Below are 537296 nucleotides of genomic sequence, written 5' to 3'. Positions count from 1 at the left end.
TGCAGGTGCTCCAATCAATGTAGCTCTCTCTCCAGTGCCTTCTAGAAAGTTCTTAATTGGCCCCAGGTGCCTTAATTACCCTGGAGCAACTGCCATTTTGGTTCCCATGGTACTAGGGATTTGCTTAGCCTGGGGCTAACATACGTGTTCCTGAGTACTTTCCTGTAGCCATCCGGCCTTGCTCCATCACATACCTTAATGTTCCTCTTCCTGACACCTGTATTTTAACATTTCAGCTCTTTTGCTTAAAGGTACACACAGCATTTCTTTAATCCTTTTTATTTTTACAATATAATTCATTCCACTTTCACAATCCCTCCTTTTGGTCACGCTACGCCATGACCAACAATTTACTGGGTTCCACATATTAACTGTTCTTTAGCTCTTTGTTTATTAGCGATATTTAAAGTCATTAAATTTTAAAGCTTTGTGATCAGGGGCTGCTAACAGGGAGTTTCGCAAGGGAGTTCTCCAGGTGAAGGAGGAGCAAATACAGCACCCTTGGGGTAAGTGACTGACTGTCTGTAGTGTGTGTTTGTTTGTGCTTGGGGGTTACTTGCTGTGTGCTGAGCTTGTGTTTGTCAGTCTGGTTGGTTGGTTGGTTGTTTGAAGAACCGTGTGATGTGGCTGGCAGTTGGTGACTGTGAGCTTCAAAGAAAGGTTTGAAAGCTCGAAAACTCAGATCCCACCACATCTAACATCCCATCACAGACCACAGGGCATACTTACCTGCTGATAATCAAAGATCAGTTGCCAAATTAATGGCCAAGATTAGGCTATCCCATCATATCATCCCTTCCATAAACTTATCAAGCTTAGTCTTGAAGCCAGATATGTCTTTTGCCCCCACTGCTCCCCTTAGAAGGCTGTTCCAGAACTTCACTCCTCTGATGGTTAGAAACCTTTGTCTAATTTCAACTCTAAACTTCCTGATGGCCAGTTTATACCCATTTGTTCTTGTGTCCACATTGGTACTGAGCTTAAATAATTCCTCTCCCTCCCTAATATTTATCTCTCTAATATATTTGTAAAGAGCAATCGTATCCCCACTCAACCTTCTTTTGGTTAGGCTAAAGAAGCCAAGCTCTTTGAGTCTCCTTTCATAAGACAGGTTTTCCATTCCTCAGATCATCCTAGTAGCCCTTCTCTATACCTGTTCCAGTTTGAATTCATCCTTCTTAAACACGGGAGACCAGAACTGCACATAATATTCCAGATGAGGTCTCATCAGCGCCTTGTTCAATGGTACCAACACCTCCTTATCTCTACTGGAAATACCTCGCCTGATGCATCCTAAAACTGCATTAACTTTTTTCACAGCCATATCACATTGGTGGCTCATAGTCACCCTGTGATCAACCAATACTCCGAGGTCCTTCTCCTCCTCTGCTACTTCCAACTGATGCGTCCCCAATTTATAACTAAAATTCTTGTTATTAATCCCTAAATGCATGACCTTGCACTTTTCACTATTAAATTTCATTCTATTACTATTACTCCAGTTTACAAGGACATCCAGATCTTCCTGTATGATACCCCGGTCCTTCTCTGTGTTAGCAATACCTCCCAGCTTTGTGTCATCCACAAACTTTATCAGCACATTCCCGCTTTTTGTGCCAAGGTCAGTAATAAAAAGGTTAAATAAAATTGGTCCCAAAACTGATCCCTGAGGAACTCCACTAGTAACCTCCTTCCAGCCTGACAGTTCACCTTTCAGTATGACCCACTGTAGTCTCCCCTTTAACCAGTTCCTTATCCACCTTTCGATTTTCATATTGAGCCCCATCTTTTCCAATTTAGCTAATAATTCCCCATGTGGAAACATATCAAATGCCTTCCTGAAATCGAGGTAAATTAGATCCACTGTGTTTCCTTTGTCTAAAATATCTGTTACCTTCTCAAAGAAGGAGATCAGGTTGGTTTGGCACTATCTACCTTTTCTAAAACCATGTTGTATTTTGTCCCAATTACCATTGACCTCAATGTCCTTAACTACTTTCTCCTTCAAAATGTTTTCCAAGACCTTACATACTACAGATGTCAAACTAACAAGCCTATAGTTATTCGGATCACTTTTTTCCCCTTTCTTAAAAATAGGAACTATGTTAGCAATTCTTCAGTCGGACGGTACAACCCCTGAGTTTACTGATTCATTAAAAATTCTTGCTAATCGGCTTGCAATTTCATGTGCCAGTTCCTTTAATATTCTGGGATGAAGATTATCTGGGCCCCCCGATTTAGTGCCATTAAGCTGTTCGAGTTTGGCTTCTACCTCGGATGTGGTAATATCTACCTTCATATCCTCATTCTCGTTTGTCATCCTACCATTATCCCTAAGCTCCTCATTAGCCTCATTAAAGACTGAGGCAAAGTATTTTGTTTAGATATTGGGCCATGCCTATTATCCTTAACCTCCATTCAATCCTCAGTGTTTAGCAGTCCCACTTCTTTTTTCTTTGTTTTCTTCTTATTTATATGGCTATAGAACCTTTTACTATTGCTTTTAATTCCCTTTGCAAGGTCCAACTCTGCATGACTTTTGGCCTTTCTCACTTTATCCCGACATGTTCTGACCTCAATAAGGTAGCTTTCCTTGCTAATCGCTCCCATCTTCCACTCCTTGTAGGCTTTCTGCTTTTTCTTAATCACCTCTCTGAGATGCTTGCTCATCCAGCTTGGTCTACAACTCCTGCCTATGATTTTTTCCCCTTTCTTGGGATGCAGGCTTCTGATCGTTTCTGCAACTTTGACTTGAAGTAAATCCAAGCCTCCCCCGCCTTTAGATCCACAAGTTCTTCAGTCCAATCCACTTCCCTAACTAATTTCCTTAATTCTTTAAAGTTAGCCCTTTTGAAATAAAAAACCCTAGTCCCAGATCTATTTTTGTTTATCCTTCCATCTAGTTTGAACTGAATTAGCTCATGATCACTCGAACCAAGGTTGTCCCTACAACCATTTCTTCTATGAGGTCCTCACTACTCACCAAAACCAAATCTAAAATGGCATCCCTTCTTGTTGGTTCTTCAACTACTTGGTGAAGGAATCCATCAGCTATCGCATTCAGGAAAATCTGAGCCCTATTATTATTACTAGCACTTGTCCTCCAGTCTATATCTGGGAAGTTAAAGTCTCTCATGACCACACAATTCCCATTAGTGTTTACTTCATTAAAAACATTAAAGAGGTCTCTATCCATATCCAAATTGGATCCCGGCGGTCTGTAGCACACCCCAAGCACTATCTCAGGGGAGGCTCTAGTAGCTTTCTTTCCCAGTGTGATTTTCGCCCAGACAGACTCTGTTTTATCCATTCCATCACTTCTTATTTCTTTACAGTTAACCTCATCATTGATATTGTCATAAATAAACAGATCAGGGTTAAGGTCTCTTTTCCCTGGAAAGCGTTAACAAGCTCAGTAACCTGAGAAACACCTGACCAGAGGACCAATCAAGGAACAGGATAATTTCAAACCTCTGTGGAGGGAAGCCTTTGTCTGTGTTCCTTGTTTGCTCAGAGCTCTCTTTGGATCTAAAAGAGGCCAGTCATGTCTCCAAGTTCTCCTGGAGTAGTTCCTACTATTTAATAGTGAGTATTAATTAGAAAGGCGGATTAGTCTTTTGAGTTGCTTTCTATATTTGCAATTGTGTGTTTGCTAAAGGAAATTCTTTATTCCTGTTTGCTGTTACTTTGCTTTCACTGAGAAAGAAAGGGGGAGGGGGGATTCTCTCCAGAGATTGATAAGTTTAGACCCTGTGTATTGTTCCAGCTTGGTATCACAGAGACAGTGACTTTCTTTTTTATTCTTTAATAAATTCTTTTCTATTAAGGACTTGGTTAATTCCTTCTCTTGTGGAGATTCAAGGGAAGGGGAGGGGGAGGTGAGTCCCTCTTTGTGTTGAGTCAAGGATTTGACTCGGTGTAATCGCTCCAGAGCAGGCTGGAGAGAGGGAAGGGGGGAGGGGACTTGGCCGTTTCTCTCTCTCTCTCTCTGGTGAGATTCAAGGTGTTTGAATCTGTGTTCCCCAGGGGAAGTTTTGGGGGGAACAGGGAGTGTGTCGGACACTTAAAAACTGACTGGTGGCAGCTTTTACTAGATCTAAACTAGGATTTTAGTTTAGAGGGAAACCAAGGCAGGTCCCCACATTGGAACCCAACAGCTACAAGTGGGGGTGAGACCTATGACAGATATACAATGCTACTGCACCACCTTTGCCTTTATTTCTGTCTTTCCTAAACAGCACAGACCCTTCAATACCTGTACTCCAGTCATGACTACTGTTCCACCATGTTTCTGTTATCGCTATAATATCCGGCTTCACTTCCTGCACCAATAACTCTAGTGCCTCCATTTTGTTACCGAGGCTCCTCGTATTAGTGTACAAACATCTTAATTCTTGCTGTTTGGCTTCACTGACATTATCTGGTTAGGCCCAGACATTCTACCACCAGTATCACCTATTAGACTGGTATCTACACTACCCATCCTCCTTATGTCCATTCTCCTGCCCACGGCTGTATCCTCTCTTACTTCGTTTTCTTCCCTCTCAATGTTAAATTGTGGTGTGGAGATTACCTGGACATCTCCCAACCATCTCCCCCAAATTCCTATGCCCCGGGAAGGTTTTGACCGGTTTGAGCGTGTCCCCGATGGTAAACAAGTCCCCTCTCAGAGATGGAGTCCAGGGGTCAATAGTTTATCTGCTCCATATTGGATCTTATTTTAAAGCCAGTGATTTACTTCATAAACACTTTATTAAGCAACAAATTGAACATATTAAACCGTTGATACTTCTTACACCTAACAGGACGGGGGTGGGGTTGGGGGGCACATGAATGGAGGAGGGGATGCAGGCAAAGGGGGCACAATGGGGGGCTGAGGGGTCCAATGGGTGAACATCAGGGGAGTGAAAGGCAAATCTGCTGGGGAATCTGCCGGGGGGGCAGTTTCTCTTGAGCTCTGTCCCCGTGATCTTGTCCCCTCCCCTTTCTGGGGGGCAGGTCGGCTCCCCCTCCCCCAGTGTCCCTTTCACAACATCCTGAGGCCGGAGAGGGACCAGGCAGCTGCAGGAGGGGATGTGGTTTGCTGGGCGTTGCAGGGAGCTGGCTTTGCTCTGACCATTGTAGATTTGGGCTGGAGATTACAGAGAAACCATCTGATGGGGAAGAAAGGGGCCGAGCACATCACGGGCTTCCTGGGGCTGCAGCCCCCGGCGCAGTTCCTCATTCCCCTCGCACTCGGGCCTCAAGCGGCTGCAGCCATTGGGACACGGGCACCCTAGGTGAGAGCTCCGGGCCCTACAAGGAAGCTGGGGGTCGTTCGCACTGTTGTGGTTGTTGAGCCTGCGAAGCGGCCCGGCTGCGAGCTCATGGGCAAGTTCCCCAGCAGTGCCAGGGCCCCGAGAACCAGGGGAAATTGGGGACAATGCTGAACGTTGTAACCCGGGCGAGAGAACCAGCCACAGACGCTCGGTTGGTCTGACCCAAAAAGCCTCCTGGCTACAGCCCCAGGACTGTTGACATCACGCTGGGTGAAAACAGAAGCTGGAAGCAGGAGTTAATAGCCCCAAATTTGTGGGAGGGACTTTGGGCCAGCACAGAGAGAACCCCCAGCCAAGAGGCCCTGCAGGCCGGACTCGGAGGGGGATCATAACACAGATGGGGGGGACGACGCTGGGAAGAAGGGTCCTGCCACCTAGCGCCTGAGAGCGTGTGGCCCCCACCAGAGCAAGTGTCTGAGCTGTGTGCGACGGGGTCCCCAGGGTGAAACCTGGATTGTGGGACCACCGAGCCCTCCAAAGCCACTATCCTGGGCTGCCTTTGACACTGTGATGCTGATGTCAAGCTATGAACCTCTGAGGCTCTGCACTCACACAGCCAGCCACAGGCAGGGACCCTCCCAGCTGTGTTACACGAATGATCTCCCAGCCACTCAGGTACCAGCAATAGGGAGCTCCAGCCAATTACCCCCAGCTCCCCAGCCTTGCACCCCAGACCGATAGCATCCTGCAGCTCTCAGAAGCCAGGCCGGTGTCAGTTCATTAAGTCCCCCCCTCCCTCAGTGTGGCGAGGACACACACTAGCCTTTGTAAACTGAGCTGAGATTTCCCAGCATTTCAACCAAAACACACTGTTTTAGGTCAAATATAAAACAGATTTATTAAGTACAGAAGGAGAGATTTTAAGTGGTTACAAGGAGCAGGCGCAGAGATCAGAGTTGGCTACTTAAGAAATAAAAATATATTCACAGTCTAATTTCTACAAACGAAACAGGATTTGAATCAGGCAGTGTCTCCCCCGACAGATGGTACAAGCAGGTTACAGATCCTCAATACACAGTCTGGACTCCATTCCAGCCTGGGACCACCCTTCCCCAGTTCAAGTCTTTGTCCTCCAGATGTTCCTCCAGGTGTTGAGTTTTGGGGAAGAGAAGCCCAGGGATTATGTCCCTTCCCCTCATTTGTATTTTCTTCCAGTTTGCTGGAAAGATCCTTGCTGTGACAGGGATCAGGCAGTCCCCATTGGTCCAGCAATCTCCATTGTGCACAGTCCCTGGGATAGTGGATTCTTTCCTTGATGGGTGTTGATGAGCCATTAACAGTGTCTGGCTGGTCCTTTGTTGCAGCTGAAAGGTTGGCTGTGGGCATCTCCCAACCTCACAACATATTTCCGTAGCACACACAGCAATGCTTCAGAACATCCCACACAACGACAGCACATACAATGCATCGGGACATGAATGTTCAAGAGATCAAGGCTTTTAAAAATGATGCCTCCCAAGGCAACTTTGTACCCAACCGATCATAATTCTATCGTAGTGGTGAATACTGGAGCTCCTCAGTGCTATTTTGAGGTACAGATTGTCACCCTGTGGCATCACCGCGGCGTGACCAGAGCCTGGGAGAGACGTGGAACGTTTGAGGAAGAGGCTGTGAACTTCCTTTCCCGTGCAGAGGCGGCTGTTTGTGGTGTCCCTGTGCCCACAGGGCGGGTGACTTGTTTACTTTCACCTTCCCCATCTTTTCCTTATTTGTTTATCAGTTGCTGTTTAATAAATTGTATGTGCTCTGAACTCTGTGTACTGATCAGTGGGTCAGGGAAGCAGCCGGCGCAAAGAGAGAGCCCCGGAGTGGGGACACCCTCACCCCTGCCCTAAGTGACCATGACAAGACTGGGGGTCGAGCCCCCAGGGATCCGGGTCCCAGCCTTGCCGGGGTTACGAGGACTCTGCCGCACGGGAGGGAGGAAGGGGAGCCCTCGAGGTCAGGCAGGCCTCTGGGTAAAGGAAGTGGGAGCGAGGACTCAGATCCTTTCACTAGCCAATCCCACCGGGGCGGGTAAAAGCCAGGAAAGTTCCCCACAATAGCGGGACCCTTCCCCCGCTTACACTAGGAGCGGGGTCAGCGGCCGCCCTGGCCGTCCGACCAGAGAGTGAAATGAACCGGTTCCTCCCCCCACAGCCTGGCTGGTCTGGACACAAGTGGCTCTGCTCCGGTGACTCCCGAAGAAGCGAGACTTGGTGCCGGGCTGACTCCGGCTGTTGGCTGCAGTCGCTCAGCCCCCGTTTCAATAGATAGGCCGGGTTTGATTCCTTGTCCGTGAGGTTAACCCAAAACCTTTGCCTGTGAGCGGCTGCTGCTGGGGGTTTGCCCAGGAGCCGAGTAGAACCAGGGGCTCGGTTTGAAACGAGCCCCGGCCCCCGGCCTGTGTAACGCCGGCGAGGGAGAGAGTTTCCAACCCCCTGAGGGCTCTGCGCCTGTGAGACTCTCTGCAAAAAGCAGCCGAGACTGGAGTTTGGGGGGACAGGCTGAGGATGGGGCGGGGGTGATTAGAGGGGAGATGGGCTGAGATCAGGGAGCGAGTGGAGTATTGTGTATTTGGTTGTCATGGTTTTTGTTCCTATGGCAACTGAGTTAGATTATTAGGGGATAGCTCAGCCAGTTTCGGCCGGTTGGGTGAGCTCTGTGTCTGTAAATAAAATGGTAGTTTTGTTAGCTGTCTGCTCTCTGGCCTCAAGTGATTTCTTCCTAAACCGGCTGCCCCCAAGGATATAACAAGTGGCGACGAGGGTGGGAGTCCGGTGCTGTTCGAGTAACAGAAGGAAGTAGAAGTCAAGGTAAAGAACAAACAAACAAAAAAAGCTGCTTGTTTGCACTGACTGTGAAAGTGAAACTAAAAGTCATGGCTACTCTGACCAGGCCACTGGAACCTTTTGATGAGAATATAGAGCAGTGGCATGTGTATACTGAGCGTTTTGAGCTTTTTGTTATTGCAAATGACATTACAGAAACGAAGAAGGTGCCAATATTCTTAAGTGTTGTAGGGGCTAAAACCTACTCCCTGCTACGCAGCTTACTACACTCTGTTAAGCCAGCGACTAAATCTTACAGTGACATTGTGGAAATCCTGGGGTCCCATTTTTCCCCCAAACCACTGGTAATTGCTGAAAGATATAGGTTCCACAAAAGAGACCAAAAGGAAGATGAAACAGTTGTACAATTTGTAGCAATTTTAAAAAAGCTAGCAGAACACTGTGAATTTAAGGAGATGTTAAATGATGCCCTGTGTGACAGGTTAGTGTGTGGCCTCTACAGTGAAGCTATACAGAAGCGCCTACTGACAGAGGCTCAGCTTACATTACAGAAGGCTGTTGATATTGCTGTCTCCATGGAACTGGCTACAAGGGAGGCGCAATACATCGGTGCATCCCCTAGGGTGCAAAAAGTGTCACAAGAACCGACCCACAAAACTGTGCAGAGTCAAGAATGTTACCGCTGTGGTAAGCCGGGTCACCAGGCATCGGAATGCTGGTGTAAGGACCTGGTGTGTCGACACTGTGGCAAAAAGGGACACATTGAGTGTGCCTGTAAACAAAAGAAAAAGAGGCCTGTGGTCTGGCTGACAAAAAGAGGAACCTTGCATACCCTAGAGCAGACCCAGGATGATCAGTGACACCTCATCGCAAGAGGAAGTGCCACTGCATGTTTTGTCTTTGGCAATGGGCTCACATGAATACTGGGTAACCCCGTTGTTGGATGGCAAACCTATACGCATGGAACTGGACACCGGTGCAGCCGTCTTGCTGGTCTCCGAGACTGTGTATAAAGAAAAGCTACAGCATCTTCCGCTTAAGGCAACAAAAACTGTTCTGAAGACGTATACAGGTGAAGCTGTGCCCATGTTGGGCACTATTGATGTTAAGGTGGAGCTCAATGGACAGGCGGCTAAATTGCCACTCTTTGTGGTGAGAGGTAACTACCCAGCCTTAATGGGTAGGTCTTGGCTTGGGAAGATTCAACTGAACTGGGCAGAAGTGCACCGGATGACTAAAGAAGAAACCAGTCTAACCCCTATACTAAGGAAACATGCTGCTGGTTTTGGAGATGATTTGGGAAGTATGAAGGGAATCACTGTGACATTGAACATTAAACCTGACAGTCCACCAAAATATCTGAAAGCCCGAACTGTGCCATATGCCATCAGGCCAAAAGTCGAAGCGGACCTGGAGCGCCTGGTCACCAATGGAGTCCTAATACCAGTTACCCATAGCTCATGGGCCACTCCTATCATTCCAATAGTGAAGAAAGATGGCTCTCTCCGGATTTGCGGTGATTTTAAAGTCACTGTCAACCCAGTGTTGTGTGCAGAGCAATACCCACTTCCCCGCATCGATGACCTCTTCGCAGGCCTGGCTGGGGGACAAAAGTTCAGTAAGATTGATCTGAGTCAAGCATATTTACAGATGCACATCAATGAAAAGTCCCAAGAGCTGTTGACTATTGTGACTCATAAGGGGCTTTATCGATACTGTCGCCTACCCTTCGGAATAACGTCTGCTCCCGCCCTGTTCCAGAGGGCTATGGACCAGATCTTGTGTGGCTTGTCAGGAGTTCAGTGCTATCTGGATGATATCCTGGTCACTGGAAGAAATGAAGAGGATCACTTAAAGAATTTAGAGGCTACCCTACAAAGACTGGAAGAGTATGGCCTACGAGTTCGCAAAGACAAGTGTGAATTCTTCAAGCCCTCTGTTGAATATTTGGGACACATCATTGATTCTGCAGGTCTTCATAAGGCCCCTGCAAAAGTTAAAGCTATTGTGGAGGCTCCCCAACCTTGAAATGTAAGCCAGCTGCGCTCGTTTCTAGGACTACTGAACTATTATGGAAAGTTCATCTCACAGTTAGCCACACTGCTAAAACCACTTCATGAGCTCCTTGGGCAGAAGAAGGCCTGGAAGTGGACTGAAGCCTGTGATGTTGCATTTAACAAAGCTAAGGATGCATTGCTAAATTCTGAAGTTCTAACGCACTTTGATCCATCCTTACCCCTACAATTGGCCTGCGATGCCTCCCCTTATGGAGTGGGAGCAGTCGTGTCACACATTATGCCTTCAGGACAAGAGAGACCTATTGCTTTTGCTTCACGCACTCTAAGCAAAGCAGAAACTAACTACGCCCAAATCGAACGTGAGGCATTAGGAATTGTTTTTGGAATTCGGAAGTTTCATCAGTACCTGTTTGGGCGAAAGTTTACTCTTCTCACTGACCATTGACCTCTGACGTCAATTTTTGGACCCTACACAGGCATTCCCCCATTAGCTGCTAGTCGTATGCAACGTTGGGCATTGTTACTTTCAGCACACACATATGAAATCAAATATCGGAAATCCACTCTGCATGGCAATGCAGATGGCCTCTCAAGGTTGCCTTTGCCAGTCAAACATCAAGATAGTGCCCAAAAGGAAATCTTCTACTTTGAACAGGTAGAGAATATACCCATCACTGCTACTCAGATAAAGAAGGCAACTCGCGTTGACCCAGTATTGTCCCAAGTTATGGACCTGGTGATGCATGGAAAATCTCGACAAACCTCTCCAGTCTCACCCGACCTTGTTACCTACATGTCCAGGCGGACGGAGTTATCGGTCCAATCTGGTTGTTTCTTGTGGGGGAGACGTGTCATTATTCCACCACCACTGAGATCACAGATGTTAGAACAGCTGCGTTCCGGTCACTGTGGAATAGTGCGCATGAAGGAAATTGCACGAAGCTATTTTTGGTGGCCTGGATTGGACAGTGCTATTGAAGAGAAGGCAAAAGCTTGTATGTCATGTCAGGGTGTGAGGAATGCACCCCAGTGGGCACCCCTACACCCATAGGACTGGCCTGAAAACCCGTGGCAACGTATTCACGTTGACTTCGCCGGCCCCCTTGAAGGAAGCATGTTCTTGGTGGCAGTAGATGCCCATTCTAAATGGCCAGAAGTCTCTGTAATGCAGTCCACTACCGCAGAGAGTACTATCCAAAAACTACGAGGACTCTAGTAGTTTTGGTCTGCCAGAACAACTTGTGAGCGACAACGGACTGCAGTTCGTCTCTCAGGAGTTTTAAAATTTTATGAAGGCAAACGGGATACACCACATCACGTCAGCACCATATCGTCCATCCACCAGCGGATTAGCTGAAAGATTTGTGTAGACAATGAAACATGCTTTGAAATCAGCAAGGGGACAACACTCCATTCAAAAGCGTCTGGATACCTTCTTACTTTCCTGCAGAAACACACCTCATGCTACGACCAAGGCATCTCCGGCCTTTCTAATGATGGGACGACAGCTGCGCACTTGCTTTGATCTGCTGAAACCTTCTGAACCCCGACAAATTGTGCAACATCAGCAGCAAAATCAAGTTATCAGACGGGCACCCAGAGCAAAAGAGCGAACCTTTAGCCCGGGACAGCCAGTTTTGGCTCGGAATTACACTTCCAGAGCTAAATGGGTCCTGGCCACAGTCATCACTCAAACAGGACCTGTTTCCTACACAGTCCGGACTGCAGAGAATCTTACCTGGCGGCGACATTAGATCAGCTGTTGCCAGGTCATGCCAGTCCTCAGGACACATCTGCAGTTGAGGGGTCTGACTTCACCACTTCTGGTGAGACACCGAATCACAAATCACCTGTTTCTGACTGTTCTCCTCCATTACTGCCAGCGGCTGAGATACCCCTTTGCCCAGCATGAGCTGATACCACCTCCTCACCTGTTCGTGCTGCGGACCCAGAGCCCATGGTACTTTCGGGTGCAACAACACCAGAAGTTTGCCGTAATCCACCTAGAGACAGAAGGCCTCCTTATCGGCTGGATCTTTAGCTAGGGCGAACCCACGGTTATGGGGCAAAATAATACCCAGGGTTTAGCCGGGAATGGGGGCAGTCTACCCTCCTTCTCTAGTCTAGTGTGTGTTTTATTTAGGGGATGTTCTTATTGGGGGGGAGGAATATGTTGTGTATTTGGTTGTCACGGTATTTGTTCCTATGGCAACTGAGTTAGATTATTAGGGGATAGCTCAGCCGGTTTCAGCCGGCTGGGTGAGCTCTGTGTCTGTAAATAAAATGGTAGTTTTGTTAGCTGTCTGCTCTCTGGCCTCAAGTGATTTCTTCCTAAACCGGCTGCCCCCAAGGATATAACATGGAGACAGAAAGGGGATGGGTGTTGGAGGGGAGATGGGAGAGCACAGTGTGGGGTTGGGGGGACAGGGATGAGGGGGAGATGGGCGGAGGTTCATGCAGGGAGCGGGGGTTGAGGGGGGACAGGACAGGGGCAGAGAGGACGGGGATTTGAGGGGAGATGGGATGTCTATATAAACAAGCCTGTGGCACGTCCCTCTCTAGGGTCCTGGCCACATAACCACTGACAGTGTCTCCTCCAGCTCGGGGCAGGGTCTCTCCGGGTGTGAAGAAGAACTTCCTTTTTTTTGTTTTAAACCTGCTGCCCATTAATTTCATTTGGTGGCCCCTAGTTCTTGTGTTATGGGAACAAGTAAATCACTTTTCCTTATTCACTTTCTCCACATCACTCATGATTTTATAGACCTCTATCATATTCCCCCTTATTCTCCTCTTTTCCAAGCTGGAAAGTCCTAGTCTCTTTAATCTCTCCTAATATAGGACCCGTTCCTAACCCCTAATCATTTTAGTTGCCCTTTTCTGAACCTTTTCTAGTGCTAGAATATCTTTTTTTGAGATGAGGGGGCCACATCTGTACGCAGTATTCAAGATGTGGGCGTACCATGGATTTATATAAGGACAATAAGGGCTTGTCTACACTACAGGACTATTTCGAATCTACTTAAGTCGAATTTGTGGATTCGACCTTAATAAGTCGAATTTGTGTATCCATACTAAATACACAAATTCGAACTTCTTAGTCCACATTCACGGGGCCAGCTTCGACTTTGGAAGCGGTGCACTGTGGGAACCTATCCCACAGTTCCCGCACTCCCCGCTGCCCATTTGAATTGTGGGATTTCCCCAATGCATGCTGGGGAAAAATGTCGTCATTGAACCGTCAATCCCGCCCTCCTGTCTTCCTTGAAAGCGCCGGCGGGAAATCTGTTCGCGCCCTTCTCTGGTCGGTTACAGCGTGGACGCCACAGCACTGCGAGCATGGAGCCCGCTGCGATCATCGCTGCACTTATGGCCGTTGTCAACTCCTCGCACATTATCGTCCACCTCTTCCACAGTCAGATGCTGAGAAACCGGGCGAGGAGGCTCCGGCAGCACGGTGAGGAGAGTGGCGCAGACCTCTCACAAAGCAGGGTACGCCGGGCAGTGGAGATCATGGTGGCAATGGGTCAAGTTCATGGGTGGAACGGCGATTCTGGGCCCGGGAAACAAGCACAGACTGGTGGGACCGCATAGTGCTGCAGGTCTGGGATGACACAGAGCGGCTGCGAAACTTCAGGATGCGTAAGGGCACTTTCCTTGAACTGTGTGACTTGCTGTCCCCTGCCCTGAAGCGCCAGGACACAAGGATGCGAGCAGCCCTGACTGTGCAGAAGCGAGTGGCCATAGCCCTCTGGAAACTTGCCACGCCAGACAGCTACCGGTCAGTAGCGAACCACTTTGGCGTGGGCAAATCTACCGTGGGGATTGCTGTCATTGAAGTAGCCCACGCAATCGTTGAGCAACTGCTCTCAAAGGTAGTGACTGTCGGAAATGTCCAGGCCATCATAGATGGCTTCGCCGCGATGGGATTCCCAAACTGCGGTGGGGCTATAGATGGGACTCACATCCCTATCCTGGCACCAGCCCACCAGGCCAGCGAGTACATTAACCGAAAGGGCTACTTTTCAATGGTGCTGCAAGCTGTGGTGGACCATAGGGGACATTTTACCAACATCAACGTCGGGTGGGCGGGCAAGGTTCATGACACGCGTGTGTTCAGGAACTCTGGTCTGTTTAGACGCCTCCAGGCAGGCACTTTCTTCCCGGACCACAAAATAACGGTTGGGGATGTGCAGATGCCTACAGTGATCCTCGGGGACCCGGCCTACCCGCTAATGCCCTGGCTCATGAAGCCCTATACAGGCGCCTTGGACACTGAAAAGGAACTCTTCAACTACCGGCTGAGCAAGTGCAGAATGGTGGTGGAGTGTGCTTTCGGACGTCTCAAGGGGAGATGGCGGACCTTACTGACTCGCTCGGACATCAGTGAAAAGAATATCCCCGTAGTTATTGCTGCTTGCTGTGTGCTCCACAATCTCTGTGAGAGCAAGGGCGAGACCTTTTTGGCCGCTTGGGAGGTTGAGGCAAATCGCCTGGCTGCTGTTTACGATCAGCCAGACACCCGTGCTGAGAGAATATCCCAGCGGGAAGCGATATGCATCAGGGAGGCTTTGAAAGCCAGTTTCCTCGCAGAGCAGGGTAACCTGTGACTGTCCACTTGATTTTAAGAGAGCCTGATCATAAACCAAGTTTTCCCCACTTCCCAAGGACGTTTTAAAACTAAGGACATGTTTTAGTAATTAATAATAAATCTTTCGTTGACTTTGCATTTCTGTTTATTCGTTGAAACATGGAAGCATTCTGTGCTGGTTAAGGTGTGCACTGATGGGTGGGTTTGCAGGAAGGGGCGAGGGGTGCCGTCCTTGGATAGGGGTTACCATGACGGCTGTGGGTTTGGGCGTTGGAAGGGTGAGGGTGTGGGGAAGGGTGAGTATCTGCCCCTGGATGAGGTCTCTTTTTGGGGCTCGGGGCACCGGGGAGGATCGTGACTACGGTCCAAATGCATGTGAAGGGAAGCCTGCCTTTACATTTGGGGATGTCAGGCACCAGGACCCTGCACAAGCATACACATCAAGGAAAGACCCGGGGCAGCATACACCACACAGACTGTCCCTGGTGCCTAGTGACTGCAGTCTGTGTGTGCCCTGCAGTTGACCCTGCAGCCAAGTCTGTAGCATGGCACTGTGGGCTATGCAGTGACATTACAATTACGCCCCCCCCACAGAACAACAGAAAGTCTTCTGACACCAGAAACGTGACGGAAACAGTCAGTAACACCAAACCGCTTTTAATAATGTAATACACAGTGGGGGGGTTGAACTTGGAGTTGGGACTGGTTGATGCTGTAAAGAAAGAGCTTGTACAAATTTACAGCGCGACAGTTGTCTCTAACATTATCGGTGTGCTGCGGTGCAGGGACAGTTCTCACGGCCCCTACCGCCCCTCCGTCTTGTCACTTTGGGTGAGGGGACAGGACTTCTTGGCGTTGGAGGGCGGTTGCAGATGCACTGCAGGGGGCTCTCCTCCTGACTGCGGTCTTGCAGAACATCTACAAGGCGCCGAGCGTCTCCGTTTGCTCCTCATTAGACCAAGCAGCGTTTGAGTTGCCTGCTGGTCTTCCTGCCGCCACCTATCCTCCCGTTCCAGGTGTGTGCGATGCTGCTGACACAGGCTCTCCCTCGACTGTCTCTGCTCTGCCGCCTCCGCTCTGGAGCTGGCCATCAGTTCCTGGAACATGTCGTCCCTTGTCTTTTTCTTTCGGCGTCTAATCCGAGCCAGCCTCTGCGAGGGGGATGGCGGGGCAGTCCGGGAAGGAGCCGAAGCTGTGTGATGTGAAAAAGTAGGTGATTTCCTTGAACACATACATGTTTGCCAACAGTAAACACAGTCTAGTCAGTTTCAGTTAACAAGACCAAAGAGGGAACCAAGTCTCAGGAGATCTCAGAACTAGTCCGAGATTTCGGAATACGCTCTCATTGGCGGCGCCATTGCACTGGAGAGCGCACAAGCGAGGAAAGATAGCTGCATCCCTCTTGCACAAAGTCCTGGTAAGCCTTACAGTACATACTGCTTATCAGTTACTGGTTAGCTGTGCTCTCCTGCTAAAGGCAATGTGCAAAGCAGAAAGGATAAGCCTTTAGCAGCCCCTCCCGCCAGCGCACGGGAACGATCAATGCATGCTTGTTCTCTGTGGACTCTCGCACGTGGCTGTTAGGCGAGGGTCATTGTTATGCAACCTAATTGTAAACCATTAACAATAGTAACACTACACTAATTGCCCTACTTAGATGCAGTATTTGCAGACCGAGATCACCCTGAGGCGGGTCACTCGTGCCCAGAAAGACCGCATGTTATGGGACGCACTGCACAGACCAGGACCATATGCAGCAATGCTAGTAGAGGCGATGGTTCCACTCTATATTCGGATGTCCTGGCGTGGAAGAGTCTGCTTCCACGGGCGTAACAAGCGACCTCTTCCGACGAACCTCATGCGGAGGCTTTGCGAGGAACTGAATGACACCTTCGTAGAAATGTCGCTAGAGGACTATTTTTCTATCCCCATTTGTGTGGACCTTCTCTTCATATAATTTAATATATATTATAGTTTAATATTTAGAATTTTGTAAATACTGTTTCTATTTTTTCTATAACAATGTTATAAAAAATAAATGTTTATACGTGTGTTGCACTTACCGCCTGATCCTTCCCCTGATTCCGAGTCCTGGTTAACGGGCGGGGAGGGTTGGTAGGGGATCTCTGTGAGGGTGATGAAGAGATCCTGGCTGTCAGGGAAAGCGGGAGTGGGTTCCATGTCGCCTGCGCCGTCCTCTAAAGACCCTTCCTCATCTTCCCCATCGGCGAACAGGGAGGGGGAACTGTCCCGGTACACTATTCCGTCCTCGGAGTCCACCGTCACTGGTGGGGCACTGGTGGCAGAGCCACCTAGAATGGCATGCAGTGCCTCGTAGAAGCGGCATGTCTGGGGCTGGGCTCCGGGCGTCCGTTTGCCGCTCTGACTTTTGATACCCTTGTCTTAGGTCCTTCACTTTCACGCGGCACTGCATCGCATCCCGGCTGTATCCTTTGTCTTTCATGGCTTTAGAAACCTTCTCGAACGTCTGCGTTCCGCTTGTTGGAGCGCAGCTCCGAGAGCACAGACTTCGCCCCACACAGCGATCAGATCCTGGACTTCCCGGTCACTCCATGCTGGGGACCTCTTTCTATTCTGGGATTGCCCGGACTCCTCTGCTGGAGAGCTCTGCATCGTTGCAGGTGCTGAGCTCGCCCCGATGTGCAACCAGAACGTCAGATTCAAACCGCCCAGACAGGAAAATGAATTCAAATTTTCGTGGGTCATTTCCTGTGTGGCTGGCCAGAGAATCCAAGCTCGGACTGCTGTCCAGAGCGTCAACAGAGTGGTGCACTGTGGGATAGCTCCCGGAGCTGCTAAGTTCGATTAGCATCCACACCAAGCCTAATTCGAGCTAGCAAGTGCGAATTTAGCGTTACTCCACCTGCCGGGGTGGAGTACCAAATTCGAACTAAAGAGCCCTCTAGTTCGAATTAAATGGCTTCCTGGTGTGGACGGTTGAGCGGTTAGTTCGAATTAACGCTGATAAATTCGAATTAAAGTCCTAGTGTAGACCAGGCCTAAGATATTCTCCATCTTATTCTCTATCCCCTTTTTAATGATGCCTAACATCCTGTTTGCTTTTTTGACCGCCTCTGCACACTGCATGGACATCTTCAGAGAACTGTCCACGATGACTCCAAGATCTTTTTCCTGACTCGTTGTAGCTAAATTAGCCCCCATCATATTGTATGTATAGTTGGGGTTATTTTTTCCAATGTACATTACCTTACATTTATCCACATTACATTTCATTTGCCATTTTGTTGCCAAATCACTTAGCTTTGTGAGATCTTTTTGAAGTTCTTCACAGGCTGCTTTGGTCTTAACTATATTAAGCAGTTTAGTATCATCCGCAAACTTTGCCACCTCACTGTTTATCCCTTTCTCCAGATCATTTATGAATAAGTTGAATAGGATTGGTCCTAGGACTGACCCTTGGGGAACACCACTAGTTGCCCCTCTCCATTCTGAGAATTTACCATTTATTCCTTCCCTTTGTCCCCTGTCTTTTAACCAATTCTCAATCCATGAAAGGACCTTCCCTCTTATCCCATGACAACTTAATTTATGTAAGAGTCTTTGGTGAGGGACCTTGTCAAAGGCTTTTTGGAAATCTAAGTACACTATGTCCACAGGATCCCCCTTGTCCACATGTTTGTTGACCTCTTCAGAGAACTCTAATAGATTAGTAAGACATAATTTCACTTTACAGAAACCATGTTGACTTTTGCCCAACAATTTATGTTCTTCTATGTGTCTGACAATTTTATTCTTTACTATTGTTTCAACTAATTTGCCCGGTACTGACGTTAGACTTACTGGTCTGTAATTGCCGGGATTAATTCTGGGGTTCCCCTTCATTTCCCCAGCCAGCTCCAAACTGAAACCCCGTCCAGCTGTCTCACACCCCCTCCTCCTGGTTCCGCCTCCAGCCTTTGTCCAGTTTCCCGGGCAGAAGGTGTCACCTGGCCCCAACCCCCCATCCTGGGCTCTCATGTTACGTGCTCAGCTATCTTCCCTCAAGGAAAGTCTCCCATCGCACACACAGTCCCAGTAAAACTCCCCTGCAACATTCCCAGGTCAATACTCCCCACTCCCTGCTGCATCACAGTGACCTTTCCCGAGTCCCCACAGAGACATAGAGAGGCTGGGAGCTGCCTGATGCGTGGCCAGGCTGAGGGGCTCAGGGTTTCCTGGGTTTTGCAGGGACCTCTGCTTGCTTTGGCTGTTCTAGATTTCGCCTGCAGATTAGAGACAATGTGTGATGGACACAGGAAGAGATGACACATCGTTGACTTCCTGTAACTGGAGCCACCAGCTGAGTTCCTCATTTGGGGCTTGGTTGAGTTGAGCTTCGGGGTGTTGGTGGCAGCGCTGAGGGGCCCCTGGCTGCCCCCATCATGGCATCTGCTCTCACCGTCCTCCTCCTCGGTGAGTATTGAATAAAGCCAGGGCATGTGCCCATCATGGGTCAGATCTCAGACCAGGGCGTGTGCCCATGGGGGGAGGGATCTCAGACCAGGGCGTGTGCCCATGGGGGGAGGGATCTGAGACCAGGGCGTGTGCCCATGGGGGGAGGGATCTGAGACCAGGGCGTGTGCCCATGGGGGGGTGGGATATGAGACCAGGGCGTGTGCCCATGGGGGGTGGGATATGAGACCAGGGCGTGTGCCCATGGGGGGTGGGGGTGGCAGAATCTGAGTCCAGGGCATGTGTCCATACAGGAAAACTGACACCAGGGCATGTGCCCGTGGTTTGGGGTTGGGGGTCTGAGACTAGGGTGTAGGATCCAGTTGCCCTGGGATCTGGTTATTAACGAGCCGTCTCCTCTCCAGGCTGCTGGCTGGCCGGGCACAGCGGGGTGTGGGGACGTGAGTATCAGTTTGTGGGGAGGACGATAACATCAAGGACGGGGGAGGGGATGCATGGGGTGGGGAAAAGAGGAACTGAGCCCTGAACCTTCCCCCAAACTCAACCCAAACTCCGTCCGTGAGCTCAGACCCATCCCGGCCCTGCTAGGGAATAACTAGGAGCCGAATCAGGCTTGTGGGGTCTGATGAAGCAGACGGGAACCGTCCCCTCATTCAATGTCCTCTCCCACTCCCCACCCCCGGCTGTGAGGATCGGGGTTGGGGGCGGCATGTGGATTTATTTCTGTCATGGACTCACAGATCGTGCCCACTCTTGGCCCCGTGCGGTCCGTGGGGGGTGCCCCTTTCAGTGTGACAGCCCTTCTCGGGGGTCCTCTCTCTCTTGGGGTCAGGCCACTCGACCTCCCGGAGCTGCACCTCTCTGAGCCTTAGCGCCCCTGTCTCTCAGCCCACGCGCTCTGTATCCCCCGGGCCTCCTCACCGCCGAAGGGGATAATGCCACCCTGCTTTCTAGCCCGGACCGACTCTCAGCCAGCATAAAACAGGAGGGTTTATTGAGAGTTGAACCCAGCACAGGAAACTCTCAGGGCCTCAGGCCTGGCCTCCCTCAGCCCAGCACATCCCAGTCTCCCCTGCAGCCAGGTGGGCTCTGCCTGTCCCCCCTCTCCAGCCCAGAGCCTCCCTGCTTCCCAGCTGGGCATCTGATATCACCAGCCCCAGGCCTCCTCTGTGCATTGTCTTCTCTCCAGTTAAACAGGGTCGTAAACAGGAAGGCCTGGGTCTCCTCTTCTCTCAGCCCTCCTCTGGCCCCTCTGGCTGGAACCGGCTGGTCAGGTCACTGGGGTCCTCTCTCTGCAGCCCATTGTCCTCCCACTGGCCAGAACCAGGTGTGACTCCTGAGCCGGGTCTCCGGGTCACCAGGTCACCAGTCACTGGGGTCTCCATCCTCCAGGCCATCGGCCGGGGTCTCGAGTCTCTCTCCGGTCCTCTTTAACAACAAACTCCCTCTCGCCTCACCTCCTTAAACCAGTAACACCCAGGGACACTCTGTCCCACCCCCTGTCCATGCAACCCACTGGAAACCACAGAAAACCCCAAGAAACACCCCCACTCTAGATCCCCTCTGGGAACTGAAACATTCACGGTTAGTGCAGCCATGGGGGAAAACCCCCCAGATCCTCCCCTGCCCCCAGATCCACCCCGAACAGCTCCCTCCCCTGCACTCACAGCCTCCCCACCAAGGCCTGGGGAACGGTGGGTCTTGTGAGTTTCCTGCCAGTCACAGACTCTATTTCCAACCCTGGGATGGGGGGCAGAGCTGTATCGGGCCCATGGCTCAGGCTGGCCTCAGGCAGGGGGTGGTGGTGGCAGGTGATCTCGCATGCAGCCGGGCCCTGAGCTACATCTGGGTGAACCCCCTGCCCCCGAGCCCCACGGGCAGGCAGTGCTAACCCTGGTAGGGGACAGACTCCTAGAGAGGCCGAATGACGGATGGACTGAATTGGGACGGTGGGGTGGCGGTAGGGGGGAGCGGGATGCACCGATGGGACGCTCAGAGCCAGGCTTTGCCCTGATCCCTAGGCCCAGCAGAGGGGACCCCTGGCCAGGGAGTGGGGATGGAGTCACTTGGGGGTTCCCCAGCCAGTGGGGAGAAGCAGCCCCTGGAGATTTGGGGCAGAGGAAGGCCGGGGGCTGGGGCTGCTCTGGCTTAACACAAGGCTGTGGTCACCCGGGCTGGCAAACGTAGCTGGAGCTGCTCAGCATCGCACGGCTGGAACTGGAGTCGGTTGGCTGGCTGGGGCTGACCGGTGACTGGTGCTGACCGGGGGCACTCTGGCAACGGGGGTGGGAGGCTGTCGTGGGGGGCTGGCTGGCCGAGGTTTCTCCGGCCAGGGGGAGGGGGTGGCGAGGGGCACTCAGGGCTCCTGCCACTAGAAGCGGGGCCTTGTGCAATGTGTGTGTGTGTGTGGTGGGGCTGCAGGGCCAGCCTCCCGGAAAGGGGGGTCCACCCACCGCCCATGGGGGATGGAGTCACTGGGGGGAGCAGCAGCCACTGGAGATTGAGGGAGGGGGGATCCCTGTCCCTGGAGGAGCTGCGGAGCAGGGGGCCTTTCCCAGGGGGATACTCCCCATCTCGGGGGACACCCAGAGAGCTAGGGGCCCAGGGGCTGCTCAGCCGGCCCCTCCCCACTCCCCTGGAAACCCAGTACTCAGTTGGGAGCTGTTCTCGGGAGGGGCCGGTGCCTGGGTCGTCGTGTCGGCCCCTCCCCGCCTGGGGTCTCCATCTCACGGTCTGTCTGCTTCCCACTGCAGAGCCCAGCTACCCCAAACCCACCATCTCTGGGATCCCCAGTGACGGGGTTTCCTTGGGGGGATCCGTGAGCATCTGGTGTAAGAGGCAGCACCAGGATGTGCAGTTCATGCTGTATAAAGATGGACGCCACATCCAAAGTGTGGATACGAACTCACAGGCTCTGTTTCTCATCAACAACGTGCGCCGGGAGGACGGCGGGAACTACAGCTGCTCCTATCGCAGCAAATCGGAGCCGTTCAAGATGTCAGAGCCCAGCGACCCCGTGGAGCTGGTAGTGAGAGGTGAGGGGCCTGGCTCCGCATCCCCGTTCCCAGCCCCACCCCCAGCCAGACCCTCACGGGGACTCGGTGCCAATGGGACACTCAGAGCCAGGCTCTGCCCTGAGCCCTGATCCCGCAGAGGGGACGCCCGGCTGGGGAGCGGGGACGGAGTCACTGGGGGGTTCCCCAGCCAGGGGCGAGCAGCAGCCCTGGAGGATACTTTAACACTGTACCCAGTTTGTATGAACCATGAGTTGCTATTTAATGCCGTGATCCCAACTCCTCTGTTCTCCAGCGCCTGCCCCAGGCAGTGCCCTGGCTGGGGCTGAATGAGGCAGGGGCTGCAGGAGAATCAGTGGTTTGGTGGACACGGTGCTGGGCTGGGACCCAGGAGATCTGGCTCAGCTCCTGGAGCAGCCACAGACTCTGTGTGATGGGAGCACGTCTTGGTTTCCAAAAGTGTCCTTCATGGTGGGGGGGCCTCAATGTTCAGGGATCTCAGGCTGAACACCCACAAACCAAGACACCCATAGTTAGTGGAAACCTCTGCAAACCCTGGCCTCAATAGCGCTGGATCCCTTGTGCTGGGGGAGCATGTAGGGCCCCCGCCATGATCAGGGCACCATTGTGCCAGGCGCTGCATAAACACAGAGTGAAGAGAGAGTCCCTGCCCCTGGGAGCTCAGTGAGGAAAGTGAATCTGTCTGTGCCTGAGTCTCCCGCTCTGTAGAATGGGAGGCTGACTCCCTTCTTGTGTGCAGCTCGGGGCGTGTGGTGCTGGGCGGTGCTGGGCACCAGAGACCAGCCCGTGAGTCGCTCTGTGCTCGGGGGGCTGGATGCAGTGAATGAGGCAGGGGGCACACAGGTGGCATATGAGGGTCCCAAGCACTAGGGAGCCGCGGCTCCGTGTCTGTGGGGCCGGGAGCCCAGCTTGCAGGGCCGGGATTCTGGGTGGGGGAAACTCTGGGATCTGGGAGAGAATCTCTGCTTGGGTGCCCCTGGATCTGCCCGTGGCTGGAGCTGGGCGAGGAGGCTGGGGCTGGGTGGGTGCCCAGGTCTGGCTCTCACGGCCTGTCTCCTGTGCGCAGATCCCAGCTTACCCAGACCCTCCATCTCTCTGAGCCCCACTGGGGTCACCGCCCCAGGGGCAGACGTCACCATCCGGTGTGAGGGGCAGCGCCGGGACGTGAGGTTCTTCCTGCACAAGGCTGGAGACCTGAACCCGCAGCAAAACATGAACACTGCTGGGAACGTGTTCGAGTTCCGCATCCCCAGCGTGGGCCGGCAGCACGGAGGGAGCTACAGCTGCAGCTACCGGCCCCGGTCAGAGCCCTTCGTCTCCTCGCTGCCCAGCGACCCTGTGGAGCTGGTGGTGAGAGGTGAGGGGCCCAGCTCGGCGTCCCAGTTCCCAGCCCTACCCCCAGCCAGACCCTCACGGGGACTCGGTGCCAATGCGACACTCAGAGCCAGGCTCTGCCCTGAGCCCCGACCCCGCAGAGGGGACGCCCGGCTGGGGAGTGGGGACGGAGTCACTGGGGGTTCGCCAGCCAAGGGGGAGCAGCAGCCCTGGAGGCTACTTTAACGCTATCCCCAGTTCGTATGAACCATGAGTTGCTATTTAATCCCGTGATCCCAACTCCTCTGTTTTCCAGCGCCCACCCCAGGCAGTGCCCCGGCTGGGGCTGAATGAGGCAGGGCCTGCAGGAGAATCAGTGGTTTGGTGGACACGGTGCTGGGCTGGGACCCAGGAGATATGGCCTATCTTCTGGAGCAGCCACAGACTCTGTGTGATGGGAGCACATCTTGGTTTCCAAAAGTGTCCGTCATGGTGGGGGGGCCTCAATCTTCAGGGATCTCAGGCTGAACACCCACAAACCAAGACGTCCACAGTTAGTGGAGACCTCTACAAACCCTGGCCTCAATAGCGCTGGATCCCTTGTGCTGGGGGACCATGTAGGTCCCCCGCCATGATCAGGGCCCCATTGTGCCAGGCGCTGCATAAACACAGAGTGAAGAGACAGTCCCTGCCCCTGGGAGCTCAGTGAGGACAATGAATCTGTCTGTACCTCAGTTTCCCGCTCTGTAGAATGGGAGGCTGACTCCCTTCTTGTGTGCGGCTCGGGGCCTGTGGTGCTGGGCGGTGCTGGGCACCACAGACCAGCCCGTGAGTTGCTCTGTGCACGGGGGGCTGGATGCAGTGAATGAGGTAGGGGCCACACACGGGCATATGAGGGTTTCAGCACTAGGGATCTGTGGCTCAGTGTCTGTGGGGCTGGGAGCCCAGCTCGCAGGGCCGGGATTGTGGGTGGGGGGAACTGTGGGATCTGGGAGAGAATCTCTGCCCCGGGGGCCCCTGGATCTGCCCGTGGCTGGAGCTGGGCGAGGAGGCTGGGGCTGGGTGGGTGCCCGGGTCTGGCTCTCACGGCCTGTCTCCTGTGCGCAGATCCCAGCTTACCCAGACCCTCCATCTCTCTGAGCCCCACCGGGGTCACCGCCCCAGGGGCAGACGTCACCATCCGGTGTGAGGGGCAGCGCCGGGACGTGAGGTTCTTCCTGCACAAGGCTGGAGACCTGAACCCACAGCAACACATGGACCCTGCTGGGAACGTGTCCAAGTTCCTCATCCCCAGTGTGGGCCGGCAGCACGGAGGGAGCTACAGCTGCAGCTACCGGCCCCGGTCAGAGCCCTTCTTCTCCTCGCTGCCCAGCGACCCTGTGGAGCTGGTGGTGAGAGGTGAGGGGCCCAGCTCGGCGTCCCCGTTCCCAGCCCCACCCCCAGCCAGACCCTCACGGGGACTCGGTGCCAATGGGACACTCAGAGCCAGGCTCTGCCCTGAGCCCTGACCCCGCAGAGGGGACACCCGGCTGGGGAGTGGGGACGGAGTCACTGGGGGTTCCCCAGCCAAGGGGGAGCAGCAGCCCTGGATGCTACTTTAACGCTGTCCCCAGTTCGTATGAACCATGAGTTGTTATTTAATCCCGTGATCCCAACTCCTCTGTTCTCCAGCGCCTGCCCCAGGCAGTGCCCCGGCTGGGGCTGAATGAGGCAGGGGCTGCAGGAGAATCAGTGGTCTGGTGGACACGGCGCTGGGCTGGGACCCAGGAGATCTGGCCCAGCTCCTGGAGCAGCCACAGACTCTGTGTGATGGGAGCACATCTTGGTTTCCAAAAGTGTCCTTCATAGTGGGGGGGCCTCAATCTTCAGGGATCTCAGGCTGAACACCCACAAACCGAGACACCCACAGTTAGTGGAGACCTCTGAAAACCCTGGCCTCAATAGCGCTGGATCCCTTGTGCTGGGGGAGCATGTAGGGCCCCCGCTATGATCAGGACTCTGTTGTGCCAGGTGCTGCATAAACACAGAGTGAAGAGAGAGTCCCTGCCCCTGGGAGCTCAGTGAGGACAATGAATCTCTCTGTGCCTCACTTTCCCGCTCTGTAGAATGGGAGGCTGACTCCCTTCTTGTGTGCGGCTCGGGGCCTGTGGTGCTGGGCGGTGCCGGGAACCAGAGACCAGCCCGTGAGTCGCTCTGTCCTCAGGGGCCTGGATGCAGTGCATGAGGCAGGGGCCACACATGGGTATATGAGGGTCTCAAGCACTACGGAGCCGCGGCTCAGTGTATGTAGAGCTGGGAGCCCAGCTCGCAGGGCTGGGATTCTGGGTGGGGGGAACTCTGGGATCTGGGAGAGAATCTCTGCCCCGGGGACCCCTGGATCTGCCCGTGGCTGGAGCTGGGCGAGGAGGCTGGGGCTGGGTGGGTGCCCGTGTCTGGCTCTCACGGCCTGTCTCCTGTGCGCAGATCCCAGCTTACCCAGACCCTCCATCTCTCTGAGCCCCACTGGGGTCACCGCCCCAGGGGCAGACGTCACCATCCGGTGTGAGGGGCAGCGCCGGGACGTGAGGTTCTTCCTGCACAAGGCTGGAGACCTGAACCCACAGCAACACATGGACCCTGCTGGGAACGTGTCCGAGTTCCTCATCCCCAGCGTGGGCCGGCAGCATGGAGGGAGCTACAGCTGCAGCTACCGGCCCCGGTCAGAGCCCTTCGCCTCCTCGCTGCCCAGCGACCCCTTGGAGCTGGTGGTGAGAGGTGAGAGGCCCAGCTCGGCGTCCCCGTTCCCAGTCCCACCCCCAGCCAGACCCTCACGGGGACTTGGTGCCAATGGGACACTCAGAGCCAGGCTCTGCCCTGAGCCCTGACCCCGCAGAGGGGACGCCTGGCCGGGTAGTGGGGACGGAGTCACTGGGGGTTCCCCAGCCAAGGGGGAGCAGCAGCCCTGGAGGCTACTTTAACGCTGTCCCCAGTTCGTATGAACCGTGAATTGCTATTTAATCCCGTGATCCCAACTCCTCTGTTCTCCAGCGCCCGCCCCAGGCAGTGCCCCGGCTGGGGCTGAATGAGGCAGGAGCTGCAGGAGAATCAGTGGTTTGGTGGACACAGTGCTGGGCTGGGACCCAGGAGATCTGGCCCAGCTCTGGAGCAGCCACAGACTCTGTGTGATGGGAGCACGTCTTTGTTTCCAAAAGTGTCCTTCATGGTGGGGGAGCCTCAATGTTCAGGGATCTCAGGCTGAACACCCACAAACCGAGACACCCACAGTTAGTGGAGACCTCTGCAAACGCTGCCTCAATAGCGCTGGATCCCTTGTGCTGGGGGAGCATGTAGGTCCCCTGCTATGATCAGGACCCTGTTGTGCAAGGTCTGCATAAACACAGATTGAAGAGAGAGTCCCTGCCCCTGGGAGCTCAGTGAGGAAATTGAATCTGTCTGTGCCTCAGTCTCCCGTTCTGTAGAATGGGAGGCTGAGCCCCTTCTTGTGTGCGGCTCGGGGCCTGTGGTGCTGGGCGGTGCCAGGCACCAGAGACCAGCCCGTGAGTCGCTCTGTGCTCGGGGGGCTGGATGCAGTGAATGAGGTAGGGGCTACACATGGGCATATGAAGGTATGAAGCACTAGGGAGCTGCGGCTCAGTGTCTGTGGGGCTGGGAGCCCAGCTCGCAGGGCTGGGATTCTGGGTGCGGGGAACTCTGGGATCTGGGAGAGAATCTCTGCCCCGGGGGCTCTTGGATCTGCCCGTGGCTGGAGCTGGGCGAGGAGGCTGGGGCTGGGTGGGTGTCCGGGTTTGGCTCTCATGGCCTGTCTCCTGTGCGCAGATCCCAGCTTACCCAGACCCTCCATCTCTCTGAGCCCCACTGGGATCACCGCCCCAGGGGCAGACGTCACCATCCGGTGTGATGGGCAGCGCCGGGACGTGAGGTTCTTCCTGCATAAGGCTGGAGACCTGAACCCACAGCAACAGATGGACACTGCTGGAAACGTGTCCGAGTTCCGCATCCCCAGCGTGGGCCGGCAGCACGGAGGGAGCTACAGCTGCAGCTACCGGCCCCGGTCAGAGCCCTTCGTCTCCTCGCTGCCCAGCGACCCCGTGGAGCTGGCGGTGAGAGGTGAGGGGCCCAGCTCGGGGTCCCCGTTCCCAGCCCCACCCCCAGCCAGACCCTCACGGGGACTCGGTACCAATGGGACACTCAGAGCCAGGCTCTGCCCTGAGCCCTGACCCCGCAGAGGGGATGCCTGGCCGGGGAGTGGGGACGGAGTCACTGGGGGTTCCCCAGCCAAGGGGGAGCAGCAGCCCTGGAGGCTACTTTAACGCTGTCCCCAGTTCGTATGAACTGTGAGTTGCTATTTAATCCCGTGATCCCAACTCCTCTGTTCTCCAGCGCCCGCCCCAGGCAGTGCCCCGGCTGGGGCTGAATGAGGCAGGGGCTGCAGGAGAATCAGTGGTTTGGTGGACACAGTGCTGGGCTGGGACCCAGAAGATCTGGCCCAGCTCCTGGAGCAGCCACAGACTCTGTGTGATGGGAGCACGTCTTGGTTTCCAAAAGTGTCCTTCATGGTGGGGGGGCCTCAATGTTCAGGGATCTCAGGCTGAACACTCACAAAATGAGACGCCCACAGTTAGTGGAGACCTCTGCAAACCCTGGCCTCAATAGCGCTGGATCCCTTGTGCTGGGGGAGCATATAGGGCCCTCGCCATGATCAGGGCCCCATTGTGCCAGGCGCTGCATAAACACAGAGTGAAGTGACAGTCCCTGCCCCTGGGAGCTCAGTGAGGACAATGAATCTGTCTTTGCCTCAGTTTCCCGCTGTAATGGAGCAGGGGCTGTCTGTGTGGGGGATGGGAGAGCAGGGAGGATTTTAGGTGAGATGCAGGTATTCAGACTGTAACATGAGCTAGGCCTGGTGGAGGGGATGTGACACCTCCGGCTGGGGCTAGACAAAAGGGAAGGGTGGAGTGAAGTCAGTCTTCGGTTGGGAGCTGGGAGGTGGGTTTTCAGGGGATCCTAGGCTGGGATCCAAGCACCCTGAACCCCCCAGATAGGCCAGATTGAGGGGTCCTGGCTCTGAACACAAGCTGGGCTGTATCCTGTGATCCTGCTGTTCAATAAACCTTCTGTTTTACTGGCTGGCTGAGAGTCACTGTGAGCCCAGGAAGAGGGGTGCGGGGCTGGACTCCCCTACACTCCGTGACAACTCGTTGCAGCAGTGGGATCGACTGCACCCCGTGGACGGCGCTTCCTGCAGTGAGTGACTGGGGAGCAGTAAAACGAAGGGGCGATTAACCCCTGGGAGCGTGTGACCAGAGAGCAGGTCTTTACCGTAACAGGGTCCCCCGGGGGATCACAGCGAGCGATCCCAGGGGCGGAGGAGTCTGCAGCTCGACCCTGGCAGAGAGGTGGTGACCTGAAGGACTGGCACACTAGGGGTCCCCCTGGAACCCGTGGGGAGCAGCGAGCACCCCGACCTGCGAGCGGCCAGCAGGAAGATGTATGCCAAGCAGCGCAAGTGTGAGCTTGTGGAGCAGTGCAAGCAGAGGGGGCTGCACCATGGGAAGCTCACCAAGGCCCAGCTGATTGCCCAGCTGGAGGAGAGAGATCGCAGGAATGAACCGGTCCCTGTCTCTGAGGGAAGCAGCCGGGCAGATGCAGCGCAGGCACCAGTGTCTGCCCCCGCTGAGAGTGGTCAGCCGGCCGCTGAGGGCTCCCCAAGACCCCCCTCCCCTAGGCATAGGGGGAGGGGGAGGAGGAGCCCAGCTACGGAGGGCACCGTGAGCCCCCCGGCCAGCCGGGAATCATCCCGGCGACGCTCGGCCTCCGTGGAACTCAGGCGGCTGGACTTGGAGAGAGAGATCAAACTGATGGAGATGGAGGACCGGCAGAAGCAACGCGAATTCGAGGAGGCCCAGCGCCAGCAGGAGCGGGAGGAGAAGGAGAAGCAACGCGAATTCGAGGAGAGGGAGCAGCAGCGCAGACATGAGCTGGCCATGGCCCAGCTGAGCAACAGTAAGGCCCCGGCTGCGGTGAGTGAGGGGGGGCCCAAGCCTACAAAGAGCTTCGATAAGAACTTCCTGGCCCGGCGTAAGGAGGGGGAGGACATAGACACCTTCCTGACGGCCTTTGAGAACGCCTGTGAGCTGCACCAGGTTGACCCTGCAGACAGGATCCGGCGCCTCACCCCCTTACTGGACTCCACCGCCGTGGAGGTGTACAGCCGAATGAAGGGGGCGGAGGCGGGGGACTACAACCTGTTCAAAGAGGCCCTGCTCCGCGAGTTTGGGCTGACCCCGGAGATGTACCGGAAGAGGTTCCGGGGTCAACGTAAGACCCGGGAGGTCACATACCTACAACTGGTCAACCGGGCGCAGGGGTATGCCCGCAAGTGGACAGCTGGGGCCCAAACTAGAGAGGACCTGCTTGACCTATTCGTACTGGAGCACCTGTATGAGCAGTGCCCATCCGACCTGAAGCGGTGGTTGATGGACCAGAAGCCGGAGAACCCACAGCAAGCCGGCCAGCTGGCCGACCAATATGTGGACAGTCGGGCAGGGGATGGCGGGGAGGAGTCTCGAGGGAACAGGCCTGCCTCAACGCAGAGAGAGAGTCACCATGGGACCTCCCAGCGGGGCCCTATGGAGAACCCCCACAAAAGGGGAACGTCCAGCGTCAGGTCCACCCGACCCACTCGAGGGGACCCACGAGACATGGGCTGCTTTCACTGTGGCCAACAAGGCCACATACGGGCCCAATGCCCCAAGCTCAGAGACAGACCGAGCAGACCCAACCCGCCGAGGGTTGACTGGGTAAGGACCCAATCGGAGGAGGGGCAACATGCCCAAGAGAGGGGGGCTGGCAGCGTCCCACCTGGGAAGGAGGGAGGAGGGCCCCAGGCCAGCGCCTCTGGGGGGCTGGATGCTCCGGACACAAGGTTCTGCTACAGGGTGGCCACGGGGCTGCCCCTCCGGAAACAGTGCCTGGTTTCCCTGGAGGTGGATGGGAGGAAGGTCACTGGGTACTGGGACACAGGCGCAGAGGTGACGCTGGCCCGGCCCGAGGTGATGGCCCCAAATCGGATGGTGCCTGATACCTACCTGACCCTGATGGGACTATCGAAAGCTCAATGCCATCACCGTATCTGATGCCTACCCCATGCCAAGGCCTGACGAGCTCCTGGACAAGCTGGGAGGCGCTCGGTACCTCACCACCATGGATCTTACAAAGGGCTACTGGCAAGTGCCGCTGGACGCAGATGCCAGGCTGAAATCGGCCTTCATCACCCCCCTGGGGCTCTATGAGTTTCTAACCCTGCCCTTCGGCCTCAAGGGAGCGCCGGCCACCTTCCAGCGCCTGGTGGATCAGCTACTGAGGGGGATGGAGAGTTTTGCTGTGGCGTATATTGATGACATCTGCGTCTTCAGCCAGACCTGGGAGGACCACGTGTTCCAGGTTAGACAAGTGCTGGACCGACTCCGGGAGGCGGGTTAACCGTAAAGGCTGAGAAGTGCAAGGTGGGGATGGCTGAAGTATCTTACCTGGGCCATCGAGTGGGGAGCGGCTGCCTAAAGCCGGAACCGGCCAAGGTGGAGGTGATCAGAGACTGGCCCGCTCCCCAGACTAAAAAGCAGGTCCAGGCCTTTATCGGGATGGCGGGGTACTATCGAAGGTTCGTGCCCCACTTTAGCACCATAGCCGCCCCCATCACTGAGCTGTGCAAGAAGGGCAAGCCAGACAAGGTGGTCTGGACCGAGCAGTGCCAGCAGGCTCTCCAGGTGCTGAAGGAGGCTCTGCTCAAAGGCCCAGTTCTGGCAAACCCAAACTTTGACAAGCCCTTTATGGTGTTTACCGACGCCTCAGACACGGGCCTGGGGGCGGTGTTGATGCAGGAAGATGAAAAGGGGGAGAGACACCCCATCGTGTACCTGAGCAAGAAGTTGCTACCCCGGGAGCAGAACTACGCGGCCATCGAGAAGAAATGTCTGGCCGTGGTGTGGGCCCTGAAGAAACTGGAGCCATATCTCTTTGGGCGCCACTTCACCGTGTACACCGACCACTCTCCCCTGACCTGGCTGCACCAGATGAAAGGAGCCAACGCCAAGCTCCTGAGGTGGAGCCTGCTCCTGCAGGACTATGACATGGACGTGGTCCACGTGAAGGGAAGTGCCAACCTGATAGCGGACGCACTGTCCCGGAGAGGGGGCCCCGAACTTCCCCAGGTCACTGGGCAAAGTGACCCCGCTCAGTTCAGTCTCGGAGGGGGGAGAGGTGTGATGGAGCAGGGGCTGTCTGTGTGGGGGATGGGAGAGCAGAGACGATTTTAGGTGAGATGCAGGTATTCAGACTGTAACATGAGCTAGGCCTGGGGGAGGGGAGGTGACACCTCTGGCTGGGGCTAGACAGAAGGGAAGGGTGGAGTGAAGTCAGTCTTCCGTTGGGAGCTGGGTGGGTTTTCAGGGGATCCTAGGCTGGGATCCAAGCACCCTGAACCCCCCAGATAGGCCAGATTGAGGGGTCCTGGCTCTGAACACAAGCTGGGCTGTATCCTGTGATCCTGCTGTTCAATAAACCTTCTGTTTTACTGGCTGGCTGAGAGTCACTGTGAGCCCAGGAAGAGGGGTGCAGGGCTGGACTCCCCCACACTCCGTGACACCCGCTCTGTAGAATGGGAGGCTGACTCCCTTCTTGTGTGCGGCTCGGTGCCTGTGGTGCTGGGCAGTGCCGGGAACCAGAGACCAGCCCGTGAGTCGCTCTGTGCTCAGGGGGCTGGATGCAGTGAATGAGGCAGGGGCCACACATGGGTATATGAGGGTCTCAAGCACTAGGGAGCCGCGGCTCAGTGTATGTAGGGCTGGGAGCCCAGCTCGCAGGGCTGCGATTCTGGGTGGGGGAAACTCTGGGATCTGGGAGAGAATCTCTGCCCCGGGGGCCCCTGGATCTGCCCGTGGCTGGAGCTGGGCGAGGAGGCTGGGGCTGGGTGGGTGCCCGGGTCTGGCTCTCATGGCCTGTCTCCTGTGCGCAGATCTCAGCTTACCCAGACCCTCCATCTCTCTGAGCCCCACTGGGGTCACCGCCCCAGGGGCAGACGTCACCATCCGGTGTCAGGGGCAGCGCCGGGACGTGAGGTTCTTCCTGCACAAGGCTGGAGACCTGAACCCACAGCAACACATGGACACTGCTGGGAACGTGTCCGAGTTCCGCATCCCCAGCGTGGGCCGGCAGCACGGAGGGAGCTACAGCTGCAGCTACCGGCCCCGGTCAGAGCCCTTCGTATCCTCGCAGCCCAGTGACCCTGTGGAGCTGGTGGTGAGAGGTGAGAGGCCCAGCTCAGCGTCCCCGTTCCCAGCCCCACCCCCAGCCAGACCCTCACGGGGACTCGGTGCCAATGGGACACTCAGAGCCAGGCTCTGCCCTGAGCCCTGACCCCACAGAGGGGACGCCCTTCTGGGGAGTGGGGACGGAGTCACTGGGGGTTCCCCAGCCAGGGGGGAGCAGCAGCCCCGCAGGCTACTTTAACGCTGTCCCCAGTTCGTATGAACCGTGAGTTGCTATTTAATCCCGTGATCCCAACTCCTCTGTTCTCCAGCGCCCGCCCCAGGCAGTGCCCCGGCTGGGGCTGAATGAGGCAGGGGCTGCAGGAGAATCAGTGGTTTGGTGGACATGGTGCTGGGCTGGGACCCAGGAGATCTGGCCCAGCTCCTGGAGCAGCCACAGACTCTGTGTGATGGGAGCACGTCTTGGTTTCCAAAAGTGTCCTTCATGGTGGGGGAGCCTCAATGTTCAGGGATCTCAGGCTGAACACCCACAAACCGAGACACCCACAGTTAGTGGAGACCTCTGCAAATGGTGCCTCAATAGCGCTGGATCCCTTGTGCTGGGGGAGCATGTGGGTCCCCCGCTATGATCAGGACCCTGTTGTGCCATGTCTGCATAAACACAGATTGAAGAGAGAGTCCCTGCCCCTGGGAGCTCAGTGAGGAAATTGAATCTGTCTGTGCCTCAGTCTCCCGCTCTGTAGAATGGGAGGCTGACTCCCTTCTTGTGTGCGGCTCGGGGCCTGTGGTGCTGGGCGGTGCCAGGCACCAGAGACCAGCCCGTGAGTCGCTCTGTGCTCGGGGGGGGCTGGATGCAGTGAATGAGGTAAGGGCTACACATGGGCATATGAAGGTATCAAGCACTAGGGAGCTGCGGCTCAGTGTCTGTGGGGCTGGAAGCCCAGCTCGCAGGGCTGTGATTCTGGGTGGGGGGAACTCTGGGATCTGGGAGAGAATCTCTGCCCCGGGGGCTCTTGGATCTGCCCGTGGCTGGAGCTGGGCGAGGAGGCTGGGGCTGGGTGGGTGCCCGGGTCTGGCTCTCACGGTCTGTCTCCTGTGCGCAGATCCCAGCTTACCCAGACCCTCCATCTCTCTGAGCCCCACTGGGGTCACCGCCCCAGGGGCAGATGTCACCATCCGGTGTGAGGGGCAGCGCCGGGACGTGAGGTTCTTCCTGCACAAGGCTGGAGACCTGAACCCACAGCAACAGATGGACCCTGCTGGAAACGTGTCCGAGTTCCGCATCCCCAGCGTGGGCCGGCAGCACGGAGGGAGCTACAGCTGCAGCTACCGGCCCTCCTCAGAGCCCTTCGCCTCCTCGCTGCCCAGCGACCCCGTGGAGCTGGTGGTGAGAGGTGAGGGGCCCGGCTCGGCGTCCCCGTTACCAGCCCCACCCCCAGCCAGACCCTCACGGGGACTCGGTGCCAATGGGACACTCAGAGCCAGGCTCTGCCCTGAGCCCTGACCCCGCAGAGGGGACGCCTGGCTGGGGAATGGGGACGGAGTCACTGGGGGTTCCCCAGCCAAGGGGGAGCAGCAGCCCTGGAGGCTACTTTAACGCTGTCCCCAGTTTGTATGAACCGTGAGTTGCTATTTAATCCCGTGATCCCAACCGCTCTGTTCTGCAGTGCCCCGGCTGGGGCTGAATGAAGCAGGGGCTGCAGGAGAATCAGTGGTTTGGTGGACACGGCGCTGGGCTGGGACCCAGAAGATATGGACCAGCTCCTGGAGCAGCCACAGACTCTGTGTTATGGGAGCACGTCTTGGTTTCCAAAAGTGTCCTTCATGGTGGGGGAGCCTCAATGTTCAGGGATCTCAGGCTGAACACCCACAAACTGAGACGCCCACAGTTAGTGGAGACCACTGCAAACCCTGGCCTCAATAGCGCTGGATCCCTTGTGCTGGGGGAGCATATAGGGCCCTCGCCATGATCAGGGCCCCATTGTGCCAGGCGCTGCATAAACACAGAGTGAAGAGACAGTCCCTGCCCCTGGGAGCTCAGTGAGGAAAGTGAATCTGTCTGTGCCTCAGTTTCCCGCTCTGTAGAATGGGAGGCTGACTCCCTTCTTGTGTGCGGCTCGGGGCCTGTGGTGCTGGGCGGTGCCGGGCACCAGAGACCAGCCCGTGAGTCACTCTGTGCTCAGGGGGCTGGATGTAGTGAATGAGGCAGGGGCCACACATGGGTATATGAGGGTATCAAGCACTAGGGAGCTGCGGCTCAGTGTCTGTGGGGCTGGGAGCCCAGCTCGCAGGGCAGGATTCTGGGTGGGGGAAACTCTGGGATCTGGGAGAGAATCTCTGCCCCGGGGGCCCTGGATCTGCCCGTGGCTGGAGCTGGGCGAGATGGCTGGGGCTGGGTGGGTGCCCGGGTCTGGCTCTCACGGCCTGTCTCCTGTGCGCAGATCCCAGCTTACCCAGACCCTCCATCTCTCTGAGCCCCACTGGGGTCACCGCCCCAGGGGCAGATGTCACCATCCGGTGTGAGGGGCAGCGCCGGGACGTGAGGTTCTTCCTGCACAAGGCTGGAGACCTGAACCCACAGCAACAGATGGACACTGCTGGAAACGTGTCCGAGTTCCTCATCCCCAGTGTGCGCCGGCAGCACGGAGGGAGCTACAGCTGCAGCTACCGGCCCCGGTCAGAGCCCTTCGTCTCCTCGCAGCCCAGTGACTCCGTGGAGCTGGTGGTGAGAGGTGAGAGGCCCAGCTCGGCGTCCCTGTTCCCAGCCCTACCGCGAGCCAGACCCTCACGGGGCCTCGGTACCAATGGGACACTCTGAGCCAGGCTTTGCCCTGATCCCTGACCCCGCAGAGGGGACGCCTGCCCGGGGAGTGGGGACGGAGTCACTGGGGGTTCCCCAGGCAAGGGGGAGCAGCAGCCCTGGAGGCTACTTTAATGCTGTCCCCAGTTCGTATGAACCGTGAGTTGCTATTTAATCCCGTGATCCCAACTCCTCTGTTCTCCAGCGCCCGCCCCAGGCAGTGCCCCGGCTGGGGCTGAATGAGTTAGGAGCTGCAGGAGAATCAGTGGTTTGGTGGACATGGCGCTGGGCTGGGACCCAGAAGATCTGGCCCAGCTCCTGGAGCAGCCACAGACTCTGTGTGATGGGAGCACGTCTTGGTTTCCAAAAGTGTCCTTCATGGTGGGGGGGCCTCAATGTTCAGGGATCTCAGGATGAACACCCACAAACCGAGATGCCCACACTTAGTGGAGACCTCTGCAAACCCTGGCCTCAATAGCGCTGGATCCCTTGTGCTGGGGGAGCATATAGGGCCCTCGCCATGATCAGGGCCCCATTGTGCCAGGCGCTGCATAAACACAGAGTGAAGTGACAGTCCCTGCCCCTGGGAGCTCAATGAGGACAATGAATCTGTCTGTGCCTCAGTTTCCCGCTGTGATGGAGCAGGGGCTGTCTGTGTGGGGGATGGGAGAGCAGGGACGATTTTAGGTGAGATGCAGGTATTCAGACTGTAACATGAGCTAGGCCTGGGGGAGGGGAGGTGACACCTCTGGCTGGGGCTAGACAAAAGGGAAGGGTGGAGTGAAGTCAGTCTTCGGTTGGGAGCTGGGAGGTGGGTTTTCAGGGGATCCTAGGCTGGGATCCAAGCACCCTGAACCCCCCAGATAGGCCAGATTGAGGGGTCCTGGCTCTGAACACAAGCTGGGCTGTATCCTGTGATCCTGCTGTTTAATATTCCTTCTGTTTTACTGGCTGGCTGAGAGTCACTGTGAGCCCAGGAAGAGGGGTGCAGGGCCGGACTCCCCCACACTCCGTGACAACTGGTGGCAGCGGTGGGATCGACTGCACCCCGTGGACGGCGCTTCCTGCAGTGAGTGACTGGGGAGCAGTAAAACGAAGGGGCGATTAACCCCGGGGAGAGTGTGACCAGAGAGCAGGACTTTGCAGTAACAGGGTCCCCCGGGGGATCACAGCGAGCGATCCCAGGGGCGGAGGAGTCTGCAGCTCGACCCTGGCAGAGAGGTGGTGACCTGAAGGACTGGCACACTAGGGGTCCCCCTGGAACCCGTGGGGAGCGGCGAGCACCCCGACCTGCGAGCGGCCAGCAGGAAGATGTATGCCAAGCAGCGCAAGTGTGAGCTTGTGGAGCAGTGCAAGCAGAGGGGGCTGCGCCATGGGAAGCTCACCAAGGCCCAGCTGATTGCCCGGCTGGAGGAGAGAGATCGCAGGAATGAACCGGTCCCTGTCTCTGAGGGAAGCAGCCGGGCAGATGCAGCGCAGGCACCAGTGTCTGCCCCCGCTGGGAGTGGTCAGCCGGCCGCTGAGGGCTCCCCAAGACCCCCCACCCCTAGGCGTAGGGGGAGGGGGAGGAGGAGCCCAGCTACGGAGGGCACCGTGACCCCCCCCGGCCAGCCGGGAATCATCCCGGCGACGCTCGGCCTCCGTGGAACTCAGGCGGCTGGACTTGGAGAGAGAGATCAAACTGATGGAGATGGAGGACCGGCAGAAGCAACGCGAATTCGAGGAGGCCCAGCGCCAGCAGGAGCGGGAGGAGAAGGAGAAGCAACGCGAATTCGAGGAGGCCCAGCGCCAGCAGGAGCGGGAGGAGAAGGAGAAGCAACGCGAATTCGAGGAGAGGGAGCAGCAGCGCAGACATGAGCTGGCCATGACCCAGCTGAGCAACAGTAAGGCCCCGGCTGTGGTGAGTGAGGGGGGGCCCAAGCCTACAAAGAGCTTCGATAAGAACTTCCTGGCCCGACGTAAGGAGGGGGAGGACATAGATACCTTCCTGACGGCCTTTGAGAATGCCTGCGAGCTGCACCAGGTTAACCCTGCAGACAGGATCCAGTGCCTCACCCCCTTACTGGACTCCACCGCCGTGGAGGTGTACAGCCGAATGAAGGGGACGGAGGCGGGGGACTACAACCTGTTCAAAGAGGCCCTGCTCCGCGAGTTTGGGCTGACCCCGGAGATGTACCGGAAGAGGTTCCGGGGTCAACGTAAGACCCGGGAGGTCACATACCTACAACTGGTCAACCGGGCGCAGGGGTATGCCCGCAAGTGGACGGCTGGGGCCCAAACTAGAGAGGACCTGCTTGACCTATTCGTACTGGAGCACTTGTATGAGAAGTGCCCATCCAACCTGAAGCGGTGGTTGATGGACCAGAAGCCGGAGAACCCACAGCAAGCAGGCCGGCTGGCCGACCAATATGTGGACAGTTGGGCAGGGGATGGCGGGGAGGAGTCTCGAGGGAACAGGCCTGCCTCAACGCAGAGAGAGAGTCACCATGGGACCTCCCAGCGGGGCCCTATGGAGAACCCCCACAAAAGGGGAACGTCCAGCGTCAGGTCCACCCGACCCACTTGAGGGGACCCACGAGACATGGGCTGCTTTCACTGTGGCCAACAAGGCCACATACGGGCCCAATGCCCCAAGCTCAGAGACAGACCGAGCAGACCCAACCCGCCGAGGGTTGACTGGGTAAGGACCCAATCGGAGGAGGGGCAACATGCCCAAGAGAGGGGGGCTGGCAGCGTCCCACCTGGGAAGGAGGGAGGAGGGCCCCAGGCCAGCGCCTCTGGGGGGCTGGATGCTCCGGACACAAGGTTCTGCTACAGGGTGGCCACGGGGCTGCCCCTCCGGAAACAGTGCCTGGTTTCCCTGGAGGTGGATGGGAGGAAGGTCACTGGGTACTGGGACACAGGCGCAGAGGTGATGCTGGCCCGGCCCGAGGTGATGGCCCCAAGTCGGATGGTGCCTGATACCTACCTGACTCTGATGGGCGTCAGCGGGACCCCCTTCAAGGTGCCCGTGGCGAGGGTGCACCTGAAGTGGGGGGTCAAGGAGGGCCCCAAGGATGTAGGGGTACACCCCCATTTGCCCACAGAGGTGCTAATGGGGGGGGATCTCGAGGCCTGGCCAGGCAATGCCCGGGGTGCCCTGGTCGTGACCCGTAGTCAGAGTCGGCGCAGGGCACTGCACCCTGACAACGGGGAAAGTACTCTGGCCGAGGCGCAAGACCCTAACCTGGTGGGGAGGGAACGCCCAGAGACACGGCCCGGAGAGGCTGCGGCCTCAGACCCAGCCGGGGAGAGGGAGCAGATCCCCATCCCTGTCCCAGCTGCTAAGTTCCAGGCCGAGGTGCAGAAAGATCCCTCCTTGCAGAAGCCCAGGGACCGGGCTGACCTCAATGCAGCACAGACCATGAGGAGAGGTTGCAAGGAGAGGTTCCTGTGGGAGAAGGGGTTCCTGTACCGAGAATGGGCTCCCCCCGGGGAAGTGGAGTCATGGGGGATTAGGAGGCAGCTGGTGGTTCCCCAGAAGTTTCGCCACAAGCTGCTGTACCTGGCCCATGACATCCCCCTCCCCGGGCACCAGGGAGTCCGGCGCACCAGGCAGAGGCTGCTACAGAACTTTTACTGGCCTGGGGTCTTTACCCATGTCCGGCAGTACTGCCAATCCTGTGACCCCTGCCAGCGGGTGGGGAAGGCCCGGGACAAGGGGAAAGCAGCTCTGAGGCCTTTACCCATCATAGAAGAACCTTTCCAGAAGGTGGCCATGGACATGGTGGGGCCTCTCAGCAAGGCGACCCGGTCAGGGAAAAAATACATCCTGTTGGTGGTAGTTTTCGCCACTCGATACCCCGAGGCGGTGGCTTTGTCTTCTACCGAAGCAGACACCGTGGCGGATGCGCTGCTGACCATTTTCAGCCGGGTGGGGTTCCCCCAGGAAGTCTTAACGGACCAGGGGTCCAACTTCATGTCGAAGCTGCTCCAGTCCCTGTGGGAGAAATGTGGGGTCCGACCCAGCTGGGCCTCAGCGTACCACCCCCAGTCCAACGGGCTGGTGGAGAGGTTCAACGGGTCGCTAAAGATGATGCTAAAAACATTCATGCACCAGCACCCACAGGACTGGGACAAGTACTTACCTCACCTGCTGTTTGCGTACAGGGAGGTACCCCAGGAATCTACTGGGTTCTCGCCTTTCGAACTGTTGTATGGAAGGCGGGTAAGGGGGCCCCTGGACCTGATGAGAGACGAATGGGAGGGGAAGGCCGCTCCCGATGGAGAGTCGGTGGTGGAGTATGTCCTGACCTTCCGGGAAAGACTTACCGAGCTCATGGGCCTGGCCAGTGAGAATCTGGCCCGAGCCCAAAGGCAGCAGAAGGTCTGGTACGATCAAGACGACGCTGGCCCGCGCCGCCACCGGGACCAAGTGATGGTTCTCATCCCCGTGAGGAAAAACAAACTCCAGGCTGCCTGGGAAGGGCCCTTCAAGGTTGTCAAGCAACTAAATGAGGTAAACTATGTGGTGGAGCTGTCGAACTGGGCGCACCACCGCCGGGTGTACCATGTGAATATGATGAAGCCATACTATGACAGGGGGAATATGGTGTTGGCCGTGTGTGGACACTGGGAGGAGCCGGGGGATGACCCTCTAGTGGATCTATTCCCAGGGACAATGGCTGGTTCCCCCCTGGAGGCGATTCCCCTCTCTGATCAGCTGACCCCGGCCCAGCAGGCTGAGATCAGAGAGGTACTGCTCCTATACCGACAGCTGTTTTCCAACCAGCCTGGGCGCACTAATTTGACTGTCCACCGGGTGGAGACTGGGTCACACACCCCGATACGATGCTCCCCTTTTCGGGTTACCGGGAAGACTGCCCAGGACCTGGAAAGGGAGGTCAGGGACATGCTGGCTTTAGGGGTGATCCAGCCGTCCGCCAGCCCCTGGGCCTCCCCAGTGGTGCTGGTCCCCAAGAAGGACGGGTCGATCCGGTTCTGCGTGGACTATCGAAAGCTCAATGCCATCACCGTATCTGATGCCTACCCCATGCCAAGGCCTGACGAGCTCCTGGACAAGCTGGGAGGCGCTCGGTACCTCACCACCATGGATCTTACAAAGGGCTACTGGCAAGTGCCGCTGGATGCAGATGCCAGGCTGAAATCGGCCTTCATCACCCCCCTGGGGCTCTATGAGTTTCTAACCCTGCCCTTCGGCCTCAAGGGAGCGCCGGCCACCTTCCAGCGCCTGGTGGATCAGCTACTGAGGGGGATGGAGAGTTTTGCTGTGGCGTATATTGATGACATCTGCGTCTTCAGCCAGACCTGGGAGGACCACGTGTTCCAGGTTAGACAAGTGCTGGACCGACTCCGGGAGGCGGGGCTAACCGTAAAGGCTGAGAAGTGCAAGGTGGGGATGGCTGAAGTATCTTACCTGGGCCATTGGGTGGGGAGCGGCTGCCTAAAGCCGGAACCGGCCAAGGTGGAGGTGATCAGAGACTGGCCCGCTCCCCAGACTAAAAAGCAGGTCCAGGCCTTTATCGGGATGGCGGGGTACTATCGGAGGTTCGTGCCCCACTTTAGTGCCATAGCCGCCCCCATCACTGAGCTGTGCAAGAAGGGCAAGCCAGACAAGGTGGTCTGGACCGAGCAGTGACAGCAGGCTCTCCAGGCGCTGAAGGAGGCTCTGCTCAAAGGCCCAGTTCTGGCAAACCCAAACTTTGACAAGCCCTTTATGGTGTTTACCGATGCCTCAGACACGGGCCTGGGGGCGGTGTTGATGCAGGAAGATGAAAAGGGGGAGAGACACCCCATCGTGTACCTGAGCAAGAAGTGGCTACCCCGGGAGCAGAACTACGCGGCCATCGAGAAGGAATGCCTGGCCATGGTGTGGGCCTTGAAGAAACTGGAGCCATATCTCTTTGGGCGCCACTTCACCGTGTACACCGACCACTCTCCCCTGACCTGGTTGCACCAGATGAAAGGAGCCAACGCCAAGCTCCTGAGGTGGAGCCTGCTTCTGCAGGACTATGACATGGACGTGGTCCACGTGAAGGGAAGTGCCAACCTAATAGCGGACGCGCTGTCCCGGAGATGGGGCCCCGAACTTCCCCGGGTCACTGGGCAAAGTGACCCCGCTCAGTTCAGTCTCAGAGGGGGGAGAGGTGTGATGGAGCAGGGGCTGTCTGTGTGGGGGATGGGAGAGCAGAGACGATTTTAGGTGAGATGCAGGTATTCAGACTGTAACATGAGCTAGGCCTGGGGGAGGGGAGGTGACACTTCTTGCTGGGGCTAGACAGAAGGGAAGGGTGGAGTGAAGTCAGTCTTCGGTTGGGAGCTGGGAGGTGGGTTTTCAGGGGATCCTAGGCTGGGATCCAAGCACCCTGAACCCCCCAGATAGGCCAGATTGAGGGGTCCTGGCTCTGAACACAAGCTGGGCTGTATCGTGTGATCCTGCTGTTCAATAAACCTTCTGTTTTACTGGCTGGCTGAGAGTCACTGTGAGCCCAGGAAGAGGGGTGCAGGGCTGGACTCCCCCACACTCCGTGACACCTGCTCTGTAGAATGGGAGGCTGACTCCCTTCTTGTGTGCCAGGCGCTGCATAAACACAGAGTGAAGAGACAGGCCCTGCCCCTGGGAGCTCAGTGAGGACAATGAATCTGTCTGTGCCTCAGTTTCCCGCTCTGTAGAATGGGAGGCTGACTCCTTTCTTGTGTGCGGCTCGGGGCCTGTGGTGCTGGGCGGTGCCGGGAACCAGAGACCAGCCCGTGAGTCGCTCTGTGCTCAGGGGGCTGGATGCAGTGAATGAGGTAGGGGCCACACATGGGTATATGAGGGTCTCAAGCACTAGGGAGCCGCGGCTCAGTGTATGTAGGGCTGGAAGCCCAGCTCGCAGGGCTGGGATTCTGGGTGGGGGGAACTCTGGGATCTGGGAGAGAATCTCTGCCCCGGGGGCCCCTGGATCTGCCCATGGCTGGAGCTGGGCGAGGAGGCTGGGGCTGGGTGGGTGCCCGGGTCTGGCTCTCAGGGCCTGTCTCCTGTGCGCAGATCCCAGCTTACCCAGACCCTCCATCTCTCTGAGCCCCACTGGGGTCACCGCCCCAGGGGCAGACGTCACCATCCGGTGTGAGGGGCAGCGCCGGGACGTGAGGTTCGTCCTGCACAAGGCTGGAGACCTGAACCCACAGCAACAGATGGACACTGCTGGGAACGTGTCCGAGTTCCGCATCCCCAGCGTGGGCCAGCAGCACGGAGGGCACTACAGCTGCAGCTACCGGCCCCGGTCAGAGCCCTTCGTCTCCTCGCAGCCCAGTGACCCCGTGGAGCTGGTGGTGAGAGGTGAGAGGCCCAGCTCGGCGTCCCCGTTCCCAGTCCCACCCCCAGCCGGACCCTCACAGGGACTCGGTGCCAATGGGACACTCAGAGCCAGGCTCTGCACTGAGCCCTGACCCCGCAGAGGGGACGCCCGGCTGGGGAGTGGGGACGGAGTCACTGGGGGTTCCCCAGCCAGGGGGGAGCAGCAGCCCTGGAGGCTACTTTAATGCTGTCCCCAGTTCGTATGAACCGTGAGTTGCTATTTAATCCCGTGATCCCAACTCCTCTGTTCTCCAGCGCCCGCCCCAGGCAGTGCCCCGGCTGGGGCTGAATGAGGCAGGGGCTGCAGGAGAATCAGTGGTTTGGTGGACACGGTGCTGGGCTGGGACCCAGGAGATCTGGCCCAGCTCCTGGAACAGCCACAGACTCTGTGTGATGGGAGCACGTCTTGGTTTCCAAAAGTGTCCTTCATGGTGGGGGAGCCTCAATGTTCAGGGATGTCAGGCTGAACACCCACAAACCGAGACACCCACAGTTAGTGGAGACATCTGCAAACGCTGCCTCAATAGCGCTGGATCCCTTGTGCTGGGGGAGCATATAGGGCCCTCGCCATGATCAGGGCCCCATTGTGCCAGGCGCTGCATAAACACAGAGTGAAGAGACAGGCCCTGCCCCTGGGAGCTCAGTGAGGACAATGAATCTGTCTGTGCCTCAGTTTCCCGCTCTGTAGAATGGGAGGCTGACTCCCTTCTTGTGTGCGGCTCGGGGCCTGTGGTGCTGGGCGGTGCCGGGCACCAGAGACCAGCCCGTGAGTCGCTCTGTGCTCGGGGGGCTGGATGCAGTGAATGAGGTAGGGGCCCCACATGGGTATATGAGGGTCTCAAGCACTAGGGAGCCGCGGCTCAGTGTATGTAGCGCTGGCAGCCCAGCTCGCAGGGCTGGGATTCTGGGTGGGGGGAACTCTGGGATCTGGGAGAGAATCTCTGCCCCGGGGGCCCCTGGATCTGCCCGTGGCTGGAGCTGGGCGAGGAGGCTGGGGCTGGGTGGGTGCCCGGGTCTGGCTCTCACGACCTGTCTCCTGTGCGCAGATCCCAGCTTACCCAGACCCTCCATCTCTCTGAGCCCCACTGGGGTCACCGCCCCAGGGGCAGACGTCACCATCCGGTGTGAGGGGCAGCGCCGGGACGTGAGGTTCTTCCTGCACAAGGCTGGAGACCTGAACCCACAGCAACAGATGGACACTGCTGGGAACGTGTCCGAGTTCCGCATCCCCAGCGTGGGCCAGCAGCATGGAGGGCGCTACAGCTGCAGCTACCGGCCCCGGTCAGAGCCCTTCGTCTCCTCGCAGCCCAGTGACCCCGTGGAGCTGGTGGTGAGAGGTGAGAGGCCCAGCTCGGCGTCCCCGTTCCCAGCCCCACCCCCAGCCAGACCCTCACAGGGACTCGGTGCCAATGGGACACTCAGAGCCAGGCTCTGCCCTGAGCCCTGACCCCGCAGAGGGGACGCCTGGCCGGGGAGTGGGGACGGAGTCACTGGGGGTTCCCCAGCCAAGGGGGAGCAGCAGCCCTGGAGGCTACTTTAACGCTGTCCCCAGTTCGTATGAACCGTGAGTTGCTATTTAATCCCGTGATCCCAACTCCTCTGTTCTCCAGCGCCCGCCCCAGGCAGTGCCCCGGCTGGGGCTGAATGAGGCAGGCGCTGCAGGAGAATCAGTGGTTTCGTGGACACGGTGCTGGGCTGGGACACAGGAGATCTGGCCCAGCTCCTGGAGCAGCCACAGACTCTGTGTTATGGGAGCACGTCTTGGTTTCCAAAAGTGTCCTTCATGGTGGGGGGGCCTCAATCTCCAGGGATCTCAGGCTGAACACCCACAAATCGAGACACCCACAGTTAGTGGAGACCTCTGCAAACCCTGGCCTCAATAGCGCTGGATCCCTTGTTTTGGGGGAGCATGTAGTGCCCACGCTATGATCAGGACCCTGTTGTGCCAGGCGCTGCATAAACACAAAGTGAAGAGACAGTCCCTGCCCCTGGGAGCTCAGTGAGGAAAGTGAATCTGTCTGTGCCTCAGTCTCCCGCTCTGTAGAATGGGAAGCTGACTCCCTTTTTGTGTGCGGCTCGGGGCCCGTGGTGCTGGGCGGTGCCGGGCACCAGAGACCAGCCCGTGAGTCGCTCTGTGCTCGGGGGGCTGGATGCAGTGAATGTAGGCAGGGGCCACACAGGTGGCATATGAGGGTCCCAAGCACTATGGAGCCGCGGCTCCCTGTCTGTGGGGCCGGGAGCCCAGCTTGCAGGGCCGGGATTCTGGGTGGGGGAAACTCTGGGATCTGGGAGAGAATCTCTGCCCCGGGGGCCCTGGATCTGCCCGTGGCTGGAGCTGGGCGAGGAGGCTGGGGCTGGGTGTATGCCTGGGTCTGGCTCTCACAGCCTGTCTCCTGTGCGCAGATCCCAGTTTACCCAGACCCTCCATCTCCCTGAGCCCCACTGGGGTCCCCCCCACAGAGGCAGACGTCACCATCCGGTGTCAGGGGCAGCGCCGGGACGTGAGGTTCTTCCTGCACAAGGCTGGAGACCTGAACGCGCAGCGACACATGGACACTGCTGGGAACGTGTCCGAGTTCCGCATCCCCAGCGTGGGCCGGCAGGATGGAGGGAGCTACAACTGCAGCTACCGGCCACGGTCAGAGCCCTTCATCTCCTCGCTCCCCAGTGACCCCGTGGAGCTGGTGGTAGCAGGTGAGGGGCCCGGCTCCATGTCCCGGCTCCCAGCCAGACCCTCGCGGGAGGCTCCATGCTGCTAGGACGCTCACAGCCAGGCTGTGCCCTAAGCCCTGGTCCCAGCAGAGGGGACGCCCGGCCGGGGAGCGGGGACGACGTGGATGGGGTGTATAATAGTCCAGGGAAAGCTCTGCCTTCCCTGGCTGTAGCCGCTGCCGAGGGACGCTGGGCCGTGGTTGGCCAGGTGGCCGGAGCCTGGGGCTGGGGTCACCCGGGCTGGCTGGCGCCGCTGGGGCTCCTTGGCATGGCATGACGGGGGCTCGGGTTGGTTGGGCGGCTGTGGCTGACCCTGGACTGGGCTGGGGCTGGCCAGCCGGCCGGGGACTGGGGCTGCTCGGGCTGGCCAGGCTGGGGCTGGGCTCAGTTGGCCGGCATGGCTGGGGCTCAGGTCGGTTGTCTGGCTGTGGATGACCCGGTCCTGGGGCTGTGCCAGGGGTCCTCTGGCGGTCTGGGTGGGGGGCTGTCTCGGGGTTCCGGCCTGCCCGGGGGTTCTCTGGCCGGTGAAGGGGGTGGCGAGGGGCACTCAGGGCTCCTGCCACTAGAAGCGGGGCCTTGTGCAGTGTGTGTGTGTGGGGGGGGGGGGGGGCTGCAGGGCCAGCCTCCCGGAAAGGGGGGTCCAGCCACCGCCCATGGGGGATGGAGTCACTGAGGGGAGCAGCAGCCACTGGAGATTTCAGTCCGAGGGTTGGGGGATCCCTGGCTCCAGGGCCCCATCTCGGGGGACACACAGAACTTTTGGGGCCTAGAGGCTGCCCAGCCGGCCCTCCCCACTCCCCTGGAGGCCCAGCACTCAATGGGGAGCTGTGCTGGGTGGGGGCCGGTGGCTGGGTCACCGTGTCGGCCCCTCCCCGCCCAGGGTCTGCGTCTCACGGCCTGTCTCCTTCTGCTCCCAGAGCCCACTCTGCCCAAGCCCTCCATCAGCCCCAGCGGGAACGTCTCCCTGGGGGGATCTGTGTCCGTCCGGTGTCAGGGGCTGCGCCCGGGTGTGAGGTTCGAGCTGAATAAAGGGAGACGCCATGTTGCACACGTGGATACGGAGAGGTTGGCGTTTGTGTTTCCCATCAACAACGTGCAGCGGGAGCAGGGCGGGAACTACAGCTGCTCCCATCACCACGGATCGGAGCCATTCACCGAGTGGAGCGACTCCGTGGAGCTGGTGGTGAGAGGTGAGGGGCCCGGCTCGGCATCCCCGTTCCCAGCCACCCCCAGCCAGACCCTCGCAGGGGTCTCAGAGCGAGTCTGGGCTGTCAGTATTAGCGCCCCCTGGCTTGATACAGCCCCGTTTGGCCTCCTCCTTCTCCTCCTGGCCTTCCTCTGCTACAGGAAATCCCGAGGAAGTGAGTGTCCCGCTGTCATGGGTCTACCCTCACTTGAAGCTGGGGGGTTTCAAAGTGAGGACCAGCATGTCTTCCCCCACCCCAAAATCCTTAGGGTAGGTCTCCTTCAGGCTGCCACCACTCGGTCGATTACGTGGGCCGAGACACCCCTATATTCCCCCTCCCACTCCCCTTTCCAGAGACGTTCCCTGGGGAAATACAGATCCACTCATCGGAGGGAAACCTCCCCCCCTCTCTCTCTCCTAGCCACTGGAAAGAGATACCTGATTCAACTGTTTGAATCAAACCCAGGAGGAACCCTCTCCCCCCTCCCTTCTCTGCCCGGAGATAAGCCTGTCTCACCACCGAGAGAGTGTCTTCGCCCCTCCCCCTATCCACAGTGGAAGGGATTTAATCAAGTCTTTATAGAAAGAATTTATTAAAAGAAAAACAAGAAAATACAGAATCTCTATGAGCCCAAGCTGGACACTCATAGGGTATAACCTTGCTAAGTTCTGGAGAGAATCCTCTCTCTTTCTCAGTACAACAACACAGCAGAATAAGAATAATCAATAACAAACACACAGAATTGCAAGCATAGGATTATTAGGTGAGGACACAACGTATCTTTCTAATACTCACTATCTTGACTAGAAGAACTTAGTTCAGAAAGGTGGAAACTTGTAGACTTGATTAAAACATCTGGACTCTTGTAACTCCAGACGGCTAAAGACAAAGACCCCCCCAAACAGAGGGAAAAGTTCCTCCTAGGAGTTTCAAATTCTCTTCCCTGATTGGTCCTCAGGTCAGGTGCCCACCAGGTATTATACTTTAACCCTTTACTAACTATTCATGACACGCCCCAAATCGTCACAGTGGGATCCACTGGCGGCGATTTCCTCCTAGAACTGTAAAACAACCAGAGTAATAAAACACATGCACTATTACATCGACTACTAAGCATGAAAACATTTTAAGAAAAGTTTTTAGCCACTTGATTCTGGGAAACTTTCACGAGAGAGTGCATCAGCAACTTTGTTGGAAGCTCCTGAAATGTGTTGAATGTCAAAGTCAAAGTCTTGAGAGCTAAGCTCCAGCGGAGAAGTTTCTTGTTGTTTCCCTTGTTGGTGTGAAGCCACTTTAGCGCAGCATGGTCAGTTTGTAGCTGGAACTGCCGGCCCCAAACGTATGGGCGTAGCTTTTCCAGGGCATATACAATGGCGTAACATTCTTTCTCACTGATGGACCAGTGGCTTTCCCTCTCAGACAGTTTCTTGCTGAGAAATACGACAGGATGGAAGTTGTGATCCGGTCCTTCCTGCATGAGTACCGCTCCTACCCCACGTTCAGATGCATCGGTGGTAACTAGGAAGGGTTTGTCAAAGTCTGGGGCCCTTAAGACAGGGTCCGACATGAGTATCGCCTTAAGCTGGGTAAAGGCTTTCTGACACTCATCAGTCCACTTAACTGCATTTGGCTGGGTTTTCCTGGTCAGATCAGTTAGTGGGGCAGCGATTTGGCTGTAGTGTGGTACAAATCGCCTGTAATATCCGGCCAAACCTAAGAAGGATTGGACCTGCTTCTTTGACCTTGGGACAGGCCACTGTTGGATAGCCTCAACCTTGGCCTGTAGGGGGTTGATGGTTCCTTGACCCACCTGGTGTCCTAGGTAAGTCACTCTGTTTTGGCCTATTTGACACTTTTTGGCCTTGACAGTAAGTCCTGCCTGCTTGATGCGCTCAAAAACCATTTTCAAATGTTCTAGGTGTTCGGGCCATGAATCAGAAAAAATGGCCACATCATCGAGGTATGCAACTGCACAGTCTCCCAATCCCGCTAGTAGACCATCCACCAGCCTTTGGAAGGTGGCAGGTGCATTCCGTAATCCGAATGGAAGCACATTAAACTCATACACCCCTGCATGGGTGATGAAGGCAGATTTTTCCCTGGCGGGTTCATCTAGTGGTACTTGCCAGTACCCCTTGGTTAAGTCAATGGTAGAGATGAACTGGGCACGTCCCAACTTTTCCAATAGCTCATCAGTGCGTGGCATTGGATAGTTGTCTGGACGAGTTACAGCATTTAGCTTACGGTAGTCCACGCAAAAGCGTATTTCCCCATCTGGTTTGGGAACCAGAACCACTGGAGATGCCCATGCACTGGTAGAAGGGCGGATGATACCCATCTCCAACATGTTGTCAATCTCCTGTTTAATAGCAACTTTGGCATGAGGTGACACCCGGTAGGGTGGGGTCCTAATCGGGTGAGCATTACCTGTGTCAATGGAGTGGCAGGTTTGCTCAGTCCGTCCTGGGTTGGCTGAGAACAAGGGCGCGAAGAGAGTGCACAGCTCCTTGATCTGTTGCCGCTGCAGACGTTGCAGGGTTGAGGAGAGGGTCACCTCTTCCACACCACCATTTCTTTTACCTTCGTAGTAGACACCTTCAGGCCACTCGGTGTCATCTCCTTCCTGAACTGTAAAGTGACAGACCTGTAATTCTCTGGGATAAAAGGGCTTTAGAGAGTTAACATGAAACACTTTAGGCTTTAAAGAGGAATCAGGGAATGTTATGAGGTAGTTAACAGCTCCCAGGCGCTCCTGGACCACGTATGGTCCTTCCCAGGATGCTTCCATCTTATGGGCCTGTTGCGCCTTCAAGACCATGACCTGGTCTCCTACCTTGAAGGAACGCCTCTGGTGTGTCTATCATACCAGACCTTTGCTCCGCTTGAGCATCCTTTAAGCTCTCTCGAGCAAGGGCCCAAGAGTCTCGGAGGGTGTTTTGAAGGTTGTTTACAAAGTCCAGAATGTTAGTCCCTGGGAAGGTGTAAACCCTCCCATTGCTGCTTTACCAGCTGTAATGGCCCCTTAACCTCATGGCCATACACCAGCTCGAATGGTGAGAATCCTAAACTGGGATGTGGAACAGCCCTGTAGGCAAACAGCAACTGTTGTAACACTAGATCCCAATTATTGGAGTGTTCATTGACGATTTATGGATCATGGCCCCAAAGTTCCATTGAACCTTTCCACTAGGCCATTAGTTTGGTGATGGTACGGGGTGGCAACCAAGTGATGCACCCCATGAGTTTCCCACAGGTCTTTCATGGTCCCTGATAGGAAATTTGTTCCCGAATCTGTAAGAATTTCAGAGGGCCAACCCACTCTGGTAAAAATGTCAGTTAAGGCCTGGCACACAGTTTGAGCCCTGGTGTTGCCTAGAGCTACTGCTTCCGGCCATCTGGTAGCAAAGTCCACAAAAGTCAGTATGTACTGCTTTCCTCTGGGGGTCTTTTTTGGGAAAGGACCCATAATATCCACAGCTACTCGCTGAAATGGGACCTCAATTATGGGAAGTGGCTGGAGAGGGGCCTTGACCTGGTCTTGAGGTTTCCCTACCTTTTGGCATACCTCACAAGACCGGACATACTTGGCAATGTCCTTGCCCATCCCCTCCCAGTCGAAGGACCTTCCCAACCTGTCTTTGCTTCGGTTCACCCCAGCATGGCCACTGGGATGATCATGGGCTAAGCTTAAGAGCTTTTCCCGGTACTTCGTCGGAACTAGCAACCGTTTTTGAGGATGCCAGCCCTCCTGGTGTCCACCATAAAGACTTTCCTTGTATAAAAGTCCTTGGTCCACCACAAACCGGGATCGGTTAGTGGAGCTGAGAGGCGGTGGGTTGCTGCGTGCGCCGCCCATGCTTTCTTGAGGCTGTCATCGGCTTCCTGCTCTGCTTGGAACTGTTCCCTTGAGGCGGAGACACCAGTTCCTGTGGAAGCGATGTAGGTGATGAGGTTGTTTCCGTTGACTGTGAACCGCGCCGCTGGTGCACAAAGTGTCATTTCAGGCCCGGCTGAGCCTCTTGGGTAGGGTTGTCTGCTGCTTCTGCCAGTTTTGGCCCGCTTGTCGCCCTCCGGCGGTGGAGTTGTAAGCGCTGGCGCCGGTGCTGGCGCTGGTACTGCCGCTGGTTGCTCTTCCAGTTCGGTTCTGGGACTGGATGTAGTATGGCTGCTGTAGGTGTTGTCATGGGATCCGGTTCCACCACCTCTGTCTGGGTCCCTGTTAACACAGACGGGGTCTTGGTGGATGGCTCAGGGACAGGGATGGCTGCAGCAGCTCGTCTGGCTTGGCTGCGTGTAACCACTCCCTCTGTTTCTGGCGGCTCAACGTGATGGGCTAAGTGGTTGCCCAGAATCATGGGGACAGAATAATTGTCATAGACAGCAAAAGTCCACGTCCCTGACCAGCCCTTGTACTGACAGGTAACTGCGCGGAAGGTAATGTCACAGGTTTTGACATGAAGGGTCGAACAGTCACTGTGCTTTTCGGGTTGATGAATTTGGGGTCCACGAAGGTTCGTGGATAGCTGACATATGTGCTGCAGTGTCTCTCCATGCGATAACTTCCTTTCCGTCCACTCTCAAAGTTTCCTAAAGCATACGGGTATTTGAGATATATCTAATTCCGGTTTCCTTGGTGTGCAGGTGCAAGGAGTTGGACCCGGTTCAGGTTCTTCGGCATTTGGCTTTGATATGCCCCAGTTCATTGCATCCAAAACATCGCCCACTTGATGGGTCACGGGGTTGTGTTGGTTTACTGGAAACTGGTGAGGTAGAAGAAGAAGTAGGTGTGACTGTGCTTGGGTTGTAGGTGTGGGCTTGATTGGCCCTCGATGGTAAGGTTTAGTCTCGTGGCTACCTTGTGTGATCCGCTCCCTTTGGCCGTAGCTGTGTTGTCTACCGATGCCATCCATCTGGCTCCAATCCCCTGCCTCAGTGAGAGATTTTGGTTTACCATCTTGTATGTAGCGCCTAATGTTCTCCGAACACCATCCAAGAACTGCTCCATCATCATCAGGAGGGTTAGCTCGTCCATGGTTTGAACATTGGCTCCTGCTAACCAGGAAGAAAAATGCTTTTCAATGTAGGAGGCGTGTTTTGGAAATGACTCCTCCGTGTCCATTTCTGGTTTCTGAAACGCTGACGGGCGTGATCAGGGTGATGCCCATTCTGAGTCTGGCCTTGGTTAGGAATAGTTGAAAGTCGTTCATTTGGCCCAGAGGCATTTCAGCTGCCACCAGGGATAATTGTCCGCTGAGCTGTGACCTCAGCTCCAGCATGTATTGATCTTTAGGAAGATGGTATCCAATACAGGCCCTCTCAAAGTTTTCTAAAAAGGCCTCAACATCATCCCCTGCCCTGTAGGCGGGAAATTTTCTCCGAGAAGGTTGATCAGTAGGTTGAAGAGGGATTGGATTGGGTGGAGTTTGCTGTTTAGCTTTTTCTAATTCCAAAGCCTGTGTCTGGATTCGTAGCTCTAACTCTTTGGTTGCCCGGTCAGCCTCTTTGGCTGCCATTGCCCGCCTGTGTTCTGCCTCTTTGGCTTTCTGGTTAGCTTCTAGTTTTTCCATCTCTCTCTGATGGGCAGCTTCCTCCTTCTCTTTTTGTGCCTGTAGGATTTTTAAATTTACTTGAGCAATTTCCAGTTCGGTCTTTGAGTCAGTCATGTCTGTGCCTTCAGGTGCTGGCCACACCCCTCTGCAGTCAGTGAACTGTTTGTGTTGCTTGACAGTCCCTACCCCTGCCTATGATAACTTGAGTAAAGAAAGAGAAATCAATCCTTTGTATAGCAAATTGTGGTTTGTGTAATGTTACTGGTTTGTACTGAGAAAGAGGGAAAGAGTAAAAAAAAAATTCTCTGTCCCACTCTGCTCTGAGTAGCTGTACTCAGCAGCCCAGCTGAAAGGCTGCTGCTAACAATACCCTGAGAAAAATCTGGTCTATTTCCTCAGAGATCTGTGTTCTCAACACAGGAGAAAAAACCTGGCTGGAGGGTTTATCTCTCCCCAAACCTGTTTTTCCTGTTGGATGGGAATGTACTTTGTTGAGCACTTCCCCCCACCTCAGGAATCCTGAGTGATATCTCCTCTCACAATGGACGAAAACAGCACTCCACAGGGGCTTTGTAACAGAAAGCCCTGGAAGAAACTGAAAATCTTCTAACCCTGAACCTGCTTCAAAACCACCTTTTCCTCAAGCTGCCTGTCCAAGCAACAAGAAAGAAAAGAGCTCCCTTCAGCGTAGCCCAGCTGAAAAAACTCCTTCGAACAATGGGTTCGAACTCCGCTGCCACCATGTCATGGGTCTACCCTCACTTGAAGCTGGGGGGTTTCAAAGTGAGGACCAGCATGTCTTCCCCCACCCCAAAATCCTTAGGGTAGGTCTCCTTCAGGCTGCCACCACTCGGTCGATTACGTGGGCCGAGACACCCTATATTCCTCCCACTCCCTGTCCAGAGACGTTCCCTGGGGAAATACAGATCCACTCATCGGAGGGAAACCTCCCCCCCTCTCTCTCTCCTAGCCACTGGAAAGAGATACCTGATTCAACTGTTTGAATCAAACCCAGGAGGAACCCTCTCCCCCCTCCCTTCTCTGCCCGGAGATAAGCCTGTCTCACCACCGAGAGAGTGTCTGCCCCTCCCCTATCCACAGTGGAAGGGATTTAATCAAGTCTTTATAGAAAGAATTTATTAAAAGAAAAACAAGAAAATACAGAATCTCTATGAGCCCAAGCTGGACACTCATAGGGTATAACTCTAAGTTCTGGAGAGAATCCTCTCTCTTTCTCAGTACAACAACACAGCAGAATAAGAATAATCAATAACAAACACACAGAATTGCAAGCATAGGATTATTAGGTGAGGACACAACGTATCTTTCTAATACTCACTATCTTGACTAGAAGAACTTAGTTCAGAAAGGTGGAAACTTGTAGACTTGATTAAAACATCTGGACTCTTGTAACTCCAGACGGCTAAAGACAAAGACCCCCCCAAACAGAGGGAAAAGTTCCCTCCTAGGAGTTTCAAATTCTCTTCCCTGATTGGTCCTCAGGTCAGGTGCCCACCAGGTATTATACTTTAACCCTTTACTAACTATTCATGACACCCGCCCAGCGAGGGGAGGGTTAAACCTGCTGCTAAGCCGGGCTGGGAAGGGGTCACAGCTTGGATGGGAGACGGGGAAGGAAACCCAGGGGGTGGGGCAGGGGCCCAGCAGGGGGCGTCTCCCCTGGCAGTGAGAGCTGGCCCCAAAGCCCCTGGGCAGCACTAGGGGGCGCTGTGCTGCAGGGGGCGGGAACCTGTTTCTAGGGTATCTAGGCTCATCAGCTGGAGGGGGGCGGGCTCCCCCTGGCAGAGCGTGGGGGGCAGGGACTCTTTCCTGGGCCCCCCCTTGTACCCCCATCCCAGCTGCCCTGTAGGGCTGAGGGGCAGGGCTGATACATGGGGATCCGGGTCGACTCATGGACAAATCTGCTTCGTGTCTCTGCAGGATAAGGACCAGCCCTGAGACAGAGCAGATGAGACCCCAGCTCTGCTCCCCACCCTGATCTACCTGCCCTGGAATTCAGGACTCCTGGTTTCCCTTCCTGGTTCAGGGAGGGGAGTGGGATCTAATGGGTAGATAAGGGGGGCTGGGAGTCAGGGCTCCTGGTTTCTCTCCCCGGCTCGGGATGGGAAGTGGTGTCTAGTGGTTACAACAGGGGGGTGAGGAGGTTTTAATGTTGTACTTTTTAGTTATTTTCCTAATGATTGGTTGATTCTCATTAGTTGATAATCATGAAAACGGTAAATTTGCAACTCAGTAGAGTCTTTACGCTAAATCTGGTGCTTTTTCTGTTGCTAACCATGATGGCAAACTATAGCTGTGCACATTGATTTCAGTAGTTCTATGGAGTAATTTACATTTCTTCTGTCTAATTTGTACATTTTGATTATGTTGGAAAATGGCAAATGATTCATTTATTTCCTAGATGATGATGATGGTTTTTTACTTCTGATTTGTCCAAGCTCTGTTTGGATGGAAATTCAAATGCACAGAAACAGCATTTTCAATATGTTTATTAATTAAATAAAATGTCAAAGTCAGACTCTGGACTCACAGTTTGTCAGACCACTCTGTTTTATTAGCACAGCGCTCTGCTAATAACACCCAGATAATGTGAGCACCATGCAAGAGACAAACTATCTCAATTTATACAGATCAAAAGGGAGCAAACTTGACAAGATAACAAAGAAAGCAGAACTGACAAGTTCACCGGAGGCTAGACATACGTAGTTAATTTCCTTGCCAACTTTTACCAATCTCCGGCTAATGTTTCACCATTAGCTCATCGTTTATGCCTTAATGTTCCTCTTTCTGACACCTGTATTTTAACATTTCAGCTCTTTTGCTTAAAGGTACACACAGCATTTCTTTAACCCTTTTTATTTTTACAATATAATTCATTCTACTTTCACAATCCCTCCTTTTGGTCACACTACGCCATGACCAACAATTTACTGGGTTCCACATATTAACCGTTCTTTATCTCTTTGTTTATCAGCGATATTTAAAATCATTAAATTTTAAAGCTTTGTGGCCAGAGGCTGCTAACAGGGAGTTTCGCAAGGGAGTTCTCCAGGTGAAGGAGGAGCAAATACGGCACCCTTGGGGTAAGTGACTGACTGTCTGTAGTGTGTGTTTGGGGGTTACTTCCTGTGTGCTGAGCTTGTGTTTGTCAGTCTGGTTGGTTGGTTGGTTGTTTGAAGGACCATGTGCTGTGGCTGGCAGTTGGAGACAGTGAGCTACAAAGGAAGGACTGAAGGCTAGAAGCCTCTGGTAATTGGCTGAGTCTTAATCAGTGGGTGGGGCATTCACACAGGCCAGGGCTTTCTAAAGCAGCGCACAAGTGACCAGGGAGCTTTGCGACCAGGGGCTGCTAACAGGGAGTTTCGAAGGGAGCGGGGTCCCGTGCCGGTTCTGTGTCCCTTTATTCCCCTTAAAACCTATAAACCAAACTACATTCATTCTACTTTCACAATCCCTCCTTTTGGTCACGCTACGCCATGACCAACAATTTACTGGGTTCCACATATTAACTGTTCTTTATCTCTTTGTTTATCAGCGATATTTAAAATCATGATATTAGCACTCTGTTCTGGGGCAGTCACCTGGGTGGCGGGCCTTACACAATTTTGGATACAACAGGAGACTAACTGAAAACATACAAAAATTATTAGGATTCCAAATGGGATAGTCAGGGTTCCCTGAAGCAACCAGTTTCCTATGCCAGAGAAATTGAACAGGTTACTTAGCCACTTCCATAAAGAACTCGGCTCTTCATGGGGAAGATGTCTGATTTGTTCTAAGTGGCTAGCACGATCTATTACCTCGTTGGTGTTGTCAGGTATATACACACCACATTCTTTTCCAATGAGAGCACAGGTCCCTCCTTTGGCCGTCAGCACTATGTCCAATGCCTGACTGTTTTGGAGGGCCACCTGTCGGATCGCCCCTGTTTCTTTGGCCAGGACTCTTAAACTTTTTCCAGTTTTATTTGCCATTATTTTAACTACTGCTTGTAACCTCAGAAGCCTTTTTGCCTGGTGTATTACTCCCCCAAGTGTTATTGCTGTTCCATATTGTGTTAAACGGACGAGGTCCTCCAGTGAGGTCTGGGGAATTGAGTGGGATAGCCGGGACAGGAACCCCAGTTTGAGAGTGGGCTGGGATGTGGCTGCAGACCCCGCATTTAGAAATATTAAGGGTCTGAGCTATCCACACTTGCTGCTGGATAAAAGAATTGTCATTGTGGGCTCCCCAGACCTTAAGACACCAGCAGCCGAGGAACAGGCGCCACCAGAGGTGCATATTGGAGGCAGGGCCCTTCTGGTTCTGACAACTTCAACTGAGGAAATCGCAGTCACGGGTTTACGTCCACCAGGCGCAGGCGCGAGGCTCGCTACTGCTTCTTCTTGGGCCTTGCTTTAGGGTCGTCGTCTGCTTCTGGCAACCCTTATGAGAGCGTAGATAGTAAGGTATTGCAAGCTGTTCCTCTACGTCGTCTTCTGGAGTCAAAATTGACTCTGTGTGGTCCTGAGGTGGTGATTGGTTCGCTGGGGGTGGTGCATTCTTACACTGCGAAGCATGTATCCACTCTGCGATGCCAGATAGTTTAACAGCCGTCTGGCTAGTAAGCAGCACCTGATGATTCTTTGATGTTCTTTAAGTCTCTTTACTCCTTCTTCCTTGACTCTGGCTATAACAATGGCCTTCACACCTTATCTTTTCCTGATGCAGACGTTCCGCATCCACACAAACAGATTGAGAGTACAAACAGCAGTATTTTATATCGAGCAAAAAGGCATTGCAAATTAAACCTTGCTAAGTTTTACAATCAATAACCAAGACAATTTACATGGAGACCCAGGCCTTCAATGTTTCTCTAATTTACTTAACATAGACACAATAGAGAATCCTGTCTCTTACTAACTAAATCTTAAAACAAAGACTTAGAGAGGGCCCAATTTGCATATGGGAAACCAGAATCTTATAGTCCCAGAGGGTCATTTTGTTCTGCTATTCAAAAAGGGTGGCTAGCAGGATGAAATCAAATCATACATTCATTCTTACGGGACATTATAAAATCCTGCTCCTACATATCCCCCTTTGGACACTAAGATTATTAATTGCCAGTGTCACTTCTTATTTAGTCCGCGTAATAGAAAATACCGGGAGATGATTTGGGCCTTTGGCTCTAGCTTTGTAAACATTTGTTTTATCCAACAGCACATTCCAAACATTGCAATTAAACACATACAATTTAAAACCAAAAACAATTAGAAGTAGTAACATTAGTGTGCCAGTAGTTGTGGGAGACCATCCAGAAGAGCTGTTATACCAATGGTAAGCTGTTCTGTCTTTCTGCAGTGGCAATTCTTAACGTGTCCCCATTTGCGCGTATAATATGTGACAAAGTTCCTCCTCTACCTTGGTGGCTCCTGCGCTTATTGGCAGATTTGCTCACCTCAGTGATCTTCCCTACAGTCTGGGTCATCTCCTCCTGTGTCTGATCAGGAGTTGGGAGGTTTGGGGGGAACCCAGGCCCGCCCTCTACTCCGGGTTCCAGCCCAGGGCCCTGTGGACTGCAGCTGTCTATAGTGCCTCCTGGTACAGCTGCATGACAGCTACAACTCCCCAGGCTACTTCCCCATGGCCTCCTCCCAACACCTTCTTTATCCTCACCACAGGACCTTCCTCCTGGTGTCTGATAACACTTGTACTCCTCAGTCCTCCAGCAGCAGCAGCAGCAGCACATGCTGTCACTCAGCTCCTTGCGCCTCTTGCTCCCAGCTCCTCACACACACTTCCTCTCCTCTGGTTCCCCCATCCCTGACTGGAGTGAGCTCCTTTTTAAACCCAGGTGCCCTGATTAGCCTGCCTTGATTGGCTGCAGGTGATCTAATCAGCCTGTCGGCCTGAATTGGTTCTAGCAGGTTCCTGATTACTCTAGTGCAGCCCCTGCTCTGGTCACTCAGGGAACAGAAACCTCTGTCTCCAGTGGCCAGAAGATCTCCCTTTGACTCCTCTGCTGTAGAGGGTAGGAGGGAGAGGGCTGCTACTGCTGCTGTTCCTGCTGGGCCCTCGCTGCTGCTGCTGCTCTGGCTCCAGCTGCTCCCCTGGCTGGGCTAGACACCACCACCCACCCCCTTTCTCTGCTGTCTGCTTGCTGGCTGGCTAGTAGATTCCCCCCCACCACCCAGTTGCTGCTGTTGCTCCACCCACAGCCCCTTGGGGGGGGCTGCTGGCCTGCTCCCCAGAGGAGGGGAGTGAGGGACCCCAGCTCCAGCCCTTGTTGCTGAGGAAGCCACCACCACCATCTTCTGAGCGGGGTCCCTCCTGCCTGGCCACCAGACCACCGCCTGGAGCTCCTGTGTTTGCTGCTGGGGAGCTGCTGGAGCCCCGAGGAGGAGGAGAAGGAGAGGACCGTCTGCTGCTGGAGGACCTCATGGTGACTCTGAAGACCACCGTGGAGGGGGCACTAAAGGACTGAGTATTTTTTGAACTGTGCTCTTGTGGTGGGGGTTTGGACTGTGTCTGTTGGGACACCGGGGGTGTGGCGTGGAGCCTGCCCCTGGTCCAGCCGTGTCCCCCTTCGCCCCCACCACCATCGTTGCCCCCTCCACCACCCCCGCTGGCTGTTTTTCCTTCTGCTTCAGCCTCCTGCCTCTGGGACTGAGCTGCTCACCTGGCTTGCCACGCCCACCTCCACCATTTGGGCCTGCAGCAGCAGCCAGCTGCATTGACTTTTTGCACAAGTGCCCGTGGGCGCACCCCCCCACCCCCTTGGCCTGGCCCCCTCTCCTTTGCCACATTTGTCTGCCCCACCCGTTTCCTCTGTGGCCCTGACTGTCCTGCCCCAGCCTTGCAGCTTGCCCTGTGGTCCCACTGCCCTGTTCCTAGTTTGATTTTCCCCCCGGCCCTGTGATCCCCCAGCCCTGATTGGCCCCTCCCCTGTGCACCCATGCCCCCTCCCATGCGCTTGTGCCCTTCCCACCTTTGAGTTTGCCCGTGTTCACTGCACCCCCCCTATGTTGTTAGCCCCCCTGATCCCCTAGTGCAACTAGAGGAGCCGGAATTCCCCTCTGGGTCGGTGGCCTGCCACCCTCCCGCCCCTGGGTCCTTGCTTGCTCCCCACGCCCCTTTAGCCTTCCCTTTTTGGCACCCTCCTCCCCTGCCTGCAGCCTAGCGGGGAGGGGTGGTCGCCTCCTTTCCCTCCCCTCCCCTCGCTGTTTGTCCCCCTTCCCGCTCTCGTTATGGCAGGGGACGCGGCGGGGGAGACCCCTCGCGATGCTCCCACCGCCCCTCCTCCCGAAACCCCCGTGTCCAATCCCCAAGCCTCTACCTCGACCGCTGCTGCCAGTTTACCTGCCACTGCCCCCGCTGGGGCACTGGCAACAGCGAGTATCGGGGAGACGTCCGCTGCTGCCACGTCCTTCGCCCCTTCCGATTCGGAGGGAGCCCCCCCAGCCGGTCGGAAAGGTCGGGGTGGGAAAAAGGGTAAGGGCCCAGCTATAAAGACCAGGCCCTCCATGGCGGGGACTACCCCCGCTGCCGTGGTCCCGCTACCGGCCGCGGCATCCCTCCCCGCTGTTCCCTCTACCAGCTCCGCAGGTGTCCCTCCCCCGGCCCCCAGGGCATATGCCCAGGTGGCGGCGGCCCCCCTGCCTGCCGCTACTCCTCCGCCTGCTGCTTCCACTACCATCTCTAGCGGCCGGGGCCCCTTTCCCACCTTGACTAGGAAGCACGGCGTCCGTTGCCTCCTGGTGCCCGCCTCGCCCCACGTCGAGACCTATGTGAGGGCGTTGGCGAGGGTAGTGGGGCCCACGGCCATCGTGGCGGCCTCCAAAATGTACGGGAAGGTGGTCTTCTTCCTGGCGTCGGAGGCCGCCGCCCAGGAAGCGGTAGAGACGGGTCTGGCAGTGGGGGGCGTGTTTGTGCCCCTGGAGCCCTTGGAAGACCTGGGGGTTCGCTTGGTCCTGACCTCCGTCCCTCCCTTCCTGCCCAATGCCGCCCTGTTGCCCGCCCTTTCTGCCCTGGGGCACCCTATTTCTGTCATCAGCCCTCTCCCGTTGGGCTGCAAGGACCCCGCCCTCCGTCACGCCTCCTCGCCCGCCGGCAAGTGCAGCTTCAACTGCCGCCGGCGGCACGTGACGGAGAGGCGCTCGAGGGGTCCTTTGTGGTCCCCTACCAGGGAGCCCGCTACCGGGTGCATTATTCAACGGGGGAGGCCCGGTGCTACCTCTGCCGGGCGATGGGGCACGTCCGGAGGGACTGCCCCTTGGCCCGGCATGGAGGAGCGTCCGGGACCCCCGAGCCCCGGTATGGTGCCGGCCCCGTCACCGCCAGTGTCCCTAGCTGCCCAGCACCTGAAGCTGCCCCTCCTCCTTCTCAGTCCACCGCTGTGGAGGAGGGTGCGGCGGAGATAACGCCGAGCGTGGGAGAGGGCCCGCCCCAGGGAGACTCCTCCCTCGTTCCTGTTGCCCCTCCGTTGCCTCCCCGAGTCCCTAAGCCGCTGCCCTTGCCCCCAGACCTGACCCCTGTTAGCCAGCCCCTGGATGATGCCATGGAGGGCTGGTCCTTAGTGCAGGGGAAGCGGGGCAAGCGGAAGGCTCCGGTCCCATTACATCTTTCGGATTCGGAGGCCCCCCGGAAGAGCAGGAAGGGGGTCTCTGATGATGAGCCTTCCGCCTTGCCCCCCGACGACACCCGTTTTGTGGTGCCGGCTGGGCGCGACGTGGCAGCACCGGACGGTGACGCTGCCCCTCCTCCAGGGTCCCTTCCTGAGGAAGCCCTCGAGGGAGCCCCCCTTGCCCGCTTGCCATCCGCAGCCTCCGCGAGAACTGAGGTGGGCGTCGCTTCGGGTGTTGGCGGGGAGGGCCCCGGGGTGGCGGACGGCGATCTCCCCTCCATCTACGAGGAGATCGAGGCCCTGGGTCTGACCCCGGTTACGCAGGGGGAGGACGACCCTTTACTAGCGGGCCTCGATCTGAGTGCCCTCACCTCGGTCCCCCTGTCCCCAGTTTCCCCTCCCCTGACTGCCGTTTCTGCTCCTGCCTCTGAGGGTCCCCTGGGATCCTCCATCATCCCGGCTGCGGGTGGCACCCCGCTGACGGCCGCCGAGCCCATCGAGGCGACGGCCGATGCCCCGCTGCCTGAACCCGATTCCCAGGGGGTGTCCCTCTTGGGTGTGGGCCAACCGACCCCTTGCCCTACTCTTGTCCCCTCCACCTCCCGTGATGCCATTGCCGCCCCTCGGGATACTCCCCAGGGTGCGGCCTTAGTTGTTTTTCCCTGCTCTGACCCATCAGGGGCTGCTGCTCTCCTTCCGCCGCCCCCTGTTGAACTGGGGAGCGGGGCGGGCCGCGTGGCGTCGGCCCATCGGACGCCACGTCGAGGGTCTGCCCCCTGCCTGCCCGCCTTGGTGGGCCACGGGGCTGTGACGGGGGCCCCGCTGGGGGACGGTCATCGGTCCGTTACCCCGCCCCCCCATGCGCTGAGGGAGGAGCTGCGGGCGTTCCTTGAGGACGTCCGTGGCTCCCGTAACAAAGTCCAACTCGCGCTCCAGCGGTGGGGGGATTTCCATCTAATCCTCCGGGCCGCCAAGGCCCTCAGGAGGGTAAGGGGACCGGGAAGCAGGCCGCGACCTACCGGGCGGGTCTGCCTCTTCCGTGACTCTCCTCACCCACGGGTTTGGTCACGGATTGCTGCGCCCGATGGAGGCCGTGGGCGTGTCTGCCAGCGAGATCCCCAGCGCTCCTCATGGCGAGGATCATCTTTGCCACTTTGAACGCCCGGGGCTGTAGGATGGGTCTCCGCAGGAGCCAGGTGCTCTCCTTCCTTCGGGTCGGGGTACTCTGTGGTTTTCCTGCAGGAGACCCATACGGATCCGGCCGCTGAAGCTAGCTGGCGGCTGGAGTGGGGACAGGGTCTACTTTAGCCACCTCTCGGTTCGCCGGGCGGAGTGGCGACCTGTTCTCCCCGACCTATGGCCCGAGGTGCTGGGGTTGCCGAGGCTGTGCCGGGCCGCCTGCTGCACCTCCGGTCCGCATGGCGGGCTTGTGGTTAATCTTGTCAACGTCTATGCCCGACATCGGGCCCGGAGAGGTTGCGCTTTATCGGCAGGCGCCCGCCTTCCTCGGCTCCCTGGATCCTCGTGGAGTGCCTGGTCCTGGGCGGGACTTTAACACCACCTCGAGGAACGGGACCGCTCGGGACCGAGCAGTGCCCGCCGCAGCGGACGCCCTCCGGAGATCGTCGAACGCCACTCCCTGGTGGACGCCTGGCGCGACCACCACCCGGACGACGCCTCGACTTTCACCTTCGTCCGGTGGAGGCCCATCGGTCGCGCCACCCCGGCTGGACCGCATTTATCTGTCACGCTTCCACCTTTCATGAGCCCACTCCTCCAGCGCTCGCCGCCCTTTTCTGATCACCACCTTGCCACCGTGACGGCCTCTCTCTGCGCCGGAGAGGCCGGGCCGCCTACTGGCATTTTAATAATAGTTTGCTGGAGGACGTGGGCTTCGTGGCGTCCTTCCGGGAGTTCTGGCTGGCCTGGCGAGGGCAGAGGCGCGCCTTTCCCTCGGCGCGGCGATGGTGGGACCTGGGGAAGGTGCGTGCCCGGCTCTTCTGCCGCGACTACACCCGGGGCGCCAGCCGACGGAGGGATGCGGCGATAGAGCAGTTGGAACGGGAGGTTTTGAAGCTGGAGAGGCGTCTGGCCGCCAGCCCCGAGGATCCATCCTCTGCGGAGCGTGCCGGGAGAAGCGGAGGAGCCCGGGCCCTCGAGGATCATCGAGCCCGGGGTGCCTTTGTTCGATCCCGCATCCGCCTCCTTCGGGAGATGGATCGCGGCTCCCGCTTCTTCTACACCCTGGAGAAAAGGAGGGGGGCCAAAAAGCACGTCACCTGCCTCCTGGCGGAGGACGGCACCCCCCTCATGGATCCGGCGGAGATCTGCGGGAGGGCCAGGGCCTTCTACGCGGCTCTTTTCTCCCCGGATCCGACCGATCCTAATGCTTGCAAAGTGCTCTGGGACGGACTCCCGACGGTCAGCGTGGGTGACCGGGACCGGCTAGAGCTGCCTCTCACTCTGGCCGAGTTCTCGGAAGCCCTCCGTCGCATGCCCACCAATAAATCTCCGGGCATGGACGGGCTGACCGTGGAGTTCTACCGCGTGTTCTGGGACGTCCTCGGCCCAGACCTAGTCACCGTCTGGGCCGAGTCTTTGCGGAGCGGGGTCCTCCCTCTTTCGTGCAGGTGAGCCGTGCTCGCCTTATTGCCAAAGAGGGGGGACCTCCGCGATTTACGGAATTGGCATCCCATCTCGCTCCTCAGCACGGACTATAAAATCGTTGCGAAGGCCATTTCGATTCGGCTAGGGTCCGTGCTGGCGGACGTGGTCCACCCGGACCAGACCTACACCGTCCCGGGCCGCACGATCTTTGATAACTTGTATCTGGTCCGGGACCTTCTGGAATTAGGGTGTAGGGATGGTCTGTCGCTCGCCTCCTGTCCCTGGATCAGGAGAAGGCGTTCGACAGGGTGGATCACGGGTATCTCCTGGGCACTCTGCAAGCGTAGGCTTCGGACCCCAGTTTGTGGGTTTTCCAGGTGCTGTACGCTCGCGGAGTGTCTGGTCAGGCTCAACTGACCCTGACCGAGCCGGTCAGCTTCAGGCGAGGAGTACGGCAGGGGTGTCCTCTCGGTCAGCTGTACGCCTGGCGATCGAGCCCTTCCTCTGTCTCCTCCGCCGGAGGTTGACGGGGTTGGTGCCCGGAGCCGGAGCTGCGGCTGGTCCTGTCGGGCGACGCCAACGATGTGCTCCTCGTGGTCCAGGACCCGGGTGACTTGGCGCGGTGGAGGCTTGCCAGGCCATTTATTCGCGGCCTCTCCGCCCGGGTCAACTGGGTCAAGAGCTCTGGCCTGGTGGTAGGGGACGGGTGGCAGGCGAGCCCTCCCACCCGCGCTTCAGGCCATCCGGTGGAGCGCGGGTCCACTGCTCTATCTCGGCGTTTACCTTTCTGCCACGCATCCGTCTCCGCCGGAGAACTGGCATGGTTTAGAGGGCGGGTGAGGGCGCGCCCGAAATGGACAGGACTACTCCGGTGCCTCTCTTCGGGAGGGCGCTGGTGCTGAATCAATTAGTCCTGTCCATGCTCTGGTACCGCTCAACACCCTGGTCCCGGCCCCGATTTCCTGGCCAACCTCCGGACGGCGGTTCTGGAGTTCTTCTGGCCAGGAACGCACTGGGTCTCTGCAGGGGTCCTCCACCTGCCCCTGGAGGAGGGGGGGCAGGGCCTGAAGTGCCTGCGCACTCAGGTCCACGCCTTCCGCCTCCAGGCCCTGCAGAGGCTCCTGTACGGTGTGGGTAGTCCGGCGTGGAGCGTATTGGCACACACCTTCCTCCGCCGCTCCGAGGGCTCCGATACGACCGGCAGCTCTTTTCTCTCCATCCGAGAGGTCTTCCGCGAGACCTCTCTGGGCTGCCGGTCTTCTACCAAGACCTCCTCCGACCTGGAAGCTCTTTCAACGACCAGGTCCGTGGCGGCCACCGTGGGGTCGATCTCTCGCGAGCCCCTGCTACACAACCCCAGCTCCGTGTGCAGGTGGCGGAGTCTCGCGGTGCGCCAGAGGCTGGTCTTGGCAGGAGTCACCAGGGTCGGAGACCTCCTGGACTACGACCGGGAGACTGGCTGGATCCCCTGACGCCGCTCAGCGCATGGGGCTCTCCAGCCTTCGTACTTCCGGCGCGTACTTCAGGAGGTGAAGGCCGCTTACTGCCCGCTGCTCGGGTTTACCTCGACCGGGTCCTGCGAGAGGCACGCCCGCCCACCTTCCACCCCGGGCCCTGTGGATCTTTTTATCGGGCCCCTGCCCCGTGGCCCCACTCACCCCCCTCGCCCTTTCACTGCAAGCCGGCTGCCCGATCTGCAGCCGGGTTTGTTCCAGACCGCGCCAAGAAAACAACTGTACACGCTCGTGCTCCACACGCTTCACTACCTCACCTCGCCCCGCCCGACACGAAATGGCGGGACCTCCTGCCACCTCTCGAGGGTGAGGAGCCCGGTGGGCCAGCCTGTATTCTGCCCTAGTCCCGAGGCCCGCTGGGGATGTCAGTTGGCGGCTCCTTCACGGGGCCGTGAGCACGGGCGTGTACTTGGCGGTTTACCCCTGTCCCCAACACCTGCCCCTTTTGCGGCATGAAGGAGACCCTGGCGCATGTTTATTTAGAGTGCGCCAGGTTGCAGCCCCTGTTCCGGCTCCTCTTGGATCTCCTATTGTGTTTTTGGTTGCACTTTTCCCCTCACCTGTTTGTCTATGCACTCCCTATCCGTGGCCCCACGGTCGCGGGATCTCCTTGTCAACCTCCTCTTAGTCCTGGCCAAACTGGCCATCTATAAAACCAGGGAGAGGAGGTTGGCCGATGGGATTTCCTGCGACTGTGGGGCCTATTTCCGCTCCTCCGTCCGTTCACGCATCCGGGCGGAGTTCCTCTGGGCGGCGTCCACTGGCTCCATTGACGCCTTCGAGGAGCAGTGGGCGTTGTCCGGGGTTCTCTGCTCGGTGTCCCCATCTGGTTCCCTTCGTTTAGCCCTGTGACCTCACTCCCGCTCCTGTTTTTTTTCATTAGTTGTCCCACGTACTTAGTTGGTGTCCCGGACCTGTGGATCCTCTCCTTAGGCTGGGGAGGTCTTTAGTAGGTGGCTTCGCCGCCACTTCCTGGATACTAATAGGACCAGACTCCTGGACCCCACCGGTCTGGGTCTGTCACAAATAGGAATGGTTCGCTTTCCCACACTGGTTTGTCTAGGAACTATGTTACCTTTTAGCAGATGATTGGTAACTGTTTGCAGTTCAATGCCAAGACCGATAGAGAACTCAGCTAGATCAGGGCGCACAGGAAGCTGAGACTTTTTTTTGGCTGCGGCAAATAGTGAATGTGATTATTGGCAAACACAGTCCTTACATTACCTTTACATTTCTCTACTGGCGGGTTGCGAACACTTTTAAAACACTTTCCCCCAAGAATGAACACACACCCAGAGCCCATTACACAGCACTTTGGTCTCATTATTCATTTTATCACACGTACAGGAGTCTAGTGAGATGTCTTTGCTACAGGGCTTTGGAGCAACAGGCGTGGATAAGCCTACCCGCTTTTGAGGAGTCCACTTGGTACTACTTCTGGTGCCCAATAGCTTCCCTCCCTCCCCAGCCCACTGGCTCGAGGTCCGGGGTAGCCAGAAGGATCCCAGGTGCAATCCGGGGAGTGGGCTAACTTTCCATAGCTTTGCGTCCAGAGCCTGTTGGCGTGCGATGTTAACAACCATTTCTTCACTTAACAAATTTGGTCTCACCGTACTGGAGACAGACTGCATCCATTTATATCGATAGGTATCAGACAATGATCTTTTCCTTTGCTCTAACAGATGCATCAAAACCTTACTATTTTCTGAGATTACCTAAACATCGTATATTCTAAATATCTGCATTTCTGTACATTCCACAGCTATCGCAGGATGTTTTTTTACTTTCATTTGTTTTTGTAATAGGTTGTTCTGTAGCTGTGTCACGGAGTATGGGGGAGTCAGGGTCCTGCACCCCCGGCTTCCTGCGATTCACCATGACTCTCCCTCAGGCCAGTCTCCCATCCCCCAATGCAGATCGTCCTCCCAGGCCAACACCCCACACTCAGCACTTACAGCCCACAGTAAGAACAGTCCCAGTTCGTCACAAGCTGGTATTAGCTTTTTCTGATTTTCTGAACGACAAAAATAACATTTTTCTACCCCTTTCAGAGTGGCATTGATTATTGCTTAAAAGATTCCTTTCTTTTACAAAGACCCTTGCTGATTGTAGGCAAAACAGAGGAATTACCCCCATATTTTCCTGTGTTTCTGGTCCATAGGCAGGCCAGGCTTTAATGGCTTCTACTTTTTAAGGGTTATGGGGAAATTATCCCACTGTTTAGTCATTAAATCCATGAGGTGACGTACCTCAGTTTTTCTTCTTATATAGCAGACCAAGTTTGTAATGTTTTTCCTGCTGTGTTAAGCTTTAATTTTATTCACAGGTAATAGTTGAGAAGCATCATTACCATATTACCTTAAAGGATTTTTCCAAAAATCATACACACTAGTCATTGTTACAGGGGTGCTTATTAACATGACATTTATTTCAATGTTTAATATAGACAAGAACATTAGCGTCAAATCTATTAAAGGGATCTTGTCATACCAGGCCTTTTACGTAGGCAATTTGTTTGCTGATATAAAGATATGTCCTTTATTTGCAGCTTCTTTTGTGCTGGCGTTCTCACCTTCCTTTATCAGTTAGGTAATTTGCATCCACACAGCCTTGCTTTTGGATTCAAAACCATCAGCAGAGCTCAGAGAACACACAGATCTATTGCTTCTCTTTTTGGAGCCCTAATAGGATTTTAATTCAGCAGCATGTTTCATTTGCATTTCTTTTACCCCTTTCTACAATATACACTGCACATGTCCCAGGGAAAATGCACATTCCTTCTATACTATAACTTTTAAAACATTCGCCAGAGCAATTTTTACAGAAGGTGTAACTGTTTCTTTTGTTCTTACAGAGTTTCCATGTACCCTTATCAAAGTGGCAGTGTGATTACACAGAGCCATTTTAAGGGGCGTGTATAAGCCAGGAAAGTTCCCCACAATAGCGGGACCCTTCCCCCGCTTACACTAGGAGCGGGGTCAGCGGCCGCCCTGCCTGTCCGTCCGGAGAGTGAATGAACCGGTTCCTCCCCCCACAGCCCGGATGGTCTGGACACAAGCGGCTCTGCTCCAGTGACTCCCGAAGGAGCGAGACTTGGAGCCGGGCTGACTCCGGCTGTTGGCCGCGGTCGGTCAGCCCCCGTTTCAATAGACAGGCCGGGTGTGATTCCTTGGCCGGGGGTTTAACCCGAAAGCTTTCCCTGTGAGCGGCTGCTGCTGGGCGTTTGCCCAGGAGCCGAGTAGAACCAGGGCTCGGTTTGAAACGAGCCCCGGCCCCCGGCCTGGGTAACGCTGGCGAGGGAGAGAGTTTCCAACCCCCCTGAGGGCTCTGGGCCTGTGAGACCCTCTGCAAAGAGCAGCCGGGTATGGGAGTTTGGAGGACAGGCCGAGGGTGGGGCGGGGAAGGGATTAGAGGGGAGATGGGCTGAGATCAGGGAGCGAGTGGGAACAGAAATTCGAGGGGAGACAGAAAGGGGGTGGGTGTTGGAGGGGAGATGGGAGAGGGCAGTGTGGGTTTGGGGGGACAGGGATGAGGGGGAGGTGGGTGGAGGGTTGTGCAGGGAGTGGGGTTTGAGGAGGGACAGGACGGGGCAGACAGGATGGGGATTTGAGGGAAGATGCGATGTCTATATAAACAAGCCTGTGTCACATCCCTTTCTTGGGGTCTGGCCACATAACCCCTGACAGTGTCTCCCCCAGCTCGGGAGCAGGGTCTCTGTGGGGGCATTAGAAGGTCCCTGGGTCTCTAGGGGCTGGTGACCCGTTGGGGGCCCGGGATGGAATTTCTCTTCCTCTCGTTTTCTTTTGAACCTGGTTTATTTAATTTACACGCTGAGAAAAGCCCCTTAGAACCAGGCGTTACAGTGTAAAGCCGCCATCACCGCTCAGCTATGGCGCAAGGGGCAGCAAACCCAGGAGTCCCCCATCGCACCCGCTCCTCACACGGTGCCACGGCTCGTGTCGCAGGCGGGCAGGTTGGCAGGGTGAGAGGGAAGGCTGCAGAGTCAAACCCTCTAGCACCAGGAAATGCCGTAGTTAAGTTTTCCTTAACTCTGCCCCCTTTAATTGCATGATCATGTATTAATTTTAACTACATGGGTCACAGGTGCAGGGTGCAGGCAGGCTGCCCCAGGACTGCAGCCAGAGAGAAGGACTCCCCGTGCCCCTCCCCAGCCCTCTTCCTGCCGGCAGCAGCGAGCTCTGGGGTAGGGACCTCCTTCTCCCCCCTGGCAGCACACTCACCCCCCCCACCATCACTGCACGTGCTCCTAAGGCCCCTCTCATGTCCAGGAATCCCCTTCGCCTCCCTGTGGTGGGTGCCATGCCGGGCAGGGGGCTGCCATTACATGTGCGCCTCCTCCTCTGCTGCTGCCCCTCACCGGGGCTGCCCCTTGCCCAGCTGGGGGAAGAGCAGTGACTGCGGCGGGGGGGCGGCTATACTGGGGAGGGTCCCACCGGAAAATGAAAGGGTCCAAGGGGGAAGGGCTGCCTGCCCTGTGGCGGCAGTTAATGCAGGCAGGCAGCATGGAGCTGCAGGGGACGGGGAGAGACCAACGCTCTGCTCCGGGACCCAGGGAGGTGCATGGGGGGCAGCAAAGTGGGGCCGGGGCACACTCAGGGGAGGCAGCAGGTGGGGCAAGGGGAAGACCTGGCCCCGAACATTCGTGGAGCCGGAGCCCCTGGACCCTCAATATTGCTGGAGCCAGGAGGAGGAGGCAGCGAGGGAGAGAATGATCCATTTTCTTGCCGGTAGCTTTTCTTACTGGTCCTCCGTACCGGCCGGTACCGGCTAACTTTCACCTCTGCCAGGGTTGCCTGGGTTTTGCAGGGACCTCTGCTTGCTTTGCTTGCTCTAGATTTCGCCTGCAGATTAGAGACAATGTGTGATGGACCCAGGAAGAGACGACACATCGTGGACTTCCTGTAGCTGGAGCCACCAGCTGAGTTCCTCATTTGGGGCTCGGTTGAGTTGGGCTTCGGGGTGTTGGTGGCAGCGCTGAGGGGCCCCTGGCTGCCCCCGTCATGGCATCTGCTCTCACCGTCCTCCTCCTCGGTGAGTATCGAATAAAGCCAGGGTGTGTGCCCATGGGTGCCATATGAGACCAGGCTGTGTGCCCATGGGCAGTGGGGGGTGGCAGAATCTGAGTCCAGGGCAAGTGTCCATGCAGGGAAACTGACGCCAGGGCATGTGCCCGTGGTTTGGGGGTGGGGGTCTGAGACTAGAGTGTAGGATCCAGTTGCTCTGGGTTCTGGTTATTAACGAGCCGTCTCCCCTCCAGGCTGCTGGCTGGCTGGGCGCAGCAGAGTGTGGGGAGGTGAGTGTCAGTTTGTGGGGAGGACGATAACATCAAGGACGGGGGAGGGGATGCATGGGGTGGGGAAAAGAGGAACTGAGCCCTGAACCTTCCCCCAAACTCAACCCAAACTCCCCTGTGAGCTCAGACCCATCCCGGCCCCGCTAGGGAATAACTAGGAGCCGAATCAGGCTCGTGGGGTCTGATGAAGCAGACGGGAACCGTCCCCTCGTTTGTCCTCTTCCACCCCCCACCCCCCAGCTGTGAGGATCGGGGTTGGGGGCGGCAGGTGGATTTATTTCGGCTCATACAAACGCTAACAGGGCCCTGTCTGTGGGCTCTAGATCCCCTCGGGGAACCGAAACGTTCACGGTCAATGCAGCCATGGGGAGAACCCCCCAGATCCGCCCCTGCCCCCAGATCCACCCCCAACAGCTCCCTCCCCTGTACTCACAGCCCCTCCTCCGCCCCCCATCCCAAGGCCTGGGGAACGGTGGGTCTTGTGAGATTCCTGCCAGTCACAGACTCTATTTCCAACCCCGGGGCGGGGGGCAGAGCTGCAGGGGGTAGGGTGACCAGACAGCAAGTGTGAAAAATCAGGACACGGGGTGGGGGGTGGGGGTAATAGGAGCCTATATAAGAAAAAGCCCCCAAAATTGGGACTTTCCCTATGAAATCGGGACATCTGGTTACCCTCGCAGGGGGCCCAGTGGTCAGGCTCCCTGGCTGGCCTCAGGCCGGGGAGAGAGGCAGGTGATCTCTCATGCAGCCGGGTCCTGAACTACGTGTGGGTGAACCCTCTGCCCCCGAGCCCCATGGGCAGGCAGTGCCAACCCTGGTATGGGGAGAGACTCCTAGAGAGGCCGAATGACGGATGGACTGAATAGGGGAAGGGAGAGGTGGGGGGCTGTGTCTCCCCGTTTAACTCCTGTCTCTTGTTGAGAGCAGGGCAAGAATTTCTCAAACCCACCCTCTGGGTGAGCCCCAGCACGGTGGTGGCACTCGGGGGAAGCGTCACCATCCACTGTGAGGGTCGGTTCCCGGGCATGGAGTTCGTTCTGCGTAAAGCTGGATACCCGAACCTGCAGGTGCAGACGGTGCCTAACGGGACCGTGGCTGAATTTCCCATCGCCAACGTCAGCCAGGAATATGGAGGGAGCTACACCTGCCACTATCGCTCCATAATGCAACAGAATCGCTCATCCTATCCCAGCGACCCCGTCGAGATCATTGTAGGAGGTGAGGGACCCGGGTTCCCAGCCCCACACCCAGCCAGACCCACAAGGGGTCTCTGCAGGGATGGGTCGCTCAGAGCCAGGCTCTGCCCTGATCCCTGGGCCCAGCAGAGGGGCCCCTGGCCAGGAAGGGGGGATGGAGTCACCTGGGGGTTCCCCAGCCAGTGGGGAGAAGCAGCCCCTGGAGATTTGGGGCAGAGGAAGGCCGGGGGCTGGGGCTGCTCTGGCCTAACACAAGGCTGTGGTCACCCGGGCCGGCAAACGTAGCTGGAGCTGCTCAGCATCGCACGGCTGGAACTGGAATCGGTTGGCTGGCTGGGGCTGACCAGGGAGTGGGGCTGTGCCGGGGGTCCTCTGGCGACGGGGGTGGGAGGCTGTCGTGGGGTGCTGGCTGGCCGAGGTTTCTCTGGCCAGGGAAGGGGGTGGCGAGGTGCACTCGGGGCTCCTGCCACTAGAAGCGGGGCCTTGTGCAGTGTGTGTGTGTGTGGTGGGGCTGCAGGGCCAGCATCCTGGAAAGGGGGGTCCACCCACCGCCCATGGGGGATGGAGTCATTGGGGGGAGCAGCAGCCACTGGAGATTGAGGGAGGGGGGATCCCTGTCCCTTGGGGACCTGCGGAGCAGGGGGCCTTTCCCAGGGGGACACTCCCCATCTCGGGGGACACCCAGAGAGCTAGGAGCCCAGGGGCTGCTCAGCCGGCCCTCCCCAGTCCCCTGGAAACCCAGTGCTCAGTCGGGAGCTGTGCTGGGGAGGGGGCCGGTGCCTGGGTCATCGTGTCGGCCCCTCCCCTCCAGGGGTCTGCATCTCACGGCCTGTCTGCTCCCCACTGCAGAGCCCAGCTACCTCAAACCCACCATCTCTAGGATCCCCAGCGAGGGGGTTTCCTTGGGAGGATCCGTGAGCATCTGGTGTAAGGGGAAGCACCAGTTCATGCGGTTCGTGCTGAATAAAGATGGACGCCATTTCCAACCTGTGGATTCACGCGGGGCTGAGGCGGTGTTTTCCATCAGCAATGTGAGCCGGGATCACCGCGGGAACTACAGCTGCTCCTATCACAGCAGCTCCGAGCCGTTCAATGTGTCATACCCCAGCGACCCCATGGAGCTGGTGGTGAGAGGTGAGGGGCCCGGCTCAGCGTCCCCGTTCCCAGCCCCACCCCCAGCCAGACACTCACGGGCCTCGGTGCCAATGGGACACTCAGAGCCAGGCTGTGCCCTAAGCCCTGACCCCACAAAGGGGACGCCCGGCTGGGGAGTGGGGACGGAGTCACTGGGGGGTTCCCCAGGCAGGGGGGAGCAGCAGCCCTGGAGGCTACTTTAACGCTGTCCCCAGTTTGTATGAACCATGAGTTGCTATTTAATCCCGTGATCCCAACCCCTCTGTTCTCCAGCGCCCACCTGAGGCAGTGCCCCGGCTGGGGCTGAATGAGGCAGGGGCTGCAGGAGAATCAGTGGTTTGGTGGACATGGCGCTGGGCTGGGACCCAGAAGATCTGGCCCAGCTCCTGGAGCAGCCACAGACTCTGTGTGATGGGAGCACGTCTTGGTTTCCAAAAGTGTCCTTCATGGTGGGGGAGCCTCAATGTTCACGGATCTCAGGATGAACACCCACAAACCGAGACGCCCACAGTTAGTGGAGACCTCTGCAAACCCTGGCCTCAATAGCGCTGGATCCCTTGTGCTGGGGGACCATGTAGGGCCCCCGCCATGATCAGGGCCCCATTGTGCCAGGCGCTGCATAAACACAGAGTGAAGAGAGAGTCCCTGCCCCTGGGAGCTCAGTGAGGAAAGTGAATCTGTCTGTGCCTCAGTTTCCTGCTCTGTAGAGTGGGAGGCTGACTCCCTTGTTGTGTGATGCTCGGGGCCTGTGGTGCTGGGCGGTGCCGGGCACCAGAGACCAGCCCGTGAGTCGCTCTGTGCTCGGGGGGCTGGATGCAGTGAATGAGGCAGGGGTCACACACGGGCATATGAGGTTCCCAAGCACTAGGGAGCCGCGGCTCAGTGTATGTAGCGCTGGGAGCCCAGCTCGCAGGGCCGGGATTCTGGGTGGGGGAAACTCTGGGATCTGGGAGAGAATCTCTGCCCTGGGGGCCCCTGGATCTGCCCATGGCTGGGGACGGCTGGGGAGGCAGGGGCTGGGTGGGTGCCTGGGTCTGGCTCTCACAGCCTGTCTCCTGTGCGCAGATCCCAGCTTACCCAGACCCAACATCTCCCTGAGCCCTACGTGGGTCATGGTCCCAGGGGCAGACGTCACCATCCGGTGTCAGGGGCAGCGCCGGTACGTGAGGTTCTTCGTGTACAAGGCTGGAGACCGGAACCCAGAGCAACACATGGACCCTGCTGGGGACGGGGCCGAGTTCCGCATCCCCAGCGTGGGCCGGCAGCACGGAGGGAGCTACAGCTGCAGCTACCGGCCCCGGTCAGAGCCCTTCGTCTCCTCGCAGCCCAGCGACCCCGTGCAGCTGGTGGTAGCAGGTGAGGGGCCCGGCTTGGCTTCCCCACTCCCAGCCAGACCCTCGCGGGAGGCTCCAGGCTGCTAGGACGCTCAGAGCCAGGCTCTGCCCTGAGCCCTGACCCCGCAGAGGGGACGCCTGGCCGGGTAGTGGGGACGGAGTCACTGGGGGTTCCCCAGCCAGGGGTGAGCAGTAGCCCTGGAGGCTACTTTAACGCTGTCCCCAGTTTGTATGAACCGTGAGTTGCTATTTAATCCCATGATCCCAACTCCTCTGTTCTCCAGCGCCTGCCCCAGGCAGTGCCCCGGCTGGGGCTGAATGAGGCAGGGGCTGCAGGAGAATCAGAGGTTTGGTGGACATGGCGCTGGGCTGGGACCCAGGAGATGTGGCCCAGCTCCTGGAGCAGCCACAGACTGTGTGTGATGGGAGCACGTCTTGGTTTCCAAAAGTTTCCTTCATGTTGGGGGGCCTCAATCTCCAGGGATCTCAGGCTGAACACCCACAAACTGAGACGTCCACAGTTAGTGGAGACCTCTACAAACCCTGGCCTCAATAGCGCTGGATCCCTTGTGCTGAGGGACCATGTAGGTCCCCCGCCATGATTAGGGCCCCATTGTGCCAGGAGCTGCATAAACACAGAGTGAAGAGACAGTCCCTGCCCCTGGGAGCTCAGTGAGGAAAGTGAATCTGTCTGTGCCTCAGTTTCCCACTCTGTAGAATGGGAGGCTGACTCCCTTGTTGTGTGATGCTCGGGGCCTGTGGTGCTGGGCGGTGCAGGGCACCAGAGACCAGCCCATGAATCGCTTTGTGCTCAGGGGGCTGGATGCAGTGAATGAGGCAGGGGCGACATATGGGTATATGAGGGTTTAAAGCACTAGGGAGCCGCGGCTCTGTGTCTGTGGGGCTGGGAGCCCAGCTCGCAGGGCCGGGATTCTGGGTGGGGGGAACTCTGGGATCTGGGAGAGAATCTCTGCCTGGGGGCCCCTGGATCTGCCCGTGGCTGGGGCCGGTTAGGGAGGTTGGGCTGGGTGGGTGCCTGGGTCTGGCTCTCACAGCCTGTCTCCTGTGTGCAGATCCCAGCTTACCCAGACCCTCCATTTCTCTGAGCCCCACTGGGGTCACCGCCCCAGGGGCAGACGTCACCATCCGGTGTCAGGGGCAGCGCTGGGACGTGAGGTTCTTCCTGCACAAGGCTGGAGACCTGAACCCACAGCAACACATGGACCCTGCTGGGAACGTGTCTGTTTTCCGCATCCCCAGCGTGGGCCGGCAGCACGGAGGGAACTACAGCTGCAGCTACCGACCCCGATCAGAGCCCTTCGTCTCCTCGCAGCCCAGCGACCCCGTGGAGCTGGAGGTAGCAGGTGAGGGGCCCGGCTCCACGTCCCGGCTCCCATCCAGACCCTCGTGGGGGGCTCCATGCTGCTATTATGCTCAGAGCCAGGCTGTGCCCTAAGCCCTGGGCCCAGCAGAGGGGACGCCCGGCCGGGGAGTGGGGACGACGTGGGTGGGGGGTGTCATAGTCCAGGGAAAGCTCTGCCTTCCCTGGCTGGAGCCGCTGCCGAGGGACGCTGGGCTGTGGTTGGCCAGCTGGCCGGGGCCAGGGGCTGGGGTCACCCAGGCTGGCTGGCGCCGCTGGGGCTGCTTGGCATGGCATGACTGGGGCTCGGGTTGGGTGGCTGACCCTGGACTGGGCTGGGGCTGGCCAGCCGGCCGGGGGCTGGGGTCACTCGGGCTCGCTGGCGTGACTGGGGCTCAGGTCGGATGTCTGGCTGCGGCTGACCCGGGACTGGGGCTGTGCCGGGGGTCCTCTGGCGGTGGGGGTGGAGGGCTGTCTCCGGGTTCCGGCCAGCCCGGGGGTTCTCTGGACGGGGGACGGGGTGGCGAGGGGCACTCAGGGCTCCTGCCACTAGAAGCGGGGCCTTGTGCAGTGTGTGTGTGTGTGGGGGGGGGGGGGGCTGCAGGCCCAGCCTCCCGGAAAGGGAGGTCCACCTACACCTGCCACTATCCCATGGGGGATGGAGTCACTGACAGGAGCAGCAGCCACTGGAGATTTCAGTCCGAGGGTTGGGGGATCCCTGGCTTCAGGGCCCCATCTCGGGGGACACACAGAGCTCTTGGGGCCTAGGGGCTGCCCAGCCGGCCCTCCCCACTCCCCTGGAGGCCCAGCACTCAATGGGGAGCTGTGCTGGGTGGGGGCCGGTGGCTGGGTCACCGTGTCGGCCCCTCCCCGCCCAGGGTCTGCGTCTCACGTCCTGTCTCCTTCTGCTCCCAGAGCCCACTCTGCTCAAGCCCTCCATCAGCCCCAGCGGGGAGGTCTCCCTGGGGGGATCTGTGTTCGTCCTGTGTCAGGGGCTGCACTCAGGCGTGCGGTTCGTGCTGAATAAAGGGGGACGCCATGTTGCACACGTGGATACGGAGAAGTCGCAGTTTGTGTTTCCCATCAACAGCGTGCAGCGGGAGCAGGGCGGGAACTACAGCTGTTCCCATCACAGCAGATCGGAGCCGCTGACCAGGTGGAGCGACCCCGTGGAGCTAGTGGTGAGAGGTGAGGGGCCCAGCTCGGCGTCCCCGTTCCCAGCCCCACCCCCAGCCAGACCCTCACGGGGACTCGGTGCCAATGGGAGATTCAGAGCCAGGCTCTGGCCTGGGCCCTGACCCCGCAGAGGGGACGCCCAGCTGGGGAGTGGGGACGGAGTCACTGGGGGGTTCCCCAGCCAGAGGGGAGCAGCAGCCCCTGGAGGCTACTTTAACGCTGTCCCCAGTTTGTATGAACTGTGAGTTGCTATTTAATCCCGTGATCCCAACTCCTCTGTTCTCCAGCGCCCGCCCCAGGCAGTGCCCCGGCTGGGGCTGAATGAGGCAGGGGCTGCAGGAGATTCAGTGGTTTGGTGGACACGGCGCTGGGCTGGGACCCAGGAGATCTGGACCAGCTCCTGGAGCAGCCACAAACTCTGTGTGATGGGAGCACGTCTTGGTTTCCAAAAGTGTCCTTTGTGGTGGGAGGACCTCAGTATTCAGGGATCTCAGGCTGAACACCCACAAACCGAGACACCCACAGTTAGTGGAGACCTCTGAAACGCTGCCTCAATTGCGCTGGATCCCTTGTGCTGGGGGAGCATGTAAGGCCCCCGCCATGATCAGGGCCCCGGTGTGCCAGGCGCTGCATAAATACAGAGTGGAGAAACAATCCCTGCCCCTTGGAGCTCAGTGAGGAAAGTGAATCTGTCTGTGCCTCAGTTTCCCGCTCTGTAGAATGGGAGGCTGACTCCCTTCTTGTGTGCGGCTCGGGGCCTGTGGTGCTGGGCGGTGCCGGGCAGCAGAGACCAGCCCGTGAGTCGCTCTGTGCTTGGGGAGCTGGATGCAGTGAATGAGGCAGGGGCCACCCACGGCCATATGTGGGTCCCAAGCAGTAGGGAGTGGTGGCTCCGTGTCTGTGGGGTTGGGAGCCCAGCTCACAGGGCCAGGATTCTGGGTGGGGGAAACTCTGGGATCTGGGAGAGAATCTCTGCCCCGGGGGCCCCTGGATCTGCCCGTGGCTGGAGCTGGGCGAGGAGGCTGGGGCTGGGTGGGTGCCCGGGCCTGGCTCTCACAGCCTGTCTCCTGTGCGCAGATCCCAGCTTACCCAGACCCAACATCTCCCTGAGCCCCACTGGGGTCGTGGCCCCAGGGGCAGACGTCACCATCTGGTGTCAGGGGCAGCGCCGGGACGTGAGGTTCTTCCTGCACAAGGCTGGCGACCTGACCCCACAGCAACACATGGACCCTGCTGGGGATGGGGCCGAGTTCCGTATCCCCAGCGTGGGCCGGGAGCACGGAGGGAGCTACAGCTGCAGCTACCGGCCCCGGTCAGAGCCCTTCATCTCCTCGCAGCTCAGCAACATCGTGCAGCTGGAGGTGGCAGGTGAGGGGCCCGTCTCCACATCCCGGCTCCCAGCCAGACCCTCACGGGGGGCTCCATGCTGCTAGGACACTCACAGCCAGGCTGTGCCCTAAGCCCTGGGCCCAGCAGAGGGGACGCCCGGCCGGGGAGCGGGGACGACGTGGGTGGCGAGTATAATAGTCCAGAGAAAGCTCTGCCTTCCCTGGCTGGAGTCGCTGCCGAGGGACGCTGGGCTGTGGTTGGCCAGCTGACCGGGGCCTGGGGCTGTCCTGTTTCTAGGATATCCAGGCTCATCAGCTGGAGGGGGGCGGGCTCCCCCTGGCAGATCGTGGGGCGCAGGGACTCTTTCCTGGGCCCCCCGTCCCGCTGTCCTGTAGTGCTGAGGGGCAGGGCTGATACATGGGGATCTGGGTCGACTCATGGACAAATCGGCTTCGTGTCTCTACAGGATAAGGACCAGCCCCGAGACAGAGCAGATGAGACCCCAGCTCTGCTTCCCACCCTGATCTACCTGTGCTAGGATTCAGGACTCCTGGTTTCTCTCCCCTGCTCGGGATAGGAAGTGGTGTCTAGTGGTTACAACAGGGGGGTGAGGAGGTTTTAATGTTGTACTTTTTAGTTATTTTCCTAATGATAAGTTGATTCTCATTAGTTGATAACCATGAAAACGGTTAATTGGCAACTCAATAGAGTTTTTACGCTAAATCTGGTGCTTTTTCTCTTCCTTACCATGATGGGAAACTATAGCTGTGCACATTGATTTCAGCAGTTCTATGGAGTAATTTACATTTCTTCTGTCTAATTTTTACATTTTGATTATGTTGGAAAATGGCAAATGATTCATTTATTTCCTAGATGATGATGATGGTTTTTTACTTCTGATTTGTCCAAGCTCTGTTTGGATGGAAATTCAAATGCACAGAAACAGCATTTTCAATATGTTTATTAATTAAATAAAATGTCAAAGTCAGACTCAGGACTCACAGTTTGTCAGAGCACTCTGTTTTATTAGCACAGCGCTCTGCTAATAACACCCAGATAATGTGAGCACCATGCAAGACACAAACTATCTCAATTTATACAGATCAAAAGGAGCGAACTTGACAAGGTTACAAAGAAAGCAGAACTGACAAGTTCACCGGAGGCTAGACATACGTAGTTAATTTCCTTGCCAACTTTTACCAATCTCCGGCTAATGTTTCACCATTAGCGCATTGTCTATGCCTTAATGTTCTTCTTCGAGTGATTGCTCCTATGCATTCCAGTTAGGTGTGCGCGCCGCGCGTGCACGGCTCTTCGGAACATTTTTACCCTAGCAACTCTGGCGGGCCGGCTGGGCGCCCCCTGGAGTGGTGCCACTATAGCGCTGAATATATACCCCAGCCGGCCCATCCGCTCCTCAGTTCCTTCTTACCGCCCGTGACGGCCAGTTGGAACAGTGGAGTGCTCCGTTCACCTCCACAACCCTAGTGTTTCTCCATTGCATAGTGTATATAGTTGGTTAAGTATAGTTAAGTTAGTTAAGTAGTTTAGTTAGTTAGTATAGTGAGGGGAATTAGGGGGGTTCGCCCCTCTTTTTCCACAACCAGTGCGGGCTCATGCCCAAGGCACTGGGGTTTAAGCCCTGTTCGGCTTGCCAGCGGCACATGCCGATTGGGGATCCGCCCGACTCCTGCCTGTGCTGCCTCGGGGAGTCTCATCGGCCAGATAAGTGCCCAATTTGCTCGGCGTTTAAACCGCGAACGAGAAAGGAAATAGACTCGCGCTTAAAGCAGCTCCTTATGGAGGCGGCACTTAGCCCGTCCGCGTCGGCCCCAGCGGTGCCGAAGTCCTCCTCGACGCGCAGCGCACTGGCAGTCCCGAGCCGGTCCGGTACCGAGACTGTTAAAACTCTTCAGCCGGCACCGACGTCCCGGCACCGTTCCCTCTCTCCAGCGAGGAAACGGAAGATGGCGCAGGCGGTCTCCAAGCCTCCTGCACCGAGACCGCTCACCCAGTCACCGCCAGCACCTCCGGCACCGACTGTGGTGGTGCACAGACTGTGCACGGTTCCGTCGACTCCGGCGCCGCAAGGGCCGTCGAGTCTGGTACCGCCCTGCTCCCCGGTGCCAACCGCGGTCGAGCTGCCTCTCCCGTCGACGCCTGAGACTTTCTCGACGGCAAGAGAGCTCATCGAGCTCATAGAGGCACCGAGCCTCCGGCCCCTGGCACCGCCTGTGCGGGCTGTACAGTCAGTGGGCAAACCGGCTATGATGTGGCCACCTTCCCCTGACAGACGGGATAGATGGCGTTCCAGGTCCCGATCCTGGTCCCGATCCCGGAGACGGTCGCTGTCACGCCGATCCAGGTCTCGGCACCGATCACCGTCACGCCGTTCCAGGTCTCAGATGCCGTTCAGTCTGCCCAACCCCCTCCGGCCCCTCCCCTCTCCTCCACTTCTTTCCCGGGCCAGGAGGTCACCTGACCCCTTTGTCTCCAACACCTTTACCCAGCACCTTTGCAGGGGAGGTGCTCGGGCCATCAGTTGCTAGGAGACAGAGTGTCAGGCATTTGCTGCATGGCCTTTTGCTGCTAGAAACTTAGGATCTGTACCCAGCCCCCAGTAAGACCAGTCCCACTTCGTCACACCTCTCCCCCCTTTGAGACTGAACTGAGCGGGGTAACTGCAGCCAGTGACCTGGGGAAGTTCGAACCCACCTACATTCCCACAGAGGCCCCAGGGTCCCCCCCGATCTGGGGGAAGAGTTACCCCAGGTCATTCCAGTTTCCTGTCCCCCTGTAGGTCGGGGGGACTCGAGGGCACTTGCAAGTTGCAAGGGGGAAGCCTTATGCCGCCCGCGCCCTTTCCCCACCCCAATACCCCTGGGGTGCATGCGGGGTTGGGGCCTTCTCCCCACATTCCAATCTGGGGGGCTGTGATTCGGGCTTTCTTGGTTCAGAGCCCCCCTTTTGACCCTGGCCCCCCTCTGGACAGGCTCCTCGGGGCGGGGCAAGGGCCTTACAGCCATCTTTCCCCTGTCCCGGGCCTTCCTCCCGCTCTGGCAGGGGTCACAGGAGCGGCAGTGCTGCCGGACATGGGCAAAGACCCCAGGCCAGTAATAGTTCTGTAGCAGCCTCTGCTGGGTACGCCAGGCTCCCGGGTGCCCTGAGGGGAGAATGTCATGGGCCTGGCACAGCAGCTGGTGGCGATACTCCTGGGGTACCACCAGCTGACTCCTGATCCCCCCTGACTCCATCTTCCCTGGGGGAGCCCATTCTCGGTACAGGAACCCCTTCTCCCACAGGAACCTTTTCCGGCCACCTCGTCCCATGGTCAGTCCCCCCCCGAGGCTGGCCAGGTCCCCTATCCTCCGCAAGGAAGGGTCTTCCCGCACCGCGGCCTGGTACTCAGCTGCTGGGGCAGGGACGGGGATCTGCTCTCTCTCACCGGCTGGGTCTGGGGCCACAGCCTCTCTGAGCCCTGTCCCTGGGCGTTCCCTCCCCACCAGGTCAGGGTCCGGTGCCTCGGGCAGAGTACCTTCCCCGGTGTCAGGGTGCAGAGCCCTGCGTCGACTCTGACTACGGTTCACGGCCAGGGCACCCCGGGTGTTACTGGGCCAGTCCTCGAGATCCCCCCCATTAACACCTCCGTGGGCAAATGTGGGTGCACCCCCACGTCCTTGGGGCCCTCCTTGTCCCCCCACTTTAGGTGTACCCTCGCCACAGGCACCTTGAATGGGGTCCCGATCACACCCCTCAGGGTCAGGTAGGTGTTGGGCACCATCCGATCTGGGTCCACCACCTCGGGCCGGGCCAGCGTCACCTCTGCGCCCGTGTCCCAGTACCCAGTGACCTCCCTTCCGTCTACCTCCAGGGGAACAAGGCACTCACTCCGGAGGGGCAGACCTGTGCCCACCCTGTAAACCCAAAACTCAGGGCGGGGAGCATCCAGCCACTCAGAGGGGTCGACCCGGGGCCTCCTCCCTCCTTCGCAGGTGGTACGCGGCCAGCCCCCCCTTCCTGCGAACGCTGCCCCTCATCCGGCTGGGTCTCTACCAAGTTGACCCGGTGTGGGGTTGGTCTGCTCAGTTTGTCCCGGAGCTTGGGGCACTGGGCCCACATGTGGCCTTTTTGGCCACATTGATAGCAGCCCATGTCTCGTGGGTCCCCTCGAGTGGGACGGCTGGATCTGGTGCCAGAAGTTTCCCTTTGGTGGGGGCTCTCCCTCGGCCCCTTCTGGAAGGTCCCATGGTGACTCTCTCTCTGCGTCGAGGCAGACCTGCTCCTTCGAGACACCTCCCTATTATCCCTTGCCCGACTGTCCATTTATTGGTCGGCCAGCCGGCCTGCATGCTGCGGGTTCTCCGGCTTCTGGTCCATCAACCACAGCCTCAGGTCCGACGGGCACTGCTCATACAGGTGCTCCAATATGAATACGTCAAGCAGGTCCTCTTTAGTTTGGGCCCCAGCCATCCACTTGCGGGCATATCCCTGCGCCCGGTTGACCAGTTGGAGGTATGTGACCTCCCAGGTCTTATGTTGACTCCGGAACCTCTTCCGGTACATCTCCGGGGTCAGCCCAAACTCGCGGAGCAGGGCCTCTTTGAACAGGGTTGTAGTCTCCTGCCTCCGCCCCTCTCATTCGGCTGTACACCTCCACGGCGGTGGAGTCCAGTAAGGGGGTGAGAAACTGGATCCTGTCGGCAGGGTCAACCCGGTGCAGCTCGCAGGCATTCTCAAAGGCCGTCAGGAAGGTGTCTATGTCCTCCCCCTCCTTATGCCGGGCCAGGAAGCTCTTATCAAAGCTCTTTGTAGGCTTGGGTCCCCCCTCACTCACCGCAGGCGGGGCCTTACTGTTTTTCAGCTGGGCCAGTTCCAGCTCATGTTTACGTTGCTTCTCCTTCTCCCTCTCCTCGTGTTTACGCAGGGTCTCCTTCTCCTCCAGCTCACACTGGCTTTGTCTCTCCTCATGTTCCCTCTGTTCCTTACGATCCTCCAGCTCTATCAGTTTTATCTCTCTCTCCAAGTCCAGCCGCCTGCGCTCCACGGAGGCCGAGCGTCGCCGGGATGATCCCCGTCTGGGGGGCGAGCTTCACCGGGCCGATCCCCTGCTGGCCGGGGGGGGGGGGGGTCACGGTGCCCTCGGTAGCTGGGCTCCTCCCCCCCTCCCCCTAGGCCTAGGGGCGGGAGGTCTCGGGAAGCCCTCAGCGGCCGGCTGACCACTCCCAGCGGGGACAGACACTGGTGCCTGCGCTGCATCTGCCCGGCTGCTTCCCTCAGAGACAGGGATCGGTTCATTCACACGATCTGCGTCCTCCAGCCGGGCAATCAGCTGGGCCTTGGTGAGCTTCCCACTGTGCAGCCCTGTCCGCTGGCACAGCCCCACCAGGTCACACTTGCGCTGCGTGGCATACATCTTCCTGCTGGCTACTCGCAGGCCGGGGTGCTCGCCACTCCCCACAGGTTCCAGGGGGACCCCTAGTGTGCCAGTCCTTCAGGTCACCACCTCTCTGCCAGGGTCGAGCTGCAGACTCCTTGTGACGAAGTGGGACTGTTCCTACTGGGGGCTGGAGACAGATCCTAAGTATCTAGCAGCAAAAGGCCATGCAGCCAAATGCCTGAAGTTCTGTCTCCTAGCAACGGATGGCCGGGCCCCTCCCTGTAAAGGTGCAGGCTAAAGGTGTTGGAGACAAAGGGGTCAGGTGACCTCCTGGCCCGGGAAAGAAGCGGAGCAGAGAGGAGGGGCCGGAGGGGGTTGGGCAGACTGGAGTTGGCTGGAGAAAAGAGGGGAAGCAGAGAGAAAGGGCTCTGATCCCCGAGGGGGGCTGTGGGGCCCCAAGATGGACCTAACATGGGGGATCCTGTTATCTGTGCCTGCAAGACCTGTGGTGGACTGTGTTCCTGTCGTCTAAATAAACCTTCTGCTTTACTGGCTGGCTGAGAGTCCTGGTGAATCGGCAGGGAGCCCGGGGGTGCAGGGCCTGACTCCCCCACACTCCGTGACATGCATACATTCCTCATTCACACAAACAGATTGAGAATACAAAGAGCAGTATTTTATATCGAGCAAAGAGGCATTGCAAATTAAACCTTGCTAAGTTTTACAATCAATAACCAAGACAATTTACATTGAGACCCAGGCCTTCAATGTTTCTCTAATTTACTTAACATATAGACACAATAGAGAATCCTGTCTCTTACTAACTAAATCTTTAAACAAAGAGTTAGAGAGGGCCCAATTTGTAATGCATATGGGAAACCAGAATCTTATAGTCCCAGAGGGTCATTTCTTTCTGCTATTCAAAAAGGGTGGCTAGCAGGATGAAATCAAATCATACATTCATTCTTATGGGACATTATAAAATCCTGCTCCTACATATCCCCCTTTTGACACTAAGATTATTAATCGCCAGCATCACTTCTTATTTAGTCCGCGTAATAGAAAATACCTGGAGGTGATTTGGGCCTTTGGCTCTAGCTTTGTAAACATTTGTTTTATCCAACAGCACATTCCAAACATTGCAATTAAACACATACAATTTAAAACCAAAACAGTTAGAGGTAGTAACATTAGTGTGCCAGTAGTTGTGGGAGACCATCCAGAAGAGCTGTTATACCAATGGTAAGCTGTTATGCCTTTCTGCAGTGGCAATTCTTAACGTGTCCCCATTTGCGCGTATAATATGTGACAAAGTTCCTCCTCTACCTTGGTGGGTCCTGCGCTTATTGGCAGATTTGCTCACCTCAGTGATCTTCCCTACAGTCTGGGTCAGCTCCTCCTGTGTCTGATCAGGAGTTGGGAGGTTTGGGGGGAACCCAGGCCCGCCCTCTACTCCAGGTTCCAGCCCAGGGCCCTGTGGACTGCAGCTGTCTATAGCGCCTCCTGGTACAGCTGCATGACAGCTACACCTCCCTGGGCTACTTCCCCATGGCCTCCTCCAAACACCTTCTTTATCCTCACCACAGGACCTTCCTCCTGGTGTCTGATAACACTTGTACTCCTCAGTCCTCCAGCAGCAGCAGCAGCACACGCTGTCACTCAGCTCCTTGCGCCTCTTGCTCCCAGCTCCTCACACACACTTCCTCTCCTCTGGCTCCCCCCTGCCTGACTGGAGTGAGCTCCTTTTTAAACCCACGTGCCCTGATTAGCCTGCCTTGATTGGCTGCAGGTGATCTAATCAGCCTGTCGGCCTGAATTGGTTCTAGCAGGTTCCTGATTACTCTAGTGCAGCCCCTGCTCTGGTCACTCAGGGAACAGAAAACTCCTCAGCCAGTGACCAGTATATTTGCCCTCTACCAGACTCCTGGACCCCACCGGTCTGGGTCTGTCACAAATAGGAATGGTTCGCTGTCCCACACTGGTTTGTCTAGGAACTATGTTACCTTTTAGCAGACGATTGGTAACTGTTTGCAGTTCAATGCCAAGACCGATAGAGAACTCAGCTAGATCAGGGCGCACAGGAAGCTGAGACTTTTTTTGGCTGTGGCAAATAGTAAATGTGATTATTGGCAAACACAGTCCTTACATTACCTTTACATTTCTCTACTGGTGGGTTGCGAACACTTTTTAAACACTTTCCCCCAAGAATGAACACACACCCAGAGCCCATTACACAGCACTTTGGTCTCATTATTCATTTTATCACACGTACAGGAGTCTAGTGAAATGTCTTTGCTACAGGGCTTTGGAGCAACAGGCGTGGATAAGTGTCACAAAGTGTAGGGGAGTCAGGCCCTGCACCCCCGGGCTCCCTGCCGATTCACCAGGACTCTCAGCCAGCCAGTAAAGCAGAAGGTTTATTTAGACGACAGGAACACAGTCCAACACAGGTCTTGCAGGCACAGATAACAGGATCCACGCCTGTTAGGTCCATCTTGGGGCCCCATAACCCCCCTCGGGGATCAGACCCTCTCTCTCTGCTTCCCCTCTGTTCCCCAGCCAACTCCAGTCTGCCCAGCCCCCTCCGGCCCCTCCTCTCTCCTCAGCTTCTTTCCCGGGCCAGGAGGTCACCTGACCCCTTTGTCTCCAACACCTTTAGATGCACCTTTGCAGGGAGGGGCCCAGCCATCAGTTGCTAGGAGACAGAGTGTCAGGCATTTGGCTGCATGGCCTTTTGCTGCTAGATACTTAGGATCTGTACCCAGCCCCCAGTGCGAACAGTCCCACTTCGTCACAATAAGCCTACCCGCTTTTGAGGTGTCCACTTGGTACTACTTCTGGTGCCCAATAGCTTCCCTCCCTCCCCAGCCCACTGGCTCGAGGTCCGGGGTAGCCAGAAGGATCCCAGGTGCAATCCGGGGAGTGGGCTAACTTTCCATAGCTTTGCGTCCAGAGCCTGTTGGCGTGCGATGTTAACAACCATTTCTTCACTTAACAAATTTGGTCTCACCGTACTGGAGACAGACCGCATCCATTTATATCGATAGGTATCAGACAATGATCTTTTCCTTTGCTCTTACAGATGCATCAAAACCTTACTATTTTCTGAGATTACCCAAAATATCGTATATTCTAAATATCTGCATTTCAGTACATTCCACAGCTATCGCAGGATGTTTTTTTACTTTCATTTGGTTTTGTAATAGGTTGTTCTGTAGCTGTGTCACGGAGTATGCGGGAGTCAGGGTCCTGCACCCCCGGCTTCCTGCGATTCACCATGACTCTCCCTCAGGCCAGTCTCCCATCCCCCAATGCAGATCGTCCTCCCAGGCCAACACCCCACACTCAGCACTTACAACCCACAGTAAGAACAGTCCCAGTTCGTCACAAGCTGGTATTAGCTTTTTCTGATTTTCTGAACGACAAAAATAACATTTTTCTACCCCTTTCGGAGTCGCATTGATTATTGCTTAAAAGATTCCTTTCTTTTACAAAGACCCTTGCTGATTGTAGGCAAAACAGAGGAATTACCCCCATATTTTCCTGTGTTTTTGTTCCATAGGCAGGCCAGGCTTTAATGGCTTCTACTTTTTAAGGGTTATGGGGAAATTATCCCACTGTTTAGTCATTAAATCCATGAGGTGACGTACCTCAGTTTTTCTTCTTATATAGCAGACCAAGTTTGTAATGTTTTTCCTGCTGTGTTAAGCTTTAATTTTATTCACAGGTAATAGTTGAGAAGCATCATTACCATATTACCTTAAAGGATTTTTCCAAAAATCATACACACTAGTCATTGTTACAGGGGTGCTTATTAACATGACATTTATTTCAATGTTTAATATTGACAAGAACATTAGCGTCAAATCTATTAAAGGGATCTTGTCATACCAGGCCTTTTACGTAGGCAATTTGTTTGCTGATATAAAGATATGTCCTTTATTTGCAGCTTCTTTTGTGCTGGTCGATCTCATCTTCCTTTATCAGTTAGGTAATTTGCATCAACACAGGCTTGGCTTTTGGATTCAAAACCATCAGCAGAGCTCAGAGAACACACACAGACCTATTGCTTCTCTTTTTGGAGCCCTAATAGGATTTTAATTCAGTAGCATGTTTCATTTGCATTTCTTTTACCCCTTTCTACAATATACACTGCACATGTCCTAGGGAAAATGCACATTCCTTCTATACTATAACTTTTAAAACATTCGCCAGAGCAATTTTTACAGAAGGTGTGACTGTTTCTTTTGTTCTTACAGAGTTTTCATGTACCCTTATCAAAGTGGCAGTGTGATTACACAGAGCCATTTTAAGGGGCGTGTATAAGCCAGGAAAGTTCCCCACAATAGCGGGACCCTTCCCCCGCTTACACTAGGAGCGGGGTCAGCGGCCGCCCTGCACATCCGACCGGAGAGTGAATGAACCGGCTCCTCCCCCCACAGCCCGGCTGGTCTGGACACAAGCGGCTCTGCTCCAGTGACTCCCGAAGGAGCGAGACTTGGAGCCGGGCTGACTCCGGCTGTTGGCCGCGGTCGGTCAGCCCCCGTTTCAATAGACAGGCCGGGTGTGATTCCTTGTCCGGGCAGGGCCGCCCAGAGGGGGGGGCAAGAGGGGCAATTTGCCCCAGGCCCCGCGTCCTGCAGGGGCCCCCACGAGTGTTTTCTGGGGCCCCTGCGGTTCCGGTTGAGCTCCCGCAGGCATGACTGCGGCAGGTCAAGCGGAGCCCGGGACGAGTGGACCTGCCGCAGGCATGACTGCGGAGGGGGCGCTCGTCCCGCGGCTCGGCTGGACCTCCCACAGTCATGACTGCGGCAGGTCAAGCGGAGCCGCGGGACCACGGCACCCGCCGCAGTCACTCATCCCGGGCTCCGGTCGACCTGCCGCAGGCATGCCTGCGGGAGCTCAACCGGAGCCAAATGCCGCCCCCCCCAGGTCTTCGGCGCGCTGGGGTCTAGAGCCGCCCCTGAGCAGGGGCCCCCCGCCGCCGAAGACCCCGGGCCCCCGGAATTCTCTGGGCGGCCCTGTGTCCGGGGGTTTAACCCCAAAGCTTTGCCTGTGAGCGGCTGCTGCTGGGGGTTTGCCCAGGAGCCGAGTAGAACCAGGGGTTCGGTTTGAAATGAGCCCCGGCCCCCGGCCTCTGTAACGCTAGCGAGGGAGAGAGTTTCCAACCCCCCTGAGCCCTCTGGGCCTGTGAGACCCTCTGCAGAGATCAGCAGGGAACGGGAGTGTGGGGGGGACTGGCCGAGGGTGGGGCGGGGAAGGGATTAGAGGGGAGATGGGCTGAGATCAAGGAGCGAGTGGGAACAGAAATTAGAGGGGAGACAGAAAGGGGGTGGGTGTTGGAGGGGAGATGGGAGAGTGCAGTGTGGGTTTGGGGGGACAGGGATGAGGGGGAGATGGGCAGAGGTTTGTGCAGGGAGCGGGGGTCGAGGGGGGACAGGACAGGGGCAGAGAGGACGGGGATTTGAGGGAAGATGCGATGTCTATATAAACAAGCCTGTGTCACATCCCTTTCTAGGGGTCTGGCCACATAACCACTGACAGTGTCTCCCCCAGCTCAGAGGCAGGGTCTCTGCGGGGGCATTAGAAGGTCCCTGGGTCTCTCCCGGCTGGTGACCCGTTGGGGGCCCGGGATGGAATTTCTCTTTCTCTGATTTTCTTTAGAACCTGGTTGATTTAATTCACACGCTGAGAAAAGCCCCTTAGAACCAGGCGTTGCAGTGTACCGTAAACCCGTCATCACCGCTCAGCTATGGCTCAAGGGGCAGCAAACCCAGGCATCCCCCATCGCACCCACTCCTCACACGGTGCCACGGCTCGTGTCACAGGTGGGCAGGTTGGCAGGCTGAGCGGGAAGGCTGCAGAGTGAAACCCTCCAGCACCAGGAAATGCTGCAGTTAAGTTTTCCTTAACTCTGCTCCCTTTAATTGCATGATCATGTATTAATTTTACCTACATGGGTCACAGGTGCAGGGTGCAGGCAGGCTGCCCCGGGACTGCAGCCAGAAAGCAGGACTCCCCCCGCCCCTCCCCAGCCCTCTCCTTGCCGGCAGCAGCGAGCTCTGGGGTAGGGACCTCCTTCTCCCCCCCGGCAGCACACTCACCCCCCCACCATGACTGCACGTGTTCCTAGGGCCCCTCTCAGGTCCAGGAATCCCCTTTGCCTCCCTGTGGTGGGTGCCATGCCGGGCAGGGGGGCTGCCATTACATGTGCGCCTCCTCCTCTGCTGCTGCCCTTCACTGGGGCTGCCCCTTCCCCAGCTGGGGGAAGAGCAGTGACTGCGGGCAGGGGGGGCGGCTATACTGGTGGAGGGTCCCACCGGAAAATGAAAGGGTCCGAGGGGGAAGGGCCGTCTGCCCTGTGGCGGCAGTTAATGCAGGCAGGCAGCATGGAGCTGCAGGGGACGGGGAGAGACCAACGCTCTGCTCCGGGACCCAGGGAGGTGCATGGGGGGCAGCAAAGTGGGGCCGGGGCACACTCAGGGGAGGCAGCAGGTGGGGCCAGGGGAAGACCTGGCCCCGAACATTCGCGGAGCCAAAGCCCCTGGACCCTTAATATTGCTGGAGTCAGGAGGAGGAGGCAGCGAGGGAGAGAATGATCCATTTTCTTGCAGGTAGCTACTGCACCTTATCTTACTGGTCCTCCGTACCGGCTGGTACCGGCTAACTTTCACCTCTGCCAGGGTTTCCTGGGTTTTGCAGGGACCTCTGCTTGCTTTGCCTGCCCTAGATTTCACCTGCAGATTAGAGACAGCATGTGATGGACCCAGGAAGAGACGACACATCGTGGACTTCCTGTAGCTGGAGCCACCAGCTGAGTTCCTCATTTGGGGCTAGGTTGAGTTGGGCTTCGGGGTGTTGGTGGCAGTGCTAAGGGGCCCCTGGCTGCCCCCGTCATGGCATCTGCTCTCACCGTCCTCCTCCTCGGTGAGTATCGAATAAGCGTGTGCCCATGGGTGCGATATGAGACCAGGCCATGTGCCCATGGCGGGTGCGGGGGGTGGCAGAATCTGAGTCCAGGGCATGTGTCCATGCAGGGAAACTGACGCCAGGGCATGTGCCCATGGGGTGGGGGTGGAGGTCTGAGACTAGGGTGTAGGATCCAGTTGCTCTGGGTTCTGGTTATTAACGAGCCATCTCCCCTCCAGGCTGCTGGCTGGCCGGGCACAGCGGGGCGTGGGGAGGTGAGTATCAGTTTGTGGGGAGGACGATAACATCAAGGATGGGGGAGGGGATGCATGGGGTGGGGAAAAGAGGAACTGAGCCCTGAACCTTCCCCCTAACTCAACCCAAACTCCCCTGTGAGCTCAGACCCATCCCGGCCCCGCTAGGGAATAACTAGGAGCCGAATCAGGCTCGTGGGGTCTGATGAAGCAGACGGGAACCATCCCCTCATTTGTCCTCTTCCACCCCCCACCCCCCAGCTGTGAGGATCGGGGTTGGAGGCGGCAGGTGGATTTATTTCAGCTCATACAAACACTAACAGGGCCCCCCTGTGGGCTCTAGATCCCCTCAGGGAACTGAAATGTTCCTGGTCAGTGCAGCCATGGGGAGAACCCCCCAGATCCGCACCTGCCCCCAGATCCACCCCCAACAGCTCCCTCCCCTGCACTCACAGCCCCTCCTCCGCCCCCACTTCCCAAGGCCTGGGGAACGGTGGGTCTTGAGATTCCTGCCAGTCACAGATTCTATTTCCAACTCCGGGGCGGGGGGCAGAGCTGCAGGGGGTAGGGTGACCAGACAACAAGCTGGAGGGCCAGCCTCCCGGAAAGGAGGGTCCACCCACCGCCCATGGAGGATGGAGTCACTGGGGGGAGCAGCAGCCACTGGAGATTGAGGGAGGGGGGATCCCTGTCCCTGGGGGAGCTGCGGAACAGGGGTCCTTTCCCAGGGGGATACTCCCCATCTCGGGGGACACCAAGAGAGCTAGGGGCCCAGCCGGCCCCTCCCCACTCCCCTGGAAACCCAGTACTCAGTCGGGAGCTGTTCTGGGGAGGGGCCGGTGCCTGGGTCGTCGTGTTGGCCCTTCCCCGCCTGGGGTCTGCGTCTCACGGCGTGTCTGCTTCCCACCGCAGAGCCCAGCTACCCCAAACCCACCATCTCCCTGAGACCCAGCGGGAGGGTTTCCTTGGGGGGATCCGTGAGCATCTGGTGTGAGGGGCCGCACAAGGCCGTGCGGTTCATGCTGAATAAAGATGGACGCCATCTCCAAAGTGTGGAATCGGACAATCTCGCTCAGTTCCCCATCAGCAATGTGAGCCGGGAGCACGGCGGGAACTACAACTGCTCCTATCGCAGCAAATCGGAGCCATTCAACGTGTCGTACCCCAGCGACCCTGTGGAGCTGGTGGTGAGAGGTGAGGGGCCTGGCTCGGCGTCCCCGTTCCCGTTCCCAGCCCCACCCCCAGCCAAACCCTCACGGGGACTCGGTGCCAATGGGACACTCAGAGCCAGGCTCTGTCCTGACCCAGCAGAGGGGACGCCCGGCTGGAGAGTGGGGACGGAGTCACTGGGGGTTCCCCAGCCAGGGGGGAGCAGCAGCCCTGGAGGCTACTTTAACGCTGCCCCTTGTGCATAGGAACCGTGAGTCGCTATTTAATCCCGTGATCCCAACCCCTCTATTCTCCAGCGCCCACCCCAGCCCCAGGCAGTGCCCCGGCTGGGGCTGAATGAGGCAGAGGCTGCAGGAGATTCAGTGGTTTGGTGGACACGGTGCTGGGCTGGGACCCAGGAGATCTGGACCAGCTCCTGGCGCAGCCACAGACTCTGTGTGATGGGAGCACGTCGTGGTTTTCAAAAGTGTCCTTCATGGTGGGGGGACCTCAATGTTCAGGGATCTCAGGCCGAGTGCCCACAAACCGAGACGCCCACAATTACTGGAGACCTCTGCAAACGTTGGCCTCAATCATGCTGGATCCCTTGTGTTGGGGGAGCATGTAGGGCCCCCGCCATGATCAGGGCCCCTTTGTGCCAGGCGGTGCATAAACACAGAGTGAAGAGACAGTCCCTGCCCCTGGGAGCTCAGTGAGGAAAGTGAATCTGTCTGTGCCTCAGTTTCCCGCTCTGTAGAATGAGAGGCTGACTCCCTTCTTGTGTGCGGCTCGGGGCCTGTGGTGCTGGGCGGTGCCGGGCAACAGAGACCAGCCTGTGAGTCGCTCTGTGCTCAGGGGGCTGGATGCAGTGAATGCCACACACGGCATATGAGGATCCCAAGCACTAGGGAGCTGCGGCTCCGTGTCTGTGGGGCTGGGAGCCCAGCTCGCAGGGCCGGGATTCTGGGTGGGGGGAGCTCTGGGATCTGGGAGAGAATCTCTGCCCCGGGGGCCCTGGATCTGCCCGTGGGTGGAGCTGGGCGAGGAGGCTGGGGCTCGGTGAGTGCCCGGGTCTGGCTCTCATGGCCTGTCTCCTGTGTGCAGATCCCAGCTTACCCAGACCCAACATCTCTCTGAGCCTCACTGGGGTCATGGCCCCAGGGGCAGACGTCACCATCCGGTGTGAGGGGCAGCGCCGGGACTTGAGGTTCTTCCTGCACGAGCCTGGAGACCTGAATCCGCAGCGACACATGGACCCTTCTGGGGACGTGGCCGAGTTCCGCATCCCCAGCGTGGGCCGGCAGCACAGAGGGAACTACAGCTGCAGCTACCGGCCCCGGTCAGAGCCCTTTGTCTCCTCGCAGCCCAGTGACCCCGTGCAGCTGGTGGTAGCAGGTGAGGGGTCCAGCTCCACGTCCCTGCTCCCAGCCAGACCCTCGTGGGGGGCTCCATGCTGCTAGGACGCTCAGAGCCAGGCTGTGCCCTAAGCCCTGGGCCCAGCAGAGGGGACGCCCGGCCGGGGAGTGGGGACGACGTCGGTGGGGGGTGTAATAGTCCAGGGAAAGCTCTGCCTTCCCTGGCTGGAGCCGCTGCTGAGGGACGCTGGGCTGTGGTTGGCCAGCTGGCCGGGGCCTGGGGCTGGGGTCACCCGGGCTGGCTGGCGCCGCTGGGGCTGTTTGGCATGGCATGACTGGGGCTCGGCTTCATTGGGCGGCTGTGGCTGAACCGGGACTGGGCTGGGTCTGGCCAGCCGGCCGGAGGCTGGGGTCACTCGGGCTCGCTGGCATGACTGGGGCTGCTCGGGCTGGCCAGGCTGGGGCTGGGCTCAGTTGGCTGGGGCTCAGGTCGGATGTCTGGCTGCGGCTGACCCCGGACTGGGCTGGCTCTGGCCAGCCGGCCGGGGGCTGGGGTCACTCGGGCTCGCTGGCATGACTGGGGCTGCTCGGGCTGGCCAGGCTGGGGCTGGGCTCAGTTGGCTGGGGCTCAGGTCGGATGTCTGGCTGCGGCTGACCCCGGACTGGGGCTGTGCCGGGGGTCCTCTGGCGGTGGGGGTGGGGGGCTGTCTCGGGGTTCCGGCCAGCCTGGGGGTTCTCTGGCCGGGGGAGGTGGTGGCGAGGGGCACTCAGGGCTCCTGCCACTAGAAGGGGGGCCTTGTGCAGTGTGTGTGTGTGTTGGGGGGGGAGGCTGCAGGGCCAGCCTCCCGGAAAGGGGGGTCCACCCACCGCCCATGGGGGATGGAGTCACTGGGGGGAGCAGCAGCCACTGGAGATTTCAGTCTGAGGATTGCGAGATCCCTGGCTCCAGGGGAAGCTGCAGAGCAGGGGGCCTTTCCTAGGGGGATACTCCCCATCTCGGGGGACACACAGAGCTTTTGGGGCCTAGGGGCTGTCCAGCCAGCCCTCCCCACTCCCCTGGAGGCCCAGCACTCAATGGGGAGCTGTGCTGGGTGGCGGCCGGTGGCTGGGTCACCGTGTTGGCCCCTCCCTGCCGAGCAGTAGTTTCCCCAGCATTTGAAATTAGGGGGGTGTTCGAATTTACAGCGGGGGTGTCAGGACCAATGAGATATATAAAAGAGATATGAATAAAGTAAATGTTTTGTTAGGATTATGCAAATTTAACATAAGAATAATTCAAGTTACACCAAAACACATAACAGGTCTAGATTTCTAAAAAAATATACATTTTTTAAAAAAGTATTTAATTTAAATTGACTTTTGTAAAGTAAGCCATCATGGGGTAAGAGGAAAGTCCTCTCATGGATCAGTAACTGGTTAAAAGGTGGGAAACAAAGGGTAGGAATAAATTATCAGTTTTCAGAATGGAGAGAGATAAATAGTGGTATCCCTGAGGGGTCGGTACTGAGACCAGTGCTGTTCAACATATTCATAAATGATCTGGAAAAATGGGTAAACAGTGAGGTGGCAACATTTGCAGATGATACAAAACTACTCAAGATAGTTAAGTCCCAGGCAGACTAGGAAGAGCTATAAAGGGATCTCACAAAACTGGGTGACTGGGCAACAAAATGGCAAATTAAATTCAGTGTTGATAAATGCAAAGTAATGCACATTGGAAAGCAATCTCAACTATACATACAAAATGATGGCATCTGAATTAGCTGTTAACACTCAAGGAAGAGATCTTGGAGTATTGTGGATAGGTCTCTGAAAACATCCACTCCATGTGCAGCAACAGTCACAAAAGCAAACAATGTTGGGAATCATTAAGAAAGGGATAGATAATAAGACAGAAAATATCATATTGTGTCTATATAAATCCATGGTACGTGCACACCTTGAATAGTGTGTGTAGATCTGGTCACCCATCCTAAAAAATATGTATTGGAATTGGAAAAGGTACAGAGATGGGCAACTAAAATGATGAGGGGTATGAAACAGGAGAGATTAAAGTGACTGGGAATTTTCAGTTTAGAAAAGAGATGACTAATGGGGATATGATAGAGGTCTACAAAATCTTGACTGGTGCGAAGAAAGTGAATAAGGAAATTTTATTTAATCCTTCACATAACACAAGAACTAGCAGTCACCCAATGAAATTAATAGGCAGCAGATTTTTAAAAAATGAAATGAAGTATTTCTTCACACAATATAAAGTCAACCCAGGGAACTCTTTGCCAGGGGATGCTGTGAAGACCAAAACTATAACAGGATTTTAAAAAGAACTAGATAAATTCCTGGAGAACAGGTCCATCTGTGGCTATTAGCCAGGATGAGAGGGATGCAACGCCATGCTCTGAGTGTCCCTAGCCTGTTTGCCAGAAGCTGGGAATGGGCAACAGGGGATGGATCACTTGATGATTCCCTGTTCTATTCATTCCCTCTGAAGCACCTGGCCTTGACCACTGTTGTAAGACAGGGTACTGGGCTATATGGACCATGGGTCTGACCCAGTATGACCATTCTTATGTAAAAATTAATTATAATAAAAATGTTTAGTACAGAAACTCCCCAACATAATGACCTCCCAAGATAGCAACAATGTGAGATAACGACCTTGGCAAATACTGCATTTTAAAAATCTTGGCCTACTGGGAAACATTTATATAAGTTTCCATTCCCAGTCACAAATCTAGCATTCTGGAGCAAAGTGACTAAAATATAGTCCAACTAACAAATGTTTATTTAACGTGCCCCTCACTTTTCCCTCCACCGCACTCCACTCATCGGTGTTGTCCTTGGTCAGTGGAGACTCAGAGTTCAGAGGTGCTTTCACGTGAGTACACCTTCCAGGTGGGGGACAAAAAGGCACAGTTCGCTCTGGCCACGGCTGTTCGTTGTGCCACCGTTCACTCCACCGCTCTGTTGCCAATGGCCCTGCACAGTCACCTTCTGCTGTCACCTACCACTGTGACCTCTGCGAGTTGGTCTCTTGAGGTTCCACCAGCTCTCAGTGATTTCAGCTGAGCTCTCAGTGCGGGAACCTCGCTGCTAGTGCAGTCTGGGCTGTCTCTTACACAAAAACACTGTACCCACAGGAACACTGTCCCCACAACAGGACTAAGCACTTAGACCTGATTGTCAGTGATTTCGGCTACAGTGGTCACTTAACAGAACAAAAGACTATCTATGGAGCCTAATCAGCTCTGTCTTTAAACAATGGAGAGGGACAGGTCCCCACCCTCTCTCTTGATGCCTTCAGATCATCACAGGCTAAGTACAGTTCTACTGCCCTTTACTCATACAATAAGAACAACATTTCATCCCCCCTGCCCCCCACATTCAAGTGGTTTGTAACCCAACCCCAGCCAAAATCTATCACTTGGACAACACAGCTCAGTTTGCTGGATACCTAGGTAGACTAGGTGTGAATGTAAATATAATCTGGCCCTGAAGCCTTAGCCCCCAGCTCATCACTAGCTGTCAGGGAGAGCTCATTTAGACTTTGCTTACAAATCATCATTTGAAATTATTAGGTTGGCCAACATCACCGAAATGAATGCACTGACATCATAAAAAACAGCTGTATAAGGAAGCAAGGAAGCTAGTCTATGTTCATACTTTTCAAATCTATTATACTTTTTCAGATACACATATTTTATCATACACTGTATACGCTTTTAAAGTGTGTATTAATGTTTCAGTTTAAATTCAGATTTCCAAACAGTCACTAAATTGGTATGTAACTAACTCACAAAACTGGGGGTGTTGGGAAAATTCAGGGGGGGTGTAGGGAAATCACTGCTGCCGAGGGTCTGTGTCTCACGGCCTGTCTCCTTCTGCTCCCAGAGCCCACTCTGCCCAAGCCCTCCATCAGCCCCAGCGAGGTGGTCTCCCTGGGGGGATCTGTGTCCGTCCTGTGTCAGGGGCTGCACTCAGGCGTGCGGTTTGTGCTGAATAAAGGGGGACGCCATGTTGCACACGTGGATACGGAGAAGTCGCAGTTTGTGTTTCCCATCAACAACGTGCAGCGGGAGCAGGGCGGGAACTACAGCTGCTCCCATCACAGCAGATCGGAGCCGTTGACCAGGTGGAGCGACCCCGTGGAGCTGGTGGTAGCAGGTGAGGAGCCCGGCTCGGCGTCCCTGTTCCCAGCCCCACCCCCAGCCAGACCCTCACGGGGGGTCTCAGAGCAAGTCTGGGCTGTCAGTATTAGCGCCCTCTGGCTTGATACAGCCCCGTTTGGCCTCCTCCTCCTCCTCCTGGCCTTCCTCTGCTACAGGAAATCCCTAGGAAGTGAGTGCCCCGCCCAGCGAGGGAAGGGTTAAACCCGCTGCTAAGCCGGGCTGGGAAGGGGTCACGGCTTGGATGGGAGATGGGGAAGGAAACCCAGGGGGTGGGGCAGGGGCCCAGCAGGGGGCGTCTCCCCTGGCAGGGAGAGCTGGACCCAAAGCCCCTGGGCAGCACTAGGGGGCGCTGGGCTGCAGGAGCGGGGACCTGTTTCTATGGTATCCAGGCTCATCAGCTGGAGGGGGGTTGGGGGCAGGGGCTCTTTCCTGCCCCCCCCCCCCCGTCCCAGCTGCCCTGTAGGGCTGAGGGGCAGCGCTGATACATGGGGATCCAGGTCGACTCATGGACAAATCTGCTTCGTGTCTCTGCAGGATAAGGACCAGCCCCGAGACAGAGCTGATGAGACCCCAGCTCCGCTCCCCACCCTGATCTACCTGCCCTGGAATTCAGGACTCCTGGGTTCTCTCCCCGGCTCGGGATGGGAAGTGGTGTCTAGTGGTTACAACAGGGGGGTGAGGAGGTTTTAATGTTGTACTTTTTAGTTATTTTCCTAATGATAGGTTGATTCTCATTAGTTGATAACCATGAAAACGGTTGATTTGCAACTCAATAGAGTCTTTACGCTAAATCTGGTGCTTTTTCTGTTGCTAACCATGATGGCAAACTATAGCTGTGCACATTGATTTCAGCAGTTCTATGGAGTAATTTACATTTCTTCTGTCTAATTTTTACATTTTGATTATGTTGGAAAATGGCAAATGATTCATTTATTTCCTAGATGATGATGATGATGGTTTTTTACTTCTGATTTGTCCAAGCTCTGTTTGGATGGAAATTCAAATGCACAGAAACAGCATTTTCAATCTGCTTATTAATTAAATAAAATTACTTTAAATCTGCTGAATAGATAATAACAAAAAAGTTACCGAAACGTAGTTTTCATTTAAACCTAACTGATGTAAGGTGGTATCTGCAATTAGTGGCATGAACTGATTGTTTCTGGTCATCGTATCGCTCAGATATTAGAACTAATAGATCTGATCCCCCCATGTGTAGTATTTATTCATAGACTAGAAGTGGAAAAGAAGCTTTCCTGCTTTCTCAACTCCCAGTCAGTATCTGAAATTTGAATGAACGTGTCATTGAGCTGAACTAGCTGAATACACTGAAATGAAGAAAATATTCGTTCTGGGGCTTGCAGAAGAGGCTACTGATGTCAAAAGCTGGTTTTACCATTTCAACACACTCTGGTTCCAGGTGCTCAGCCACCAACTTCCGCAAATTCAGCCGTTTGACTTCCATTAAAACTGGGCAGCAAACATGGACTAAACCAGAGCAAGTTTAGGCATTAACACGGGTTGTCAGAATTTCCAATTTAATCCCCAATAGCCTCGTTTAAAAAAAAAAAGAAACCCCACCCAGTGCAAAGGCTTGGGGGAGTCGGGGGTAACGGAGGAACTGAGGGAGAGGGAAGGAGCCTGGGAGTGAACCTGGAAGGTGTTGGGTGTGGGTGAGAGAAGGGTTTTTTTGTGGGGGAGGTTGTTAGGGAGCTGGGAAGCCTCCCCCATGCAGACCTCAAGTCTCTCCCATTACGTCAGGCACATCAGCCCCTTTCTGCACATCCCCATGGGTCTCTGCAGCCCCCATCCCCAGACTCAATGCTGTCACCCCACTAGCTCCTGAGCCCCAGTCTGTGACCCCCCAGCAGCCCTGGGTGCCCCACTCTGCCCTAACCGGGCTCTGCGGCAGGTGCTGTGATGAACTTCTGTTCCTGGGGGGATTCTGCAGCATGGGGCAGGCAGAGAATTTTTTTCCCCACAGAAAATACATTGTGCCCCAGAAGCGCTGCAGTTCCGCCTCTTCCCACCAGGGGCCGCTGTGGCGCCAGAACAGCGGGCTGTGTTCGTGCTGCTGGGTGTTCTGGCGCCACAGCGGCTTCTGGTGGGTGAAAGGCGGAACTGCAGCACTTGGGCAGACAACCCAGGAGTCCTTGTGGCACCTTAGGGCTGGTCTACACTGGGGGGAGGGGATCGATCTAAGAATGAGAATAGCGTAGCTGAAGTCGACGTATCTCGACTTACCTCCCGTCCTCACAGCGTGGAATCGATGGTTGCGGCTTCCCCATCAACTCCGCTTCTGCCTATGGCTCTGGTGGAGCTCCGGAGTTGACGGGGAGTGCGTTTGGGGCTCGATTTATCGCGTCCAGACGAGTGGAAAATACAGGAGCAGATATAAATACGTGAAAGGATGGGGGTTGCTTTACCAAAGTGTGAGATCAGTCTAACGAGACAAATCAACTAACAGCAGAATACCAAGAGAGGAAAAATAACTTTTGAAGTGGTAAGAGAGTGGCCCACTACGGACAGTTGACAAGAGGGTGTGAGTAACAGTAGGGGGAAATTAGAATTGGGGAAATTAGGTTTAGGTTTTGTAATGACCCAACCACTCCCAGTCTTTATTGAGGCCTAATCTGATGGTGTCCAGTTTGCAAATTAATTCCAGTTCTGCAGCTTCAAGTTGGAGTCTGTTTCTGAAGTTTTTTTGTTGAAGAATTGTCACTTTTAGGTCTGTTATTGAGTGACCAGGGAGATTGAAGTGTTCTCCTACTGGTGTTTGAATGTTATGATGTCACATTTGTGTCCATTTATTCTTCTGCGTAGAGAAAAATGTATGAAATGGGCAGAATGGATTATATGCAGGGAAAAAACAAAATTATGTGGGACAGATGAATTTATCGCGTCCAGACGAGTGGAAAATACAGGAGCAGATATAAATACGTGAAAGGATGGGGGTTGCTTTACCAAAAGTGTGAGATCAGTCTAACGAGACAAATCAACTAACAGCAGAATACCAAGAGAGGAAAAATAACTTTTGAAGTGGTAAGAGAGTGGCCCACTACGGACAGTTGACAAGAGGGTGTGAGTAACAGTAGGGGGAAATTAGAATTGGGGAAATTAGGTTTAGGTTTTGTAATGACCCAACCACTCCCAGTCTTTATTGAGGCCTAATCTGATGGTGTCCAGTTTGCAAATTAATTCCAGTTCTGCAGCTTCAAGTTGGAGTCTGTTTCTGAAGTTTTTTTGTTGAAGAATTGCCACTTTTAGGTCTGTTATTGAGTGACCAGGGAGATTGAAGTGTTCTCCTACTGGTGTTTGAATGTTATGATTCCTGATGTCACATTTGTGTCCATTTATTCTTCTGCGTAGAGAAAAATGTATGAAATGGGCAGAATGGATTATATGCAGGGAAAAAACAAAATTATGTGGGACAGATGAATTCTACGTGTCCACAGATGTGCAGAATTCCCCCAGGAGTAACTGTGTGTGTGTGTGTGTGTGTGTGTGTGTGTGTGTGTGTGTGTCCCTGCTGCCCCCTGCTGGAGGGGCTGGGCCCTGCTCTGCGTGTCAATCACATGGGTCCTGTGCCTGAGTGCAGTGGTTTTCAAAGTTTGGGTTGCGACCCCGTACTGGGTCGGGGAATGCCAGGCACCGGGTCGCCTTGCTCAGCACCCATGGATCCTGGCGGCCGGCCAGTAAAAAGTACTAATAAAACTACGAATAAAGCTATTAGTCCCTACCCAGCAGCAGGTCCGTCTCTCAGGCAGGGGGTCTACAGGGCCCCGTGTGCTGCCCCCACCCTGAGCACCAGCTCCACACTCCCATTGGCCAGTTCCTGTGGGTGAGAGCCACGAGGAGCTGCTTGTGCACCTCCGCCTAGGATCCAGACCTGCTGGCCGCTTCCGGGGATGCAGCGCGGTCCGCGGTGCCAGGACAGGTGGGAAACCTGCCTCTGCATCCCGGCTGCGCCACTGACCGGGAGCAGCTGGAAGTAAGCCTGCGCCCCAACCCCATGTCCCAATCTCCCGCCCCAGCCCTGAGCTCCCTCAAACCTGGAGCCCCTTCCTGACCCCCGACCCCCTCATCCCCGGCCCCACCCCAGAGCCTGCACCCCCAGCCCAGAGCCCTGACCCCCTCCCACACCCTAACCCCCTGCCCCAGCGCAGAGCCTCCTCCCAAACCCCTTACCCCTCAGCCCCAATTCCATTGGGTTGTGAGCATCAACAAATTTCTTCACCTGGGTCACTAGAAAAAAAGTTTGAAAACCACTGCTCTAGTGGACCAAGTACCAGGCTGAGCCTAAGGACTCCTGGGTTCTATGCCCAGGTCTGGACTTTGACCAGGTCCCCTCACTCGGTGCCTCAGTTTCCCCACCTGTGCAATTGGAGAGTGCATCCTCGGTTTGAAACCAGCCCCGGCCCCCGGCCTGTGTAACACTGGCGAGGGAGAGAGTTTCCAACCCCCTGAGCCCTCTGGGCCTGTGAGACCCTCTGCACAGAGCAGCAGGGAACAGGAGTTTGGGGGACAGGCCGAGGTGGGGGGAGGGATTAGTGGGGAGATGGGCTGAGATCAGGGAGGGAGCGGGGAAAGGAATTTGAGGGGAGATATGGGGCGGGTGGGTGCTGGAGGGCAACAGGACGGGTGTTTGAGGAAACAGGAGAGGGGACGGAGGTGGAAGGAGAATGGGGCGAGCGGGACAGGGGATGGGGATGGGCTCCCCTCACAGAATTGGCGTTGCTGCGGGGCTGGAGCACCCTGGGGAAAAATTAGTGGGTGCTCCCAGCAGCCAGCTCCCTCCGCCAACAGCTGTTTGGCGGCACTTAGGACTTTCCAGGAGGGAGAGGAGTGGGGACATGGCTCGCTCAGGGGAGGAGGCGGTAAAGAGGCAGGGCCAGCCTGGGAATCTGGGGGAAGGGGGTGGAATTGGGGCAGGGCAAGGGTGGGGCAGGGGCAGGGGTTTAAGCACCCACAGGGCAGAGGGGAAGTCGGCACCTATGGCCGGCGGATGGGGTGTGTGTGGAGGATTTGTTTTCCGGACAAAACTCCAGCTGAGCTGGGGCACCTCTGGTTGGCTGTGGGGGGACAGAGCCAGGGGCAGGTGACCCCTCCCCATTGCCCCCCATGGCTATGGGGCAGATTCACCCTGAACTGCTCACAAGGCGGGACCCAGGTGCCCCCAGCTTCCATTGTCCCCCTTCCCCACCACTGCCCTGCCCCCATAGCTCCTACCCTCAGCCCCACCTCCCAATGTTCCCCCACATTCTCCCACCCCCCCAAATACCCGGCCCCCCACGGCCCCTCCCCCCCCCCGTCGGCGCCCTTTCCCCGAGGGCCGCCGGGGGTAGGGGGACCAGACAGCAAAAGTGAAAAATCAGGACAGGGGGTGGAGGATAATAGGAGCCTATGTAAGAAAAAGACCCCCAAACTTGGGACATCTGGTCACCCTAGGGGCGCCAAGCCCCCTGGGGATGCTGGGAGATGGCTGCCATCTTAACTGAGCAGGGGGATGGGCAATTGAGAGGAAACGGGAAGGGACGGGGTGTGAGGAGGGATGGGCTGTGGGAGCAGGCTGGGGGATTCGAAGGGGATAGACGAGGGGCAGGATGGGAGACGGGGGCAGGCAGGGGTGGGGGGTGTTAGTTGCGGGTGACAGGCTGGTGTAAGAATAAGGCCTTCGTCTGCAGCCATTAGCTGAGAAGCAGGAAGTCACATCCTCACACTCCATCGAAATGACAATAAAACAATGTCATGCCCGGCTGCTAAGAAGGATTCCCCCGTCCTAATGGCCCCACCATCACCAGATAGAGAAACAGATCTGGAGATGGTTAAAGAAAACTTGGTTTGATAACATCCGGTCTGGCAAGAAATCACTTCTCAGTGGTTGTGGTTGTGAAATCCTCATTGCTTGGTTTGTCATTATGGTCCCCACTTCCCCATTGTTTGTCTGTACGGTCTCGGTCTGGTTCTTGAATTGTTTCTGGCTGTGACATAATTAACTCTGCCACATGTAAATGAATTGAGGTGGTGGGGAAGGATTGGTTAAAGAATTTTGTTACACTGTGTTAGGATTTGTTAATTAAAATTTGAGTATAATCATTGGTTAAGGTACAGGCTAAAAAGGGTTTGAGTTTCACCATATAAACTGGGGAAGGGGTTGGAATGGGGGCAGGGAAGCGGTGGAGTGGGGGCGGGGGCACAAGCACCCACCAGCACTGGGTAAAGTCGGTGCCTATGGGTGTGGGGCTGGGTGGCTGCGGGCAGCGGGTGCAGCGGGGACTGGAGATGGGGCCGGAGGTGCGACAGGGGCTGGCTGGGGCAGGGCACGGGGCAGGGCCTGGCTGCGGGTAGGGCAGGGGGTGTGGCAGGGGCTGGAGACAGGGGCTGGCTGTGGGCTGGGGCTGGTGACAGGGGCTGGCTGCGGGAAGGGCAGGGGGTGCGGCAGGGGCTGGAGATAGGGGCTGGCTGCGGGCAGGGGGTGCGGGCAGGGCGTGCGGCAGGGGCTGGCTGCGGGTAGGGCAGGGGGTGTGGCAGGGCTGGAGACAGGGGCTGGCTGTGGGCAGGGGTGCGCCAGGGGCTGGCTGGGGGCAGGGCAGGGGTGGGGCAGGGGCTGGCGCCAGGGGCTGGCTGCGGGCAGGGCAGGGGGTGTGGCAGGGGCTGGATACAGGGGCTGGCTGCGGGCAGGGGGTGTGGCAGGGGCTGGCGACGGGCTGGCTGTGGGCTGGGTGCGTGGCTGGGGCTGGATACTGGGGCTGGCTGTGGGCAGGGGGTGCGGCAGGGCTGGCTGCAGGCAGGGTGGAGGGCATCATGGGAGAGCAGCTGGGGCAGCAGCACACGGAGCAGCCCGAGCCGAGCAGCAGGACTCAGCCCAGGCCCAGCAGAGCAGCCGGGACCCGCTGGGCAGCAGCAGCGGAGCCCCAGGGCCGGGAGCAGCACAGGAGGGGGCCCGTGCCCAGGGCCAGACATCACTTCCTGGCCGGCCGGAGCCCATCACAGCCGCAGCGCCTCTCCCACGGGCGGGAAGCAGGTTACACGTTTAGCCGGGGCCGGGCGAGCATCCCAGACACTCTCGGCTTCCCAGGCCTCCCTATTTTCCCGGACACGTTCGGCTTTTTGGAAATTCCTCCCGGACGGCGACTTGAGAACCAAAAGGCCGGACGTGTCCGTGACAATACGGACGTCTGGTAACCCTGGCAGCCTGGTTTGGGTGACTGTAGCAGGGGGCTCACCCTGCTCCTGCCTTGAAGGGCTTAAACCAGCCCTGGGGGAAGGTTGTAGCTGGGGCAAGAAGCCTGGGCTGATTGGGGGAAGCAGGCTCAGCTGGGCCATGCCCCAATCAGGCCCAGCTGGCCCCTATAAGAGGCTGGGAGGCAGAAACCCACTCAGTTTCTCTCTGCCTGTAGAGGGAGATGGGCCTGGCCACAGGGTACCTGAGTGGAGCAGGGCTGGGGACAGGCAGAGGAGCTGGGGAGCTCCAGCCTGGAAAGCCCCAGGCTGCGGCCTAGCATTGGGCTAACAGGTCCTGGGGGTTGCAGGGGGCAGCCTGGGGTAGGCCAAGGCAGCAGGTCCAAACCCCCCTTGCCAGTGCTGAGTGGCTGATACTGCAGCCTGCCCCAGGGCGCGGGGCTAGACAGTCACTGGCAGTAGCCAGATACTGAGGCAATGTGGGGATAGAGGGTGGGGGTTCCCCAGGGAGGGGAGACCCTGAGACTGAGGGGTTACTGCCAGGGGGCAAGTATCAGAGGGGTAGCCGTGTTAGTCTGGATCTGTAAAAGCAACAAAGAATCCTGTGGCACCTTATAGACTAACAGACGTTCTGCAGCATGAGCTTTCGTGGGTGAATACCCACTTCTTCAGATGCAAGTTTACAAGGGGGCAGCACCCCATGTAAAAGGGCACTGGGTCCAGAGAGGGACATGGGGGGCCAGAGGATGGGCGGATCACCGGCCTGCAGAGGGCGCTCCAGAGCTGGAACAAGCTAATTCCCAGGAGTCACCAGCAGGAGGCGCCGCAGGGGTGAGTCTGAACCTCTACATGGATATTACTGTGTAAGGCTCTTTCACTGGTAAAAGATCCTGCACTATACACCTGGAGCCATATGGATTGGGGAAAGGGTGTGGGTACTTTAATTGACCAGGTTAGTTACACCCTGAACCCTATGGAGTGGGTACGGGTAGGTGCTTTTTGCCTGGAGCCCTATGAACTGGGAAAAGGTGGGGTGACCTAATCTGTGCAGGTAACATCCCACGCCCAGCTGCACACTTGGGGGGGGGGGGGAGGCTCTGCATTGATGGGGCCACTCAGAGCCAGGCTCTGCCCTGGGCCCAGCAGAGAGTCCACCTTCCACATAAGGAGACCCTCCAGGGGCCCCGCAGAGAGTGTCTAAGGGTCGCTCCCAATTGCTCAACAGCCAGAACCTGCCACTCAGGCCTCCAGCTGCACATTGGCCCGAGAGGGACTCCAGGAAATCTACACAGTCCTGGCCCAGCCGGATGTGAGGCAGGAGTTCAATAGGGACAGGGAGGGGGTGGAGTTGGGGCGGGGACTTTGGGGAAGGGGTTGGAATGGGGGCAGGGCAGGGGTGGAGTTGGGGTGGGGCCGGGGGCAGGATGGCATGAGCACCCACCAGCACCATGAGAAGTTGGCACCTATGGTCCCTGGTGAGAAGGACCCGGCTCCCCCAGGGGGAAATTCATCCTCTGGGCTTGAGAGACATAAATGGCATCTGGGCCTTGTCCTGGTGCACAGGAGTGATTCCCCACCCCAAGAACACCTACCACGGGACTGCACTGGCTTCCCCACCTTCCTAGTCTCCACTTGCCCCATCTTCCACACCCAGCTCCAGCCACTTCTGTCCATCCTGCCCTGACTGCCCCTGCTCCCCATTGTGCGTTCTTGGGGAGTCTGCTGTCCCTGCTGAGAGACAGGTACAGGACACTGCCAGGTGGGGAAGAACACAAGGGAATTGAGAACTCTGAGCAGGTAGGGAACCCAAATCAGCGTGACTAAGGAAGTGAAGATCAAAGAAACATGTGGGAAAGAAACTCTTGTGAACAGGTGTTAACACCTGTACGGGAAGCCAAACAGTAGAAGGCCTCAAGGGAAATCTGTCAGGAGCACAAGGCAGAGCAGCTTTGCAGAGCAACTTTTCAGCGTAATTGAGGCTAAAGTGGATTGTCCTGGGGTGGTGGCTGGGCACATTTCACGCCCTGGGATGGAGTCAGCTCTGCAGGGGAGCTGGACAGGGGATGTTCAGGTGAAGTCAGATGAGGGTCAGTGGAGCAGCTATAAGCAGAGCCCAGAAGATGACAGAGTGAAAAAGGATAAATATTTGTTGCCATTTATAAAAAATGTATTGCTTAAAAACCTTATGTGAAAAATATTTTTTTCCTCTCTCTTGGTGGCAAAATGGTAAAAAGGGAGCGAGGAGAAACCAAAACCGAACAACTTTAAAAAAAATTCTCTGAAAAAGTGAGGTTTTAAATGTAAATTTTCATTATTTTTTTAAATGTTCCAGTTTTGTTTTTACAAAACACTTTTTAAAAATTTTTTCTTCGTGAAAACAGAAACTCTGGAAAAAAGGAAAACATTTGACAAAAATTCTCACTCTGAAAACGACGTCCTTTTTAGATCACAACATGGTGGCAGCTCTACGCCAGGGTGCCCCTGGGGCTGTGGATCAGACCGAGCTGCTGGCACCCTTGGGTGGCAGCTGGGCCCTGCTTGGAGCTCAGACAAGGCCGCTCAGAAAGGGCCTGATGCAAAGGCCCTTTTAGTGTCAATGGAAAGACTCCAGTAACTTCACTGGTCTAGTGCAAACAGGAATTATTTGGGGGCAGTTCTCTGACCTGGGTTATACAGGGGGTGAGACTATGTGATCACAATGGTCCCTTCTGGCCTTAGAATCTAGGAATAAAACAAAGGCTCTGATACCACAATAAGAGGGTCCCCAGGGTGGTTACCCTAGCAACGCTAGAGCGGTTTAATTATACTGGTACAATTCCCTGTGTATACAGAAGCCCTGAGATAAACATCTCGTCCCATCAATCCTCTCCCTCCCCAGAACATCCCCGTCACTGGAGTATCTGAGACCCTCATGGTCATTAATGGGCTTTAGCCTCACACAGGTTCAGCCTGAAACACACACACAGGGACCCTGCTCACCCCAAATCCCCCCTCCCCTGGCACTGTCCTGTCCCAGCCTCCCCATAGCTCCTGCCCCCTCAGTCTCAGCCCCCTTCCCCTCACATTCTTGTTCCCTCCCTCCCCCTGCCCCACACGCTGCCTGTCCTATAATGATCCCCTTAGCCTCCCTCCCTGACGGGGACAAGCCAGGTGGGAGATGGAGGCTTTGGGGGAGGGGGAGCAGGCTGGGGGGGTCTTTCCCATGTAGCTCCCCACACACAGAAATGTGGGGGGCTGTATTTTTTACACACTAACTCCCTGTTTAGTTGGGGCAGCTCCAGTGGGGGGGATGGGGTGGGGGGGGAGGCAGTGACCCCCACTTCCATGGCCACGGGGAGGGATCAAGAGATGGGAATTGGGGGGGCACAGGCTGGGGTCAGGCTAGGGTCAGAGAAGCCGGAGGACTCATTCCCATGCTGCCATCACCCCACCCCAACAGTCCGGCCATCTTAGCCGGGGGGCAGCACGGCTGCCCTGTTGCCCCCTGGCAGGGCGGCCATGTTAACTGAGGGCAGCCAGGGGTCCCTTCCTTACAACAGGGATGTCGGGGGTGTGAGGGGACAGGGGGCGCAGGAGGAGAACAGGGGATGGGATGTGGGGGGCACAACAGGGGGTGAAGGGACACGGGATGGGGCAGCACTAGGAGGGCGGGGAGCTGAGTGGGGGGATGTGAGGGAGCAACAGGCTGGGGGGACAGCCAGGGACACGAGGGGACAGGGGTGCAGTTGAGGGGATGTGATTGTGGGAGGGGATGCAGGCCAGGGGCTATATGGGGGGGGCTGAGAGGCCCAATGGGTGAATGTCGGGGGTGGGGGATGAAGGGCAAATCAGCTGGGGAGCCAGAGCTGGGGAATCTGCCGGGGGGGGGCAGTTTCTCTTGAGCTCTGTCCCTGTGATCTTCCCCCTTCCCTTTCTGGGGAGCTGGTCGGCTTCCCTCCCCCCAGTGTCCCTTTCACAGCATTGGGGGGTCGGAGAGGGAAACTCGGCTCAGCCGTCGGCCCCTCTGAACTCTGCCCCGGGCCCTGAGCTGCGCAGACCCACGGCCCTGGGGGATGGGCTGGGGAAGGGACACGGGGCCTTTCACCTCCAGGGGGCTGGCTCTGATCTGTGCCCTTTTCTCTAAGCACCAGACCCCACCCCCCAACCAGAGCCAGGGAGAGAATCCAGGAGTCCTGGCTCCCAGCTACCCCCACCCCCAATCACTAGACCCCGTTTCCCTGCCAGAGCCGGGGTATATAACAGGGTAGGTGCCGGGCATCAGGTTCACGGAGAGTTTCACTGGCAGTAGCAGAAACAGGAAGCGAGCGCCAGCTCTGGGCAGACTTCCCCTTTCACGGCTTTATCGGCTGCTCCTTTAACAACTCAGGATCTAAATTTACCCATTTCTTGCACCCTCATGGGGGGCCGGAAACCACAACCCCTCCGAGCCTCCCACCCCTCTGGCCTATCTCTGTCCTATGCCACTCGGCTAAGAATAGATTCTGCAGCGAGGCTACATGAGAGGGAGGTTGAACAGGTCCCTCCACCCTCATGCCCCAGGGCAGGTGCCGGGGAAGAAAGGGGCTGAGCGCATCACGGGCTTCCCGGGGCTGCAGCCCCCGGCGCAGTTCCTAATTCTGCTCACACTCGGGCCTCAGGCTCGGTGGAGCTGGGCACCGGGGCATTGGTGGCAGCACTGAGAGGCCCCAACTGCCCCGTCATGGCATCTGTGCTCATCCTCCTCCTCCTCCTCCTCGGTGAGTATCGGAGACAGCCAGGGCTTGTGTCCATGGGGGGAATCTGAGACCAGTGTGTAGGATCCAGTTGCTCTGGGATCTTGTCTCTAATGAGCCGTCTCCTCTCCAGGCTGCTGGCTGGCCGGGCAGAGCTGGGTGTGGGGAGGTGAGCATCTGTAGGGAATGGGGCAGCTGGGGGAATTTCTGCATTAAGGACAAGGGATGTGGGTGGGGAGGGGGTGGGGGGCACCAGTCCCCCAAAGGGATGATCCTGTGTCATGGAGTGTGGGGGTGGGATTTCAGGGGAACCTATGCTGGAATCGAGTCACCCTGAACCCCCAGTGGGGCCAGATTGAGGGGTCCTGGCTCTGAACACGAGCCCTGCTGTATCCTGTGTTCCTGTTGTCCAATAAACCTTCTGTTTTACTGGCTGGCTGAGAGTCACTGAGAGTCCCAGGAAGAGGGGTGCAGGGCCGGACTCCCCCACACTCCGTGACAGGCTGTCAGACACGTGCTCCTTCCCACACCCAGAGCTGTGGACTGAGACCTCGCCCCACTCATTACAAGGATGGGAACCTGCTAGAACAACTCAGGGATTTTGTAAACATGTTTTCTTGGCGGGGGGGCTGTCCTGGGAGCCGCTTGCTCAAATGACCCAAATTTGGACCAGGAACCCAACAGGGTAGATCGCAATTCACCAGCTTACTGCACTGGGGGCAGGGCTGGGTTCTGATCTCAGCTCCTTGAAGTCAATCTGGAGTCACCTCTGATTGCAGCAGGGGCAGGGCTGAATTGACCCTGGCTAACTAAAGGAATCAGAGACTGGAAATCTCTTTTCCCCTCCTGTCTCTCTCCCTGTCTGTGAGCCAGGGACGGGAGGGGGGTAAAACGCTGGAGTGACAGATGGGCAGAGGATTGCGTCAGACGGACGTGGTTTGTGTCCCCCCACTTACTGCCTGTTTGTTTGTGAATCCAGAGGGGTCCTACCCCAAACCCTCCATCTCCATCAGCCCTGGTGGGGTCAGTGTTTTCCCCAGGTATTGAAATTAGGGTGGAGGTGTTCAGATTTACAGGGGAGGGGTCAGGGCCGATGAGGGGGTGAGACCGTGAGGGTGACCATAGTGTGGCACCATAGTAAAAACTGAAAAATGTTTCATTACCATTTTATTAGATTTTAAAATCATCACACATATTAAAGTTGGCTACTGAAGCCTTCTATGAAGCACAACATCTACATCCTTCTTGGTTTCTTGTTATAATTTTGCACAACTCTGTTAATGAACTTCTTGAACGCAATGCGTTCATCTTTGGTGGCTTCTCATGTGCCTGCTACTTCCATTCCTTCAATTGATATGCTCATTAGCTCATTCACATGATCAGGCAGAAGGCGACTTCTTTCAAAACACAAAATTCTTTTCCATGATGAACAAGAACGCTCAACTCTAGTTGTTGTGACTGGGAGTAGCGAGAGATGAATTCCTACTTCTTTCATCCCAAGAAAAAGAACACACAGATCCGGTCGAGTCGCTAGTGATGATAAAAAAGAAGTTGAAGTCAAATCTTCATTCATTCATCGTATGATATTCCACTCTGAGTTCAAATTCTCTATTCTGTCCTGAGCACATGGCAGCCCCATTGCTGGTGGTGCCTCACTCCACTCAGCTGTCGGTGTTTTATAAGACAGGGATCTGTAAAAGCTACATAGAGGTTGAGTAGAATCTAGAAGTCGCTGTTGCAGATTTTTAAGACTCAAGTCTGTGTACTTGTTCAGTTGTCTTAACAAACAGAAATGGCGATAGTCTTCTCTGACCATAGTAGCAAAAGTAATCCACCAGCCTCACTACTTAGCTCCATCCCATCTTGGTAGATGCTCCAGCCATTATTACTGGCTTTGGAAAGTAATTTTAAGATAACAGCTAAGGATGGCTCATGAGAAAGCCAGTGGATTTTCCCAGGTTGGACTAATTTGAACTTCAGTCCCAGTGTATCTTCTATATTTTCCAAGAAATTCAGTCTTTTTGGACTCTTGCTGAAAAAAGAATATAATGAAGACATTAAATTTACAGCTTTTAAAATGTCTTTTGAAGAGTTTGCAGCTCGTACTAGTGCTAGTTGGAGTAAATGACCTCTGCAGTGTGTACAGGTGAGATTAGGGTCACACTTTTCTCTGAGCAAAGCTTGTGCTCCACCGCGTCTTCCAGAGAAGTTTGCAGCTCCATCAAATGCACAAGCAGCCATCTGTTTGGGGTCCAATTGACAAGCATTTAACTCTTCTAAGATGTGGGTTGTCACAGACGGAGCCAATCTTTCTTCTATAACTTGAACATCTAGAAATGTATCTACTGGCCTACCACTGACATCAAGATAACGTACACAATGACTTAATACTTGATGTCCATTTGCATTGGTGCATTCATCAGTCATGTATGCAAATTTTTTGCATGTGGTGATGGAATGGAGATGGGAACTATCTGACTTACACAGACCCTGTTGGCTCTGAGGGTGAATTTCCCATCACCAGCGCCAGACGAGAACAGAGTGAAAATTACACCTCTCGTTACAGCTAAAGAACAGGACGAGCTGCCTACTTGGACCTTAGCGACCCTGTGCAGATCATTGTAGCAGGTGAAGGGCCCGGTCCAGCACCTCAGCTCCCAGCCCCACACCCAGCCAGGTCCCAGGGGGTCTCCGTGAGCTCTGGTGCCCAGCAGATGGGACATCCAGCCCACCAGTGAAGATTGGGTGGAGGGGGGATATCTTGGCTCTGTGGTGCTTTCATGCCCTGGATCCCAGGGGAGACCCTGACCCTGTCTCTGCCCCATCGCTGATGCTCCACGCTGGGGACGGGGCACAGTGGCCGTGCCGGGGTCTGTCTCACACCCCGTCTCCTCCCACTGCAGAGCTCAGCTCCCCTAAGCCCTCCATCTTCCTCAGCCCCAGTGGCGGGGGGTCGCTCTGGGGGGAGCCGCGACCGTCCAGTGTCGGGGTCAGCGCCGGGGTCTGGAGTTTGCTCTGTACAAGGCTGGGGCCAGGAACGCAGCAGTGCGGGGCGGGGACTCGGCTAGGGTCAAATTTCCCATCCTCAAAGTGAGCCGGGCAGAGGGAGGCAGCTACACCTGCTATTATCCCCCCAGCTCGGATCCTGACACCTGGCCGGAGCCCAGCAACCCCGTGGAGCTGGTGGGAGCAGGTGAGGGGCCTGGCTCGGCATTCCTGCTCCCAGCCCCACACCCAGCCAGCCCCACAGGGGGGCTCCATGCCAGTGGGACACTCAGAGCCAGGCTCTGCCCTGAGCCCTGGGCCCAGCAAAGGGGACTGTTACAGACCCACCGGATCGGGGCTATGGTCCCAGCTTCGGAGCAGCCTCGGGGAGCCCCTGGGGGTCTCACTCTTCCTTCAGGGCCCCGCGGCTCCCCCACTCCCTGAGGCTGGGCCCCTGGGCCAGCAGCCCCCCAGCTTCCCATCACGAGCGCTGTTCGGCGAGTGCCGCTGAGGCAGATCATGCGGTAGCCTGGTACAATCTTGGGGAGCAGCACACCCCTCCACCAGCCCCTGCAGGGCACCCCACTGCGCGGCACACAGGAGGGGCTAGGAGGCCACTGCATCCAGCGCAGGAAGCCCTGGATTTGCCCGGAGAGAAAAATGTCACACCCGGGTCCAGCCTGGCTCCCCAGAGCCCCTGCCAAGCGGTGCCCCCCTGGGCCCCTGCTCTGTCCCTCGGCTCCCTCTTTGCTCAGGTTCCCGGGTGAGCCCCCGACTTCCCGCCCCCACCTCAGTCCTTGGCTGTCTGGCCGGTCACGCCCGGCTGGCTTCCTGCAGGGGCTGGGCCATCCACGGTCCTTAGTTGGCGGCAGGTAGCAAATGTCCCGGAGATGGGCTTTGTCCTGGGGCCCCCAAAGCCGGGACACCGTTCAGACATGTGTCGTGGCCTGGCCGGGAGCAAACAGCCTTTGTTCGTGACCCAGATAACCATGCAACACAGAGGAGAAACTTAGGCAAACATGGAATTTGTACAAACCATTTACAGAAAATTCCCCCTCTGTCACAGGGACGCCCGGCCGGGGAGCAGGACGGAGTCACTGGGGGTGTTTGTGTGTCCCCCAGCCTGGGGGCGGCAGCAGCAGCTGCTGGAGATTCAGAGCAGAGGGAGGGGGGATCCCTGCCCCCAGGGGGAGCTGCAGAACAGGGGGTCATTGAGCTGCTGTTCCCCTGCCCAGGCCCACATGTGGGGGCTGGGTGGAGCTCCGCACCTGGAGCGGGAGAGGGAAGGGGAGAGGACACATCGAGGCAGCTTTTATGTGATTTTTGCATCCTGTTTAATCTCCAAATGTGTAATAAACACAGAACCACATACAGCGCCCCCCCCCGGGGGGCAGTCCCCAGCCCTGCTCTGGGAGTGTGTGTCACACCTAGGGGCGATGGGATTGCTCGGGGGGGGGGGGGGGGGCGAGCCACCTTCTATAACCACAACACCCAGTCCCCTCCCAGAGCTGGGATAAATTACAGGGTCGCTGCCAGAGAATCAGGTTTATGCTGAGTTTCTCTGGCAATAGCAGAAACAGCAAGCGAGTGCCGGCTCTGGGGACACAGCCCCTTTTCATGCATGTTTTGACTGCTCCTTTAGCAACTTAGGATCCAAATGTACCCCTCCCTCACAGGAACCTGCCCCCCCAGCCCCTCTGGGTGGTCGCTGTCGCACGTCAGTTATCTAAGAAGAGCATTTGCAGTGACGCAACCTGAGAAGAAGGTTGGTCAGGTCCCTCCACCCTCAAGCTCCAGGGCAGATTCTGGGCCCAGCTGGGTCAGGAAGGAATCTCTGCTCTGCTCCATGGGAGAGGGTTGCTCCATGGGGGGCATGGTGTGTGTGGGGGGAGCCCTCCTCTGCTCTGAGCTGCTGCTCCAGGGAGGCTAGACGGGCCTGTTGGAAAAGATCAGGGCAGCCTTGGCACCTCTTGATACCTCCTGAGATTGCCCCATTCCCAGATGATCGCCAGGCAGCTCCCATGTGGGGCTGGGAGGTGATGGTGGGTGGGGGACCAGGCAGCTGTGTGAGGGGATGTGGTTTGCTGGGTGTTGCAGGGATCTGGCTTTGTTCTAGCCATGGTTGATTTGGGCTGGAGATTGCAGAGGAATCATCTGATGTGGAAGAAAGGGGCCGAGCGCATCACGGGCTTCCTGTGGCTGCAGCCCCCGGCACAGTTCCTCATTCCTCTCGCACTCGGGCCTCAGACTTGGAGGTGCTCAGCACCGGGGCGTTTGTGGAAGCACTGAGAGGACCCCCACTGTCCTGTCATGGCGTCTGCTCTCACCGTCCTCCTCCTTGGTGAGTATCAGAGGAAGTCAGGGCGTGTGCCCATAGGAGGGGGGATCTGAGACCAGGGAGTGGGTCCATGGACAGGGGAATCAGACCAGGGCATGTCCATGGGTGCGGGGGGAGAATCTGAGACCAGAGCGTGCGCCCATGGTGGGGAATTTGAGTCCTGGGTGTGTGCCCATGAGGGGTGAGCCAAGATCAGGGCATGTGCCCATGGAGGGGCGGGTGTCTGAGCCCAGGACGTAGGATCCAGTTGCTCTGGGATCTGGTCACTAACGAGCCGTCTCCTCTCCAGGCTGCTGGCTGGCCGGGCACAGCGGGGTGTGGGGAGGTGAGTATCAGTCTGTGGGGAGGAGGGTAACATCACGGTTGGGGGCGGGGCTGCATGGGGTGGGGAAAAGAGGAACTGAGCCCTGAACCTTCCCCCAAACTCCACCTGTGAGCTCAGACCCAGCCCCGTTTTCTGTGCCCTCTCCCGCAACCCCATGCAGTAACTAGGAGCTAAATCTGGCTCCCGGGGTCTGAGGAAGCAATGTCCTGCCCCCCACAGGGTTTGGGGGTGGGGGAGGCCCGTGGATTTATTTCAGCTCATACAAAGGCTAACAGGGCCCGTCCGTGGCAGGGGCGGCTCCAGGCCCCCGCACGCCAAGCGCGTGCTTGGGGCGGCAAGCCACGGGGGGCGCTCTGCCAGCGCCGCGGGGGCGGCAGGCAGGCTGCCTTCGGCGGTTTGCCTGTGGAGGGTCCGCTGGTCCCGCGGCTTCGGTGGACCTCCCGCAGGCCCGCGGGACCAGCGGACTCTCCGCAGGCAAACCGCTGAAGGCAGCCTGTCTGCCCTGCTTCGGACGGCAAAATGCCTAGAGCCGCCCCTGGTCCGTGGGCTCTGGATCCCCTCGGGGCACCGAAACGTTCACGGTCAGTGCAGCCGTGGGGGAGAACCTCCCAGTTCCAGCCCCAACAGCTCCCTCCCCTGCACTCACAGCCCCCCGTTCCCAAGGCCTGGGGAAAGGTGGGTCTTGTGCGACTCCCAACGGTCACAGACTCTATTTCCAACCCCGGGGTGTGGGGCAGAGCTGCAGGGGGCCAATGGTCAGGCTCCCTGGCTGGCCTCAGGTGGCGGATCAGAGCCACTGGTCATATCTCAGCGACCTCGTCGAGATCATTGTAGCAGGTGAGGGCCCTGGCTCAGCGTCCTGGCTCCCAGCCCCACACCCAGCCAGATCCTCAGGGGGTCTCTGCATTGATGGGACGCTCAGAGCCAGACTCTGCCCTGAGCCCAGCAGAGGGATGGGGTCACTGGGGGGTTCCCCAGCCATGGGGGAGAAGCAGCCGGTGGAGATTTGGGGCAGAGGAAGGGGGGATCCCTGCACCCAGGGGGAGCGGCAGAGCAGGGGGGCCTTTCCCAGGCAACACATCAGTTAGGGGGTGATGGGTGGAGCTGAAGGTTATAAACCTCAGTGTATAGTAGAGACTTGCACAGTCCCCTACAAGTCAGTGGTGGTGCCGTGCACAGAACCCAGGAGTCCTGGCCCCCATCCTCCCTGCTCTCCCCACTAGACCCCACTTCCCCTCCTAGAGCCGGGGACAGAACCCAGGAGTCCTGGCTCCCAGCCCTCCCAGCAGAGAAGCCAGGGAGTGAATGGACCCTGGAGACTGGCCTGGCCTGTCACCCGCCAGGGAGCAGAGCTCTGGGCCCCAGGGGCTGGGGTGGCTCCGTGTCTCATGATGTGAGCCCAGGGCTGAGGGGAAACTCTGGGCCCCTGTGGAAAGGGATCCAGGAGCCCGTCCCCAGGGCCACCGGGTCTGACCCACCACTGAGGCTGCGTGGTGAGGACGGGCCCCAGAAGTGAGTGACGGGGCCTGTGTCTCACGGCCTGTCTGCTTCCCTCTGCAGAGCCCAGCTACCCCAAACCCAACATCGCACTGCAGAGCCCCAGCTCGGGGGTCTCCCTGGGGGGAGCTGTGAGCATCTGGTGTTGGGGGCAGCGCCGGGGCATGCGGTTCATGCTGAATAAAGAGGGACGTCATTTCCCACCCCTGGATTCGGACGGGTTGGAGGTTGTGTTTCGCATCAAAAACGTGAGCCGGGAGCACGGCGGGAGCTACAACTGCTCCTATCACAGCAGATTGGAGCCATCCGCCGTGTCGTACCCCAGCGAACCCATGGAGCTGGTGGTGAGAGGTGAGGGGCCCGGCTCAGTGTCCCCGTTCCCAACTCCAGGTCCAGCCAGACCCTCACGTGCCAATAGGAAGCTCAGATCCTGGCTCTGTCCTGACCCAGCAGAGGGGACGCCCGGCGGGGAATGGGGTGAGAGTCACTGGGGGGTTCCCCAGCCAGGGGGGAGCAGCAGCCCCTGGAGACTCGGGGCAGGGAGGCTACTTTAACGCTGCCCCTTGTGCGTAGGAACCGGGAGTCACTATTTCATCCTGTGATCCCATCCCCTCTGTTCTCCAGGCCCCGGCCGGAGCTGAATGAGGCAGGGGCTGCAGTGGCTTGGTGGACACAGCGCTGGGCTGGGACCCAGCAGATCTGGCGCAGCTCCTGGTGCAGCCACACACTCTGTGTGATGGGAGCACACCACGGTTTCCAAAAGTGTCCTTGCTTGTGTGGGGGCCTCAATGTTGGGGGATCTCAAGCCAAGTGCCCATAAACCAGGACAACCAGCATTAGTGGAGACCTCTGCAAATGTTGGCCTCAATAACACTGGGGGAGCATGGACCTATCAGCCATGATCAGGGCCCCATTGTGCCAGGTGCTGCATAAACACAGAGTGAAGAGACAGTCGCTGCCCTTGGGAGCTCACTAAGGAAAGTGAATCTGTCTGTGCCTCAGTTTCCCCCTGTGTAGAATGTTGATAAAGATGCCTACGTGCCTCCCAGGGGATGACTCCCTTCCTGTGTGGGGCTTGGGCCCTGTGGTGCTGGGCACCAAAGACCAGCCCGTAAGTTGCTCTGTGCTCGGGGGGCTGGATACAGAGAACGAGGCAGGGACCACACATGGGCATATGAGGATCCCAAGAACTAGGGAGCTGCAGCTCAGTGTCTGTGGGGCTGGGAGCCCAGCTCGCAGGGCCGGGATTCTGGGTGGGGGAAACTCTGGGATCTGGGAGGGAATCTGTGTGTGAGGGCCCCAGGATCTGCTCATTGCTCGGGGAGGCCGGGGCTGGGTGGGTGCCTGGGTCTGGCTCTCACAGCCTGTCTCCTGTACACAGATCCCAGCTTACCCAGACCCAACATCTCTCTGAGCCCCACGTGGGTCATGGCCCCAGGGGCAGACGTCACCATCCGGTGTCAGGGGCAGCGCCAGGACGTGAGGTTCTTCCTGCACAAGGCTGGAGAGCTGAACCCGCAGCAACACATGGACCCTGCTGGGAACGTGGCCGAGTTCCGCATCCCCAGCGTGGGCCAGCAGCACGGAGGGAGCTACAGCTGCAGCTACCGGCCCCGGTCAGAGCCCTTCGTGTCCTCGCAGCCCAGCGACCCCGTGCAGCTGGTGGTAACAGGTGAGGGGCCCCGACCGGCATCCCCACTCCCAGCCCCACACCCAGCTGCACTCCTCACTGCTGGAACGCTCAGAGCCAGGCTCTGTCCTGGGCCCAGCAGAGGGGACACCTGGCCAGGGAGTGGGGACAAAGTCACTGGGGGGTTCCCAGCCAGGGGGAGAAGCAGCCACTGGAGAACTGGGGCAGAGGAAGGGGGATCCCTGCCCCCAGGGGGAGCTGCAGAGCAGGGGGGCCTTTTCCAGGCAACAAATCAGTTAGGGGGTGATGGGTGGAGCTGAAGGTTATAAACCTCAGTGTATAGTAGAGACTTGCACAGTCCCCTACAAGTCAGTGGTGCTGCTGTGCACAGAACCCAGGAGTCCTGGCCTCTATCCTCCCTGCTCTCCCCATTAGACACCACTCCCCTCCCAGAGACAGGGACAGAACCCAGGAGTCCTGGCTCCCAGCCCTCCCAGGAGAGAAGCCAGGGAGTGAATGGACCCTGGAGACTGGCCTGGCCTGTCACCCGCCGGGGAGCAGAGATCTGGGCGCCAGGGGCTGGGGTTGCTCCGTGTCTCATGCTGTGAGCCCAGGGCTCAGGGAAACTCTGGCCCCTGTGGAAAGGGATCCAGGAGCCCGTCCCCAGGGCCGCTGGGTCTGACCCACCACTGAGGCTGCATGGTGAGGACGGGCCCCAGGAGTGAGTGACAGGGCCTGTGTCTCACGGCCTGTCTGCTTCCCACTGCAGAGCCCAGCTACCCCAAACCCAACATCTCCCTGAGCCCCGGCGGGGGGGTCTCCCTGGGGGGAGCCGTGACCGTCCGGTGTCGGGGGCAGCACCAGGGCGTGCAGTTCGTGCTGAATGAAGAGCGACGCCATTTCACACCTCTGGATTCGGAAGGGTTGGAGGTTGTGTTTCCCGTCAGCAACGTGAGCCGGGAGGACGGCGGGAGCTACAACTGCTCCTATCACAGCAGATCGGCACCGTTCGCCGTGTCGTACCCCAGCGACCCTGTGGAGCTGGTGGTGATAGGTGAGGGGCCCGGCTCAGCGTCCCCGTTCCCAACTCCAGGCCCAGCCAGACCCTCACGTGACAATAGGACACTCAGATCCTGGCTCTGTCCTGACCCAGCAGAGGGGACGCCCGGCCGGGGAGCAGGGACAGAGTCACTGTGGGGTTCCCCAGCCAGTGGGGAGCAGCAGCCCCTGGAGACTCGGGGGAGGGAGGCGACTTTAACGCTGCCCCATGTGTGTAGGAACCGGGAGTCACTATTTCATCCCGTGATCCCAACCCCTCTGTTCTCCAGGCCCTGCCCCAGGCAGTGCCCTGGCCGGGGCTGAATGAGGCAGGGGCTGCAGGAGAAGTGGTGGCTTGGTGGACATGGCGCTGGGCTGGGACCCAGGAGATCTGGCGCAGCTCCTGGTGCAGCCACACTCTCTGTGTGATGGGAGCACACCACGGTTTCCAAAAGTGTCCTTCCTTGTGGGGGGGCCTCAATCTTGGGGGATCTCAAGCCAGGTGTTCATAAACCAGGACAACCACCATTAGTGGAGACCTCTGCAATCGTTGGCCTCAATTACACTGGGGGAGCATGGACCTATCAGCCATGATCAGGGCCCCATTGTGCCAGGCGCTGCATAAACACAGAGTGAAGAGACAGTCGCTGCCCTTGGGAGCTCACTAAGGAAAGTGAATCTGTCTGTGCCTCAGTTTCCCCCTGTGTAGAATGTTGATAAAGACCCCTCCCTGCCTCCCAGGGGATGACTCCCTTCCTGTGTGGGGCTTGGGCCCTGTGGTGCTGGGCACCAAAGACCAGCCCATGAGTTGCTCTGTGCTCGGGGAGCTGGATGCAGGGAACGAGGCGGGGGCCACACACGGCATATGAGGATCCCAAGCACTAGGGAGCCGCGGCTCGGTGTCTTTGGGCCTGGAGCCCAGCTCGTAGGGGCCGGGATTCTGGGTGGGGGAAACTCTGGGATCTTGGAGGAAATCTGTGTGTGAGGGCCCCTGGATCTTCTCATAGTTGGGGCCAGCCGGGGAGGCTGGGGCTGGGTGGGTGCCTGGGTCTGGCTCTCACAGCCTGTCTCCTCTCCGCAGATCCAAGCTTACCCAGACCCAACATCTCTCTGAACCCCACGTGGGTCATGGCCCCAGGGGCAGACGTCACCATCCGGTGTGATGGGCAGCGCCGGGACGTGAGGTTCTTCCTGCACAAGGCTGGAGACCTGAACCCGCAGCGACACCTGGACCCTGCTGGGAACGTGTCCGAAGCAGCGCCCCCAGCGTGGGCCGGCAGCACGGAGGGAGCTACAGCTGCAGCTACCGGCCCCGGTCAGAGCCCTTCGTCTCCTCGCAGCCCAGCGACCCCGTGCAGCTGGTGGTAGCGGGTGAGGGGCCCGGCTCCACGTCCCCACTCCCAGCCCCACACCCAGCTGGACTCTCTGCACCGATGGGACGCTCAGAGCCAGGCTCTGCCCTGGGCCCAGCAGAGGGGACCCTGGCCAGGGAGCGGGGACAGAGTCACTGGGGGGTTCCCAGCCAGGGGGAGCAGCAGCCACTGGAGATTTGGGGCAGAGGAAGGGCTGCAGAGCAGGGGGGGGCTTTCCCAGGCACCACATCAGTTAGGAGGACATGGAGGGAGCTGAAGATTGTAAACCTCAGTATATAGTAGAGACTTGCACAGTCCCCTACAAGTCAGTAGTGGTGCTGTGCACAGAAGCCAGGAGTCCTGGCCCCCATCCCCCCCTGCTCTCACCCACTAGACCCCACTCCCCTCCTAGAGCCGGGGACAGCTCCCTGGCCAGGCATCCCCGCTGCTGGTCCCAGGGCAGAGCCTGGCTCTGAGCGTCCCATCGGTGCAGGAGTCCTGGCTCCCAGCCCTCCCATCAGAGAAGCCAGGGAGTGACTGGACCATGGAGATTGGCCTGGCCTGGCACGCGCCGGGGAGCAGAGCTCTGGGCCCCAGGGGCTGGGGTGGCTCCGTATCTCATGCTGTGAGCCCAGGGCTGAGGGGAAACTCTGGATCCTGTGGAAAGGGATCCAGGAGCCCGTCCCCAGGGCCGCCGGGTCTGACCCACCACTGAGGCCGTGTGGTGAGGACGGGCCCCAGGAGTGAGTGACGGGGCCTCTGTCTCACGGCCTATCTGCTTCCCACTGCAGAGCCCAGCTACCCCAAACCCAGCATCTCCCTGAGCCCCAGCTGGGGGGTCTCCCTGGGGGGAGCCATGGCCGTCTGGTGTCGGGGACAGCACCAGGGCATGAGGTTCGTGCTGAATAAAGAGCGACGCCATTTCCCACCTGTGGATTCGGACGGGTTGGAGGCTGAGTTTCCCATCAAGAACGTGAGCCGGGAGAACGGTGGGAACTACACCTGCTCCTATCACAGCAGATCGGAGCCGTTCAACGTGTCATACCCCAGCGACCCTGTGGAGCTGGTGGTGAGAGGTGAGGGGCCCAACTCAGCGTCCCCGTTCCCAAACCCACCCCCAGCCAGACCCTCCCGGGGGCTTGGTGCCAATGGGACACTCGGAGCCAGGCTCTGCCCTGAGCCCTGACCCCGCAGAGGGGACGCCCGGCCGGGGAGCAGGGATAGAGTCACTGGGGGGTTCCCCAGCCAGGGGGGAGCAGCAGCAGTTGGAGATTCGGGGCTGACGGCAGGTGGAGATTCCTGCGCCCTGGACCGGGCGGGGGTGGGAGGTGGAATCCGCCATTGAACCAGCCGTGGAAACAGGTCGTGGTGCCCAGAGGTTGGGGCTAGTTGTGGGAGATGGGGGCAGTGACTCTGGGTGGGTGGGGCTCAGACATCAGCGGGAGGGGCAGCCCCCTGCCCCTCACTCACCACCAGAGCCCCCAGCTCCCCCGATGCCTCCTGCCCTGCAGGTCGCTGCCTAGAATTTGCTGGGGGATGCCAGGGGAGGGGCAGGATCTGGGGGCTGGGCTGTGAAATTGGGACCAGCTCGGTACCAAAGTCCTGGGGCAATAACCCCCCTTCCTGGCCACATGACATCCCATTGGCAAGAGCATTACCCAGAATTATCTCTGTTCTTGCTTCCCCGCCCCACACTGGGGTCTCAGGGGATCCCTGAGCCTTCCCCCCAGTAAAGGTTCTGGTGCCTCGGTCTGTGTCCTGGTCCGTGGGGCCGTGGGCACCGCCTGAGTGTGCGGGGTGGCTGTTGAAATACCAGCCTCCTCCCCCCCTGCCGTGTTTGGCAGCAGCCAAGATACCCCAGGGATGGGCTCACTGCTCAGCAGACAGGCCGGGGCAGAGGCACCTGTGGGAGTGGACAGAGGCGTCCTATGGGGACAGGGAGCTGGGGTGGTTCCCTGTTGTGGGGGGCTGAGACCCTAAGGCTCTGATTGTCCCCATCCCCTGTCCCTGTCCTGAGGTGCCGGATGTCTCAGGGGGCAGTTTGTCCATCTGAGCCCCTTCACCGGGAAGCTGAGGCTCAGCCCCCAGGGCAGCAGGACGCAGCCTTCCCTGAGGGAGTCTGGCCCCAGGGAGGCCCCAGAACCGCAGCGCCTGGGAGACCCCCAGAGTGGGGCTGGGCCTGACCTGCCGGATGCGGGGTTTGGGGGCTCCGCTCCCGGGGCAGCACCAGCTGCTGATCTCCCCATCTGAGCTGCCAAGTGACTTTTTCCTTCCCCTGCAGCAGCTCCCCTGGGGTACCTGGATTTCATCAACACCAACATCGCCCGCCTGGTGCTGAGTGCCGTGGTCCTGCTCATCCTGGGGCTGATCCTGGCTGAGGCCTATTACAGCCGCCCGAGGGGGGCACCCTAGGTGAGGTCACCCCCCCTTCTGTGCCCTCGTTCCCCCCTGCAGGCTGAGGGTGACACAGACCCCTCTAACCCGCTGTCTCTCTGCACCCCCAGGAGCCTGGATCTGGCCGCGCAGGGAAGGTATCCTGGGGGACGAGCTGCTTCCCTGTGGGGTGCTGAGACGCTGGCACAAACCCCCCCTGCCTCGGAGAATCCTCCCCCGCAACAGCTCCTGACCTGACAGCAGCTCCCCAGGATTGAACCCCCAATGCCGTGTGTGACGTTGCACTCCTTATGTTTATGGAAATATGCTGATGAGTGGGAATATAATGTCACTGGAATATGCTTTATGCAAAAGGTCTCTTGTAAGGTATCATTACAAAGCTTATGATCTACTGAGTGTGGCCATCCTGTTTGGATGAATGTATCTTTCTTGTATCTAAAACTAGAAATCTGAAGTTAACTCTGAGATCCTCTTGTAATTATGTAAAGCATGGGCCATTAATGGTGGTTTAGAATCTTGAGGGCTCCCATTGACTAGGACAATGGCTGTAGATGGCTCTGTTTTCCTGCGAGCCGCCACTGCTTACCTGCAGGCCAGTCCTGAAAGCAGGGAGGGGGCTCACAGGACATATGATCATGTCACATGATACTGGAATCCATCTTTAACCTGGTGCTTTTCTATTTAGAGGGGTGGGAACCCAGAGAGAGACAAAGGATTCCTGTCTTGTGCCAAAGCTATAAAACGGGGGTGGAGCAGAACAAAGGGGGTGGCCAGTCATGAGAAATCCCCTAGTTACCACCGGAGCTGGAGCTAACAAGGACTGTACCAGGGGAAAGGATCGGGCCCAGACTAGGAAGGAGTCTAGTCTGTTAAAGAAACTTATTGGAACATCTCTGAGGGTGAGATTTACCTGTACTCAGTTTCTTAATATATTAGGCTTAGACTTGCGGGTTTTGTTTTATTTTGTTATTACTTGGAACCACTTAAATCCTCCTTTTTATATTTAATAAAATCACTTTTGTTTATAAATTGACCCAGAGTAAGTGATTAATACCTGGGGGAGCAAACAGCTGTTCATATCTCTCTGTCAGTGTTCTAGAGAGCAGACAATTTATGAGTTTACCCTGTATAAGCTTTATATAGAGTAAAACAGATTTATTTGGGGTTTGGATCCCATTGGGAGCTGGGTGTCCGGGTGCTGGAGATAGGTGACCTGCTGAGCAGTTTTTGGTTAAAGTCTGCAGCTTTGGGGGTGTGGACCAGAGCTGGGTCTGTGTTTCCAGCTGGCTGGCATGTCTGGCTCAACAAGGCAGGTTTCTGGAGTCCCAAGCTGGCAGGGAAACCAGGCTCAGAGGGAGTCTCAGCACATGAGGTGACAGTCCCAAGGGGGTGTCTGGGACTGAACCCGCCACAGCGGTATAGTCGGGCAGTATCTGTGCACAGCTGATTGCTTTGAGACACTGGTTGTGACTTTATGTGAGTTTTAAGTGTGGTGGCTGGAGAACAGACAAAGTCTTTAGTGGTTTCTTATTTTCTGTTTGCTTATTTTGGGTAAGGGGGAAATAGGCACAGAAAAGGAAGCAAAATAAGTAAGAGTGAAGCTCAGAAGAAGGTAGAACTGCACAGGTTGCAGATTGCCCCGATAGGCTAAACACGGGCGCTGGGAAAGTCCCCTGACCTGAGTGAATCTCAATTTCGGTGAACTGCAGAGAGGTGCGTGGCCCAACCTCTCAGTCCGCGCTGAAGGTGTGGTGGAGTAGGGAGTAGGGACTGTCTATGTGGGGGATGGGAAAGCCAGGGAGGATTTTAGGTGAGATGCAGGTATTCAGACTGTAAGATGAGCTAGGCCTGGGGGAGGGGAGATCGACACCTCTGACCAGGAGCTAGACAAAGGAAAAGAGCTGAGGGGGAGGGTTGGGTCAGTCTTCGTTTTGGGACCTGGGTGGTGGGTTTGCAGGGGAACCTAGGCTGGAATCCAGACACCCTGAACCCCCAGAAAGGCCTGATTGAGGGGTCCTGGCTCTGAACACGAGCTCTGCTATATCCTGTGTTCCTGTTTTCCAATAAACCTTCTGTTTTACTGGCTGGCTGAGAGTCACTGTGAGTCCCAGGAAGAGGGGTGCAGGGCCGGACTCCCCCACACTCCGTGACAACTGGTGTCAGCGGTGGGATCTACTGCACCCCGTGGACGGCGCTTCCTGCAGTAAGTGACTGGGGCACAGTATAACGAAGGGGCGATTAACCCCTGGGAGAGTGTGACCAGAGAGAAGGACTTTGCAGTAACAGGGTCCCCCGGGGGATCACAGCGAGCGATCCCAGGGGCGGAGGAGTCTGCAGCTCGACCCTGGCAGAGAGGGGGTGACCTCAAGGACTGGCACACTAGGGGTCCCCCTGAAACCCGTGGGGAGCAGCGAGCACCCCGGCCTGTGAGTGGCCAGCAGGAAGATGTTTGCCCAGCAGCGCAAGTGCGACCTGGTGGAACTGTGCAAGCTGAGGGGGCTGCACCATGGGAAGCTCACCAAGGCCCAGCTGATTGCCCGGCTGGAGGAGAGAGACCGCGTGAATGAACCGATCCCTGTCTCTGAGGGAAGCAGCCGGGCAGAGGCAGCGCAGGCACCAGTGTCTGTCCCCGCTGGGAGTGGTCAGCCGGCCGCTGAGGGCTCCCGAGACCCCCCACCCCTAGGCCTAGTGGGAGGGGGAGGAGGAGCCCAGCGACTACCGAGGGCACCGTGACCCCCCCGGCCAGCAGGGGGTCGGCCCGGCGAAGCCCACCCCCCAGCAGGGGATCGTCCCAGCGACGCTCGGCCTCCGTGGAGCGCAGGCGGCTGGACTTGGAGAGAGAGATAAAACTGAGAGAGCTGGAGGATCGTAAGAAACAGAGGGAACATGAGGAGAGACAGAGGGAACGTGAGTGGGAGGAGAAGGAGAACCAGCGTAAACACGAGGAGACCCAGCGCCAGCAGGAGCGGGAGGAGAAGGAGAAGCAACGCGAACACGAGGAGAGGGAGAAGGAGAAGCAACGTAAACATGAGCTGGCCCTGGCCCAGCTGAGCAACAGTAAGGCCCCGGCTGCGGTGAGTGAGGGGGGACCCAAGCCTACAAAGAGCTTTGATAAGAGCTTCCTGGCCCGGTGTAAGGAGGGGGAGGACATAGACACCTTCCTGATGGCCTTTGAGAATGCCTGCGAACTGCACCAGGTTGACCCTGCAGACAGGATCCAGTTTCTCACCCCCTTACTGGACTCCACCGCCGTGGAGGTGTACAGCCGAATGAAAGGGGCGGAGGCAAGGGACTACAACCTGTTCAAAGAGGCCCTGCTCCGTGAGTTTGGGCTGACCCCGGAGATGTACCGGAAGAGGTTCCGGAGCCAACATAAGACCCGGGAGGTCACATACCTACAACTGGTCAATCGGGCGCAGGGATATGCCCGCAAGTGGACGGCTGGGGCCCAAACTAGAGAGGACCTGCTTGACCTATTCATACTGGAGCACCTGTATGCGCAGTGCCCCTCTGACCTGCGTCTGTGGTTGATGGACCAGAAACCGGAGAACCCGCAGCACGCAGGCCGGCTGGCCGACCAATATGTGGACAGTCGGGCAGGAGATGGCAGGGAGGAGTCTTGAAGGAGCAGGCCTGCCTCAATGCAGAGAGAAAGTCACCATGGGACCTCCCAGCGGGGGCCTATGGAGAACCCCCACCAAAGGGGAACATCCAGCGTCAGGTCCAGCCGACCCCCTCGAGGGGAACCACGAGACATGAGCTGCTTTTCCTGTGGCCAACGAGGCCACATACGGGCCCAGTGCCCCAAGCTCAGGGACAGACCGAGCAGACCCAACCCGCGAGGGTTGACTGGGTAAAGACCCAATTGGATGAGGGGCAACATTCCCAGGAAAGGGGGGCTGGCAGTGTTCCACCTGGGAAGGAGGGAGGAGGGCCCCCGGTCAGCTCCTCTGGGGGGCTGGATGCTCCAGACCCAGGGTTCTTGGTCTACAGGGTGGGCACGGGGCTGCCCCTCCGGACACAGTGCCTTGTGCCCCTGGAGGTAGATGGGAGGAAGGTCACTGGGTACTGGGACACAGGCGCAGAGGTGACGCTGGCCCGGCCCGAGGTGGTGGCCCCAGATCGGATGGTGCCTGATACCGACCTGACCCTGATGGGCGTGAGCGGGACCCCATTCAAGGTGCCTGTGGCAAGGGTGCACCTGAAGTGGGGGGTCAAGGAGGGCCCCAAGGATGTGGGGGTACACCCCCATTTGCCCACAGAGGTGTTAATGGGAGGGGACCTCGAGGCCTGGCCAGGCAATGCCCGGGGCGCCCTGGTCGTGACCCATAGTCAGAGTCAGCGCAGGACACTGCGCCCTGACAACGGGGAAGGTACTCGGCCCGAGGCGCAGGACCCTGACCTGGCGGGGAGGGAACGCCCAGGGACACGGCCCGGAGAGGCTGTGGCCTCAGTCCCAGCCGGTGAGAGGGAGCAGGTCCCCATCCCTGTCCCAGCTGCTGAGTTCCAGGCCGAGGTGCAGAAAGATCCCTCCTTGCAGAAGCCCAGGGACCGGGCTGACCTCAGTGCAGTGCAGACCATGAGGAGAGGTTGCAAGGAGTGGTTCCTGTGGGAGAAGGGGTTCCTGTACCAAGAATGGGCTCCCCCCGGGGAGGTGGAGTCATGGGGGATTAGGAGGCAGCTGGTGGTTCCCCAGAAATTTCCCCACAAGCTCCTGTACCTGGCCCATGACATCCCCCTCGCAGGGCACCAGGGAATCCGGTGCACCAGGCAGAGGCTGCTACAGAACTTTTACTGGCCTGGGGTCTTTACCCATGTCCGACAGTACTGCCAATCCTGTGAAACCTGCCAGAGGGTGGGGAAGGCCCGGGACAAGGGGAAAGCAGCTCTGAGGCCTTTGCCCATCATAGAAGAACCTTTCCAGAAGGTGGCCATAGACATGGTGGGACCTCTCAGCAAGGCGACCCGGTCAGGGAAGAAACACATCCTGGTGGTGGTAGATTTCGCTACCCCGAGGCGGTGGCCTTGTCCTCTACTGAAGCAGACACCGTGGCGGATGCGCTGCTGACCATTTTCAGCCGGGTGGGGTTCCCCAAGGAAGTCTTAACAGACCAGGGGTCCAACTTCATGTCGACCCTGCTCCAGTCCCTGTGGGAGAAATGTGGGGTCCGACCCAGCTGGGCCTCAGCGTATCACCCCCAGACCAACGGGCTGGTGGAGAGATTCAACGGGACGCTAAAGATGATGCTAAAAACATTTATGCACCAGCGCCCACAGGACTGGGACAAGTACTTACCGCACCTGCTGTTTGCGTACAGGGAGGTACCCCAGGAATCTACCGGGTTCTCGCCTTTCGAACTGTTATATGGAAGGCGGGTGAGGGGGCCCCTGGACCTGCTGAGAGACGAATGGGAGGGGAAGGCCGCTCCCGATGGAGAGTCAGTGGTGGAGTATGTCCTGACCTTCCGGGAAAGACTTGCTGAGCTCATGGGCCTGGCCAGGGAGAATCTGGCCCGAGCCCAGAGGAAGCAGAAGGTCTGGTACGACCGCACGGCGCGGGCCCGCGCCTTCGCCACCGGGGACCAAGTGATGGTTCTCATCCCCGTGAGGAAAAACAAACTCCAGGCCGCCTGGGAAGGGCCCTTCAAGGTTGTCCAAAACTAAATGAGGTAAACTATGTGGTGGAGCTGTCTAACCGGGCGCACCACCGCTGGGTGTACCATGTGAATATGATGAAGCCATATTATGACCGGGGGAATGAGCTAGGCCTGGGGGAGGGGAGATCGACACCTCTGCCCAGGAGCTAGAAAGAGAGGTCAGGGACATGCTGGCCTTGGGGGTGATCCAGCCGTCTTCCAGTCCTTGGGCCTCGCCGGTGGTGCTGGTCCCCAAGAAGGACGGGTCGATCCGGTTCTGTGTGGACTATCGGAAGCTCAATGCCATCACTGTATCTGATGCCTACCCCATGCCAAGGCCTGACGAGCTCCTGGACAAGCTGGGAGGTGCTCGGTACCTCACCACCATGGATCTTACCAAGGGCTACTGGCAAGTGCCGCTGGATGCAGATGCCAGGCTGAAATCGGCCTTTATCACCCCTTTGGGGCTCTATGAGTTTCTGACCCTGCCCTTCGGCCTCAAGGGAGCACCGGCCACCTTCCAGCGCCTGGTGGATCAGCTACTGAGGGGGATGGAGAGTTTTGCCGTGGCATATATTGACGACATCTGCGTCTTCAGCCAGACCTGGGAGGACCACGTGTCCCAGGTTAAACAAGTGCTGGACCGACTCCGGGAGGCTGGGCTAACCGTAAAGGCTGAGAAGTGCAAGGTGGGGATGGCGGAAGTCTCTTACCTGGGCCATCGGGTGGGGAGCGGCTGCCTAAAGCCGGAACCAGCCAAGGTGGAGGTGATCAGAGACTGGCCCGCTCCCCAGACCAAAAAGCAGGTCCAGGCCTTTATTGGGATGGCGGGGTACTATCGGAGGTTCGTGCCCCACTTCAGCGCCATAGCCGCCTCCATTACTGAGCTGTGCAAGAAGGGGAAGCCAGACAAGGTGGTCTGGACCGAGCAGTGCCAGCAGGCTCTCCAGGCGCTGAAGGAGGCTCTGCTCAGAGGCCCGGTTCTGGCAAACCCAGACTTTGACAAGCCCTTTCTGGTGTTCACCGATGCCTCAGACTCGGGGCTGGGGGCGGTGTTGATGCAGGAGAATGAAAAGGGGGAGAGACACCCCATCGTGTACCTGAGCAAGAAGTTGCTACCCCGGGAGCAGAGCTACGCGGCCATCGAGAAGGAATGCCTGGCCATGGTGTGGGCCCTTAAGAAACTGGAGCCATATCTCTTTGGGCGCCACTTCACCGTGTACACCGACCACTCTCCCCTGACCTGGCTGCACCAGATGAAAGGAGCCAACGCCAAGCTCCAGAGGTGGAGCCTGCTCCTGCCGGACTATGACATGGACGTGGTCCATGTGAAGGGAAGTGCCAACCTGATAGCGGACGCGCTGTCCTGGAGAGGGGGCCCCGAACTTCCCTGGGTCACTGGGCAGAGTGACCCCGCTCAGTTCAGTCTCGGTGGGGGGAGAGGTGTGGTGGAGTAGGGAGTAGGGACTGTCTATGTGGGGGATGGGAAAGCCAGGGAGGATTTTAGGTGAGACGCAGGTATGCAGACTGTAAGATGAGCTAGGCCTGGGGGAGGGGAGATCGACACCTCTGCCCAGGAGCTAGACAAAGGAAAAGAGCTGAGGGGGAGGGTTGGGTCAGTCTTCGTTTTGGGACCTGGGTGGTGGGTTTGCAGGGGAACCTAGGCTGGAATCCAGACACCCTGAACCCCAGAAAGGCCTGATTGAGGGGTCCTGGCTCTGAACACGAGCTCTGCTATATCCTGCGTTCCTGTTTTCCAATAAACCTTCTGTTTTACTGGCTGGCTGAGAGTCACTGTGAGTCCCAGGAAGAGGGGTGCAGGGCCGGACTCCCCCACACTCCGTGACAGAAGCCGACTGGAGTCTCTAACTCAGCCAGACGGGAGTGAAGAGGCACCTGTGCTGGCAGGAGGGTTGTTCTCCATGGTATCCCAGCCCATTAGGTGACAGTCTTGAAGGGAAACAAATGGAAATTGATGTGCGGTTTGCCCGGGAAAAGGCTGCCATGGAGGCCAGAAGAAACCTGATGAGGTTCAACAAGGACAGGTGCAGAGTCCTGCACTTAGGAGGGAAGAATCCCAGGCACTGCTACAGACTAGGGACCGAGTGGCCAGGCAGCAGTTCTGCAGAAAAGGACCTGGGGGTAACAGTGGACGAGAAGTTGGATATGAGTCAACACGTGCCCTTGTTGCCAAGAAGGCTAATGGCATTTTGGGCTGTATATGTAGGGGCATTGCCAGCAGATCGAGGGACGTGATCATTCCCCTCTATTCGGCACTGGTGAGGCCTCATCTGGATACTGTGTCCAGTTTTGGGTCCCACACTACAAGAAGGACGTGGAAACATTGGAAAGAGTCCAGTGGAGGGCAACAAAAATGATTAGCGGGCTGGAGCACATGACTTATGAGGTTGCTGATCCCGGGTCTAAAACATGGGGGAAAACATTTTTATCACTAAATTACTTTTATAAACTGTTTGTGGTTTTCACCCTGGGATGGTTTCCGCGTGCAAATTTTTTATTGAAACATATGCAAAAGCGCTAAATGAAGGGATGTGTCTTCATACGGGCTTGTTTATTCCTATGCAATTCTTAATATAACTTTCCCTTGTATTTGTTAAAAAGTGGGGGAAGAAGCAATCTTCTTACCTCTGATCCACTGGCTCACAGACGCTGTTTTTGCTGCAGCTTCAAATTGTCCTAACTAAAAACATAGGGAAAAGCTTTTAAAACCTTTTTATTAGTAAAGGTTTGTGGGTTTAACCCTGGGGTGTTTCTGCATACTTCTTTTTTATTAAAAGCAGCAAAGAGTCCTGTGGCACCTTATAGACTAACAGAGGTATTGGAGCATGAGCTTTCGTGGGTGAATACCCACTTCATCGGATGCACACACATGTAAAAGTGTTATATGGAGGGATGTTTCTTTAGCTAGGCTTGTCTTTCAAAGTGGTCTTCTTTTCTAATCCACTAATTTAGAAAAGCTGCTTCAAATTGTCCTCCCTAAAAAATAACCAAATGTTAGCAAAAGCAGCGGGGAAAACTTGTCGGCGGCAAGTGGCGTCATCGAGAGGCGTCGCTGCCAAAACGCCGCAGAAATTCAGCGGCATTTCGGCGGATGCTCCACCGCCGCCATGGTCCTTTGTCTGGCGCCCGCCAGACGAAAAGGTTGCGGACCACTGCCCTGGGGTGTTTCTGCATGCTCCTTTTTTATTGAAACACCTATCAATAAAGGGCTGTTTCTTCAAAAAGGTTTATCTTCTCAAGTGATTATAAAATAGAGCTTTATTCCTTTACAAAACTTAATGTCACTTTTACTTTTGTTCTAAAGGTTAAAAACAAACTTCTTATCTTTACGCTCTGGACATCTAAGAGCCTTCTTTCTCGCTAATTCGCTGGCTAACGAAGCTGCTTTTGCTGCAGCTTCAAATTGTCCTCACCAAAAGCGTAGGGGAAAAACGTTTAAAAACTGTTTGTTAATAAGGGCTTATAGTTTTAACCTTTATTAAAGCATCTACGTAAAAATGCTACATGGCAGGAAAGATGCTTGGGGTCTGTTTTTTTAGATAAGAATAAGGCAGTTACAGGGGCAGGGAGGACGGGGAGATGTCCCTTGGTTAAAAATCTTGGGACTATGCGATTGGTTCAGGAAATTATATTCTACGACGCAGCTGTAGAACAGCATCTGATCGGTCCGATCCAAAGGCGGAGATAACTAGCCTGGGGAGCTGTGACCCTTGGGAAGCCCCTCTTTCCCCAGGAACAGTTACAAGGGTAAGATCTCCCTCTCTCTGACTCAACCACGTCCTGTCTATCTTTGCCCTTTGCAAAGAGGCTTCCTTTTCCTGCCAGTTTCCCTCTTTTAACCTATCTTTATATTTTTCTCTCTTATTTAATATTTTGAAATGCTCTTTGTTAACTTCCCCTTATCGTTAATATTTTAAATGCTTCTTTATTAACAACCTTTATATTTTTTGCCACGTGCTTACTAAACAGTTTCCGCTTTATAAAATTCCCTTTTTCTGCCATGTGTTTTTTTTACCTAACTTTATATTTAATAAACATTTTTAATTGATTTCAATTTTTTTTATTCTTTATTGACATGCAAAACTAGGCCTTTAAAATCATCTCTCCTTACTAAATCTAACCCCAAATCTCTTTTCTTTAATAACTTGCTTCTATTCTTTCAAACGAACCCATTAAAAGCAAAAATCTTTATTTTTCTTTAAGTTCTCACACGCCGTTATGTCAACCTTTTCCTCTAAACAATCAACCAAATGTATCAAGGCACAAGAACGCGATATTCCCCCTATTCAAACATAAATAATAATAATAAAAAAAATTCAACATAGCCAACGGCGCCAAACCTCAACACCGCCGGAAATGGGAACAGAGGGTGGGACATACGCCCTAAATGGGGCGTAGAAACCTGTAAAACAAAACAAAACATGGTGATGAATACTGTCAAGCCGTACACTACTTTCTCTCCCCTGCTCTGCTCCCCTTAGCTCCTACCTCTCAGCCCCTACCCCGCAATGTTCCCCCACATTCTCCCACTCCCCATATTCCCCTGCCTCCTACTACCTCTCCTATCCCAGGTGGGCGCCATTTCCCAGAGGGCAGCCTGGTGCCCAGCCAACTGGGGACACTGGGTGATGGCGGCCATCTTAACTGAGGGCGGGTTGATGGGCACTTGAGGGGAAACAGGGCAGGGGATGGGGGTGTGAGCAGGGCCACCCAGAGGATTCAGGGGGCCTGGGCCAAAGCAATTTTGGGGGCCCCTTCCATTTAAAAAAAAGTTGCAGAACTATAGAATATTATATCCTTGTGGGGGCCTGGGGCAAATTGCCCCATTTGCCCCCTCCTCTGGGTGTGAGGAGGGAAGGACCGCGGTGCGGGCAGGGTGTGCGGGGGGCAGGCTCAGGAGGATTCGAAGAGGGATAGTCTACAGGGCAGGATGGGAGATGGGGGCAGGTAGGGGTGGGGGGTATTAGTTGTGGGTGACAGGCCAGGGGGGGTGATTCTTCTAGTTACCGAATCTGCTGCTAGTCCTCTTCCTGCTCCGCGAGTCTGAGAGCAGCTATGGGGGGAGGCTCCTGAGCAGTTGGGGGGGGGGAGCTGGTGAGCAGGGGGGTCAGGGATTTAAGAAGACCATTAGGACCATCTGGACAGGCTCCTGAACCATCTTCTAACATTGCCCCCAAGTTGCGATGTCCCCGGCGTTACCCAGCGCTGGGTGAGAACGGGCAGACAGCGGCACAACCAGAACACCAGTGATCCTGGCTCCCAGCCCCGCCTCTAACCACTGGACCCCACTCCCCTCCAGGATCTGGGAATGGAGCCCCCTGACCCCCAGCGTCCTGCTGTCCTCTAGCCAATGGCGTATAAACAATGTCTGTGTCACGTCCCTCTCTAGGGGCTGGCCACATAACCCCTGACAGTGTCTCCTCCAGCTCGGGGGCAGGGTCTCTGTGGGGGCATTAGAAGGTCCCTGGGTCTCTCCTGGTTGGTGACCCATTGGGGGCCCAGGATGGAATTTCTCTTCCTCCTGTTTTCTTTAGAACCTGGTTGATTTAATTCGCTTGCTGAGAAAAGCCCCTTAGAACCAGGTGTTACAGTGTAAAGCCACCAGCACCGCTCAGCTATGGCGCAAGGGGCAGCAAACCCAGGCATCCCCCATTGCACCCGCTCCTCACACAGTGCCACAGCTCGTGTCACAGGTGAGCAGGTTTGCAGAGTTAGAGGGAAGGCTGCAGAGTCAAACCTTCCAGCACCAGAAAATACCATGCTTATGGTTTCCTGAATGACCTTAACTCTGCCCCCTCTTACAGGTCCATTATGACACTAGCCTTTAATTGCATGATCAGGTATTAATTTTACCTACATTGCTCATCAGCTGGGCTTGAACCCAGAATGAAAAGGGGATGGACTTTTCACAGAAATCGTGGTCAGTGGAAGATTGAAGACCAGCCCCCGTGGTCACCTGGTTTCCAGCCCAGTGCACCTTCCACAAGGCTGCAGGGTACGTCGAGGGTGACCTGTCCCCCCACTCCACCGAGACATAGACAAGCTACGAGCTACATGATGCTTGGCCAGGGCTGACAATTCCTGGGTTTCCAGGATTTTGCAAAGCCCTCTGCTTACTTTGACCGCAGTAGACTTTGCCTGCAGATTAGAGACAGCGTGTGATGGATGCAGGAAGACACAAGACATTGTCAACTTCCTGTAGCTGGAGCCACCAGCTGAGTTCCTTATTTGGGGCTTGGAGGAGCTGGACACCAGAGTGTTGGAGGTGGCACTGAGGGGCCCCTCGCTGCTCCCATCATGGCATCTGCTCTCATGATCTTCTTCCTTGGTGAGTATCAGAGACACACAGGCCTTGTGTCCATAGGGGGGTGGGATCTGAGACCAGGGCATCTGTCCACAGTTACGGCAGATTGATGGGCACTTGAGGGGAAACAGGGCAGGGGATGGGGGTATGAGGAGGGAAGGACTGTGGTGGGGGAGGTTGTGAGGGGACCAGGCTGGGAGGGATTCAAAGGGGGATATGCCGGGGGCAGGATGGGAGAAGGGGGCAGGCAGGGAGGGGGGGTGTCAGGTGTGGGTAACAGGCTGGGGGGTGACTCTGCTAGGCACTGAATCTCCTGCTCGTCCCCCTCCTGCTTCGTGGGGCTGAAAGCAGCTATGAGGGGAGGCTCCTGAGCAGTGCGGGGCTGGCAGGAGAGCAGGGGGGTGGGGGATTTAAGAAGCCCATTGGGACCATCTGGCCGGGCTCCTGAACCATCTTCTAACGCTGCCCCTGAGTCGCGGTGCCCCCAGCGTTACCCAGCGCTGGGTGAGAACTAATGGGTGACGGCGCAACCATCACACCCGAGTCCTGGCTCCCAGCCCCCTGCTCTAACCACTGGACCCCACTCCCCTCCTGGAGCCGGGAATGGAGCCCCCTGACCCCCAGCTTCCTGCTGCCCTCTAGCCAATGGCGTATAAACAAGCCTGTGTCACGTCCCTTTCTAGGGGCCTGGCCACATAACCCCTGACAGTGTCTCCTCCAGCTCGGGGGCAGGGTCTTTGCGGGGCCACTAGAAGGTCCCTGGGTCTCTCCCGGCTGGTGACCCGTTGGGGGCCCGGGATGGAATTTCTCTTTCTCTGATTTTCTTTTGAACCTGGTTGATTTAATTCACACGCTGAGAAAAGCCCCTTAGAACCAGGCGTTAAAGTGTGAAGCCGCCATCACCGCTCAGCTACGGTGCAAGGGGCAGCAAACCCAGGTGTCCCCCATCGCACCCGCTCCTCACACGGTGCCACGGCTCGTGTCGCAGGTGGGCAGGTTGGCAGGCTGAGAGGGAAGGCTGCAGAGTGAAACCCTCCAGCACCAGGAAATGCCACAGTTACGGTTTCCTGAACGACCTTAACTCTGCCCCCTCATGCAGCTCCATCACAACACCAGCCTTTAATTGCATGATCAGGTATTAATTTTACCTACATGGATCATCAGCCGCTTGAACCCAGAATGAAAAGGGGATGGAAATCATGGTCAGTGGAAGATTGAAGACCAGACCCTGTGGTCTCTCAGCCTGATGCACTTTCCTCGAGGCTGCAGGGTACGTTGAGGGTGACCTGCCCCCCCTCTCCACAGAGACACAGACAAGCTGGGAGCTGCGTGACGCTTGGCCAGGGTGACAGTCCCTGGGTTGCTTTGACCACACTAGATTTCACCAGCAGATTAGAGACAATGTGTGATGGACGCAGGAAGAGACGAGATATCGTTGACTTCCTGTAGCTGCAGCCAGCAGACAAGTACATTATTTGGGGCTCAGTTGAGCTGAGCACCGGGGTGTTGGTGATAGTGCTGAGGGTCCCCTCGCTGGCCCCGTCATGGCATCTGCTCTCATCGTCCTCTGACTCAGTGAGTATTGGAGACAGCCAGGGTGTGTGCCCATAGGGGGGATCTGAGCCCAGAGTGTAGGATCCAGTTGCTCTGGGATCTGGTCCCTAACGATCCATCTCATTACAGGCTGCTGGCTGGCTGGGCGGAGCGGGGTGTCCGGAGGTGAGTATCTGTGGGGAATGGGGCAGCTGGGGGAATTTCCACATTAAGGACGAGGGACGTGGGTGAGGGATGAGGGGTGCAGCAGATCCCACAAAGTTATGAACCTCTCAGACCCCTGCTCCCTCCCACACCCAGAGGTGGGGACTGAGACCTCGCCCCACTCATTACAGGGATGGGCACCACACAGGGTGAATTCACCTGCACTCAAAGCAGGAAATACAGAGTGAAGGCACCAGCCACCCCGCAGCGCCCCCGCACTGTGCCCGGGGAGCTGGCAGGAGCCCGGGGAATGGGTCAGGCCGAGCAGGGCTGTAAGACGTGGACACGCAGCGGGACTGGAGCAAGGCCCCGTTGTGTCTCCCCCTCGGCTTGCTGCACACGCGTGTCACTGCTTTGCTCGTGGGTCAGGCTCAGTCCGGCCCGGCGTTCGGAACGTCCCCTGAACAGCTTTGGGAATATCCCGCCCCCAAAGGGGCCCCCGGCACCGTGCAGAGCGGAGCTAAATCCCCAGCGGCTGAGAGCGGTTTGGGGCGGAGCAGAGCCAGAGATTGAGCCCCAGGGGTGGGCAGGAAAATGTTAGAACAACCGGGGGATTTTGCAAATGTGTTTTTCGGAGCCTTTGCTCAAAGGACTCAGATTTGTCCCACAAACCCCACCCCACAGTCCTGTGCATACAGCACATTGCCGGACAATTGGAGTCAATGTGTTTTTTAGAATATTTTAAAGAATAATCCATGTGTAGCCCAACTCCAGCAGAGCTGCAGCTCAGCTGCAACATTAGAAAAACAGAAGGAGGGAGGTTCTGATCTCAGCCCCGGGGTCAATCCGGAGTCACCCCTGACTGCAGCGGGGACAGGGCTGAATTGACCCTGGAGAACTGAGGGAATCAGAGACTGGAAATCTCCTTCCGCCCTGCTGTGTCTCACCCCGGCTGTGAGCCGCGGGGCCGGGCTGCACCCCAGGGACGGGCAGGGGGTGAAACGCTGGAGCGACAGATGGGCAGAGGATTGAATCAGACGGACACGGTTTGTGTCACCCCCACTCACTGCTTGTTTGTTTGTGAATCCAGAGGGGTCCTACCCCAAACCCTCCATCTCCGTCAGCCCCGGTGAGGTGATCCCCGTGGGGGTAAACGTCACCATCCGGTGTTGGCATCAGCGCCTGAGCATGATATTCCTCCTCTACAAGGATGGAGATGGGAACTATCTGAATTACACATACCCTGCCGGTTCTGAGGCTGAATTTCCCATCACCAGCGCCAGACGGGAACACGGGGGCAGCTACACCTGTCGTTATAGCGACAGAACAATCCCAACAACCTACTCGGAGCCCAGTGACCCTGTGCAGATCATTGTAGCAGGTGAGGGGCCCAGCCCAGATCCTCGGCTCCCAGCCCCACACCAAGCTAGATCCCCGGGGGCTCGCACCGATGGGCCACTCAGAGCCAGGCTCTGCCCTGAGCCCTGGGCCCAGCAGAGGGGATGCCCGGCTGGGAAGTGGGGAATCACTGGAAGCGGGAGGTTCCCCAGCCAGGGGGGAGAAGCAGCCACTAGAGATTTGGGGCAAAGGAAGGGGGGATCCCTGCCCCCAGGGGAGCTGCAGAGCAGGGGGGGCCTTTCCCAGGCAACACATCAGTTAGGGGGCCATGGGCAGAGCTGAAGGTTATAAACCTCAGTGTATAGTACAGACTTGCACAGTCCCCTACAAGTCAGTGGTGGTGCCGTGCACAGAACCCAGGAGTCCTGGCCCCCATCCTCCCTGCTCTCCCCACTAGACCCCACTCCCCTCCCAGAGCCAGGGACAGAACCCAGGAGTCCTGGCTCCCAGCCCCCCCAGCAGAGAAGCCAGGGTGTGAATGGACCCTGGAGACTAGCCTGGTCTGTCACCCGCCGGGGAGCAGAGCTCTGGGCCCCAGGAGCTGGGGTGGCTCCGTGTCTCATGCTGTGAGCCCAGGGCTGAGGGGAAACTCTGGCCCCTGTGGAAAGGGATCCAGGAGCCCGTCCCCAGGGCTGCCGGGTCTGACCCACCACTAAGGCCGTGGGGTGAGGACGGGCCTCAGGATTGAGTGATGGGGCCTGTGTCTCACGGCCTGTCTGCTTCCCACTGCAGAGCCCAGCTACCCCAAACCCAGCATCTCTGGGATCCCCAGTGGGGGGGTCTCCCTGGGGGGAGCCGTGACCATCCGGTGTCAGGGGCAGCGCCGGGGCGTCTGGTTCGTGCTGAATAAAGAGCGACGCCATTTCCCACCTGTGGATTCGGACGGGTTTGGGGCTGAGTTTCCCATCAGCAAAGTGAGCCGGGAGCACGGCGGGATCTACAGCTGCTTCTATCACAGCAGATCGGAGCTGTTCGCGGTGTCATACCCTAGCGACCCCGTGGAGCTGATGGTGAGAGGTGAGGGGCCCAGCTCGGCGCCCCGTTCCCAGCCCCAGCCCCAGCCAGACCCTCACGGGGGCTCGGTGCCAATAGGACACTCGGAGCCAGGCTCTGCCCTAAGCCCTGACCCCGCAGAGGGGACGCCCAGCCGGGGAGTGGGAACGGAGACACTAGGGGGGTCCCTATCTAGGGGGGAGCAGCAGCTGCCTGAGATTAGGGGCCGAGGGGCTGCTGCGGCAACAAAGGGCTGTGTTAGCCAAACGGGCTCGTTTCCCCCCGGAGCTTACCTAATTACACCAAGGAGGCATGGAGAACAGGAAGACGAGTACCACTCCCTTTATTTATCAGTCAGCTGAGCGGGTGCTCTCATCGGCTAGTGCCAGAAGAGAGACACACCTTACAAGGCTGAACAGGCCCCTTTTATAACCAGTAACAAACAACTTAGCCTACATACTTCTACGTCATTTTGCTGACCTATAGAACCTGTAAATGTATCTGTAGGGGATAATAGGGTACAGGATACATTTGTCATTCTGAAGGGGAAACAAGATACATCTGTTGACCCTTTGTACTAAATACTTTGGAGACATACATGGGAAAGCAGCTGCATACACTTGGGGAGCCAAACAAGCTGATAAGCAAAATAGCTGACATAGGTAAATGCACGTCCTTTATTCTATTGAGTTCTTTAAGCTTTCCAACAGCTGGGGGGAGTCCTCTCTCCCTGCTGCAGCCCTGGGGCAGCCTGCACCCTAAACCACTCGTCCCCAGCCCCACCACAGGGACCCAACCCCAGCCGGAGCCCTCACACCCCCCCGCACCTCAACCCTCGGCCCCACCCCTCGTCACATATCACCTCTCTGTGCACATAACAAAATTCATTCCGCACATGGATGTAAAAAATTAGCAGGAACACGGCCCTGCCCCCAGGGGGAGCTGCAGAGCCCTGGGCCCAGCAGAGGGGACGCCCGGCCGGGGAGGGGGGGACGGAGTCACTGGGGGGTCCCAGCCAGGGGGGAGCAGCCTTCTACCCTGCACATGGTCAGACGCTGCCCTGGTCACCGCGGTGTCGGGCGCCTGCCAGTCGAGCATTAAGCGCCGTGGCCCCGTCTGTCCCGGGCGGGTCGTTCTCTCTCGGCCTCTCCCCGGGGGAGGTCTGTGCCCACCGCGGAGGGGCTGCTCTGGGGCGGTTTGGGGGGTCAATGGCCGCGCTGCCCCCGGTCGATAACGGAGCAGGCCGGCCGGGGGAGGGCACCTGGCCTTGGAGCCGGGGGTGGGGAGGTTTGGGGGGCCCTTGGCTGCTGGGGGAGCTCGTTCTGCAGCCTGGGCCCGGTCCCGGAGGAAGTTCTGTCCCCTGCCCAGACGAGCGTGACCCTGATTGTGGCCGGGCCGGGGGCAGGGAGCCGACACCCCGGGGTCACCCCAGAGCTGTGGGCTGTTGTGGGGTGTCTGCCCTGCAGATGGGGGCCGGCGGGCGGCACCCGGGTTAGCTCTGATGGAGCTGAAAACAGCAATGGAGCCGTGGGCGGGCAGGACTAGCCGCTCGCGTGTGCACCCAGCGCCCTGGGCGGCTTGTCCTCGAGCGCCCAGCCCGGCCCCACACACCCGGCACTCGCAGCACCCTGCAGCCAGAGCCGGGAACACGCTGGGCTCAGCCCTCGGGCACCTCGGAGATCAGGGCAGAGACCTCGGACTTGACTCTGGGATCTGGGAGGGAATCTCTGCCCCGGGGGCTCCTGGATTTGCCCGTGGCTGGAGCTGGGCGGGAGGCCAGGGCTGGGTGGGTGTCCGGGTCTGGCTCTCACAGCCTGTCTCCTGTGCACAGATCCCAGCTTACCCAGACCCTCCATCTCCCTGAGCCCCACTTGGGTCACCGCCCCAGGGGCAGACATCACCATCCGGTGTCAGGGGCAGCGCCGGGACATGAGGTTCTTCCTGCACAAGGCTGGAGACCGGAACCCGCAGCGACACATGGACCCTGCTGGGGCCGGGGCCGAGTTCCGCATCCCCAGCGTGGGCCGGCAGCACGGAGGGAGCTACAGCTGCAGCTACCGGCGCCCATCAGAGCCCTTCGTCTCGTCATACGCCAGCAACTCTGTGGAGCTGGTGGTAGCAGGTGAGGGGCCCAGCTCTGTGTCCCTGTTCCCATCCCCACACCCAGCTAGACTCTCCAGGGCTCTGCACCAATGGGATGCTCAGAGCCAGGCTCTGCCCTGAGCCCTGGGCCCAGCAGAGGGGATGCCCGGCCAGAGACAGGGGAGTCACTGGGAGGTTCCCCAGCCAGGGGGGAGAAGCAGCCGCTGGAGATTTGGAACAGAGGAAGGGGGATCCCTGCCCCCTGGGGGAGCTGCAGAGGAGGGGGGCCTTTCCCAGGCAACACATCAGGTAGGGGGCCATGGGCAGAGCTGAAGGTTTTAAACCTCAGTGTATAGTAGAGACTTGCACAGTCCCCTACAAGTCAGTGGTGGTGCTGTGCACAGAACCCAGGAGTCCTGGCCCTCATCCTCCCTGCTCTCCCCACTAGACCCCACTCCCCTCCTAGAGCCGGGGAGAGAACCCAGGAGTCCTGGCTCCCAGCCCTCCCAGCAGAGAAGCCAGGGAGTGAATGGACCCTGGAGACTGGCCTGGCCTGTCACCCGCCGGGGAGCAGAGCTCTGGGCCCCAGAGGCTGGGGTTGCTCCGTGTCTCATGCTGTGAGCCCAGGGCTCAGAGGAAACTCTGGCCCCTGTGGAAAGGGATCCAGGAGCCCGTCCCCAGGGTCTGACCCACCACTGAGGCCGCGTGGTGAGGATGGGCCCCAGGAGTGAGTGACGGGGCCTGTGTCTCACGGCCTGTCTGCTTCCCTCTGCAGAGCCCAGCTACCCCAAACCCAGCATCTCCCTGAGCCGCAGCGGGGGGGTCTCCCTGGGGGGAGCCGTGGCCGTCTGGTGTCGGGGGCAGCACCAGGGCATGCGGTTCGTGCTGAATAAAGAGCGACGCCATTTCCCACCTGTGGATTCGGACGGGTTTGAGGGGGTGTTTCCCATCAGCAACGTGAGCCGGGAGGACGGCGGGAACTACAGCTGCTCCTATCACAGCAGATCGGAGCCGTTTAACGTGTCGTACCCCAGTGACCCCGTGGAGCTGGTGGTGAGAGGTGAGGGGCCCGGCTCGGCGTCCCCGTTCCCAGCCCCACCCCCAGCCTGACCCTCACGGGACTCAGTGCCAATGGGACGCTCAGAGCCAGGCTCTGCCCTGAGCCCTGGGCCCAGCAGAGGGGACGCCCAGCCGGGGAGAGGAGACGGAGTCACTAGGGGGTCCCTAGCTAGTGGGGAGCAGCAGCTGCCTGAGATTAGGGGCCGAGGGGGGGGGACCCCTGCCCCTAAATTTCTTCTAAGATGCCGTGGCCAGGGAGAGGCACCTCTCTCCCGGCCCCAGGCTGCTGCGGCAACAGAGGGCTGGGGGGAGTCCTCTCTCCCCGCTGCAGCCCTGGGGCAGCCTGCACCCCACACCCCTGATCCCCAGCCCCACCCCAGAGGCCCAACCCCCAGCCGGAGCCCTCACCCCACCCCCAGCCTTTTTACTCACCCGGTGGCATTCTGGGTCTTTGGCAGCACTTCGATGGTGGGTGCTTCGCTCGCTTGGGGTCTTCAGTGGCACTGAAGGACCCGCTGCCGAAGTGCCGCTGAAGACTCGGAGCGCCGTCCGGTGAGTACAAGCCCCACATGGTTTTTTTGTTTTGGTTTTTTTAGTCATTCCTGCCGGGGCCAGGGCCAGCTCCAGACCCCAGTGCGCCAAGCACACGCTTAGGGCAGCGTCCTGCGGGAGGGCGGCAGGCGGCTCCGGTGGACCTCCCGCAGGCATGCCTGCGGAAGCTCCACCGGAGCCACGGGACTAGCGACCGGCAGCGCGCCCCCTGCGGCATGCCGCCGTGCTTGGGGCGGCCGGATTCCTATAGCCGCCCCTGGTGATGCCCACCTGGGCTGGGGGCTGTCGGGTTACAGAGCAGTGGGAGCTGCACACGTTGGCTGCTCAGAAGCAGCTTCGAAACAACAGCTGTGGGAAGACCCCCAAGGATTCCCGGGCAGAGGAAGTGGGGGCAGCTCGAGCCTGGGGCGGGATTTTTTTGTTGTGGGGAGAGATAGAAACCAGCGGGGGACAGCAGCCAGCAGCTTCTCCCCCGCCCCAGTGCTGCTGGTGGAAATGGCTGGTAGAGTTTGGAGGGAGGCTGCCCAGTGCCGGGAGAGAGACACCAGCAGCCAGCGAGGTACCAACCGGCACCAGAAACGCAGGGACCCAGCGAGCGGGAACCAGTGGAAAGGGACCCGGTGGCCGAGCTGTGTCATCGAAGGGGCCAGGCACAGAGCTGGCAGGGGGAAAGTCCCCTTGAGAAGGGGCAGAGATGGCAGGAACAGGGGGAGGCAGAGAGAGGAAAGACAGAGGCAGGAGGGGGAAAGTTAGAGGAAGAACCAGGCAGTGAAACATGAAGAAAAAAAGAGTCGCTAACTCTAAGTTAGAAAACCGCAGAACTAAAGCACGAATGAAACGTGACAGAAATGAGCTGTGAGTAAAGAGAAACGGGCTGAGGAAATGAGGAGGACGTGAGCTGTAGTGAAAAAAAGCAAATAGTACGGGCACAATGTCCACCCAGCACCTTCAGGCGCAGCGACAGAAATAGACAAATTGCCAGAGATCAAAGGGACTCTAGAAAAAGCAGCGGAGGGACAGTTGTGGCATTGAGAAGCCGACCCATCGCCTGGAGAAATCGCTGCAGGTGTCTGAGCTGGAGCTCAGAGCAGCAAACAGAGACGGCGCGAGGGGAGGGCTCAAGATACAGCAAACCAGCCTAGGGACAGAGAAGCCGCGACGGGACCGTAGCGCGGTGGGTTCTGGCCTAGTGCCTGGGACGTTCCAACTCCAGCTCCTGGGGCTCCATGAATGTAAATTGTTGCCCATGAAGTGGGTTTAATTCAGCCAATGGCAGTTACTGGTCAGGCAGCTCAGCAATAGTTCCCAGTGTGACCCTACCCAGCAGTTCCTGCTACACCAGCGAACTCTGATTCACTTGTGATCGTTCCCCACTGAACTGATTTCTCCTGCCCCAGCCGATGGAGAGAAAACACAATTGGCCTCTAGGTCCCCTCAGCCTCTCCTTGCCCTGCCCAGCCACCCATCCCTGGGCTCCTGGCAGATGGATCCGCGCCGTTGCCCTGCTGGGGGGTGGGGGACCCCATGTCCCTTGTGTCCCTAGCCCAGCTCTCTCGGTCTTGGATTCAGGGGAAAATCATCCAGGAGACTCTCCCTGCAGCCCCTGTATCGGCCTGGTCACTGGGGCCCTGACTGTGCCGGGGTCTGTGTCTCACAACCTGTCTCCTCCTGCCCTGTGGAGCTGGTGGTAGCAAGTGAGGGGCCCAGCCCGGCACCTCGGCTCCCAGCCCCACACCCAGCTAGATCCCCGGGGTCTCGAACCGATGGGCCACTCAGAGCCAGGCTCTGCCCTGAGCCCTGGGCCCAGCAGAGGGGACGCCCGGCCGGGGAGGGGGGACGGAGTCACTGGTGGGTCCCAGCCAGGGGGGAGCAGCCTTCTACCCTGCACATGGTCTGACGCTGCCCTGGTCACCGCGGTGTCGGGCGCCTGCCAGTCGAGCATTAAGCGCCGTGGCCCCATCTGTCCCGGGTGGGTCGTTCTCTCTCGTCCTCTCCCCGGGGCAGGTCTGTGCCCACCGCGGAGGGGCTGCTCTGGGGCGGTTTGGGGGGTCAATGGCCACGCTGCCCTGGGTCGATAATGGAGCAGGCCGGCCGGGGAAGGGCGCCTGGTCTTGGAGCCAGAGGTGGGGAGGTTTGGGGGGCCCTTGGCTGCTGAGGGAGCTCGTTCTGCAGCCTGGGTCCGGCCCCAGGGGAAGTTCTGTCCCCGGCCCAGACGAGCGTGACCCTGATTGTGGCCAGGCCAGAGGCAGGCAGCCGACACCCCGGGGTCACCCCAGAGCTGTGGGCTGTTGTCGGGTGTCTGCCCTGCACCTGGGGGCCGGCGGGGGGCACCCGGGTTAGCTCTGATGGAGCTGAAAACAGCAATGGAGCCATGGGCGGGCAGGACTAGCCGCTCGTGTGTGCACCCAGCGCCCTGGGCGGCTTGTCCTCGAGCGCCCAGCCCGGCCCCACGCACCCGGCACTCGCAGCACCCTGCAGCCGGAGCCGGGAACACGCTGGGCTCAGCCCTCGGGCACCTCGGAGATCAGGGCAGAGACCTCGGACTTGACTCCGTCTGCGGGAAGCAGATGCAGGGAGCGGGGGCTGGGCGTGGTGCCCTGGCGGCAGCCTGTGCTGGGGAGGAGCTGCTGCAGCTAGCTTGGCCGTGCCCATGTGCCACCAGGACAGATCCAACGCAGTGAATGAGGCAGGGGCCACACACGGGCATATGAGGATCCCAAGAACTAGGGAGCCGCGGCTCCATGTCTGTGGGGCTGGGAGCCCAGCTCACAGGGCCGGGATTCTGGGTGGGGGAAACTCTGGGATCTGGGAGGGAATCTCTGCCCAGGGGCCCGTGGATCTGCCCGTGGCTGGAACTGGACGGGAGGCCAGGGCTGGGTGGGTGCCTGGGTCTGGCTCTCACGGCCTGTCTCCTGTGCACAGATCCCAGCTTACCCAGACCCTCCATCTCCCTGAGCCCCACCGGGGTTATTGCCCCAGGGGCAGACGTCACCATCCGGTGTCAAGGACAGCGCCAGGATGTGAGGTTCTTCCTGCACAAGGCTGGAGACCTGAACCCGCAGCGACACATGGACCCTGCTGGGGCCGGGTCCGAGTTCCACATCCCCAGCGTGGGCCAGCAGCACGGAGGGAGCTACAGCTGCAGCTACAGGCCCCGGTCAGAGCCCTTCGTCTCCTCGCAGCCCAGCGACGCCGTGCAGCTGGTGGTAGCTGGTGAGGAGCCCGGCTCGGCATCCACGATCTCAGCCCCACACCCAGCTGCACCCTCAGTAGTTCAGCACCCGATGGGATGCTCAGAGCCAGGTTCTGCCCAGAGCCCTAGGACTCGCCTGGCCACGGAGCGGGGACAGTGTCACTGGGGGGTTCCCCAGCCAAGGGGGAGCTGCAGAGCAGGGGCCTTTCCCAGGGGATGCTCCCCCGGCTGCCCCCGCACTGGGGACGCACAGAGGAGTCAGGACCCAGGGGCTGCCGAGCCGGCACCGTCCCCAGCCACAACCCCCCCTCCCCGGACTGACTGTGACGATCGATGCTGAGTCACGGGCTGAGGTGGATTAAGGTTTCCTGGGGCCCTGGGCCAGGGCAAGGGGGATCCCTCCCCCCCTTCCACCTGCATCCCTCTCTTGTCTTGCGTCCTTGGCCTGAGGCCCTGCTCACAGCCCTACCCCTTTGTGCCCCTGTCCCCCTCCCCACTGCAGCCCCAGGCCCGGAGAAGCTCTGTCCCTGCCCCTTGGCCGCAGGGTGCAGTGGGGAGTGAGAGTCCCCCAGAACTGAGGCCATGGCAGGTAGCGAGAATCCTCCTGTCCCAGGGTCTCAGCGTAGGTCCTGGTGCTAAACCTTCCCCTGCCCCCTACTCCACCGTGCTTCTGCGGGGGACAAGAGTCCGGGTGCTGGGACTTCTCCTGTCCTACATGCCCAGCGGCCAGGACTCTGGGGTAACCAAAACATTCATGGTCAGTGCAACCATGGGGAGAACTCCTCAGATCCACCCCCACCCCCAGATTCACCCCCCAACAGCTCCCTCCCCTGCACTCACAGCTCCCCTGTTCCCAAGTGTCACGGAGCCCCCGGGCGATGCTCTGGAACTGCTCCCCACCAAGCCAGTGAGGACTTTGGGAAGCCTCCTCTCCCTTGGAGCAGACTGTCTTCAGGGCACGAAGCTCACACGGCTCCACCTCCTGGGTCTCTCCTTGGAGCATTCAGCATCCTCTGCCCCTCCATGTGCTTCCCACAGTAAGCCCAACCCAGCGGGGTCCTGGGGCAGCCACAGGGTCCTGCACCCCAACTTCGCAGTCAGACGCGACTCTCAGCCAGCCAGTAACACAGAGGTTTATTCGATGACAGGAACAGGGTCTAAAACAGAGCTTGTAGGTACCGCGAGCCGGACCCCTCAGCCGGGTCCATTCTAGGGGGCAATGAGCCAGACCCCCACGTCTGCCCTTCACTCCTGGTCCCCAGCCAGCTGCAGACTGAATACCCCTCCAGCCCCTCCCCTCTGCTCAGCTCCTTTCCCAGGCCAGGAGGTCACCTGATCTCTTTGTCTCCAACACCTTCAGTTGGCAGCTTTGCAGAGGAGGGGCCCAGGCCATTAGTTGCCAGGAGACAGAGGGTCAGGCATTTAGGTGCACTGGCCCTTTGCTCTGCTAGATACTTAAGAACTGCCGAGGGGACACTGAGGCACCAAAACAGTATTCAGAGAAAACATTAAGAACATTCCCAGTTCGTCACACCAAGGCCTGGGGAAAGTTGGATCTTGCGCAACTCCCACCGGTCACAGACTCTATTTCCAAACCCAGGTTGAGGGTCAGAGCTTCAGAGGGCCCTCTGGTCAGGCTCCCTGGCTGGCCTCAAGTGGGGTTGGGCGGGGGGCAGGTGATCTCTCATGGAGCCGGATGCTGAGCTAGGTCTGGGTGACCCCCTGCCTCCGAGCCCCATGGGCAGGCAGTGCCAACCCTCGTAGGGGACAGACTCCTAGAGAGGCTGAATGATGGATGGAGTGAATTGGGGCAGAGGGAGGTGGGGTGGGGGGCTGTGTCTCCCCTGGTTAACTCCTGTCTCTTGTTGAAAGCAGGGCGTGAATTTCTCAAACCCACCATCTGGGTGAGCCCCAGCAGGGTGGTGGCGCTCGGGGGAAACGTCACCATCCGCTGTGAGGGTCAGGACCCGGGCATGGAGTTCGTTCTGCGTAAAGTTGGACACCCGAACATGCAGGTGCAGACGGTGCCTCATGGGCCCGTGGCTGAATTTCCCATCCCCAGTGTCAGCTGGGAAGATGGAGGAAACTACACCTGCGACTATCGCTCCATAACGGAACCGAGTCGCTGGTCGTATCCCAGCGACCCCGTCGAGATCATTGTAGCAGGTGAGGGGCCCGGCTCAGCATCCCGCCTCCCAGCCCCACCCACAGCCAGACTCTCAGGGGGTCTCTGCACCGAGGGGACGCTCCGAGCCAGGCTCTGCCCTGAGCCCAGCAGAGGGGACGCCCGGCCGGGAACAGGGGACGGAGTCACTGGGGGGTTCCCCAGCTGGGGGGAGAAGTAGCCACTGGAGATTCAGGCCTGAGGGAGGGGGGATCCCTGCCCCCAGGGGGAGCTGAAGAGCAGGGGGGGCCTTTCCAGGGCAACACAACAGTTAGGGGGTGATGAGCGGAGCTGATGGTTATAAACCTCAGTGTATAGTAGAGACTTGCACAGTCCCCTACAAGTCGGTGGTGGTGCTGTGCACAGAACCCAGGAGTCCTGGCTCCCATCCCCCCCCTGCTCTCCCCACTAGACCCCACTCACCTACCAGAGCCGGGAACCGAACCCAAGAGTCCTGGCTCCCAGCCCTCCCAGCAGAGAAGCCAGGGAGTGACTGGACCCTGGAGACTGGCCTGGCGTGTCACCCACCGGGGAGCAGAGCTCTGGGCCCCAGGGGCTGGGGTTGCTCCGTGTCTCATGCTGTGAGCCCAGGGCTGAGTGGAAACTCTGGCCCCTGTGGAAAGGGATCCAGGAGCCCGTCCCCAGGGCCGCCGGGTCTGACCCACTACTGAGGCCGTGTGGTGAGGACGGGCCCCAGGAGTGAGTGACGGGGCCTGTGTCTCACGGCCTGTCTGCTTCCCACTGCAGAGCCCAGCTACCCCAAACCCAACATCACCCTGCAGAGCCGCAGCTGGGGGGTCTCCCTGGGAGGAGCCGTGACCATCTGGTGTCGGGGGCAGCACCAGGGCGTGCGGTTCGTGCTGAATAAAGAGCAACGCCATTTCCCACCTGTGGATTCGGTCGGGATGGAGGCTGAGTTTCCCATCAGCAACGTGAGCCGGGAGCACAGCGGGAGCTACAGCTGCTTCTATCACAGCAAATCGGAGCCGTTCAACGTGTCGTACCCCAGCGACCCCGTGGAGCTGGTGGTGAGAGGTGAGGGGCCTGGCTCCGCATCCCTGTTCCCAGCCCCACCCCCAGCCAGACCTTCACGGGACTCGGTGCCAATGGGACACTCAGAGCCAGGCTCTGCCCTGAGCCCTGACCCCGCAGAGGTGACGCCCGGCCGGGGAGCAGGGACGGAGTCACTGGGGGGTTCCCCGGCCAGGGGGGAGCAGCAGCCCCTGGAGACTCGGGGCATGGAGGCTACTTTAACGCTGCCCCTTGTGCATAGGAACCGGGAGTCACTATTTAATCCCGTGATCCCATCCCCTCTGTTCTCCAGGCCCCGCCTCAGGCAGTGCCCCAGCCGGGGCTGAATGAGGCAGGGGCTGCAGGAGAATCAGTGGCTTGGTGTACTCGGTGCTGAGCTGGGACCCAGGAGATCTGGCCCAGCTCCTGGCGCAGCCACACACTCTGTGTCATGGGAGCATGTTGCAGTTTTCAAAAATGTCCTTCCTTGGGGGGGGGCCTCAATCTTGGGGGATCTCAGGGATGCCATGAACGATGCAGGGGCCACACATGGCATATGAGGACCCCAAGAACTAGGCAACTGCGGCTCGGTGTCTGTGGGGCTGGCAGACCAGCTCACAGGGCCGGATTCTGGGTCAGGGGGTGTCACGGACTCACAGATTGTGCCCATTCTTGGCCCCGTGCGGTCCGTGGGAGGGTGCCCCTTTCAGTGAAACAGCCCTTCTTGGGGGTCCATTCTTTCTCGGGGTCAGGCCCCTCCACCTCCTGGAGCCGCCCCTCTCTGAGCCTTAGCGCGTCTGTCTCTGCCATGGGCCCCCTCAGGGAGTCCACTCGCTCGGGACCCCCCGGGCCTCCTCACCCCAAAGGGGTTGATGCAACCTTGTCCTCTAGCCCGGAGCGACTCTCAGCCAGTGTAAAACAGGAGGGTTTATTGAGAGTTGAACCCAGCACAGGAAACTCTCAGGGCCTCAGGCCTGGCCTCCCTCAGCCCAGCACATCCCAGTCTCCCCTGCATCCAGGTGGGCTCTGCCTGCCCCTGCTCTCCAGCCCAGAGCCTCCCTGCTTCCCAGCTGGGCATCTGATACCCCCGGCCCCAAGCCCCGCTCTGTCCATTGTCTTCTCTCCAGGGAAACAGGCTCGTAAACAGGGTCGCCTGGGCCTCCTCTCCTCTCTTCTCTCCTCCGGCCCCTCTGGCTGGAACCGGCTGGTCAGGTCACTGGGGTCCTCTCTTTGCAGCCCATTGTCCTCCCACTGGCCAGAACCAGCTGTGATCCTGAGCTGGGTTGTTGGTGTCATCATGTCACCAGTCGCCGGGGTGTCCCTCCTCCAGGGCATTGGCTGGTGTCCCAAGTGCCCCCTCTGGTCCTCTGCAACAACAAACTCCCTCTCCTCTCACCTTGTCAAACCAGTAACACCCAGGGGCACTGAGTCCCACTCCCTCTGCATGCAAACCATTGGAAAAACAGGAAAAGATAAGAAAATCCCCCACTTTGTCACAGGGGGACTCTGGGAACTGGGAGAGAATCTCTGCCAGGGGGACCCTGGATCTGCCCATGTCAGATTAGGGTTGGAAGAGACCTCAGGAGGTTCGAGTCCAATCCCCTGCTCAAAGCAGGCCCAACCCCAACTAAATCATCCCAGCCAGGGCTTTGTCAAGCCGGGCCTGAAAAACCTCTAAGGATGGAGATTCCACCACCTCCCCAGGGAACCCCGTCCAGTGCTTCACCACCCTCCTAGTGAAATAGTGTTTCCTAATATCCAACCTAAACCTCCCCCACTGCAACTTGAGACCATTGCTCCTTGTTCTGTCATCTGCTCCCCACTGAGAACACCCGAGCTCCATCCTCTCTGGAACCTCCCTTCAGGTAGCTGAAGGCTGCAATCAAATCCCCCCTCACTTTTCTCTTCTGCAGCTGGAGGCCGGGGCTGTGTGAGTGCCCGGGTCTGGCTCTCACAGCCTGTCTCCTGTGCGCAGATCCCAGCTTACCCAGACCCTCCATCTCCCTGAGCCCCACTGGGGTCACCGCCCCAGGGGCAGATGTCACCATCCGGTGTCAGGGGCAGCGCCGGGACGTGAGGTTCTTCCTGCACAAGGCTGGAGACCTGAACCCACAGCGACACTTGGACCCTGCTGGGGCCGGGGCCGAGTTCCGCATCCCCAGCGTGGGCCGGCAGCACGGAGGGAACTACAGCTGCAGCTACCGGCCCCGCTCAGAGCCCTTTGTCTCCTCCCAGCCCAGCGACCCCGTGCAGCTGGTGGTAGCAGGTGAGGGGCCCGGCTCGGCGTCCACGATCTCAGCCCCACACCCAGCTGCACCCTCAGAAGTTCGGCACCTGACGGGATGCTCAGAGCCAGGCTCTGCCCAGAGCCCTAGGACTCGCCTGGACAGGGAGCAGGGAAAGTGTCACTGGGGGGTTCCCCAGCCAAGGGGGAGCAGCAGCTCCTGGGGGTTCAGGGCTGGGGGAGGGGGATCCCTGCCCCCAGGGGGAGCTGCAGAGCAGGGGCCTTTCCCAGGGGATGCTCCCCCGGCTGCCCCTGCTCTGGGGACGCACAGAGGAGTCAGGACCCAGGGGCTGCCGAGCCGGCACCATCCCCAGCCACAACCCCCCTCCCCGGACTGACTGTGACGATCGATGCTGAGTCACGGGCCGAGGTGGATTAAGGTTTCCTGGGGCCCTAGGCCACGGCAAGGGGGATCCCTCCCCCCATTCCACCTGCCTCCCTCTCCCATTCCGCCTCCTCGGCCTGCGTCCCCGCTCACAGCCCCGCCCCTTTGTGCCCCTTTCCCCCTCCCCACTGCAGCCCCAAGCCCGGAGAAGCTCTGTCCCTGCCCCTTGGCCGCAGGGTGCAGTGGGGAGTGAGAGTCCCCCAGCCCTGAGGCCATGGCAGGTAGCGAGAATCCTCCTGTCCCAGGGCCTCAGCGTAGGTCCTGGTGCTAAACCTTCCCCTGCCCCCCACTCCACCGTGCTTCTGCGGGGGACAAGGGTCCGGGTGCTGGGGCTTCTCCTGTCCTACATGCCCAGCGGCCAGGACTCTGGGGTAACCAAAACATTCATGGTCAGTGCAACCATGGGGAGAACTCCTCAGATCCACCCCCACCCCCAGATTCACCCCCCAACAGCTCCCTCCCCTGCACTCACAGCTCCCCTGTTCCCAAGTGTCACGGAGTCCCCGGGCGATGCTCTGGACCTGCTCCCCACCAAGCCAGGCAGGACATTGGGGAGCCTCCTCTCCCTTGGAGCAGACTTGTTCAGGGCAAGAAGCTCACACGGCTCCACCTCCTGGGTCTCTCCTTGGGGCATTCAGCATCCTCTGCCCCTCCGTGTGCTTCCCCCAGCGAGCCCGCCCCGGCGGGGTCCTGGGGCAGGCAGAGGGTCCTGCCCCCCCGCTTCGCAGTCAGACGTGGCTCTCAGCCAGCCAGTAACACAGAGGTTTATTCAATGACAGGAACAGGGTCTAAAACAGAGCTTGTAGGTACAGAGAACCGGACCCCTCGGCCGGGTCCATTCTGGGGGGCAGTGAGCCAGACCCCCACGTCTGCCCTTCACTCCTCGTCCCCAGCCAGCTCCAGACTGAAAACCCCTCCAGCCCCTCCCCTCTGCTCAGCTCCTTTCCCGGGCCAGGAGGTCACCTGAGCTCTTTGTCTCCCATCTTCAGTTGGCAGCTTTGCAGAGGAGGGGCCCAGGCCATTAGTTGCTAGGAGACAGAGGGTCAGGCATTTAGATGCACTGGCCCTTTGCTCTGCTAGACACTTAAGAGCTGCCGAGGGGACACTGAGGCACCAACACAGTATTCAGAGAAAACATTAAGAACATTCCCAGTTCGTCACACCAAGGCCTGGGGAAAGTTGGATCTTGCGCAACTCCCACCGGTCACAGACTCTATTTCCAAACCCAGGTTGGGGGTCAGAGCTGCAAGGGGCCCAAAGGTGAGGCTCCCTGGCTGGCCTCAAGTGGGGTCGGGCGGGGGGCAGGTGATCTCTCATGGAGCCGGGTGCTGAGTTAGGTCTGGGTGACCCCCTGCCTCCGAGCCCCATGGGCAGGCAGTGCCAACCCTGGTTGGGGACAGACTCCTAGAGAGGCCGAATGATGGATGGAGTGAATTGGGGCAGAGGGAGGTGGGGTGGGGGGCTGTGTCTCCCCTGTTTAACTCCTGTCTCTTGTTGAAAGCAGAGCGTGAATTTCTCAAACCCACCATCTGGGTGAGCCCCAGCAGGGTGGTGGCGCTCGGGGGAAACATCACCATCCGCTGTGAGGGTCAGGACCCGGGCATGGAGTTCGTTCTGCGTAAAATTGGACACCCGACCATGCAGGTGCAGACGGTGCCTCATGGGCCCGTGGCTGAATTTCCCATCCCCTGTGTCAGCCGGGAAGATGGAGGGAGCTACACCTGCGACTATCGCTCCATAACGGAACCGAGTCGCTGGTCGTATCCCAGCGACCCCGTCGGGATCATTGTAGCAGGTGAGAGGCCCGGCTCAGCGTCCCGCCTCCCAGCCCCACCCACATCCAGACCCGCAGGGGGTGTCTGCACCGATGGGACGCTCCGAGCCAGGCTCTGCCCTGAGCCCAGCAGAGGGGACGCCCGGCCGGGGAGTGGGGATGGAGTCACTGGGGGTTCCCCAGCTGGGGGGAGAAGTAGCCACTGGAGATTCAGGCCTGAGGGAGGGGGGATCCCTGCCCCCAGGGGGAGTTGCAGAGCGGGGGGGCCTTTCCCAGGCAACACATCAGTAAGGGGGTGATGAGCGGAGCTGAAGGTTATAAACCTCAGTGAATAGTAGAGACTTGCACAGTCCCCTACAAGTCAGTGGTGGTTCTGTGCACAGAACCCAGGAGTCCTGGGCCCCATCCCCCCCCTGCTCTCCCCACTAGACCCCACTCCCCTCCCAGAGCCGGGGAGAGAACCCAAGAGTCCTGGCTCCCAGCCCTCCCATCAGAGAAGCCAGGGAGTGAATGGACCCTGGAGACTGGCCTGGCCTGTCACCCGCCGGGGAGCAGAGCTCTGGGCCCCAGGGGCTGGTGTGGCTCCGTGTCTCATGCTGTGAGCTCAGGGCTGAGGGGAAACTCTGGCCCCTGTGGAAAGGGATCCAGGAGCCCGTCCCCAGGGCCGCTGGGTCTGACCCACCACTGAGGCCGCGTGGTGAGGACGGGCCCCAGGAGTGAGTGACGGGGCCTGTGTCTCACGGCCTGTCTGCTTCCCTCTGCAGAACCCAGCTACCCCAAACCCAACATCACCCTGCAGAGCCGCAGCTGGGGGGTCTCCCTGGGAGGAGCCGTGGCCATCTGGTGTCGGGGGCAGCGCCAGGGCGTGCGGTTCGTGCTGAATAAAGAGCGACGCCGTTTCCCACCTGTGGATTCGGTCGGGTTGGAGGCTGAGTTTCCCATCAGCAACGTGAGCCGGGAGCACAGCGGGAGCTACAGCTGCTTCTATCACAGCAAATCGGAGCCGTTCAACGTGTCGTACGCCAGCGACCCCGTGGAGCTGGTGGTGAGAGGTGAGGGGCCCGGCTCAGCGTCCCCGTTCCCAGCCCCACCCCCAGCCAGACCCTCACGGGACTCGGTGCCAATGGGACACTCAGAGGCAGGCTCTGCCCTAAGCCCTGACCCCGCAGAGGTGACGCCCGGCCGGGGAGCGGGGACGGAGTCGCTGGGGGGGTTCCCTGGCCAGGGGGGAGCAGCAGCCCCTGGAGACTCGGGGCAGGGAGGCTACTTTAATGCTGCCCCTTGTGCGTAGGAACCGGGAGTCACTATTTAATCCCATGATCCCATCCCCTCTGTTCTCCAGGCCCCGCCCCAGGCAGTGCCCCAGCTGGGGCTGAATGAGGCAGGGGCTGCAGGAGAAGCCGTGGCTTGGTGGACACGGCGCTGGGCTGGGAGCCAGGAGATCTGGCCCAGCTCCTGGCGCAGCCACAGACTCTATGTCATGGGAGCATGTTGCAGTTTTCAAAAGTGTCCTTCCTTGGCGGGGCGGCCCTCAATCTTGGGGGATCTCAGGGATGCCATGAACGATGCAGGGGCCACACATGGCATATGAGGCCCCCAAGAACTAGGCAACTGCAGCTCGGTGTCTGTGGGGCTGGCAGACCAGCTCACAGGGCCGGATTCTGGGTCAGGGGGTGTCACGGACTCACAGATCATGCCCACTCATGGCCTCATGCGGTCCGTGGGGGGTGCCCCTTTCAGTGTGACAGTCCTTCTTGGGGGTCCATTCTCTCTCGGGGCCAGGCCCCTCCACCTCCCAGAGCTGCACCTCTCTGAGCCTTAGCGCGTCTGTCTCTGCCATGGGCCCCCTCAGGGAGTCCCCTCCCTCTGGACCCCGCGGGCCTCCTCACCCCAAAGGGGTTGATGCAACCTTGTTCTCTAGCCCGGAGCGACTCTCAGCCAGTGTAAAACAGGAGGGTTTATTGAGAGTTGAACCCAGCACAGGAAACTCTCAGGGCCTCCGGCCTGGCCTCCCTCAGCCCAGCACATCCCAGTCTCCCTGCAGCCAGGTGGGCTCTGCCTGCTCCCACTCTCCAGCCCAGAGCCTCCGTGCTTCCCAGCTGGGCATCTTATATCACCAGCCCCAGGCCTCCTCTGTCCATTGTCTTCTCTCCAGGTAAACAGGCTCGTAAACAGGGTCGCCTGGGCCTCCTCTCCTCTCTTCTGTCCTCCGGCCCCTCTGGCTGGAACCAGCTGCTCAGGTCACCAGAGTCCTCTCTTTGCCGCCCATTGTCCTCCCACTGGCCAGAACCAGCTGTGACTCCTGAGCTGGGTCGTTGGGTCGTCATGTCACCAGTCGCCGGGGTGTCCCTCCTCCAGGGCATTGGCTGGTGTCCCAAGTGCCCCTCTGGTCCTCTGCAACAACAGACTCCCTCTCCTCTCACCTCGTCAAACCAGTAACACCCAGGGGCACTGAGTCCCACTCCCTCTGCATGCAAACCATTGGAAAACCAGGAAAAGATAAGAAAATCCCCCACTTTGTCACAGGAGGACTCTGGGATCTGGGAGAGAATCTCTGCCAGGGGGACCCTGGATCTGCCCATGTCAGATTAGGGTTGGAAGAGACCTCAGGAGGTTCGAGTCAAATCCCCTGCTCAAAGCAGGCCCAACCCCAACTAAATCATCCCAGCCAGGGCTTTGTCAAGCCGGGCCTGAAAAACCTCTAAGGATGGAGATTCCACCACTTCCCCAGGGAACCCAGTCCAGTGCTTCACCACCCTCCTAGTGAAATAGTGTTTCCTAATATCCAACCTAAACCTACCCCACTGCAACTTGAGACCATTGCTCCTTGTTCTGTCATCTGCCACCACTTAGAACAGCCGAGCTCCATCCTCTCTGGAACCTCCCTTCAGGTAGCTGAAGGCTGCTATCAAATCCCCCCTCACTCTTCTCTTCTGCAGCTGGAGGCTGGGGCTGGGTGAGTGCCCGGGTCTGGCTCTCACAGCCTGTCTCCTGTGCGCAGATCCCAGCTTACCCAGACCCTCCATTTCCCTGAGCCCCACCGGGGTCAGCGCCCCAGGGGCAGACGTCACCATCCGGTGTCAGGGGCAGCGCCGGGACGTGAGGTTCTTCCTGCACAAGGCTGGAGACCTGAACCCACAGCGACACCTGGACCCTGCTGGGGCTGGGGCCGAGTTCCGCATCCCCAGCGTGGGCCGGCAGCACGGAGGGAACTACAGCTGCAGCTACCGGCCACGGTCAGAGCCCTTCGTCTCCTCGCTGCCCAGCGACCCCGTGCAGCTGGTGGTAGCAGGTGAGGGGCCCGGCTCCACATCCCCACTCCCAGCCGGACCCCCCACAAGTTCGGCACCTGATGGGATGCTCAGAGCCAGGCTCTGCCCAGAGCCCTAGGACTCACCTGGCCAGGGACAGTGTCACTGAGGGGTTCCCCAGCCAGGGGGGAGCAGCAGCTCCTGGAGGTTCAGGGCTGTGGGAGGGGGGATCCCTGCCCCTGGGGGGGAGCTGCAGAGCAGGGGCCTTTCCCAGCGGATGCTCCCCTGGCTGCCCCCGCACTGGGGACGCACAGAGGAGTCTGGGCCCAGGGGCCGCCGAGCCGGCACCATCCCCGGCCACAATCCCCCGTCCCCGGACTGACAGTAGCGATCGATGCTGAGTCACGGGCTGAGGTGGATTAAGGTTTCCTGGGGCCCTGGGCCAGAGCAAGGGGGGATCCCTCCACCCCTTCCACCTGTGTCCCTCTCCTGTTCCACCTCCTCGGCCTGTGGCCCCGCACACGGCCCCGCCCCTTTCTGCCCCTCTTCTGGGGCCCCGCCCCTTTCTGCCCCTCCTCCACCCCTGTAGCCCCAAGCCCGGAGAAGCTCTGTCCCCATGCTCTGGCCCCGGGACACAGCGGGGAGTGAGAGCTCGTCCTGTCTCTGGGCCTCAGCGGAGGTCCTGGTGCTAAGCCTTCCCCTGCTCCCCCCACCCCACCGTGCTTCTACAGGGGCAAGGGTCAGGGTGCTGGGACTTCTCCTGCCCTACTTCCCGGCGTTCGGGACTCTGGGGTAACCGAAATATTCATGGTCAGTGCAGAACCCCCCAGATCCACCCCCCAACAGCTCCCTCCCCTGCACTCACAGCCCCCCCATTCCCAAGGCCTGGGGAAAGGTGGGTCTTGTGCAACTCCCTCCAGTCACAGACTATTTCCAACCCCAGGGAAGGGGGCAGAGCTGCAGGGGGGGCACTGGTCAGGCTCCCTGGCTGGTCTCAGGGGGGCTGATCGGGCAGGTGATCTCTCATGCAGGCAGGGGCGGCTCTAGGCACCAGCAAAGCAAGCAGCTGCTTGGGGCAGCCCATTTGCAGGGGCGGCAGCCAGCAGGGATCCAGCCTGGGAGCGGAGAACCAACCGGGGGCCCTGGAAGCTTGGTTAGCTCCCTGCCTATAGAGCCAGCCCTGGAGCAGGGAAAGAACTACATTTCCCAGCATTCCCTTGGCCACTACCAACAGGAAAGGAGGGAGGGAGTATGGTAGCTGAAACCTCAAGCTGCTTCTTGAGCTCACTGCTAGAGCGGGGTGGCACTGTGAATGGGGAACAGGTGTGCCCAAGGAGTAGAAGGCTTTGGCCCAGATATCCCCTTCAGAAGCCATCCCCAGACTGGATTAGGGATACTGGTGTGACCTCCCCTTGCAGCCCCCAAAGAAGAAATTGGGTGGACTAAATGGATAGTGCCCCTCTCTATCTGAAGCCTCGCAAGGGAGGTAGGTGGATCCCACTAGAATTTAAAATGAAAAGTAAGGGAGGGGAGGCTCTACTGGACCTGGGCAGCTTTAGATGCAGTACCAGGCACTTAGGAGGATTTCCACTTCTGAGCCATGGAAGCAGAAATTGACTTTTCCTTTCCAGATTTATCCAATATTCAGAAAGGGAATCTAGCACCTGCCTTCCAGATTTGAACACCTCAAAATTCAGGAGGGCTCAAGCTCAATCTGGGCAGCTGTTACTTCATTTCTCCCCAATCAAATATACTGATCCACTGTCACTTGCTGTACAAAAAGTAGGATAAAATTGAGCAAGAAAAGGTTCCCAGAGGTTTTTAGGACTGGAATTGCTATTTTCAACAGCTTTTTTTTCTTTTTCAAGTTGTTTAAAAGGAAGACAGTGATATTGCATTGGCAAATTCCCCATAGAAACAAAGAGTGGAACAAAAAAATAATAAAGGCACCTTAACTTTCCTCATTTATGGAGGACAGTCTTATAATATACATCCAGATCTCCTCCAATCACACAAGCTGAAAATTGTTCCATTTTATTGCAGTTCTGTAATCCTATGGGAACCAATCCTGTCTGTGTGTTGTGCACATCCAAAATTCCTCCTGAATGGCCCACCCTGGGAGCGAGTTACCAGTGACCCAGGGCTGGGGCGGCAGGGGGTGCAGGTGGGGGAGGAAGGGGCAGAACCCAGGGCTGGGGCAGCAAGGGTATGTGTGGGGAGCACTGATGGGCGGGAACGGGGTTGCACAGAGCTGGTGCACGGTGCAGCACGGTGTGTGTGTGTGTGAGCCCAGGGCTGTGGTGCCAGGGGGTGCGGGTGGCAGGGTAGAGCCAAGGGCTGGGGTGGCAGGGGGTGCAGGTGGGGGAGAGAGCCCAGGGCTGGGACAGCAAGGGTGCTGCAGGGGGTGGGGAGCCCAGGGCTGGGGTGGGGGCAGCCAAATTTTATTTTGCTTGGGGCAGCAAAAAACCTAGAGCCGGCCCTGCATGCAGTCGGGTACTGAGCTACGTCTGGGTGAACCCCCTGCCCCCAAGCCCTATGGGCAGGCAATGCCAACCCTGGTAGGGGACAGACTTCTACAGAGACCGAATGACGGATGGACTGAATTGGGGCGGGGCGGAGGCGGGGCCGGGGAGCTGTGTCTCCCCTGTTTAACGCCTGTCTCTTGTTGAAAGCAGAACGTGAATTTCTCAAACCCACCATCTGGGTGAGCCCCAGCAGGGTGGTGGCGCTCGGGGGAAACATCACCATCCGCTGTGAGGGTCAGGACCTGGGCATGGAGTTCGTTCTGCGTAAAGCTGGACACCCGAACCCACAGGTGCAGACGGTGCCTCATGGGCCCGTGGCTGAATTTCCCATCGCCAGTGTTGGCCGGGAAGATGGAGGGACCTACACCTGCGAATATCGCTCCATAGCGGAACAGAGTCGCTGGTCATATCTGAGCGACCCCGTCGAGATCATTGTAGGAGGTGGGGGAGGGGCCCATCTCAGCATCCCAGATCACAGCCCCACACCCAGCCAGACTGTCACAGGCTCTCTGCAGCAATGGGATGCTTAGAGCCAGGCTCTGCCCTGAGCCCAGCAGAGGGGACGCCTGGCCAGGGAGTGGGGACGGAGTCACTGGCGGTTCCCCCAGACAGGGGGGAGAAGAAGCCACTGGAGATTTGGGACAGAGGAAAGGGGGATCCCTGCCCCCAGGGGGAGCTGCAGAGCAGGGGGGCCTTTTCCAGGCAACACATCAGTTAGGGAGTGATCAGCAGAGCTGAACATTATAAACCTCAGTGTATAGTAGAGACTTGTACAGTCCCCTACAAGTCAGTGGTGGTGCTGTGCACAGAACCCAGGAGTCCTGGCTCCCAGCCCTCCCTGCTCTCCCCACTAGACCCCACTCCCCTCCCAGAGCCGGGCAGAGAACCCAGGAGTCCTGGCTCCCAACCCTCCCAGCAGTGAAGCCAGGGAGTGAATGGACCCTGGAGACTGGCCTGGCCTGGCACCCGCCGGGGAGCAGAGCTCTGGGCCCCAGGGGCTGGGGTTGCTCCGTGTCTCATGCTGTGAGCCCAGGGCACACAGGAAACTCTGGCCCCTGTGGAAAGGGATCCAGGAGCCCGTCCCCAGGGCCGCCGGGTCTGACCCACCACTGAGGCCGCGTGGTGAGGACGGGCCCCAGGAGTGAGTAACGGGGCCTGTGTCTCACGGCCTGTCTGCTTCCCACTGCAGAGCCCAGCTACCCCAAACCCAGCATCTCCCTGAGCCCCAGCGGGGGGGTGTCCCTGGGGGGAGCCGTGACCGTCCAGTGTTGGGGGCAGCACCAGAGCGTGCGGTTCGTGCTGAATAAAGCGGGACGTCATTTCCCACCTGTGGATTCGGATGGGTTGGAGGTTGTGTTTCCCGTCAGCAACGTGAGCCGGGATCTTGGCGGGAGCTACAGCTGCTCCTATCACAGCAGATCGGAGCCGTTCACCGTGTCGGACCCCAGCGACCCCGTGGAGCTGGTGGTGAGAGGTGAGGGGCCCGGCTCAGCGTCCCCGTTCCCAGCCCCACCCCCAGCCAGACCCTCACGGGGTCTTGGTGCCAATGGGACGCTCAGAGCCAGGCTCTGTCCTGAGCCCTGACCCTGCAGAGGGGACACCCGGCTGGGGAGCAGGGACGGAGTCACTGGGGGTTCCCCAGCCAGTGGGGAGCAGCAGCCACTGGAAACTCGGGGCAGGGAGGCTACTTTAACACTGCCCCTTGTGCATAGGAACCGGGAGTCACTATTTAATCCCAGGATCCCCTCCCCTCTGTTCTCCAGGCCCCGGCGCAGGCAGTGCCCCGGCCACGGCTGAATGAGGCAGGGGCTGCCGGAGAAGTGGTGGCTTGGTGGACACGGTACTGGGCTGGGACCCAGGAGATCTGGCCCAGCTCCTGGCACAGCCACAGATTCTGTGTGATGGGAGCACGTCACAGTTTTCAAAAGTGTCCTTTATTGTGGGGGTCCTCAATCTTGGGGGATCTCAGACCAAGCGCCCAAAAACCGAGACATCCACAGTTAGTGGAGACGTCTGCAAACGCTGCCTCAATAGCGCTGGATCCCTTGCATTGGGGGAGCATGTCGGGCCCCTGCCATGATCAGGGCCCCTTTGTTTCAGGTGGTGCATAAACAGAGTGAAGAGACAGTCCCTGCCCCTGGGAGCTCACTGAGGAAAGTGAATCTGTCTGTGCCTCAGTTTCCCCCTCTACAATGGGGAAAAAGATGCCTTGCTGCCTCCCAGTGGGGCTGATTCCCTTTCTGTGTGGGGCTCAGGCCCTGTGGTGCCAGGCTCCAGAAAGCAGCCTCTGAGTTGTCCTGTGCTGAAAGGGGAGGGGGCGAATGCAGTGAATGAGGCAGGGGCCACACACGGCATATGAGGACCCCAAGCACTAGGGAGCCGTGGCTCGGTGTCTGTGGGGCTGGGAGCCCAGCTCGCAGGTCTGGGATTCTGGGTCAGGGGTGTCACGGAGTCCCCGGGCGATGCTCTGGACCTGCTCCCCACAAAAGCCAGGCAGGGCTTTGGGGAGCCTCCTCTCCCTTGGAGCAGACTGTCTCCAGGGCAAGAAGCTCACACGGCTTCACCTCCTGGGTCTCTCCTTGGAGCATTCAGAATGTTCCCCTCTGTGCGCTTCCCACAGCGAGTCCGCCCTGGCGGGGTCCTGGGGAAGCCACCGGGTCCTGCACCCCCACTTTGCAGTCAGACGTGATGCTCAGCCAGCCACTAAAACAGAGGTTTATTTGATGACAGGAACAGGGTCTAACACAGAGCTTGTAGGTACAGAGAACCAGACCGCTCAGCCAGGTCCATTCTGGGCGGCAGTGAGCCAGACCCCCACGTCTGCACTTCACTCCTCGTCCCCAGCCAGCTCCAGACTGCAACCCCCTCCAGCCCCTCTTCTGGGCTTTGTCTCTTTCCTGGGCCAGGAGGTCACCTGATCGCTTTGTTCTCCCACACCTTTAGCATCCCTTTGCAGAGGGGAAGGGCCTGGGCCATTAGTTGCCAGGAGACAGAGGGTCGGCCATAACTGAGGCACCCACACAGTATTCAGAGGAAACATTTAGAACAGCCCCACTTCGTCACAGGGGAACTCTGGGATCTGGGAGAGAATCTCTACCAGGGGGCCCCTGGATCTGCCCGTGGCTGGGGCCGGCCGAGGAATCATAGAAGATGAGGGTTGGAAGAGACCTCAGGAGGTGTCACGGAGTATGGGGGAGTCCGGCTCTGCACCCCTCTTCCTGGGACTCACAGTGACTCTCAGCCAGCCAGTAAAACAGAAGGTTTATTGGACAACAGGAACACAGGCTACAGCAGAGCTTGTGGGCAGAGCCAGGACCCCTCAATCAAGTCCTTCTGCGGGTTCAGGAAGCTTAGTTCCCAGCTTGGGATTCCCTGAATTCCAACCACCCAGCCCCAAACCAAAACTGAACTAACTCCCTCCAGGCGGCCCCTTCCTTTGTCCAGGTTCCCGGGCAAAGGTGCTGACACCCCACCCCCCTGCCTAGCTCAGGTTACAAGCTGAGCACCTGTCCCTCCCCTAAAGTCCTCCCTGGCTCTCCCATCCCCCACACAGACAGTCCCTACTCATCACAGGAGGTTCCAGTCCAAGGCCCTGCTCAAAGCAGGACCAGTCCATGTATCGTCTGTGTCCAGGGCAGGTCAGAAGCAGGGAATGAGGCAGGGGCCACACACGGCATATGAGGATCGCAGGAACTAGGGAGCTGCAGCTCAGTGTCTGTGGGGTGGGAACCCAGCTCGCAGGGCCGGGATTCTGGTTGTGGGGAACTCTGGGACCTGGGAGAGAATCTCTGTCCAGGTCCCCCTGGATCTGCCTGTGTCTAGGGCAGCCCAGGGAGGCCGAGGCTGGGTGGGTGCCCGGGTCTGGCTCTCAGTGTCTGTCTCCTGTGCGCAGATCCCAGCTTACCCAGACCCTCCATCTCCCTGAGCCCCACTTGGGTCAACGCCCCAGGGGCAGACGTCACCATCCGGTGTGAGGGGCAGCGCCGGGACGTGTGGTTCTTCCTGCACAAGGCTGGAGACCTGAACCCGCAGCAACACATGGACTCTGCTGGGGCCGGGGCCGAGTTCCGCATCCCCAGCGTGGGCCGGCAGCACGGAGGGAGCTACAGCTGCAGCTACCGGCCCCGGTCAGAGCCCTTCGTCTCCTCGCAGCCCAGCGACCCCGTGCAGCTGGTGGTAGCAGGTGAGGGGCCCGGCTCAGTGTCCCTGTTCCCATCCCCACACCCAGCTAGACCCTCCAGGGCTCTGCACCAATGGGATGCTCAGAGCCAGGCTCTGCCCTGAGCCCTGGGCCCAGCAGAGGGGATGCCCGGCCAGAGACAGGGGAGTCACTGGGAGTGGGAGGTCCCCCAGCCAGGGGGGAGAAGCAGCTGCTGGAGATTTGGGACAGAGGAAGGGGGGATCCCTGCCCCCTGGGGGAGCTGTAGAGCAGGGGAAGCCTTTCCCAGGCAACACATCAGTTAGGGGGCCATGGGCAGAGCTGAAGGTTTTAAACCTCAGTGTATAGTAGAGACTTCCACGGTCCCCTACAAATCAGTGGTGGTGCTGTGCACAGAACCCAGGAGTCCTGGCCCCCATCCTCCCTGCTCTCCCCACTAGGCCCCATTCCCCTCCTAGAGCCGGGGACAGGACCCAGGAGTCCTGGCTCCCAGCCCTCCCAGCAGAGAAGCCAGGGAGTGAATGGACCCTGGAGACTGGCCTGGCCTGTCACCCGCCGGGGAGCAGAGCTCTGGGCCCCAGGGGCTGGGGTGGCTCCATGTCTCATGCTGTGAGCCCAGGGCTGAGGGGAAACTCTGGCCCCTGTGGAAAGAGATCCAGCAGCCCGTCCCCAGGGCTGCCGGGTCTGACCCACCACTGAGGCCGCGTGGTGAGGACGGGCCCCAGGAGTGAGTGACGGGGCCTGTGTCTCACGGCCTGTCTGCTTCCCACTGCAGAGCCCAGCTACCCCAAACCCAGCATCTCCCTGAGACCCAGCGGGGGGGTCTCCCTGGGGGGAGCCGTGGCCATCTGGTGTCGGGGGCAGCACCAGGGCGTGCGGTTCGTGCTGAATAAAGAGCGACGCTATTTCCCACCTGTGGATTCGGACGGGTTGGAGGCTGAGTTTCCCATCAGCAACGTGAGCCGGGAGGACGGTGGGAGCTACAGCTGCTCCTATCACAGCAAATCGGAGCCGTTCAACGTGTCGTACCCCAGCGACCCCGTGGAGCTGCTGGTGAGAGGTGAGGGGCCCGGCTCGGCGTCCCTGTTCCCAGCCCCACCCCCAGCGTGACCCTCAATGGGGTGAGGGACCCCATGTGGTCCTGCTGAGGGGTGGGGGACCCCATGTCCCTTGTGTCACTAGCCCAGCTCTCTCGGTCTTGGATTTGGGGGAAAAGCATCCAGGAGACTCTCCCTGCAGCCCCTGTATCGGCCTCATCACTGGGGCCGGGCTGTGGGGACGGGGCGCAGTGACTGTGTCAGGGTCTGTGTCTCACAACCTGTCTCCTCCTGCCCTGTGGAGCTGGTGGTAGCAAGTGAGGAGCCCGGTTCCACGTCCCAGCTCCCAGCCCCACACCCAGCTGGGCCCTCAGGGGGTCTCAGAGCGAGTCTGGGCTGTCGGTATTAGCGCCCCTGGTTTGATTCAGCCCCGGCTGGCAGACAAGCTCCCCTGGAGCTCTACAGACACAGGGACGTTCCTCCTCCCAAATAGGAACAGCCGCGCCCAGACCTGCTCCGCAGTGACTCCAGGTGTGAATGGCACCTGGCTGGGGCAGGGACCGTCTCTGTGTCATGTGTCCGTACAGCTCCGAGCACACGGGGGAGCTGGCTCAGGACAGGGGCTCCTGGTAATTAATACTAGTCAGTGATGATTTTGGTTCCGGTTTCTGTGGGGCCAGGCAGGGGCTGTATCTGCGCTCAGGGTCTCGCTGGGCTGATCCTCCCCATTCTGGGATCCCGGTGGTGCTGAGCTGTCCTGAATGCCTGGGTCCCATCCTCTCCCCAGGGACGCTGGCTCAGCCCGGGGAAGAGCCACCATTGCTGGTTGTGGGGAGGAAAGTTCCCTGTATAACGAACCATAGATACCCGGGCTCCAGCTTTCTCAGCCCCGCTCTTGATACACGGCGGTTCTATTCCCGCAGGGGGAAACGACCTGACTCAGCCGGGAACGATACCAGCTTCCACCCGCCCAGGCACCGCAAGGCCAGGTACCGGGGCTGGCGGGGGGGAATCACCATCAAACCAGCCCTGGAAACAGCCCCACTCTGGGGACCCCACAAATCGGGATGTTGTTCTGCCCACAGGCACCACAAAGCCACCCGTGTGGGGCACGGCTTGGTGCGTATCCCCGTGGGAGAACAGCGCCGGGAATAACGACCCCGTGTATCCCATCTGTCAGCCTGAGTTTACAGCCAGCCTGGGGGAACGGCTCAGAAGCAGGGCTCCCACTTCGCTGGGGTGCTGCCCAGTGGGGCATTAAACCTGGAACCTCTCAGTCCAGATAGAGGTGGTGTTAACACTTGAACCCACCGATCCAGCGTGACATGCTGTTGACTCTGGCACCTAATGATGACCGTTGCGATGACAGCACGGTTACGTCTTCCGCTGCTGAGCATTTCAGCAGGGCATGGCTCTCCCAATGACCTCAAAGCGCCCTCCCCAGCCAGAAGTCCCCTCCCACTGCCGTCCCTCCGCCCATATAATTCCTACGCAGAAGTGAGCTGAAGCTGCTGAGAAATTCCCAGGACAGGGGCAGGACCCGAGTCTGGGGGTGCTGTAGGATCCGGGCCCAGCTGGTTTCACAGGGTACATGGGGCCTGAGGTACATCCCCCCACACACCCTGCCCCCACCCCAGTACAGCCCTCTGCCATTGGGAGTGAACCGCCGACCACTATTACCCAGAATCCCCTCTGCTCCTGCCCCTCCCACTAGCCCCATAGACTGTTCTGCTGTGGGTCCCTGGGCCCTCAAGGGGGAGGGGCTGGGGTAGCAGGTACTGAACCAGCCGCTCATGGCCTGGTGCTGCTTCCCAGGGCGATCAGAACTGAAGCTGAGCACCCCCATCATCGCCGCGGTGAGCGTGTTGGCCGCCGGCCTCCTCCTCCTCGTGGCCTTCCTCTGCTACAGACGAACCCGAGGAAGTGAGTGTCCTGCCCAGCGAGGGAAGGGTTAATCCCGCTGCTAATCCGGGCTGGGAAGTGGTCACGGCTTGGATGGGAGACGGGGAAGGAAACCCAGGGGGTGGGGCAGGGGCCCAGCAGGGGGCGTCTCCCCTGGCAGTGAGAGCTGGCCCCAAAGACTCTGGGCAGCACTAGGGGGCGCTGGGCTGCAGGGGGTGTGTAAGGGCTCACTAGGGGGCGCTGTGGTGCAGGGGGCTGGACCTGTCTTTAGGGTATCCAGGCTCGGCAGCTGGAGGGTGAGATGCTCCCCAGGCAGAGCGGTGGTGGGGGGACGGGGACTCTCTCCTGGGCTCCCCATCCCGGCTGCCCTATAGGGCTGGGGGGCAGGGCTGGTACACGGGATCCTGGTCGATCGATGGACGATTTTGCTTCATGTCTCTGCAGGGAAAGGACGAGCCTGGATACAGAGCAGGTGAGATCCCAGCTCCGCTCCCCACCCCAGCTCTACCTGATACAGGACACAGGACTCCTGGGTTTTCTCTCCGGGTCTGCGAGGCGACTAGGATCTAATGGATAGATCAGGGGAGCTGGGAGCCAGGACTCCTGGGTTCTCTCCCTGGCTCGGGATGGGGAGTGGTGTCTAGTGGTTACAATAGCGGGGCTGGGAGCCAGGACTCCTGGGTTCTGTTACTATCTCTCTCTTTCTTTCTCCCCATAGGGAGTCCGAGCCTGCAACCACAGTCTGTAAGTCACACATGAGGGGGCAGCCATGGAGCAGGGGGGAGGGGCGGGTGTCCCCTGGCAGGGTCTGTGTCCTGTGGGGGGACATGCTGATGTGGGGTGAAGCCCTGACTCACTGAGTGCCTTTGGGGGTGCCTCGCCCCCCTCTGTGCCTCAGTTTCCCCCGCTGCACCATGAGGCTAGTGACCCTGCCCCACCCCAGTGCGCTGCGGGGCAGGCGGGCCAGTCTGTGAACAGCTCAGATGGGGAGTGGGAGGCTGGGCCCAAGGCCCAGATCTGGACCCAGCCGCTCACTGGGGGGGTGTCTCTATTCCACAGACACCCTCCTGGGTGAAGGGACGCAGCTGGATGTCTTGGTAAGTGCCCCCCACTTCTCGCCCCCCCCATACCAATGAGCCATCCAGCCTCCCCCTGCCCCACACAAGCCATCTGGCCCGGCACAGGTCCCACTAGAGCCGTGTTCCGATGCCGGCACCCCCAGACACTGCCTGCCCCCCCCCGTAGCCCCTCACGGCAGACACCGGCGCGGGGGATCAGCATTGGGGCTCCCCCCCGCCGAGAGGGGCAGGAGACCCAGAACACAGAGAATAAGAGCCTGACCCTGCCCCCCCAAACTCACCTCGACCCCCCTCAAACCATCCTGCAAACGTTTGCATTTGTCTAAGGTTTGCGGAGGGTCAGCGGAATTCCGTGGGGGGCAGGTGCCGGGGGGCAGTTTCCCTGATCTCTGCCCCATGGGGCTCTGTGGGCTGGAGTGGGTGGGGGTGGGGGGGTGTTGCTGGAGTCCCTGGGGGTTGGGGGAAGAGCAGCTCTCGGGAGCCCCCTGCTGGACAGGACGGAGCATGTCAGAGCAACTGTGCATGTGGGGACGGGGGCTGTGGGGAGTATTGCTGCCGCCCGGTGGCTGGGATCAGAACTGTCTGGTGTGCGTGTGTGTTGGTGTTCACACACACACACACACACACACACACACACACACACACACACACACACACACACACACACACACACACACACAGAGTGTCTCTCTCCCCTCCCAGCCCCAGGAGCCCGACCCCGTCGCCGAGGGACACACCTACGCCGAGCTGGACCGCCAGGCACTTCAGGCCAAGCGGGGGGGCCCGGCCCCTGCCCCCAAGCCCGTCCTGTACGCCACCATCGATGTCAGCTAGGAGCCCCACGAGCAGAGCCCCTGGGGTGCAGGGGAGCCCCCCACCCACCCGCATAGCGTGAACCCAGGGGGAGTTATCGCAGCGACGGGGCAGGGAGCATCGGCCACCGGGGGTAACAGAGTGATTCCCCCCCGATAATGGGCTTAGCTTATAGCCCCCCAATAACCCTCCCTCCAGCTGGTTCTGCCCCACCCAGTCCCACGGGTGGGGGGCCAAGGGGGCTCAGCACCAGGAGGGGGAGGGGATGTGCTGAGGCAGCTGTTTGTGTTATTTTGCATCTTGTTAATCTCCAGATTTGTAATAAACACAGAACCGCAAACCAGCCCCCCGGCACCCTGCAGCCCCCCTGTACCCGCGCCGGGAGTGTGTGTTACACCTGGAGGAGATGGGATCACTCTGGCCTGGGGCACGGGGGCTGGTATCCAGGGCCCCTCGCCCAGCACTGGGATGCGACCCCTCTGGGGAGGGGTGCAGCAGCTGTTTCACCCAGAGAGTCGATGGCCGCGAGCCGGGCAGGCCCGGGGACAGAGCTGGCCGAGCGGCACGGGCAGGAGAGAAGAGAACGGCCGCCCCGGAAGCAGTGTAACCTGGCACTCCAGCCTCCCAGCCCGCATGGCGCTTCCCCACTGGGGCTCCAGGCCCTGCCGCTGGGCCGATCGGGGAATCCCCGCTCGCTGGGAGCAGTGTGAGGGCTATGACACAGAGCGAGGCAGTCCTGGTTCCCTCCAGCAGGGGGCGGCCGGGACACACACCCATACTGACATCCCCCCCTGGCAGCCCCTCCCCACACTTTGGCCCTTGAAGGGATGGGGGAGCTGCTCTAGCAAACTCATTCCCATCCCCACTCATGCACTGAGCTCACAGGCCTCAGCTCTGGGTTGCCAGGTGGCACCGACACCGAGGACCAAACAGGGGGCGGGTGGAGATCCCTCGTGGGCAGCGGGGAGGGGGGGTGATGGCAATTGGGGGGGCTCTGGGGAGTGACCAGCAGCCCCCCGATGCTCTCCCCTTCTGGCACACGGCCTTTGTTGTGATTGCTGTTTAGCATTCTGCCGTGCGCCTCCGCTAACGGCTGCTAGGAAGCAGGCGGCCTTACCGGCATCTCGACTCTGCCAGGAACCAGCCGCTCGTAAACACCGGGCCGGCCAGAAACCCCGGGGGATCCCCCCCAACACACGACTCTGTGTGTGCCGAGGGGGTAAGTGGGCCTGGAGAGCTCCCCGCCCAGCATGTACACATGGCAACATACACAGCCCCACCCTCCGCCAGTGCACCCCAACAAGGGGCCTCTGGGGCTGGGCCTCTTTCTTGGGGTGGAAGGGGGGACGGGTGGCACCAGGGGGTGTCATGCGTGCGCGGGGGGGGCGGGGTGGACGCCTGAGACCCAGCGTGAAGGCCACAGAACGGGAACAACACTGCTGGATGGGAGCCGGCGCCCCCTAGAGGGGATGGACCCCTGCCCCATTCCCTGCCCCCCCCTGAGCCAGCCAGTCCCTGCCCTGGGGCCGGATGGGAGCTGGCGCCCCCTAGAGGGGACAGGCCCCGCACCCCATTGTTGTACTCAAAGTACTATACAGGATCTTTTCAGGGGGATTAAGGCAAAACACCACATTTATTAGTAATACAGGTATCAATTAATACTCTATGATATGCATATGAGAGATATATCACAGTCATGCATTCACACACACACACACACACACACACACACACACACTCCATCTTGCTGTTGTTACCAACGAGTTGCTCCCCTGAACTGCACTGGCCAGGTGAGTTAGATGGGTGAGGGGTGGAGCCGGGCTTCTGCCGATCCGGAGCGATGCTCCGATGGTGACAAGATGAGACCCGGGGTCCTTCTGCAAGACACCTCCCATTTATAGCAGCTCCCCTCCTATGCAAATCTAGACCAGATTCAAAATCTGGGTCTGTCCCCGTTGGTCTTTGTGCTGCTTTTCTCTGGGGCTGTGGCTACACTTAGCACTTCAAAGCGCTGCTGCGATAGCGCTGCCGCGGCAGCGCTTTGAAGCGCTAAGTGTAGTCAAAGCGCCAGCGCTGGGAGAGAGCTCTCCCAGCGCTGTCCGTACTCCACCTCCCTGTGGGGAATAACGGACAGCGCTGGGAGCGCGGCTCCCAGCGCTGGGGCTTTGACCACACTGGTGCTTTGCAGCGCCGCAATTTGCAGCGCTGGAGAGGGTGTGTTTTCACACCCTGCTGCAGCGCTGCAAATTTGTAAGTGTAGCCAAGCCCTGGGTGTTGTCCCAATGCTGCTCAAAGAGGGTGTTTTCTAAAGCAGGTGCTGGCTTCTAATCCCTGAGGCCGTCAATATGTCTGCTCTGCTTTGCTGGGCCCACTTGACAAGTTGTATTGTCCTTTGCTCTGGCTCCCATTCCCTCTGCAACTGTTGTCGCTGTCTGGAGGTGGGTGTCTTCCAAGCCTCACTCAGTCACACCTCATTCAGTCAATAGGGCAATTGATTACAGAGTGGGGGGGGGGGGGGGAGGACCTTATTCTACTTCTAGCAAAAAAGCACATGTTTCTTTTACTTTAACTATACTATCCTTAGGGGCTATAACATTTGATACAAAGTTTTCTACCAATTTTCTATATAGGGATCTAATACAAAGTTGTATGAAAATAGAGAGGCCCAATGCCAAGTCATATGAAATACAAAATAACATCTTGCAAGGTGCAATGTCATAAAGATACTTAATACAGAAAGATACTTAATACAAAATAACACAATGCAACGTCATAAAGATTTATAGAGATAGTTAATACAGAGATTTCTCTACACCCATTCTGAATCCCTGGGTCCCGTCCTCTCCCCAAGGACGCCGGCTCAGCCCAGGGAAGGGCCGCCATTGCCGGTTGAGGGGAGGAGAAGTTCCCTGTATAACTAACCACAGACACCAGGGCTCCAGCTTTCTCACCGCCCCCCCCGCCCCTCCCCTGACAGACGTTGGTTCTAGTCCTGCAGGGGGATCCGACCTGACTCAGCTGGGAACAACGCCAGCTCCCACCCACCCAGGCAGCGCGGGGTCAGGTACAGGGACTGGGGGCAGGAAATCACCATAAAGCCCCCCCCATGGAGCCACCCACAGGGGCAGCCACAAAGGGCTGGCTGGGTGCGATGGGGGCAGATCCCTACCACGAATGCCCCATTTGAACCCCCCCCTGCCTAATTTCATATGCGGGGGGGGTTGTCAGTGGACAGATGGCACATTGTGAGATATTGTTGACTCTGGAACCTAATGATGGCGGTTGCGATGACAGCACCGTTACCTCTTCCGCTGCTGATCACTTCAGCAGGGCATGGCTCTCCCAATGATCTCAAAGTGCCCTCCCCTCCCACTGCCATTCCCCCACCCATATGATTCCTACGCAGAAGTGAGCTGAAGCTGCTGAGAAATTCCCAGGACACAGGCAGGACCTGGTGGGGGGAGGGGCTTGCAGGATCTGGGCCCAGCTGGCTTCACAGGCATGGGGACTGAGGACAAGCCCCACACACCCTGCCCCCACCCCAGTACAGCCCTCTGCCACTGGGAGTGAACCCCCGACCGCTATTACCCAGAATCCCCTCTGCTCCTGCCCCTCCCCACTAGCCCCATAGACTGTTCTGCTGTGGGTCCCTGGGCCCTCAAGGGGGAGGGGCTGGGGCAGCAGGTAACGAACCAGCCGCTTATGGCCTGGTGCTGCTTCCCAGGGGGATCAGAACCAAGCCCAGCACCGGGTCTGACCCGCAACATCATCGCCGGGGTGAGCGCGTCGGCCGCTGGCCTCCTCCTCCTCCTCCTCCTCCTGGCCTTCCTCTGCTACAGAAGTGAGTGCCCCGCCCAGCGAGGGAAGGGTTAAACCCGCTGCTAAGCCGGGCTGGGAAGGGGTCACAGCTTGGATGGGAGACGGGGAAGGAAACCCAGGGGGTGGGGCAGGGGCCTAGCAGGGGGCGTCTCCCCTGGCAGGGAGAGCTGGCCCCAAAGCCCCTGGGCAGCACTAGGGGGCGCTGTGCTGCAGGGGGTGGGGACCTGTCTCTAGGGTATCCAGGCTCAGCAGCCAGAGGGGGCGGGGGGAGGGATTCTGTTCTGGGCCCCCCGTCCCGGCTGCCCTATAGGCTGTGGGGCTGAGGGGCAGGGCTGGTACACGGGGATCAGGATTGATTCATGGACGATTCTGCTTCGTGTCTCTGCAGGGAAAGGACCAGCCCCGAGACAGAGCAGGCGAGACCCCAGCTCCGCTCTCCACCCCCATCTACCTGCCCCAGGACACAGGACTCCTGGGTTCTCTCCCTGGCTTGGGATGGGGAGTGGGGTTTAGGATTACAACGGGGGGTGGGGGGCTGGGAGCCAGGACTCCTGGGTTCTGTTACTATCTCTCTCTCTCTCTCTTTCTCCCCATAGGGAGTCTGAGGCTGCAGCCACAGTCTGTAAGTCACACGTGAGAGGGCAGCCATGGAGCAGGAGGGAGGGGGGGTGTCCCCCGGCAGGGGCCATGTCCGGTAGGGGGGGCATACTGATGTGGGGTGCAGCCCTGACTCACTGAGTGCCTTTGGGGGTGCCCCTGCCCTGGTCTGTGCCTCAGTTTCCCTCGCTGCACCATGGAGCTAGTGACCCCAGTGTGCTGCGGGCCAGTCTGCGAAGGGCTCAGATTGGGGGTGAGGGGCTGGGCCTGGGGCCCTGATCTGGGCCCAGTCCCTCACAAAGGGGGTGTCTCTATTCCACAGACGCCCAAATTGGTGAAGGGAAGCAGCTGGATGTCCTGGTAAGTGGCCCCCACTCCTCAACCGCCCCCCCCAAATGCAAAATCCAGCCTCCCCCCACCACCATCTGGCCCTGCACAGGTCCCACTAGAGCCATGTTCTGATGCCAGCTCCCCAGACTCTGCCTGACCACCCACCTCCCGCCCGTATCCTCTCAGGGCAGACACTGGAGCTGGGGATCAGCATCGGGGCTCCCCCCACCCAAGAGGGGTGGGAGACCCAGAACACAGAGAATAAGAGCCTGACCCTGCACCCCCCAACTCACCTTGACCCCCCTCAAACCATCCTCCAAACGTTTCAATTTGTCTGAGGTTTGCGGAGGGTCAGCAGAATTCCATGGGGGGCAGGTGCCGGGGGAATTTCCCTGATCTCTGCCCCATGGGGCTCTGTGGGCTGGAGTGGGCTGGGGGTGGGGTTTGCTGGATTCCCTGGGGGTGGGGGGAGAGCAGCTATCGGGAGCCCCCTGCTGGACAGGACAGAGCGCGTCAGAGCAACTGTGCATGGGGGAGCAAGGGGCGGTGGGGGGCATCGCTGCCCCCTGGTGGAACTGTCTGGTGTGTATGTGTTGGTGTTGGCGCACGTGCACACACCCACGCACTGACCCACACCCGTGTCTCTCTCCCCTCCCAGACGCAGGAGCGCAACCCCGGCGCCGAGGGACTCACCTACATGGAGCTGGACCACCAGGTGCTGCAGGGCAAGCGGGGGGGCCCGGCCCCCGCCCCCGAGCCCGTCCTGTACGCCGCCATCGACGTGAGCCAGGGGCCCCACAGGCAGAGCCCCTGTGTTGCAGGGGCGCCCCCCACCCACCCCCCATAGCGTGAACCCAGGGGGAGTCATTGGAGCGGCGGGGCAGGGAGCAACGGCCACCAGGGGGTGACAGAGTGATTCCCCCCCAGAGAACGGGCTTGGCTTATAGCCCCCCCGTAGCCCTCCCCGCAGCTCGTGGTGCCTCACCCAGCCCCACGGGTGGGGGGCCAGGAGGGCTCAGCACCAGGAGGGGGAGGGGATGTGCCGAGGCAGCTGTTTGTGCTACTTGCATCCTGTTAATCGCCAGAACTGTAATAAACACAGAACCACAAATCAGCCTGTGACATTCCCCTGTTGTTACCCGGCCGGTGACCTGCTCGGTCACTCCAGCCCTCGACCCTGGGAGCCAGCCCCACCCTGCTGCGCTGGGAGACCCCCACCCCCGGGCTGCTCCCGCACGGCCTCTGGCGTGTGCGCGGCTCCCAGCTCCGGGAGTGAGCACTCTGGGCAGCCGCTGCTTGGACTGTGCAACCGAATGTCACCGGCCGAGATCTCCGGTCCCAGACACCCCCCTGGGAACCTCTGTCCTGCAGTGCCCAGTTCTGCTGCTCTGGGCAGGCTGGGGGCTTTCCAGGGGCCAGGCAGGGGGTGGCCCCTGCTGGGCCCTGGGGCTGGGCTCCTGGCTCCTCTGCTTCCTGGAGAGGAAGCCCCAGAGCCGCCGTGCCCGGCTCCCGCCCTGTCCTGGGTCCCTCCCACACAGCTGCCCCCTGGGCCACCTACATGTTGGCCCAGAAGGTGCCTCAGGGCCCTGCTCTGGGAGCTGGTGTCTCCCTCCTGCAGAGCACCAGGCACTTCCCCGTCTTGGCCAGGCCAGAGCCTGCGTCCTCACCAGGGCCGGCTCCAGGCACCAGCACAGCAAACAGGGGCTTGTGGTGGCCAACGGCACGTCCGGCTCTTCAGCAGTAATTCAGCGGCGGGTCCCTCAGGCCCTCTCGGAGGGAAGGACCTGCTGTCGAATTGCTGCCGAAGCATGAAGAGGCGGTGGTAGAGCTGCCGCCGAAGTGCCATCGATCGCGGATTTTTTTTTTCTGCCGCTTGGGATGGCAAAAACACTGGAGCCAGCCCTGGTCCCTGCCAGCGGGGCCAGAGGGGTCCCTCTCCTCCTGGGGCAGCCGGCAGCAGCTTCCCACGGGCCCTGGAGCCACCTTCACAGCCTCCTTCCGCAGCATCCGCCTGAGCCTCTCCACCCTGGGACTGAGCGGGGAGCAGCCAGGAGTGTGGGGTCAAGGCAGCCTCTCACTAACAGGCCTCCCTGCTCCCCCCAGTGCACACCCCCACCCCGGGGCCCAGGGACTGCAGTCTACACACACAGGCAGGAGCTCCCAGGACAGGCTGCTCCCAACGCTCCCCCTCCCCACTGAGGCACCGGGACACGGCGGGAGTCTCACCCTGTCAGAGCAGTGGAGTTTGCAGTGAGTTTAGACCAGCAGCTCCCCCCGCCCCCACCCCAGGCCGCACTCCCTGCCAGGCTGGAGAAAGAACAGGGCCCCGGGAAGGAGGCTGAGCCTGTCCTGGGAACCCCCCACTAAAGTTCACAAGGTCCCAGTCACGTGGGGCCTGAGCACCCCCAGTTCTCACTGATTTCATTGCTTGGGATTCTGGGTGTTCAGCAACTGACAGGGTCTGGCTCCCCCAGAGTCTCCTACAGGGGGAGGCCGGGAGCCCCATTGCTGGGACATTTCCCCCACACTGGAGACGGCTCTGGAGAACACCCGGCAGGAAACGTGCTGCCCTGGCCCAGAGCGAAGGGCTGCAGGGGGCTGTTGGCAAATCTCGTGTAAGCAGAGTCAGGATGAGCTCTACCCTGACATCTGGTGGTAAATTATGGGGAGTGCAGAAAGAAGTTTCAAGTATTTGCATTGGTATTTCAATTATTTGCATTGGCACGCCCACGCCAATTAACATAGCCCACAGCAGCCTGGGATGGTTATTTTCACAGCTGTGGGATCCCCAATTTCTTTGTTATTGGGGCAGGAGGAATGAAATGTTGTCACCCTGATTGGGTAAATGGGGAACTACAAAATTGTCTTGTGATGGGGAGTTTCATTGTCAGTTGGATAGCGTTTGCTAGATGGGGGACATGGGTTCCTAAAACCCTTTGAAAGGAGAGAGGCTGGGGACAGATATCTGTACTGGGTGGTGCAGGCTCCTTGTGTGAGCCAGAAGCACCAGTTCCACCTGTGTCTCTCTCCACTGTGGAATGTCTGAGTTAATGTTTGATTCCCTTAAGAATCCAGATACAGGTTACTGAGCTGAACTCACTGGCCCTGGGGCTCCCCTACTAAGAGCTGAAATCACTGAGGAGCTGGACTTGCTGAGCTGAGAGCACTGAGCACTGTGCTAATGAGTGGGGGAGCCTGAAGCAATACCATGGAGCAGAGCAGCTGGCAGAGCGGAGTGGAGCAGTTTGTGCAGCCACTGGGTGAGTGGAGCCGAGCAGCTCGCGAGGACGGGCCGGAGCAGCTGGTGGACCAGAGCAGCTGGCAGAGCGGAGCAGCCCACAGAGCCAGCGGAGCTGAGCTGTTTGTGGGGACGACTAGTGGAAGCAGAACCCCACGAAGAGGCAGGGCAGTTGGCCCCGAAACCACGTAAGGTGCCCCTTTCTACCCAGGCTGGGGAGGGGGACCTCTGCAGAGAGACTCTTGAACTGTGGGGCTGCACTGACCCGGGACACAGATTTTTGGATTGTGGGGCTTTTGGGACTGTGGGTGATTTGGGGGTTGCTGGACTCAAGGGCCCAGAGAGAAGGACACGGCCCAATTTGCTGGGGTGGGTCTTTGCTCACGGTTTGACCTGTGAACTCTAGTTGAGGTATTTTCCCAATTTAATGCTTGTTGTTTATCTCATGTAATTAAACCTTTTCTGCTACACCAAGACTCTGTGCTTGCGAGAGGGGAAGTATTGCCTCCTCGAGGTGCCCAGGGGTGTGTGTAAGATTTTCCCAGGTCACTGGGTGGGGGCTCGAGCTGGTTTCCATTACGTTGTGGGGAAGGGACCCCTATGTATTGAACCCAGCCCTTGCTGCTATCGTTTCAGCCTGGCAGAGGGGTTACACTCATCTCCCTGGGAGGAGGAGATTCCCCCATTTCTGCCCCTCCCCAGGCAGAACAGGAAAGCCCCTGAGGACGGGCTACATGCCACTCACTTGCTCTAGGTGCCGTGGAGCTGGGTAGCAGATGCTCCGAGTTGGCCCGTCCCTGGCCCCCTTCCTCGCTTTCCCGCCATGATGTGAGCTGGGGAAGGTGCTGCGCCGGGTGGTGCAATGCCCTGCCGACAGGGCCGGGTGTAGAAACCGGGAGACCGACCGCGGCTGTGAAAACCAGACGATGTTTTAGTGCCAAGGGATGGAGAAACTCAGGCCAGCAGCCGGGGTCCAGAACACGGACCTGCTGCAGGCAGCACCTCCCAGCTCACTGTCTGCTGGCACCTTACACACATTCCTAGCCAATGGCGTATAAACAGAGTCTGTGTCACGTCCCTCTCTAGGGGCCTGGCCACATAACCCCTGACAGTGTCTCCTCCAGCTCGGGGGCAGGGTCTCTGCGGGGGCATTAGAAGGTCCCTGGGTCTCTCCCGGCTGGTGACCCATTGGGGGCCCAGGATGGAATTTCTCTTTCTCTGATTTTCTTTTGAACCTGGTTGATTTAATTCACACGCTGAGAAAAGCCCCTTAGAACCAGGTGTTACAGTGTAAAGCCGCCATCACCGCTCAGCTACGGCGCAAGGGGCAGCAAACCCAGGCATCCCCCATCGCGCCCGCTCCTCACTCGGTGCCACGGCTCGTGCCGTAGGTGGGCAGGTTGGCAGGCTGAGCGGGAAGGCGCAGAGTGAAACCCTCCAGCACCAGGAAATGCCGCTGTTAAGTTTTCCTTAACTCTGCCCCCTTTAATTGTACGATCACGTATTAATTTGACCTACATGGGTCACCAGCCAGTTTTGAACTCAGAATGCAGCAAAGCCGGTGGGGTGTGCGTGTGTGTGTGTGTGTGTGGGGGGTCTGTTATGGTTTCCTGAATGACCTCAATTCTCCTCATCATGCAGGTCTAGTACGACGCAGGCCTTTAATTGCGTAATCACCTAGTAACTTTCCCTACGTGGGTCACCAGCCGGTCTTGAACCCAGAATGAAAAGGGGATGGAATTTTTATGGCAATCGTGGTCAGCGAAAGATTGAAGACCAGATCCTGTGGTTGCCTGAGTCTTAGCCTCATACACCGTCCTCAAGGCAGCAGGGTACGTTGAGGGTGACCTGTTTCCCCCTCTCCACAGACAGAGACACAGAAAAGCTGTGAGCTGCAAGACACCTGGCCAGGCTGACGGTCCCTGGGTTTCCTGGGTTTTGCAAAGCCCTCTGCTTACTTTGACCGCACTAGATTTCGCCTACAGTTTAGAGACAAGGTGTGGTGGGCAGAGGAAGAGATGAGACATTGTCGACTTCCTGTAGCTGGAGCCACCAGCTGACTTTCTTATTTGGGGCTCGGTGGAGCTGGGCACCGGTGGGTGGTGGAGGCAGTGCTGAGGGGCCCCTTGCGGCCCCCATTATGGCGTCTGCTCTCATGATCCTCTTCCTTGGTGAGTATCAGAGACAGCCAGAGCGTCTGTCCATGGGGGGGGATCTCAGACCAGGGCGTACGCACTATGGGGTGGGCGGGTGAGGAGTAGGATCAGAGACCAGGGCGTATGCCCATGGGGCAGGGGGATCTGAGCCCAGGGTGTTGTATTGAGTCACTCTAGGATCTGGTCCCTAACGAGCCGTCTCCTTTCCAGGCTGCTGGCTGTCCAGGCAGAGCGGGGTGTCTGGACGTGAGTATCTGTGGGGCAGGGTAAACTTTAGTGTTCAGGAAGGGGAGGTGCGGGGGAGCGATTTCCAGCCTGTTCCTACCCTGAACCTGCAGGGTCCACTGCAGGCCCCATGGGCAGGGGCTTAGCACACTCTTCGCCCCTCACCCCCTCGCCCTGGGTCCTGCCCCCAGGGAGTGTGGGGCTGCTCCGTCCCCTGGCACCCTCCCCTGCTGAGCCCCCTCTCTGGCCGGGGTCACTGAGGCCCCTGCAGGCAGGTTCCCTGGGCCCTGGGGCACAATGCAGCCTTAGGGCTTAACCCCTTCCTGCCCGCGCTGTATCTGGGGGACAGGGGGCGGCTGGGTTATGTGGGTGGCCAGCAGCAGCCTGGGGGCGTTTGCTGCCTTTCCACACTGTGCGGGCAGGAAGGGACAAGCTGCTTCCAGCCATGGGGGAGAGGGGGAGAGATGAGCTCTGCAAAGACACGGGCCAGGTCATCCCTTCCCCCTGCACCTGCCCCTGCTCCTCCCCGGTGGCTGGAAGCAGCTCCCGGGATGCTGCTGGCCACATTCTGGTGTGAACCCTGGCAGAAATCTGGGCATGGGGGGCATGGGGCCCTGGGTCTCTCCCTGCTCCCCAAGTGTTGCCTCGGGACAACATGGCACCAGGTACTAGCAGAGGCGGGTCCATCCCTGATGGCCCAGCCAGGCATGGAGGGTGGAGAGCGCTGGACAGGGAGGTTCGGGTCGGCCTGTCACCCCCCTGTGTGAAAGAGGAGTATGGGGGGCAGAGAGACAGAGAGTCCAACCTCTCCCTGGGGGGGACGACTGGGGTGGGTGTGTCACCCCTCCCCATGTGAACCCTAAAGCCTCACAGAAAAGAAGGTAAATAAAAAGAATGCACCTAACAGGGGCTCAGTCAACTTGATGTTAATTTGAGTGTTTGTACTGCATAGTTCTCATTGGTTGCCGTTGAACTCGTTTGAATACGAATAATTTTACCAGGTGTCCCATATTCAGCATAGGTAAATATGGTCACCCTACTGGTGGGCTGAGATCAGAACCCGGCCCTGCTCCCAGTGCAATCAAGGGTGACTCCGGATTGACCCTGGGGTCTGAGATCAGAACCCAGCCCACAGGTTCCCTGTGGATGCAGTGAGGTGTCTGTTAGCTCTAGCGCTGTCCCTGGGGCTGGGTGCTAAGGGCAGGTTACAGACACACGAGGAGGAGTTTGTGTCTCCCCATCTTACCCCTGTTTGTGTGTGAACGCAGAGCTCCCTGCGCCCGGACCCTCCATCTCCATCAGCCCCAGCGGGGTGATCGCCCTGGGGGGAGCCGTCACCATCCGCTGTCAGTGTCGGTGCGGGGCCAGGAGTTTATTTCTGTATAAAGGTGGAATTGAAATCCAGAAGCTGGATGCTGCTGGGGACGGGGGTGAATTCACCATCCGCAGCGCCAGACGGGAAGACGGAGGGGTCTACATGTGCCGATCTCGCTCCAGATCGGAGCTGCCCAACTGGTCGGATCCCAGTGACATTGTGCGGATCATTGTAGTAGGTGAGGGGCCCAGATCAGCGTCCTCACTCCCAGCCCCACACCCAGCCAGACCGTCATGGGGGTCTCTGGGCAGATGGGACACTCCTTGGGGTGTCACTTAACCTGTTTTTGCCTCCATTTCCCCTTGTATAAATGGGACATAATCATCCCTCCTGAACCTTGTGTCTGGTTAGATCACCAGGACTTGGCTTTCGGGCCGGGGCTTTTACTCAGCATGTTTGTGCACCACCCAGGACCTCTGACTCCCAGCCGTCTCCCAGTCTAACCACTAGACCCCACTCCCCTCCCAGGGTCAGGGAAAGAACCCAGGAGTCCTGGCTCCCAGGATGTGAGGCCCCAGTAAATAGATAGACAGGTGTGGAGGGGTGCTCCAGATATTAAGCCGTTTCTGATGTAGCTCCCAGGAATCTCTGGGATGTCGGAGAGGTTCCTCTGGCTGGGTTTTCTCCCAGGGGCCCCGTCTCTGGGACCGTGCGGCAAGGACGGGGTGCAGTGACTGTGCCAGGGTCTGTCTCATGACCTGTTTCCTTCTCATTGCAGAGCCCAGCTACCCCAAACCCTCCATCTCCCTGCGCCCTAGCACAGGGGTCGCTCTGGGGGGAGCCGTAACTGTCCGGTGTTGGGGTCGGCACCACATGAGATTCCTTCTGTACAAAGATGGAAACCCAAACATGCTGCAGGACGTGGAGCCGGCTGGGGATCTGGCTGAGTTTCCCATTCGCAACGTGAGCCGGAGAGACGCGGGGAGCTACCGCTGCTATTATCACGACAAATGGTACCTGTTCATCTGGTCACATCCCAGCGACCCCGTGGAGCTGGTGGTAGCAGGTGAGGGGCCTGGCTCAGTATCCCCGTTCCCAGCCCCACATCCTGCTGGACCCTCGGGGGCAGGGGCATGTGCAAGGGGGTAAAGCAGGTGCAGGGCCCCCCTGAATCAGTGGGGCAGGAGCACAGAACTCCTCCGGGAGCAGAGCCAGCTCCTCTGGCTGTGGGGGGCACACAAAGTGCCCCTCCCAAAATGGCCACATTCTTATTCCTGTGCACGACCCTGATCAGGGGGTCTCTGTGCCAATGGGACACTCAGAGCCAGGCTCTGCCCTGAGCCCCAGGAGAGGGGATGCCCGGCTGGGGGTCAGGGACAGAATCACTGATGAGTTCCACAGCAAGGGGCAGCAGCAGCCACTGGAGGTTTGATGCTGACGGGGAGGGGGGATCCCTGCCCCCAGGGGAGCTGCAGAGCAGGGGCCTGTCCCAGGGGATGCTCCCCTGGCTTCTCCCGCTCTGGGGATGCACAGAGGAGTCGGGCCCAGGGGCTGCCCAGCCGGCCCCGCCCCCAGCCTGCGACTGCCTTCCAGGGCCGGCTGTGTGATGCCCACCTGGGCTGGGGGCTGTCGGGTTACAGAGCAGTGGGAGCTGCACACGTTGGCTGCTCAGAAGCAGCCTGGAAACAACAGCTGTGGGGAGACCCCCAAGGATTCCCGGGCAGGGGAAGTGGGGGGAGCTCGAGCCGGGGGTGGGATTTTTTTTGTGGTGGGGAGAGAGAGAAACCAGCGGGGGACAGCAGCCAGCAGCTCCTCCCCCGCCCCAACGCTGCTGGTGGAAACGGCTGGTAGAGTTTGGAGGGAGGCTGCCCAGCGCCGGGGAGAGACACCAGCAGCCAGCGAGGTACCAACTGGCACCAGAATCGCAGGGACCCAGCGAGCGGGAGCCAGTGGAAAGGGACCCGGTGGCCGAGCTGTGTCATCGAAGGGGCCAGGCACAGAGCTGGCAGGGGGACAGTCCCGTTGGGAAGGGGCAGAGATGGCAGGAACAGGGGGAGGCAGAGAGAGGAAAGACAGAGGCAGGAGGGGGAAAGTGAAAGGAAGAACCGGGCAGTGAAACATGAAAAATTGAGAAGCCGACCCATCGCCTGGAGAAATCGCTGCAGGTGTCGGAGCTGGAGCTCAGAGCAGCAAACAGAGACGGCGTAAGGGGATGGCTCAGGATACAACAAACCAGCCTAGGAACAGAGAAGCCGCGACGGGACTGTAGCACGGTGGGTTCTGGCTTAGTGCCTGGGATGCTCCAATTCCAGCTCCTGGGGCTCCATGAATGTAAATTGTTGCCCATGAAGTGGGTTTAATTCAGTGAATGGCAGTTACTGGTCAGGCAGCTCAGCAATAGTTCCCGGTGTGACCCTCCCCAGCAGTTCCTGCAACACCAGCGAACTCTGATTCACTTGTGATCATTCCCCACTGAACTGATTTCTCCCTCCCCAGCCGATGGAGAGAAAACACAATTGGCCTCTAGGTCCCCTTGGCCTCTCCTTGCCCTGCCCCAGCCACCCCTCCCTGGGCTCCTGGCAGATGGATCCGCGCCGTTGCCCTGCTGAGGGGTGGGGGTCCCTGTGTCTCTTGTGTCACTAGCCCAGCTCTCTCGGTCTTGGATTCAGGGGAAAAGCATCCAGGAGCCTCTCCCTGCAGCCCCTGTATCGGCCTCGTCACTGGGGCCAGGCTGTGGGGACGGGGCGCAGTGACCGTGCTGGGGTCTGTGTCTCACGACTTGTCTCCTCCTGCCTGCAGAGCCCAAACCCAACATCTCCCTACGCCCCAGTGGCGGGGTCACCCTGGGGGGAGCCGTGACCATCCGGTGTGAGTGTCGGTGTCGGGGAGCGAGGGTCCTTCTGAGTAAAGCTGGAGACCCGGACGCACGGCGCTCGATGGACCCCGTGGGGGACGTGGCTGAGTTTCCCATCCGCAGTGTGAGCCAGGGAGACGCAGGGAACTACAGCTGCCGATACAGCACCAAGTGGGACCCGCCCGTCTGGTCGGAGCCCAGCGACCCCGTGGAGCTGGTAGTAGCAGGTGAAGGGCCCGGCTCAGCGTCCCTGCTCCCATGCTCACACCCAGCTGGGCGCTCAGTGGGTCTCAGAGCGAGTCTGGGCTGTCGGTATTAGCGCCCCCTTGTTTTATTCAGCCCCGGTTGGCCGACAAGCTCCCCTGTAGCTCTTCAGACACAGGGACGTTCCTCCTCCCAAATAGGAACAGCCACACCCAGACCTGCTCCGCAGCGACTCCAGGTGTGAATGGCACCTGGCTGGGGCAGGGACCGTCTCTGTGTCATGTGTCCGTACAGCTCCGAGCACACGGGGGAGCTGGCCCAGAACAGAACAGGGGCTCCTGGTAATTAAAATGAGCCAGTAATTATTTTGGTTCCGGTTTCCGTGGAGCCAGGCAGGGGCTGTATCTGCGCTCAGGGTCTCGCTGGGCCAATCCTCCCCGTTCTGGGATCCCGGGGGCGATGAGCCGGCCCGAATCCCTGGGTCCCGTCCTCTCCCCAGCGACGCCGGCTCAGCCCGGGGAAGAGCCACCATTGCCGGTTGCAGGGAGAAGAGGTTCCCTGTATAACTAACCACAGACACCAGGGCTCCAGTTTTCTCAGCCCTGCGCCCCGCCCCTGACAGACGCTGGTTCTATTCCTGCAGGGGGAACCGACCCGACTCAGCGGGGAACGACACCAGCTCCCACCGGCCCAGGAAGCGCAGGGCCAGGTACAGGGACTGAGGGCAGGAAATCACCATCAACCCCTCCAGAAACAGGTATGTGCTGCCCAAGGAGCCGCTCTCAGGGGGAGCCACGAAGGGCCAGCTGGGTGGGACAGGGGCAGATCCCCACAGCAAATGTCCCATTTGAACCCCTTCCCCCCCAGCCTCATTTCATATGCGGGGGAGGGGGGTGTCACTGGACAGATGCCAGATTGGCTTGGTGGGGGCAGGGCCTGGGAGAGCTTCCCCCAATGCACAGCCCCACCCCGGGGACCCCACAAACAGGCAACATAAGAACGGCCAGACTGGGTCAGACCAAAGGTCCATCCAGCCCAGTGTCCTGTCCTCTGCCAGTGGCCAGTGCCAGGTGCCCCAGAGGGAATCATCCAGTGATCCATCCCCGGTCGCCCATTTCCAGCTTCTCGCAAACAGAGGTAGGGACACCATCCCTGCCCGTCCTGGCTAATAGCCATCGATGGACCTATCCTCCATGGCTCTATCTAGCTCCATTTTTTACCCTGTACTATACTGCCCACCGGCACCATAAAGCCACCTGTGTGGGGCACAGCTCGGTGCTTATCCCCCTGGGAGACTGGGGATGGAGAGCTGGGGACAATGATCCCGTGTATCCCGTCTGTCTGCCTGAGTCTGCAGACAGCCGAGTGGAACGGCTCAGAAGCAGGGCTCCCCCTTCGCCGGGGTGCTGCCCAGTAGGGCATTAACCCTGGAACCTCTCAGTCCAGATAGACGTGGTGTTAACACTTGAACCCACTGATTCAGAGTGAGATATTGTTGACTCTGGAACCTACTGATGGTGGTTACAATGACAGCACCTTTACATCTTCTGCTGCTGATCACTTCACCAGGGCATGGCTCTCCCAATGATCTCAAAGTGTCCTTCCTGGCCAGAAGCCTCCTCCCACTGCCATCCCCCCACCCATATGATTCCTACACAGAAGAAATTCCCAGGACAGGGGCATGACTTTTGGGGGGAGGGGTGCTGCAGTATCTGGGCCCAGCTGGCTTCACAGGGTACATGGGGCCTGAGGTACATCCCCCCCCCCCCACACACCCTGCCCCCACCCCAGTACAGCCCTCTGCCATTGGGAGTGAACCCCCGACCACTATTACCCAGAATCCCCTCTGCTCCTGCCCCTCCCCACTAGCTCCATAGAAGTTCTGCTGTGGGTCCCTGGGTCCTTGAGAGGGAGGGGCTGGGGAAGCAGGTAATGAGATGCTCACGGCCTGGTGCTGCTTCCCAGGGGGATCGGAACCAAGCCCAGCACCGGGTCTGACCTGCACCGTCATCGCCGGGGTGAGCATGGCAGTCGACGGCCTCCTCCTCCTCCTCCTCCTCGTGGCCTTCGTCCGCTACAGACGAACCCGAGGAAGTGAGTGTCCCGCCCAGCGAGGGAAGGGTTAAACCCGCTGCTAAGCCGGGCTGGGAAGGGGTCACGGCTTGGATGGGAGACGGGGAAGGAAACCCAGGGGGTGGGGCAGGGGCCCAGCAGGGGGCGTCTCCCCTGGCAGTCAGGACTGGCCCGAAAGCCCCTGGGCAGCACTAGGGGGCGCTGTGCTGAAGAGGGTGGGGGCTCAGTAGGGGGAGCTGTGGTGCAAGGAACAGGGCAGGGGGCTCAGTTGGGGGTGTTTTGTGGTGCAGGGAGAAGGGCAGGGGGGGGGCTGTGCTGCAGGGGGTGGGGTAAGGGCTCACTAGGGGGCGCTGTGGTGCAGGGGGCAGGGACCTGTCTCTAGGGTATCCAGGCTCAGCATCTGGGGGGGGGGCTCCCCCTGGCAGAGCAGGCCACACCCTGGTGTGGGGGCATGCTGATATGGGGTGCAGCCCTGATTCATTGTGTGCCTTTGGGGGACACCCCTTCCCCGCTTTGTGCCTTAGTTTCCCCTAGTGACCCTGCCCCACCCCAGTGTGCTGCGGGGCAGGCAGGCCAGTCTGCAAAGGGCTCAGATGGGGGGTGGGGGGCTGAGCCCAGGGCCCTGATCTGGGTCCAGCCACTCACCGGGGGGTGTCTCTATTCCTCAGATGCCCTCCTAGGCAAACGGAAGCAGCTGGATGTCCTGGTAAGTGCCCCCCACTCTTCAAGCCCCTCACCCCCCCAGCACCAATGGACCATCCAGCCTCCCCTCCCCACCATCCAGCCCTGCACAGGTCCCACTAAAGCCATGATCTGCCTCCCCCCCCACCCCCGTCCCCCCTCAGGGCAGACACTGGAGCTGGGGATCAGCAATGGGGCTCCCCCCCGAGAGGGGCGGGAGACCCAGAACAGAGAATAAGAGCCTGAGCCTGCACCCCCCCAACTCACCTCAACCCCCCCCCCGAAACTGTCCTCCAAACGTTTGCATTTGTGTAAGATTTGGGAGGGTCAGCGCAATTCCATGGGGGCAGGTGTCGGGGATTTCCCTGATCTCTGCCCCTTGGGGCTCTGTGGGGTGGAGTGGGTGATGGGGGCGGTGGGTGTTACTGGTTTCCCTGGGGGGGGGGGAAGAGCAGCTCTCGGGAGCCCCCTGCTGGACAGGACAGAGAGTGTCAGAGCAACTGTTCAGCAGGGTGTGGGGGGCAGACTATGGGGGGAATCGCTGCCCCCTGCTGGCTGGGAGTGGGATCAGGACTGTCTGGTGTGTGTCCGTGTTGGTGTTGGCACACACACACACACACAGTCTCTCTCTCCCCGCCCAGCCCCTGGAGCCCGACCCCGAGGGACTCACCTACACGGAACTGGATGGCCAGGTGCTGCAGGCCAAGCGGGGTGGGGCGTCTCCTGCCCCCGAGCCCGTCCTGTATGCTGCCATCGATGTCAGCCAGGAGCCCCACGGGCAGCGCCCCTGGGATGCAGGGGAGCCCCCCACCCACCGGCATAGCGTGAACCCACGGGGAGTTATCGCAGCGACGGGGCAGGGAGCATCAGCCACCAGGCGGTGACGGAGTGATTCTCCCCCAGAGAACGGGCTCGGCTTATAGCCCCCCCACAGCCCTCCCTCCAGCTGGTGGTGCCCCACCCAGCCCCACGGGTAGGGGGCCAGGAGGGCTCAGCACCAGGCGGGGGAGGGGACACACCGATGCAGCTGTTTGTGCTACTTGCATCCTGTTAATCTCCAGATCTGTAATAAACACAGAACCACAAACCAGCCTGTGACGTTCCCCTGGTGTTACCCGGCCGGTGAGCTGCTCGGTCACTCCAGCCCTCGACCCTGGGAGCCAGCCCCACCCTGCTGCACTGGGAGACCCCCACCCCCGGGCTGCTCCCACACGGCCTCTGGCGTGTGCGCGGCTCCCAGCTCCGGGACTGAGCATTCTGGGCAGCCGCTGCTTGGACTGTGCAACCGAATGTCACCGGCCGAGATCTCTGGTCCCAGACACCCCCCTGGGAACCTCCGTCCTGCAGTGCCCAGTTCTGCCGCTGGACGCTGCAAGTTTCTGTGAGTGTCGGGGGGGCTCACATGGCTCAGGCCTGACACTTTGGTGAACCGACGGGCACCGGGTGTTACTAGCCCCCCCCCGTCCTCCTCCCTTCCCCGGCATCCCCCCTCACCTGCCCTGGGGGAGCCTTCAGCCTCCGCGCGCTCACACTCCCTGCGCGGCTGCTGCTGGCCCCTGGGGAGCAGGTGGAGCTGCTGATGCTGGAGCCGGGGTCACTCATCTCCCTCATTCAATCAGGCACATCAGCCCCTGTCCCCACTGCTGTAGGAGCAGCAGTGATCTGTACGTTCTGTAAAACCTGTGTGCTCCAAAGGTCCGTTACACTTCCTCCCCCCCCCCCTTTTGTCTACTCTCCCTCTTTGAACACCTGTGACGTGGCTTTCCTCCTCCTCCCCCTCCCTCCTGGAATACTTGTGGGGTGAATGGGCTGCTTGAGCCGCTGGAAGATCAGGAGAGCTCCCAGGTAGACAAGGTGTCTGGGACTCTACTAGGGTGACCAGACGTCCCGATAAAATCGGGACCATCCCGATATTTAGTAGTTTGTCCCACATCCCGGCCATTTGTCTCGATATTTCACACTCCGGGGTTGGTTTGGTTTTTTTGCTCCGCTGGCGGCTCCCCCCCCCATGTGTCCCGATATTTTGTTCCTCTCCTCTGGTCACCCTAGACTCTGATTAGGCAGCACTGCCTGAGGGTGGAGTGTGACCAACCGGACGCGGCCAAGTCATCTCTAGTCGCAGGCCGTGAGGAGCAGGCCCTTAAAGGGGGAAGGGGCCGTGTGCTCGTCTGTACGTTCACAAGCGTGTACCTCCCGTGGATCAAGGCCCTTCGTGGAGGCCCTTCGCCCGGACCACCTGGCCAGGGGTTCGCTGCGTTACATTCCATCGGGCCTCGGGAAGACTTACCTTCATCGCACCATCCATCATTGTGCTGTGGGACACTTACCTTGAAGGATCCTGACGCCTCCAGTGCCGTGCCTGTCCTGGGAGCGTGAGTATGCGAGTGTGAGTGTGACACCCTCCCCCCTCCCTTCTTTTGAGCTTAGCTATCAGTATAATAAACGTGCTGCTTTCTGCCAAACTCTGGTGGGTCATTAGTCCTCCCTAAGCTTACTAGCTGGCCCAATTTCAGGTAACACCCGTAATCCCCATCCCCATGTGTCTCTGCATCCCCCTTCCCCATGTGTCTCTGCATCCCCTGTCCCCAGACTCAATGCTGTCACCCCACTAGCTCCTGAGCCCCAGTCTGTGATCCCCCAGCAGCCCTGGGTGCCCCACTCTGCCCTAACCAGGCTCTGCGGGCAGGTGCTGTGATGAACTTCTGCTCCTGGGGGATTCTGCAGCACGGGGCAGGCAGAGAATTTATTTCCCCACGGAAAATACATTCTGCCCCAGAAGTGCTGCAGTTCCGCCTCTGCCCACCAGGGGCCGCTGTGGCGCCAGAACAGCGAGCTGTGTTCATGCTGCTGGGTGGTCTGGCGCCACAGCGCCCTCTGGTGGCTATAAGCGTGTATTTTGGGTAAGATCCAAGTTAGAATTGAACCTGGGTGTGTGGCTGACCCTTTGGGGTTGGAAGAATCTTTTCTTTTATATGATGAGATCAGATTTTCAGTTCATCATCATCATATCTGACGTGTGTGTCTGGATGGAGGCCTGAGGCTGGGCACTTTAAGGGAACTGCGGTGTTTGGACATCTGAGTAACCAGTGAGGTACCATAGAAGCTGTTTTGTGCTGGTTGGTAAATCTAAGTATTGGAACATCCACCAGCATTTGGGAGGTTTGTCTGCTCTGTTCTGTTTGCAGTTCACCCTGATTGAGTGACCTCAGCTGGCTCCCACAGGCAGCATGGTCACAACAGTCGCTGGGATAGTGGATTCTTTCCTTGAGGGGTGTTGATGAGCCATTAACAGTGTCTGGCTGGTCCTTTGTTGCAGCTGAAAGGTTGGCTGCGGGCGTCTCCCAACCTCACAACTTATTTCAGTAGCACGCACAGCAATGCTTCGGAACGTCCCGTACGAGGATCACACGTACAGTAACTCCTCCTTTAATGTCACCCCCGTTAACGTTGTTTTGTCGTTATGTTGCTGATCCTTTAGTGAACAGGTTCATTTAACGTTGTGCAAGGCTCCTTTATATCGTTGTTTGGCAGCAGCCTGCTTTGTCCATGGCTTGCAGGAAGAGCAGCCTGTTGGAGCAAGCTGGTGGGGGCTTGGAACCAGGGTGGGCCAGCAGCCCCCCATCAGATCCCCTAAATTCCCTGTGGGAGCTGCCCAGCAGGTATCAATTGCCGGGCAGTTCAGCTGCCCCTCCCCCCGCTGCTGTGTGCTGCTCCTGCCCTCTGCCTTGGTGCTGCTCGCGGGAGCCTCCTGCTTGCTGTGCGGGGGAGGTGGGAAAAAGGGGGGCTAATGTCAGGGTGTCCCCCTCCCCCCACTCCTGCACCCCATCTCCACAGAGCAGGGAGGGGGAACGACAGGGCTCAGGACGGAGGGAGCTCGCTGGCAGCAGCTGCTGTCTCAACTTGCCGATCTACTTAAAAAGGCAACGTACTTAGAGTGGGGTCAACGTACTTAAAGGGGCAATGCTCGTCTCTCTCTCTTACACACCCTGTGTGTGTCTCTGTCTCTCTCTCCCATGCTGTGTCTCCTCCTTCTATTTGTGGCGCTTTGTAGAGCGTGAGGCTGCATTAACAACAATGTGTTAACCCTGGAGGGCTCAGCTGAGTGCAAGCTCATTTAGCAGTAAAGCTCCCTGAGAAATATCCCTCCCTCTGACTCCACCACCTCAACCAAGCTTCACACTCATCATTGCTGTGGACAGGATTCAATTGTTTGTTTAAAACTTGTATTGTGGGGGGCAACTTCCATTGTCCTCCCTTCCCTGCCACTGCCCTGCCCCCCTCAGCTCCTTCCCCTCAGCCCCCATCCCCGAAAGTTCCCCCACATTCTCCCACCCCCTATGTTCCCCTGCCCCTCCCATCCCAGGTAGCCGCCATTTCCCTGAGGGCAGCCTGGTGCTCAGCCAAATGGGGACACTGGGAGATGGCGGCCATCTTAACTGAGGGCAGGTGATGGGCATTTGAGGGGAAACAGGGCAGGGGATGGGAGTAAGAGGAGGAACGGGCCGTGGAGGGGGCAGGGTGTGCAGGGGGCAGGCTCAGGGGATTTGAAGGGGAACAGGCCGGGGGCAGGTTAGGAGACGTGGGCAGGCAAGTGTGGCAGGTGTTAGTTGTGGGTGACAGGCTGGGGGGTGACTCTGATAGGCAGCAAATCTGCTGCTTGTCCCCCTCCTTCTCCATGGGCCTGAGAGCAGCTATGGGGGTACTTTCCTGAGCAGTGGGGGGCAGCTGGTGACCAGGGAGGTGGGGGATTTAAGAAGCCCATTGTGACCATCCGGCTGGGCTCCTGAACCATCTTCAAACACTGCCCCCGAGTCACGGTGCCCCCAGTGTTACCCCCCTAGACCCCACTCCCCTCCTGGAGCCGGGATTGGCGCAACCTGACCCCCAGCTTCCTGCTGCCCTCTAGCCAATGGCGTATAAACAAAGCCTGTGTCACATCCCTCTCTAGGGGCCTGGCCACATAACCACTGACAGTGTCTCCTCCAGCTTGGGGGCAGGGTCTCTGCGGGGGCATTAGAAGGTCCCTGGGTCTCTCCCGGCTGGTGACCCACTGGGGGCCCATTATGGAATTTCTCTTTCTCTGATTTTCTTTTGAACCTGGTTGATTTAATTCACACGCTGAGAAAAGCCCCTTAGAACCAGGCGTTACAGTGTAAAGCCGCCATCACCGCTCAGCTATGGCACAAGGGGCAGCAAACCCAGGGGTTCCCCATCGCGCCCGCTCCTCATTCGGTGCCACGGCTCGTGTCGCAGGTGGGCAGGTTGGCAGGCTGAGAGGGAAGGCCGCAGAGTGAAACTCTCTAGCACCGGGAAATGCCACAGTTACGGTTTCCTGAATGACCTTAACTCTGCCCCCTCCATTACAACACCAGCCTTTAATTGCATGATCACATATTAATTTTACCTACATGGGTCACCAACTGGGCTTGAACCCAGAATGAAAAGGGGATGGAATTTTCATGGAAATCGTGGTCAGTGGAAGATTGAAGGCCCCAGACCCAGTGGTCGCCCAGCTCTTAGCCTGATGCACCTGCCTCAAGGCTGCAGGGTACATTGAGTGTGACCTGTCCCCCCTCTCCACAGAGACACAGACAAGCTGGGAGCTGCGTGACGCTTTGCCAGGCTGACAGCCCCCGGGTTTCTTGCGTTTTGCAAAGCCCTCTGCTTACTTTGACCGCAGTAGATTTCGCCTACAGATTAGAGACAATGTGTGATGGACTCAGGAAGAGACGACACATCGTTGACTTCCTGTAACTGGAGCCACCAGCTGAGTTGCTTATTTGGGGCTCGGTGTACCTGGGCACTGGGGTGTTGGAGACAGGGCTGAGAGGCCCCTTGCTACCCTATCATGGCATCTGCTCTCATCATCCTTCACCTCTGTGAGTATCAGAGACAGCCAGAGCGTGTATCCATGTGGGTGGGTGGGGGATATCTGAGACCTGGACGTGTGTCCATGGCGGGGGCCGATTTGAGACCAGGGCATGTGCCCATGGGGCAGGTGGGAACTGAGTCCCTCTGGAATCTTGTCCCTAACGAGCCGTCTCCCTTCCAGACTGCTGGCTGGCCGGGCAGAGCGGGGTGTCAGGACGTGAGTATCTGTGGGGCAGGGGAAACTTTAGTGTTCAGGACGGGGAGGTTGGGAGGAAGCGATTTCAGGCCTATTCATACCCACAGCAGCCTCATGGGCAAGGGCTTAGCACCCGCTCGCCCCCCACTCCATTGTCCTGGGTCCTGCCATATTTTCTGCCTTCCCTGAATGAGGACTGGCCAGATCCCTGCTCCCAGCCGCCTGCCCACCAAAGGTGAGTGACGGGGTCCAGTGGCTGACGACGGGGGTGCGTGTGCATGGCTGGTGGATGGGCGAAGTCGCAGTTGGCAGGACCCGCCAGTCCCCAGCTGGGCCATCAGCGCAGCCCCTGCTGCATGCCAGGTCTTGGCCAGCAGGCCCCCCCCCCCCCGTCCCGTTTCTTGCTGGCACGAGCTGCAATGGCTGGTGGGTGCGGGCAGGTGCCAGGCAGCGGCCGGTCACGTGTCACCTCTGCTGCCCACCCATGAGCCCTGTATGTGCTCCCCTCTGGCTGTCCCCTCCCTGCTTTGCCCCTTCGCTTCAGGAGGCGGCTTAACCCCTTCCTGCCCGCGCTGTAACTGGGGGACAGGAAGCGGCTGGGTTATGTGGGTGGCCAGCAGCAGCTTGGTGGCGTTCGCTGCCTTTCCACACTGTGTGGGCAGGAAGGGAGAAGCTGCCTCCAGCCATGAGGGAGAGGGGGAGGATGAGCTCTGCAAAGACATGGGCCAGGTCACCCCTTCCCCCCCACTCCTCTCAGGTGGCTGGAAGCAGCTCCCATCCCTTCCCTCCCGCACAGGCCTTGCTGCTGTCACGTTATGGTGTGAACCCTGGCAGAAATCTGGGGAGCGGGGGAAGGCATGTGATCCTCTGTCTCTCCCTCACACACACACACACACACACACGTTGCCTCAGGATGACACAGCGCCAGACACCAGGAGAGGCGGGTCCGTCCCCGGGTGCCCAGCCAGGCATGGAGGGTGGAGAGCGCTGGGCAGGGAGCATCCTGTTGGTCAGTTGCACCTCCCGCCCCTGTGAGAGAGGGGTACGGGAATGAGTGTGCGTGTGTGTGTAAAACTTCTTCCCATGGTGGGGGATGGGGTGTGTGTATCACCCCTCCCCACGTGAACCCTAAACCTTAAAGATAAGAAGGTCAATCAAAAGAATCCAGCTACACAGCATTTCTGTTTAACAGGGGCTCAGTCACCTTGATGTTAATTTGAATGTTTGTACTGCGTAGTTCTGACTGGTTGCCATTGAACTCGTTTGAATACGAGTAATTTTACCAGATGTCCCATATTCAGCACAGGGAAATATGGTCACCTCCTGGTGGGCTGAGATCAGAGCCCAGCTCTGCCCCCAGTGCAGTCAGGAGTGACTCCGGATTGACCCTCGGGGCTGAGATCAGAATCCAGCCCACAGGTTCCCTGTGGATGCAGTGAGGTGTCTGTTAGCCCTAGCGCTATCCCTGGAGCCGGGCGCTAAGGGCAGGTTACAGACACACGGGGAGGGGTTTGTGTCTCCCCATCTCACTCCTGTTTGTGTGTGAACGCAGAGCTCCCTGCACCCGGACCCTCCATCTCCGTCAGCCCCAGCGGGGTGATCGCCCCGGGGGTAGCTGTCACCATCCGCTGTCAGTGTCAGTGCGAGGCCAGGAGTTTATTTCTGTATAAAGGTGGAATTGAAATCCGGGAGCTGGATGCTGCTGGGGACGAGGGTATTCACCATCCCCAGCGCCAGACGGGCAGACAGAGGGGTCTACATGTGCCGATCTCGCTCCAGATCAGAGCCGCCCAACTGGTCGGATCCCAGTGACATTGTGCAGATCATTGTAGTAGGTGAGGGGCCCAGATCGGAGTCCGCGCTCCCAGCCCCCACCCAGCCAGACCATCAAGGGGGTCTCTGGGAAGATGGGACACTCCTTGGGATGTCACTTAACCTGCTTTTGCCTCCATTTCCCCTTGTATGAATGGGACATAATCATCCTTCCTGCACCTTGTGTCTGGTTAGATCGTCAGGACTTGGCTTTAGGGTGGGAGCTTTTTCTCACTGTGTCTGTGCAGCACCCAGCACCTCTGACTCGCAGCCCCCTCCCGATCTAACCACTAGACCCCACTGCCTTCCCAGAGCCAGGGATAGAACCCAGGAGTCCTGGCTCCCAGGCTGCAGGGCCCCATTAAATAGGTAGATGGGTCCAGAGGGTTGCTTTAGATTTCGGTCCTCGGGCAGTTTCGGGGGTAGCCCCCAGGAATCTCTGGGATGTCGGAGAGGTTTCTCTGGCTGGGTTTTCTCCCAGGGGCCCCATATCTGGGACCATGCGGTGAGGACGGGGCGCAGTGAGTGTGCCGGGGTCTGTCTCATGGCCTGTCTCCTTCTCATTGCAGAGCTCAGCTACCCAAAACCCTCCATCTCCCTGCGCCCCAGTGGGGGGGTCGCCCTGGGAGGAGCTGTGACCATCTGGTGTCGGGCTCAGCACCAGAACGTGAGGTTCCTTCTGTACAAAGATGGAAACCCGAACGTGCTGCAGGACGTGAAGCCGGCTGGGAACCTGGCTGAGTTTCCCATTCGCAACGTGAGCCGGAGAGACGCAGGGAGCTACCGCTGCTATTATTACCGCCGTTGGTACAGAACGTTCATCAGGTCACATCCCAGCGACCCCGTGGAGCTGGTGGTAGCAGGTGAGGGGCCTGGCTCAGCATCCCTGCTCCCAGCCCCACACCCAGCTGGACCCTCAGGGGCAGGGGCATGTGCAAGGGGGGAAGCAGGCACAGGGCCCCCCTGAATCAGTGGGGCCGGAGCACAGAACTCCTCTGGGAGCAGAGCCAGCTCCTCTGCCTGGGGGGGGGCACACAAAGTGCCCCCTCAAAAGCGGCTACATTTATATTCCTGTGCACGCCCCTGATCGGGGGTCTCTGCACCAATGGGACGCTCAGAGCCAGGCTCTGCCCTGCGCCCAGCAGAGGGGAAACCCGGCTGGGGGCAGGGACAGAATCACTGGTGGGTTCCCCAGCAAGGGGCAGCAGCAGCTGCTGGAGGTTTGAGGCCGAGGGAGGGGGGATCCTTTCCCCGGGGGGAGCTGCAGAGCAGAGGCCTTTCCCAGGGGGATGCTCCCCCGGCGGCCCGAGTTCTGCAGACCCACAGAGGAGTCAATCCCAGGGGCTGCCCAGCCGGCCCCGCCCCCAGCCTGTGACTGCCTTCCAGGGCCGGCTGTGTGATGCCCTCCTGAGCTGGGGGCTGTCGAGTTACAGAGCAGTGGGAGCTGCACACGTTGGCTGCTCAGAAGCAGCCTGGAAACACCAGCTGTTGGGAGACCCCCAAGGATTCCCGGGCAGGGGAAGTTGGGGGAGCTCGAGCCTGGGGCGGGATTTTTTGTGGTGGGGAAGGAAAGAAACCAGCGGGGGACAGCAGCCAGCAGCTCCTCCCCCACCCCAGCGCTGCTGGTGGAAACGGCTGGCAGAGTTTGGAGAGAGGCTGCCCAGCGCCGGGGAGAGACACCAGCAGCCAGCGAGGTACCAACTGGCACCAGAAACGCAGGGACCCAGCGAGCGGGAGCCAGTGGAAAGGGACCCGGTGGCTGAGCTGTGTCATCGAAGGGGCCAGGCACAGAACTGGCAGGGAGAAAGTCCCGTTGGGAAGGGGCAGAGATGGCAGGAACAGGGGGAGGCAGACAGAGGAAAGACAGAGGCAGGAGGGGGAAAGTTACAGGAAGAACCGGCCAGTGAAACACACACAAAAAAATGAGTCTCTAAGTTACCTAAGCAATTGTTAGAAAACCACAAGGGAAGCGAAGCACGAATGAAACGTGACAGAAATGAGCTGTGAGCAAAGAGAAACGGGCTGAAGAAATGAGGAGGACGTGAGCTGTAGCGAAAGTAAAAGCAAAGAGAATGGACACAACGTCTGCCCGGCACCTTCAGGGGCAGCGACAGGAAGGGAAAAGTTGTCCGAGAGCAAAGGGACTCCAGAAAAAGCAGCAGAGGGACAGTAGCTCAGTTGAGAAGCCGACCCATCGCCTGGAGAAATCGCTGCAGGTATCTGAGCTGGAGCTCAGAGCAGCGAACAGAGACGGTGCAAGGGGAGGGCTCAAGACACAAGAAACCAGCCTAGGAACAGAGAAACCGCGAAAGGACCATGAAGCGGTGGAGTCTGGCCTAGTGCCTCGTATGTTCTTGAAGGAACATAAATCCACACCGTGTAGAAGTCAAGCACAGGAGTTTATTACACACAGTGCTGGCGGAGTGTCACCTTGCTTATTAGGCTCAGAGACACTGTCAATTAATATATTACAATAGAATAGTCAAAAGTTAGCAAGTTAACATTTAATTAATACTTTGATAAAATGTTATTAGTATAAAATATATATGTGGAATTCTGATTTGGGGTCCATAGGAATTGTTAGGCCTGAATAAAGATGTAGCAGAAAACCAGTTATGCCAACCTGACTGAAGTCAGGCTAACAGAGGTTCCTGGGTAATCCCAGAGTGGAAAAATACTGAGAAGCAGCATTGTCTCACAAAGCCCTGGGAAAGAGTGAGATAAGTGAGGGGTTGGTACCAGCTGTGTTATGTTAGGAACAGTGTTTGAAGAACTGATAAGAAACACTAACATCCCACAGTTCTGACTCTAACTCCCCGGTTTAGTTTTCGGTGTGTTTAACTCCCCTACATTCCTAATTTTTGGCGCTTGTTAAGATATTAACAATTTAATACTGTAGAGACTAGGCATGCGTATATATTAAAAGGTGTCTAATTTCTAGTTGTTAGACAAAGGGGGGTGGGTTGCTCAAGTGAATGATCTATGACGTAATAAAACTGTCTATATAGGCTAGTACTAAGCTGTAAAGGGGGGGCTGGTTCTCTCTGGAGCCGAGCTGCTCTCTATTGATGCATGCACTTGTCAATAAAGAGCTTTTGATCGGACATTGCTGGTGTTGCCTGTCTCTCTGCGGTCAGACAACGAATTTTGCTGTCGGGGTTCGAGTCTCTGACAGAATGAAGCAACTCCTCTGATTGTCCAACAGATACATTCCTAGGGATTAAAGCAAAGAAACAGTGAAAGTAGATATGGGAATAAGAATTGTCTCGTTTGTGTTTTAAGGCAGGCATTGGTCCCTGGGAAAGGGAGGTGGGAGGATGCCATATCTTATACTGACATAGAATCATAGAATCATAGAATTCAAGATCAGAAGGGACCTTCATGATCATCTAGTCTGACCTCCTGCAAGATGCAGGCCATATAAGCCGATCCACCCACTCCTTAAGCAAGCGACCCCTGCCCCATGCTTCGGAGGAAGGCGAAAAACTCAAGGTTGGATGTGTGGGAAGAACTTCTCCCTATAGAAGAAACTAACACAATAGGAACAGGGATTTTTTTGTTCAATTTGCAACTCAAATCAGACGGAATTATTCAGTTTTCAGCTCCAATACCTGGCAATTTGCTGATTAAGCTTATTTTAGCCGAGCAAGATTATATTCTGTTTATTCTGCTTCTCTTAGCTAATCACTGTTTGCTAGGCCTCCAGTCTCTTGACCAAACTCTGGACTTCGGGTCTGGAAATCAGCTGGCACAATCGATATACCAGGTTGTTATATAAAATGCGCCTGGATTCTAACCCTTCAGTTCTAACGCCAGCTCCTGGGGCTCCATGAATGTAAATTGTTGCCCATGAAGTGGGTTTAATTCAGCCAATGGCAGTTACTGGTCAGGCAGCTCAGCAATAGTTCCCAGTGTGACCCTACCCAGCAGTTCCTGCCACACCAGCGAACTCTGATTCACTTGTGATCATTCCCCACTGAACTGATTTCTCCTTCCCCAGCTGATGGAGATAAAACACAATTGGCCTCTAGGTCCCCTCGGCCTCTCCTTGCCCTGCCCAGCCACCCCTCCCTGGGCTCCTGGCAGATGGATCCGCGCCGTTGCCCTGCTGAGGGGTGGGGGCCCCATGTCTCTTGTGTCGCTAGCCCAGCTCTCTTGGTCTTGGATTTGGGGGAAAAGCATCCAGGAGACTCTCCCTGCAGCCCCTGTATTGGCCTCGTCACTGGGGCTGGGCTGTGGGGACGGGGCGCAGTGACCGTGCCGGGGTCTGTGTCTCATGTCCTGTCTCCTCCTGCCTGCAGAGCCCAAACCCAACATCTCCCTGCACCCCAGTGGGCAGGTCGCCCTGGGGGGAGCCGTGACCATCCGGTGTGAGTGTCGGTGTCGGGGAGCGAGGATCTTTCTGAGTAAAGCTGGAGACCCGGACGCACGGCGCTCGATGGACCCCATGGGGGACGTGGCTGAGTTTCCCATCCGCAGCATGAGCCAGAGAGACGCAGGGAGCTACAGCTGCCAATATAGCACCAAGTGGGACCCGCCCATCTGGTCGGAGCCCAGCGACCCCGTGGAGCTGGTGGTATCAGGTGAGGGGCCTGGCTTGGTATCCTCATGTGCAGCCCCCCACCCCACAGCCAGACCCTCAGGGGGTCTTGGCCCTGATGGGACACTCAGAGCCAGGCTCTGCCCTGAGCCCTGAGCCCTGGGCCCAGCAGAGGGGACGCCCAGATTGGACGGAAACACTGGGGGGTTCCCCAGCCAGGGGGCAGCAGCAGCCACTGGAGTTTCAGGGCCGATGGCTGGGTGCTCAGTTCCCTCCCTCCCCCATCCCAGCAGATGCTCATTTTCATCCCACAGAGGGAACGGACCCAGCTGGGCCCCAGGAGACCGATGACCCCCCGACGGAGCCAGACGGAGAAGGTGAGCGGGAGAAATGGAACAATTCATCCCCCAGGGAACAGACGCCCACGGGGCCACCCGGGCCATTTGGAGGGGGATGGTCCCTGCAGACAGAACTGATGGGTTCAGTTCTTCTAGATAGAGGGCGATGGACAGATCCATGGGAACGGACAGTCATGGGTCGGTGAGAATGTGGGTCCTTGGGAATGTAGGGCGGTGGACAGATGGGAGCACATCTGAGGACAGATCGAAAGATGGACTAAGACCTTGTCTATGTGAAAACTGGACCTGAAATGACACATCCCGTGTGGTTCCCAACCCCCACCGGTGATCTCAGAGCGAGTCTGGGGTGTCGGTATTAGCGCCCCTGGTTTGACACAGCCCCAGTTGGCAGACAAGCTCCCTTGTAGCTCTACAGACACAGGGACGTTCCTCCTCCCAAATAGGAACAGCCGCACCCAGACCTGCTCCGCAGTGACTCCAGGTGTGAATGGCACCTGGCTGGGGCAGGGACCATCTCTGTGTCGTGTGTCTGTACAGCTCCGAGCACATAAGGGAGCTGGCCCAGGACAGGGGCTCCTGGTAATTAATACCAGTCAGTCATGATTTTGGTTCCAGTTTCCGTGGAGCCAGGCAGGGGCTGTATCTGTGCTCAGGGTCTCGCTGGGTCGATCCTCCCCGTTCTGGGATCCCGGGGGCGCTGAGCCGGCCCGAATCCCTGGGCCCCGTCCTCTCCCCAGGGATGCCGGCTCAGCCCGGGGAAGAGCCACCATTGCTGGTTGGTGGGAGAAGAGGTTCCCTGTATAACTAACCACAGACACCAGGGCTCCAGCTTTCTCACCCCCGCGCCCCACCCCTGACAGACGCTGGTTCTATTCCCACAGGGGGAACCGACCCGACTCAGCCGGGAATGACGCCAACTTTTACTCGCCCAAGCAGCGTGGGGCCAGGTACCGGGGCTGGGGCTAAGAAATCACAATCAAACCCGCCCTCCGCCAAAACAGCTTTGTGCAGCCTAAGGAGCCGCCACCCGGGGGAGCCACAAAGGGCTGGCTGGGTGGGATGGGGACAGATCCCCATAGCAAATGTCCCATCTGAACCCCCATCGGCCTCATTTCATATGTGGGGGGTGTCACTGGGCAGATGCCAGATTGGCTTGGTGGGGGCAGGGCCTGGGAGAGCTTCCCCCCAATGCACAGCCCCATCTTGGGGGTCCCACAGACCAAGGTTTTGTGCTGCCCACCGGCACCACAAAGCCACCCATGTGGGGCACAGCTCAGTGCGTATCCCCCTGGGAGAACAGGGCCGAGGATGGAGAGATGAGGATAACGATCCCGTGTATCCCGTCTGTCTGCCTGAGTCTGCAGACAGCCCGGGGGAATGGCTCAGAAGCAGGGCTCCCCCCACCCAGGGGTGCTGCCCAGCAGCGTGTCAACCCTGGAACCTACCAACCCAGATAGACACTGTGTTAACTCTGTAACCTGCCAATTCAGAGTGACATGTCATTGACTCTGGAACCTAATGATGGCTTCTGCTGCTGATCACTTCACCAGGGCCTGGTTCTCCCAGTGATCTCAGTGCTTCCTCCCTGGCCAGTAGTCCCCTCCCCCTGCCTTCCTGCCACCCATATGATTCCTACACAGAAGTAAGCTGAAGCTCCTGAGAAATTCCCAGGACAGGGGCAGGACCTGAGGGTGGGGAGCAGTGCTGCAGGATCTGGGCCCAGCTGGCTTCACAAGCAAGGGGCCTGAGGTACACCCCTGCCCACACCCTGCCCACACCCCAGTATAGCCCTCTGCCTTTGGGAGTGAACCCCCTGACCACTCTTACCCAGAATCCCCTCTGCTCCTGCCCCTCCCCACTAGCCCCATAGACTGTTCTGCTGTGGGTTCCTGGGTCCTTGAGGGGGAGGGGCTGGGGCAGCAGGTAACGAACCAGCCGCTCACGGCCTGGTGCTGCTTCCCAGCGGGATCGGAACTGAAGTTGAGCATCCCCATCATCGCCGGGGTGAGCGTGTCGGCCGCCGGCCTCCTCCTCCTCCTCCTCGTGGCCTTCCTCTGCTACAGAAGTGAGTGCCCCGCCCAGCGAGGGAAGGGTTAAACCCGCTGCTAAGCCGGGCTGGGAAGGGGTCACGGCTTGGATGGGAGACGGGGAAGGAAACCCAGGGGGTGGGGCACGGGCCCAGCAGGAGGGGTCTCCCCTGGCAGGGAGAGCTGGCCCCAAAGCCCCTGGGCAGCACTAGGGGGTGCTGGGCTGCAGGGGGCCCTGGGGTGCAGGGGGTGGGGCAGGGACTCACTAGGGGGTGCTGAGCTGCAGGGGGTGGGGCAGGGGGCACACTAGGGGGCGCTGTGCTGTAGGAGATGGGGACCTGTTTCTACGATATCCAGGCTCAGCAGCTGGAGGGGACGGGTCTCCCCCTGGCAGAGCTGTGGGGGGGGGGATTCTGTCCTGGGCCCCCCATCCCAACTGCCCTATAGGGCTGAGGGGCAGGGCTTGTACACAGGGATCAGGATTGATTCATGGGCGATTCTGCTTCGTGTCTCTGCAGGGAAAGCACCAGCCCTGAGACAGACCAGGTAAGACCCCAGCTCCGCTCCCCACCCCCCATCTACCTGCCCCAGCACACAGGATTCCTGGGTTCTCTCCCTGGCTCGGGATGGGGAGTGGTGTCTAGTGGTTACAACGGGGTGGGGGGCACTGGGAGCCAGGACTCCTGGGTTCTGTTACTCTCTCTCTCTCTCTCTCTTTCTCCCCGTAGGGAGTCCGAGGCTGCAGCCACAATCTGTAAGTCACACATGAGGGGGCAGCCATGGAGTGGGGGGCAGGGGCCGTGTCCTGTGGGGGGGGCATGCTGATGTGGGTGCAGCCCTGACTCACTGTTTGCCTCTGGGGCTCCCAGCCCCACTCTGTGCCTCAGTTTCCCTGGCTGCACCGTGTGGCTACTGACCCCGCCCCACCCCACCCCACCCCAGTGTGCTGGGAGGCAGGTGGGCAAGTCTGAGAAGGGCTCAGGTGGGGGGGGGCGTGGGGGGCTGGGCCTGGGACCCTGATCTGGGCCCAGCCCCTCACCAAGGGGGTGTCTCCATTCCACAGACGGCCTCATGGGCGAAGGGAAGCAGCTGGATGTCCTGGTAAGTTCCACTCAATCCTCGAACCCCCACCACCACCACCAATGCACCATCCAGCCTCCCCCCATCCCCACCATCCGGCCTGGCACAGGTCCCACTAGAGCCATGTTCTGACGCCAGGCCCCAGACTCTGCCTGGCCCCCCCGTGCCCCCTCAGGGCAGACACCGGAGCTGGGGATCAGCAACAAGGATTCCCCCCCGAGAGGGGCAGGAAACCCAGAACACAGAGAATAAGAGCCTGACCCTGCACCCCCCCAACCTCACCCCGATCCCTCTCAATCCTTCCTGCAAACGTTTGCATTTGTCTGAGATTTGCAGAGGGTCAGCGGAATTCCATGGGGGGCAGGTGCAGGGGGGGCTCTGTGGGCTGGAGTGGGTGGGTGGGGGTGTTGCTGGATTCCCTGGGCGGGGGGGGCAGGGGAGAGAAAGAGAAGAGCAGCTCTCGGGAGCCCCCTGCTGGACAGGACAGAGCGTGTCAGAGCAACTGTGCATGGGGTGGGGCTGTCGGGGGTCATCGCTGCCCCCTGGTTGCTGGGATCTCAGCTGGTGTTGCTGGTGTTGGCACACACACACACACACACACACACCGGTCTCTTTCCCCTCCCAGCCCCTGGAGCCTGACATCGGCGCCGAGGGACTCACCTACGCCGAGCTGGACCGCCAGGCGCTGCAGGCCAAGCGGAGGGGCCTGGCCCCGGCCGCCGAGCCCGTCCTGTACGCCGCCATCAACGTGAGCCAGGGGCCCCACAGGCAGAGCGCCCCCCACCAACCCCCATAGCGTGAACCCAGGGAGAGTCATTGGAGGGACAGGGCAGACAGAGTGATTTCTCCTCCCCCAGAGAACAGACTCGGCTTATAGCCCCCCCCCCGTAGCCCTCCCTCCAGCTAGTGCTGCCCCATCCAGCCCCACGGGTGGGGGGCCAGGGGGGCTGAGCACCAGGACGTGGAGGGGACGCGCCGAGGCAGCTGTTTGTGTTATTTTGCATCCTGTTAATCTCCAGATTTGTAATAAACACAGAACCACAAACCAGCCCCCCCCTGAATAATCCACAGCACCCCTGTACCTGCTCTGGGAGTGTGTGTTACACTTGGGGGAGAGGGGAATCGCTCTGGGGTGGGGCACAGGGGCTGGGTATCCAGGTGTTACCCATGGTTCTTTCAACCCAAACCCGGACCCTCCATCTCCGTCAGCCCCAGCAGGGTGATCACCCCGGGGGCAGCCGTCACCATCCGCTGTCAGTGTCAGTGCGAGGCCAGGAGTTTATTTCTGTATAAAGGTGGAATTGAAATCCGGGAGCTGGATGCTGCTGGGGACGGGGGTATTCACCATCCCCAGCTCTTGGTAACTTTTACTCCGTGCAAGGTGGTGTCAGGAAATAAATCAGGGGAGACGTGGCCGCCCGACCGATACATGGCTGCACAAAAAGGACAACACAAGAGTGCTCTCACTTAAAAGCTAAACTTTACTTCGTCTCAAACACTCACACACGTCCGCAACAGGTTAGTAAAACACCCCCAACCCTTGATAATTACCAAAGCTGAGTGTGGCTCTTGAGTGACACAGCGGCAGGCTTCCGGTGGCCAAATCTTGTGTCTGTCGGTGGGGACCGCAAGATGTATCCAGAGGGAGAGTCCAAACAAATCCCAAAAGAGTCCAACTATCTCAAACTCCCCCCTCCCCTTATTTATACATTAGTAATACAGTGACACATCCCTTAAAGCAAACTTAAGTGAGCAGTTTCAATGGCCAAGCAAGAGGTTCCTTCTGATTATTGATTAACCGGATGTGGGTTTTTCCAGCGTCTGCAGCCTTGAGGCCCCAATAGACATTGCTGGGGCACATCCTGCTCTTCTAAAATGCACGTATCAGCAACTTCAACACAATTCTTATCAGGAAGGACATGGTGGGGGGTCAAGCTGCCCTTTCTGAGTTTTGCTCATGGTCAGATGTGGCGAATCATGGTTGGGGTGTTTCCCCAAATTAATGCCGGGTTTCTTTCCCCTTTTTATTCACAGTTCTCTCTGCTCTAGACGGACTCAGGGCTTGCGCGTGGGGCAGGGTCGTCTCTTACAGACATGCAGGGGGGCTGTTTCATTTCCCCAGATGATTGGACGGAGGCTCGAGCCGGGTCTGTGTTGCATTGTTAGGAGGGAGCCCTGGATATTGAACCCGGCCCTGGTTGCTGCCGACTCCCCCTGGCAGAAGGTTACACATTAGCACGTATTAATTTTAGCTACATGAGTCATGAGCTGGGTTTGAAACCAGAATGTAACACGGGGGAGGATCTGCATGGAAATATTTACAATGGGCAGACGAAGATTGAAGATCAGACTCTGTGGTTTCCGGGCTGCACCTCCCCCAAGGCTGCAGGGTACATTGAAAATGACCTTCTCCCCTCCCCACAGAGACAGGGACAAGCTGCAAACTAACTATATGACACCTGCCCAGGCTGAGGGACCCTGGGTATCCTGGATGTTGCAGGGACCTCGGCTTACATTGACCGCACTAGATTTGGCAGCAGATTAGAGACAATGTGTGAGGTATCAGGAAGAAGTGGGCCGGCAGCTCGGAGGGAGCTACAGCTGCAGCTACCAGCTCCTGCCTCTCGTCATGTGCCTGCAGCTCTGTGGAGCTGGTGGTAGCAGGTGAGGGGCCCGGCTCAGTGTCTCCGCTCCCAGCCTCACATCCAGCTGGACCCTGGGGGCGGTCGGCATTGATGGGACAGTCAGAGCCAGGCTCTGCCTGGAGCCCAGCAGAGGGGACGTCTGGCTGGGGAGCAGGGCATCCGATATCACCTGTCCCCAAGCCCAGCCTCTGTCCTTTGTCTTCTCTCTGGGTAAACAGGGTCGCCTGGGCCTCCTCTCCCCTTTTCTGTCCTCTGGTCCCTCTGGCTGGAACCAGCTGGTCAGGTCACCGGGGTCCTCTCTTCGCAGCCCATTTTCCTCCCACTGGCCAGAACCGGCTGTGACTCCTGATCTGGTCCTCCCAGTCAACAGGTCACCAGTTGCTGGGGTATCCATTTTCCAGGCCATTGGCCAGGGTCCAGTTCTGTCGCAGGTCCTCTGTAACAACAAACACCCTCTCCCATCACCTTGTTAAACCAGTAACACCCAGGGAAACTGCATCCCACTCCGTCAGCATGCAAACCATTGGAAAACCAAGAAAAAAAACAAGAAAATCCCCCACTTTGTCACACATGGCAGAGGGATGGGGAGAGTTCCAGACCCTAAAAGGCATCAGGGACCGTCAGGACAAGGGGAGTCCTAGGGGCCCTGGCTTGTGGGCAGCACCCCCCGAGCCTGTGGCCTCCGGGTCACACTCCGACACAGCCACCCCGGAGAGGACGTGGGATCGTCGCGCCAGCCTGAGCCGCCTGGGGGTCGTTCGCACTGTTGTGGCTGTTGAGCCTGCGAAGCGGCCCCGGCTGCGAGCTCACGTGTAAAACCCACGGGCAAGTTCCCCAGCTGTGCCAGGGCCCCGAGAACCAGGGGAAACTGGGGACGACGCTGAACATTGTAACCCGGGCGAGAGGACCAGCCACAGACGCTGGGTTGGTCTGACCCGAAAAGCCCCCTGGCTACAGCCCAGCGAAACAGGGTCGCCTGGGCCTCCTCTCCTCTCTTCTGTCCTCTGTCCTCCTCTGGCTGGAACTGGCTGGTCAGGTCACCGGGGTGCTTGTCCTCCCACTGGCCAGAACCGGCTGTGACTCCTGAGCTGGTCCTCCAGGTCACCAGGTCACCAGTCATTGGGGTATCCATTTTCCAGGCCATTGGCTGGGGTCCGGTTCTGTCGCAGGTCCTCTGTAGTAACAAACTCCCTCTCCCCTCACCTCGTTAAACCAGTAACACCCAAGGACACTGCCTCCTACTCCGTCACATGCAAACCATTGGAAAACCAAGAAAAAAAACAAGAAAATCCCCCACTTTGTCACACACGGCAGAGGTTTGGGGAGAGCTCCGGCCCTAACAGACAGCAGGGACCGTCGGGACACGGGGCACCCCAGGGGCCCTGGGGCTTGTGGGCAGCACCCCCTGAGCCTGTGGCCTCCGGGTCACACTCCGACACAGCCACCCCGGAGGGGACGTGGGATCGTCGCGCCAGCCTGAGCCGCCTGGGAGTCGTTCGCACTGTTGTGGCTGTTGAGCCTGCGAAGCGGCCCCGGCTGCGAGCTCACATGTAAAACCCACGGGCAAGTTCCCCAGCTGTGCCAGGGCCCCGAGAACCAGGGGAAACTGGGGACGACGCTGAACATTGTAACCCGGGCGAGAGGACCAGCCACAGACGCTGGGTTGGTCTGACCCGAAAAGCCCCCTGGCTACAGCCCCAGGACTGTTGACATCGCGCTGAGCGAAAACAGAAGCTGGAACCAGGAGTCAATAGCCCCAAATTGGCGGGAGGGACTTTGGGCCTAATGAGGGGCAAAATAATGAGGGGGAGGGACTAGGCCGCCCACTTCCCCCTCGTTGGGTTCCTTAAAAAGAGACTTTATTTAAAAACCCCACGATGGGCTCAACTCTCTCTCCTCCCCCGTCCAACCTTCTGTCCCGGCTCAGCTCGTCTCATCTTCATCTTCCCCCAGCTCAGCCCCGGCCCAGCGCTGCAGCCCCTCGACTCCTCTGAGGGACGTTCGCCCTGAGAGGCCGGAGCCGGCCGGCCTGGCTCTTGTTTAAGGACCTTTGTTTTCCCCCCGCGATCTGGAAGTCGTCCCATTGCTGTGACCTGCGGCCCCCAGCCCGCCCGTGCGGACAGCTGATTGGCAGCGCGGGGAAGGCCCTGGAGATCCTTCTCCCTTCCCTGGTTGGGTTATTTTCCGCCCCGCTGTGTCTCTCCTCCTCTCCTAGCTCACGCTCCTGGCTTCCCATCGGGTGCTGCAGTCGGGTGTGTGGCACCCACCCCACCTGCCCGGCCTAAGGAGAACGGACCCAACGCAGGGCCGGCCCTGCCCGGATTGTAACCACCCAGGGGCCGAGCAGCAGGGGTCGGGGTCGCCTTGCAGCCAACGCACCCGCTTGTCACTAACCCGTGTCCAGCACCTGACACCATCTCCAGAAGCCGCATTTCACCCCCATTTTCATCCTGTCTCTTCCCCACCTCCCGTCTGACCGTTTGCTAGGAACAGGATCAGCAACCTCAAGCACAGACTGGACTCCATCCCAGCCTGGGACCACCCTTCCCCAGTTCAAGTCTTTGTCCTTGGGGGTTGGACTAGATGACCTCCTGAGGTCCCTTCCAACCCTGAGATTCTATGATTCCTCCAGATGTTCCTCCAGGTGTTGAGTTGTGGGAAGAGAAGCCCAGGGATTATGTCCCTTCCCCTCTTTTGTATTTTCTTCCAGTTTGCTGGAAAGATCTTTGCTGTGACACGGGGACCAGGCAGTCCCCATTGGTCCAGCAATCTCCATTGAGCTCAGTCTCTGGGATAGTGGATTCTTTCCTTGAGGGGTGTTGATGAGCCATTAACACTGTCTGGCTGGTCCCCTATTGCAGTTGAAAGGGTGACAGTGGGCATCTCTCAACCTCACAACATATTTCAGTAGCACACCCAGCAATGCTTCAGAATGTCCCACACAAGGACAGCACATACAATCCAAAAGGGGACGAATGTTCAAGAGATCAAGACTTTTAAGATGATGCCTCACAAGGCAACTTTGTACCCAGCTTATCGTAGCTCTGTCGTAGTGGTGAATACGGGGGCTCCACGGTGCGAACTTGAGGGACAGATTGTCACACTGTGGTCTCACCGCACTGCGGCCAGGGCCTGGGCAGGAGGCCTTGGACGTGTGAGGAACAGACTGTGAACTTCCTTTCCCTTGCAGAGGTGGCTGCTTGTGGTGTCCCTGTGCCCACAGGGCGGTGACTTGTTTCCTTTAACTTTCCCTATATTTAAAAAAAAAAAAATGAGTTGCTGTTTAATAAATTGTACGTGCTCTGAACTCTATGTATTGATCAGTGGGTCAGGGAAGCAGCCAGCACAAAGAGAGAGCCCCAGAGTGGGGACACCCTCGCCCCTGTCCTAAGTGACCACGATAAGACGGGGTCAAACCTGCTTCAGGTGTCCCGAAAAACTCTTGTGGTGGCCCCTGTGGGGCCCAGGGCAAATTGCCCCTCTTGCCTCCCCCTCTGGGCGGCCCTGCTGGGTAAAGGGAGTGGGAGCGAGGACTCAGCTCCTTTCACTAGCCAATCCCACCGGGGCAGGTGTAAGCTAGGAAAGTTCCCCACAATAGCTGGACCCTTCCCCCGCTTACACTAGGAGCGGGGTCAGCGGCCGCCCTGGCCGTCCGCACGGAGAGTGAAATGACCCGGTTCCTCCCCCCACAGCCCGGCTGGTCTGGACACAAGCGGCTCTGCTCCGGTGACTCCCGAAGGAGCGAGACTTGGAGCCGGGCTGACTCCGGCTGTTGGCCGCAGTCGCTCAGCCCCCGTTTCAATAGACAGGCCGGGTGTGATTCCTTGTCCAGGGGGTTAACCCCAAAGCTTCGCCTGTGAGCGGCTGCTGCTGGGGGTTTGCCCAGGAGCTGAGTAGAACCAGGGGCTCGGTTTGAAATGAGCCCTGGCCCCCGGCCTGGGTAACGCTGGTGAGGGAGAGAGTTTCCAACCTCCTGAGCCCTCTGGGCCTGTGAGACCCTCTGCAAAGAGCAGCAGGGAATGGGAGTTTGGCCGAGGGCGGGGGGGGGGGCGGGATTAGAGGGGAGATGGGCTGAGATCAGGGAGGGAGTGGGGAGAGGAATTTGAGGGGAGACCGAAAGGGGGTGGGTGGGTGCGTTTTGCAGGGGAGATAGGCTGAGCATAGGCGGCAGGTTCGTATAATTTTTGGTGGGGCCCAAAATGGTGGTGTCCCGTCCCCCCCCGCTCTCACCCTGTAAGCTGATATAAAATGAAGCTACAATGCGTCAGCACCACAAGATTACAAGGGTCAATTAAAAGTGGAAAGTCAGAAGCAGCACTTGCCTATTAATACCTAATATACGGTATTAAATTTTGTTGCACCTGTTGTGACAAAGTGGGAATGTTCTTAATGTTTTCTCTGAATACTGTGTGGGTGCCTCAGTTTCCCCTGCAAAGTGCCAACTGACGGTGTTGGGGACAAAGAGATCAGGTGGCCTCCTTGTACGGAAGAGACACAGAGGCCAGATGAGGGAGTGTCAGTTTGGAGCTGGCTGGGGAAATCGGGAGAGGCCCAGAACTTGGGTCTGGGCTCCCCACCCCCCAAGATGGACCTGACTGAGGGGTCCTGTTTTCTGTACTTACAAGCTCTGTTTTAGACTGTATCCCTGTCATCTAATAAACCTTCTGTTTTACTGTCTGGCTGAGAGTCACATCTGACTGCGGAGTTGGGGTGCAGGGACCTCTGGTTGCCCCAGGACCTGCCTGGGCAGACTCGCTGCAGAAAGTGCACAGTGTGGAAGGGCATGCTGAATGCTCCGAGGTCAGACCCAGGAAGGTGTAAGCTTCTTGCCCTGGAGACAGTATGCTCAGAGAGGAGGCTCCCCCAGAGTCCTGACTGGCTTTGTATGGAGTTGTTCCAAAGCATCCCAGCATCCCCTTCCACACCATGGGCTTCCCGGAAGTCTGCACAGGCACTGACAGGCCTCCTCTGGCCTTTGTCTCTTTTCCAAGCATTAGGAGGCCACCTGATCTCTTTGTTCTCCAACACCTTCAGTTGGCACCGTGCAGGAGAGTGGCCCAGGCCATCAGTTGCCTGGAGGCAGGGTTGCAGCCATTCTCTGTGCAGACGGCATCACACTGGCCCTCTAGGGCTTTACAACAATCACACCCCCTTATCCCACCATCTAGAGCCTTAAGAAATGCATTGGGGAAACTGAGGCACACAGACAGTATTCAGAGAAAACACCTGTATATGACCAGTTACATACTTTGAAGGGTGTAAAATAATCAAATATTGTGCTAAATACAATGATACTCCAAACTGACCACCAAATTTAAGTTGCATGTTTTTCCCCTCAGGTGAGGGTTCTGGGGTGGGGCTGGGGATGAGGGGTTCACAGTGCAGGAGCGTGCTCGGTGCTGGGGGTGCAGGCTTTGGGGTGAGGCAGGGCTGAGGATGAGGAACTTGGGGTGCAGACAGGCTGCCCCAGGGCTAGGGCCAGAGAGGACTCCCCATCACCACCACTGGCAGCAGCAAGCTCCAGGGGAGGGTCCCCTCCTGCCCCCCATGGCACACACACTCTGCACATGCTCCTAGAGCCCCTCTCAGGTCCAGAAAGCTCACTCCCCTCCCCTATGATGGGTACTGGGGGGGGCACAGGTGGCCTTCCATGTTGCTGCCCCTCACCATAACTTCACTGTGGATGGGGCTGCCCCTTGCCCAGCATGGGGCAGAAGTGGGGTAGGCAGGGTGGTGGCTGGCTATGGGGTGGGGGAGCAGGGTGTCATAAAATTCACCCAAGCCCCAGCTGCTCAGGTCTAGGAAGCCTCCCTCTCCCATCCCTCCTGTGGCGGGTGGGTTGGTGGGTGCTGGGGGAGGGGGCATTGCCTTCACATGTGGCTTCCTCCCTCCCCTGTGCAGCCTGCTGTGCCTCACTGGGGGTAGGAGTAGGAATTGGGGGGGGGAATCATAGGGTCAAACACTCAAACATAATAAAAAATCATAGGGTCAAACACTCACGGAAGCCCCAACAGGCAACAGCTGCTAAGGTGAATGTCTGTCTGTCTCCTGGCCCGTTTGTGTCTCCTCCAGGTAAGGGCAGGAGAGGAGAGGGGAGGGGAGGGGAGGGGAGGAGGGGAGGCCCTCCTCCCCTCCTCCTCCCTCCCCCTCCTGAGTGCTTCAGCAGTCATTAGCACATTCCTCTTATGCTAATACTTAGCACATTCCTCTTATGCTAATGCTGCAGCCCTTAGGCTACCGGCAGCAGCAGCAACTGTGGGCTCTCTTTACATTCAGGCAGGGAAACTCTGGGAAGGGGGAAAAATCTAATATTTCCAAATATTGGTGGAGCTGAGCCCCTGATTATGAATATTCCTGGGGCTTTAGCTCCAAGAGCCCATATAAGTTGGCGCCCATGAGGTTGAGGTCAAGGGGGCAGGATGGGCTGTTTGAGGGGAGAGGGGAACAAGGGTTGGAGGGGGGACAGGGACAAGGAGGAGATGGGCTGAGGTCGGTTTGGGGTGGGAGGTTTCAGGAAAGACAGGACCGTGGCAGAGAGGATGGGGATTTGAGGGGAGACGGGATGGGGTTGGCGGGGCGGAGCTTGGAGGTAGGGATGGACGGAGGTTGGAGGGGGAAGGACGGAGTAGGGGATCCCCTCTCACAGAGCCGGGGTCAGCGGATGGGAGGGGATTTGTTTTCCAAACTCCAGCTGAGCTGGGGCACCTCTGTCCAGCTGGGGGAGTGGCAAGGGAAGCGAGGGGCAGGCGATGGCCCCACAGTTCCCCATGGCCATGGGGCAGATTCACCCTGAAATGCTCATGAGGGTGGAACCCAGGAACCCCCCAAATACTGGGGGTAGCTTCCATTCTCCCTACTTCCCTGTCACTGCCGTGCCACCCAGCTCCTGCGCCGTTAGCCCCCACCCCCAACATTCCCCCCACATTCTCCAACCCCTCGTATTCCCCTGCCCCCCCAACCCCAAGTGGCCACCATTTCCCTGAGGGCAGCCTGGCACCAAGCCCACAGGGGATACTGGGAGATGGCGGCCATCTTAACTGAGGGCAGGGACGGGGGAGTGAGGAGGGAGGGGCTGTGGTGGGGGGAGGGTGTCCGGGGCACAGGGTTGGGGAGATTCGAAGGCCAGGGAGCAGGTTGGGAGATGTGGGGCACGCAGGGTTTGGGGGGGGTGTTAGTTGTGGGCAAAACTGCTGCTCATCCCCCTCCTGCTCCGTGCGGCCAAGAGCAGCTAAGGGAGGAGGCTCCCGGGCGGTTGGGGGGTGGCAGGTGAGCAGTGGGTTGGAGGATTAAAGGGCCCTGAGTCACGGTGCCCCGGCATTACCCAGCACCGTGTGAGAATGGATGGGGGATGGTGCGACCATCACACCTGGAACCTGCTCTCAGCCCCCCCTGCTCTAACCACTAGACCCCCCCCCGCCCCAGAGCCAGGAATGGAGCCCCCTGACTCCCAGCTTCCTGCTGCCCTCTAGCCAATGGCGTATAAACAAAGCCTGTGTCACGTCCCTCTCTAGGGGCCTGGCCACATAACCACTGACAGTGTCTCCTCCAGCTCGGGGGCAGGGTCTCTGCGGGGGCATTAGAAGGTCCCTGGGTCTCTCCCGGCTGGTGACCCGCTGGGGGCCCAGGATGGAATTTCTCTTTCTCTGAATTTCTTTTGAACCTGGTTGATTTAATTCACACGCTGAGAAAAGCCCCTTAGAACCAGGTGTTACAGTGGAAAGCCGCCATCACCGCTCAGCTACGGTGCAAGGGGCAGCAAATCCAGGCGTCCCCCATCGCACCCGCTCCTCACTCCGTGCCACAGCTCGTGTCGCAGGTGGGCAGGTTGGCAGGCTGAGAGGGAAGGCTGCAGAGTCAAACCCTCCTGCACCAGGAAATGCCGCAGTTAAGGTTTTCTGAACATCCTTAACTCTCCCCATCATGCAGCTCCATTACAACGCCAACCTTTAATTGCATGATCATGTATTAACTTTACCGACATGGATAGTCAGTCGGGCTTGAACCCAGCATGAAAAGGGGATGGAATTTTCATGGAAATCGTGGTCAGTGGAAGATTGAAGACCAGACCCAGTGGTCGCCTGGCTCCCAGACTGATGCACCTTTCTCAAGGCTGCAGGGTACATTAAGTGTGACCTGTTCCCCCTCTTCACAGAGACACAGACAAGCTGGGAGCTGCATGACACCTGGCCAGGCTGCCAGCCCCCGGGTTTCTTGTGTTTTGCAAAGCCCTCTGCTTACTTTGACCGCAGTAGATTTCGCCTACAGATTAGAGAGAACGTGTGATGGACGCAGGAAGAGACGAGACATCGTCGACTTCCTGAGCTGGAGCCACCAGCTGAGTTTCTTATTTGGGGCTCAGTGGAGCTGGGCATCGGGGTGTTGGTGGCAGCGCTGAGGGGCCCCTCACTGCTCCCATCATGGTGTCTGCTCTCACTGTCGTCCTCCTCGGTGAGTATTGGAGACAGCCAGGGCGTGCGCACAATGGGGTGGGATCTGAGACCAGGGTGTTGTATTGAGTCACTCTGGGATCTGGTCCCTAATGAGCCGTCTCTTTTCCAGGCTGCTGGCTGGCCGGGCAGTGTGGGGTGTCTGGACGTGAGTATCTGTGGGACGGGGAGGTGGGGGGAAGTGATCTCAGGCCTATTCATACTCACAGCAGCCCCCCAGGCAGGGGCTTAGCACCCTCTTTGCCCCCCACCCCCTCGCCCTGGGTCCTGCCCCCAGGGAGTGTGGGGCTGCTCCATCCCCTGGCACCCTCCCCTGCTGAGCCCCCTCTCTGGCCGGGTTCCCTGAGGCCCCTGCAGGCAGGTTCCCTGGGCCCTGGGGCACAATGCAGCCTTAGGGCTTAACCCCTTCCTGCCCGCGCTGTAGCTGGGGGACAGGGGGCGGCTGGGTTATGTGGGTGGCCAGCAGCAGCCTGGGGGCGTTCGCTGCCTTTCCACACTGTGCGGGCAGGAAGGGACAAGCTGCTTCCAGCCACGGGGGAGATGGGGAGAGATGAGCTCTGCAAAGACATGGGCCAGGTCCTCCCTTCCCCGCAACTCCTCCCCGGTGACTGGAAGCAGCTCCCGTCCCTTCCCTCCCACACGGGCCGAGAGGCTGCTGCTGGCCACAGTTCTGGTGTGAACCCTGGCAGAAATCGGGCGGGGGGGGGTTGTGACCCTCTCTCTCTCTCTCTCTCTCTCTCTCACACACACACACACACACACACACACACACACACACACACACATTGCCGCAGGATGACACAGCGCCAGACACCAGGAGAGGCGTGTCCGTCCCCGGGTGCCCAGCCAGGCATGGAGGGTGGAAAGCGCTGGGCAGGGAGCATCCTGTTGGTCAGTTGCACCTCCCGCCCCTGTGAGAGAGGGGTGCGGGAATGTGTGTGTGTGTGTAAAACTTCTTCCCATAGGGGGGAGGATAGGAGTATGTGTGTCACCCCTCCCCATGTGAACATTAAACCTTAAAGAAGGTCAATCAAAAGAATCCAGCTACGCACCATTTCTTTTCAACAGGGGCTCAGTCAACTCGATGTTAATTTGAAGGTCTGTGCTGCGTAGTTCTGACTGATTGTCGTTGAACTCGCTTGAATACAAGTAATTTTACCAGGTGTCCCATATTCAGCATAGGGAAATATGGTCACCCTCATGGTGGGCTGAGATCAGAACCTAGCCCTGCTCCCAGTGCAGTCAGGGGTGACTCCGGATTGACCCCGGGGGGCTGAGATCAGAATCCGGCCCACAGGTTCCCTGTGGATGCAGTGAGGGGTCTGTTACCCCTGGCACTGTCCCTGGGGTTGAGTGCTAAGGGCAGGTTACAGACACACGGGGAGGAGTTTGTGTCTCAACATCTCACTCCTCTTTGTGTGTGAACGCAGAGCTCCCCGCGCCCAGACCCTCCATCTCCGTCAGCCCAAGCGGGGTGATCGCCCGGAGGGGAGCCATCACCATCCGCTGTCAGTGTCGGTGCGGGGCCAGGAGGTTATTTCTGTATAAAGATGGAATCGAAATCCGGGAGCTGGATGCTGCTGGGGATGGGGGTGAATTCATCATCCCCAGCGCCAAACGGGCAGATGGAGGAATCTATATGTGCCGATCTCGCTCCAGATCGGAGCCACCCAACTGGTCGGATCCCAGTGACATCGTGCGGATCATTGTAGTAGGTGAGGGGCCCTGTCTGGTGTCCCCGCTCCCAGCCAGACCATCGTGGGGGGGTCTCTGGGCAGATGGGACACTCCTTGGGGTGTTGCTTAACCTGCCTGTGCCTCCATTTCCCCTTGTATGAGTGAGAGATAATCATCCCTCCTGCACCTTGTGTTTAGTTAGTCAGTCAGCGCTTAGCTTTAGGGTGGGGGCTTTTTCTCAGTGTGTCTGTGCAGCACCCAGCACCTCTGACTCCCAGCCCTCTCCTGATCTAACCACTAGACCCCACTCCCTTCCCAGAATCAGGGATAGAATCCAGGAGTCCTGGCTCACAAGCTGTGGGGCCCCATTATGTAGTTTGGGTTAGGTAGATAGATGGGTACAGAGGGGCGGTCTGGATTTTAGGCAGTTTCTGTTGTAGCTCCCAGGAATCTCTGGGATCTCGGAGAGGTTCCTCTGGCTGGGTTTTCTCCCAGGGGCCCCGTCTCTGGGACCGTGCGGGGAGGACAGGGAGCATTGACTGTGCCAGGGTCTATCTCACGGCCTGTGTCCTTCTCACTGCAGAGACCTACTACCCCAAACCCTCCATCTCCCTGCACCCCAGTGTGGGGGTCTCTCTGGGGGGAGCCGTGACCATCCAGTGTCGGGGTCCGTACCAGAACATGAGGTTCCTTCTGTACAAAGATGGAAACCCGACCGTGCTGCAGGACGTGGAGCCGGCTGTGGTCCTGGCTGAGTTTCCCATTCACAACGTGAGCCGCAGAGACGCAGGGAGCTACCGCTGCTATTATCACCACAAATGGCACCAGTTCACGTGGTCACATCCAAGCAACCCCGTGGAGCTGGTGGTAGCAGGCGAGTTAACCGGCTCAGTATCCCCACTGCCAGCCCCACACCCAGCTGGACACTCTGGGGCAGGGGCATGTGCAAGGGGGGAAGCAGGTGCAGGGATCCCCCCCGAATCAGTGGGGCCAGAGCACGGGACTCTTCTGGGGAGCAGAGCCAGCTTCTCTGGCTGTGCAGGGCACACAAAGTGCCCCTCCAAATTATTCCTGTTCACACCACTGATCGGGGGGTCTCTGTGCCAATGGGGCACTCAGAGCCAGAAGCACTGACCCCACTCTGCCCCTGGCCCCATCCCGACTCCACCCCTGCTCTGCTGCCTCCTTCCCCCATTCCAACCTCTTCCCCAAATCCCCACCCTGGCCCTGTCTCTTCCCTACCTCCTCCCCTGAGCGCTGCTAGAGTTTGGCGGGAGGCTGCCCAGCGCCGGGGAGAGACACCAGCAGCCAGCGAGGTACCAACCGGCACCAGAAACGCAGGGACCCAGCGAGCGGGAGCCAGTGGAAAGGGACCCGGTGGCCGAGCTCTGTCATCGAAGGGGCCAGGCACGGAGCTGGCAGGGGGAAAGTCCTGTTGGGAAGGGGCAGAGATGGCAGGAACAGGGGGAGGCAGAGAGAGGAAAGACAGAGGCAGGAGGGGGAAAGTTACAGGAAGAACCAGGCAGTGAAACACAAAGAAAAAAGAGTCTCTAAGTTACCTCAGCCATTGTTAGAAAACCACAAGGGAAGTGAAGCACGAATGAAACATGACAGAAATGAGCTGTGAGCAAAGAGAAACGGGCTGTAGAAATGAGGACGTGAGCTGTAGTGAAAGTGGAGCAAATAGTACGGACACAACGTCCGCCCGGCACCTTCAGGGGCAGCAACAGAAATAGACAAATTGTCCGAGATCAAAGGGACTCTAGAAAAAGCAGCAGAGGGACAGTTGTGGCATTGAGAAGCCGACCCATCGCCTGGAGAAATCGCTGCAGGTATCTGAGCTGGAGCTCAGAGCAGCAAACAGAGACGGTGCAAGGGGAGGGCTCAAGACACAACAAACCAGCCTAGGGACAGAGAAGCCGCGACGGGACCGTAGCGCGGTGGGTTCTGGCCTAGTGCCTGGGACGCTCCAACTCCAGCTACTGGGGCTCCGTGAATGTAAATTGTTGCCATGAAGTGGGTTTAATTCAGCGAATGCCAGTTACTGTTCAGACAGCTCAGCAATAGTTCCCAGTGTGACCCTCCCCAGCAGTTCCTGCTACACCAGCGAACTCTGATCCACTTGTGATCATTCCCCACTGAACTGATTTCTCCTTCCCCAGCCGATGGAGAGAAAACACAATTGGCCCCTAGGTCACCTCGGCCTCTCCTTGCCCTGCCCAGGCACCCCACCCTGGGCTCCTTGCAGATGGATCCATGTGTGGGAGGGCTCTGGGGCCGGGGCACAGTGACCGTGCCGGGGTCTGTGTCTCATGGCCTGTCTCCTCCTTCCTGCAGAGCCCAGCTACCCCAAACCTAACATCTCCCTGCACCCCAGTATGGGCGTCGTCCCCCCAGGGGGAGCTGTGACTGTCCGACACACGGCCCTTGATGGACCCCTTGTGGGACGTAGCTGAGCTTTCCATCCGCAACTTGAGCCGAGGAGATGCAGGGCACTGCAGCTGCCGATAGAGCACTAAGTGGGATCCACCCATCTGGATGGAGCCCAGCGATCCTGTGCAGCTAGTGGTAGCAGGTGAGGGGCCCGGCTCGGCGTCCCCACTTCCCAGCCCTATCCCCAGACGGACCCTCATGGAGGCTCCGTGCTGATGGGAAGCTCAGAGCCAGGCTCTGCCCTGAGCCATGGGCCCAGCAGAGGGGATGTCCAGATGGGGAACGTGGATGGAGGCACTGGGGGGTTCCCCAGCCAGGGGGCAGCAGCAGGCACTGGAGTTTCAGGGCTGATGGCTGGGTGCTCAGTTCCCTCCCTCCCCCATCCCAGCAGTCACTTATTTTCATCCCACAGAGGGAACCGACCAGGGTGGCTCTAGGCACCCGCAAAGCAAGCTGCTGCTTGGGGCAGCCCATTTGCAGGGGCGGCAGCCGGCAGGGATCCAGCCTGGGAGCTGAGAACCAACAGGGGACCCTGGGAGCTGTAGTTCCTTGGATAGCTCCCTGCCTATAAAGTCAGCCCTGGAGCAGGGAAAAAACTACATTTCCCAGCATTCCCTTGGCTGCGATCAACTGGAAAGGGAGGGGGAGGGAGTATGGTAGCTGAAACTTCATGCTGCAGCTTGCTGTGAATGGAGAGCTCACTGCTAGACTGGGGTGGCACTGTGAATGGGGAACAAGTGTGCCCAAGGAGTAGAAGGCTTTGGTCCAGATATCCCCTTCAGAAGACTGGATTAGGGATACTGGTGTGACCTCCCCTTGCAGCCTCCAAAGAAGGAATTGGGTGGACTAAATGGACAGTGCATCTGTCTATCTGAAGCCTGGCAAGGGAGGTAGGTGGATCCCACTAAAATTTAAAATGAAAAGTAAGGGAGGGGAGGCTCTGGACCTGGGCAGCTTTAGATACAGTACCAGGCACGTAGGAGGATTTCCACTTCTGAGCCATGGAAGCAGAAATTGACTTTTCCTTTCCAGATTTAGCTAATGTTCAGAAAGGGAATCTAGCACCTGCCTTCCAGATTTGAACACCTCAAAATTCAGGAGTGCTCAAGTTCAATTTGGGCAGCTGTTACTTCATTTCTCCCAAATCAAATATACTGATCCACTGTAATTTGCTGTAGAAAAAGTAGGATAAAATTGAGCAAGAAATGCTTATTAGGACTGGAATTTCTATTTTCAACAGCCATTGCCTTTTGTTGTTGTTGTTAGTTGTGTTTGTTTAAAAGGAAGACAGTGATATTGCATTGGCAAATTCCCCATAGAAAGAAAGAGTGGAACAAAAGAATAATAAAGGCACCTCAACTTTTCCTCATTTATGGAGGACAGTCTTATAATATGCATCCAGATCTCCTCCAATCACACAAGCTGAAAATTGTTCCACTTTACTGCAGTTCTGTAACCATATGGGAACCAATCCTGTCTGTGTTCTGTGCACATCCAACATTCCTGCTGAATGACCTTCCCTGGGAGCACGTTACCAGTGACCATGGGCTGGGGCGGAAGGAGGGTACAGGTGTGTGGGGGGGGAGCCCAGGGCTGGGGTGGGGGCAGCCAAATTTTTTTTGCTTGGGGCGGCAAAAAAACTAGATCCGGCCCTGGAACTGACCCAGCTGGCCCCAGCAGCTTGACACCTCCCACCCCCATCACCCCCCATCTCTGTGTCATTTATCTGTACAGCTCCGAGCACACAGGGGAGCTGGCCCATGACAGGGGCTCCTGGTAATTAATACTAGTCAGTCATGATTTTGGTTTCGGTTTCCGTGGAGCCAGGCAGGGGCTGTATCTGCGCTCAGGGTCTCGCTGGGCCGATCCTCCCCATTCTGGGATCCCGGGGGGCTGAGCCGGCCCGAATCCCTGGGTCCCGTCCTCTCCCCAGGGACGCCGGCTCAGCCCAGGGGACAGCCAACATTGCCGGTTGGTGGGAGAAGAGGTTCCCTGTATAACTAACCACAGACACCAGGGCTCCAGTTTTCTCACCTCCGCACCCGACAGACGCTGGTTCTATTCCCACAGAGGGAACCGACCCGACTCAGCCGGGAACAACGCCAGCTCCCACCCACCCAGGCAGCGTGGAGCCAGGTACCGGAGCTGGGAGCAGGATATCGCCATCAACCGCCCCAGAAACAGGTTTGTGCTGCCCCAGGAGCCACCCGTGGGGAGATCCAAGAAGGGCTGGCTGCGTGGGACGGGTGCAGATCCCCACAGCAAATGTCCCATCTGATAACCCTCTGCCTCATTTCATATGCAGGGGGGTGTCATCGGACAGATGCCAGATTGGCTTGGTGGGGGCAGGGCCCGGGAGAGGTTCCCCCCAATGCACAGCCCCACCCCAGGGCCCCCACAAACCAGGGTGCTGTGCTGCCTGCCAGCACCACAATGCCACCCGTGTGGGACACAGCTCGGTGTGTATACTGCTGGAAGAACGGTGCCGGGGCCGGATATAACAGCTGCATGTATCCTGTCTGTCTGCCTGAGTCTGCAGACAGCCCAGCAGGACGGCTCAGAAGTAGGGCTCCCCTTTCACTGGGGTGCTGCCCAGTGGGGCATTAACCCTGGAACCTCTCAGTCCACAGAAACATGATGTTAACACTTGAACCCACTGATTTAGAGTAACACATTGTTGACTCTGGAACATAATGATGGCTGTTGCAATGACAATACCGTTAAGTCTTCCGCTGCTGATCACTTCACCAGGGCGTGGTTCTCCCAGTGATCTCAAAGCGCCGTCACCAGCCAGAAGGCCCCTCCCACTGCCATCCCCCCACCCATATGATTCCTACGCAGTGAGGAAGTGAGCTGAAGCTGCTGAGAAATTCCCAGGACAGGGGCAGGAACCGAGGGGGGTTGGTGCTATAGCATCTGGGCCCAGGTAGCATTTGGGCCCAGCTGGCTTTACAAGCAAGGGGCCTGAGGTACACCCCCCCACACACCCTGTCCCCACCCAGTACAGCCCTCTGCCATTGGGAGTGAACCCCCTGACCACTATTACCCATTAGCCCCATAGCATGTTCTGCTGTGGGTCCCTGGGTCCTTGAGAGGGAGGGGCTGGGGCAGCAGGTAATGAGATGCTCACAGCCTGGTGCTGCTTCCCAGCTGGATCGGAACCAAGCGCAGCACCGGGTCTGACCTGCACCGTCATCGCCGGGGTGAGCGCAGCGGCCGCCGGCCTCCTCCTCGTGGCCTTCCTCTGCTGCAGAAGAACCCGAGAAAGTGAGTGCCCCGCCCAGCGAGGGAAGGGTTAAACCCGCTGCTAAGCCGGGCTGGGAAGGGGTCACGGCTTGGATGGGAGACGGGGAAGGAAACCCAGGGGGTGGGGCAGGGGCCCAGCAGGGGGCGTCTCCCCTGGCAGTGAGAGCTGGCCCCAAAGCCCCTGGGCAGCACTAGGGGGTGCTGGGCTGCAGGGGGTGGGGCAGGGGGCGCACTAGGGGGCGCTGTGCTGTAGAAGATGGGGCAGGGACTCACTAGGGGGCGCTGTGCTGCAGGGGTGGGGGGCTCAGCAGGGGGCGCTGTGCTGCAGGGGGTGGGGACCTGTCTCTAGGGTATCCAGGCTCAGCAGCTGGAGGGGGCAGGGCTCCCCCAGCAGAGCAGCGGTTGGATACTCCCTCCTGGGCCCTCCATCCCGGCTGCCCTGTGGGGCTGAGGGGCAGGGTTTGACCGAGTAGGGGTATTAATCTGGTAATGTTGCAGGGGAGTTTCACTAGTTTACTGTCTGCATTGATACGGATGATGGTGGGATATCAGGGTGGGACTTCACTTGAGGGATGATGATAATTGAGCCTATAACCTGGGCCCAGGAGGGGGTTGGGGCCAGGTGACACCTTCTGCCAGGAAACTGGATGAAGGCTGGAGGAGGGGCCAGGAGGGCGGGGGGCTGGGTGAGATGGCTGGAGGGGGGTTCAGTTTGGAGCTGTCTGGGGAAACAGAGGGAGGCCCTGCACCAGGGTCTGGGCTCCCTACCACCCAAGATGGACCTGACTGTGGGGTCCTGTTTTCTGTACCTACAAGCTCTGTTTTGGCCTGTGTTCCTGTCGTCTAATAAACCTTCTGTTTTACTGGCTGGCTGAGAGTCGTGGTGAATTGCAGGAAATGGGGGTGTAGGGTCCTGACTCCCCCACACTCCGTGACACAGGGCTGGTACACAGGGATCCAGGTCGACTCATGGATGATTCTGTTTTGTGTCTCTGCAGGGAAAGGACCAGCCCTGAGACAGAGCAGGTGAGACCCCAGCTCCGCTCCCCACCCCCCATCTAGCTGATTCTTTCCCTGCAGGGGAGGGGAGTGGGGTCTAGTGGTTAGAACAGGGGAGGCGGCTGGGAGCCAGGACGCCTGGGTTCTCTCCCTGGCTCAGGTTGGGGAGTGGTGTCTGGTGGTTACAACGGGAGGCGGGGGCTGAGAGCCAGGACTCCTGGGTTCTGTTACTATCTCTCTCTCTCTCTCTCTTTCTCCCCATAGGGAGTCCGAGGCTGCAGCCACAGTCTGTAAGTCACAGATGAGGGGGAGCCATGGAGCAGGAGGGAGGGGCGGGTGTGCCCTGGCAGGGGCCATGTCCTGTGGGGGGGGCATGCTGATGTGGGGTGCAGCCCTGACTCACTGTTTGCCTTTGGGGGTGCCTTGCCCCGTTCTGTGCCTCAGTTTCCCCCGCTGCACCATGGGGCTATTGCCCCTGCCTCACCCCAGCACGCTCGAGGGCAGGCGGGTCAGTCTGCAAAGGGCTCGTATGGGGGGTGGGAGGCTGGGCCCGGGGCCCTGATCTTGACCCAGTTGCTCACTGGGTGGGGTTTCTCTATTCCACAGACGCTCTTGTGGGTGAACGGAAGCAGCAGGATGTCCTGGTAAGTGTCCACCACTCAAGCCCCCCAGCACCAATGCACCATCCGGGCTCCTCCTCCCCCCCCGCACCCACCATCCAGCCTCCTCCTCCCCCCCGCCCCCACCATCCGGGCTCCTCCCCCCCACCCCCACCATCCGGCCTTGCACAGGTCCCACTAGAGCCGTGTTCTGATGCCAACTCCCCAGACTGTGTCCCCCACCCTGCACCTCCTCAGGGCAGACACCGGAGCTGGGGATCAGCAATGGGGCTCCCCCCCGAGAGTGGCGGGAGACCCAGAATACAGAGAATAAGAGCCTGACCCTGCACCCCCCAAACTCACCTTCACCCCCTCAAACCGTCCTCCAAACGTTTGCATTGGTTGGAGATTCGTGGCGGGTCAGCGACATTCCATGGGGAGCAGGGCTGGCTGCAGGCCCCAGCGGAGGAAGCACGTGCCGGGGCGGCCCCTGCTAAGGGGCGGCACATTCCAGCCATTCTTGGGGCGGCAGAGTCCAGGCGCCTTTTTTTTTTTTTTTTTGCTTGGAGCAGCAAAAATGGTAGAGGGTGGTGGGAATTTCCCTGATCTCTGCCCCATGGGGCTCTGTGGGCGGGAGTGGGTGGGGGTGGGGGGGTGTTGCTGGATTCCCTGGGGGTGTGGGGGGAAGAGCAGCTCTCGGGAGCCCCCTGCTGGACAGGACAGAGCACGTCAGAGTAACTGTGCATCAGGGTGGGAGGGGGGACTGTGGGGGGAATCGCTGCCCTCGGTGGCTGGCATCACAACAGTCTGGTGTGTGTGTGTTGGTGCTGGTGCACACAAACACACACATCGGTGTCTCTCTTCCCTCCCTGCCCCAGGAGCCCGACCCCAGCGCCAAGGGACTCACCTACGCTGAGCTGGACGGCCAGGCACTGCTGGCCAAGCGGGGGGGCCAGGCCCCTGCCCCTGAGCCCGTCCTGTACGCCGCCATCAACGTGAGCCGGGGGCCCCACAGGCAGAGCCCCCAGGGTGCCTCCACCCACCCCCATAGCGTGAACCCAGGGGGAGTTATCGCAGCGACGGGGCAGGGAGCATCGGCCACCACGGGGTGACAGAGTGATTCTCCCCCAGAGAACGGGCTCAGCTTATAGCCCCCCCGTAGCCCTCCCCGCAGCTGGTGGTGCCTCACCCAGCCCCACGGGTGGGGGGCCAGGGGGGCTCAGCACCAGGAGGGGGAGGGGACGCGCCGAGGCAGCTGTTTGTGCTACTTGCATCCTGTTAATCTCCAGATCTGTAATAAACACAGAACCACAAACCAGCCTGTGACGTTCTCCTGGTGTTACCCGGCCGGTGAGCTGCTCGGTCACTCCAGCCCTCGACCCTGGGAGCCAGCCCTGCCCTGCTGCGCTGGGAGACCCCCACCCCCGGGCTGCTCCCGCACGGCCTCTGGCGTGTGAGCGGCTCCCAGCTCCAGGAGTGAGCACTCTGGGCAGCCGCTGCTTGGACTGTGCAACCGAATGTCACCAGCCGAGATCTCTGGTCCCAGACACCCCCCTGGGAACCTCCGTCCTGCAGTGCCCAGTTCTGCCGCTGGACGCTGCAAGTTTCTGTGAGTGTCGGGGGGGCTCACATGGCTCAGGCCTGACGCCTTGGTGAACCGAGGGGCGCCGGGTGTTACTAGCCCCCCCCACCCCATCCTCCTTCCTTTCCCAGTGTCCCCCCTCACCTGCCCTGGGGGAGCCTTCAGCCTCCGCGCTCACACTCCCTGCACGGCTGCTGCTGGCCCCTGGGGAGCAGACGGAGCTGCTGGTGCTGGAGCCAGGGTCACTCATCTCCTGCTCTGGGCAGGCTGGTGGCTCTCCAGGGGCCAGGCAGGGGGGTGGCCCCTGCTGGGCCCTGGGCCTGGGCTCCTGGCTCCTCTGCTTCCTGGAGAGGAAGCCCCAGAGCCGCCGTGCCCGGCTCTGCCCTGTTCTGGGTCCCTCCCACACAGCTGCACCCTGGGCCACCTCCACAATGGCCCAGAAGGTGCCTCAGGCCCAGCAGGAAACGTGCTGCCCAGGCCCAGAGCGAAGGGCTGCAGGGGCTGTTGGCAAATCTCGTCTCCCTGGGAGGAGGAGATTCCCCCATTTCTGCCCCTCCCCAGGCAGAACAGGGAAGCCCCTGAGGACGGGCTACGTGCCACTCACTTGCTCTAGGTGCCATGGAGCTGGTGGTAGATGCTCCAAGTTGGCCCGTCCCTGGCCCCCTTCCTCGCTTTCCCGCCGCGCTGTGAGCTGGGGAAGGTGCTGTGCCGGGCGGTGCAATGCCCTGCTGCCGACAGGGCCCGGTGTAGAAACCGGGAGACCGGCCGCGGCTGTGAAAACCAGACGATGTTTTAGTGCCAAGGGATGGAGAAACTCAGGCCAGCAGCCGGGGTCCAGAACACGGACCTGCCGCAGGCAGCGCCTCCCAGCTCACGGCCTGCTGGCGCCTTACACACATTCCCGATGCCTGACAAGTCCTGGGCCAAGGGGGCGGGACCCCAACCCCCCGATAGAAAACTGTGGCCTGGGCAGGGGAGTTACTGCCTCAGGGTCGCACTGGGAGCCAGTGACAGAGCCAGGGACAGAGCCAGGAGTCCTGTGTCCAGGCCCCTGCACTGAGCACTGGAGGACACTCCCTTCGAGAGCATCAGTAACAGGGTCTGTAACACTCACCCACTGTTGTCAGCGCTCTGAGATTTAACCAGGGAAAGCCGCCCTGGACTGGAAGATGAGCTAGGAGGCTTTTCAATCCCTAGGCAGATGGATGAAAAATAGATTATTTTAATAATATTAACTGGATTTTTTAAATTAAATTAACCACAGGTTGGTTTGTTAAACTAATGCTTAAAATTAAATTTGAAATTGACAACCTATGTTAAGCCCTCACCTTATTATAATCTCTTAAAATAATTTAAAGAGAATAGAAAAACTCAATATTAAGCAGTACATGTTTCCTGCCAAGTTTTAAGGACAGTCAAACCACTGAAGCCCCTAGAACCACAATTACTTGAAGCGCTAAAACAGCTTTCGACAGTAGTAGCCTCCTTTGAAAGTGCAGGAAAAAGATTTTTTTCATTTCAGTTTATCCAGTTGGTTCGGTTCAATGACAAATTCCCTGGATTTAAGAAACCCCTGGGGAGTTGACCAAGCAGCAAACTTGTTTTCTTCCTTCAATCTATAACTAAAAAGGAGGTGGGAGGGGATGAGATCTACCCGTTCATACATCTCGAAGGACATGGTGAGCAGAAGGTATCAGTTCAGTTCATTAACTGCAGATAATATTTCCTTTGTTTAAGAACTCAGTTTTAAACTAAAAACATTTTTGATGAATATTTTTTCTTATGCTTCTCTTTCTGGCTGTGCCGCAACCTTGCTTTGTAACCACCTCTTGCTTCTCACCTCTATTTTCCCCACCTCTGTTCGGGATAGAGACACTTCTCTAACTCCCAGCTGCAGTGCGATTTGAGTAGGTCATGAGCATTAGACACCTTTGGGCTTGAAAGGACAATCCCTTTTGTGGCTCTTTGTTTTTGAAAAAATCCCGTTTGATTCACCCTGATTTGAGAAGAAATACCACATTCAAGAGAATCATAAACTGCTCATATTCAGTTATAGGAGAGAAGGCAGCAAAATTCAGCACATCAATAATTCATTGAAAATTATTTACTCGACCTTAAAAGAGACTAACTAGAGGGTCGGCCGCTTGTTTGTTTATGTAGGGCCAGTTTCCATCTCTGAACCAGTAACAATTGCACGGGATAGTGCCCCAAACCCTGTCAAATCCCCTGAGTCATTGCTCGTCTGTTCTGGTTTTATACGTTTCAGATCAACAAAACCTTCCCCTGGGCCGTCGGTGCCCACGTGGCGCTGCAGGCAGAGGAGCCTGAGCAGTCGCCTTGTGACATCGAAGGTAACTCAGCAACTCACCCGTCACTCACTCACTCCCCTAACCCTGATCTTAAATCCTCCCCCTGCCACCCGCCTGGGTCATCTCCCCGATTGAAACCCCCAGCTTGACTCATTTTAACCAATGGGGTTGAATTATGCAAATCACCTGCAGAGAGTGAGCACTGACTGGCTGAGTTAACTCTGATGTCACAAAGCGCCTCTGCTTACGGCACCAATTTAACGGGGATGGTGCAGAAAATCAGGCTTTTCTGGTGCTGCTGTTTTCCAGCTGTCACCAAAACCAACAAGGTTCTTCCCGCCGATGCCCAGAAATTTTGGAATCAATTTAACGCAGTTTTCAAAAATTATCATGTTACAGACAAAGAAACGCCCCTGAACTGAGCTGCACTCAGCCAACAGGGACCTGAATCTCCTCCCTGTTAACTCAGTGAGGACCCCAAGCTCAGCCCATCCGTGTGGAGACTCTCCGGGCTGGGAGCTGAGCAAGGGAACAGACGGGCAGACGACAGCATTAGTCACCTGTAGCAATGTGGGACTCACCCCTGCGGCGCCCCCCCTGCTGGTCTCCTGGGGAATTAGCGTTCCAGCTGTGGGAGCACCCTCTGCAGGTCAATGTCACGCTGTCGCCGGCCCTGTGTCCCTCACGGACCCTGGTGCCCTTTTCCTTTGGGTGCTGCCCCCTGGCAGTACCCCCACTCTCTGGGCTCCTCTCCCTGGGGAATCCCCACCCTCTAGCCCCATCTTGCCTCAGTGTTCACAGCCAGTCCTCATCTAGCCCCTGCACTCTGGGGCAGACTGCAGTCCATATCACTCATCATCCGCAAGGGGGGGTTGAACCTGCTGCCTCCACCTTCCCCTGGGCTGCACCTCTGCAACCCCAGTACCTTTTCAGGCCTTTGGCTAGGCCTGCAGCCTGGGGGGTTATTCTCCAGCACTGATCTACTCCGGTACCTTACTCAAGTCCCAGGCAACCAGGCCCTTCTGTGACAAAGTGGAACTGTTCCTAATGTTTCCTATGAATACTGTGGGGGGGCCTCAGTTTCTGGCCGACCCTCTGTCGCCTGGCAACTAATGGCCAGGCCCTTCCCCTCCTTCAAAGGGGATGCTAAAGGTGTGGGAAACAAAGAGGTCAGGTGACCTTCTGGCCTGGGAAAGGAGCTGAGCAGAGAGGAGGGGCTGGAGGGGGGTGTCAGTGTGGAGCTGGCTGGGGACGAGGAGTGAAGTGCAGACGTGCGGCTCTGGCTCACTGCCCCCAAGAATGGACCCGGCCGAGGGGTCCCGTTCTCTGTACCTACAAGCTCTGTTTTAGACCCTGTTCCTGTCATCGAATAAACCTCTGTGTTACTGGCTGGCTGAGAGTCACGTCTGATTGCGGAGTTGGGGTGCAGGACCCAGTGGCTTCCCCAGGACCCCGCCGGGGTGGACTCGCTGTGGGAAGCGCACGGAGGGGCAGAGGATGCTGAATGCTCCAAGGTCAGACTCAGGAGATGAACCCGTGTGAGCTTCTTGCCCTGCTCCAAGGGAGAGGAGGCTCCCCAAAGTCCAGTCTGGCTTTGTGGGGAGCAGGTCCAGAGCATCGCCCGGGGACTCCGTGACAACTCTCCCTGCTCCCGGCCCACGGCCTCTTTATAGGGCTGGCTGAGGCCTGATTGGGGCGTGGCCCAGCTGTGGCTACTTCCCCAATCAGCCCGGGTTTTCCCCTACCACAGCCCTCTCCCAGGGCTGTTTTAAGCTTTTCAGGGCAGCAGTGGGTGGCCACCCTGCTACATCACCCTATGAGATCATTCTGGGGGAGATCACCATCCGCACGATTCCCGCCCCACCTCTTTGCGAGGGCCCCTTACAAGCACAGCTGGTGAACAGCCCCACCCTCATCAGGAAGATGAGCAGCAGAGAGAAATGGGACAAGAAAAGAGAAAGGACAAGAGGACGGGAGGTGAAGGCAAGCGAAAAAGAACAAATTCCAAATGCCCCAGTGAATCATAGATTCCAAGGCCAGAAAGATCCACTCTGACCATCTCGTCTGACCTTCTGTATTACATGGGCCGTGGAACGTCTCTCAGAAAAATTCCTGTTTGAATTAGAGCAGATTTTTTAGAAAAACATCCCATCTTGATTTCAAAAATGCCAGTTATAGAGGATCCATGACAACCCTGGGGAAATTGTTCCAAACCCTGTCAGTTAAAAATGTTCCCCTTATTTCCAGCCTGAATTTGTCTAGCTTCAACCTGGAGCCATTGGATCTTCTTACCCCTGGGTCTGCTAAAGTGACGAGCCCATTAGCCAATATTTGTTCCCTTATGCTCATCCCATAACCTTCCCTTTGTTCAGCTAAATAGACTGAGCTCCTGGAGTCTATCGTTATCAGGCAGGTTTTCTAATCCTTTAATCATTCTTCTGGCTCTTCTCTGAACCTTCTCCAATTTATTGGCATCCGTCTCAAATTGTGGACACCAGAACTGGACACAATATTCCAGCAGGGGTCACACCAGTGCCAAATACACCTCTCCACTTCTAGCTGAGATTCTGCTGTGTATGCATCCAAAGATCACATCCGCTGGGAGCTCCTGGTCAGCTGATTAGCAAACATGACCCCAAGTCTTTTTCAGGGTTGCTGCTTCCCAGGATAGAGCCCCCATCTTGTACATATAGCCTAGATTCTTTGTTCCTAGAGGTATAACTTTACATTTGGACAAACTAACAGGTATGTTGCTTGTGCTCAGCTTCCCAAACAATCCAGATGGCTCTGTATCAATGACGTCTCCTGTCTGTTATTTACCATTCCCCCGATCTGTCTGTCATCTGCAGGTTTTATCAGTGATGATTTTATAATTGCTTCCAAGTCACGGATCAAAATGTTAAATCGTGTAGGGCCAAGATCCGATCCCCCAGGACCCTACTAGGAAGACACCTGTCCGATAATGATTCCTCATTTACAATTACATTTTGAGACCTATTAGTTAAGCAGGTATTAAGGGGTGGATTCCTAGGTGGGACATTTTCCTGCCAGCTTACCTTGTGTTTTCCGAGCCCAGCACTGAGTTGGCAATGTTTGGATCAATGTTCCAACCCTCCCTGAGAATCTGACCTTCTCCACAGGGGTGTCTGCGTTCTACAGAATCAAGCTGGAAAGGAGAAAACGCCCACAGAAGCTCCTCCTTAGCCCTCAGGTGCGTGAACACAAATCCCCCAGGAGAGAGGCGAGAAGGGGGTTTGCTGCAGCAAGGCCACAGGGGTCTCTGAGGTCCCCCCTGCCCTGCCCCCCTGTACTGCGTGTCTGATGTCAAGGGAGCTCTGTGAGTTCACAGCCGCCTCCCCACCTTTGCCCAATAGGCTGAGTTCCTGCCCAAGGCCCTTGTGAAGTCACTGCCACGCCCACCTCTCCCTTGCAGGGCTGGTGTCTGCCCCTGGCCAGCCTGTTCGGGTGTCTCAGCTGCTCCCCAAATCACCCCACTGCTCACTAGTGAGTCTAGGGAACAAGCAGGCGAAACAGTAAAACAGCAGGATCTGTTCCTGCTCCCGCACACTTCATAGATTCACAGATTTTTAGGCCTGACGTGGCCACCATTTGATCTCCTAATCTGACCTGTATTTCACAGGCCAGGAAGTTTTACCCACTTACCCCCCCAGCAGAAGGTTACACATGAGCATGTATTAATTTTACCTACATGAGTCATCAGCTGGGTTTGAAACCAGAATGTAACACTGGGGAGGATCTGCATGGAAATATTTACAATGGTCAGATGAAGATTGAAGATCAGACTCTGTGGTTTCCGGGCTGCACCTCCCCCAAGGCTGCAGGGTACATTGAAAATGACCTTCCCCCCTCCCCACAGAGACAGGGACAAGCTGCAAACTAACTATATGACACCTGCCCAGGCTGAGGGCCCCTGGGTATCCTGGATGTTGCAAGGACCTCGGCTTACTTTGACCGCACTAGATTTGGCAGCAGATTAGAGACAATGTGTGAGGTATCAGGAAGAAGTGGGCCGGCAGCTCGGAGGGAGCTACAGCTGCAGCTACCAGCTCCTGCCTCTTGTCATGCACCTGCAGCTCTGTGGAGCTGGTGGTAGCAGGGCCCGGCTCAGTGTCTCCGCTCCCAGCCTCACATCCAGCTGGACCCTGGGGGACAGTCAGAGCCAGGCTCTGCCTGGAGCCCAGCAGAGGGGATGCTCAGCTGGGGAGCGGGGACAGAGTAATTGAGCATCCGATATCACCTGTCCCCAAGCCCAGCCTCTGTCCTTTGTCTTCTCTCTGGGTAAACAGGGTCGCCTGGGCCTCCTCTCCCCTTTTCTGTCCTCTGGTCCCTCTGGCTGGAACCAGCTGGTCAGGTCACCGGGGTCCTCTCTTCGCAGCCCATTGTCCTCCCACTGGCCAGAACCGGCTGTGACTCCTGATCTGGTCCTCCCAGTCAACAGGTCACCAGTTGCTGGGGTATCCATTTTCCAGGCCATTGGCCAGGGTCCAGTTCTGTCGCAGGTCCTCTGTAACAACAAACACCCTCTCCCATCACCTTGTTAAACCAGTAACACCCAGGGAAACTGCATCCCACTCCGTCAGCATGCAAACCATTGGAAAACCAAGAAAAAAAACAAGAAAATCCCCCACTTTGTCACACATGGCAGAGGGATGGGGAGAGTTCCAGACCCTAAAAGGCATCAGGGACCGTCAGGACAAGGGGAGTCCTAGGGGCCCTGGCTTGTGGGCAGCACCCCCCGAGCCTGTGGCCTCCGGGTCACACTCCGACACAGCCACCCCGGAGAGGACGTGGGATCGTCGCGCCAGCCTGAGCCGCCTGGGGGTCGTTCGCACTGTTGTGGCTGTTGAGCCTGCGAAGCGGCCCCGGCTGCGAGCTCACGTGTAAAACCCACGGGCAGGTTCCCCAGCTGTGCCAGGGCCCGGAGAACCAGGGGAAATTGGGGACAACGCTGAACGTTGTAACCCGGGCGAGAGAACCAGCCACAGATGCTGGGTTGGTCTGACCCGAAAAGCCCCCTGGCTACAGCCCCACGACTGTCGACATCACGCTGAGCGAAAACAGAAGCTGGAAGCAGGAGTTAATAGCCCCAAAATGGTGGGAGGGACTTTGGGCCTAATGAGGGGGCAAAACAATGAGGGGGCGGGACGAGGCCGCCCACTTCCCCTTCGCTGAGTTCCTTAAAAAGAGCCCACGATGGGCTCAACTCTCTCTCCTCTCCGGTCCCACCTTCTGTCCCGGCTCAGCTCGTCTCATCTTCATCTTCCCCCAGCTCAGCCCCGGCCCCCAGCGCTGCAGCCCCTCGTCTCCTCTGAGGGATGTTCTCCCTGAGAGGCCGGAGCCGGCCGGCCTGGCTCTCGTTTAAGGACTTTTGTGTTCCCCCCTGCAAGCTGGAAGTCGTCCCATTGCTGTGACCTGCAGCCCCCATCGCGCCCGTGGGGACAGCTGATTGGCAGCGCCGGGAAGGCCCTGGAGATCCTTCTCCCTTCCCTGGTTGGGTTATTTTCCACCCCGCTGTGTCTCTCCTCCTCTCCTAGCTCACGCTCCTGGCTTCCCATCGGGTGCTGCAGTCGGGTGTGTGGCACCCACCCCACCTGCCCGGCCTAAGGAGAACGGACCCAACGCGGGGCCGGCCCTGCCTGGATTGTAACCACCCAGGGGCCGAGCAGCAGGGGTCGGGGTCACCTTGCAGCCAACACACCCGCTTATCACTAACCCGTGTCCAGCACCTGACACCATCTCCAGAAGCCGCATTTCACCCCCATTTTCATCCTGTCTCTCCCCCATCTCCCGTCTGTCCTTTTGCTAGGAACAGGGTCAGCGACCTCAAGCACAGACTGGACTCCATCCCAGCCTGGGACCACCCTTCCCCAGTTCAAGTCTTTGTCCTTTGGGGTTGGACTAGATGACCTCCTGAGGTCCCTTCCAACCCTGAGATTCTATGATTCTATGATTCCTCCAGATGGTCCTCCAGGTGTTGAGTTGTGGGAAGAGAAGCCCAGGGATTATGCCCCTTCCCCTCTTTTGTATTTTCTTCCAGTTTGCTGGAAAGATCTTTGCTGTGACCTGGGAACCAGGCAGTCCCCATTGGTCAAGCAATCTCCATTGTGCTGGGATAGTGGATTCTTTCCTTGAGGGGTGTTGATGAGCCATTAACACTGTCTGGCTGGTCCTCTATTGCAGTTGAAAGGGTGACAGTGGGCATCTCTCAACCTCACAACATATTTCAGAAGCACACCCAGCAATGCTTCATAACGTCCCACACAAGGACAGTACATACAATCCAAAAGGGGACGAATGTTCAAGAGATCAAGACTTTTAAGATGATGCCTCACAAGGCAACTTTGTACCCAACTTATCGTAGCTCTATCATAGTGGGGAATACGGGGGCTCCCCGGTGCTAACTTGAGGGACAGATTGTCACACTGTGGTCTCACCGCAGCGTGGCCAGGGCCTGGGCAGGAGGCCTTGGACGTGTGAGGAACAGACTGTGAACTTCCTTTCCCTTGCAGAGGCGGCAGCTTGTGGTGTCCCTGTGCCCACAGGGCGGGTGACTTGTTTCCTTTAACTTTCCCTATATTTTAAAAAAAAATGAGTTACTGTTTAATAAATTGTACATGCTCTGAACTCTATGTACTGATCAGTGGGTCAGGGAAGCACCCGGCACAAAGAGAGTGCCCCGGAGTGGGGACACCCTCGCCCCTGTCCTAAGTGACCACGACAAGACTGGGGGTCGAGCCCCCAGGGATCCGGGGCCCAGCCTGGCCAGGGTTACGAGGACTGTGCCGCACGGGAGGGAGGAAGGGGAGCCCTCAAGGTCAGGCAGGCCCCTGGGTAAAGGGAGTGGGAGCGAGGACTCTGATCCTTTCACTAGCCAATCCCACCGGGGCGGGTATAAGCCAGGAAAGTTCCCCACAATAGCAGGATCCTTCCCCCGCTTACACTAGGAGCGAGGTCAGCGGCCGCCCTGCCCGTCCGTCCGGAGAGTGAATGAACCGGTTCCTCCCCCCACAGCCCGGCTGGTCTGGACACAAGCGGCTCTGCTCCGGTGACTCCCGAAGGAGCGAGACTTGGAGCCGGGCTGACTCCGGCTGTTGGCCGTGGTCGCTCAGCCCCCGTTTCAATAGACAGGCTGGGTGTGATTCCTTGTCTGGGGGTTTAACCCGAAAGCTTTGCCTGTGAGCGGCTGCTGCTGGGGGTTTGCCCAGGAGCCGAGTAGAACCAGGGGCTCGGTTTGAAATGAGCCCCGGCCCCTGGCCTGTGTAACGCTGGTGAGGGAGAGAGTTTCCAAGCCCCCTGAGCCCTCTGGGCCTGTGAGACCCTCTGCAGAGATCAGCAGCGTATGGGAGTGTGGGGGGACAGGCCGAGGTCGGGGGGCAGGATGGGCTTTTTGAGGGGACATGAAAGAGGGGACCGAGGATTGGAGGGGGGACAGGGATGAGGGTGAGATGGGCTGAGATCGGTGCAGGGTCGGGGTGTTGGCGGGGCAACAGGACCGGGGCAGAGAGGATGGGGATTTGAGGGGAGATGGACCAAGGTCCGGGAGGGGGGGATGGACAGACGTCGGAGAGGGGATGGGATGAGGATGGGGGAGGGGCTCCTCTCTCACAGTGTCGGGGTCAGCGGATGGGGGGGGGGGATTTTTTTTCCTGCCAAAACTCCAGCTGAGCTGGGGCACCTCTGGCCAACTGGGGGAGGGGCGAGGAAAGCAAGGGGCAGGTGCCGCCCCCCCAGTTCCCCATGACCATGGGGCACATTCACCCTGAAACGCTCATGAGGGGGAACCCAGGTGCCCCCCAAATACTGGGGGGGCAGCTTCCATTGTTCCCCCTTCCCTGGCACTGCCCTGCCCCCGCTGCTCCTGGCACCTGGCAGCCTGGCGCCAAGCCCACTGGGGATGAGAGATGGCGGCCATCTTAACTGAGGGCGGGGGATGGGAATTTGAGGGGAAACAGGGCAGGAGACAGGAGTGGGACGGGGATATGTGGGGTGTGTGAAGGGGCCAGGCTGGGGGGTATTTGAAGGGGGATAGACCAGGGGGCAGGCTGAGAGATGGGGGGCAGGCAGAGTTTGTGAGGTGTTAGTTGTGGGCAAATCTGCTGCGCATCTCCCTCCTGCTCCCTGGGGCTGAGAGCAGCTGTGGGGGGAGGCTCCCGGGTGGTTGTGGGGTGGCAGGTGACCAGGGGGTTGGGGGATTAAAGGCCCATTGTAACCATCTGGCCAGGCTCCTGCAGCACCTTTAACGCTGCCCCTGAGTCACGGTGCCCCCGGCGTTACCCAGCGCTGGGTGAGAACAGACGGGCGACGGCGCCACCATCACACCTGGATCCTGGCTCCCAGCCCCCTGCTCTAACCACTGGACCCCACTCCCCTCCCTGAGCCGGGAATGGAGCCCCCTGACCCCCAGCTTCCTGCTGCCCTCTAGCCAATGGCGTATAAACAAAGCCTGTGTCACGTCCCTCTCTAGGGGCCTGGCCACATAACCACTGACAGTGTCTCCTCCAGCTCGGGGGCAGGGTCTCTGCAGGGGCATTAGAAGGTCCCTGGGTCTCTCCTGGCTGGTGACCCGTTGGGGGCCTGGGATGGAATTTCTCTTTCTCTGATTTTCTTTTGAACCTGGTTTATTTAATTCACACATTGAGAAAAGCCCCTTAGAACCAGGTGTTACAGTGTAAAGCCGCCGGCACCACTCAGCTATCGCGCAAGGGGCAGCAAACCCAGGGGTTCCCCACCACGCCCGCTCCTCACTCGGTGCCACGGCTCATGTCACAGGTGGGCAGGTTGGCGGGCTGAGCGGGAAGGCTGCAGAGTCAAATCCTCCGGCACCAGGAAATGCCAAGTTATGGTTTCCTGAACGACCTTAACTCTCCCCATCATGCAGCTCCATTGCACCACCAGCCTTTAATTGCATGATCACGTATTAACTTTACCAACATGGATCGTCAGTCGGGCTTGAACCCAGAATGAAAAGGGGATGGAATTTTCATGGAAATTGTGGTCAGTGGAAGATTGAAGACCAGACCCCGTGGTCACCTGGCTCTCAGCCTGATTCACCTTCCTCAAGGCTGCAGGGTACATTGAGGTGACCTGTCCCGCCTCTTCACAGAGACACAGACAAGCTGGGAGCTGCATGACACCTGGCCAGGCTGACAGCCCCCGGGTTTCTTGGGTTTTGCAAAGCCCTCTGCTTACTTTGACCGCAGTAGATTTCGCCTGCAGATTAGAGACAACATGTGATGGACGCAGTAAGAGATGAGATATTGTTGACTTCCTGTAGCTGGAGCCATCAGTTGAGTTTCTTATTTGGGGCTCGGTGGAGCTGGGCATCGGGGTGTTGGTGGCCGCGCTGAGGGGCCCCTCACTGCTCCCATTATGGCATCTGCTCTCACTGTCCTCCTCCTCGGTGAGTATTGGAGACAGCCAGGGCGTGCGCACAATGGGGTGGGATCTGAGACCAGGGTGTTGTATTGAGTCACTCTGGGATCTGGTCCCTAATGAGCCGCCTCTTTTCCAGGCTGCTGGCTGGCCGGGCAGTGTGGGGTGTCTGGACGTGAGTATCTGTGGGACGGGGAGGTGGGGGGAAGTGATCTCAGGCCTATTCATACTCACAGCAGCCCCCCAGGCAGGGGCTTAGCACCCTCTTCACCTCCCACCCCCTCGCCCTGGGTCCTGCCCCCAGGGAGCGCAAGGCTGCTCCGTCCCCTGGCACCTCCCCTGCTGAGCCCCCTCTCTGGCCGGGGTCACTGAGGCCCCTGCAGGCAGGATCCCTGGGCCCTGGGGCACAATGCAGCCTTAGGGCTTAACCCCTTCCTGCCCGCGCTGTAGCTGGGGGACAGGAGGCGGCTGGGTTATGTGGGTGGCCAGCAGCATCCTGGGGGCGTTCGCTGCCTTTCCACACTGTGCGGGCAGGAAGGGACAAGCTGCTTCCAACCATGGGGGAGAGGGGGAGAGATGAGCTCTGCAAAGACACGGGCCAGGTCATCCCTTCCCCTGTCACCCCCCTGCTCCTCCCCGGTGGCGGGAAGCAGCTCCCGTCTCTTCCCTCCTGCACAGGGCCAAGAGGCTGCTGCTGGCCACACTCCGGTGTGAACCCTGGCAGAAATATGAGGAGGAGGCACGTGACCCTGTGTCTCCCCCCACACACACATGTTGCCTCGGGAAGACATGGCGCAAGGTCCATTCCCAGGGGCCCAGCCAGGCATGGCGGTTGGAGAGTGCAGGGCACAGGGGTTTGGGTCAGTCAGTCACCCCAGTCGTGTGAGAGAGGGGAACGTGTGAGTGTGTGTGTGTGTGTGTAAAACCGCTCCCCATAAGGGGGGGCCTAGGAGTGTGTGTGTCACCCCTCCCCATGTGAACCCTAAATCTTAGAGATAAGGTCAATAAAAAGAATCCAGCGACGCAGCATTAAGAGGGGCTCAGTCATTGTGATGTTAATTTGAATGTTTGTGCTGCGTAGTTCTCATTGATTGTCGTTGAACTTGCTTGAATACGAGTAATTTTACCAGGTGTCCCATATTCAGCATAGGAAAATATGCTCACCCTACTGATGGGCTGAGATCAGAACCCAGCCCTGCCCCCAGTGCAGTCAGGGGTGACTCCGGATTGATCCCGGGGGGCTGAGATCAGGTTCCCTGTGGATGCAGTGAGGTGTCTGTTACCCCGGCGCTGTCCCTGGGGCTGGGTGCTGAGGGCAGGTTACAGACACACGGGGAGGGGTTTGTGTCTCCCCATCTCACTCCTGTTTGTGTGTGAACGCAGAGCTCCCTGCGCCCGGACCTTCCATCTCCGTCAGCCCCAGCGGGGTGATCGCCCCGGGGCGAGGTGTCACCATCCGCTGTCAGTGTCGGTGCAAGGCCAGGAGGTTATTTCTGTATAAAGATGAAATCGAAATCCGGGAGCTGGATGCTGCTGCGAACGGGGGTGAATTCACCATCCCCAGCGCCAGATGGGAAGATGGAGGGGTCTACACGTGCCGATCTCGCTCCAGATCTGAGCCGCCCAACTGGTTGGATCCCAGTGACATTGTGCGGATCATTGTAGCAGGTGAGGGGCCCGGCTCAGTGTCCCTGCTCCCAGCCCCACACTCAGACAGACTGTCATGGGGGTCTCTGGGAAGATGGGGTGTCACTTAACCTGTCTGTGCCTCCATTTCCCCTTGTACGAATGGGGGATAATCATCCCTCCTGCACGTTGTGTCTGGTTAGATCGTCAGGACTTGGCTTTAGGGCGGGGTTTTTTTCTCACCGTGTCTGTGCAGCACCAGCACCTCTGACTCCCAGCCCTCTCCTGATCTAACCACTAGACCCCCACTTCCTTCCCATAGCCAGGGATAGAACCCAGGATTCCTGGCTCCCAGGCTGTCAGGGCCCCATTATGTAGATAGATGGGTACAGAGGGGTGCTCTGGATTTTAGGCAGTTTCAGGCACAGCTCGCAGGAATCTCTGGGATCTCGGAGAGGTTCCTCTGGCTGGGTTTTCTCCAAGGGGCCCCGTCTCTAGGAACGTGTGGCAAGTGGTGATGGGGTGCAGCGCAGTGATTGTGTCGGGGTCTGTCTCACGGCCTGTCTCCTTCTCATTGCAGAGCTCAAGTACCCCAAACCCTCCATCTCCCTGCGCCCCAGCGGGGGGGTCGCCCTGGGGGGAGCCGTGACTGTCTGGTGTCGGGGTCGGCACCAGAATGCGAGGTTCCTTCTGTACAAAGATGGAAACCTGACCACACTGCAGGACATGGAGACTACTGGGAACCTGGCTGAGTTTCCCATTCGCAATGTGAGCCAGAGAGACGCAGGGAGCTACAGCTGCTATTACTACCAGAAATGGTACACGTTCATCTTGTCGCATCCCAGTGACCCCGTGGAGCTGGTGGTAGCAGGTGAGGGGCCCGGCTCAGTTTCCCCGCTCCCAGCCCCACACCCAGCCAGACCCTCAGGGGCAGGAGCGTGTGCAAGGGGGGAAGCAGGTGCAGGGATCCCCCAAATCAATGGGGCCGGAGCACAGAACGCCTCTGGGGAGCAGAGCCAGCTCCTCTGGCTGGGGGGGCACACAAAGTGCACCTCCAAAAGCGGCCACATTTTTACTCCTGTGCATGCCCCTGATCAGGGGGTCTCTGCGCCAATGGGACGCTCAGAGCCAGGCTCTGCCCTGAGCCCAGCAGAGGGGACGCCCGGTTCAGGGCAGGGACGGAATCACTGGTGGGTTCCCCAGCAAGGGGCAGCAGCAGCTGCTGGAGGCTCCAGGCCGAGGGAGGGGGGATCCGTGCCCCCAGGGGAGCTGCAGAGCAGGCGCCTGTCCCGGGGGACCCACAGAGGAGTTGGGGCCCAGGGGCTGCCCAGCCGGCCCCGCCCCCAGCCTGTGACTGCCTTCCAGGGCCAGCTGTGTGATGCTCACCTGGGCTGGGGGCTGTCGGGTTATAGAGCAGTGGGAGCTGCACACGTTGGACCCAGCGAGTGGGAGCCAGTGGAAAGGGACCCGGTGGCCGAGCTGTGTCATCGAAGGGGCCAGGCACGGAGCTGGCAGGGGGAAAGTCCCGTTGGGAAGGGGCAGAGATGGCAGGAACAGGGGGAGGCAGAGAGAGGAAAGACAGAGGCAGGAGGGGGAAAGTTACAGGAAGAACCGGGCAGTGAAACACACACAAAAAAATGAGTCTCTAAGTTACCTAAGCAATTGTTAGAAAACCACAAGGGAAGCGAAGCACGAATGAAACGTGACAGAAATGAGCTGTGAGCAAAGAGAAACGGGTGAAGAAATGAGGAGGACGTGAGCTGTAGCGAAAGTAAAAGCAAAGAGAATGGACACAACGTCCACCCGGCACCTTCAGGGGCAGCGACAGGAAGGGAAAAGTTGTCCGAAAGCAAAGGGACTCTAGAAAAAGCAGCGGAGGGACAGTTGTTGCATTGAGAAGCCGACCCGTCGCCTGGAGAAATCGCTGCAGGTGTCTGAGCTGGAGCTCAGAGCAGCAAACAGAGACGGCGCAAGGGGAGGGCTCAAGATACAACAAACCAGCCTAGGGACAGAGCAGCCGCGACGGGACCGTAGCGCGGTGGGTTCTGGCCTAGTGCCTGGGACGCTCCAACTCCAGCTCCTGGGGCTCCATGAATGTAAAGTGTTGCCCATGAAGTGGGTTTAATTCAGCCAATGGCAGTTACTGGTCAGGCAGCTCAGCAACAGTTCCCAGTGTGACCCTCCCCAGCAGTTCCTGCCACACCAGCGAACTCTGATCCACTTGTGATCATTCCCCACTGAACTGATTTCTCCTGCCCCAGCCGATGGAGAGAAAACACAACTGGTCTCTAGGTCCCCTCAGCCTCTCCTTGCCCTGCCCCAGCCACCCCTCCCTGGGCTCCTGGCAGATGGATCCGCGCCGTTGCCCTGCTGAGGGGTGGGGGACCCCGTGTCTCTTGTGTCACTAGCCCAGCTCGCTCGGCCTTGGATTCAGGGGAAAAGCATCCCGGAGACTCTCCCTGCAGGCCCCTGTATCGACCTCGTCACTGGGGCTGGGCTGTGGGGACAGAGTGCAGTGACCGTGCTGGGGTCTGGGTCTCACAGCCTGTTTCCTTCTGGCTGCAGAGCCCAAACCCAACATCACCCTGCACCCCAGCAGGCAGGTGATCCTGGGGGGAGCCGTGACCATCCAGTGTGAGTGTCGGTGTCCGGGAGCAAGAGTCTTGGTGCATAAAGCTGGAGTCCCGGACGCATGGCGTGCAATGGATTCCACAGGGGATGTGGCTGAGTTTCCCATCCGCAACGTGAGCTGGGGAGACACAGGGAGCTACAGCTGCCGATATCGCACCAAGTGGGACCCGCCCGTCTGGTCAGAGCCCAGTGACCCCGTGGAGCTGGTGGTAGCAGGTGAGGTGCCTGGCTCAGCATCTCCACTCCCAGCCCCACCCACAGCCAGACCCTAAGGGAGTCTTGGCCTCCATTGGACAATCAGAGCCAAGCTCTGCCCTGAGCCCTGGGTCCAGCAGAGGGATGCCCGGCCGGGGAGCAGGGAGGGAGTCACTGGGGGGTTCCCCAGCCAGGGGGTAGCAGCAGCCGCTGGAGTTTCAGGGCCGATGACTCTCGTTTTCATCCCACAGAGGGAACCGACCCAGCTGGGCCACAGCAGACGGATCCCCCCCCGACGGAGCCAGAGGGAGAAGGTGAGCGGGAGAAATGGAGCAATTCACCCCCCAGGGAACAGGGTGTGACGGGTTGGATCACAGAAACCCCCTGGGCTTCCAAACTGATGTGCCAAGACTACTTCCGCCCCTGCTTTTTTGCCCTCACAGCTTGGGACTTCAGTCTGAGCCAGACCCACTAGCCTGCTGCAAACCCAGACCCAGGTCTGAATCCCGTCCCCTGACAGCTACAGGCTTAAAATGAAAGCAGCTCACAGACGTGCTCCTGTCTTTAACACTCAGATGCCCAACTCCCAGTGGGGGCTAAACCCAAATAAATCCGTTTTACCCTGTGTAAAGCTTCTACAGGGTAAACTCATAAATTGTTCACCCTCTATAACACTGACAGAGAGATTTGCACGGCTGTTTGCTCCCCCAGGTATTAATACATGCTCTGGGTTAGTTAATAAGTAAAAAGTAACAATGAGTCCTGTGGCACCTTAAAGACTAACAGATGTATTGGAGCATGAGCTTTTGTGAGCGAGTCTGGGCTGTCGGCATTAGCGCCCCTGGTTTGATTCAGCCCCGGTTGGCAGACAAGCTCCCCTGTAGCTCTACAGACACAGGGACGTTCCTCCTCCCAAATAGGAACAGCCGCACCCAGACCTGCTCTGCAGTGACTCCAGGTGTGAATGGCACCTGACTGGGGCAGGGACCGTCTTGTGTCGTGTGTCCGTACAGCTCCAAGCACACAGGGGAGCTGGCCCAGGACAGGGGCTCCTGGTAATTAATACTAGTTAGTAATGATTTTGGTTCCAGTTTCCATGGAGCCAGGCAGGGGCTGTATCTGCACTCAGGGTCTCGCTGGGCCGATCCTCCCCGTTCTGGGATCACGGGGGCGCTGAGCCGGCCCGAATCCCTGGGTCCCGTCCTCTCCCCAGGGACACTAGCTCAGCCTGGGGAAAAGCTGCCATTGCCGATTCGGGAGAGGAGATGTTCCCTGTATAACTAACGTCACACACCAGGGCTCCAGCTTTCTCACCCTACATGTTGCCCCGCCCCTGACAGATGCTGGTTCTATTCCTGCAGGGGGAACCAACTCGACTCAGCTGGGAACGGCGCTGGCTACCACCCACCCAGGCAGCGCAGGGCCAGGTACCAGGGCTGGGGGCAGGAAATCACCATCAACCCCCCCAGAAACAGCTTTGTGCAGCCCAAGGAGCCGCCCCTGAGGGGAGCCACGAAGGGCTGGCTGGGTGGGATGGGGGCAGATCCCCACAGCGAATGCCCCATCTGAAACTCACCTCGGCCTCATTTCATATGCTGGGGGGTGTCATTGGACAGATGTCAGATTGGCTTGGCGGGGGCAGGGCCAGGGAGAGCTTCCCCCCAACACACAGCCCCACCCCGGGGGTCCCACAGACTGGGGTGCTGTGCTGCCCACCGGCACCACAAAGCCACCCGTGTGGGGCACAGCTCAGTGCGTATCCCCCTGGGGGAACGGCGCCGGGGATAATGATCCCGTGTATCCCGTCTGTCTGCCTGAGTCTGCAGCCAGCCTGGGGGAACGGCTCAGAAGCAGGGCTCCCCCTTCGCTGGGGTGCTGCCCAGTGGGGCATTAACCCTGGAACCTCTCAGTCCAGATTGACGTGGTGTTAACACTTGAACCCACTGATCCAGAGTGACATATTTTTGATTCTGGGACCCAATGATGACCGCTGCGATGACAGCATGGTTACGTCTTTCGCTGCTGATCCGTTCACCAGGGCCTAGTTCTCCCAATGATCTCAAAGCGCCCTCCCCTGCCAGAAGCCCCCTCCCACTGCCATCCCCCCTCCCATATGATTCCTACGCAGAAGTGAGCTGGACCTTAGTGGGGGGGCTTGCAGGATCCGGACCCAGCTGGCTTCACAGGGTACACAGAGCCTGAGGTATATCCCCACCCACACACCCTGCCCCCACCCCAGTACAGCCCTCTGCCACTGGGAGTGAACCCCTGACCACTATTACCCAGAATCCCCTCTGCTCCTGCCCCCCCACTAGCCCCATAGAATGTTCTGCTGTGGGTCCCTGGGTCCTCGAGGGGGAGGGTCTGGGGCAACAGGTAATGAACCAGCCGCTCACGGCCTGGTGCTGCTTCCCAGGGGCATCGGAACCAAGCCCAGCACCGGGTCTGACCCGCAACATCATCACCGGGGGGAGCGCAGCGGCCGCCGGCCTCCTCCTCCTCCTCCTCCTCCTGCCCTTCCTCTGCTACAGACGAACCCGAGGAAGTGAGTTCCCCGCCTGGGGAGGGAAGGGTTAAACCCTCTGCTAAGCCGGGCTGGGAAGGGGTCACGGCTTGGATGGGAGATGGGGAAGGAAACCCAGGGGGTGGGGCAGGGGCCCAGCAGGGGGTGTCTCCCCTGGCAGGGAGAGCTGGCCCCAAAGCCCCTGGGCAGCACTAGGGGGCGCTGGGCTGCAGGGGGCAGGGACCTGTCTCTAGGGTATCCAGGCTCAGCAGCTGGAGGGGGTGGGGCCCCCCCTGGCAGGGCAGGGGGATTCTGTCCTGGGCTCCCCATCCCAGCTGCCCTATAGGGCTGGGGGGCAGGGCTGGTACACGGAATCCGCGTCGATTGATGGACGATTCTGCTTCATGTCTCTGCAGAGAAAGGACGAGCCCCGAGACAGAGCAGGTGAGACCCCAGCTCCGCCCCCCCATCCCCGATCTACCTGCCCCAGGACACAGGACTCCTGGGTTCTCTCCCCGGCTCAGGAAGGCGAGTGGGACCTAATGGTTAGATCAGGGGGGCTGGGAGCCAGGACTCCTGGGTTCTGTTACTATCTCTCTCTCTCTTTCTCCCCATAGGGAGTCCGAGGCTGCAGCCACAGTCTGTAAGTCGCACGTGAGGGGGCAGCCAGGAGGCAGGGGCAGGTGACCCTTGGTAGGGGCTGTGTCCTGTGGGGGGACATGCTGATGTGGGGTGAAACCCTGATTCACTGAGTGCCTTTGGGGGTGCCTCGCCCCGCTCTGTGCCTCATTCTCCCCTGCTGCACCATGGGGCTAGTGACCCTGCCCCACCCCAGTGTGCTGGGGGCAGGTGGGCCAGTCTGCAAAGGGCTCAGATGTGGGGTGGCAGGTTTGACCCGGGGCCCTGATCTGGGCCCAGCCACTCACTGTGGGGGTTGCCTCTGTTCCACAGATGCCCTCATAGGTGAACGGAAGCAGCTGGATGTTCTGGTGAGTTCCCCCAACTCCTCAAACTCCCTCTCGCCCGCACAATGCACCATCCAGCCTCCCCCCGACCCGCCCGCCATCCAACCCCGCACAGGTCCCACTAGAGCAGGGGTGGGCAAACTACGGCCCGCGGGCCGGGGGGCAGAGGGCTCTGTGCATTGCCCTTGCCGCCAGGGCACCGCCTCCCCCCCAGCTCCCATTGGCCGGGAATGGGGCACTGCGGCCAATGGGAGCTTGGGGGAGGTACCTGGAAGCGCGGCAAGGGCAGCACATGTGAAGCCCTCCGCCCACCTGCCCCAGGGGCCGCAGCGCTTTCGGGAGAGGCGAGGGGCTGGGGACAGGGCAGGTAGGCAGGGAGTGCGCCGCTGCCAGCCCGGAGTCTCAACCCCTCCTGCCCTCCACCCCCCAACTCCCTGCCCTAAGCCCCCTGCCTGCACCCCTCACCCCTCCTGCACCCCTGCCATGAGCCCCTTGCTGCACCCCGCACCTCTCCTGCACCCCAACCCCCTGCCCTGAGCCCCCCGCTGCACCCCGCACCACCATGCACCCCAACTCCTTGATCTGAGCCTGCTCCTGCACCCCGCACCCTTCCTGTACCCCAACTCCTGCCCTGAGCCCCCTCATGCACCCCGCATCCCTCCTGCACTCCCACCCCCTTCCCTGAGTCCCCTCATATATCCTGCACCCCACCCCTTGCCCTGAGCCCCTGCTGCACCCCACACCCCCCCTGCACCCCAACTCCCTTCTCTGAGCCCCCCTTACACTCCGCACCCCTCCTCTGCCCTAATCTCTTGCCCTGAGCCCCTTCCTGCACACTGCACCCCCTCCCGCACCCCAACCCCCTGCCCTGGCCCTGCACACAACTTCCCCACCCAGATGTGGCCCTTGTCCCAAAAATGTTGCCCACCCCTGTACTAGAGCCATGTTCTGACACTGGCCCCCCAGACTCTGCCTGGCCCCCCTGTTCTCCCTCAGGGCAGACACTGGAGTTGGGGATCAGCAACGGGGATCCCCCAAGAGAGGGGCGGGAGACCCAGAACACAGAGAAAAAGAGCCTGACCCTGCACCCCCCAACTCACCTCGACCCCCCCCCCCTCAATCCTTCCTGCAAATGTTTGCATTTGTCTAAGATTTGGGGAGGGTCAACGGAATTCCGTGGGGGGCAGATGCCGGGGGGCAGTTTCCCTGATCTCTGCCCCATGGGGCTCTGTGGGCTGGAGTGAGTGGGGGTGGTGGGGTGTTACTGGATTCCCGGGCGGGGGGGGGGGGGAAGAGCAGCTCTCGGGAGCCCCCTGCTGGACAGGACAGAGCCTGTCAGAGCAACTGTGCATGTGGGGACAGGGTGGGTGGAGAGGCTATCGGGGGCATCAGTGCCCCCTGGTGGCTGGGTTCAGAACGGACTGGTGTGTGTGTGTTGGTGTTGGCGCACACACACACACACATCGGTGTCTCTCTCCCCTCCCATTCCCAGGACCCTGGCACCGAGGGACTCACCTACGCCGAGCTGGACCGCCAGGCGCTGCAGGCCAAGCGGGAGGGGCTGTCTCCTGCCCCCGAGCCCGTCCTGTACGCCGCCATCAGTGTCAGCCAGAAGCCCCATAGGCAGAGACCCCAGGGTGCAGGGGAGCCCCCCACCTACCCACATAGCATGAATCCAGGGGGAGTCACTGGAGAGATGGGACAGGGAGCATCGGCCACCAGGGGGTGACAGAGTGATTCCCCCCCCCAATAATGGGCTTGGCTTATAGCCCCCCCACCATAGCCCTCCCCCAGCCAGTTCTGCCCCACCCAGCCCCACGGGTGGAGGGCCAGGGGGGCTCAGCACCAGGAGGGGGAGGGGATGTGCCGAGGCAGCACTGTGTGTTATTTTGCATCTTGTTAATCTCCAGATTTGTAATAAACACAGAACCACAAACCAGCCTGTGACGTTCCCGTGGTGTTACCCGGCCGGTGAGCTGCTCAATAGCCCTCGACCCTGGGAGCCAGCTCAACCCTGCTCCGCTGGGAGACCCCCTCCCCCGGGCTGCTCCCGCACGGCCTCTGGCGTGTGCAGGGGCGGCTCTAGCCATTTCACTGCCCCAAGCACGGTGGCATGCCGCGGGGGGCGCTCTGCCGGTCGCCGGTCCCACGGCTCCGGTGGACCTCCTGCAGACGTGCCTGCGGAGGGTCCGCTGGTCCCGCAGCTCCGGTGGAGCATCCGCAGGCACACCTGCGGGAGGTCCACCGGAGCCGCCTGCCGCCCCCCACGGCGACTGGCAGAGCGCCCCCCGTGGCATGCCGCCCCAAGCACGCGCTTGGCGTGCTGGGGGCTGGAGCTGCCCCTGGGCGTGTGAGCGGCTCCCAGCTCCGGGAGTGAGCACTCTGGGCAGCCGCTGCTTGGACTGTGCAACCGAATGTCACCGGCCGAGATCTCCGGTCCCAGACACCCCCCGGGAACCTCTGTCCTGCAGTGCCCAGTTCTGCTGCTGGACACTGCAAGTTTCTGTGAGTGTCGGGGGGGCTCATGTTGCTCAGGCCTGATGCCTTGGTGAACCGACGGGCGCCGGGTGTTACTAGCTCCCCTCGTCCTCCTCCCTTCCCCAGTGTCCCCCCTCACCTGCCCTGGGGGAGCCTTCAGCCTCCACGCGCTCACACTCCCTGCGCGGCTGCTGCTGGCCCCTGGGGAGCAGGCGGAGCTGCTGGTGCTGGAGCCGGGGTCACTCATCTCCTGCTCTGGGCAGGCTGGGGGCTCTCCAGGGGCCAGGCAGGGGGACGGCCCCTGCTGGGCCCTGGGGCTGGGCTCCTGGCTCTTCTGCTTCCTGGAGAGGAAGCCCCAGAGCCGCCGTGCCCGGCTCTGCCCTGTTCTGGGTCCCTCCCACACAGCTGCACCCTGGGCCACCTCCACAATGGCCCAGAAGGTGCCTCAGGCCCAGCAGGAAACATGCTGCCCAGGCCCAGAGCGAAGGGCTGCAGGGGCTGTTAGCAAATCTCGTCTCCCTGGGAGGAGATTCCCCCATTTCTGCCCCTCCCCAGGCAGAACAGGGAGGCCCCTGAGGACGGGCTACGGGCCACTCACTTGCTCTAGGTGCCATGGAGCTGGGTAGCAGATGCTCCGAGTTGGCCCGTCCCTGGCCCCCTTCCTCGCTTTCCCGCCGCGATGTGAGCTGGGGAAGGTGCTGTGCCGGGCGGTGCAATGCCCTGCCGACAGGGCCCGGTGTAGAAACCGGGACACCGGCCGCGGCTGTGAAAACCAGACGATGTTTTAGTGCCAAGGGATGGAGAAACTCAGGCCAGCAGCCGGGGTCCAGAACAGGGACCTGCCGCAGGCACCTCCAGCTCACGGCCTGCTGGCACCTTACACACATTCCCGACGCCTGACAAGTCCTGGGTTATGGGGGCGGGACCCCAACCCCCCAATGGAAAACTGTGGCCTGGGCAGAGGAGTCACTGCCTCAGGGTCACACTGGGAGCCAGCGACAGAGCCAGGGATGGAGCCAGGAGTTCTGTGGCCAGGCCCCTGCACTGAGCACTAGAGGACACTCCCTTCGAGTGCATCAGTAACAGGGTCTGTAACACTTACCCACTGTTGTCAGTGCTCTGAGATTTAACCAGGGAAAGCCGCCCTGTAAGCGCTGGGCAGCATTAGGCCATTAAATCTCAGAGCCAAATCCCTAGAATTTACATCTGGGCTTTCAGTTCAGCCCAGTACAGAGTGAGGAGCCCGAGGCCTTAGATTGAAGAGGATCAGCCCTTCCTTGACTGGGAGATGAGCTAGGAGGCTTTTAGATCCCGGCACATGCAGTGTTATTCGGCATTAACACGGGTTGTCAGAATTTCAAAATTAATCCCCAATAGTCTTGTTTTTATTTTTTAAAAAAACCTGATTTGATTTTAAATGAAAATAATCCAACTGAATTTTTTTAAAATCCCTTTTGTGGCTTTTGTTTTTTTTAAAAAAATCATTTTGATTCACCCTGATTTTAGAAGAACTTCCACATCCAAGAGAACCATAAACTGCGCGTATTCAGTTAAAGGAGAGAAGGCAGCAAAATTCATCACATCAAGATGTAAGCAGAGTCAGGATGAGCTCTACCCTGACCTCTGGTGGTAGATTATGGGGAGTGCAGAAAGAAGTTTCAAGTATTCGTATTAGCAATTCAGTTATTTGCATTGGCACACCCACCCCCACTTAGTACACCGCACAGCAGCCTGGGATGGTTATTTTCACAGCTGTGGGAGCCCCAATTTCGTTGTTATTGGGGCAGGAACAATAAAATGTTGTCACCCCGATTAAGTAAATAAGGAACTACAAAACTGTCTTATGATAGAGGGTTTCATTATCAATTAAATAGCACTTGCTAGACAAGGGACATGGGTTCCAAAACCCAGTCAAGGGAGAGAGGCTAGGGACAGATATCTGTACCTGGTGGGGCAGGCTCCTTGTGTGAGCCAGAAGCACCAGTTCCACCTGTGCCTCTCTCCAGTGTGGAATGTCAGAGTTAATTTTTGATTCCCTAAAGAATCTAGATGCAGGTTTCTGAGCTGAACTCACTGGCACTGGGGCTCCCCTACTATGAGCTGAAATCACTGAAGAGCTGAGCTGAGAGCACTGTGCTAATGAGTGGAGCTGAAATCACTGAAGAGCTGGACTTACTGAGCTGAGAGCACTGAGTACTGTGCTAATGAGTGGGGGAGCCTGAAGCAATACCATGGAGCAGAGCAGCTGGCAGAGTGGAGTGGAGCAGTTTGTGCAGCCACTGGGTGAGTGGAGCTGAGCAGCTCGTGAGGACGGCTGGAGCGGATCACAGGACAGCTGGTGGACCAGAGCAGTTGGCAGAGTGGAGCAGCCCACAGAGCAAGCGGAGCTGAGCTGTTTGAAGGGATGACTAGTGGAAGCAGAATCCCACGAAGAGGCAGGGCAGTTGGTCCCGAACCACGTAAGGTGCCCTTTTCTACCCAGGCTGGGGGGGGGGGGGGACCTCTGCAGAGAGACTCTTGAACTCTGGGGCTGCACTGACCCGGGACAGAGACTTTTGAATTGTGGGACTTTTGGGACTGTGGGTGATTTGGGGGGTTGCTGGACTCAAGGGCCCAGAGAGAAGGACACGGCCCAATTTGCTGGGGTGGGTCTTTGCTCACGGTTTGACCTATGAACTCTAGTTGAGGTATTTTCCCAATTTAATGCTTGTTGTTTATCTTATGTGATTAAACCTTTTCTGCTACACCAAGAGTCTGTGCTTGCGAGAGGGGAAGTATTGCCTCCTCGAGGCGCCCAGGGGTGTGTGTGTAAGATTTTCCCAGGTCACTGGGTGGGGGCTCGAGCTGGTTTGCATTACGTTGTGGGGAAGGGACCCCTATGTATTGAACCTGGCCCTTGCTGCTATCGTTTCAGCCTGGCAGAGGGGTTACAAATAATTTGTTGAAAATTATTTACTCGATCTTAAAAGAGACTAACTAGAGGGTCGGACACTTGTTTGTTTATGTAGGCCCAGTTTCCATCCCTGAACTGGTAACAATTGCACAGGATAACGCCCCAAAACCCTGTCAAATCCCCTGAGTCATTCCTCGTCTGGTCTTCTGGTTTTGTAAGTTTCAGATCAACAAAACCTTCCCCTGGGCCGTCGGTGCCCATGTGGCACTGCAGGCAGAGGAGCCTGAGCAGTCACCTTGTGACATCGAAGGTAACTCAGCAACTCGCCATCACTCACTCACTCCACTAACCCTGATCTTAAATCCTCCCCCTGCCACCTGCCTGGGTCATCTCCCCCATTGAAACCCCCAGCTTGACTCATTTTAACCAATGGGGATGAAATATGCAAATCACCTGCAGAGAGTTAGCACTGACTGGCTGAATTAACTCTGATGTCACAAAGCGCCTCTGCCTACAGCACCAATTTAATGGGGACGGTGCAGAAAATCAGGCTTTTCTGTGCTGCTGTTTTCCAGCTGTCACCAAAACCAACAAGATTCTTCCCACCGATGCCTGGAAATTTTGGAATCAATTTAACGCAGTTTTCAAAAATTATCGTGATACAGACAAAGAAACGCCCCTGAACTGAGCATTCGGCCTCGCTGCACTCGGCCAACAGGGACCTGAGTCTGTGCCCTGTTAACTCAGTGAGGACCCCAAGCTCAGCCCATCCGTGTGGAGACTCTCCGGGCTGGGAGCTGAGCAAGGGAACAGACAGGCAGATGACAGCATCAGGCCCCACAGGAGAGCATTCTGGGGGAGATCGCCATCCGCACACGATTCCTGCCCCACCTCTCTGCGAGGGCCCCTTACAAGGACAGCTGGTGAACAGCCCCACCCCCGTCAGGAAGATGAGCAACAGAGAGAAATGGGACAAAAAAAGAGAAAGGACAAGAGGAAGGGAGGTGAAGGCAAGCGAAAAAGGACAAATTCCAAATGCCCCAGTGAATCATAGATTCCAACGCCAGAAAGATCCACTCTGACCATCTCGTCTGACCTTCTGTATCACACGGGCCATGGAACGTCTCTCAGAAAAATTCCTGTTTGAATTAGAGCAGATTTTTTAGAAAAACATCCCATCTTGATTTTAAAATGCCAGTTATAGAGGATCCATGACAACCCTGGGTAAATTGTTCCTAACCCTGTCAGTTAAAAATGTTCCCCTTATTTCCAGTCTGAATTTGTCTAGCTTCAACCTGCAGCCATTGGATCTTCTTACCCCTGTGTCTGCTAAAGTGACAAGCCCATTAGCCAATATTTGTTCCCTTATGCTCATCCCATAACCTTCCCTTTGTTCAGCTAAATAGACTGGGCTCCTTGAGTCTATCCTTATCAGGCAGGTTTTCTAATCCTTTAATCATTCTTCTGGCTCTTCTCTGAACCTTCTCCAATTTATTGGCATCCGTCTCAAATTGTGGACACCAGATCATTCGTTCATTCATTCATGCCCATCACCCCAACCGGGGTATGGGCCGCCAACCACAGATCTCCATAGTCTTCTATCCTGGGCCATTCGCTCTAGCTGGTTCCAGGTATAGCCCATTTTTTTGCTATCAACCTGAAGGTCGCGTCGCCAGGTATTTCTTGGGCGGCCTCTTTTCCGCTTGTCTTGGGGGTTCCACTGCAGTGCCTGTCTGGTGATGTTGGTTGGCTGCTTGCGTAGTGTATGTCCTATCCAGCCCCACCTTCTCCTTCTAATTTCTTCCTCTGCTGGGAGTTGATGGGTCCTCTCCAAGAGGTGGATGTTACTGATGGTGTCTGGCCAGCGGATCTGGAGAATCCTTCTGAGGCAGCTATTAATGAAGGTCTGGATCTTCCTGGTGGTTGTTTTGGTTGTCCTCCAGGTTTCAGCTCCATACAGTAAGACTGATTTCACGTTGGAGTTGAACAGTCGAATCTTTATTGCCAAAGACAGCTCTCTGGAGCTCCAGATGTTCTTGAGCTGTAAGAAGGCTGCTCTTGCCTTACCAATCCTTACTTTGATGTCTGCGTCTGTGCCACCCTGCTGGTCGATGATGCTACCTAGGTAGGTGAAGGACTGCACTTCTTCCAGGGGGCTTCCATTCAGTGTGACTGGGTCGTTGCTGATGGAATTGATCCTAAGGATCTTGGTCTTATCCTTGTGGATGTTGAGGCCAACCTGTGATGACGTGGCTGCCACTACGCTGGTCTTCTCTTGCATCTGCTGTTTACTGTGCGAAAGGAGTGCAAGGTCGTCGGCAAAGTCCAGGTCATCAAGCTGGGTCCACAATGACCATTGGATTCCATTCCTACGCTTGTAAGTGGATGTCTTCATAATCCAATCGATGACGAAGAAAGAGAAGTGGTGACAACAAGCATCCTTGTCTGACTCGGTTCGCACCTGGAAGCTGTTTGTGAGCTGCCCTCCGTGGATCACTCTACAGTGTATGCCGTCGTATGAATTCTTGATCAGGTTGACCACCTTTGCTGGGATGCCATAGTGCCGAAGGAGCTTCCAGAGGGTCTCTCGATCCACGCTATCGAATGCTTTCTCATAGTCAACAAAGTTGATGTACAACGAGGAGTTCCACTCCATAGACTGCTCGACTATGATGCGGAGCGTTGCTATCTGGTCCGTGCATGATCTGTTCTGCCGGAAACCTGCCTGTTCATCTCGTAGCTGTGGATCGACGGCATCCTTCATTCTCTCTAAGAGGACTCGGTTGAAGACCTTCCTGGCACCGACAGGAGTGTGATTCCTCTATAGTTGGCACAGTTGCTGAGGTCTCCTTTCTTGGGGATTTTGATGAGATATCCTCTTTCCAGTCAGCCGGAATCACTTCTTCTTCCCATATCTTCTCAAAGAGGGGTACAGCATTTCCACTGAAGCATCCAGGTCTGCTTTCAGGGCCTCTGCTGGGAAATCGACAGGTCAAGCCGCCTTCCTCTTCTTCATCATGGTGATGGCTTTTCTGATCTCGTCTCTGGTTGGTTTATCGCAATTGATTGGGAGGTCCTCATTGGCTGGGTCGATGTCTGGTGGATTTGGTGGTGCTGGTCTGTTCAGGAGTTCCTCAAAGTGCTCCGCCCATCTGTTCATCTGTAGTTCTATTCCTATTATAGACTTTCCTGCTTGTCTTTAACGGGACGTTCTGGCTTGCTGAACTTTCCAGACAGTCGCTTGGTAGTATCGCACAGCTGTTTCATGTTACCGCTGTATGCTGCCTGCTCTGCTTCTGCTGCCAGTCCATCCACATAATCTCTCTTGTCCTTCCTAATATTCCTCTTCACTGCTCTGTGGGCTTCAGCATACTCTTTTGAGCTTTGGCCTTTGCTGCTCTAGTCCTGCTGTTGTTGACTGCTGCCTTCTTCTTCTTTCTGTCTTCTATCTTTGTCAAGGACTCTGCTGTGATCCACTCTTTCTGCTGGTGTTTCTTAATTCCAAGCACTTCCTGGCATGCTGACCTAAGTGTGTCTCTCACTTTCTGCCATCTGTTGAGTACACTGTCTTCCTCTTCCTCAGACCGATCCTGTAGTACTGAAAACTTATTCTTCAGCGTCAATCCAAAATCTTCCTTGGTCTTATGGTCCTTCAGAAGGTTGACGTTGTACTTCGCTCTTCTGTCTGACGCGTCTATCCAGTTCTTCTTCAGCTTCAGCTTCAATCTGGCCACCACTAAGTGATGGTCGGACGCCACGTCTGCTCCTCTTCTAACTCTAACATCCTGCAAGGATCTTCTGAACTTCTTGCTACTGCAGACATGGTCGATCTGGTTTTCTGTCATGCCTGCTGGCGATACCCAGGTACTCTTGTGGATCCGCTTGTGAGGAAAGATGCTGCCTCCTATGACCAGGTTGTTAAGTGCACACAGATCCACAAATCTCTCTCCATTCTCACTCATCTCTCCCAGAGCGTGGGTCCCCATGACTTGTTCGTATCCTGTGTTATCAGGTCCAATTTTGGCATTAAAGTCTCCCATAAGGATGGTAATGTCTTTGTCTGGGAGAGTCTCTAATATTTTCTGGAGTCTGTTGTAAAAGTAGTCTTTGTCCTCCTCTTCACTGTCATTGGTTGGAGCGTAGCACTGAACAACATTCATCTTAATCCTCTTCATTTTAGTTCTGAAGGATGCTGTGATGATCCTGGGACCATGTGCCTCCCAACCAATCAGTGCTCTCTGTGCCTGTTTGGACATCATGAAGCCTACTCCCTGTGTGTGGGGTGCGTCGCTCTCTTCATGTCCTGAATACAGCAACAGCTCTCCTGTCAACAGTCGTCTCTGTCCAGCTTGCGTCCATCTTGTCTCGCTAATGCCTAGTAGGGTCAGGTTGTTGCTCCTCATCTCTGCTGCAACCTGCGCCGTCTTTCCTGACTCGTACATGGTCCTCACATTCCATGTGCCGATGGTAATCCTCCTGGTTGTAAGAAGGGTGATCGGCTTAGTGGCTTCCTCGCGGCTTTCACTACCCAGCGTCATGCATCTTCGAGTTGAAGACCCTTCTTTTTCCAGGCTAAAAGTCTCTGTTAACTCTATTGTTGGCGTTTCTGTAGCAAGCTGATTTTTACAGGGTGGAGTTGCTAGCCCCACGCCCAACCCTCCTCCTTTACCCTGACTTGGGACAGGCAGATGGCCCCAAAGGACCTCTCTGGTGGAGTTTGGACACCAGAACTGGACACAATATTCCAGCAAGGGTCACACCAGTGCCAAATACATCTCTCCACTTCTAGCTGAGATTCTGCTGTGTATGCATCCAGAGATCACATCCGCTGGGAGCTCCTGGTCAGCTGATTAGCAAATATGACCCCAAATCTTTTTCAGGGTTGCTGCTTCCCAGGATAGAGCCCCCCCATCTTGTACATAATGCCTAGATTCTTTGTTCCTAGAGGTATAACTTTACATTTGGACAAACTAACAGGTATGTTGCTTGTGCTCAGCTTCCCAAACAATCCAGATGGCTCTGTACCGATGCCGTGTCCTGTCTGTTATTTACCATTCCCCCGATCTGTCGGTCATCTGCAGGTTTTATCAGTGATGATTTTATATTTGCTTCCAAGTCACTGATCAAAACGTTAAATCGTGTAGGGCCAAGATCCGATCCCTGCAGGACCCTACTAGAAAGACACCTGTCCGATAATGATTCCTCATTTACAGTTACATTTTGAGACCTATTAGTTAAGCAGGTATTAAGGGGTGGATTCCTAGGTGGGACATTTTCCTGCCAGCTTACCTTGTGTTTTCCGAGCCCAGCACTGAGTTGGAAATGTTTGGATCAATGTTCCCTCCCTCCCTGAGAATCTGACCTTCTCCACAGGGGTGTCTGCGTTCTACAGGATCAAGCTGGAAAGGAGAAAACGCCCACAGAAGCTCCTCCTTAGCACTCAGGTGCGTGAACACAAATCCCCCAGGAGAGAGGCGAGAAGGGGGTTTGCTGTAGCAAGGCCACAGGGGTCTCTGAGGTCCCCCCTGCCCTGCCCCCCTGTACTGCGTGTCTGACATCAAGGGAGCTCTGTGAGGTCACAGCCACCTCCCCACCTTTGCCCAATAGGTTGAGTTCCTGCCCAGGCCCTTGTGAAGTCACTGCCACGCCCACCTCTCCCTTGCAGGGCTGGTGTCTGCCCCTGGCCAGCCTGTTCGGGTGTCTCAGCTGCTCCCCCAAATCACCCCACTGCTCACTAGTGAGTCTAGGGAACAAGCAGGCGAAACAGTAAAACAGCAGGATCTGTTCCTCCTCCCGCACACTTCACAGATTCACAGATTTTTAGGCCTGAAGTGGCCACCATTTGATCTCCTAATCTGACCTGGATTTCACAGGCCAGGAAGTTTCACACACTTACCCCCATATTAAGCCCAATAGCTTGTGTGTCACTAAAACACGCCTCCCAGACAGACACCCAGCAGTGATGTGAGGACATCAGGAAACAGAGAATCCACCACTTCCCCTGGTAATTCGTTCCAGTGGTTAATCACCCTCACTGTCAAAAATTGGTGCCTGGCTTCTCACTTGAATGTCTCTGGCTTCAGCCGACAGTCATTGGTTCTTGTTCTGCCTTTCGTGGAGAGATTAACGAGCACTTTTGGACTCGTTATTTTCTCTCCAGGAACGTCCTTCTCCACCGTAATCAAATCACCTCTCAGTCTTCTTCCACGGCGAAATGAGATCGAGCCCCTGAAATATCTCACGTCAAGCCACATTCTCGAGCTCTCACATAATTTTTATGGATCTTTTATGCTCCCCCCTCCAATTTTTCAACAACCTTTTTACAGCATGGACACCAGAACTGTACAGAGTCGCAGTCTCACCAGTGCTACGGGGAGCCAGAGACGCAGCAGCTACTGGTGGCTGCTCTGTACTCATCTGGGGGGAGATACTGGCTAGATGGGCCCATGGGAGATCGGGGATGGGGAGGGAGGACATTGGGCTGAGGGTGAGGGGGGAAGTACATAGATGGGTACAGGGCGATGCTCTGGATTTAGGTTTTTGTCAAAGCTCCCAGGAATCTCTGGTATCTCGGAGAGATTACTTTGTCTGTGTTTTCTCCCAGGGGCCCCGTATCTGTACAGTGAGGACGGGGCACAGTGACTGTGTCGGGGTCAGTCTCACGGCCTGTCTCTTTCTCACTGCAGAGCCCAGCTACCCCAAACCCTCCATCTCCCTGCGCCCCAGCAGGCGGGTGACCTCGGGGGGAGCCGTGATCATCCGGTGTCAGCGTCGGCACCAGACCGCACGATTCCTTCTGTACAATGTTGGAAACCCAAACGTGCTGCAGGACACGGAGCCTGCTGGGGACCTGGCTGAGTTTCCCATCCGCAGCGTGAGCCAGGGAGACGCAGGGAGCTACAGCTGCAGATATCACACCAAGTGGGACCCGCCCGTCTGTCAGAGCCCAGCGACCCTGTGGAGCTGGTGGTAGCAGGTGAGGGGCCCGGCTCAGCGTCCCTGCTCCCAGCCCCACAGCCTGCTGGACTCTCAGGGGATCTTGGCGCTCAGAGCCAGACTCTGCCCTGAGCCCTGGGCCCAGCAGAGGGGACACCTGGCTGGGGAGGGGGGAATGAGTCACTGGGGGGTTCCCAGCTGGGATGAGGAGCAGCTGCTGGAGATTTGGGACTGGGGGGGAGGGATTCCTTGAAAACAGCCATGAAACAGCTGTGGTGGGAAGGACCCCAAGGATTCCTGGGCAGCTGAAGTAGGGTGAGAGAGAAAACAGATGGGACATCAGGCAGCAACCTGTGCCTAGTGCCTGGGACGCTCCAACTCCAGCTCCTGGGGCTCCATGAATGTAAATTGTTGCCCGTGAAGTGGGTTTAATTCAGCCAATGGCAGTTACTGGTCAGGCAGCTCAGCAATAGTTCCCAGAGTGACCCTCCCCAGCAGTTCCTGCTACACCAGCGAACTCTGATCCACTTGTGATCATTCCCCACCGAACTGATTTCTCCTTCCCCAGCCGATGGAGAGAAAATGCAATTGGCCTCTAGGTCCCCTCGGCCTCTCCTTGCCCTGCCCCAGCCACCCCTCCCTGGGCTCCTGCCCCATTTATTTGGGCATAAGATTCTGTGGATAAAAACCCCACTTCTTCAGATGCACGGAGTGGAGAAGAAGTGGGTTTTTTAACCCACGAAAGCTTCAGCCCTAATAAATCTGTTTGTCTTTCAGGTGCCACCGGACTCCTCGCTGTTTTTGTGGTGTGGATACAGACTAACACGACTCCCACTCTGATCGTCTGCCCCAGAAGTGCTGCAGTTCCGCCTTTTACCCACCAGGGGCCGCTGTGGCGCCAGAACAGCCGGCTGTGTTCCTGCTGCTGTGGCGCCACAGCGCCCTCCGGTGGGAAAAGGCGGAACTGCAGCGCTTCTTGGGCAGGGAGAAAACAAAACGCTGGGACAGATGAATTCTAGGTGTTCGCAGATGTGCAGAATTCCCCCAGGGTTGGAGATGAGCTAATCAGGGGTGATAAATAAAGCGGGGGGAGCTCCCTTTTATGGACACCCAGCCAGCCAGTAGCTATAAAATCCTTCTTAGTAGCTGTGCTCTAATTGGTCTACTTGTTAAGAGATGAAAAGTCTCACTGCGATGCACAGGTAACAGGAAGTGAGTGGGCACCTGGCCAAAAGTGCCAATGGAAAGGATGGAACTTTTTAAAATTGAAAACCAACTCCCCTTTTGTCTGTCTGTGGTTGCTCTCCGGAGAGAGGCAGACAGGGCAGAGCGATGCTGTCGGAAGCTTGGGCCAGGTATGAAAAATCATCAGACTTGTACCTAGAAACTACTCATCTAAAACCCCAGAGATGTAAGTAGATCAGGAAATGTCTAGGAAGATGCGATTAGATTTATTCCTTTTATTTCGTTATGGCTTGTGGATTCCTCTGGGCTAACCCCAGGTGCTTTTGTTTTGCCTGTAACCTTTAAGCTGGAGCTCCAGAAAGCTACTCTCGGTGCTTAATCCTTGTAGCTGCTTTTTTTTTTAAATCTAGCACTAGCCTGAGTTCCCAGATGTATTTTATTTCTTTTTTTAATTAATAAAATTGACCTTTTTTTAAGAACAGAATTGGATGTTTGTGTCCTAAGAGGTTTGCGCACATCTTGTTTAATTAGCTGGTGGCAATAGTTGATTTCCTTTGTTTTTCTTTTTCAGCTCGTCCCTGGGGTGGGGGGCTGGCAGGTGCCCCACAGGAATGAATTCCCAAGTGCCCCTTCCTGGGCTCTCAAAGGGGTTCTGCACTTGGGTGGTGGCAGCATCTACCCAGTCAAGGTCAGAGAGAAGCTGTGACCTTGGGAGTTTAATACCAGTCTGGAGTGGCCAGTGTTAAGTTTTAGAATCCTTGCGGGCTGTCACCTTCTGCACTCGAAGTGCCAGAGTGAGGATTCAGCCTTGACATCAGGGATCATTCTTCACTGAATCCCCGCCCAGGATGAAGGCTGAGAACATCTAAGAGACAAAGTGGGGCTGGGGAGCAGAGAAGGACTGAGCCCAGGCTGGGAAAGGTGCCTGGCCTGTGAAAGGAATATGACGCCTGTCAAACGTGGGCAGGTTTGTAGGCTGAGCAGGAAGGCTGCAGAGTCAAACCCTCCAGAACCACAGTTAAGGTTTCCTGAACACCCTTAACTCTGCCCCTTTGTGCACATGCATTACAATGCCATCCTTTAATTTCGTGATCATGAACTAATTTTACCTTCCTGGGTCGCCAGCTGTGTTTGAACCCAGAATGCAATAAAGCAGGGGCGGGGGGAATCTGCATGGAAATAGTGGTCAGTCGAAGATTGAAGATCAGACCCTGTGGCCTCCTGGCTTCCAGCCTGGTGCACCTTCCCCCAGGCTGGAGGGTCACTTGTCCTCCCTCCCCACAGAGACACAGACAAGCTGTGAGCTGCATGGTGCTCGGCCAGGCTGACGGTCCCTGGGTTTCTTGGGTTTTGCAGGGACCTCTGCTTACTGTGGCTGTTCTAGATTTCACCTGCAGATTAGAGAAAAGATGTGAGGGACGTGGGAAGAGATGAGACATTATCGGCTTCCTGTAGCTGGAGTCACCAGCTGAGTTCCTCATTTGGGGCTCGGTGGAGCTGGGCACAGGGGCGTTGGTAGCAGCGCTGAGGGACCCCTCCCTGTCCCCGTCATGGCATCTGCTTTCACTGCTCTCATTGTCCTCTTCCTTGGTAAGTATTTGATAAAGCCAGGGTGAGTGCCCATGGGTTGGGGGGATCTGAGACCGGGGCATGTGCCCATGGGTTGGGGGGATCTGAGACCGGGGCATGTGCCCATGGGTTGGGGGGATCTGAGACCGGGGCATGTGCCCATGGGTGGTGGTGGGGGGATGTGAGACCAGGGTGTAGGATCCAGTTGCTCTGGGATCTGGTCTCTAATGAGCCGTCTCCTCTCCAGGCTGCTGGCCGGTTGGGCAGAGCAGGGTGTTGGGACCTGAGTATCTCTGGGGCTGGAGAAACTTTATTGTTAAGGGTGGGGGTGGGGAGGAGCTGACCCCAGAACGTTCCCATCAAAATCAGTTCAACCCCCTTATATTGACCCTGGAGGACTGAGACCAGAACGCCGCCCTGCACCCAGTGCAGTCAGGGGGGGACTCCGGATTGACCCCGGGAGGCTGAGATCCGAACCTCAGGGCTTGGCTTTAGGGTGGGGGTGGGGCTTTTTCTCACTGTGTCAGTGTGTAAGCGGGGGAAGGGTCCCGCTATTGTGGGGAACTTTCCTGGCTCATACCCGCCCCGGTGGGATTGGCTAGTGAAAGGATCTGAGTCCTCGCTCCCACTCCCTTTACCCAGGGGCCTGCCTGACCCCGAGGGCTCCCCTTTCTCCCTCCCGTGCGGCAGAGTCCTCGTAACCCCGGCAAGGCTGGGCCCCGGATCCCTGAGGGCTCGACCCCCCAGTCTTGTCATGGTCACTTAGGACAGGGGTGAGGGTGTCTCCACTCCGGGGCTTTCTCTTTGCACCGGATGCTTCCCTGACCCAGTGATCAGTACACAGAGTTCAGAGCATGTACAATTTATTAAATAGCAACTCATAAACAAATAAGGAAAAGATGGGGAAGGTGAAAGGAAACAAGTCACCCGCCCTGTGCACGGGAAAGGAAGTTCACAGTCTGTTCCTCACATGTCCCAGGCCCCCTGCCCACAGCTTGGCCGTGCTGCAGAGATGCTGCAGGTCAGACACTTGCTGTGGCTGTCGGTGGCAGGACCCTTCTTCCCAGCGTCGGCCCCGCCCTGTCGGGGTTACGAATCCCCTCCAAGTCCGGCCTGCAGGGCCACTTGGTTGGCGGCGTCTCCCTGCGCTGGGCCCTCACTGCCCAGGGTCCCCCTTGCTCTGCCCAGCTGCTCACAATCTGTTAAATGCCAGTGATAAGGAAGCGGACCCAGCGAAAACGCTCGCAGTGAGAAACCGGCAGCTAGAACTTGAACAAAAGCGAAAACTAGCTGATCCAGAAGGAGAAGCTGCTGAAAGAGAACCGCCGTGCTTTGAACATGAGCAAAAAATGGCAGCTATCCGATTGCAGGAACTAGAAACTAACGCAAAAGTAGACAGACTTAAGCTCCAGCTCAAAAGAATAAAGAGACAACAGGAAGTGCATCCTCCTGAAAAACCAGCTCCTCTCCCCAGCAAAGATGGGGATAGAACTACCTAGTTTGTAACAATGTTGGTGTGTTGTTCGATTCTACGTCTAAGCATGAGAGGGGGAAGCCGTGTTAGTCTGGATCTGTAAAAGCAGCAAAGAGTCCCGTGGCACCTTATAGACTAACAGACATATTGGAGCATGAGCTTTCGTGGGTGCATCCGACAGTGTGGGGATTCACCCACGAAAGCTCATGCTCCAATACGTCTGTTAGTCTATAAGGTGCCACGGACTCTTTGCTGCTTCTACTCTAAACAGTTGTCTGCGGGTAACCAACTTTACCCCAACGCTGCCACCTTTATGTAAACGCTTTTACTGGGAGCTCGGGTGAAGGGAACCCCATAACTTGTGCAGAGAATGTAAAAGTCAATGGTAAAAGCTGTTTAGAGCAAATTTAGTCTGGTGAAAACAATTTCCCTGGAACCTAACCCCCACACACACACATACACACCCCTCATTTACATTAATTCTTATAGGGAAATTGGATTCACTTAACAAGGTTTTGCTTAAAGTAACATTTTTCAGGAACTGAACTCCCATGTTAAGCAAGAAGTTACTGCACAATGCAAAGGAACATGAATGCTCAACAGATCAAGACTTTTAAAATGATGCCTCACAAGGCAACTTTGTACCCAACCAATCATGATTCTATCGTAGTGGTGAATACGGGGGCTCCATGGTGCTGCTTTGAGGTACAGAGTGTCACCCTGTGGTATCACTGCGGTGCGTCTAGACTACCCGCCAGATCGGCGGGTAGCGATCGATTTCTCATGGATCGATATATCGCATCTCATCTAGACGCAATATATCGATCCCCAAACGCGCTCCCGTCGACTCCGGAGCTCCACCAGCGCGAGTGGCGGTCGCGGAGACGCCGGGGGCGCCGCAGCCGTCGATCCCGCGCCATGAGGACACGAGATAAATCGATCTAAGGGCTGGTCTACACTGGGGGGGGGGTATTGATCTAAGATACGCAACTTCAGCAACAAGAATAGTATCTTAGATCGATTTCCCTCCCGTCCTCACGGCACGGGATCGACGTCCGCGGCTCCCCTGTCGACTCCGCTACTGCCGCTCGCGCTGGTGGAGCTCCGGAGTCGACGGGAGCGCGTTCGGGGATCGATATATCGCGTCTAGATGAGACGCGATATATCGATCCCCGAGAAATCGATCGCTACCCGCCGATACGGTGGGTAGTCTAGACGTACCCTGAGATACTTCGACTTCAGCTACGCTATTCACGTAGCTGAAGTTACGTATCTTGGATTGATCCCCCCTCCCCCCCCCCCAGTGTAGACCAGCCCTGCGGCATGGCCAGGGCCTGGGCAGGAGGCCTGGGACGGGTGAGGAACAGGCCGTGAACTTCCTTTCCCTTGCAGAGGCGGCTGTTTGTGGCGTCCCTGCGCCCACAGGGCGGGTGACTTGTCTCCTTTCACCTTCCTTTAAACTTCCCCATTTCTCCTTATTTTTTTATGAGTTGCTGTTTAATAAATTGTACGTGCTCTGAACTCTGTGTACTGATCAGTGGGTCCGGGGCCCAGCCTTGCCGGGGTTACGAGGACTCTGCCGCACGGGAGGGAGGAAGAGGAGCCCTCGGGGTCAGGCAGGCCTCTGGGTAAAGGGAGTGGGAGCGAGGACTCAGATCCTTTCACTAGCCAATCCCACCGGGCCGTGGTCAGCAGCCGCCCTGCCTGTCTGTCTGGAGAGTGAAATGAACCGGTTCCTCCCCACAAAGCCTGTATTAATTTTACCTACATGGGTCATCAGCCGGGCTTGAACCCAGAATGAAAAGGGGATGGAATTTTCATGGTCAGTGGAAGATTGAAGCTGGGAGCTGCGTGACGCTTGGCCAGGCTGAAGGTTCCTGGGTTTCTTGGGTTTTGCAAAGCCCTCTGCTTGCTTTGGCCACACTAGATTTTGCCTGCAGATTAGAGACAAGGTGCGTGGGATGCAGAAAGATATGAGCCATGTCGGCTTCCTGTAGCTGGAGCCACCAGACGAGTTCCTCATTTGGGACTCGGTGGAGCTGGGCATCGGGGTGTTGGTGGCAGCGCTGAGGGGCCCCTCGCTGCCCCCATCATGGCATCTGCTCTCACTCTCCTTGTCCTTGGTGAGTATCGGAGACAGCCAGAGCATGTGCCCATGGGGGGATCTGAGACCAGGGCGTGTGCCCATGCGGGGGAGGGTCTGAGACCAGGGTGAAGGATCTGGTGTCTAACGCCCCGTCTCCTTTCCAGGCTGCTGGCTGGCCGGGCAGAGCAGGGTTTCAGGACGTGAGTATCTGTGGGGTGGGGGGGCTGAGCAGACCTCCCGTTTTTAAGGGGACAGTCTCGTATTTAACCCTCCTGTAGGTGTCCCAAATTTTTCTTAAAAACAGGCAAATTGTCCTGTATTTTCTGTCTCCTGCATCAGCACTGGCTGGATCCCTGCTCGCCGGCCGCCTGCCCACCAAGGGTGAGTGAGGGGGTCCGGCGGGTGATGACGGGGGTGGATGTGCAAGGCTGGTGGCTGGGTGAAGATTCAGCAGGGTCCCACCCCGTGTCCCGTTTCTGGCCGGCGCGACCTCGGGTGGCTGGTGGGTGCGGGCAGGTGCCAGGCAGTGGCCGGTCACGTGTCACCTCTGCTGCCCACCCATCAGCCCTTTCCGTGCTCCCCCTCTGGCTGTCCTCTCCCTGCTTTGCCCCTTCAGCCTCCCAGCCCCGCTGCTCCTCCATATCCCCCCCGGCGGGGTGCAGCCCAACCCAGCGCTGTGGGGAGACCCAGCCCCGGTCGCAGCGCTCAGCTCACCCACAGCCTGGCCGGCAGGATCCTCCCTTCCTCCCCCACTGCCTCTGGCTGGGCCGGCGCCCGGGAAAGCCCAACACCCTCCGGCCAGGAGGAGCCGAGCCCTGGGTGTGTCAAAGCCCCGCACAGCGCTGGGACGGGGAGCCTCTCCGCCCTCAGCTGAACTCGGGGGGGGGGAGGAGTGGGAGCAATTTCCAGCCTGTTCCCACCCCGAACCTGCCGGCTCCACTGCAGCCCCCCCAGGCAGGGGCTTAGCACCCACTTCACCCCCCCACCCCCTCGCCCTGGGTCCTGCCCCCAGGTAGCGTGGGGCTGATCCGTCCCCTGGCACCCTCCCCTGCTGAGCCCCCTCTCTGGCCGGGGTCACTGAGGCCCCTGCAGGCAGGTTCCCTGGGCCCTGGGCAAAATGCAGCCTTAGGCCTTAACCCCTTCCTGCCCGCGCTGTAGCTGGGGGACAGGAGGTGGCTGGGTTATGTGGGTGGCCAGCAGCAGCCTGGGGGCGTTCGCTGCCTTTCCACACTGTGCGGGCAGGAAGGGACAAGCTGCTTCCAGCCATGGGGGAGAGATGATGGGGTCTACAGGTGCCGATCTCGCTCCAGATCGGAGCCACCCAACTGGTTCTATTTTAGTCAGGGCCGGTGCAAGGATGTTTCATGCCCTAGGCGAAACTTCCACCTTGCGCCTTCCCCCGTCCCCGAGCCCCCGCCCTGAGGCACCCTCCCCCACCCCCACCCCCACCCCGAGCACGCCGTCGCTGCTTCACTTCTCCCGCTTCCCAGGCTTGCGGCGCCAATCAGCTTAGGCACCACAAGCCTGGGAGGCGGGAGAAATGAAGCAGCCACAACATGCTCGGGGAGGAGATGGCGCAGGGGTGAGCTGGGGCGGGGAGTTCCCCTGCGTGCCGCCCCCCCTCTTACTTGCTGCAGGCGGCCCTCCCCGCGCCCCCCTGCCCCAGCTCCCTCCGCCTAAATCTCGGTGGCGACTGGGGTGGTCGAAGATCCGTCCGCCGCGGTGGCCGCCGAAGAAAATGCCGCCCCCCAAATCCTAGTGCCCTAGGTGACCGCCTAGGTGGCCTAAATGGTTGCACCGGCCCTGATTTTAGTGATATTGTGCAGATTACTGTAGCAGGTGAGAGGCTCAGTGTCCCTGCTCCCAGCCCCACACCCAGCCAGATGGACACATGGAGGGGTCTCTGAGCAGATGGGACACTCCTTGGGGTGTCACTTAACCTGCTTGTGCCTCCATTTCCCCTTGTACGAATGGGGGATAATCATCCCTCCTGCACCTTGTGTCTGGTTAGCTCGTCAGGACTTGGCTTTAGGGTGGGGGCTTTTTCTCACTGTGTCTGCACAGCACCCAGCACCTTTGACTCCCAGCCCCCTCCTGATCTAACCACTAGACCCCACCCCCTTCCCAGAGCCAGGCATAGAACCCAGGCGTCCTGGCTCCCAGGCTGTGGGGCTCCATTAAATCGATAGACGGGTGTGGCGGGTGCTCTAGATATTAGGCAGTTTCTGATGTAACTCCTAGGAATCTCTGGGATCTTGGAGAGGTTCCTCTGGCTGGGTTTTCTCCCAGGGGCCCCATCTCTGGGGCCGTGCGGTGAGGACGGGGCGCAGTGACCGTGCCGGGGTCGGTCTCACGGCCTGTCTCCTCCTGCCTGCAGAGCCCAGCTACCCCAAACCCAACATCTCCCTGAGCCCCAGTGGGGGGGTCACCCCGGGGGGAGCCGTGACCATCCGGTGTGAGTGTCGGTGTCAGGGAGCAAGGGTCCTTCTGAGTAAAGCTGGAGACCCGGACGCACGGCGCTCGATGGACCCTGCGGGGGACGTGGCTGAGTTTCCCATCCGCAGCATGAGCCTGGGAGATGCAGGGAACTACAGCTGCCAATATAGCACCACATTGGACCCCCCAGTCTGGTCAGAGCCCAGCGACCCCGTGGAGCTGGTGGTAGCAGGTGAGGGGCCCGGCTCGGCGTCCCCGTTCTCAGCCCCACACCCAGCCAGACCCTCAGTGGGGCTCTGCCCTGGGCCCAGCAGAGGGAACCTCTGGATGGGGAGCGGGGACGGAGTCACTGGGGGGTTCCCCAGCCAGGGGGCAGCAGCAGTTGCTGGAATTACAGGGCTGATGGCTGGGTGCTCGGTTCCCTCCCTCCCGCATCTCAGCCAACGCTCGGTTTCATCTGATTGAGGGAACCCACCGAGCTGGGCCCCATCGGCTGGATTCCGCCCCCCCTCCCCAGGCGGAGGGAGAAGGTGAGCGGGAGAAATGGGCCAATTCACCCCCCAGGGAACAGGGCTCCCAGATCAGATGCCCACGGGGCCATTAGGGCCGTTTGGAGGGGGATGGTCCCTGCAGACAGAACTGATGGGTTCAGTTCTTCTAGATAGAGGGTGATGGACAGATCCATGAGGCCGGCCGGCCAGGAGTCCATGGGAATGTGGGTCCTGGGGAACGCAGGGCAGTGGACACATGGGGGCACGTCTGGTGAGGGATAGAAAGATGGACTCAGAGCTTGTCTACATGGAAACTGGACCCGAAATTATCGATCCCGTGTGGTTCCCAACCCCCACTGGTGATCTCAGAGCGAGTCTGGGCTGTCGGTATTAGCGCCCCCTGGTTTGATACAGCCCCGGTGGGCAGACAAGCTCCCCTGTAGCTCTACAGACACAGGGACGTTCCTCCTCCCAAATAGGAACAGCCGCGCCCAGACCTGCCCCGCAGTGACTCCAGGTGTGAAGGGGGGAAGGGGGAGAATCACCATCAAACCAGCCACTGGCATCACAAAGCCACCCGTGTGGGGCACAGTCTGAGTCTGCAGACAGCCCGGGGGAACGGTTCAGACGCAGGGCTCCCCCTTCACTGGGGTGCTGCCCAGTGGGGCATTAACCCTGGGACTTCTCAATCCTGATAGACGTGGTGTTAACACTTGAACCCACTGATTCAGAGTGACACATTGTTGATTCTGGAACCTAATATTAGCTGTTGCATTGACAGCACCGTTACGTCTTCCGCTGCTGATCACTTTTCCAGGGCATGGCTCTCCCAACAATCTCAAAGTGCCCTGCCTGGCCAGAAGCCTCCTCCCACTACCATCCCCCCGCCCATATGATCCCTATGCAGAAGTGAGCTGAAGCTGCTGAGAAATTCCCAGGACAGGGGCAGGACCCGAGTCTGGGGGCTGCTGTAGGATCCAGGCCAGCTGGCTTCACAGGGTACATGGGGCCTGAGGTACATCCCCCCACACACCCTGCCCCCACCCCATACAGCCCTCTGCCATTGGGAGTGAACCGTCGACCACTATTACCCAGAATCCCCTCTGCTCCTGCCTCTCCCCACTAGCCCCATAGAATGTTCTGCTGTGGGTCCCTGGGTCATAGAATCATAGAATCTCAGGGTTGGAAGGGACCTCAGGAGGTCATCTAGTCCAACCCCCTGCTCAAAGCAGGACCAAACCCAACTAAATCATCCCAGCCAGGGCTTTGTCAAGCCTGACCTTAAAAACCTCTAAGGAAGGAGATTCCACCACCTCCCCAGGGAACCCAGTCCAGTGCTTCACCACCCTACTAGTGAAAAAGTTTTTCCTAATGTCCAACCTAAACCTCCCCCACTGCAACTTGAGACCATTACTCCTTGTTCTGTCATCTTCTACCACTGAGAACAGTCTAGATCCATCCTCTTTGGAACCCCCCTGCAGGTAGCTGAAAGCAGCTATCAAATCCCCCCTCATTCTTCTCTTCTGCAGGCTAAACAATCCCAGTTCCCTCAGCCTCTCCTCATAAGTCATGTGCTCCAGCCCCCTAATCATTTTTGTTGCCCTCCGCTGGACTCTCTCCAATTTATCCACATCCTTCTTGTAGTGTGGGGCCCAAAACTGGACACAGTATCCAGATGAGGCCTCACCAGTGCTGAATAGAGGGGAATGATCACATCCCTCGATCTGCTGGCAATGCCCCTACTTATACAGCCCAAAATGCCATTAGCCTTCTTGGCAACAAGGGCACACTGTTGACTCACATTCAGCTTTTCGTCCACCGTAACCCCTAGGTCCTTTTCTGCAGAACCTCGAGGGGGAGGGGCTGGGGCAGCAGGTAACGAATCAGCCGCTCACGGCCTGGTGCTGCTTCCCAGGGGGATCGGAACCAAGCCCAGCACCGGGTCTGACCCGCAACATCATCGCCAGGGTGAGCGCGGCGGCCGCCGGCCTCCTCCTCCTCCTCCTCCTCGTGGCCTTCCTCTGCTACAGACGAACCCAAGGAAGTGAGTGCCCCGCCCAGCGAGGGAAGGGTTAAACCCTCTGCTAAGCCGGGCTGGGAAGGGGTCACGGCTTGGATGGGAGACGGGGAAGGAAACTAGGAGTCGCTGTGCTTCAGGGGCGGGGACCTGTCTAGGGTATCCAAGCTCAGCAGCTGGAGTGTGTGTGTGTGGGGGGATTCTGTCCTGGGCCCCCCGTCCCTATAGGGCTGAGGGCAGGGCTGGTACACGGGATCCAGGTCGACTCGTGGACAATTCTGCTTTGTGTCTCTGCAGGGAAAGGACCAGCCCTGAGACAGAGCAGGTGAGACCCCAGCTCCTCTCCCTACCCCCCATCTACCTGCCCCAGGACACAGGACTCCTGGGTTCTCTCTATGGCTCAGGGAGGGGAGTGGGATCTAATGGTTAGATCGGGGGGCTGGGAGCCAGGACTCCTGGGTTCTCTCCCTGGCTCGGGATGGGGAGTGGGGTCTAGTGGGTTCTGTTACTATCTCTCTCTCTCTCTCTCTCTCTCCCCGTAGGGAGTCCGAGGCTGCAGCCACAGTCAGTAAGTCACACATGAGGGGGCAGCCATGGAGCAGGGGGGAGGGGCAGGTGTCCTCTGGCAGGGTCTGTGTCCTTTGGGGGGACATGCTGATGTGGGGTGCAGCCCTGACTCACTGAGTACCTTTGGGGCTGCCTCGCCCCCCTTTGTGCCTCAGTTTCCCCCGCTGCACCATGGGGCTAGTGACCCTGCCCCACCCCCGTGTGCTGCGGGGTAGGTGGGCCAGTCTGTGAAGGGCTCAGATGGGGGCTGGGGGGCTGGGCCCTGATCTGGACCCAGCCACTTACCGGAGCGGGGGGGTGTCTCTATTCCACAGGCGCCCTCGTGCGTGAACGAAAGCAGCTGGATGTCCTGGTAAGTGCCCCCCACTCCTCAACCCCCCCAGCACCAATTGTTGGGGACTTTAATCCCGACAGCGAAATTCGTTGTCTGTTCACAGAGAGACAGGCAACACCAGCAAGGTCCGATCAAAAGCCCTTTATTGACAAGTGCACACATCAACAAAGGGCCGCTCGTCTCCAGTGAGAACCAGCAGGCACTTTACAGCTTAGTATTAGCCTATATAGTCAGTTTTATTACGTCATACATCACTCACTTGAGCAAAACCCACCCCCCTTTGTTTAACAACTTAAAACTAGACACTTTTAATATACACACATGCCTAGACTTTATGTCTACAACTTTAGATTATTAATTATATCTTAACAACACCCAAAAGTAAAAAATACAGGGGAGTTTTAAACAAACCTATAACTCAACCAAAAAGTTAGAATCTGAACTGTGGGATGCTAGAGTTTCTTATCAGCTCTTCAAACACTGTCCTTAGCACAACTAATGACATGCCAGCAATGCAGTCCCTGGTTTATCTCAGGCTTATCTCACGTTTTCCAGGGCTCTGTAAAACAATGCTGCTTCTCAGTACTTTTCCACTCTGGGATTACCCAGAAACCTCTTTTAGCCTGACTTTAGTCAGGTTGGCATAGCTGTTTTGCCTGCTATATTTTCATTCAGGCCTAACACAATGCACCATCCAGCCTCCCCTCCCACCATCCGGCCCGGCACAGGTCCCACTAGAGCCATGTTCTGATGCCGGCACCCCCAGACTCTGCCTGCCCCCCGCCCCCGTAACCCTCAGGGCAGACACCGGAGTTGGGGATCAGCAACGGGTGGGAGGGGAGGGGCTGTGGGGGCATCGCTGCCCCCTGGTGGACCTGTCTGGTGCGGGTGGCTGGGTGGGTGTCGGTGCACGTACACACACACACACCGGTGTCTCTCTCCCCTCCCAGCCCCAGGAGCCCGACCCCGGCGCAGAGGGACTCACCTACGCCGAGCTGGATGGCCGGGCGCTGCAGGCCAAGCGGGGGGGCCTGGCCCCCACCCCCGAGCCTGCCCAGCCCAGCGAGTATGCTGCCATCAGTGTGAACTGGGAGCCCCACGGGCAGAGCCCCCGGGGGTGTAAGGGCACCTCCCACCCACCCACCCCCATAGCGTGAACCCAGGGCGAGTCATTGGAGCGACGGGCTGTGACAGCATGTTTTCCCCACCCCCAAGAACGGGCTCAGCTTATAGCTCCCCCGTAGCCCTCTCTCCAGCTGGTGCTGCCCCACCCAGCCCCACGGGTGGGGGGCTAGGAGGGCTCAGCACCAGGAGGGGGAAGAGACGCATCTGTTTTGCATCCTGTTAATCTCCAGATTTGTAAGAAAAACAGAACCACAAACCAGCCCCCCTCCAGGTGACCCACAGCCCCACTGTACCCGCGCTGGGGGTGTGTGTGTTACACGTGGGGGAGATGGGATCACTAGGGGGTGGGGCACGAGGGCTGGGACCCCTCACCCAGCACTGGGACGCAACCCCTCTGGGTAGGGTGCGGCAGCTGTTCCACCCAAGTAGTCAATGGCTGCGAACGGGGCGGGCCCGGGGGCAGAGCTGGCCGGGTGGCCAGGGGCGGCTCTAGAAAATAGGCTGCCCCAGGCAGCGCGGTGTGCTGCGCCGCCCTTCCTCGGTCCCGCGGCGGGTCCCCTCTTCCCGCGGCTCCGGTTGAGCTCCCGCGGCAGGTCCACCGGAGCCCTGGGACGAGCGGACCTGACGCAGGCATGACTGCGGGAGCTCCACCGGAGCCGCGGGAACAGCGAACCTCCCACGGGCACGGCAGCGGACGGTTCGCGGGTCCGCGGCTCGCTGAGCTGCCGCAGTCATGCCTGCGGGAGGTCCAGCCGAGCCGCGGGACGAGCCCCCTCCGCAGTCATGCCTGCGGCAGGTCCGCCGTCCGCTCGTGGACGTCCCGCTGGCTTGACTGCGGCAGGTCCACTGACCCAGCCTGCCGCCCCCTAGATTTGGCCGCCCTAGGCACCAGCTTGGTTTGCTGGTGCCTAGAGCCGCCCCTGCGGGTGGCATGGGCAAAACAGAACAGCCATCTTGGAAGCAGGGCCGGGGACGGAGAGCCAGGGATAATGATCCCGTGTATCCCGTCTGTCTGCCTGAGTCTGCAGACAGCCCGGGGGAACGGCTCAGAAGCAGGGCTCCCCCCACCCAGGGGTGCTGCCCAGCTGGGTGTCAACCCTGGAACCTACCAAACCAGATAGATACTGTGTTAACGCTGTTACCTACCAATCTCATGTGACACTGTTAACTCTGGATCCTAATGATGGCAATTAGTACACCACCCGGGGCCTGACAACAGTACTCACTGTCCCAGGATCTCGCCAATCCAGGAATTTCTCCCCATTGACCACCACTGTCCACTCTCACTGTGGGTCTGAGGGGCCTGAGCCCAGGAGAGTACACGCAGACATATATGCTGGCAGGGCCGGCTGTAGGATTTATGGGGCCCTAAGAATATTATTAAACTGGTGCCCCTGTGCCCAGCTTTCTCTTAGCAAACAGAAGCTGACAGTATTGGATAACTTGCCACATGCACTTTATTAAAAACAGTTTAATTTTGCTGCCTTCACCCCTAACCCCTGCATCCCTTCCACCTGCGCCCCCAAAGCCAGCCGTGTGCTGCCATGCACACCACCTCCCTGCCCAGGACCCGCCACCCCCTATGCCCACCAACCCCCATGCCCAGTGGCCCCCTCACCCAGAGATCTCCACCACAGATCCTTATGCCCAGCGATCTCCCACCCAAAGACACTCCCACTGCCCAGCACCCCTCTCACAACCCCCCCACAAGCCCAGCACCCCATAGTCCCAAGGGAATTCGGCACCAAAAAATTAAATTCTGTGCACCATAGTTTAAAGTTCTGCAAAATTCTGCAAATGTTGCCAATAAAGAAACGTGGAGGCTCCACCATGGCAGTGGGGAGCACAGGCCACTGGAGGTGGGAGCTCACCCTGCAGCCTTCTCCCTCCCCTCCCCGGATAGGGACTTGGCCGTGAGATACCTCGGTGTGCAGGTCAAAAGGCCCCAGTTAAGCGTTTTACAGGATGGCTGGGATGTCAGCCCTGACCCCAAATCCTTTTGAATGGCAAAAAACAAATAGCTGATACCAATGGCTGAATCCAGCCCCCAGCCAGGCCCTGGCCTGCCACCGCTCTGGGCCATCAACTCCCGAATGGCCTTTCCTGCTCCCTAAAACAGAGCATGGCCCTGCGATCCTGACAAGCGAAGAGGTGCTTGGGAGGGGGCAGTTTAATAAGAAAAGGAATCGTATTCAGACCAGTCTCATTTGGCTTGGATGATTTACGGCCGTTTTTTAAAGGTCTTTCCCCCGGGGGAGGACGAAGGTGCGTTCTTGAAGGGACCTTTCAAATCCCACCCAGCTCCGCGCTGCTTAGAACTCTCCCGCGTTTGAAATGCTGCCAGCTCGAGAGACAGCCCGGGAGATACTTGGATCCGCGAGAAAAAAAAACACCCTGTCCCTTTCCCCTAAATAAAAATGTTCAGCTGCTCCAGCCGAATCGGGTGCCAGCCCAGCTTCCTCCCAGCTAAGAGGTCGCTCCCTGCCTTGCATTCTGCAGCCCTGATTGCTGCTGCTCTACATCCTCCTCCTCCCATTTCCTCCTGTTGACACTGGGATGTCGTGAAGGGGCAGGCAAAGCAAAGGCCACCTGATTTTATTTTCCTTTCACTTTCCCTCCTCCTCAGCCACGTCGGGTGTGTGCTTCTCCCTCCTCCCAGCCTGGCTGATCCCTGCTGGGGAAGGGAGGAGAGGAAAAGGGGACAGTCCAAAGGGGATCCTCGGTGTCTGGGATTAAACATCGTGAAAATAGTGTCCTGGTGTGATGGTCACTCTGTGCTGTTCATGTGAATTCTGCATTTTTGTACACTGTGGTGCCGTAGCCGTGTTGTTCCCAGGAAATTAGAGAGACAAGGTGAGTGAGGTAATATCGTTTATTGGAGCAACTTCTGTTGGTGAGAGAGAGAGAGAGAGACAAACTTTGGAGCTTTCACAGAGTCCTGAAGAAGAGTTCTGTGAAAGCTCAAAAACTTGTGCTGGATGCTGATGGGGACAAATTCACCATCCCCAGCGCCAGGCGGGAAGACACAGGGCTGTACGTGTGCCGATCCCACGCCCTATGGGAGTCGCCCAACCGGTCGTACGCCAGTGGCATCGTGCGGCTCATTGTTGCAGGTGAGGGGCCCGGCTCGGCGTCCCTGCTCCCAGCCAGACCCTTGATGAGTGTCCGCCCTGATGGGACGTTCAGAGCCAGGCTCCGCCCTGAGCCCTGGGCCCAGCAGAGGGGACACCCAGCCGGGAACCCAGAGAGGCAGCAGCTACTGGTGGCTGCTGTGTACTCATCCGGGGGGAGATACTGGCTAGATGGGCCCATGGGGGGTCGGGTATAGGGCAGGGGGACACTGGGATGGGGGGCCACTTAAGTAGATAGACGGGTACAGAGGGGTGCTCTGGGTTTAGATCCTCAGGCAGATCCGGGCGCAGCTCTCAGGAATCTCTGGGATCTCAGAGAGGTTCCTCTGGCTGGGTTTTCTCCCAGGGGCCCCGTCTCTGTACAGCGAGGATGGGGCGCAGGGACTGTGATTCTGGTAAATTTTTTTTTTTTTGGACAAATAGTTTCCTCACTAGGCACATTAACACAGAACCTTCAGGAATTCATTTAAGTCACAGGACAGAACTGTATTTCCTGCACCTGTCAGAAGCCGTGCAAAGGCTTGGGGGAGTCAGGGGTAATGGAGGAGCTGAGGGAGAGGGAAGGAGCCTGGGAGTGAACCTGGAGGGTGGTGGGTGTGGGTGGGAGAAGGATTGGGGGGGGGGATTGTTAGGGAGCTGGGAAGCCTCCTCCATGCACAGGGGCGGCTCTAGAAAATAGGCTGCCCCAGGCAGCGCGGTGTGCTGCGCCGCCCTTCCTCGGTCCCGCGGCGGGTCCCCTCTTCCCGCGGCTCCGGTTGAGCTCCCGCGGCAGGTCCACCGGAGCCCCGGGACGAGCGGACCTGCCGCAGGCATGACTGCGGGAGCTCCACCGGAGCCGCGGGAACAGCGGACCTCCCGCGGGCACGGCTGCGGACGGTTCGCGGGTCCGGCGGCTCCGCTTGAGCTGCCGCAGTCATGCCTGCGGGAGGTCCAGCCGAGCCGCGGGACGAGCGCCCCCTCCGCAGTCATGCCTGCGGCAGGTCCACCGGCCCAGCGTGCCGCCCCCTAGATTTGGCCGCCCCAGGCAACAGCTTGGTTTGCTGGTGCCTAGAGCCGCCCCTGTCCATGCAGACCCTGGCTGACCTCAAGCCTCTGCCATTCAGTCAGGCACATCAGCCCCTGTCCCCGCAACCCCCGTCCCCATGTGTCCCTGCAGCCCCCATCCCCTGTCCCCAGACTCAACGCTGTCACCCCACTAGTTCCTGAGCCCCAGTCTGTGACCCCCCAGCAGCCCTGGGTGCCCCACTCTGCCCTAACCGGGCGCTGCGGGCAGGTGCTGTGATGAACTTCTGCCCCTGGGGGATTCTGCAGCACGGGGCAGGCAGAGAATTCCCCCCCCCCCCGAAAATACATTGTGCCCCAGAAGTGCTGCAGTTCCACCTCTGCCCACCAGGGGCCAGTGCTGAATGTTGTAACCAGGGCAAGAGAACCAGCCACAGACGCAGGGTTGGGCCGACATCGCGCTGGGGGGGAACAGAAGCTGGAACCAGGAGTTAATAGCCCCAAATTCGCGGGAGGGATTTTGGGCCTAATGGGGGGCAAAGTAATGAGGGGGGGACTAGGCTGCCCACTTCCCCCTCGTTGGGTTCCTTAAAAAGAGCCCACGATGGGCTCAACTCTCCTCCCCCGTCCCACCTTGTGTCCCGGCTCAGCTCGTCTCGTCTTCATCTTCCCCCAGCTCAGCCCCGGCCCGGCGCTGCAGCCCCTCGACTCCTCTGAGGGACGTTCTCCCTGAGAGGCCGGAGCCGGCCGGCCTGGCTCTTGTTTAAGGACCTTTGTTTTCCCCCCTGCGAGCTGGAAGTCGTCCCATTGCTGTGACCTGCAGCCCCCATCGCGCCCGTGGGGACAGCTGATTGGCAGCGCCGGGAAGGCCCTGGAGATCCTTGTCCCTTCCCTGGTTGGGTTATTTTCTGCCCTGCTGTGTCTCTCCTCCTCTCCTAGCTCACGCTCCTGGCTTTCCATCGGGTGCTGCAGTCGGGTGTGTGGCACCCACCCCACCTGCCTGGCCTAAGGAGAACGGACCCAACGCGGGGCCGGCCCTGCCCGGATTGTAACCACCCAGGGGCCGAGCAGCAGGGGTCGGGGTCGCCTTGCAGCCAACGCACCCGCTGGTCACCAGGGGCGGCTCTAGACACCAGCGCGCCAAGCAGGCGCTTGGGGCGGCCGTTTCCCGGGGGGGCGGCATTTGGCTCCGGTTGAGCTCCCGCCGGCATGCCTGCGGCAGGTCCACCGGAGCCCGGGACGAGCGGACCTGCCGCAGGCATGACTGCGGCGGGTCCCGTCTTCCCGCGGCTCCGGTTGAGCTCCCGCAGGCATGACTGCGGCAGGTCCGCTTGTCCCGGGCTCCGGTGGACCTGCCGCAGGCATGCCGGCAGGAGCTCAACCAGAGCCGCGGGAAGAGGGGACCCGCCGCGGGACCGGGGAAGGGGCAGCCTACTTTCTAGAGCCGCCCCTGCTGGTCACTAACCCGCATCCAGCGCCCGCCACCATCCACAGAAGCTGCATTTCACCCCCATTTCCATCCTGTCTCTCCCCCACCTCCCGTCTGACCGTTTGCTAATGTAAGGGGAGTGTTGGCCCCTCACTGACACTTAGAAGGGTTTTTGGTTGGCCAGCTCCCAGTGCCAAACACTTCAACCAAACACACTGGTTTAGGTCAAATATATAACAGATTTATTAACTCCTGAAGGAGAGATTTTAAGTGGTTATAAGGCGCAGGCACAGAGATCAGAGTCGGTTGCTTAAGAAATAAATATAAATTCACAGTCTAAGTTCTACAAACGAAACGGGATTCGAATCAGGCAGTGTCTCCTCCTGACAGATGGGACAAGCAGGTTACAGATCCTCAATACACAGACTGGACTCCATCCCAGCCTGGGACAACCCTTCCCCAGTGCAAAGTCTTTGTCCTCCAGATGTTCCTCCAGGTGTTGAGTTGTGGGGATGAGAAGTGCAGGGATTATGTCCCTTCCCCTCTTTTATATTTTTTTCCAGTTTGCTGGAAAGATCTTTGCTGCGACCCGGGTATCAGGCAGTCCCCATTGGTCCACCAATCTCCATTGTGCACAGTCGCTGGGATAGTGGATTCTTTCCTTGAGGAGTATTGATGAGCCATTAACACTGTCTGGCTGGACCTCTATTTTTCAGTTGAAAGGTTGGCTGTGGGCATCTCCCAACCTCACAACTTATTTCAGTAGCACACACAGCAATGCTTCAGAACGTCCCATACGAGGCTCACACATACAGTAACTCATCCTTTAATGTCACCCCCGTTAACGTTGCGTTGTGGTTACGTTGCTGATCAATTAGAGAACAGGCTCGTTTAACGTTGTGCCAGGCTCCCTTATATCGTTGTTTGGCAGCCGCCTGCTTTGTCCACTGCTTGCAGGAAGAGCAGCCCGTTGGAGCGAGCTGGTGGGGCTTGGAACCAGGGTGGGCCGGCAGCCCCCATCAGCTCCCTAAATTCCCTGTGTGGAGCTGCCCAGCAGGTATCAATTGCCGGGCAGTTCAGCTGTCCCCACCCCGCTGCTGTGTGCTGCTCCTGCCTCTGCCTTGGAGCTGCTCACGGAGCCTCCTGCTTGCTATGGGGGGGAGGGGGAAGGGGTGCTAATGTCAGGGTGTCCCCCTCCCCCCACTCCTGCACCCCATCTCCACAGAGCAGGGAGGGGGAATGACAGGGCTCAGGACGGAGGGAGCTCGCTGGCAGCAGCTGCTGTCTCCACTTGCCGATCTACTTAAAAGGTAATGTACTTAGAGTGGGGTCAGCGTGCTTAAAGGGGCAATGCTCGTCTCTCTCACACACACTGTGTGTGTGTGTGTGTCTCTCTCTCTCTCTCACACACACACACACGATGTGTGTCTCTGTCTCTCTCTCCCATGCTGTGTCGCCTCCCTCCATTCATGCTGCTTTGCAGAGTGTGAGGCTACATTAACAACAATGTGTTAACCCTTGAGGGCTCAGCCGAGTGCTAGTTCATCATTTAGCAGGAAGGCTTCCTGGGAAATATCCCTCCCTCTGACTCCACCACCTCAACCAAGCTTCACACTCATCATTGCTGTGGACAGGATTCAATTGTTTGTTTAAAACTTTGTGTGTGTGTGTGTGTGTGTGTGCGTGTGTGGTCTTTAGTCTGGTGAAAAAAAAATTCCCTGAAACCTAAGCTGCCCTATTTACATTAAGTCTTATGGGGAAATTGGATTCACTTAACATCGTTTCACTTAAAGAAGCATTTTTCAGGAACAGAACTACAACCTTAAGCGAGGAGTTACTGTGAAATGCAACAGGACATTAATGTTCAACAGATCTAGACTTTTTAAATGATGCCCCATAAGGCAGACTTTGTACCCACCCTATTATAAGTCTATCGTAGCGGTGAATATGGGGGCTCCAGGGTGCTACTTTGAGATACAGATTGTCACTCTGTGGTATCACCCGTGATGTGACCAGGGCCTGAGAAAAAGACCTGGAATGTGTGAGGAACAGACTGTGAACTTCCTTTCCCGTGCAGAGGCGGCTGTTTGTGGTGTCCCTGTGCCCACAGGGCGGGTGACTTGTTTCCTTTAACCTTCCCCATCTTTTCCTTATTTTTTATGAGTTGCTATTTAATAAATTGTACGTGCTCTTAGCTCTGCGTAATGATCAGTGGGTCAGGGAAGCAGCCGGTGCAAAGAGAGTCTCCCAGAGTTGGGACACCCTCACCCTTGTTCTAAGTGACCATGACATGACTGGGGGTCGAGCCCCAGGGATCCGGGCCCAGCCTTGCCGGGTTATGAGGACTCTGCCGCACGGGAGGGAGGAAGGGGAGCCCTCGAGGTCAGACAGGCCTCTGGGTAAAGGGAGTGGGAGCGAGGACTCAGATCCTTTCACTAGCCAATCCCACCGGGGCGGGTATAAGCCAGGAAAGTTCCCCACAAAGCACAACCCAGGGTTGGATTTTGCAGCGACCTCTGCTTACTTTGACCGCAGTAGATTTCGCCTGCAGATTAGAGAGAACGTGTGATGGACTCAGGAAGAGACAAGAAATCGTCAACTTCCTGTAGCTGGAGCCACCAGCTGAGGTCCTTATTTGGGGCTCAGTGGAGCTGGGCACCGGGGTGTTGGAGGCAGCACCGAGGGGCCCCTCGCTGCCCCTATTATGGCCTCTGCTTTCATGATCCTCTTCCTTGGTGAGTATCGGAGACAATCAAGGCTTGTGTCCATATGGGGGGCGGGATCTGAGACCAGGGCATGTGCCCATGGGGGGGAGGGGGTCTGAGACCAGGGCATGTGTCCATGTGGGGGGGATCTGAGACCAGGGCGTGTGCCCATGGAGGGGGCGGAATGTGAGTCGCTCTGGGATCTGGTCTCTAACAAGCCGTCTCCTCTCCAGGCTGCTGGCTGGCTGGGCAGAGCAGGGTGTCCATACGTGAGTATCTGTGGGACAGGGGAAACTTTAGTGTTCAGGAAGGGTTGGGGGGGAGGGGGAAAGGAAAAGAGGAGCTGAGCCCTGAAACTTCACCTCAAAAATCAGTTCAACCTCCTTGTATAGATCCCAGGGGGCTGAGATCAGAACCTGGCGCTGCCCCCAGTGCAGTCGGGAGTGACCCCTGATAAACCAGTGGATGGGAGGCAGATAGGGTGACCAGACCTCCCGGTTTTAAGGGGACAGTCCTGTATTTAACCCTCCTGCAGGTGTCCCAACTTATTCTTAAAAATGGGCAAATTATCCCATATTTTCTGTCCCCCTCCAACACCCCCCCCCCCCCGCTCCACATCAGCACTGGCTGGATCCCTGCTCGCCAGCTGCCAGCCCACCAAGGGTGAGTGGTGGGGTCCAGGGTGTTTGTGCAAGGCTGGCGGCTGGGTGAAGATGCAGCGTGTGGGGCCGGCCGCTCCCCTGCTGGTCCATCAGCGCAGCTTCTGCAGCGCTGGCTCCTGGCCAGCAGGGCCCTGCCCCCTGTCCCGTTTCTGGCCTGCGCGAGCTCAGGTGGCTGGTGGGTGCGGGCAGGTGCAAGGCAGCGGCCGGTGACGTGTCACCTCTGCTGCCCACCCATCAGCCCTTTCCGTGCTCCCCCTCAGGCTGTCCTCGCCCTGCTTTGCCCCTTCACCCCCCCAGCCCCGCTGCTCCTCCGTATCCCCCCCGGCGGGGCGCAGCCCAACCCAGTGCTGTGGGGAGACCCAGCCCCGGTCGCAGCGCTCAGCTCACCCACAGCCTGGCCGGCAGGATCCTCCCTTCCTCCCCCCACTGCCTCTGGCTGGGCCGGCGCCCGGGAAAGCCCAACACCCTCCGGCCAGGAGGAGCCGAGCCCTGGGTGTGTCAAAGCCCCGCACAGCGCTGGGACGGGGAGCCTCTCCGCCCTCAGCTGAACTCGGGGGAGGAGGAGCAATTTCCAGCCTGTTCCCACCCCGAACCTGCCGGCTCCACAGCAGCCCCCCGGGCAGGGGCTTAGCACCCGCTTCACCCACCCACCCCATTGCCCTGGGTCCTGCCCCCAGGGAGTGCGGGGCTGCTCCGTCCCCTGGCACCCTCCCCTGCTGAGCCCCCCTCTCTGGCCGGGTTCCCTGAGGCCCCTGCAGGCAGGTTCCCTGGGCCCTGGGGCACAATGCAGCCTTAGGGCTTAACCCCTTCCTGCCCGCGCTGTAGCTGAGGGACAGGAGGCGGCTGGGTTATGTGGGTGGCCAGCAGCAGCCTGGGGGCGTTCGCTGCCTTTCCACACTGTGCGGGCAGGAAGGGACAAGCTGCTTCCAGCCATGGGGGAGAGGGGGAGAGATGAGCTCTGCAAAGACATGGGCCAGGTCATCCCTTCCCTCACCCCCCCCCCCCGGTCCGCTCCCCTCCCTTCCCTTCCCTCCCGCACAGGCCAAGAGGCTGCTGCTGGCCACATTCTGGTGTGAACACTGGCAGAAATCTGGGGAGGGCGGACAAGTGACCCTGTCCCCCCCACACACAAACGCACACACATGTTGCCTTGGGAAGACATGGCACCAGGTACCAGGAGAGGCGGGTCCGTCCCCAGGGGCCCAGCCAGGCATGGAGGGTGGGGAGCGTTGGGCAGGGAGGTTTGGGTTGGACAGTCACCCCCCTCATCTGAGAGAAGGGTACAGGAGTGTGTATGTGTGGGTGTGTAACCTCTCCCGGTGGGGGTGGGGGGTTAGGGGTATGTGTGTCACCCCTCCCCATGTGAGCCCTAAAGCCTTAAAGATAAGAAGGTCGATCAAAAGAATCCAGCTAGGCAGTATTTCTCTTCAACAGGGGCTCAGTCAACGTGATGTTAATTTGATTGTTTGTGCTGCGTAGTTTCTGGCTGGTGGCCGTTGAACTCGCTTGAACAGAGTAGCTTTACCAGATGTCCCATATTCAGCATAGCGAAATATGGTCACCTCCTGGTGGGCTGGGATCAGAACCCAGCCCTGCCCCCAGTGCAGTCAGGGGTGACTTCGGCTAGACCGTCATGGGGTCTCTGGGCAGCTGGGACACTCCTTGGAGTGTCACTTAACCTGCCCGTGCCTCCGTTTCCCCTTGTACGAATGGGGGATAATCATCCCTCCTGCAGCTTGTGTCTGGTTAGATCCTGACGAACTGGCTTAAGGGTGGGGGCTTTTCTCACTCTGTCTGTGCAGCACCCAGCACCTCTGACTCCCAGCCCCCTCCCAATCTAACCACTAGACCCCACTCCCCTCCAAGAGCCAGTGATAGAACCCAGGGGTCCTGGCTCCCAGGCTGTGAGGCCCCATTAAGTATTTAGATGGGTGCAGAGGGGTGCTCTGGATTTTAGGCAGTTCCAGGCGCAGCTCCCAGGAATCTCTGGGATCTCAGAGAGGTTCCTCTGGCTGGGTTTTCCCCCAGGGGCCCATCTCTGGGACCGTGTGGGGAGGACGGGGCACAGTGACTGTGCTGGGGTCCGTACCACGGCCTGTCTCCTTCTCGCTGCAGAGACCTACTACTCCAAACCCTCCATCTCCCTGCGCCCCAGCACGGGGGTGACCCCGGGGGGAGCCGTGACCATCCAGTGTTGGGGTCGGCACCAGAACATGAGGTTCCTTCTGTACAAAGATGGAAACTCAACCGCGCTGCAGGTCGTGGAGCCGGCTGGGAACCTGGCTGAGTTTTCCATCCGCAGTGTGAGACGCAGAGACGCAGGGAGCTACCGCTGCCGATACAGCAGCAAAACGGACCTGTCTGCTTCTTCGCATCCCAGCGACCCCGTGGAGCTGGTGGTAGCAGGTGAGGGGCCCGGCTCAGCATCCCTGCTCCCAGCCCCACACCCAGTTGGATCCTCAGGGGCATGTGCAAGGGGGGAAGCAGGCACAGGGCCCCCCCAAATCAGTGGGGCCAGAGCTCAGAACTCCTCCGGGAGCAGAGCCAGCTCCTCTGGCTGGGGGGGGCACACAAAGTGCCCCTCCAAAAGCAGCCACATTTTTATTCCTGTTCACGCCCCTGATCGAGGGTCTCTGCGCCAGTGGGACGCTCAGAGCCAGGCTCTGCCCTGAGCCCTGGGCCCAGCAGAGGGGACGCCTGGCTGGGAGCAGGGACAGAATCACAGGAGGGTTCCCCAGAAAGGGGGCAGCAGCAGCTACTGGAGGCTCCAGGCCGAGGGAGGGGGGATCCCTGCCCCAGGGGAGCTGCAGAGCAGGGGCCTGTCCCAGGGGGATGCTCCCCTGGCCTTCCCCTCTCTGGGGACGCACAGAGGAGTCGGGCCCAGGGGCTGCCCAGCCGGCCCCGCCCCCAGCCTGTGACGGCCTTCCAGGGCCGGCTGTGTGGTACCCACCTGGGCTGGGGGCTGTCGGGTTACAGAGCAGTGGGAGCTGCACACGTTGGCTGCTCAGAAGCAGCCTGGAAACAACAGCTGTGGGGAGACCCCCAAGGATTCCCGGGCAGGGGAAGTGTGGGGAGCTCGAGCCTGGAGTGGAAACGGCTGGCAGAGTTTGGAGGGAGGCTGCCCAGCGCCAGGGAGAGAGACACCAGCAGCCAGCGAGGTACCAACCGGCACCAGAAACGCAGGGACCCAGCGAGCGGGAGCCAGTGGAAAGGGACCCGGTGGCTGAGCTGTGTCATCGAAGGGGCCAGGCACGGAGCTGGCAGGGAGAAAGTCCCGTTGAGAAGGGGCAGAGATGGCAGGAACAGGGGGAGGCAGAGAGAGGAAAGACAGAGGCAGGAGGGGGAAAGTTACAGGAAGAACCAGGCAGTGAAAAACAAAGCAATTGTTAGAAAACCACAGGAGAAGTGAAGCACAAATGATACGTGACAGAAATGAGCTGCGAGCAAAGAGAAACGGGCTGTAGAAATGAGGAGGACGTGAGCTGTAGTGAAAGTAAAGCAAATAGTACAGACACAACGTCCGCCCGGCACCTTCGGGGCAGCGACAGGAAGAAAAAATTGTCCGAGAGCAAAAGGACTCTAGAAAAAGCAGCGGAGGGACAGTTGTTGCATTGAGAAGCCGACCCATCGCCTGGAGAAATCGCTGCAGGTATCTGAGCTGGAGCTCAGAGCAGCAAACAGAGACAGCGCAAGGGGAGGGCTCAAGACACAACAAACCAGCCTAGGAACAGAGAAGCCGCGACGGGACCGTAGCGCGGTGGGTTCTGGCCTAGTGCCTTGGACATTCCAGCTCCAGATCCTGGGGCTCCATGAATGTAAATTGTTGCCCGTGAAGTGGGTTTAATTCAGCCAATGGCAGTTACTGTCCAGAGCTCAGTGACTTCGTGGAGCTGCTGGTATCAGGTGAAGGTCCCAACTCCACATCACCGCTCCCAGCCCCACACCGAGCTGGACCCTCAGGAGGTCTCGGCCCCTTTGGAACGCTCAGAGCCAGGCAGAGGGGAGGCCCAGATGCGGGGACAGAGTCACTGGGGGGTTCCCCAGCCAGGAGACAGCAGCAGCCACTGGAGTTTCAGGGCCAATGGCTTCCCCCCTCCCCCATCCCAGCTGATGCTTGTTTTCATCCCACAGAAGGAACCGACCCAGCTGGGACCCAGCAGCCGGATCCCCCCACGACAAAGCTGGAGGGAGAAGGTGAGCAGGAAAATCGAACAATTCATCCCCCAGGGAACAGGGCTCCCGGCTCAGACGCCCATGGGGCCATTCGGGCCGTTTGGAGGGGGATGGTCCCTGCAGACAGAACTGATGGGTTCAATTCTTCTAGACAGAGGGTGATGGACAGATCCATGGGGACTGATGGCCATGGGTCAGTGGGGATGGATGTCCACCGGTCAGTGGGGATGACCGGCCATGGGTCCGTGGGAACATGGCTCCTTGGGAACGTAGGGCATTGGACAGATGGGAGCACGTCTGGTGAGGGATAGAAAGATGGACTAACACCTTGTCTACAAGAAAACTGGACCCGAAATGACGAATCCCGTGTGGTCCCCAACCCCCACTGGTGATCTCAGAGCGAGTCTGGGCTGTCAGTATTAGCGCCCCTGGTTTGACACAGCCCCGGCTGGCAGACAACCTCCCCTGTAGCTCTACAGACACAGGGACGTTCCTCCTCCCAAATAGGAACAGCCGCGCTCAGACCTGCTCCGCAGTGACTCCAGGTGTGAATGGCACCTGGCTGGGGCAGGGATCATCTCTCTGTCGTGTGTCCGTACAGCTCCGAGCACACAGGGGAGCTGGCCCAGGACAGGGGCTTCTGGTAATTAATACTAGTCACTAATGATTTTGGTTCCAGTTTCTATGGAGCCAGGCAGGGGCTGTATCTGCGCTCAGGGTCTCGCTGGGCCAATCCTCCCCGTTCTGGGATCCTGGGGTCGCTGAGCCGGCCTGAATCCCTGGGTCCCGTCCTCTCCCCAGGGACGCCGGCTCAGCCCGGGGAAGAGCCGCCTTTGCCGATTGGTGGGAGGAGAGGTTCCTTGCATAAGTAACCACAGACACCAGGACTCCAGCTTTCTTGCCACCACCCTTGATAGATGCTGGTTCTATTCCCACAGGGGGAACCGACCCAACTCCGCTGAGAATGACGACGGCTCCCACCCAACCAGGCAGCGCGGGGCCAGGTCCTGTGGCCTATAGGATTAGCCTGCTTGCTTGCATATATGTATCATTTCTTATAGTTTAAGTACCTTATATACTCGTTCATAAGCCGAATATTTTTGGTAAAAAAGTGACGCATGCAAGAGCCGGGGTCGGCATATAAACGGGTCTACATCAAAATGTGATGATTTAAAACTCTATGGAATCATTCCCGCAGCTCCCATTGGCTGGGAATGGTGAACCGCAGCCACAGGGAGCTGAGGGGCTCCATGCCTGCCAACGCGCCAAGGAAACAAAAACGTCCCACCAGCGACTTACCCTGACAGGCCGGGAGCCAAAGTTTGCCGACCCATTTATTGATGTCAATATTCTCGGCCGGTGCAAGGATGTTTCATGCCCTAGACAAAACTTCCACCTTGTGCCCCCCCGTTCCCCACCCTGAGGCGCCCCCTCCTCACGGCAGCTCCCCCTCCACCCTGGGGCACCCTCTACAATAACAATAATCTATTGTCATACTAGTATTGAAAAGGAACAATGGTGAAATCAAAAGAAAAAGGTCTGCTTATCACGCAGCGTTCAAACGGAAAGTTGTTGAATATGCAGAAGCAAACAATAATTGCGCCGCTGCTCGTGAATTCTGTATCAATGAGAAGCAAGTAAGAGAATGGCGAAAAAATCAAACAACACTAGAAGACATGCCAAGAAGCAAGAAAAAATGTCCAACGAGGTGCACTTCATTTCCTGAGGTGGAGAAAGATCTCCGTAATCGGGTTGTTGAATGTCGACAAAATGGGTACATTGTCACCAGGACTGGAATTCGTCTGCGTGCTCTGCAAATGTCGAAAGACGACAATACAGGTCAGTAAAGCCGTCAATGTTTGTCACGTCAGCGGGTTGGTGTACTCGCGTCATGAACCATCATGGAGTCTGTCTTCATCTACACAGAGATCTAGAAGAAAAAATCGAATCTTTCCAAAGGTTGATTATAAAGTATCGAAAGGACTATGCATTTGAACTGTCACAAATAAGAAATATGGACAAAACACCAATGACATTTGATTGCTGGAGCAGCAGAACAGTAACCGGTGTTGGTGAAAAACCAGTTTTCATTAAAACCGTGAAAAAAATCCATTTTACGGTGGTTTTTTCATGTTTGGCAAATGGATCAAAGCTCCCTCCTCTTGTTATTTTTAAAAGAAAAACCTTGCCTAAAAACATGAAATTTCCTGCTGGTGTCATCGTAAGTGCGCATGTAAAGGGATGGATGGATGAAAGTGGGACTGTTGAATGGCTGGAAAAAGTGTGGAATAAGAGACCAGGAGCACTTTTCTAGAATCCTGCTAAGCTTGTTTGGGACATGTTCAGGGCACACAAGACGGATGAGGTGAAAAATGTGGCCAAAAATATGAAAACTACATTGGCTGTAATACCTGGAGGCTTAACTTCAGCTCTGCAACATCTGCCTGAACAAACCCTTTAAAGACAGGCTACGCAAAATGTGGTCTGAATGGATGTGCTCAGGCATGGCGAAGCTGACAAAAGTTGGGAATCTTACGAAGCCCAAAATCAATCTGGTCGCCCAGTGGATCAAGGACGCATGGGTGTCCTTCCCTTGGAAATGGTAGAAAAATCAGGAAAATTAGGAAATGCTGCATCAGCAATGCACTTGACGGGTCAGAAGATGATGCCATATTTGATGATGACACGACAGAGGCTGACGATGAGAAGAAATCTGAGTCTGAAGACGACACTGCCGACATCTATGATGACAATGCAGGTGCAGCTGTGACACGCCGAGTTTAATGAACCATTTCTCCAATCGGAGTCTGATTCAGACTTTGAAGGATTTTAAGACTTTTTAAAGTCTCGTATTGTTCTAAGTTACTTGTTTTAAATATCCATTTACTGATTTTAAATATTGACTATAATTTTGAAGGTGAATACATATTTGTTCAGTTATTATTATAACAACAACACTTTTTTGGTAGAGTACATTAAAATAATTCTAGCAAAACTTTTGAGTGTTTCTTGTGATGCCAGGTTTTAAAATATAGCAGGGGTCAGAAAACTTTGGCTCCCAGCCCATCAGGGTAAGCCCCTGTCGGGTCGGGACGTTTTGTTTACTTGGAGCATCTGCCGGCACGGAGCCCCTCAGCTAAGAAGTAAGTGCAGCCTAACATTTTTGTGGGTGAGGAAATAAAGTTTGGGCCGAGGAGGAAGGATTTCCGGCACCTGTGCCCTATAAATGAGACAACCCACCGTGCTGGAGGGGATCCATCTGTCTACGACGACTACTAAGAATTAGGAGGCTGTATTCATTTTTTCCCCCCAAACTGTAAGTTCCAAGGGGACTCGGCTAAACTTGGTTTCCCTAAGCTTTTGTTCTTAGTTTTGTTTATTAGGCTTTAATTTTAATTTTAATTTTAAGTATAACTTTGTTACGTAAAATCTAAGTTAGCTTCGATAGCGCTTAGCATTAGTTTCATCTACGTGCTGCACCTCGCATTCAAGAACTGAGGAACCGGAACTGCCAGAGGCGAGGCCGGTCCTGTGTCTCTCACCACCAGGTTATTGAGGAAGGATGTGAGTATATTAACCAAAACTTTGTAGTATATAATACCATAATATGTATCTTTTGAATAGCAGTAATGCAATTGTAACTCCGATTATTTTACCATGGAATGACTATTTCATTGATTTTAATAAAAAGTCGTTATGGCTATATCTGTCACAGTGTCATACCCCCGAGGATCCTTTGTAAATTCTGTGGAGCCTGATTTGGGACAAGAACTTTTATCTTCTGATCAAACAGATTGGCGAGCCGAAAACCCATCCTAGCTAACGTAATATTATAATCTAAACTAATATTATTAACACCCTAAATCAGGCAACAGTCAGGACTCTTGGGTTCTATAGGAGGTGGGTGGGGTGTAGTGGTCAGAGCAGTGGGGCTGGGAGCCAGGATTCCTGGGTTCTCTTCCAGGCTCTGGGAAGGAAGCGGGTGACTCCAGATTGCCTTCTGGGAAGCTGGGATCAGGATGTAGCCCAGATCCCGTTGCAGTCAGGGGGGGCCTCATCCCACCTGGCCCCAGCCTTTGGGCTAAGAGCCCAGTGTAGGGCCAGCCAGGTCAAGACCCCCTGGCAATAGGCCCCTACCTCAGGGGGCCTGGTGGTGGGGAGCCAGTCCCAGATCCGACATCCCTTTTCCTTCCCAAGCATCCTACGAGCTGGCCGGTGCCAGCTCCGGGCAGGGGTCGTGGGAAGCGTGGAGGGAGCTGCAGACACTGATGGGAGCCAGGGGAAATGCCCCACTTGCCCCGAAACTCGTCAGCCCCCCCTCTTTTGGCAGCTCTGGATGCCCCCCTCTTCTGCCCCTTCCACAGCCCCCCAGACTGGTGCCACCTACCCCCGTTACACCCCCCAGGCCCAGCCTGGCTTCATGCACCCAGCTGCTCTGTCCGCTGCGGCCCCTAGTACAACCCAGAACCCGGTGAGCACCCACTGAGGGCTCACCCCCTGTTTAAAGGGGAACTGCCCTATTTCTACACGCTGCAGAGCCGCCTCCCACAGCAGGACGGGGATGTCTCCCCGTGTGTGCCCAAGGGGCAATGCCCTGTAATACTTTGATGAAGCCTCAGCGTGCCTCAGTTTCCCTCTGTCCTTTGCACGGCTACCAGGTTGGGGTGTAAGGATAAGGCCTTTGTCTGCAGCCAGATCAAAAGAGCAGCCGAGCAGCAGCCGTTAGCCGAGAAGCAGGAAGTCACATCCTCACATTCCATCGAAATGACATTAAAACAATGTCATACCAGGCTGCTAAGAAGGAGACCCCCGCCCTAATGGCCCCACTATCACCAGATAGAGAAACAGATCTGGAGACGGGTAAAGAAAACTTGGTTTGAGAACATCCGATCTGGCAAGAAATCACTTCTCAGTGGTTGTGGTTGTGAAATCCTCATTGCTTGGTTTGTCATTATGGTCCCCACTTCCCTGTTGTTTGTCTGTACGGTCTGTACGGTCTCAGCTAGGGGGGGAATTGAGCAGCTGAAAGCACAAATCACTAACCAGGCTGCAACCCAAACCTACGCCCAGGAGAAGTTGCAGGCCTTGAGACAGGACTTCCAGGCGGAAAAGGCAGAACGCACCCGCCTGGAAGCACTGGCTAAGCAAGTACTGGTCCTCCAGGGACTCGTCAAAGACTTGACCAATCGTGCCCAGCATACGCCGCAACAGCAGGGTGCCCGCCATGAAAAGAAAATGGAACAGTTATGTCATAAACAGATAGTTAAGGGTTAAGGTCTCTTTTACCTGTAAAGGGTTAACAAGCTCAGTAACCTGATGAACACCTGACCAGAGGATCAATCAAGGGACAAGATAATTTCAAATCTCTGTGGAGGAAGTCTTTGTCTGTGTTCTTTGTTTGGGGTTTTGTTCTCTCTTTGGATCTAAGAGGGGCCAGACATATCTCCAAGTTCTTCAAGTTTTCCTGAAGTATTTCCTACTATTCAGTATAGTGAGTATTAGAAAGGTGGTTTAGTCTTATAATTAATTTCTGCATTTGCAATTGTGTGTTTGCTGGAGAAATATCTTTATTTCTGTTTGCTGTTACTTTGATTATTCTGAGAAAGGGGGGGGGGGGGAAGTCTCTCCAGTTTTATAAGCTAGACCCTGTATATTTTTCCATCCTGGTGTTACAGAGATAGTGTACTTTCTTTCTTTCTTTTAATAAAATCCTTTTCTTTTTAGAACCTGATTGATTTCTTCCCTTGTTTGGATTTTCAGGGGAAGGGGAGGGGAGAAAAGTGAATCCCTCTTTCTTTTGATTCAAGGAGTTTGAATCAAGGTAATCTCTCCCAAGGACTAGGGGAGGGGGAAGAAGGTGGCGGGAATGGATTATTTCCCTTTGTGTTAAGATCCAAGGAAGTTGGGATCTGTGTTCCCCAGGGAAAGTTTGGGGGAACAGGGAGTATGCTAGACACTGGAATTTCTAGCTGGTGGCAGCGTACCAGATCTAAACTAGGATTTAAGTTTAGAGGAGTCCATGCAGGTCCCCATCTTGTGGACGCTAAAGTTCAAAGTGGGGAATAAACCTATGACAAGTTAAAACGTCAATTGGCCGTGCGTTCGGTCCAGGCAGCGAGCCTCACGGGGGGTGAATCGGGTGACCCTTGTGAGGGCTTTGAGCTCTCCCTTTGTGAGAATCCTCAGGTTTGGGTGGAACCGTGTTGCACCCCTAAAGCAGCTCTCATTAAGACCAAGGAGAGGTCCAGAGGGAGAAGGTTGTATGTACGGCACCCCCAGCGACAAGGAGAGCACCCCGTGGGGTGATTACGAAGAGGAAAGGGACCAGGAGGTGTGGGGCTAGTTAAGGAGCCCACCCTCCTTGCTAAATTGGTAGTGGAACAAAGCCTGTGCCCACAAAGAGGGACGGTTCAACAAAAAAGCAGGATCGGGACCAGCCAAGCAGGCAGGCAGCAGACAAAAAAAACTGGGAAATGGGTTGGAAGCCGTAAGGGTGTAGTGGCAGGAGTAAAGGAAGGAGTAAGTGCGGACATGGGGAATTTAAATCCCTGAAACAGTGCTTGGAATGGTAAAATCTGAGGGGCATAAGGTGTCATTCGGGGAGATAAGCAAGTGATGGAAGGAAAGAGAGCGAGACGTTACCTCGGCAGAGGCTGGAGGGAATTAAGCAGCTGAACGTTGTAGAAGTGTTAGAGAAAAAGAGAATTCTCAGTTTCTTTGCAGCTGGCCTGAAGGAAAACGGGCCCTTTTCCAAAGGACTGTCTGTAAACAATCCAGGCAAAGAGACCATCTAATGGAAATCATTTGACTATGGACAATTTAGTAGTCAAATTTGCTAAAAGCACATACGGCGGTTCTACTGGAACCTAACTGCCCCAAATGTATAAAGGGGCTGTAATCTATACACAGCTATGTAAAAACAGAGCCGTGGAGAAGGAATGTGCCTTTTCCCCAGGACAGGTGGGGTGTATATTGTAAGAGGAGAAAAAGAAATGCAAACCTACCATGCTACTTAATTCAAATCCTACCAGGGCTCCAAAGGGAGCCAGAAGAGGTTGTGTTTTCCTTTTTAAATCACTGTGTGTTTTGGAAGCAGGAGTTAAAAAAGTAATCAGAGATCTCTGGAGATATTTAAGAGCAAGTTAGAGAAATGTCTCTCAGGGATGGTCTAGACAATATTTGGTCCTGCCATGAGGGCAGGGGACTGGACTCGATGACCTCTCGAGGTCCCTTCCAGTCCTAGAACCTATGAATCTCTGAAAGATCCCTGGTGAAAGTTGATCATGTCCCTTTTAAGGCAGAGTCTCTGAGCTGTCGATGGCTTTGGCTCCAACAGCAAGCCAGAAAGTATCTGTGTTAATGCAAATGACCTAACTGATAAAGGTCAAAGCCATTGAAACCTGGCCTGACTAGAGAACAAACACATGGGTGTAATTCCTCTGTTTTGCCTGCAATCAGCAAGGGTATTTGTAAAAGAAAGGAATATTCTAAGCAAGAACCTGCCACTCCCAAAGGGGTAGAAACATGTTCTTTTTGTCTTTCAGAAAATCAGGAAAAGCTGATACCAGCTGAAGTGCAACCCAAAATACCATGCATCCCACGGAGTGGGTATTCACCCACGAAAGCTCATGCTCCAATACCTCTGTTAGTCTATAAGGTGCCACAGGACTCTTTGCTTCCATGAATCTACTGTCACAATAGAACTTGTGTTTTGTGTTCTATGTTTTGTCTTGTGTTGTTTTCGGGGCCGGCTTCAGACACCAGCCTACCAAGCACGTGCTTGGGGCGACACCTTGGGATGGGGCGGCACTCGGGGTTTGTTTGGTTTTTTTTTTTTGGTTCGGCTGGGTGGCGTTGCGGGGCAGGGGGGCTTGGGCGGCACTCGGCAGGGGCGGGGACTTGGGTGGCGCAACACGATGCTGGGGGGACGGGGACTTGGGCGGCACGGTGTGGTGCTCGGGAGTGGCTACCGCAAAATACCTGGTGGGTGTCCTCCCCTGGATCCCAAAGGGGCAGACCCTGTTCCTCATGTGGTGGCCTGGAGCGGAATGAGAAGCCCTTTGTGGCGAGCAATAGCAGCCCCTGATCCCTGGATGCAATATTGTTGTTGTGACCTCTTAAACCAGGCAAACAACATCCATAACGAAAGCCAGGAAGGGCAGGAGCGGAAAAACGAATGATGTACAGAATTGATCCTCTGTGCCTCAGTTTCCCCAATAGAAACATTTACGATGTTCTTTCTTTTTCTTCTTTTGCTTTGTTAACAGGAGCAGGGTGTAATAGCAAGAGCCCAGAGACACCCTAAGCAGGAGTGGTGGGACCGCTCTTGCTGCTTCAGGCCTGCAGAATTTGTTAGTGCAGGGGTCGGCAACCTTTCAGAAGTGCTGTGCCGAGTCTTCATTTATTCACTCTAATTTGCGTGCCAGTCATACATTTTAGCGTTTTTAGAAGGTCTCTTTCTTATAAGTCTATAATATAGAACTAAACTATTGTTGTATGGCAAGTAAATAAGGTTTTAAAAATGTTTAAGAATCTTCATTTAAAATGACATTAAAATGCAGAGCCCCCCGGACCGGTGGCCAGGACCCGGGCAGTGTGAGTGCCACTGAAAATCAGCACGCGTGCCGCCTTCGGCACCTGTGCCATAGGTTGCCTACCCCTGGGTTATTACATGGGGGGTCACGAGCTGTCAGCCTCCACCGCAAACCCCACTTTGCCTCCAGCATTTATAATGGTGTTAAATATACAAATATATAAAAAAATGTTTTTAATTTATAAGGGGAGTCGCACTCAGAGGTTTGCTGCGTGAAAGGGATCATCAATAAAAAAATTTTTAGTGCCACTGAGCTATGGTGTTGTGCTGCCCCCTGCTGGGCTGGGACAGACCAGCAGGGATCTAGGCTCAGCACCAGCAGCAGAGGGGACCCCCCAGACCCCCATCCCTGCTGCCCTGTGGGGGGGTGAGTGGCCGGGTGCTGGGACTGGGGGATCCCAATCGGCTCATGGGGCGATTCTGGTTTGTGTCCCTCTGCAGGAAAAGGAGCCGCACCAAGACCGAGCAGGTAGGAACCTGGCTCCTCCCCCCACCCGATGGACCTGCCTGGGTCACAGGGCTCCTGGATTTTGTCCCCGGTTCTGGGCGGGAGGAGGGGAGGAAGTGGGGGTTGGAAGCCAGGACTCCTCGGAGGGGACTTGCTGACAGTGGAGGGGCACAACCACAGAACAGATGGAGTCACACCACGTGTGTGTGTGTGTGTCCCTGTCACCCCCTGCTGGAGGGGACAAGCCCTGGTCTGTGTGAATGTGTGTGTGTGGTGGGGGTTGGTGCGCGCGCACACACACACACGCACACACACACTGCAGTCACGCTCTCCCCTCCTGTTGCCGGCCCAAAGGGCCCGAGGGGGGGCAACAGCGGGGTTCATTGCCCGGTGTGCGTCGCACTAATTAACACACCAGGGTGGAGAAGCAAACCAAGTTTATTTGAGCCCAAATAAGGTGCAAGGGAGAAAAAGCCGTCTCAAATCCTGCACACCCGCACGCAGGCAGGGTCCCAGCATTTATAACCCCCTTGGTTTTCTTTATCTGTACTTTCCCACTGTGTGGGGGCTACTTTCTCATGCATATAACCTTGATTACAGCATCTGCTTTCCTCCTATCTTATCTAGTATTGGCTGCATCTAGTACCAACCGGCCTTGCAGCTGCCAGTAGTCAGCACATAGCACAAGAGGTTACAAAAGGTTAGTAAGGCTAACAGAAGCACTTCACATAGAGGTACTTTGGTTCACATAGGCCCAGAGCCATCCTCCCGAGTTACCTAGATTTATGCCTAGTGACACCAACAACTCCCCACTTTGAGAATACTCAACAAACTTTTGGCTGAGTTTTCTCATACTTTGAGGACAAAAAGCGATTAAGCTCTAGGGAGCTGGGGTCATTAATGAGGGGGTATTCAGTCCCACATTTATCCTTCCCATGGACCCGGCAGGATTCGGTATGTGGGAGCCCACACCCACCCTAACCGGTCCATATGCTTGGAAGGAGCCCTGTGAATGTCCACACTTCCATCCAGAAAGTGTCCAAGCATGTCTTCATGGCCACAGATCAGATGGTTCCTGATGCGTCTGTAAGGGCAGTGGGCCAAGTCTGGTGCTCAAGATCACTCCGAATGGCCATCAGCTGGTCATTCAGGAAATCCTGAATTTTTAAACATACTAGATCCCACTGCAGTGCCTTCCCAGCCTCAGTGATATTTAATACCATCTCTGTCAGTAACTTCTGGGTCATAGAACTAAGGGTGGAAATAACATGTAACTCACCAACTCCAGCCTGTACTTGGGATAGCTGAACTTCAGAAATAAGGCTAGTGGCCTTTTCTAGTTGGCCCAATTTCTTATCATGTTCTTGGCTTTTAAGAATATTCCAAATGGCTGCTGCACTATTGGCCCCAGCCCACAGGGATCTGCTCAATTCCCTCTTTTTCCAGAGGAAATAACCCAGGCTCTCTGTTGTGCTAATCTAATGGCAGCCCCTTGTGAGCAATTTGGGTATGTAGAAGTGATCTGAAAACTGGGTAAGTGCAATGTCATTTAAAATCCAATTAGGAGGGCAATACATGCTGAAGGATTTATCCAGAACACAGGGCGCAGCCTGTAGAATAAACCCCAAACTCCAATCAATACCACATTCCCAAGCAGGGGTCCCACAAATTCCTTCCTGCCAGTGTATAATTCTTTGTTTCTTCACCAGGTTCAGTTTTCAATATTTTTTGTAGTCAGGAACGTCTGGACTTTAGCAATTTCAGTGGAGTGAGTGTTCCATCTTCTTTCCCAAAACAGTCATGGTTCAGCATCCTACAGGGGAGAGGTTACCAGCACATCACCCTGTAATGGTTTTGCTTTTTCTACAAAAGTTTAAAGGCACAGTAGGTCTGTCAGTGGACAAGGGAGAGGTTAACTAGCACTTTACCTTGTCCTTTTTCCCTGCTGTCCAGAAGGCACAGTGGAGCTAGAAGGAGAAATAGGCTAATCATCAGTAGGAGAATTCTCCTGATGTGGAGGAGTCTTTTTGCAGTGAGAATTCTGGGTCCAGGAAGTCAGTCTTTGGCACTTCACAGCGGTGTTGGTAGTCAGCAGGACTTAATAAGGGCCTTTCCAGCATGGAGCAAAGCAGTCTTTTGTTGGTGGACTTTTACATTGATTCAGTCTCCTGGTTCCAAGGAGTGGCAGGGCTGCTAGGGTCTTTGGGTAGCGCTTCTTTACCTGTGAGAAAAGAAACCTAACACATTTCATTAGTGCCGGTCAGTGATTTGCAGACTTTACAGCTGCATGGGCACATTCAAGCCCCCCTTTTCTTGGTTGTTAGCCAAGTCTTAGCTGTGAGCAGTGTCCTTGAATGGGGCCAGCGCCTTATCCTTAGACTGAGCATATTAGCTAATTTTTCTCAGTTAATTCTTTTTTCCTTTTTCCTTTTTGGCTTTTTTTTTTTAACCTACAAAGGAAACTTTTACTTTTTACTTATACACCTTTTGTTAACAATGAACACATACACATTGCCGTTATACAGTACATTAGTCTTATTATTTAATGTATGCCACATATACCCTTTCACTAAAATAACCTTATTACAGAGCTTTGGAACAACAAACCAGGACAAGCACACCCACTTTGAGTTCATTCAATACAACCTCTAGTCCAATAGCTTCCCACCATCCCGAGCCCTCTGGCTAGAAGTCTGAGGTAGCCAGAAGGATCCCATGTACAATTTGGGGAGTGGGTTAACTTTTCATGTCCTTGCTTCCAAAGACTGTTAGTATGCAAATTTTAATAACAATTTTCAATTAAAAGATTTGGCCAATGAAGTTTTTTTTCTTACTTAAGGAAATGTATTAGACTTTAGTATATCACATTTTCCTGATGTATTTAAACACTTTGTATTCTAAGTTGAACAAAACTAGTATCTGCATTCCAATCCAACCCTTCCGCTTGATTCCAAACCAGACCATCCCATGAAAACATTAAACAAAACAATTCTGGCCACGAGACAAACACCACAAGACAGAACATAGAACACAAAACATAATTTCTATTGTGCCAGTAAATGCATGGTATGTTGAATGCTGTTCATCTGGCATCAGTTTTCTTTGATTATCTGAAAGACAAAAACAGAGGTCTACCCCTTCTGGGCAGTCAATCATCACTTAAAATATACAAATACCCTTGTTGATTTTAGGCAAAACAGAGGAATTACCCCATATTTTCTTGTATATGTTTCATAGGCAGCCCAGGTTTCAATGGCTTTTACCTTATCAGTTAGATAATTTGCATTAATACAGATGCTTTCTGGCTTGCTTTTTACTTTTAACTCCTGCTTTTAAACACTGAAAGAAAACATCATCACTTATAGTGCCCTTATACAATTTCAGTTACATAGCACTGTATACATTCTTCAGCTAATTCAACAAAATTGTTCATAGCCAAATGATTGCAATCTAATAATTTCTTTGCCTGAATTTATTTACAAACATTTTAAAGACACCAAGAACTTTTCTCTTTAGCATTTTACAAAGTTCAACTGCTGTTCCCTCCAGCAACTACAGAGTTAACTCTTCACTCTCCCTTAAATCACTTGCTTGTCTTCCAACCACTTTTATCAACTCAAATCACCATTCCAAGTATCCTCCTGGGTATTTGAAATCCCCATGCTTACACTTACTTACTCCTTCCTTCCACTATACCCTCAGAAGTTTCCAACCTGTTTTCCAATCTCTCTGTCTGTTGCCTGCCCGCCTGGGCCCGATCCTGCTTTTCTTGCTGAACCGTCCCTTCCATGGTTACCAACTTGTTCCACTACCAGTTTAGCTCGGAGGGTGGGCTTCTCAACTAGCCCCCACCCTTCTGGTCTTTCCCTAAAACATTTTTACTCACAAGACTACCCAAGTCCTCCCTTGTGAGGCTTGCCACCTGGGCAAAAATACATGGCCATTGGGTAAAGGCCATCTGTCTGCTGACACTTAAACAGAAAAGAGAATTACACAGAGAACAGAGGGAATTACGGTCTAATCCAGATTTTCTTACTTCTATTACACTGTCCATTACAGGGGACGGGACAGAAGGATCTCAATACAACCTCAGAGCTTCATTGCACACAATGGCTTCCACCCTGAGGAATTACTGAACGAGAAGTTCAGTTCCGCCCACACACCTAACGCCCAAATGAACAGAGCAGAAAAACAACAGTAACCGCTTAAACAGAACAGAACCAGAACCAGAACCAGATAGTGAACCAAAACCAGATAGTGTTTCCTTATTCTATTAGGGCTCACCTTTAATCATGCAATCCTTAACATATAACACCAACAATACCAAACAAAGCAAACATAAAATAACAAGGGTAAAACAGATAGATGGTGTAAATTCTGCAGGGCTCCCCCATTCTTAATTGCTCACCAAACTGTGACAAAGTTCTGTTACCAATTTATCCCTCATGTCAGGTGATCAGGCTGACACTGCAGGACGTTGGGGGAGGATAAAGAAAACACACCATATAACCAAATTTTAAAGCTTCATTAAAAATAATAAAACAACAATGGAGAGTGTTGGGAATGCTCCCACATCACTCAGGAAAAATATAAATGCCCCAAGCCTTAAGACACTTTAATACTCACACATGTCCAGACTGGCCACGTCTGTGTATAACATTCAGAGAAGGGGAATAGGTGGATGGGAGATTATCCCGTATACAGTTTGTCCAGAATTTCCAACATGCTTCCGCTCTTGGGAGGGCTGTTCTTTTACACCCTGGAATCTCCTGCGGTGTCTCTTTCAGAGATTCCAGTCCAGGTCAGCTGCCTGTGGCTTCTCCAGTGTCACCAAGCCACACCAGCTCCAGGGTCGCAAAGGCACACTGTTGGATCTCACTGGACAGTTAAGCTTTGCAAATGTAATCTCAGTTCTGTAACTTGTATTGCCTTTGGTTTGCCTCTGTCTATATTTTTTTCCACAGCCAGCTGGGTCTGAAAGCAGTTTTTCTTTGTACTTAGCATAGTCTGTGTTGATTTTTGACCTTGAATGCAGAGCAACTTTCTCTTTATCTCTGGGCCAAGCTGAATTTCAAATTAACCTGTTCCTAGGTAAATTGCTCACACTGTGTCAGAGGCTTTTCTTTGGTGATTAAAAGCTCCTCTGAGATTTATGATCTTATCTAGATTGAAGGTACCTTCTAATGGGCATTGTTTAGATGGATCTTCACGCGTGTGAAGATTCCAATTCTCTAAATACCTGCAGGTTTTAGGACCATAATGTACGTACATGTAATGTGCTGGGGTACCCTTAGGGGGTGAGGTGGAATGTTTAGACTGTTCCTTACCCATTTTCCACTTACACACACAGAGAGGGTGCCCTAGCGGCTCATAAACTAAGGATCTTTCCCTACAGGGTACTCACACAGGAGAGACTAACGAGGATGACCACGACTCTCCTACACCTCCCTTCAGCAAAGAGCGTCGGCTAGTCTCTGGGAGACGTCACCGCTTACTCTGATTGCGTCCAGTGAGATGATCAGACTGTCAGTAGCCCACATGGAAAGGAAAGGGGAGGGAAGATGGGTTCACATGCTCCTAGACCCAGGTAGCTTCCTCGCCGGACGATGCCAGGCCGAGTCAGCCCACCGTGGGTCGGATCTCCTAAAGATCCACTAGTTACCGGGCTTGCGTTAGAGTAGTCCTGGTCACGAGCTTTTGCTTCACAGGGTATTCTGGGCGTCTTCCGGTAACAGTCACTCACGCTGGTGTACACACACACACACCAAGGCCATTATTTCCTATTACCATGATGCATCTTATCTTGCTGCACAGTCAATAAGTTCAGATGGCGTGAGCCCAACAGAGACAGACGTCCCCATGGACAGTCCTCCTCCCAGTGCGGCTCTGGGGCATATGATGGGGGATTTTTACAAGAGCTCTCCATATAAACTAGAATGCTTTCTAAGGGCGTACACCCTGCCCTGCCTGCCCTGTACTCTAAGAATACGGAGACACTGGGCGTCCCCAGGTCCTAACAGGCAAAAGTCCACACCACTGGACTGTTCCTACCTTATCCACAGGACTGGTTCCTCACCGTCGCCTGCAACAGCTTCTCCACTATCTGAGTGCGTTGCACCATTGTGTCCTCCAAGGTCGGCCTGACGCGTCTCTGCCGAGGCGCCTGGTAAAGGCACCGGTGCGCACTGGGCGTCGGCTGTGACCGTCGTCCGCCGGCCGTCGGAGGAGTCCGGGCAAGGCTAAATTTCAGCCTCGAGCCCACCCAGGGATGCCAAAACTGTTGCCGGCCCAAAGGGCCCGAGGAGGGGCAACAGCGGGGTTCGTTGCCCAGTGTGCGTCGCACTAATTAATAAACCAGGGTGGAGAAGCAAACCAAGTTTATTTGAGCTCAAAAAAAAAAGGTGCAAGGGAGAAATAGCCATTTCAAATCCTGCACACCAGTGATTTCCCTACCCCCTCCCAGGGGGGGTGTACACCCCCCCTGAATTCCCCCCCCCCAGTTTTGTGATCTAGTTACATAACCATTTAGTGACTGTTTGGAAATCTGAATTTAACTGAAACATTAATACACACTTTAAAAGCTTATACAGTGTATGATAAAATATGTGTATCTGAAAAAGTATAATAGATTTGAAAAGTATGAACATAGACTAGCTTCCTTGCTTCCTTATACAGCTGTTTTTTATGATGTCAATGCATTCATTTCAGTGATGTGGGCCAACCTAATAATTTCAAATGATGATTTGTAAGCAAAGTCTACATGAGTTCTCCCTGACAGCTAGTGATGAGCTGGGGGCTAAGGCTTCAGGGCCAGATTATATTTACATTCACACCTAATCTACCTAGGGATCCAGCAAACAGAGCTGTGTTGTCCAAGTGATAGATTTTGGCTGGGGTTGGGTTGGGTTACAAACCACTTGAATGTAGGGGGAAGAGGGGATGAAATGTTGTTCTTATTGTATGAGTAAAGGGCAGTAGAACTGTACTTAGCCTGTGATGATTTGAAGGCATCAAGAGAGAGGGTGGGGAGGGGACCTGTCCCTCTCCACTGTTTAAAGACAGAGCTGATTAGGCTCCATAGATAGTCTTTTGTTCTGTTAAGTGACCACTACAGCTGAAATCACTGACAATCAGGTCTAAGTGCTTAGTCCTGTTGTGGGGACAGTGTTCCTGTGGGTACAGTGTTTTTGTGTAAGAGACAGCCCAGACTGCACTAGCAGCGAGGTTCCCGCACTGAGAGCTCAGCTGAAATCACTGAGAGCTGGTGGAACGTCAAGAGACCAACTCGCAGAGATCACAGTGGTAGGTGACAGCAGAAGGTGACTGTGCAGGGCCATTGGCAACAGAGCGGTGGAGTGAACGGTGGCACAACGAACAGCCATGGCCAGAGCGAACTGTGCCTTTTTGTCCCCCAGCTGGGAGGTGTACTCACGTGAAAGTGAAGTCTGAGTCTCCACTGACCAAGGACAACACCGGTGAGTGGAGTGCGGTGGAGGGAAAAGTGAGGGGCACGTTAAATAACCATTTGTTTGTTGGACTATATTTTAGTCACTTTGCTCCAGAATGCTAGATTTGTGACTGGGAATGGAAACTTATATAAATATGTTTCCCATTGGCCATTATCTTTGAAAAATCATGGTGATTGGGGGAGGTCCCGGATGACTGGAAAAAGCTAATGTAGTGCCCATCTTTAAAAAAGGGAAGAAGGAAGATCCAGGGAACTACAGGCCAGTCAGTCTCAGCTCAGTCCCTGGAAAAATCATGGAACAAGTCCTCAAGGAATCAATTCTGAACCACTTAAAGGAGGGGAAAGTGATCAGGAACAGTCAGCATGGATTCACCAAAGGCAAGTCAGGCCTGACTAACCTACTTGCCTTCTATGATGAGATAACCGGCTCTGTGGATGAGGGGAAAGCAGTGGATGTGCTATTTCTGGACTTTAGCAAAGCTTTTGAAACAGTCTCCCACAGTATTTTTGCCAGCAAGTTAAAGAAGTCTGGGCTGGATGAATGGACGATAAGGTGGATAGAAAACTAGCTAGATGGTCGGGCTCAACGGGTAGTGATCAATGGTTCCATGTCTAGTTGGCAGCCGGTATCAAGTGGAGTGCCTCAAGGGTCGGTGCTGGGGCTGGTTTTGTTCAATATCTTCATTAACGATCTGGAGGATGGTGTGGACTGCACCCTTAGCAAGTTTGCAGATGACACTAAACTGGGAGGAGTGGTTGATACGCTGGAGGGTAGGGATAGGATACAGAGGGACCTAGACAAATTAGAGGATTGGGCCAAAAGAAATATGATGAGGTTCAACAAGGACAAGTGCAGAGTCCTGCACTTAGGACGGAAGAATCCCAGGCACTGCTTACAGACTAGGGACCGAATGGCTGGGCAGCAGTTCTGCAGAAAAGGACCTAGGGGTTACGGTGGACGAAAAGCTGAATATGAGTCAACAGTGTGCCCTTGTTGCCAAGAAGGCTAATGGCATTTTGGGTTGTATAAGTAGGGGCATTTCCAGCAGATCAAGGGATGTGATCATTCCCCTCTACTCAGCACTGGTGAGGCCTCATTTGGAGTACTGTGTCCAGTTTTGGGCCCCACACTACAAGAAGGATGTGGATAAATTGGAGAGAGTCCAGCGGAGGGCAACAAAAATGATTAGGGGGCTGGAGCACATGACTTATGAGGAGAGGCTGAGGGAACTGAGATTGTTTAGCCTGCAGAAGAGAAGAATGAGGGGGGATTTGATAGCTGCTTTCAACTATCTGAAAGGGGGTTCCAAAGAGGATGGATCTAGACTGTTCTCAGTGGTAGAAGATGACAGAACAAGGAGTAATGGTCTCAAGTTGCAGAGAGGGAGGTTTAGGTTGGACATTAGGAAAAACTTTTTCACTAGTAGGTGGTGAAGAACTGGAATGGGTTACCTAGGGAGGTGGTGGAATCTCCTTCCTTAGAGGTTTTTAAGGTCAGGCTTGACAAAGCCCTGGCTGGGATGATTTAGTTGGGTTTGGTCCTGCTTTGAGCAGGGGGTTGGACTAGATGACCTCCTGAGGTCCCTTCCAACCCTGAGATTCTATGATTCTATGAAGATTTTTAAAATGCAGTATTTGCCAAGGTTGTTATCTCACATTGTTGCTATCTTGGGAGGTCATTATGTTGGGGAGTTTCTGTACTAAACATTTTTATTATAATTAATTTTTACATAAGAATGGTCATACTGAGTCAGACCAATGGTCCATATAGCCCAGTACCCTGTCTTACAACAGTGGTCTAGGCCAGGTGCTTCAGAGGGAATGAACAGCACAGGTCATCATCAAGTGATCCATCCCCTGTTGCCCGTTCCCAGCTTCTGGCAAACAGGCTAGGGACACTCAGAGCATGGTGTTGCATCCCTCTCATCCTGGCTAATAGCCACAGATGGACCTGTTCTCCAGGAATTTATCTAGTTCTTTTTAAAATCCTGTTATAGTTTTGGTCTTCAGTTTCACAGCATCCCCTGGCAAAGAGTTCCCTGGGTTGACTTTATATTGTGTGAAGAAATACTTCCTTTTGTTTTTTTAAATCTGCTGCGTATTAATTTCATTGGGTGACTGCTAGTTCTTGTGTTGTGTGAAGGATTAAATAAAATTTCCTTATTCACTTTCTTCGCACCAGTCAAGATTTTGTAGACCTCTATCATATCCCCATTAGTCATCTCTTTTCTAAGCTGAAAATTCCCAGTTACTTTAATCTCTCCTCCTGTTTCATATCCCTCATCATTTTAGTTGCCCATCTCTGTACCTTTTCCAATTCCAATATATATTTTTTAGGATGGGTGACCAGATCTACACACACTATTCAAGGTGTGCACATACCATGGATTTATATAGAGGCAATATGATATTTTCTGTCTTATTATCTATCCCTTTCTTAATGATTCCCAACATTGTTTGCTTTTGTGACTGATGCTGCACATGGAGTGGATGTTTTCAGAGATCTATCCACAATGACTCCAAGATCTCTTCTTTGAGTGTTAACAGCTAATTCAGATGCCATCATTTTGTATGTATAGTTGAGATTGCTTTCCAATGTGCATTACTTTCCATTTATCAACATTGAATTTAATTTGCCATTTTGTTGCCCAGTCACCCAGTTTTGTGAGATCCCTTTGTAGCTCTTCGCAGTCTGCCTGGGACTTAACTATCTTGAATAGTTTTGTATCATCTGCAAATTTTGCCACCTCACTGTTTACCCATTTTTCCAGATGAATATGTTGAATAGGACTGGTCCCAGTACTGACCCCTCAAGGATTCCACTATTTATCTCTCTACATTCTGAAAACTGATAATTTATTCCTACCCTTTGTTTCCCATCTTTTAACCAGTTACTGATCCATGAGAGGACCTTCCCTCTTACCCCATGATGGCTTACTTTTCAAAAGTAAATTTAAATTAAATACATTTTTTAAATTATATATTTTTTTAGAAATCTAGATCTGTTATGTGTTTTGGTGTAACTTGCATTTTCCTTATGTTAAATTTGCATTATCCTAACAAAACATTTACTTTATTCACTTTCTTCACATCAGTCAAGATTTTATGTACCTCTAGCATATCCCCCCTTAGTCGTTTCTTTTCTAAGCTGAAAATTCCCAGTCATTTTAATTTCTTCTCCTGTTTCATACCCCTAATCATTTTAGTTACCCATCTCTGTACCTTTTGCATTTCCAGTATGTCTTTTTTGGGATAGGGTAACCAGATCTGCACACAGTATTCAAGGTGTACATGTGCCATAGATTTATATAGAGTCAATATGATATTTTCTGTCTTATTATCTATCCCTTTCTTAAAAAAGCAATGGTTGCAGAGTAGCAGCCATGTTAGTCTGTACTGCAAAAAGAACATAAGCTTTCGTGGGCTACATCCGATGAAGTGGACTGTAGCCCACGAAAGCTTATGCTCAAATAAAATTGTTAGTCTCTAAGGTGCCACAAGTACTCCTGTTGTTTTTCAAAAAAGCAAACAGAATGTTGGGAATCACTGACTGCTGCTGCACACTGAGTGGATGTTTTCAGAGAACTATCCACAATGACTGCAAGATCTTTCTTGAGTGTTAACAGCTAATTCAGGCTCCTTCATTTTGTATGTATAGTTGAGATTGTTTTCCAGTGTACATTACTTTGCATTTATCAACATTAAATTTCATCTGCCATTTTTGTTGCCCAGTCACCCAGTTTTGTGAGATCCCTCTGTAATTCTTCGCAGTCTGCCTGGGACTTAACTATCTTGAATAGTTTTGTATCATCTGCAAATTTTGCCACCTCACTGTTTACCCATTTTTCCAGATCATTTATGAATATGTTGAACAGCGCTGGTCCCAGTACCGACCCCTCAGGGATACCACTATTTATCTCTCTCCATTCTGAAAACTGATAATTTATTCCTACCCTTTGTTTCCCATCTTTTAACCAGTTACTGATCCATGAGAGGACTTTCCTCTTACCCCATGATGGCTTACTTTTCAAAAGTCAATTTAAATTAAATACTTTTTTTTAAATGTATATTTTTTTAGAAATCTAGACCTGTTATGTGTTTTGGTGTAACTTGCATTATTCTTACGTTAAATTTGCATAATCCTAACAAAACATTTACTTTATTCATCTCTCTTTTATATATCTCATTGGTCCTGACACCCCCCCTGTAAATTCGAACACCCCCCCTAATTTCAATTCCTGGGGAAACCACTGCTGCACACCCGTACGCAGGCGGAGTCCCAGCATTTATACCCCCCCTTGTGAGGGTTTATCTGTACTTTCCCACTGTGTAGAGGCTACTTTCTCATGCATATAACTGATTACAGCATCTGCTTTCCGCCTATCTTATCTAGTATTGGCTGCATCTAGTGCCAACCGGCCTTGCAGCAGCTGCTAGTAGTCAGCACATAGCACGGGAGGTTACAAAAGTTTAGTAAGGCTAACAGAAGCGCTTCCCATAGAGGTACTTTGGTTCACATAGGCCCAGAGCAAGAAGACTTTATTGACACTTGTGGTCTTCCATCCTCCCGAGTTACCTAGATTTATGCCTAGTGACCCCAACAGGGAATTTGAAGAGGATAGGCGAGGGGCAGGATGGGAGATGGGGAGGCAGAGTTTGAGGGGTGTTACCTGTGGGCGATCCTGCTGGCCATCCCCCTCCTGCTCTGTGGGACCGGGGGGAAGCGGTGGGGGGAGGCTCCTGGGTGGTTGGGGGCTGGCAGGTGAGCAGGGGGATGGGGGAGTTAAGACCCATTGGGACCATGCAGCCAGGCTCCTGCAGCACCTTTAACGCTGCCCCGTGACCCCCAGCTTCCTGCTGCCACTAGCCAATGGCGTATACACAAAGCCTGTGTCACGTCCCTCTCTAGGGGCCTGGCCACATAACCCCTGACAGTGTCTCCTCCAGCTCGGGGGCAGGGTCTCTGCGGGGGCATTAGAAGGTCCCTGGATCTCTCCCAGCTGGTGACCCATTGGGGGCCCGGGATGGAGTTTCTCTTTCTCTGATTTTCTTTTGAACCTGGTTGATTTAATTCACACGCTGAGAAAAGCCCCTTAGAACCAGGCGTTAACAGTGTGAAGCCGCCATCACCGCTCAGCTATGGTGCAAGGGGCAGCAAATCCAGGGGTTCCCCATCGCGCCCACTCCTCACACGGTGCCACAGCTCGTGTCGCAGGTGGGCAGGTTGGCAGGCTGAGAGGGAAGGCTGCAGAGTCAAACCCTCCAGCACCAGGAAATGCCACAGTTACGGTTTCCTGAACGACCTTAACTCTGCCCCTTCATGCAGGTCCATCACAACACCAGCCTTTAATTGCACGATCAGGTATTAATTTTACCTACATGGATCATCAGCCGCTTGAACCCAGAATGAAAAGGGGATGGAAATAGTGGTCAGTGGAAGATTGAAGGCCAGACCCTGTGGTCTCTCAGGCTGATGCACTTTCCTCAAGGCTGCAGGGTACGTTGAGGTGACCTGCCTCCCCTCTCCACAGAGACACAGACAAGCTGAGAGCTGCGTGACTCTTGGCCTGGCTGAAGGTTCCTGGGTTTCTTGAGTTTTGCAAAGCCCTCTGCTTGCTTTGACCACACTAGATTTCACCAGCAGATTAGAGACAATGTGTGATGGATGCAGGAAAAGACGAGATATCGTTGACTTCCTGTAGCTGCAGCCAGCAGACGAGTACATTATTTGGGGCTCGGTGGAGCTGGGCACCGGGGTGTTGGTGGTAGCGCTGAGGGTCCCCTCGCTGCCCGCATCATGGCATCTGCTCTCATCGTCGTATTCCTCGGTGAGTATTGGAGACAGCCAGGGTGCGTGCCCATAGGGGGGATCTGAGCCCAGGGTGTAGGATAAAGATGCTCTGTGATCTGGTCCCTAACAACCCGTCTCCTTTCCAGGTTGCTGGATGGCTGGGTGCAGCGGGGTGTCGGGAGGTGAGTATCTGTGGGGAATGGGGCAGCTGGGGGAATTTCCACATTAAGGACGAGAGACGTGGGTGAGGGATGAGGGGTGCAGCAGATTCCACAATGTTATGATCCTCTCAGACCCCTGCTCCCTCCCACACCCAGAGGTGGGAACTGAGACCTCGCCCCACTCACTACAGGGATGGGCACCACACAGGGTGAATTCACCTGCACTCAAAGCTCTGCCCCACAGGAAATAAAGAGTGAAGGCAGCAGCCCCCACCCCACAGCGCCCCCGAACTGTGCCTGGGGAGCTGGCAGGAGCCCGGGGAACGGGTCAGGCAGAGCAGGGAAAGACAGAGGCAGGAGGGGTGCGACGGGGGCAGATCCCCACAGCGAATGCCCCATCTGAACCCCCTGGGACTCATTTCATATGGGGGGGGTCACTGGACAGATGCCAGATTGGCTTGGTGGGGACAGGGCCTTGGAGAGCTTCACCCCAAAGCACAGCCCCACCCTGTGAGCCCCACAGACTGGGGAGACGCAGGGAGCTACAGCTGCCGATATCGCAACAAGTGGGACCCGCCCGTCTGGTCGAAGCCCAGTGACCCCATAGAGATGGAAGAAGCAGGTGAGGGGCCAGCGGGGGACAGCAGCCAGCAGCTCCTCGCCCGCCCCAGCACTGCTGGTGGGAACGGCTGGTAGAGTTTGGAGGGAGACTGCCCAGTGCCAGGGAGAGACACCAGCAGCCAGCGAGGTACCAACCGGCACCAGAAAAACAGGGATCCAGCGAGCGGGAGCCAGTGGAAAGGGACCCGGTGGCCAAGCTGTGTCATCGAAGGCGCCAGGCACAGAGCTGGCAGGGAGAAAGTCCCGTTGAGAAGGGGCAGAGATGGCAGGAACAGGGGGAGGCTGAGAGAGGAAAGACAGAGGCATGAGGGGGAAAGTTACAGGAAGAACCAGGCAGTGAAACAGGAAGAAAAAAGATTCTCTAAGTTACCTGAGCAATTGTTAGAAAACCTTCAGCTGCAGAAACAGGAAGAGAGAATTTGTCCGAGAGCAAAGGGACTCTAGAAAAAGCAGTGGAGGGACATTAGCTGAGTTGAGAAGCCGACCCATCGCCTGGAGAAATCGCTGCAGGTATCTGAGCTGGAGCTCAGAGCAGCAAACAGAGACGGCGCAAGGGGAGGGTTCAAGATACAACAAACCAGCCTAGGAACAGAGAAGCCGCGACGGGACCGTAGCGCAGTGGGTTCTGGCCTAGTGCCTGGGACGCTCCAACTCCAGCTCCTGGGGCTCCATGAATGTAAATTGTTGCCCATGAAGTGGGTTTAATTCAGCCAATGGCAGTTGCTGGTCAGGCAGTTCAGCAATAGTTCCCAGTGTGACCCTACCCAGCAGGTCCTGCTACACCAGCAAACTCAGCAATAGTTCCCAGATGGATCCGCGCCATTGCACTGCTGAGGGGTGGGGGACGGGGCCAGCTCTAGGTTTTTTGCCGCCCCAAGCAAAAAAAAATTTGGCTGCCCCCCATCCCAGCCCTGGGTTCCTCCCCCTGCCCACACCCCCTGCCACCCCAGCACTGGGCTTCCCCTCTCCCCTTACCAGTGACCTCCCCCCACCCCACTGCCGCCCCAGCCCTGGGCGCCCCCCCTCCCTCCCACCAGTACCCCCATACACACCTTCTGCCACCCCAGCCCTGGGCTCTCCCCCCCTCCACCTGCACCCTCCTTCCGCCACAGCCCTGCATCACTGGTAACTCACTCCCAGGGCGGGTCATTCAGCAGGCACAAAACACAGACAGGATTGGTTCCCATATGGTTACAGAGCTGCACTAAAGTGGAACAATTTTCAGCTTGTGTGATTGGAGGAGATCTGGATGCATATTATAAGACTGTGCTCCATAAATAAGGAAAAGTTGAGGTGCCTTTATTATTCTTTTGTTCCACTCTTTCTTTCTATGGGGAATTTGCCAATGCAATATCACTGTCTTCCTTTTAAACAAACAAACAAAGAAATGGCAATGGCTGTTGAAAATAGCAATTCCAGTCCTAATAACCACTGGGAAGCATTTCTTGCTCAATTTTATCCTATTTTTTCTACAGCAAGTTACAGAGGATCAGTATATTTGATTTGGGAGAAATGAAGTAACAGCTTCCCAAACTGAGCTTGAGCACTCGTGAATTTTGAGGTGTTCAAATCTGGAAGGCAGGTGCTGGGTGTTGGGGAGGGGGGGGAGCACGGCAGCATGTATGCAGCAGCGTGTCTGGAGCTGCATGGAGCCAGACACACTGGTCTGAGTGACACGGTAAAAGGGCTGGTGGGTTGGAGAAGGGTTAGAGGGTTCGGGAGGGCAGTCAAGGGACAGGGAGCGGAGGGTTGGATGGGGCGGAGGTTTGGGGGTCTGTCAGGGGACAGGCAGCATTTGGATAAGCATGGGAGTCCCAGGGGTTTGTCAGGGGACAGGTAGGGAGTGGGGTCCTGGGGGGAAGTTGGGGGCAGGGGTCCCAGGAGGGGGTGATCAGGGGACAAGGACCAGCGGTGCTTAGATACGGGGTGGGATCCTGGGGGGCAGTTAGGGGCAGGGGTCCTGGGAGGGGGTGATCAGGAGAAAGGGAGAAAGGGGGTTGGATGGGCTGGGGTTTCTGTGAGGGGCAGTCGAAGGGAGTAGATGGAGGCAGGGTGGGGCTACCCTCCCAGTGGAGTGTCCTGTTTTTTGAATGTTAAAATATGGTCTCCCTATGTGACGAAGTGGGACTGGTCTTACTGGGGGCTGGGTACAGATCCTAAGTATCTAGCAGCAAAGGTCCATGCAGTCAAATGCCTGACACTCTGTCTCCTAGCAGCTGATGGCTGGGCCCCTCCCTGCAAAGGTGGTGGCTAAAGGTGTTGGAGACAAAGGGGTAAGGTGACCTCCTGGCCCGGGAAAGAAGCTGAGCAGAGAGGAGGGGCCAGAGGGGGTTGGGCAGACTGGAGTTGGCTGGGGAAAAGAGGGGAAGCAGAGAGAGAGGGCTCTGATCCCCGACGGGGGCTGTGGGGCCCCAAGATGGACCTAACAGGGGGGATCCAGTTATCTGTGCCTGCAAGACCTGTGGTGGACTGTATTCCTGTCGTCTAAATAAACCTTCTACTTTACTGGCTGGCTGAGAGTCCTGGTGAATCGGCAGGGAGCCCGGGGGTGCAGGGTCTGACTCCCCCACATTCCGTGACAACTGGTGGCAGCGGTGGGATCTACTGCACCCCGTGGACGGCGCTTCCTGCAGTAAGTGACTGGGGCGCAGTAAAACGAAGGGGCGATTAATCCCTGGGAGAGTGTTACCAGAGAGCAGGACTTTGCAGTAACAGGGTCCCCCGGGGGATCGCAGCGAGAGGTCCCAGGGACGGAGGAGTCTGCAGCTCGACCCTGGCAGAGAAGTGGTGACCTCAAGGACTGGCACACTAGGGGTCCCCCTGGAACCTGTGGGGAGCGGCGAGCACCCCGGCCTGCGAGTGGCGAGCAGGAAGATGTATGCCAAGCAGCACAAGTGTGACCTGGTGGGGCTGTGCCAGCGGAGAGGGCTGCACAGTAGGAAGCTCACCAAGGACCAGCTGATTGCCCAGCTGGACGACGCAGATCGTGTGAATGAACCGATCCCTGTCTCTGAGGGAAGCAGCCGGGCAGATGCAGTGCAGGCACCAGTGTCTGTCCCCGCTGGGAGTGGTCAGCCAACTGCTGAGGGCTTCCCGAGACCTCCCACCCCTAGGCCTAGGGGGAGGGGGAGGAGGAGCCCAGCTACCGAGGGCACCGTGACCACCCCGGCCCGCAGGGGATCGGCCCGGCGAAGCTCACCCCCCAGCCGGGGATCGTCCTGGCGACGCTCGGCCTCCGTGGAGCGCAGGCGGCTGGACTTGGAGAGAGAGATAAAACTGAGAGAGCTGGAGGAGCGTAAGGAACAGAGGCAACATGAGGAGAGACAAAGCCAGCGTGAGCTGGAGGAGAAGGAGAACCAGCGTAAACACAAGGAGAGGGAGAAGGAGAAGCAACGCGAACACGAGGAGAGGGAGAAGGAGAAGCAACGTAAACATGAGCTGGAACTGGCCCAGCTGAACAACAGTAAGGCCCCGGCTGCAGTGAGTGAGGGGGGACCCAAGCCTACAAAGAGCTTTGATAAGAACTTCCTGGCCCGGCGTAAGGAGGGGGAGGACATAGACATCTTCCTGATGGCCTTTGAGAATGCCTGCGAGCTGCACCAGGTGGACCCTGCAGACAGGATCCAGTTTCTCACCCCCTTACTGGACTCCGCCGCCGTGGAGGTGTACAGCCGAATGAAGGGGGCGGAGGCAGGGCCCTGCTCCGCGAGTTTGGGCTGACCCCGGAGATGTACCGGAAGAGGTTCTGGAGTTAACATAAGACCCGGGAGGTCACATACCTCAAACTGGTCAACAGGTCGCAGGGATATGCCCGGAAGTGGACGGCTGGGGCCCAAACTAAAGAGGACCTGCTTGACCTATTCATACTGGAGCACCTGTATGAGCAGTGCCCGTCTGACCTGAGGCTGTGGTTGATGGACCAGAAGCCAGAGACCCCGCAGCATGCAGGCCAGCTGGCCGACCAATACATGGACACTCGGGCAAGGGATAATAGGGAGGCGTCTCGAAGGAGCAGGTCTGCCTCAACGCAGAGAGAGAGTCACCATGGGACCTCCCAGAAGAGGCCGAGGGAGAGCCCCCACCAAAGGGAAACATCTGGTGTCAGGTCCAGCCGTCCCACTCGAGGGAACCCACGAGACATGGGCTGCTATCACTGTGGCCAACAAGGCCACATACGGGCCCAGTGCCCCAAGCTCCGGGACAAACTGAGCAGACCAACCCCACACCGAGTCAACTTGGTAGAGACCCAGCCGGATGAGGGGCAGCGTTCACAGGAAAGGGGGGCTGGCCGCGTACCACCTGCGAAGGAGGGAGGGGGGGCCCGGGTCGGCCTCTCCGAGGGGCTGGATGCTCCCCGCCCTGAGTTTTGGGTTTACAGGGTGGGCACAGGGCTGCCCCTCTGGAGCGAGTGCCTTGTCCCCCTGGAGGTAGACGGGAGGGAGGTCACTGGGTACTGGGACACGGGCGCAGAGGTGACGCTGGCCCGGCCCGAGGTGGTGGACCCAGATCGGATGGTGCCCAACACCTACCTGACCCTGAGGGGTGTGATCGGGACCCCATTCAAGGTGCCTGTGGCGAGGGTACACCTAAAGTGGGGGGACAAGGAGGGCCCCAAGGACGTGGGGGTGCACCCACATTTGCCCACGGAGGTGTTAATGGGGGGGGACCTCGAGGACTGGCCAAGTAACACCCGGGGTGCCCTGGCCGTGAACCGTAGTCAGAGTCGACGCAGGGCTCTGCACCCTGACACCGGGGAAGGTACTCTGCCCGAGGCGCAGGACCCTGACCCGGTGGGGAGGGAACGCCCAGGGACAGGGCTCAGAGAGGCTGTGGCCTCAGACCCAGCCGGTGAGAGAGAGCAGATCCCCGTCCCTGCCCCAGCGGCTGAGTACCAGGCCGCGGTGCGGGAAGACCCCTCCTTGCGGAGGATAGGGGACCTGGCCAGCCTCGGTGGGGAACAGACCATGGGACGAGGTGGCCGGAAAAGGTTCCTGTGGGAGAAGGGGTTCCTGTAGCGAGAATGGACTCCCCCAGGGAAGATGGAGTCAGGGGGGATCAGGAGGCAGCTGGTGGTACCCCAGGAGTATCGCCACCAGCTGCTGTGCCAGGCCCATGACATTCCCCCCTCAGAGCAGCAGGGAGCCTGGCGTACCCAGCAGAACCTGCTACGGAGCTTTTACTGGCCTGGGGTCTTTGCCCATGTCCGGCAGCACTGCCGCTCCTCTGACTTCTGCCAGAGGGGGAGGAAGGCCCGGGACAGGGGGAAGATGGCTGTAAGACCCTTGCCCCGCCCCGAGGAGCCTGTCCAGAGGGGGGCCAGGGTCAAAAGGGGGGCTCTGAACCGAGAGAGCCCGAATCACAGCCCCCCAGATAGGAAGGTGGGGAGAAGGCCCCAGCCCCGCATGAACCCCAGGGGTATTGGGGTGGGGAAAGGGCGCGGGCGGCATAAGGCTTCCCCCCTGCAACCTGCAAGTGCCCTCGAGTCCCCCCGACCTACAGGGGGGCAGGAAACTGGAATGACCTGGGGTAACTCCTCCCCCAGAACGGGGGGGACCCTGGGGCCTCTGTGGGAATGTAGGTGGGTTCGAACTTCCCCAGGTCACTGGCTGGAGTGACCCCGTCTCAGTTCGGTCTCGAAGGGGAAAAGGTGTGACGAAGTGGGACTGGTCTTACTGGGGGCTGGATACAGATCCTAAGTATCTAGCAGCAAAAGTCCATGCAGTCAAATGCCTGACACTCTGTCTCCTAGCAACTGATGGCTGGGCCCCTCCCTGCAAAGGTGCATCTAAAGGTGTTGGAGACAAAGGGGTCAGGTGACCTACTGGCCCGGGAAAGAAGCTGAGCAGAGAGGAGGGGCCGGAGGGGGGGGGCAGACTGGAGCTGGCTGGGAAAAGAGGAGAAGCAGGGAGAGAGGGCTCTGATCCCCAAGGGGGGCTGTGGGGCCCCAAGATAGACCTAACAGGGGGGATCCGGTTATCTGTGCCTGCAAGACCTGTGGTGGACTGTATTCCTGTCGTCTAAATAAACCTTCTGCTTTACTGGCTGGCTGAGAGTCCTGGTGAATCGGCAGGGAGCCCGGGGGTGCAGGGCCTGACTCCCCCACACTCCGTGACACCCTACCATTCACAGCACTCACAACACGCTGCTGCATGAGGTCCCTCTCCTTCCTTTCCAATTGGTAGTGACCAAGGGAATGCTGGGAAATGTAGTTCTTTCCCTTCTCCAGGGCCGGCTCTATAGGCAGGGAGCTAAGCAAGGAACTACAGCTCCCAGAGCCCCCTGTTGGTTCTCAGCTCCCATGCTGGATCCCTGCCGCCCCTGCAAATGGGCTGCCCAAGCAGGAGCTTGCTTTGCTGGTGCCTAGAGCCGCCCCGATGAGATAGGAACAGCCGCGCCCAGATCTGCTCTGCAGTGACTCCAGGTGTGAATGGCACCTGGCTGCGGCAGGGACAGTCTCTGTGTCCTGTGTCCGTACAGCTCCGAGCACACAGGGCAGCTGGCCCAGAACAGGGGCTCCTGCTAATTAATATGAGTCAGCAATGATTTTGGTGCCGGTTTCCGTAGAGCCAGTTGTCACGGAGTGTGGGGGAGTCAGGGCCCTGCACCCCCGGCTTCCTGTGATCACCAGGACTCTCAGCCAGCCAGTAAAGCTGAAGGTTTATTTAGGTGACAGGAACACAGTCCCAGACAGGTCTTGCAGGTACGGACGACAGGCTCCTCCCCAGTTAGGTCCATCTTGGGGTCCCAGGAGCACCACAGCCCCCTTGGGGGGTCAGAGCCCTGTCTGACCTTCCCTCCATTACACCAGCCACCACCTGAAAACCCTCTCCCTCTCCTGAGTCTCTTCCCCAAGCCTTTGTTCAGCTTCCCGGGCAGAGGTGTCACCTGGCCTCTAACCCCTTCCTGGTTTCTCACTTACAGGCTCAGGTATCCCCCCCGAAGGCCAGTCTCCCCTCCCGCAATGCAGACCGTCCTTCCAGGCCAACACCCCCCACCCAGCACTCACAGGCCACAGTAAGAACAGTCCCAGTTCGTCCCACCAGCCAGGGGCTGTATCTACGCTCAGGGTCTCGCTGGGCCGATCCTCCCCCTTCTGGGATCCCGGGGCGCTGAGCCGGCCCAAATCCCTGGGTCCCATCCTCTCCCCAGGGACGTCGGCTCAGCCTGGGGAAGAGCCGCCATTGCCGACTAGGAGAAGGGGTCCGTGTATAACTCACCACAGACACCAGGGCTCCAGCTTTCTCACCCCTGTGCCCTACCCCTGTCAGACGCTGGTTCTATTCCCACAGGGGGAACCGCCCCGACTCCGTCAGAAACAGCACCGACTTCCCCCTACTCAGGCAGCGCAGGGCCAGATACCGAGTCTAAGGGCAGTGAATCGCCATCAACCACCCCAAAAACAGGTATGTGCTGCCCAAGGAGCCGCCCCCAGGGGGAGCCACGAAGGGCTGCCTGGGTGGGACCAGGGGCAGATCCCCACAGCGAATGCCCCATCTGAACACCCCCGGACTCATTTCATATCGGGGGGCTCACTGGACAGATGCCAGATTGGCTTGGTGGGGACAGGGCCTGGGAGAGCTTCCCCCCAATGCACAGCCCCACCCTGTGGGCCCCACTGACTGAGGAGACGCAGGGAGCTACAGCTGCCGATATCGCACCAAGTGGGACTCGCCCATCTGGTCGAAGCCCAGTGACCCCATGGAGCTGGTGGTAGCAGCTAAGGGGCCTGGCTCCACGTCCCCGTTCCCAGCCCCACCCAGAGCCAGACCCTGAGATGGTCGTGGCCCCAATGGGATGCTCAGAGCCAAGCTCTACCCTGAACCCTGGGCCCAGCAGAGGGGACGCCCAGATCGGGAGCATGGACGGAGTCACTGGGGGGTTCCCCGGCCAGGGGGGAGCAGCAGCCCCTGGATTTTCAGGGCCGATGGCTGGGTGCTCGGTTTCGTCCCTCCACCATCCCAGCTGACGCTCGTTCTCATCCCACAGAAGGAACCACCACAGCTGGGCCCAAGCAGCTGAATCCCACCACGACGGAGCCAGATGGAAAAGGTGAGCGGGATAAATGGAACAATTCACCCCCCAGGGAACAGGGTTCCCGGCTCAGACGCCCACGGGGCCATTCGGGCCGTTTGGCGGGAGGTGGTCCCTGCAGAGAGAATTGATGAGTTTAGTTCTGCTAGATAGAGGGCGATGGACAGATCCATGGGGACGTAGGGCGGTGGACAGATGGGAGCACGTCTGGTGAGGGATAGAAAGACGGACTAAGACCTTGTCTACGTGAAAACTGGACCCAAAACGATGAACCCTGTGTGGTTCCAGGCTAGGGTGACCAGACTGCAAGTGTGAAAAATCAGGACAGGGGAGTGGTGGGTAATAGAAGCCCATATAAAAAAAAGCCCCAAATATCAGGAATGTCCCTATAGAATCGGGACATCTGCTCACCCTATTCCCAACCCCCACCGGTGATCTCAGAGCGAGTCTCGGCTGTCGGTATTAGAGCCCCTGGTTTGATACATCCCCGGCTGTTAGACAAGCTCCCCTGTAGCTCTACAGACCCAGGGACGTTCCTCCTCCCAAATAGGAACAGCCGCACCCAGACCTGCTCCGCAGTGACTCCAGGTGTGAATGGCACCTGGCTGGGGCAGGGGCCATCTCTGTGTCGTGTGTCCGTACAGCTCCGAGCACACAGGGGAGCTGGCCCACGACAGGGGCTCCTAGTAATTAATACTAGTCAGTGATGATTTTGGTTCCGGTTTCCGTGGGGCCAGGCAGGGGCTGTATCTGCGCTCAGGGTCTCGCTGGGCTGATCCTCCCCATTCTGGGATCCCGGGGCGCTGAGCCGGCCCAAATCCCTGGGTCCCATCCTCTCCCCAGGGACGCCGGCTCAGCCTGGGGAAGAGCCGCCATTGCCGACTAGGAGAAGGGGTCCGTGTATAACTCACCACAGACACCAGGGCTCCAGCTTTCTCACCCCTGTGCCCTACCCCTGTCAGACGCTGGTTCTATTCCCACACGGGGAACCGACCCGACTCCGTCAGAAACAGCACCGACTTCCCCCTACTCAGGCAGCGCAGGGCCAGATACCGAGTCTAAGGGCAGTGAATCGCCATCAACCACCCCAAAAACAGGTATGTGCTGCCCAAGGAGCCGCCCCCAGGGGGAGCCACGAAGGGCTGCCTGGGTGGGACCAGGGGCAGATCCCCACAGCGAATGCCCCATCTGAACACCCCCGGACTCATTTCATATCAGGGGGGCTCACTGGACAGATGCCAGATTGGCTTGGTGGGGACAGGGCCAGGTAGAGCTTCCCAACAATGCACAGCCCCACCCTGTGGGCCCCACAGACTGGGGAGACGCAGGGAGCTACAGCTGCCGATATCGCACCAAGTGGGACTCGCCCATCTGGTCGAAGCCCAGTGACCCCATGGAGCTGGTGGTAGCAGGTAAGGGGCCTGGCTCCACGTCCCCGTTCCCAGCCCCACCCAGAGCCAGACCCTGAGATGTTCTTGGCCCCAATGGGATGCTCAGAGCCAAGCTCTACCCTGAACCCTGGGCCCAGCAGAGGGGAGGCCCAGATGGGGAGTATGGACGGAGTCACTGGGGGGTTCCCCGGCCAGGGGGGAGCAGCAGCCCCTGGATTTTCAGGGCCGATGGCTGGGTGCTCGGTTTCGTCCCTCCCCCATCCCAGCTGACGCTCATTCTCATCCCACAGAAGGAACCACCTCAGCTGGGCCCAAGCAGCTGAATCCCACCACGACGGAGCCAGATGGAAAAGGTGAGCAGGAGAAATGGAACAATTCACCCCCCAGGGAACAGGGTTCCCGGCTCAGACGCCCACGGGGCCATTCGGGCCGTTTGGCGGGAGGTGGTCCCTGCAGAGAGAATTGATGAGTTTAGTTCTGCTAGATAGAGGGCGATGGACAGATCCATGGGGACGTAGGGCGGTGGACAGATGGGAGCACGTCTGGTGAGGGATAGAAAGACGGACTAAGACCTTGTCTACGTGAAAACTGGACCCAAAACGATGAACCCTGTGTGGTTCCAGGCTAGGGTGACCAGACTGCAAGTGTGAAAAATCAGGACAGGGGAGTGGTGGGTAATAGAAGCCCATATAAAAAAAAGCCCCAAATATCAGGAATGTCCCTATAGAATCGGGACATCTGCTCACCCTATTCCCAACCCCCACCGGTGATCTCAGAGCGAGTCCGGTCTGTCGGTATTAGAGCCCCTGGTTTGATACATCCCCGGCTGTTAGACAAGCTCCCCTGTAGCTCTACAGGCCCAGGGACGTTCCTCCTCCCAAATAGGAACAGCCGCACCCAGACCTGCTCCGCAGTGACTCCAGGTGTGAATGGCACCTGGCTGGGGCAGGGGCCGTCTCTGTGTCGTGTGTCCGTACAGCTCCGAGCACACAGGGGAGCTGGCCCACGACAGGGGCTCCTAGTAATTAATACTAGTCAGTGATGATTTTCGTTCCGGTTTCCGTGGGGCCAGGCAGGGGCTGTATCTGCGCTCAGGGTCTCGCTGGGCTGATCCTCCCCATTCTGGGATCCCGGGGGTTCTAAGCCGACCCGAATGCCTGGGTCCCATCCTCTCCCCAGGGACGCCGGCTCAGCCCGGGGGAAGAGCCACCATTGCTGGTTGTGGGGAGGAAAGTTCCCTGTATAACGAACCATAGATGCCCAGGCTCCAGCTTTCTCAGCCCCGCTCTTGATACACGGCGGTTCTTTTCCCGCAGGGGGAAACGACCTGACTCAAACGGGAACGACAACAGCTTCCACCCGCCCAGGCACCGCAAGGCCAGGTACCGGGGCTGGTGGGGGGGAATCACCATCAAACTAGCCCGGGAAACAGCCCCAGTCTGGGGACCCCACAAATCGGGATGTTGTTCTGCTCACAGGCACCACAAAGCCACCCGTGTGGGGCACGGCTTGGTGCGTATCCCCGTGGGAGAACAGCGCCGGGAATAATGACCCCGTGTATCCCATCTGTCTGCCCGAGTTTACAGTCAGCCTGGGGGAACGGCTCAGAAGCAGGGCTCCCCCTTCGCTGGGGTGCTGCCCAGTGGGGCATTAACCCTGGAACCTCTCAGTCCAGATAGAGGTGGTGTGAACACTTGAACCCACCGATCCAGAGTGACATGCTGTTGACTCTGGCACCTAATGATGACCGTTGCGATGACAGCACGGTTACGTCTTCCGCAACTGATCATTTCAGCAGGGCATGGCTCTCCCAATGACCTCAAAGCACCCTCCCCAGCAGGAAGGACCCTCCCACTGCCATCCTCCCATCCATATGATTCCTACGCAGAAGGGAGCTGAAGCTGCTGAGAAATTCCCAGGACAGGGGCAGGACCCAAGTCTGGGGGTGCTGTAGGATCTGGGCCCAGCTGGTTTCACAGGGTACATGGGGCCTGAGGTACATCCCCCCACACACCCTGCCCCCACCCCAGTACAACCCTCTGCCATTGGGAGTGAACCGCCGACCACTATTACCCAGAATCCCCTCTGCTCCTGCCCCTCCCACTAGCCCCAGAGACTGTTCTGCTGTGGGTCCCTGGGCCTTCAAGGGGGAGGAGCTGGGGCAGCAAGTACTGAACCAGCCGCTCACGGCCTGGTGCTGCTTCCCAGGGCGATCAGGACTGAAGCTGAGCACCCCCATCATCGCCGCAGGGGCAGGGGCATGTGAAAGGGGGGAAGCAGGCACAGGGCACCCCCCGAATCAGTGGGGCCGGAGCACAGAACTCCTCCGGGGAGCAGAGCCAGCTCCTCTGCGTGGGGGGGGCCACACAAAGTGCCCCCCCAAAAGCAGCCACATTTATATTCCTGTGCACGCCCCTGATCAGGGGTCTCTGCGCCAATGGGACGCTCAGAGCCAGGCTCTGCCCTGAGCCCTGGGCCCAGCTAAGGGGACGCCCAGCTGGGGAGCAGGGACAGAATCACTGGTGGGTTCCCCAGCAAGGGGACAGCAGCAGCTGCTGGAGGCTCCAGGCCAAGGGAGGGGGGATCCCTGCCCCCAGGGGAGCTGCAGAGCAGGGGCCTGTCCCAGGGGGATCCTTTCCCGGCCTTCCCTGCTCTAGGGGTGCACAGAGGAGTCGGGCCCAGGGGCTGCCCAGCCGGCCCTGCCCCCAGCCTGTGACGGCCTTCCAGGGCCGGCTGTGTGATGCCCACCTGGGCTGGGGGCTGTCGGTTTACAGAGCAGTGGGAGCTGCACACGTTGGCTGCTCAGAAGCAGCCTGGAAACACCAGCTGTGGGGAGACCCCCAAGGATTCCCGGGCAGGGGAAGTGGGGGGAGCTCGATCCTGGGGTGGGAATTTTTTGTGGTGGGGAGAGAAAGAAACCAGCGGGGGACAGCAGCCAGCAGCTCCTCCCCCGTCCCAGCGCTGCTGGTGGAAACGGCTGGTGGAGTTTCAAGGGAGGCTGCCCAGTGCCGGGGAGAGACACCAGCAGCCAGTGAGGTACCAACCGGCACCAGAAACGCAGGGACCCAGCGAGCGGGAGCCAGTGGAAAGGGACCCGGTGGTTGAGCTGTGTCATCGAAGGCGCAAGGCACAGAGCTGGCAAGGAGAGAGTCCCGTTGAGAAGGGGCAGAGATGGCAGGAACAGGGGGAGGCAGCGAGAGAAAAGACAGAGGCATGAGGGGGAAAGTTACAGGAAGAACCGGGTAGTGAAACAGGAAGAAAAAAGATTCTCTACGTTACCTGAGCAAATGTTAGAAAACCTTCAGCTGCAGCAACAGGAAGAGAGAATTTGTCCGAGAGCAAAGGGACTCTAGAAAAAGCAGTGGAGGGACAGTTGCTCAGTTGAGAAGCCGACCCATCGCCTGGAGAAATTGCTGCAGGTATCTGAGCTGGAGCTTAGAGTAGCAAACAGAGACCGCACAACAAACCAGCCTAGGAACAGAGAAGCCGCGACGGGACCGTAGCGCGGTGGGTTCTGGCCTAGTGCCTTGGACGGTCCAACTCCAGCTCCTGGGGCTCCATGAATGAAAATTGTTGCCCATGAAGTGGGTTTAATTCAGCCAATGGCATTTACTGGTCAGGCAGCTCAGCAATAGTTCCCAGTGTGACCCTACCCAGCAGTTCCTGCTACACCAGCGAACTCTGATCCACTTGTGATCATTCCCCACTGAACTGATTTCTCCCTCCCCAGCCGATGGAGAGAAAACACAATTGGCCTTTAGGTCCCCTCGGCCTCTCCTTGCCCTGCCCCAGCCACCCCTCCCTGGGCTCCTGGCAGATGGATCCGCGCCATTGCCATGCTGAGGGGTGGCGGACAGGCACCAGATCTAGATTTTTTGCCTCCCCAAGCAAAAAAATTTTTGGCTGCCCCCCGTCCCAGCCCTGGGCTCCTCCCCCTGTCCACACCCCCTGCCACCCCAGCGCTGCGCTTCCCCTTTTCCCCCCTACCCAGTGCCCTCCCCACCCCACTGCCGCCCCAGCCCTGGGCTCCCCCCTTCCTTCCCACCAGTGCCCCCACACACACCTCCTGCCACCACAGCCCTGGGCTCTCCCCCCCTGCACCTGCACCCTCCTTCCGCCGCAGCCCTGGGTCACTGGTAACTCACTCCCAGGGCGGGTCATTCAGCAGGCACAAAACACAGACAGGATAAGTTCCCATATGGTTACAGAGCTGCACTAAAGTGGAACAATTTTCAGCTTGTGTGATTGGAGGAGATCTGGATGCATATTATAAGACTGTGCTCCATAAATAAGGAAAAGTTGAGGTGCCTTTATTATTCTTTTGTTCCACACTTTCTTTCTATAGGGAATTTGCCAATGCAAAATCACTGTCTTCCTTTTAAACAAACAAACAAAGAAATGGCAATGGCTGTTGAAAATAGCAATTCCAGTCCTAATAACCACTGGGAAGCATTTTTTGCTCAATTTTATCCTACTTTTTCTACAGCAAGTTACAGTGGATCAGTATATTTGATTTGGGAGAAATAAAGTAACAGCTTCCCAAATTGAGCTTGAGCACTCGTGAATTTTGACGTGTTCAAATCTGGAAGGCAGGTGCTGGGTGTTGGGGAGGGGGGGAGCACGGCAGCACATCTGCAGCAGCGTGTCAGGAGCTGCATGGAGCCAGACACACTGGTCTGAGTGGCACGGTAAAAGGGCTGGGGGATTGGAGAAGGGTTAGAGGGTTCCGGGGGGGCAGTCAAGGGACAGGGAGCAGGGGGTTGGATGGGGTGGAGGTTTGGGGGGGCAGTCAGGGGACAGGCAGCGGTTGGATAAGCATGGGAGTCCCAGGGGTTTGTCAGGGGACAGGTAGGGAGTGGGGTCCAGGGGGGAAGTTGGGGGCAGGGGTCCCAGGAGGGGGTGATCAGGGGACAGGGAGACAGGGGGTTGGATGGGCTGGGGTTTCTGTGGGGGGCAGTCAAAGGGAGTAGATGGAGGCAGGGTGGGGCTACCCTCCCCGTGGAGTGTCCTGTTTTTTGAATGTTAAAATATGGTCTCCCTACCAATCACAGCACTCACAGCACGCTGCTGCATGAGGTCCCCCTCCTTCCTTTCCAATTGGTAGTGGCCAAGGGAATGCTGGGAAATGTAGTTCTTTCCCTTCTCCAGGGCCGGCTCTATAGGCAGGGAGCTAAGCAAGGAACTACAGCTCCCAGAGCCCCCTGTTGGTTCTCAGCTCCCATGCTGGATCCCTGCTGCCCCTGCAAATGGGCTGCCCAAGCAGGAGCTTGCTTTGCTGGTGCCTAGAGCCGCCCCTGATGAGATAGGAACAGCCGCACCCAGATCTGCTCTGCAGTGACTCCAGGTGTGAATGGCACCTGGCTGCGGCAGGGACCGTCTCTGTGTCCTGTGTCCATACAGCTCCGAGCACACAGGGCAGCTGGCCCAGAACAGGGGCTCCTGGTAATTAATACGAGTCAGCAATGATTTTGGTGCCGGTTTCCGTAGAGCCAGTTGTCACGGAGTGTGGGGGAGTCAGGGCCCTGCACCCCCGGCTTCCTGTGATCACCAGGACTCTCAGCCAGCCAGTAAAGCTGAAGGTTTATTTAGGTGACAGGAACACAGTCCCAGACAGGTCTTGCAGGTACGGACGACAGGCTCCTCCCCAGTTAGGTCCATCTTGGGGTCCCAGGAGCACCACAGCCCCCTTGGGGGGTCAGAGCCCCGTCTGACCTTCCCTCCATTACACCAGCCACCACCTGAAAACCCTCTCCCTCTCCTGAGTCTCTTCCCCAAGCCTTTGTTCAGCTTCCCGGGCAGAGGTGTCACCTGGCCTCTAACCCCTTCCTGGGTTCTCACTTACAGGCTCAGGTATCCCCCCCCCCAAGGCCAGTCTCCCCTCCCGCAATGCAGACCGTCCTTCCAGGCCAACACCCCCCACCCAGCACTCACAGGCCACAGTAAGAACAGTCCCAGTTCGTCCCGCCAGCCAGGGGCTGTATCTACACTCAGGGTCTCGCTGGGCCGATCCTCCCCGTTCTGGGATCCCGGGGCGCTGAGCCGGCCCAAATCCCTGGGTCCCATCCTCTCCCCAGGGACGCCGGCTCAGCCTGGGGAAGAGCCGCCATTGCCGACTAGGAGAAGGGGTCCGTGTATAACTCACCACAGACACCAGGGCTCCAGCTTTCTCACCCCTGTGCCCTACTGTCATAAACAGATAGCTAAGGGTTAAAGTCTGTTTTACCTGTAAAGGGTTAACATGCAGTACCTGGTGACCACCTGACCAAAGACCAATCAGGGAAGAGAATTTGAAAATCCCAGAGAGCGGGAACTTGGGTCTCTGTGTTCTTTGTTCTGAGTTCTTAGCCGTCTGGACCTACACCAGACCAGAGGCTTAATCAAGTCTGCTCATTTCTCCGAACTAATTTCTTCTATTCAAGCTAGTGAGTATTAGAAGAACTGGGTAATTGCATATAAGAATCCTGTGTCTGCAATTCTGTGTGTTTGTATTGATTATTCGTAATTTTGCCTGTATTGTTGTACTGAGGAAAAGGGAGAAATTTCTCCAGGGATTAATAAGATTAGACCCTATGAATGTCTATCTTGGATTCATAGAGATTGTGTATTTTTTCTCTTCTTTATTTTATTCTTTTAATAAACTCTTTTAAGTTCAGGACTTGGTTAAGTTCCTTACCTGTGGATTCAGGGGAAGGACTCTAGGCGCCACTCTGTGGAGACAAGGGTTGTCTCCAAGCAGAGAAAGCAGGGAAGGGAGAGGGAAGGAAAGAAATCTTTCCCCCTCTGTGATTTGATCTGTGCTTCCCCGGGAAAATCTCTGGAAGGAGGAGAGGGAGGGGGGAAGTGGGCTGCTTCCCTGTGTGTATAGATTCAAGGAGTTTGAATCAAGCTATCTCTCTCCGGAGCAGGCTGGAGAGAGGGAAGAGAAGGGAGGGGGAAGGTTCCTCCTCTGTGCGTGGATCTGTGTTCCCAGGGAGTGTCTTTGAAGGGAGACGGGGGGGGACAGAGGGGTGTCTCGATTCACCAAAATAATCGAGTGGTGGCAGCGAGAAGGAATCCTACCCTAAGGGTTAGGGTGGGGGGAGAATACCTGCGGGTCCCCATCTTTGAACCCACAAGCTCAAAGTGGGGGTGAGATCCCAGGACATGGTGGCAGCGGAGTTTCGAACCCATTGTTACAAGGAATTTTTTCAGCTGGGCTACGCTGAAGGGAGCTATTCTCTTTTTCTTTCTTGTTGCTTGGACAGGCAGCTTGAGAAAAGGGCAGTTTTGAAGCAGTTTCAGGGTTAGAAGGAGTTTTTTTTTTCTCTGCTGGCTATGCTGAGGAAAAACTCTTCCCTAGAGGTGTGTCCTTCCCTTGTGATATCAGGTATCACTCAGGATTCCTAAGGTGGGGGGAAGTGCTTGACAAAGTACATTCCCATCCAGCGGGAAAAACAGGTTTGGGGGAGAGAGAGAAACCCTCCAGCCAGGTTTTTTTTTTCTCCTGTGTCTTTTGAAATGCTCAAAAGGCAGGAGAACACAAATCCCTTAGAGAATTCACTATACTTTTCTCGCAGGTACTAAGTAGCACCAGCCGGTCAGCTGGGCTTATTAGTACCACAGCTCAGAAGGAGAGGGAGATTGTTTTTTGTTTTTCTTTGAAACAGATTTTCAGCTGGGTTTAGCTGAGGAAAATAAGGTTTTCTAACAGGCTGTGTTAGAAAAGGATTTTTTTTTCTTCTTTTCTTTTTTCTTTCTGTCTGCTTGAAAAAACAGCTAGGGAAGATGGGCAAGTTTTCTAGGAGGCTTGTTAGAAAGGAACCCCACTGTAAGGTACTTAGCAAGTTGCTAGAAACAGGACAAACCAGTTTTTTTTTTGGTCTTCTCAGTATATCAGCAAACAGCAACTACACATTTGCAAATGAAAAGCTTTTGTTTCTTTCTATTCAATCGCGAGTAGACAGGGTAGGAATTGGGAAGCAAGCAACCCAATTCCCTGACTGCAGAGGGGTGTGGCCAACACCAGAAGGCACTGTTCCCCATCCCAAGAAATGTCCCACCTACATGGCAGGTGAGAACACTGAGGCCTTCTTGAAAAAATTTTAAAAGGACCTGCCATGGGTACAGCATCCCTGAAGACCAGTACAAGGACTGGTCAGGAAAGTGGACTTTTGCTGTCTATGACAATTATTCCATCCCCATGCTACTGGGGGAAGACTTGGCCAACCATGTGCAGCTGGCCAAGAGGGGGGGAGTGGTCACCCGCGGCCAGGCCAAACAAGCAGGCACTCCCATCCCTGTTCCTGAGCCATCCACCAGGACCCTGTCTGAGTTACCAGAGACCCAGACAGAGGTGGTGGAACCGGATCCCATGCCAACAACTACAGCAGCCATAGTACATCCAGTCCCAGGACCGGAACTGGAAAAGCAACCAGCGGCAGAACCAGCGCCAGCACTGACGCCAGCGCTTGCAACTCCACCGCCAGGGGGCGCCAACGGGCCTAAACTGGCAGAAGCAGCAGACAACTCTACCCAAGAGGCTCAGCCAGAGCCTGAAATAACACCTCGTGCACCAGCGGAGAGCGGTCCACAGTCAATGGAAACAACCTCATCACCTACATCGCTCCCAGAGGAACTGGTGTCTCCCGCCTCAAGGGAACAGTTCCAGACTGAGCAGGAAGCCGATGACAGCCTTAAGACAGCTTGGGCGGCGGCACGCAGCAACCCACCGCCTCTCAGCTCTTCTACCCAATTCCAGGTTGTTGTAAAACAAGGACTTTTATATAAGGACATTCTTTCTGGTGGACACCAGGAAGGCCAGCATCCTCAAAGACAGTTGGTAGTTCCAACTAAGTACTGGGACAAGCTCTTAAGCTTGGGCCCTGACATCCCAGTGGGCATTCTGGGGTCAACAAAGCAAAAACAGGTTAAAAACATTCCTTCCACTGGGAGGGAATGGGCAAGGACGTTGCCAAGTATGTCCGGTCAAATGCATACAAAGTGTTCTTCAATGTCAAATATCTTGTTGTTTACATACTTAGTAGTATATGTAATAGTGCATGTGTTTTGTTTATCTGTTTATTTTACAGTTCTAGGAGGAAATCACCACCAGTAGTTCCCACTGTTGGCGATTTGGGGGGCGTGTCATAAACAGATAGCTAAGGGTTAAAGTCTGTTTTACCTGTAAAGGGTTAACATGCAGTACCTGGTGACCACCTGACCAAAGGACCAATCAGAGACGAGATAATTTCAAATCTCTGTGGAGGGAAGCCTTTGTCTGTGTTCTTTGTTAGAACTCTTTTTGAATCTAAGAGAGGACAGTCATGTCTCCAAGTTCTCCTGGAGTAGTTTCTACTAATTAATAGTGAGTATTAATTAGTAAGGCGAATTAGTCTTATGATTTGATTTCTATATTTGCAATTGTGTGTTTGCTAAAGGAAATGCTTTATTCCTGTTTGCTGATTTTGCTTTGACTGAGAAAGGGGGGAGGGGGAATTCTCTCCAGAGATTGATAAGCTTAGACCCTATGAGTGTCCAGCTTGGGCTCATAGAGATTCTGTATTTTCTTTTTGTTCTCTTAATAAATTCTTTTCTTTTCTTTGGACTTGGGTAATTCCTTCTCTTGTGGAAATTCAGGGGAAGGGGAAGGGGGAAGAGACAGTTCCTCCTGGGTTTGATTCAAGCAGTTTGAATCAGGTATCTCTTTCCAGGACTAGGGAAGGGGAGGGGGGAAGTGAGTCCCTCTTTGTGTTGAGTCAAGGATTTGACTCGGTGTATCTCTCTCCAAAGTGGCTAGGAGAGAGAGAGGGGGGAAGTGGGCTGCTTCCCTGTGTGTAGAGATTCAAGGGGTTTGAATCTGGGTTCCCCAGGGGAAGCTTGGGGGACAGGCAGTGTGTCAGACACTTTAACCTGACTGGTGGCAGCGAAGGAGACCTACCCTAGGATTTTAGGGTGGGGGACTACATGCGGGTCCCCATCTTTGAACCCACAAGCTCAAAGTGGGGGTGAGACCCCATGACATGGTGGCAGAATACATGCGGGTCCCCATCTTTGAACCCACAAGCTCAAAGTGGGGGTGAGATCCCAGGACACCTACCCCTGTCAGACGCTGGTTCTATTCCCACAGGGGGAACCGACCCGACTCCGTCAGAAACAGCACCGACTTCCCCCTACTCAGGCAGCGCAGGGCCAGATACCGAGTCTAAGGGCAGTGAATCGCCATCAACCACCCCAAAAACAGGTATGTGCTGCCCAAGGAGCCGCCCCCAGGGGGAGCCACAAAGGGCTGCCTGGGTGGGACCGGGGGCAGATCCCCACAGCGAATGCCCCATCTGAACACCCCCGGACTCATTTCATATCGGGGGGGTCACTGGACAGATGCCAGATTGGCTTGGTGGGGACAGGGCCTGGTAGAGCTTCCCAACAATGCACAGCCCCACCCTGTGGGCCCCACAGACTGGGGAGACGCAGGGAGCTACAGCTGCCGATATCGCACCAAGTGGGACTCGCCCATCTGGTCGAAGCCCAGTGACCCCATGGAGCTGGTGGTAGCACGTGAGGGGCCTGGCTCCACGTCGCCGTTCCCAGCCCCACCCAGAGCCAGACCCTCAGATGGTCTTGGCCCCAATGGGATGCTCAGAGCCAAGCTCTACCCTGAACCCTGGGCCCAGCAGAGGGGACGCCCAGATGGGGAGCATGGACGGAGTCACTGGGGGGTTCCCCAGCCAGGGGGGAACAGCAGCCCCTGGATTTTCAGGGCCAATGGCTGGGTGCTCGGTTTCGTCCCTCCCCCATCCCAGCTCGTTCTCATCCCACAGAAGGAACCACCTCAGCTGGGCCCAAGCAGCTGAATCCCACCACGACGGAGCCAGATGGAAAAGGTGAGCAGGAGAAATGGAACAATTCACCCCCCAGGGAACAGGGTTCCCGGCTCAGACGCCCACGGGGCCATTCGGGCCGTTCGGCGGGAGATGGTCCCTGCAGAGAGAATTGATGGGTTTAGTTCTGCTAGATAGAGGGCGATGGACAGATCCATGGGGACGTAGGGCGGTGGACAGATGGGAGCACGTCTGGTGAGGGATAGAAAGACGGACTAAGACCTTGTCTACGTGAAAACTGGACCCAAAATGATGAACCCCGTGTGGTTCCAGGCTAGGGTGACCAGACTGCAAGTGTGAAAAATCAGGACAGGGGAGTGGTGGGTAATAGAAGCCCATATAGAAAAAAGCCCCAAATATCGGGACTGTCCCTATAGAATCGGGACATCTGCTCACCCTATTCCCAACCCCCACCGGTGATCTCAGAGCGAGTCTGGGCTGTCGGTATTAGAGCCCCTGTTTTGATACAGCCCCGGCTCTTAGACAAGCTCCCCTGTAGCTCTACAGACACAGGGACGTTCCTCCTCCCAAATAGGAACAGCCGCACCCAGACCTGCTCCGCAGTGACTCCAGGTGTGAATGGCACCTGGCTGGGGCAGGGACCGTCTCTGTGTCGTGTGTCCGTACAGCTCCGAGCACACAGGGGAGCTGGCCCAGGACAGGGGCTCCTAGTAATTAATACTAGTCAGTGATGATTTTCGTTCCGGTTTCCGTGGGGCCAGGCAGGGGCTGTATCTGCGCTCAGGGTCTCGCTGGGCTGATCCTCCCCATTCTGGGATCCCGGGGGTTCTAAGCCGACCCGAATGCCTGGGTCCCGTCCTCTCCCCAGGGACGCCGGCTCAGCCCGGGGAAGAGCCACCATTGCTGGTTGTGGGGAGGAAAGTTCCCTGTATGACGAACCATAGATAACTGGGCTCCAGCTTTCTCAGCCCCGCTCTTGACACACGGCGGTTCTATTCCCGCAGGGGGAAACGACCTGACTCAGCCGGAAATGACACCGGCTTCCACCCACCCAGGCACCGCAAGGCCAGGTACCGGGGCTGGTGGGGGGGAATCACCATCAAACCAGCCCTGGAAACAGCCCAGTCTGGGGACCCCACCAATTGGGAAGTTGTTCTGCCCACAGGCACCACAAAGCCACCCGTGTGGGGCACGGCTTGGTGCGTATCCCCATGGGAGAAAAGCGCCGGGAATAACGACCCCGTGTATCCCATCTGTCAGCCTGAGTTTACAGCCAGCCTGGGGAAACGGCTCAGAAGCAGGGCTCCCCCTTCGCTGGGGTGCTGCCCAGTGGGGCATTAACCCTGGAACCTCTCAGTCCAGATAGAGGTGGTGTGAACACTTGAACCCACTGATCCAGAGTGACATGCTGTTGACTCTGGCACCTAATGATGACCGTTGCGCTGACAGCACAGTTACGTCTTCCGCTGCTGATCATTACACCAGGGCATGGCTCTCCCAATGACCTCAAAGCACACTCCCCAGCCAGAAGTCCAACTAAACTGCCATCCTCCCACCCATATGATTCCTACGCAGAAGTGAGCTGAAGCTGCTGAGAAATTCCCAGGACAGGGGCAGGACCCAAGTCTGGGGGTGCTGTAGGATCTGGGCCCAGCTGGTTTCACAGGGTACATGGGGCCTGAGGTACATCCCCCCACACACCCTGCCTCCACCCCAGTACAACACTCTGCCATTGAGAGTGAACCGCCGACCACTATTACCCAGAATCCCCTCTGCTCCTGCCCCTCCCACTAGCCCCATAGACTGTTCTGGTGTGGGTCCCTGGGCCCTCAAGGGGGAGGGGCTGGGGCAGCAAGTACTGAACCAGCCGCTCACGGCCTGGTGCTGCTTCTCAGGGCGATCAGAACTGAAGCTGAGCATCCCCATAATCGCCGCAGGGGCAGGGGCATGTGAAATGGGGGAAGCAGGCACAGGGCCCCCCCGAATCAGTGGGGCAGGAGAACAGAACTCCTCCGGGGAGCAGAGCCAGCTCATCTGCCTGGGGGTCACACAAAGTTCCCCCCCAAAGGAGGCCACATTTTTATTCCTCTGCACGCCCCTGATCACGGGTCTCTGCGCCAATGGGACGCTCAGAGCCAGGCTCTGCCCTGAGTCCTGGGCCCAGCTAAGGGGACGCCCGGCTGGGGGGCAGGGACAGAATCACTGGTGGGTTCCCCAGCAAGGGGACAGCAGCAGCTGCTGGAGGCTCCAGGCCAAGGGAGGCGGGATCCCTGCCCCCAGGGGAGCTGCAGAGCAGGGGCCTGTCCCAGGGGGATCCTGTCCCGGCCTTCCCTGCTCTGGGGGTGCACAGAGGAGTCGGGCCCAGGGGCTGCCCAGACGGACCTGCCCCCAGCCTGTGACGGCCTTCCAGGGCCGGCTGTGTGATGCCCACCTGGGCTGGGGGCTGTCGGGTTACAGAGCAGTGGGAGCTGCACACGTTGGCTGCTCAGAAGCAGCCTGGAAACACCAGCTGTGGGGAGACCCCCCAAGGATTCCCGGGCAGCAGAAGTGGGGGGAGCTCGAGCCTGGGGTGGGATTATTTGCCCCCCGTCCCAGCCCTGGGCTCCTCCCCCTACCCACCGCCCCTGCCACCCCAGCACTGCGCTTCCCCTTTTCCCCGCTCCAGTTCCCTCACCCACCCCACTGCCGCCCCAGCCCTGGGCTCCCCCCTTCCTTCCCACCAGTGCCCCCACACACACCTCCTGCCACCCCAGCCCTGGGCTCTCCCCCCCTCCACCTGCACCCTCCTTCCGCCGCAGCCCTGGGTCACTGGTAACTCACTCCCAGGGCGGGTCATTCAGCAGGCACAAAACACAGACAGGATTAGTTCCCATATGGTTACAGAGCTGCACTAAAGTGGAACAATTTTCAGCTTGTGTGATTGGAGGAGATCTGGATGCATATTATAAGACTGTGCTCCATAAATAAGGAAAAGTTGAGGTGCCTTTATTATTCTTTTGTTCCACACTTTCTTTCTATAGGGAATTTGCCAATGCAAAATCACTGTCTTCCTTTTAAACAAACAAACAAAGAAATGGCAATGGCTGTTGAAAATAGCAATTCCAGTCCTAATATCCACTGGGAAGCATTTTTTGCTCAATTTTATCCTACTTTTTCTACAGCAAGTTACAGTGGATCAGTATATTTGATTTGGGAGAAATAAAGTAACAGCTTCCCAAACTGAGCTTGAGCACTCGTGAATTTTGAGGTGTTCAAATATGGAAGGCAGGTGCTGGGTGTTGGGGAGGGGGGGAGCACGGCAGCACATCTGCAGCAGCGTGTCAGGAGCTGCATGGAGCCAGACACACTGGTGTGAGTGGCACGGTAAAAGGGCTGGGGATTGGAGAAGGGTTAGAGGTTCCGGGGGCAGTCAAGGGACAGGGAGCAGGGGTTGGATGGGGTGGAGGTTTGGGGGCAGTCAGGGGACAGGCAGCAGTTGGATCACCATGGGCGTCCCCGGGGTGTGGCAGGGCACAGGTCGGGAGGGGGGTCCAGGGGGAAAGTGGGGGGCATGGGTCCCAGGAGGGGATGAGCAGGGGACAGGGAGACAGGGGGTTGGATGGGCTGGGGTTTCTGTGGGGGGCAGTCGAAGGGAGTACATGGTGGCAGAGTGGGGCTACCCTCCCCGTGGAGTGTCCTGTTTTTTGAATGTTAAAATATGGTCTCCCTACCATTCACAGCACTCACAGCACGCTGCTGCATGAGGTCCCTCTCCTTCCCTTCCAATTGGTAGTGGCCAAGGGAATGCTGGGAAATGTAGTTCTTTCCCTTCTCCAGGGCTGGCTCTATAGGCAGGGAGCTAAGCAAGGAACTACAGCTCCCAGAGCCCCCTGTTGGTTTTCAGCTCCCATGCTGGATCCCTGCCGCCCCTGCAAATGGGCTGCCCAAGCAGGAGCTTGCTTTGCTGGTGCCTAGAGCAGCCCCTGATGAGATAGGAACAGCCGCGCCCAGATCTGCTCTGCAGTGACTCCAGGTGTGAATGGCACCTGGCTGCGGCAGGGACCGTCTCTGTGTCCTGTGACCGTACAGCTCCGAGCACACAGGGCAGCTGGCCCAGAACAGGGGCTCCTGGTAATTAATACGAGTCAGCAATGATTTTGGTGCCGGTTTCCGTAGAGCCAGTTGTCACGGAGTGTGGGGGAGTCAGGGCCCTGCACCCCCGGCTTCCTGTGATCACCAGGACTCTCAGCCAGCCAGTAAAGCTGAAGGTTTATTTAGGTGACAGGAACACAGTCCCAGACAGGTCTTGCAGGTACGGACGACAGGATAATCCCCAGTTAGGTCCATCTTGGGGTCCCAGGAGCACCACAGCTCCCTTGGGGGGTCAGAGCCCTGTCTGACCTTCCCTCCATTACACAAGCCACCACCTGAAAACCCTCTCCCTCTCCTGAGTCTCCTCCCCAAGCCTTTGTTCAGCTTCCCGGGCAGAGGTGTCACCTGGCCTCTAACCCCTTCCTGGGTTCTCACTTACAGGCTCAGGTATCCCCCCCCAAGGCCAGTCTCCCCTCCCTCAATGCAGACCGTCCTTCCAGGCCAACACCCCCCACCCAGCACTCACAGGCCACAGTAAGAACAGTCCCAGTTCGTCCCACCAGCCACGGGCTGTATCTCCGCTCAGGGTCTCGCTGGGCCGATCCTCCCCGTTCTGGGATCCCGGGGGCGATGAGCCGGCACGAATCCCTGGGTCCCATCCTCTCCCCAGGGACGCCGGCTCAGCCCGGGGGAAGAGCCACCATTGCTGTTTGTGGCTAGGAAAGTTCCCTGTATAACGAACCATAGATGCCCAGGCTCCAGCTTTCTCAGCCCCGCTCTTGATACACGGCGGTTCTTTTCCCGCAGGGGGAAACGACCTGACTCAAACGGGAACGACAACAGCTTCCACCCGCCCAGGCACCGCAAGGCCAGGTACCGGGGCTGGTGGGGGGGAATCACCATCAAACTAGCCCGGGAAACAGCCCCAGTCTGGGGACCCCACAAATCGGGATGTTGTTCTGCCCACAGGCACCACAAAGCCACCCGTGTGGGGCACGGCTTGGTGCGTATCCCCGTGGGAGAACAGCGCCGGGAATAATGACCCCGTGTATCCCATCTGTCTGCCCGAGTTTACAGCCAGCCTGGGGGAACGGCTCAGAAGCAGGACTCCCCCTTCCCTGGGGAGCTGCCCAGTGGGGCATTAACCCTGGAACCTCTCAGTCCAGACAGAGGTGGTGTGAACACTTGAACCCACCGATCCAGAGTGACATGCTGTTGACTCTGGCACCTAATGATGACCGTTGCGATGACAGCACGGTTACGTCTTCCGCAACTGATCATTTCAGCAGGGCATGGCTCTCCCAATGACCTCAAAGCACCCTCCCCAGCAGGAAGGACCCTCCCACTGCCATCCTCCCATCCATATGATTCCTACGCAGAAGGGAGCTGAAGCTGCTGAGAAATTCCCAGGACAGGGGCAGGACCCAAGTCTGGGGGTGCTGTAGGATCTGGGCCCAGCTGGTTTCACAGGGTACATGGGGCCTGAGGTACATCCCCCCACACACCCTGCCCCCACCCCAGTACAACCCTCTGCCATTGGGAGTGAACCGCCGACCACTATTACCCAGAATCCACTCTGCTCCTGCCCCTCCCACTAGCCCCATAGACTGTTCTGCTGTGGGTCCCTGGGCCCTCAAGGGGGAGGGGCTGGGGCAGCAAGTACTGAACCAGCCGCTCACGGCCTGGTGCTGCTTCCCAGGGCGATCAGGACTGAAGCTGAGCACCCCCATCATCGCCGCAGGGGCAGGGGCATGTGAAAGGAGGGAAGCAGGCACAGGGCCCCCCCGAATCAGTGGGGCCGGAGCACAGAACTCCTCCGGGGAGCAGAGCCAGCTCCTCTGCCTGGGGGGGGCCACACAAAGTGCCCCCCCAAAAGCAGCCACATTTATATTCCTGTGCACGCCCCTGATCAGGGGTCTCTGCGCCAATGGGACGCTCAGAGCCAGGCTCTGCCCTGAGCCCTGGGCCCAGCTAAGGGGACGCCCAGCTGGGGGGCAGGGACAGAATCACTGGTGGGTTCCCCAGCAAGGGGACAGCAGCAGCTGCTGGAGGCTCCAGGCCAAAGGAGGGGGGATCCCTGCCCCCAGGGGAGCTGCAGAGCAGGGGCCTGTCCCAGGGGGATCCTTTCCCGGCCTTCCCTGCTCTAGGGGTGCACAGAGGAGTCGGGCCCAGGGGCTGCCCAGCGGGCCCTGCCCCCAGCCTGGGACTACCTTCCAGGGCCGGCTGTGTGATGCCCACCTGGGCTGGGGGCTGTCGGTTTACAGAGCAGTGGGAGCTGCACACGTTGGCTGCTCAGAAGCAGCCTGGAAACACCAGCTGTGGAGAGACCCCCAAGGATTCCCGGGCAGGGGAAGTGGGGGGAGCTCGATCCTGGGGTGGGAATTTTTTGTGTTGGGGAGAGAAAGAAACCAGCGGGGGACAGCAGCCAGCAGCTCCTCCCCCATCCCAGCGATGCTGGTGGAAACGGCTGGTGGAGTTTCAAGGGAGGATGCCCAGTGCCGGGGAGAGACACCAGCAGCCAGTGAGGTACCAACCGGCACCAGAAACGCAGGGACCCAGCGAGCGGGAGCCAGTGGAAAGGGACCCGGTGGCTGAGCTGTGTCATCGAAGGTGCCAGGCACAGAGCTGGCAAGGAGAGAGTCCCGTTGAGAAGGGGCAGAGATGGCAGGAACAGGGGGAGGCAGAGAGAGGAAAGACAGAGGCATGAGGGGGAAAGTTACAGGAAGAACCGGGTAGTGAAACAGGAAGAAAAAAGATTCTCTACGTTACCTGAGCAATTGTTAGAAAACCTTCAGCTGCAGCAACAGGAAGAGAGAATTTGTCCGAGAGCAAAGGGACTCTAGAAAAAGCAGTGGAGGGACAGTTGCTCAGTTGAGAAGCCGACCCATCGCCTGGAAAAATTGCTGCAGGTATCTGAGCTGGAGCTTAGAGTAGCAAACAGAGACCGCACAACAAACCAGCCTAGGAACAGAGAAGCCGCGATGGGACCGTAGCGCGTTGGGTTCTGGCCTAGTGCCTTGGACGGTCCAACTCCAGCTCCTGGGGCTCCATGAATGAAAATTGTTGCCCATGAAGTGGGTTTAATTCAGCCAATGGCATTTACTGGTCAGGCAGCTCAGCAATAGCTCCCAGTGTGACCCTACCCAGCAGTTCCTGCTACACCAGCGAACTCTGATCCACTTGCGATCATTCCCCACTGAACTGATTTCTCCCTCCCCAGCCGATGGAGAGAAAACACAATTGGCCTTTAGGTCCCCTCGGCCTCTCCTTGCCCTGCCCCAGCCACCCCTCCCTGGGCTCCTGGCAGATGGATCCGCGCCATTGCCATGCTGAGGGGTGGCGGACGGCCAGATCTAGATTTTTGCCTCCCCAAGCAAAAAATTTTTGGCTGCCCCGTCCCAGCCCTGGGCTCCTCCCCTGTCCACACCCCTGCCACCCCAGCGCTGCGCTTCCCTTTTCCCCCTACCAGTGCCCTCCCCACCCCACTGCCGCCCCAGCCCTGGGCTCCCCCTTCCTTCCACCAGTGCCCCACACACACCTCCTGCCACCACAGCCCTGGGCTCTCCCCCCCTGCACCTGCACCCTCCTTCCGCCGCAGCCCTGGGTCACTGGTAACTCACTCCCAGGGCAGGTCATTCAGCAGGCACAAAACACAGACAGGATAAGTTCCCATATGGTTACAGAGCTGCACTAAAGTGGAACAATTTTCAGCTTGTGTGATTGGAGGAGATCTGGATGCATATTATAAGACTGTGCTCCATAAATAAGGAAAAGTTGAGGTGCCTTTATTATTCTTTTGTTCCACACTTTCTTTCTATAGGGAATTTGCCAATGCAAAATCACTGTCTTCCGTTTAAACAAACAAACAAAGAAATGGCAATGGCTGTTGAAAATAGCAATTCCAGTCCTAATAACCACTGGGAAGCATTTTTTGCTCAATTTTATCCTACTTTTTCTACAGCAAGTTACAGTGGATCAGTATATTTGATTTGGGAGAAATAAAGTAACAGCTTCCCAAACTGAGCTTGAGCACTCGTGAATTTTGACGTGTTCAAATCTGGAAGGCAGGTGCTGGGTGTTAGGGAGGGGGGGAGCACGGCAGCACATCTGCAGCAGCGTGTCTGGAGCTGCATGGAGCCAGACACACTGGTCTGAGTGGCACGGTAAAAGGGCTGGGGGATTGGAGAAGGGTTAGAGGGTGCCGGGGGAGCAAGTCAAGGGACAGGGAGCCGGGGGTTGGGTGGGGCGGAGGTTTGGGGGCAGTCAGGGGACAGGCAGTGGTTGGATAAGCATGGGAGTCCGAGGGGTTTGTCAGGGGCCAGGTAGGGAGTGGGGTCCAGGGGGGAAGTTGGGGGCAGGGGTCCCAGGCGGGGGTGATCAGGGGCCAGGGAGCCAGGGGGTGGATGGGCTGGGGTTTCTGTGGGGGGCAGTCGAAGGGAATAGATGGTGGCAGAGTGGGGCTACCCTCCCCGTGGAGTATCCTGTTTTTTGAATGTTAAAATATGGTCTCCCTACCATTCACAGCACTCACAGCACGCTGCTGCACGAGGTCCCTCTCCTTCCTTTCCAATTGGTAGTGGCCAAGGGAATGCTGGGAAATGTAGTTCTTTCCCTTCTCCAGGGCTGGCTCTATAGGCAGGGAGCTAAGCAAGGAACTACAGCTCCCAGAGCCCCCTGTTGGTTCTCAGCTCCCATGCTGGATCCCTGCCGCCCCTGCAAATGGGCTGCCCAAGCAGGAGCTTGCTTTGCTGGTGCCTAGAGCCACCCCGATGAGATAGGAACAGCCGCGCCCAGATCTGCTCTGCAGTGACTCCAGGTGTGAATGGCACCTGGCTGCGGCAGGGACCGTCTCTGTGTCCTGTGTCGGTACAGCTCCGAGCACACAGGGCAGCTGGCCCAGAACAGGGGCTCCTGCTAATTAATACGAGTCAGCAATGATTTTGGTGCCGGTTTCCGTAGAACCAGTTGTCACGGAGTGTGGGGGAGTCAGGGCCCTGCACCCCCGGCTTCCTGTGATCACCAGGACTCTCAGCCAGCCAGTAAAGCTGAAGGTTTATTTAGGTGACAGGAACACAGTCCCAGACAGGTCTTGCAGGTACGGACGACAGGCTCCTCCCCAGTTAGGTCCATCTTGGGGTCCCAGGAGCACCACAGCCCCCTTGGGGGGTCAGAGCCCTGTCTGACCTTCCCTCCATTACAACAGCCACCACCTGAAAACCCTCTCCCTCTCCTGAGTCTCTTCCCCAAGCCTTTGTTCAGCTTCCCGGGCAGAGGTGTCACCTGGCCTCTAACCCCTTCCTGGTTTCTCACTTACATGCTCAGGTATGCCCCCCGAAGGCCAGTCTCCCCTCCCGCAATGCAGACCGTCCTTCCAGGCCAACACCCCCCACCCAGCACTCACAGGCCACAGTAAGAACAGTCCCAGTTCGTCCCACCAGCCAGGGGCTGTATCTACACTCAGGGTCTCGCTGGGCCGATCCTCCCCTTCTGGGATCCCGGGGCGCTGAGCCGGCCCAAATCCCTGGGTCCCATCCTTTCCCCAGGGACGCCGGCTCAGCCTGGGGAAGAGCCGCCATTGCCGACTAGGAGAAGGGGTCCGTGTATAACTCACCACAGACACCAGGGCTCCAGCTTTCTCACCCCTGTGCCCTACCCCTGTCAGACGCTGGTTCTATTCCCACAGGGGGAACCGACCCGACTCCGTCAGAAACAGCACCGACTTCCCCCTACTCAGGCAGCGCAGGGCCAGATACCGAGTCTAAGGGCAGTGAATCGCCATCAACCACCCCAAAAACAGGTATGTGCTGCCCAAGGAGCCGCCCCCAGGGGGAGCCACGAAGGGCTGCCTGGGTGGGACCAGGGGCAGATCCCCACAGCGAATGCCCCATCTGAACACCCCCGGACTCATTTCATATGGCGGGGCTCACTGGACAGATGCCAGATTGACTTGGTGGGGACAGGGCCAGGTAGAGCTTCCCAACAATGCACAGCCCCACCCTGTGGGCCCCACAGACTGGGGAGACGCAGGGAGCTACAGCTGCCGATATCGCACCAAGTCGGACTCGCCCATCTGGTCGAAGCCCAGTGACCCCATGGAGCTGGTGGTAGCAGGTAAGGGGCCTGGCTCCACGTCCCCGTTCCCAGCCCCACCCAGAGCCAGACCCTGAGATGTTCTTGGCCCCAATGGGATGCTCAGAGCCAAGCTCTACCCTGAACCCTGGGCCCAGCAGAGGGGAGGCCCAGATGGGGAGTATGGACGGAGTCACTGGGGGGTTCCTCGGCCAGGGGGGAGCAGCAGCCCCTGGATTTTCAGGGCCGATGGCTGGGTGCTCGGTTTCGTCCCTCCCCCATCCCAGCTGACGCTCGTTCTCATCCCACAGAAGGAACCACCTCAGCTGGGCCCAAGCAGCTGAATCCCACCACGACGGAGCCAGATGGAAAAGGTGAGCAGGAGAAATGGAACAATTCACCCCCCAGGGAACAGGGTTCCCGGCTCAGACGCCCACGGGGCCATTCGGGCCGTTTGGCGGGAGGTGGTCCCTGCAGAGAGAATTGATGAGTTTAGTTCTGCTAGATAGAGGGCGATGGACAGATCCATGGGGACGTAGGGCGGTGGACAGATGGGAGCACGTCTGGTGAGGGATAGAAAGACGGTCTAAGACCTTGTCTATGTGAAAACTGGACCCAAAATGATGAACCCTTTGTGGTTCCAGGCTAGGGTGACCAGACTGCAAGTGTGAAAAATCAGGACAGGGGAGTGGTGGGTAATAGAAGCCCATATAAAAAAAAGCCCCAAATATCAGGAATGTCCCTATAGAATCGGGACATCTGCTCACCCTATTCCCAAACCCCAACGGTGATCTCAGAGCGAGTCTGGTCTGTCGGTTTTAGAGCCCCTGGTTTGATACATCCCCGGCTGTTAGACAAGCTCCCCTGTAGCTCTACAGACCCAGGGACGTTCCTCCTCCCAAATAGGAACAGCCGCACCCAGACCTGCTCCGCAGTGACTCCAGGTGTGAATGGCACCTGGCTGGGGCAGGGGCCGTCTCTGTGTCGTGTGTCCATACAGCTCCGAGCACACAGGGGAGCTGGCCCACGACAGGGGCTCCTAGTAATTAATACTAGTCAGTGATGATTTTGGTTCCGGTTTCCGTGGGGCCAGGCAGGGGCTGTATCTGCGCTCAGGGTCTCGCTGGGCTGATCCTCCCCATTCTGGGATCCCAGGGGTGCTAAGCCGACCCGAATGCCTGGGTCCCATCCTCTCCCCAGGGACGCCGGCTCAGCCCGGGGGAAGAGCCACCATTGCTGGTTGTGGGGAGGAAAGTTCCCTGTATAACGAACCATAGATGCCCAGGCTTCAGCTTTCTCAGCCCCGCTCTTGATACACGGCGGTTCTTTTCCCGCAGGGGGAAACGACCTGACTCAAACGGGAACGACAACAGCTTCCACCCGCCCAGGCACCGCAAGGCCAGGTACCGGAGCTGGTGGGGGGGAATCACCATCAAACTAGCCCGGGAAACAGCCCCAGTCTGGGGACCCCACAAATCGGGATGTTGTTCTGCCCACAGGCACCACAAAGCCACCCGTGTGGGGCACGGCTTGGTGCGTATCCCCGTGGGAGAACAGCGCCGGGAATAATGACCCCGTGTATCCCATCTGTCTGCCCGAGTTTACAGCCAGCCTGGGGGAACGGCTCAGAAGCAGGGCTCCCCCTTCGCTGGGGAGCTGCCCAGTGGGGCATTAACCCTGGAACCTCTCAGTCCAGACAGAGGTGGTGTGAACACTTGAACCCACCGATCCAGAGTGACATGCTGTTGACTCTGGCACCTAATGATGACCGTTGCGATGACAGCACGGTTACGTCTTCCGCAACTGATCATTTCACCAGGGCATGGCTCTCCCAATGACCTCAAAGCACCCTCCCCAGCAGGAAGGACCCTCCCACTGCCATCCTCCCATCCATATGATTCCTACGCAGAAGGGAGCTGAAGCTGCTGAGAAATTCCCAGGACAGGGGCAGGACCCAAGTCTGGGGGTGCTGTAGGATCTGGGCCCAGCTGGTTTCACAGGGTACATGGGGCCTGAGGTACGTCCCCCCACACACCCTGCCCCCACCCCAGTACAACCCTCTGCCATTGGGAGTGAACCGCCGACCACTGTTACCCAGAATCCCCTCTGCTCCTGCCCCTCCCACTAGCCCCATAGACTGTTCTGCTGTGGGTCCCTGGGCCCTCAAGGGGGAGGGGCTGGGGCAGCAAGTACTGAACCAGCCGCTCACGGCCTGGTGCTGCTTCCCAGGGCGATCAGGACTGAAGCTGAGCACCCCCATCATCGCCGCAGGGGCAGGGGCATGTGAAAGGAGGGAAGCAGGCACAGGGCCCCCCCGAATCAGTGGGGCCGGAGCACAGAACTCCTCCGGGGAGCAGAGCCAGCTCCTCTGCCTGGGGGGGGGCACACAAAGTGCCCCCCCAAAAGCAGCCACATTTATATTCCTGTGCACGCCCCTGATCAGGGGTCTCTGCGCCAATGGGACGCTCAGAGCCAGGCTCTGCCCTGAGCCCTGGGCCCAGCTAAGGGGACGCCCAACTGGGGGGCAGGGACAGAATCACTGGTGGGTTCCCCAGCAAGGGGACAGCAGCAGCTGCTGGAGGCTCCAGGCCAAGGGAGGGGGGATCCCTGCCCCCAGGGGAGCTGCAGAGCAGGGGCCTGTCCCAGGGGGATCCTTTCCCGGCCTTCCCTGCTCTAGGGGTGCACAGAGGAGTTGGGCCCAGGGGCTGCCCAGCGGGCCCTGCCCCCAGCCTGGGACTACCTTCCAGGGCCGGCTGTGTGATGCCCACCTGGGCTGGGGGCTGTCGGTTTACAGAGCAGTGGGAGCTGCACACGTTGGCTGCTCAGAAGCAGCCTGGAAACACCAGCTGTGGAGAGACCCCCAAGGATTCCCGGGCAGGGGAAGTGGGGGGAGCTCGATCCTGGGGTGGGAATTTTTTGTGTTGGGGAGAGAAAGAAACCAGCGGGGGACAGCAGCCAGCAGCTCCTCCCCCGTCCCAGCGATGCTGGTGGAAACGGCTGGTGGAGTTTCAAGGGAGGATGCCCAGTGCCGGGGAGAGACACCAGCAGCCAGTGAGGTACCAACCGGCACCAGAAACGCAGGGACCCAGCGAGCGGGAGCCAGTGGAAAGGGACCCGGTGGCTGAGCTGTGTCATCGAAGGCGCCAGGCACAGAGCTGGCAAGGAGAGAGTCCCGTTGAGAAGGGGCAGAGATGGCAGGAACAGGGGGAGGCAGAGAGAGGAAAGACAGAGGCATGAGGGGGAAAGTTACAGGAAGAACCGGGTAGTGAAACAGGAAGAAAAAAGATTCTCTACGTTACCTGAGCAATTGTTAGAAAACCTTCAGCTGCAGCAACAGGAAGAGAGAATTTGTCCGAGAGCAAAGGGACTCTAGAAAAAGCAGTGGAGGGACAGTTGCTCAGTTGAGAAGCCGACCCATCGCCTGGAAAAATTGCTGCAGGTATCTGAGCTGGAGCTTAGAGTAGCAAACAGAGACCGCACAACAAACCAGCCTAGGAACAGAGAAGCCGCGATGGGACCGTAGCGCGTTGGGTTCTGGCCTAGTGCCTTGGACGGTCCAACTCCAGCTCCTGGGGCTCCATGAATGAAAATTGTTGCCCATGAAGTGGGTTTAATTCAGCCAATGGCATTTACTGGTCAGGCAGCTCAGCAATAGCTCCCAGTGTGACCCTACCCAGCAGTTCCTGCTACACCAGCGAACTCTGATCCACTTGCGATCATTCCCCACTGAACTGATTTCTCCCTCCCCAGCCGATGGAGAGAAAACACAATTGGCCTTTAGGTCCCCTCGGCCTCTCCTTGCCCTGCCCCAGCCACCCCTCCCTGGGCTCCTGGCAGATGGATCCGCGCCATTGCCATGCTGAGGGGTGGCGGACGGCACCAGATCTAGATTTTTTGCCTCCCCAAGCAAAAAAATTTTTGGCTGCCCCCCGTCCCAGCCCTGGGCTCCTCCCCCTGTCCACACCCCCTGCCACCCCAGCGCTGCGCTTCCCCTTTTCCCCCCTACCAGTGCCCTCCCCCCACCCCACTGCCGCCCCAGCCCTGGGCTCCCCCCTTCCTTCCCACCAGTGCCCCCACACACACCTCCTGCCACCACAGCCCTGGGCTCTCCCCCCCTGCACCTGCACCCTCCTTCCGCCGCAGCCCTGGGTCACTGGTAACTCACTCCCAGGGCGGGTCATTCAGCAGGCACAAAACACAGACAGGATAAGTTCCCATATGGTTACAGAGCTGCACTAAAGTGGAACAATTTTCAGCTTGTGTGATTGGAGGAGATCTGGATGCATATTATAAGACTGTGCTCCATAAATAAGGAAAAGTTGAGGTGCCCTTATTATTCTTTTGTTCCACACTTTCTTTCTATAGGGAATTTGCCAATGCAAAATCACTGTCTTCCGTTTAAACAAACAAACAAAGAAATGGCAATGGCTGTTGAAAATAGCAATTCCAGTCCTAATATCCACTGGGAAGCATTTTTTGCTCAATTTTATCCTACTTTTTCTACAGCAAGTTACAGTGGATCAGTATATTTGATTTGGGAGAAATAAAGTAACAGCTTCCCAAACTGAGCTTGAGCACTCGTGAATTTTGAGGTGTTCAAATCTGGAAGGCAGTTGCTGCGTGTTGGGGAGGGGGAGAGCACGGCAGCACATCTGCAGCAGCGTGTCTGGAGCTGCATGGAGCCAGACACACTGGTCTGAGTGGCACGGTAAAAGGGCTGGGGGATTGGAGAAGGGCTAGAGGGTTCCGGGGGAGCAATTCAAGGGACAGGGAGCAGGGGATTCGATGGGGCGGAGGTTTGGGGGGGCAGTCAGGGGACAGGCAGCGGTTGGATAAGCATGGGAGTCCCAGGGGTTTGTCAGGAGACAGGTATGGAGTGGGGTCCAGGGGGGAAGTTGGGGGCAGGGGTCCCAGGAGGGGGTGATCAGGAGACAGGGAGACAGGGGGTTGGATGGGCTGGGGTTTCTGTGGGGGGCAATCGAAGGGAGTAGATGGAGGCAGGGTGGGGCTACCCTCCCCGTGGAGTGTCCTGTTTTTTGAATGTCAAAATATGGTCTCCCTACCATTCACAGCACTCACAGCACGCTGCTGCATGAGGTCCCTCTCCTTCCTTTCCAATTGGTAGTGGCCAAGGGAATGCTGGGAAATGTAGTTCTTTCCCTTCTCCAGGGCTGGCTCTATAGGCAGGGAGCTAAGCAAGGAACTACAGCTCCCAGAGCCCCCTGTTGGTTCTCAGCTCCCATGCTGGATCCCTGCCGCCCCTGCAAATGGGCTGCCCAAGCAGGAGCTTGCTTTGCTGGTGGCTAGAGCCGCCCCTGATGAGATAGGTACAGCCGCGCCCAGATCTGCTCTGCAGTGACTCCAGGTGTGAATGGCACCTGGCTGGGGCAGGGACCGTCTCTGTGTCCTGTGTCCGTACAGCTCCGAGCACACAGGGCAGCTGGCCCAGAACAGGGGCTCCTGCTAATTAATACGAGTCAGCAATGATTTTGGTGCCGGTTTCCGTAGAGCCAGTTGTCACGGAGTGTGGGGGAGTCAGGGCCCTGCACCCCCGGCTTCCTGTGATCATCAGGACTCTCAGCCAGCCAGTAAAGCAGAAGGTTTATTTAGATGACAGGAACACAGTCCCAGACAGGTCTTGCAGGTACGGACGACAGGCTCCTCCCCAGTTAGGTCCATCTTGGGGTCCCAGGAGCACCACAGCCCCCTTGGGGGGTCAGAGCCCTGTCTGACCTTCCCTCCATTACACCAGCCACCACCTGAAAACCCTCTCCCTCTCCTGAGTCTCTTCCCCAAGCCTTTGTTCAGCTTCCCGGGCAGAGGTGTCACCTGGCCTCTAACCCCTTCCTGGGTTCTCACTTACAGACTCAGGTATCCTCCCCCACGGCCAGTCTCCCATCCCGCAATGCAGACCGTCCTCCCAACACCCCCCACTCAGCACTCACAGGCCACAGTAAGAACAGTCCCAGTTCATCCCGCCAGCCAGGGGCTGTATCTACACTCAGGGTCTCGCTGGGCCGATCCTCCCCGTTCTGGGATCCCGGTGGCGCTGAGCCGGCCCAAATCCCTGGGTCCCATCCTCTCCCCAGGGACGCCGGCTCAGCCTGGGGAAGAGCCGCCATTGCCGACTAGGAGAAGGGGTCCGTCTATAACTCACCACAGACACCAGGGCTCCAGCTTTCTCACCCCTGTGCCCTACCCCTGTCAGACGCTGGTTCTATTCCCACAGGGGGAACCGACCCGACTCCGTCAGAAACAGCACCGACTTCCCCCTACTCAGGCAGCGCAGGGCCAGATACCGAGTCTAAGGGCAGTGAATCGCCATCAACCACCCCAAAAACAGGTATGTGCTGCCCAAGGAGCCGCCCCCAGGGGGAGCCACGAAGGCTGCCTGGGTGGGACCGGGGGTAGATCCCCACAGCGAATGCCCCATCTGAACACCCCCGGACTCATTTCATATCGGGGGGGTCACTGGACAGATGCCAGATTGGCTTGGTGGGCACAGGGCCTGGGAGAGCTTCCCCCCAATGCACAGCCCCACCCTGTGGGCCCCACAGACTGGGGAGACGCAGGGAGCTACAGCTGCCGATATCGCACCAAGTGGGACTCGCCCATCTGGTCGAAGCCCAGTGACCCCATGGAGCTGGTGGTAGCACGTGAGGGGCCTGGCTCCACGTCGCCGTTCCCAGCCCCACCCAGAGCCAGACCCTCAGATGGTCTTGGCCCCAATGGGATGCTCAGAGCCAAGCTCTACCCTGAACCCTGGGCCCAGCAGAGGGGACGCCCAGATGGGGAGCATGGACGGAGTCACTGGGGGGTTCCCCGGCCAGGGGGGAGCAGCAGCCCCTGGATTTTCAGTTCCGATGGCTGGGTGCTCGGTTTCGTCCCTCCCCCATCCCAGCTCGTTCTCATCCCACAGAAGGAACCACGTCAGCTGGGCCCAAGCAGCTGAATCCCACCACGACGGAGCCAGATGGAAAAGGTGAGCGGGAGAAATGGAACAATTCACACCCCAGGGAACAGGGTTCCCGGCTCAGACGCCCACGGGGCCATTCGGGCCGTTTGGCGGGAGATGGTCCCTGCAGAGAGAATTGATGGGTTTAGTTCTGCTAGATAGAGGGCGATGGACAGATCCATGGGGACGGACGGTCACGGGTCGGTGGGAATGTGGGTCCATGGGAACGTAGGGCGGTGGACAGATGGGAGCACGTCTGGTGAGGGATAGAAAGACGGACTAAGACCTTGTCTACGTGAAAACGGGACCCAAAATGATGAACCCTGTGTGATTCCAGGCTAGGGTGACCAGACTGCAAGTGTGAAAAATCAGGACAGGGGAGTGGTGGGTAATAGAAGCCCATATAAAAAAAAGCCCCAAATATCGGGACTGTCCCTATAAAATTGGGACATCTGCTCACCCTATTCCCAACCCCCACCGGTGATCTCAGAGCGAGTCTGGGCTGTCGGTATTAGAGCCCCTGGTTTGATACAGCCCTGGCTCTTAGACAAGCTCCCCTGTAGCTCTACAGACACAGGGACGTTCCTCCTCCCAAATAGGAACAGCCGCACCCAGACCTGCTCCGCAGTGACTCCAGGTGTGAATGGCACCTGGCTGGAGCAGGGACCGTCTCTGTGTCGTGTGTCCGTACAGCTCCGAGCACACAGGGGAGCTGGCCCAGGACAGGGGTTCCTAGTAATTAATACTAGTCAGTGATGATTTTGGTTCCGGTTTCCGTGGGGCCAGGCAGGGGCTGTATCTGCGCTCAGGGTCTCGCTGGGCTGCTCCTCCCCATTCTGGGATCCCGGGGGTGCTAAGCCGACCCGAATGCCTGGGTCCCATCCTCTCCCCAGGGACGCCGGCTCAGCCCGGGGGAAGAGCCACCATTGCTGGTTGTGGGGAGGAAAGTTCCCTGTATAACGAACCATAGATGCCCGGGCTCCAGCTTTCTCAGCCCCGCTCTTGACACACGGCGGTTCTATTCCCGCAGGGGGAAATGACCTGACTCAGCCGGGAACGACACCGGCTTCCACCCGCCCAGGCACCACAAGGCCAGGTACCGGGGCTGGCGGGGGGGAATCACCATCAAACCAGCCCTGGAAACAGCCCCACTCTGGGGACCCCGCAAATCGGGATGTTGTTCTGCCCACAGGCACCACAAAGCCACCCGTGTGGGGCACGGCTTGGTGCGTATCCCCGTGGGAGAACAGCGCCGGGAATAACGACCCCGTGTATCGCATCTGTCAGCCTGAGTTTACAGCCAGCCTAGGGAAATGGCTCAGAAGCAGGGCTCCCCCTTCGCTGGGGTGCTGCCCAGTGGGGCATTAACCCTGGAACCTCTCAGTCCAGATAGAGGTGGTGTGAACTCTTGAACCCACCGATCCAGAGTGACATGCTGTTGACTCTGGCACCTAATGATGACCGTTGCGATGACATCACGGTTACGTCTTCCGCTGCTGAGCATTTCAGCAGGGCATGGCTCTCCCAATGACCTCAAAGCACCCTCCCCAGCAGGAAGGCCCCTCGCACTGCCATCCTCCCATCCATATGATTCCTACGCAGAAGGGAGCTGAAGCTGCTGAGAAATTCCCAGGACAGGGGCAGGACCCAAGTCTGGGGGTGCTGTAGGATCTGGGCCCAGCTGGTTTCACAGGGTACACGGGGACTGAGGTACATCCCCCCACACACCCTGCCCCCACCCAAGTACAACCCTCTCCCATTGGGAGTGAACCGCCGACCACTATTACCCAGAATCCCCTCTGTTCCTGCCCCTCCCACTAGCCCCATAGACTGTTCTGCTGTGGGTCCCTGGGCCCTCAAGGGGGAGGGGCTGGGGCAGCAAGTACGGCCTGGTGCTGCTTCCCAGGGCGATCAGAACTGAAGCTGAGCATCCCCTCATCGCTGCAGGGGCAGGGGCATGTGAAAGGGGGGAAGCAGGCACAGGAACCCCCCGAATCAGTGGGGCCGGAGCACAGAACTCCTCCGGGGAGCAGAGCCAGCTCCTCTGCCTGGGGGTCACACAAAGTGCCCCCCCAAACGCGGCCACATTTTTATTCTCTGCGCCAATAGGACGCTCAGAGCCAGGCTCTGCCCTGAGTCCTCGGGCACAGCTAAGGGGACGCCCGGCTGGGGGGCAGGGACAGAATCACTGGTGGGTTCCCCAGCAAGGGGACAGCAGCAGCTGCTGGAGGCTCCAGGCCAAGGGAGGGGGGATCCCTGCCCCCAGGGGAGCTGCAGAGCAGGGGCCTGTCCCCGGGGGATCCTGTCCCGGCCTCCCCTGCTCTGGGGGTGCAGAGAGGAGTCCGGCCCAGGGGCTGCCCAGCCGGCCCTGCCCCCAGCCTGTGACTGCCTTCCAGGGCCCGCTGTGTGACGCCCACCTGGGCTGGGGGCTGTCGGGTTACAAAGCAGTGGGAGCTGCACACGTTGGCTGCTCAGAAGCAGCCTGGAAACACCAGCTGTGGGGAGACCCCCAAGGATTCCCGGGCAGCAGAAGTGGGGTGAGTTCGAGCCTGGGGTGGGATTTTTTGCCCCCCGTCCCAGCCCTGGGCTCCTCCCCCTACCCACCGCCCCTGCCACCCCAGCACTGGGCTTCCCCTTTTCCCCCCTCCAGTTCCCTCACCCACCCCACTGCCGCCCCAGCCCTGGGCTCCCCCCTTCCTTCACACCAGTGCCCCCACACACACCCCCTGCCACCCCAGCCCTGGGCTCTCCCACCCTCCACCTGCACCTTCCTTCCGCCACAGCCCTGGGTCACTGGTAACTCACTCCCAGGGTAGGTCATTCAGCAGGCACAAAACACAGACAGGATTGGTTCCCATACTGAGCTTGAGCACTCGTGAATTTGAGCACAGCGAATGCCCCATCTGAACACCCCCCAGATTCATTTCATATGGGGGGGTCACTGCCCAGCCAGCCCCACCCCCAGCCTGTGACTGCCTTCCAGGGCTGCCTGTCTTATGCTCACCTCAGCTAGGGGCTGTCGGGTTACAGAGCAGCGGGAGCTGCACACGTTGGCTGTGGGGAGACCCCAGGGATTCCCGGGCAGGGGAAGTGGGGGGAGCTTGAGCCTGGGGTGGGATTTTTTGTGGTGGGGAAGGAAAGAAACCAGCGTGGGACAGCAGCCAGCAGCTCCTCCCCCGCCCCAGCGCTGCGGGTGGAAATGGCTGGTAGAGTTTGGAGGGAGGCTGCCCAGCGCCGGGGAGAGACACCAGCAGCCAGCGAGGTACCAACCAGCACCAGAAACGCAGGGACCCAGCGAGCGGGAGCCAGTAGAAAGGCACCCGGTGGCCGAGCTGTGTCATCGAATGCACCAGGCACAGAGCTCGCAGGGGGAAAGTCCCGTTGAGAAGGGGCAGAGATGGCAGGAACAGGGGGAGGCAGAGAGAGGAAAGACAGAGGCAGGAGGGTGTGGTGGAGTAGGGACTGTCTATGTGGGGGATGGGAGAGCAGGGAGGATTGGAGAGCAGGGAGGATTTTAGGTGAGACGCAGGTATGCAGACTATAACATGAGCTAGGCCTGGGGGAGGGGAGGTGACACCTCGGCCCAGGAGCTGGACAAAAGAAAAGGAGCTGAGTGGAGAGGGTGGGGTCAGTCTTCGGTTTTGGGACCAGGGTGGTGGGTTTGCAGGGGAACCTGTGCTCGAATCCAGACACTCTGAACCACCAGAGAGGCCAGAGTGAGGGGTCCTGGCTCTGAACACGAGCTCTGCTGTATCTGGTGTTCCTGTTGTCCAATAAACCTTCTGTTTTACTGGCTGGCTGAGAGTCACTGTGGGTCCCAGGAAGAGGGGTGCAGGGCCGGACTCCCCCACACTCCGTGACACACCGCCGTGGAGGTGTACAGCTGAATGAAAGGGGCGGAGGCAGGGGACTACAACCTGTTCAAAGAGGCCCTGCTCCGCGAGTTTGGGCTGACCCCGGAGATGTACCGGAAGAGGTTCCGGAGTCAACATAAGACCCGGGAGGTCACAAACCTACAACTGGTCAACCGGGTGCCGGGATACACCCGCAAGTGGACAGCTGGGGCCCAAACTAGAGAGGACCTGCTTGACTTATTCATACTGGAGCACCTGTATGTGCAGTGCCCGTCGGACCTGAAGCTGTGGTGAATGAACCAGAAGCCGGAGAACACGCAGCATGCCGGCCAGCTGGCCGACCAATACATGGACAGTCAGACAGGGGATGGCAGGGAGAAGTCTCGAAGGAGCAGGCCTGCCTCAACGCAGAGAGAAAGTCACCATGGGACCTCACCGCGGGGGCCTATGGAGAACCCACACCAAAGGGGAACATCCAGCGCCAGGTCCATCCGACCCACTCGAGGGGAACCACGAGACATGGGCTGCTTTTACTGTGGCCAACGAGGCCACATACGGGCCCAGTGCCCCAAGCTCAGGGACCGACCGAGCAGACCCAACCCACAGAGGTTTGACTGGGTAAAGACCCAATTGGATGAGGGGCAGCATTCCCAGGAAAGGCAGTGTTCCACCTGGGAAGGAGGGAGGAGGGCCCCAGGTCAGCTCCTCTGGGGGGCTGGATGCTCCGGACCCAGGGTTTTTGGTCTACAGGGTGGGCACGGGGCTACCCCTCCAGAACCAGTGCCTTTTTTCCCTGGAGGTGGATGGGAGGAAGGTCACTGGGTACTGGGACATGGGCGCAGAGGTGACGCTGGCCCGACCCGAGGTGGTGGCCCCAGATCGGATGGTGCCTGATACCTACCTAACCCTGATGGGCGTGAGTGGGACCCCATTCAAGGTGCCTGTGGCGAGGGTGCACCTGAAGTGGGGGGTCAAGGAGGACCCCAAGGACGTGGGGGTACACCCACATTTGCCCACAGAGGTGTTAATGGGGGGGAACCTCGAGGCCTGACCAGGCAATGACCGGGGCGCCCTGGTCGTGACCCGTAGTCAGAGTCGGCGCAGGGCACTGTGCCCTGACAACGGGGAAGGTACTCTGCCCGAGGCGCAGGACCCTGACCTGGCGGGGAGGGAACGCCCAGGGACACGGCCCGGAGAGGCTGCGGCCTCAGTCCCAGCCGGTGAGAGAGAGCAGGTCCCCATCCCTGTCCCAGTGGCTGAGTTCCAGGCCGAGGTGCAGAAAGATCCCTCCTTGCAGAAGCCCAGGGACAGGGCTAACTTCAGTGCAGTACAGACCATGAGGAGAGGTTGCAAGGAGAGGTTCCTGTGGGAGAAGGGGTTCCTGTACCGAGAATGGGCTCCCCCCGGGGAGGTGGAGTCATGGGGGATCAGGAGGCAGCTGGTGGTTCCCCAGAAGTTTCGACACAAGCTGCTGTACCTGGCCCATGACATCCCCCTCGCAGGGCACCAGGGAATCTGGCGCACCAGGCAGAGGCTGCTACAGAACTTTTACTGGCCTGGGGTCTTTACCCATGTCCGACAGTACTGCCAATCCTGTGACCCCTGCCAGCGGGTGGGGAAGACCCGGGACAAGGGGAAAGCAGCTTTGAGGCCTTTGCCCATCATAGAAGAACCTTTCCAGAAGGTGGCCATGGACATGGTGGGACCTCTCAGCAAGGCGACCCGGTCAGGGAAGAAACACATCCTGGTGGTGGTAGATTTCGCCACTCGCTACCCCGAGGCAGTGGCCTTGTCCTCTACCGAAGCAGACACCGTGGCGGATGCGCTGCTGACCATTTTCAGCCGGGTGGGGTTCCCCAAGGAAGTCTTAACGGACCAGGGGTCCAACTTCATGTCGAACCTGCTCCAGTCCCTGTGGAGGAAATGTGGGGTCCGACCCAGCTGGGCCTCAGCGTATCACCCCCAGACCAACGGGCTGGTGGAGAGGTTCAACGGGACGCTAAAGATGATGCTGAAAACATTTATGCACCAGCACCCACAGGACTGGGACAAGTATTTACCTCACCTGCTGTTTGCGTACCGGGAGGTACCCCAGGAGTCAACTGGGTTCTCACCTTTCAAACTGTTGTATGGAAGGCGGGTAAGGGGGCCCCTGGACCTGATGAGAGACGAATGGGAGGGGAATGCCACTCCCGATGGCGAGTCAGTGGTGGAGTATGTCCTGACCTTCCAGGAAAGACTTGCCGAGCTCATGGGCCTGGCCAGGCAGAATCTGGCCCGAGCCCAGAGGAAGCAGAAGGTCTGGTACAACCGCACGGCACGGGCCCGTGCCTTTGCCACCGGGGATCAAGTGATGGTTCTCATCCCCGTGAGGAAAAACAAACTCAGGGCCAACCTGGGAAGGGCCTTTCAAGGTTGTCCAGCAACTGAATGAGGTAAACTATGTGGTGGAGCTGTCGAACCGGGCGCACCACCGCCGGGTATACCATGTGAATATGATGAAGCCATACTATGACCGGGGGAATATGGTGCTTGCCGTGTGTGGGCATTGGGAGGAGCCGGGGGATGACCCTTTAGTGGATCTATTCCCAGGGACAAAGGCTGGTTCCCCCCTGGAGGCGATTCCCCTCTCTGATCAGCTGGCTCTGGCCCAGCAGGCTGAGATCAGAGGGGTGCTGCATCTGTACCGACAGCTGTTTTCCAATCAACCTGGGCGCACTAATTTGACTGTCCACCGGGTGGAGACTGGGTCACATTCCCCTATAAGATGCTCCCCTTTTCGGGTCACCGGGAAAACTGCCCAGGACTTAGAAAGAGAGGTCAGGGACAAGCCGGCCTTGGGGGTGATCCAGCCGTCCGCCAGCCCCTGGGCCTCCCCAGTGGTGCTGGTCCCCAAGAAGGACGGGTCGATCCGGTTCTGTGTGGACTATCGAAAGCTCAATGCAATCACTGTATCGGATGCCTACCCCATGCCAAGGCCTGACGAGCTCCTGGACAAGCTGGGAGGTGCTCGGTACCTCACCACCATGGATCTTACCAAAGGCTACTGGCAAGTGCCGCAGGACGCAGATGCCAGGCTGAAATCAGCCTTTATCACCCCTCTGGGGCTCTACGAGTTTCTAACCCTGCCCTTTGGCCTCAAGGGAGCGCTGGCCACCTTCCAGCGGCTGGTGGATCAGCTACTGAGGGGGATGGAGAGTTTTGCTGTGGCGTATATTGACGACGTCTGCGTCTTCAGCCAGGCCTGGGAGGACCACGTGTCCCAGGTTAGACGAGTGCTCGACTGACTCCGGGAGGCTGGGCTAACCGTAAAGGCTGAGAAGTGCAAGGTGGGGATGGCGGAAGTATCTTACCTGGGCCATCGGGTGGGGAGCGGCTGCCTAAAGCCAGAACCAGCCAAGGTGGAGGTGATCAGAGACTGGCCCGCTCCCCAGACCAAAAAGCAGGTCCAGGCCTTTATTGGGATGGTGGGGTACTATCGAAGGTTCGTGCCCCACTTTAGCGCCATAGCTGCCCCCATAACTGAGCTGTGCAAGAAGGGGAAGCCGGACAAGGTGGTCTGGACCGAGCAGTGCCAGCAGGCTCTCCAGGCACTGAAGGAGGCTCTGGTTAGTGGCCCAGTTCTGGCAAACCCAGACTCTGACAAGCCCTTTCTGGTGTTCACTGACGCCTCAGACACGGGCCTGGGGGCAGTGTTGATGCAGGAGAATGAAAAGGGGGAGAGACCCCATCATGTACCTGAGCAAGAAGTTGCTACCCCGGGAGCAGAACTATGCGGCCATCGAGAAGGAATTCCTGGCCATGGTGTGGGCCCTTAAGAAACTGGAGCCATATCTCCTTGGGCGCCACTTCACCGTGTACACCGACCACTCTCCCCTGACCTGGCTGCACCAGATGAAAGGAGCCAACGCCAGGCTTCTGAGGTGGAGCCTGCTCCTGCAGGACTATGACATGGACGTGGTCCACGTGAAGGGAAGTGCCAACCTGATAGCGGACGCGCTGTCCCGGAGACGGGGCCCTGAACTTCCCCGGGTCACTGGGCAAAGTGACCCCGCTCAGTTCAGGCTCGGAGGGGGGAGAGGTGCGGTGGAGTAGGGACTGTCTATGTGGGGGATGGGAGAGCAGGGAGGATTGGAGAGCAGGGAGGATTTTAGGTGAGACGCAGGTATGCAGACTGTTACATGAGCTAGGCCTGGGGGAGGGGACGTGACACTGAGTGGAGAGGGTGGGGTCAGTCTTCGGTTTTGGGACCGGGGTGGAGGGTTTGCAGGGGAACCTGTGCTGGAATCCAGACACCCTGAACCCCAAAGAGGCCAGAGTGAGGGATCCTGGCTCTAAACACGAGCTCTGCTGTATCCGGTGTTCCTGTTGTCCAATAAACCTTCTGTTTTACTGGCTGGCTGAGAGTCACTGTGGGTCCGAGGAAGAGGGGTGCAGGGCCTGACTCCCCCATACTCCGTGACAGAGGGGGAAAGTTACAGGAAGAACAGGGCAGTGAAACAGGAGGAAAAAAGATTTTCTAAGATACCTGAGCAATTGTTAGAAAACCTTCAGCTGCAGCAACAGGAAGAGAGAATTTGTCCGAGAGCCAAGGGACTCTAGAAAAAGCAGTGGAGGGACATTAGCTCAGTTGAGAAGCCGACCCATCACCTGGAGAAATCGCTGCAGGTACCTGAACTGGAGCTCAGAGCAGCAAACAGAGACGGCGCAAGGGGAGGGCTCAAGACACAACAAACTAGCCTAGGAACAGAGAAGCTGTGATGGGACCGTAGCGCGGTGGGTTCTGGCCTAGTGCCTTAGACGATCCAACTCCAGCTCCTGGGGCTCCATGAATGTAAACTGTTGCCCATGAAGTGGGTTTAATTCAGCCAATGGCAGTTACTGGTCAGGCAGCTCAGCAATAGTTCCCAGTGTGACCCTACCCAGCAGGTCCTGCTACACCAGCGAACTCTGATCCACTTGTGATCATTTCCCACTGAACTGATTTCTCCTTCCCCAGCAGATGGAGAGGAAACACTATTGGCCTCTAGGTCCGCTCGGCCTCTCCTTGCCCTGCCCCAGCCACCCCTCCCTTGGCTCCTGGCAGATGGATCCGCGCCATTGCCCTGCTGAGGGGTGGCGGACGGGGCCAGCTCTAGGTTTTTTGCAGCCCCAAGCAAAAAATTTGTTGGCTGCCCCCCATCCCACCCCTAGGCCCCTGCCCCTGTCCACACCCCCTGCCACCCCAGCGCTGGGCTTCCCATTGTCCCCCCTACCAGTGCCCTCCCCCACCCCACTGCTGCCCCAGCCCTGGGCTCCCCCCGTCCTTCCCACCAGTGCCCCCACACACACCTCCTGCCACCCCAGCCCTGGGCTCTCCCCCCCTCCACCTGCACCCTCCTTTCGCCGCAGCCCTGGGTCACTGGTAACTCACTCCCAGAGCGGGTCATTCAGCAGGCACAAAACACACACAGGATTGGTTCCCATGTGATTACAGAGCTGCACTAAAGTGGAACAATTTTCAGCTTGTGTGATTGGAGGAGATCTGGATGCATATTATAAGACTATGCTCCATAAATAAGGAAAAGTTGAGGTGCCTTTATTATTCTTTTGTTCCACTCTTTCTTTCTATGGGGAATTTGCCAATGCAATATCACTGTCTCCCTTTTAAACAAAAAAATAAAGAAATGGCAATGGCTGTTGAAAATAGCAATTCCAGTCCTAATAACCACTGGGAAGCATTTTTTGCTCAATTTTATCCTACTTTTTCTACAGCAAGTTACAGTGGATCAGTATATTTGATTTGGGAAAAATGAAGTAACAGCTTCCCAAACTGAGCTTGAGCACTCGTGAATTTTCAGGTGTTCAAATCTGGAAGGCAGGTGCTGGGTGTTGGAGAGGGGGGGAGCACGGCAGCATGTCTGCAGCAGCGTGTTTGGAGCTGCATGGAGCCAGAAACACTGGTCTGAGTGGCACGGTAAAAGGGCTGGGGGGTTGGAGAAGGGTTAGGGGTTCCGGGGGGGCAGTCAAGGGACAGGGAGCGGGGGTGGATGTGGCGGAGGTTTGGGGGCAGTCAGGGGACAGGCAGCGGTTGGATAAGCATGGGAATCCCAGGGATTTGTCAGGGGACAGGTAGGAGTGGGGTCCAGGGGAAGTTGGGGCAGGGGTCCCAGGAGGGGTGATCAGGGGACAGGAGCCAGGGGTTGGATGGGCTGGGGTTTCTGTGGGGGGCAGTCGAAGGGAGTAGATGGTGTCAGAGTGGGGCTACCCTCCCCGTGAGGTGTCCTGTTTTTTGAATGTTAAAATATGGTTGTGAAGGAGTAGGAAGCACAGACTGTCTGTGTGGGGGAGGGGAGAGCCAGAGGTTTAGGTGAGTGTCAGGAATTCAAACTGTGAGCTGAGCTTGGCCTGGGGGAGGGGAGGTGACACCTCTGGCCAGGGAGACAAAGGAAGGAGGCGGAGGAGAGAGGAGGGGCCGGAGAGGACTGGGGGACACAAGTGGGCTGGAGAAGAGAGAGGAGCAGGGAGACCGAGCTCTGATCCCCGGGGGGGGGCTGTGAGGCCCCCCAAGATGGACCGAACCGGGGGGATCTGGTTATCTGTGCCTGCAAGACCTGTGTTGGACTGTGTTCCTGTCGTCTAAATAAACCTTCTGCTTTACTGGATGGCTGAGAGTCCTGGTGAATCGTAGGGAGCACGGGGGTGAAGGCCCTGGGTCCCCCACACTCCGTGACAACTGGTGGCAGCGGTGGGATCGGCGGCACCCCGTGGACGGCGCTTCCTGCAGTAAGTGACTGGGGAGCAGGAAAACGAAGGGGCGATTCACTCCTGGGCGAGTGTGGCCAGAGAGCAGGACTTTGCAGTAACAGGGTCCCCCGGGGGATCACAGCGAGCGATCCCCGGGGCGGAGGAGTCTGCAGCTCGACCCTGGCAGAGAGGGGGTGACCTCAAAGACTGGCACACGAGGGGTCCCCCTGGAACCCGTGGGGAGCGGCGAGCACCCCGGCCTGCGAGTGGCCAGCAGGAAGATGTATTCCCAGAAGCACAAGTGGGAGCTGGTGGAGCTGTGCAAGCAGGGGGGGCTGCGCCATGGGAAGCTCACCAAGGCCCAGCTGATTGCCCGGCTGGAGGAGAGAGATCGCAGGAATGAACCGGTCCCTGTCTCTGAGGGAAGCAGCCGGGCAGATGCAGCGCAGGCACCAGTGTCTGTACCCGCTGGGAGTGGCCAGTCGGCGGATGAGGGCTCCTCGAGACCCCCCACCCCTAGGCCTAGGGGGAGGAGGAGCCCAGCTACGGAGGGCACCGTGACCCCCCCGGCCAGCAGGGGATCGTCCCGGCGACGCTCGGCCTCCGTGGAACTCAGGCGGCTGGAGTTGGAGAGAGAGATCAAACGGATGGAGATGGAGGAGCGTAAGGAGCTGAGGGCATATGAGGAAAGACAAAGCCAGCGTGAATACGAGGCGAGAGAGAAGGAGAAGCAACGTGAATTTGAGGACAGGGAGAAGCAACGTGAATTCGAAGCGAGAGAGAAGGAGGAGCAGCGCAGACATGAATTGGCCCTGGCCCAGCAGAACAACAGTAAGACCCCGGCTGCGGTGAGTGAGGGGGGGCCCAAGCCTACAAAGAGCTTCGATACGAACTTCCTGGCCCCGTGGAAGGAGGGGAAGGACATAGACACCTTCCTGACGGCCTTTGAGAACGCCTGTGAGCTGCACCAGGTTGACCCCGCAGACAGGATCCGGCGCCTCACCCCCTTACTGGACTCCACCGCCGTGGAGGTGTACAGCCGAATGAGAGGGGAGGAGGCGCGGGACTACAACCTGTTCAAAGAGGCCCTGCTCCGCGAGTTTGGGCTGACCCCGGAGATGTACCGGAAGAGGTTCCGGGGTCAACGTAAGACCCGGGAGGTCACATACCTGCAACTGGTCAACCGGGCGCAGGGGTACGCCCGCAAGTGGACGGCTGGGGCCCAAACCAGAGAGGACCTGCTTGACCTACTCGTACTGGAGCACCTGTATGCGCAGTGCCCGTCTGACCTGAAGCAGTGGCTGATGGACCGGAAGCCGGAGAACCCGCAGCATGCAGGCCGGCTGGCCGACCAATACATGGACAGTCGGGCGGGGGATGGCAGGGAGGAGTCTCGAAGGAGCAGATCTGCCTCAACGCCGAGAGAGAGTCACCATGGGACCTCCCAGCAGGAGCCGAGGAGGCCCCACCAAAGGGAAGCATCTGGCGTCAGGTCCAGCCGTCCCTCTCGAGGGGACCCACGAGACATGGGCTGCTATCAATGTGGCCAACCGGGCCACGTACGGGGCCAGTGCCCCAAGCTCCGGGACAAACTGAGCAGACCAACCCCACCGGGTCAACTTGGTAGAGACCCAGCCGGATGAGGGGCAGCGGTCGCACGAAAGGGGGTGGGCGCGTACCCCTGCAAAGGAGGGAGGGCCCAGTCGACCCCTCCGAGGGGCTGGATGCTCCCAGCCCTGAGTTTGGGGTTTACAGGGTGGGCACGGGACTACCCCTCCGGAGCGAGTGCCTTGTTCCCCTGGAGGTAGACGGGAAGGAGGTCACTGGGTACTGGGATACGGGCGCAGAGGTGACGCTGGCCCGGCCGCAGGTGGTGGGCTCAGATCGGATGGTGCCCAACACCTACCTGACCCTGAGGGTGTGATCGGGACCCCATTCAAGGTGCCTGTCAGGGTACACCTAAAGTGGGGACAAGGAGGGCCTCAAGGACGTGGGAGTGCACCCACATTTGCCCACGGAGGTGTTAATGGGGGGGGACCTCGAGGACTGGCCAAGTAACACCCAGGGTACCCTGTCCGTGAACCGTAGTCAGGGTCGACGCAGGGCTCTGCACCCTGACCCCGGGGAAAGTACTTTGGCCGAGACACCGGACCCTGACCCGGTAGGGAGGGAACGCCCAGGGACAGGGCTCAGAGAGGCTGTGGCCCCGGACCCAGCCGGTGAGAGAGGACAGATCCCCGCCCCTGCCCCAGCGGCTGAGTACCAGGCCGCGGTGCGGGGAGACCCCTCCTTGCGGAGGATAAGGGACCTGGCCAGCCTCGGGGGGGGACAGACCATGGGACGAGGTGGCCGGAAAAGGTTCCTGTGGGAGAAGGGGTTCCTGTACCGAGAATGGGCTCCCCCAGGGAAGATGGAGTCAGGGGGGATCAGGAGGCAGCTGGTGGTACCCCAGGAGTATTGCCGCCAGCTGCTGTGCCAGGCCCATGACATTCCCCCCTCTGGGCACCAGGGAGCCTGGCGTACCCAGCAGCGGCTGCTGCAGAACTATTACTGGCCTGGGGTCTTTGCCCATGTCCGGCAGCACTGCCGCTCCTGTGACGTCTGCCAGAGGGAGAGGAAGCCCGGGACAGGGGGGAGATGGCTGTAAGGCCCTCGCCCCGCCCTGAGGAGCCTGTCCAGAGGGGGGCCCGGGTCAGAGGGGGGGCTCTGAACCGAGAGAACCCGAATCACAGCCCCCCAGACTGGAACGTGGGGAGAAGGCCCCAGCCCAGGGTGCACCCCAGGGGTATTGGGGTGGGGAAAGGGCGCGGGCGGCATAAGGTTGTAGGGGGATCCGAACTTCCCCGGGTCACTGGCTGGAGTGACCCCGCTCAGTTCAGTCTCGGAGGGGGGAGAGGTGTGAAGGAGTAGGAAGCACAGACTGTCTGTGTGGGGGAGGGGAGAGCCAGAGGTTTAGGTGAGTGTCAGGAATTCAAACTGTGAGCTGAGCTTGGCCTGGGGGAGGGGAGAAGTCACCTCTGGCCAGGGGAGACAAAGGATGGAGGCGGAGGAGAAAGGAGGGGCCGGAGAGGACTGGGAGACACAAGTGGGCTGGAGAAGAGAGAGGAGCAGGGAGACCGAGCTCTGATCCCCGGGGGGGGGCTGTGAGGCCCCCCAAGATGGACCGAACCGGGGGGATCTGGTTATCTGTGCCTGCAAGACCTGTGTTGGACTGTGTTCCTGTCGTCTAAATAAACCTTCTGCTTTACTGGATGGCTGAGAGTCCTGGTGAATCGTAGGGAGCACGGGGGTGAAGGCCCTGGGTCCCCCACACTCCGTGCCAATGGTCTCCCTACCAATCACAGCACTCACAGCACGCTGTTGCATGAGGTCCCCCTCCTTCCTTTCCAATTGGTAGTGGCCAAGGGAATGCTGGGAAATGTAGTTCTTTCCCTTCTCCAGGGCTGGCTCTATAGGCAGGGAGATAAGCAAGGAACTACAGCTCCCAGAGCCCCCTGTTGGTTCTCAGCTCCCATGCTGGATCCCTGCCGCCCCTGCAAATGGGCTGCCCCAAGCAGGAGCTTGCTTTGCTGGTGCCTAGAGCCGCCCCTGATGAGATAGGAACAGCCGCGCCCAGATCTGCCCTGCAGTGACTCCAGGTGTGAATGGCACCTGGCTGGGGCAGGGACCGTCTCTGTGTCCTGTGACCGTACAGCTCCAAGCACACAGGGCAGCTGGCCCAGAACAGGGGCTCCTGGTAATTAATACGAGTCAGCAATTATTTTGGTGCCGGTTTCCGTAGAGCCAGTTTTCACGGAGTGTGGGGGAGTCAGGGCCCTGCACCCCCGGCTTCCTGTGATCACCAGGACTCTCAGCCAGCCAGTAAAGCTGAAGGTTTATTTAGGTGACAGGAACACAGTCCCAGACAGGTCTTGCAGGTACGGATGACAGGCTCCTCCCCAGTTAGGTCCATCTTGGGGTCCCAGGAGCACCACAGCCCCCTTGGGGGATCAGAGACCCGTCTGACCTTCCCTCCATTACACCAGCCACCACCTGAAAACCCTCTCCCTCTCCTGAGTCTCTTCCCCAAGCCTTTGTTCAGCTTCCCGGGCAGAGGTGTCACCTGGCCTCTAACCCCTTCCTGGGTTCTCACTTACAGGCTCAGGTATCCTCCCCCAAGGCCAGTCTCCCATCCCGCAATGCAGACCGTCCTCCCAACACCCCCCACTCAGCACTCACAGGCCACAGTAAGAACAGTCCCAGTTCGTCCCACCAGCCAGGGGCTGTATCTACACTCAGGGTCTCGCTGGGCCGATCCTCCCCGTTCTGGGATCCCGGGGGCGCTGAGCCGGCCCGAATCCCTGGGTCCCGTCCTCTCCCCAGGGACGCCGGCTCAGCCCGGGGAAGAGCCGCCATTGCCGACTAGCAGAAGGGGTCCATGTATAACTCAACACAGACACCAGGGCTCCAGCTTTCTCACCCCTGTGCCCTACCCCTGACAGATGCTGGTTCTATTCCCACAGGGGGAACCGACCCGACTCAGTCAGAAACAGCACCGACTTTCCCCTCCTCAGGCAGAGCAGGGCCAGCTACCGAGTCTAAGGGCAGTGAATCGCCATCAACCACCCCAAAAACAGGTATGTGCTGCCCAAGGAGCCGCCCCCAGGGGGAGCCTCGAAGGGCTGCCTGGGTGGGACCGGGGGCAGATCCCCACAGCGAATGCCCCATCTGAACACCCCCGGACTCATTTCATATGGGGGGGTCACTGGACAGATGCCAGATTGGCTTGGTGGGGACAGGGCCTGGGAGAGCTTCCCCCCAATGCACAGCCCCACCCTGTGGGCCCCACAGACTGGGGAGACGCAGGGAGCTACAGCTGCCGATATCGCACCAAGTGGGACCCGCCCATCTGGTCAAAGCCCAGTGACCCCATGGAGCTGGTGGTAGCAGGTGAGGGGCCTGGCTCCATGTCCCCATTCCCAGCCCCACCCAGAGCCAGACCCTCAGATGGTCTTGTCCCCAATGGGATGCTCAGAGCCAAGCCCTACCCTGAACCCTGGGCCCAGCAGAGGGGACGCCCAGATGAGGAGCATGGACGGAGTTACTGGGGGGTTCCCCGGCCAGGGGGGAGCAGCAGCCCCTGGATTTTCAGGGCCGATGGCTGGGTGCTCGGTTTCGTCCCTCCCTCATCCCAGCTGACGCACGTTCTCATCCCACAGAAGGAACCACCTCAGCTGGGCCCAAGCAGCTGAATCCCACCACGACGGAGCCAGATGGAAAAGGTGAGCAGGAGAAATGGAACAATTCACCCCCCGGGGAACAGGGTTCCCGGCTCAGACGCCCACGGGGCCATTCGGGCCGTTTGGCGGGAGGTGGTCCCTGCAGAGAGAATTGATGAGTTTAGTTCTGCTAGATAGAGGGCGATGGACAGATCCATGGGGACGTAGGGCGGTGGACAGATGGGAGCATGTCTGGTGAGGGATAGAAAGACGGACTAAGATCTTGTCTACGTGAAAACTGGACCCAAAATGATGAACCCCGTGTGGTTCCAGGCTAGGGTGACCAGACTGCAAGTGTGAAAAATCAGGACAGGGGAGTGGTGGGTAATAGAAGCCCATATAAAAAAAAGCCCGAAATATCGGGACTGTCCCTATAAAATCGGGACATCTGCTCACCCTATTCCCAAACCCCACCGGTGATCTCAGAGCGAGTCTGGGCTGTCGGTATTAGAGCCCCTGTTTTGATACAGCCCCGGCTCTTAGACAAGCTCCCCTGTAGCTCTACAGACACAGGGATGTTCCTCCTCCCAAATAGGAACAGCCGCACCCAGACCTGCTCCGCAGTGACTCCAGGTGTGAATGGCACCTGGCTGGGGCAGGGACCGTCTCTGTGTCGTGTGTCCGTACAGCTCCGAGCACACAGGGGAGCTGGCCCAGGACAGGGGCTCCTAGTAATTAATACTAGTCAGTGATGATTTTGGTTCCGGTTTCCGTGGGGCCAGGCAGGGGCTGTATCTGCGCTCAGGGTCTCGCTGGGCTGCTCCTCCCCATTCTGGGATCCCGGGGGTGCTGAGCCGACCCGAATGCCTGGGTCCCATCCTCTCCCCAGGGACGCTGGCTCAGCCCGGGGAAGAGCAACCATTGCTGGTTATGGGGAGGAAAGTTCCCTGTATAACGAACCATAGATGCCCGGGCTCCAGCTTTCTCAGCCCCGCTCTTGACACATGGCGGTTCTATTCCCACAGGCGGAAACGACCTGACTCAGCCGGGAACGACACCGGCTTCCACCCGCCCAGGCACCACAAGGCCAGGTACCAGGGCTGGCGGGGGAGGGAATCACCATCAAACCAGCCCTGGAAACAGCCCCAATGTGGGGACCCCACAAATCGGGATGTTGTTCTGCCCACAGGCACCACAAAGCCACCCGTGTGGGGCACGGCTTGGTGCGTATCTCCGTGGGAGAACAGCGCCACGAATAACGACCCCGTGTATCCCATCTGTCAGCCTGAGTTTACAGCCAGCCTGGGGAAATGGCTCAAAAGCAGGGCTCCCCCTTCGCTGGCGTGCTGCCCAGTGGGGCATTAACCCTGGAACCTCTCAGTCCAGATAGAGGTGGTGTGAACACTTGAACCCACCGATCCAGAGTGACATGCTGTTGACTCTGGCACCTAATGATGACTGTTGCGATGACAGCACGGTTACGTCTTCCGTTGCTGAGCATTTCAGCAGGGCATGGCTCTCCCAATGACCTCAAAGCGCCCTCCCCAGCAGGAAGGCCCCTTCCCACTGCTATCCTCCCACCCATATGATTCCTACGCAGAGGTGAGCTGAAGCTGCTGAGAAATTCCCAGGACAGGGGCAGGACCCAAGTCTGGGGGTGCTGCAGGATCCGGGCCCAGCTGGTTTCACAGGGTACATGGGGCCTGAGGTACATCCCCCCACACACCCTGCCCCCACCCAAGTACAGCCCTCTGCCATTGGGAGTGAACCGCCGACCACTATTACCCAGAATCCCCTCTGCTCCTGCCCCTCCCACTAGCCACATATACTGTTCTGCTGTGGGTCCCTGGGCCCTCAAGGGGGAGGGGCTGGGGCAGAAGTACTGAACCAGCCGCTCACGGCCTGGTGCTGCTTCCCAGGGCGATCAGAACTGAAGCTGAGCATCCCCATAATCGCCGCAGGGGCAGGGACATGTGAAAGGGGGGAAGCAGGCACAGGGCCCCCCCGAATCAGTGGCGCCGGAGCACAGAACTCCTCCGGGGAGCAGAGCCAGCTCCTCCGCCTGGGGGTCACACAAAGTGCTCCCCCAAAAGCGGCCACATTTTTATTCCTCTGCACGCCCCTGATCAGGGGTGTCTGCGCCAATGGGACGCTCAGAGCCAGGCTCTGCCCTGAGTCCTGGGCCCAGCTAAGGAGACGACCGGCTGGGGGGCAGGGACAGAATCACTGGTGGGTTCCCCAGCAAGGGGACAGCAGCAGATGCTGGAGGCTCCAGGCCAAGGGAGGGGGGATCCCTGCCCCCAGAGGAGCTGCAGAGCAGGGGCCTGTCCCAGGGGGATCCTGTCCGGGCCTTCCCTGCTCTGGGGGTGCACAGAGGAGTCGGGCCCAGGGGCTGCCCAGCTGGCCCTGCCCCCAGCCTGTGACTACCTTCCAGGGCTGGCTGTGTGATGCCCACCTGGGATGGGGGCTGTCGGGTTACAGAGCAGTGGGAGCTGCACACGTAGGCTGCTCAGAAGCAGCCTGGAAACACCAGCTGTGGGGAGACCCCCAAAGATTCCCGGGCAGCAGAAGTGGGGTGAGCTCGAGCCTGGGGTGGGATTTTTTGGCCCCCGTCCCAGCCCTGGGCTCCTCCCCCTACCCACACCCCCTGCCACCCCAGCACTGGGCTTCCCCTTTTCCCCCCTACCCACCCCACTGCCGCCCCAGCCCTGGGCTCCCCCTTTCCTTCCCACCAGTGCCCCCACACACACCTCCTGCCACCCCAGCCCTGGTCTCTCCCCCCCTCCACCTGCACCCTCCTTCTGCCACAGCCCTGGGTCACTGGTAACTCACTCCCAGGGCGGGTCATTCAGCAGGCAGAAAACACAGACAGGATTGGTTCCCATACTGAGCTTCAGCACTCGTGAATTTTGAGGTGTTCAAATCTGGAAGGCAGGTGCTGGGAGTTGGGGAGGGGGGGAGCACGGCAGCATCTATGCTGCAGCGTGTCTGGAGCTACAGGAAGCCAGACACGCTGGTCTGAGTGGCACGGTAAAAGGGCTGGGGGGTTGGAGAAGGGTTAGGGAGTTCTGGGGGGCAGTCAAGGGACAGGGAGCAAGAGGGTTGGATGGCGCGGAGGTTTTGGGGGGCAGTCAGGGGACAGGCAGCGGTTGGATAAGCATGGGAGTCCCAGGGATTTGTCAGTGGACAGGTAGGGAGTGGAGTCCTGGGGCGAAGTTGGGGGCAGGGGTCCCAGGAGGGGGTGATCAGGGGACAAGGACCAGCGGTGCTTAGATTAGGAGGTGGGATCCTGGGGGGCAGTTAGGGGCAGGGGTCCTGGGAGAGGGTGATCAGGAGACAGGGAGCCAGGGGGTTGGATGGGCTGGGGTTTCTTTGGAGGGCATTCGAAGGGAGTAGATGGAGGCAGGGTGGGGCTACCCTCCCTGTGGAGTGTCCTGTTTTTTGAATGTTAAAATATGGTCTCCCTACCATTCACAGCACTCACAGCACGCTGCTGCATGAGGTCCCTCTCCTTCCTTTCCAATTGGTAGTGGCCAAGGGAATGCTGGGAAATGTAGTTCTTACCCTGCTCCAGGGCTGGCTCTATAGGCAGGGAGCTAAGCAAGGAACTTCAGCTCCCAGAGCCCCCTGTTGGTTCTCAGCTCCCATGCTGGATCCCTGCCGCCCCTGCAAATGGGCTGCCCCAAGCAGGAGCTTGCTTTGCTGGTGCCTAGAGCCACCTCTGATGAGATAGGAACAGCCGCGCCCAGATCTGCTCTACAGTGACTCCAGGTGTGAATGGCACCTGGCTGGGGCAGGGACCGTCTCTGTGTCCTGTGTCCGTACAGCTCCGAGCACACAGGGCAGCTGGCCCAGAACAGGGGCTCCTGGTAATTAATACGAGTCAGCAATGATTTTGGTGCCGGTTTCTGTAGAGCCAGTTGTCACGGAGTGTGGGGGAGTCAGGGCCCTGCACCCCCGGCTTCCTGTGATCACCAGGACTCTCAGCCAGCCAGTAAAGCAGAAGGTTTATTTAGACGACAGGAACACAGTCCCAGACAGGTCTTGCAGGTACGGATGACAGGATCCTCCCCAGTTAGGTCCATCTTGGGGTCCCAGAAGCACCACAGCCCCCTTGGGGGGTCAGAGCCCTGTCTGACCTTCCCTCCATGACACCAGCCACCACCTGAAAACCCTCTCCCTCTCCAGGGTCTCCTCCCCCAGCCTTTGTTCAGCTTCCCGGGCAGAGGTGTCACCTGGCCTCTAACCCCTTCCTGGGTTCTCACTTACAGGCTCAGGTATCCTCCCCCAAGGCCAGGCTCCCATCCCGCAATGCAGACCGTCCTCCCAACACCCCCCACTCAGCACTCACAGGCCACAGTAAGAACAGTTCCAGTTCGTCCCACCAGCCAGGGGCTGTATCTACGCTCAGGGTCTCGCTTTGCCGATCCTCCCCGCTCTGGGATCCCGGGGGCGCTGAGCCGGCCCGAATCCCTGGGTCCCATCCTCTCCCCAGGGACGCCGGCTCAGCCCGGGGAAGAGCCGCCATTGCCAACTAGGAGAAGGGGTCCATGTATAACTCACCACAGACACCAGGGCTCCAGCTTTCTCACCCCTGTGCCCTACCCTGACAGACGTTGGTTCTATTCCCACAGTGGGAACCGACCCGACTCAGTCAGAAACAGCACCGACTTACCCCTGCTCAGGCAGCGCAGGGCCAGGTACCGAGTCTAAGGGCAGTGAATCGCCATCAACCACCCCAAAAACAGGTATGTGCTGCCCAAGGAGCCGCCCCCAGGGGGAGCCACGAAGGGCTGCCTGGGTGGGACCGGGGGCAGATCCCCACAGTGAATGCCCCATCTGAACACCCCCCAGATTAATTTCATATGGGGGGGTCACTGCCCAGGCGGCCGCACCCCCAGCCTGTGACTGCCTTCCAGGGCTGCCTGTCTTATGCTCACCTCAGCTAGGGGCTGTCGGGTTACAGAGCAGTGGGAGCTGCACACGTTGGCTGTGGGGAGACCCCAGGGATTCCCGGGCAGGGGAAGTGGGGGGAGCTCGAGCCTGGGGTGGGATTTTTTGTGGTGGGGAGAGAAAGAAACCAGCGTGGGACAGCAGCCAGCAGCTCCTCCCCCGCACCAGCGCTGCTGGTGGAAACGGCTGATAGAGTTTGGAGAGAGGCTGCCCAGCGCCGGGGAGAGACACCAGCAGCCAGCGAGGTACCAACCAGCACCCGAAACGCAGGGACCCAGCGAGCGGGAGCCAGTAGAAAGGCACCCGGTGGCCGAGCTGTGTCATCGAATACACCAGGCACAGAGCTCGCAGGGGGAAAGTCCCGTTGAGAAGGGGCAGAGATGGCAGGAACAGGGGGAGGCAGAGAGAGGAAAGACAGAGGCAGGAGGGTGTGGTGGAGTAGGGACTGTCTATGTGGGGGATGGGAGAGCAGGGAGGATTGGAGAGCAGGGAGGATTTTAGGTGAGACGCAGGTATGCAGACTGTAACATGAGCTAGGCCTGGGGGAGGGGAGGTGACACCTCGGCCCAGGAGCTGGACAAAAGAAAAGGAGCTGAGTGGAGAGGGTGGGGTCAGTCTTCGGTTTTGGGACCAGGGTGGTGGGTTTGCAGGGGAACCTGTGCTGGAATCCAGACACCCTGAACCCCCAGAAAGGCCAGAGTGAGGGGTCCTGACTCTAAACACGAGCTCTGCTGTATCCGGTGTTCCTGTTGTCCAATAAACCTTCTGTTTTACTGGCTGGCTGAGAGTCACTGTGGGTCCCAGGAAGAGGGGTGCAGGGCCGGACTCCCCCACACTCCGTGACAACTGGTGGTAGCGGTGGGATCGACTGCACCCTGTGGATGGCGCTTCCTGCAGTAAGTGACTGGGGAGCAGTAAAGCGAAGGGGTGATTAACCCCTGGAAGAGTGTGACCAGAGAGAAGGACTTTGCAGTAACAGGGTCCCCCGGGGGATCGCAGGGAGCGATCCCAGGGGCGGAGGAGGCTGAAGCTCGACCCTGGCAGAGAGGTGGTGACCTGAAGGACTGGCACACTGGGGGTCCCCCTGGAACCTCTGGGGAGCGGCGAGCACCCCGGCCTGCGAGCGGCCAGCAGGAAGATGTATGCCATGCAGCGCAAGTGTGACCTGGTGGAGCTGTGCCAGCGGAGAGGGCTGCACAGTGGGAAGCTCACCAAGGCCCAGCTGATTGCCCAGCTGGACGATGCAGATCGTGTGAATGAACCGATCCCTGTCTCTGAGGGAAGCAGCCGGGCAGATGCAGCGCAGGCACCAGTGTCTGTCCCCTCTGGGAGTGGTCAGCCGGCCGCTGAGGGCTCCCCGAGACCTCGCACCTCTAGGCCTAGGGGGAGGGAGAGGATGAGCCCAGCCACTGAGGGCACCGTGACCCCCCCGGCCAGCAGGGGATCGGCCCGGCGAAGCTCACCCCCCAGCCGGGGATAGTCCCGGCGACGCTCGGCCTCCGTGGAGCGCAGGCGGCTGGACTTGGAGAGAGAGATAACACTGAGAGAGCTGGAGGAGCGTAAGGAACAGAGGGAACATGAGGAGAGACAGAGGGAACGTGTGCAGAGACAAAGCCAGCGTGAGCTGGAGGAGAAGCAGAAGCAGCGTGAATACGAGGAGAGGGAGAAGGAGAAGCAACATAAACATGAGCTGGACCTGGCCCAGCTGAGCAACAGTAAGGCCCCGGCTGCGGTGAGTGAGGGGGGACCCAAGCCTACAAAGAGCTTTGATAGGAGCTTCCTGGCCCGGCGTAAGGAGGGGGAGGACATAGATACCTTCCTGACGGCCTTTGAGAATGCCTGCGAGCTGCACCAGGTGGACGCTGCAGACAGGATCCAGTTTCTCACCCCCTTACTGGACTCCACCGCCGTGGAGGTGTACAGCCGAATGAAAGGGGCGGAAGCAGGGGACTACAACCTGTTGAAAGAGGCCCTGCTCCGCGAGTTTGGGCTGACCCCGGAGATGTACCGGAAGAGGTTCCGGAGTCAACATAAGACCCGGGAGGTCACATACCTACAACTGGTCAACCGGGCGCAGGGATATGCTTGCAAGTGGACAGCTGGGGCCAAAACTAGAGAGGACCTGCTTGACCTATTTGTACTGGAGCACCTGTATGAGCAGTGCCCCTCTGACCTGTGGCTGTGGTTGATGGACCAGAAGCCGGAGAACCCGCAGCACGCAGGCCGGCTGGCTGACCAATACATGGACAGTCGGACAGGGGATGGCAGGGAGGAGTTTCGAAGGAGCAGGCCTGCCTCAACGCAGAGAGAAAGTCACCATAGGACCTCTCAGAGGGGGCCTATGGAGAACCCCCACCAAAGGGGAACATCCAGCGTCAGGTCCAGCCGACCCCCTCGAGGGGAACCACGAGACATGAGCTGCTTTTCCTGTGGCCAACGAGGCCACATACGGGCCCAGTGCCCCAAGCTCAGGGACAGACCAAGCAGACCCAACCCACAGAGGGTTGACTGGGTAAAGACCCAATTGGATGAGGGGCAGCATTCCCAGGAAAGGCAGTGTTCCACCTGGGAAGGAGGGAGGAGGGCCCCAGGTCAGCTCCTCTGGGGGGCTGGATGCTCCGGACCCAGGGTTTTTGGTCTACAGGGTGGGCACGGGGCTGCCCCTCCGGAACCAGTGCCTTTTTTCCCTGGAGGTGGATGGGAGGAAGGTCACTGGGTACTGGGACACGGGCGCAGAGGTGACGCTGGCCTGACCTGAGGTGGGGGCCCCAGATCGGATGGTGCCGGATACCTACCTAACCCTGATGGGCGTGAGCGGGACCCCATTCAAGGTGCCTGTGGTGAGGGTGTACCTGAAGTGGGGGGTCAAGGAGGGCCCCAAGGACATGGGGGTACACCCACATTTGCCCACAGAGGTGTTAATAGGGGGGGACCTCGAGGCCTGGCCAGGCAATGCCCGGGGCGCCCTGGTCGTGACCCGTAGTCAGAGTCGGCGCAGGGCACTGTGCCCTGACAACGGGGAAGGTACTCTGCCCGAGGCGCAGGACCCTGACCTGGCGGGTAGGGAACGTCCAGGGACACGGCCCGGAGAGGCTGCGGCCTCAGTCCCAGCAGGTGAGAGAGAGCAGGTCCCCATCCCTGTCCCAGCGGCTGAGTTCCAGGCCGAGGTGCAGAAAGATCCCTCCTTGCAGAAGCCCAGGGACAGAGCTGACCTCAGTGCAGCACAGACGATGAGGAGAGGTTGCAAGGAGAGGTTCCTGTGGGAGAAGGGGTTCCTGTACGGAGAATGGGCTCCCCCCCAGGGAGGTGGAGTCATGGGGGATCAGGAGGCAGCTGGTGGTTCCCCAGAAGTTTCGCCACAAGCTGCTGTACCTGGCCCAAGACATCCCCCTCGCAGGGCACCAGGGAATCCGGCGCACCAGGCAGAGGCTGCTACGGAACTTTTACTGGCCTGGGGTCTTTACCCATGTCCGACAGTACTGCCAATCCTGTGACCCCTGCCAGCGGGTGGGGAAGACCCGGGACAAGGGGAAAGCAGCTTTGAGGCCTTTGCCCATCATAGAATAACCTTTCCAGAAGGTGGCCATAGACATGGTGGGCCCGCTCAGCAAGGGGACCCGGTCAGGGAAGAAACACATCCTGGTGGTGGTAGATTTCGCCACTCGCTACCCCGAGGCAGTGGCCTTGCCCTCTACCGAAGCAGACACCATGGCAGATGCGCTGCTGATCATTTTCAGGCAGGTGGGGTTCCAACTTCATGTCGAACCTGCTCCAGTCCCTGAGGAGGAAATGTGGGATCCGACCCAGCTGGGCCTCAGCGTATCACTCCCAGACAAACGGGCTGGTGGACAGGTTCAACGGGACGCTAAAGATGATGCTGAAAACATTTATGCACCAGCACCCACTGTACTGGGACAAGTATTTACCTCACCTGCTGTTTGCGTACCCGGAGGTACCCCAGGAGTCAACTGGGTTCTCTCCTTTCAAACTGTTGTATGGAAGGCGGTTAAGGGGGCCCTGGACCTGATGAGAGACGAATGGGAGGGGAAGGCCGCTCCCGATGGCGAGTCCGTGGTGGAGTATGTCCTGACCTTCCGGGAATGACTTGCCGAGCTCATGGGCCTGGCCAGGGAGAATCTGGCCCGAGCCCAGAGGAAGCAGAAGGTCTGGTACGACCGCACGGCGCGGGCCTGCGCCTTCGCCACCGTGGATCAAGTCATGGTTCTCATCCCCGTGAGGAAAAACAAACTCCAGGCCGCCTGGGAAGGGCCCTTCAAGGTTGTCCAGCAACTGAATGAGGTAAACTATGTGGTGGAGCTGTCGAACCGGGCGCACCACCGCCGGGTATACCATGTGAATATGATGAAGCCATACTATGACCGGGGGAATATGGTGCTGGCCGTGTGTGGGCATTGGGAGGAGCCAGGGGATGACCCTTTAGTGGATCTATTCCCAGGGACAAAGGCTGGTTTCCCCTCTGATCAGCTGGCTCCGGCCCAGCAGGCTGAGATCAGAGGGGTGCTGCATCTGTACCAACAGCTGTTTTCCAACCAACCTGGACGCACTAATTTGACTGTCCACCGGGTGGAGACTGGGTCACATTCCCCTATAAGATGCTCCCCTTTTCGGGTCACCGGGAAAACTGCCCAGGACTTAGAAAGAGAGGTCAGGGACATGCTGGCCTTGGGGGTGATCCGGCCGTCCGCCAGCCCCTGGCCCTCCCCAATGGTGCTGGTCCCCAAGAAGGACGGGTCGATCCGGTTCTGTGTGGACTATCGAAAGCTCAATGCAATCACTGTATCGGATGCCTACCCCATGCCAAGGCCTGACGAGCTCCTGGACACGCTGGGAGGTGCTCGGTACCTCACCCCACCATGGATCTTACCAAAGGCTACTGGCAAGTGCCGCTGGACGCAGATGCCAGGCTGAAATCAGCCTTTATCACCCCTCTGGGGCTCTATGAGTTTCTAACCCTGCCCTTCGGCCTCAAGGGAGCGCCGGCCACCTTCCAGCGGCTGGTGGATCAGCTACTGAGGGGGATGGAGAGTTTTGCTGTGGCGTATATTGACGACATCTGCATCTTCAGCCAGACCTGGGAGGACCACGTGTCCCAGGTTAGACGAGTGCTGGACTGACTCCTGGAGGCTGGGCTAATCGTAAAGGCTGAGAAGTGCAAGGTGGGGATGGTGGAAGTATCTTACCTGGGCCATTGGGTGGGGAGCGGCTGCCTAAAGCCAGAACCAGCCAAGGAGGAGGTGATCAGAGACTGGCCCGCTCCCCAGACCAAAAAGCAGGTCCAGGCCTTTATCGGGATGGCGGGGTACTATCGAAGGTTCGTGCCCCACTTTAGCGCCATAGCCGCCCCCATCACTGAGCTGTGCAAGAAGGGGAAGCTGGACAAGGTGGTCTGGACCGAGCAGTGCCAGGAGGCTCTCCAGGCACTGAAGGAGGCTCTGGTTAGTGGCCCAGTTCTGGCAAACCCAGACTCTGACAAGCCCTTTCTGGTGTTCACCGACGCCTCAGACTCGGGACTGGGGGCAGTGTTGATGCAGGAGGATGAAAAGGGGGAGAGACACCCCATCGTGTACCTGAGCAAGAAGTTGCTACCCCAGGAGCAGAACTACGCGGCCATCGAGAAGGAATGCCTGGCCATGGTGTGGGCCCTTAAGAAACTGGAGCCATATCTCTTTGGGCACCACTTCACCATGTACACCGACCACTCTCCCCTGACCTGGCTGCACCAGATGAAAGGAGCCAACGCCAAGCTCCTGAGGTGGAGCCTGCTCCTGCAGGACTATGACATGGACGTGGTCCACGTGAAGGGAAGTGCCAACCTGATAGCGGATGCACTGTCCCGGAGACGGGGCCCTGAACTTCCCCGGGTCACTGGGCAAAGTGACCCCGCTCAGTTCAGTCTCGCAGGGGGGAGAGGTGTGGTGGAGTAGGGACTGTCTATGTGGGGGATGGGAGAGAAGGGAGGATGGGAGATCAGGGAGGATTTTAGGTGAGACGCAGGTATGCAGACTGCAACATGAGCTAGGCCTCGGGGAGGGGAGGTGACACCTCGGCCCAGGAGCTGGACAAAAGAAAAGGAGCTGAGTGGAGAGGGTGGGGTCAGTCTTCGGTTTTGGGACCGGGGTGGTGGGTTTGCAGGGGAACCTCTGCTGGAATCCAGACACCCTGAACCCCCAGAGAGGCCAGAGTGGGGGGTCCTGGCTCTGAACATGAGCCCTGCTGTAGCCTGTGTTCCTGTTGTCCAATAAACCTTCTGTTTTACTGGCTGGCTGAGAGTCACTGTGGGTCCCAGGAAGAGGGGTGCAGGGCCGGACTCCCCCACACTCCGTGACAGAGGGGGAAAGTTACAGGAAGAACCGGGCAGTGAAACAGGAAGAAAAAAGATTTTCTAAGATACCTGAGCAATTGTTAGAAAACCTTCAGCTGCAGCAACAGGAAGAGAGAATTTGTCCGAGAGCAAAGGGACTCTAGAAAAAGCAGTGGAGGGACATTAGCTCAGTTGAGAAGCCGACCCATCACCTGGAGAAATCGCTGCAGGTATCTGAGCTGGAGCTCAGAGCAGCAAACAGAGACGGCGCAAGGGGATGGCTCAAGACACAACAAACTAGCCTAGGAACAGAGAAGCCGCGACGGGACCGTAGCGCTGTGGGTTCTTGCCTAGTGCTCTGGACGGTCCAACTCCAGGACCTGGGGCTCCATGAATGTAAATTGACGCCCATAAAGTGGGTTTAATTCAGCCAATGGCAGTTACTGGTCAGGCAGATCAGCAATAGTTCCCAGTGTGACCCTACCCAGCAGTTCCTGCTCCACCAGCGAACTCTGATCCACTTGTGATCATTCCCCACTGAACTGATTTCTCCCTCCCCAGCCGATGGAGAGAAAACACAATTGGCCTCTAGGTCCCCTCGGCCTCTCCTTGCCCTGCCCCAGCCACCCCTCCCTGGGCTCCTGGCAGATGGATCCGCGCCATTGCCCTGCTGAGGGGTGGGGGACGGGGCCAGCTCTAGGTTTTTTGCCGCCCCAAGCAAAAAATTTGTTGGCTGTTCCCCGTCCCAGCCCTGGGCTCCTCCCCCACACACACCTCCTGCCACCCCAGCCCTTTGCTCTGCCCCCCTGCACCTGCACCCTCCTTCCGCCACAGCCCTGGGTCACTGGTAACTCACTCCCAGGGCGGGTCATTCAGCAGGCACAAAACACAGACAGGATAAGTTCCCATATGGTTACAGAGCTGCACTAAAGTGGAACAATTTTCAGCTTGTGTGATTGGAGGAGATCTGGATGCATATTATAAGACTGTGCTCCATAAATAAGGAAAAGTTGAGGTGCCTTTATTATTCTTTTGTTCCACACTTTCTTTCTATAGGGAATTTGCCAATGCAATATCAGTGTCTTCCTTTTAAACAAACAAACAAAGAAATGGCAATGGCTGTTGAAAATAGCAATTCCAGTCCTAATAACCACTGGGAACCATTTTTTGCTCAATTTTATCCTACTTTTTCTACAGCAAGTTACAGTGGATCAGTATATTTGATTTGGGAGAAATGAAGTAACAGCTTCCCAACCTGAGCTTGAGCACTCGTGAATTTTGAGGTGTTCAAATCTGGAAGGCAGGTGCTGGGTGTGGGAGAGGCGGGGAGCACGGCAGCATGTCTGCAGCAGCGTGTCTGGAGCTGCAGGGACCCAGACACACTGGTCTGAGTGACACGGTAAAAGGGCTGGGGGGTTGGAGAAGGGTTAGGGGGTTCGGGGGGGCAGTCAAGGGACAGGGAGTGGGGGGGTTGGATGGGGTGGAGGTTTGGGGGGGGTAGTCAGGGAACAGGCAGCGGTTGGGTAAGCATGGGAGTCCCAGGGATTTGTCAGGGAACAGGTAGGGAGTGGGGTCCTGGGGGGAAGTTGGGGGCAGGGGTCCCAGGAGGGGGTGATCAGGGGACAAGGACCAGCGGTGCTTAGATAGGGGGTGGGGTCCTGGGGCGCAGTTAGGGGCAGGGGTCCTGGGAGGGGGTGATCAGGGGACAGGGAGCCAGGGGGTTAGATGGGCTGGGATTTCTGTGTGGGGCAGTCGAAGGGACTAGATGGTGTCAGAGTGGGGCTACCCTCCCCGTGCAGTGTCCTGTTTTTTGAATGTTAAAATATGGTCTCCCTACCATTCACAGCACTCACAGCACGCTGCTGCATGAGGTCCCTCTCCTTCCTTTCCAATTGGTAGTGGCCAAGGGAATGATGGGAAATGTAGTTCTTTCCCTGCTCCAGGGCTGGCTCTATAGGCAGGGAGCTAAGCAAGGAACTACAGCTCCCAGAGCCCCCTGTTGGTTCTCAGCTCCCATGCTGGATCCCTGCCGCCCCTGCAAATGGGCTGCCCCAAGCAGGAGCTTGCTTTGCTGGTGCCTAGAGCCGCCCCTGACAAGATAGGAACAGCCGCACCCAGACCTGCTCTGCAGTGACTCCAGGTGTGAATGGCACCTGGCTGGGGCAGGGACCGTCTCTGTGTCCTGTGACCCAGAACAGGGGCTCCTGGTAATTAATACGAGTCAGCAATGATTTTGGTGCCGGTTTCCGTAGAGCCAGTTGTCACGGAGTGTGGGGGAGTCAGGGCCCTGCACCCCGCGCTTCCTGTGATCACCAGGTCTCTCAGCCAGCCAGTAAAGCAGAAGGTTTATTTAGATGACAGGAACACAGTCCCAGACAGGTCTTGCAGATACGGACGACAGGCTCCTCCCCAGTTAGGTCCATCTTGGGGTACCAGGAGCACCACAGCTCCCTTGGGGGGTCAGAGCCCTGTCTGACCTTCCCTCCATTACACCAGCCACCACCTGAAAACCCTCTCCCTCTCCTGAGTCTCTTCCCCAAGCCTTTGTTCACCTTCCCGGGCAGAGGTGTCACCTGGCCTCTAACCCCTTCCTGGGTTCTCACTTACAGGCTCAGGTATCCTCCCCCAAGGCCAGTGTCCCATCCCGCAATGCAGACCGTCCTCCCAGGCCAACACCCCCCACTCAGCACTCACAGGCCACAGTAAGAACAGTCCCAGTTCATCCCACCAGCCAGGGGCTGTATCTCCGCTCAGGGTCTCGCTGGGCCGATCCTCCCCGTTCTGGGATCCCGGGGGCGATGAGCCGGCACGAATCCCTGGGTCCCATCCTCTCCCCAGGGACGCCGGCTCAGCCCGGGGAAGAGCTACCATTGCCGACTAGGGGAAGGGGTCCGTGTATAACTCACCACAGACACCAAGCCTCCAGCTTTCTCACCCCTGTGCCCTACCCCTGACAGACGCTGGTTCTATTCCCACAGGGGGAACCGACCCGACTCAGTCAGAAACAGCACCGACTTCCCCCTGCTCAGGCAGCGCAGGGCCAGATACCGAGTCTAAGGGCAGTGAATCGCCATCAACCACCCCAAAAACAGGTATGTGCTGCCCAAGGAGCCGCCCCAAGGGGGAGCCACGAAGGGCTGCCTGGGTGGGACCGGGGGCAGATCCCCACAGCGAATGCCCCATCTGAACACCCCCGGACTCATTTCATATGGGGGGGTCACTGGACAGATGACAGATTGGCTTGGTGGGGACAGGGCTTGGGAGAGCTTCCCCCCAATGCACAGCCCCACCCTGTGGGCCCCACAGACTGGGGAGACGCAGGGAGCTACAGCTGCCGATATCGCACCAAGTGGGACCCGCCCATCTGGTCAAAGCCCAGTGACCCCATAGAGCTGGTGGTAGCAGGTGAGGGGCCTGGCTCCATGTCCCCATTCCCAGCTCCACCCAGAGCCAGACCCTCAGATGGTCTTGTCCCCAATGGGATGCTCAGAGCCAAGCCCTACCCTGAACCCTGGGCCCAGCAGAGGGGACGCCCAGATGAGGAGCATGGACGGAGTCACTGGGGGGTTCCCCGGCCAGGGGGGAGCAGCAGCCCCTGGATTTTCAGGGCTGCTGGCTGGGTGCTCGGTTTCCTCCCTCCCGACCCCAGCTGACGCTCGTTCTCATCCCACAGAAGGAACCACCTCAGCTGGGCCCAAGCAGCTGAATCCCACCACGACGGAGCCAGATGGAAAAGGTGAGCAGGAGAAATGGAACAATTCACCCCCCAGGGAACAGGGTTCCCGGCTCAGACACCCACGGGGCCATTCGGGCCGTTTGGCGGGAGATGGTCCCTGCAGAGAGAATTGATGGGTTTAGTTCTGCTAGATAGAGGGCGATGGACAGATCCATGGGGACGGACGGTCACGGGTCGGTGGGAATGTGGGTCCATGGGAACGTAGGGCGGTGGACAGATGGGAGCACGTCTGGTGAGGGATAGAAAGACGGACTAAGATCTTGTCTACGTGAAAACTGGACCCAAAATGATGAACCCCGTGTGGTTCCAGGCTAGGGTGACCAGACTGCAAGTGTGAAAAATCAGGACAGGGGAGTGGTGGGTAATAGAAGCCCATATAAAAAAAAGCCCCAAATATCGGGACTGTCCCTATAAAATCGGGACATCTGCTCACCCTATTCCCAACCCCCACCGGTGATCTCAGAGCGAGTCTGGGCTGTCGGTATTAGAGCCCCCAGTTTGATACAGCCCCGGCTCTTAGACAAGCTCCCCTGTAGCTCTACAGACACAGGGACGTTCCTCCTCCCAAATAGGAACAGCAGCACCCAGACCTGCTCCGCAGTGACTCCAGGTGTGAATGGCACCTGGCTGGGGCAGGGACCGTCTCTGTGTCGTGTGTCCGTACAGCTCCGAGCACACAGGGGAGCTGGCCCAGTACAGGGGCTCCTAGTAATTAATACTAGTCAGTGATGATTTTGGTTCTGGTTTCCATGGGGCCAGGCAGGGGCTGTATCTGAGCTCAGGGTCTCGCTGGGCTGATCCTCCCCATTCTGGGATACCGGGGGTGCTGAGCCGACCCGAATGCCTGGGTCCCATCCTCTCCCCAGGGACGCCGGCTCAGCCCGGGGAAGAGCCAACATTGCTGGTTGTGGGGAGGAAAGTTCCCTGTATAACGAACCATAGATACCCGTGCTCCAGCTTTCTCAGCCCCGCTGTTGACACACGGCGGTTCTATTCCCGCAGGGGGAAACGACCTGACTCAGCCGGGAACGACACCGGCTTCCACCCACCCAGGCACCACAACGCCAGGTACCGGGGCTGGCGGGGGGGAATCACCATCAAACCAGCCCTGGAAACAGCCCCACTCTGGGGACCCCACAAATTGGGATGTTGTTCTGCCCACAGACACCACAAAGCCACCCGTGTGGGGCACGGCTTGGTGCGTATCCACGTGAGAGAACAGCGCCGGGAATGACGACCCCGTGTATCCCATTTGTCAGCCTGAGTTTACAGCCAGCCTGGGGAAATGGCTCAGAAGCAGGGCTCCCCCTTCTCTGGGGTGCTGCCCAGTGGGGCATTAACCCTGGAACCTCTCAGTCCAGATAGAGGTGGTGTGAACACTTGAACCCACCGATCCAGAGTGACATGCTGTTGAATCTGACACCTAATGATGACCGTTGCGATGACAGCGCGGTTACGTCTTCCACGGCTGATCATTTCAGCAGGGCATGGCTCTCCCAATGACCTCAAAGTGCCCTCCCCAGCAGGAAGGCCCCTCGCACTGCCATCCTCCCACCCATATGATTCCTACGCAGAAGTGAGCTGACGCTGCTGAGAAATTCCCAGGACAGGGGCAGGACCCAAGTCTGGGGGTGCTGTAGGATCCGGGCCCAGCTGGTTTCACAGGGTACATGGGGCCTGAGGTACATCCCCCCACACACCCTGCCCCCACCCAAGTACAGCCCTCTGCCATTGGGAGTGAACCGCCGACCACTATTACCCAGAATCCCTTCTGCTCCTGCCCCTCCCACTAGCCCCATAGACTGTTCTGCTGTGGGTCCCTGGGCCCTCAAGGGGGAGGGGCTGGGGCAGCAAGTACTGAACCAGCCGCTCACGGCCTGGTGCTGCTTCCCAGGGCGATCAGAACTGAAGCTGAGCATCCCCATCATCGCCGCAGGGGCAGGGGCATGTGCAAGGGGGGAAGCAGGCACAGGGCCCCCGCGAATCAGTGGGGCTGGAGCACAGAACTCCTCCGGGGAGCAGAGCCAGCTCCTCTGCCTGGGGGGGGCACACAAAGTTGCCCCCCAAAAGCAGCCACATTTTTATTCCTCTGCACGCCCCTGATCAGGGGTCTCTGCACCAATGGGACGCTCAAAGCCAGGCTCTGCCCTGAGTCCTGGGCCCAGCTAAGGGGACGCCCGGCTGGGGAGCAGGGACAGAATCACTGGTGGTTTCCCCAGCAAGGGGACAGCAGCAGCTGCTGGAGGCTCCAGGCCAAGGGAGGGGGGATCCCTGCCCCCAGGGGAGCTGCAGAGCAGGGGCCTGTCCCAGGGGGATCCTGTCCCGGCCTATCCTGCTTTGGGGATGCACAGAGGAGTCGGGCCCAGGGGCTGCCCAGCCGGCCCTGCCCCCAGCCTGTGACTACCTTCCAGGGCCGGCTGTGTGATGCCCACCTGTGATGGGGGCTGTCGGGTTACAGAGCAGTGGGAGCTGCACACGTTAGCTGCTCAGAAGCAGCCTGGAAACACCAGCTGTGGGGAGACCCCCAAGGATTCCTGGGCAGCAGAAGTGGGGGAGCTCGAGCCTGGGGTGGGATTTTTTGCCCCTCGTCCCAGCCCTGGGCTCCTCCCCCTACCCACACCCCCTGCCACCCCAGCACTGGGCTTCCCCTTTTTCCCCCTACCCACCCCACTGCTGCCCCAGCCCTGGGCTCCCCCCTTCCTTCCCACCAGTGCGCCCACACACACCTCCTGCCACCCCAGCCCTGCGCTCTCCCCCCCTCCACCTGCACCCTCCTTCCGCCACAGCCCTGGGTCACTGGTAATTCACTCCCAGGTCGGGTCATTCAGCAGGCACAAAACACAGAGAGGATTGGTTCCCATATGATTAAAGAGCTGCACTAAAGTGGAACAATTTTCAGCTTGTGTGATTGGAGGAGATCTGGATGCATATTATAAGACTGTGCTCCATAAATAAGGAAAAGTTGAGGTGCCTTTATTATTCTTTTGTTCCACTCTTTCTTTCTATGGGGAATTTGCCAATGCAATATCACTGTCTTCCTTTTAAACAAACAAACAAAGAAATGGCAATGGCTGTTGAAAATAGCAATTCCAGTCCTAATAACCACTGGGAAGCATTTTTTTGCTCAATTTTATCCTACTTTTTCTACAGCAAGTTACAGTGGATCAGTAGATTTGATTTGGGAGAAATGAAGTAACAGCTTCCCAAACTGAGCTTGAGCACTCGTGAATTTTGAGGTGTTCAAATCTGGAAGGCAGGGGCTGGGTGTTGGGGACGGGGGGAGCACGGCAGCATGTCTGCAGCAGCGTGTCTGGAGCTGCATGGAGCCAGACACACTGGTCTGAGTGGCACGGTAAAAGGGCTGGGGGATTGGAGAAGGGTTAAAGGGTTCCATGGGGGGGCAGTCAAGGGACAGGGAGCAGGGGGTTGGATGGGGCGGAGGTTTGGGGGGGCAGTCAGGGGACAGACAGCGGTTGGATAAGCATGGGAGTCAAAGGGGTTTGTCAGGGGACAGGTAGGGAGTGGGGTCCTGGGGGGAAGTTGGGGGCAGGGGTCCTGTTTTTTGAATGTTAAAATATGGTCTCCCTACCAATCACAGCACTCACAGCACGCTGCTGCATGAGGTCCCTCTCCTTCCTTTCCAATTTGTAGTGGCCAAGGGAATGCTGGGAAATGTAGTTCTTTCCCTTCTCCAGGGCTGGCTCTATAGGCAGGGAGCTATGCAAGGAACTACAGCTCCCAGAGCCCCCTGTTGGTTCTCAGCTCCCATGCTGGATCCCTGCCGCCCCTGCAAATGGGCTGCCCCAAGCAGGAGCTTGCTTTGCTGGTACCTAGAGCCGCCCCTGACGAGATAGGAACAGCCGCGCCCAGACCTGCTCTGCAGTGACTCAAGGTGTGAATGGCACCTGGCTGCGGCAGGGACCGTCTCTGTGTCCTGTGTCCGTACAGCTCCGAGCACACAGGGCAGCTGGCCCAGAACAAGGGCTCCTGGTAATTAATACGAGTCAGCAATGATTTTGGTGCCGGTTTCCGTAGAGCCACTTGTCACGGAGTGTGGGGGAGTCAGGGCCTTGCACCCCCGGCTTCCTGTGATCACCAGGACTCTCAGCCAGCCAGTAAAGCAGAAGGTTTATTTAGATGACAGGAACACAGTCCCAGACAGGTCTTGTAGGTACGGACGACAGGCTCCTCCCCTGTTATTTCCATCTTGGGATCCCAGGAGCACCACAGCCCCCTTGGGGGGTCAGAGCCCCGTCTGACCTTCCCTCCATTACACCAGACACCACCTGAAAACCCTCTCCCTCTCCTAAGTCTCTTCCCCAAGCCTTTGTTCAGCTTCCCGGGCAGAGGTGTCACCTGGCCTCTAATCCCTTCCTGGGTTCTCACTTACAGGCTCAGGTATCCTCCCCAAAGGCCAGTCTCCCATCCCGCAATGCAGACCGTCCTCCCAGGCCAACACCCCCCACCCAGCACTCACAGGCCACAGTAAGAACAGTCCCAGTTCGTCCCACCAGCCAGGGGCTGTATCTACGCTCAGGGTCTCGCTGGGCCGATCCTCCCCGTTCTGGGATCCCGGGGGCGCTGAGCCGGCCCGAATCCCTGGGTCCCATCCTCTCCCCAGGGACGCCGGCTCAGCCCGGGGAAGAGCCGCCATTGCCGACTAGGAGAATGGGTCCGTGTATAACTCACCACAGACACCAGGGCTCCAGCTTTCTCACCCCTGTGCCCTACCCCTGACAGACGCTGGTTCTATTCCCACAGGGGGAACCGACCCGACTCAGAAACAGCACCGACGTCCCCCTGCTCAGGCAGCGCAGGGCCAGCTACCAAGTCTAAGGGCAGGCACAGGGCCCCCCCGAATCAGTGGGGCTGGAGCACAGAACTCCTCCGGGGAGCAGAGCCAGCTCCTCTGCCTGGGGGTCACACAAAGTTGCCCCCCAAAAGCAGCCACATTTTTATTCCTCTGCACGCCCCTGATCAGGGGTCTCTGCACCAATGGGATGCTCAGAGCCAGGCTCTGCCCTGAGTCCTGGGCCCAGCTAAGGGGACGCCCGGCTGGGGAGCAGGGACAGAATCACTGGTGGGTTCCCCAGCAAGGGGACAGCAGCAGCTGCTGGAGGCTCCAGGCCAAGGGAGGGGGGATCCCTGCCCCCAGGGGAGCTGCAGAGCTGGGGCCTTTCCCAGGGGGATGCTGTCCCGGCCTTCCCTGCTCTGGGGGTGCACAGAGGAGTCGGGCCCAGGGGCTGCCCAGCCGGCCCCGCCCCCAGCCTGTGATGGCCTTCCAGGGCCGGCTGTGTGATGCCCACCTGGGCTGGGGGCTGTCGGGTTACAGAGCAGTGGGAGCTGCACACGTTGGCTGCTCAGAAGCAGCCTGGAAACACCAGCTGTGGGGAGACCCCCAAGGATTCCCGGGCAGAGGAAGTGGGGGGAGCTCGATCCTGGGGTGGGAATTTTTTGTGGTGGGGAGAGAAAGAAACCAGCGGGGGACAGCAGCCAGCAGCTCCTCCCCCATCCCAGCGATGCTGGTGGAAACGGCTGGTGGAGTTTCAAGGGAGGATGCCCAGTGCCGGGGAGAGACACCAGCATCCAGCGAGGTACCAACCGGCACCAGAAACGCAGGGACCCAGCGAGCGGGAGCGAGTGGAAAGGGACCCGGTGGCTGAGCTGTGTCATCGAAGGCGCCAGGCACAGAGCTGGCAAGGAGAGAGTCCCGTTGAGAAGGGGCAGAGATGGCAGGAACAGGGGGAGGCAGAGAGAGGAAAGACAGAGGCATGAGGGGGAAAGTTACAGGAAGAACCGGGTAGTGAAACAGGAAGAAAAAAGATTCTCTACGTTACCTGAGCAATTGTTAGAAAACCTTCAGCTGCAGCAACAGGAAGAGAGAATTTGTCCGAGAGCAAAGGGACTCTAGAAAAAGCAGTGGAGGGACAGTCGATCAGTTGAGAAGCCGACCCATCGCCTGGAGAAATTGCTGCAGGTATCTGAGCTGGAGCTTAGAGTAGCAAACAGAGACCGCACAACAAACCAGCCTAGGAACAGAGAAGCCGCGATGGGACCGTAGCGCGTTGGGTTCTGGCCTAGTGCCTTGGACGGTCCAACTCCAGCTCCTGGGGCTCCATGAATGAAAATTGTTGCCCATGAAGTGGGTTTAATTCAGCCAATGGCATTTACTGGTCAGGCAGCTCAGCAATAGTTCCCAGTGTGACCCTACCCAGCAGGTCCTGCTACACCAGCGAACTCTGATCCACTTGTGATCATTCCCCACCGAACTGATTTCTCCCTCCCCAGCCGATGGAGAGAAAACACAATTGGCCTCTAGGTCCCTTCGGCCTCTCCTTGCCCTGCCCCAGCCACCCCTCCCTGGGCTCCTGGCAGATGGATCCAAACCATTGAACTGCTGAGGGGTGGGGGACGGCGCCAGATCTAGGTTTTTCGCCGCCCCAAGCTTAAAAATGTTTGGCTGCCCCCCATCCCAGCCCTGGGCTCCTCCCCCTGTCCACACCCCCTGCCACCCCAGCGCTGGGCTTCCCCTTTTCCCCCCTACCAGTTCTCTCCCCCACCCCACTGCCACCCCAGCCCTGGGCTCCCCCCTTCCTTCCCACCAGTGCCCCCACACACACCTCCTGCCACCACAGCCCTGGGCTCTCCCCCCAGGCACCTGCACCCTCCTTCCGCCGCAGCCCTGGGTCACTGGTAACTCACTCCCAGGGCGGGTCATTCAGCAGGCACAAAACACAGACAGGATAAGTTCCCATATGGTTACAGAGCTGCACTAAAGTGGAACAATTTTCAGCTTTTGTGATTGGAGGAGATCTGGATGCATATTATAAGACTGTGCTGCATAAATAAGGAAAAGTTGAGGTGCCTTTATTATTCTTTTGTTCCACACTTTCTTTCTATAGGGAATTTGCCAATGCAAAACACTGTCTTCCTTTTAAACAAACAAACAAAGAAATGGCAATGGCTGTTGAAAATAGCAATTCCAGTCCTAATAACCACTGGGAAGCATTTTTTGCTCAATTTTATCCTACTTTTTCTACAGCAAGTTACAGTGGATCAGTAGATTTGATTTGGGAGAAATAAAGTAACAGCTTCCCAAACTGAGCTTGAGCACTCGTGAATTTTGAGGTGTTCAAATCTGGAAGGCAGGTGCTGGGTGTTGGGGAGGGGGGGAGCACGGCAGCACATCTGCAGCAGCGTGTCAGGAGCTGCATGGAGCCAGACACACTGGTCTGAGTGGCACGGTAAAAGGGCTGGGGGATTGGAGAAGGGTTAGAGGGTTCCGGGGGGGCAGTCAAGGGACAGGGAGCAGGGGGTTGGATGGGGTGGAGGTTTGGGGGCAGTCAGGGGACTGGCAGCGGTTGGATAAGCTTGGGAGTCCCAGGGGTGTGTCAGGGGACAGGTAGGGAGTGGGGTCCAGGGGAAGTTGGGGCAGGGGTCCCAGGAGGGGGTTATCAGGGGACAGGGAGACAGGGGGTTGGATGGGCTGGGGTTTCTGTGGGGGGCAGTGGAAGGGAGTAGATGGAGGCAGGGTGGGGCTACCCTCCCCGTGGAGTGTCCTGTATTTTGAATGTTAAAATATGGTCTCCCTACGATTCACAGCACTCACAGCACGCTGCTGCACGAGGTCCCTCTCCTTCCTTTCCAATTGGTAGTGGCCAAGGGAATGCTGGGAAATGTAGTTCTTTCCCTTCTCCAGGGCTGGCTCTATAGGCAGGGAGCTAAGCAAGGAACTACAGCTCCCAGAGCCCCCTGTTGGTTCTCAGCTCCCATGCTGGATCCCTCCTGCAGCTGCAAATGGGCTGCCCAAGCAGGTGCTTGCTTTGCTGGTGCCTAGAGCCGCCCCTGAGGAGATAGGAACAGCCGCACCCAGATCTCCTCTGCAGTGACTCCAGGTGTGAATGGCACCTGGCTGGGGCAGGGACCGTCTCTGGGTCCTGTGTCCATACAGCTCCGAGCACACAGGGCAGCTGGCCCAGAACAGGGGCTCCTGGTAATTAATACGAGTCAGCAATGATTTTGGTGCCGGTTTCCGTAGAGCCACTTGTCACGGAGTGTGGGGGAGTCAGGGCCCTGCACCCCCCGCTTCCTGTGATCACCAGGACTCTCAGCCAGCCAGTAAAGCTGAAGGTTTATTTAGGTGACAGGAACACAGTCCCAGACAGGTCTTGCAGGTACGGACGACAGGCTCCTCCCCAGTTTGGTCCATCTTGGGGTCCCAGGAGCACCACAGCTCCCTTGGGGGGTCAGAGCCCTGTCTGACCTTCCCTCCATTACACCAGCCACCACCTGAAAACCCTCTCCCTCTCCTGAGTCTCTTCCCCAAGCCTTTGTTCAGCTTCCCGGGCAGAGGTGTCACCTGGCCTCTAACCCCTTCCTGAGTTCTCACTTACAGGCTCAGGTATCCCCCCCCCCCCCAAGGCCAGTCTCCCTCCCGCAATGCAGACCGTCCTTCCAGGCCAACACCCCCCACTCAGCACTCACAGGCCACAGTAAGAACAGTCCCAGTTCGTCCCACCAGCCAGGGGCTGTATCTACACTCAGGGTCTCGCTGGGCCGATCCTCCCCGTTCTGAGATCCCGGGGGCGCTGAGCCGGCCCGAATCCCTGGGTCCCGTCCTCTCCCCAGGGACGCCGGCTCAGCCCGGGGAAGAGCCGCCATTGCCGACTAGGAGAAGGGGTCCATGTATAACTCACCACAGACACCAGGGCTCCAGCTTTCTCACCCCTGTGCCCTACCCCTGACAGACGCTGGTTCTATTCCCACAGGGGGAACCGACCCGACTCAGTCAGAAACAGCATTGACTTCCCCCTCCTCAGGCAGCGCAGGGCCAGCTACCGAGTCTAAGGGCAGTGAATCGCCATCAACCACCCCAAAAACAGGTATGTGCTGCCCAAGGAGCCGCCCCCATGGGGGAGCCACGAAGGGCTGCCTGGGTGGGACCGGGGGCAGATCCCCACAGCGAATGCCCCATCTGAACACCCCCAGACTCATTTCATATGGGGGGGTCACTGGACAGATGCCAGATTGGCTTGGTGGGGACAGGGCCTGGGAGAGCTTCCCCCCAATGCACAGCCCCACCCTGTGGGCCCCACAGACTGGGGAGACGCAGGGAGCTACAGCTGCCGATATCGCACCAAGTGGGACCCGCCCGTCTGGTCGAAGCCCAGTGACCCCATGGAGCTGGTGGTAGCAGGTGAGGGGCCTGGCTCCACGTCCCCGTTCCCAGCCCCACCCAGAGCCAGACCCTCAGATGGTCTTGGCCCCAGTGGGATGCTCAGGGCAAGTTCTACCCTGAACCCTGGGCCCAGCAGAGGGGACGCCCAGATGGGGAGCATGGACGGAGTTACTGGGGGGTTCCCTGGCCAGGGGGGAGCAGCAGCCCCTGGATTTTCAGGGCTGATGGCTGGGTGCTCCCCCATCCCAGCTGACGCTCGTTCTCATCCCACAGAAGGAACCACCTCAGCTGGGCCCAAGCAGCTGAATCCCACCACGACGGAGCCAGATGGAAAAGGTGAGCGGGAGAAATGGAACAATTCACCCCCCAGGGAACAGGGTTCCCGGCTCAGATGCCCACGGGGCCATTCGGGCCGTTTGGCGGGAGATGGTCCCTGCAGAGAGAATTGATGGGTTTAGTTCTGCTAGATAGAGGGCGATGGACAGATCCATGGGGATGTAGGGCGGTGGACAGATGGGAGCACGTCTGGTGAGGGATAGAAAGACGAACTAAGACCTTGTCTACGTGAAAACTGGACCCAAAATGATGAACCCCGTGTGGTTCCAAGCTAGGGTGACCAGACTGCAAGTGTGAAAAATCAGGACAGGGGAGTGGTGGGTAATAGAAGCCCATATAAAAAAAAGCCCCAAATATCGGGACTGTCCCTATAAAATCGGGACATCTGTTCACCCTATTCCCAACCCCCACTGGTGATCTCAGAGCGAGTCTGGGCTGTCAGTATTAGAGCCCCTTGTTTGATACAGCCCCGGCTCTTAGACAAGCTCCCCTGTAGCTCTACAGACCCAGGGACGTTCCTCCTCCCAAATAGGAACAGCCGCACCCAGACCTGCTCCGCAGTGACTCCAGGTGTGAATGGCACCTGGCTGGGGCAGGGACCGTCTCAGTGTCGTGTGTCCGTACAGCTCCAAGCACACAGGGGAGCTGGCCCAGGACAGGGGCTCCTAGTAATTAATACTAGTCAGTGATGATTTTGGTTCCGGTTTCCGTGGGGCCAGGCAGGGGCTGTATCTGCGCTCAGGGTCTCGCTGGGCTGCTCCTCCCCATTCTGGGATTCCGGGGGTGCTGAGCCGACCCGAATGCCTGGGTCCCGTCCTCTCCCCAGGGACTCCGGCTCAGCCCGGGGAAGAGCCACCATTGCTGGTTGTGGGGAGGAAAGTTCCCTGTATAACGAACCATAGATGCCCGGGCTCCAGCTTTCTCAGCCCCGCTCTTGACACACATCGGTTCTATTCCCGCAGGGGAAAACGACCTTACTCAGCCGGGAACGACACCGGTTTCCACCCGCCCAGGCACCACAAGGCCAGGTACTGGGGCTGGCGGGGGGGAATCACCATCAAACCAGCCCTGGAAACAGCCCCACTCTGGGGACCCCACCAATCGGGATGTTGTTCTGCCCACAGGCACCACAAAGCCACCCGTGTGGGGCACGGCTTGGTGTGTATCCCCGTGGGAGAACAGCGCCGGGAATAACGACCCCGTGTATCCCATTTGTCAGCCTGAGTTTACAGCCAGCCTAGGGAAATGGCTCAGAAGCAGGGCTCCCCCTTCGCTGGGGTGCTGCCCAGTGGGGCATTAACCCTGGAACCTCTCAGTCCAGATAGAGGTGGTGTGAACACTTGAACCCACCGATCCAGAGTGACATGCTGTTGACTCTGGCACCTAATCATTACCGTTGCGATGACAGCACGGTTACGTCTTCCGCAACTGATCATTTCAGCAGGGCATGGCTCTCCCAATGACCTTAAAGCACACTCCCCAGCAGGAAGGCCCCTTCCCACTGCCATCCTCCCACCCATATGATTCCTACGCAGAAGGGAGCTGAAGCTGCTGAGAAATTCCCAGGACAGGGGCAGGACCCAAGTCTGGGGGTGCTGTAGGATCTGGGCCCAGCTGGTTTCACAGGGTACACGGGGCCTGAGGTACATCCCCCCACACACCCTGCCCCCACCCAAGTACAACCCTCTCCCATTGGGAGTGAACCGCCGACCACTATTACCCATAATCCCCTCTGCTCCTGCCCCTCCCACTAGCCCCATAGACTGTTCTGCTGTGGGTCCCTGGGCCCTCAAGGGGGAGGGGCTGGGGCAGCAAGTACTGAACCAGCCGCTCACGGCCTGGTGCTGCTTCCCAGGGCGATCAGAACTGAAGCTGAGCATCCCCATCATCGCTGCAGGGGCAGGGGCATGTGCAAGGGGGGAAGCAGGCACAGGACCCCCCCGAATCAGTGGGGCCGGAGCACAGAACTCCTCCGGGGAGCAGAGCCAGCTCCTCTGCCTGGGGGTCACACAAAGTGCCCCCCCAAAAGTGGCCACATTTTTATTCTCTGTGCCAATGGGATGCTCAGAGCCAGGCTCTGCCCTGAGCCCTGGGCCCAGCTAAGGGGACGCCCGGCTGGGGGGCAGGGACAGAATCACTGGTGGGTTCCCCAGCAAGGGGACAGCAGCAGCTGCTGGAGGCTCCAGGCCAAGGGAGGGGGGATCCCTGCCCCCAGGGGAGCTGCAGAGCAGGGGCCTGTCCCAGGGGGATCCTGTCCCGGCCTTCCCTGCTCTGGGGGTGCGGAGAGGAGTCGGGCCCAGGGGCTGCCCAGCCGGCCCTGCCCCCAGCCTGTGACTGCCTTCCAGGGCCCACTGTGTGATGCCCACCTGGGCTGGGGGCTGTCGGGTTACAGAGCAGTGGGAGCTGCACACGTTGGCTGCTCAGAAGCAGCCTGGAAACACCAGCTGTGGGGAGACTCCCAAGGATTCCTGGGCAGCAGAAGTGGGGTGAGTTCGAGCCTGGGGCGGGATTTTTTGCCCCCCGTCCCAGCCCTGGGCTCCTCCCCCTACCCACCGCCCCTGCCACCCCAGCACTGGGCTTCCCCTTTTCCCCCCTCCAGTTCGCTCACCCACCCCACTGCCGCCCCAGCCCTGGGCTCCCCCCTTCCTTCCCACCAGTGCCCCCACACACACCTTCTGCCACCCCAGCCCTGGGCTCTCCCCCCCTCCACCTGCACCCTCCTTCCGCCGCAGCCCTGGGTCACTGGTAACTCACTCCCAGGGTAGGTCGTTCAGCAGGCACAAAACACAGACAGGATTGGTTCCCATACTGAGCTTGAGCACTCGTGAATTTGAGCACAGTGAATGCCCCATCTGAACACCCCCCAGATTCATTTCATATGGGGGGGTCACTGCCCAGCCGGCCCCACCCCCAGCCTGTGACTGCCTTCCAGGGCTGCCTGTCTTATGCTCACCTGAGCTAGGGGCTGTCGGGTTACAGAGCAGTGGGAGCTGCACACGTTGGCTGTGGGGAGACCCCAGGGATTCCCGGGCAGGGGAAGTGGGGGGAGCTCGAGCCTGGGGCGGGATTTTTTGTGGTGGGGAGAGAAAGAAACCAGCGTGGGACAGCAGCCAGCAGCTCCTCCCCCGCCCCAGCGCTGCTGGTGGAAACGGCTGATAGAGTTTGGAGGGAGGCTGCCCAGCGCCGGGGAGAGACACCAGCAGCCAGCGAGGTACCAACCGGCACCAGAAACGCAGGGACCCAGCGAGCGGGAGCCAGTAGAAAGGGACCCGGTGGCTGAGCTGTGTCATTGAATGCACCAGGCACAGAGCTGGCAGGGGGACAGTCCCGTTGAGAAGGGGCAGAGATGGCAGGAACAGGGGGAGGCAGAGAGAGGAAAGACAGAGGCAGGAGGGTGTGGTGGAGTAGGGACTGTCTATGTGGGGGATGGGAGAGCAGGGAGGATGGGAGAGCAGGGAGGATTTTAGGTGAGATGCAGGTATGCAGACTGTAACATGAGCTAGGCTTGGGGGAGGGGATGTGACACCTCGGCCCAGGAGCTGGACAAAAGAAAAGGAGCTGAGTGGAGAGGGTGGGGTCAGTCTTCGGTTTTGGGACCGGGGTGGTGGGTTTGCAGGGGAACCTGTGCTGGAATCCAGACACCCTGAACCCCCAGAGAGGCCAGAGTGAGGGGTCCTGGCTCTGAACACGAGCTCTGCTGTATCCGGTGTTCCTGTTGTCCAATAAACCTTCTGTTTTACTGGCTGGCTGAGAGTCACTGTGGGTCCCAGGAAGAGGGGTGCAGGGCCGGACTCCCCCACACTCCGTGACAACTGGTGGTAGCGGTGGGATCGACTGCACTCTGTGGATGGCACTTCCTGCAGTAAGTGACTGGGGAGCAGTAAAACGAAGGGGTGATTAACCCCTGGGAGAGTGTGACCAGAGAGAAGGACTTTGCAGTAACAGGGTCCACCGGGGGATCACAGCGAGCGATCCCAGGGTCGGAGGAGGCTGAAGCTCGACCCTGGCGGAAAGGTGGTGACCTGAAGGACTGGCACACTAGGGGTCCCCCTGGAACCTGTGGGGAGCGGCGAGCACCCCGGCCTGCGAGCTGCCAGCAGGAAGATGTATGCCACGCAGCGCAAGTGTGACCTGGTGGAGCTGTGCCAGCGGAGAGGGCTGCACAGTGGGAAGCTCACCAAGGCCCAGCTGATTGCCCAGCTGGAGGACGCAGATCGTGTGAAGGAACCGATCCCTGTCTCTGAGGGAAGCAGCCGGGCAGATGCAGCGCAGGCACCAGTGTCTGTACCCACTAGGAGTGGTCAGCCGGCCGCTGAGGGCTCCCCGAGACCTCCCACCCCTAGGCCTAGGGGGAGGGAGAGGAGGAGCCCAGCTACCGAGGGCACCGTGACCCCCCTGGCCAGCAGGGGATCGGCCCGGCAAAGCTCACCCCCCAGCCGGGGATCGTCCTGGCGACGCTCAGCATCCGTGGAGCGCAGACGGCTGGACTTGGAGAGAGAGATAAAACTGAGAGAGCTGGAGGAGCGTAAGGAACAGAGGGAACAGGAGGAGAGACAAAGCCAGCGTGAGCTGGAGGAGAAGGAGAACCAGCGTAAACACGAGGAGAGGGAGAAGGAGAAGCAGCGTGAACATGAGGAGATGGAGAAGGAGAAGCAACGCGAACACGAGGAGAGGGAGAAGGAGAAGCAGCGTGAACATGAGGAGAGGGAGAAGGAGAAGCAACGCGAACACGAGGAGAGGGAGAAGGAGAAGCAGCGTGAACATGAGGAGAGGGAGAAGGAGAAGCAGCGTGAATACGAGGAGAGGGAGAAGGAGAAGCAACGTAAACATGAGCTGGACCTGGCCCAGCTGAACAACAGTAAGGCCCCGGCTGCGGTGAGTGAGGGGGGACCCAAGCCTACAAAGAGCTTTGATAAGAGCTTCCTGGCCCGGCATAAGGAGGGGGAGGAAATAGATACCTTCCTGAGGGCCTTTGAGAACGCCTGCGAGCTGCACCAGGTTGACCCTGCAGACAGGATCCCGTTTCTCACCCCCTTACTGGACTCCACCGTGTGGTGGAGTAGGGACTGTCTATGTAGGGGATGGGAGAGCAGGGAGGATTTTAGGTGAGACGCAGGTATGCAGACTGTAACATGAGATAGGCCTGGGGGAGGGGAGGTGACACCTCAGCCCAGGAGCTGGACAAAAGAAAAGGAGCTGAGTGGAGAGGGTGGGGTCAGTCTTCAGTTTTGGGACCGGGGTGGTGGGTTTGCAGGGGAACCTGTGCTGGAATCCAGACACCCTGAACCCCAGAGAGGCCAGAGTGAGGGGTCCTGGCTCTGAACATGAGCTCTGCTGTATCCGGTGTTCCTGTTGTCCAATAAACCTTCTGTTTTACTGGCTGGCTGAGAGTCACTGTGGGTCCCAGGAAGAGGGGTGCAGGGCCGGACTCCCCCACACTCCGTGACAGAGGGGGAAAGTTACAGGAAGAACCGGGCAGTGAAACAGGAAGAAAAAAGATTTTCTAAGATACCTGAGCCATTGTTAGAAAACCTTCAGCTGCAGCAACAGGAAGAGAGAATTTGTCCGAGAGCAAAGGGACTCTAGAAAAAGCAGTTGAGGGACAGTAGCTCAGTTGAGAAGCCGACCCATCGCCTGGAGAAATTGCTGCAGGTATCTGAGCTGGAGCTTAGAGTAGCAAACAGAGACCGCACAACAAACCAGCCTAGGAACAGAGAAGCCACGACGGGACTGTAGCGTGTTGGGTTCTGGCCTAGTGCTCTAGACCGTCCAACTCCAGCTCCTGGGGCTCCATGAGTGTAAATTGTTGCCCATGAAGTGGGTTTAATTCAGCGAATGGCAGTTACTGATCAGGCAGCTCAGCAATAGTTCCCAGTGTGACCCTACCCAGGAGGTCCTGCTACACCAGCGAACTCTGATCCACTTGTGATCATTCCCCACTGAACTGATTTCTCCCTCCCCAGCCGATGGAGAGAAAACACAATTGACCTCTAGGTCCCCTCGGCCTCTCCTTGCCCTGCCCCAGCCACCCCTCCCTGGGCTCCTGGCAGATGGATCCGCGCCATTGCCCTGCTGAGGGGTGGGAGACGGGGCCAGCTCTAGGTTTTTAGCCACCCCAAGCAAAAAATTTGTTGGCTGCCCCCCATCCCAGCCATGGGCTCCTCTCCCTACCCACACCCCCTGCCACCCCAGCGCTGGGATTCCCCTTTTCCCCCCTACCAGTGCCCTCCCCCCACCCCACTGCCGCCCCATCCCTGGGCTCCCCCCTTCCTTCCCACCAGTGCCCCCACACACACCTCCTGCCACCCCAGCCCCTCCATCTGCACCCTCCTTCCGCCACAGCCCTGGGTCACTGGTAACTCACTCCCAGGGCGGGTCATTCAGCAGGCACAAAACACAGACAGGATTAGTTCCCATATGGTTACAGAGCTGCACTAAAGTGGAACAATTTTCAGCTTGTGTGATTGGAGGAGATCTGGATGCATATTATAAGACTGTGCTCCATAAATAAGGAAAAGTTGAGGTGCCTTTATTATTCTTTTGTTCCACACTTTCTTTCTATAGGGAATTTGCCAATGCAATATCACTGTCTTCCTTTTAAACAAAAAAATAAAGAAATGGCAATGGCTGTTGAAAATAGCAATTCCAGTCCTAATAACCACTGGGAAGCATTTTTTGCTCAATTTTATCCTACTTTTTCTACAGCAAGTTACAGTGGATCAGTATATTTGATTTGGGAAAAATGAAGTAACAGCTTCCCAAACTGAGCTTGAGCACTCGTGAATTTTGAGGTGTTCAAATCTGGAAGGCAGGTGCTGGGTGTTGGGGAGGGGGGGAGCACGGCAGCACATCTGCAGCAGCGTGTCTGGAGCTGCATGGAGCCAGACACACTGGTCTGAGTGGCACGGTAAAAGGGCTGGGGGATTGGAGAAGGGTTAGAGGGTTCCGGGGGGGGGCAGTCAAGGGACAGGGAGCAGGGGGTTGGATGGGGTGGAGGTTTGGGGGGGCAGTCAGGGGACAGGCAGCAGTTGGATAAGCATGGGAGTCCCAGGGGTTTGTCAGGGGACAGGTAGGGAGTGGGGTCCAGGGGGGAAGTTGGGGGCAGGGGTCCCAGGAGGGGGTGATCAGGGGACAGGGAGACAGGGGGTTAGATGGGCTGGGGTTTCTGTGGGGGGGCAGTCGAAGGGAGTAGATGGAGGCAGGGTGGGGCTACCCTCCCCGTGAGGTGTCCTGTTTTTTGAATGTTAAAATATGGTCTCCCTACCAATCACAGCACTCACAGCACGCTGCTGCATGAGGTCCCTCTCCTTCCTTTCCAGTTGATGGCAGCCAAGGGAATGCTGGGAAATGTAGTTCTTTCCCTGCTCCAGGGCTGGCTCTATAGGCAGGGAGCTAAGCAAGGAACTACAGCTCCCAGAGCCCCCTGTTGGTTCTCAGCTCCCATGCTGGATCCCTGCCGCCCCTGCAAATGGGCTGCCCCAAGCAGGAGCTTGCTTTGCTGGTGCCTAGAGCCGCCCCTGATGAGATAGGAACAGCCGCGCCCAGATCTGCTCTGCAGTGACTCCAGGTGTGAATGGCACCTGGCTGGGGCAGGGACCGTCTCTCTGTCCTGTGTCCGTACAGCTCCGAAAACACAGGGCAGCTGGCCCAGAACAGGGGCTCCTGGTTCTTAATACGAGTCAGCAATGATTTTGGTGCCGGTTTCCGTAGAGCCAGTTTTCACGGAGTGTGGGGGAGTCAGGGCCCTGCACCCCCGGCTTCCTGTGGTCACCAGGACTCTCAGCCAGCCAGTAAAGCAGAAGGTTTATTTAGGTGACAGGAACACAGTCCCAGACAGGTCTTGCAGGTACGGACGACAGGCTCCTCCCCAGTTAGGTCAATCTTGGGGTCCCAGGAGCACCACAGCCCCCTTGGGGGGTCAGAGCCCCGTCTGACCTTCCCTCCATTACACCAGCCACCACCTGAAAACCCTCTCCCTCTCCTGAGTCTCTTCCCCAAGCCTTTGTTCAGCTTCCCGGGCAGAGGTGTCACCTGGCCTCTAACCCCTTCCTGGGTTCTCACTTACAGGCTCAGGTATCCTCCCCCAAGGCCAGTCTCCCATCCCGCAATGCAGACCCAGGCCAACACCCGCCACTCAGCACTCGCAGGCAACAGTAAGAACCGTCCCAGTTCGTCCCACCAGCCAGGGGCTGTATCTAAACTCAGGGTCTCGCTGGGCCGATCCTCCCCGTTCTGGGATCCGGGGGCGCTGAGCCGGACCGAATCCCTGGGTCCCATCCTCTCCCAAGGGACGCCGGCTCATCCCGGGGAAGAGCCGCCATTGCCGACTAGGAGAAGGGGTCCGTGTATAACTCACCACAGACACCAGGGCTCCAGCTTTCTCACCCCTGTGCCCTACCCCTGACAGACGCTGGTTCTATTCCCACAGGGGGAACCGACCTGACTCAGTCAGAAACAGCACCGACTTCCCCCTGCTCAGGCAGCGCAGGGCCAGATACCGAGTCTAAGGGCAGTGAATCACCATCAACCACCCCAAAAACAGGTATGTGCTGCCCAAGGAGCCGCCCCCAGGGGGAGCCACGAAGGGCTGCCTGGGTGGGACCGGGGGCAGATCCCCACAGCGAATGCCCCATCTGAACACCCCCGGACTCATTTCATATGGGGGGGTCACTGGACAGATGCCAGATTGGCTTGGTGGGGACAGGGCCTGGGAGAGCTTCCCCCCAATGCACAGCCCCATCCTGTGGGCCCCAAAGACTGGGGAGACGCAGGGAGCTACAGCTGCCGATATCGCACCAGGTGGGACCCGCCCATCTGGTCGAAGCCCAGTGACCCCATGGAGCTGGTGGAAGCAGGTGAGGGGCCTGGCTCCACGTCCCCGTTCCCAGCCCCACCCAGAGCCAAACCCTCAGATGGTGTTGGCCCCAATGGGATTCTCAGAGCCAAGCTCTACCCTGAACCCTGGGCCCAGCAGAGGGGACGCCCAGATGGGGAGCATGGACGGAGTCACTGGGGGGTTCCCTGGCCAGGGGGGAGCAGCAGCCCCTGGATTTTCAGGGCTGTGTCTGGGTGCTCGGTTTCCTCCCTCCCCCATCCCAGCTGACGCTCGTTCTCATCCCACAGAAGGAACCACCTCAGCTGGGCCCAAGCAGCTGAATCCCACCACGACGGAGCCAGATGGAAAAGGTGAGCGGGATAAATGGAACAATTCACCCCCCAGGGAACAGGGTTCCCGGCTCAGACGCCCACGGGGCCATTCGGGCCGTTTGGCGGGAGATGGTCCCTGCAGAGTGAATTGATGGGTTTGGTTCTGCTAGATAGAGGGCGATGGACAGATCCATGGGGACGGACGGTCACGTATCGGTGGGAATGTGGGTCCATGGGAACGTAGGGCGGTGGACAGATGGAAACACGTCTGGTGAGGGATAGAAAGACGGACTAAGACCTTGTCTACGTGAAAACTGGACCCAAAATGATGAACCCCGTGTGGTTCCAGGCTAGGGTGCCCAGACTGCAAGTGTGAAAAATCAGGACAGGGGAGTGGTGGGTAATAGAAGCCCATATAAAAAAAAGTCCCAAATATCGGGACTGTCCCTATAAAATCGGGACATCTGCTCACCCTATTCCCAACCCCCACCGGTGATCTCAGAGCGAGTCTGGGCTGTCGGTATTAGCGCCCCTGGTTTGATACAGCCCCGGCTCTTGGACAAGCTCCCCTGTAGCTCTACAGACCCAGGGACGTTCCTCCTCCCAAATAGGTACAGCCGCACCCAGACCTGCTCCACAGTGACTCCAGGTGTGAATGACACCTGGCTGGGGCAGGGACCATCTCTGTGTCGTGTGTCCGTACAGCTCCGAGCACACAGGGGAGCTGGCCCAGGACAGGGGCTCCTAGTAAGTAATACTAGTCAGTGATGATTTTGGTTCCGGTTTCCGTGGGGCCAGGCAGGGGCTGTATCTGCGCTCAGGGTCTCGCTGGGCTGATCCTCCCCATTCTGGGATCCCGGGGGTGCTAAGCCGACCCGAATGCCTGGGTCCCATCCTCTCCCCAGGGACGCCGGCTCAGCCCGGGGAAGAGCCACCATTGCTGGTTGTGGGGAGGAAAGTTCCCTGTATAACGAACCATAGATACCCGGGCTCCAGCTTTCTCAGCCCCGCTCTTGATACACGGCGGTTCTATTCCCGCAGGGGGAAACGACCTGACTCAGCCGGGAACGACACCGGCTTCCACCCGCCCAGGCACCACAAGGCCAGGTAGCGGGGCTGGCGGGGGGGAATCACCATCAAACTAGCCCTGGAAACAGCCCCACTCTGGGGACCCCACAAATCGGGATGTTGTTCTGCCCACAGGCACCACAAAGCCACCCGTGTGGGGCACGGCTTGGTGCGTATCCCCCTGGGAGAACAGCGCCGGGAATAACGACCCCGTGTATCCCATCTGTCAGCCTGAGTTTACAGCCAGCCTGGGGAAATGGCTCAGAAGCAGGGCTCCCCCTTCGCTGGGGTGCTGCCCAGTGGGGCATTAACCCTGGAACCTCTCAGTCCAGATAGAGGTGGTGTGAAAACTTGAACCCACCGATCCAGAGTGACATGCTGTTGACTCTGGCACCTAATCATTACCGTTGCGATGACAGCACGGTTACGTCTTCCGCTTCTGATCATTTCAGCAGGGCCTGGCTCTCCCAATGACCTCAAAGCACCCTCCCCAGCAGGAAGGCCCCTCCCACTGCCATCCTCCCTCCCATATGATTCCTACGCAGAAGGGAGCTGAAGCAGCTGAGAAATTCCCAGGACAGGGGCAGGACCCAAGTCTGGGGCTGCTGTAGGATCTGGGCCCAGCTGGTTTCACAGGGTACATGGGGCCTGAGGTACATCCCCCCCCACACCCTGCCCCCACCCCAGTACAGCCCTCTGCCATTGGGAGTGTACTGCCAACCACTATTACCCAGAATCCCCTCTGCTCCTGCCGCCCCCACTAGCCCCATAGACTGTTCTGCTGTGGGTCCCTGGGCCCTCAAGGGGGAGGGGCTGGGGCAGCAAGTACTGAACCAGCCGCTCACGGCCTGGTGCTGCTTCCCAGGGCGATCAGAACTGAAGCTGAGCATCCCCATCATCGCTGCAGGGGCAGGGGCATGTGAAAGGGGGGAAGCAGGCACACGCCCCCCCCGAATCAGTGGGGCAGGAGCACAGAACTCCTCCGGGGAGCAGAACCAGCTCCTCTGCCTGGGGGGCCACACAAAGTGCCCCCCCAAAGGCGGTCACATTTTTATTCCTCTGCACACCCCTGATCGGGGGTCTCTGCGCCAATGGGATGCTCAGAGCCAGGCTCTGCCCTGACTCCTGGGCCCAGCTCAGGGGACGCCCGGCTGGGGGGCAGAGACAGAATCACTGGTGGGTTCCCCAGCAAGGGGACAGCAGCAGCTGCTGGAGGCTCCAGGCTAAGGGAGGGGGGATCCCTGCCCCCAGGGGAGCTGCAGAGCAGGGGCCTGTCCCAGGGGGATTCTGTCCCGGCCTTCCCTGCTCTGGGGGTGCACAGAGGAGTCGGGCCCAGGGGCTGCCCAGCCGGCCCTGCCCCCAGCCTGTGACTACCTTCCAGGGCCGGCTGTGTGATGCCCACCTGGGATGGGGGCTGTCGGGTTACAGAGCAGTGGGAGCTGCACACGTTGGCTGCTCACAAGCAGCCTGGAAACACCAGCTGTGGGGAGACCCCCCAAGGATTCCCGGGCAGCAGAAGTGGGGGTAGCTCGAGCCTGGGGCGGGATTTTTTGCCCCCCGTCCCAGCCCTGGGCTCCTCCCCCTACCCACACCCCCTGCCACCCCAGCACTGGGCTTCCCCTTTTCCCCCCTACCAACCCCACTGCTGCCCCAGCCCTGGGCTCCCCCCTTCTTTCCCACCAGTGCCCCCACACACACCTCCTGCCACCCCAGCCCTGGGCTCTCCCCCCCTCCTCCTGCACCCTCCTTCCGCCACAGCCCTGGGTCACTGGTAACTCACTCCCAGGGCGGGTCATTCAGCAGGCACAAAACACAGACAGGATTGGTTCCCATATGGTTACAGAGCTGCAGTAAAGTGGAACAATTTTCAGCTTGTGTGATTGGAGGAGATCTGGATGCATATTATAAGACTGTGCTCCATAAATAAGGAAAAGTTGAGGTGCCTTTATTATTCTTTTGTTCCACTCTGTCTTTCTATGGGGAATTTGCCAATGCAATATCACTGTCTTCCTTTTAAACAAACAAACAAAGAAATGGCAATGGCTGTTGAAAATAGCAATTCCAGTCCTAATAACCACTGGGAAGCATTTTTTGCTCAATTTTATCCTACTTTTTCTACAGCAAGTTACAGTGGATCAGTATATTTGATTTGGGAGAAATGAAGTAACAGCTTCCCAAACTGAGCTTGAGCACTCGTGAATTTTGAGGTGTTCAATCTGGAAGGCAGGTGCTGGGTGTTGGAGAGGGGGGGAGCACGGCAGCATGTCTGCAGCACTGTGTCTGGAGCTGCATGGAGCCAGACACACTGGTCTGAGTGGCACGGTAAAAGGGCTGGGGGATTGGAGAAGGGTTAGAGGTTCCGGGGGGGCAGTCAAGGGACAGGGAGCAAGAGGGTTGGATGGGGCGGAGGTTTGGGGGCAGTCAGGGGACAGGCAGCGGTTGGATAAGCATGGGAGTCCCAGGGATTTGTCAGGGGACAGGTAGGGAGTGGGGTCCTGGGGGGAAGTTGGGGGCAGGGGTCCTGGGAGGGGGTGATCAGGGGACAGGGAGCCAGGGGGTTGGATGGGCTGGCGTTTCTGTGGGGGGCAGTCGAAGGGAGTAGATGGAGGCATGGTGGGGCTACCCTCCCCGTGGAGTGTCCTGTTTTTTGAATGTTAAAATATGGTCTCCCTACCATTCACAGCACTCACAGCACGCTGCTGCATGAGGTCCCTCTCCTCCCTTTCCAATTGGTAGTGGCCAAGGGAATGCTGGGAAATGTAGTTCTTTCCCTGCTCCAGGGCTGTCTCTATAGGCAGGGAGCTAAGCCAGGAACTACAGCTCCCAGAGCCCCCTGTTGGTTCTCAGCTCCCATGCTGGATCCCTGCCGCCCCTGCAAATTGGCTGCCCCAAGCAGGAGCTTGCTTTGCTGGTGCCTAGAGCCACCCCTGACAAGATAGGAAAAGCCACGCCCAGACCTGCTTTGCAGTGGCTCCAGGTGTGAATGGCACCTGGCTGGGGCAGGGACCGTCTCTGTGTCCTGTGTCCGTACAGCTCCGAGCACACAGGGCAGCTGGCCCAGAACAGGGGCTCCTGGTAATTAATACGAGTCAGCAATGATTTTGGTGCCGGTTTCTGTAGAGCCAGTTGTCACGGAGTGTGGGGGAGTCAGGGCCCTGCACCCCCGGCTTCCTGTGATCACCAGGACTCTCAGCCAGCCAGTAAAGCAGAAGGTTTATTTAGACGACAGGAACACAGTCCCAGACAGGTCTTGCAGGTACGGACGACAGGCTCCTCCCCAGTTAGGTCCATCTTGGGGTACCAGGAGCACCACAGCCCCCTTGGGGGGTTAGAGCCCTGTCTGACCTTCCCTCCATTACACCAGCCACCACCTTAAAACCCTCTCCCTCTCCAGGGTCTCCTCCCCCAGCCTTTGTTCAGCTTCCCGGGCAGAGGTGTCACCTGGCCTCTAACCCCTTCCTGGGTTCTCCCTTACAGGCTCAGGTATCCTCCCCCAAGGTCAGTCTCCCATCCCGCAATGCAGACCGTCCTCCCAACACCCCGCACTCAGCACTCACAGGCCACAGTAAGAACAGTTCCAGTTCATCCCACCAGCCAGGGGCTGTATCTACGCTCAGGGTCTCGCTTTGCCAATCCTCCCTGTTCTGGGATCCCGGGGGCGCTGAGCCAGCCCGTATCCCTAGGTCCCATCCTCTCCCCAGGGACGCCGGCTCAGCCCGGGGAAGAGCTGCCATTGCCAACTAGGAGAAGGGGTCCGTGTATAACTCACCACAGACACCAGGGCTCCAGCTTTCTCACCCCTGTGCCCTACCCTGAAAAAACGCTGGTTCTATTCCCACAGGGGGAACCGACCCAACTCAGTCAGAAACAGCACCGACTTCCCCCTGCTCAGGCAGCGCAGGGTCAGGTACCGAGTCTAAGGGCAGTGAATTGCCATCAACCACCCCAAAAACAGGTATGTGCTGCCCAAGGAGCCGCCCCCAGGGGGAGCCATGAAGGGCTGCCTGGGTGGGACCGGGGGCAGATCCCCACAGCGAATGCCCCATCTGAACCCCCGTGGGACTCATTTCATATGGGGGGGTCACTGGACAGATGCCAGATTGGCTTGGTGGGGACAGGGCCTGGGAGAGCTTCCCCCCAATGCACAGCCCCACCCTGTGGGCCCCACAGACTGGGGAGACGCAGGGAGCTACAGCTGCCGATATTGCACCAAGTGGGAACCGCCCTTCTGGTCGAAGCCCAGTGACCCCATGGAGCTGGTGGTAGCAGGTGAGGGGCCTGGCTCCACGTCCCCGTTCCCAGCCCCACCCAGAGCCGGGCCCTCAGGGGGTCTTGGCCCCAATGGGATGCTCAGAGCCAAGCTCTGCCCTGAGCCCTGGGCCCAGCAGAGGGGACGCCCAGATGGGGAGCAGGGACGGAGTCACTGGGGAGTTCCCCAGCCAGGGGGGAGCAGCAGCCCCTGGATTTTCAGGGCCAATAGCTGGGTGCTCGGTTCCCTCCCTCCCCCATCCCAGCTCGTTCTCATCCCACAGAACGAACCACCTCAGCTGGGCCAAAGCAGACGAATCCCACCACGACGGAGCCAGACAGAAAAGGTGAGCAGGAGAAATGGAACAATTCACCCCTCAGGGAACAGGGTTCCCGGCTCTTATGCCCACGGGGCCATTCGTTCCGTTTGGCGGGAGGTGGTTCCTGCAGACAGAACTGATGGGTTCAGTTCTGCTAGATAGAGGGCGATGGACAGATCCATGGGGACGGACGGTCACGGTCTGTGGGAATGTGGGTCCATGGGAACGTAGGGCGGAGGACAGATGGGAGCACGTCTGGTGACGGATAGAAAGACGGACTGTCACAGAGTGTGGGGGAGTCCGGCCATGCACCCCTCTTCCTGGGACTCACAGTGACTCTCAGCCAGCCAGTAAAACAGAAGGTTTATTGGACAACAGGAACACAGGATACAGGGGGGCTCGTGTTCAGAGCCAGGACCCCTCACTCTGGCCTTTCTGGGGGTTCAGGGTGTCTGGATTCCAGCCTAGGTTCCCCTGAAATCCCACCATCCAGCTCCCAAACCGAAAACTGACTCAACCCTCTCCACTCAGCTGCTCTCCTTTGTCTCGCTCCCTGGCCAGAGGTGTCGACCTCCCCTCCCCCGTGCCTAGCTCAGGTTACAGGCTGAATACCTGTCCCTCACCTAAATCCTCCCTGGCTCTCCCATCCCCCACACAGACAGCCCCTGCTCCATCACACCTCTCTCCCCTTCGAGAATTAACTGAGCGGGGTCACTCTGCCCAGTGACCCGGGGAAGCTCAGGGCCCCCTCTCTGTGACAGCGCGTCCGCTATCAGGTTGGCACTTCCCTTCACGTGGACCATGTCCATGTCTTAGTCCTGCAGGAGCAGGCTCCACCTCAGGAGCTTGGCGTTGGCTCCTTTCATCTGGTACAGCCAGGTCAGGGGAGAGTGGTCGGTGTACACGGTGAAGTGGCACCCAAAGAGATATGGCTCCAATTTCTTGAGGGCCCACACCATGGCCAGGCATTCCTTCTCGATGGCTGCATAGTTCTGCTCCCGGGGTAGCAACTTCTTGCTCAGGTACACGATGGGGTGTCTCTCCCCCTTTTCATCCTCCTGCACTAACACCACCCCCAGCCCCGTGTCTGAGGCGTCGGTGAACACCAGAAAGGGCTTGTCAAAATCTGGATTTGCCAGAACTGGGCCTCTGAGCAGAGCCTCCTTCAGCGCCCAGAGAGCCTGCTGGCACTGCTCGGTCCAGACCACCTTGTCTGGCTTCCCCTTCTTGCACAGCTCAGTGATGGGGCCGGCTATGGCGCTAAAGTGGGGCACGAACCTTCGATAGTACCCCGCCATCCCAATAAAGGCCTGGACCTGCTTTTTGGACTGGGGAGCAGGCCAGTCTCTGATCACCTCCACCTTGGCTGGTTCTGGCTTTAGGCAGCCGCTCCCCACCCGATGGCCCAGGTAAGATACTTCCGCCATCCCCACCTTGCACTTCTCAGCCTTTACGGTTAACTCAGCCTCAAGGAGTCGGTCCAGCACTTGTTTAACCTGGGACACGTGGTCCTCCCAGGTCTGGCTGAAGACGCAGATGTCGTCAATATACGCCACGGCAAAACTCTCCATCCCCCTCAGTAGCTGATCCACCAGCCGCTGGAAGGTGGCCGGTGCTCCCTTGAGGCCGAAGGGCAGGGTCAGAAACTCGTAGAGCCCCAGAGGGGTGATAAAGGCCGATTTCAGCCTGGCATCTGCGTCCAGCGGCACTTGCCAGTAGCCCTTTGTAAGATCCATGGTGCTGAGGTACTGAGCACCTCCCAGCTTGTCTAGGAGCTCGTCAGGCCTGGGAATGGGGTAGGCATCAGATACGGTGATGGCACTGAGCTTTCGATAAACTGGATCGACCCGTCCTTCTTGGGGACCAGCACCACTGGTGAGGCCCAAGGGCTGGCGGACGGCTGGATCACCCCCAAGGCCAGCATGTCCCTGACCTCTCTTTCTAGGTCCTGGGCAGTTTTCCCGGTGACCCGAAAAGGGGAGCATCTTATAGGGGAATGTGACCCAGTCTCCACCCGGTGGACAGTCAAATTAGTGCGCCCAGGTTGGTTGGAAAACAGCTGTTGGTACAGATGCAGCACCCCTCTGATCTCAGCATGCTGGGCCGGGGTCAGCTGATCAGAGAGGGGAATCGCCTCCAGGGGGGAACCAGCCTTTGTCCCCAGGAATAGATCCACTAACAGGTGTCACAGAGAATGGGGGAGTCAGGGTCCTGCACCCCCAGCTTCCTGCTATTCACAGTAACTCTCAGCCAGCCAGTAAAGCAGAAGGTTTATTTAGACGACAGGAACACAGTCCAGGACAGGGTCTTGCAGGCACAGATAACAGGATCCCCCCTGTTAGGTCCATCTTTGGGCCCCAGGAGCCCCACAGCCCCCATTGGGGGATCAGAGCCTTGTCTGTGCTTCCCTTCCTTCCCCAGCCAGCTCCAGTCTGCCCAATCCCCTCCAGCCCCTCCTCTCTGCTCAGCTTCTTTCCCGGGCCAGGAGGTCACGGGACCCCTTTGTCTCCAACACCTCTGGTTGCACCTTCACAGGGGAGGGTCCCAGGCCATCAGTTGCTAGGAGACAGAGTGTCAGGCATTCGGTTGCACTGGCCTTTTGCTTTGCTAGATACTTAAGAACTGCACCCAGCATTCCCAGCCCCCAGTACGAACAGTCCCACTTCGTCACACCTCTCCCCCCTTCGAGACCAAACTGAGCGGGGTCACTCCAGCCAGTGACCTGGGGAAGTTCGAACCCACCTACATTGCCACAGAGGCCCCAGGACCCTCCCAGTTATGGGGGAAGAGTTACCCCAGGCCATTCCAGTTTCCTGCCCTCCTGTAGGTTGAGGGGACTCAAGGGCACTCGTAGTTTGCCGGTGGGAATGTTTATGCAGCTCATGCCCTTTCCCCACCCCAATACCCCTGGGGTGCACGCTGGGCTGTGGCCTTCTCCCTGCGTTCCAGTCTGGGGGCTGTGATTCGGGCTCTCTTGGTTCAGAGCCCTCCTTTTGACCCTGGCCCCCTCCGGGCCAGGGTCCTACCGCCATTTTCCCCTTGTCCCGGGCCTTCCCCCCCCTCTGGCAGGGGCCTCAGGAGCGGCAGTGCTGCCGGACATGGGGAAAGACCCCCGGACAGTAAAAGTTCCGTAGCAGCCTCTGCTGGGTACGCCAGGCTTCCTGGTGCCCTGCGAGGGGGATGTCATGGGCCCAGCACAGCAGCTGGCGGTGATACTTCTGAGGTACCACCAGCTGCCTCCTGATCCCCCCTGACTCCATTTTCCCTAGGGGAGCCCATTCTCGGTACAGGAACCCCTTCTCCCACAGGAACCTTTTCCGGCCACCCCCCCCCCCCATGGTCTGTTCCCCACCGAGGTCAGCCAGGTCCCTTATCTTCCGCAAGGAGGGATCCTTCTGCACCTCGGCCTGGAACTCAGCCGCTGGGGCAGGGATGGGGACCTGCTCTCTCTCCCCGGCTGGGTCTGAGGCCACAGCCTCTCTGAACCGTGTCCCTGGGCGTTCCCTCCCCATCGGGTCAGGGTCCTGCGCCTCGGGCAGAGTACCTTCCCTGTTGTCAGGGCGCAGGGCCCTGCGCCGACTCTGACTACGGGTCACGACCAGGGCACCCCGGGCGTTGCTGGGCCAGTCCTCGAGGTCCCCCCCCATTAACACCTCCGTGAGCAAATGTGGGTGCACCCCCACGTCCTTGGGGCCCTCCTTGTCCCCCCACTTTAGGTGTACCCTCGCCACAGGCACCCTCAATGGAGTCCCGATCACACCCCTCAGGTTCAGGTAGGTGTTGGGCACCATCCGGTCTAGGCCCACCACCTCCGCCCAGGCCAGCGTCACCTCTGCGCCCGTATCCCAGTACCCAGTGGCCTCCTTCCCGTCTACCTCCAGGGGAACAAGGCACTCGCTCCGGAGGGGTAGTCCCGTGCCCACCCTGTAAACCCAAAACTCAGGGCTGGGAGCACCCAGCCCCTCGGAAGGGTCAACCCGGGGCCCCCCTCCCTCCTTTGCAGGTGGTACGCGGCCAGCCCCCCTTTCCTGCAAACGCTGCCCCTCATCCGGCTGGGTCTCTACCAAGTTGACCTGGTGTGGGGTCGGTCTGCTCAGTTTGTCCTTGAGCCTGGGGCACTGGGACCGTATGTGGCCCCTCTGGCCACAGTGATAGCAGCTCATGTCCCGTTGGTCCCCTCGAACCGGTCGGGTTGTCCCTGGTGCTGGCCGTTCCCCTTGGGAGGGGGCTCTCCCTATTCCCCCTTTGGGAGGTCCCAGGATGACTCTCTCTCTGCATCGCAGCGGGCCTGTTCCTTTGGGGCTCCTCCCTGCCACCCCCCGACCGGCTCTTCACAAACTCATCAGCCAGCCGCCCTGCATGTCGCGGGTTCTCAGGCTTTTGGTCTCTAAACCACAGCCTCAGGTCGGATGGGCACCGCTCATACAGCTGCTCCAGTACCAGCAGTTTAATCACGTTCCCCGGCGTCTGGGCCCCATCTGCCCACTTGCTGGCGTACCCCTCCATGCGGACGGCTAGTTGCAGATAGGAGACCTCAGGGGTTTTATCCTGACTCCGGAACCTCTCCCGGTACATCTCAGGGGTCAGCCCAAACTCGCGCAGCAGGGCCTGCTGGAATGGTTCATAGTTCCCTTTCTCCTCCTCTCCCAGCTGGCCGTACAATGCCACGGCCTTGGGGTCCAGTAAGGGGGTGAGAACCCAGAGCCTGTCCGCAGGATCCACCTGATGCAGCTCGCAGGCCGTCTCAAAGGCATCTAGGAAGTCATCCATGTCCTCCCCCTCCGTACGCGGGGCCAGGATGCACTTATCAAAGCTCCGCGCAGTCCTGGGCCCCCCCTCACTCACCGCTGCCTGGGGCCTGCTGCCCCCCAGCCTCGCCAGGTCCAGCTCATGTTGACGCTGTCACTCGTTCTCCTCCAGTTCCTGCTCCCTCTGTCGTGCCTCATGTTCCCTCTGTCTCGCTTCATGTTCCCTCTTTCTCCTCATGCTCCCTCTGTCTCTCCTTCTCCTTCCGGTCATGGTCTCTTTGTTTCTCACGATCCTTCAGCTCTCTCAGTTTTAGCTCTCTCTCCCATTCCAGCCGCATGCGCTCCACGGATGAGCATTGCCGGGACGTTCCCCTGCTGGGGGGGTGAGCTTCGCCGGGAGGATCCCCTGCTGGCCGGGGGGGTCACAGCACCCTCGGTCGCTGCTGGGCTCCTCCTCCCCCTCCCCCTAGGAATGGGGGGTCTTGGGAAGCCCTCAGCAGCCGGCTGACCACTCCCAGCGGGGACAGACACTGGTGCCTGCGCTGCATCTGCCAGGCTGCTTCCCTCAGAGACAGGGATCAGTTCATTCACACGATCCCCCTCCTCCAGCTGGGCAATCAGCTGGTCCTTGGTGAGCTTCCCACTGCGCAGCCCCCGCTGCTTGCACAGCTCCACCAGGTCACACTTGCGCTGCGTGGCAAACATCTTCCTGCTAGCCGCTCACAGGCGGGGTGCTCGCCGCTCCCCACGGGTTCCAGGGGGACCCCTAGTGTGCCAGTCCTTGAGGTCACCACCTCTCTGCCAGGGTCGAGCTGCAGACTTCTCCGCCCCTGGGACCGCTCGCTGTGATCCCCCGGGGAACCCTGTTACTGCAAAGTCCTTCTCTCTGGTCACATTCTCCCAGGGGTTAATCGCCCCTTCGTTTCACTGCTCCCCAGTCACTTACTGCAGGAAGCACCGTCCACGGGGTGCAGTCGATCCCACCGCTACCACCAGTTGTCACGGAGTGTGGGGGAGTCCGGCCCTGCACCCCTCTTCCTGGGACCCACAGTGACTCTCAGCCAGCCAGTAAAACAGAAGGTTTATTGGACAACAGGAACACAGGATACAGGGGGGCTCGTGTTCAGAGCCAGGACCCCTCACTCTGGCCTTTCTCGGGGTTCAGGGTGTCTGGATTCCAGCACAGGTTCCCCTGCAAACCCACCCCCCCCCCCCGGTCCCAAAACCGAAAACTGACTCAACCCTCTCCACTCAGCTGCTCTCCTTTGTCTCGCTCCCTGGCCAGAGGTGTCGACCTCCCCTCCCCCATGCCTAGCTCAGGTTACAGGCTGAATACCTGTCCCTCACCTAAATCCTCCCTGGCTCTCCCATCCCCCACACAGACAGCCCCTGCTACATCACATGGACTAAGACCTTGTCTACCCGAAATGATGAATCCCGTGTGGTTCCAAGCTAGGGTGACCAGACTGCAAGTGTGAAAAATCAGGACAGGGGAGTGGTGGGTAATAGAAGCCCATATAAAAAAAAGCCCCAAATATCGGGACTGTCCCTATAAAATCGGGACATCTGCTCACCCTATTCCCAACCCCCACCGGTGATCTCAGAGCGAGTCTGGGCTGTCGGTATTAGAGCCCCTGGTTTGATACAGCCCCAGCTCTTAGACAAGCTCCCCTGTAGCTCTACAGACACAGGGACGTTCCTCCTCCCAAATAGGAACAGCCGCACCCAGACCTGCTCCGCAGTGACTCCAGGTGTGAATGGCACCTGGCTGGGACAGGGACCGTCTCTGTGTCGTGTGTCCGTACAGCTCCGAGCACACAGGGGAGCTGGCCCAGGACAGGGGCTCCTAGTAATTAATACTAGTCAGTGATGATTTTGGTTCCGGTTTCCGTGGGGCCAGGCAGGGGCTGTATCTGCGCTCAGGGTCTCGCTGGGCTGATCCTCCCCATTCTGGGATCCTGGGGGTGCTGAGCCAGCCCGAATGCCTAGGTCCTATCCTCTCCCCAAGGACGCCGGCTCAGCCCAGGGAAGAGCCACCATTGCTGGTTGTGGGGAGGAAAGTTCCCTGTATAACGAACCATAGATACCCGGGCTCCAGCTTTCTCAGCCCCGCGCCCCGCCCCTGACACACGGCGGTTCTATTCCCACAGGGGGAAACAACCTGACTCAGCCGGGAACGACACCGCCTTCCACCCGCCCAGGCACCGCAAGGCCAGGTACCGGGGCTGGCTGGGGGAACGGCTCAGACACAGGGCTCTCCCTTCGCTGGAGTGCTGCCCAGTGGGGCATTAACCCTGGAACCTTTCAGTCCAGATAGAGGTGGTGTTAACACTTGAACCCACCGATCCAGAGTGACATGCTGTTGACTCTGGCACTTAATGATGACCGTTTCGATGACAGCACCGTTACGTCTTCCGCTGCTGATCATTTCAGCAGGGCATGGCTCTCCCAATGACATCAAAGCGCCCTCCCCAGCCAGAAGTCCCCCCACACTGCCATCCTCCCACCCATATGATTCCTACGCAGAAGGGAGCTGAAGCTGCTGAGAAATTGCCAGGACAGGGGCAGGACCCGAGTCTGGGGATGCTGTAGGATCCGGGCCCAGCTGGCTTCACAGGGTACATGGGGCCTGAGGTACATCCCCCCACACACCCTGCCCCCACCCCAGTACAGCCCTCTGCCATTGGGAGTGAACCCCCTACCGCTATTACCCAGAATCCCCTCTGCTCCTGCCCCTCCCACTAGCCCCATAGACTGTTCTGCTGTGGGTCCCTGGGCCCTCAAGGGGGAGGGACTGGGGTAGCAGGTACTGAACCAACCGCTCATGGCCTGGTGCTGCTTCCCAGGGCGATCAGAACTGAAGCTGAGCATCCCCATCATCGCCACCGGCCTCCTCCTCCTCCTCCTCCTGGCCTTCCTCTGCTACAGACGAACCCGAGGAAGTGAGTGTCCCGCCCAGCGAGGGAAGGGTTAAACCCGCTGCTAAGCCGGGCTGGGAAGGGGTCACGGCTTGGATGGGAGACGGGGAAGGAAACCCAGGGGGTGGGGCAGGGGCCCAGCAGGGGGCGTCTCCCCTGGCAGGGAGAGCTGGCCCCAAAGCCCCTGGGCAGCACTAGGGGGCGCTGTGCTGCAGGGGGTGTAGGCTCAATGGGGGGCTCGGGACTGCAGGGGTGGGGGTCACCAGGGGGCGCTCTGCTGCAGGGGGTGGGTAAGGGCTCACTAGGGGGCGCTGTGGTGCAGGGGGCTGGACCTGTCTTTAGGGTATCCAGGCTCAGCGGCTGGAGGGTGAGATGCTCCCCAGGCAGAGCGGTGGGGTGTCTCTCCGGGGCTCCCCATCCCGGCTGCCCTATAGGGCTGGGGGCAGGGCTGGTACACGGGTCGATCGATGGACGATTCTGCTTCATGTCTTTGCAGGGAAAGGACGATTCTGGATACAGAGCAGGTGAGATCCCAGCTCCGCTCCCCACCCCAGATCTACCTGATACAGGACACAGGACTCCTGGGTTTTCTCTCCGGGTCTGCGAGGCGACTAGGATCTAATGGTTAGATCAGAGGAGCTGGGAGCTAGGACTCCTGGGTTCTCTCCCTGGCTCGGGATGGGGAGTGGGGTCTAGTGGTTACAATAGCGGGGCTGGGAGCCAGGACTCCTGGGTTCTGTTATTATCTCTCTCTTTCTTTCTCCCCATAGGGAGTCCGAGCCTGCAACCACAGTCTGTAAGTCACACATGAGGGGGCAGCCATGGAGCAGGGGGGAGGGGCGGGTGCCCCCTGGCAGGGTCTGTGTCCTGTGGGGGGACATGCTGATGTGGGGTGAAGCCCTGACTCACTGAGTGCCTTTGGGGGTGCCTCGCCTCCCTCTGTGCCTCAGTTTCCCCCGCTGCAACATGGGTCTAGTGACCCTGCCCCACCCCAGTGTGCAGCGGGGCAGGCGGGCCAGTCTGTGAACAGCTCAGATGGGGAGTGAGGGGCTGGGCCCAGGGCCCAGATCTGGACCCAGCCGCTCACTGGGGGGGTGTCTCTATTCCACAGACACCCTCCTGGGTGAAGGGACACAGCTGGATGTCTTGGTAAGTGCCCCCCACTCCTCGCCCCCCCCACACCAATGAACCATCCAGCCTCCCCCTGCCCCACACAAGCCATCTGGCCCGGCACAGGTCCCACTAGAGCCGTGTTCCGATGCCAGCACCCCCAGACTCTGCCTGACCCCCCCCGTAGCCCCTCAGGGCAGACACCGGAGCTGGGGATCAGCATTGGGGCTCCCCCCTGCCGAGAGGGGCAGGAGACCCAGAACACAGAGAATAAGAGCCTGACCCTGCACCCCCCCAACTCACCTCGACCCCCCTCAAACCATCCTGCAAACGTTTGCATTTGTCTAAGGTTTGCGGAGGGTCAGTGGAATTCCGTGGGGGGCAGGTGCCGGGGGGCAGTTTCCCTGATCTCTGCCCCATGGGGCTCTGTGGGCTGGAGTGGGTGGGGGTGGGGGGGTGTTGCTGGATTCCCTGGGGGTTGGGGGAAGAGCAGCTCTCGGGAGCCCCCTGCTGGACAGGACGGAGCATGTCAGAGCAACTGTGCGTGTGGGGACGGGGGCTGTGGGGGGCATTGCTGCCGCCTGGTGGCTGGGATCAGAACTGTCTGGTGTGTGTGTTGGTGTTCTCTCTCACACACACACACACACACACACACACACACACACACACACACACACACACACACACACACGGTGTATCTCTCCCCTCCCAGCCCCAGGAGCCCGACCCCGTCGCCGAGGGACACACCTACGCCGAGCTGGACCGCCAGGCGCTTCAGGCCAAGCGGGGGGGCCCGGCCCCTGCCCCCAAGCCCGTCCTGTACTCCGCCATCGATGTCAGCTAGGAGCCCCACGGGCAGAGCCCCTGGGGTGCAGGGGAGCCCCCCACCCACCCGCATAGCGTGAACCCAGGGGGAGTTATCGCAGCGACGGGGCAGGGAGCGTTGGCAACCGGGGGTAACAGAGTGATTCCCCCCGATAATGGGCTTGGCTTATAGCCCCCCCATAACCCTCCCTCCAGTTGGTTCTGTCCCACCCAGCCCCATGCGTGGGTGGCCAGGGGGGCTCAGCACCAGGAGGGGGAGGGGATGTGCTGAGGCAGCTGTTTGTGTTATTTTGCATCTTGTTAATCTCCAGATTTGTAATAAACACAGAACCGCAAACCAGCCCCCCGGCACCCTGCAGCCCCCCTGTACCCGCGCTGGGAGTGTGTGTTACACCTGGGGGAGATGGGATCACTCTGGGCTGCAGCACGGGGGCCCTCGCCCAGCACTGGGATGCGACCCCCTCTGGTGAGGGGTGCGGCAGCTGTTTCACCCAGAGAGTCGATGGCCGCGAGCCGGGCAGGCCCGGGGACAGAGCTGGCCGAGCGGCACAGGCAGGAGAGAAGAGAACGGCCGCCCCAGAAGCAGTGTAACCTGGCGCTCCAGCCTCCCAGCCCGCATGGCGCTTCCCTACTGGGGCTCCAGGCCCTGCCGCTGGGTCGATCGGGGAATCCCCACTCGCTGGGAGCAGTGTGAGGGCTATGACACAGAGCGAGGCAGTCCTGGTTCCCTCCAGCAGGGGGCGGCCGGGACACACACCCACACTGACATCCCCCCGGCAGCCCCTCCCCACACTTTGGCCCTTGCAGGGGCGGGGGAGCTGCTCTAGCAAACTCATTCCCATCCCCACTCATGCACCGAGCTCACAGGCCTCAGCTCTGAGTTGCCAGGTGGCACCGACACCGAGGGCCAAACGGGGGGGAGGTGGGTGGAGATCCCTCGTGGGCAGCGGGGAGGGGGGGTGATGGCAATGGGTGGGGCTCTGGGGCGCAACCAGCAGCCCCCCAACGCTCTCCCCTTCTGGCACACGGCCTTTGTTGTGATTGCTGTTTAGCATTCTGCCGTGCGCCTCCGCTAACGGCTGCTAGGAAGCCAGCAGCCTTACCGGCATCTCGGCTCTGCCAGGAACCAGCCGCTTGTAAACACCGGGCTGGCCCAGCCCCTCACTCCCCATCTGAGCTGTTCACAGACTGGCCTGCCTGCCCCGCAGCGCACTGGGGTGGGGCAGGGTCACTAGCCCCATGGTGCAGCGGGGGCAACTGAGGCATAGAGGCCAGAAACCCCGGGGAAGGGCTCCCCCCACACACAACTGTGTTTGCCGAAGGGGTAAGTGGGCCTGGAGAGCCCCCCCCCCCAGCATGTACACATGGCAACATACACAGCCCCACCCTCCACCAGTGCACCCCAACAAGGCGCCTCTGGGGCTGGGTCTCTTTCTTGGGGTGGAAGGCTGGACAGGTGGCACCAGGGGGTGTCATGCCCGGGGGGGGTGGACGCCTGAGACCCAGCGTGAAGGCCACAGAACGGGAACAACACTGCTGGATGGGAGCCAGCGCCCCCTAGAGGGGATGGGCCCCTGCCCCATTCCCTGCCCCCCTGAGCCAGCCAGTCCCTGCCCTGGGGCCGGATGGGAGCTGGCGCCCCCTAAAGGGGACAGGCCCCGCACCCCATTCCCCACCCCACCCCGAGCCAGCCAGTCCCTGCCCTGGGGCCGGATGGGAGCTGGCGCCCCCTAAAGGGGACAGGCCCCGCACCCCATTCCCCACCCCACCCCGAGCCAGCCAGGCCCCGCCCCGGGCCGGATGGGAGCCGGTGCCCCCTACAGGGGACAGGCCCCGTGACCTATTCCCTGCCCCCCTGAGCCAGCCAGTCCCTGCCCAGGGCCAGATGGGGCGTCCCCTCTCACTTGTTGTCCTCAGGGGCCCTGAGTGTGTCACTGAGGCTGGGAAATGAACTGAGGTTCTGGCAAGTGGGAGGACAATGGGCTGCGGGGACAGGAGCTCGGTGACCTGACCAGCCGGTTCCAGCCAGAGGGGCCAGAGGACAGAAGAGAGGAGAGGAGACCCAGGCGACCGATTTACCTGGGACAGAAGACAAAGGACAGGGGAGAAGCTGTTGGGGCCGGTGATATCAGATGCCCAGCTGGGAGGAGAGGTTCTGGCTGGCAGGGGAGAGCAGGCAGAGCCCACCTGGATACAGGGGAGATTTAGCTGTACTGTGCTGAGGGTGAACTGAAGGCTCAGAGCGGTGCGGTTCCAGGCGGCAGTCGGTAAAACGCTGGAGGGACAGATGGGCAGAGGATTGAATCAGATGGAGGAGGGAGGGAAATAGACTTCTAGGATGGAGGTTGGCACAACTGATGAAGAGAGCTTTAAACTAGGAATTTGGGGGAGATGGTTGGGAGATGTCCAGGTAATCTCCACACCGGAATTTAACATTGAGAAGGAAAAAAACAAAGTAAGAGAGGATACAGCCGTGGACAGGAGAACGGAGAGACGGGGGAAGGGTAGTGTAGATACCAGTCTAATGGGTGATACTGGTGGTAGAATGTCTGGGCCTAACCGGATAATGTCAGTGAAGCCAAACAGCAAGAATTAAGATGTTTGTTCACCAATGCGAAGAGCCTAGGTAACAAAATGGAGGAACTAGAGCTACTGGTGCAGGAAGTGAACCCGGATATTATAGGGATAACAGAAACATGGTGGAACAGTAGTCATGACTGGAGTACAGGTATTGAAGGGTCTGTGCTGTTTAGGAAAGACAGAAATAAAGGCAAAGGTGGTGGAGTAGCGTTGTGTATCAATGATGAGGTTAACTGTAAAGAAATAAGAAGTGATGGAATGGATAAGACAGAGTCTGTCTGGGCAAAAATCACACTGGGAAAGAAAGCTACTAGACCCTCCCCTGAGATAGTGCTTGGGGTGTGCTACAGACCGCCGGGATCCAATTTGGATACGGATAGAGACCTCTTTAATGTTTTTAATGAAGTAAACACTAATGGGAATTGGGTGATCATGGGAGACTTGAACTTCCCAGATATAGACTGGAGGACAAGTGCTAGTAACAATAATAGGGCTCAGATGTTTCTGGATGTGATAGCTGATGGATTCCTTCACCAAGTAGTTGAAGAACCAACAAGAGGGGATGCCATTTTAGATTTGGTTTTGGTGAGTAGTGAGGACCTCGTAGAAGAAATGGTTGTAGGGGACAACCTTGGTTCGAGTGATCATGAGCTAATTCAGTACAAACTAGATGGAAGGATAAACAAAAATAGATCTGGGACTAGGGTTTTTTATTTCAAAAGGGCTAACTTTAAAAAATTAAGGAAATTAGTTAGGAAAGTGGATTGGACTGAAGAACTTGTGGATCTAAAGGCGGGGGAGGCCTGGGATTACTTCAAGTCAAAGTTGCAGAAACTATCAGAAGCCTGCATCCCAAGAACGGGGAAAAAATCATAGGCAGGAGTTGTAGACCAAGCTGGATGAGCAAGCATCTCAGAGAGGTGATTAAGAAAAAGCAGAAAGCCTACAAGGAGTGGAAGATGGGAGGGATTAGCAAGGAAAGCTACCTTATTGAGGTCAGAACATGTCGGGATAAAGTGAGAAAGGCGAAAAGCAATGTAGAGATGGACCTTGCAAAGGGAATTAAAAGCAATAGTAAAAGGTTCTATAGCCAGATAAATAAGAAGAAAACAAAGAAAAAAGAAGTGGGACCGCTAAACACTGAGGATGGAATGGAGGTTAAGGATAATCTAGGCATGGCCCAATATCTAAACAAATACTTTGCCTCAGTCTTTAATGAGGCTAATGAGGAGCTTAGGGATAATGGCAGGATGACAAATCGGAATGAGGATATGGAGGTAGATATTACCACATGTGAGGTAGAAACCAAACTCGAACAGCTTGATGGGACTAAATCGAGGGGCCCAGATAATCTTCATCCAAGAATATTAAAGGAACTGGCACATGAAATTGCAAGTCCATTAGCAAGAATTTGTAACGAATCAGTAAACTGAGGGGTTGTACTGTACGACTGGAGAATTGCTAACATAGTTCCTATTTTTAAGAAAGGGAAAAAATGTGATCTGGGCAACTACAGGCCTGTTAGTTTGACATCTGTAGTATGCAAGGTCTTGGGAAAAAAATTTGAAGCGAAAGTAGTTAAGGACATTGAGGTCAATGGTAACTGGGACAAATTACAACATGGTTTTACAAAAGGTAGATTGTGCCAAACCAACCTGATCTCCTTCTTTGAGAAGGTAACAGACTTTTAAGACAAAGGAAACACAGTGGATCTAATTTACCTCGATTTCAGGAAGGCATTTGATACGGTTCCACATGGGGAATTATTAGCTAAATTGGAAAAGATGGGGATGAATATGAAAATCGAAAGGTGGATAAGGAACTGGTTAAAGGGGAGACTACAGCGGGTGGTACTGAAAGGTGAAGTGTCAGGCTGGAAGGAGGTTACTAGTGGAGTTCCTCAGGGATCGGTTTTGGGACCAATCTTATTTAATCTTTTTATTACTGACCTTGGCACAAAAAGTGGGCATGTGCTAATAAAGTTTGCGGATGACACAAAGTTGGGAGGTGTTGCCAACACAGAGAAGGACCGGGATATCCTACAGGAAGATCTGGATGACCTTGTAAACTGGAGTAATAGTAATAGGATGAAATGTAATAGTGAAAAGTGCAAGGTCGTGCATTTAGGGATTAATAACAAGAATTATTGTTATAAGCTGGGGACGCATCAGTTGGAAGTAACCGAGGAGGAAAAGGACCTCGGAGCATTGGTTGATCACAGGATAACTATGAGCCGCCAATGTGATATGGCCGTGAAAAAAGCTAATGCGGTCTTGGGATGCATCAGGCGAGGTATTTCCAGTAGAGATAAGGAGGTGTTAGTACCATTGAACAAGGCACGGGTGAGACCTCATCTGGAATACTGTGTGCAGTTCTGGTCTCCCATGTTTAAGAAGGATGAATTCAAACTGGAACAGGTACAGAGAAGGGCTACTAGGATGATCCGAGGAATGGAAAACCTGTCCTATGAAAGGAGACTCAAAGAGCTTGGCTTGTTTAGCCTAACCAAAGGAAGGCTGAGGGAGGATATGATTGCTCTCTACAAATATATCAGAGGAATAAATACCAGGGAGGGAGAGGAATTATTTAAGCTCAGTACCAGTGTGGACACAAGAACAAATGGATATAAACTGGCCATCAGGAAGTTTAGACTTGAAATTAGACGAAGGTTTCTAACCATCAGAGGAGTGAAGTTCTGGAACAGCCTTCCAAGGGGAGCAGTGGGGGCAAAAGACATATCTGGCTTCAAGACTAAGCTTGATAAATTTATGGAGGGGATGGTATGATGGGATTGGTCTTTGACTATTAGCAGTTCCCAATGGCCTGTGATGGGATGTTAGATGGGTTGGGATCTGAGTTACTACAGAGAATTCTTTCCTGGGTGTCTGGCTGGTGAGTCTTGCCCACATGCTCAGGGTTTAGCTGATCGCCATATTTGGGGTTGGGAAGGAATTTTTCTCCAGGGCAGATTGGCAGAGGCCCTGGGGGTGTTTCGCCTTCCTCTGCAGCGTGGGGCACAGGTCACTTGCTGGAAGTTTCTCTGCAGCTTGAGGTCTTTAAACCACGATTTGAGGACTTCAATGGCTCAGACACAGGTTTGTGACAGGAGTGGGTGGGCGAGATTCTGTGCCCTGCGTTGTGCAGGAGGTCAGACTAGATGATCATAATGGTCCCTTCTGACCTTAAAGTCTATGAGTCTAACTCCGAGGAGCCTGTTGCTACTGAGAGTGGCGCAGGGCCACAGCAGACAGGGAGCCTGCCTGAGCCCCACTGCGACGACGACCAGGAGCCACCTGAAGTAAGCACCACTCAGCCAGAGTCAGCACCTCTCACTCCCTCCTGCCCCCCGACCCCCTGCCCCAGCCCTGCATCCCCTCCTGCACCCAACCTCCTTCCCAGAGTCCACCCCCTCACTCCCTGCCCCCAATCCCTGCCCCAACCCCTCACCCCTGCACCCAACCCCACTGCCCCAACCCAGAACCCCTCCCACACCAAAACTCCCTCCCAGAGCCCTCACCCTGCACCCCAATCCCCTGACCCAGTTCAGAGCCCCCTCCTAGAGCCAGCACCATGCACCCTATCATGCACCCCCAGCCCCTGCCCAATCCTCAGCCCAGGGCCCCCTCCCACACTCCAAATCCCTCTGCCCAGCCCAGAACCCACCCCCCCGCACCGCCCCCAACCCCCTGCCCCAGGCCGGTGAAAGTGAGTGAGGGTGGGGGGAGCAAGCGACGGAGGGAGGGGGGATGGAGTGAGCAGGGCAGGGCCTCAGATAAGGGGAGGCATCGGGGAAGAGGGGGGCAAGGGTGTTTGGGTGTGTGTGATTAGACAGGTGGCAACTCTATCTGGGGGCAGCTGGGCCCATCAGTGGCCATGGGGCGGGGGGGGGCGCCCTGCAGCCCCCATCGCGCCCGTGGGGATAGCTGATTAGCAGCGCCGCGAAGGCCCTGGAGATCCTTCTCCCTTCCCTGGTTGGGTTATTTTCTGCCCCGCTGAGTCTCTCCTCCTCTCCTAGCTCACGCTCCTGGCTTCCCATCGGGTGCTGCAGTCGGGTGTGTGGCACCCACCCCACCTGCCCTGCCTAAGGAGAACGGATCCAACACGGGGCCGGCCCTGCCCGGATTGTAACCACCCAGGGGCCGAGCAGCAGGGGTCGGGGTCGCCTTGCAGCCAATACACCCACTTGTCACTAACCCGCATCCAGAGTCGTCACCATCCCCAGAAGCCACATTTCACCCCCGTCTCCATCCTGCCTCTCCCCCACCTCCTGTCTGCTAATGTGAGGGGAGTGTTTGCCCCGCACTGACACTTAGCAGAGTTTTTGGTTGGCCAGCTCCCAGTGCCAAAGAGAGGTACTGAGCTGAGATTTCCCAGCACTTCAACCAAAACACACTGTTTAGGTCAAATATAAAACAGATTTATTAACTCCTGAAGGAGAGATTTTAAATGGTTATAAGGAGCAAGCGCCGAGATCAGAGTTGGTTACTTAAGAAATAAAAATAAATTCACAGTCTAAGTTCTACAAACAAAACAGGATTTGAATCAGGCAGCGTCTCCCCCTGACAGATGGTACAAGCAGGTTACAGATCCTCAATACACAGACTAGACTCCATTCCAGCCTGGGACCACCCTTCTGCAGTGCAAAGTTTTTATACTCCAGATGTTACTCCAGATGTTGAGTTGTGGGGAAGAGAAGCCCAGGGATTATGTCCCTTCCCCAGTTTTATATTTTCTTCCAGTTTGCTGGAAAGATCTTTGCTGTGACCCGGGGATCAGGCAGTCCCCATTGGTCCAGCAGTCTCCATTGTGCACAGTCGCTGGGATAGTGAATTCTTTCCTTGATGGGTGTTGATGAGCCATTAACAGTGTCTGGCTGGTCCTTTGTTGCAGCTGAAAGGTTGGCTGTGGGCTTCTCCCAACCTCACAACACATTTCAGTAGCACACCCAGCAACGCTTCAGAACGTCCCACACAAGTTTAGCACACACAGAGCAACAGGACATGAATGTTCAGCAGCTCAAGACTTTTAAAATGATGCCTCACGAGACAACTTTGTACCCAACCCATCATAATTCTATCGTAGCGGTGAATACGGGGGCTCCACGCTGCTACTTAGATGTTGTGGAAACAGGGTTAAAGGATTTAAATGTAGGCCTCTCAGTTGTAAGAAACAGAGCAACCGTCGTGCTAAGTCTTAGCCTAATATTGCGGGACCCGTAGAAGCAGGACTCACATCAGAAGCGGGTGGGAAGACGGCAGAGTGGAGTCCGTGTGACCCAGCCTTGAGATAGCGATGGTTTGAGAACAGAAGTGAGAAAATACAGGACTGGGCAGGACATAACCAACAAATTGCAGATGTTGTTAATTAATGCAGGCCACTAAAATGCATAAATGCTTGTGTGACATCGATTGCACTTTGGAGAAACTGAGGCTGTGGCTACACTTTGAAGCGCTAAGTGTAGTCAAAGCGCCAGCGCTGGGAGAGAGCTCTCCCAGCGCTGTCCGTACTCCACCTCCCTGTGGGGAATAACGGACAGCGCTGGGAGCCGCGCTCCCAGCGCTGGGGCTTTGACCACACTGGCGCTTTGCAGCGCCGCAATTTGCAGCGCTGGAGAGGGTGTGTTTTCACACCCTGCTGCAGTGCTGCAAATTTGTAAGTGTAGCCAAGCCCTGAGGCAGAGATGCTCTCTGTCAGCTGTGTTCTTCTCTTGCAATTGCATGTCCTGAATAAAGCTCTGTCTGGTTTTGTTGCTTTCAACCTGAGAGTGGAGGTAGTTTCTTCCACAATCTACAGATTGTCACCGTGTGGTATCACACTGGCATGACCAGGGCCTGGGAAAGAGACCTGAGACCGGTGAGGAACAGACTGTGAACTTTCCCGTCAGACACGCCTGTTTGTGGTGTCCCTGTGCCCACAGGGCAGGGTGACTTGTTTCCTTTAAACTTCCCCATTTTTATTTATTTTTTATGAGTTGCTGTTTAATAAATTGTACGTGCTCTGAACTCTGTGTACTGATCAGTGGGTCAGGGAAGCATCCGGTGCAAAGAGAGTGTCCTGGAGTGGGGACACCCTCACCCCTGTCCTAAGTGACCACAACAAGACTGGGGGTCGAGCCCCCAGGGATCCGGGGCCCAGCCTTGCCGGGGTTACGAGGACTCTGCCGCACGGGAGGGAGGAAGGGGAGCCCTCGAGGTCAGGCAGGCCTCTGGGTAAAGGGAGTGGGAGCGAGGACTCAGATCCTTTCACCAGCCAATCCCACCGGGGCGGGTATAAGCCAGGAAAGTTCCCCACAATAGCAGGACCCTTCCCCCGCTTACACTAGGCGCGGGGTTAGCGGCCGCCCTGCCCGTCCCTCCGGAGAGTAAATGAACCGGTTCCTCCCCCCACAGCCCGGCTGGTCTGGACACAAGCGGCTCTGCTCCGGTGACTCCCGAAGGAGCGAGACTTGGAGCCGGGCTGACTCCGGCTGTTGGCCGCGGTCGCTCAGCCCCCGTTTCAATAGACAGGCCGGGTGTGATTCCTTGGCCGGGGGGTTAACCGGAAAGCTTTGCCTGTGAGCGGCTGCTGCTGGGGTTTTGCCCAGGAGCCGAGTAGAACCAGGGGCTCGGTTTGAAACGAGCCCCGGCGCCCGGCCTGGGTAACACTGGTGAGGGAGAGAGTTTCCAACCCCCCTGAGCCCTCTGGGCCTGTGAGACCCTCTGCAAAGAGCAGCCGGGACGGGAGTTTGGGGGACAGGCCGAGGGCGGGGGGGAGGGATTAAAGGGGAGATGGGCTGAGATCAGGGAGGGAGTCGGGGACAGGAATTTGAGGGGAGCAAGAAAGGGGGCAGGTGGGTGGGTGCTGGAGGGGTGACGATGGGCGTTTCAGGGGAGACGGGAGAGGGGGGGGAGGTGGAAAGGGAATGGGGGCGAGCGGGATGGGGGGATGGGGATGGACTCCTCCCTAATGGAGTCGGAAGATGGGGTGTGTGTGGAGGGATTTGTTTTTCGGCCAAAACTCCAGCTGAGCTGGGGCACCTCTGGCCGGCTTGGGAGAGGCAGGGAGCCAGGGGCACGCTATGCCCCCCAGTGCCCCCCATGGCCATGGGGAAGATCCACCCTTAAATGCTCACAAGGGGGAACCCAGGCACCCCCCAACCAAGGGGGGCAACATCCATTGGCCCCCCGTCCCCGCCACTGCCCTACCCCCCTCAGCTCCTTCCCCTCAGCCCCCAATGTTCCCCCATATTCTGCCACCCCCCATGTCAGGGTTCCTTCCCCACTCTGAACTCTGGGGTACAGATGTGGGGACCCGCATGAAAGACCCCCTAAGCTTATTTTTAGCAGCTTAGGTTAAAAACTTTCCCAAGACACAAATTCCACCTTGAACAGTATCTCTGCCACCACCAAGTGATTTAGACAAGGAATCAGGGAAAGGACCACTCGGAGTCCTATTCCCCCCAAATATTCCCCCAAGCCCGGCACCCCCTTTCCCGGGGAGGCTTGAGAATAACATCCTCCCCAATTGGTACAGGTGAACACAGACCCAAACGCTTGGATCTTAAGAACAATGAAAAATCAATCAGGTTCTTAAAAGAAGAATTTTACTTAAAGAAAAGGTAAAAGAATCATCTCTGTAAAATCAGGGTGGTAAATACTTTACAGAATAACAAAAGACTCAAGAACACAGAGAATTTCCCCTCTAGGCAAAACTTTAAAGTTACAAAACAGGGATAAACCTCCCTCTTAGCACAGGGAAAATTCACAAGCCAAAACAAAAGGTAACCTAATGCATTTCCTTGCTATTACTTATTATTTTTGCAGGTGCTTAGTTCCGATATGCTTAAGGAGATGGAATTTCCCTGCCTGGTTTCCTGGCTGGCTCCGAGAGACACAGACCAAAACCTTCCCCCCCAGATCTGAAAGTATCTTCTCCCCTTATGGGTCCTTTTGGTCAGGTGCCCCCCAGGTTATCTGAGCTTCTTAACCCTTTACAAGTAAAGCAGAAATTAACCCTTTACAGGGTAAAGAGGGAATTGTGCTACCCGTAGCTGTATGTTTATGACACCCCGTATTCTCCTGCCCCCCACACTGCCCCCCTCCCAGCCCAGGTAGCTGCATTTCCCAGAGGGCAGCCTGGCGCCAAGCCCACTGGGGACACTGGGTGATGGCGGCCATCTTAACTGAGGGCAGGGGATGGGCATTTGAGGGGAAACAGGGCAGGGGACAAGGGTGTGAGGAGGGGCGGGCCATGAGTGGGGGCAGGGTGTGCGGGGGGCAGGCTTGGGGGGATTTGAAGAGGGATAGGCCAGGGGGCGGGATGGGAGATGGGGGGGAGGCAGAGTTTGAGGGGTGTTAGCTGTGGGCGAATCTGCTGGACATCCCCTTCCTGCTCCGTGGGGCCGGGGGGAAGCGGTGGGGGGAGGCTCCTGGTTGGTTGGGGGCCGGCAGGTGAGCAGGGGGATGGGGGAGTTAAGACCCATTGGGACCATGCAGCCGGGCTCCTGCAGCACTTTTAACGCTGCCCCCTGACCCCCAGCTTTCTGCTGCCCTCTAGCCAATGGCGTATAAACAAAGCCTGTGTCACCTCCCTCTCTAGGGGCCTGGCCACATAACCCCTGACAGTGTCTCCCCCAGCTCGGGGGCAGGGTCCCTGCGGGGGCATTAGAAGGTCCCTGGGTCTCTCCGGGCTGGTGACCCATTGGGGGCCCGGGATGGAATTTCTCTTTCTCTGATTTTCTTTAGAACCTGGTTGATTTAATTCACACACTGAGAAAAGCCCCTTAGAACCAGGCATTACAGTGTAAAGCCGCCATCACCGTTCAGCTATGGCACAAGGGGCAGCAAACCCAGGCGTCCCCCATCGCGCCCGCTCCTCACTTGGTGCCACGGCTCGTGTCGCAGGTGGGCAGGTTGGAAGGCTGAGCGGGAAGGCTGCAGAGTCAAACCCTCCAGCACCAGGAAATGCCACAGTTACGGTTTCCTGAATGACCTTAACTCTGCCCCCTCATGCAGCTCCATTACAACACCAGCCTTTAATTGCACGATCAGGTATTAATTTGACCTACATGGGTCATCAGCCGGGCTTGAACCCAGAATGAAAAGGGGATGGTGTCACGGAGTCCCTGGGCGATGCTCTGGAACTGCTCCCCACCAAGCCAGGCAGGACTTTGGGGAGCCTCCTCTCCCTTGGAGCAGACTTGTTCAGGGCAAGAAGCTCACATGGCTTCACCTCCTGGGTCTCTCCTTGGAGCATTCAGCATCCTCTGCCCCTCCGTGCGCTTCCCCCAGCGAGTCCGCCCCAGTGGGGTCCTGGGGAAGCCACAGGGTCCTGCACCCCCATTTCGCAGTCAGATGTGACTCTCAGCCAGCCAGTAACACAGAGGTTTATTCGATGGCAGCAACAGGGTCTAAAACAGGGCTTGGTACAGCAAACCGGACCCCTCAGCCGGGTCCATTCTGGGGGGCAGTGAGCAAGACCCCCACGTCTGCACTTCACTCCTCATCCCCAGCCAGCCCCAGACTAACAACCCCCTCCAGCCTCTCCTCTCTGCTCAGCTCCTTTCCCAGGCCAGGAGGTCACCTGACCTCTTTGTCTCCAACACCTTCAGTTGGCACCTTTGCAGAGGAGGGGCCCAGGCCATCAGTTGCCAGGAGACAGTGCCAGGCATTTAGGTGCACTGGCACTTTGCTCTACAGCAACCACACACCCTGATCCCACCACCTAGATGCTTAAGAACTGCAGAGGGGACACTGAGGCACCAACACAGTATTCAGAGAGAACATTAAAAACATTCCCAGTTCGTCACAGATGGAAATAGTGGTCAGTGGAAGATTGAAGACCAGACCCTGTGGTCTCACAGGCTGATGCACTTTCCTCAGGGTACGTTAAGGGTGACCTGTCCCCCATCTTTACAGAGACACAGACAAGTTGGGAGCTGCATGATGCTTGGCCAGGCTGACAGTCCCTGGGTTTCTTTCATTTTGCAAAGCCCTCTGCTTACTTTGACCGCACTAGATTTCACCAGCAGATTAGATACAATGTGTGATGGACGCAGGAAGAGACGAGACATCGTTGACTTCCTGTAGCTGCAGCCAGCAGATGAGTTCCTTATTTGGGGCTCAGTGGAGCTGAGCACCGGGGTGTTGGTGATAGCGCTGAGGGGCCCCTCGCTGCTCCCATCATGGCATCTGCTCTCATCGTCCTCTTCCTCAGTGAGTATTGGAGACAGCCAGGGTGTGTGCCCATAGGGGGGATCTGATACCAGGGAATAGGATCCAGTTGCTCTGGGATCTGGTCCCTAACAACCCGTCTCCTTTCCAGGTTGCTGGCTGGCTGGGCTGAGCGGGGTGTTGGGAGGTGAGTATCTGTGGGGAATGGGGCAGCTGGGGGAATTTCCACATAAAGTATGAGGGACATGGGTGGGGGATGAAGGGTGCAGATTCCCCAAAAGGATGATTCTGTCAGACCCCTGCTCCCTTCCACACCCAGAGGTGGGGACTGAGACCTCGCCCCACTCATAATAATAATAGTGGGGGATTTCAATTATCCCCATATTGATTGGGAACATTTCACTTCAGGACGAAATGCAGAGATAAAATTTCTCGATACTTTAAATGACTGCTTCATGGAGCAGCTGGTATGGGAACCCACAAGGGGAGAGGCAACTCTAGATTTAATCCTGAGTGGAGCGCAGGAGCTGGTCCAAGAGGTAACTATAGCAGGACCGCTTGGAAATAGTGACCATAATACAATAGCATTCAACATCCCTGTGGTGGGACGAACACCTCAACTGCCCAACACTGTGGCATTTAATTTCAAAAGGGGGAACTATACAAAAATGAGGGGGTTAGTTAAACAAAAGTTAAAAGGTACAGTGACTAAAGTGAAATCCCTGCAAGTTGCATGGGCCCTTTTTAAAAACACCATAATAGAGGCCCAACTTCAATGTATACCCCAAAGTAAGAAACACAGTAAAAGAACTAAAAAAAGAGCCACCGTGGCTTAACAACCATGTAAAAGAAGCAGTGAGAGATAAAAAGACTTCCTTTAAAAAGTGGAAGTCAAATCCTAGTGAGGCAAATAGAAAGGAGCACAAACACTGCCAACTTAAGTGCACGAGTGTAATAAGAAAAGCCAAAGAGGAGTTTGCAGAACGGCTAGCCAAAAACTCCAAAGGTAATAACAAAATGTTTTTTAAGTACATCAGAAGCAGGAAGCCTGCTAAACAACCAGCGGGGCCCCTTGACGATCGAAATACAAAAGGAGCACTTAAAGACCATAAAGTCATTGCGGAGAAACTAAATGGATTCTTTGCTTCAGTCTTCACGGCTGAGGATGTTAGGGAGATTCCCAAACCTGAGCTGGCTTTTGTAGGTGACAAATATGAGGAACTGTCACAGATTGAAGTGTCACTAGAGGAGGTTTTGGAAGGAGGAGGAGGAGTCAGAGAACTGTTCTCACGGGATGGGCTCCACCTGAGTAGGGAAGGAAATAGACTTCTAGGAGGGAGGCTGGCTCATCTGATCAAAAGAGCTTTAAACTAGGTATTAGAGGGAGACAGTTGGGAGATGTCCAGGCACTCTCCACGCCAAATTTAAACATTGAGAGGGAGGACAACAGGATAAGAACGGATATAGCCAGAGGGAGGGGTTTGGACATAAGGAAGGGGTGGGGGATGGATACTAGACCAATAGGTCATACTGGTGGTACTGTGTCCCTACCAAATTGGGTAACAAAGGTGAGAGAAGCCAAACAGCAAAAATTAGGATGTTTGTTCACCAATGCGAGAAGCCTAGGTAACAAAATGGAGGAATTGGAGCTCCTGGTTCAAGAATTGAAACCGGATATCGTAGCAATAACCGAAACATGGTGGAATAGTAGTCATGACTGGAGTACAGGTATGGAAGGGTCTGTGCTGTTTAGGAAAGACTGAAACAAAGGTAAAGGTGGGGGAGTAGCGTTGTATGTCAATAATGAGGTAAACTGTAATGAAATAACTAGTAATGGAATGGATAATACGGAGTCTGTTTGGGCAATGGTCACATTAGGGAAGAAAACTACTAGAGCCTCCCCTGGGATAGTGATTGGGGTGTGCTATAGACCACCGGGATCTAGCCTGGATATGGATAGAGAACTCTTTAATGTTTTTAAGGAGGTAAATACTAATAGGAACTGTATGATCATGGGAGACTTTAACTTCCCGGATATAGATTGGGGAACAAATGCTAGTAATAATAATAAGGCTCAGCTTTTCCTAGACGTGATAGCTGATGAATTCCTTCATCAAATAGTAGCTGAACCGACGAGGGGGGATGCCATTTTAGATTTGGTTTTGGTGAGTAGTGAGGACCTTGTTGAGGAAATGGTTGTAGGGGACAACCTTGGCTCGAGTGATCATGAGCTAATTCGGTTCAAAATAAATGGAAGGATAAACAAAATTGCATCTGAGGTTTACGATTTCAAAAGGGCTAACTTTACTAAATTAAGGCGACTAGTTAGGGAAGTGGATTGGACTAACATATTTAGGGATCTAAAGGCGGAAGACGCCTGGGATTATTTCAGGTTGAAGTTGCAGGAGCTGTCAGAGGCCTGTATCCCGAGAAAGGGAAAACGGTCCTTAGGTAGCAGTTTTAGACCGAGCTGGATGAGCAAGCGTCTCAGAGGGGTGATTAAGAAAAAACAGAAAGCGTACAAGGAGTGGAAGATGGGAGGGATCAGCAAAGAAACCTGCCTTATTGAGGTCAGAGAGTTTAGGGATGCAGTGAGAAAGGCCAAAAGCCGGGTAGAGATGGACCTTGCGAAGGGAATTAAAAACAATAGTAAAAGGTTTTTTAGCCATATAAATAGGAAGAAAACCAAGAAAGAAGAAGTGGGACCGCTTAAAACTGTAAACAGAGTGGAGATTAAGGATAAGATAGGCATGGCACAATATCTAAACGAATATTTTGCCTCGGTCTTTAATGAGGCTAATGAAGGGTTTAGGAATAGTGGCAGAGTGACTGATGGGAATGAAGGTGTGGGGTTGGAAATTACAGTATCCGAGGTAGAAACCAAACTTGAACAGCTTAACGGTAGTAAATCAGGCGGCCCGGATAATCTTCATCCTAGAATATTAAAGGAATTGGCGAGTGAAATTGCAAGCCTGTTAGCGATAATTTTTAACGAATCTCTAAATTCAGGGGTTGTACCGTTTGACTGGAGATTAGCTAATATAGTTCCTATTTTCAAGAAGGGGAAAAAAAGAGACCCGGGTAACTACAGGCCTGTTAGTTTAACATCTGTAGTATGTAAAGTCATGGAAAAAATATTAAAGGAGAGAGTAGTTACGGATCTTGAGGTCAATGGCAATTGGGACAAATTACAACATGGTTTTACGAAAGGTAGATCGTGCCAAACCAACCTGACCTCCTTCTTTGAGAAAGTAATAGATTTTTTAGACAAGGGAAATGCGGTGGATCTAATATATCTTGATTTCAGTAAGGCATTTGATACGGTACTGCATGAAGAATTACTGGTTAAATTGGAAAGATGGGGATCGAAATGAAAATCCAGAGGTGGATAAGGAACTGGTTAAAGGGGAGACTGCAGCGGGTCGTATTGAAAGGTGATCTGTCGGGTTGGAGGGAGGTTACCAGTGGAGTTCCTCAAGGTTCGGTTTTGGGTCCGATCTTATTCAATCTATTTATCACTGACCTTGGAACCAAAAGTAGGAGTGGGCTGATAACGTTTGTGGATGACACGAAGTTGGGAGGTATTGCCAATTCGGAGAAGGATCGGGATATCCTCCAGGGAGATTTAGATGACTTTGTAAACTGGAGTATTAGTAATAGGATGAAATTCAATAGTAAGAAGTGTAAGGTTATGCATTTAGGGATGACTAACAGGAATTTTAGTTATAAGCTGGGGACGCACCAGTTGGAAGTAACGGAAGAGGAGAAGGACCTCGGAGTCCTGGTTGATCGCAGGATGACTATGAGTCGGCAATGTGATGTGGCCGTTAAAAAAGCTAATGCGGTCTTGGGATGCATTAGGCGAGGTATTTCTAGTAGAGATAAGGAGGTGCTAGTCCAGTTATACAAGCGTTGGTGAGACCTCATTTGGAGTACTGTGTGCAGTTTTGGTCTCCCATGTTTAAGAAGGATGAACTCAAACTGGAACGGGTACAAAGAAGGGCCACTAGAATGATCTGAGGAATGGAAAGCCTGTCGTATGAAAGGAGACTTGAGGAGCTCGGTTTGTTTTCCTTAACCAAAAGAAGGTTGAGAGGAGATATGATTGCTCTCTTTAAATATATCAGAGGGATAAATACCAGGGAAGGAGAGGAATTATTTCAGGTCAGTACTAATGTGGACACGAGAACAAATGGATATAAATTGGCAGTCGGGAAGTTTAGGCTTGAAATTAGACGAAGGTTTCTAACCATCAGGGGAGTGAAATTCTGGAACAGCCTACCGAGGGAAACAGTGGGGGCGAAGGACCTCTCTGGCTTTAAGATGAAGCTTGATAAGTTTATGGAGGGAATGGTTTAATAGGATAACGTGATTTAGTCAATAGGTCAATAACGTGCGACCACTGGTAATTAGTGCCGAGGGTCAATGTTGGGATATTGAAAGTCTTTTTTCCTGAGTGTCTGGCTGGAGAGTCTTGCCCGCATGCTCGGGGTTCAGCTGATCGCCATATTTGGGGTCGGGAAGGAATTTTCCTCCAGGGTAGATTGGCAGTGGCCCTGGAGGTTTTTCGCCTTCCTCCGCAGCATGGGGCAGGAGTCGCTTGCTGGAGGATTATCTGCTACTTGAAGTCTTTAAATCAGGATTTGGGGACTTCAACAGCTGAGTCAAGGGAGAGAATTATTTCAGGAGTGGGTGGGTCAGCTTTTGTGGCCTGCATCTTGCAGGAGGTCAGACTAGATCATAATGGTCCCTTCTGATCTTAAGTTCTATGATTCTATGATTCTATGAATTGATAAACTCAACATTAACAAGTCACCGGGACCAGATGGCATTCACCCAAGAGTTCTGAAAGAACTCAAATGTGAAGTTGCGGAACTATTAACTAAGGTTTGTAACCTGTCCTTTAAATCGGTTTCGGTACCCAATGACTGGAAGTTAGCTAATGTAACGCCAATATTTAAAAAGGGCTCTAGAGGTGATCCCGGCAATTACAGACCAGTAAGTCTAACGTCGGTACCGGGCAAATTAGTTGAAACAATAGTTAAGAATAAAATTGTCAGACACATAGAAAAACATAAACTGTTGAGCAATAGTCAACATGGTTTCTGTAAAGGGAAATCTAATCTATTAGAGTTCTTTGAAGGGGTCAACAAACATGTGGACAAGGGGGATACGGTGGACCTAGTGTACTTAGATTTCAAGAAAGCCTTTGACAAGGTCCCTCACCAAAGGCTCTTACGTAAATTAAGCTGTCATGGGATAAGAGGGAAGGTCCTTTCATGGATTGAGAACTGGTTAAAACACAGGGAACAAAGGGTAGGAATTAATGGTAAATTCTCAGAATGGAGAGGGGTAACTAGTGGTGTTCCCCAAGGGTCAGTCCTAGGACCAATCCTATTCAATTTATTCATAAATGATCTGGAGAAAGGGGTAAACAGCGAGGTGGCAAAGTTTGCAGATGATACTAAACTGCTCAAGATAGTTAAGACCAAAGCAGATTGTGAAGAACTTCAAAAAGATCTCACAAAACTAAGTGACTGGGCAACAAAATGGCAAATTAAATTTAATGTGGATAAAAGTAAAGTAAAAAAATAACCCCAACTATACATACAATATGATGGGGGATAACTTAGCTACAATGAATCAGGAAAAAGATCTTGAAGTCATCGTGGACAGTTCTCTGAAGATGTCCACGCAGTGTGCAGAGGCAGTCAAAAAAGCAAACAGGATGTTAGGAATCATTAAAAAGGGGATAGAGAATAAGACGGAGAATATCTTATTGCCCTTATATAAATCCATGGTGATTTATATAAAGGCAATAGGATGTGTGACCTTGGCCAACTCACTGGGCCTGAGCGTTCCTCCATTTCCCAACTGTGCAATGGAGATAACAGCCCTACCCTGCCGCATAGGGGAGTTGAGAAGTTAAATACCTTACAGATCACAAGGCGCCCAGATACTATGGTGGTGGGATTTCTCTGAGTGCCATAGATAATAGAAGCTGAGGCCTGGCATGGAGAGGCGCCTTGGGACATCAGCATTGGAAAGATGCAGCCTTGTCTGATGCTCTCTCCGCTGTGTTTCGGGCCCAGCCTGAGGGATTGCTCTGGTCCAGAACAAGGCCTTCCCTTTAAGTTTTCCTCTTCTTCGATGTGTATCTTCATTGCCCCTCCTGCTCCCCACTGCCTGCTCTGAATGTACCAAATGATGCAGCAAAAACAGAAGGAAGATGATCTCCATTTTACAGATGAGAATTGAAGACCCCAAGGGTCAGTCCTAGGACCAATCCTATTAAATTTATTCATAAATGATCTGGAGAAAGGGGTAAACAGTGAGGTGGCAAAGTTTGCAGATGATACTAAACTGCTCAAGATAGTTAAGACCAAAGCAGATTGTGAAGAACTTCAAAAAGATCTCACAAAAGTAAGTGATTGGGCAACAAAATGGCAAATGAAATTTAATGTGGATAAATGTAAAGTAATGCATATTGGAAAAAATAACCCCAACTATACATACAATATGATGGGGGCTAATTTAGCTACAATGAGTCAGGGAAAAGATCTTGGAGTCATCATGGATAGTTCTCTGAAGACGTCCATGCAGTGTGCAGAGGCGGTCAAAAAAGCAAACAGGATGTTAGAAATCATTAAAAAGGGGATAGAGAACAAGACGGAGAATATAGTATTGCCCTTATATAAATCCATGGTACGCCCACATCTCGAATACTGTGTACAGATGTGGTCTCCTCACCTCAAAAAAGATATTCTAGCACTAGAAAAGGTTCAGAAAAGGGCAACTAAAATGATTAGGGGTTTGGAGAGGGTCCCATACGAGGAAAGATTAAAGAGGCTAGCACTCTTCAGCTTGGAAAAGAGAAGACTAAGGGGGGACATGATAGAGGTATATAAAATCATGAGTGACGTTGAGAAAGTGGATAAGGAAAAGTTATTTACTTATTCCCATAATACAAGAACTAGGGGTCACCAAATTAAATTAATAGGCAGCAGGTTTAAAACAAATAAAAGGAAGTTCTTCTTCACCCAGCGCACAGTCAACTTGTGGAACTCCTTACCTGAGGAGGTTGTGAAGGCCAGGACTATAACAATGTTTAAAAGGGGACTGGATAAATTCATGGTGGCTAAGTCCATAAATGGCTATTAGCCAGGATGGGTAAAAATGGTGTCCCTAGCCTCTGTTCGGCAGAGGATGGCGATGGATGGCAGGAGAGAGATCACTTGATCATTGGCTGTTAGGTTCATTCCCTCTGGGGCACCTGGCATTGGCCACTGTCGGTAGACAGATACTGGGCTAGATGGACCTTTGGTCTGACCCGGTACGGCCGTTCTTATGTTCTTATGTTCTTATTATAGGGATGGGCACCACATAGGGTGGATTCACCTGCACTCAAAGCTCTGTCCCCCAGGAAATACAGAGTGAAGGCACCAGCCACCCCGCAGCGCCCCCGCACTGCGCCCAGGGAGCTGGCAGGAGCCCGGGGAACGGGTCAGACCGAGCAGGGCTGTAAGACGTGGACACGCAGCAGGACTGGAGCAAGGCCCCGTTGTGTCTCCCCCTCGGCTTGCTGCACACGCGTGTCACTGCTTTGCTCGTGGGTCAGGCTCAGCCCGGCCCGGCGTTCGGAACGTCCCCTGAACAGCTTTGGGAATATCCCGTCCCCAAAGGGGCCCCCGGCACCGTGCAGAGCGGAGCTAAATCCCCAGCGACTGAGAGCGGTTTGGGGCGGAGCAGAGCCAGAGATGGAGCCCCAGGGGTGGGCGGGAAAATGTTAGAACAACCGGGGGATTTTGCAAAGGTGTTTTTTGGAGCCTTTGCTCAAAGAACTCAGATTTGTCCCACAAACCCCACCCCGCACTCCTGTGCATAGAACACATTGCCGGACAATTGGAGTAAATGTGGTTTTTAGAATATTTAAAAAAATAATCCATGTTCAGCCCAACTCCAGCAGAGCTGCGACAATGTTAGAAAAACAGAAGGAGGGTGATTCTGATCTCAGCCCCCACCGGGGTCAATTCGGAGTCATCCCTGACTGCAGTGGGGGCAGGGCTGAATTGACCCTGGAGACAGGGCCGGCTCTAGCTTTTTTGCCTCCACAAGCACCAAGCCGCTGAAGCAAAAAAAAAAAAAAAAAAAAACCCTCCCCTTGAGATGTGCTTCTTTTGCTCGTGCCTGGAGCCGGCCCTGCCTGGAGAACTGAAGGAATCTGAGACTGGAAATCTCCTTCCCCGCTGCTATGTCTCACCCCGGCTGTGAGCTGAGGGGCCGGGCTGCACCCCAGGGACGGGTGGGGGGTAAAACGCTGGAGCAACAGATGGGCAGAGGATTGAATCAGACGGACGTGGTTTGTGTCACCCCCACTTACTGCCTGTTTGTTTGTGAATCCAGAGGGGTCCTACCCCAAACCCTCCATCTCCGTCAGCCCCGGGGGGGTGATCCCCATGGGGGGAAACGTCACCATCCGGTGCTGGCATCAGCTCCAGGGCAAGAGGATCTTCCTCTACAAGGCTGAAGATGGGAACCCTCTGAATTACACAGACCCCACTGGTTCTGTGGCTGAATTTCCCATCACCAGAGCCGGACCGGACCATGGGGGCAGCTACACCTGTCGTTACAGCAACAGAACAGGAAACATTACCTACTCGGAGGCCAGCGACCCTGTGCAGATCATTGTAGCAGGTGAGGGGCCCAGCCCGGCACCTCGGCTCCCAGCCCCACACCCAGCTAGATCCCCGGGGGCTCGCACCGATGGGCCACTCAGAGCCAGGCTCTGCCCTGAGCCCTGGGCCCAGCAGAGGGGACGCCCGGCCGGGAAGTGGGGAGTCACTGGGAGTGGGAGGTTCCCCAGCCAGGAGGGAGAAGCAGCCACTGGAGATTTGGGGCAGAGGAAGGGGGGATCCCTGCCCCCAGGGGGAGCTGCAGAGCAGGGGGGGCCTTTCCCAGGCAACACATCAGTTAGAGGGTGATGGGCAGAGCTGAAGGTTTTAAACCTCAGTGTATAGTACAGACTTGCACCGTCCCCTACAAGTCAGTGGTGCTGCTGTGCACAGAACCCAGGAGTCCTGGCCCCCATCCCCTCTGCTCTCACCACTAGACCCCACTCCCCTCCCAGAGCTGGGGACAGGACCCAGTACTCCTGGCTCCCAGCCCCTCCAGCATAGAAGCCAGGGAGTGAATGGACCCTGGAGACTGGCCTGGCCTGTCACCCGCCGGGGAGCAGAGCTCTGGGCCCCAGGGGCTGGGGTTGCTCCGTGTCTCATGCTGTGAGCCCAGGGCTGAGAGGAAACTCTGGCCCCTGTGGAAAGGGATCCAGGAGCCCGTCCCCAGGGCCGCCGGGTCTGACCCACCACTGAGGCCGCGTGGTGAGGACGGGCCCCAGGAGTGAGTGACGGGGCCTGTGTCTCACGGCCTGTCTGCTTCCCACTGCAGATCCCAGCTACCCCAAACCCAACATCTCCCTGAAACCCAGCGGGGGGGTCTCCCTGGGGGCAGCCGTGACCGTCTGGTGTCGGGGGCAGCACCAGGGCGTGCGGTTCGTGCTGAATAAAGAGCAACGCCATTTCCCACCTGTGGATTCAGACGGGTTTGAGGTTGTGTTTCCCATCAACAACGTGCGCCGGGAGGACGGCAGGAACTACACCTGCTTCTATCACAGCAAATCGGAGCCATTCAACGTGTCATACCCCAGCAACCCCATGGAGCTGGTGGTGAGAGGTGAGGGGCCCGGCTCAGTGTCTCCGCTCCCAGCCCCACACCCAGCCGGACCCTTCAGGGCTCTGCACCAGTGGGACGCTCAGAGCCAGGCTCTTCCCTGAGCCCTGACCCCACAGAGGGGACGCCCGGCCGGGGAGAGGGGACGGAGTCACTAGGGGGTCCCTAGCTAGGGAGGTGCAGCAGCTGCCTGAGCTTAAGGGCTGAGGGAGGGGGGAACCCCGCCCCTAAATTTCTTCTAAGCTGCCGTGGCCAGGGAGAGGCACCTCTCCCCCGGACCCAGGCTGCTGCGGCAACAGAGGGCTGGGGGGAGTCCTTTCTCCCTGCTGCAGCCCTGGGGCAGCCAGCCCCACCCCAGAGGCCCCACCCCCAGCCGGAGCCCTCACCCCCCCAGCACCCCAACCCTCTGCCCCACCCCCATCACATATCGCCTTTCTGTGCACACAACAAGATTCATTCCGCACATGGATGTAAATAATTAGCAGGAACATGGCCCTGCCCCCAGGGGGAGCTGCAGAGCAGGGGCCTCTCCCAGGAGGATGCTCCCCTGGCTGCCCCAGCTCTGGGGGTGCACAGAGGAGTCGGGGCCCAGGGGCTGCCCAGCCGGCCCCGCCCCCAGCCTGCGACGGCCTTCCAGGGCCGGCTGTGTGATGCCCACCTGGGCTGGGGGCTGTCGGGTTACAGGGCAGTGGGAGCTGCACACATTGGCTGCTCAGAAGCAGCCTGGAAACAACAGCTGTGGGGAGACCCCCAAGGATTCCCGGGCAGGGGAAGTCGGGGGAGCTCGAGCCTGGGGTGGGATTTTTTGTGGTGGGGAGAGAAAGAAATCAGCGGGGGACAGCAGCCAGCAGCTCCTCCCCTGCTGGTGGAAACGGCTGGTCGAGTTTGGAGGGAGGCTGCCCAGTGCCGGGGAGAGACACCAGCAGCCAGCGAGGTACCAACCGGCACCAGAAACGCAGGGACCCAGCGAGCGGGAGCCAGTGGAAAGGGACCCGGTGGCCGAGCTGTGTCATCAAAGGGGCCAGGCACAGAGCTGGCAGGGAGAAAGTCCCATTGAAAAGGGGCAGAGATGGCAGGAAAAGGGGGAGGCAGACAGAGGAAAGACAGAGGCAGGAGGGGGAAAGTTAAAGGAGGAACCGGGCAGTAAATTGTTAGAAAACCTTCAGCTGCAGCAACAGGAAGAGAGAATTTGTCCAAGAGCAAAGGGACTCTAGAAAACGCAGCAGAGGGACAGTTGTTGCATTGAGAAGCCGACCCATCGCCTGGAGAAATCGCTGCAGGTATCTGAGCTGGAGCTCAGAGCAGCAAACAGAGACGGCGCAAGGGGAGGGCTCAAGATACAACAAACCAGCCTAGGGACAGAGAAGCCGCGACGGGACCGTAGCGCGGTGGGTTCCGGCCTAGTGCCTGGGACGCTCCAACTCCAGCTCCTGGGGCTCCATGAATGTAAATTGTTGCCCATGAAGTGGGTTTAATTCAGCCAATGGCAGTTACTGGTCAGGCAGCTCAGCAATAGTTCCCAGTGTGGCCCTCCCCAGCAGTTCCGGCTACACCAGCGAACTCTGATTCACTTGTGATCATTCCCCACCGAACTGATTTCTCCTTCCCCAGCCGATGGAGAGAAAACACAATTGGCCTCCAGGTCCCCTCGGCCTCTCCTTGCCCTGCCCAGCCACCCCTCCCTGGGCTCCTGGCAGATGGATCTGCGCCGTTGCTCTGCTGAGGGGTGGGGGACCCCATGTCTCTTGTGTCGCTAGCCCAGCTCTCTCGGTCTTGTATTGGGGGAAAAGCATCCAGGAGCCTCTCCCTGCAGGGTCCTGTATTGGCCTCGTCACTGGGGCCGGGCTGTGGGGACGGAGCGCAGTGACTGTGCCGGGGTCTGTGTCTCACGGCCTGTCTCCTCCTGCCCTGTGGAGCTGGTGGTAGCAAGTGAGGGGCCCGGCTCAGCGTCCCTGCTCCCAGCCCCACACCCAACTAGATCCCCGGGGGCTCGCACCGATGGGCCACTCAGAGCCAGGCTCTGCCCTGAGCCCTGGGCCCAGCAGAGGGGACGCCCGGCCGGGGAGGGGGGACGGAGTCACTGGGGGGTCCCAGCCAGGGGGGAGCAGCCTTCTACCCTGCACATGATCTGACGCTGCCCTGGTCACCGCGGTGTCGGGCGCCTGCCAGTCGAGCATTAAGCGCCGTGGCCCCGTCTGTCCCGGGCGGGTCGTTCTCTCTCGTCCTCTCCCCGGGGGAGGTCTGTGCCCACCACGGAGGGGCTGGTCTGGGGTGGTTTGGGGGGTCAATGGCCGCGCTGCCCCGGGTGGATAACGGAGCAGGCCGGCCAGGGGAGGGCACCTGGCCTTGGAGCTGGAGGTGGGGAGGTTTGGGGGGCCCTTGGCTGCTGGGGGAGCTCGTTCTGCAGCCTGGGCCTGGCCCCGGAGGAAGTTCTGTCCCCGGCCCAGATGATCGGGACCCTGATTGTGGCCGGGCCGGGGGCAGGGAGCCGCCACCCTGGGGTCACCCCGGAGCTGTGGGCTGTTGTGGGGTGTCTGCCCTGCAGCTGGAGGCCGGCGGGCGGCACCCGGGTTAGCTCTGATGGAGCTGAAAACAGCAATGGAGCCGTGGGCGGGCAGGACTAGCCGCTCGCGTGTGCACCCGGCGCCCTGGGCGGCTTGTCCTCGAGCGCCCAGCCCGGCCCCACGCACCCGGCACTCGCAGCCCCCTGCAGCCGGAGCTGGGAACACACTAGGCTCAGCCCTCGGGCACCTCGGAGATCAGGGCAGAGACCTCGGACTTGACTCTGTCTGCGGGAAGCCGATGCAGGGAGCGGGGGCTGGGCGTGGTGCCCTCGTGGCAGCCTGTGCTGGGGAGGAGCTGCTGCAGTTAGCTTGGCTGTACCCATGTGCCCCCAGGGCAGGCCAGATGCAGGGAATGAGGCAGGGGCCATACACGGGCATATGAGGATCCCAAGAACTAGGGAGCCGCGGCTCGTGTCTGTGGGGCTGGGAGCCCAGCTCGCAGGGCCGGGATTCTGGGTGGGGGGAACTCTGGGATCTGGGAGAGAATCTCTGTCCAGGGGCCCCTGGATCTGCCCGTGGCTGGGGCCGGCTTGGGAGGCCCGGGCTGGGTGGGTGCCTGGGTCTGGCTCTCACGGCCTGTCTCCTGTGCGCAGATCCCAGCTTACCCAGACCCAACATCTCCCTGAGCCCCACTGGGGTCGTGGCCTCAGGGTCAGACGTCTCCATCTGGTGTCAGGGGCAGCGCCAGGACGTGAGGTTCTTCCTGCACAAGGCTGGAGACCGGAACCCGCAGCAACACATGGACCCTGCTGGGGCCGGGGCCGAGTTCCGCATCCCCAGCGTGGGCCGGCAGCACGGAGGGAGCTACAGCTGCAGCTACCGGCCCCGGTCAGAGCCCTTCATCTCCTCGCCGCCCAGCAACACCGTGCAGCTGGCAGTAGCAGGTGAGGGGCCCGGCTCCACATCCCCGCTCCCAGCCCCACACCCAGCTGGGCCCTCAGTGGGTCTCAGAGCGAGTCTGGGCTGTCGGTATTAGCGCCCCTGGTTTGACACAGCCCCGGCTGGCAGACAAGCTCCCCTGGAGCTCTACAGACACAGGGACGTTCCTCCTCCCAAATAGGAACAGCCGCACCCAGACCTGCTCCGCAGTGACTCCAGGTGTGAATGGCACCTGGCTGGGGCAGGGACCGTCTCTGTGTCGTGTGTCCGTACAGCTCCGAGCACACGGGGGAGCTGGCTGAGGACAGGGGCTCCTGGTAATTAATACTAAAAATATATAAAAATATAATGGAGATACACCTATCTCCTAGAAGTGGAAGGGACCCTGAAAGGTCAGTGAGTTGAGTTGAGCCCCCTGTCTTCACTAGCAGGAGCAAGTACTGATTTTTCCCCAGATCCTGAAGTGGCCCCCTCAAAAACTGAACTCACATCCCTGGCTTTAGCAAGCCAATGCTCAAACCAGTGAGCTCTCCCTCCCCCTCCATCTAGGGGGATCTGGGCCAGCTGGCTTCACAGGGTACATGGGGCCTGAGGTACACCTCCCCCACCCCAGTACAGCCCTCTGCCATTGGGAGTGAACTTCCTGACCACTCTTACCCAGAATCCCCTCTGCTCCTGCCCCCCACTAGTCCCATAGACTGTTCTGCTGTGGGTCCCTGGGTCCACTCCTCGAAGGGGAGAAGCTGGGGAAGCAGGTACTGAACCAGCTGCTCATGGCACTCATGGCCTGGTGCTGCTTCCCAGGGGGCTCAGAACTGAAGCTGTGCATCCCCATCATCGCCGGGGTGACCGCGGCAGCCGCCAGCCTCCTCCTCTTCATGGCCTTCCTCTGCTACAGACGAACCCGAGGAGGTGAGTGCCCCGCCCAGCGAGGGAAGGGTTAAACCCGCTGGTAAGCCGGGCTGGGAAGGGGTCACGGCTTGGATGGGAGACGGGGAAGGAAACCCAGGGGGTGGGGCAGGGGCCCAGCAGGGGGCGCTGTGGTGCAGCGGGCGGGGACCTGTCTCTAGGGTATCCAGGCTTGGCAGCTGGAGGGTGAGATGCTCCCCAGGCAGAGCGAGGGGTGCTCCCTCCTGGGCCCCCCATCCCAGCTGCCCTATAGGGCTGGTGGGCAGGGCTGGTACACGGGATCCGGGTCGATTCATGGACGATTCTGCTTCGTGTCTCTGCAGGGAAAGGACCAGCCCCAAAACAGAGCAGGTGAGACCCCAGCTCCACTCCCCACCCCAGATCTACCTGATACAAGACACAGGAGTCCTGGGTTTTCTCTCCGGGTCTGCAAGGTGACTAGGATCTAATGGTTAGATCAGGGAGGCTGGGAGCCAGGACTCCTGGGTTCTTTCCCTGGCTCGGGATGGGGAATGGGGTCTAGTGGTTACAACAGGTGGGGCTGGGAGCCAGGACTCCTGGGTTCTGTTACTATCTCTCTCTCTCTCTCTTTCTCCTCATAGGAAGTCCGAGCCTGCAACCACAGTTTGTAAGTCACATATGAGGGGGCAGCCATGGAGCAGGGGGGAGGGGCGGGAGTCCCCTGGCAGGGTCTGTGTCCTGTGGGGGGACATGCTGATGTGGGGTGCAGCCCTGACTCATTGTGTGCCTTTGGTGGCGCCCCGCCCTGTGCCTCAGTTTCCCCCACTGCACTGTGGGGCCAGTGTGCTGCGGGGTAGGTGGGGCAGTCTGCAAAGGGCTCAGATGGGGGGTGGGGGGCTGGGCCCTGATCTGGACTCAGCTGCTCACCAAGGAGGTGTCTCTATTCCACAGACGCCCTCATGGGCGAAGGGACGCAGCTGGATGTCCTGGTAAGTTCCCCCCACTTCTCACCCCCCCCGCCCCGGCACCAATGGTCCATCCAGCCCGGCACAGGTCCCACTAGACCCATGTTCTGACACCAGGCCCCAGACTCTGCCTGACCCCCCCGTACCCCCTCAGGGCAGACACCGGAGCTGGGGATCAGCATCGGGGCTCCCCCCCGAGAGGGGCAGGAGACCCAGAACACAGAGAATAAGAGCCTGACTCTGCACCCCCCAAACTCACCTCAACCCCCCTCAAACCGTCCTGCAAACGTTTGCATTTGTATAAGGTTTGCGGAGGGTCAGCGGAATTCCATGGGGGGCAGGTGCCGGGGGTGGGGGGGATTTCCCTGATCTCTGCCCCATGGGGCTCTGTGGGCTGGAGTGGGTGGGGGTGGTGGGGGTGTTGCTGGATTCCCTGGGGGTTGGGGAAAGAGCAGCTCTCGGGAGCCCCCTGCTGGACAGGACGGAGCATGTCAGAGCAACTGTGCATGGGGGAGGGGGGCTGTGGGGGGCATTGCTGACGCCTGGTGGCTGGGATCAGAACTGTCTGGTGTGCGTGTGTGTTGGTGTTCACACACACACGCACACACACACACACACACACGGTGTCTCTCTCCCCTCCCAGCCCCGGGAGCCCGACCCCAGCGCCGAGGGACTCACCTACGCCGAGCTGGACCGCCAGGCACTTCAGGCCAAGCGGGGGGGCCCGGCCCCTGCCCCTGAGCCCGTCCTGTACGCCACCATCAATGTCAGCTAGGAGCCCCACGGGCAGAGCCCCTGGGGTGCAGGGGAGCCCCCCACCCACCCGCATAGCGTGAACCCAGGGGGAGTTATCGCAGCGACGGGGCAGGGAGCGTCGGCCACTGGGGGTGACAGTGATTCCCCCCCTGATAATGGGCTTGGTTTATAGCCCCCCCATAACCTCCCCCTCCAGCTGGTTCTGCCCCACCCAGCCCCACGGGTGGGGGGTCAGGGGGGCTCAGCCCCAGGAGGGGGAGGGGATGTGCTGAGGCAGCTGTTTGTGTTATTTTGCATCTTGTTAATCTCCAGATTTGTAATAAACACAGAACCGCAAACCAGCCCCCCGGCACCCCGCAGCCCCCCTGTACCCGCGCCGGGAGTGTGTGTTACACCTGGGGGAGATGGGATCACTCTGGCCTGGGGCACGGGGGGCTGGTATCCGGAGACCCTCTCCAAGCACTGGGATGCGACCCCTCTGGGGAGGGGTGCGGCAGCTGTTTCACCCAGAGAGTCGATGTCCGCGAGCCGGGCAGGCCTGGGAACAGAGCTGGCCGAGCGGCACGGGCAGAAGAGAAGAGAACGGCCGCCCCGGAAGCAGTGTAACCTGGCGCTCCAGCCTCCCAGCCCGCATGGCACTTCCCCACTGGGACCCCAGGCCCTGCCGCTGGGCCGACCGGGGAATCCCCACTCGCTGGGAGCAGTGTGGGGGCTATGACACAGAGCGGGGCAGTCCTGGTTCCCTCCAGCAGGGGGCGGCCGGGACACACACACTGACATCCCCCCTGGCAGCCCCTCCCCACACTTTGGCCCTTGCAGGGGCGGGGGAGCTGCTCTAGCAAACCCATTCCCATCCCCACTCATGCACCGAGCTCACAGGCCTCAACTCTGGGTTGCCAGGTGGCACAGACACCTAGGGCCAAACGGGGGGGGGGGGTGGAGATCCCTCGTGGGCAGCAGGGAGGGGGGGTGATGGCAATTGGGGGGCTCTGGGGAGCAACCAGCAGCCCCCCGACGCTCTCCCCTTCTGGCACACGGCCTTTGTTGTGATTGCTGTTTAGCATTCTGCCGTGCGCCTCCGCTAACGGCTGCTAGGAAGCCAGTGGCCTTACCGGCATCTCGGCTCTGCCAGGAACCAGCCGCTCGTAAACACCGGGCCGGCCAGAAACCCCGGGGGAGGCCCACCCCCATGACTCTGTGTGTGCAGAGGGGGTAAGTGGGCCTGGAGAGCCCCCCCCCAGCATGTACACATGGCAACATACACAGCCCCACCCTCCACCGGTGCACCCCAACAAGGGGCCTCTGGGGCTGGGCCTCTCTTGGGGTGCAAGGGGGGACGGGTGGCACCAGGGGGTGTCATGCGTGCGCGGGGGGGGCGGGGCATGGATGCCTGAGACCCAGCGTGAAGGCCACAGAACGGGAACAACACTGCTGGATGGGAGCCGGCGCCCCCTAGAGGGGATGGGCCCCTGCCCCATTCCCCGCCCCCCTGAGCCAGCCAGTCCCTGCCCTGGGGCCGGATGGGAGCTGGCGCCCCCTAGAGGGGACAGGCCCTGCGCCCCATTCCCCACCCCCCTGAGCCAGCCAGTCCCCGCCCAGGGCCAGATGGGAGCTGGTGCCCCCTAGAGGGGATGGGCCCCTGCCCCATTCCCTGCCCCCCTGAGCCAGCCAGTCCCCGCCCAGGGCCAGATGGGGCGTCCCCTCTCACTCGCTGTCCTCAGGGGCCACTGAGGCTGGGAAATAAACTGAGGTTCTGACTAGTGGGAGGACAATGGGCTGCGGGGACAGGACCCCGGTGACCTGCCCAGCCGGTTCCAGCCAGAGGGGCCAGAGGACAGAAGAGAGGAGAGGAGACCCAGGCGACCTGTTTACCTGGGACAGAAGACAAAGGACAGGGGAGATGCTGTTGGGGCCGGTGATATCAGATGCCCAGCTAGGAGGAGAGGTTCTGGCTGGCAGGGGAGAGCAGGCAGAGCCCACCTGGATACAGGGGTGATTTAGCTGTACTGTGCTGAGGGTGAACTGAAGGCTCAGAGTGGTGCGGTTCCAGGTGGCGGTGGGTAAAACGCTGGAGCGACAGATGGGCAGAGGATTGAATCAGACGGAGGAGGGAGGGAAATAGACTTCTAGGATGGAGGTTGGCACAACTGATGAAGAGAGCTTTAAACTAGGAATTGGGGGGAGATGGTTGGGAGATGTCCAGGTAATCTCCACGCCAGAATTTAACATTGAGAGGGAAGAAAACAAAGTAAGAGAGGATACAGCCATGGGCAGGAGAATGGACATAAGGAGGATGGGTAGTGTAGATACCAGTCTAATGGGTGATACTGGTGGTAGAATGTCTGGGCCTAACCGGGTAAACAATGTTAGTGAAGCCAAACAGCAAGAATTAAGGTGTTTGTTCACCAATGCGAGGAGCCTAGGTAACAAAATGGAGGAACTAGAGCTACTGGTGCAGGAAGTGAACCCGGATATTATAGCGATAACAGAAACATGGTGGAATAGTAGTCATGACTGGAGTACAGGTATTGAAGGGTCTGTGCTGTTTAGGAAAGACAGAAATAAAGGCAAAGGTGGTGGAGTAGCGTTGTGTATCAATGATGAGGTTAACTGTAAAGAAATAAGAAGTGATGGAATGGATAAGACAGAGTCTGTCTGGGCAAAAATCACACTGGGAAAGAAAGCTACTAGAGCCTCCTCTGAGATAGTGCTTGGGGTGTGCTACAGACCGCCGGGATCCAATCTGAATATGGATAGAGACCTCTTTAATGTTTTTAATGAAGTAAACACTAATGGGAATTGTGTGATCATGGGAGACTTGAACTTCCCAGATATAGACTGGAGGAGAAGTGCTAGTATCAATAATAGGGTTCAGGTTTTTCTGGATGCGATAGCTGATGGATTCCTTCACCAAGTAGTTGAAGAACCAACAAGAGGGGATGCCATTTTAGATTCAGTTTTGGTGAGTAGTGAGGACCTCATAGAAGAAATGGTTGTAGGGGACAACCTTGGTTCGAGTGATCATGAGCTAACTCAGTTCAAACTAGATGGAAGGATAAACAAAAATAGATCTGGGACTAGGGTTTTTGATTTCAAAAGGGCTAACTTTAAAGAATTAAGGAAATTAGTTAGGGAAGTGGATTGGACTGAAGAACTTGTGGATCTAAAGGCAGAGGAGGCCTGGAATTACTTCAAGTCAAAGTTGCAGAAACTATCAGAAGCCTGCATCCCAAGAACGGGGAAAAAACCATAGGCAGGAGTTGTAGACCAAGCTGGATGAGCAAGCATCTCAGAGAGGTGATTAAGAAAAAGCAGAAAGCCTACAAGGAGTGGAAGATGGGAGCGATTAGCAAGGAAAGCTACCTTAGTGAGGTCAGAACATGTCGGGATTAAGTGAGAAAGGCCAAAAGCCATGTAGAGTTGGACCTTGCAAAGGGAATTAAAAGCAATAGTAAAAGGTTCTATAGCCAGATAAATAAGAAGAAAACAAAGGAAGAAGAAGTGGGACCACTAAACACTGAGGATGGAATGGAGGTTAAGGATAATCTAGGCATGCCCAATATCTAAACAAATACTTTGCCTCAGTCTTTAATGAGGCTAATGAGGAGCTTAGGGATAATGGAAGGATGACAAATCGGAATGAGTATATGGAGGTAGATATTACCACATCAGAGGTAGAAGCCAAACTCGAACAGCTTAGTGGGACTAAATCGGGGGACCATTAGCAAGAATTTTTAATGAATCAGTAAACTCAGGGGTTGTACCATCCGACTGGAGAATTGCTAACATAGTTCCTTTCTTTAAGAAAGGGAAAAAATGTGATCTGGGCAACTACAGGCCTGTTAGTTTGACATCTGTAGTATGCAAGGTCTTGGAAAAAAAATTTGAAGGAGAAAGTAGTTAAGGACATTGAGGTCAACGGTAATTGGGACAAATTACAACATGGTTTCACAAAAGGTAGATCGTGCCAAACCAACCTGATCTCCTTCTTTGAGAAGGTAACAGATTTTTTAGACAAAGGAAACACAGTGGATCTAATTTACCTCGATTTCAGGAAGGCATTTGATATGGTTCCACATGGGGAATTATTAGCTAAATTGGAAAAGATGGGGATCAATCTGAAAATTGAAAGGTGGATAAGGAACTGGTTAAAGGGGAGACTACAACGGCTGGTACTGAAAGGTGAATTGTCAGGCTGGAGGGAGGTTACTAGTGGAGTTCCTCAGGGATCAGTTTTGGAACCAATCTGATTTAATCTTTTTATTACTGACCTTGGCACAAAAAGTGGGAATATGCTAATAAAGTTTGCGGATGACACAAAGTTGGGAGGTGTTGCCAATACAGAGAAGGACCGGGATATCCTACAGGAAGATCTGGATGACCTTGTAAACTGGAGTAATAGTAATAGTATGAAATTTAATAGTGAAAAGTGCAAGGTCATGCATTTAGGGATTAATAACAAGAACTATTGTTATAAGCTGAGGAGGCATCATTTGGAAGTAACGGAGGAGGAGAAGGACCTCGGAGTATTGTTGATCACAGGATGACTATGAGCCGCCAATGTGATATGGCCGTGAAAAGCTAATGAGGTCTTGGGATGCATCAGGCGAGGTATTTCCAGTAGAGATAAGGAGGTGTTAGTACCATTGAACAAGGCGCTGATGAGACCTCATCTGGAATATTATGTGCAGTTCTGGTCTCCCATGTTTAAGAAGGATGAATTCAAACTGGAACAGGTACAGAGAAGGGCTACTAGGATGATCCGAGGAATGGAAAATCTGTCCTATGAAAGGAGACTCAAAGAGCTTGGCTTCTTTAGCCTAACCAAAAGAAGGCTGGGCGGGGAGTGGGGGGGGAGATATGATTGCTCTCTACAAATATATCAGAGGGATAAATACCAGGGAGGGAGAGGAATTATTTAAGCTCAGTACCAATGTGGACACAAGAACAAATGGATATAAACTGGCCATCAGGAAATTTAGACTTGAAATTAGATGAAGGTTTCTAACCATCAGAGGAGGAAAGTTCTGGAACAGCCTCCAAGGGGAGCAGTGGGGGCAAAAAGACATATCTGGCTTCAAGACTAAGCTTGATACGTTTATGGAGGGGATTGTATAATGAGATTGATCTTTGACTATTAGCGGTAAATATGCCCAATGGCCTGTGATGTTAGATGGGGCGGGATCTGAGTTACTACAGAGAATTCTTTCCGGGGTGTCTGGCTGGTGAGTCTTGCCCACATGCGCAGGGTTTAGCTGATCACCATATTTGGGGTCGGGAAGGAATTTTTCTCCAGGGCAGATTGGCAGAGGCCATGGAGGTTCTTCGCCTTCCTCTGCAGCGTGGGGCACGGGTCACCTGATGGAAGATTCTCTGCATCTTGAAGTCTTTAAACCATGATTTGAGGACTTCAGTGGCTCAGACACAGGTTTGTTACAGGAGTGGGTGGGTGAGATTCTGTGGCCTGCGTTGTGCAGGAGGTGAGACTAGATGATCATAATGGTCCCTTCTGACCTTAAAGTCTATGAGTCTAACTCCGAGGAGCCACAGGTGGTTCCTGTTGCTACTGAGAGCGGCACAGGGCCAGAGCAGACAGGGAGCCTGCCTGAGCCCCACTGCGCCGATGACCAGGAGCCACCTGAAGTAAGCACCGCCAGCCAGAGTCAGCACTCCTCACTCCCTCCTGCCCCCCGACCCCCTGTCCCAGCCCTGCATCCCCTCCTGCACCCAACCTCCTTCCCAGAGCCCACCCCCTCACTCCCTGCCCCCCAATTCCCTGCCCCATCCCCACCCTCACTTCCTGCCCCCCAATCCCCTGCCCCATTCCCGCACTCCTGCACCCCAACCCCTGCCCCAGCCCTGCATCCCCTCCTGCACCTAACCTCCTTCCCAGAGCCCACCCCTCACTCCCTGCCCTCCAATCCCCTTCCCCATCCCCCCACTCCGGCACCCCAAACCCCTGCCTCAACCCCCTCATCCCTGCACCCAACCCCACTGCCCCAGCCCAGAGCCCCCTGCCGCACCAAAACTCCCTCCCAGAGCCCTGACCCCTGCACCCCAATCCCCTGACCCAGTCCGGAGCCCCCTCTTATAGCCAGCACCATGAACCCCATCATGCACCCCCAGCCTCTGCCCAATTCTGAGCCCAGGGCCCCTCCCACACTCCAAATCCCTCTGCCCAGCCCAGAATCCACCCCCCCACACACACACCCCAACCCCCTGCCCCAGGCCGGTGAAAGTGAGTGAGGATGCGGGGAGCAAGCGACAGAGGGAGGGGGGATGGAGTGAGCAGGGCAGGGCCTCAGATAAGGGGAGGCATCGGGGAAGGGGGGGCAAGGGTGTTTGGGTGTGTGTGATTAGACAGGTGGCAACTCTATCTGCGGGCAGCTGGGCCCATCAGTGGCCATGGGGGGGGCACCCTGCAGCCCCCATCGCGCCCGTGGGGATAGCTGATTGGCAGCACCACGAAGGCCCCGGAGATCCTTCTCCCTTCCCTGGCTGGGTTATTTTCTGCCCCGCTGTGTCTCTCCTCCTCTCCTAGCTCACGCTCCTGGCTTCCCATCGGGTGCTGCAGTCGGGTGTGTGGCAGCCACCCCACCTGCCCAGACTAAGGAGAACGGACCCAACACGGGGCCGGCCCTGCCCGGATTGTAACCGCCCAGGATCTGAGCAGCAGGGGTCGGGGTCGCCTTGCAGCCAACGCACCCGCTTGTCACTAACCCGCGTCCAGAGTGGCCAACATCCCCAGAAGCCGCATTTCACCCCCGTCTCCATCCTGTCTCTCCCCCACCTCCCGTCTGCTAATGTAAGGGGAGTGTTTGCCCCGCACTGACACTTAGCAGAGTGTTTGGTTGGCCAGCTCCCAGTGCCAAAGAAAGGTACTGAGCTGAGATTTCCCAGCACTTCAACCAAAACACACTGTTTAGGTCAAATATAAAACAGATTTATTAACTCCTGAAGGAGAGATTTTAAGTGGTTATAAGGAGCAGGCGCAGAGATCAGAGTTGGTTACTTAAGAAATAAAAATAGATTTTCAGTCTAAGTTCTACAAATGAAACAGGTGTAGCGCCCCTCTCCACCTGATTACCTCCTTTAATGGCAATCCGCTTGCATGTTCTGATGGACAGGTCTGGGTTCTTTTGGATCACGCCACCCGCTCAGCAGGGTGAATCTTTTTTCTTTTTTGTTATGAAATTAGTTGGCGGTGCCTCCACTCCCCTCGCTCCTTCCTGGCAGGGTCACCAGGGCAGCTTGGGCGGAAAATCCAAACTACAGAGGAATCCCCACTTACTTGCCAGATAGTTGGAGACTTCCAAGAAATAACATAACGCTTAAAAATATATTCAACACAACAATTATATTAAACAGGCAACAAATACAACATAACAGGGGAAACACCATTTTTAGGGTCACCGGTGCCCACACTTAAACTACCCGTGTCTGGATGTAACAAATGTAAAACTAGTGTCCTGTTGGTACGCGTACCTTGCTGGGGCCCTTGATGACCTATACAATTCTCTGCAGAGGTTTAGCCGTGTGGCTGACTGGGTTCAGTACAGCCCAAAAGACCCACAAGTGGGAGGAGGTGGTGAATCCCTCCACAGGTGTAATAAACGGTAGATTATAAAATCCTCAAACCCTCACTCCCTGGCTTGAGGAAACAGTTCAGGGAGTACAGGGTCCCCAAAATAAATTCCCTGAGTAACTAACTAAAGACAAGGCACTCACGAACTCCACAAATGATCTTCAGGGTTGAGGATGTTGCCGGCTCAAAGGGCCCGAGGAGGGGCAACAGTGGGGGTTCGTTGCCCGGTGTGCGTCGCACTAATTAACACACCAGGGTGGAGAAGCAAACCAAGTTTATTTGAGCCCAAATAAGGTGCCAGGGAGAAAAAGCCATCTCAAATCCTGCACACCCATTCGCAGGCGGGGTCCCAGCATTTATACCCCCCTTGTTTGTGTAAGCCTTTTGTTTGGTTTTCCCCCTCACCCCTCCCTTCCCAACAGCAGTTACTTTAAACATTACATCTCAGCGTGTTAGAAAAGTTCCCATTCGCATGCTTATCTTTGGCCTTGTCGGCCCAGGCACATGTAGACTTTTCTCCCCCCTCTCCCCCTCCTCCCCGCCGCTTTTGCTGTTTCAAACTCCTGCATCTGCAAGCTGAGACAGCTGACAGTTACACATTTTGCTTGCAGTCTGTTAGCATCTTCGGCTGGTTAAAGTTCACAGCATGGAAGACCTCTGGTTCACTCAGGCCTGCAGTCACAACTTTGGTTTACTTAGGCCTAGTGACACCAACAAGGATGACGCTGGACGATTCCAGGGGCTGCTGTCCGCTGGCAGGGATCCTCCTCAGGCAGGAATCAGCCTTGGACTAGCAGTGCTGACCATGTGGGGACTGGTCTCACCAGGGGAGCTGGAGGCGAACCCAGCCTGGCTGGGGAAATTTCTCAGCAAATGTAACAATTGGGAATCATCCGTGGGGGAGGAAAACCCAGCTGGGGGATCTGCAGTCAGGTCCCTAGAGGCCAGTTCTCAGGGGGAACCCTGCCTGCAGGCCTGGGACTCACCAGCTCCCCACACAGCCAGTTTGGCCTTTTTCCTGGCTCGCCCCAGCCTCCCTCAAAATGGCTTCTCCTCTCTCCTCAACTCCCTGGGAGGGGCATCTCCACTCCCTATTGGTTGCTGGGCAGACTCTGAGTTTGCCTTGGCTCCTCCTCCCTGAGTTGCCAGCAGACAGAGCTCCAGGAATCTATGTAATCTCTTTGGGGGTTACACAGGGTTTGAATCAGGCAGTGTCTCCCCCTGACAGATGGGACAAGCAGGTTACAGATCCTCAATACACAGACTGGACTCCATCCCCGCCTGGGACCACCCTTCCCCGGTGCAAAGTTTTTGTCCTCCAGATGTTCCATCAGGTGTTGAGCTGTGGGGAAGAGAAGCCCAGGGATTATGTCCCTTCCCCTCTTTCTTATTTTCTTCCAGTTTGCTGGAAAGATCTTTGCCATGACCCAGGGATCAGGCAATCCCCACTGGTCAAGCAATCTCCTTTGTGCACAGTCGCTGGGATAGTGGGTTCTTTCCTTGATGGGTGTTGATGAGTCATTAACAGTGTCTGGCTGGTCCCTTGTTGCGTTTGAAAGGTTGGCTGTGGGCATCTCCCAGTGGGGGGGTTTCTTGTTTTTAACTTGGTTTTCCAATGGTTTGCATGCCGATGGGGTGGCACTCAGCAGGGCCAGCTCTAGGTTTTTTGCCACCCCAAGCAAAAACATTTTTGGCTGCCCCCCCCCGACATGGGCTCCCCCTCCTGCCCACCAGTGCCCCCCCATTCACACCCCCTGCTGCCCCAGCACTGGGCTCCCCCCCAAACGTGGGATCCGCTACCAGCACACGGCAGCCGAGCCCTGGCCCCAGCTGCGACTTTGTCCCCATGCGGGTGGAGCTGCTGGGCGGCGCGGAGCCGGAGTACTTCCAGGTGGCGGTGCAGCTACGGGGCAGTGCGAAGAACACGGCCCCCTCCCTGGGCTTCTCAGCACTGCTGGTGGCCAAGGTGGATCAGTTCGTGCTCACCGCCCTCACCCCGGACATGCTGGCGGCCGAGGACCTGGAGAGCCCCCCGGACCTGCTGCTGTTCAGCCTCACGGTGCCCTGGCCCAGCCCCGGCGGGCGGGAAGGCGAGGATCTCCAGCTGCGGGGCTACGGGCTCAGCACCGACGAGCCCAGCCGGCCGCTCACCTCCTCACACACTCCGGGAGCCCCTCTCACTGCCATCGCAGCTGGGGCTCGGCTCCAGGAGACCCGTTTCCCTCCCTCCCCAGCTCCTCACACACACTGGGCAGGGCCACCCAGAGGATTCAGGGGGCCTGGGGCAAAGCAATTTCGGGGGCCCCGTCCATAAAAAAAAGTTGTAATACAATAGTAACATGTATTTGGAAATGTAAAAAATAACTAGTGAAATACATTCAAAAATTAATTTGTAATAATTTGAAAATACACCAAATACATGATTTAAAAACATTAAATGCTTTACTGGTCTTTCTACATTTGCAATTACACAATGGGCTGTTGCTGGGTGATGGTGATGGTTGGTGCCAATGGGCTGTCGCTGCCTGGGGGTTGTGCTGCTGTTGCCCAGGGCTGGGGGGTGCCTGGCTCAGAGGGGCTGGGCTCAGGACTGTGGGGAGATGGGGTCGAAGGTTGTCTGGCTCAGAGGGGCTGGGCTCGGAGCTGGGGGTCGGGGCTGTGGGGTTTGGGGTCGGGGGTGCCCAGTCAGAGGGGCTGGGCTTGGAGCTGGGGACAGGGCTGGGTGGGGAGGAGGGGTTTGGGGGAGTGCCCATCTCAGAGGGGCTGGACTCGGAGCTGGGGGTCAGGGCTGTGGGGATGGGGTCGGGGATGCCCGACTCAGAGGGACTGGGCTCGGAGCTGGGGTCAGGGCTGTGGGGCTGGGGAATGGGGTCAGGGGTGTCCGGCTCAGAGGGCTTGGCTTGGAGCTGGGGTCAGGGCTGGATGTGGAGGATGGGTTTGGGGGTGCCCACCTCAGAGGGGCTGGTCTCAGAGCTGGGGTTGGGGCTGTGGGGATGGGGTCGGGGGGGTGCCCAGGTCAGAGGGGCTGAGCTCGGAGCTTGGGGTTAGGGCTGGGGGGATGGGGTCGGGGGTGCCCAGCTCAGAGGGGCTGGTCTCAGAGCTGGGGGTTGGGGCTGTGGGGGATGGGGTCGGGGGGGTGCCCAGGTCAGAGGGGCTGGGCTCGGAGCTGGGGGTCAGGGCTGGGGGGGGATGGGGTAGCGGGGTGCCTGGTTCCGGCCCGGCCCCTTACCATGCCACTGACTTACCCCCTCTCCCCGACAGCGCTGCAGCGGCATGGTGTCTCCAGCGGGGGCCTGAGTTCCTGCAGCTCGGCTGCAGCTCGCAGCCCCGCCCCCTTACCAGCTGAGACACCGGAGACTGGGGGAGCCTCCAACATACCCTGTGGGGCCAGAGCCTGGGGAAAATTGCCCCACTTGCTCCCCCTCCCCCGCTAGGGCAGCCCTGACTCTGGGAGCCCCTCTCGCTGCAGCCGCAGCCCGGGCTTGGCTGTGTGAGGAGCCGGGGACGGAGGGGTCCTGCTGCCGGCGGCGCCGCGTTTCCTACTGGACTCTGCAGGGCGCCCGCCGGGCTGGGCAGTGGGTGCGGATCCCGGCTCGGGCGAGTGGCTGCACCAGGGCCGGCTCCCGGCAATGAGGCTCCAAGCAAAAACATAAAAATAAAAAAAGGAGGGGGCGAAGTGCCACCCCTTAGAAAGTGCCGCCCCAAGCACATGCTTAGACAGCTGGTGCCTAGAGCCGGCCCTGGCACTCAGTATCCCTGGGTGTCACTGGTTTAATGAGGTGCGGGGAGAGGGAGTTTGTTGTTACAGAGGATCAGTGAGGGAACTTGGGACCCCGGCCAATGGCCTGGAGGATGGAGACCCCAGTGACTGGTGACCTGGTGACGTGGAGGCCCAGCTCAGGAGTCACAGCTGGTTCTGGCCAGTGGGAGGACATTTGGTTGTAAAGAGAGGACCCCGGTGATCTGACCAGCTGGTTCCAGGGTCAGGGAAGCATCCGGTGTAACCCCGGAGTGGGGACACCCTCGCCCCTGTCCTAAGTGACCATGACAAGACTGGGGGTCGAGCCCCCAGGGATCCGGGGCCCAGCCTTCCCGGGGTTACGAGGACTCTGCCGCACGGGAGGGAGGAAGGGGAGCCCTCGGGGTCAGACAGGCCTCTGGGTAAAGGGAGTGGGAGCGAGGACTCAGATCCTTTCACTAGCCAATCCCACCGGGGCGGGTATGAGCCAGGAAAGTTCCCCACAATAGCGGGACCCTTCCCCCGCTTACACTAGGAGCAGGGGCAGCAGCCGCCCTGCCCATCCAACCGGAGAGTGAAATGAACCGGTTCCTCCCCCCACAGCCCGGCTGGTCTGGACACAAGCGGCTCTGCTCCAGTGACTCCCGAAGGAGCGAGACTTGGAGCCGGGCTGACTCCGGCTGTTGGCTGCGGTCACTCAGCCCCATTTCAATAGACCGGCCGGGTTTGATTCCTTGTCCGGGGGGTTAACCCCAAAGCTTTGCCTGTGAGCGGCTGCTGCTGGGGGGTTGCCCAGGAGCCGAGTAGAACCAGGGGCTTGGTTTGAAACGAGCCCCGGCCCCTGGCCTGTGTAACGCTGGCGAGGGAGAGAGTTTCCAACCCCCCTGAGCCCTCTGGGCCTGTGAGACCCTCTCCAGCAATCAGCAGCGTATGGGAGTGTGGGGGGACAGGCCGAGGTGGGGAGGGATTAGAGGGGAGATGGGCTGAGATCAGGGAGAGAGTCGGGGAGAGGAATTTAAGGGGACACAGAAAGGGGGCGAGTGGGTGGGTGCTGGAGAGGCGACGGGACGGGCGTTTGAGGGGAGACAGGCTGAGGTCGGGGGGGCAGGATGGAATGTTTGAGGCAAAACGGGAAGGGGGAATGAGGGGTGTAGGGGGGCAGGCGGGGGGGGAGATGGACCCAGGTTGGTGCAGGGTGGGGAGGTTTGCGGGAGGTGGGACGGGGCAGAGAGGATGGGGATTGAGGGGAAATGGGATGGGGTTGGGAAGGGGGAGCTTTGAGGGGAGATGGACCAAGGTCTGTGTGGGGTGGACCGGCGGAGGTGTCGGGGTCAGTGAACTGGGCAGTGATTTGTTTTCCCACCAAAACTCTGGCTGAGCTGGGGGAGAGGCGAGAGGGGCAGGTGACATCAACCAGTCCCCCCTGGCCATGGGGCAGATTCACACAGAAACGCTCACGAGGGGGGAGCCCAGATGCCCCCAAAATACTGGGGGTGGTTTCCATTTCCCCTCTTCCCTTTCACTGCCCTGCGCCCTCAGCCCCACAGCCCCCCTCCCAATGTTCCTCTCACGTTCTCCCACCCTCAATTGTCCCCTGCCACCCCCACGCCCACCACAGGTAGGCGCCATTTCCCTGAGGACAGCCTGGCACTGAGCCCACTGGGGACACTGGGAGATGGTGGCCATCCTAAGAGGGTGGGGGATGGGCATTTCAGGGGAAACAGGGCAGGGGACGGAGGTGTGAGGGGGACACGTGGGGGTGTGAAGGGGCCAGGCTAGGGGCAAATTTGAACGGGGATAGAACAGGAGGCAGAATGGAAGATGGAGGGAAGAGGGGGGGGGGAGGCAGAGTTTGGGGGCTGTTAGTTGTGGGTGAATCTGCTGCTGGTCCCCCTCCTGCTCCATGGGGCCAAGAGCAGCTATGGGGAGAGGCTCCCGGGCAGTTGGGGGGCGGCAGGTGAGCAGGGGGCTTCAGGATTCAGCCATTGGGACCATCCAGCTGGGCTCCTGCAGCACCTTTAATGGTGCCCTCGAGTCATGGTGCCCCCGACGTTACCCAGCGCTGTGTGAGAACTGACGGGCAACGATGTGACCATCACACCCAGGTCCTGGCTCCCAGCCCCCCTGCTCTAACCACTAGACCCCACTCCCCTCCCAGAGGTGGGAATGGAGGCCCCTGACCCCCAGCTTTCTGCTGCCACTAGCCAATGGCGTATAAACAAAACTGGTGTCACGTCCCTCTCTAGGGGCCTGGCCACATAACCACTGACAGTGTCTCCTCCAGCTCGGGGGCAGGGTCTCTGTGGGGGCATTAGAAGGTCCCTGGGTCTCTCCCGGCTGCTGACCCACTGGGGGTCTGGGATGAAATTTCTCTTCCTCCCATTTTCTTTTGAACCTGGTTTATTTAATTTACATGCTGAGAAAAGGCCGTTAGAACCAGGTGTTACAGTGTAAAGCTGACATGACTGCTCAGCTATGGTGCAAGGAGCAGCAAACCCAGGCATCCCTCATTGCACCTGCTCCTCACACGGTGCCACGGCTCGTGTCGCAGGTGGGCAGGTTGGCAGACTTAAAGGGAGGGCTGGAGAGTGAAACCCTCCAGCACCAGGAAATGCCACTGTTACTGTTTCCTGAATGACCTTAACTCTCCCTCTCATGCGGCTCCATTACGACACCAGCCTTTAATTGCATGATCATGTATTAATTTTACCTACATGGGTCATCAGTTGGGCTTGAACCCAGAATAAAGAGGGGATGGAATTTTCATGGAAATCGTGGTCCTTGGAAGATTGAAGACCAGACCCCGTGGTTGTCTAACTCTCAGCCTCATGTACGTTCCTCAAGGCTGCAGGGTACGTTGAGGGTGACCTGTTTCCCCTTTCCACAGAGACACAGACAAGCTGTGAGCTGCATGACGCTTGGCTAGGCTGAAGGTCCCTTGGTTTCTTTTGCAAAGACCTCTGCTTACTTTGACCGCACTAGATTTCGCCTGCGGATTAGAGACAATGCGTGATGGACGCAGGAAGAGATGAGACATCGTCGACTTCCTGTAGCTGCGGCCAGCAGCTGAGTTCCTTATTTGGTGCTCGGTGGAGCTGGACACCACGGTGTTGGTGGCAGCACTGAGGGGCGTCTTACTGCCCCCATCATGGCATCTGCTCTCACTGTCCGCTTCCTCGATGAGTATCGGATAAAGCCAGGGCTTGTGTCCATGGGGTGGGAGGATTTGAGACCAGGGTGTCTGTCCATGGGGGAATGTGAGACCAGGGCATGTGTCCATGGGGAAGGGGGGAAATCTGAGACCAGGGCATGTGCCCATGGCAGGTGGGGAGGGGATCTGAGACCAGGGTGTAGGATCTAGTTGCTCTGGGATCTGGTCCCTAATGACCCATCTGCTTTCCAGGCTGCTGGCTGGCTGGGCAGAGAGGGGTGTCCGGACGTGAGTATCTGTGGAGAATGGGGCGCTGGGGGAATTTCCACATTAAGGACAAGGGACGTGGGCAGGGGGTGAGGGGTGCAGATCCCACAGATCCCTGTCTGACCCGGGCTCCCTTCCACACACTGAACAGCTTTGGAAATATCCGTTCCCCAAAGGGGCCGCCAGCACCATGCAGAGCGGAGCTAAATCCCCAGTGGCTGAGAGGGGTTTGGGGTGAAGCAGAGCCAGAGATTGAGCCTCAGGTGTGAGCAGGAAAATGTTAGAATAACCGGGGGATTTTGCAAACATGTTTTTCAGAGACCTTTGCTCAAAGGACTCAGATTTCTCCCACTAACCCCCCCACCCTCCACCCCGCACTCCTGTGCATGCAGCACATTGACAGACAATTGGAGTAAATGTGTTTTTTAGAATATTTTAAAGACTAATCCATGTTCAGCCCAACTACAGCAGAGCTGCAGCTCTGCTACAATGTTAGAGAGACAGAAGGAGGGTGACACCAGAGCCAGACAGGAACACGGGGGCAGCTACACCTGTCATTATAGCAACAGAACAGGACCAACTGCCTACTCGGAGCCCAGCGACCCTGTGCAGATCATTGTAGCAGGTGAGGGGTCCAGCCCGGCACCTCGGCTCCCAGCCCCACACCCAGCCAGACCCCAGGAGGCTCCACGAACCCTGGTGCCCAGCAGATGGGAAATCCAGCCAGTGAAGGTGTCGTGTGTGGAGGAGGGAGTGGGGAGGGAGGAGATCTTGGATGATGCCCTGGATCCCTGAGCCTGTCTCTGCCCTCTTGCAATGCCGGAAAATGCGGCCAATGGGAGCTGTGGAGCCGGCACTCGGGATGGGGGCAGCGTGTGGAACCCCCTGCTCATCTCTGAGGAGCTACAGGGTGGTTCCTGTTGCTACTGAGAGCGGCACAGGGCCAGAGCAGACAGGGAGCCTGCCTGAGCCCCACTGCGCTGATGACCAGGAGCCACCTGAAGTAAGCACCGCCAGCCAGAGTCAGCACTTCTCACTCCCTCCTGCACCCCAACCCCCTTCCCCAGCCCAGCACTACCTCCTGCACTCCAACCCCCTGCCCCAGCCCTGCATCCCCTCCTGCACCCAACCTCCTTCCCAGAGCCCACCCCCTCACTCCCTGCCCCCCAATCCCCTGCCCCATCCCCGCACTCGCTCCTGCACCCCAGCCCCCTGCCCCAGCCCAGCACCGCCTCCTGCATCCAAACTCCCTCCCAGAGCCCGCACCCCTCACTCCCCACCTCAAACCCCTTCCCCAGTCCTGAGCCCCCTCCAAGAGCCAGCGGCCTACCAGAGCCCTCACACCTCAGACCCCAACCCCTTGCCCCATCCCAGAGCCCCCGCCCACACCAAAACTCCCTCCCAGAGTGTGCACCCCTCACCCCCCATACCCCAGTCTCCTGCCCCAGGCCTGAGCCCCCTCCTAGACCCAGCACCATGCACCCCATCCAGCACCCCAACCCCCTGCCCAATGATCAGCCCAGAGCCCCCATGCCCACCACTCAGTTATGGCATAAGGGGCAGCAAACCCAGGCATCCCCCATCGCAACTGCTCCTCACATGGTGCCACAACTCGTGTTGTTTTCTCCTTGTTTTTCCAATGGTTTGCATGCTGAGGGGGTGGGGCTCAGTTTCCCAGGATGTCACTGGTTTAACGAGGTGAGCGGAGAGGGAGTTTGTTGTTACAGAGGATCAGTGAGGGAACTTGGGACCCCGGCCAATGGCCTGGAGGATGGACACCCCAGCGACTGGTGACCTGGTGACCCGGAGACCCAGCTCAGGAGTCACAGCTGGTTCTGGCCAGTGGGAGGACAATGGGCTGCGGGGACAGGACCCCGGTGACCTGACCAGCTGGTTCCAGCCAGAGGGGCCAGAGGACAGAAGAGAGGAGAGGAGGCCCAGGTGACCCTGTTTCCCTGGACAGAAGACAATGGACAGAGGGGGGCTTGGGGCCAGTGATCTCAGATGCCCAGCTGGGAAGCAGGGGGGCTCTGGGCTGGAGAGGGGCAGCAGGCAGAGCCCACCTGGATGCAGGGGAGACTGGGATGTGCTGGGCTGGGGAGGCCAGGCCTGAGGTTTGCATCATTCCACAGTAGAGACCCTGGGGGTCCAGAGCGAGTGGACTCCCTGAGGGGGCCCACAGAGAGAGACAGACGTGCTAAGGGTCAGAGAGGTGCGGCTCCAGGAGAGAGAGTGGACCCCTGAGAAGGGCTGTCTCCCTGAAGGGGGTTCCCCCCAGGGACTGCACAGGGCAAAGAGTGGGCACAACCTATGAGTCTGGGACACACATTCAATGCAACAGGGCATGAATGTTCAACAGATCAAGACTTTTAAAATGATGCTTCACAAGGCAACTTGGTACCCAACCGATCATAATTCTATCGTAGTGGTGACTAGGGGGCTCCACAGTGTTACACTGAGGTACAGATTGTCACCGTGGGCTATCACCGGTGGCGCGGCCGGGGCCTGGAAAAGAGATGTGGGACGTGTGAGGAACAAACTGTGAACTTCCTTTCCCCTCAGAGGCGGCTGTGTGGTGTCCCCGGGCCTTGTTTCCTTTCACCTTCCTTTAACCTTCCCCATTTTTACTTATTTTGTATGAGTTGCTGTTTGATAAATTGTTCGTGCTCTGAACTCTATGTACTGATCAGTGGGTCAGGGAAGCAGCCGGTGCAAAGAGAGAGCCCCGGAGTGGGGACACCCTCGCCCCTGTCCTAAGTGACCATGACAAGACTGGGGGTCGAGCCCCCAGGGATCCGGGGCCCAGCCTTGCCGGGGTTACGAGGACTCTGCCGCACAGGAGGGAGGAAGGGGATCCCTCGAGGTCAGGCAGGGCCCTGGGTAAAGGGAGTGGGAGCGAGGACTCAGATCCTTTCACTAGCCAATCCCACCGGGGCGGGTATGAGCCAGGAAAGTTCCCCACAATAGCAGGACTCTTCCCCCGCTTACACTAGGAGCGGGGTCAGCGGCCGCCCTGCCCGTCTGTCCGGAGAGTGAATGAACCGGTTCCTCCCCCCACAGCCCGGCTGGTCTGGACACAAGCGGCTCTGCTCTGGTGACTCCCGAAGGAGCGAGACTTGGAGCCGGGCTGACTCCGGCTGTTGGCCGCGGTCGCTCAGCCCCCGTTTCAATAGACAGGCCGGGTGTGATTCCTTGGCCGGGGGGTTAACCCGGAAGCTTTGCCTGTGAGCGGCTGCTGCTGGGGGTTTGCCCAGGAGCCGAGTAGAACCAGGGATTCGGTTTGAAACGAGCCCCGGCCCCCGGCCTGGGTAACGCTGGCGAGGGAGAGAGTTTCCAACCCCCCCTGAGCCCTCTGGGCCTGTGAGACCCTCTGCAAAGAGCAGCTGGGACGGGAGTTTGGGGGACAGGCCGAGGGTGGGGGGGAGGGATTAGAGGGGAGATGGGCTGAGATCAGGGAGCGAGTGGGGACAGGAATTTGAGAGGAGACAGAAAGGGGGTGGGTGGGTGGCTGCAGGACGGGCGTATGAGGGGAGACTTGAAGGGGGGGAGGAGGTATCCATTCTCCAAGCCATCGGCTGGGGTCCCGAGTTCCCTCTCCGGTCCTCTGTTAACAACAAACTCCCTCTCTCCTCACCTCGTTAAACCAGTAACATCCAGAGAAACTGAGTCCCAACCCCTCAGCAAGCAAACCACTGAAAAAACAAAGAAAAAAACAAGAGAACCGCCCCCCCCCAACTTCGTCACAGTGGTCATCTTCCTGCTGCCCTCTAGCCAATGGCGTATAAACAAAGCCTGTGTCACGTCCCTCTCTAGGGGCCTGGCCACATAACTACTGACAGTGTCTTCTCCAGCTCGGGGGCAGGGTCTCTGCGGGGGCATTAGAAGGTCCCTGGGTCTCTCCCGGCTGGTGACCCGTTGGGGGCCCGGGATGGAATTTCTCTTTCTCTGGTTTTCTTTTGAACCTGGTTGATTTAATTCACATGCTGAGAAAAGCCCCTTAGAACCAGGCGTTACAGTGTAAACCCATCATCACCGCTCAGCTATGGCACAAGGGGCAGCAAACCCTGGCGTCCCCCATCGCACCTCCTGCTCACCCGGTGCCACAGCTTGTGTCGCAGGTGGGCAGGTTGGCAGGCTGAGCGGGAAGGCTGCAGAGTGAAATCCTCCAGCACCAGGAAATGCCACAGTTAAGATTTCCTGAATGGCCTTAACTCTGCCCCCTCATGCACCTCCATTACGACACCAGCCTTTAGTTGCATGATCACGTATTAACTTTACCTACATGGGTTATTAGTCAGGCTTGAACCCAGAATGAAAAGGGGATGGAATTTTCATGGAAATCATGGTCAGTGGAAGATGGAAGACCAGACCCCATGTTCACCTGGCTCTCAGCCTGATGCACCTTCCTCAAAGCTGTGGGGTACATTGAGGGTGACCTTTTCCCCCATCTCCATAGAGACACAGACAAGCTGTGAGCTGCATGATGTTTGGCCAGGCTGACAGTCCCTGGGTTTTTTTGGGTTTTGCAAAGCCCTCTGCTTACTTTGACCGCACTAGATTTCGCCTGCACATTAGAGACAATGTGTGATGGGCACAGGAAGAGATGAGACATCATCGATTTAGAATCATAGAATATCAGGGTTGGAAGAGACCTCAGGAGGTTCTAGTCCAACCCCCTGCTCAAAGAAGGATCAATTCCCAACTAAATCATCCCAGCCAGGGCTTTGTCAAGCCTGACCTTAAAAACCTCTAAGGAAGGAGATTCCACCACCTCCCTAGGAAACCCAGTCCAGTGCTTCACCACCCTCCTAGTGAAAAAGTTTTTCCTAATATCCAAGCTAAACCTTCCCCACTGCAACTTGAGACCATTGCTCCTTGTTCTGTCATCTGCCCCCACTGAGAACAGCTGAGCTCCATCTCTTTGGAACCCCCTTTCAGATAGTTGAAAGCAACTATCAAATCCCCCCTCATTCTTCTCTTCTGCAGGCTAAACAATCCCAGTTCCCTCAGCCTCTCCTCGTAAGTCATGTGCTCCAGCCCCCTAATCATTTTTGTTGCCCTCTGCTGGACTCTTTCCAATTTTTCCACATCTTTCTTGTAATGTGGAACCCAAAATTGGACACAGTATCCAGAGGAGGCCTCACCAATGTCGAATAGAGGGGAATGATCACATCCCTCAATCTGCTGGCAATGCCCCTACTTATACAGCCCAAAATGCCGTTCGCCTTCTTGGCAACAAGGGCACGTTGTCGACTCATATCCAGCTTCTCGTCCACTGTAACCCCTGGGTCCTTTTCTGCAGAACTGCTGCCTAGCCACTCGGTCCCTAGTCTGTAGCAATGCATGGGATTCTTCTGTCCTAAGTGCAGGACTCTGCATTTGTCCTTGTTGAACCTCATCAGGTTTCTTTTGGCCCAATCCTCTAATTTGTCCAGGTCCCTCTGTATCCTATCCCTACCCTCCAGCGTATCTACCGCTCCTCCCAGTTTAGTGTCATCTGCAAACTTGCTGAGGGTACAGTCCACACCATCCTCCAGATCATTCATGGGTAACAGCCTCACCGACTTCCTGTTGCCGGAACCACCAGCTGAGTTCCTTATTTGAGGCTTGGTGGAGCTCGGTACCGGGGTGTTGGAGGCAGCGCTGAGGGGCCCCTCACTGTCCCATCATGGCATCTGCTCTCATCGTCCTCTTCCTCAGTGAGTTTTGGAGACAGCCAGGGCTTTTGACCATGGAGGGGGGGCGGATTTAAGACTAGGGCGAGTGTCCATGGACATGGATCTGAGACCAGGGTCTGTGCCTATGGAGGGGGCGGGGGATTGAGACCAGGGCGTGTGCCCATGTGGGTGGGGGATGTGAGGCCAAGTTGTGTGTCTATGTGGGGGGCTGGGGGGATCTGAGACCAGGGTGTAGGCAGGGCCGACGAGAGGGGGGGGAAGCTGGTACAAATTACTGGGGCCTGGCTTCCCCGGCTTCCCCCCCACCCGCCCCCATCAGCCCTCATTAGCTGGTCTGTCCATGCTGGGGGGGCCCGAACAAAAATTTTCACCAGGGCCCAAACCCGCTCTCGGCGGCCCCATAGGATCCAGTTGCTCTGGGATCTGGTCCCTAACGATACGTTTCCTCTCCAGGCTGCTGGCTGGCCGGGCAGAGCGGGGTGTCGGAACGTGAGTATCTGTGGGGCAGGGGAAACTTTAGTGTTCAGGACGGGGGTGGGGGAAAGGAAAAGAGGAGCTGAGCCCTGAACCTTCACCCCAAAAATCAGTTCAACCTCCTTGTATAGATCCCAGGGGGCTGAGATCAGAACCTGGCCCTGCCCTCAGTGAAGTCAGGGGTGACCCCTGATCCCGCTTTCAAAGGGACAGTCCTGTATTTAAGCCCTCCTGCTGCTGTCCTGACTTTTTCTGAAAAACAGACAAATTGTCCCATATGTTTTTTCTCTCCCGCATCAGGACTGGCCAGATCCCTGCCCGCCAGCCGTCTGCCCAACAATGGTGAGCGGCGGAGTCCAATGACCGATGACGCAGTGGATGTGCAAGGTTGGTGGTGGGGCAAAGATGCAGCGTGTGGGGCCGACCACTCCCCTGTGGGTCCATCAACGCAGCCCCTGCTGCGTGCCGGCTGAGGGTCTCGCTGGGCCGAATATCCCCGTTCTGGGATCCCGGGGGCGCTGAGCCAGCCCGAATCCCTGGGTCCCGTCCTCTCCCCAGAGGAAGAGCCACCATTGCTGACTGGGAGAGTGGGGGTCTCTGTATAACTAACCACAGACACCAGGGCTCCAGCTTTCTCACCCCACGCCCTACCCGTGACAGACGCTGATTCTATTCCCACAGGGACACCCAACCTAACTCAGATGGCAAACATGAGAACTACCAACTTCCCAACCAGCACAGGGCCAGGTACCACCGAGGCTGGGGGCAGGAATCTGACATCAACCCTCCGAGACATAAGTTTGTGCAGACCAAGAAGCTGCCCCCGGGGGGAGTCACAACCAGCTGGCTGGGTGGGATGGCGGCAGATCTCCACAGCAAATGCCCCATCTGAACACCCCCTGGACTCATTCCATATGCCGCGGGGCTGTCACTGGACAGCTCCCAGATTGGCTTAGAAGGGACAGGGCCTGGGAGAGCTTCCCCCCAATGCACAGCCCCACCCCGGGAGTCCCACAGACCGGGGAGATGCAGGGAGCTACAGCTGCCAATAGCACCACTTCGTGCCATCTCTTGGCCAGCAGGGCCCTGCCCCCATCCCGTTTGCACCCGACGCAAGCAGCAGCGGCGGCTGGTGGGTGCGGGCAGGTGCCAGGCAGTGGCCGGTCACATGTCACCTCTGCTGCCCACCCATCCGCCCTTTCCGTGCTCCCCTCTGTCTGTCCTCTCCCTGCTTTGCCCCTTCACCCCCCCCCAGCCCCACTGCTGCTCCGTATCCCCCCCAGCGGGGCGCAGCCCAACGCAGCGCTGTGGGGAGACCCAGCCCCGGTCGCAGCGCTCAGCTCACCCACAGCCTGGCCGGCAGGATCCTCCCTTCCTCCCCCACTGCCTCTGACTGGGCCGGTGCCCGGGAAAGCCCAACAGCCTCTGGCCAGGAGGAGCCGAGCCCTGGGTGTGCCAGAGCCCGGGCTGCCTAGTGGGGGATCGGTCCCCGCTGAAAAAAGTTCTCGGTCCCCCCGGCAAGGGCAGATCAGCTAAACAGGGCCGACAAGATGGGGGGAAGCCAGGCCCCAGGCCCCATTCCGGATCGCCAGGCCCCGGTAATTTGTACCGGCTCTCCCTCCGTCGGCCGTGGCCACAACCCTGCACAGCGCTGGCACAGGGAACCTTTCGGCCCCTCAGCTAAGCTCTGGGCGGGTGGAGGAGGAAGCGATTTCCAGCCTGTTCACACCCGAACCTGCAGGTTCCACAGCAGCCCCCTGGGCAGGGGCTTAGCACCCTCTTCACCCCCCACCCCCTCGCCCTGAATCCTGCCCCCAGGGAGTGCGGGGCTGCTCCATCCCCTGGCACCTCCCCTTGCTGAGCCACTTCTCTGGCCGGGTTCACTGAGGCCCCTGCAGTCACGTTCCCTGGGCCCTGGGGCACAATGCAGTCATTCCTGTAGTAGGACATTGTAGGAGCTGAGGGGCCTGGATCGGCATCCCCACTCCCAGCCCCAAACCCAGCCAGACCGTCATGGGGGTCTCTGGGCAGATGGGACACTCCTTGGGGTGTCACTTAAACTGCCTGCGCCTCCATTTCCCCTTGTCTGAATGGGGGATAATCATCCCTCCTGCACCATGTTAGATCCTCAGGGCTTAGCTTTAGGGCGGGGCCTTTTTTCACTGTGTCTGTGCAGCACCCAGCACCTCTGACTCCTGGCCCTCTCCCGATCTAACCACTAGACCCCACTCCCCTCCCAGTGCCAGAGATAGAACCCAGGAGTCCTGGCTCCCAGCCCGGCTCTGGGGGAGAAACCGATTCATTTCACTCTCCGGATGGACGGGCAGGGCTGCCACTGACCCCGCTCCTAGTGTAAGGGGGAGAATGGTCCTGCTATTGTGGGGAACTTCTGGGCCCATTTAGGTAGATAGACGGGTGCGGAGGGGTGCTCTGGATTTCAAGCAGTGCCGGGCATAGCTCTCAGGAATCTCTGGGATCTCGGAGAGGTTCCTCTGGCTGGGTTTTCTCCCAGGGGAACCGTCTCTGGGACCGTGTGGCGAGGACGGGGCGCAGTGACTGTGTCGGGGTCTGTCTCACGGCCTGTGTCCTTCTCACTGCAGAGACCTACTACCCCAAACCCTCCATCTCCCTGCGCCCCAGCGGGGGGGTCCCCCTGGGGGGAGCCGTGACCGTCCGGTGTTGGGGTTGGTACCAAAACATGAGGTTCCTTCTGTACAAAGAGGGAACCCAGAACGCGCTGCACGACGTGGAGCCGGCTGGGGACCTGGCTGAGTTTCCCATTTGCAACGTGAGCCGCAGAGACGCAGGGAGCTACCGCTGCTATTATCATGACAAATGGCACCAGTTCACCAGGTCACATCCCAGCGACCCCGTGGAGCTGGTGGTAGCAGGTGAGGGGTCCAGCTCAGTATCCCCACTCCCAGCCTCGCACCCAGCCAGACCCTCAGGGGCAGGAGCATGTGCAAGAGGGGAAGCAGGCACAGGGCCCCCCCAAATCAGTGGGGCCGGAGCACAGAACTCCTCCGGGGAGCAGAGCCAGCTCCTCTGCCTGGGGGGCCACAGAAAGTTCCCCTGCAAAAGCAGCCACATTTATATTCCTGTGCACGCCCCTGATCGCAGGTCTCTCCACCAATGGGGCGCTCAGAGCCAGGCTCTGCCCTGAGCCCTTGGCCCAGCAGAGGGGACGCCCGGCTGGCGGGCAGGGAGAGAACCACTAGCGGGTTCCCCCAGCAAGGTGGCTGCAGCAGCTGCTGAAGGTTCGAGGCGGAGGGCGGGGGGGGGATCCCTGCCCCAGGGGGGAGCTGCAGAACAGGGGCCTTTCCCAGGGGGATGCTCCCCTGGCTGCCCCGGTTCTGGGGACGCACAGAGCAGTCGGGGCCCAGGGGCTGCCCAGCTGGCCCCACCCCCAGCCTGTGACGGCCTTCCAGGGCCGGCTGTGTGATGCCCTCTTGGGCTGGGGGCTGTCGGGTTACAGAGCAGTGGGAGCTGCACACGTTGGCTGCTCAGAAGCAGCCTGGAAACAACAGCTGTGGGGAGACCCCCCAGGATTCCCGGGCAGTGGAAGTCGGGGGTGATCGAGCCTGGGGTGGGATTTTTTGTGGTGGGGAAGGAAAGAAACCAGAGGGGGACAGCAGCCAGCAGCTCCTTCCCCACCCCCAGCGCTGCTGGTGGAAATGGCTGGTAGAGTTTGGAGGGAGGCTGCCCAGCGCCGGGGAGAGACACCAGCAGCCAGCAAGGTACCAACCGGCACCAGAAATGCAGGGACCCAGCGAGCGGGAGCCAGTGGAAAGGGACCCGGTGGCCGAGCTGTGTCATCGAAGGGGCCAGGCACGGAGCTGGCAGGGAGAAAGTCCCGTTGAGAAGGGGCAGAGATGGCAGGAACAGGGGGAGGCAGAGAGAGGAAAGACAGAGGCAGGAGGGGAAAGTTACAGGAGGAACCGGGCAGTAAATTGTTAGAAAACCTTCAGCTGCAGCAACAGGAAGAGAGAATTTGTCCGAGAGCAAAGGGACTCTGGAAAAAGCAGTGGAGGGACAGTTGTTTCATTGAGAAGCCAACCCATCGCCTGGAGAAATCGCTGCAGGTATCTGAGCTGGAGCTCAGAGCAGCGAACAGAGACGGCGCAAGGGGAGGGCTCAAAATACAACAAACCAGCCTAGGAACAGAGAAGCCGCGACGGGACCGTAGCGCGGTGGGTTCCAGCCTAGTGCCTGGGACGTTCCAACTCCAGCTCCTGGGGCTCCATGAATGTAAATTGTTGCCCATGAAGTGGGTTTAATTCAGCCAATGGCAGTTACTGTTCAGGCAGCTCAGCAATAGTTCCCAGTGTGACACTCCCCAGCAGTTCCTGCTACACCAGCAAACTCTGATTCACTTGTGATCATTCCTCACTGAACTGATTTCTCCCTTCCCAGCCGATGGAGAGAAAACGCAATTGGCCTCCAGGTCCCCTCGGCCTCTCCTTGCCCTGCCCCAGCCACCCCTCCCTGGGCTCCTGGCAGATGGATCCTGTCACGGAGTGTAGGGGAGTCAGGCCCTGCACCCCCGGGCTCCCTGCCGATTCACCAGGACTCTCAGCCAGCCAGTAAAGCAGAAGGTTTATTTAGACAACAGGAACACAGTCCAACACAGGTCTTGCAGGCACAGATAACCGGATCCCCCCTGCTAGGTGCCTCTTGGGGCCTCTCAGCCCCCGGGGATCAGAGCCCTCTCTCTCTGCATCCCCTCTTTTCCCCAGCCAGCTCCAGTCTGCCCAACCCCCTCCGGCCCCTCCTCTCTGCTCAGCTTCTTTCCCGGGCCAGAAGGTCACCTGACCCCTTTGTCTCCAACACCTTCAGCCAGCACCTTTGCAGGGAGGGGCCCGGCCATCAGTTGCTAGGAGACAGAGTGTCAGGCATTTGGCCTTCTGCTTTGCTAGATACTTAGAGGCCTGCACCCAGCATTCCCAGCCCCCAGTACGAACAGTCTCACTTCGTCACAGATCCGCACCGTTGCCCTGCTGAGGGGTGGGGGGCCTCGTGTCTCTTGTGTTGCTAGCTCGGTCTTGGATTCAGGGGAAAAGCATCCAGGAGACCCTCCCTGCAGGCCCCTGTATTGGCCTCGTCACTGGGGTCGGGCTGTGGGGTCGGGGCGCAGTGACCGTGCCAGGGTCTGTGTCTCATGGCCTGTCTCCTCCTGCCTGCAGAGCCCAGCTACCCCAAACCGAAAATCTCCCTGCACCCGAGCGGGCAGGTCACCCTGGGGGGAGCCGTGACCATCCAGTGTGAGTGTTGGTGTCGGGGAGCGAGGTTCCTTCTGAGTAAAGCTGGAGAGCAGGACACACAGTGCTCGACGGACCTCGTGAGGGACGTGGCTGAGTTTCCCATCTGCAGCGTGAGCCAGGGAGATGCAGGGAGCTACAGCTGCAGATATAGCACCAAGTGGGACCCACCCATCTGGTCGGAGCCCAGCGACCCCGTGGAGCTGGTGATAGCAGGTGAGGGGCCCGGCTCAGTGTCCCTGCTCCCAGTCCCACACCCAGCTGGGCGCTCAGTGGGTCTCAGAGCGAGTCTGGGCTGTCGGTATTAGCGCCCCCTGATTTGATGCAGCCCCGGCTGGCAGACAAGCTCCCCTGTAGCTCTACAGACACAGGGACGTTCCTCCTCCCAAATAGGAACAGCCGCGCCCAGACCTGCTCCGCAGTGACTCCAGGTGTGAATGGCACCTGGCTGGGGCAGGGACCATCTCTGTGTCGTGTGTCTGTACAGCTCTGAGCACACGGGGGAGCTAGCCGAGGACAGGGGCTCCTGGTAATTAATACCAGTCAGTGATGATTTTGGTTCCAGTTTCTGTGGAGCCAGGCAGGGGCTGTATCTGCGCTCAGGGTCTCGCTGGGCCGATCCTCCCCGTTCTGGGATCCCGGGGGCGCTGAGCCGGCCTGAATGCCTGGGTCCCGTCCTCTCCCCAGGGACGCCGGCTCAGCCTGGGGAAGAGCCGCCATTGCTGGTTGGAGGAGGAGAGATTCTCTGCGTAACTAACCACAGATACCAGGGTTCCAACTTTCTCACGCCTGTGCCCTACCCCTGACAGATGCTGGTTCTATTCCCACAGGGGGAAACAACGACACTCAGCTGGAAACGGAAGCAGCTCCCACCCGCTCAGGAAGCACAGGACCAGGTACCAGTACTGGGGGCAAGAAATCGCTATCAACTCCCCCAGGAACAGGTATGTGCAGCCCAAGGAGCCGCCCCCAGCGGGAGCCACAAAGGGCTGCCTGGGTGGGACGGGGGCAGATCCCCACAGCGAATGCCCCATCTGAACCCCCCCAGACTCATTTCATGTGTGTGGGGGGGTCACTGGACAGATGCCAGATTGGCTTGGTGGGGACAGGGCCTGGGAGAGCTTCCCCCCAACGCACAGTCCCACCCTGTGGGCCCCACAGACTGGGGAGATGCAGGGAGCTACAGCTGCCGATATCGCACCAAGTGGTTCCCGCCCCTCTGGTCGAAGCCCAGTGACCTCGTGGAGCTGGTGGTAACAGGTGAGGGGCCTGGCTCCATGTCCCCATTCCCAGCCCCACCCAGAGCTGGGCCCTCAGGGTCTCTTGGCCCCAATGGGACGCTCAGAGCCAGGCTCTGCCCTGAGTCCTGGGCCCAGCAGAGGGGACGTCCAGATGGGGAGCGGGGACGGAGTCACTGGGGGGTTCCCCAGCCAGGGGACAGCAGCAGCCAATGGAGTTTCAGGGCCACTGGCTGGGTGCTCGGTTCACTCCCCCATCCCAGCTGACGCTCGTTCTCATCCCACAGAGGGAACCGACCCAGCTGGGCCCCAGCAGCCGGAACCCCCCACGACGGAGCCGGAGGGAGAAGGTGAGCGAGAAAATCAAACAATCCATCCCCCAGGGAACAGGGCTCCCTGCTCAGACGCCCACGGGGCCATTCGGGCCGTTTGGAGGGGGATGGTCCCTGCAGACAGAACTGATGGGTTCAGTTCTTCTACATAGAGGGTGATGGACAGATCCATGGGGATGGACGGCCATGGGTCAGTGGGAATGTGGGTCCATGGGAACGTAGGGCAGTGGACAGATGGGCGCACGTCTGGTGAGGGATAGAAAGATGGACTAAGACCTTGTCTACATGAAAACTGGACCCGAAATGATGAATCCCTTGTGGTTCCAAGCTAGGGTGACCAGACAGCAAGTGTGAAAAATCAGGACAGGGGAGTGGCGGCTAATAGAAGCCTATATTAAAAAAAGCCCCAAATATTGGGACTGTCCCTATAAAATCGGAACAGCTGCTCTCCCTATTCCCAACCCCCACTGGTGATCTCAGAGCGAGTCTGGGCTGTCAGTATTAGCGCCCCCTGGTTTGACACAGCCCCGGTTGGCAGACAAGTTCCCCTGTAGCTCTACAGACACAGGGACGTTCCTCCTCCCAAATAGGAACAGCCGCACCCAGACCTGCTCCGCAGTGACTCCAGGTGTGAGTCCGTACAGCTCTGAGCACATGCCGAGGACAGGGAGCTGGTACAGTACAGTACAGCCCTCTGCCATTGGGAATGAACTTCCTGACCACTATTACCAAGAATCCCCTCTTCTCCTGCCCCCCACTAGTCCCATAGACTATTCTGCTGTGAGTCCCTGGGTCCTCTGGGGGGAGATGCAGGGGAAGCAGGTACTGAACCAGCCGCTCATGGCGCTCACGGCCGGTGCTGCTTCCCAGGGCGATCAGAACAGAAGCTGAGCATCCCCATCATCACCGGGGTGAGCGCGTCGGCCGCCGGCCTCCTCCTCCTCCTCGTGGCCTTCCTCTGCTACAGACGAACCCGAGGAAGTGAGTGTCCCGCCCAGCGAGGGAAGGGTTAAACCCGCTGCTAAGCCGGGCTGGGAAGGGGTCATGGCTTGGATGGGAGACGGGGAAGGAAACCCAGGGGGTGGGGCAGGGGCCCAGCAGGGGGTGCAGTGGTGCAGCAGGTGCGGACCTGTCTCTAGGGAATCCAGACTCAGCAGCTGAAGGGTGAGATGCTCCCCAGGCAGAGCGTGGGCGGGGGCTCCCTCCTGGGCTCCCCATCCCAGCTGCCCTATAGGGCTGAGGGGCAGGGCTGGTACACGGGATCCGGGTCAAATCATGGACGATTCTGCTTCATGTCTCTGCAGGGAAAGGACCAGCCCCGAGACAGAGCAGGTGAGACCCCAGCTCTGCTCCCCACCCCAGATCTACCTGATACAGGACACAGGACTCCTGGGTTTTCTCTCCGGGTCTGTGAGGCGACTAGGATCTAATGGTTAGATCAGGGGAGCTGGGAGCTAGGACTCCTGGGTTCTCTCCCTGGCTCGGGATGGGGAGTGGGGTCTAGTGGTTACAACAGGGGGGCTGGGAGCCAGGACTCCTGGGTTCTGTTACTATCTCTCTCTTTCTTTCTCCCCATAGGGAGTCCGAGCCTGCAACCACAGTCTGTAAGTCACACATGAGGGGGCAGCCATGGAGCAGGGGGGAGGGGCGGGTGTCCCCTGGCAGAGTCTGTGTCCTGTGGGGGGACATGCTGATGTGGGGTGCAGCCCTGACTCACTGAGTGCCTCTGGGGGCGCCCCACCCCGTGCCTCAGTTTCCCCCACTGCACTGTGGGGCTAGTGACCCTGCCCCACCCCAGTGTGCTGCGGGGCAGGCGGGCCAGTCTGTGAACAGCTCAGATATGGGGTGGGGGGCTGGGCCCAGGGCCCTGATCTGGACCCAGCCGCTCACTGGGGGGGTGTCTCTATTCCACAGATGCCCTCAGGGGTGAAGGGACGCAGCTGGATGTCCTGGTAAGTGCCCCCCACTTCTCCCCCCCCCCCCCCGCACCAATGGACCATCCAGCCCTGCACAGGTCCACTAGAGCCATGTTCTGACACCAGGCCCCAGACTCTGCCTGGCCCCCCCGTGCCCCCTCAGGGCAGACACCGGAGCTGGGGATCAGCATCGGGGCTCCCCCCTGAGAGGGGCAGGAGACCCAGAACACAGAGAATAAGAGCCTGACCCTGCCCCCCCAACTCACCTCGACCTCCCTCAAACCGTCCTCCAAACGTTTGCATTTGTCTAAGGTTTGGGTAGGGTCAGCGGAATTCCGTGGGGGGCAGGTGCTGGGGGAATTTCCCTAATCTCTGCCCCATGGGGCTCTGTGGGCTGGAGGGGGTGGGGGTGTTGCTGGACTCCCGGGGTGTGGGGGGAAGAGCAGCTCTCGGGAGCCCCCTGCTGGACAGGACAGAGCGTGTCAGAGCAACTGTGCATGTGGGGACGGGGGCTGTGGGGGACATCGCTGCAGCCTGGTGGCTGGGATCAGAACTGTCTGGTGTGTGTGTGTGTTGGTGTTCACACACACACACACACACACACACACACACACACACACACACACACACGTGTCTCTCTCCCCTCCCAGCCCCGGGAGCCCGACCCCGTCGCCGAGGGACTCACCTACGCCGAGCTGGACCGCCAGGCACTGCAGGCCAAGCGGGGGGGCCCGGCCCCTGCCCCCGAGCCCGTCCTGTACGCCACCATCGATGTCAGCTAGGAGCCCCATGGGCAGAGCCCCCAGGGTGCAGGGGAGCCCCCCACCCACCCGCATAGTGTGAACCCAGGGGGAGTTATCGCAGCGACGGGGCAGGGAGCGTTGGCAACCGGGGGTAACAGAGTGATTCCCCCCCGATAATGGGCTTTGCTTATAGCCCCCCCAAAACCCTCCCTCCAGCTGGTTCTGCCCCACCCAGCCCCACAGGTGGGGGGCCAAGGGGGCTCAGCACCAGGAGGGGGAGGGGATGTGCTGAGGCAGCTGTTTGTGTTATTTTGCATCTTGTTAATCTCCAGATTTGTAATAAACACAGAATCGCAAACCAGCCCCCCGGCACCCTGCAGCCCCCCTGTACCCGCGCCGGGAGTGTGTGTTACACCTGGGGGAGATGGGATCACTCTGGCCTGGGGCATGGGGGCTAGTATCCAGGGACCCTCACCCAGCACTGGGATGCGACCCCTCTGGGGAGGGGTGCGGCAGCTGTTTCACCCAGAGAGTCGATGGCTGCGAGCCTGGCAGGCCCGGGGACAGAGCTGGCCGAGCGGCACGGGCAGGAGAGAAGAGAACGGCCGCCCCGGAAGCAGTGTAACCTGGCGCTCCAGCCTCCCAGCCCGCATGGCGCTTCCCCACTGGGGCCCCAGGCCCTGCCGCTGGGCCGACCGGGGAATCCCCACTCACTGGGAGCAGTGTGGGGGCTATGACACAGAGCGGGGCAGTCCTGGTTCCCTCCAGCAGGGGGCAGCTGGGACACACACACACTGACATCCCCCCTGGCAGCCCCTCCCCACACTTTGGCCCTTGCAGGGGCGGGGGAGCTGCTCTAGCAAACCCATTCCCATCCCCACTCATGCACCGAGCTCACAGGCCTCAGCTCTGGGTTGCCAGGTGGCACCGACACCGAGGGCCAAATAGGGGGTGGGTGGAGATCCCTCGTGGGCAGCGGGGAGGGGGGGTGATGGCAATGGGGGGGGCTCTGGGGAGCGACCAGCAGCCCCCCGACGCTCTCCCCTTCTGGCACGCGGCCTTTGTTGTGATTGCTGTTTAGCTTTCTGCCGTGCGCCTCCGCTAACGGCTGCTAGGAAGCCAGCGGCCTTACCGGCATCTCGGCTCTGCCAGGAACCAGCCGCTCGTAAACACTGGGCCGGCCAGAAACCCCGGGGGAGGGCTCCCCCCCCCACAACTGTGTGTGTGCCGAAGGGGTAAGTGGGCCTGGAGAGCCCCCCCCCCCCAGCATGTACACATGGTAACATACACAGCCCCACCCTCCACCAATGCACCCCAACAAGGGGCCTCTGGGGCTGGGCCTCTTTCTTGGGGTGGAAGGGGGGACGGGTGGCACCAGGGGGTGTCATGCCCGGGGGGGTGGACGCCTGAGACCCAGCGTGGAGGCCACAGAACGGGAACAACACTGCTGGATGGGAGCCGGCGCCCCCTAGAGGGGATGGGCCCCTGCCCCATTCCCTGCCCCCCCTGAGCCAGCCAGTCCCCGCCCAGGGCCGGATGGGGCGTCCCCTCTCACTTGTTGTCCTCAGGGGCCCTGAGTGTGTCACTGAGGCTGGGAAATGAACTGAGGTTCTGGGCAGTGGGAGGACAATGGGCTGCGGGGACAGGAGCCCGGTGACCTGACCAACCGGTTCCAGCCAGAGGGGCCAGAGGACAGAAGAGAGGAGAGGAGGCCCAGGCGACCGATTTACCTGGGACAGAAGACAAAGGACAGGGGAGAAGCTGTTGGGGCCGGTGATATCAGATGCCCAGCTGGGAGGAGAGGTTCTGGCTGGCAGGGGAGAGCAGGCAGAGCCCACCTGGATACAGGGGAGATTTAGCTGTACTGTGCTGAGGGTGAACTGAAGGCTCAGAGCGGTGCGGTTCCAGGCGGCAGTCGGTAAAACGCTGGAGCGACAGATGGGAAGAGGATTGAATCAGATGGAGGAGTGGGGGAAATAGACTTCTAGGATGGAGATTGGCACAACTGATGAAGAGAGCTTTAAACTAGGAATTGGGAGGAGATGGTTGGGAGATGTCCAGGTAATCTCCACGCCGGAATTTAACATTGAGAAGGAAAAAAACACAGTAAGAGAGGATACAGCCATGGGCAGGAGAATGGAGAGATGGAGGAAGGGTAGTGTAGATACCAGTCTAATTGGTGATACTGGTGGTAGAATGTCTCGGCCTAAACGGGTAAAGAATATTAGTGAAGCCAAACAGCAAGAATTAAGATGTTTGTTCACCAATGCGAGGAGCCTAGGTAACAAAATGGAGGAACTAGAGCTACTGGTGCAGGAAGTGAACCCGGATATTATAGCGATAACAGAAACATGGTGGAATAGTAGTCATGACTGGAGTACAGGTATTGAAGGGTCTGTGCTGTTTAGGAAAGACAGAAATAAAGGCAAAGGTGGTGGAGTAGCGTTGTATATCAATGATGAGGTTAACTGTAAAGAAATAAGAAGTGATGGAATGGATAAGACAGAGTCTGTCTGGGCAAAAATCACACTGGGAAAGAAAGCTACTAGACCCTCCCCTGAGATAGTGCTTGGGGTGTGCTACAGACCGCCGGGATCCAATTTGGATACGGATAGAGACCTCTTTAATGTTTTTAATGAAGTAAACACTAATGGGAATTGGGTGATCATGGGAGACTTGAACTTCCCAGATATAGACTGGAGGACAAGTGCTAGTAACAATAATAGGGCTCAGATGTTTCTGGATGTGATAGCTGATGGATTCCTTCACCAAGTAGTTGAAGAACCAACAAGAGAGGATGCCATTTTAGATTTGGTTTTGGTGAGTAGTGAGGACCTCGTAGAAGAAATGGTTGTAGGGGACAACCTTGGTTCGAGTGATCATGAGCTAATTCAGTACAAACTAGATGGAAGGATAAACAAAAATAGATCTGGGACTAGGGTTTTTGATTTCAAAAGGGCTAACTTTAAAAAATTAAGGAAATTAGTTAGGAAAGTGGATTGGACTGAAGAACTTGTGGATCTAAAGGCGGGGGAGGCCTGGGACTACTTCAAGTCAAAGTTGCAGAAACTATCAGAAGCCTGCATCCCAAGAACGGGGAAAAAATCATAGGCAGGAGTTGTAGACCAAGCTGGATGAGCAAGCATCTCAGAGAGGTGATTAAGAAAAAGCAGAAAGCCTACAAGGAGTGGAAGATGGGAGGGATTAGCAAGGAAAGCTACCTTATTGAGGTCAGAACATGTCGGGATAAAGTGAGAAAGGCGAAAAGCCATGTAGAGATGGACCTTGCAAAGGGAATTAAAAGCAATAGTAAAAGGTTCTATAGCCAGATAAATAAGAAGAAAACAAAGAAAAAAGAAGTGGGACCGCTAAACACTGAGGATGGAATGGAGGTTAAGGATAATCTAGGCATGGCCCAATATCTAAACAAATACTTTGCCTCAGTCTTTAATGAGGCTAATGAGGAGCTTAGGGATAATGGCAGGATGACAAATCGGAATGAGGATATGGAGGTAGATATTACCACATGTGAGGTAGAAACCAAACTCGAACAGCTTGATGGGACTAAATCGAGGGGCCCAGATAATCTTCATCCAAGAATATTAAAGGAACTGGCACATGAAATTGCAAGTCCATTAGCAAGAATTTGTAACGAATCAGTAAACTGAGGGGTTGTACTGTACGACTGGAGAATTGCTAACATAGTTCCTATTTTTAAGAAAGGGAAAAAATGTGATCTGGGCAACTACAGGCCTGTTAGTTTGACATCTGTAGTATGCAAGGCCTTGGAAAAAAAATTTGAAGCGAAAGTAGTTAAGGACATTGAGGTCAATGGTAACTGGGACAAATTACAACATGGTTTTACAAAAGGTAGATTGTGCCAAACCAACCTGATCTCCTTCTTTGAGAAGGTAACAGACTTTTTAGACAAAGGAAACACAGTGGATCTAGTTTACCTCGATTTCAGGAAGGCATTTGATACGGTTCCACATGGGGAATTATTAGCTAAATTGGAAAAGATGGGGATCAATATTAAAATTGAAAGGTGGATAAGGAACTGGTTAAAGGGGAGACTACAATGGGTCGTACTGAAAGGTGAACTGTCAGGCTGGAGGGAGGTTACTAGTGGAGTTCCTCAGGGATCAGTTTTGGGACCAATCTTATTTAATCTTTTTATTACTGACCTTGGCACAAAAAGTGGGCATGTGCTAATAAAGTTTGCGGATGACACAAAGCTGGGAGGTGTTGCCAACACAGAGAAGGACCGGGATATCCTACAGGAAGATCTGGATGACCTTGTAAACTGGAGTAATAGTAATAGGATGAAATGTAATAGTGAAAAGTGCAAGGTCGTGCATTTAGGGATTAATAACAAGAATTATTGTTATAAGCTGGGGACGCATCAGTTGGAAGTAACCGAGGAGGTGAAGGACCTCGGAGCATTGGTTGATCACAGGATAACTATGAGCCGCCAATGTGATATGGCCGTGAAAAAAGCTAATGCGGTCTTGGGATGCATCAGGCGAGGTATTTCCAGTAGAGATAAGGAGGTGTTAGTACCATTGAACAAGGCACGGGTGAGACCTCATCTGGAATACTGTGTGCAGTTCTGGTCTCCCATGTTTAAGAAGGATGAATTCAAACTGGAACAGATACAGAGAAGGGCTACTAGGATGATCCGAGGAATGGAAAACCTGTCCTATGAAAGGAGACTCAAAGAGCTTGGCTTGTTTAGCCTAACCAAAAGAAGGTTGAGTGGGGATATGATTGCTCTCTACAAATATATCAGAGGAATAAATACCAGGGAGGGAGAGGAATTATTTAAGCTCAGTACCAGTGTGGACACAAGAACAAATGGATATAAACTGGCCATCAGGAAGTTTAGACTTGAAATTAGACGAAGGTTTCTAACCATCAGAGGAGTGAAGTTCTGGAACAGCCTTCCAAGGGGAGCAGTGGGGGCAACAGACATATCTGGCTTCAAGACTAAGCTTGATAAATTTATGGAGGGGATGGTATGATGGGATTGGTCTTTGACTATTAGCAGTTCCCAATGGCCTGTGATGGGATGTTAGATCGGGCGGGATCTGAGCTACTACAGAGAATTCTTTCCTGGGTGTCTGGCTGGTGAGTCTTGCCCACATGCTCAGGGTTTAGCTCATCGCCATATTTGGGGTTGGGAAGGAATTTTTCTCCAGGGCAGATTGGCAGAGGCCCTGGGGGGGTTTCGCCTTCCTCTGCAGCGTGGGGCACAGGTCACTTGCTGGAAGATTCTCTGCAGCTTGAAGTCTTTAAACCACGATTTGAGGGCTTCAATGGCTCAGACACAGGTTTGTGACAGGAGTGGGTGGGTGAGATTCTGTGGCCTGCGTTGTGCAGGAGGTCAGACTAGATGATCATAATGGTCCCTTCTGACCTTAAAGTCTATGAGTCTAACTCCGAGGAGCCTGTTGCTACTGAGAGTGGCGCAGGGCCACAGCAGACAGGGAGCCTGCCTGAGCCCCACTGCGACGACGACCAGGAGCCACCTGAAGTAAGCACCACTCAGCCAGAGTCAGCACCTCTCACTCCCTCCTGCCCCCCGACCCCCTGCCCCAGCCCTGCATCCCCTCCTGCACCCAACCTCCTTCCCAGAGTCCACCCCCTCACTCCCTGCCCCCCAATCCCCTGCCCCATTCCCGCACTCCTGCACCCCAACCCCCGCCCCAGCCCTGCATCCCCTCCTGCACCCAACCTCCTTCCCAGAGCCCACCCCGTCACTCCCTGCCCCCCCATCCTCTGCCCCCACCCCTCACCCCGTGCACCCAACCCCACTGCCCCAACGCAGAACCTCCTCCCACACCAAAACTCCCTCCCAGAGCCCTCACCCCTGTACCCCAATCCCCTGACCCAGTTCAGAGCCCCCTCCTAGAGCCAGCACCATGCACCCCATCATGCACCCCCAGCCCCTGCCCAATCCTCAGCCCAGGGCCCCCTCCCACACTCCAAATCCCTCTGCCCAGCCCAGAACCCACCCACCCCGCACCGCCCCCAACCCCCTGCCCCAGGCCGGTGAAAGTGAGTGAGGGTGGGGGCATCAAGTGACGGAGGGAGAGGGGATGGAGTGAGCAGGGCAGGGCCTCGGATAAGGGGAGGCATCGGGGAAGAGGGGGGCAAGGGTGTTTGGGTGTGTGTGATTAGACAGGTGGCAACTTTATCTGGGGGCAGCTGGGCCCATCAGTGGCCATGGGGGGGGGGGCGCCCTGCAGCCCCCAGCCCGTCCGTGCGGATAGCTGATTAGCAGCGCTGGGAAGGCCCTGGAGATCCTTTTCCCTTCCCTGGTTGGGTTATTTTTTGCCCCGCTGTGTCTCTCCTCTCCTAGCTCACGCTCCTGGCTTCCCATCGGGTGCTGCACTCGGGTGTGTGGCACCCACCCCACCTGCCCGGCCTAAGGAGAACGGACCCAACACGGGGCCGGCCCTGCCTGGATTGTAACCACCCAGGGTCTGAGCAGCAGGGGTCGGGGTCGCCTTGCAGCCAACGCACCCACTGGTCACTAACCCGCATCCAGCGCCCACCACCATCCCCAGAAGCCGCATTTCACCCCCGTCTCCATCCTGTCTCTCCCACATCTCCCGTCTGCTAATGTGAGGGGAGTGTTTGCCCCACACTGACACTTAGCAGAGTTTTTGGTTGCCCAGCTCCCAGTGCCAAAGAGAGGTACTGAGCTGAGATTTCCCAGCACTTCAACCAAAACACACTGTTTAGGTCAAATATAAAACAGATTTATTAACTCCAGAAGGAGAGATTTTACGTGGTTATAAGGAGCAGGCGCAGAGATCAGAGTTGGTTACTTAAGAAATAAAAATAGATTCGCAGTCTAAGTTCTACAAACGAAACAGGGTTTGAATCAGGCAGCGTCTCCCCCTGACAAATGGGACAAGCAGGTTACAGATCCTCAATACACAGACTGGACTCCATCCCAGCCTGGGACCACCCTTCCCCAGTGCAAAGTTTTTGTCCTCCAGATGTTCCTCCAGATGTTGAATTGTGGGGAAGAGAAGCCCAGGGATTATGTCCCTTCCCCTCATTTGTATTTTCTTCCAGTTTGCTGGGAAAGATCTTTGCTGCAACCCGGGGACCAGGCAGTCCCCATTGGTCCAGCAATCTCCATTGTGCACAGTCCATTAACAGTGTCTGGCTGGTCCTTTGTTGCAGCTGAAAGGTTGGCTGTGGGCGTCTCCCAACCTCACAACACATTTCAGTAGCACACCCAGCAACGCTTCATAACGTCCCACACAAGTTCAGCACACACAGAGCAACAGGACATGAATGCACAACAGATCAAGACTTTTAAAATGATGCCTCACAAGGCAACTTTGTACCCAACCCATCATAATTCTATTGTAGTGGTGAATATGGGGGCTCCACGCTGCTACTTAGATGTTGTGGAAACAGGGTTAAAGGATTTAAATGTAGGCCTCTCGGTTGTAAGAAACAGAGCAACCGTTGTGCTAAGTCTCAGCCTAATATCGCGGGCCCTGTAGAAGCAGGGCTCACATCAGAAGCGGGTGGGAAGACGGCAGAGTGGAGTCCGTGTGACCCAGGCTTGAGATAGCGATGGTTTGAGAACAGAAGTGAGAAAATACAGGACTGGGCAGGACATAACCCATAAATTGCAGATGTTGGTAATTAATGCAGGCCACTAAAATGTAGAAATGCTTGTGTGACATCGTTTGCACTTTGGAGAAACTGAGGCAGAGATGCTCTCTGTCCGCTGTGTTCTTCTCTTACAATTGCATGTCCTGAATAAAGCTCTCTCTGGTTTTGTTGCTTCCAACCTGAGAGTGGAGGTAGTTTCTTCCACGATGTACAGATTGTCACTCTGTGGTATCACGCTGGCGTGACCAGGGCCTGGGAAAGAGACCTGAGACAGGTGAGGAACAGACTGTGAACTTTCCCATGCAGAGGTGGCTGTGTGTGGTGTCCCTGTGCCCACAGGGCAGGGTGACTTGTTTCCTTTAAACTTCCCCATTTTTATTTATTTTTATGAGTTGCTGTTTAATAAATTGTACATGCTCTGAACTCTATTTACTGATCAGTGGGTCAGGGAAGCAGCCAGTGCAAAGAGAGAGCCCCAGAGTGGGGACACCCTCACCCCTGTCCTAAGTGACCATGACAAGACTGGGGGTCGAGCCCCCAGCGATCCAGGGCCCAGCCTTGCCGGGGTTACAAGGACTCTCCGCACGGGAGGGAGGAAGAGGAGCCCTCGGGGCTTTGTGGTTCAGCATCCTCCCCTGTAGGATGCTGAACCACGACTGCTTCGGGAAAGAAGAAGAAACACTCACTTCACTGACATTGCCAAAGTCCAGGAATTCCTGACTAAAAGGGACATTGAGAACTGACCCTGGTGAAGAAGCAAAGAATTACACACTGGCAGGAAGAAATTTGTGGGACCCATGCTTGGGAATGTGGTATTAATTGGATTTTGGGGTTTATTCTACAGGCTGCGCCCTGTGTTTTGGATAAATCCTTCAGTATGTATTGCCCTCCCTAATTGGATTTTAAATGACATTGCCCTTATCCAGTTTTCAAATCACTTCTACATACCCAGATTGCTCACAAGGGGCTGCCATTAGATTAGCACAACGGAGAACCTGGAATAAGAGGACATTGGGCAGATCCCTGTGGGCTGGGGCTAATAGTGTCGTAGCCATTTGGACTATTCTTAAAGGCCATGAACATGATAAGAAATTGGGCCAACTAGAAAAGGCCACTAGCCTTATTTTTGAAGCTCAGCTATCTTAAGTACAGGCTGGAGTTGGTGAGTTACATGTCATTTCCACCCTTAGTTCTATGACCCAGAAGTTACTGACAGAGATGGTATTGAATATCACTGAGGCTGGGAAGGCATTGCAGTGGGATCTAGACCAGACTTGGCCCACTGCCCTTACAGACACGTCAGGAGTACCATCTGATCTGTGGTCATGAAGACATACTTGGACACTTTCTGGATGGAAGTGTGGACATTCACAGTGCTCCTTCCAAGCATATGGACCGGTTAGGGTGGGTGTGGGCTCCCACATACCGAATCCTGCCGGGTCCATGGGGAGGATGCATGTGGGATTGGGTGATTCACCGAGATATCTGGGAAGTGAGACCGCCTGATTCTCCTAATCGATTTTTAGTTAGTGCTCCTGGGATTACAGCTGATATTTGGATGGGGTTAGGGAATCTATGGACATTTTGGCCATTAGAACCACCACAGCTTCAGTGTGTACAGAAACTGAAGCCAGGGGAAGTTGTCACTGTTTATGCCAATATTTGCTGGGAGGGTAGAGGTCAAGGAACTACCCTGACAGGACACCCACTTTTTCAAGCTAATGATAGCTATGTGTACGTTGATGCCACCACTTTACAAAATATACATATTAATCTTACCACTGCTGCAGGCAATCATATCATTTACTGGCCTGCAGATAGAATGTTGCACGTAGCTTTTGGATTTCTGGTATATTTTAATTGGATTAGAGTAGTGCCTGATCGGTTTCAAAATTTGCTTTCATTGTTACCAGAGGTTTGAAGAATCTCTGAATTGCAAGGGCAAATTCATATGCTTCGGAATATACATATCGTGCTGAACAGAATGCCTTTCATACAGCTTATAGAGTGTCTACTTTATGTACTACGTATGATGTATTGTGCTTTGTAACCAAAACTGTACAACAACCCCATTATTTTATTCCTATGGGAATGTTATTGTTTGTAGTGTTGTTAGTTAGTTTAGGATTATTGTTGTTGTTGTTGTAAAAAACGTAATGATAGTAATAATACCTTGCATGTTCATGCTAATCATGCATTGTCATTACATCCCATGAAAACCCCTAAGGTTGACATATCTGCTGTAGAATCTGAAATCCATGGTTTAATGCAAATTGAGATTTGAAATATTTGTTGTACTAGAAGTACAAAAGGGGGGAGTGTGGAAGCCAATAAATAATTAACAAGGATTTGAAGAGATCTTAATGAATGTTAGTTAGTTAGCATGAGTTAGGCTAGCTGTGACCCTAATAACGTGAGATTTGTAGAAGCAAGATAATGTAAGACAGAGTGAACTGTGTGAAAGTTATTACGACCTTGCAATATGCAGTCTTGCTTTTTTCTAGTAGTGAGACAAATAAGAAAGCAGAAAAGCTTATGTATAAACAAAATGTATTTGTTGCTTTTTACTGTCTCCATGATTGCTAGAAATTGTCTGTAACAAAGGTATAAAGGCTTGATGTAATTGTTTACCACTTGAGAGACCTGTCCGGGACTGGGGCGACCCTGTGTCCTATGGCACTCTCTCCCTCCACTGTAATTACTGGAGAAATAATAAAGTATTTGATTTTGCTGCACCTAAACAAAAAGCGAGAACTGAGTTTTTCTCCGACACCATCATAATTCTATTGTAGTGGTGAATACGGGGGCTCCACGCTGCTACTTAGATGTTGTGGCAACAGGGTTAAAGGATTTAAATGTAGGCCTCTCAGCTGTAAGAAACAGAGCAACCGTCGTGCTAAGTCTTAGCCTAATATCGCGGGCCCTGTAGAAGCAGGGCTCATGTCAGAAGCAGGTGGGAAGACGGCAGAGTGGAGTCCGTGTGACCCAGCCTTGAGATAGCGATGTTTTGAGAACAGAAGTGAGAAAATACAGGACTGGGCAGGACATAACCCACAAATTGCAGATGTTGGTAATTAATGCAGGCCACTAAAATGTAGAAATGCTTGTGTGACATCGTTTGCACTTTGGAGAAACTGAGGCAGAGATGCTCTCTGTCAGCTGTGTTCTTCTCTTGCAATTGCATGTCCTGAATAAAGCTCTCTCTGGTTTTGTTGCTTCCAACCTGAGAGTGGAGGTAGTTTCTTCCACGATGTACAGATTGTCACCCTGTGGTATCACGCTGGCGTGACCAGGGCCTGGGAAAGAGAACTGAGACGGGTGAGGAACAGACTGTGAACTTTCCCATGCAGAGGTGGCTGTGTGTGGTGTCCCTGTGCCCACAGGGCGGGGTGACTTGTTTCCTTTAAACTTCCCCATTTTTATTTATTTTTTATGAGTTGCTGTTTAATAAATTGTACGTGCTCTGAACTCTATTTACTGATCAGTGGGTCAGGGAAGCAGCCAGTGACACCCTCACCCCTGTCCTAAGTGACCATGACAAGACAGGGGGTTGAGCCCCCAGGGATCCGGGGCCCAGCCTTGCCGGGGTTACAAGGACTCTCACAAGCGGCTCTGCTCCGGTGACTCCCGAAGGAGCGAGACTTGGAGCCGGGCTGACTCCGGCTGTTGGCTGCGGTCGCTCAGCCCCCGTTTCAATAGACAGGCCGGGTGTGATTCCTTGTCGGGGGGTTAACCCGAAAGCTTTGCCTGTGAGCGGCTTCTGCTGGGGGTTTGCCCGGGAGCCGAGTAGAACCAGGGGCTCGGTTTGAAACGAGCCCCAGCCCCCGGCCTGGGTAACGCTGATGAGGGAGAGAGTTTCCAACCCCGCTGAGCCCTCTGGGCCTGTGAGATCCTCTGCAAGGAGCAGCCGGGACGGGAGTTTGGGGGACAGGCCGAGGGTGGGGGGGGGAAGGATTAGAGGGGAGATGGGCTGAGATCACGGAGGGAGTCGGGGAAAGGAATTTGAGGGGAGACAGAAAGGGGGTGGGTGGGTGGGTGCTGGAGGGGTGACGGGACGGGTGTTTGAGGGGAAACAAGAGTGGGGAGGAGGTGGAAAGGGAATGGGGGCGAGCGGGATGGGGGATGGGGATTGGCTCCCCCCTCACATAGTCGGGGTCGGCAGATGGGGTGTGTGTGGAGGGATTTGTTTTTCGGCCAAAACTCCAGCTGAGCTGGGGCACCTCTGGCCGGCTTGGGAGAGGCAGGGAGCCAGGGTCAGGCGATGCCCCTCAGTGCCCCTCATGGCCATGGGGAAGATCCACCCTTAAATGCTCACAAGGGGGGAACCCAGGTACCCCCCAACTGTGGGGGGCAACATCCATTGTCCCCCCTTCCCCACCACTGCCCTGCCCCCCTCAGCTACTTCCCCTCAGTCCTCTCACCCCCCAATGTTCCCCCACATTCTGCCACCCCCCCATATCAGGGTTCCTTCCCCACTCTGAACTCTGGGGTACAGATATGGGGACCCACATGAAAAAACCCCTACGCTTATTTTTAGCAGCTTAGGTTAAAAACTTTCCCAAGGCACAAATTCCACCTTGAACAGTATCCCTGCCACCACCAAGTGGTTTAGACAAAGAATCAGGGAAAGGACCACTCGGAGTCCTATTCCCCCGAAATATTCCCCCAAGCCCTGCACCCCCACCCCCTTTCCCGGGGAGGCTTGAGAATAACATCCTCCCCAATTGGTACAGGTGAACACAGACCCAAAGGCTTGGATCTTAAGAACAATGAAAAATCAATCGGGTTCTTAAAAGAAGAATTTTACTTAAAGATAAGGTAAAAGAATCACCTCTGTAAAATCAGGGTGGTAAGTACTTTACAGAGTAACAAAAGGCTCAAGAACACAGAGAATTTCCTCTCTAGGCAAAACTTTAAAGTTACAAAACAGGGAAAAACCTCCCTCTTAGCACAGGGAAAATTCACAAGCCAAAACAAAAGGTAACCTAACGCGTTTCCTTGCTATTACTTATTATTTTTGCAGGTGCTTTATTCAGATATACTTAAGGAGATGTAATTTCCCTGCCTGGTTTCCTGGCTGGCTCCGAGAGACACAGACCAAAACCTTCCCCCCCAGATCTGAAAGTATCTTCTCCCCTTATGGGTCCTTTTGGTCAGGTGCCCCCCAGGTTATCTGAGCTTCTTAACCCTTTACAAGTAAAGCAGAAATTAACCCTTTACAGGGTAAAGAGGGATTTGTGCTACCCTTAGTTGTATGTTTATGACACCCCGTATTCTCCTCCCCCCACACTGCCCCCTCCCAGCCCAGGTAGGCACCATTTCCCAGAGGGCAGCCTGGTGCCAAGCCCACTGGGGACACTGGGAGATGGCGGTCATCTTAACTGAGGGTGGGAGATGGGCATTTGAGGGGAAACAGGGCATTGGATGAGGGTGTGAGGAGGGAGGGGCCATGGTGGGAGCAGGGTGTGCGGGGCGCAGGCTCGGGGGGAGATTTGAAGGGGGATAGGCCAGGGGGCTGGATGGGAGCTGGGGGGGGGGCAGCAGAGTTTGAGGGGTGTTAGCTGTGGACGAATCTGCCTCTGTGGGACCGAGAACACCTGAGGGGGGAGGCTCCCGGGCTGTTCGGGGTCTGGCAGGTGAGCAGGGGGGTGGGGGATTTAAGGCCCATTGGGACCATCCAGCCGGGCTCCTGCAGCACCTTTAATGCTGCCCCCAAGTCACGGTGCCCCCGGCGTTACCCAGTGCTGGGTGAGAACGGATGGGCGACGGCACCACCATCACACCGGGGTCCTGGCTCCCAGCCCCCTGCTCTAACCACTGGACCCCACTCCCCGCCTGGAGCCAGGAATGGAGCCCCCTGACCCCCAGCTTCCTGCTGCCCTCTAGCCAATGGCGTATAAACAAAGCCTGTGTCACGTCCCTCTCTAGGGGCCTGGCCACACAACCCCTGACAGTGTCTCCTCCAGCTCGGGGGCAGGGTCTCTGCGGGGGCATTAGAAGGTCCCTGGGTCTCTCCCGCCTGGTGACCCGTTGGGGGCCCAGGATGGAATTTCTCTTTCTCTGATTTTCTTTTGAACCTGGTTGATTTAATTCACACGCTGAGAAAAGCCCCTTAGAACCAGGTGTTATAGTGTAAACCTGTCATCACCGCCCAGCTATGGCACAAGGGGCAGCAAACCCAGGGGTTCCCCATCGCGCCCACTCCTCACACGGTGCCATGGCTCGTGTCGCAGGTGGGCAGGTTGGCAGGCTGAGCGGGAAGGCTGTAGAGTGAAACCCTGCAGCACCAGGAAATGCCACAGTTAAGGTTTCCTGAACATCCTTAACTCTACTCCCTTGTGCACATGGGACGCCAGCCTTTAATTGCACGATCAGGTATTAATTTTACCTACATGGGTCATCAGCCGCTTGAACCCAGAATGAAAAGGGGATGGAAATAGTGGTCAGTAGAAGATTGAAGACCAGCCCTGTGGTCTCTCAGGCTGATGCACTTTCCTCAAGGCTGCAGGGTACATAGAGGGTGACCTGTTCTTTCCCCGCCCCAAGACACAGACAAGCTGGGAACTGCATGGTGCTTGGCCAGGCTGACAGTCCCTGGATTTCTTTCCTTTTGCAAAGCCCTCTGCTTACTTTGACAGCACTAGATTTCACCAGCAGATTAGAGACAATGTGTGATGGACGCAGGAAGAGACGAGACATCGTTGACTTCCTGTAGCTGCAGCCAGCAGACGAGTTCCTTATTTGGGGCTCGGTGGAGCTGAGCACTGGGGTGTTGGTGGTAGCGCTGAGGGTCCCCTTGCTGCCCCCGACATGGCATCTGCTCTCACCGTCCTCTTCCTCGGTGAGTATCCGAGACAGCCAGGGCTTGTGTCCATGGGGTGAGGGGGTCTGAGACCAGGGCATGTGTCCATCGGGGGCAGGGGGAAATCTGACACCAGGGTGTAGGATCCAGTTGCTCTGGGATCTGGTCCCTAACAACCCTTCTCCTTTCCAGGCTGCTGGCTGGCCGGGTGCAGCGCGGAGTCGGGAGGTGAGTATCTGTGGGGAATGGGCAGCTGGGAGAATTGCCACATAAAGTACGAGGGACGTGGGTGAGGGATGAGGGGTGCAGATAGGGTGACCAGCTGTCCCGATTTTATAGGTTTTTTGGGTCTTTTTCTTATATAGGCTCCACCCCCATCCCGATTTTTCACATTTGCTGTCTGGTCACCCTAGGTGCAGATCCCACAAAGTTATGATCATCTCTGACCCGGGCTCCCTTCCACACCCAGAGGTGGGACTGAGACTTCGCCCCACTCATTACAGGGATGGGCACCACACAGGGTGAATTCACCTGCACTCAAAGCTCTGCCCCCCAGGAAATACAGCATGAAGGCACCAACCACCCCGCAGCGCCCCCACACTGTGCCCAGGGAGCAGGGCCGTCCTTAGGATTTATGGTGCCCTAGGCAGGCTTATTAAACTGGTGCCCTTGTTAGGGTGACCAGACAGCAAGTGTGAAAAATCGAGACAGGGGTTGGGGGACTGTCTCTATAAAATCGGGACATCTGGTCACCCTAACCCCTGTGCCTGTCTTGCTCCTAGCAACACAAACATAAGCTTACAGTATTGGAAAACTTGCCACGTGCATGTTATTAAAGCCAGTTTAACTTAATGAAGCACACTGTAATGCTGATGGACTAGCACTAAAGAAGTAGCCCTATAAAAAAAATTCTGCGTTGACAGAATTATGCAAATAATATATTTTTTTTAATTTGTCAACATTTTATTGGAAATTTCTATGAAGAGGTATTGAAACAAGGATTTGTTTTTAATTAAAAGAAATCTTTCTGGCTTTTTTGGCTGCAAAATCAGTAATAATGTAATCGTATGACAAAGACAAAGTGATGGCTTGTTCAATTGCAAGAATAGCAAGACCAGTCAAGTGTTCCTGACTCATTGTAGAGCGGAGATAGTTTTTAATGAGCTTTAGTTTTGAGAAACTCCGTTCTCCTGATGCTACTGTTACAGGAATTGTCAGTAGAATATGAGTGGCAATGTACACATTAGGATAGATATCAACAAGTTTGCTGGTATGAATAAACTGTACAATGTCCATCATCGATTTTGCATGTGGCAACCACTCAATTCTTGGTACAGTTCAAGTACATTTAAATCAAACTGATCACCTTGCTTCAGAAGGCTCTCTAGCTCAGGGGTCCCCAATGCAGTGCCCGCAGACGCCATGGCGTCCAGAGGTGCCTCTCAGTGCACCCGCATACTGGCCAGTGGATGACCATCTTCCAAAATGCCGCCAAAATTCGGCAGCATTTCAGCACCGACGCCTCTGGATGACACCGCTTGCTGCCGACAAGCAGCGTCATCCAGAGACGTCGTCGCCGAAATGCCGCCAAATTTCGGCAGCATTTCGGTGGATGTTCATCCACCACCACGGTCCTTCATCTGGCGGGCACCAGAAGAAAAAGGTTGGGGACCACTGCTCTAGGTTCCTGCACTTTGTCATTAGTTGCTCTTGTTTTTCGATTTCGTTAAATTTAGTCCCACTCAGCCCGCTGCCAGCTGAGTGAATGGAACCCCAGGCTGACAGTGGGTTGAGTGGCTCAGCCGGGGTCTCAGCCACCTGCCTGCTCAGCCCGCTGCCAGCCTGGGATTCCTTGGGGGTCCCCAGGCCAGCAGCGGGTGCTGAGTGGGGCCAGCGGCCAGGACCCTGGGTGGCAATGGGGTAGCAGCCGGAACCCCAGAGCAGTGGCGGACTGAGTGCCGCTGTGTGCCATTAAAAATCAACTCAGGTGCCACCTTTTGCACATGTGCCGTAGGCTGCCGATCCCTGCTCCATACACTAGTAAGGAGATGAGCATATTACAGTTGTTGGAGGGCTCTATTTGCAATAACAGGGCTATAGGAAAGTCAGTCGACATTTTTTGTTTCTCTGATGAAAACTGGCCCACTCCCTTCCCCATACCAAACTTGTCACAACTAATTGTCAACAACTTAATTTTCTGTTTTTGGCTAAGATATTGATTTAAAAAAAATTGAAATTGAATTCAGGATTGTTAGCAAGCATTTTTGGCAAACAAATTTGATAAATGACAATCTAAATGGCAACACAGCACTGCTTTCATGCTTAGTTCACCCCCCAGCCTGCTGGTCCAACAGCTGCAGTAGAGGAGGAGATAGGGGGGAAACTGCAGGACCCCAAAATCCACCTCTTGGGGTGCAGAATGGCAACAGTAGCAGCAAACTCTCAGGTCTGATCACACACCAATGGGCACCATCGCCAGCCCAACGGACCGTGGTGAACTTAGCCCAGCATCTGATCTCAGGGACGGGGCACCCATGGAACCACTGCAGCTCATCCTGCCCTGTGCAGCTCCCTCTGGATGAGATGGATCACTGCCAGCCCGGGGGAGAGATTCGCTCCCCAGCTAGGGTGACCAGATCCAGATGTCCTGATTTTATAGGGCCAGTCCCCATATTTGGAGCTTTGTCTTATATAGGCACCAATTACCCCCATCTAGGGTGACCAGAGAGCAAGTGGGAAAAATCAGGACGGGTGGTGGGGGGGAATAGGAGCCTATATAAGAAAAAGACCCAAAAATTGGGACTGTCCCTATAAAAGTGGGACATCTGCTCACCCTACCCCAACCCGCGTCCTGATTTTTTGCACATGCTGCTATGTGGCTATTCCCAGCCCAGCCCAGTGCGACCATTCCAATCCTGGCTGCCTAGGAGGAAGTGAGTTACTTTCACTGTCATTCCTCAGCAGGCAGCCAGCCAGCCTCCCCCCGCCCCCAGCACCTCCCCCAACCCAGCCCTGGGAGAGAGAAGAATGGACATGATGGGGGACAACACCTCCCGCCAGGTGATGGGGGACAACACCTCCCGCCAGGGAAAAGAGTCACACCCACAGGTGAGTTCCTTCCCCCACCTCTCCTCCCTCCCCTTCCCAGAGACCCCAGCAGCCCATCCCCTCCCTCAGACTGTGCTGCATTCGGCTCTCTCTAGGACCCAGCAGCCTGCTCTTACACTGCTTCCCATCTGTCTGGGCTCCCGGCAGAGCGGTTCCCCCAGACCTAGTGGTGCCCTAGGCGGCTGCCTGTTCTGCCTATGGCTAAGGACGGCCCTGTGGCCTCCCTCCCACACCCAGAGGTGGGGACTGAGACCGCACCCCCCTCATTACAGGGATGGGCACCACACAGGGTGAATTCACCTGCACTCAAAGCAGGAAATACAGAGTGAAGGCACCAGCCCCCCCGCAGCGCCCCCGCACTGTGCCCGGGGAGCTGGCAGGAGCCCGGGGAACGGGTCAGGCAGAGCAGGGCTGTAAGACGTGGACACGCAGCGGGACTGGAGCAAGGCCCCGTTGTGTCTCCCCCTCGGCTTGCTGCACACGCGTGTCACTGCTTTGCTCGTGGGTCAGGCTCAGCCCGGCCCGGCGTTCGGAACGTCCCCTGAGCAGCTTTGGGAATATCCCGTCCCCAAAGGGGCCCCCGGCACCGTGCAGAGCGGAGCTAAATCCCCAGCGGCTGAGAGCGGTTTGGGGCGGAGCAGAGCCGGAGTCTGAGCCCCAGGGGTGGGCAGGAAAAGGTTAGAGCAACCGGGGGGGTTGCAAACGTGTTTTTTGGAGCCTTTGCTCAAAGGACTCAGATTTGTCCCACAAACCCCACCCCGCACTCCTGTGCATACAGCACATTGCCGGACAAATGGAGTCAATGTGGTTTTTTAGAATATTTTAAAGAATAATCCATGTTCAGCCCAACTCCAGCAGAGCTGCAGCTCGGCTACAATGTTAGAAACACAGGAGGGTGATTCTGATCTCAGCCCCGGCGCCAATCCGGAGTCACCCCTGACTGCAGCAGGGGCAGGGCTGAATTGACCCTGGAGAACTGAGGGAATCTGAGACTGGAAATCTCCTTCCCCCCTGCTGTGTCTCACCCCGGCTGTGAGCCACGGGGCCGGGCTGCACCCCAGGGATGGGCGGGGGGTGAAACGCTGGAGCGACAGATGGGCAGAGGATTGAGTCAGACGGACGCGGTTTGTGTCACCCCCACTTACTGTCTGTTTGTTTGTGACTCCAGAGGGGTCCTACCCCAAACCCTCCATCTCCGTCAGCCCCGGTGGGGTGATCCCCGTGGGGGGAAACGTCACCATCCGGTGTTGGCATCAGCGCCTGGGCATGAGGATCCTCTTCTACAAGGATGGAGCTGGGAACTATACGGCTTACACAGACCCTGCCGGCTCTGAGGCTGAATTTCCCATCACCAGCGCCAGACGGGAACACGGGGGCAGCTACACCTGTCGTTATAGCAACAGAACAGGAGAAACTGCCTACTCGGAGCCCAGCGACCCTGTGCAGATCATTGTAGCAGGTGAGGGGCCCAGCCTGGCACCTCGGCTCCCAGCCCCACACCCAGCTAGATCCCCGGGGGCTCGCACCGATGGGCCACTCAGAGCCAGGCTCTGCCCTGAGCCCTGGGCCCAGCAGAGGGGACGCCCGGCCGGGGAGGGGGGAGTCACTGGGAGTGGGAGGTTCCCCAGCCAGGAGGGAGAAGCAGCCACTGGAGATTTGGGGCAGAGGAAGGGGGAATCCCTGCCCCCAGGAGGAGCTGCAGAGCAGGGGGGGCCTTTCCCAGGCACCACATCAGTTAGGGGGTGATGGGCGGAGCTGAAGGTTATAAACCTCAGTGTATAGTAGTGACTTGCACGGTCCCCTACAAGTCAGTGATGGTGCTGTGCACAGAACCCAGGAGTCCTGGCCCCCATCCTCCCTGCTCTCCCCACTAGACCCCACTCCCCTCCTAGAGCCAGGGACAGAACCCAGGAGTCCTGGCTCCCAGCCCTCCCAGCAGAGAAGCCAGGGAGTGAATGGACCCTGGAGACTGGCCTGGCCTGGCACCCGCCGGGGAGCAGAGCTCTGGGCCCCAGGGGCTGGGGTGGCTCCGTGTCTCATGCTGTGAGCCCAGGGCTCAGGGGAAACTCTGGCCCCTGTGGAAAGGGATCCAGGAGCCTGTCCCCAGGGCCGCCGGGTCTGACCCTCCACTGAGGCCGCGTGGTGAGGACGGGCCCCAGGAGTGAGTGACGGGGCCTGTGTCTCACGGCCTGTCTGCTTCCCTCTGCAGAGCCCAGCTACCCCAAACCCAACATCACCCTGCAGAGCCCCAGCTGGGGGGTCTCCCTGGGGGGAGCAGTGGCCATCTGGTGTCGGGGGCAGCGCCAGGGCGTGCGGTTCGTGCTGAATAAAGAGCGACGCCATTTCCCACCTGTGGATTCGGACAGGTTTGAGGGGGTGTTTCCCATCAGCAACGTGAGCCGGGAGGACGGCGGGAGCTACAGCTGCTCCTATCACAGCCGATCGGAGCCGTTCAACGTGTCATACCCCAGTGACCCCGTGGAGCTGGTGGTGAGAGGTGAGGGGCCCAGCTCAGTATCTCCGCTCCCAGCCCCACACCCAGCCGGACCCTCCAGGGCTCTGCACCAGTGGGACGCTCAGAGCCAGGCTGTGCCCTGAGCCCTGGGCCCAGCAGAGGGGATGCCTGGACGGAGAGAGGGGATGGAATCACTAGGGGGTCCCTAGCTAGGGGGGAGCATCAGCTGCCTGAGATTAGGGGCTGAGGGAGAGGGGACCCCTGCCCCTAAATTTCTTCTAAGATGCTGTGGCCAGGGAGAGGCACCTCTCCCCCGGCCCCAGGCTGCTGCAGCAACAGAGGGAGTCCTCTCTCCCCGCTGCAGCCCTGGGGCCAGGGCCGGCTCCAGGCACCAGCCTTCCAAGCTGGTGCTTGAGGCGGCATTCTGCAAGGGGTGGCAGTCCCCCTTGTTTTGCCCCCAAGTAGCATGCGAATTGCCGCCGCGGGCGGGGGGGACAGTCCGTGTGCCCTTAGGGCGGCAGGCGCGTTTCCGCGGCAGCGGCAATTCGGTGGCAGCTTCTATGTTTAGCTGTCCGGGGCGGCTTCAGCTAAACATAGAAGCTGCCGCCGGTGCCCCAGCGGCAGAAACGCGCCTGCCGCCCTAAGGGCACATGGACTGCCCAGCGCCCAGGGCAGCTGCTTGGGCGGCAAAAATTGTAGAGCCGGCCCTGCGTGGGGCAGCCTGCACCCCAAACCCCTGATCCCCAGCCCCACCCCAGAGGCCCCACCCCCAGCCGGAGCCCTCACACCCCCTGAACCCCAACCCTCTGCCCCACCCCCGTCACACATCACCTCTCTGTGCACACAACAAAATTCATTGCACACATGGATATAAAAAATTAGCAGGAACACGGCCCTGCCCCCAGGGGCAGCTGCAGAGCAGGGGCCTGTCCCAGGGGGATGTTCCCCTGGCTGCCCCAAGGTCTGGGGACCCACAGAGGAGTCGGGCCCAGGGGCTGCCCAGCCGGCCCCACCCCCAGCCTGTGACGGCCTTCCAGGGCCGGCTGTGTGATGCCCACCTGGGCTGGGGGCTGTCGGGTTACAGAGCAGTGGGAGCTGCACATGTTGGCTGCTCAGAAGCAGCCTGGGAACAACAGCTGTGGGGAGACCCCCAAGGATTCCCGGGCAGGGGAAGTGGGGGGAGCTCGAGCCTGGGGTGGGATTATTTGTGATGGGGAGAGAAAGAAACCAGCGGGGGACAGCAGCCAGCAGCTCCTCCCCCACCCCAGCGCTGCTGGCGGAAACGGCTGGTAGAGTTTGGAGGGAGGCTGCCCAGCGCCGGGGAGAGACACCAGCAGCCAGCGAGGTACCAACCAGCACCAGAAATGCAGGGACCCAGCGAGCAGGAGCCAGTGGAAAGGGACCCGGTGGCCGAGCTGTGTCATCGAAGGGGCCAGGCACAGAGCTGGCAGGGGGAAAGTCATGTTGAGAAGGGGCAGAGATGGCAGGAACAGGAGGGGTCAGAGAGAGGAAAGACAGAGGCAGGAGGGGAAAGTTAAAGGAGGAACCAGGCAGTAAATTGTTAGAAAACCTTCAGCTGCAGCAACAGGAAGAGAGAATTTGCCAGGGAGCAAAGGGACTCTAGAAAACGCAGCGGAGGGACAGTTGTTGCATTGAGAAGCCGACCCATCGCCTGGAGAATTCGCTGCAGGTGTCTGAGCTGGAGCTCAGAGCAGCAAACAGAGACGGCGCAAGGGGAGGGCTCAAGATACAAGAAACCAGCCTAGGAACAGAGAAGCCGCGACGGGACCGTAGCGCGGTGGGTTCTGGCCTAGTGCCTGGGATGCTCCAACTCCAGCTCCTGGGGCTCCATGAATGTAAATTGTTGCCCATGAAGTGGGTTTAATTCAGCCAATGGCAGTTACTGTTCAGGCAGCTCAGCAATAGTTCCCAGTGTGACCCTCCCCAGCAGTTCCTGCTACACCAGCGAACTCTGATCCACTTGTGATCATTCCCCACTGAACTGATTTCTCCTTCCCCAGCCCATGGAGATAAAACGCAATTGGCCTCCAGGTCCCCTCAGCCTCTCCTTGCCCTGCCCCAGCCACCCCTCCATGGGCTCCCTGCAGATGGATCCGCGCCGTTGCCCTGCTGAGGGGTGGGGGGCCCCGTGTCTCTTGTGTTGCTAGCCCAGCTCTCTCGGTCTTGGATTCGGGGGAAAAGCATCCAGGAGACTCTCCCTGCAGGCCCCTGTATCGGCCTCGTCACTGGGGCCAGGCTGTGGGGACGGGGCACAGTGACCGTGCTGGGGTCTGTGTCTCACGACCTGTCTTCTCCTGCCCTGTGGAGCTGGTGGTAGCAAGTGAGGGGCCCAGCCCGGCACCTCGGCTCCCAGCCCTACACCCAGCTAGATCCCCAGGGGCTCGCACCGACGGGCCACTCAGAGCCAGGCTCTGCCCTGAGCCCTGGGCCCAGCAGAGGGGACGCCCGGCCGGGGAGGGGGGACGGAGTCACTGGGGGGTCCCAGCCAGGGGGGAGCAGCCTTCTACCCTGCACATGATCTGACGCTGCCCTGGTCACCGCGGTGTCGGGCGCCTGCCAGTCGAGCATTAAGCGCCGTGGCCCCGTGTGTCCCGGGCGGGTCGTTCTCTCTCGTCCTCTCCCCGGGGGAGGTCTGTGCCCACCGCGGAGGGGCTGGTCTGGGGAGTTTGGGGGGTCAATGGCCGCGCTGCCCCGGGTCGATAACGGAGCAGGCCGGCCGGGGGAGGGCACCTGGCCTTGGAGCTGGAGGTGGGGAGGTTTGGGGGGCCCTGGGCTGCTGGGGGAGCTCGTTCTGCAGCCTGGGCCTGGCCCCGGGGGAAGTTCTGTTCCCTGCCCAGACGAGCGTGACCCTGATTGTGGCCGGGCTGGAGGCAGGGAGCCGACACCCCGGGATCACCCCAGAGCTGTGGGCTGTTGTCGGGTGTCTGCCCTGCAGGGCCGGCTTTAGGAAGTGCGGGGCCCAATTCGAACAGTTTCGATGGGGCCCCAGCAGGGATGACTTAAAAAAAAACAAAAAAACACACACACACGTAAAAAAAGATGTGGGGCTTGTACTCACTGGGCGGTGCTCTGAGTCTTTGGTGGCACTTCAGCAGTGGGTCCTTCACTCGCTCCAGGTCTTTGGCGGCACTGAAGGACCCACCGCCGAAGTGCCGCTGAAGACCCGGAGCGCCGCCAGGTGAGTAAAAATTAAAAAGGCGCCTCTAGCCAGGGAAGGGATTCTCACTGGGTGCGGGGCCCTCTTAGGCACGGGGCCCGATTCGGGGGAATTGGTGGAATAGGCTTAAAGCCGGCCCTGCTGCCCTGCAGCTGGGGGCCGGCGGGCGGCACCTGGGTTAGCTCTGATGGAGCTGAAAACAGCAATGGAGCCGTGGGCGGGCAGGACTAGCCGCTCGCGTGTGCACCCGGCGCCCTGGGCGGCTTGTTCTCGAGCGCCCAGCCCGGCCCCACGCACCCGGCACTCGCAGCACCCTGCAGCCGGAGCCGGGAACACGCTGGGCTCAGCCCTCAGGCACCTCGGAGATCAGGGCAGAGACCTCGGACTTGACTCCGTCTGTGGGAAGCCGATGCAGGGAGCGGGGGCTGGGCGTGGAGCCCTCGTGGCAGCCTGTGCTGGGGAGGAGCTGCTGCAGCTAGCTTGGCTGTGCCCATGTGCCACCAGGACAGACCCAATGCAGTGAATGAGGCAGGGGCCACACACGGGCATATGAGGGTCTCAAGCACTAGGGAGCCGCGGCTCAGTGTCTTTGGGGCTGGGAGCCCAGCTCGCAGGGCTGGGATTCTGGGTGGGGGAAACTCTGGGATCTGGGAGAGAATCTCTGCCCAGGGGCCCCAGGATCTGCCCGTGGCTGGGGCCGGCTGGGGAGGCCAGGGCTGGGTGGGTGCCCGGGTCTGGTTCTCAGTGTCTGTCTCCTGTGCACAGATCCCAGCTTACCCAGACCCTCCATCTCCCTGAGCCCCACCAGGGTCACCGCCCCAGGGGCAGACGTCACCATCCGGTGTCAGGGGCAGCGCCGGGACGTGAGGTTCTTCCTGCACAAGGCTGGAGACCGGAACCCGCAGCAACACATGGACCCTGCTGGGGCCGGGGCCAAGTTCCGCATCCCCAGCGTGGGCCGGCAACACGGAGGGAACTACAGCTGCAGCTACCGGCCCCGGTCAGAGCCCTTCGTCTCCTCGCTGCCCAGCGACCCCGTGCAGCTGGTGGTAGCAGGTGAGGGGCCCGGCTCGGTGTCCCTGCTCCCAGCCCCACACACAACTGGGCCCTCAGGGGGTCTCAGAGTGAGTCTGGGCTGTCGGTATTAGCCCCCCCTGGTTTGATTCAGACACAGGGACGTTCCTCCTCCCAAATAGGAACATCCGCACCCAGACCTGCTCCGCAGTGACTCCAGGTGTGAATGGCACCTGGCTGGGGCAGGTACTGTCTCTCTGTCCTGTGTCCGTACAGATCTGAGTACACGGGGGAGCTGGCCCAGCACAGGGGCACCTGGTAATTAATACGAGTCAGTAATGATTTTGGTGCCGGTTTCCGTGGAGCCAGCTGTCACGGAGTGTGGGGGGACACAAGGCCCTACACCCCCGGCTTCCTGTGATCACCAGGACTCTCAGCCAGCCAGTAAAGCAGAAGGTTTATTTAGACGACAGGAACACAGTCCCAGACAGGTCTTGCAGGCACGGACAACAGGATCCTCCCCAGTTAAGTCCATCTTGGGGTCCCAGGAGAACCACAGCCCCCTTGGGGGGTCAGAGCCCCATCTGAGCTTCCCTCCATTCCCCAGCCACCACCTGAAAACCCTCTCCCTCTCCTGAGTCTCTTCCCCCAGCCTTTGTTCAGTTTCCCGGGCAGAGGTGTCACCTGGCCTCTAACCCCTTCCTGGGTTCTCACTTACAGGCTCAGGTATCCTCCCCCAAGGCCAGTCTCCCATCCCGCAATGCAGACCGTCCTCCCAGGCCAACACCCCCCACTCAGCACTCACAGACCACACTAAGAACAGTCCCAGTTCGACACACCAGTCAGGGGCTGTATCTGCGCTCAGGGTCTTGCTGGGCCGATCCTCCCCGTTCTGGGATCCCGGGAGCGCTGAGCTGGCCCGAATCCCTGGGTCCCGTCCTCTCTCCAGGGACGCCGGCTCAGCCCGGGGAAGAGCCACCATTGCCGACTAGGGGAAGGGGTCCGTGTATAACTCACCACAGACACCAGGGTTCCAGCTTTCTCACCCCCGTGCCCTACCCCTGACAGACGCTGGTTCTATTCCCACAGGGGGAACCGACCCGACTCCGTCAGAAACAGCACCGACTTCCCCCTACTCAGGCAGCGCAGGGCCAGGTACCGCGTCTAAGGGCAGTGAATCGCCATCAGCCACCCCAAAAACAGGTATGTGCTGCCCAAGGAGCCGCCCCCAGGGGGAGCCACGAACAGCTGCCTGGGTGGGACTGGGGGCAGATCCCCACAGCGAATGCCCCATCTGAACCCCCCCGGACTCATTTCATATGGGGGGGGGTCACTGGACAGATGCCAGATTGGCTTGGTGGGGACAGGGCCTGGGAGAGCTTCCCCCCAACGCACAGCCCCACCCTGGGAGCCCCACAGACTGGGGAGACGCAGGGAGCTACAGCTGCTGATATTGCACCAAGTGGGACCTGCCCATCTGGTCGAAGCCCAGTGACCCCGTGGAGCTGGTGGTAGCAGGTGAGGGGCCCTGCTCCACGTCCCTGTTCCCAGCCCTACACCCAGCAGGACCCTCAGGGGGTCTTGGCCCCAATGGGATGCTCAAAGCCAAGCTCTGCCATGAGCCCTGGGCCCAGCAGAGGGGACGCCCAGATGGGGAGCAGGGACAGAGTCGCTGGGGGGTCCCGCAGCCAGGGGGCAGCAGCAGCCCCTGGAGTTTCCGGGCCGCTGGCTGGGTGCTCGGTTCCCTCCCTCCCCCATCCCAGCTGACGCTCGTTCTCATCCCACAGAAGGAAACACCTCAGCTGGGCCCCAGCAGCTGAATCCCACCACGACGGAGCCGGAGGGAGAAGGTGAGCAGGAGAAATGGAACAATTCACCCCCCAGGGAACAGGGCTCCCTGCTCAGATGCCCACGGGGCCACCCGGGCTGTTTGGAGGGGGATGGTCCCTGCAGACAGAACTGATGGGTTCAATTCTTCTAGATAGAGGGTGATGGACAGATCCACGGGGACGGACGGCCACGGGTCCATGGGAATGTGGGTCCTTGGGGACGCAGGGCAGTGGGCAGATGGGCGCACGTCTGGTGAGGGATAGAAAGACGGACTAAGACCTTGTCTACATGAAAACTGGACCCGAAATGATGAAAAACATGTGGTTCCAGGCTAGGGTGACCAGACAGCAAGTGTGAAAAATCAGGCCGGGGAGTGGTGGGTAATAGAAGCCCATATTAAAAAAAGCCCCAAATATCGGGACTATCCCTATAAAATCGGAACAGCTGCTCTCCCTATTCCCAACCCCCACCGGTGATCTCAGAGCGAGTCTGGGCTGTCGGTATTAGCCCCCCCCTGGTTTGACACAGCCCCGGCTGGCAGACAAGCTCCCCTGTAGCTCTACAGACACAGGGACGTTCCTCCTCCCAGATAGGAACAGCCGCACCCAGACCTGCTCCGCAGTGACTCCAGGTGTGAGTCCGTACAGCTCTGAGCACATGCTGAGGACAGGGAGCTGGTACAGTACAGTACAGCCCTCTGCCATTGGGAATGAACTTCCTGACCACAATTACCCAGAATCCCCTCTGCTCCTGCCCCCCACTAGTCCCATAGACTGTTCTGCTGTGGGTCCCTGGGTCCTCTGGGGGGGAGATGCAGGGGAAGCAGGTACTGAACCAGCCGCTCATGGCGCTCATGGCCTGGTGCTGCTTCCCAGAGGGATCAGAACGGAAGATGAGCATCCCCATCATCGCCAGGGTGAGCACGTCGGCCGCCGGCCTCCTCCTCCTCCTCCTGGTCTTCCTCTGCTACAGAAGATCCCGAGGAAGTGAGTGCCCCGCCCAGCGAGGGAAGGGTTAAACCCGCTGCTAAGCCGGGCTGGGAAGGGGTCACAGCTTGGACGGGAGACGGGGAAGGAAACCCAGGGGGTGGGGCAGGGGCCCAGCAGGGGGCGCTGTGTTGCAGCGGGCGGGGACCTGTCTCTAGGGTATCCAGGCTCGGCAGCTGGAGGGTGAGATGCTCCCCAGGCAGAGCAGTGGGGGGGGGGGGGGCTCCCTCCTGGGCTCCCCATCCAGGCTGCCCTATAGGGCTATGGGGCAGGACTGGTACACGGGATCCGGGTCGATTCATGGATGATTCTGCTTCATGTCTCTGCAGGGAAAGGACCAGCCCCAAAACAGAGCAGGTGAGACCCCAGCTCCGCTCACCACCCCCGATCTACTTGATACAGGACACAGGATTCCTGGGTTTTCTCCCTGGGTCTGCGAGCCGACTAGGATCTAATGGTTAGATCAGGGGGGCTGGGAGCCAGGATTCCTGGGTTCTTTCCCTGGCTCGGGATGGGGAGTGGTGTCTAGTGGTTACAATGTGGGGGCTGGGAGCCAGGACTCCTGGGTTCTGTTACTAACTCTCTCTCTCTTTCTCCCCGTAGGGAGTCCGAGCCTGCAACCACAGTCTGTGAGTCACACATGAGGGGGCAGCCATGGAGCGGGGGGAGGGGCGGGTGTCCCCTGGCAGGGGGTGTGTCCTGTGGGGGGACATGCTGATGTGGGGTGCAGCCCTGACTCACTGTGTGCCTTTGGGGGTGCCCCGCCCCGTGCCTCAGTTTCCCCTGCTGCACTGTGGGGCTAATGACCCTGCCCCACCCCAGTGCACTGCGGGGCAGGTGGGCCAGTCTGTGAACAGCTCAGATATGGGGTGGGGGGCTGATTTGGACTCAGCTCACTGGGGGTGTCTCTATTCCACAGACGCCCTCAGGGGTGAAGGGACGCAGCTGGATGTCCTGGTAAGTGCCCCCCACTCCTCGCCCCCCGCACCAATGAACCATCCAGCCTCCCCCTGCCCCACACAAGCCATCTGGCCCGGCACAGGTCCCACTAGACCCATGTTCTGACGCCAGGCCCCAGACTCTGCCTGGCCCCTCCGTGCCCCCTCAGGGCAGACACCGGAGCTGGGGATCAGCATCGGGGCTCCCCACCGAGAGGGGCGGGAGACCCAGAACACAGAGAATAAGAGCCTGACCCTGCCCCCCCCCCAAACTCACCTCAACCCCCCTCAAACCGTCCTCCAAACGTTTGCATTTGTCTGAGATTTGGGGAGGGTCAGCGGAATTCCGTGGGGGGCAGGTGCTGGGGGAGGGGAGATTTCCCTGATCTCTGCCCCATGGGGCTCTGTGGGCTGGGGGGGGGGGGGTTGCTGTATTCCCTGGGGGGGGGGGGAAGAGCAGCTCTCGGGAGCCCCCTGCTGGACAGGACGGAGCATGTCAGAGCAACTGTGCATGGGGGAGGGGGGCTGTGGGGGGCATTGCTGCCGCCTGGTGGCTGGGATCAGAACTGCCTTGTGTGTGTGTGTTGGTGTTCTCTCTCTCTCTCACACACACACACACACACACACACACACACACACCGGTGTATCTCTCCCCTCCCAGCCCCAGGAGCCCGACCCCAGCGCCAAGGGACTCACCTACGCCGAGCTGGACCGCCAGGCACTGCAGGCCAAGCGGGGGGGCCCGGCCCCCGCCCCCGAGCCTGTCCTGTACGCCACCATCGATGTCAGCTAGGAGCCCCATGGGCAGAGCCCCTGGGGTGCAGGGGAGCCCCCCACCCACCCGCATAGCGTGAACCCAGGGGGAGTTATCGCAGCGACGGGGCAGGGAGCATCGGCCACCTGAGGCAACAGAGTGATTCCCCCTCGATAATGGGCTTCGCTTATAGCCCCCCCATAACCTCCCCTTCCAGCTGGTTCTGCCCCACCCAGCCCCACGGGTGGGGGGCCAGGGGGGCTCAGCACCAGGAGAGGGAGAGGACGCGCCAAGGGCATCTGTTTGTGTTATTTTGCATCCTGTTAATCTCCATATTTGTAATAAACACAGAACCGCAAACCAGCCCCCCCGGCACCCCGCAGCCCCCCTGTACCCGTGCCGGGAGTGTGTGTTACACCTGGGGAAGATGGGATCACTCTGGCCTGGGGCACGGGGGCTGGTATCCGGGGACCCTCGCCCAGCACTGGGATGCGACCCCTCTGGGAAGGGGGTGCAGCAGCTGTTTCACCCAGAGAGTCGATGGCCGCGAGCCAGGCAGGCCCGGGGACAGAGCTGGCCGAGCGGCATGGGCAGGAGAGAAGAGAACGGCCACCCCGGAAGCAATGTAACCTGGTGCTCCAGCCTCTCAGCCCGCATGGCGCTTCCCCACTGGGGCCCCAGGCCCTGCCGCTGGGTCGATCGGGGAATCCCCACTCGCTGGGAGCAGTGTGGGGGCTATGACACAGAGCAGGGCAGTCCTGGTTCCCTCCAGCAGGTGGCGTCCGGGACACACACCCACACTGACATCCCCCCTGGCAGCCCCTCCCCACACTTTGGCTCTTGCAGGGGCCGGGGAGCTGCTCTAGCAAACCCATTCCCATCCCCACTCATGCACTGAGCTCACAGGCCTCAGCGCTGGGTTGCCAGGTGGCACCGACACTGAGGGCCAAACGGGTGGGTGGGTGGAGATCCCTCGTGGGCAGCAGGGAGGGGGGGTGATGGCAATGGGGGGGGCTCTGGGGAGCGACCAGCAGCCCCCCGACGCTCTCCCCTTCTGGCACACGGCCTTTGTTGTGATTGCTGTTTAGCATTCTGCCGTGCGCCTCTGCTAACGGCTGCTAGGAAGCCAGCGGCCTTACCGGCATCTCGACTCTGCCAGGAACCAGCCGCTCGTAAACACCGGGCCGGCCAGAAACCCCGGGGGATCCCCCCCAACACACGACTCTGTGTGTGCAGAGGGGGTAAGTGGGCCTGGAGAGCCGCCCCCCCCAGCATGTACACATGGCAACATACACAGCCCCACCCTCCACCAATGCACCCCAACAAGGGGCCTCTGGGGCTGGGCCTCTTTCTTGGGGTGGAAGGGGGGACGGGTGGCACCAGGGGGTGTCATGCGCCGGGGGGGGGGGGGCGGGGTGGACGCCGGGGACCCAGCGTGAAGGCCACAGAACAGGAACAACACTGCTGGATGGGAGCCGGCGCCCCCTAGAGGGGACAGGCCCCGCACCCCATTCCCGCCCCCCCTGAGCCAGCCAGTCCCTGCCCTGGGGCCGGATGGGAGCCGGCACCCCCTAGAGGGGAGACGCCCCGCGCCCCATTCCCTGCCCCCCCGAGCCAGCCAGTCCCCACCCAGGGCTGGATGGGAGCCGGCGCCCCCTAGGGGGGACAGGCCCCTGCCCCATTCCCTGCCCCCCCTGAGCCAGCCAGTCCCCGCCCAGGGCTGGATGGGAGCCGGCGCCCCCTACAGGGGACAGGCCCCGTGACCCATTCCCTGCCCCCACCCCGAGCCAGCCAGTCCCCGCCCAGGGCCGGATGGGGCGTCCCCTCTCACTCGCTGTCCTCAGGGGCCCTGAGTGTGTCACTGAGGCTGGGAAATGAACTGAGCTCACTGCCAACCAGCTGCAGCCAAGGGGAACCTGCCGTGGGGGTTAGGATGTGGGCAGGGTTCCTGCCCACAGTGTGGGGAAGGGAGGGGGGCTAAGAGAGAAAGGGAGAAAAGAGAAGTGGATGGAGAGGGGGGCTGGGAGCTAGGACTCCTGGGTTCTCTCCCTGGCTCTGGAAAGGCAGTGGGGCACAGTGGTTGGGAGCCAGGACTCCTGGGTTCTCTCCCCGGCTCTGGGAGGGGAGCAGGGTCTAGTGGTTTGAGCGTGGTATAGTGGTCGGGGGGGGCAGGACTTCTGGGTTCTCAGCCCAGTTCTGCTACAGCTGTGGACAAATCCATTCTCAGTGCCTCAGTTTCCCCATCTGCCCAATGGGGTGAGGGCTCCTGGCTGACCCCAGGGGAAGGCTGGTGAATTCCCAGCGAAAGGCCATGGACTGTGTTCAGGCATCCAGCCCACATCCGGGGGGCTGGCGATGGAGGGGACCCAGCGAGGGCTCAGGACCCCCAGGATCTGGCTCTGAGAACGGGCAGCAGGGGGAACTGAGCACCCAGCCAGGTGCTACTGACACCTGTCAACCATCCATCAATCCCCCTACTCCACTATAGGGCCCCGACACCCCCATGGCCACTCCCCAGTACCCAGGGGTGGCCACTGAAACCTGAGCGGGGGGGGGTAGCAGGTATTCTCCCCCCAGACTCCTGGGTTCTGCAGAGGTTCCCCCAGACTCTCTCTCTGGGGGGCAGGGGACACTGTGCCTGCTGCTCTATGGGAGGTGGGGGGGATAGTGACTGGTATTTGAGGGGTGTCCTCCCCCAGCGGGGGGCACTAGCAGGCACCCAGATTTTAAATGGTTTTTCGTTATATCCCTTGTTCAGCTCCCATCTGGCTGCAGTCCAGGGACCGGCTGGCTCAGGGGGGCCGGCAATGGGGCAGGAGGCCTCTCCCCTCTAGGGGGCGCCGGCTCAGGACCAGCCCCAGGGCAGGGACTGGCCGGCTCGGAGGGTGGGGAATGGGGCCCAGGGCCTGTCCCCTCAAGGGGGCGCCGGCTCTGATCCAGCCCTAGATCCGTAGATACCAAAAGTCCTTCCTCTTGGGTGGCTCATGTGCGAAATGAGTTTGTGGGGTCTCAGCCCCATTCCTGGGTACCCACAGTGCACAGCCCCCTCCTCCGCCAGGTGATCTGAGGGAGCCCTGGATGGGCCAGGGAGACTCGCCCCTTTTTGCCCCCAGCCCCGTGGGGCTTGGAGCTGAGATAAAGAGGCAAAAATGCGAAGCGGAAAGCAAGAAAAAAAAAGAGAAAAAGAAAGAAAGGGAGGGGGAGAGGGAGAGGGGAGAACAGGAAGGGGAAGCGCAGACGAAGCAGGAGGATGGGGAGGGGAAGGAGGTGGGAGAAGGGAGTGGGGTTGGGGAGACAGTGTGGGGAATGGGCAAATGGAGGAGGAGAGGAAGGAGGGGAAGGAGGTGGGAAAGGAGAGCGGGGCAGAGGAGGGCACTGGGGAAGGGATAGATGGAGGAGGAGGGGAAGGAGGCGGGAGAGGGGAGCTCGGGGGCAGGGGAACTCGTGGGGAGCAGACAGAGGAGGAGGGGAAGGAGGCGGGAGAGGGGAGCTCAAGGGGAGGGCAGTGGGGAAGAAGCAGAGGAGGAGGGGAGCAGGGCGGGGGCACAGTGTGGGGGAAGGGGCAGACAGGAGGACAGGGAAGGAGGCGGGAGAGGGGAGCTGGGGGCAGTGGGGAGGGGCAGATGGAGGAGGAGGAAGGAGGCGGAGAAGGAGCTGGGGCAGTGGGGAAGGGGCAGATGGAGGAGGGGGAAGGAGGCGGGAGAAGGGAGCTGGGGGAAGGGGCAGATGGAGGAGGGGGAAGGAGGCGGGAGAAGGGAGCTGGGGAAGGGGCAGATGGAGGAGGGGAAGGAGGCGGGAGAAGGGAGCTCAGGGGGCAGTGGGGAAGGGGCAGATGGAGGAGGGGGAAGGAGGCGGGAGAAGGGAGCTCTGGGGGCAGTGGGGGAGGGGCAGATGGAGGAGGAAGGAGGCGGGAGAGGGGAGCTGGGGGCAGAGGGAGGAGGGGAAGGAGGCGGGAGAGGGGAGCTCAGGGGGCAGTGGGGAAGGGGCAGATGGAGGAGGAGGAAGGAGCTGGGAGAGGAGCTCGGGGGAGGGCACTGGGGGAAGAATCAGGGGAAGGGGCAGATGGAGGAGGGGAGCGGGGCGGGGGGGACGCGGGAGTAGGACAGCTGGGGGGGTTGGCGGACGAAGGGGGGCTGCGCTCCGCTCCCCGCCTTCGGGAAGGTCTGTGACCGTCCCCGGTGCAGGCGCTGAAGGGTTAACAGCTGGGCTGTGTTTCTTGGCGGGGGCGGGGGGGTTTACGGGACTCCCCCCCAGGAGGGAGAGGGGGGGCGAGCCAGCCCTGCCCTCCCCTCCCCCGGGTGTCCCTAGCCCCGTGCAGGCAGCGAGGGGGAGGGACCACGGCGCACATCCCCTCCCTTTTACCAACAGTGCCCTGCACACTTCCAGGAATCACCCTGAGCCGGGGGGGGCGGGGGGGAGAGGGTTTACCCAGCCCCGCCTGCCAATCAGAGCCCAGCCAGCCGGCCCCCAGCACCCCCTCTGGCCAATGGGATGGGGATGGGGCCCATTCACAAAAATAAATATGAGACACCCCCCACCCCAGGATACACCCCCCTCCCCAGTCCGGCCAGGGGAGACTCTGGCCCGGTGTCAATTTCAGGCTGAGCTGGGGGTGTGTGAAATTGACGAGATTAGGGGCCGGGCTGGCGAGGGGGGGGACCTTTCCTGTACCGCCCCCCCCCCCGCCAGCCCCACAACTCCCAATGCATCCAAGCCTCCTGCTTGTGCAAAAGGGAAAGTGGTTTTTCCTCCTTCCCTCTGCGGTGCCTGCAGCGGCTTCCCGGCAGCTGCCCGCTCCAGGGGCCCTGCTCCTCCCCCCCCCCCCCCGGCCGGAGATTGGGGGCCCGGCTGCCTGACCAGGATGTACCCCCCAAGGGGGAGGCTTTCCTGTGACTTGGGGGAGGGGAGTTGATTTGCTCCGTTTCCCTCCCCCCTCTGCCCTGCGAGGACTCCGGGAGTAGCCTTCCCAGCACGCCAGAGTGAGTCTACACGGGCTGCTTGCAAAATCGCCTCAATCCGGACTGGCTGGGGGTCAGAAAGGGGTGAGTTACAACGGGGGATTATTTCATGGGGCGGGGGGAGCCGCCATGGGCAAACACCCACAACAACTACAACCAGGGGAGTTTGCAAATAGATGGGGGGGGCTGGACCTAGGGCAGCCCTGGCTCAGCTGCCCCCTAATCTGCCCCGCTGACCCCCGCCCCCCCGTCACCCACGAAGCACAGCAGCTGGCGAGACAATGGGACTTTCGAGCACTTTTAGCAACACCCAGCTCCTGCTCCAGGAGTGGGGGGCCGTTAACGAGGATAACAACCACCTGGTTGATTTTAAGGAAGATCTTTGCAATGACTCTTCTCAAGGGATTCTTTGGATTTTTTTTTCTCCAGATGTTTTTTTAAGTGTCATTTTTGTTCTCTCCACCCCGCCCCCTTGGACCGTCATGATTTCTTATTTCTCTCTCTGCTACATTTTGAATTCGGCCATTCCTTTAATTGTTACTGTCCCACTGACTTAAGGTCAGTTACAGCTTGGGGGTTGTCTTTTAACATCGGTTTTAGGTTAGTTATTTGGGGTCAGTTTCCAGGTTGGTTTGGGGGGGGGGGTAACATTGATTTTAGGTTAGTTATTTGGGGTCAGTTTCTAGGTTGGTTTTGGGGGGGTAACAGTGATTTTAGGTTAGTTATTTGGGGTCAGTTTCTGGGTTGGTTTTGGGGGGGGGTTGACATTGGTTTTAGGTTAGTTATTTGGGGTCAGTTTCTGGGTTGGTTTTGGGGGTTGACATTGGTTTTAGGTTAGTTATTTGGGGTCAGTTTCTGGGTTGGTCTTGGGGGGCGCGTTAACATTGGTTTTTGGTTAGTTATTTGGGGTCAGTTTCCAGGTTGGGTTGGGGGGGTAACATTGGTTTTAGATTAGTTATTTCGAGCTATGGGGGACCAGATGTCTCGATTTTATAAGATCCGTGCCGATATTCAGGGCTTTGTCTAATATCCAAGGGCGGCTCTAGGAATTTCGCCGCCCCAAGCACGGCGGCACGCCGCGGGGGGTGCTCTGGCGGTCGCCGGTCCCGCGGCTCCGGTGGACCTCCCGCAGGCGTGTCTGTGGAGGGTCCGCTGGTCCCGCGGAGCCAGTGGAGCATCCACAGGGTCGCCGGCAGGAGGTCCACCGGAGCCGCAGGACCAGCGGACCCTCCACAGACACGCCTGCGGGAGATCCACCGGAGCCGCCTGCCGCCCTCCCGGCGACAGGCAGAGCGCCCCCCGCAGCAGCCGCCCCAAGCACTTGCTTGGTGCGCTGGGGTCTGGAGCCGGCCCTGCTAATATCCCCACCTATTACCTTCCGCCCCATCCCGGTTTTTCATACTTGCTAGTTGGGGGTCGGTTGACGGGTTGGGTTTTCGGACATTTTAGTGTGGTGATGACTTCAAACTGGGATGCCCGGGCCGCGGGGGCCCGTCACACTGGCTCTGGACCCTCAGCACTTCCAAAGAAGTGACGCGCGCGAGCGCGTTTCGCTGCAAGCGATGGGACAGATCCGAGCGGGTGCAGAAATCCGTGCCAGGCTCTGGGCCTTGAGCCGGGAGGGTTTGCGTGAGCCTTAGTACAAGGGTTCCCAGAACTGGGCTCAGATTTCACGTAGCACGATGCAGATCGGGCCCTTCGTTACTTTAATAGGTTCAGGTTTTTTATAAGAGTTTGGTTTAAAAAAAATATCTCGGCTGGATTTCTTCTCTTTTAGGACCAACCAGAAGAGTTCCTGTTCCCCCGGAGCTGGAGGTTTGTTCCAGCCTCGGGGTTTCCTGGAGGAAGTTGGAGCAGGGAGTGAATTTGGCGCAGCCTTAAAATGTTTGTTCCCCTTCCCCCCCCCCCCCCTCCACACACACAGACAAAGCAGGATTCGCTCCCTGTTCTCTGGGGCACCTGGGCTGGGGCAGGGACAGGCTAAGATCAGAAGAGTTTGGGGGGGGGGGTGTACATCTTGTGTGGGGAGGAATGTGGGTGTGTTTGTTTTGTGTGGGGAGGAGTATGCGTGTGTGTATGTGTGTACATTTTGTGTGGGGAGGAGTGTGTGTGTGGTGTGTACATCTTGTGAGGGGAGGATTGTGTGTGTGGTGTGTACATTTTGTGTGAGGAGGATCGTGTGTGTGTGCATGTGTACATCTTGTGTGGGGAGGGGAGGATTGTGCGTATACATTTTGTGTGGGGAGGATTGAGTGGGTGTGTGTACATTTTGTGTATATATGTTATGAATATGTTTGCATATTGTGTTGGTGTGAATGTATACATGTTTTGTCCATGAGTGTGTTCCACACACACACTCTCTCTGTGTATATTGTGTGTGTGTTTATGCCTCTTATGCTTTGTGTGTAGTGTACACAGAGACAAACCAGACACGCAGGAGATATATATTTGTCTTTGTGTTTACCATATCTGTGTGCATTTGTGTGTTATACGTGTGTAAGAGGGTGCATGTGTATGGGTTGTTGTGAATGCTTGTGTTTGCATGGGTGTGTTTTCAGTGTGTGTGTGTATAATTATATAGAATAATATGTTGTGTTTGTAGATCTGCAATGAGGTTTCTGATGAGTGTGTTATAAGTGTGTGAATGTGGGGGTGGTATGGTTTTGTGCGCATATTTTGTGGGTGTGTCTTAAGTGTATGGTGTGTATACAAACACACACAGTGCAGGGCTCATCCCCTCCAGCATGGGGCGGCAGGGACACACACACAGACACACACACACAGCGCACAGGGCTCATCCCTGCCAGCATGGGGTGGCAGGGACACACACATACACACCCCATAGATTTGTAGGTATGTTCTCCTGTGGGGTGTGATTATGTGTGTGTATCTACATAACTTAGTGTGTGTATCGCTGGTGTACAGAGGTGTTTCTGGGAGTGTGTGTTTACAATTGTGTGTGGGTGTGTGTATAACTGTATGGGGTGCAGTTTGCTGTGTGTTGCTGACTGACTGCTGAGTGACGTTTTTCTGTGTGTGGGGGGGGGATGTTGTAGGTGACTCTAAGGGTACGTGACTGTATGTACGTGTGTGTCTGAGCCTGCTTGTGTGCACCTGTGTCGCTGTGTGTGTGTGTGTGTGTGTGTGTGTGTGTGTGTGTCAGTGATTTGTGTGTGTGAGAGGCTGTATCTCCAGCACTCAATATGGGTGGCTGATTGTGTGTGTGTGTGTCTGTACACACATCCCTCTACAACTGGAGGTGATTCCAATCTTAGAGTGGTTAGAGAGGGGGGGCGGCTGGGAGCCAGGACTCCTGGGTTCTCTCCCCAGCTCTGGGAGAGGAGTGGGGTCTAGTAGCTAGAGCAGGGGGGGTTGGGAGCCAGGAGTCCTGGGTTCTCTCCCCAGCCCCAGGGTCATTAGGTCGTGAAGAGCATTAATAGCCGGTGTTGGATTCTGTGTGAGAACTTCCCGGTATCGGAATCGATCCGTCGCCTGTCCTGAGCTGCCCCTCGCTCCCGACCCGCAGCCCCAGGCTCCCCCCAATGACCCCCCTGCCTTCTCTCCACAGATGATCCCGCGGGAGGGACCCCGGTGACCAGGAGGACTCAGCAGGGAGCGGGGGGAGGAGAATCCGGCCTGGGCAGCGCGATGGTCCCGCTGTGCTGGCCCTGCCTGCACTGCTGCCCGTACCCCCCGGCGGCCATGAGCGGGCCCCCCGCCCCCTCCTACCACTACCGCAGCTTCTGCGGGGACTTCGAGCGGGTGGAGACGGCGCTGGAGCGGCTGGAGGCCAGCGGCTTCTACTGGGGCAGCCTGTCGGGGGCGGAGGCCAAGCGGCTGCTGAGCCCCCACCCGCCGGGGGCTTTCCTCGTCCGCGACTCCTCCGACCACCGGCACCTCTTCACCCTCAGCCTCCGCACCGGGGCCGGCATCACCAACCTGCGCATCCAGCAGCAGGGGGCCGCCTTCCACCTGGAGACCCAGCCGGGGGCCCCCTGCCCGCCCGCCTTCGCCTGCGTGGTGCAGCTGGTGGAGCACTACCTGGGGCGGGCCGGGCACCCGGGGGGACCCTGCTACCTGGAGGCCCAGGGGAGCCGCCCCGAGCCCCTGGCGCTCGCCCGCCCGCTGCGCTGCAAGGTGGCCTCGCTGCAGGAGCTGTGCCGGCGGGCCGTGCGGGCCAGCGTCCGGGCGGGGACCGAGGGGCCCGATCTGGAGGGGCTGCCCGTGCCCCGGGCCCTACGCAACTCCCTGCGCTGCTAGGGGGCCCTGCCCCAGGCCCTACAGAACTGTCTGCGCAGAGGGAGGGGAGAGGAGCAAGGGGGGGGGCCCACCTCCGCTCAGGATCCCCCCAATGCTCGTGGGAGGCAGTGGGGTGTAGAGGGAGCCCCCCCGGTAACTTAGGCCTTCTCAGCACACCTGGGGGAGGGGAGGAAACGGCAGAGTGGGACCCCCTTTAGGACACCCCAGGGTTTTCCCACACAGTGGGAGGAAGATCGGGGAAGGGGTCTTTACCCCCTGCCCTATGGAAAACCCAGCACCGCAGGGCGGGGAGAGACGGGGGAGGGGAGCAGATTGGCCCCAGCCCCATGGCAGCTCCAGAGTGTGGGGGAGATGGGACTGGAGGGGGCTCTTCAGGCCAGGGTAAGAACCGGGAGGGAGACACAGGAATTGGTTGGGGCTGGAAGCCAGGACTCCTGGGTTCCCTCTCCAGCTCTGGGGAGTGGGATTTAGTGAGGGGGTTGAAAGCCAGGACTCCTGGGTTCTCTCCGCAGCTCTGGGAAGGGCATTGGGTCTAGATCCCAACTATTCCCAGGGGAGCCAGATTGGACCGCGGCCGCTTGCCGGGGCTCCCACCTCATCCCCTGGAGGGCGCCACACCAACCGCATGGACCTCGTCTCCCGCCAGAAGCACTCGTGGCCATTACCAGCAGCCGGGCTGCATGTGGCGGGGGGGTGGGTCTTGTACCGCTGCATCGGGATGGAATAAACCTGTCTACTGCATCCTGCCTCCCACCACTGCTTTGGGGGGTGCCTGGGACCTGGGGCCCCTCAAAGCACCCACAAATCAGAGCCAGCACCCCCTGAAGGGAAAAGCCCCATCTCCCCTGAGCCAGGCAAGACCCAGGCCTGGTCCCCCATTCCCTGCCAGCTGGCGGCGGTTGAGGGATCCTCCTGTCAACAACTTCCCCGTCCCACCCCAGAAGCTGCTGCATCTAGCCGTGACCCCAGCCTGACCCCCTTCCGCGCCCAGCCGTTCCCGTAAGGCTCTTGGCACCACGAACGCTGACTCGGGGGAGCAAAGTTACTGAAAACAGCCTCAGCGGTTCAGAAAAAACCCAGCTGCTTCCGCCGCTCCGGCTTTCGCTTCCCCCAGCGGCCGGGTTCAGGGGCACCCGCCGCACTTTGCCATCACAGCCCCAGGCTGCTCCCCCACCCCTGGCACCCAGCTCAGCCCCAGCCTTTTACCCTCATTTCCCAGCAGGGGCCGGCCCTGGACCCGCCTCTCTCGTGGGTGGGGCTCCCCCAGCTGATCCAGCACCAGGGGTCACAGTGCCAGGGGCTGTGGGCAGGTCTCTGCCCCCATCCCCTCACAAAGCCACTGTCCAGCCAGCTACTGGCTGCCCCACATTTGCTGCTCCAGCAGGCAGGGGCCAGAGCCCCCTTCTCAGCCTGGGGGGATTCGGGGACGAGCCAAGAGCAGCCCTACCTAGTTAGAACAAAGGTTCATTTGCCTGGTGCCCCAGCGGGAATGAACAGACGAAGGAATCACCCCCCCAATCCCTCCCCCGTGCCCACTGCCAGCTTCCAGGAGAGGGGAGGGGAGCTCAGGGCAGCCTGGCACCACCATGAGGCAGGAAACAAGAGGCCAGGCCAGGCACGCAGGGAAGGGGGTCCCACCTCAGGTCACTCAGAGAACAGGCCCTTTCCCTCCCCTCAAGGCCCCCAGAGCCATAGCACCCCCACCCCCAGGTGACAAGAGGGAGCAGTGAGAGAAATCCCCGCCCCCCCCCCAGGCTTGGCTGAGACAGCATCAGGGCAGAGAGCAGGAGGGGGGCTAGGACCCAGGGGACCATTCAGTGGGGGGGTGGGGGCAGGGCAGAGAGGAGTATCCCACCCAAATGCTCTTCTCTAACCCCAGAACCCAGGCATAGCCAGCAAGGGGAGAACCCAGCCCCCTTTGCCCCGTTCCAGCCCATGGCAAACAAGCCAAACTCCTCCCCCAGCAGCCACATGTTTGTTGAGCTGGGGGACAGTTTTCTAGAGCTGATGCTGCTGTTCAAACTGCCCCATGGCGGGAAGGGGACGAAGCCCTGAGCTGGGCCCCATGGCCCTTGTGACAGCTCCCAGCTACTGTCCCTTCCTACCCCTCCCTGGGAGTCACCTCCACCCCCATCAGCATCAGCCAGCCCCTGATCAGGGTCAATCCTCCAGCCCTCCACCCCCACCGTGGAAACAGGCAGCAGGTCTGTGATGGTTTTATTTCCAAGGGCCAGTGCTGCCTGCAGGCCAGCAGGGGAAGGGCAAGCAGCAGGCAGGACGGGGCTCATTTCCAACCACAGGGAGCTGGGGAACTACCTGCTGCAGGGTGCATGGCCCAGCAGATGCTGACAGCAGGTGCACGGCTGCCTCCTGCTCACAGCCCAGAGCACCCCCCTCTGGTGAGGCACAAGACTCAGAGCATTTGGTGCCAGGCCGGGGTACAGCAGCCCTGACACCCCAATGGCAGGACCCCGCTAATAGGCCAATCCACCCAGTTCAGCTCCACTCCAAACTGGTTTATTGATACAGCAGTGCAGGCTGCCCAGCAGGGGGAGCTGCCAGGGCCTTTAATCCTCCTCTTCCTCATCCGCCCCGCCGGCGCCGCCCTGCCCCTTCTTGGCGTTCTTCCTCTTGACTCGGCCAGGTCGGCCGCCCCCGTAGGGCGAGCGCAGCGAGAAGTCGATGTGCTTCTGCGAGTCCAGGCGCACGATGAAGGACGGGATGTTCACGACCTGCTTCCGCACCCTGGGGAAGGGGAGAGGGGTGAGGGCAGGCACGGGAAGCCACCTACCCACAGTGCTCTGGGGCAACAGGATCCAGATCAGAATTTAACATGCAACCCCTGGGGCAGATGCCCCACCCCTTTGCCATCTTGTAGCTCCTCCCAGAGACTCCCCAGAGCCAGCTGCACATCAGCTGCTCCTGGATACCAGAGTCCCATCCCATCTCTTCCCCACACCCCCAGCCAGCTCCTGCTGGATTCACACCCGGTACCAGAGTCATCCAAAGAAAAGGGGTGACCTCTGGATTGATGCTAGGGGAGCTGAGATCAAAACCCAGCCCTGCCCCCATTGCAAAAAAGAGGAGTGACTCCAGATTGACACCAGGGGAGCTGAAATCAGAACCAGGTCCCACTGAACCAAGCTCCATTACCAGGTAGCCCTGGGATCCAATCCCTGTTTGCAGGGAGCAGCCGGCGGCTCGTTACCTGTGCAGCAGCCCCGAGCGCAGGGGGCTGGTGGGACGGCCTGGCCCTTCGCAAGGTGTACGGCTCTGCCGCAGTGAGCCTTGCCGACACGGGCAGCCCTACCGCCCGCTAGCCGGAGCGCAGGGTTGGACCGACCAGGGGGCTCCCCAGGCCGGAGCCTGCCCCACTGGGCAGGGGCTCCACACACCTCACAGGCTCATCCAGGAGGGCTACACAACACAGCGAGAGCAAAGCTTTAGGCACGGGGAGGGAAGGAGCAACGGCCAAACTCCCCACATCCTTGGGCTCAGCTTTGACCCTGCCGAAGACACAGGTCAGTCACCGAGAACGGGGCCACTGACCTGCCTGCCACACGGCCCCTCCCCACCCGGTCCCACTCTGTGTAACCCAGCAGACCCTCCTCCCCTCCCTCAGCCAGGGAGAGAACCCAGGAGTCCCGACACCCCCAGCCACAGCGGCACGTGCCCTACCGGATGTGCCTCTGGCGGATCAGCACCCGGGCGTGGTGGATGGACTTGGCCAGGCCCAGCTTGAAGACCTGGGTCTGGAGGCGCCGCTCCAGGAAATCCTCGATCTTCAGGCCCAGGATATAATCCAGCTTCATCTTGCCCTCGTCCAGCACCCCGATGCGCACCAGCCGGCGCAGCAGGGCATTGCCTGGGGGGTGTCGGTGAGACAGGGGGTTAGACCCAGGGACCCTGCCTCTTCCCCTCCCAAGAGCTTCAGACAGCTGCTGGGACCAACTCCCAGCACCCCCCCACCATGCCACCCCCCCCACACCCTGCCCCCCTACCTTCAAAGAGGCGTTTGGGGTCCTTCTCGTCCAGCGTGAGCAGCTCACGGGCCGCCTTGCGGATCTTGGCCAGGGTGAACTTCACCCGCCAAACCTCGCGCTTGTTCCGCAGCCCGTACTCGCCTGGGGAGGAGCAGGGCTGTTACCAACAGGGACAACAGGCAGCCACCTCTGGGGTGGGGCACGGGGGCGGGTTATACAGGGACCCTCACTGGGCACTGAGATGTGACCTCTCTGGGGTGGGGCGTGGGAGCTGGTTATGCAGGGGCTGGTTATACAGGGAATCCTCGCCCACCGCTGGGACACGGTTCAGGACTGTATCCCACTGACTAGAAGCAGGTTTAACACTGCCTGGACTAATGGAGTTAAATCCCCTAAAGATCAGAAAATAATTCCTGGGCCATTCATGCTGCGTCTAACAAAGCAAGCTGCATATGGTGGCACAGTGCCCCCTAGTGCCAGCCCTGACTGCCAGGGACAGCGCCCCCTGCTGAGCCCCCCGCAGCCCAGCACCCCCTAATGCTGCCCTAGGGCCAGCCCTGACAGGGGAGATCGCCCTTGCCCCACCCCCTGCTGAGCCCCAACCAGGCACCAGCCTGAGCCCCCGGCCTGCCCCCCAAACTCACCAATGAGCTTCAGCTCCTGGTCGAGGCGGGATTTCTCAAAGGGGCGCCGAGGGGTGACATAGGTCTTCCGGCACACCCAGCTCCTGGCAACGGGCATCCTGGCCGAGGCTGTGGGCTCTGGCCCTGGGGGGAGAGGCAGAGGGAATGAGCTAGGAAGAGACAGGACAATTCTGCTCCATCCTCACCTGCCCCCAACCAAAGCACATGGGGCCTTGGTCCTCCAGCTGCCACCACACAAACCCAGGGCACAGCTTATCCTGGGGGGGCCCCGGGCTGTGAACTGGGGTCAGACAGGTGCTCCCTGTCTAAGCCCCCAGGATCACCCCCCAATCATCTCCCATCAGGCCACGGCGCCAGCATCCTGCACCCACTCACGCTGTTCTCAACAGGTGTCTCTGCCACGCTGCTAGCGCCCACAAAGCCGCCTTCAGAGCCCTCAGCTGCCCTGGCATGGGGTGCGCTCAGGCCACAGCCAGCGGGGGCCCCTGGCACAGCAGACACTGGTATGGAGCAGGGAGCAGAGCCGTGGGCACGAGGGTGAGCGATTGCAGGGAGCCGGGGGAGGGATGCCAGGAGCCCACGGTGGGTGCAATGGGATCAGCCAACACAAGCTATGAAGCCGGGACCCACTAGCACTCAGAGGGGCCGCCCCGCTGGTGGGTCTGGACAGCACCGAGCGCGGCAGTTACACTGCAGGGTGCCACGGACCCAGAGCGGCCTGCCCTCGTTACAGGGCCCCGGGTGACATCGAGCCCCCGGGGAGGGGCTGCAGACCAGCCCCCGGCAAGGCAAGAACCGACACGGGCACTCGGGGTGCTCAGGGCGTGTCCTGGGTGCAGGAAGGGGGGCGGGGGGGGCTTTGGCCCGGGGCGCAGCCGGTCTCTCCCGCGCAGCCGTGTCTGCAGCTCCGCAGGCGCCTTGCAGGTGGGGAAACTGAGGCACGACGGGGGGAGCCACTTGCCCGATGTCCGGCCCCGCTGCAGCAGGCGGGGGGGAGATGACCCCCCCCCCCAATACTCGGAGCCGGGGGGGGCGTCCCTGGCCACGTGTTGCGCCCCCTCCCCCTGCAGCAGCAACAGCAGCGCGCGCGCCAGGCCCAGGGGCCGCACGCGCCAGAGGCCCTAGCTCCCCGCTCGCCTCTGCGCATGCGCGCCCCCGCGGCGAGCCGCGCGCCCCCCTTCCCCGCCGTATCCCCGCGCGCCCGGCCTCTGCCGCGCGCTGGCCCATCAGCCCGGCCCCGCGGCCGTCCGTTCCCCAGCCCCCACCGAGCGCGCGCGCGGCGCGGCCCTCACCTCACACCAACAGGCACAGCGATGGCGGGTGAAAAAAAAGAGAGCGGAGCACCCTGGGGCTGCCTTATATACGGCACGGGAAAGGCTCCGCCCTCGGGCGCTTCAGCCAATGGCAGGGCGCCACCGGGTCCCGCTGGCCAATGGAAGGGAGGCGCTTCGCGCCGCCCGCTGGCCAATGACTGAACGCTCCCGGGGTCATAGAGAGAGATTCCTAGAGCGTCGTAGGCGCGTGGGAGAGTGTTGGGGGGCGGCCATTGCTGGGGGGGGGCGAACCCCCTTCCCGTCCCGGCCATTGCTGGGGCGAACCCCCTTCCCGGGGGGGGCCGCCATTGCTGGGGGGGCGAACCCCCTTCCCGTCCCGGGGCGGGAGCACCATTATACTGGCACAGGGGCCATGACCATCAACACTGGGGATAATTCGCCCCCCCCCATTGACACCTGTCCCCTTTTGCTGCCCAGCGACCATTGATGTACTTCAATATCTCTAGTCCCGCTGTCTCTGCTGTTTGCTTGACCCCCTAACTTCAGCCTCCAGGTGCCGTTTCCACTGGGGCTGGCTCCAGTGTGTCGTTCCCCCGGACCCGATCGAGGCTTCGTAGGGCTGTTATTGCTAATATTTGTGTGTCGGAGACAGAGCCTGCGCGGGGCTACGTCCTTTCCGGACAGTCGAGGAGAGATGGGAAGTCACAGTCAAAGGACACACAGACAGGTAGTTGAGGGTGAAGGGGAAAACAGTGCGAATCTTGTACAAGTCAATACAACAGAAAAGGCGTTGCAGTAATACTGCTTGTTACCGTTATGTGTGTTATAGCGGCGTCAGGCGCTGCACAGATGCAGGTGTAGACCGTCCCTGCCCAGCTGTCGTGCCGGGCGCTGCCCAGACCCAGCGAGAGAGGATCCCTGCCCAGCTGAGATCAGGACCTTGTCATGCTGGGCGCTACACCGTTCCAGTGGGAGACAGGCCCTGCCAAGCTGAGATCCCTGCCCTGTTGTGCCGGGGGAAGCAGAGGCAAGAGCAGGGAATAGATCCCATGACTCCTATCCCAAACCAGTTCCCTAGCCAGCGGAGCAGTGCTTCCCTGACTTTTCACTAAGGCAACCCATCTAGAATCTCCCTGCGACCCACTGGTGGGTCGGGACCCCTTGGTTGGGAAACAATTCCCTCTGTATGGCCCGTGCGGCTAGTCCTGCTCCCCATGAAACCCACAGGGGTTTTGCTCTTGAATTCAGTGGGAGCAGAGTGAAACCTCGCAAACCGGAGCCCGATCCATGGGACCAGGTCCCCAGCTGACGTAAATCGGCCTAGCTCCAGAGAAGTCACCAGCTGGAGAACTGACCTATCAATGGGTGTTTCCCTGCTGATTTTTGTGGGCATTGCATAGGGACCTTGGTTGAATTAATTGGTGCTTGGCGCACGCGGGGCAGTCTGATCCCTGCAGGAAGTGAAGTGGAGTCGATGGAGCAGCACCAGGGGTGGGATGTGTCCGGGCTAGTTTATTTTAATTGCCAACCGACCATGGCCTGTAGATCATAGACTAGCTCCATCCAGATGGAGCCGCAGCCGGTGGTTGGCCAGGGTGCCTGGCATCACATGGGAGGTGCCCAGCGTGTGGTGGGGTCCCTAGCATGGCCACCCTTGGGGTGGGATTGAGATCAACTAGCAAAGAAAACATTGGAAGCCGTTGAGTGAGGGCTTGCAAACACCGGATCCCTCCCACCTCCTCCATCTCACGCCAAAACTTTCGCAGGGTTTGTGTCTGTCTTAGGGGAAGTTTAGGAGAAAAAAAGCAGGATGAAAAAGGCAGCAGAAAGGTGGAGAGAGAGGGACCCTCTCAATGGAAACGGACAACGGAACCGGAGTGGAGAGAATAATGTTAATGAATCCTCCACCCCAGGCCTGAGTCTGATTGCGTGGATTTTATACTGGTCTAGCTGAGATCAGAACCCGGCCCTGCCCCCATTGCAATAAGGGGTGACTTTGGATTGACCCCAGGGGGCTGAGGTCAGAACCTGGCCCTGGTCCCATTGCAGTGAGGGGTGACTCTGGATTGACCCCAGGGGGCTGAGATCAGAACCTGGCCCTGCCCCCATTGTAATGAGGGGTGACTCTGGATTGACCCCAGGGGGCTGAGATCAGAACCTGGCCCTGCTCCCATTGCAATGAGGGGTGACTAATCTGAAGGGCCCTGTGTCTGTGGCCCTTTGAGGTCTGGCCAGTTCTCCTTGGCCCGTTCCATCCTGGACACGGCCCATGGCTGGCAGCCCAGGCTGAGCCGGTAGCCAGTAAATCTCCCTTTTCATTGGACACTTTCACAGGGGAAGCCAGCAAGTGCCCAGCCACCACAAATGGCAGAGAATTAAGCTGCTGATTTATTGGGTGTTTTTCTCCTAACCTGGTGTTTGTGTGAGAAGCCAACTGTGCTGAACTCCCAGCCTCCCCGATCTAACCACTAGAACACCCCACCCCTCCCAGAGCTGGGGAGAGAACCCAGGAGTCCTGGCTCCCAGCCTCCCCGATCTAACCACTAGACCCCACTCCCCTTCCAGAGCCAGGAGTGGAGTGAGATGCAGACAGGCAGTAGCAGGTGGTATTTGTCTGTGTCCAGCCAGTGTGGGGGAGTGTCTGTGTGTTGGGGGGGCGTGTGTGTGTGTTTGGCGGCTGTTTTCTTCATGTGCACCTGGGGTGAGGGGAGCAGGTTTGTGTGTCTCCTATGTGTGTGGGAATGTTTGTAGCTATGTGTGGGGGCATCTCTGGCTGTGGGTGCTCAGGTTTGCGGGGGTGCATCTGTGTGTGTTTGGGTGTATCGCTGGGTGTGTATTTGGCCTGGTAGGTCCATGCATACAGGCATGTGTGTGTGTTTTGGGGGTTTGTGCAGGGGTGCGTGAGTAGGTGGGGTTGTGTGTGTGTGTCTCTGTGTTGGGGGTTCGGAGTTGGTGGGTGTGTGTTTGAGATGGTATATGTGTGGGGTTGTGTGTCTGTGTGTTGGGGGTTGTGTGTATTTGTGTCTGGGTGGTTGGGGGGGTGTCTGTGTGGTTGGGGTTGTGTGTTTGGGGATGTGTGTGTGTGTGTCTGTGTGGTTGTGGGTGGATGTGACTGTGGTTGGGGATGTGTGTGCTTGTGTGGTTGGGGTTGGGTGTGCTTGTGTGGTGGGGGTGTCTAGACTGTGTGTGTGCGCGAGTCTGTCTGTTGCAATGATGACATCACATTCCTCTCATCTCCCCCGCCGCTCCCCATCTCGAATCCGACTCAGCTCCCCGGGGTGTCTCAGCTCAGCGATCCTGGGGTGGCACCCTGAGGGGCTGAACAGTGGAGCTGCGGGTTCTGTGCTACCCACACAGCATCATTGGGGCGGGGCTGTGATAGGGGCCGGGGGCAAAGTGGGACCCCAGCAGAGGAGGGCTGTAGGGTGGAGGGGAGGGGATCCCAGCAGAGGAGGGGTTGTGAGGTGGAGGGGAATCCCAGTGGGGGAGGGGAGGAGGATCCCAGCAGAGGGGAGGTTGTGGGGTGAAGGGGATCCCAGCGGAGGGTACTGGGAGGAGGATCCCAGCAGGGGGCTGTGGGGTGGAGGGGTGGGTGGATCTCAGCAGATGGGGGCTGTGGGGTGAGGGGATCCCAGTGGGGGGGTTGTGAGGGGATCAGGATACCAGTGGGGTTGTGAGGTGAAGGGAAGGAGGGCTGTGGGGTGGGGAGGATCCCAGCAGAGAAGGTGGAGGGTGGGTGGATCCCAGCAGAGGGGGCTGTGGGGTGAGGGAGGATCCTAGCGCGGGGGCTGGAAGGGAGGGGAGGATCACAGCAGGGAAGGCTGTGGGGTGGAGGGATGGGTGGATCCCAGCGGGGGGCGGGTCAGTGGGGTGAGGGGGATCCCAGCGGGGGGGGGGGGCTGTGAGGGGATCAGGATCCCAGCGGGGGGCGGGCTGTGGGGTGAGGGGATCCCAGTGGGGAGGGGCTGTGAGGGGATCAGGATCTCAATGGGGGGGGCGGGGCTGTGGGGTGAGAGGGATCCCAGCCTGGGGGGGGGGGCTGTGAGACACTATGATAGTGTGACTGATTATGTCTGTGTGACACTGTGTGTGTGTGTGTGTGTTAGACTGGGTGTATGTGTGAAAGAGAGACTATGTCTGGGTATATGGAACTTTGCATGTGTGTGTAACTGTGTGTGTGTGTTTGTGAGAAAGAGAGACTGTCTGGGTATGTGAAACTGTGTGTGCGGCATTAAGTCGGTTTAACACTGCTAAAATCGGTTTAAACGTGTAGTGTAGACTAGGCCTGTGTGTGACTGATTATGTTTGTGTGACACTGTGCACATGTGACTGTGTGTGTGTGAAGGAGAGAGAGAGAGACTGTGTCTGAGTATGTGTGACAATGCCTGTGTGTGTCTATATATGACACTGTGTGCATGACTCTGTGTGTGTGTGTGTGTGTGTGAGTGAGAGAGTGTGTGTGTGTGTGTATGTGTGTGTGTCCAGGTATGTGAAACTCTGTGATACTATGTGTGTGCATTAGAAACTGAGAGTCTGGATTTGTGAAACTCTGTGTGACTGTGTGTGTGAAGTGCCTTTGTGTGTGTGTCCATGTGTGACACTGTGTGTGTGACTGTATTTGTGTGACACTGTGTGAGCCTGGGTATGTGAGACTGTGTCTTTGTGTTAGTGTGTATGTGCATGTGTCCGTATGTGACAATGTGTGTGTGTCTAGGTACGCGATACTGTGTGTGGCTGTGTTTGCATGATATTGTGTGTCTGGGTACATGATACTGTGTATGAAACTCTGTGTGTGTGAAACTGAGGATGTCTGAGACACCATGTGTGTCTGTGCACATGGCATTGTGTGTAATTGTGTACTTAGACTGTAATCTCCTTAGGGCACACGCCAGCATTTCAGTCTATGGATCTATACAGCACCCCGCACGATGGGGTCTGGTCCCTGCCTGGGGCCACTGGACACGACTGCAACAAAAACAGTAAATATGTGTTTTTGTGACGTACACACACACCTCACTGTATTCGTGTGTGTGAGACATGTGTATGTGATACACTGTGAGACCTCACGCGCACATGTGGCAGCATGGGTTTGTGTGGGAGCCATTGTGAGTATGTAGGAGACATGGTGTTGTGTCATTCTGTGTGTGTGATGCTCTGTGTGTGTAGGAGACATCACATGGACATGTTTGCATGTGAGAGTGTCAATGTGTGTATGAGCTGCATGTGTGACACTGTGTGTAGAGCCAAGTGTGCGTAACACTCAGTGAGTGTATGAGCTCTGTGTGTGACACTGTCAGTGTGTGTATGAGTGACAGTGTATGTGCAAGCTTTGTGTGTGTTGACACTGTCAGTGTGTGTGTGAGCCACATGTGTGACAGTATGTGTGCAAGCCGTGTATGAGAGAGAGAGAGAGACAGGGTGTGTATGAGTTGTGTGTGTGTGTGTGCAAGCCGTATATGTGTGTGTATGAAACTGTCAGTGTGTGTATGAGCCATGTGTGTACCTGACACTGTCAGGGTGTGTGCAAGCCATGTGGGTATGTGACAGTGTGTGTATGAGCTGTGTGTGTGCGAGCTGTGTGTGTATCTGACACTGTCAGGGTGTGTGCGAGCCATGTGGGTATGTGACAGTGTGTGTATGAGCTGTGTGTGTGTGAGCTGTGTGTGTATCTGACACTGTCAGGGTGTGTGCAAGCCATGTGTGTATCTGACACTGTCAGGGTGTGTGCAAGCCGTGTGTGTGACAGTGTGTGTGTGAGCCATATGTTTATGTGACACTGTCGGTGTGTGTGCGTCTGTGTGTGTGTGTGTGTGTGGCCCATGTGACACTGTGTGTGTTTACGCATGACACCTCTTTTTCCCCCACCTTGGCTTGGGGAATCCCCTGGCAGCTCCCACACCCTGCACCCCCAAACTCCACCCTCTCCCCAAAATACCCCCCCACACACACACACCCTCCCTCCCCATCCCTCTCCCACAGTGCCCTACTGCTGCTAAGGCTGGTACCAGGGAGAAGGTAACCATGGAGACGCTCCCCCCACCTCCATCTCCTGCATCTCTCTGCCCTCCCCCTCTCCCTTCCTCTCTCCTTTCTTTGGGCTTCTGGCCCTGACGGACAGCTCCCGGGCCCAATCGGCGAGCCCGGCGGCGGGGGGGGGTGTCTGTCCGAGGGGGTGGGTCTTGTCTCCATCAATTCCAGCAGCCCAGCTCCCTAGCCAGGCGGATGCTGAAATCAGCCAGCCTCCCATTGGATTTGATCCTCCTTTTCTTCTCCTCTTCCCCCCCTTCCACTTCCCCGCCCCCCCCACCCCGGCAAAGCGGGTGGAAAACCCAGACGTCTGCCCGGATCTCCCCCTCCCTGTTTTCCTTTCCACCCTGCATCCCACCCTCCCCAATTCTCCTCCTCCCCATCTATTGTTGGCATGGGCATAACCCGCATCTGATCCTTTCTATTGCTTGGCCGCTGCCAGCCTCCGCAGGGCGGATTGGCCCCTTCCCTCCTTCCCCTTGGAGCCCTGAGGCGGAGGACGGAAGGAAGATGCTCCGGGATGAACAGCAGGTAGCAGCTGAGGCCAGGCCGGCCCATCTTCCCGGCGATGCGAAGCCGGGGTGCCCTCCGGCCCGGGTCCCCCTCGCCCCTTCGGATGCGTGAAAGCCACCGGGCGCGCCCCCCCGGTCCCGCGCCCCAGCCCCGTTGCAGGCGGCGTGGCCCGCGCCTGGCTTCCTCCCGGGTCCCCTGTTCCCCGGACCTAGGCCGTCTCCCGCCGGTGGCCCCCGCCGATCGATGCCCGCCGAGCCCCAACAATGCTAAGGCAGGGGCCCGTCGTCCTGCTGGCCGCCTCCATGTCGTATTTCAACCCGGACAGAGCGTTAGCCGCGCCGCTGGAGAACGGTGAGCACCCGGGCCTGGACGGCCTCCCTGGAGTCTGGGCACGTGGAGGGGACAGGTCTCCTGGCAGATCGCCCCCCCTCCGATCCTTCCACCTCTCCATCGCTTCCTTCATCCCTTCTGTCACTGTAACCAGCTTACCGTTCCTCCTCAATCCCTTCCTTCGCTCCAACCTGCTTTTCATTCCTCCTTCATCCCTCCACCGTCCCCTTCCTCCCTTCCTTTTCTCCATCCCTGCGCTGTCCCCTTCCTCCTTCATCCCTTCCTTCGCTCCATGCCTCCCCCGTCCCCTTCCTGCACTCCATCCCTCCGCTGTCCCCTTCCTCCTCCATCTGCCGTCCCTTTCCTCTTTCATCTCTTCCTTCGCTCCATGCCTCCGCCGTCCCCTTCCTCCTCCATCTGCCGTCCCCTTCCTCTTTCATCCCTTCCTTCGCTCCATGCCTCCGCCGTCCCCTTCCTCCTCAATCCCTTTGCTCCCTCCCTCCACCGTCCCCTTCCTCCTCCCTCTGCCATCCCCTTCCTCCTTCATCCCTCCGCCATCCCCTTCCTCCTTCATCCCTCCGCCATCCCCTTCCTCCTTCACTCCCTCCATCCTCTATCCCCTTCCTCTTTCATCCCTTCCTTCACTCCCTCTGCCATCCCCTTCCTCCTTCATCCCTCCACCGTCCCCTTCCTCCTCCATCCCTCCCTTTGCTCCCTCCATCCTCCGTCCCCTTCATCTCTCCGTCGCCCCTTCCTCCTTCATCCCTTCCTTTGCTCCCTCCCTGCCGTGTCCCATTTCTCTTTCCTTAGCTCTATTCCACCTGCTTTCCACCCCTCCATTGGGAACCTCCTGTTGGCGCACCCTTCCCCTCTGCTGAAACCGCCCCGTCGCGTCCAGTGTCGTTTGGGGGGCTGGGTCGGGATGGGGGTTTTCCTCCCCCTGTAAGTTTCTCTCCTTAGGTGGCCGGGCCCGTCCCCTCCACACAGCGGATTAGTCAGTCCCGGGCTAGTGACGTGTTTGTGTGGCTGCAGGAGGGTAGGGGATGGGGTGTTAGGAGTTGGGGCGCTGGGGAGAGGTCCATGTTTATGGTGGCTGGGCCTGTTGGGCCGCTGATCTGTGGAGCCCAGGCATGACGAGTTTGTGGGACTTGAGCCTGGTTGAGGGGAAGGGCTGGGTCCAGTCCCCGGAGCAGGTGTTTGGGGGCGGTTCTGGGCTGAGTTTCGGGAGAGGTAATTTGGGGTGCAAGAGCTGCCGGCCTGATGCCCGGTGGGTGAGTTGCAGCCAGTGTCTCGGCCTGGTTACTAGTGGGGCAGTTCGGGGTCAAGGCCCAATTCCTACTCAGTGATTTGGGGAGGGGTCTTGGCCCAGTTCCTGATGGGTGAATTCGGAGGAGTCTGTCTGTCCCCGCTCGATACCCATCCATCCATCCCTTGCCCCCTCCCCAAATCGTGCATTTGCCACGAATTATCGTTTCAACTGGGGCTGGGCGTTATTTGCCCTGTAATGCCCGGAACTGGTCGCTGTTCCGATGGGGTTTTCCTCACAGAGCTCAATCAAGACAGTCATCTCAGCACCACACAAGGGATCCCTGTATAACCAACCCCCGTGCCCGCCCCAGAGGGGCTGCATCTCAGTGCCGGGCGGGTTCTTACTCTCATTTCTCTCTCCCCTAGATGGTCTGTCCCAAGGCCGGTTCCCTCTTGCCCCCCCGTATGCCGTGGTCTTGATCTCCTGTTCGGGTCTCCTGGCCTTCGTCTTCCTCCTCCTCACCTGCCTGTGCTGCAAACGGGGCGATGTCGGCTTCAAGGTGAGAGGCGGCTGGGGCTGGGGAGGAGCACGGCTGGGTGTCACAGGGTGCACTGGCCCTTTAAGGGAAAACCACACGCCTAGAACATCCCTGTTCTGACTCCAGGACCACCTGCCTTCTGCCCCTGGGATTTGTGGTTCCCAGGCCATGTGCCTAGAGAGACATAGACCCTAGAATGGATATCCCAGGTCCTCATGCATCCCTGTCTGTCTGCGCCCTGCAGGAGTTTGAGAACCCGGATGGGGAGGAGTATTCGGGGGAATACACGCCACCCGCTGAGGAGACCTCATCATCCCAGTCCATCCCAGACGTCTACATCCTGCCACTCTCTGAGGTCTCGCTCCCCGCTCCCAACCAGCAGATGCCCAAGACAGGTAGGGGACATGCTTGTCTCCCAGCTGGGTGTGACACATGCCTGGACTGTGGGGATGGGGTGGATTGGAAAACCAGATTCTAGGTTGTCCAGTGGGAATGGGCTGTGTTAGGTTGGTTCTAGGCTAGTCAGTGGGGACTGGGACGCTCTGGTTCTGGGTTAGTCAATGCACACAGGGAAGTTCTGGTTCTAGGCTAGTCTATGGAGGCAGGGAGGCTCTGGTTATAGGCTAGTCAGTGGGATTGGTGGTACTGGTTCTAAGTTAGTCCATGGGGAGGCACTGGTTCTAGACTGCTCAACTGGGATGTGGTGACTTTTGTTTTAGGTAGTTGACAGGAATGAGAAAGCTCTGGTTCTAGGCTAATCAACATGAAGAGGTGATTCTGGTCAGTGGAGATGGACTGACTCTGTTTCCAGGCTAGCCAATGGGGATGGACTGGCTCTGGAAATAAGGTTCTAAGCCAGGGGTGGCCAACGTGTGGCTCCAGAGCCGCATGCGACTCTTCATAAGTTAATATGCGGCTCCTGGGATAGGCACCGACTCTGGGGCTGGAGCTATAGATGCCAACTTTCCAATGTGACAGGGAGTGCTCAGTGCTCAGCCCCTGCTCTGTCCCAGGCCCTGCCCCCACTCCACCCCTTCCCGCCCCCTCCCCTGAGCCTGCCATGCCCTCACTCTGCCCCCCCTCCCCACCAGAGCCTCCTGCGCACCGGGTAACAGCTGATCACGGTGGGCAGGAGGAGTGGGGAGGGAGCGGGAGACACTGATTGGTGGGGCTGCCAGGGGGCAGGAGGCACCGCAGGTTGGAGTGGAGGGAGCTGACGGGGGGCTGCTGACATATTACTGTGGCTCTTTGGCAATGTACATTGGTAAATTCTGGCTCCTTCTCCGGCTCAGGTTGGCCGCCCCTGTTCTAAGATAACCAGTGAGAGTTGAGAGATTATTTGTAGACCCACCACTGTGGCTAAAATTACTGTAGAAATCAGGATCTAGATCAGATGCTGATGATTTATTAGGTCAAAACTAGACCAGACAAAGGGGCTGAAATGGCTGCAGCCTTGAACTAGGATCTGAGGCACAATGACATTTGATACCACATGCCGGCAAGTTAAAGAAGTTTGGGCTGGATGAATGGACTATAAGGTGGATAAAAAGCTGGCTAGATTGTCGGGTTCAATGGGTAATGATCAACGGCTCCATGTCTAGTTGGCAGCCGGTATTGAGCGGAGTGCCCCAAGGGTCGGCCCTGGGGCCGGTTTTGTTCAATATCTTCATTAATGAGCTGGAGAATGGTGTGAATTGCACCCTCAGCAAGTTTGCAGATGACACTAAACTGGGAGGAGTGGTAGATACGCTGGAGGGTAGGGATAGGATACAGAGGGACCTAGACAAATTAGAGGATTGGGCCAAAAGAAATCTGATGAGGTTCAACAAGGACAAGTGCAGAGTCCTGCACTTAGGATGGAAGAATCCCGTGCACTGCTACAGACTAGGGACCAAGTGGCTGGGCAGCAGTTCTACAGAAGAGGACCTAGGGGTTACAGTGGACGAGAAGCTGGATATGAGTCAGCAGTGTGCCCTTGTTGCCAAGAAGGCTAACGGCATTTTGGGCTGTATAAGTAGGGGCATTGCCAGCAGATCGAGGGACGTGATCATTCCCCTCTATTCGGCATTGGTGAGGCCTCATCTGGATACTGTGTCCAGTTTTGGGCCCCACACTACAAGAAGGATGTGGAAAAATTGGAAAGAGTCCAGCGGATGGCAACAAAAATGATTAGGGGGCTGGAACACATGATTTACGAGGAGAGGCTGAGGGAACTGGGATTGTTTAGTCTGCAGAAGAGAAGAATGAGGGGGGGATTTGATAGCTGCTTTCAACTACCTGAAGGGGGGTTCCAAAGAGGATGGATCTAGACTGTTCTCAATGGTACCAGATGACAGAACAAGGAGTAACGGTCTCAAGTTGCAGTGGGGGAGTTTTAGGTTGGATATTAGGAAAACAAATTTCACTAGGAGGGTGGTGAAGCACTGGAATGGGTTCCCTAGGGAGGTGGTGGAATCTCCTTCCTTAGAGGTTTTTAAGGTCAGGCTTGACAAGACCTGGCTGGGATGATTTAGTTGGGGATTGGTCCTGCATTGAGCAGAGGGTTGGACTAGATGCCTCCTGAGGTCTCTTCCAACTCTGATATTCTATGATTCTATGACATTCAGGATCAGCAGATAGGGCAAAAGACCACAGAACCATGTTCTAGATTACTCAATGAGAATGCAGAAATTCTGGTAACCACATTCCACACTAACCAATGAAGATTCAGTGACTGGAGATTGGGATCTAGAGTAGCCAGTGTAGATGCAGCAAATCAAGAAAATGGGTTCTAGACCAACCAGTGAGGCAGCAGTGACACTATAAAGCAGGCTTTAGACTAACCAAATGTGGAAGTAATGATACTGGGAAAGAGGGTCTAGACTAACAATGTTCTAGCTTAGTTACCCTGGATGCAGAGATACTGGAAATCTCTTTATAGACAAGTGATGTTCTAGATTAACTGGTGTGGACAAAGCAGCTCTGGACACAGTGTTCTAGATTAGTCTATGACACTAGGGTTTTGTTAGAAAAAAATGACCTTAGGTGCAATGACTCTTGCAACCCAATTCTATACCAGTGAGGTTCTAGACACGCAAGTGCAGATGAAGCAACTCTGGAAAGCAAGTCCTAGACCAGCAATCGAGGCATCTGCTCCATTAGAAGCCATGTTCTAGATGACCCAATAGGGATGCAGTGACTCTGGGAACATGGTTCTAGATTAACCAGTGATTCTGGAAGCCGTGTTTCGATGAGCCGATGGCCCAGCCTCCTGGGGGAGCCCTGAAGGAGGATCACGACCTCCTGGTCCCAACCCCTTTCCTGCTGGGAGGAGGGATCGGATGAAAGTGGGTAGGGGGCCATCATGGGAGCTCCCTTCTCCCCGTTGGAGGGGCTGGCAGGGTTCAGCCCCCTCCTCACCCTCCTGTGTCCCCTTCCAGACCTAGTGAAGCATCTGGGCTTGAGCCGGCAGCACCTCAGCTACCTGCAGGAGATCGGGAACGGCTGGTTTGGGAAGGTGAGTGCGTCTCCCCTGCCCCTTCGCTACCTGCTGGCTCGGCCTCTACAGGTGTCACGTCCAGGAAGCACCAACTCCCATCTGGCCCCATGGCAGGCACTGGGCCTTTCCCCTCTAGGGGTGCCAGCTCCTACCCCAGGACTGGGACTGGCTCGCTCTGGGGGGTAGGGGCCCCATTGGGGTGCAGACCCTGCCGTATGACCATCAGCTCTGTCTCCTAGGTGATCCTGGGGGAGATCTTCTCAGACTTCACCCCAGCCCAGGTTGTGGTGAAGGAGCTTCGGGTCAGCGCCGGACCCCTGGAGCAGAGGAAGTTCCTGTCGGAGGCTCAGCCCTATCGGTAATTAGGGGATGGGGGCACCCCAGAAGTGGCTGCATCTGAGCACCGGGCGAGGGGGTCATAGAATATCAGGGTTGGAAGGGACCTCAGGAGGTTATCTAAGTCCAACCCCTTGCTCAAAGCAGGGCCAATCCCCAGACAGATTTTTACCCCAGTTCCCTAAACAGCCCCCTCAAGGATTGAACTCACAACCCTGGGTTTAGCAGGCTAATGCTCAAGCCACTGAGCTATCCCTCCCCCAGCCCGCACAGCTGACCCCAGAGGCGGTTACATCTCAGCACTGGGTGAGGGGTCCCTGTATACCCAGCCCTCGCGCTCCACCCCAGAAGCAGCCGCATCTCAGCATCCTTAGAGCACAAAGATAAGAGGAGGAAACCTGTATCATGCAGTGGCATGAAAGCAGCCCAGACTTACTGAGATTGTGGGTGAGGCTTGCCAGACCTGTGTTTAAAGCCACAGGGTCAAGATGAAAGTCCCACAGCTAAAAATCACACACCCCCGCCCGACCCCTCCTTCCCCAGCCCGTCAGTACGGGAGGATCTGGGAAGGGACTGAGGCCGGACGGGGACTGGGAGATCTAGTCACTGGGATTGTTCCCCGCTCCTCTCCGCTGAGGATCCCACAGCGTCCTCCAGCCCTTCAGAAAACTTCCTGCCCCCTCTGGAAAGGGCAGGAGCCTCTCCCCAAATTTTGCGGAGGGGGAAATCGAGGCACACAGGGGAGGGGCTTGCCCAGATCAAGTCATTTTCACAGCTGTTGAGAGAACCCAGGAGTCCTGGCTCCCAGCCCCCTCCCCACTCTAACCACCAGATAGAATGCCGGGATAGAACCCAGGCGTCCGGGTGCTGCTGTTGCCATGAGGAATGACAGTGTTTCTCTCTCTCTCTCTGCCCCCTCCCTTTGAAGAAGCCTTCAGCACCCCAACATCCTGCAGTGCCTGGGGCTGTGCACGGAGACCATCCCCTTCCTGCTCATCATGGAGTTCTGCCAGCTGGTGAGCGCGGGCGGGGGCTGTTGTGGGGATGGGGGGGGTGAGAGTATGGGCAGCGCTGCCCCCTAGTGGCTGGGCTCAGAACTGCTCTGTGTGTGTGTCCCGCTGCTCCCTGGTGGCTGGGTTTATCACTGCTGTGTGTGTGTGTGCCCGCCCTGGTGGCTGGGATCAGAACTCCCTGCTCTGTGTGTGTGTGTGTGTCCTGCTGCCCCCTAGTGGCTGGGATCAGAACTGCTCTGTATGTGTGGGTGGGTGGGTGTGTCTCGCTGCTCCCTGGTGGCTGGGTTTATCACTGCCGTGTGGGTGGCTGCATGGGTGGGTTGGTGTGTCATGCTGGCTGGGATCAGAACTCCCCGCTGTGTGTGTGTGAACGGGTGTGTCCCCTGCTGCCCCCTAGTGGCTGGGCTCAGAACTGCTCTGTGTGTGTGTGTGTGTGTGTGTGTGTGTCCCCTGCTGCACTCCTGATGGCCGGGGTCAGAATTCCCCGCTGTGTGTGTGTCCGAGAAGGGAAGTGAGCCCTCTCCTGGGTGCAGTGCACACTGCCGACCTGTGTGTCATAGCCCCATAATGCCGGAAGTGGGTGGGGAGTCTCCACTCCACCACCTGCCGTGGCTGGTGCTAACGAAGCTGGGGGCTCCGAGGTTGCTCCTGATTGCTGGAGAGGTACAGTGGCCCCTGCGGGGTCCCTGGTGCCCCCATCTGTGACCTCCCCCCCCATCCCTCCCCCGTCGCCCCAGGGTGACTTGAAGCGCTACCTGCGAGCCCAGTGCCAGGCAGACGGGCTGACCCCCGACCTCCTGACCCGCGACCTCGGCACGCTTCAGCGCATGGCCTATGAGCTCATCCTGGGCCTGCTACACCTGCACAAGAACAACTACATCCACAGGTGAGCGCCCGGACGCCGGGGTTCTCTCCCTGCCGCGGGAGGGGAGGGGATTCGGGGGGTTGGAGCCAGGAGGTGGGGCTGGGCGCCAGGACTCCTGGGTTCTATCCCACCTCCGGGAGGGGAGGGGGATCTAGTGCTTAGAGCAGGGAGGACTGGGGGCCAGGACTCCTGGGTTCTATCCCACCTCTGGCAGGGGAGGGGGATGGTGGGGTTAGAGCAGGGGGTGTCTGGGAGGCAGAGCTCTCCCCAGGGCAGGTGTGACACCGACAGGGGGTTCCATGGGGATGCTGCCTGCCGCTGACTGGGGTCTCCCCACGTTCCCCCACAGCGACCTGGCCCTGCGGAACTGCCTGCTGACCTCTGACCTCACCGTCCGTGTCGGCGACTATGGCCTCTCGCACAACAACTACAAGGTGAGAGCCCCGGGGTGGGGATGGGGCACGGGGCCTGTCCCCTCTAGGGGGCTCCAGTTCCCACCCGGCCCCAGGGCAGGGACTGGCTGGCTCAGGGGGGCAGGGAATGGGGCACAGGGCCTGTCCCCTCTAGGGGGAGCCAGCTCCCATCCAGCCTCGGGGCAGGGACTGGCTGGCTCAGGGGGGTGGGTCTGGGTCACGGGGCCTTTCCCCTCTAGGGGGCGCCAGCTCCCATCCGCCCTCAGAGCAGGGACTGGCTGGCTCAGGGGGGTGGGGAATGGGTCACGGGGCCTTTCCCCTCTAGGGGGCGCCAGCTCCCATCCAGCTTCAGGGCGGGGACTGGCTGGCTCAGGGGATGGGGGGGAGGATTCCTGCCCAGTGTTGACCCCCCCGCCCCCCCATGCAGGAGGATTATTACATCACCCCCGACCGGCTGTGGATCCCGCTGCGCTGGGTGGCGCCGGAGCTGCTGGACGAAGTTCACGGGACGCTCGTGGTGGTGGATCAGAGCAAGGAGAGCAACGTCTGGTGAGTCCTGACTGTGTCTCGGTGCCTTCTGCACCCCCGGGCAGCCAGGACCATCCCCAGCCTCAGGGGCAAAGGGTCAGTAAGGGGGAAGCTTTGGGGGGATCGCGGTCCCAGAGCTACCTGTTCCACATGGCTGTTAACCAGCCCCTGCACCCCACCCCAGATGGGCCGCGTCCCAGCATCGGACGAGGGGTCCCCGTATATACAGCCCCACCCCAGAGGTGGCTGCATCTCAGCGCCGGGCAAGGGGTCCCCGTGTACCCAGCCCCCGCGCTCCACCCCAGAGCAGCTGCATCTCAGTGCCGGGCAAGGGGTCCCTGTATACCCGGTTCCTGCACCCCACCGCAGAGGTGGCTGCATCTCATCACCAGGCGAGGGGTCCCCGTGTACCCAGCCCCCGCGCTCCACCCCAGAGCAGCTGCATCTCAGCACCAGGCGAGGGTCCCTGCACTCACCCTGTAACCCTACTCTGCCCAGGTCCCTGGGGGTGACGATGTGGGAGCTGTTTGAATTCGGCAGCCAGCCCTACCGGCACCTGTCCGACGAGGAGGTTCGCCGTCATCAAAGAGCAGCAGATGAAGCTGGCCAAGCCGCGCCTGAAGCTGCCCTACTCTGACTACTGGTGAGCACTGGGTCCCCGCCCCACAGCTGCCCCAGCTCCCCGGCAGGTCCCAGTGGGGAGCTGCTGGCCACGACCCTAGCCTGGTACAGCCGCTCCGAAGGGCTGAGGACCACCGGACTCGGTGTGCGCCTGACGGGTTCTTCCATCGCTGACAGCTGCAGGTGGTTCCTGGCTGGGCTGTCGCTGGGGCCTGTCACTGCTCCATTTCTCCCATTCGTCTTGTCCTGCTTTGCTCTGTGTCTGCGGCTGTTGTTTTCTCACTGTTCTTCTTTCTCTCTGACTGTTGTTTTCCAGCTGATCCTCTGCCTCCCTCTCTCTGGCTGTGTTTTTCTCACTGTTCTTCCGTTTCCGACTGTTTTTCTGTCTCTACAGATGTTACTTTCTACCTTTCTGTTGTTGTTTTTTCTGGCTGGTCTGTCTCTGGCTGTTTTTTCCCCTCTTGCTTTTTCTGACTTCTGTTTCTCCAGCTGATGCTTCTGACTGTTCTTCTCTGTCTCTTTGGCTGTTATTTTTGGACTGTTCTCTCTTTGGCTGTTTTCTGACTGTTTTTTTCCTGTCGCTCTTGATTTTTTCTGTCTTCTGTTACCAACTGGCCTTCTGACTCTACAGCTGTTATTTTCTTACTGTTCTTCTGCCTCTCTGTCCAGCTGTTCTCCTCTCTGGCTGTTTGTTTTCTCTCTCTCCAGCAGTTCTTCTGTCTCTCTCTGACAGGCTGTTTTTTTCCCCCTGACTGTTGTTCTTCTGTCTCTCTCAAGTGTTTTTTCTGGGTGTTCTTCTGCCTCTTTCTGACAGTTCTCCTGTTTCTTTGGCTGTTACTTTCTGACTGCTCTGTCTATTTTCTGATTGTGCTCTCTCTTTCTGGCAGTTGTTTTGAGACTGTTCTTTCATCTCTCTCCAGCTGTTTCTCTGTCTCTCCGGCTGTTGTTTTCTGCAGGTCCTTCTGTGTCTCTCTGGCTGTTCTTCAGTCTCTACAGCTAGCTTATTCCTGACCCTTACTCTCTCTCTCTGGTGGTTCTTCCACCTCTCCAGCTGTTCTTTTTCCGACTGTTGTTCTCTGACTGTTCTGTCCCTCCCTGCCCTGACCGCCCCGTCTCCCTCCCGTTGCAGGTACGAGGTGATGCAGTCGTGCTGGCTGCCAGCGCCACAGCGCCCCACGCTGGAGGAGCTGCACCTGCAGCTGACCTACCTGCTGACGGAGCGCTGCCACGCGCAGGCGGAGGAGAGTTTCGAGTGGCGCTGGAACGCCCTGAAGCCCAAGCGCTCGCCGGCCGCCTCCCCCCTCCGCCGGCGCCGCTCGGAGGAGATCTCGGCCTACCCGCTGCTGGATGGCTTCCAGGGGGCCGACCTGGACGACGTCCTCACGATCACCGAGAGCAGCCGGGGGCTCAACTTCGAGTACATGTGGGAGAAGGCCCGGCTGGGGCGCTGGAAGGCCAGCCCGGCCCCCGGGGCCGCCCCCGCCAGCAACGGCAGCCTGGCCGTGCCCGGCGCCAACCCCTTCTACGAGGCGCCGGCGCGGCAGAGCCTGGAGACGCCCAGCGTGGTCCCGGTGATTAGCGCCCGCAGCCCCTCGGTCAGCAGCGAGTACTACATCCGGCTGGAGGAGCACGGCGAGGGGGAAGGGCCCGAGGGCACCGTCTGCACCCCCAGCCCCGTTTACGAGCGCCAGTACGGGGTGCCCGGCTCCCCGCCGGAGCCCCTCTTCCCTTCCGACTGGGACCCCATCGAAGCGGGCCGGGGCAGCCCCCCGCCCCTGGCCCGGCACCACCTCCCCCACCTCCTGCCGGAGGGGCCGGCAAGCTGGGCCCCCGGTGCCACCAACCCCTTTATCTCGGTGTCCCGGGAGCCGGCCCGGCGCAGCGCCAACCCCTTCCGGGCCGAGATCCAGGAGACCTCGCTGACGGATCCGGCACCGGGGGGCATCTTCCTGGGGGAGTCCCTGCTCCACGTGTACCAGGAGCTGGAGGAGCAGCAGCGTGGCTGGGACTGCGAGGGGCTGGAGGAGCGGGGGGCCGGGGAGACGCTGGCGGGGGACCCCTCGGAGTTCCGCCCCTCGCCCCCCTGGGACCGGGAGCCCTCCCTGATGGAGGAGCAGAGTTCGGCCGGCAGCACGGACGGGGAGGACGCCAGCAGTGGCGGGGGCGGGCGCCGCAACCCCCTGCTCTGCCCGCTCTGCAGCCGGGGCGGGCGCTGCCGCTGCGCCCCGGGCCGGGGGGAGGTCGTGAGCGGCTGGAGCAACCACGCCCCCATCCCCCGGCCCCACCGCGACAGCTACGGCACCGAGGACGACTCCTCCCTTAAGGTGGAGCGGGGCTCCCTGGCCGACTGCCCCATCCTGCTGGGAGAGGGGCCCCCAGGAGCTGGAGAGGGCGGGGCCGGGCCGCTCGGCCCACCCCCTTTAACCGGGGCGCCGCCCCCTCCCTCGGCGTTCTACGACCCGCTGATGGGCACGGCCGTGGTGAGCTACGAACTTCAGGACTACCCCAAGCGGGGGGTGGCCGGGCGGCCGCCGGGCTCACCCTTCCCTGGCCTGACCGCCGCCTGCTGCAGCGTCATCGTGCCGGTGGAGATCCCGCCCCTGGCCACGCTGGCAGAGAGCGCCGACGAGGAGACCATCGCCATCGTGCCCGAGGCCGCAGACGGCTTCGCGGCCAGGCCCGAGATCGGCCCGGCCCCGGTGGGCCGGCGGAGGGGCCCGCTGGACTCCGGGGACTCGCTGGACCTCCCGTCCAACACCAGCTCCTCCGAGGGCTGCAGCCCGGCCTCCCGCTTCTCCTCGCCGGGTCAGAAGTTCCCCGACAGCGGCTACGAGACGGAGAGCACCTTCTCCCCGGAGCTCCTCGTCCGGGAGCCCGAGGAGGAAGAGGACGGGGAGTCGCCCGGCGAAGGGGATGCTGCCCAACTGCCCCCCACGCCCATCTCGGAGTCCACCAGCGACCTGACGCTGTCGGAGGAGACGCCGGGGACCGAGGAGGAAGCGGGCACGGGGCGGGGGCTGGCCACGACCCACCGGGATTCGGCCTATTTTTCCGACGGCGAGGCAGAGGGGGGCCGGGGGGAGGAGGAGGAGCCGGAGGCGGGGCAGGATGGGGGGCAGCCGGCGCCGGCCAAGGTGGAGGCCGGCTTCGTGGTGCAGGTGTGCAAGGAGCAGCTGCTGGTGTCGCTGCGGGAGAACATCACCCGCAACCTGCTCTGCAACCACCGGGACCCGGGGACCCCGGTGTCCGGGGCCCCAGCTGCCAAGGAGGAGGCCGTGATCCGACTCTGGGCCTGGAGCCCGAGGGGCCCGGGCGCTGGAGACGAGCAGGAAGGGGCGGCGGGGAGGCGGCAGGTGGGCCGCCCCAGGAAAAGGAGGAGGGGGCGGAGAGCGAGGAAGGGCAGCTAGACGGCCAGGAGGTGCCGGAGCTGAGCGGGAAGGCCCCTGTCCCCTGCCCCGAGGGGGCCGACCTGGCATCTGAGCAGCCGCAGCCCCACCTGGACTTCAGCACGGCAGGGAGCCTAGGCAGCGAGGACATCAAAGGTAGGGAGATGCCAGGGGTCGGGGTTCCATCGGAGGGAGGGGCAGGGACCGTCTGGGGAGGGATGGGGGCCATCTGGGGGAGGAGCTGTCTGGGGGAAGGATTGGGGACCATCTGGAGCGGGAGCTGTCAGGACAGGAGAGGGATCATCTGGGGGAGGGGTACCCTCTGCAGGACAGAGGAAGGGAGGTGTGGGGGGATGGAGGGATGGATGAAGGCCGGGGAGTGGGGGATGGATGGAGGACTGGGGTAGGGGATGGACGGAGACATGAATGGAGGAGTGGGGATGTCGAGGGATGGATGGAGGAGTGGGAGTAGGGGGGATGGACAGAGGAGTGGGGGTGTTGGGGGATGGACGGAGGGATGGATGACTGGGGTGGGGACGGACAGAGGATGCAGGGGCAGCATGGACAGTGGAAGGGACAGGTGGAGGATGGGGTTGGGAATGGATGGAGGGATGAATGGAGGACTGGGGGTGGAGGAGATGGATGGAGGTCAGGAGGTGGGGGCATGGATGGAGACTGGGAGGTGTTGGGGGGATGGACGGAGCACTGGGAGTGGGGGGGATGGACGAAGGGATGGATGGAGGACTGGGGGTGGGGAGGGTGGATGGAGGACTAGGGATGTGGGAGGATGGATGGAGAGATGGATGGAGACCAGGAGGTGTGAGGGGCATGGATGGACGGAGGACCAGGGGTGTGGGTGGATGGACAGAGGCTGGGGAGGCTGTGGGGAGAGTGGCAGGGATGGATGCGGGGATGGATGGAGGCCAGTAGGTGTGGGGATGGATGGACAGAGGATGGGGGCAGCAGGAAGAGTGGCAGGGATGGATGCGGGTGGGGTGGAGATGGATGGAGGCGGGTAGGTGTGGGGGGATGGACAGAGGATGTGGGGGCAGGGGAGAGTGGCCGGGATGGATGGAGGCCGGTAGGTGTGGGGATGGATGGACAGAGGATGGGGGCAGTAGGAAGAGTGGCAGGGATGGATGCGGGTGGGGTGGGGATGGATGGAGGCGGGTAGGTGTGGGGATGGACAGAGGATGTGGGGGCAGGGGAGAGTGGCCGGGATGGATGCCGGGGGACAGATGGAGGCGGTAGGTGGGGATGGATGGACAGAGGACGGGGGGCAGCAGGAAGAGTGGCAGGGATGGATGCGGGTGGGGTGGGATGGATGGAGGCCGGTAGGTGTGGGGATGGACAGAGGATGGGGGCAGCGGGAGAGTGGCCGGGATGGATGCGGGGGTGGGGATGGATGGAGGCCGGTAGGTGTGGGGATGGACAGAGGATGGGGGCAGGGGAGAGTGGCTGGGATTGATGCGGGTGGGGTGGGATGGATGGAGGCCGGTAGGTGTGTGGGGATGGACAGAGGATGGGGGCAGGGGAGAGTGGCCGGGATGGATGCAGGGGACGGATGGAGGCCGGTAGGTGGGGATGGATGGACAGAGGATGGGGAGGCAGGGATGGAGGACAGGGGTGCTCACTTCCTCTGACCCTTGAACTCACCTCCACCCTTCTCACTTCACCTCTCGACCTGACCTTTGCCCCCCCGTCCCATCCCCGCCTGCAGCCAGGTCTCGCGCCTGTCGCTGGCGCTGCCCCCGCTGAGCCTGCAGCCTTCGCCGCCCGGGCGGGGCGGAAGGGCTGCGGAGGGGCAGCGGAGGAGGAGGGGCGGGGCGCTGGGGCTGGGCGAGAGGAGGAGGAGGAGGATGAGGCGCCGGGTGTCGGGGCGTCCCATCGTGGTCAGCGACTTCGGACGGCGGGCGCAACCTGCGGGCTGCTCAAGTCCCGCCGGCCGAGCCGAGGCTGCGAGCTGGACCGGAAACGCAAGATGGTGTCCTTCTTCGACGACGTCACCGTCTACCTCTTCGACCAGGTGAGGGCGGGGCCTGCGGGATGGGGGTGGAGCCTGCGGGATGGGGGCGGGGCCTGCGGGATGGAGGCGGGCTGGGGTGATGGGTCAGGGCCCAGGAATGGGGAATGGAAACGTAAGATGGTGTCCTCCTTCGACGACGTCACCGTCTACCTCTTCGACCAGGTGAGGGCGGGGCCTGCGGGCTGGGGGTGGAGCCTGGGGATGGGGGCGGGGCCTGCGGGATGGAGGCGGGGCTGGGGTGATGAGGGCCCAGGAATGGGGAATGGAAACGTAAGATGGTGTCCTTCTTCAACGACGTCACCGTCTACCTCTTCGACCAGGTGAGGGCGGGGCCTGCAGGATGGGGGTGGGGCCTGGTGGGTGGAGGGCGGGGCCAGGAGAGCAGGGGGTGGAGTCTGGTGTAGGAAGGCGGGGACAAAGAATAGGGAGGAGCCCAGGGTGTGGGAGTGATGGGAAGGGGCGGGGCCAGGCTGGGGTGGGCGGGGCCAACACACTCATTCTCCCCCATCTGCTCCTAGGAGACGCCCACCAATGAGCTGAGCTCGCAGAGCGGCCCGGAGGGCGAGGGCGGCACCACCCAGGGCCCCGTGGGGCAGCCTGGCCTTGAGGCCTTCCCGCCCGCCGACGGATTCAGTGAGCCCCGCGCCACGGGGGGGGGCAGGGCCAAGCCATCACCAATTATTTCATGGGCTCGTTTGCATATTTTAAAATGCTTGTTTGCATACAGCCATAAACAGCAGCTGCTGGTTGATGCCCCCTTGCCACGGTGCCCCAAGGTGGGGGGAGGAGGGAGCTGAGCCAGAGGGAGGGGGGGCTCAGGAGGAGATGGGGGGCGCTTAGACACAGGCCAGATATCCCCATGGGGAAGGGGGTGTTGGCTGTGCCGACCAATGGGGGCAGGGGCGTTGGCCCCAGCGGGGATCCCTCCCTGGGGAGGGGCCATTGGCAGTGGGGTGGGGCTGGCCCCGCCCCCTCTCACCCTCCCCCTGCCCCCCAGGCGGCAGCTTCGAATGGGACGACGACTTCCCGCTGATGGCCCAGAACCCGTCCTTCGTCTCCATGGTGACGGACCCCAGCTCGGGGGCCCCCCCAACGCCGCCCCCCGCACTGCTCCCGGCCAAGGGGGCAGAGCCCAGCCTGATGGACGCCCTGCGCTTCTCCCGCTTCACCGTCTCCCCCGCCCTCGAGCCCCACCTGGCCCCCCGCGAGGCCGAGCTGGCGCCCACAGCCAGTGAGTGAGACCGGGGCGATGGGGCTGTGGAGCTGATCCGGGGGCAGGATACCGGGGTCGATGGGCCCCTGGGGCTGATCTGGGGGCAGGGAGGAGGCAGGATACCAGGGTAGATGGGCCTGTGGGGCTGATCCAGGGCAGGCAGGGAGGGGGCAGGATACCGGGGTAGATGGGCCTGTGGGGCTGATCCAGGGCAGGCAGGGAGGGGGCAGGATACCGGGGTAGATGGGCCTGTGGGGCTGATCCAGGGCAGGCAGGGAGGGGGCAGGATACCGGGTAATAGGGGCCTGTGGGGCTGATCCAGGGCAGGCAGGGAGGGGCAGGATACCGGGGTAGATGGGTCCGTGGGGCTGATCCAGGGCAGGCAGGGAGGGGCAGGATACCGGGGTAGATGGGTCCGTGGGGCTGATCCAGGGCAGGCAGGGAGGGGGCAGGATACCGGGTAGATGGGGCGGTGGGGCTGATCCAGGGCAGGCAGGGAGGGGGCAGGATACCGGGTAGATGGGTCCGTGGGGCTGATCCAGGGCAGGCAGGAGGGGGCAGGATACCGGGTGGATGGGTCCGGGGGGCTGATCCAGGGCAGGCAGGGAGGGGGCAGGATACCGGGGTAGATGGGTCCGTGGGGCTGATCTGAGGACAGGGACGAGGCAGGATACCGGGGTAGATGGGCCTGTGGGGCAGATCCAGGGCAGGCCGGGAGGGGCAGGATCCCGGGGTAGATGGGCCTGTGGGGCTGATCCAGGGCAGGCAGGAGGGGCAGGATCCCGGGGTAGTTGGGCCGGTGGGGCTGATCCGGGGCGGGCTGGGAGGGGCAGGATACCGGGGTAGATGGGTCCGTGGGGCTGATCTGAGGACAGGGACGAGGCAGGATACTGGGGTAGATGGGCCCATGGGGCTGATCTGGGGGCAGGGTCCTGGGCTGATGGGGCCGTGGGGCTGATCCAGGTCTTTTTGCTCTGACCTTCTGCTCCTCTCTCCTTCTCGGCCCGACCCCCGGGAGAACTGAGGCCGGGACCCACCCCCAGCTCGCAGAGACTCCATGGGATGGCGCTGGGCCATCGCCCCCCGCGCCCTCACCCCCTAGCCTGGCTGGGAGACGCATGCACCAGGCGTGTTCTGGGGGACACAGAGACTCGGGGGGGGGGGCAAAGCCAGCGTTTTGGGATCCCTCCCCCCCACACAAGGACTTGCTTCTCTGGACAATTTTTTTACAGTGACTCAGCCGCTGGGGGGCAGCCAGGCTGCTGAATGTACCTGCCCCCCAGAGCCCCTCTCTGCCCCTTTCCCCGCACGTGGGAGTTTGCTGTCAAAACTGTCTTGTGCCAAATCCAACCTCGAGGGGCAGCGAGCTACGTAGCGGGGTGGGGGGGCTCAGACTGCCCCCCCCCAGGACTGGTCCCCCTACCAGTTTAACTCTGTCTCAAGCAAAGGGGGGAAATGCCCCATAACTCATCAGCAATGGGGGGCTCCCCCTAAGCAGCCCTGTCCCCCCCCACTTTGGAATGTAGGCCCCAAAGCTGCTGCCCGCTTCCCCCTCCTGGCACCAGCTGCCGCCTGACGGATGGACAAGGGGGGGCATTGTTATACAGACACCTTCGTGCCCCCCCTTGGATGTGCACTGAGGATGGAGCCCCCACCCCCTGCAGCTGGAGAGCAGCTGGGGCCCCGGGATTCAGCAGGGAGGGGGAATGGGGGGGTGGGGTGGCTAAGAGTCTGACGCTCGCTGGTTGGTACTGGGGGCCGAGTGGAGACCCTGGGCTGGTGCAGGCGGCTGCTGGGTTATTACCGGGGCGGGGGGGCACCACTGGTTTCTACTGGGAGCCTGATGGAGTCAGTGGGGGTTACAGAGCCTGTTGCAGGGGAGGGGCGCTGGGTGTATTTTCTAGTCCTTTGGCCCATTGGGGGTGCATGGGGTTAGGCTTAGGGAAGGGGGCACCAGCTCCCATCTGGCCCCAGGTTGAGGGACTGGCTGGCTCAGGGGGGCAGGGAATGGGACATGGGGCCTTTCCCCACTAGGGGGCACCAGCTACCCAGTATCCTGCCCCTTTTCTCCTGGATCAGACCCATGGGTCCCTCTACCCTGGGGTCCAGCCCCCCTCCCTACCCCGCTGGATCACACCCATGGGTCCAGCTATGCCGGTGTCCCGCCCCCTCGCCCAGCCCTACCTAGCCTGTGTCAGAAGTGGGCCTGGATTTCACTGGCACCCTCCAGGGTGCGTTTCTGGCTCAGTTTGTCATTAAGGGGGGGATCTACCTGCCCCCCAAGAACCAACCCCCCCCCCCACCAGGCAGCTGCCAAACAAGGCCAGGTCTGTAAATACGTGGGCATGGGGAGACGCCTGGCGTCTCACCCGGCGCCGCCTTCGGCCTGCTCCTGATTTGCCAAAATGAACAAAGATTAAAAAAGAGTGAATATTAACCCCCAAGTGTCTGCTACCCGTGTACCGTGGGGGGGGGCTGGACACATGGATGGGGGTGGGGCTTGGGGGAGCGAGGTGTGTGGGGGGGGAGGAGGATGTGGGCTGAGAGATGGAGGGGTCAAGTGCTGCATTGTCTGGGATAGCGGGGGGGAGTGGGTACATGGGGGGAGGTGTGGGGTACGTGGGGGGATGGCTGGAGGGATGGATGCAGGGGAAGATGGATGGACAAACAGCAGGTAAAAGGAACGAGCTGGGCCCCCCATGTGGGGCAGTTCGGCTCCCAACCACCGGGGGGGGCAGGACTGCGCTCCCCCCCCCCGCAGTTCAGTGAGGCCTCACGGAGGGATTTAAATTAAACTTTATTAATACTGGGGTCAGAGCCAGCATTGTCCAAGCTACAGAAGGGCTTGTCCCAGTGCCCTCTGCACCCACACACAGCTCAGGGCCCGTCCCCTCCAGCAGGGGGCGCCAGGGACACACACACACACGGCGCAGGGCCCGGCCCCTCCAGCAGGGGGCGCCAGGGGGACACACAGCGCAGGGTCCGGCCCCTCCAGCAGGGGGCGCCAGGGACACACACGGCGCAGGGCCCGGCCCCTCCAGCAGGGGGCGCCTGGGGCACACACAGCGCAGGGCTTGGCTCCTCCAGCAGGGGGCGCCAGGGACACACACACAGCGCAGGGCCCGGCCCCTCCAGCAGGGGGCGCCAGGGACACACACAGAGAGCGCAGGGCCCGGCCCCTCCAGCAGGGGGCGCCAGGGACACACACAGCGCAGGGCCCGGCCCCTCCAGCAGGGGGCGCCAGGGACACACACAGCTCAGGGCCCGGCCCCTCCAGCAGGGGGCGCCAGGGACACACACACACACACCCAGCGCAGGGCCTGGCCTCTCCAGCAGGGGGCGCCAGGATCACACACATGGCGCAGGGCCCGGCCCCTTCAGCAGGGGGCACCAGGGACACACACACACACACACACACACAGAGCGCAGGGCCCAGCCCCTCCAGCAGGGGACGCCAGGGACACACACACGGCGCAGGGCCCGGCCCCTCCAGCAGGGGGCATCACAGACAGCTGGACACGGTTTAGTATCAGTCTAGGTGTAATTCCCACAGTCACATCAAGGCTGTAACAGAGCCCCCCCATGTGCCCAGCAGGGGGCACTGCACTCCCCTCGGAAGGGGGAGGGGCATCCATGGTTCTATGTGATGCAGTTTGAATACAGCATCCTCCAGCCATAGTCTAGCGGGGGGAGAGGGGTTATAGGGCTCAGCGCCCCCCGCAGGTAGCCCAGCTGTGGGGCTGGGAACAGACAAGGCACTTTTCAGGGTGTCCTGGGGCAACTTGTGTCAGCAGGAGAGGGCTGGACATAGAACAAAGGGCGGGGTTGGACACAGATAGGGCAGAGGTTGGACACGAATGGACAGAGCCAAGGGTGGGGACAGACGGACAGCTGTTTGGGGTGTGCTGCGAGGATGGATCGATAGATAGCGGCCGTGTGGGGAGATGGATGGATAGCGGGGGTGTGGAGGGGACATGGATAGACAGAGGGGCAGGGGATGGACAGAAACAGGGCTTGGGGGATGGATGGATGGATAGAGAGGGGGCGGGGGGATGGACGGACACACACCTAGAATCGTATTGATGGATGGCACGAGGAAGTGGAAATTTGCTGTAATATTTTTGAGGCCCATGTCTGCCTCAGTTTCCCTCTGTGATTTGCACAGCTCCACCGTGGGGGCCGAAGGGTTACAAAGCTGCTCTCGGGGCAGAGCTGGTGCCATGGGGGTGGGACCATGGACCGTGTGTGTGTGTGGGGTGAACGGGGTGTTAAAGGGGCAGTTAGGCGACCCGATTGACGGAGGAACCACACAGCCAACCAGCCCCCGAGGACCAGGGAAGAACAGTCGCCGGCCCAGTGGCTTGTTGCCGCCAGTGGCCGGGGCCCGTTGCGTCGCGGAGAACGAACAGAACAGGGCGACTGTTGCGTGAGCACCTCACCGTCCGCTTCCGGCTTTGGGCAGGCAGAGGTTTTGGACACCCAGGGCCTGGGTTGCCCCCGTGACCACCGGCGCTGGACCCACTCTCGAACCCCGTTCGACTTCCACCCTTCCGGCATCCCCGGCAGAAGTTCCCAGGTTGCCGTCGCTGCCGTCAACTGTTTTCAACCTGCTGCTTGCTCATTTCATCGGCTAAACCCTGGTTCTCACCTCACGTGAGGGGGTAAATAGCACTTCCCCGTCTCCATCCCCGTCCCGATTTCACATCCCCCTTCACCCTCTCCGAACGGTGCCCGGCCTTTTCCCCTCTCCTCAGCCGGAAGCTGTTCCACCCCCGCCTCGTTTCTCTGACCTTCTCCACACCTCTCCCGCCGCGAACAGATCTGTTTGGGAGCTGGGGCGACCCGAACCGCCCGCCGTATTCATGGGGCGGCACTAGGGTATCGTCTGTCCGATTCTCCCCCCGTTTCCTCACCTCCCTTTCCCTGACGTTTGCCGCGAACGATCCTGACTCCGCCATCTCGGTCTCGGGGGCTAATCTCGATCCCCTCCTGGCGTAGGTACGATCCCCTCCAGCGTCACGTTTCTCAACCCCGCGTTTCACGGCCCAGTCGCCCTGTTCTGGGAGATCTTCTGGGGAGGGGCGGGGGGTTTCGCCGGGCGCTTTGGACTTAACGATCCGGAGTCAGTTTGTCTCGTCTGCAAGTGTTTGCTCAGCGTCCGCCCCGTCTGCCTTTCTGAGTCCGCTGCACAGCCCCGGCCCTGGGGGCACCCCCCATCTATCGCTCTCCGGGCCGAAAATTCCCCTTTGTCCCCTGTCTTTTAACCACCCCCTTCCCTCTGGGCCCGGCCTGCTTTGCTTCAGAGCCTTGTTCAAGGATGCTAGACCCACGCACCCCCTTGGCCACACGTCGGTTCTCTTCCCCACCGACCCACCTTCACCCACCTCTGGGCGCCTTCTGCTCTGCCCTCGAGTTTCACCCTGTTGGCCTGGCACTGAAGCCGGGCTTAAAACCTCGGCCTCCCGTTAGCCACCTGCCACGGGGCAATGAACCCCCCTAAGGAGGGGACGCTCCAGCCGGGAACCCGGCAGGGACAATGGGCCGAGGCGGCGGTGGGTGGCGAACCTCGGGGCTCCCCACATCCGGGCAGCGCTGCCGGGGGGCCCTGCAGGGGGTGAGGGGCTCCCCCAGGCGGCTGGTTTTGGCTGGCCAGCTGGGCAGAGCTCCTGGGGGGAAGCAGGGGGGCTGGAGCCCAGTGGGGAAGGGTGTAGGGCCTGGCACTGACGGGCTCTGCCGA

The 537296-nt window shown here is 58.0% G+C and overlaps 11 protein-coding genes and 1 long non-coding RNA gene across 23 annotated transcripts; 10 read left to right on the top strand and 2 right to left on the bottom strand.

The window, feature by feature from the left end:
- The first annotated feature begins 18891 nt into the window (after window positions 1–18891).
- LOC120393549 (immunoglobulin superfamily member 1-like) lies at window positions 18892–54870 on the top strand. Of its 3 annotated transcripts, none has more exons than XM_039518171.1 (8): window positions 18892–19129; window positions 19534–19569; window positions 21883–22164; window positions 33848–34138; window positions 35186–35476; window positions 45287–45577; window positions 46513–46780; window positions 54268–54870. In XM_039518171.1, the coding sequence occupies exons 1-8, from the start codon at window positions 19099–19101 to the stop codon at window positions 54275–54277; spliced, it is 1500 nt and encodes a 499-aa protein (XP_039374105.1). In that variant the 5' UTR covers window positions 18892–19098; the 3' UTR covers window positions 54278–54870. The 3 variants fall into 3 exon arrangements, with proteins under 3 accessions (XP_039374105.1, XP_039374104.1, XP_039374106.1); XM_039518170.1 differs by having other exon boundaries at window positions 18894–19129; window positions 46513–46785; window positions 54273–54870; XM_039518172.1 differs by lacking the exon at window positions 45287–45577 and having other exon boundaries at window positions 18897–19129; window positions 46513–46785; window positions 54273–54870.
- A 15107-nt stretch (window positions 54871–69977) lies between these two features.
- LOC120393553 (leukocyte immunoglobulin-like receptor subfamily A member 2) lies at window positions 69978–74047 on the top strand (the record flags this gene model as incomplete). Its single annotated transcript, XM_039518180.1, has 5 exons — window positions 69978–70127; window positions 70354–70389; window positions 71317–71607; window positions 72435–72719; window positions 73785–74047. Coding segments are annotated over exons 1-5 (906 nt in total), but the record flags the coding sequence as incomplete, so codon positions are not given.
- A 1169-nt stretch (window positions 74048–75216) lies between these two features.
- On the top strand, window positions 75217–78915 carry LOC120393554 (immunoglobulin superfamily member 1-like). Its single transcript, XM_039518181.1, has 4 exons — window positions 75217–75417; window positions 76329–76601; window positions 77667–77957; window positions 78385–78915. The coding sequence occupies exons 1-4, from the start codon at window positions 75273–75275 to the stop codon at window positions 78387–78389; spliced, it is 714 nt and encodes a 237-aa protein (XP_039374115.1). The 5' UTR covers window positions 75217–75272; the 3' UTR covers window positions 78390–78915.
- Window positions 78916–114320: 35405 nt separating this feature from the next.
- On the top strand, window positions 114321–122602 carry LOC120393557 (immunoglobulin superfamily member 1-like). Its single transcript, XM_039518184.1, has 7 exons — window positions 114321–114351; window positions 116234–116521; window positions 117552–117842; window positions 118570–118854; window positions 119920–120106; window positions 120989–121266; window positions 122472–122602. The coding sequence occupies exons 1-7, from the start codon at window positions 114321–114323 to the stop codon at window positions 122600–122602; spliced, it is 1491 nt and encodes a 496-aa protein (XP_039374118.1).
- Window positions 122603–140619: 18017 nt separating this feature from the next.
- LOC120393548 (mucin-5AC-like) lies at window positions 140620–494251 on the top strand. The gene is made up of 36 exons (XM_039518169.1): window positions 140620–140756; window positions 163849–164133; window positions 165034–165099; window positions 311595–311708; window positions 312292–312354; window positions 313299–313433; window positions 314018–314080; window positions 315044–315109; window positions 323833–323946; window positions 324506–324586; window positions 325549–325614; window positions 329423–329488; window positions 334299–334412; window positions 334996–335058; window positions 336022–336087; window positions 340914–341027; window positions 356722–356835; window positions 357418–357480; window positions 371650–371784; window positions 372366–372428; window positions 381197–381310; window positions 381880–381942; window positions 382905–382970; window positions 390371–390484; window positions 391066–391128; window positions 392131–392196; window positions 395999–396112; window positions 396690–396752; window positions 403624–403689; window positions 490486–490599; window positions 491184–491246; window positions 492102–492212; window positions 492542–492569; window positions 492816–492841; window positions 493132–493169; window positions 493812–494251. Exons 11-36 carry the CDS (start codon window positions 325575–325577, stop codon window positions 493941–493943), a joined length of 2079 nt encoding a protein of 692 aa, XP_039374103.1. The 5' UTR covers window positions 140620–140756; window positions 163849–164133; window positions 165034–165099; window positions 311595–311708; window positions 312292–312354; window positions 313299–313433; window positions 314018–314080; window positions 315044–315109; window positions 323833–323946; window positions 324506–324586; window positions 325549–325574; the 3' UTR covers window positions 493944–494251.
- On the top strand, window positions 157823–159834 carry LOC120393555 (leukocyte immunoglobulin-like receptor subfamily A member 5). The gene is made up of 2 exons (XM_039518182.1): window positions 157823–157875; window positions 159065–159834. The coding sequence occupies exons 1-2, from the start codon at window positions 157836–157838 to the stop codon at window positions 159442–159444; spliced, it is 420 nt and encodes a 139-aa protein (XP_039374116.1). The 5' UTR covers window positions 157823–157835; the 3' UTR covers window positions 159445–159834.
- Window positions 197585–242074, top strand: LOC120393551 (immunoglobulin superfamily member 1-like). Its single transcript, XM_039518178.1, has 7 exons — window positions 197585–197858; window positions 236817–237107; window positions 238802–239083; window positions 239314–239376; window positions 240424–240489; window positions 241479–241607; window positions 241982–242074. Exons 1-7 carry the CDS (start codon window positions 197714–197716, stop codon window positions 242011–242013), a joined length of 1008 nt encoding a protein of 335 aa, XP_039374112.1. The 5' UTR covers window positions 197585–197713; the 3' UTR covers window positions 242014–242074.
- On the bottom strand, window positions 223553–228481 carry LOC120393556. The gene is made up of 3 exons (XR_005592074.1): window positions 228274–228481; window positions 224023–224101; window positions 223553–223679 (listed from the first exon to the last, which is right to left on the bottom strand). It is a non-coding gene; the product is annotated as an uncharacterized LOC120393556 (long non-coding RNA).
- Window positions 455171–465370, top strand: LOC120393550 (leukocyte immunoglobulin-like receptor subfamily B member 2). 4 transcript variants are annotated; one of them, XM_039518175.1, is made up of 11 exons: window positions 455171–455258; window positions 455691–455726; window positions 456012–456098; window positions 460895–461185; window positions 461800–461913; window positions 462495–462557; window positions 463410–463520; window positions 463844–463871; window positions 464118–464143; window positions 464454–464491; window positions 465106–465365. In XM_039518175.1, exons 1-11 carry the CDS (start codon window positions 455228–455230, stop codon window positions 465235–465237), a joined length of 957 nt encoding a protein of 318 aa, XP_039374109.1. In that variant the 5' UTR covers window positions 455171–455227; the 3' UTR covers window positions 465238–465365. The 4 variants fall into 4 exon arrangements, with proteins under 4 accessions (XP_039374109.1, XP_039374107.1, XP_039374108.1 ...); XM_039518173.1 differs by lacking the exon at window positions 463844–463871 and having other exon boundaries at window positions 465106–465370; XM_039518174.1 differs by lacking the exon at window positions 463844–463871 and having other exon boundaries at window positions 461779–461865; window positions 465106–465370.
- A 4217-nt stretch (window positions 494252–498468) lies between the features above and the next one.
- On the top strand, window positions 498469–504463 carry LOC120393562 (suppressor of cytokine signaling 3-like). Of its 7 annotated transcripts, none has more exons than XM_039518195.1 (3): window positions 498469–498883; window positions 500640–500677; window positions 502431–504462. In XM_039518195.1, exon 3 carries the CDS (start codon window positions 502511–502513, stop codon window positions 503120–503122), a length of 612 nt encoding a protein of 203 aa, XP_039374129.1. In that variant the 5' UTR covers window positions 498469–498883; window positions 500640–500677; window positions 502431–502510; the 3' UTR covers window positions 503123–504462. The 7 variants fall into 7 exon arrangements, with proteins under 7 accessions (XP_039374129.1, XP_039374127.1, XP_039374126.1 ...); XM_039518193.1 differs by having other exon boundaries at window positions 498469–498946; XM_039518192.1 differs by having other exon boundaries at window positions 500640–500746; window positions 502431–504457.
- Window positions 504464–505617: 1154 nt separating this feature from the next.
- Window positions 505618–509141, bottom strand: LOC120393563 (40S ribosomal protein S9). Its single transcript, XM_039518197.1, has 5 exons — window positions 509042–509141; window positions 507750–507872; window positions 507124–507246; window positions 506801–506987; window positions 505618–505867 (listed from the first exon to the last, which is right to left on the bottom strand). Exons 2-5 carry the CDS (start codon window positions 507844–507846, stop codon window positions 505690–505692), a joined length of 585 nt encoding a protein of 194 aa, XP_039374131.1. The 5' UTR covers window positions 507847–507872; window positions 509042–509141; the 3' UTR covers window positions 505618–505689.
- A 3940-nt stretch (window positions 509142–513081) lies between these two features.
- LOC120393561 (serine/threonine-protein kinase LMTK3-like) lies at window positions 513082–531585 on the top strand. Its single transcript, XM_039518188.1, is given in 16 exon segments — window positions 513082–514002; window positions 515889–515914; window positions 517568–517701; window positions 517925–518075; window positions 521100–521176; window positions 521398–521516; window positions 522423–522510; window positions 523245–523393; window positions 523722–523806; window positions 524213–524334; window positions 524812–524886; window positions 524888–524956; window positions 526064–528287; window positions 530218–530346; window positions 530865–530979; window positions 531344–531585. Coding segments are annotated over 16 exon segments (3978 nt in total). The 5' UTR covers window positions 513082–513829.
- Window positions 531586–537296: the final 5711 nt, after the last annotated feature.

Source organism: Mauremys reevesii, unplaced genomic scaffold, assembly GCF_016161935.1.
Source record: "Mauremys reevesii isolate NIE-2019 unplaced genomic scaffold, ASM1616193v1 Contig23, whole genome shotgun sequence".
Classification (NCBI taxonomy): Eukaryota; Metazoa; Chordata; order Testudines; family Geoemydidae; genus Mauremys; species Mauremys reevesii.
This window is presented reverse-complemented; position numbering and strand designations above follow the sequence as displayed.

Coding starts and splice junctions, on each gene's coding strand:
- LOC120393555 (XM_039518182.1), top strand. CDS start 157,836: ATGGATAGTGCCCCTCTCTATCTGAAGCCTCGCAAGGGAG. Junction 157,876..159,064: donor TCTGAAGCCTCGCAAGGGAG/GTAGGTGGATCC, acceptor TGTTGAAAGCAG/AACGTGAATTTCTCAAACCC.
- LOC120393551 (XM_039518178.1), top strand. CDS start 197,714: ATGGACCCCATGGGGGACGTGGCTGAGTTTCCCATCCGCAGCATGAGC. Junction 197,859..236,816: donor CGTGGAGCTGGTGGTATCAG/GTGAGGGGCCTG, acceptor TTCTCATTGCAG/AGCTCAAGTACCCCAAACCC. Junction 239,084..239,313: donor CGTGGAGCTGGTGGTAGCAG/GTGAGGTGCCTG, acceptor TTCATCCCACAG/AGGGAACCGACCCAGCTGGG.
- LOC120393550 (XM_039518173.1), top strand. CDS start 455,228: ATGGCATCTGCTCTCATCGTCCTCTTCCTCA. Junction 462,558..463,409: donor GACGGAGCCGGAGGGAGAAG/GTGAGCGAGAAA, acceptor GCTGCTTCCCAG/GGCGATCAGAACAGAAGCTG. Junction 464,144..464,453: donor CGAGCCTGCAACCACAGTCT/GTAAGTCACACA, acceptor TCTATTCCACAG/ATGCCCTCAGGGGTGAAGGG.
- LOC120393554 (XM_039518181.1), top strand. CDS start 75,273: ATGGACCCTGCTGGGAACGTGTCTGTTTTCCGCATCCCCAGCGTGGGC. Junction 75,418..76,328: donor CGTGGAGCTGGAGGTAGCAG/GTGAGGGGCCCG, acceptor TTCTGCTCCCAG/AGCCCACTCTGCTCAAGCCC. Junction 76,602..77,666: donor CGTGGAGCTAGTGGTGAGAG/GTGAGGGGCCCA, acceptor TCCTGTGCGCAG/ATCCCAGCTTACCCAGACCC.
- LOC120393563 (XM_039518197.1), bottom strand. CDS start 507,846: ATGCCCGTTGCCAGGAGCTGGGTGTGCCGGAAGACCTATGTCACCCCT. Junction 507,247..507,749: donor CCAGGAGCTGAAGCTCATTG/GTGAGTTTGGGG, acceptor GCTCCTCCCCAG/GCGAGTACGGGCTGCGGAAC. Junction 505,868..506,800: donor ATCCGCCAGAGGCACATCCG/GTAGGGCACGTG, acceptor CCCCTTCCCCAG/GGTGCGGAAGCAGGTCGTGA.
- LOC120393549 (XM_039518171.1), top strand. CDS start 19,099: ATGGCATCTGCTCTCACCGTCCTCCTCCTCG. Junction 19,570..21,882: donor GCACAGCGGGGTGTGGGGAC/GTGAGTATCAGT, acceptor TTCCCACTGCAG/AGCCCAGCTACCCCAAACCC. Junction 34,139..35,185: donor CGTGGAGCTGGTGGTGAGAG/GTGAGGGGCCCG, acceptor TCCTGTGCGCAG/ATCCCAGCTTACCCAGACCC.
- LOC120393557 (XM_039518184.1), top strand. CDS start 114,321: ATGGCGTCTGCTCTCACCGTCCTCCTCCTTG. Junction 116,522..117,551: donor CATGGAGCTGGTGGTGAGAG/GTGAGGGGCCCG, acceptor TCCTGTACACAG/ATCCCAGCTTACCCAGACCC. Junction 121,267..122,471: donor TGTGGAGCTGGTGGTGAGAG/GTGAGGGGCCCA, acceptor CTTCCCCTGCAG/CAGCTCCCCTGGGGTACCTG.
- LOC120393562 (XM_039518194.1), top strand. CDS start 502,511: ATGGTCCCGCTGTGCTGGCCCTGCCTGCACTGCTGCCCGTACCCCCCG.
- LOC120393548 (XM_039518169.1), top strand. CDS start 325,575: ATGACACCGGCTTCCACCCACCCAGGCACCGCAAGGCCAG. Junction 372,429..381,196: donor GACGGAGCCAGATGGAAAAG/GTGAGCAGGAGA, acceptor CTATTCCCACAG/GGGGAACCGACCCGACTCAG. Junction 493,170..493,811: donor GGACGCAGCTGGATGTCCTG/GTAAGTGCCCCC, acceptor CTCCCCTCCCAG/CCCCAGGAGCCCGACCCCAG.